At 42.1% G+C, this 521,897-nt stretch overlaps 7 protein-coding genes across 15 annotated transcripts; 5 read left to right on the top strand and 2 right to left on the bottom strand.

Annotated features, from left to right (window-relative positions):
- The first annotated feature begins 27,479 nt into the window (after positions 1 to 27,479).
- Positions 27,480 to 100,149, top strand: FAM117B (family with sequence similarity 117 member B). Its single transcript, XM_050969619.1, has 10 exons — positions 27,480 to 27,559; positions 36,399 to 36,552; positions 40,637 to 40,722; positions 58,078 to 58,229; positions 66,225 to 66,317; positions 70,201 to 70,314; positions 83,452 to 83,595; positions 84,400 to 84,625; positions 88,474 to 88,594; positions 97,135 to 100,149. Exons 4-10 carry the CDS (start codon positions 58,209 to 58,211, stop codon positions 97,448 to 97,450), a joined length of 1,035 nt encoding a protein of 344 aa, XP_050825576.1. The 5' UTR covers positions 27,480 to 27,559; positions 36,399 to 36,552; positions 40,637 to 40,722; positions 58,078 to 58,208; the 3' UTR covers positions 97,451 to 100,149.
- Positions 100,150 to 115,272: 15,123 nt separating this feature from the next.
- On the bottom strand, positions 115,273 to 208,259 carry ICA1L (islet cell autoantigen 1 like). Its single transcript, XM_050916057.1, has 12 exons — positions 207,970 to 208,259; positions 181,535 to 181,700; positions 150,995 to 151,067; positions 149,899 to 150,022; positions 138,969 to 139,167; positions 137,530 to 137,655; positions 135,782 to 135,880; positions 134,976 to 135,061; positions 133,961 to 134,010; positions 119,772 to 120,023; positions 118,502 to 118,585; positions 115,273 to 116,508 (listed from the first exon to the last, which is right to left on the bottom strand). Exons 1-12 carry the CDS (start codon positions 208,257 to 208,259, stop codon positions 116,393 to 116,395), a joined length of 1,665 nt encoding a protein of 554 aa, XP_050772014.1. The 3' UTR covers positions 115,273 to 116,392.
- Positions 208,260 to 211,536: 3,277 nt separating this feature from the next.
- On the bottom strand, positions 211,537 to 227,732 carry WDR12 (WD repeat domain 12). 2 transcript variants are annotated; one of them, XM_050969611.1, is made up of 13 exons: positions 227,530 to 227,726; positions 226,528 to 226,622; positions 225,006 to 225,100; positions 223,070 to 223,176; positions 221,682 to 221,797; positions 220,993 to 221,147; positions 220,561 to 220,606; positions 218,839 to 218,924; positions 218,492 to 218,632; positions 218,258 to 218,363; positions 216,544 to 216,676; positions 214,331 to 214,403; positions 211,537 to 213,362 (listed from the first exon to the last, which is right to left on the bottom strand). In XM_050969611.1, the coding sequence occupies exons 1-13, from the start codon at positions 227,568 to 227,570 to the stop codon at positions 213,285 to 213,287; spliced, it is 1,272 nt and encodes a 423-aa protein (XP_050825568.1). In that variant the 5' UTR covers positions 227,571 to 227,726; the 3' UTR covers positions 211,537 to 213,284. The 2 variants fall into 2 exon arrangements, with proteins under 2 accessions (XP_050825568.1, XP_050825570.1); XM_050969613.1 differs by lacking the exon at positions 216,544 to 216,676 and having other exon boundaries at positions 227,530 to 227,732.
- Positions 227,733 to 228,039: 307 nt separating this feature from the next.
- Positions 228,040 to 278,846, top strand: CARF (calcium responsive transcription factor). 4 transcript variants are annotated; one of them, XM_050969587.1, is made up of 15 exons: positions 228,041 to 228,246; positions 234,187 to 234,308; positions 236,030 to 236,254; positions 241,360 to 241,480; positions 244,931 to 245,060; positions 246,916 to 247,000; positions 253,468 to 253,657; positions 256,371 to 256,491; positions 257,090 to 257,233; positions 259,812 to 260,042; positions 260,556 to 260,718; positions 262,540 to 262,615; positions 270,476 to 270,606; positions 271,982 to 272,038; positions 275,192 to 278,846. In XM_050969587.1, exons 2-15 carry the CDS (start codon positions 234,198 to 234,200, stop codon positions 275,633 to 275,635), a joined length of 2,229 nt encoding a protein of 742 aa, XP_050825544.1. In that variant the 5' UTR covers positions 228,041 to 228,246; positions 234,187 to 234,197; the 3' UTR covers positions 275,636 to 278,846. The 4 variants fall into 4 exon arrangements, with proteins under 4 accessions (XP_050825547.1, XP_050825544.1, XP_050825546.1 ...); XM_050969589.1 differs by having other exon boundaries at positions 228,042 to 228,246; positions 271,982 to 272,348; positions 275,192 to 275,395; XM_050969588.1 differs by lacking the exon at positions 228,041 to 228,246 and adding an exon at positions 228,278 to 228,829.
- A 347-nt stretch (positions 278,847 to 279,193) lies between these two features.
- CNBD2 (cyclic nucleotide binding domain containing 2) lies at positions 279,194 to 299,849 on the top strand. Its single transcript, XM_050969605.1, has 13 exons — positions 279,194 to 280,055; positions 281,179 to 281,219; positions 283,719 to 283,856; positions 284,289 to 284,342; positions 284,941 to 285,104; positions 287,497 to 287,653; positions 288,011 to 288,162; positions 289,913 to 290,051; positions 293,935 to 294,049; positions 295,101 to 295,302; positions 297,352 to 297,514; positions 298,548 to 298,711; positions 298,919 to 299,849. The coding sequence occupies exons 1-13, from the start codon at positions 279,998 to 280,000 to the stop codon at positions 299,259 to 299,261; spliced, it is 1,890 nt and encodes a 629-aa protein (XP_050825562.1). The 5' UTR covers positions 279,194 to 279,997; the 3' UTR covers positions 299,262 to 299,849.
- A 6,973-nt stretch (positions 299,850 to 306,822) lies between these two features.
- Positions 306,823 to 452,428, top strand: NBEAL1 (neurobeachin like 1). Of its 2 annotated transcripts, XM_050969551.1 has the most exons (56): positions 306,823 to 306,918; positions 307,653 to 308,245; positions 328,111 to 328,202; positions 340,892 to 341,053; positions 342,902 to 342,983; positions 343,928 to 344,055; positions 350,269 to 350,351; positions 353,327 to 353,412; positions 355,464 to 355,770; positions 357,000 to 357,106; positions 363,488 to 363,574; positions 365,037 to 365,120; positions 366,588 to 366,686; positions 366,808 to 367,391; positions 380,477 to 380,609; positions 382,482 to 382,601; positions 384,009 to 384,312; positions 385,795 to 385,880; positions 389,698 to 389,787; positions 396,933 to 397,101; positions 398,175 to 398,308; positions 401,118 to 401,277; positions 401,375 to 401,477; positions 402,462 to 402,618; positions 404,029 to 404,187; positions 404,638 to 404,797; positions 405,171 to 405,259; positions 409,090 to 409,671; positions 410,214 to 410,389; positions 410,762 to 410,915; positions 414,572 to 414,700; positions 415,221 to 415,526; positions 415,634 to 415,783; positions 417,444 to 417,601; positions 418,340 to 418,464; positions 419,616 to 419,742; positions 421,534 to 421,682; positions 422,245 to 422,378; positions 423,247 to 423,348; positions 424,601 to 424,696; positions 424,788 to 424,912; positions 426,014 to 426,154; positions 426,259 to 426,389; positions 427,098 to 427,207; positions 432,538 to 432,655; positions 433,299 to 433,396; positions 434,840 to 434,956; positions 435,478 to 435,567; positions 437,180 to 437,289; positions 438,331 to 438,503; positions 439,058 to 439,152; positions 443,252 to 443,368; positions 444,657 to 444,818; positions 446,033 to 446,181; positions 448,323 to 448,458; positions 451,150 to 452,428. In XM_050969551.1, exons 2-56 carry the CDS (start codon positions 308,195 to 308,197, stop codon positions 451,249 to 451,251), a joined length of 8,178 nt encoding a protein of 2,725 aa, XP_050825508.1. In that variant the 5' UTR covers positions 306,823 to 306,918; positions 307,653 to 308,194; the 3' UTR covers positions 451,252 to 452,428. The 2 variants fall into 2 exon arrangements, with proteins under 2 accessions (XP_050825508.1, XP_050825509.1); XM_050969552.1 differs by lacking the exon at positions 363,488 to 363,574.
- A 23,891-nt stretch (positions 452,429 to 476,319) lies between these two features.
- LOC127059009 (cytochrome P450 20A1) lies at positions 476,320 to 499,736 on the top strand. Of its 4 annotated transcripts, none has more exons than XM_050969607.1 (13): positions 476,320 to 476,466; positions 480,220 to 480,269; positions 480,364 to 480,530; positions 483,127 to 483,272; positions 484,550 to 484,717; positions 487,197 to 487,275; positions 488,867 to 488,982; positions 489,948 to 490,002; positions 491,880 to 492,000; positions 493,286 to 493,397; positions 497,388 to 497,452; positions 499,158 to 499,247; positions 499,412 to 499,736. In XM_050969607.1, the coding sequence occupies exons 1-13, from the start codon at positions 476,422 to 476,424 to the stop codon at positions 499,560 to 499,562; spliced, it is 1,365 nt and encodes a 454-aa protein (XP_050825564.1). In that variant the 5' UTR covers positions 476,320 to 476,421; the 3' UTR covers positions 499,563 to 499,736. The 4 variants fall into 4 exon arrangements, with proteins under 4 accessions (XP_050825564.1, XP_050825563.1, XP_050825565.1 ...); XM_050969606.1 differs by having other exon boundaries at positions 476,320 to 476,493; XM_050969608.1 differs by lacking the exon at positions 476,320 to 476,466 and adding an exon at positions 476,513 to 476,534.
- The last annotated feature ends 22,161 nt before the right edge of the window (positions 499,737 to 521,897 follow it).

Here is a 521,897-nt window from a genome sequence, read left to right as displayed (position 1 = left end):
TGAACAAAGAGTGACCATAACTGAAGCCTTTGAAATGGTGGCTGAAAAACATTGAGGGGCATATGTGGAAGCCTTCATGTAAAAACTGAAGACTTGGAAACAGTAGCTTCAATGTTGGTAATATCAGCCCCTGAGTATGGAAGGGACAATATGACCAAGTGTGTCCAAATCCTGACCAGTGAGATCCACCACATCACTCTATCTTGGCCCCAATCAGAACCAGAGCCTTCTAGGTTCCTGAAATCTGTTTTTGACTCTTCTCTAGTAATAAGAGCATCTCCATGAGTATGATAATGGAATCAGCCACCTGAAGCTAGTTCACTCTGAGCCACACTGGGTGTTAGTTTCAATTTCTTTTTCCCCCTTAGAAGGAATAGCTTGTGCTCCTACACTTACTGTTCCAACCATAAACTGGTGGAGGATTATTCCAAGACCCCACCAGTCCACAGCCCTGGAATTTGGCTTCCTTCGGAGGACCTCTGGAGCAATGGTTCTGGGGTGCTACAGATGCTGTTTGTAGTGTCCTGAAACCAATGCCTGAAAGAATGAAAATTTCCATGAAACCAACCAATGCCCTTTAGCCCATCTCCCTCCACCCCAAGTGCATAATGTCTGGGCTTGGCTAAATATTACAGATCCTGCTACCAAATTTGAGGGTGTCAGAGTTACTGCCCCCTGGAGCAGAATAAGAGTCCTATGATCTGTGGCAAAGCAATATAAACATTCTTCCCCATTATAAAGGTAGGGCTGGTGAGGTGTAAGAAAAAGAGAGGCCTCTTCAGCGCCAATGCCCCATGGTGGGTAAATATCACACGGTATCTAACTCAGAGCAGGGCCAGCAAACCCTTTCACTGTATGAACGTCAGTATTATAGATCTGGCCACAGCAATATCTAATACAAAGCAGGAGTAAGTTTGAGATTAACTGAGAATATAACAAAACAGATTCTTAAGGGACTATAATTCATTGTATACAAACTACTGGGTGCTTTGCAGAATTAGAACAGCAGGAAAAATGGGAAAGGGTATTTCACTGACACTGGTGCATTTCAGCCACTTCTCTGATTTATTTCAGTCTCTTAAAGATCCTCCAAGAGAGCAATAATCATGCCTTTGGAATGCACCAAACAGTGAGTATTTTCAGCAATATTCCCTGGGGAGAGGCGGACACCTCCAGGAACCCCTAGATGGTGCTGCTTTCTAAGAGATCCCTGGTATTTATGCCCTACAGTGTGACTTTAAATGTCTTCTTTATCAATCAATTATTGTTGGTTTTGCATCTATTCTGGCTGAAAATCCAGTTGGAATATTTCAGATCTGTGACACTGATGGAACAATGGCTAGAAATATCACAGAGTAATGAAATTAAATTATATGGAAAATGCACCTGGCAAGTGTCCACATCCTGAGATGGCAGCAGAGCGACCCAAGTGAATAATCAGATACTTTCTTTGCAGAGGCCAAAATGGTCATCTTCACAAATCCAGCCCTGTCCAGCAGCAGCCTCCTAGGTAATTTGAGGGCCATGGATGAGCCAAGCCCCAGACTACAGAGATGCTGCTGAAACTCACAGGAGAACAACTCATGGTCCTACCCTCAGTCTGGATTTTCTCTTCAAACTTACATCCTGATTGTTCCCAATTCCTCCCTCTTCCCACCAAGATTCTCTATGGGCAGGACAGGCTTTTCCTGCTGTCACATCAAGAAAGGAATCTAATACTTCCAGGGTCCCTCCCCTGTCTCCACGGGGTCACTCTTCTGTGACAGTTGGGGAAGGATCTGTGGCAGGCAGGGAGGTGGCCTTGCTCAATGACATGGAAAAGGGAGTGGCTGGGTAGCAGCCACATTCTCTGCTATGCCCTCTCCAGATCCTCCCTCCTGTGTAGGACCTGCTGGAAAGAAACTTGGTTGTTGTTTTTTGGTGGGAGTGGGGAGACTTTGAAAATGTGTCTCTAGATGCTGTCCTGCTCCCAATGGTGTCAATGAGGGACTCGCCCTTGGCGGATTGTCTGGGGTTCCAATGGAAGCAGGATCAGACCCTAGATTTCATGCAGAGGGAAGTTTGTAGATCTGTCAAACTCCCAGACAAAGATTTAAGTCCAGAGAGGACTGCACCTGGCAGAAGGTAAAGAAATGCCCATGAGTGTACTCTAAGGCAAAGCACAGATGGCCTGTGGTCTGGAAGAACCTGAAAAGTTGGATCAAATATGGGTATCTTCTCCGGACTGACAGCCTACAGTACCCACTTCTGTGACATCAGGCTGCAAACACAAAACAAGATCAGAGCCAATGGTATAGGCAGGAGGTGGGTAAATTCCCTCCAGCATTTCTAAGGGCATCAAGAGCTACTTGAAGCTTCAGTTAGTCTTGTAACCACGCTGGGTCCTTCTGCTTCACTCATCCAACAGGACAATGTAGAACATGCATCCTCGTTCATTAGTCACTTTTGAGAAAGCTGGATGCTCCAGCCCATAATAAAGTCTATGCTGGGCCCCATCCAATGCTTCTGTGATGCTTAGAAATGGGATTTCCTTGTAGCTCCTTGTTTTTTTTTAAGGCAAATGGCTGTACTTTCACGCATCACAGCCACTAACTTGCTTCCCACTCACCTTTATGTGAGGTCCCCATCCCGTAGCTCTGACTTCTCCATGGTTTTCAGAGTCACCATTTTCCTCAGAGGCCTGTATTCCACCAGGAACACCTAAAAGAGGGGACGGGCAGGGGAATTAGTCCCACAGCTGAATGTCACTTTTTAAGGGCCTCTCAAGGTTTTTTTCCCCACTTTGAACTTTAGAGTACAAGAAGTGGGGACCTGCATGAACACTTCTAAGCTTAATTACTAGCTTAGGTCTGGTACGCTGCCTCCAGACAGAATTTAGTGTCGGGCACACTTTCTGTTCTCCCAAAACCTTCCCTGGGGAACCCAGATCCAAACCCCTGGGGTCTTAAAACAAGGAGAAATTAACCATCCCTCTCCTTTTCCCCCCAGACTTTCCCCTCCCTGGGTTGCCTTGAGAGGCTTCACACAGATCCAGACTCCTTGGATCTTAAAACAAAGGAAACAACAATCAAGTTCTTAAAAAGAAAGCTTTCAATTAAAGAAAGAAAAGGTAAAAATTATCTCTGTAAAATCAGGATGGAAAATGCTTTACAGGGTACTCAGATTCATATAGACTAGAGGGAACCTCCTCCCAGCCTTAGATTCAAAGTTACAGCAAACAGAGGTAAAAGTCCTTCCAGCAAAAGGAAACCTTTACAAGTTGAGAAAGCAAGCATAAGACTAATCCACCTTGCCTGGCTATTACTTACAATTTTGAACACGAAGGACTGATTCAGAAAGATTGGGAGAGCCTGGAATGATGTCCCGTCCCTTTCAGTCCCAAGAGCGAACAACGAACAAAACAAAAAGCACAAACAAAGACTTCCCTCCACCATGATTTGAAAGTATCTTGTCCCTCTATTGGTCCTCTGGTCACGTGTCAGCCAGGTTTACTGAGCTTCTTAACCCCTTATAGGTAAAAGAGACATTAACCCTTAACCATCTGTTTATGACACGGCCCCCAAATCTCAGGCAGTGTGGAACCACACTGGCCGTGATTTTTTCTAGAACTTCAGAATAAACAGATTAATAAAACACATGCACCTTTACATATACTACTAATTATGTAAACTACAAGACTTTTCACATTTCAAGGACAATTTTTAACCAGTTGATTCTGGGAAACTTTCACGGGAGACTGCATCAGCTACTTTGTTAGAAGCTCCTGATATGTGTTGAATTTTAAAATCAAAATCTTGGAGAGCTAAACTCCATCAAAGCAGTTTTTTGTTGTTTCCCTTGGCAGTATGAAGCCACTTTAGCGCAGCATGGTCGGTTTGTATCTGGAAACGCCATCCCCAAACATATGGGCGTAGCTTCTCCAGGGCATACGCAATGGTGTAGCATTCTTTTTCACTGATTGACCAGTGGCTTTCCCTCTCAAGACAGTTTCCTGCTGAGAAACACGACAGGATGGAAGTTTTGATCCGGTCCTTCCTGCATTAAAACTGCTCCTACACCATGCTCAGATGCATCTGTGGTTACTAGGAATGGTTTGTCAAAGTCCAGGACCCTTAGCACAGGGTCAGACATGAGTGTTGCCTTAAGTTGGGTAAATGCCTTCTGACACTCATCAGTCCACTTAACTGCATTTGGCTGGGTCTTTTTGGTCAGGTCTGTTAGTGGGGCAGCGATTTGGCTGTAGTGTGGTACAAATCGCCTGTAGTACCCGGCCAAGCCTAAGAAGGATTGGACCTGTTTCTTTGACTTTGGGACAGGCCATTTTTAGATAGCATCCACCATGGCCTGTTAGGGGGTTTATTGTTTCTTGCCCCACCTGGTGCCCCAGGTAAGTCACTCTGTTTTGGCCTATTTGACACTTTTTGGCCTTAACAGTTAGTCCGGCCTGCCTGATGTGCTCAAAGACTTTTTCCAGGTGTTCTGCCCAGGAATCAGAAAAAATGGCCACACCATTGAGGTAGGCAACTGCAGATTCTCCCAGTCCTGCTAGGAGACCATCCATCAGTCTTTGGAAGGTGGTGGGTGCATTCCGCAGCCTGAAAGAAAGCACATTAAATTCATACACCCCTGCATGGGTGATGAAGGCTGACCTTTCCTTGGCGGGTTCATCTAGCGGTACTTGCCAGTACCCCTTGGTTAAGTCTATTGTAGAGATGAACTGGGCACGTCCCAATTTCTCCAATAGCTCATTGGTGCGTGGCATTGGATAGTTGTCGGGACGAGTTACCGCATTTAGCTTACGGTAGTCCACGCAAAAGTGTATTTCCCCATCTGGTTTGGGAACTAGAACCACTGGAGATGCCCATGCACTGGTAGATGAGCGGATTATACCCATCTGTAGCATGTTTTGGATCTCCCGTTCTATAGCAGCTTGGGCATGAGGAGACACCCAGTAGAGTGGGGTTCTAATGGGGTGAGCATTACCTGTGTCAATGGAGTGGTATGCCCGTTCAGTCTGTCCTGGGGTGGCTGAGAACAATGGGGCAAAGCTAGTGCACAGCTTCTTGATCTGTTGCCGCTGCAGACATTCCAAGGTCATGGAGAGGCTCACCTCTTCCACGCCACCGTCACTTTTTCCTTCGTAGTAGACACCTTCAGGCCACTCAGCGTCATCTTCTCCCTGGGCTGTAAACTGACAAACCTTTAAGTCTCTGGAATAAAAGGGCTTGAGAGAATTAACATGGTACACTTTAGGCTTTAGGGTTCAGGTGGGAAATGCTATGAGATAGTTAACAGCTCCCAGGTGCTCTTGGACCGTGAATGGCCCTTCCCATGACGCTTCCATCTTATGGGCCTGTTTCACCTTCAAGACCATAACCTGGTCTCCTACTTTGAAGGAACGCTCTCTGGTATGTTTATCATACCAAGCCTTTTGCTCTTCCTGAGCATTCTTTAGGTTTTCTTTAGCAAGGGCTAAAGAATGTCAGAGGGTGCTTTGTAGGTTGCTTACACAGTCTAGAATGTTAGTTCCTGGAGAAGGCGTAAACCCCTCCCATTGCTGCTTCACCAGCTGTAATGGCCCCTTAACCTTCTGGCCATACACAAGTTCGAATGGTGAAAACCCTAAACTGGGATGTGGTACAGCCTTATAGGCAAAAAGCAACTGCTGCAACACTAGGTCCCAATCATTGGAGTGTTCATTTACGAATTTATGTATCATGGCCCCCAAAGTTCTATTAAACCTCTCCACCAGGCCATTGGTTTGATGGTGGTAAGGGGTGGCAACCAAGTGATTCACCCCATGAGCTTCCCACAGATTTTTCATTGTCCCTGCCAGGAAATTAGTTCCCGCATCTGTAAGGATGTCGGAGGGCCAACCTACCCTGGCAAAAATGTCAGTTAGTGCCTGGCACACAGTCTTAGCCCTGGTGTTGCTTAGAGCTACTGCTTCCAGCCATTGGGTAGCAAAGTCCACGAAAGTCAGTATGTACTGCTTTCCTCTGGGGATCTTTTTTGGGAAAGGACCCAGAATATCCACAGCTACTCGCTGAAATGGGACCTCAATTATGGGGAGTGGCTGGTGAGGGGCTTTGACCTGGTCTTGGAGCTTTCCCACTCTTTGGCACACCTCACAAGACCGGCCATAATTGGCAACGTCCTTGCCCATCCCCTCCCAGCGGAAGGACTTCCCCAACCTGTCTTTAGTTCTGTTCACCCCAGAATGGCCACTGGGATGATCATGGGCTAAGCTTAAGAGCTTTACCCGGTACTTAGCTGGAACTACCAACTGTCTTTGAGGACGCCAGTCTTCCTGGTGTCTACCAGAACGTGTCTCCTTGTATAAAAGTCCTTGTTCTACAACAAACCGGGATCGGTTAGAAGAACTGAGAGGCGGTGGGGTGCTCCGTGTCGCCGCCCAAGCTTTCTGAAGGCTGTCATCTGCTTCTTGCTCAGCCTGGAACTGTTCCCTTGAGGCTGGAGACACCAGTTCCTCCTTAGACTGTGGACTTGGGCTTGGTCCCTCTGGAAGCGATGTAGGTGATGGGGTTGTTTTCGTTGATTGTGAACTGCTTTCCGCTGGTGCACTATGCGATATTTCAGGCTCTGGCTGAGCCTCTTGGGTATGGTTGTGTGCTGCTTCTGCCAGTTCAGGCCCGCTGCTGCCCTCTGGCTTTGGGGTTGGAGATGGGTTTGCAAGCGCTGGCGTCAGTGCTGGCAACGGTTCTGGTGCTGGTTGCTTTTCCCGTTCTGCTTCTGGGACTGGATGCACTGTGGCTGTTGCAGTCATTGGCAGGGGATCCAGGTCCACCACCTCTGCCTGGGTCTCTGGTAACACAGACGGGGCCCTTGTGGACGGCTCAGGAACAGGGATGGGTCTGGAAGCTTGCCTGGCTTGGCTGCGTGTAGCCATCCCCACCCTCTTGACCTGCTTCACCTGGTTGGCCAAGTCTTCCCCCAGTAGCATGGGGATAGGATAATTGTCATAGACTGCAAAAGTCCACATTCCTGACCAGCCTTTGTACTGGACAGGCAGTTCAGCTGTAGGCAAGTCTACAGAGTTTGACATGAAGGGGTAAATTGTCACTTGGGCCTCTGGGTTGATGAATTTGGGGTCCACTAAGGATCGATGGATAGATGACACTTGTGCCCCCGTGTCCCTCCACGCAATAACCTTCTTTCCGCCCACTCTCAAGGTTTCCCTTCGCTCCGAGGGTATTTGAGAGGCATCTGGGCCTGGGGATCCTTGGTGTGATGGTGGTGTTATGAACTGTACTCAGTTGGGGTTCTTGGGGCAGTTGGCCTTTATATGTCCCTGTTCATTACATTTAAAACATCGCCTAGCTGACTGGTCACTGGGTCGAAGTGGGTTGCTGGAGACTGGTGAGGTGGGACAATAGGGTGTCTGGGGCTTTCCTTGGGTTGTAGGTGGGGTCTTGGGTTGCCCCCGGTGATAGGGTTTATTTTCACTTTGCCCTCTGTGATATTTGCTCCCCTTGCCAGTAGCTTTTTTCTTTTCTGCCACTTCCACCCATCTGGCTCCAATCTCCCCCGCCTCAGTTACAGTTTTGGGCTTCTCATCTAGGATGTACCTTTCTATTTCCTCAGGAACACCCTCTAAGAACTGTTCCATTTGCATTAGGTGGGACAGCTCTTCCAGAGAGTTAACACTTGCTCCTGATATCCAGGCATTCCAATTCTTTCCAATGTGGTAGGCATGTCGGGTGAATGACACATCTGGTTTCCACCTTAGGGCTCTGAACTGCCGACGGGCATGCTCAGGTGTTAGCCCCATTCTGATTCTGGCCTTGGTTTGAAAAAGTTCATAATCGTTCATGTGTTCCTTAGGCATTTCAGCCCCCACCTCTGCTAAGGGTCCACTGAGCTGTGGCCTCAGCTCTATCATGTACTGGTCTGTAGAGATGTTGTACCCATGGCAGTTGCTTTCAAAATTTTCTAAGAAGGCCTCAGTATCATCACCTGCCTTGTAGGTGGGGAATTTTCTGGGATGGGAAACAGTACCTGGAGAAGGATTGTTAGGGTTGGCTGGTACATCCGGCTTATCCTTTGCTAATTCCAGGGCCTGCTGGTGGGCCTCCCTCTGGAGCTCCAAAGCCCTCCGGTGGTCAGCCTTTTTGGCTTTCTCTTCTGCGTCCAGCCTAGCCATTTCCTGCTTAACTGCTTTCTTGGCACTCATTTTTCTGCTTTCTTGTGCTGGCCGCACCCTCCTGCAGCTTACTGACTGGGATGCTTCAGCTCGGGGCTGCTTGGTTAACAGAGATTTTCTAACTAGCTATACCCGAGAGGTAGAAAGAAAAAACAATTCAACTTGTAAATGCCTTTTGCTGGCTGTCTGCTGGCTCACAGCTTGAAGCCTCCTCTTAACAAAGACCCTTGTTAAAAACTTAACACTTCTGCCCTAAGGCTGCTGTCTGCTGGCTCACAGCTTGAAGCCTCCTCTTAACAAAGACCCTTGTTAAAAACTTAACACTTCTGCCCTCAGGCTGCTTTCCAAGCAGCTAGAAGGAGAGAAGAAAAAATCCTACTGGCTTTTGGTTCCTAAAAATCCCAAACCGCTGCTCACCATGTCAGGGTTTTTTCCCCATTTTGAACTTTAGAGTACAAGAAGTGGGGATCTGCATGAACACTTCTAAGCTTAATTACTAGCTAAGGTCTGGTACGCTGCCACCAGACAGAATTTAGTGTCTGGCACACTTTCTGTTCCCCCAAAACCTTCCCTGGGGAACCCAGATCCAAACCCTTTGGGTTTTAAAACAAGGAGAAATTAACCATCTTCCTCCTTTTCCCCCCAGACTTTCCCCTCCCTGGGCTGCCTTGAGAGGCTTCACACAGATCCAAACTCCTTGGATCTTAAAACAAAGGAAAAATCAATCAGGTTCTTAAAAAGAAAGCTTTTAATTAAAGAAAGAAAAGGTAAAAATTATCTCTGTAAAATCAGGATGGAAAATGCTTTACAGGGTACTCAGATTCATATAGACTAGAGGGACCCCCTCCCGCCCACCCTTATATTCAAAGTTACAGCAAACAGAGGTAAAAATCCTTCCAGCAAAAGAAACCTTTACAAGTTGAGAAAACAAACATAAGACTAATCCACCTTGCCTGGCTATTACTTACAATTTTGAACATGAAGGACTGATTCAGAAAGATTGGGAGAGCCTGGAATGATGTCCCGTCCCTTTCAGTCCCAAGAGCGAACAACAAACAAAACAAAAAGCACAAAGACAGACTTCCCTCCACCAAGATTTGAAAGTATCTTGTCCACCTATTGGTCCTCTGGTCAGGTGTCAGCCAGGCTTACTGAGCTTCTTAACCCTCTACAGGTAAAAGAGACATTAACCCTTAACCATCTGTTTATGACAGGGCCACTCTAGTAAGTCTTTAGGGAAATGTACCTTTCTAAACCAGCCCTTTCCCAGGACAGCAGATAAGCAGAAGTGCCACAGCCAGAGGGAGATCTATAAGACACAGAGTTAGCAATTAAGGGCTTAGAGCATTGAAACAAACTGTAAATTGTGGAGAGTGACCATGAAAATAGTCAGACAATCCTGGAGTTCTTGATACCTTCCCTGCAGCTCAAACTTCTAGCCACACTCTGGAGATGCTAGCTGCTCCAGTGCTGCAGAGCTGGGAGATATGCTGCAAGAGAGTGCAAGTCACTCTGGTTATTTACTGCCTAGTACTGTGTCTATTAATTGCGGCTGGTTTCAGAGATGCTGGAACAGGGGAGGCCAGAGGGCCATGGTTCTCCCATTTTTTACCAGTCATAAGGGCGAACGATGGGAGGAGGGGGCAGAGAGGAGCGAGCGAGGGGCAAGGTCTTGTGGGGTAAAGAGGCAATGCAGGAGCAGGACGTTGGGGGTATGAAGGTGGAGTCTTGAGGGAATGGGCAGCATGAGGGTAGGGGCTTGAGGAGAAGAAGGGGTGGGGCCTCAGGCAGCACAGGGGGTGGGGGCACAGTTTGGGCACCTGTGGCTCCCGCACTTCCACCACTCCTGGCTACTTTGGCTCATGTAGAAACATCTCCACTTTCTCCATGTACGAATTTGCCAGCCAGCCTTTCCTGCTCCTCGGCAACATGCTCTGTGACCCTCCCCATTAGATGGGTGGGGGAAAGACAATGGCAGCAGAGCTAAAAGCCAGCTGTACTGCTGCTGCTTGGAAGAGCCAAAGAACAGTATATGGCTCTAGTGCCTGTGCTCACCCTATTGCTCCCTGGAGGTCTGTGCAGTCTGATATCTCAACCTTCTGGGAGAGTAGGTGGCCATGTCCCCTGGCTAGTCTGTTCTGTTCCCAGCCCTGCCTCCAGAGAGGAGGATGCAGCGAAGGGGACAGAATCTGTAGATCTTTGATGTTAGGACCCCTGAGTTTACTTACTGTATCAGTGGAAGGAAGAATCTAGGCTCTTTTGTTCACATTAGCAGATCCATAGTGTAGTTCTAGTCCCTTCCCTGACAGGAAAACCCAGCACTTAGGGAGATGCTCCCCTTGCACCCCATTATTCCTAACTCTATCTCCTGGAACTACTCTTGGTGCTTACACCCTTCAGATGTTGGAAGTGTCGTGTTTTTGCTTAGCTACACTTATTTAGCTCTCTTCTCACTTGTCCATCTCTCTCTCTTCCTAACGTTTTTCATGGCTCTTCTCTGGACTCTGTCCACTTTGCCAATATCTCCCTCTTATTGAGATAGCCACAGCCAGGCACAAAGTTCTAGGTGTGATCACCACAGAGCCCTCTTTCAAGAGACTTTACCTCCTAGCAGTCCCAAACTGTTCCCAATCCATTGTCTTCTACCAGCTCCTGTAGAAGCTTCAGCTTATGGTGCTTCCTCGAAGTCTGGTCCCACACCGCAGGGAACAGAAATGATCTGAGTGAACATTGTGATACACACTTCACGAGAGCAAGGGGACCGTTGATGACATTAAAACATGGAAAAATCAGAATTGGTAAAAGAGTATACCTTTTCACACCGAGTATCATAGAGGCCAAGAACTTAGCATGATTCAAAAAGGGATTGGTCATTTATATGGATAATGAGACTATCCAGATTTAGCATAGTTAATTATAACAAACATTTTGGAAAAGCTATTAAACCTCATGCTTCACAATATAAGCCAATCTCTACCTATTAGAGAGCAGGATGAGACTTAATGAAAGTGAAATTGTTCTATCTGGCACTGTGGGGTTCTTACACCTTTCTCTGAAGCATTTGGCACTGGCCACTGCCAGGGACAGGAAACTGATCCTTAGGTCTTATCCAATATAGTCATTCCCATCTTCTTATGTTCTTGCAATACAGGATTTCAATACAAAATTCAACTATGCTGTTATCCACTTTTGTCCACTAGATGTCTCTGCTTCCATATTCCAAGTATAGAGTAGACCAGGGGTAGGCAATCTACGGCAGGCGAAGCTGGCACCTGATTTGATTTTCAGTGGCACTCATACTGCCTGGGTTCTGGCCACCAGTCCAGGGGGCTCTGCATTTTAATTTAATTTTAAATGAAGCTTCTTAAACATTTTAAAAACCTTATTTACTTTACATACAACAATAGTTTAGTTATACATTACAGACGTATAGAAAGAGACCTTCTAAAAACGTTAAAATGTATTACTGGCACACGAAACCTTAAATTGGAGTGAATAAATAAAGACTTGGCACATCACTTCTGAAAGGTTGCCGACCTCTGGTTTCTTCCCCCTTTACAACTGCTGTGAAATGCTACGATGCAGGTACTGAAAGAACAAGGAATACTTGTGGCACCTTGTTCTTTTTGCTGATACAGACTAACACGGCTACCACTCTGAGGTACTGAAAGGTATTTAGATCCTTAACTCTTATTGATTTAATGTAAGATAGATCCTCAAAGGTATTTAAGTACCTGGGCCTAAATGCCTGTCTCCTCTAGTTTTTTAGCTTCTAGCAACATGAACAAACTAACATGAATAACTTTCCAGCAGTAGAATTTTCTTTTCTGTCTATGAGAAGAGCCCTGTAGTGATCCATCTCTGCTGCAGCAGTGGCATAAGTCATGATAAAGGAGAATGACACAGCAGGAAAGAGCACACGAGATGCCACATCTGAACAGTGCGTGGTATAAATGCTGTTATCAGTAGTGGAAGAGAAGTTTCTAAATCCCCCTAGACTGTGTTGGAAACTCTCAAACGATCAAAATGTCACCCTCCAAGATGAATCTACAGGGAATTTCTGACAACAAATGTAGACAACATGCCAATGCAGTTCAAACTTAGTGGGCTTCTGCTCATCAGGATGGTGAAAAGGAAACTATACATATTGAGGTAATCCTTACGTCAGGTTGAGACGTTACCAAATTACATAAAGACACAACTATAACTTTGTGGTAGGAAATCTCCACCAGGTATTTCTAAGCAGATCTCTTCCCAGAGACAAGAACTCCACCCTCCTTCTGCTAGAGTCTACTCAAATAGAGCTAATTGGTTTGTCTAACTAGAGGATTAGTACATATACAACCAAAACTATTTCAAAATCTCTTCCTTTATAATGTGTAGAGACCATATTTATTTTTGTTTCATATTCCCTTTAACATTATATAGAAACAAACAAAACAAGACTGTGAACTCTTGAGGGCAAGGACCATATTTTCACGACATTCTCTAAAAGCACAAGTATATGTACAGCTTTCTATCAATCATTTATAGATCATGTATCACCACAGTATGGTAATTGTATAAATGAGATCTGAGCTGCCATGGTTATTTCCTATTCTAAATATACTCATGGTGTGGATAACTTTTAATAGCAGCCACTATTAGTGCCACTGATAAAAAGAGTTCTCTCTTCTTATTCAAATGGAGTTTTCTCTCTTGAAATTGGAACTAGAGCACCACACTTTACATCTCCATATAAATATGGGTCCCACCTCAGTCGTGCTGCTATAATAAGCTGTGTGTCTAGGCTTTAAAAATCTTAAATTTTCCCAAATACACTTAAGGAAAAATAATTTGCTTGCTCATGGCCACACTCCATGTTTAAAGTTGGAAGATGCACTTTTATCTCCAAATACAAATTAACATTCAGTACATTGTCTGCAACAGGTAAACATATATTTTATTTTCTTGTGCTTTGTTTAGTTAGATGGAAGAGGCTAGTGTCTGCCTCCAAAACCAAAAATCAGTATGCCTCAGAAATCCTGTGGGTAATATCTTTTTACTGCTGTTGAACCTTTCTCCATACAGAAGTCCATAACAGGTTTAATCACTTCATTCTAGTTAAGGGGAAAATGGACCACATTCCCCTTCAGATGCTGCTCCTTATCAGGCAGAGGGATGAGTTTTGAGTAACCCAAGTCTCTCATTCTCAATAGCTGAATCTTGCCCACAACGAGGTTGTTTTTAATGTTGTCTCTTAGATCAGATCAGGAACTCATTATGTATGCTATAATCATGTACATACATGTAGTGTGATGACTCTTAAAAGAAATTAGCTTGGTGCCTCTTCCTGAGTTATTACATTGTTATAAGGGGGGTGAAACTTTGTTATGGGTTGAATTAAAACCTCACTGAAATTGATAGGTATGAACTTACTCTTCAATTAACAAAACTGCAAGGTTAAGGCCCTCTGCAGACAAAAAAAACTGGGAGAGAGACATGCAGCTGGAAGGAGCAGCTTAAAGCACAGGGTCTGACCCATGAAGAAACCTGGGAAGAGGCTTTTGGAGTGTGGGTGCAGGCTGAAAAAAGCGTGCTTGGTACTGTGAGGAAAAAAGGCTGTTTCCTGCTATTTGATTCTCTTTGCATTTAGAGACACAGGATTTTCTGCATTCTTTGTAGATATGCAAAACTGCATCACAGAAATACACGAGTATCACCAATTTCTGCTCCCAACTAGAACAACCCCAGAGCTCCAAACTTTGACTACCTACTTGGGTAAAAGGGGGCAATAATATGTTGCACATGGTGGGCTTGCGGGTGGAAGTACTGTCTGCCTGTGTAACACAGTTACACTGGAGAACAGGGTTTGCCAGGCAAACATGCATTATCTAAATGGAGGTAAGTGGATCAAAGCCTTGGGATACTGTTTTATACTAAAACAGTTTTTAAAAGATATTAATAATGTAAATATGGTGGCGCTTCTTGTTCAAATTTTTAATAAGATTTTATTTATGGTATCTACTTTGATTTATATTCAAGCACACATCCATTGCTCAGGATGCTTTTACATAAGTTAAACCACGCAATATCAAAATATCTCACATCCTTCAGTCCACCTACCTCCCCAAATGCCAAGAAGAAATACGTTTTACAGCTCCTCTGGAAGGTTAACAAATTGAGGATCTTGCAGACGTAGGTGCAAGTTTCATAATCAAGGAAACCTCACAGTCCAAAGCTTTATTAGCACTCCTTCCTATTAAGAGACACCAACATGAAATCTAGCCAGCTAAAAAAATGCTAAATAATTGAATATTATGCCTGCTCCTGTGTCCCCCTAGGAAGGCTGACTATACAGGGGATTTATATGCAAAGTTCTGTCACATGGTTGTGAGGTGGATGTCATAAACAGATAGCTAAGGGTTAATGACTCTTTCACCTGAAGCACCTGACCAGAGGACCAATCAGAAAACCGGATTTTTTCAACTCTGGGTGGAGGGAAGTTTGTGTCTGAGTCTTTTGTCTGTCTGCCTGCTTTCTCTGAGCTTTGGAGAAGTAGTTTCTACTTTCTAGTCTTCTGTTTCTAAGTGTAAGGACACAGAGATCAGATAGTAAGTTATATGGTTTCTTTTCTTTGGTATTTGCATGAATATAAGTGCTGGAGTGCTTTGATTTGTATTCTTTTTGAATAAGGCTGTTTATTCAATATTCTTTTAAGCAATCGACCCTGTATTTTATCACCTTAACACAGAGAGACCATTTGTATGTATTTTTCCTTTCTTTTTTATATAAAGCTTTCTTTTAAGACCTGTTGAAGTTTTCTTTACTGGGAAATTTCAGGGAAATTGAGTCTGTACTCACCAGGGAATTGGTGGGAGGAAGAAATCGGGGAGATCTGTGTGTTGGATTTGCTAGCCTGATTTTGCATTCCCTCTGGGGGAATAGGAAAGTGCTTTTGGTTTCCAAGACTGGGAACGGAGAGGGGGAGTCACTCTGTTTGGATTCACAGAGCTTGTGTCTGTGTATCTCTCCAGGAGCACCTGGAGGGGGGAAGGGAAAAAGGATTATTTCCCTTGGTTGTGAGACTCAAGGGATTTGGGTCTTGGGGTCCCCAGGGAAGGTTTTTCAGGGGGACCAGAGTGCCCCAAAACACTCTAATTTTTTGGGTGGTGGCAGCAGGTACCAGGTCCAAGCTGGTAACTAAGCTTGGAGGTTTTCATGCTAACCCCCATATTTTGGACGCTAAGGTCCAAATCTGGGACTAAGGTTATGACACACCTACCTCCCCAAATGCCAAGAAGAAATACGTTTTACAGCTCCTCTGGAAGGTTAACAAATTGAGGATCTTGCAGACGTAGGTGCAAGTTTCATAATCAAGGAAACCTCACAGTCCAAAGCTTTATTAGCACTCCCTCCTATTAAGAGACACCAACATGAAATCTAGCCAGCTAAAAAAATGCTAAATAATTGAATATTATGCCTGCTCCTGTGTCCCCCTAGGAAGGCTGACTATACAGGGGATTTATATGCAAAGTTCTGTCACATGGTTGTGAGGTGGAGTCTAATTTTTTTATTACAATTAGAATTCTCTAATCTTTTAATTACAGCAATCATAGATGTTGTTTGTAATAATAGCAGGTTAAAAAGATTCAGACACAAATGTGACTTCTAAAGCATCCCTTTAAGCCTGGAAGAGCTTTAACTCTATTGCTTTCCATAACGGCTGTGCTGGTGCATGGGGAAAGAGGCAGAATCTCTGGTAGCCAGGTCCTTCTAACCCATTGATTTAGATTTGAGACAAAGTTGTAATGTGTTTTGAAATTACTTGTGAGTTTTGTCCATTTTAACAGGATTTTTCTTTTTAGCACGGTGCTATTTCTGTGTACATTAGATTGAGTAGTGGACAGTTCTACTCACAAACCCTTGGTTCTTAGTCTGAAAAAACTGCCTGTGATGACAATGGTTTTAACTGAGTCAGGACTGCAGGTTTGGCCATTTGTTTACTCAGATTTCTTTCTCTGATTTCTCGGCTTTCTGTCATGGTTACTGTTTTGCGCATCTCCCTACCTTGTTTACCTTCATGTTTTATGTACATTCCACTTGATTTGAAAACTCTTCTTGTACCTTTTACCTTTCTCTCTCTAGGGTGTCATAACCTAGTGTTTATGACATAGGGGCATTAAGAATTTACTACCTTGACATGCTTTTAAACAAACCTAACTAATGAACGAGTGTTGTGTATTTAGCTCTTCTTGGGCACTGTTTACAATACATGTATTTAACAGGATCCTTGTAATACTGATAGATCTAAAATTAAATCTACCAACAATGGCTTTGTTCCCAGGACGTGAATCAAATACCCAGATTCAAGAAACTAGAATTTTGGGGAAAGTTAGAATTTAGATCCAAACGTTGTGGCTTGGAACTTTATTTAATTTTTAAAAGCCTCTAAAAAAATCTTTCAACCTGCATATAATGTCTTCTCAAATGCTTGAGATCTCTGGCTTAGTTGTTTATATCACTTGCATGAGTTGTGTGAGTAAAATCTTGTTGAAACATATTCATTACAGCTAACACACATGAATATATGAAGTACCTGCTGTTTGATTAGGACTGCGTACGTGACTTTACATGCTGAACTTTGACTAGGCATAATGCACGTAAAGCCATCAAAACTGTTAATTAGTGAACAGTGTTTTTAAATGCTTGGCTTGTGTTTCTCATAGCAACCATATGGAACAGTGCCATTTTTTTCTTGGGGTGTGTCAATAATATGGGGAGTGCTATAGCCCTTACTGAAATTTCTATCCGTAAGTACAGTCAGAATTGTGGCTTTGTTCCTTGCCATATGCCCTAAAAACAAGCATTGATCAATGTGCCTTTTACCATTTGGTCTTTCAGGTGCAGTAAGAGCTCTCATGTGAAATTGTTATGAATGTTTTTATGCCTTTTCATACCTTCTCTGGTTCTTGTGGTGTGTTTGGTTTAAAAAAACAAGTTTTAGTAACTTTCTACCAAATGAAACAAATATTTCTGGAAGAAGTAAAACTCTCTCAAGAATAACACTGGCAATGACAAAGAATAAGTAGAATTTCCTAGGTGAAGACAAGAAGAATGATACAGAGGTGTGACAGATGTACTAGGCCCAAAGCCCCCCTACTGGAAGAACAGCCTCATAAGAACAGCCATAATCGGTCAGACCAAAGGTCCATCAAGTCCAGTATCCTGTCTTCCGACAGTGGCCAATGCCAGGTGCCTCAGCGGGAATGAACAGAACAGGTAATTATCAAGTGATCCATCCCCTGTCACTCATTCCCAGCTTCTCGCAAACAGAGGCTAGGGACACCATCCCTGCCCATCTTGGCAAACAGCCATCGATGGACCTATCCTCCATTGATTTATCTAGTTCTTTTTTGAACTCGGTTATAGTCCTGGCTTTCACAACATCCTCTGGCAAAGAGTTCCACAGGTTGACTGTGCACTGTGTGGAAAAAAATTTCCTTTTGTTAGTGTTAAACCTGCTGCCGATTCATTTCATTGGGTGACCCCTAGCTCTTCTGTTATGAGGAGTAAATAACACTTCCTTATTTACTTTCTCCACGCCAGTCATGATTTTATTGACCTCAATCACATCCCCCATTAGTGGTCTCTTTTCCAAGATGAAAAGTCCCAGTCTTTAATCTCTCCTCATATGGCAGCCGTTCCATACCCCTAATAATTTTTGTTTCCCTTTTCTGAACCTTTTCCATGTCCAATATCTTTTTTGAGATGGGATGACCACATCTGCACACAATATTCAAGATATGAGTGTACCATAGATTTATATAGAGACAATATATTTTCTGTCTTATCTATCCCTTTCTTAATGATTCCCAACATTCTATTTGCTTTTTTGACTGCTGCTGCACATTGAATGGATGTTTTCAGAGAACTATCCACAATGACTCCAAGATCCCTTTCTTGAGTGGTAACAGCTAATTTAGACCCCATCATTTTATATGTATAGTTGGGATTATGTTTTCCAATGTGCATTACTTTGCATTCATCAACATTGAATTTCATCTGCCATTTTGTTGCCCAGTCATCCAGTTTTGAGAGATCCTTTTGTAGCTCTTCACAGTCTGCCTGGGACTTACTTATCTTGAGTAGTTTTGTACCATTTGCAAATGTTGCCAACTCACTGTTTACCCTCATGGTCCTACCATACCCCACCCCAGGTGAGTCCTCCAAGGTGCTTAGAGAGGCTGAGTGTGAAGCAGCCAATCAGAGCCCAGCAGACTCATGTAGTAAGATGAGGCCCTGAAACATATACTCTTGTGTCAGAGGCCCAATCTGAGGCCTGAACCAAAGTACTTCCTGGCATTGCTAAGCAAAAGCTGGGCTGTGAGCCAGAGGCAGGCCTCACTAACAGAAGTTGGCGAGAAGAGGGTTGTTAGAAGCAGGTGCATTCACATATAAGTGCTAATAAGAGGAACTTGTGCCAAGATGGCACCTGGACAGCCCAATACAAGGACATTCCATAGACCTAACAAGGAACAGGCAGGTGCATCTTAAAGACAGGGTCAAAAGGACAGCATGATGGATAGATCCGTTTGTCTGAAACAACATGATCAAAGGGGGAGACAGCACCCTAATGAGCCAAGGAGATGTACCTCAATATGTCACTAGGGATGAGTAGAGTAATTTGTCCTGTAACTATATAAAAGTAGGTCCCGGCATGTGCATCTTTGTCCAGCCTAGGGGGCAGTGTAGTGTCCCGCCACTGACTGGGCTGTGTCCATTGCCAGGGGGCACATATTTGTAGTATGTCCTGTAGAGTCTATAGAAAACTATTACTGTGCTTCATTTGTCAATAAACCTGGCTCGGGTTCCTTTGTACCTTACTAGATCTGTGGTCTTTGGGGGTTCTCTCAGGGTTTGCTGAGTCAGCTATCTGCGCAGAGCTGGGGCAGCACACAGAGGGAACATGCACGCAGCCGACTGTTATCATTGAACAAGAGCAGAGCCCCACACTGGTAACTACTGATAACAACTCATATAAAAGGAGCTGCTGGAGCTGAGAAGTTCAGTTGCTGGCTGGAGCCAGAGGAGCAAGACTGGTGCTCTTGGTTTGGCTACTGGGACTCAAGCAAGACTTCATCCTGAGGTAAATGTAAAGCTGAACATGCTGGGGCTGTGGGGAAGTAGCCTAGGGAACAGTAGCAGCAACAAGTTAGTTAAGGGATGTAGCAGGTAGCTGCTGTTTGTAGGGTCCCTGGGTTGGGACCCAGTGTAGTGGTTGGGCCCAGGTCTCCATCTGCCCTTCCCTGCTCTATCAGCCTGCAGGTGAAGTGGTTGAGTGCCCTTAGAAGGGAGATTACATTGGTGCAGGGAAGAAGCTGAAGACCCAAAGGGGGCCATATGCATTGAACTTTAATACCCTGGAAGAGGGATGAACTGAACTGAAAGAGTGGGTCAGCTGTAGCTCACTACAGAGTGAAGAGTCTACAGGGAGGAACCCCTGGGGGCACTACTCCTTTTCAGAGCAGGGACTATTTGCGAATCAGCCCAGGGAGGGCTGCAGAAGATCAGCAAGGGTACTGTGATAGGCCCTGTTGGACTGTATATCCTAGTCTATTTTACTTCACAGATGGACTGTGTGAGACTCAGCTGGAGGGCTGAGTCACTGGAAAACCCATCTCAAAAAGAGAAACTGTTGATGCAGAGCACTGCAAAAGCAGAAAGAGAGAGCAGGCATGTGTACACCCACTAGGAGGCGCTCATGCAAAGTGAGAGGCTTTGCCCAATAGGGTTAACGTAACAATGCTTTTAGAAGTGAGAGAAACCTTGATGCATTGGCATCACCAGATACAAGCTTGAAGTAGGTTTAAATACTATGGGCCTGATCATCACCTCCTACAGAAAAATCCTCACTCTGAGGATAAGTTTGCTGGAAACTCCAATATTACCTTGATGGAATTTTCTTCCTATTCTTCTCTGGAAGCAAAAAAGTATCTTACCTTGCACTGGAGAAACAGGTGTACAAACTTCAATTGTACAATAGAAGGAAAACACAACATATCAGCAACACTAACACAAACTCATATAATTTCTGAGGTTTATCACATGTAGAATCTTTTATTCTTTTGATTTGTCACACTTAAATCTTGATTATTTCATTTAAGGCATTTTTTGTTGTAATTTTTAAACTATCTAGTTTCCATTGCAAATCTCTTGCAGTAGCAACACTGTAATAATCTCAGCTTGTCCCTGATTGGGGAGAATGATCAGTAGAGGTGTGTGTGTGCGTGCGTGCGTGCATACACAGCCACAGCCCAACTGTTTGGAGAAGCAGTGTGCTGAATAGGAGGGTTACTGACCAGCTTGTTTTTAAACTTAAAGGAGAAATTAGGATTTTTTCCTATAAACTAGAGTTGAGGAAGCTAGAAAACATACCTGTTAAGTAAATGATTGTGTATGCTTCCATGTCTGGACATGTATTTTTCAATATTATAATTGCACTCCATTGTGGCTGAACCAATAGCAAACTGCTCCAGAGATCTCTTCCTTTGTTCATTTAATCTCATCTTAGATTATGGGGTATGAGACTCAAGGCCACCTAGAGGCAATAAGAGTTTGTTTGTTTTTCACAGAATAGAGCTGTTCCACAAAGTCTCTCATTCTTTGGCTTCCATTTTACTGGTATAAGAAGTGCTATATTAGTCCAAATCCTATTTGTCATCTTCCCTGACCCAATGTAAAAACTGAGTACAGAATTTAGCCCAGTGGATGTGACCTAACTGTGTAAGGAAAACAAGAGTTGGCCTTTCATGTTAAGGCAATTAACACATTAAGTATCAGTACTGACCCCCAAGATCAAGTATATCATAAACCCACAAATTCAACTCTTGGAAAAAACGAAGAACTAATTTTACTCTGCACGTTCCTTGGCCATTCCATTCTTAAAAGAAATCCCCTCGAATCTAGGAGCTGAAAATTATGTAGCTGCCTCCTCTAACATTAGACCATGTATTCATGTACAACAAAAGGTCTTACTTGTCTGGGATAGAGGCCACTTTTTTTTTTTTGGAGGCATTGTAGGTCTTGAATGACCACTGTGCCTTAGCAACACACCAGCATAGTGACCTTTCTCCAATTATTTATTTGGTGGTTCTTTCTTCACCACACCAAACCTATGTAGATTTCACCATATATGTTTGTGGATTTTTTTCCCCCCTCAACTCTTCCTTGCAGTGAGCATATAAAGGTATTATCAAACAGGATCCTTTTTCACACTTGTCTATTTGCTCCTTGAGTGAGTGATGCTTTCCTGCTCCCTTATTCTGCTATGTGGTTATGGTGCATGATGCATGTAATTATGCCTTGACCTTATTAGGTATAATGCAAATTGTCCTTCTTTCTATTATATATGAAATCAGAGGTAAAATTCCCAGAGAACTGAAACATTCATGGACATCCTTAAAATTAAGAACCCTCAAGCATACAGTAGATAACTGGCATTTGGAACACTATGCAGAAGTGAGTCAAGCAGTATTAGCAACATTAAGGAAAAGATGGCTAGTCACATAAGAGACATTATTATTGGGGTATATTTGTTGAACATTGAGCAACAACTGCCAAGAAAAAGATGGACTAGACAGCTTTGTGAGTCTGTTTACACACACACACACACACACAAAGTGTATGCACTCAATATACATATAGTACTATATAGTCGAAAACAGGGCCTTTAATGTGTATAAAATTGTATCCAGTTGATACTTGATGAGATTGAGCTTGCAAAACATTTTTAAAAGCTCTTTGTAATATCAATGCATCCCTTATACAAGAAAGGTTAAATATTAACACTTCAAATGTCTTCTTATTTGTGAAGTACCTGAAGGTTGGTTTTTTTTCATTTTTGTGAATTAGGTGATCTTATCTCCATTTTACAGATTGAAAAATGGTTGGAGAAATTAAGACCAATTTTGTCAAATCTCAGGCACCTAATTCCAGTTTGGGTTACCTGAGTAAAAATAGCTTGACTTTTGAAGTGATAAACACTTACAATTCAATCAGTGGGTGCTGTGGGTGTTCAGAAAATCAGGCTACTTGTATTTAACTATCTCAATGTGGATTTAGGTACCCCTGGGTGACTCATGGGAGGGACACAAAGAGGGCATCAGCTAAAGGGGGGAGCAAGTGACCTCCCTATGTGACTCCTCCCATGGCCTCTCCCATGACGCTTACATCATATTGGCCTGGAGTGCTTTCAGGACCATGACTTGGTCACCTACTCCGAAGAAATGCTGTCTGGCATGTTTATCATATCAGGTCTTTTGCTCTTGTTGAGCATCCTGTAGGTCTTCTTGAGCAAGGGAGTTTGAGGGTGTTTGGCAGGTTTGTTACAAAGTCCAAAATGTTAGTTCCTGGAGAAGATGTAATCCCCTCCCATTGCTGCTTTACCAACTGTAATGGCCCCTTAACTTCATGGCCATAAACAAGTTTAAAAGGTGACGATCCCACACCGGGATGTGGTACAGCCCAGGAGGCAAAGTAACTGCTGCAACACTAGGTCCCAACCATTGGAGTGCTCATTCACGAATTTACGTATCATGGCCCCCCCAAAGTCCCATTGAACTTTTCCACTAGGCCATTTGTTTGGTGGTGGTAGGGGGTGGCAACCAAATGGTTTACCCCATGAGCTTCCCAAAGACGTTGCATGGTTCCTGCCAGGAAGTTAGTTCCCGAATCTGTAAGGATGTTGGAAGGCCAACCTACCCTGGCAAAAATGTCTGTCAATGCCTGTCTCATGCTTTTAGCCCTGGTGTTGCTTAGAGCTACTGCTTTCGGCCATCAGGTGGCAAAATCCATGAAAGTCATTATGTACAGCTTTCCTCTGGGTGGTTTCTTAGGGAAAGGACCCAGAATATCCACAGCTACACACATTGAAATGGAACCTTAATGATGGGGAGTGGCTAGAGAGGGGTTTTGACCTGGTCTTGGGGCTTTCTGACCCTCTGGCACACCTCACAAGAGGAGACATAGGTAGAAACATCCTTGCCCATCCCCTCCCACTGGAATGACTTCCCTAAATGGTCCATGGCCTTGTTCACCCCAGCATGGCCACTAGGGTGATCATGGGCTAAGCTCAAGAGCTTTTCCCTATGCTTAGTTGGAATTACCAACTGTCTCTGCGGATTCCAGTCCTCCTTAGGTCCACCAGAAAGGGTCTCCTTGTATAAGAGTCCTCCTTCCATAACAAACCTGGACCTGTTAGAAGAGCTAAGAAGCAGTGGATCGCTCCATGCCGAGTCTCTCATCCGCTTCCTGCTCTGCCTGGAACTGCTTCCTTGATGCTCGAGACATTAGTTCCTCGCTGGGTTGTGGGCTTGGGCTTGGTCCCACTGGAAGCAATGCAAGTGATGGGGTTATTTCCATTGACTGTGAACCACTCTCCGCTGGTGCACTAAGTGGTATTTCAGCCTCTGGTTCAGCCTCCTGCGTCAGTTTAGCTGCAGCTGCAAGTGCAGGCTCTGTGGCACCCTCTGGTGCTGGCTGCCCTGACTCTGGCGGGGTTGCAAACACGGGCTTCCAGGAACTGGATTTACAACTGCTGCCATAGACTCTGGTCTGGAGTCTAGTTCCACCACCTCTGGCTGGGTTCCTGGAGGAGGCTCAGGAATGGAGTTTGGTGTGGAGTCCTGTTTAGCCTGGCTGCAGGTGACCATCCCCACCCTTTTTGTTAGCCTCACATGGTTGGCTGTCTTCTCCCAGCAGCATGGGAATGGGATAATCGTCATAGACTGCAAAAGTCCACATTCCTGACCAGCCCTTGTACTGGACAGGCAACCTGGCTGTAGGCAAGTTAAAAGGGTTGGCCTTAAAGGGTTGCACTGTCACTTGGGCCTCTGGGTGGATGAATTTGGAATCTACCAGGGATTGGTGGATAGCTGACACCTGTGCTCCAGTGTCTCTCCATGCAGTAATCTTCCTCCCACCCACACTAAGTTTCCCTTTGCTCTGGGGGTATTTGCGAGACATCTGGGCCAGAAGGCTCTTGGTGGGACTCCGAGGTGATGAGTTGTAGTCAGCTGGTGCTCTTGGGGCAGTTGGCTTTCACATGCCCCAGCTCATTACATTTAAAGCATCGCCCAGCTGACTGTGGGCTGGAGCAAGGTGGGTGGTTGGAGAGTCGAGTGGTGGGATGAGAGGGCATCTGGGGTCTCCCTGGCTGTGTGGAGAACTCCTCCTTGCGAGATGGGGCTTTGCGCTGACCCTGATGGTGGGATGTTGTCTTGGGTTGCCTCTTCGGGCATCTGCTCCAACTGCTACTAGCTTTCCTTCTCCATCACCTCCACCCATTTGGTTCCGATCTCCCCTGCCTCGGTTACAGTTTTGGGCTTCCCATCTAGGATGTGCTTTTCTATTTCCTCAGGAACACCCTCTAAGAACTGCTCCATTTGCATTAGGAAAGACAGATCTTCCAGAGACTTAACACTTGCTCCTGATATCCAAGCATCCCCATTGTTTACAATGTGGTAGGTATGTCAGGAAAATGCCACATCTGGTTTCCATTTTACGGCTCTGAATTGCTGACGGGCATGCTTGAATGTTAGCCCCATTCTAATTCTGGCCTTTTGTTTTAAAAGGTTGTACTCGTTCATGTGTTCTTCAGGCATTTCAGCGGCCACCTCTGATAAGGGTCCACTGAGTTGCAGCCTCAGCTCCACCATATACTGTTCTTTAGGGGTGTTGTATCCAAGGCAGGCCCTTTCAAAATTTTTCTAAGAAAGCCTCTGTATTGTCACCTACCTTGTATGTGGGGAATTTCTTGGAATGGGAGCAGTACCTGGAGAAGCAGTGTTAGGGTTTCCTGGTTGATCCAGTTTAGCCTTTTCCAGCTCTAAGTGCTTCAGCTCTAATGCCGCCTCCAAGCACTTGGCCTGATTTCCACATCTAACTGCTTCGCCTCTTTCCGCTTCTGCTTCCAAGCGCTTTGCCTGTCTCCTCCTCCTCCTTCACTTCCAACTCCAAGTGCTTTGCCTCTCTTTTGTCCTCTGCTTCCAAACACATCATCTGTAGGAAGAAATCCCTGTCTTCCAAAGTCAGAACTTGGTCTAGGTTAAGGGCATCCTTCCAGCTTGGCACCTGGATCTTAGTCAGGGAGGAGGCTGACCCTTCCCTCCTGGGAAGTCCCGGTCCCCCATTCGCTCCCTTCATTTCTGTCATGGAGCTGGATGTCTGGGCTTGATCTGGGTCTGTCTTCTTCATGGTGTGCTGCTTTGGGAAGACTGTTTTTCAAAGGTTTTGGTGCCTGATTTCAACCTCCGACTACGCAGCCTGTGCATAACTATTTTGTTGCTATGAATCTAGAAAAGAAAAAAACAAATTGCTTGTTGGACTCCCTGGGTTCTATGGTGTGTCTGTTCCCCCTCCAGCAGCAAAGAAAAAAGAGAGGGGGAAAAAACCCTCCCTGGCTAAGATGTGAAAAAATTATCTAAGTTATTTTCAGTAACAAAGAAGGAAGGCTATTTTGCCAGTTGTGGTAGGTAGAGAGCTATGGTAAGAGAGGTTCATGTATCAATTCTATCATGGTTTGAAGTTGAAAAGCTTTTCTGTGTATTCCAAATAATCTGAACATATGAACTATAAGGTAGTTAAGTTATTTTTACAGGTTTCATTGCAAGGATATGAAATAGAAATCCATCAGATAGCTAATGCTGAAACAATTACAGCTCATACTTTTTGCTGTCTCCCAGATGGATGGTAGGATCAGTAAAGCCAATTAGCCAGAGTGATGTTCTAAATTTGGTGCTGTGTAACTGTGCTCTCATTAGTGGGTTACTGCATTTTGAACTAACAACAATGAATTGGGCAATCCAATTCCCTGTTCATCTTCTGCCTTCTTTTCTGAGTTTGGATACCTCCATTGGTCTCTTTGTCCCCTAATTTCCCATCTGCAGAAGAGGGATTATTGTAGTCCCAGGCATGTGGTGGGCAGGGTGGCTCCAAACAGCGATACATTAAAGAACCCTGAGTCGTGATGATGAGGGCCAGTTATGTACCTTAGCTTGAATTGTAGACAGATTTTGTTAGTTAGAATGAGCGCGTTGTGTAACTGATGCAAAACATTCCACGTGCCCATATGTGATCTAAATTAAAGATCCGTTCAGAGAGTGGTATGCTACAGCCCTGCTTGGATTTAAGTCCCTAACTCACTTCTACAAGCCGCTTCAGTACCTCATAGCTCTAAAACAGCTTGGTCTTGAACCGCCCCGCGTAGTTGTTGTGGTAGCTGAGACCTGCACTTGGTAAATGTGTGGAGCCCGTGCAGGGGCTGGGGGTGGGGTGTGAGCACTGGTTGTGGGTGCAGCCTGGAGATTTATAGCCATCACCTACTTGGCCACCTGTTGCTGCTGGCACCTGCTGGACTGCGGCCGAGGTGAGGGCCGTGTACGGAGGAGGGGAAGCGTGCGGCCCGCCGAGGGAGACAAGAGCCCAGGTAGGGTGGGCTACAGCCGGAGTCGTGTGCAAGGGCTTAGGGCACGCGCACATGCACACACCGCGGTGCCGCTTTAAGAACCCGCACCCGGCCACTCAGGAGCGCGCCCCGTAGCCAATCAGGACGCTGTAGCGGCGCGAGCGGGGCTGAGGCGTGTCCAATGGCAGGCGGCGGAGGGCGGTGCGGGCGTCCGGGGCACTATTGTTGATGAGGCACAGGGAGCAGGCGGCTGCGCGCGGGGAGCGGGGGTGCGAGGTGTTTACGCTCCTTTGAGGAGCCGCCCGCGGTCTCTCCCGGAGCTGGACACGCCATGTCCCACCAGCGCGTGAGGCGCAATGGCTCCCCCACCCCTGCTACCTCCTTGGGGGGAGGGGGGCCAACCGTGGCGGCAGGCGGGGGAGCGAGCAGCCGCTTGCAGCCCATGCGGGCCACGGTGCCCTTCCAGCTCAAGCAGCAGCAGCAGCAACATGGCAGCCCCACGAGGAGCGGCGGCGGCGCCGCGTGCGCCTCAGGCGGGGGTCTCTCACGCGCGGCGCCTGCCTCGCGCAGCACCAGCCCCACGCGCGCAGCGCCCCCGAACGGCGGCGGCAGCGCGCGCGCCAGCCCTGCGGTGGCCACGCAGACGCCCGGGGGAGGGGGCGGCAGCGGCCCCGCCGCCTCTATCTCCTCGCGCGGCAGCCCCACGCGCGCCGGCGGGGCGGGAGCTCGTGGGAGTCCCCCGCGCCCTCACCAACTGCCGCCCCCTCCTCCCCCGCCGCCCCCTCCGCTGCCAGGCTCTGTTCTCTCCCCCTGCGCCTCTCCCGTCCCGCCTTTGCCGGAGGGCAGTGCCACTGCCTCGGCGGGCAGGGTCCGGCATCGCCAGCGGCGGTCCCCGGAGCAGGGCAGGAGCTCCCCGGAGAGGAAGAGCCCCAGCTCCCCCGTCTGCAAAGGTGAGAGAGAGAGTGTGTGGGCAACGGAGAGCCTGGGGCGCAGCCTTTCCTCTGGGCAGCTTTGCTGGCCGCCTTCGGCTGCGGGATAATGGTGTGACGGGGGCGAGGCGCTGCATGACGGGGTGGCAGCAAGGCCCTGTGTCTGGGTGGGCACAGTGGTAGCAAGGGGGGGGTAGCTGGGGACCCGGTCAGGTGGAAAGGTGGTTGGCTTGGGCATTGGAAATGTGGGTCGTGATGGTGGCTGGGGCCTCAAAGTAGTAGGGAGAGGGCAGCAAGGGGCACTAGAAACGTGGGCTGTGGTGGCTCAAAGCCTGCGTGGTTAAGGTGGGTAGGAGATGTACTCATCTCCTGGGGGGGGGGTGGCAGTGCTCGGCCCAGTGTGGCTGCACTGAGTGCTGAAGTGCCACTGCATCCAAGGTAGTAGTGGAAACTTTTTCTGTCAGGGTATGTTTACGCTGCAATTAAAAATCTGCAGCTGGCCCATGTCAACTAATTTAGGCTTACAGGGCTTGAGCTAAGCCACAGATTTTTAATTGCCATGTAGATATATCCTTGCAGTAATGGATGTTCCAGCTCCTCAACATATCACTTGCTGTAGAGGAAAGTATTGTTTAGTATGGGCCTGAAAGTCAGGACATTTTGTGTTCTATGCCTGGTTCCTCCACTGACTTGCATGTCTTTGAGAAAGTCACTTGAGAATCAGACAAAGTGATGTCTGACTGTAACTCAGGAATAATGATTTTCGCTTTGGTGGCAGAGGGGGACATGGTAATTAACTTTTTGAACAGCAATTTACGTACATAAAGTTCTAAGTAAGAACAAGTATTTCTGGAGGGCAGAGGAGGTTTGGGAGGGTGAGGAAAAAGTGGGGATGTGCTCAGACTTGTCTGACTTTTTCTTCAGGACCAGTTTAACATCACTTTCTGGCTTGCTGCAATGTTTATGTAGTGAATGGCTGATGGCACTATTACTCTTTTCACTTGCTAGTTCTATCATCATTCAGTTACAGAATGGCAGTATTGCAGTATTTTTTATGCTGTTCTTAGTATTTACCAAAAGCAGAAAGCGTAGAGGGAGAAGAAAATGAGATAAAATACTAAGACCTTCTGTAGAGCACGATTCTCAAACAAAAAGAACAAGAGTACTTGTGGCACCTTAGAAACTAACAAATTTATTTCAGCATGAGCTTTTGTGAGCTACAGCTCACTTCTTCAGATGCACAGAATGGAACACACAGACAGGAGATATTTATACATACAGAGAACATGAAAAGGTGGAAGTATGCATACCAAGAGGAAGAGTCTAATCAATTGAGATGAGTTATCGTCAGCAGGGGAAAAAAAACTTTTGAAGTGATAATTAAGATGACCCATAGAAGGTGTGAGAAGAACTTAACATAGGGAAAAAGATTCTCAAACAGGGGTCCAGGGTCCCCTGGGGGTCCCTGAGCACATTTCAGGGAGTCCATCAAGGACCGAGCCTGAGCCCCACTACCTCCACCCTCTGACTCACGTCAGTGTGCCACCCAGCCTTTATGGGGTGGTGGGAGACGTAACCAAAAATTGGAGCATCACTACAGAGGAGAGATCTCCCCCTGCCATCAAAGGGGTTACCTCACAGACACTGACTCCATGAGCAGGCAGCAGCTAGCCCAGGAGACACACCACTGCTCTGCCATGCTACTACATCAGCATTTTAGGGAGCAGGGCCAAAAGGAAGGTAGAAATCGGGGCGGGGGGGGAGGAGGACACAACACATGACTTTGTGTGTCCCTATTGCCCCAGGTTTGTCTATTTAAGTTTAGGGGTCCTTGAGGAAAAAATAGGGTTTGAACCACTGCTGTGGACTGCTAGTCCCAATTCAGACCCATGAACTGTGTGATGTTGTCTAGATTGTAATATTGCTCTGGGACCATACAAAGGGAACAATGAGAACTCCTTGATTTCCATCATAGTGTTGCCTGTGGGTCTGTGATCAGGAGGTAACTGAAGTATTCATTTTAGGGTACTCACAATTTTTTAAAATGTATGTGCAGTGCCTCTCTCACTAACTGCCACCGGTGTCAGCCCTGCAGAATGATGTGTATGCAGGGGAGTGATGACAAACTTCCAATATAATGAAGCATTTTGGCTACTATTAGTAAATTGTGTAGATAATTAAAATACATTTCCTAGTAAACTAAAACTTAAGGGATATGTTGAAGCTGAAGATGGTACTAAATGCTTGCATATACAGTTTTGTTTTGCCTTAAATAGTGTGTGTGCAGGAGCACTCCTCATACTTCAGGGATCTCAAACTCAAATCACCATGAGAGCCACATGAGGACTAGTACATTGGCCCAAGGCCCGCATCACTGACACTTTTTCATACAAAGATACAAAAGCCGCCCCCCATGCCTCCGGCCCTGCCCCACTCCACCCCTTCCATGAGGCCCTCCCCCTGCCTATTCCAACAGCTTCCCCAAAGTCCCTGTTCCAACTCCACCCCTTCCCTGCCTCTATTCCAACCCCTTCCCCAAATCCCCAGCCTCTTCTCCTCCTCTTCCCCTGGGCGAGCTGCATCCCCGCTTCTCCCCCCTCCCTTCTGGAAAGTCCTAAATGCTGGGAGGTAGAGGAGCAGGGACGCGGCACGCTTGGGGGGATGGAGGCAGGGGGTGATGGGAGCTATGGTGGGCTGCAGGAAATAACTCCACAGGCCACGTGTTTGAGACCCCTGCTTTGGTTTGTGTAGGCTGAGCTCATTGTACATACCAGGGGCTCTTTGCATCCCTGCATTTCCCCCCACAAGCTCCTTTATGTCACCCTCCCATCTTCCCTCCCCCGCGCCCCTGACACCTTGCAACTTCCCGTCTCCTTGTTGAGGGGAGATGGAGGGACCTCAGAAGGAGGGACACAGAGCCCCTGTCATCAAGGGCGTGGCGGGGGAGTGGGATTGACAGTGTAAACAGAGGTTGTTATTGGGAGGAGAATGGGGGACCCTGGTATGGGAGTACAGGGAATGGAGGGACACACACAACTCTTGGCAGGGGGAGATTATAGGAGACATTAATGGGTGCCATGAACGCAGTTGTTTTGAATGATCTATAGACAATTGTATAGGTGCTTGAGGCTGTTGCTTTGCTAACAAGCCATCAGGGGCTTCATGTGTCCCTGTTTTTCCCTCTTTCCATTTTCTGACCACCACCACCCCTCTGCCCCAAATAAAATCAGTAGGGTTCTGGCCATTAATGCCTAGAACATTCTCTGGGATCTTGGAATTGATTGGATGTGGTGTTCAAAAGCTATCACGTTACAGATGCAGAGAAGTGTTACTGAGTTGAATGTAAGGCCTTTGCAATCTTGGTCAAAAAACTTAGCCTGAAATAATATGAGGGAGTATTTATAATTATTTTTCCCTACAAGACTGTGAAGCAAGTGACAAGTTATGGCTACTGAAGTTGTTACTGTCTCATGAAGTTGCGTGTGCTGATCCACACTGTAGAATTCATATCTCAGTAGTTGTAATTTTCAATTCTTTCACCTCCCCCAGACTGAAAGCCTCATTTTGATCAATGATTCTGTCTTATCTTGCCAGGGGAGATATACAAGATTGCTTCTGAACCTGTGTTTCAGGTGACAGTGTACAGTCCTTTATCAGATCATTAGATAGGAGCACAGTTCTGTCTGCACAGTCTTCAGTTCCCTAGTCTAGAAAACTGACAAACCTACCTTACTGTCTATCTGGCTAATTATTTTGTTTACATAAAAATCAAGGTCTGGCAACAAACCAATAACTTGGTCACTAATTGTACATATTTATGCAAACATATCTTAAGTATATAAAGGAACAACCTGTTCTCTATCAGGATGTGGAAACACTTTGTACCATAACATGCATTTACCCAGTAGCAAGTGTCTAAATATCTTTAACAGCAGCTTTTGTGTTGACCTGAATTATGAAACAAAGCAAGCTTGTTTTTCATTATGGTTGTTGCTATTTATACTGAGTGGTCTATTACTTTATATATTGTTGGTAGTTACAATGAGTTGACTAGACTTTTTTCCCCCTTGTGTAGGGGGAAAAATTGGAGTATTGTTAACTGGTTTTGCTAATAAAATTAAAGCTAAGGACCTGCAAACTACTTCATGGTGATGTTTAGATAATCTACTGCTCGATAGTAATTTCATCTTTCTGGCTTTTGGAACGGGTTAATGATGGCTTAAACTATTGCACCTATGTTTGTAACCACAAATTTTGGAGATTAAAACTTGCTTTGGGATTAGCCAAAGTATGTCTGCTTCTAAATGTAGATGCTGCTTCATAACCTTTGTTCAATTTTCTACTAAAAGGTGTGATCTTTCTGGCAAGCAGCTGAAGAGAAATTTTGAATGGATAAGTTTACTAAAACCTGCTTGACTCAGTGTTTGACTAGGGCTGATACTCAAAGCTTAGAAATATGACTAGCTGTCTTTTTGATTTTTAGTTTAGGGATTTTGAACTGAGTTGTGACTTAGATGAGGATTGACATTTAACTCGATGTGCTGTTTGATTTTTTTCCGTAGCTACTGCTGTCTCGTTCTTCCTGTGCATTTGACTTGTAAACTCAGAAGTTGAGGTTCATCAGCTTTTACTCTCTTCTTGCTATTAAGCCTTTTTCTGTGCTCCATTTTGACTGGAAGCTAAGTATTGGCATCACTCTTTGGAAAAAACCAGCCTTTGATTAAATGCTTCAGGGGTCAGAAATGTGTTAGGCACCAGAGGAAGATAAATTATTTTTCCTCCTTATGGGAATGGCCCTCTGTAATTATGTCCACTAATAGCCTAATTAGTAGCTATATAAAATATATAATATATTTTAGCCACGTGATTGGTTTCTTGATTCTCATGTTTAAGGTGAGATTTCAATAGATCTTGGCTCCAGAACTCTTGTTCTTAAATAGTAATGAACATAGTACCAATTCACCAATAAAGATTTTGTTGCCTTAATGGTGAATTAACTACAACAGGGTATACTTTTTCTGTATTTTTTCCCTGCTGCTTTCACTGAGGACAAGAAATGTCTTTCTCCAGCTCCCTCAGTCTAGATACTGATTAATTTGTTCACTTTATTCTCACTCTCTTGGCTCCTCCTCAGAGTGTCCTTTCTTGGATTTTTATGTTTGCCAGCTCTAGCTCCCTTTGGCCTGTCAGGAACCATGTATTATTATTCATAGTAACTTGTGTTATAGTGCGATCTAGGAACCCCCGCAAAGGAACACGTTTTTGTTGTGCTGGGCACTGTAAAAACAAGTAACAGGCAAGACTATCTCTGTTCCAGAAAGTGCATAAACAGTGGATGAAATAGAAAGAGAAGCCAATTGAAAGCTGGGCAAAAGTTTAACAAAGGATGGCCAAGTTCAGTAGAATAAGCAGGAGATGATTTTTCACTGTCCTAACCATTGACATAGGCTGCTTTTGGGAAGGCAGAGAGGTTTCTCTCAGAGCTCTTATTAGTGCCGTCTCTTCAGTTTTTTCCCCCCTCATTTTCTGTTCCACTATGCTTAGCAGCAGTCTGGTAGTGGGAGAGTTCTTTTCTGGAACAGCAGAGGAAGGCGCTGGATGTTGTTAATACAGGAGCTGTTTTCACAGCGCTTCTAAGCAATTGCAGTGGTGCAGCCAAACCCAGCAGTAAGATCAATGGGCTGCACTGTCAACAAACGACATTCTCATTTGGGGCCAAATTAATGATCTGGGAACAAGTTCTTGCTATTTAGTATTCTAGTAACTCATCTCTCCCTGTTGATACGGTGCCCCTCAAATTATATCTTCTTACTGATTTGGCTGTTAGTACTAGAAGCGGGGAGAAAATGTGTGCTGTTGGGGAACCTTGGCTTCCAAACTGTCACTATGAGATTAGAGTATTCTTTTGCCAAAAATGTCCCAGGCAGGGCCCAGTTCTGGGCATGTTACTTCTTTTTGCCTCCCATCCACATCTTTGGATTTCTCCAAACAGGGGCTCCTAGTTTAAAACTACCAAGTTTTTCAGAGTGTTCACTGATTGATCACCCCAGATTTAAATTATTTGAACAGCCTGTTTGACTCCAGGAAAGTCTCTCTCTATCATCCCCTTCTGGTCCCTTCCAGTCATGCGTTTTTAACACCTTTGTTTAGCTTTGCTCTTTCAAGCCCTGTTTGCAGGATACCTTGAGGATGTAGCTCATTAATCCTGGAAATAACTCTGCTTATTCAGGGATGTGCATGCATGTGCACTCTACCAACCTAAAAGAAGCTTACTGCATGTTCCAAGATGTTCACACCACTAATGCTTCCTGTGGTTCACAAGCCAAGAGACAAACTGCCAGTTGCAAGTAATGCTGTTTGGGCTGGTATTTGCTTCTTGGGTGTTGTGATGGGGAATTGTCTCCTTAGACCATGTTCTCTACTGTTCAGAACAGTGGTCAGCAATACCACCTAGTGGTTCAGATCCAGGGGGTTGGCAGTAGTACACAGTGTTTCAAGTCCAGGGAGTTGGTGGAATGGGAACCTGGGCCCTCCCACTCCTCTGGGTTCCATCCCAGGGCCCTGAGGCAAGCAATTGAGGTGTGTTGTCTGGGTATGGGTATCATCCAGCTTACTCCCTGGGATACTTCTACCATATCCTGGCCACTTCAGAGGCAAAGTGAAAGCTTGGCTTATGGTCTGCACAGTACCCTCTTAAAGAGATTGCCTTCCCCACTTAGGAGCAGCTACTCTGCTGTCTCTTCTGTGGTGGTTAGTAGTTCTGAGTTGAGATTGGCTCCATGGCAATGTGAAATTCCTGTTGGATGTCCGTAGAGCTGCCACTGCTGGTCTGCTCCATTGCACAAACTGCCATGATGGAGCTGTGCTGGGTCCTTTTAAGCTACACATCTGTTGAGAGCACACCCAGCATGTGTTTCTGGGTGGAGCCTCCTGTGACCAGAGCTGCCCTTTGTTCCCCAGTGTGGGATTTGTACACCCATCACAGGTGTTTATGAACCTAGAGGTTATTTCTGATAGCCAGCCGGAGAAAGGAAAGCATCCAGGTACACTACTATCTAGATGACCTTTTAATGAAGGCTTGCTTTTTACAAGGTTGTAGCTGTCCTTATGTGCAGTGCAATGCTGGTACTATATTTTCATGGTTTCATCGTGAATTGCCAGAAGAGTTCCCTGATTTCATGTCACAAATTTCTCTTTAGGAGAACTCTTGACCCAATCTCACTCTTGTTTCACTTCTTGAAGAAAAAGTTGTGGAAATAAGCTTCTTCAGACAGCTGAGAAGCCAGTTGTAAGTAAATAGGGATTATAGTAGCACAAGTAGACTTATGGTCTCTTTGCACCATACACCATCTTCACAACTTCATCCAATGGGAAGATTAAAAGTTGCTCCTGCAAGTGACACACCCAGGTTTGAGAGACCGATTTGGTCACTTTCCCTCTGCTTGCTCAGTAATATTCCTATAATTTAAATTATTACACTGCTTTTGAAGATTAATACATACACTTCTCTGGAAGTTGTTTTCTGCTACTTATCAGTAGTTAGATGGAGGGAGCAGTATGTACCCACTCAAAGGTATAAAATTACAAGTAAGGGAGCTTACTCTCCCTTGATTTTTTTGAGGCCTTATAACTTCCTTTTTTCTAGTTCTGTAAAAGCTTTGTTATCCAGCATGCTGTGGGAATGAGAGTGCTGGTTAATTAAAAATTCCAGTTAGCTGAGATATACTTACCAATGGATTGCCAATGTTCAAAGAATTAACATACAATAAAATGAATAAAGTATAAAATAGTATACAGGTACTCACCAATCCAGTAGTAATACTGCACTGAAGAGTGGTTGATTTCTTAAAGCACTTATGTGTATATGGGTAAAATTTTCTATACAGTAGATTCTTTTATGACACTACATATCACTGTGGACAGCGTATGGTGTACACCCAGATCACTAAAAAAAATTTAACGCTAAAACTATACTGATCATAATTTAATCTTTCTTTGATGATTCAGAAGGCACTTCAGGATCTTGCAGTGCCTCTGGTCGTCATTATCAACATCAATTATCACTGTAGATGTAGAAGGCGTAGGAGATTTGGCTGAATCTGTAATGACCCTATGACATACCCTGAAAGCTGCTTTTTTTTAAATAAATCCCTGATATCAGCTTTCTTGCTTGTCTTCTGCCTCTTTTGCATAGAAGTAGAGTGCAGAGTGTGCCGTTTCATAACCTCTTGGGCAGTATAGTAGTCCTGGTTACTAGATTGAAGATTTGTATTAGGAAACATCAGAAATACCAGTCAATTTCCAGTTGATTAAGTGCCAGATATCACACCTTTTACTATAGTTAAACTGTTTCAGTTACATTTGAGTAGAATGAAGAGGTTTATTGTGTCAGTTATAATTGATTGGGAACTTATGTCTTTTGTTCCATTATAATTTTTTTTATCTACTTGTACTGGCCATGTGGCTTAAATGTTGGCTTGCTAAACCTACTACTGAAGACTTGATGCCAGTGTGTACTTAGTCTCTTGTGTGTGTTGCACAAAATAAGTTTTTATTAAGCTGTAATGTCCTAAAACATGAAAATTTAAAAAAAAAAGTGTTTTTAATAAGGTTCAGGAAATAAGCACTTAATCTTAGCTTAAAAGTCTGAAACTAAAGTTTCAGTAGCACTTTTTGTTGTAACATGCAAGTATAGGGTGACCATATTTCCCTATGCTGAATGGTAAAATTAAATGAATTCAACAACAATCAATCAGAACTATGCAGTACAAACGTTCAAATTAACATCAAGTTGACTAAGACCCTGTTAAAAAGAGATACTAAGTAGTTGCATTATTTTAATTTACCTTCTTGTCTTTAGGGCTCACATGGAGAGAGGTGACACATAGACACTCCTGTACACCTCTCTCTCAAAAGAGGGGGATGACAGACCGACCCGACCCTCACTGACTGGCACTCTCTGCCGTCCATGCCTGACTGGGCCTCTAGGATGGACCTGCCTCTCCTGATACCTGGTACCTTGTGTTCCTGAGGCAACATATTGGTGTGGAGTGCCATGCAGGGTCACATGCCTCTCCTCCCCAGATTTCTGTCAGAGTTCACGCCAGAAAGTGTTCAGCAGCAGCCTTTTGGCACTGTGTGGGAGGGAAGGGACAGGAGCTGCTTCCAGTGGCAAGGGAGAGGGAAAGGAATGACCTGCCCAGTGTCTTTGCAGCACCACCCATCTGCCCCCTCCCCTCCCCTGTGGCTGGAAGCAGCTCGTCCCTTCCTGCCCGCACAGTGTTAAAAGGCAGCTAAGACCTCCAGTCTGCTGCTGGTCATCAGCATAACCCAGCTGCTGCCTGTCCCCTGGTTAAAGCGTGGGCAGCAAGGGGTTAAGCTGTAAGGATGTATTGTGCAACAGGGCCCAGGGAACCTGACTGTAGGGGCTTCAGTGAACCCAGACAGAGAAGTGGCTCAGCACAGAAGGGTGCCTAGAGGACAGGATGGAGCAGCCCCACACTTCCTGGGGCAGGACTCGGGGTTGGGGGGCAAAAGAGCTAAGCCCCTGCCTGGGGTGCTGCTGTTCAGCCTGCAGGGTTGGGGTGGAAACAGGCTGGAAATCGCTTCCCATCCCTTCCCCGCCACCCTAAAGCTTAGCTGAGGGGCAGAGAGGCTTCCCCAGTGCTGTGCGGGGCTTTGGCACATGCAGGGCTTGGCTCCTCCTAGCCAGTGCTCTGGGCTGGAGTGTCTTGGGCTTTCCCAGGGTGCCAGCCCAGCCAGAGATGGGGGGCAAAGGAAGGAGCCTGTTGGCCAGGCTGTTAGTGAACTGTGCGCTCTGACCAGGGTCTGGTTCTCTGCACAGCACTGGGAGCAGAATGCCCCCTGGTGAGGGTGGGGAATATGGAGGTGCAGTGGGGCTGGGTGGAGGAGGGGGAAAAGCATGGAGAGGACAGTGAGAGGGGGAGCTCGTGGGCAGCAGAGGTGACATTTAACCGGCTGCTGCCTGCCCGCAAACACCAGCCACTGCAGCTGACAGCGCGCAGCCAGTGCCATCCGGAAATGGGATGAGAGGTGGGGCCCGAGAGCTGATACGCAGCAAGGACTGTGCTGATGGACCAGCAGGGGGAGCGGCCGGCCCCTGGGTGCTGTGTCTTTGACCCCCCCAACCCAAGCCTTGCACACCCACCCCCATTTTCTGCCATTGGACCCCCCCCACACTCGCCACTGGTGGGCAGGCGTCTGGTAAGCAGGATCCGGCCAGCAGCAGGAACTCCCAATACTGATGGGTAGGAGACAGAAAATAGGAGACAATTTGCCCATTTTTAAGAAAAAGTCGGGACGCTTGTGTCATAAACAGATAGCTAAGGGTTAATGTCTCTTTCACCTGGAAAGAAGTAACCTGAAACACCTGACCAGAGGACCAATCAGGGAACAAGACTTTTTCAAATCTGGGTGGAGGGAAGTTTGTGTCTGAGTCCTTTGTCTTGTATCTGTCCCTCTCGGCTATGGGAAGGATTTTTCTATTTCCTGCTTTCTAATCTTCTGTTTCCCAGTTGTAAGTAGAAAAAGATAGGTTTGTTTTTTTTTGTAGTTACATGTGTGTAGTTGCTGGAGTGCTTTGAATTGTATTCTTTTTGAATAAGGCTGTTTATTCATATTTCTTTTAAGCAATTGACCCTGTATTTGTCACCTTAATACAGAGAGACCATTTTTATGTATTTTTTCTTTCTTTTTATATAAAGCTTTCTTTTTAATACCTGTTGGAGTTTTTCTTTAGTGGGGAACTCCAGGGAATTGAGTCTGTACTCACCAGGGAATTGGTGGGAGGAAGAAGTCAGGGGGAAATCTGTGTGTGTTAGATTTACTAGCCTGACTTTGCATACCCTCTGGGTGAAGAGGGAAGTACTTCTGTTTCCAGGACTGGAAATAGAGAGGGTGGAATCCCTCTGTTTAGATTCACGAAGCTTGCTTCTGTGTCTCTCTCCAGGAACACCTGGAGGGGGGAAGGGAAAAGGTTTATTTCCCTTTGTTGTGAGACTCAAGGGGTTTGGGTCTTGGGGTCCCCAGGGAAGGTTTTTGGGGGGACCAGAGTGCCCCAAAACACTCTAATTTTTTGGGTGGTGGCAGCTCGAAGCTGGTAACTAAGCTTGGAGGTTTTCGTGCTAACTCCCATATTTTGGACGCTAAGGTCCAAATCTGGGACTAGGTTATGACAGCTTGCAGGGCTTAAAAATGGGATGGCTGGTCATCCTATGCAAGTAACTTAGATTCCAAGAACGAATTAAGATATTTATAATGGAACATTAAGTTATGCCTGTTTAAAAAGTGAGTTTTCCAATTCTTGCAGTTGTGTCAGCAGCTAGAAACTGTGATACCTGTCTTTGTGATGCATTGGCTGGCAGATGTCCTAGTTTAGGGGACCCCATTATTGGGGGGGCTGGAGGGGAGGAAATGGAAGAAAATACTTCAGTGTAAAGTAAATGTACTGAGTTTCATTTTTATGAAAGACGAATGTTGCCCTTGTAAATTCTGACTGAATTGTATACACACATAATTTTCCAGTAGTCTTTATAATAAAAAATGACCAATTTAGAGTAGAAAGAGAAACTGAATGTGCTTGAAAAATATTAATGAGAATCACAAATTAGTACTTTCAAGATAAAAGTTGTCAGGATCCTAACTACAAGGCAATGTATTTCTGCTTAGAGAAGTTACATTCTTTAAAAAAAATCAGGATCTTTAAAATGTGTGGTCTGAATTTTCCTGACGCTTTTTGAAGGCAGAAGCAGTAACTTTTTTTGTGTCAAAATACAAGCATTTTATTACTAATTAATAATTCTCCCCTTCAAATACAGTAGAACCTCAGAGTTACGAGTACCTCAGGTATGGATATTGTTCGTAACTCTGAACAAAACATGATGGTTCTTTAAAAAATTTACTACTGAACGTTGACTTAATGCAGCTTTGAAACTTTACTATGCAGAAGAAAATGCTGCTTTAATCATCTTAATTTAAATGAAACAAGCATAGAAACAGTTTCCTGACATTAGCTTCCTTACCTTTTAAATTCCCCCCCCTTTTTTTTTAGTAGTTTAACAAGGTACTGTACTGTATTTGCTTCCCTTCCCCTCCCCCGACTGCCATCTGATTGCACACTTCCGCTTCAAACATGGTGTGTGAGGACTGGTCATTTTGTAACTTTGGTGTTTGTAACTCTGAGGTTCTACTGTAGTTAAACTATTGCATATTTCAATAGTTCCTCGGTGCTTTCTGCAAACTTGGTCCCATGTGTGAGTATGTTTGAGGCTCTGTACACAGTGGCGCTGTAGGACTGAATTCTGTGGCAGCAACCCCAGATTTCACAGCAGTGCTAATTTATTCTGTTGCCGTGAAATATCCTCATTCCCATCCCAGTTTTCCCACACAGATACCTACAGCTATGGTTTATGGTTGAAAATATGCATTGATAGATGTAAAACTTGTTTTCTACCGCCATTTATTTTTGTGGATTTTTAAGGCTGGAAGGGACCTTTGCGATCATCTGATCTGACTTCCTGTATAATGTAGACCATAGAATTTCCCCAAATTCCTATTTGAACTAGAGCATATATTTTTAGAAAAACATCTCATCTTGATTTAAAAGTTAACTAGTGATAGAGAATCTGATTCACTCTTTGGGAAGTATTTATTATGGTTAATTATTGTCACTATAAAAAAAATAGCACCATAGTTTGAATCTGAGTTTGTGTAGCTTCAACTTCCAGCCATTGGAATTTGTTATATCTTTGTCTTCTAGATTAAAGAGCCCTCTACTGTTTAACTTTTGTTCCATATAGGTGTTTATTGACTAAATTCACCACGTTATCTTCTCTTTGTTAAGCTAAATAGATTGAGGCCCATGGTAAGGCATGTTTTCCAATCCTTCTATCATTCTTGTGGCTCTTTTCTGAACCCTCTCCAATTTATCAACATCCTCCTTGAATTGTAGTCTTCAGATCTAGACACAGTAGTCCAGTAGACATTGCCGAATACAGAGGTAATATAATATATCTCTAGACTGACTCAATATTCCCATCTATATGTTTGGGAATCATGTTAGTTCTTTTTTTGCCACAGCATCGCACAGAGAGCTTGTGTTCAGCTGACTTTCTACGTAAGTCCTTTTCAGAGTAACTGCTGTTCAGGATAGAGTACCCCATCATGTAAGTAAGGCCTACATTCTTTGTTCTTAGATGTATAATTTTATGTATATTGTTTGCTTGTACCCAGCCTAGCAAGTGATCCAGATTGTTCTGTATCAGTAACCTGCCCTCTTTATTTACCATTCACCCAGTCTTGGTGTTATCTGCAAATTTTATCAGTAACGATTTTGTTTTCCTCCAGGTTATTGATGATGTTAAATAGCTTAGGGCCAAGAAACAGTCCTTGCAGGATGCCAATAGAAACACACCACCTCAGTGATTCTCTGTTTACAATTAAATTTTGAGACCGATCAGTTGTTAGCCAGTTTTTAATCCATTTAATGTGTGCCATGTTGATGTTTGTATCATTCTAGTTTTCTTGATCAAAATATCATGCAATATATAGTCAAATACATTACAAAAACTTGTATTACATCAATGCTATTATCTTTATAAACCAATCTTGTAATTGCATCAAAAAATCAAATGTGTTTGACAGGCTCTATTTTCAATAAAACCGCATTGTTTGGCATTCACTGTTCTTGTCCTCCTTTAATTCTTTGTTAATAAAGTCCCATATCAGTCATTCCATTTTTTTGCCTCTGGTCAATGTCAGGCTGACAGGCCTATAATTACTTGGGTCATCCTGTTTATTCCTTTAAATACTGGCACAACATTAACTTATTCTGGTCCTCTGGAACTTCCCCAGTGTTCCAAGACCTATTGAAAATCAGTAGTGATAGTAGTACAGATTGCTCCTCAGTCGGCTCTTTTAAAACTCTCAGATGCAAGTTATTGAGACCCACTGATTTATTTTTTTTAAAAGTCTAACTTTCATAGCTGCTCTTTTAACATCCTCCTGATTTATTACTGGGTGGAAAGTATTTCATTACGATAAGAATATATCTGGCATTTTCCCCAAATACAGAAGAGAAATATTTGTTAAGCACTTTTGCCTTTTCTGCATTGTTATTGGTCAATTTTTCAAGATGGAAATGGTAGATTTGTCAGTACCATTGTTAGGATTCCTTTTGTTCACTATATACTGAAAAACAAAAACTGTGTAGTGCCCTTAATACCATATAGTTTTCTTTGTGTCCTTTTGCTTCCCTTATTAATTTTCTACAATTCTTAGTTTCTAATTTATATTCACTACTATCAACTTCCCTGTTGTTCCATTTTTTTAGATAGCTGTTCCCACCTTCCCTCTAAGTTAGGTGGTTGTTTTAACAAATATTGTCTCTTAGGTGTGGGGTTGTGGACTTTTGGGCATCTAGTAAAACATTCTTAAACAATTCCCAGTTATTCGTGTTTTTCTGTTGGAATTATCTGTCCACTGATTTGGCTCAGAATCTTCACCTTTGTGAAATTCGTTCTTTCTAAAGCACCAGTCATGTTACTCATTTGGGCTTTATTTTGTTTGCACAAAAGAAATGTAAGCAAGTAAGGCAACACTAATTATTTAGCTTTGTGATTGGTTCCTCTTTATCTGCCAAGACAAGGTCTAGTATAGAATTCCCCTGTGTTGGATACAACACTCTTTGAGTTAAGAATCTGCCACCCATATAATTTTTAGAAAATTATAACACGAGGATGTTATGGTTCTGAGACCTCCAGCCTAAGTCACTCCACTGAAGTGCTCTGTGATAACACAGCTTTTTTTCCGTACACATTATAGATAAGTGCTTAAGGAGCTGTTCACTTTGTCTTCAAGGATGGGTGTTGTTTATGCTCTCTAGGCTACTGAGCTATGTCTAGAGGTATGTGTACACTGCAATAAAAGACCTGCAGCCCCAAGTCGCAGAGCCTAGGTCAGCTGACTTGGGCTGTGGGGCTAAAAATAGCAGTGTAGATGTTTTGGGCTCAGGCTAGAGCCTTGACTCTCAGACCCTGTGAGGGTAGGGGTGGGTCTCAAGAACCTGCATTCTAGCCTAAGCCCAAATGTCTACACTACAATTTTATAGCCCTGTGAGCCTGATTCAGCTGACCTGGGCCAGTATTGTCAGTGATGTGGGTCGTCTTTTTCAGTGTAAACATATCCTAAATTACTTAGCTTGGAACCACCTCCTGCCTGTGTACCCAGGGACCTTGGGAGCCTGTATCTGACTTCAGACGAGTCTCCCTGATCTCCATGCATTCTAGCTTGGTAATCTATATTTTTGTCTCCACTACTTTTTTGCTCTAAGCAGGATTCAATGTTTTGCTCTCCAAGTGCTGCTGCTTGGAATAGCTAGGATTTTTCATTGTAATTAAATTAACTTCCCTTTGTGGGGAAAGTTGCAGGACAAGAGGCAACTGGAAGCAAACCCAGCATGATAGAGACTGGAAAAAAAAGTTGAGAGTAGCTGGCTTCTGCGTAATACTGGATTCCTTGCCATCTTGAAAAATGCCAAATTATGTAGCCACAGAATTAGTCCTTAGCGCATTGACAGATTGAATAGGACAAGTAACACTGTGGGTATGCATGCACTATGTGCCCCTGGAGCCAGAGAGTTTTGAAAGCAGTGTCTGTTGGTCCGCATTTGCACACTAGCTCCCCTTGTATCTCCGACCAAGAAGATAAAAGGCAGGGCAGACTGACCACTTCTCCAGTTCCCTATCGCAGCCACACGGTTTGTGTTGGAACCTCCAGTGTCCAAAGCTTCCGCTTTATTCCTTTTTCTGTGAACATATATGTAGACATCTGTAAATAGCATTTAGAGTTTTATCAATAGTTTTTAGAGTTAGCTGTCCACACCTGACCCCATCCCCAAGCATCTGTTGGGGGTCGTGTACCACTTTTTTTTCAACAACTGAAGTGCAATAACAACGGACATATGGATATTGAACATCATCCATTCCGGCTATACAATAGCATACTTCCCTACACCCTTCAAAACTTCCTTTCTCAGCCCTTTCAGGCGCCACTCTCACAAGAAGATTCTCAAACGAGTAGTAGAGTCCCTCTTACAGTGGGGCCCAGTAGGGCGAGTTCCTCTTCAGTGGAAGGGGAGGGGTTTTTACTCAACTTAATTTCCAATACCAGAAAAAATGGCCAATTGGAGACCAATTTTTGGTTTTGCCATCTCAACTGTTTTGTTTACAAAGTCAAGTTTCACATGGTCACATTGACATCTGTAATCCATCCTAGAGAAAGACATGGTTTACAGCTCTTGACGTGAAGGATGCCTACTTTCACATGGATGTTCATCCCACTCACAGATTCTTTCTCAGATTCATGCTGGACTCTGATCCCTTTCAATACAAAGGGCTCCCTGTTGGCATTGCTACTGCCCGTAGGGTCTTTACCAAGGTGTTCTCTGTAGTAGCAGCCTATATCAGATGCTGTGGTTTCACGGTCTCCCCCTAACTTGATGATTGGCTCCTTGTTGCCAAGTCATACCAAGAAGTTTATGCATCAATTTTGAAAATGCTGCAACTTCTCTTTGGGGGTCAGCGTAAGCACCAAAAAGTTCATCCTCACTCCTATGCAGACTAGTTTAAATTCAGTCACAGAAAGGGCTTACCTGCAAAGGGAGAGGTTTCATACTATGAGTGATCTTATAGACCAGATCATAAGCAGTCCCTGAGTACCTGTCAAGAGTTCTCACTCTCCTAGGTCATATGGCTTCGTGCATTTATGTCACACAGTATGCCTGGCTCCATCTTCAGTGCTTACAAGTGTGGCTTCAAACTGTGTACTCACCAAACCAACAGTCCATGAACACCATAGTGACTGTTCCCGCCAAAGTGATGTGATATCCCTGCCGGGTATGTGTGAGCGTTCTCTTCTATGCCTCCTCACTGGACAGCATGGCCATTAGAGATGCTTCATGGCAAATCAGGGCAGAAAAGACCCAGGCCGTAGACATTTATCTTGGATGTTCTACCGTGCTGCCTCCCACAAGGGAATTCTCTCTCTTCAGGGAAGAAGCCCAGCACTCCAAATCAGACATAGATAGTTAAAATATATTGAGGGGGGGCAAAAGCAGAGGATAGGCTTTCAGTCAAGAGCATACTGAGTATTGTAAACTATTCTTATGACAACCACAGATGCCCAAGGCAACATATGACTATTTCTTTCCTCTGTGGGAAAGTGTAAAATGGGATAGGTTTTTCCTGGCACACCTAAGACTTCTAAAGAATTGGGTTGTAATTTCTTCTTGCTGCTGTGGGTCACCATGTCCTAATGTGCAGATTATTGTTCCCAGCTTCTTCTGCAGGTTGCCAGGCCCTCGCCACCCCTTCCACCTCTTTCCCCTTGCAGATTGCTATTGAATGAGGAGAGGGATAGCAGCCCAGATGTAGAAGAATAGGCAGGCTATTAGAGGCCTTTTGGTCCCCAATTTTTGTCATCCCTTCCTTCCCCAAGTCACTGTTTTGTAAGACTCAAAGGTTCCTCAGTGTACACCAGTCAAAATTTATTCTGGCATCACTAACAAAGATAAATATGCCTATTTCCTTGGTGGTCAGGGACTTGTCACTTCTAACTGGGAGGTTTTGTTGTGTTTTTTAAAACCTTAGAGAATGGCCCTTTCGCTATACAGGCTGTTCAAAGGTAGCGAAGCCTGGATAGGCATCATCTAAGTCCTCTCCTTCGGATGTGACCACTCTCAGAGCCAACAGAAAGAAACCAAAGTGAACTTGTCATCTGAATATAAGCGTTCCCTGCATGCTTTCACAAGCAATACTAATGTGGGTAGGGAGCATTGCAACGTATGGTTCCTCTCAGACTTAGACTTTTTTTAAAGTGCTCTTTTTTTGAGGAAGAGGGGGAGTCAAGGCATGCACACAGTCATCCTAGCTCTCCCATGATTGGGAGCAATGGAACTTATCCCGTTCTTACAGAGGAAACAAGGTATTTACTCTTTATTGTTTCTAGTCCAATTAAAGTTGGCTACAGAGCAGTTGTAGAACAGCTTGTATCTCAACAGATCTATGAAGGGAAAAAAAAACTCAAGACAGCTTTTCAAATGTATACTAGCTGCCATCAGCATACAGGGCTTCATGATACAGAAGTATATTTGAAAGATACTTATCTCCATCTCCCAATTGGACAGTTTCACAGATGGCTTCCTATACTTTGCTCTTAGAGCACAATTGTACCAGTACAGGTACTTGCCCTGAGGTTTAGCAACAGCACTGCAAGCATGTATGAAAGTGTTAATAGTAGCTCTAAGATAGAAGGGGGGGGGGCATGGCTATCCCATGTTGGGCAACCTCTTTAGCCAAGTCTTATACAGTGTCAGGGTCATAGATTGCACCTTTGAGTTAAGGAGCTGCAGAGCCACAGTTTTTTGTGAAAAATGGGCAATGTCAGTTAACACCATCTCAGTGGATTCCCCATCTTTGAGTGGAGGTGGATACCATCCTCCCCAATCCAGTATCTAATAGCAGGTACAATTACAGTGCTCAGCTCCTGTGAATCTTTCCAAGACATCTTGTGGAGTGGAGAACAGAGTCTCTTAATTTCAGGATATACATTGTCAAACTCCCAAGTTTTGAAGACCCCCCAGTGGTAAGTCATGATGACACAGTGGGGTCTCCTGTCATTGCCAGTTTTTTTAAAAAAAAAAATTGAGTTAGTGCCTTCAAGTTGTTACAACACAACTGGGTTTCACTGCCGCTCATCTAGTATCTTTAGTGTATTTTGGTGCTGTGCTAACACGTACCTTGTATAATCCACAAACCAATGATTTGTGTTGATATATCCAGTTAGGGATGATGTCAGATATTTCCTTAACTCTCCAACACAAATAGAGAAGCAGAGGTACTTAATATTGCCTATACACTGTTTAAATAAATCCTTTCCACAGACAGTTCACTCCCATGAGATCAATTTGGTCTCAGGAATTCCTTTCTCTCTCCTACTGGGGCACTTACATTCAGCCTTGTAATGACCACTGATACACATACACCGCTACCCCAATGTAACACTGTCCTCAAGAGCCAAAAAATCTTACTGTGTTATAGGTGAAACCGCGTTATAGCGAACTTGCTTTGATCAGCTGGAGGGTGCAGCCACCCCCCCCCCCCGAGCGCTGCTTTACCGTGTTATATCAGGTTGCGTTATATCGGGGTAGAGGTGTATTTAAAGTTTTTAAAGTGTAAGCTGAAGCAGAAAAGATAATCCAGGTAAGTAAGTTAGTCACAGTCACTGGGTAAGTTTTTATATGTTTAGATAGAACAGACATAACAATAGGGAAATCAGCTTGGTGTAAAACTGAACAGGTACTCAGTTCACTGCTACTTTCAGTGGTTTTTAGCTTTTGAAGTGGATGCAGTTCCTCTCAACAACCTTGAAATAGATCTGAGCTGGAATCTTGATAAAATGTTTGAGTCCTTGCTTAACAGGCTACGTAGCCTGAGCCAGAAACTCAACTGTACCCATCCCCTTCCCCCTCCCCCCCCCCCAAAAAAGTCAGAAAACTCAATGAAGCTAATTTAATTTTTGTCTATAACTTCATTATCAGGTTCCATGCCACAAAGAGTTCAGGGTAATGCATGTTTGTTTTTAAAAACTTCTTTAAAATTGTATTAAAACAAAATCTGGTTTCTTTGGGATTTGTAAAACTTGCATTTGTAAAGTGTACATTTTGGGCGTGCTCCTACCAGAGGACAGAATTTTGGACTATTAGAAACAAAAGAACCAAATGGTCCTCACCTAAATGTTTCTTCTACACTACACAATTGGTGAAAGATATTGACATCCAAAATAAAGGACCATATATGTATTTTTTTTCTCATGATGTCCATTACATTCAAAAGAACCAGAATCAAAGATTTTCCTTTTGTACCTTTATTTTTTTCATTGAAACAACTTTGGTTTGGCGTGTACTAAGATCATCAATCTTCAAACTGTTTTTTTATGTTTACAATAATAATTATATTTTTCTTTAAATGTTCCCTCTATTTCCCCATCCACTGTTGTGAATTTGAAGTTTCAGGTTTGCTTTAACTTCATTGTGTGATGTCCCTATAGGGAGGAAACCTTCTCTCTTGTGTTTTTTCTCCCCTCCTCTTTCCCCTTCCCCCCAGGAGATAGCTTGAATTAGACTCCCTATGGGAGTCATTGTTCATTCGTTATGAAAGAATTCATGAAATACCCATCATGTGCAGTGATGGGTCTAAATTCTAGAACTTTTAAAGTACTTTCACTTAAAAATGAGTTTAGGGATCTAAAGTTTGTTACTCTAGCTTTGTTCTGTTAAGTTACAGTTATGTTAGGCTCCTTGCCTACCTCAAAATATGTATGTACACGTAATGAAAGAGAGTACTTGCTTTTCCTATAGGCCTACACAACATCCTGTGTGCTCATATATATATATATATATATATATATATATTTTTTTTTTTTGCTTATCTTATTTGAAAGTTAGTTGCAGGAACACTTTGTTGGAAAATAGATTTAGTTGTGGGAGGTGGAAGGGTTGATAATTAGGAAATTAAAACAGATCTAATACTCTTCTGTTAGTTGGAACAGCTCTATTGTTTTTCATCAGCACAGCTGTTGTATTTGTTGTCTTGATGGAAGTGGATCTCTTGTTATGTAGGTCACATCAAGGGAAACTAGCAGATGAGCACTTGGTGCAAGTAATATAGCTTGAGAAACTGTAGAGGAAAATACTACAATGAGAACACCATGAATAGTTGACTGAAATGGAAATTTGCATTTTGAAACAAGCAGAGGGGTTAAATGGTAGACTTGCCTGATTGTAGTAAGGCAGGATTTAATAATTTGGTGAGTATCAGTCTATTCTTAAGAGTAGGTGTCTGAGTGATTATTAAAACTGTATTTCAATGTCAACTCCATTCCATCCCATCTAACTAACAATTGAATAAAATTCAACATTATGGTATATTTGGGGGCAATAGAAGTCTAGGGAAATATTCACACTAACTGTTTTTAGGATCTGATATGCATCTCTAATAAAATTTAGACAACTGCTTAGCTTGGATTTAAATAACTAACAAAATAATTCTTTCAATTATCATTTAGTGTATTATAGTGTTTGGAGGTGGGGTGGGTGTATCAGCGGTGGTTTCCAGTGCTTTCTTGTGAAGCAGTTAGTTATTTTGCTATTAAGTTAACTGACCAAACTTGGATTGCTGATTTTTAGCTCTCTTTGGCTTTCTCCTCTTATAGAGGACCTTACTGAAGAGGAAGAAAAGCTTTGAAAGATATTTTGATCTTTATTTAGATATGAATGTGAGAGCCATTTTTCTGATTAAAAATATGACATTTCTTATATCACTTCAGAGGCAAGTGTAACCTCTCTAATTGAGTTGTACATGAATATGTATTCTAGTCCACTGTTGACCAAAGATGATGCTTTTTTTACCTTGTGCTATAATAATGTTAAATGTAACTAGCCAGTTTGATAGTAGGGAGAGCCAGGTTGAATGAACAACTATTACATGTTTTCTTTGAGAATCCCTAATGCAGAGGTTCTGAACCAGGGGTCTGGGGCCCACTTGGGGCGCGGGGGAACAGATTTCAGGGGGTCCACCAAGCAGGGCCAGCAATAGACTTGCTGGGGTTCAGGGCAGAAAGCTGATGCCCTACTACATTGAGCTGAAGGCAGGGGCCCTGAGCCCTGCCACTTGGGGCTGAAGCCAAAGCCTGAGTAATGTAGCTTCTCTGTGGCATGGGGCCCCAGGCAATTTCCCTGCTTGCTATCTTGTAACACCACCCCTGGCTTTTATATGCAGAAAACCAGTTATTGGGACACAGGTGGGCCATGGAGTTTTTATAGTATGTTGGACGGGGGGAAGCGAGGAGGGGCTCAGAAAGAAAAAGTTTGAGAACCCCTGACTTAATGTAGGCTGGAATGCAGAAAGTGATTTAGATTGGCCCTCTCAGCAGTGATGATCCTGTGTGGGATGGTAATGTGAGGAGTGTTGGGGCCAGATATGCCAGCAATTTAATTTTGATTGTATTTTTTTGGTCCACCCTGGCCCTAACATGGAGCACAGTGACACCATGGAGACTTGTGCTGTTGGTTAAGCCTTGCTGGACACAAATCTTGTCTAAATGGTGGTTGGCATAAATGTATGCTGTTGGCAGCAATTTTGTGTGTGATCCTCAGGAGTCTGACAAGGCTGCTAGTCTGACCACGTGTTAACATGCCAATTCCCTGTAGTGTGTGATGTGGAAAGTACTGGAAAGAACCTTTTTGATGATTCAGCTTCTCTTCTACAGAATACAGAACCAGCAAAACGCTAGTGTGGTGCATAGTAATACTTAGTGAATTTGTTTGATACAGAAAAATCCTCTTTAAACCCTTACATCCATGGGTTTGTTTGTTTTTTTTAGTTTTAGTTTTTAGGGTTTTTTTTCAGTTTTTTATTTTAAGGCAATTTGTCTTTGGGACATATTCAGGACAGATCTTCTCTAGGTTTTATTGAATGTCATTAAGAATAAACCACTGATGGAGCTGGAGGTTCCTGAACTGATCTGTGCACCATAGTTAGAAGGCTAATCACATGAAGCTAGTTTTCATTTTCGGTTGCTAAATTATAGCATTTTTAGCTGGGTGGTTTTTTTATTTTTATTTTTATTTTTATTATTTTAGTGCACACACTCCTGATATTTTCCATGCAAGCAATTGTTGCTGTAGTAACAATGGAATGTTAGCTGATTGTCTCATGGACTGCCTCTCCTCCCAACTGTAATGTTCCTACTAAAATGCGGTCTATGCTACAGAAAACTTCGAGGACCCCCCAGCTGTCATAGCTGATAGGATATTTCTGATTTTAAACAATTGATCATACATTTTCTTGTTTACTCAACAAAATGAAGAGCTTCAGAATAGCATAGGATATATTTTGTAGCAATTTACTTAAGTCAACCTGACAGTAGTTTAGTTTTGGCACATGACTGCATGTTGCTGGAAGTTATATGGATTTTTTTTTTCAAGTATTGGAAGACTTTTTTTCAATAATCAGCTTGTAAACAATTCATAGTATATTTCTTCCCCATCAGTAAAAGTCTGCCATACCAATTTTCTAATTCTCATCATTTAAAAATATATATTTGACAAGTTTTAAAACTCTAAAATTCATAAGAATAAAAAGCAAAACTATTTTGTTATTCCAAAGATTCTTTTCTATTGCTGTTCTCAAATAAGGAGAGTGTTTACCTAACATGGCCAAGTTATCTGTAAAATTTCTGCGGTTTTTTGTTTTTGTTTTTTCCTTTCATTTATTAAATGTAACACTCTAACATGGTACACTTAATGTATTTTTGTTTGTGGCCAAGTTCAAGTTGCCACACTTAACAAAAGTTGTTGGAATTTCTTGAGAATTAAGTGCTTATTCTTGCAACATTAATTTTGCATTAACAAGTTTTTTTTGCATTTAATACTAAGTATTTAAGTATTTAATACTAAGTTGTGTATATGAAAGAACAGAACTTTATAAAAGTATAATTCTCTACTGAGTAAGAATTCATTTGAAAACATTACAGGTTACTGAGTGAGGTTGTGGAAGCCCTGACATTGGGGGTTTTTAAGAACAGGTTAGACAAAAATCTATCATGGATAGTCTAGGTACACTTAATCTTGCTTCAGCTTGGAGGGATGGGACTAGATGACCTCTTGAGGTCCCTTCCAGCCATAGATTTCTATGATTCTGTTGTTGTTTACTTAGGAAGTCTTATACAAAGACTGGAAAACTTGGTCCCTTGCACTAAAGAGATTATATTTTGAAAACTAGAGATCAGACAAGAACACATTGAGAGACCAGATGATAGTTCAGAGTTAACTTTTTATATAATTTTAAGTGGCGCTGGCCTGTTTTAAAAGGGATTAATGTTTGTAGGCTCCACAAGTGGATTTTGGAGAGGAATTTGAAGTAAGAGGATGTGTGCCTGTCACTGTAGGATGGGATGTTTTATTCTTGGTAGTACATAAAAGTACAGTGCACCAAGAAAAATCGTATTTGACTACATAGTTTTGTGAGAATTTTTAAATTGTAGTTGTGGAACTGAAACAGCCAGCTGTGAAATTCAGAAATGATGATGATCAGTTTTTCCCTGTAAGTGTTTTAAAAAAAAAAAATTGAGGTACTACTGTTATTAATACACACTTTTTCATCAGACCTCTTCCTAGAAATAGTTTTAGTATATAAAGTGTGTATTAATAACAAATGTAATGAAGCTAATGTTTATTTCAATGCTATATTTTAAGATAAATTTCAAAGTAGTCTTTTCAAAAGTCTTGCAAGTATAGCTGTGCTTGTAAGGCTTCTCTTGCCTTTCGCAGTTAGAAGAATTTCAGATTTAAATGTCGGTGTCCAAGTTTACACTGGTATTTGTTTGTACATTTGTTAGTGTTGACTTTAATTAGTCACTGTCCTGACTAAATGCCAAGTAACAATATATAAAGTTTTTAGAGACCCTGTCAGCTACAACACTGTTAGATGCTTGAAATTAAGTCTCTTTTCACTAATGTTCCTCCTCACTCATTCTTAACAAACTGACTTGCTACTATGTTGCCTTTAAGCGTATGTCTAAACAGCAGTTAGGAGGGGCAGTTGCAAGGTTTGTAGGCATATCTGAACTAGCTTTGATTTGATCTAGTTTGCTAGAAAAAGGAGTGTAGCCATGGCAGCACAAGTGGTAGTGTGGGTTAGCCATCCAAGAACAATCCTGCCTGTATGTATGTATGTATTTGGGTGGCTAGCATATACTACTGCCCAAGCTGTTGCAGCTATGCTGTTTAATTTTAGCAATGTAGCTCAATTAAAATTAGCTCAGGTAGGCCTACATGTGCTGTGTCAATTGCAATGAATACAACACCCTAAAAATGTAGATTTTAGGGTTGTCCTCTGCCTAGCAACTTAGGCCAATATTTGTCAATAGCTTTACAGTTGCACATAATATGGCTACCTTTTTCATATAATCGCTTCTATCTTGCTACTGGCAGGAGCAATATAGGCCTCTGCCTCCATCTTTTCTCTTCTCCTGTTGCTCCTCTTCTTGTCCTCTGTGTTCTAACCATTCACCTTGCCCCTTTGCATTCCCTTACAGATAGGCTTAATGTGGGAATTACTGAACAAAATTTTATAGCCTTTGTTACACAGTCAATTCAGTGATGTTGGTTGACCTTTCCACTTTAACCTTGTGTTTTCTTATATGCTGCAGCCTAACTTGGAGCAACCTCTTTCTTTGTGTCTTGCAGGCATCCTCACTTTCCTTCATATCCCTCCTCAAAATTCCCTATTTTTGCCTTGCTTTCTATCAACTTCAGTTCATGTGCTGCCTATTTTTTCATTTCCACAGTCACAAATTGCTACTTAAAAATACAGAATTTGTATGAATCACTCACTGTACAACTTGTTATTTTTGATTTAACCCATATTCCTCCTTTCCTGTGTTACTTTCATGTTCTACGTTAGTCTAATTTAAATCTTTTGGCTCTTTGGGGTTGGGATTGTCTTTTTTATTTTTGGGTCTCTAGAATGCTTTTGGAAGCTGTGTCTACACAAATATTTTACTTACAATTAGGACTGTCAAGAGATTTAACAAGTTAATTTCAATCACAATTAATCGCACTGGTCAACAATAATAGAACACCATTTATTTTAAATATTTTTGAATGTTTTCTACATTTTCAAATATATTAATTTCAATTGCAACATAGAATACAAAGTGTACAGTGCTCACTTCATTTTTATTACAAATATTTGCACTGTAAAAAAAAACAAGTTGTATTTTTCAGTTCCCCTCATACAAGTACTGTAATGCGATCTCTTTTTTCATTTACAAATGTAAAATTATGTACCAAAAAACCCCCTGCATTCAGAAATAAAACAATGTAAAACTTTAGACCTTACAAGTCCACTCAGTTCTATTTCTTGGTCAGCCAATCACTCAGACAAACAAGGTTGGCTACAATTTGCAGGAGATAATGCTGCCTGCTTCTTGTTTACAATGTTGCCTAAAAGTGAGAACTGGCATTTGAATGGTACTGTTGTAGCCGGCGTCAGAAGATTTTTACATGCCAGATGTGCTAAAGATTCATATGTCCTTTCATGCTTAAACCAGCATTCCATGCTGATGATGGGTTCTACTTGATAACAATCCAAAGCAGTGCAGACTGACGCATGTTCATTTTCATCCTCTGAGTCAGATGCCACCAGCAGAAGTTTGATTTTCTTTTTTGGTGTTTGGGTTCTCTAGTTTCCGCATTAGAGTATTACTCTTTTAAGACTTCTAAAAGCATGCTCCACACTTCGTCCCTCTCAGATTTTGGACAGCACTTCAGATTCTTAAACCTTGGTTCTAGTGCTGTAGCTATACTTGGAAATCTCACATCGGTACCTTCTTTGCATTTTGTCAAATTTGCTGTGAAAGTGTTCTTAAAATGAACATGTGCTGGGTCATCATCTAAGACTGCTATAACATGAAATATATGCAGAATGCAGGTAAAACAAAGCAGGAGACGTGCAATTCTCCCCCCAAGGAGTACAGTCAAAAATTTAATCAACACATTCTTTTAACGAGCATCATCAACATGGAAGCATGTCTTCTGTAATGATGGCTGAAGCATGAAGGGGCGTATGAATGTTTAGCATATCTGGCATGTAAATACCTTGCATGCACTACAAAAGTGCCATGCAAACGCCTGTTCTCACTTTCAGGTGACATTGTAAATAAGTAGGCAGAAGTATCTCCCCTCAATGTAAACAAACTTGTTTGTCTTAGCAATTAACTGAACAAGAAGTAGGACTTAGTGGAATTGTAGGCTCTGAAGTTTTACGTTGTTTTGTTTTTGAGTGAAGTTATGTAACCAAAAAAATCTGCATTTGTAAATTACACTTTCATGATAAAGAGATTGTGCTTCAGTACTTGCATGAGGTGAATTGAAAAATACTATTTCATTTATCATTTTTACACTGCATGTATTTGTAATAAAAAAATAAAATGAGCACTGTGCCCTTCGTATTCTGTGTTGTTATTGAAATCAATATTGATAATATAGAAAAACATCCAAAAATATTTAATAAATTTCAGTTGGTATTCTATTGTTGTTCTAAGTGCAATTAATCGCGATTAATATTTTTGAGTTAATTGCGTGAGTTAACTTCGATTTAATTGACAGCTCTACTTAAATATTAACCAGTTTGAAAATATCTTGGTAAATTTCACGCAAACTGTATATAATGACAGATCATTCTGAATGTAATATAGAAGGGGAAACGGTTGCTTTTCAAAAATTCTTTTAAAAATGTAATTCAACGCTTTGTTTCTCAAATTAGACTAGCAAAATTAATTATTATATACGTCCCTTTCGAGATTTCTCCTGTACCATACCTTGGAGTGATACCAAATTGGGGTAACTGATGAACCCTTTCAATTTATGTAATGTGTCCTTAAGAGAAAAGTAGGAGAGATAAATAAATTGTCATTGTCATCAGAATTCCTTCTTTTTGTTTATAATTTTTTTTTAAAAAAAGGGAATAAACCTTAAGGGGGGAGGGAATGCTTGTGCAAATACTTGAAATCTACTCTCAAATCTGTGCTGCTAAATTTTGGTTTTCTACTTCACTCACAGAATAAAGACACTAAATTAGCAATAAATTGTCCTGCACTCAGGTTATTTCTTTCAAGGTTTCCAACAAGCTTTTCTGATGTAAATCTCCCTGAGTAACTTCTACAGACTATTTGGTGCATTTTGAGCATACTTTTGAACTATAGCTCTTAATATGTATCAAGTCACAAATAAAGATGTTATGGCTAAAGCTACGTTTTAGTCACAGGTATTTTTTAGTAAAAGTCATGGACAGGTCATGGGCCATAAACAAAAATTCATGGGCCTGTGACTTGTCCATGACGTTTACTAAAAATACCTGCCATTACTAAAACTTGGAGGGTTGGGGAAGGGGGCGGTGTGTGGGCTCTGCAGGTGCTAGAGGGGAGCGGCGGGCTGCAACATGTGGCCTGGGAACTGCACTGGTACTGGGTGAGGGAGGTTGGCGGGGCTGGCAGGGGCTCCCCACCTGGCTCCACATCCCCGCAACTCCTAGGTGGTGGAGTGCGTGGGCTCCTCCACTGCTCCCACCTCAAGCGCTGGCTGCTGCAGCTCCCATCAGCTAGGAACTGCAGCCAGTGGGAGCTGTGGGGATGGGGCCTGCAGGCAGCACAGAGACCCCCTCCGCCACGTAGAAGCTGCAGGGCGGCCGTACACCCCCTGCACTCTCCAAATTCCTGCCCTTTACCCTGAGCCCCCTCCCACACACCCAGACTGCTGCTGATGGCCCAGGATCTGCTGCAGAGATCATGGAAAGTCACAGAATCTGTGACCTCCGTGACAGACTCATAGCCTTAGTTATGGCATTTTTTAGTTTTGAAGTGCTGTGTTTTTGAGATATAAAACATACATGTAGGCCACTTAAAGCTTTTAAAGATTATATGGTACTTCCCTCAAGAGTAATAAAACTTTACAGATGGGTAATGTGAGATTAAGTGATTTGGCAAGGCAACACAGCAGGTCCACGGCCAACTGGGATTAGAACCCAATCCTGTTCCCACTGAAATAAAAAAAAAGTTTTGTTATTGAGTTCAATGGGAACAGGCTTTGACATTTGGAGAGGAAAGAACAAAACCACTCAAGCAAGGGCCATGTTGCTTATACCACAGGTATCAAAGGCTGCTGACTCATGTGAGAAAGTCAGTAGACCTCTGATCTTTGTCCATTGCAAGGGAGAAATCAGCCATCAATGAGGCTAGAACAGTTTTTCTGTACCATATCCAACTCATAAGTCCATCTGTAAAGGATCAAGGAAATATGAAGGCTCCAGATTACCTTAAAATCCTCAGTCCTTCGGTTAGAACGCTCCCATCAGTATATGTTCATAGTCCAGAGGCTGGAGCAGGAATCAAAACCACTGTTTAAACACCTTCCATTGATTCCACCCCGTCCCCTCTGGAGGACCCTTGACCAATTTAACAGCAGAATACATATGCTAACAAACTTAAACAAAGCCTTTGTTTAAGTTTGTTAGCGTATGTATTGTGCTGTTAAACCCATATAAAGAATGAATGGCCTCCCTAGTCGCATTCTTCTCTTTTAAGGAGCAGAGTGCAGCTCCACCCTGCCTCCAGAGGTGGAGGAGAGGCTAGCCTCCTGAAGTTTTTCCGGTACCCTGTACCCACTAAAAATCTCTTGCCGGTACTGCTTATTGGAGCGTACCAGTCTACTTGCATTCCTGAGTATGCCTCTCCCACCATCCACCTGGTGGCTTGTTAATCTCCCACAAGCAGGAATGCACAGAGGCCATCCAAGAAGAAAATGGTTATTTATCAGTAACTACTGTTCTTTGGGAACTGCCTCTGTGTAGTCACACTATCCCCACACCTACCCCCTACTTAGGATTTCTGTGTAAAATCAGGTTTCTTTGGTTTCTTTCCTTAAAGAGAAGGAACTGAGGTGTTTGGGAGGGTACACCCCTTTGTATAGAGTAGGGTGAGGACTTCACTTATGCATCAGAATGCTCATGTACACACACATCCTTCCCTCCTGTACTGCTTTTCAGTGCTGTTTCACAACTTGACTCTGAATTCCAGAAGTCTGAATGCACAGTGGTGCCTCTCTAAGAACAAGCTATTGGTAACCTGTCTTTCTGAGATGACTCCATTTATTTTCAGTATGGAGGACATTTTAAAACCATATTCTAGGTAGATCCCATTTTGAGTCTAAATTACTTGTTCTTCCAATATTAGGAAAACAAATCTAAATATTTTGCGTACTGAAATGTCTAGTAGCTAAACTATTAACTCTTTATCTTTACGTCTATGAAGTGTCTCATTCTGAACTCTGATCATGTGCATTTCCTTTTCTTTTTTTTCTTGGGCTAGGTTACCGTATGCGTAGTCCAAAGTCATTAGCAGCCTTATGCATAACTGTCCATCAGGATGGCTGTTTTCTGCTTAGTAATATAAGCTCAGTTTTGTTGATCATTGTGGAAATAAACTATGCAGTAGTTGGCATATGGATCAACAGCCTGGGCTTTAAAAATAAATCCAATATTAACGTGGGCATAAATTTTGGTAGTACTTAAAAGTCACAGCAAAAAAACAACAAAAACCGCCCTAATAATATTGGTAATTACTTTGTTCTGTGCTTTTATAGGGAAACTCTGAAAACACATTTCATGAGAGCAATGTAATCATGGGGCAAAGTTTAAAAGAACAATAGCAACAAAAAGCAAATTCTGAGCTTAATTTCCAAGTGGTGTCTCATAGCTCCTATGGTATTACATTTTGTGTTTGTGCACTCTGTACTGAATACATAACAATTCTGTTTCCAGTATGGCTAATTGAAAATTTGCTTTATTGAATTTTACACCCACACTTTGCTTGTGAAATCTTATTATTGTTTTAATTTTTTCTAGTTGACAAATCACGACCACCTTCATCAAGCCCTTCCAGTATAATTCGCCGCACTTCCTCACTGGATACACTTGCTGCTCCTTACCTCGCTGGACAATGGCCTCGTGATAATCACGGACAGGCTGCTCCCTGTATGAGGGACAAAGCCACGCAGGTAAGACAGTTTTGTTAGGTGTGTATCTTTTTTTTTTTCTGTACACATTCACCTTCCAAGCTAATTTCTTTGGAATTTTCCTTCCCTTCCCAAATTCCTGGAAAGAGTTTGTTTTTCTATTTATTCCCAAATTCTTTGCACCCTTGCACGCTCCCCCTCCCAAAAAAGGGGGCGGTGCAGAAGAGACAAGATGTACCTCTGTTGTCACTCATTTAAAGTCAGAAAGGCACTAGTGCATCATGCATCTAAACTTGTTTTTTATTGCTTAAACTTCAAGTGCAGATTAGAGGACCACATTGGTGGTGGCAATACTTAAACTATTACATGGGTATTGCATGACATTTTATTTGTATAGCTCCTTAATTATAGAGGCAGCTGGTATAGTATAGAGGCACAACACTTTCCATTATCAGGCATTCTTATGACTTTTTACCTTTGAGAAGCATTAACTCCTTTATGGTTGGCAGCAGGCCTTTGATGTTCAGCAGAGAAGCCTCTTAGGTTATGGAAGTGCCTTTTCTTTTGTTCTGTGAAATTCTAAGGAGATTTAGCTGAATTGCAAAATATTTAAAATCACCATATTGGAACACTTGCTTGCTTGTGTTGGAGTAAGTGCCTGAGGAATCCTGTGAATCTGGGAATCTGTAGAGAGCATCAGAATCCTTCACTGCTCTGAAAATGATCACTGCTGCTTGTCTGTTAAGGAAGAAGGCAACCATTTTTTATAATGTTTAGAGTATGACATAGAATGAGAATTATTTTTTCTGGCTTTTCCTTCAGAATTTGTAGTGATTTGTACACCAAACCATTTTAAAAATATGTAACAAAATATAAAAGCGTGATCCAGTCTTTTGCTATTAACTTCACATTGTGATGAATTCAAACCAACCTGTAAAAGTTGACTGTCAGCTTCTGTACTGAACACAGCGTTCAGAAATACTTGCATTTAGACGTAGGGAGTTGCTTAATTTTGTAATTGTTAAATGTTTTGGCATATTTCTATGTTCTTTATAGCAAGAAATGGAAAGCAGCATCCTCTGATCAATTACACACACACACACACACACACACACACACACCTCTCTACCTTTAAAAACCTCCTACTCTCACCCAATCTTAGAAGAATATATAGAATTGTCATCCTTCCCTGCTTTCTTCCACCCCTTCTCCTAGCCAAATGATCAAGGCAGGAAAGTAATTTAGAACATTACTAAGTCTAAACATACTATTTTACCTTTTACAGTTTCCAAACTTAACATCCTCTTAAAATTTCTTTACATGTTAGCCCCCTTGAAAATACTACCGTGGAGTGCCAACACTCTCTTGTGGGATTCAGTGGTGGGCATATTCTCACAGCATAGCATATGCTGGGATATCATAATTGAGTAGGTACTGGTGTCTAGGTGTCAAAGTCTTGACAAAAGAGAAGTATGTTTTGGAAGGGAAAAAATTTGGTCGTTTGAGTGGTTTCAGCTTATTTATCCCTTGCAACAGAGATGTAGAGTTTTTCTTTTAATATAGAACATAAGAAACTATTCTCCAGTTGCTCACACATAAAGCAAATTTTTATTTCATCTAGCCAGTTATACTTGCTGTAAGCATGAGGCTATCTTGATTGTACTTTCCTTGAATGCTTTTCCCTTGAGTGCACTTGGTGCAATGAATCTTCAAAAGCATGCTGTGTAAAAGTGTTGGTTTGTCAAGACACAAAATAGATACATTCTGTTCTCTCTGTAATGCTTAATTATTAGTAAAAGCTGGAGACCTTATTGGCTAGTGCATTTAGCAGAACCATGTAAGCAATATCATCTGACTGTTGGTTTTGACGTCTAAGATCCTTTATAGTTTAGTATCTGGCTACTTGAAATTCTCTATCTGTCTGTGTCTGTCTCTGCAGAAATGCTACATCTGTAGTTAGCTGGATTTGGATCACCCTTGGTTCAAAAAAGAGGAAGGTGTTCTTCTTTGAGTGGCTCTGCTCCCTCCAATGGGTATTGCAAAGAAGCTTCTCAAAGCAATATTCATGAGACCACTCCCCCTCTTACCCTTTTCCTCAATGTCACCAAATTTTCTGAGGGCAAGGATGTATAAGAGTGCACAGTGTTCTCTATCATGTCAGCCACTGTGCTATATAAGAACGGCCATACTGGGTCAGACCAAAGGTCTGTCTAGCCCAGTGTCCTGGCTTCTGACAGTGGCCAATGCCAGGCGCCCCAGAGGAAATGAACAGAACATTCCCTGCCTCCCATTCCCAGCTTCTGGCAAACAGAGGTTAGGGACACCACCCCTGCACATCTGGCTAATAACCATTAATGGACCTATGCTCCATGAATTTATCTAGGTGTTTGGGTTTTTTTTAACCCTGTTATAGTCTATGCTAGACTGAAGTGGACCACTCTGTTCTGTTCTGATCCGAGGTTTTTCTCCATTCTTTGCTAATCATTAAGGATGGTTGTAGTTTAGTGCTGAGTATGGACAATTAACTTAAATTAGTAGTTCAGTTCCAGGTTATGATGGAACTGAAGAAAAAGAAGAAACCGGGGTTCAAGAGATGTGCCTCATGCCTACCTGTCTTCCCAGCATTGGATTACCATGTTAGGTGCCTGAAGTGCTCAGGGAGTACTGTTTTTCTTATGGGTGTTCTGTCAGCCGGATTTTCATACCCAGAGCTTGCAAGGAGAGGCAGAACAAGTTGCAAGTGCTTTTTCTTGAGTCTTGCATCCTCTGGATCCAGTGTCTAAGGGCTTGTCTTCACTACAGCTGCTGGTTGATATAAGCTACGCAATTTGAGTTATGTTGGTAGCGTAACTCAAGTCGCTGTAGCTTAGATCTACATACCACAGGGTCCACACTATGCTATGTCGACGGGAGAGGCTTTCCTGCCGACATTGCTTCCTCCTTTCATTGAGGTGGAGTACAGAAATCGATGGGAGAGCATTCTCCCATTGATTGAGCATGTCTTCACTAAATCGATACCATTGCATCGATTGCAGCAGTGCTGATTTAGCTGTGTAGTGAAGACAAGCCCTGAGAGGCCAGTTTTGGCTCCTGTAACTTCCTCCAGCAAGCCAAAGCACCTTAAAGCTTCTAGGAAATCAGAACGCTCATTGGGTAAAGCTCCTGATCCTGCTGCTCAAGCTGTCATGTTTTTAAAGGTACTGTTATTGATAGGGAAGGGCAGACTGCCTGTTACATAACTGAGAGCCATGTTATGGTCTCAAGCTGTGTTGTTTCCAAAGAGGAAGGCACAGAAAAACACAGCCACTGTTAGCAGTGCCAGATCCTGCATGTCTGATTTGTCAGATCATTCTGATTCCAATAGGGCCTCTACAGTTCCAGAACCAAGTCTGGTTCCATTTTCATCTTCGAGAACCAAAGGGGTGGATTTGAATATTTCACTTGACCCTGTGCCATCCAGGTCTTTGGTTCTGGCTTCAAACCCTGCTCTATTCCTGGGTTCCTCTTTGGATGCAAAGAGGACCTTTACTTTAGTGGCTGATGTATGCTGTTTTGCTTCTGAGTATTTCTCAGATCTGAGTGAGAAACAGAGGGTAGAATTACAAAGAAAACCTATTAAAACAATAAAAGCATCTATACCAGGGGTGGCCAATCTGAGCCTGAGAAGGAGCCAAAATTTACCAATGGACATTGCCAAAGAGTCACAGTAATGTGTAATGATTATATAAGTGTGTGTGTGTGTGTGTGTGTATATATGTATATGCGCACGCACATAATCATACAATTCGATAATGTATGTATATTATGCCTTTATAATGTATAGTTAATAATAACAACAACTTGTCTTAACCTTTTACTTAGTGGGACTTCTGGCATTCTTTGCTGTCAGTGAAACAAAGTTTGGTTTGTGTTCAGTTGTGCTCACATGCAGCAGTTCTCTTAGGTGGCTGTCTGTCAAAACGGATCAGTGCTTGGATTTCACATGTTGAGAAAACTGACTCACAGAGATAGATTGAGGCAAACATTGAGATTAATTTTAGGGCTGAACTTCTGATGTTGGGGTATTTATCCTTTGGTACAAATTTCCAGAAAGTAAAGGTCCCCTCTGTCTTCTGAACAGATTTCAATCTGTCAACTTCCAAAAGTTCTGTTATTTCCCTCTGGGATATTGCTTCATCAGTGACTAAACAGGGATTCAGACAATTGGCTTCAGCACCAAAAGGGTCAATCAGAAATCTGATTTGAGGTCTTTTCCACTGCAAACCTGGAATTTTTCCTCAAAACTGTCCGTAGGATCTTTAATCATGCTCACATATCTAGTTGTGCTCCATTTTAGAGATTCTGCTGCATCTTCTTTTGATCTGGCTTGAAGTTGTGACATTGAGGGAAAGTGTGTCAGCTCTCCCTCAAGCATTTGTCTGTGAAACAGCTGCAGTTTGTTCATGAACGTAAATACGCTTTGCACTAGATTAGACAGCAGCTGGAATTTTCTTTGTAAGTCCAGGTTTATCCAAATGCAGCAGCATGTCTACAAGAAATGCCAAAGCTAGAATCCACCCAGGATCTGTAAGCTCAGGGTGTATTCTGTGCTTTTTCTTCATAAACAATTTTACTGGTTCCAGGTGCTCCAAAAAACGGGAAATAACTTTACCTCTCGAGAGTCATCGAACGGCACAGTGAAATGGCAAATTGGCAGGGAAGTCGTCTTCATCCAGATCTTTGATTCAATTTTGAAATTGTCTGTGACTGAGTGCATTTGGGCAAATGAAATTCACAATGTGCAAGACAGGTTTCATGACGTGATCAAATTTGAGATTTTTAGATTCCAGTTGCTCCTGATAAATAATACAGTGAAATGTCCAAAATTCAGGAAAGCTCTTGTCAGACTTACAAAGCCCTACTAATCCATTCACAGATCCCCCCCATGGATGGAGCCCCATTTGTTGCAGTGACAATGAGCTTCTGTAAAAGGAAGTGGTGTTTCACAACTAACAACATCAATACCTCCTTTAGAGCTTATCCACAAGTTCTGTCCTTTTAGTGGCACGATATTGAGGAGTTCTTCCCCTTTACAACACAGTGGTCAGACACAGTCCGGAGAAATACCGATAATTGAGGTTTATTCTGTACATCGCACAACTCATCTAAAGCGATGCTCAAATACTCTCACTGTTGAAGTTGCAAGTACAGTTGTGATTCGATGTCACTGATAAGATCGGAGATTCTGCTTTCTATTGTGTGGTGTGAAAGCTACAGGCCAGAAATTTTCTTCTGTAGATTCTCGTTCTCTGGTGACAGGATTGACATCACATCAGTGAATCATGTTTTTATAAACTCACCTTCAGAGTAGGGCTTTTTTGCACGGACTGTATGCCAGACCACATAATAGGACACTGCAGACTGCAGCGTTAATCGGTTGGCAAATCTGGTGAAGACCTGGGCTTCTACATCTGTTTGTTTTTTCAAAATTTTCAGTTTTAAAGTGCGGTGTTCAGAACCTTCTAGGAATTCTTGATCCATATGTGCATGGGTCGAAGCAAAATGACGCTGCAAGTTTTGAAGATTTGAACTGAGATACACACGTCTGGCGAAGAAGACACATTGGCTTACCATTGAGTTCAACGAAAAAGTACTTATTCTCCCAATCCTGTTGGAAGCCTCGATTTTCATCTGTGTATTTTCTTTTCTGTTTGCACTTGCCTTCCATTGTTAGATGGTCTAAGAAAAATTTTGATTACAAATTTCCATACCAGCTAGTCGCTATGTGTTTTATTGAAGGAGACACAGGCGCTGGCCAGGGTTTGCTATAACCCTGGCTGTACCCTAGGCCCTGCCTCCAACTCCACGCCTTTTACCAGGTCCCCAACCGCACCCCACCTCTTTCTGCCCCATCCCGCACTATTTGGGGCCCTCTCCCCCGGTGAGCCATGTCCTCACTTCTCCCCCCCCAGAGCCTCCTCAATGCTGAGCACCCTCCATATTCCCCCCAGAGTTGGCTCCTGGCAGGAGCTTCATATTATCTTCTGAAGAGTTGCATGCGGCTCCAGAGCTGCTGGTTGGCCACCCCGATCTACACACATGCTGATAAGCTTACAAGAGATCACGCCCAATTCTAAGAAGGGCTGTGGCAGGTAGGTGCTCAGTCCTTCAAACTCCACAATGGGTAGTCACAAGTTCATACCAGATTTTGCTCAGAAAAAGAACACCCGTGAATCTGTGAATCACTCCTTTATGCTGTTTGGTTCTTTGATTTTGGACTTTGGGAACAGGTAATCACCAACAAAGGTTCCCTTCTCAGGGCAAAACTTCGAAAGGCTGAGTTCTTGCATACACAGAGGATGTATGTTTGCATATGCCTCCTCACAATAAATTTTCTAACTTTGTCCCATAAATTCATTCTTGTCTGGCACATAGTTTCATGTAGTCTTTTGAAGCTCATGACGCTTCCCAGGATTTATATTGGTCATGTCTCCCCCTGTAGAAATTACATATAATTCCACAATTCAAGAACTTTGCATCTTAATACAATGGACTCCAAACCTACTAAAACTTAAATCAGTAAGGTAAATGGCTGCATCTGTCACAATAGCATCTTTCTGTATTCAGGACAGGATTTGAATAGTATATAGTAAATAATGCCTAGGCCACATACTGAACAGTGAAGATAAAACAAGCTATTGAATAGTTGGTCATTCAGTAGCACCGTCCATTTTGTGCACTGAATGAGGCAGATGACCTGTGGGAAAAATATGTGATCATGTAATTAAAGACAGTATCATAATGCATATACACCAGGAGGTTAAATTAAAGTTGCCCAGGCAACTTAATTCTAGTATTTCCTAACTTTTGAGTGTTTAGCTGTAGTATAGTTGTTTGTGTCATATTGCAATAATTAATTGTGCAGTATTGCTTATGTACCAGAATGTTTGCTTGCTTGTGGCATGTCTACACTATAAACTTAAGTCGCTCTGATGTTAGGTCGACTTACAGCTGCCACAGTAATTACTACAGTGGTTCATGTCCACACTGGCCGCCTGCTGTTGATGGTGTGCATCCACTGATTTAAGAGGGGCAGTGTAGGGAGCTGAGAGAGCCTGGGCTCTCAGTTCTGTGTGCAGCTCCCTGATGGAAGCCTCCCTCTCCCCCTAGACTGCATGTTGGGAGCACGGCTTCCCCTGTGGCTTCTGTGGGGAGCTATTTGCCCAGAGCCCAGGCAGAAGCCCAGCTCAGGGCAAGGAGTCCAGAGCCTGGACAGGAGCCCAGCTTGGGGCAGGGAGCCCCCCACCCGCCACAGGCTGCCAGCCACTGCTGGGAGCCAGGCACTCTTGTCAATTTCCTGGCTCTAGCATGGAGCCATGAAATTGATAAGAATGAGGGGCAATAGTTGATATAAGTAACCTGCAGTGTCTATATGGACACTGCATTTCCCGAACTACGCTGACATAAGCCTCTCATGGAGGTAGAGTTATGTCACTGTAGTAGGGCAGTTATATCGGTGGAAGCAAGGCTGTAGTGTGGAAACTGACATAATTAGGTCGATATAAGCTGCTTTTCGTCAACCTAACTCAGTAGTATAGACCAGGCCTTTAGTCACGTACTCAAGCAGTACTAGAAATGTCTTTTAACACACAGGATCAAATTAATCCCTGGTCTGAGTGCTAAAGTGATTGGAACTTGTACCCACTTAAACCTAATGGGCCAAATTCTTTCTATGTTTTAAGTGAAATTAAATTAGAGTTAATACTTCTGTTATAGTTGGGGGTGATAAGTGTTCATATGAAATAAGGGAGAAATCTACTATGTAGATTATAGGAGTGGCTGAGGTGACATCTTCATACTAATTACTTATAGGAATATCAAAGTTGCCACAGAGGGCTTTCATTCGGTGACTTGTGCTTTCCAGCAGTGTCTGAATCCAGAAAATCATAATTACATGCCCTCTCTTAGCTTACTTGCTTCTAATTTCTCTTTTCTTTTGTTTTTTGGTGAGAATAAGCATACCCTTTTAAAATTAATCCTTTAATCTTCTTGTTACAGACAGAGAGTGCCTGGGCTGAAGAATATTTAGAAAAGAAGAAAGGATCTCACAAGCGGTCAGCATCCTGGGGCAGCACAGACCAACTCAAGGAGGTCAGGAAAGCTATTGTTTGAGATAAAGTTGGGTCAGGCTTGTTGTCTGCATATTTTATTACCATGAAGTTTGAAGAAAGTGCAAACGTTTGTGTTTAGTCTTGCCATATAAAGATTGGAGGTGGAGAAAATAGAAATACATGATGGCTCATCTGTCTTTTAACTGATAGGATCACCATGCAAGACACCAATATTTAATGAAGTGGGGTAGGGAAAGCAATGAGAAATCGAGGAAGTATCTGTTAGCTGAGAGAGGAATTCAAATGGTAGTATAATTCCCGTCAAACTGAATTCTTCTTTTTGTGATGATCCAATATTGTATTCCACTGAAGGTTATGCGCCCCGAGCCGGAGCTTTTGAAAGTAGTACTGTTCGGCGGTCCGCACGTGCACACTGTGCTGCATCATGGCCTTGCCTGAGGTGATAAAGGGCATGTGGGCTATCAGCATCTTCAGTTTTTTCTCACCACCTCATAGTCTGAGCCACAGCTTCTACTCTCCAGTCGTCCTTGTGACACACTTTCTAAAACTTTTCAAAACCTGTCCTTAGTACTGTTAGTAGCTTAGATTTCTTAGTTGGTCTGCATTTACTTTTTCTGTTTTCTGTTCAATTCTTGCTTTCATATCTGATTTAGGACTTGGGACACTGCTTCAGTGGTGTTTCCTGCCAAACGTTACTCCACTCCAGCACCCGGGCCTGGGTACTAGGTATGCTGAAGATGCCAGGGTTCAAAACCTGTGATTCTTGCCCCTACTCATTTTCCATCAACATGCACCAGCATGTACTGCTTGGGGGAAGCCCCACATTGCGTCCAGGTACAGTATCCGCCTCCCTTGCTCATGCTCAGGCAAACCAGATGCTCTGCCTCAGGAAACACCTTATGGAGGCTGCCATGGGATCAACATAGGATTCCGGCTGGGGAACACCCCCTTTACATTGGCCTGAACAGGCGAAGAATGCCTCCTCTACTGCGGAACCCTGCACTGGGGCCTAGTCATGAACCAAGGAAGCATGCGCATAAGCATGGCAGTAAGTCTTTCTCCAAATCTAATGAGGACTTGGCACCATTCACGGTTTCCGGCCACGAAGTATCCGTGTGTTGTAAGTCTCACAAGAATAAGAAATGGCAGCACTGATCACTAGATCCACTGGTATCAATCACAGACCCAGTGACTCCACTGGCATCCCACGAACCATTGGTCTCCAGATAGATGCAGTTCCTGATACCGACTCCTCCAGCGGAACAGATACCATTGACCCCTGGGAGAATTGGAGGTGCCCTGGATCCCCATGAGTTATTTGCACTCCACGACCACTGATCCCATCACCAAGTCAAAGGGACCCTTTGCCCGCTATGCTCCTGCCACCTCCCGTTCCAGGAGTCCTAATGGCACCGCCATTTGGTGAGGTTTGTGAATCCTCTGTTTTGGATTATATGGATCTCTGACACAGTCCACCACTCCTGTTCCGGAAGCGCGACTACTGGAAGATTCTGACAGCACTGGGGCACTTCCCCACCTTGCGTTGCCTCCAGAGCTTGAATCGGGCACTGTGGTCCCAAGCTACACAACAGCAGGGTCAACCGGGTTGGCCATACCAGAGATCATGGCCACAGTATTCACCCTCTGAACAGTCCCACTTGGTCTGGGAGGACTCCCCCACTTCATCACCACAACTCTTGTCAGACAAGCATTCCAACATAGCCCTGGATGCTGCACTGATTAGCCTGACTCCAACAGTACTGACAGATCCTGAGAGGCATCCCTCATCTTTCCAGGATGCAGCTGCCTCTTCAATCCCCTCCTTCCCCACTGATGACTGTCGCCAGTTCCAGGAATTGCTGTGGAGACTAGCTAATGCCCTACACATTACCATAGAGGAAGTACTAGATAGTCAGTTGTAAATTGATGGGTCCACCCTTAGAACCACTGACAACTTATTCCCTGCTCTATATGTCATACAACGGGCATTTCTGATAGCGATAACCTCAGCAAGGAGGGTGTCTGAGCTCAAGGCCCTAACATCAGAGCCCACTTACACCGTGTTCTATAAGGACAAGGTTCAGCTCAGGTCACATCCAGCTTTCCTCCCGAAGGTTGTCTCCCAATTTCATATGAACCAGGACATCTTTCTCCCAGTGTTCTATCCTAAGCCACACTCAAGCGGCAAGGAGCAGAGGCTTCACTTATTGGATGTCCGCAGAGCAGTAGCCATCTACTTTGAAAGAACAAAACCATTTATGAAGTCCATTCAACTGTTTGTGGCCATGACAGACAGGATGAAGGGTCTTCTAGTCTTTTCCCAACGAATTTCATTGTGGATCACGCCCTGCATCCCTGAATGCTGTACCTGGCAGAAATGCCTGCCCCTCCACTTACAGCATACTCTGCTAGGATTCCGGCTTCTTCAGCAGTGTTTCTGGTACAGGTTCCGACCCAGAAAATATGCAGAGCAGCCATGTGGTCCTCCATACATACATTCGCCTCACATTATACGATTACCAAGCAGGCCAGAGAGCATGCACCAGTCCGGGGGGGGGGGGGGGTGTAGATGAAGGTGGTTGGGGCTCAGCGGGTGAGTGGGGTCTGGGGTTTGGAATGGAGGTCTGGGTGTGAGGGACTCGGTGGGGGGGGGTCCAGGTGCCTGGGCAGTTAGGCTTGGTGGAATGGGGGGTCTGGGTTCAACTGGTTGGGGCTCAGTGGGGTGGGGGTCTGGGTGCAGGGGACTCATCTGGGAGGTCCATATGCAGATAGGGTGGGGGTTCTAGTGGGGGTGCTCAGCAGGGGTGTGTGGAGGGGGTGAGGCTCGGCGGGGGGAATCTAGGTATGGGGAGGTCCAGCTGCATGGGGATTGAGCAGATGAAGTAACCCCCCATACAGTAACCCCATCCCCCGTTGCTGAGGAGCAATGGGGGCAGGAAGCAGGAGAGAGGGGGTTGCAGAGCTTCCTGCAGCCAGGGGAGGTTTGTGAGGGTGGCTCAGCCCTGGTTCTTCCTCCTCCTTGCAGGTGAAGAGGAAGTCAGTCTTCCCCCATCCTCAGCCCAGGCTAGTAGCTGAGCCGAATGCAAGCTAGGTGCCACCAACTCAGGCATCCCCAGCCTCACCCCCACCATGCACCAGCACTGCCGGAGAGGAGCCTGTGACCGTTCTTGCAGCTTCCCTGTCAGAAGTCATTTTTCTGCAGGGAAGCAAAGAAATCTGTGGAGGACATGAATTCCGCATGGGCGCAGTGGTGCAGAATTCCCCCAGGAGTAACAAATGAAATGCGGCCATGTGGAGTTCAGTACACAACTTTTCCACACACTATACACTAGTGCATGATTCCACAATGGATGCTTCATTTGGAGCAGCAGTCCTCCATTCCACAGTGTCCTCACACCATTCTCCCATATAGGTACTGCTTGTTAATTGCCCTCAGTGGAATACAATAAGGGACCATCACTGGAAGAAGAAAACAAGGTTACTTACCTGTAACTGAAGGCAGTCTGCCATACCCCTTATTGCCTCGGGTGAGACTATAATGCAGCACTACTTTCAAAAGCTCCAGCTTTGGGCATATGGTGCATGCACGTAACGCTCACTGGAATACAGATAGGGGCTCCGCATCTGGAAGAATCTTCATTTACTGGTAAGTAACCTTGTTATCTTCAGGCACTGTCATACTGGTATGTGAGAACTGGGAATATGTGCAGGTCTTCATAGAAAAATAAAAGCTAATATTTTAGTATTGTGTTTTATCTGTAGAGTAGCTGACTCAACATTATATCAAGTAGATTCTCATAATTAGCAATGTTTCCACTTTTACTTTTTTGATAATAGTACATGTAGTAATTGAATTGAATATGCAAAGGGAAATCTGAGACTCTTGTTCTTTCCCCTGTCAGATTGCAAAATTGCGTCAGCAGTTGCAGAGAAGCAAACACAGCAGCAGGCATCATCGGGATAAAGAAAGACAGTCTCCATTCCATGGTAACCATGCAGCCATTAATCAGTGCCAGGTAAGGCTATGCCTCTTCTCAGGGCATTGTGGGAGTTAACATAATGTTAACTTCTGTGTGTTCCAAGTAGTGATTTTTAAAGAAAAAATACCACCATATGTTTTGAAATACTTGATTACTGCTGAATGATGTATATCTGTGAAATGTATAGAACCTTTTTGTCTTATGAGATGAAACTGATTTTTTGTAGCATGCTGAAGTGCGGTGTGTGTGGTGTGTGTTCTCTAAATTTTAAAAACTTTAAAGGGAGTTTGGTGAAGAATATACTAATTTACAACGTAATTTGTAAGGACTCTGAGGCAGAAGGATAATATAGTTCAGTTCACTGAATTAGAAGTCAATCAGCATAGATAAATTTAATCTAATTCTATGAAATAATCTGACAGGTAAAGTGATGTGTCTAGGGTTATGAATTTGCTTATAGAAAACTGCATAGAACCAGCCTGGTGGTATAAGTGGTAGCATCTTGAGAGTGAAATTTAGTTTCTTCTTGGCTCTTGGGTACTGGGCAGTCCTGGGCTGAGTGCTATGGAGGTATCCCAGTTGTCCATCAGGTAGACATGAAGGGATTAGGAGTTGACGCTGACTTCCTTTGAAAGGAGTCCCATTCAGTTGGAAAGATGGTAGCTTGTGAGTGACTCAAGGAAGAATAGTGAATCCCTAGTCACAAACTGCAGAGGAAGGATGATAAGAATATATTTAAAAAGCATTTAATATTTCCTCTAGAACTGTAGAGGGTATGAAAATATCCATTCAGAAGTTCTTTACTACTTCTGTGTCACTAAATTCATCCTTGTGTTTAGGATGAAAGGAGAAGCATAGATGTCTTCCCAATAGGTGCATGTTCTTGTCTCTTATCACACTCTGAATTCCTACCATGATTTCTCAAAAAAAACTTCTTTAAATTTTAGTATCAGACATGTACAACCAGTTGAAGAAATTGTTGGAGTTGCACATCATGGTCTCTGCACATCTTAGATTTTCAAATAGGTTCCGTTTTGTATCTAGCAATATGAATTTGAGAAAAAGTTCTCCTTCATGGTCATGTTAATTGTTCCTAATAGAGAGTTTCCTCTGACGGGTTTCCCCCAGGGTGCCATTTGGAACTGGGGTACCACCAAGCCCCCCTGACTCCCCAGCCAGGGCTTCCCCTCACACTGTGCTGCTATAAGTTTCCAAGCCCTCCAAGCTTGCTCTTTCACCAGCATACACACAGGTAGGGACACACTCAGCTACAGAATTTACAGGCTGCTGTGATCAGCTCTGCATGGGAAAGCTACAGCTAAGGAACTGCCACGCTGTTCAAGAGCATTCCCCCCTCTAGGGTGTGAACCCAAAATTACACCATCTTGTGCTGCACAGAGATCTGTACAGTGTAAGCTCATTAAATTTGCCCCTTCCCTCAATGTGGAGAGAGAATATTCAACAGCTTTTTGCCTCAAGGTACAAATTCCCCACACTGGTTTGTGATGAAGCAAAGGCAAATTTATTAAATACAAAAAAATAGATTTTAAGTGATTATAAGGTGTAGCAAACAGATGAAAGCAGGTTACCTAGGAAATAAACACAAATGCACTCTGAGCTTAATACACTAAAGAGATAGGATATAAGTAGCAAATTCTCACCCTAAATGATGATTTAAGACAGCTGCAGAGATTTTAAAGGGGCCAGCTGCCCTTGCTTGCAGCTTAAAAACTCCAGATGTTCCTTTCACAGGCTAGAAATCCCTCTAGCCTGGGTCCAGCAGTTCTACCCCCAGTTCAGTCTTTTTTCCTCAGGTGTTCCCAAGAGTCTCCTTTGGGACCAGAGTCAGTGAAGAACCACAGTGATGTCACTCCCCTCCCTTAAATAGCTTTTGATATGGTGGGAACCCTTCGTCTCCAAGTTTGGTTCCAACGCTCTTCAGTGGAAAAATACTGGTATTCCAAGATGAAGTCCAATACTAAGTGATATGGTCACGTGCCCTGATAGTGTCATAGCAGCCATGACTAGGAGGCTGTTTGTAGCATCCTCAGGAAGGCTCCCCAGTGGAAGATTAGCTTCTTCTAAGACCTGTTGTTCTCCCAAATGGGCCCTTCCCAGCCAGACACCTAGACTGACAATCTTTTGCCTAGTGGGCATACTCCAGGTGTAAACACGTTTCTAATAGATACATAGACAATATTCTTAACTTCAGATACCAAAATGATGCATGCATATAAGTAGGATAATCATATTCAGTAAATCATAACCTTTCAATGATATCTTACATGACCTGTCTTGCATAAAATGCATCATAAATATGACATACTCAATCATAATATTAGTATGGAGATTATGGGGTGTGGTTCACATTTCCTTTCTAATCTAACAAATTGCAAGCAGGACCATTCATGCCAAGCATTGCTCTCTGGCTCCTTCCCTTGCAGACTTTTGTTCTTGTTTCCCCTTGGGCAGGGAAAAAAAAGAGGTCATGTAAATCATCACTGATTGCCAAAATGGGCAGTAAGTCTAGTTTTAGGGGAAGAGCAAAATTTGGGATGTTTCTTCTTTTTGTTTAATGTGTCTTCCAAAGAAGAACAAGCACATCTCAGATCTTAATCAAGAATTTCTGGATTAAATCAAAAAGAACATTCTCACAGTTAATCCACAGACTAATAGAATGCATCTCTAATAGACCCTGTCACTATTGGTACTTGAAATTCTTCTCGGGAAACTGTGTTTCCAATTCTTTGCCCTGCCACTTGGGCTAGCACCTATCCTCTGAGTTCTCTCCAAAGTTGACAGTAGAATTGAATTTGAACCCTTTCAGGAATTGAAGGGTGAGCATTATCTAGATGACTGCTGATTTGTACCCTGTCTCTAAAACTGGTTGTCAAAATAGTTTCCCAATCTGACTGAACACTTCAGAGCTTTGGTGGCCTGATTAAACTAGGACAAAAGCTCTGTGCAATAATCACAATAAATAACCCATGTGAAAATGAGCTTTAACAGCTTCCACCACCCACTCCCCCAGAACTAATTTAACTAGTTTCATATCACTGCAAGATTCAAGAAGCCTTATAGCTACTAAGATTTATCTCTTGCAAAGAAATGTTCCCAGCAACTGGTGTCTGGAAGAGACCTCTCCAGCTTTGGTTATCCTAATGGAGCTGGTGTTCGAAGCAATCTCTTCCACATGCTTATTCTACTTTAACAGGTGAAAACATGTTGTTTATAGTCTGACAACCTGTTTTTTTTTTAAAAAAAGTGCCTGTTCAAAAATCTACTCCAGTAGTAGTAAATTAGTGTCCAAATATGTTAAGGTTTCTGAGCAGAGCACTATGTTTTTAGAGATTTTTAAAGAAATCAAGTGTCTTAATAGTTTCTCTAAACATTACATTATAAAGCTGTCTTTGTAGGAGAGTGTTAAAGATGACTATTAAATGCCCAAGAATTTTTCTGTAGTGGTTGGAGGATCCTATGCATTTGGGTTGTGTTAATGATTTGCATTTGCACAGAAAATAACAGTTCTTCTTTGAGTGCTTGTTCACATCAATTCCAGTCAGGTGTACGCATGCCATGTGCCTGATCGTTGGAAAGTTTTCCCTTAGCAGCTCCCATCAGGTCAGCTGTGGAGCCCCCTGGAGTGGCACCTTCATGGCGCTCAGTATATGACCTCGCGGACCCGACCCCCCGCTTCGATTCCTTCTTACTGTCTGTGATGACCATTGGAACAGTGCTCCATTGCTCAGCAAGTGCTCTCTTAGTGTTCTTCTGTTAAGTCATTTGAATTCATAGTTAGTTTAGTAAATAGATAGATAGGTTGGGAGCAGGGTCTCTCTCCAATCCCTAACCGCCCCTTGGCAATTTTATCACTCTTGGTGAGTGAGGCTGGTCCAAGAATCTGGTTATAGTAAGACTCTTCCTTCATCTACTCTGTGAACTCCTTAATAGCTTTGCAGCATACTGGGCAAAGTTACGGTCTTCAAGTAGCAGATTTCATTTCCTTACCAAGAAAAAGTTTGCTTTTGCTATCATTTTAGGAAATACAATGAGACTTGCATTTGAGAGCAGTGCTTTGTCTAAACATCCTTATTTTTGGAGTTTTTATAATTTAATATTTAGGTTATCATATGGGTTGTACTCCCTCAAGAGAACAGTAAGATCTTTAGGGACAAGGACTCCTTTTTGGTATATTCTAACCATTATAAAGTGCTGATACATCTATAGGATACTCAGCATTCCCAGACAAAAACAATATTAAGACAGAGGGAAGTTTGAGGAAACATAGTAATTCATTTAAGATAAAATGCATTATGGAGATGTAACAAAGCGGCCTTTGGCATAACACTACTGAGAGTATCAATTCAGGACAAATTGCTTAGAGCAAGGCAGTTACAGCCCAAGGCTGGGTCCTTTACCACTAAGGCACACCAAACCAGCCAAACAGAGAGGACTTTGGTTTTACCCCACTGGCTAACCAGAAGTCATACAAGCAATTCCCTTAGACACTCTATTTTCCCAGTATCGCCACCAGCACCGCTCCTTATGGGGATGAACGGTTATGAAAACCAATACCCCAGTAAAAGGAAAAGGTTCTCCCGATCCCAAAGGCCCAAGCCCCAGACCCAGGTCAATATACCAGTCAGATCTTACCCACAAATCATGCTGTTGCCAGTCCTTTAGAATCTAAAATCTAAAAGTTTATGCATGAAAAGAAAAAATATAGATGAGAGTTAAAATTGGTTAAATGGAATCAAATACATACAGCAATTGCAAAGTTCTTAGTTCAGGCTTGTTTCAGGCTTGATAAGATTACTGCTGATTTAAACCAATCAAGTCTCTGGAGTATAAACATCCCAGCTTTGATGGGTCGTTCAGAGCTTCAGTTTCAAGCACAGTTCCTCCAGAGGTCAGAAGCAGGATTGAAGACCAAATGGAGGGGTTTCCATGGCCTTTTATATCTTCTGCCACATGGAAGGAAACCCCTTTGTTCTTACTGTGGAAAATCACAGAAGCAAGATGGAGTTTGGAGTCACATGGGCAAGTCACATATCCATGCTTGACTCAGTTTGTAGGCAGCAGACATTGCTCACATGCTAGCTTGAACATTCGCAGATGTGGATTGGAGTCTCCCACAGTCTAGTGTTAGTTAAGTGTTTCTTGATAGTACTATTTTGAGTAAGAGCCCATTCTCAAGAAGCTGACCAAATGCTTCTACCAGGTAGATTTGTTTCTGGATTATTTAAAGACAACAGTTTCTCTAAAGCACGGTTATGCTTTAGTAATAGGAGTAATTAATAAGTAAAAGTAGCAAAAGTAATAGTGTAATTAATATATTAGGAAATGTTACCACATAAATATATGAGAGAGAGAACTCTGTGGCAATTTCTGCTCAGGAAATGCTTGTAACTCATTGTTCATGTAAACAACAAAAATTCAGCATTCCCAGAACCACCAAACTTGGAAAAGACTTTTAACAGTACTCAGGCTTCAGCAGAACATGGGAGAAGTGCATGTGTGGTGGTGGGAAAAGTATTGCAAGGAAAGTAAAGATAAGCCAGCAGAAAATGTGAAAAGTCATTGATGAAGCAGCCCTCCCAATTCTAACCAGGGAGAGAAGCAAGAGCGACAGAATTAGCAAGTTTGTTTATAATACATCTGCTCTGATAACAGCTTTTATTAGTGCTATATCTTTTTCACCATAATTTCAGTGCCCAAATACCCTGAGATTATCACCATTTACATTAACAAAGAGAGAGAGGACTACTAATGCCAGAAATACATTGTTTAAAAAAAAAAAAACAAAAACAAAAAGACCCCATGAGCATGCAGTAGTGTGGTCTCCTGAAGGCCATCACATTGCTGCAAGAGAAAACACAAAATATGTTGCTCATGTCATGTGTGTTAAGTTGCCTAAGCAAGTACTTCCGCCAAAGAAGCCTGTTCTTTCAATGTAGTTGGGGAATTCCTTTGGGTGGCAGTGTAGTTAGCACAGAGTTGTGCTGTCTCCAGTAGGTCTTTTGGGAACTTCCATTATAAGGTTGGATGGGAAGTAGGTGAGTAGTGAGGCAATTCTTACATTTATTTTAGTGACGCAAGAACAGAATGGGATTGGCTTTTTAGGTTCAATGTTGATTTGGGCCACTACTTCAGCAAACCTTTGAATTTCTAGCTATTTTTAAATTTATTTTTATGATGCAGTGAGTAGCACTGAGGTGCTTGATGATCCCTCTTCCATTATTGTTTGTTTTGTCCTTTGGTTCTGATGTTAATGTTGCAATGCATTTTCACTTTGGTAAGATTTACAGACCATTTCATGGTTTCTATTTCAAATGTCTTCCCTCCCCTGTATTTTGTTCCTAAGAACGCTGTTTTCTCTCCACAGTCCACTGCCCTACCTATCTATAAATCAAGCTAAGCTGATTTGACACCAGTTAAAGATCTGGCCCCCCATCTTTATCTTCCCCCAGCCTCGGACCTCACTACTTTATGTTCTCTTGCAGTCTCCCCACATTCATCCTTGGATATTTGATGATCCCACTGACTTGTCTGGCTCTTACTTACTGACCTGCTTTCTTGATTTTCTGCCTTGGATCAGTCTGTCCCATTCCACCCTCCCAATCACTTCCTTGACATTATCTTTGACCAGGAAAGAATATAAATGTAGAGAAGCATAATATACACTTTTTTGGAGGTATGGGATATTGGAGTCAAAGATTTTTGACACGTTTGGGAAAAATAGAAGTAATTCCCTATACTGGCTTTCAGTTGTTTTTCCTCTTATTGAAAAGTCTAATTTTTTTCAAACAAGAAGGGCAGGGGTGGAAGGTGAAGAAGCAAGAGTTGAAAAAGTAATGACAGCCTGAACTGTGGAGCAGCTAGTGCTTTGGTTTTAACACGGATGAAGATTTCCAAACTTGTGGTGTCTCCTGGTGTCTTTTTATGATGTGCAGTCCATTTAAACTTACCACACCCGCTGATGCAGAACAGGTGCTTCATTAAATAGATAACCTCTTTTCCAGGAGAAGTAAGGAAGATAGTACACAGTTCATGTTTCTCATTCCATAATAAAAGAACTTGAGCAGGTTAGGAAAAAAAAATTCAGTTTAAAATTGATCAAAATGGAGTTGTGGGGGTTGGGAATCATGAGTTATTCTTTTATTTTGATCAGCTGTAACTGGAACACTGGGCCTAGGCATTGTCCTTCAAGAGGTCAGCACACAGCTAATTATAGCTCTATGAAGAGACCGTTTTTTTTTTTTTCTTTAACAATTACCAATTTAAACCCCTTGAAATTGGAGGAAGATCTACTAGTTGCGTTGTAGAGAGACTTTTTTCCAACCCTGGAGAGTCAAATCTAATGTGCCTGAAGACTTGAAAGTGCCTCACACTTCCAATCACTGGCAAGAGCTCAGTGGAAGAGAGCACTCAGTTGCTAGGAAGAACATCAGGCAAATCCCAGAGCAGCACCATCAGTAAAAATTAGAATGAATACCAGGAGGGAGCAGGCTGATTGGTTGTATTTACCATTCTCTGTTTCAGATTAACAATTACAAACAGAGGAAACCTGAAAGTAATTGGAAAGTCTTAGAATAGAAATGGTGGAAAAAAACTTGAGCTTTTAAAAAAAAAGCCCAGAAAACAAATTATGTAAAACAAACCAAGTGAACATTTGTAATGTACTAAATCTTGAAATGCAAAAAGATGAGGAGATTGACAGTAATGAAATATTTCTCTCTCAGTTTAGGCCATTCTCTAATCAGCCTATGACCAAAGCTGCACTTGAGCAAAGGCTTCTGCAGAGCATTCCACTGATCTGTCTAGCTTATGGGGTACCAGTACCGAACCTCTTCTTGCTGTTAGAGAAGATACCACTCAGGACAGTCCCTAAAGTTTCTGCTGATGCAAGAAAAGGTCCTTCTTGAATGCTGTACCATGCCTCATCTGCAGTTACTTTAAAAACAGCAGTGTGGATGTTACAATGTTTCTAAGCCAGTATAGGAGAGCTGCAGAAACTTTTCGGAAAACTGCATGAATCTCCATTCTTCATGTGGAATCCCCTGTGGGCTGTTGGTTCCAGGAAAATGATCTAGATTAAGCTGCAAGAAAGCTCATGTAACTCCTGTGGAAAATTTCCAAAGCAACCAGTGACTCATTTATTTTTTCCCTACTGCCGACGGTGAGAGACCAAAACAAAAAGCATAAGCAAACATTTCCACAGAGGACACACGTCATGAACATACAGCTAAGGGTAGCATAAAATCTCTCCTTTACCTGTGAAGGGTTAAGAAGCTCAAATAACCTGGTTGGCACATGACCAAAAGGACCAATAAAGGAAGAAGATACTTTCAGATTTGTGGGGGAAGGTTTTTGTTTTGTCTCTTTATCATCTCCAGGACAGACAGGGACCAGGGTAGGAAAAATATATCTCCTAAAGCCATATGTGAACTAAGCATCTTAGATTACAAACTGTAAGTAATAGCAAGGAAATGTGTTAGGTTATCTTTTGTTTTAGCTTGTGAATTTTCCCTATGCTAAGAGTTAGATTTATTCCTGTTTTTTGTAACTTCAAAATTTTGCCTAGAGGGGAATCCTCTGTTTTAACTCTTACTACCCTGTAAAATTATTTTCCATCCTGATTTTACAGAGGTGCTGCTTTTACTCTTTTCTTTATAATAAAGTTTTGTTTTTAAGAACCTGATTGGTTTTTAGTGTCCTAAAAACCCAAGGTCTGGTCTGTGCTTACCTTGTTTACCTATTTGGGTGGTATATTATTCTCCAGCCTCCCCAGGAAAGGGATTGAACAGGCTTGGGGGGATATTTTCGAGAAACAGGAACTCCAAGTGGTCCTTTTCCTGAATCTTTGTCTAACTCACTTGGTGATGGCAGCATACTGTTCAAGGACAAGGAAGAATTTGTGCCTTGGGGGAAGTTTTTAACTAAGCTGGTAGAAATAAGCTTAGAGGTCTTTCATGTGGGTCCCCACATCTGTACCCTAGAGTTCAAAGTGGGGAGGGAACCTTGACAACATATACAGTGCACTCCTCTTAAATTGTTGGCCCTTCCTCCTCTGCCTCAGACTCGGAACAATTTCCTTAGAAGTTGAGCTGCAGTGCTTAAAACAACTGGGACGTTCATTCTACTTGGCTGTGAGCCAAACTTGAGTTCCTTATTGGAACAAATTCCTGTATATTAATAGTTTAGTGAGGGGAATAGTGATAGTTTTACTGAGGGGGGGGAATAGCATTTAAAGACTTAATAATATTGCCCTGTAAATGGAATTTCACTGTATCCAAGTTAGCTATGCGGTCAGTGGATTCCCTTGAACATCTCTATAGCTGCTTTGGATGCTTATAGTTCTTAACTGTTTCAAATACAATAATTTAGTTCCTTTTAAAGTAAGATAATTATGATCTCAGTGTAGAAAATGTTAGAAATTATGGTAATTTCATATTAATGAAACGATTCAATGCTTTTTCAGTTTTCTGTACAAAATCAGTATAGATAATGTGTATACCTGTGCAATCTAAGTAAGCATTTCCAACACCCTAAAGTGAACTAATAAAGTTTTGAAAACTAATAATTGTCTCAACCAAGCCATTTAGTACATTGAAAATTCAGAAGTGGGCTTCTGAGAGGATGTAGGTAAGAGTTCAAGGACATTGAAATAAAACAAAAATAACATTAGTATGATGAATGCTGATATACATAAATAAGGTGTCCTTAATACTTTAGATTGATTTTTTTATTTCAGTGGAATTAAATAAGCCAGTCTTTTGGTAAATACAAATGATTTAAAAATCACTCATTATCAGTGTGTTTGGGAAGTTGTTCCATTATCAGTGTGGTTTAACTTTTTTCCTTCCCTCCTTTGAGAAAAGTTGTTGCTCCCCTCTGCCACTTCACTGTTTTAAAAACCTTCAACAGGATTTAAAAACCAAGAGTTACAATGTACAGTAAGTAATGTATAGTTGCAGAAGAAAATGACATCCTAAATTTATAAAGTTGAACCCTGATTTGAGTTATATAAGGTACAACTCTAAGAATATATTACATTTCAGTACATATACCTTAGTGTGTCTATGCTGCACACCAGCCTTGGACTCTGACTCAGTTTTGAGCCCAAGCCATCCTTCTGTCCACACACAAATCAGTCTGACTCAAGTCAGCAAGCACTTAAGACTTGGGTCTTCGTCCTGCTGTGACTTGGGTCCAAGCCCTTTCATTTTGCACTGTGGATGCAGGTCAAGCTACATACCGGACTCGGAAAGTCAGGGTAGTGCAGTATGGTCACATTAGCATGACTGTGAGACCCGGGTCCAGTGTGAATGCTCAGGTGCAGGCTGGGAAACACCAAGTTGACAAGCCCAGGTCCCACAGACCTGGGCTTGGCATGCAATGTAGATATACCCTTTAAGGGCAGGTTTTGCTCTCTACTCACAATATTTCAAAGAACCATTATGCCGTGTTACAGGAAGATGGCTGCCTAGATTGGTTCTGCCTGTAGCAGGAAGGGGAGGGACTGGAAATCAGTCCTGGTGGCCAGTTTGGTCATAGTTTGTCCTTTTATTTCCACCAAGAGCGATATTGATAGCCCTCATCCTCAAAAAATATATCATGAGATGAAACTCCCTATCCCGACTTGGCTCTCTGGGAGCAGCTACAACCTTCCTTGTTAAGTATTATGTGAGGTTCTGGTCCCAGTGTTACCACTGCTGTTTAGGAGGTGGAGACATGTCTGTTTCTGAAACATGCAAATATTTGAAATCTTCAAGGCAACTACATGGAGCAATCCACTTGTGTTTGTCAAGCATGGATTGGATTTAGCTGCTAGATTGGATACCAAATTTGAGTGAGTAGTGCTCCAATCTCTGTTGAATTGATGTTACTTATTCCCACCCTCCTAAGAAATACTTATCAGCCACCTACAATGGGATCCATACTGACACTTGAAGAGAGAATGGTTAATTAGCCCTAGAGAAACTGCTTCTTTTAGAAGTTGTAGTCCATGTGGATCCTTGCCCTGCCCTCCATCCCCATTTTTTGGAGTGCACAGCAGACACAGGTTTCAAACTGCAACTGAGGGAGTGCTGAGGCTAGTCTTTCCTTTATGTTCCTCACATGGGAGCATGAGGAGGGTGAGGGTGCATGCTGTTGGATACTGCTACATAGAAAAGATTACAAGCTTGTGTGCATAGGGCTATATGCACCTACAATGTAATTCACACTCACTACAACTTCTCAAAGAGCTACAGTTACTGTGGAGTAAATAACCATTTGTTATTGGTGTTTCCTCTCTCCTCTGTTTCCTTCACCTGCTATTCAACTTTACCACTTAGTTCAAAAAACACTAATGCTTAAATCAACCTTCTATCTCTCATGTTAAGTCCGTTCCCTCTGCTCCAAATCCAGGGCTTCCCAGAGGATTCAGAGGGCCTGGGGCAAAGCGGGGGAGTTGCAGCACTTGTACTCAACTGGTGGCGGTCCGGGTCTTCAGCAGCATTTCAGCGGCAGGGGGGCCTTCAGTTGCTCCGCGTCTTTGGCAGCACTGAAGGGCCCCCCACCGCCGAAATGCTGCCGAAGACACAGACCACTGCCAGGCCAGGACTCACGGGACCCCTGCGGGGCCTGAGGCAAATTGCCTCACTTGCCCCTCACTCTGGGCGGCCTTGTCCCAATCTTCTTTCCCTTATCCCGTAGATAGGTGTCGGGTCACTGTGCAAGTATTTGCCATCTTCGTCTGTCTGAGGGGACACTGAGATTCACCTCCTTCCCATCTGCTTAGATGCAATCCGTCCATCGCTTCCTCAGCTTTCTTCAGGGTCTCATTCCTACTACCCTCTCCTTCCATGCTGTCTTTGCCAGGTCCCCTTCCTTCATTCTCTGTATGTATCTGAACCAGCAAAGTCATGGTTCCTGGATTTTATTCACCACATCATGAACTTTGACTTTCATCCTAATACTTTCATTTTGAAGTCTATTTGTGTAACTCCTCTTACGGGGCAGAGATGCCTCATCTCAGACATATGAAAGTGTTGAACTACCATCTCTGTATCACTAATGTTTCTGCACCCTATAGCATTGCATGCCATTGTTACATACAGTTGGGCTTTTAGTCTCACTTGTCCTACGCAACCCCTGAGATCGTATTTGATGCTTGTCTAGCACTCCCCAGTCTGCACTGTATCGCATGTTCAAACACATCATCTTCTGTAATCCAACCGCCAAGGTACTTGAACTGGTCAATCTGATTTAGTCTCATTCCATTAATCACTGTGTCTAGTTTCTTGTAACATCTCTTCGGACCTAAATGACCTCAGTTTTAGTCATGCTCATTTTCGTTCCACGCCTACTCAGCTGATCAGACTACTGGTTTAATATTTCCTCTAGGTCATATTTTGAGGATGGCATTTTTGCTATGTCATCTGCATATAGCAGCTTCTCACCATTTCCTACTAACATAGTTCATCAATATGATCAAGAGCAGCAGACTGAGAGCCAAACCCAGCGCAATCTGACTTTCAAAAGGGTGTGTCATTCCAAAACACGTTCAGATAATTGTTTTGGTGATCTATCTAAGGCATTCACCATAGTTATTAAGTCCTCAGACTCTCCATCTTTCCTCAGCGCTGGTCTGAGAATCCTTCTATGAGCCTTCTGGTATATCTTTCTAGGTCTATAAAAGCCCAGAAGCTATCCTCTTGGTCTCTTAGCCATTTCTCTATTCCTTCCTGGATTAAAAACATTGTGTCTCTGGTTCCTTGTCCTTTCCTAAAGCAGATCTGCTCTTGTTTGAGGTGGGGTTCCATTGTTCTCCTAATCCTAGAATCTAAGACAGGGGTCTCAAACTCAAATGACCACGAGGGCCACATGAGAGCTGCATTACTGACACCTCCCCCCTGCCATCTTGGCCCTGCCCCAACTCCACCCCTTACATGAGGCCCCGCATCTTCTCACCCCTTCCCTGCCCCCATTCCAAGCCCTTCCCCAAAATCATCTCAGAACATCTGTTTTCATCTAAAGGCATATCTTTCGTCTTAACACAACTAAGTTTGTGCTTTGTTTTGATAAAAATTCTTTTGGCGGAGAACAGTATTCTTCAAATTTTTTAGCTTTTTTTCTTAAGTGTAAATCTACAATATTTATTTACTCATCATTCCTTTGGTTTTCCAGGCTCCCATCCCAAAAAGTGTAATTGTTCCTGTTATACCCATAACCAAGTCGACAGGATCACGTTTCCGGAACAGCATAGAGGGGCTGAATCAGGAGATTGAGATAATAATTAAGGAGACAGGAAGCAAGGAAGAACAGCTGATTGTAAGTATCTACTGCCCCCAAAAAACTGTTTTCAAAATAAGCTTCCTTTTTTTAAGAGAATTTTTCTTTTCACATTGATGACTTACTGTACAAACTTGGTAATGTAAATTTGCACATGATTAACTTGTCTTCTACTACTGAAGCAGAATAAAAAATTTCCTAATGATTAACTGTCATCCACCAGATGAATAGAAAATAACTTCCTTTAAATCTTTTGCTGTTCTCTTCATGTTTACACTGATGCATTTATGCTATAAATAATCAACAGAAAAAAGAACAATTCTCTAAAATGTATTTTGGTGAGAATTGCTTTAGTCATTTTTATAGCATTTACTTTCTTCTTTCTCCCCTCCTCTCCTCCCCTCCCCCAAAAAATCAGGAAAATTCTTGCCTTTTTTGCATCAGAATTCATGGTTGTCCTTTTTTATAAGTGACTTTCAGAAGTAACTGTTTCACACACCCAACCCCAAAAAGGAACCACTGGTGTTCTGTATTAAATTGTTACTCTTCAGTGATTGCCTAGCTATGTTTTCATATGACTGTTGCCTTTTGGAAAACTGTCTTCATGGCTTTCTTTAAGTGTTTTGTTCTTCAAGAAATTTCCTACTCTCGTGAAGTCTGACCTATCATATCATCTGTTGGAGTCTGTGTAGTACAATAAATCATCTTCCTCAGAATAGGCTTCTGTTATGTAGTGGACCAGGTATAAGAAACTGCTTAAGCTGTAAAGTAATCCCTTTTCTGATGAGATGGGCAGCCTCACACATATGAAAAAGTATGATTTTTGTTTTTGTTTTGCAATAGCCACAAGATATTCCAGACGGGCACCGTGCTCCCCCTCCGCTGGCGCAGCGCAGTAGCAGTACTCGCAACATGGATACCCAAACACCTGGTGGAGCAGACAGAGGCAGTAACAACAGCAGCCGTTCCCAGTCTGTGTCCCCCACCTCATTTCTTACTATCTCAAATGAGGGCAGTGAGGAGAGCCCTTGCTCTGCTGATGACCTTCTTGCTGACTCCAAAGATAAAGGTACTACATAAATGAGCTGTACTGTTACACTGCTCTTACAATTTAAGAAAGAGTTGCACTATTCAGCATTTGATCTTATTAAAAAAAGAATGAAATAAATACTAACACGTAGCCACTCATATTCAAATGATGGATTTTCCTCATTCGCTGTTCTGCCCCAAGGTGTATACTAGGGGAAGGAGTTTTCACCTCCCTAGTACAGTGATGGAAAGTTAACTTTTCTTTTTCTTCTAGGCAACCATATTTTCCCAATTCCTCCATGTGTGAAGATATCGTGTGTGCATGTGCGTTCTTGTACACCTATCAGTGTTTGGTAATTGAGAGGGGGAAATTCTGATCAGAAACTACTGCTTTAGCTAGTTTTTAGAGAATGCAAGGACAATGCATACTATATTTCTCTTTTTTCTGTTTGAGACTGTGAGCTCCAACTCTGCAGACCATGAGGTACATGTTTCCATAGCTGCTATCAAACAAGCCATAAGGGTAACTTACTGAAGGCTTTTTGCGGGCTGTGGGTGCGTGCGTGCGCATGTTTTGTTTTTGTTGTTTCTTTTTTCTTTAATTAAAAAGAGAGAGAGAGAGAGAGACCTGTAAACTTCCTTACAGATATATTTTGGAGATATGTAAGCAATGCCTACATGCTATTTGGAGCATAAGGCTGATCGGACATACACTGACATCTATAAAGACTCCTGTTGACTTCACTGTACGTTGGATCAGACCCACTGTGTGGTTATTTAGTTATAGGTTCCTGTTATCAGAACCCAAAGCTATTGCACCTAATGCATAATTAACTTGGGGAACTCATTGTCATGGGATGTTATGATGACCAAAATATAACTGGGTTCAGAAAAGAAGTCGGTAAGTTTATGGAAGATAAATTCATCAATGGCTGTTAGTCAAAATGGTGAAGGATGTAATGCCATACTTGGCATAACCCTAAATTTCCAAAATTGCCCGTTATGTACACTATCCCTGAAGTTCTGGTACTGGCCATTGTCTGAGACAGGATACTGGGTTAGATGGACCATTGGTCTGACCCAGTACAGCCATTCTTTCGTACTACACACAAATTTCTAAAAAATTGTCAGAGCACTCGGATGATTTGTGATCATAAACAGTGAAGAAAAGACTGCCTGTGGACAACAGTGAAAAATACTACCCAAACTCCTCTAAAAGTTTAATAAACCAGTGACTGATAAACATCAAGATGGAAGTAGTATAAATGGAACTTGCCATGGCACCTGTCAGTTTACTGACTTTTTTAAATTAGCCCATTAAATAAGGTTACTTTTTGATGGCAACATCATGACAAATATTTTCATAAATTCTGTAGTAGGTTTAGCGACTTACATTTTGATATGTCATTATCTGAGACTGAAAATAATGCTTATAAAAACCTTACTTAAATTAACTCACTAACAGGGGTATCTGTAGCCCATTCCTTTTTTCTTGTGTTTTATAGACTGAGAATAAAAGCATAGGGTTCCTTTTTACTTATAAGGAAAATCCCATCTTAATATGGGAATTTGTCTCTGTTCTAGTTGTACCTTAAAATAAATTCCAAGAGAACATGCTATTAATAGCGATTTTATCCTATCCTATCATATAAAACATGACCTTTAATGGGAGAATTGTGCATTGTTGAATATTCTGTATGTTTAAACCTCCAATTAGAAAGTAGTGAATGGCTAATAGTAAAAAAACACACTTGCCTGTTACATGCACCCCCTAGCATTGCTATATTTAATTTCTCTTGGGTTACTAGGAACATTTAGGTGGTAACAGTGAAAGAATTTTTGTTTAATAAGAGTTCATCTCTTGCTGCTGCTTAGTCTTCACTCGAAGACTTGGTTTGTATCTCTAGGGTAACTAATTGTGATGGCCTAATCAGACAGACCTGCTATATCAGGCCAACATTTGCAATCTCCCATTGACTTTGCAAGATGAATAAAACAGCATACTTGAATTCTTAATAAGCAAAGGTCTCGTTTTTATATAGATATTACTAGTGATTAAAAATTATAAAGCTTACTATACCTCTACCTTAATATAACGCTGTCCTCGGGAGCCAAAAAATCTTACCATGTTATAGGTGAAACCGCGTTATATCAAACTTGCTTTGATCCACCGGAGTGCGCAGCTCCACCCCCCGGAGCACGGCTTTACCATGTTACATCCAAATTTATGTTATTGGGTCGCGTTATATTGGGTTAGAGGTGTATCTAGAATATTTTCATAATTTTTTTCCAAAGGTTACTGGATTTTTAATACTGTGCTTTTTAAAGAATCTTATCACTAGTTAAAGGTTTGCTATCATTGGACTTATGAATGGCAGATTTTATTTAGTAGAATTGAGTTCTGCTTATAATAAAATAAAAGATAAACCTTTTAAAAGAAGGAGAAATTACTCTTTTTCCTTCCCTTTTATTTGTAAACTACCTGGTAAGAGATTCTGGTAACTAGGTGCTATATAAACATTACACTAACTAAAACTGGATTTTGGGTAAGCCATCTTAACAGATATTATTAACCTAAACTTTCAAAAGTGACTAGTGATTTTTAGGGTACGTAAATTTTATGTTCCCCCAACTTAAAACACATATAAGGCATCTTGCCTCCTGCCCTCCCCCCTTTACAACGAAAGTGCTTAGCACTTTCTGAATATCAGACTCCTTTAAAGTGGTACATGTTGAGCAACCAAAAATTGAGGCACCCCAAATCAAGTCAGCTTTTAGAAAGTGTAGACTTGTTAAAATAGCCACTCTTCCAAAACTTGGCCAATTATACATTATCTTGCTTATTCAGCAGCAGGAAGTAGGAGACTTGTAGCTCTATGAATCCCAGAGCTCTATGAATCCTGGCCACGGCTGAGATTTAAAGGGCTCTGGGCTCCCCGCTGCTGCAGGCAGCCCAGAGCCCTTTGATTCCCCGCCGCGGGCTGCACAGTGAGCCTTGCGGCCCACGGGTCGCATGTTGTGCAGGCCTGACCTAAACTTTTTCCTAATCTGTAAAAATGGGGCTGCTAACAATTATCCAGCTTTAAAAAACATTTTGAGATCGGCAGATAAAAAATGTGATTAAAGACAGCACAGCCTTAAAATCTGAGTCTGTTGGGGACAATTTCCTAGAACTGCTTGACTAAAGGAGAACTGGATGAAAGGCATGAATCCACATGGTCCGTTTTCCCTCTTGCTTTTAATTTCATTAATCTTTTTTTCTTTAATTTGTTGTTTTTGATATGTGCCACAAAAATCTCTGTGTTGGGAATATTGCAGTTAACATATGACAATCCAAAAGTTGTGTAAATATTTTGGTTTTGTTTTGGATCTATAGTACTTATTCTGTATATTGACAATCTGGAATTTGTTTTGTTTGTTACAAGGAAAAAGATTGAAAAAATTGTATAAATAGTGTTAAAAAAGAAAAGTGTGATTTTAAAAGTTTTAACACAATTCAGCAGCAACCTGTCCTGATTTAAGGTGCATTGCTGATAGACCTCAAATGAGACCTGTCCGGTCATCTTGGCTGGATAGGTTGTGATTAAGATTCAGATGTGGGATTGTAAAATTGGAGTGCTGTGGAGCATATGCAGGGGTCTCAAAAGAATATAAAGGAGTTGTGGGACGGAGGAGGTTGAGAGTTGTGATATATGAAGGAGTCCATCTACAGTTGGAGGAGAAAAATGTTCCATAGAACATGGATAACGGGGAATGGGAAAACTCTTCATTTAACTTTGTAATATTGGTAACAAAGTCAATTTGGATTTGTTTGTCTTTCTTTTCAAATAAGTGGGTTCTTTTAAATATTTTGGTATATTTGAGTAATTTGATATTCTTTTCACACAGAGAATGGGAACAACTCTCCCTTGCCCAAATATGCTACCTCGCCAAAACCCAATAACAGCTACATGTTCAAGCGTGAACCTCCTGAGGGCTGCGAGAAGGTGAAAGTCTTTGAAGAAAGTTTGTAAGTAGTTCTTCAGTTCATAAGAAATATATAATTTATCATTCAGACAGATCTGACATCAGTTTATTCAGTTCAGTGTCTGGCACAGAAACTGCTCCTGAAACAGTCTCTTAACTATTAATACTACTACTACTGTTAACATTACTACTTGGACTACAAAGAGGCCTTTGTAGTCCCATGGTGCTCCTGGCATCGAGCTATGGAATTTGCTTGAAAAGCTGTGTATTTTGGGGTGGTGCATGAGAGATCATCCTGCCCCATCCACTTCACGTCCTTCGCTGTGAATGAAACTTGCCTTTGTGTCTGCGGGCTAGTTCTTCCCTTACTCTAGCTCCTTATTCTCTTGTATAGTAGGTTAGTATACAGTAGCAGGGAACAGTGCTGCATACATTGCCTGTCCTTACCAACGGCGTCTTTGGCTCTCATTGGGACCATGGGCGATCCTTAGCCCTCTAAGGGCTTCAAGAGTTGCCCCTTCTTGGCAGTCATTCATACCGGAGTCTGATCTCCATATTCAGTGCCTTTTGTGTCTGATGGAGACCCACTCAGTATTCTAGTGTGAGGTTTGCTGTGCTTTGCACCCCACACTAGTTTTGACAGAGTAGAAAAATTGCAATAGGTGCTTTGATGCCAATATTCAGTATCGTTCATAATGGCTTAAGACACACCTCTTCCAAACTGAAATTAGGTATATTGGGAAAGTGAGACTCATTTTTGTGATCTGGTCCAGTAGTACTGGAAGATCAACATTCCCTTGTACTTGGGTAAATAAAACAAGATGGTGCTGTGAAGGCTGTCTGCTCAGTCCCTGGGAGGAGGGAGAGTTCCTTGCGTCAACCAGAAAGGCTACCAAAAAACATCAAGGAACAGCACTGATGGGCTCTGAAGAGAGTCTCTCCAACCCTCATTTGGTAGAGAAAAGGTCACTGCAAAGTTGAGCCTTTGAGGGGAGGGGAAGTTAAAGGAAAAAATGAGCAGATGCTTGTGGTTCAGGGCTGAGGAGCTAATGTAGCCATTTGGCCGTAGGAGCCTGCATTTTCTAAAGCTTATTCTGCATTAGTGCCTAGAGTTTTGATGACTGGAGTCAGTAGAAAAATGCAGTAGTTAAACTGGAAGAAAACACTGAAAGGTGGTGAGGTCCATCTGCAATACACGGGGGAGGCAGAGAATACATACATATGAAGGAATCTACAGTTAGTTGTGGAAAACCTGTCTGTTGTGCATACAAATAGGGTAACTGCACTCTCATAATAAGTGCATGCACAAATACCCTGTTGATTTCTGTATACAACTAGGTACATACACAGTTTTTGCGTGTGGACCTCCACCTTGTTTTTTTGAAGTCTTGGCAACTTGTTTAACAAGCTGACCTTGGTCTGAGAGGGTGAATTCTCTCTCAATAATTACTATTTAGTATATTTACTACTGTTTAAAATAATTATGGAAATAATAAGTAAAACAGTTGGAAAAATCTAGAAAGATATTTTTTTTTAAAAAAAAAAAAAACCTTCATGTCAGCAATCGTTCTTCCCAGCAGAAAATGTTACGCCATAATAACGTATAAAAAACAACTTATAGCACTAGAGGGTTAGTAAAACTGGCTATATGTACTTTCTTATTTCTGATGGGAAAACAATGCAAATTTAGCATAGGATAATCTGTTGAGATACATTTACTCTTATGTAAATGTTCATACTTTATGCAAAAAAAAATACATCCTTGAGGCTTACAGGACTTTTATAACTGACGAAAGTGTACAGTAGCCGATAACAATGTATGTATAGAGTACAGCAGTATTCCCAAGCTAGTTACAGAATGGTGGGAATATTTTAAACAGGTGTAAGTCAGTGCCTAAATAGGGTGAGGGTGAATTGGTTTGATTTTATATATACCACCTTGGCTATTATCTTGTTAGATCTTATAAACTATGTATAATTAAATTCAGCACATGGAGTTTTTCTGTCCATGAAAAATGTGTGTTAGAGGAAAAGGAGCAAAAGCCTTATTCAGAGCCCAGTGAAGTCAATGAGTGTCTTTTTTTCCATTCACTTCAGTAGACTTTGGATTGGTCCCTTGGTGAGTCAGTGGGTGGCACTTTTTTCTCTTGAAGGACCACATTGTTCCTGCCAGGCACTAAGGAAAGTGGACAGACAATGTGGATATCCATTGCCCCAAGGGAGAGTCCTAAAGGAATTGTCTCGGGGAGACATGATCCCTCCCTGCGCTCACTAGTGCGTACACTGGGAGAAGGAGGGTGTTACAGGCAACACAGTCCACTAGGCAAGTGCTACTTGCTCTCCCTGAAGCGTCTGGTTTCTCTTCATGGGCCAGTGCAGAGCCAGTGGGGCAGTGACTGCTCCCCACCCCTGTGGGGGTGTCTTACCTCGCATGGAGGACACAGAGGGAGCAGTCGCTCTGCGCCTTTGAGCACAGAGAGTGGAATTGTGACTGGTCTTTACAGAAGATCTGCAGATGTGTGAGTGAGGCTCTCTGTGTCCTCTACAACCCTCAGTACCTACTAAGGGAGTCGGATTTTGGCTCTGAGTTGGCACAGAATTAGTGCATCTGTTTACTGCTAGGGGGACTTGGCTACTGGAGTTGCTGTCTTTTAGATGAAACAAAACCCTGACCACATGTAGTCATTAAAGGTCCTGAGGTACATTTTACAAACTGGTTTAGGTTCCGTAAAAATTCCAATTCATGTGACTTCCTGCCCCTCTCTTTTTGTATTTGTAATTTGGAGAATCAGTAAACATTTTCTGTTTCTCTGCAAAGAAAAGAATAATCTGTTAAGAAAAAATAATTGCTCTTATGACAGGCACCTATAGATGTAGTTTCCATATTACTCCTGGGGGACTTCTGTGCCAAAAATATAACATCTGCACATATTTAAAATTCTGCAAATTTTATTTGTCAAAATAACACTACATAATCATGCCAGTTTCAATTATTTTGGTAATTTATTTCAAAATACCTGTCAGCAAGTATGTCTGTAACAATGCAGAGACACACAAAATTTCCCCCCAGGAGTACAGAGTTAAAGAAACCCCTATGATAACCCAGTTCCTGTTTCTCTGTCTCCTCCCACCCCAGAGCCCAGCTGCGGGGGGGCTGCCCAGCCAATACACCTGAACCCCCTACCTCTCAGAGCCCAGTCACAGCCGACCCCCCAGCCCAGACACCCACCCTCTGAGAGCCCAGAGATCTGGAGTTTCCTGCTCACTGCCATCTCCTTCCCTCAGAGCGTGCTGGGAACTGCAGCTGCTGGGAATCCTCTAGCTCCATCTGCCCCAGCATTGTCTTCTAGGAGTGAGCTGGGCTCTGCTGGGCCCAGCGGCCCCTAGTGGTGGCTGGTAGCACTGCAGCCCATTTCTGTGGGGGAAAGGAAATTCTGCACGCACAACATTAATTTCTGCAGCAATTTGCATTGTGCAGTGGCACAGAATTCCCCCAGGAGTACCATATGGCGGCTTCTTTTAGGAAAGTTTGAAACCCCTAAAAATAAGGTTTAATTGAAAATGCTGGCATAAACTTGTAACTTTGCCATAAGGTCTGACTACTGGTTAAAACTATTTAAGATGTAGGAACACACATAATACATTGTAAGAGTAATACTGAAATAATGTTGCTTTTGATTTTCAACTTGAAAAGGAGGGAAGGTCTTTCGGGACTGAGCATATTATCTCCTCAGAACTCTAATCTCTGAGGATAATTCCGTTATCGGTTAGTTCAAAAACTATGTAGCTTTTCAAGGGGCTCCAACTCAAAAATAGATTAGATTTGGAGAATGAAAGACTACGGATTTCAAAGTACTGGACTGAGGATTACATTCAGGCTTTTTACTCTGTTACCAAGTGCAGGTCTAATAGGTGGATGACAGTTCCTAAAGACACATGCTTCAAATGTCTCAGATGAAAGCATTAATATAAATGTTTGACTTTCAGAGATACTGAACATCCATCATTTCCACTAAAGTCAATGGGAGCTGTGAATGCTCAGCATTCTGAAAATCAGGCCAAATAGTACATAACACCCATTTCAGAGAGTAGGACACAAAGTGATACTAATTGTAGAAAGTCTTTCTCCTTTGTCTTCTGTGATGCTGATACATTAGGCCAGCGTTTGTCAAAGAAAAAAATACAATGACAAGTTGTGGAAATCTTCCTAAAAGGGTCAAATTAATGCCTCAGTGCTGTGATATGCAGTGAATCACATCATTGCCAGGCTTAATTCCCAGGCTTTCTCAGCCAAGCAAGGTTATCTCCATTGATTGCCTATCACCTCATCCTTTACTTAAAATATAATCTGTTGGTTTTTTTTAAATGTCTGGCTTATAAATTGACTAATTGGCCATCTGCAAATTGCCAACCCAAAAGTACACATAGGCTTAATCTGTAATTATATGATTGGTCCTATTAAATTGAAGTTAAGATGGTATGTAAATCTTTACAGGGTTGGGTTCTTGGTTTGTGGTTTTGAGGAGCAAATGAGTGTATAATAATAGTTGAAGCAGTAACGTAAGGTGTCTAGTTACACAGCTAAGCCGCATGCCGCTGTTGTGCTACAGTATGAGGCACAATGTAAAAAATAGAGTGCCTGCAATCACTAGGCCAGGGGTTCTCAAACTGGGGGTCGTGACCCCTCAGGGGGTTGCGAGGTTATTACATGGGGCCTTGCGAGCTGTCGGCCTCCACCCCAAATCCCACTTCACCTCCAGCATTTATAACGATGTTAAATTAAAAACATTTTTTATATATATAAGGAGGGGTCGCACTCAGAGGCTTGCTGTGTGAAAGAGATCACCACTACAAAAGTTAGAGAACCATTGCACTAGACTGATTTTTTTTTTTTTCAGGGCAGTCTGTGTCATTGATGGACCCCAATATTTTAATCCAATTCTTGTAACCCCCTCCTGAAAGTTCACCTGAGGGAGCTGCTGGGCAGCTACGCCAGTGAATCTGACAGAAGGCTGACATGGACAGTGAGACAGTGGGAGGTTTCACTGTCAAGCGGACTCCACTTTATTACAATGTCCATTTTATAGAGAATAGTAGGGCAGAGAAAAGAGATCTCCAGAGAGAAAAACCACCATCCCTAGAGAGAGATGTATGATCTAGGGATGGTTAGTATAAATGAGTATCAGGCAGCATCATTGCCTTAAGAGGCAGGAAAGGGTAGCAGACAGTAAATAACTTGGTGATAAATTTGGTACGCTAATGTATTAATTCTGCTCTGAAAAATGACTTAGTACAAATAGCATCATTGAGACCATGTTTGTCAGTGATTTTCAGATTGTGTTTGATCATTTTACAGGTATAAAGATGTGTTTAATGGCCAGCCCTGCAAACTCAACGTGGGATATGAAAGTTAAGCTCTGTTTTTCTATGTTGTGCAGCATAACCACCAATGAAGGCCCAACAGACCTCCGCTCTGTAACCCCTCTCCACAAAGTGAAGGAGGGGATAGGGCTCAGGGACAGAAAGGAGGGAGCTCCTCCCCCCACCCCGCCACCTCCACTCTGTAAGGGCTCAGGGACAGAAAGGAGGGAGCTTGCTGGAAGCTGTTGCTTCCTGGCTGATCTGCTTAAAAGGGCAATGCACTTGAAGTGGGGTCAGCATACTTAAAGGGAAAATGCACATCTCTCTCACTCATGCACGCACCCCACAGCACTGTGGAAAGTCAGCACCTGTGCAGCCGTGCATGTGCTGTCAGGAGGAGGGAGGGGTGCGCTCCAGTTGGATAGTGTGGGCTCAGCATAGTGTTCAGTTTTTGCAAGGAAGTGTTTGCAGTGACTGCCCTGCATCTATTGTGTTTTCTCCCTCCTGCCTTAGTCCATGCTGCCTTGTAGAGTGTGAGGCTACATTAACAGCGTATTAACCTTTGAGGGCTCAGCCAAGTGCTAGTCCATCATTTAGCAGCAAGGCATTCCCTGGGAAATATTCCACCCTCTTACTCCAGCCAAGCTTCACAGTCATTCATTGCTGCATACAATTTTAAACTGTTTGTTTAAAATGGTTTAAAACTTATACTGTATATGTATATAAGGTCTTTTGTTTGGTGAAAGAAATTTTTCTGGGACTTAACCCCTCCAATTTACATTAATTCTTATGGGGAAATTGGATTCGCTTAACATTGTTTCACATAAAGTCGCATTTTTCAGTTGTCGTTACATTACGGGGGGAGGAGGGATAACTCAGTGGTTTGAGCATTGGCCTGCTAAACCCAGGGTTGTGAGTTCAGTCCTTGAGGGGGCCACTTAGGGATCTGGGGCAAAAATCAGTAGTTGGTCCTGCTACTGAAGGCAGGGGGCTGGACTCGGTGACCTTTCGGGGTCCCTTCCAGTTCTATGAGATATAGGCATATCTCCATATATCTATCTGTTAAGTGAGGAGTACCATATATTGAAAGCTGTTCAAGTTGCATTGGACAGACTTATTGTTTTTCCAGGATTCTGCTCCATGTAGGAGGACACTTAATATATACTGTAGTGCATGTAGTGCAGTGTAGGCTGCATATGGTCTCCAAATTATATAGAGTTATACAGAAAGGAGGATTTAAAGCTTTAAACACTCCTGATTCTGAAATTGTATGCTATTGAGGCGCCGACATGACACTACATGCAGAAATCAATCCAGAATCTACCTTTCAAATTATGACCTTTATCCTTTTTAAGATGACCTGCAAATAAATTTAGTTATATAATGAATATCTTGAATAGCAAGAGTAAGAGGTGTATTCTGCACATAATATAGGACCATATTGTACCCTCCTGCAGTCAAACTCATAGAAGGATGACTGGGGGTCCAGAAAACTTCAAAATTCACTCTAATTTCCTTCTGGCAGTACCCTCAGTTGCAGAAGGAGGAGAGTTTAGACGACGCAGAGGGTTTGAATTCCCAAACCCAGAGTCCAGGGGAATTCTGCTATCAGCTTTGCGCATCATGGAGCTCTGAGGAAGGCTGGCCCCCTGTGGTATTATCTTCCACCAACAACATTTGCACCCAACAGCATGGCTTCCTCAGAGACTGTACTCTCATTGGACATCTTCCTTTATGGCTGTGTACTAGCAGCCACGGAGAAGCTGTCCTATAAGAAAAATGTTCCATGATGTGTGTGTTTAATAATACCATGATTTTGTAAAATCTAAATTGGATTTAGTTTGCATCATATGCATAGGCACAACGTGACAGGGATAAAAGGGACATAGTTCCCCTCCACCTGCGCACACACATTTTCCTTCCTCTTAGTGCTTTTTTGCGCACATGCATACGTAGCGCTGCTAATGCATTGTAGGGGGAAACAATGCTATAGACTTCTCCCAGCTGCTGCTTTTCTCCTTTCACCACAACCATGACACACCCTTTGCCAGCCGAGTCCTGGTGAACACACGTGTTGACAAATGAGGCATCAGCTAAAACTGCAGTGTTTGGTCTTTTCTCCCTGCTGGTGATGCTGTTATGCAGGTACCACCTCCATCTCATCACTTCCCTTCCTCCTCACTGTATCCAGATTGGAATAAAGAAATAGTATTCTGGAAGGGAAGCCAGGATGAGAATTGGGGAAACATCAGGAAGGGTAGTAGTGGGAGTGGAAATGGATATGTTTATAGTAAAAGATGCTATTCCTCTGAATACTCTTCAACAAGCTCCCAAATGTTGTTTTTTTTTCGCAGTTATGCCTCTGCTTCCTTGTATCGGTTACAAACTTTGTTCCAAATGTGGTTTTGCTTTGGAAAGTCATCATGTAAAATGGGCACTTTCTTGCTGAATACCACTTCTCTGTGCATGTCAGAGTCCTGTCCGCTAACTTTAGTGTAAAAAATATATGCTTTGACTACTTCTTACTCCTACTTTACACCAACGCAGCCTAAGGAGGAGTAAATTGTGCTCTCTTTTGGTTCCTACATCAGCAAGAATTAACTAGTTTGGGGGCTGTAATTTACTTTCCATTACAAATGTGTAACATTTGCAGATGACCTGGGGCTCAGTTGGGTTGAATTGAGCTGCCTTTTGTTGGTAGAATCTATAGTAACAGTGATGCAAAAATCAGAACGCAGCTTGATTTTTCATTTCAGTACCTAGGAGCAGTTTGCAGGACTGGCAGTTAGAAAAAAAAATCTATCTCTAAAAAAGGCAGAGTTGATTCAGAGTCTGAGAAACAACACATGGACATTTCCACAATGTCTTCTGAACAGAATTACTTTTCAGAATAGAACCACACTTAAGCCTGATGTAGTCTAGAGCAGACTTCCATAGTTATACCATAGTACATCTTGGGAATCAGGAGACAGTAGGTCTGCAAGGTGGGACGTAAGCGTTTGATCTTTAGTTCTTCTCCAAGTCACAAATGCTGTCAGTTATGTGATGAATGCTGCTACTCTTGCTGTATGGTCATGCTGCAAATTATTCTAAATATGTTGATTTTTTTGTCACAGTATGCACAGGTCACCTTTTAAAGATAGTCTATGCTTTTCTGCCAGGGAGTGAATCTGATTTTTCTGTGTTGAATTTAAACCATTTTGTTTTGTGTTTTATTTGTAGGCCAAAGCCATTGCATGAAATTCCAGCCTTCTACTGTCCTGACAAGAACAAAGTGAATTTCATTCCTAAAAGTGGCTCTGCTTTCTGCCTGGTCAGTATTCTCAAGCCGCTTCTTCCCACACCAGATCTTACACTCAAAGGCACTACTCATAGCCTGACTGTCTCCTCTGGCATGACACCTAATTTGTTACAGCCCATTGCCCTGGCCTCCCTGTCTGCAAACACTGAGCAAGACCGGATCTCTCGTGGAACAAGTACAGTAATACCACAGACCTCTATACTCCAGCAATCAGGACATATCGAAGAAGCTGAGTGATGAGTCTCCATTGTGCAGGCATTCTTCTGGAGAGACTGCTAGGAAGACCTTGTTTAAACTAGTTGTGCAGTCACACCTGTTTGTTCATTTTAACAACTCATGACATTGTCATAGTCATATTCTCCTGATCTCCATGACTATAGTGGTAGCATTCTGAGAAATCTAGGAGGCGGCAGCAGATGAAGCAGTGCTGTACTCTGCATGTGAAGACTCACGTTCAGTTTCTCACCTGCATTTTTTTTTCCAAGCTCTGATAAGAGACTATTACTAATTCTTTGCCATTGGAAGGATCAGTTATTGTGATGGTTTGTGTCCTTTAGACTTTTTCAGCAACAACAAAAATTCTGAGAGACAGCTGATGCCAGCAACCACTGTAACTTGCAGAGGGAGGGGTAACCATATGGCACTGCAAGACCCATCTTTTGTATGAATATGAATATTTTATAACAAGTTTGCATTTTCTGATACAGAGCAGGATGTTCAAAAGACACTTCCATAGCCACTGTTTTCCCTTCTTTGGGTGGTACGTTTTTCTCAGCTGTTTTCCAGCTGCTGGGACCAAAGGATTGTTGAAATACTTTAGCAGTCTCCATCATGTGACCTTGTTCAACAGTCCCTACTCCCAACAAAAGCAAATCAATTAATGCATACAAAATGTAAAACAAAAGGAAAGAGAAAACAATATTAGTATGTTATGTGCATTTGTTTTTGATATCAGAGGTTTGTGCTTCGGTAAACCACATTGTTCTTGAGCTCCTACTCCCTAGATGGAATTCCTGTGTACATTTATTACATGGGCAGAAAATAGCATTTTAGAGCACTTGTCCCAGTAGTGTAATCACTTTTCCATAGAACTTTTGTTTGGGTTAAAAAATGTCTCTTCCCTGCCTCCACCCAAACAAACAAAAACAAAACCTGCCACTTGACTCTTGAGAGATCTCTTGGTTACTTGTGTAATTCAGTCTGAATCATGCATCAGTTTTTGACACAAAATTCACTCTGTTGTGGCTGATCACTGTACTATAGACCCTAGCCACATGATACTGAGATGGCTATGCATGATTCCTCGTCCTTGTCATAATGCTGTTTTGTGGGTGTGTTGAGGGTAGTAGTTTGTTAGGCATGGTATTTGTTACACAGCAGTCAACAGCAACAGATATGTTCTCCCTTTTTGACTAGCAACATTGTCGAGTGTGTCAGAGAGGAGATATGTTGATACCTGGTTCTGGTTTGGAGCTGTTACCAGTTTCCTGTATGCCTCTGTGGTTCTTTGACTGTTGAAATAAAAAATGAAAATAGGGAGGGATGTTCAAAAAGAGCTCGTTTAGGGACTGCAGTAAGGTTTCTCCCAGAGTACTGAAATGCACTTCTTGCCTTTAGATAAATATCACAGTCCAAACATCTGCAGCTGCTTTGATACCAAAGTATCTTCAGGTTACAAAAATCAGTTGACAGAATCCCTGTTTTGGGGTGGTGGCTTCACTCATTTCAAAGTAAATGTTTTAATGTATAGTCTCTGGGTCTGAATAGTCACCCACTGCATATGTGCAGCTTTCATTGACTTACATACAAACAGCTCCCATGGATCAGCTGCATAATCACATACCTGTTTGTACATTTTTTTAAGAACCATATCACAAATGTAATAGTTTTGTTCTTTGTGTAACACACTTGAGAATTTGGTTGCAGACACCTGAGCCAGGAAAAATACTTGTGTCTCTTAGCAGCTAATAGTTTCTACGTACTTATGATGCACATTGGGTAGTTCCTGTAAATCCCACATAATAACATATAGCAATAAAACTACTAAAAGAATAACTGTAAAATGCACCAGCCTACATAAGTGCTGCATTTATGGTATAATGAGCACCTTTTCTAAAGTTACCTAATAACCAAATTTCACCACTTAGTCCATTGTGGTTATTTATGGAGTTATTAGATCTGTTAAATTACTTAAATTGAGGACCAAATCCTGCTCACTTTACTCATTCCCATTGAAATCAGTGGGATTTCTCGTGTGAGTAAGAGGACTTGGTCACAAATGAAAATATTTGGTCCACACCAATAAAGTTGGAGGAGGGGAGAGTTTGATAAGATAGCGGTTAGTAGGTCAAAGCTACATTATAAAAGATTACCATTTTAGGAATAAATGGGACCTTACTGGTAAATTCTATGGACGCCTAAGAGAGGTCTCCTTTCTAAAAAATTTAAAAATCATGGTAGCTTGTTTAGGCAGCATTAGGGTTTGGACAAAATCTGATATTTTTGGCTTTGTGGAAGGTGGGAATACTTAGGCAAGAGGGCTTTTTGTATGGCATCCAAACTAATTTCTACTTCTTTCATAGTAACAGGTGTAAAGTGCTTCTGCCATTAATGCCAAACAGCATGGTGCTTATCAGGAGATCTTAACTGGATAGTTAAGTACCAAAGGGCTAAAGTCAGCATATAATAAAACTTTTAGTCTTGGGGTTAACTGTCGTCCGTCCAAATGCATTCTAATATCTTTGTTCAACATAGGGAATATTTTAAAATAGGAAATGGGGTCTCCTATCTTAGATTTTTCTGTAGTATCCATCATTGTAATAATTGAACATTACCCCCTCATTTAGTTAGTTCACATAGAAGTGCATTATGAGGCAATGCACTATATAAAATAGTGGGCTACTCCACTAGGAACCAAATGTAAATTCTAGGTTTTTTATAAAAGTTGAAAAATCCCAAAACTGAATTAGACATTTTTTAATGTTAATTTTTTTGAACATGCCACAGCAATGACTCATATTAAGGTGGTAAGATGCCTTCTATTTGAAGATCAACTTTTGCAAAAAAAAAATTCTTTAGCCTTAAATGTTTCATGTTCTTTCTTGTTCCAGAATAGAGGTATTTGGTAAAGTTTTATAGGTCTTTTTAAAGACATGGATCTTAGAATAGTGTATTGGTTTTTAACTTCTTGAAAACGGGGGGTGTTCCATACATATCTCAAATATGGTATGACATAAAGATGTCAAATTAGTTGTGACATAACTATCCCCAGTGAAAACTAGTGCAAAAGGCTCGCTACCTTTTTGAATTCTCTAATTCTTAATTATTTAGTCAAAAATTGTCCAGTGACCATTTACATGGGTTCACAACTTGATACACCTAAGACTTGTTTTTCTGAGGTGTTGAGTACTCCCACCTATAGTTCAAAGCAGTGGGTGGTTCAGTGCTTACCATCACTGAAAATCAGGCCTTAGTATCCTAAACTACATCCCAAACGTGAGGCATCCAAAGTTAGTGAACACTTGAAAATGTAGGCCTTATTTTCTACCAACATTAAAGACAGTCCAGTGTCTGTGGAGTTCATAAGCTCTGTAGGGTATAAAAGGCCTGTGCCATTGTAGTAGTAGTAATACAGCTCTAGGTTGGCAGTTGCAGCTATTAGAATATTTTTCTTCCTTCTTTACTCAAGACACAGGATAATAGGATCTTATTAAACTTTCATTTGCTTCTGCTGCTTATTCCTCACCTGATGCCGTAATCCCATGTGCGACATTACAGTTCAATGAGATGTCAGAGAAAAAAGAATGACATGCCAGGAGTAGTAAAAGCAGCAAAGAATCCTGTGGCAGCTTATAGACTAACAGACGTTTTGGAGCATGAGCTTTCGTGGGTGAATACCCACTTCGTCAGATGCATGTGCTGGAAATTTCCAGGGGCAGGTATATATATGCAAGCAAGCTAGAGATAACGAGGTCAGTTCAATCAGAGAGGATGAGGCCCTGTTCAAGCAGTTGAGGTGTGAAAACGAAGGGAGGAGAAACTGGTTCTGTAATTGGCAAGCCATTCACAGTCTTTGTTTAATCCTGAGCTGATGGTGTCAAATTTGCAGATGAACTGAAGCTCAGCAGTTTCTCTTTGAAGTCTGGTCCTGAAGTTTTTTTGCTGCAGGATGGCCACCTTAAGGTCTGCTATAGTGTGGCCAGGGAGGTTGAAGTGTTCTCCTACAGGTTTTTGTATATTGCCATTCCTAATATCTGATTTGTGTCCGTTTATCCTTTTCCGTAGCGACTGTCCAGTTTGGCTGATGTACATAGCAGAGGGGCATTGCTGGCATATGATGGCGTATATTACATTGGTGGCCGTGCAGGTGAATGAACCGGTGATGGTGTGGCTGATCTGGTTAGGTCCTGTGATGGTGTCGCTGGTGTAGATATGTGGGCAGAGTTGGCATCGAGGTTTGTTGGATGGATTGGTTCCTGAGCTAGAGTTACTATGGTGCCGTGTGCAGTTACTGGTGAGAATATGTTTCAGGTTGGCAGGTTGCCTGTGGGAGAGGACTGGCCTGCCACCCAAGGCCTGTGAAAGTGTGGGATCATTGTCCAGGATGGGTTGTAGATCCCTGATGATGCGTTGGAGAGGTTTTAGCTGGGACTGTATGTGATGGCCAGTGGAGTCCTATTGGTTTCTTTCTTGGGTTTGACAATGATCCCACACTTTCACAGGGCTTGGGTGGCAGGCCAGTTCTCGCCCACAGGCAACCTGCCAACCTGAAACATATTCTTACCAGTAACTGCACACCGCACCATAATAATTCTAGTTCGGGAACCAATCCATGCAACAAACCTCGATGCCAGCTCTGCCCACATATCTACACCAGCGACACCATCACAGGACCTAACCAGATCAGCCACACCATCACCGGTTCATTCACCTGCACGTCCACCAATGTAATATATGCCATCATATGCCAGCAATGCCCCTCTGCTATGTACATCGGCCAAACTGGACAGTCGCTACGGAAAAGGATAAACGGACACAAATCAGATATTAGGAATGGCAATATACAAAAACCTGTAGGAGAACACTTCAATCTCCCTGGCCACACTATAGCAGACCTTAAGGTGGCCATCCTGCAGCAAAAAAACTTCAGGACCAGACTTCAAAGAGAAACTGCTGAGCTTCAGTTCATCTGCAAATTTGACACCATCAGCTCAGGATTAAACAAAGACTGTGAATGGCTTGCCAATTACAGAACCAGTTTCTCCTCCCTTCATTTTCACACCTCAACTGCTTGAACAGGGCCTCATCCTCTCTGATTGAACTGACCTCGTTATCTCTAGCTTGCTTGCATATATATACCTGCCCCTGGAAATTTCCAGCACATGCATCTGACCAAGTGGGTATTCACCCACGAAAGCTCATGCTCCAAAACGTCTGTTAGTCTATAAGCTGCCACAGGATTCTTTGCTGCTTTTACAGATCCAGACTAACATGGCTACCCCTCTGATACTTGCCTCAGGAGTATTAACTTTTAAGAGAAATCCTGTTTTCATCCATGTGACCCCAGTAAAGAAGAGAGGATGGAAAATACAGAAAATACTATTTCCATAAAGCCAACAAGTTTCAAAGTGGCAGCCGTGTTAGTCTGTATCAGCAAAAATAACGAGGAGCACTTGTGGCACCTTAGAGACTAACAAATTTATTTGGGCATAAGCTTTTGTGGGCTAAAACCCACTTCATCAGCTGCATGGAGTGAAAAATACAATCGGAAGATATCTATAACAGTACATGGAAAAATGTACTTTTCATGTACTGTTATAGATATCTTCCGAGTGTGTTTTCCACTCCGTGCCTCTGATGAAGTGGGTATTAGCCCATGAAAGCATATGCCCAAATACATTTGTTAGTCTCCCAAGGTGCCACAAGTACTCCTTGGTGTTTTTGATAAAGCCAGCAGCAATTCTTCAAGGATATTTATTCTCATGGCTATTCTTTTAGTTTACTTTAAATTATGGTTTACCAATCTCAAAACATTGAAATTATTGGAGAGTACTGTAGAAGTTGATTCTATTGGGGAAAATAGGGGACCTGTATAGATAGGCACTTACATATCCCTCATCCTTGTAGTATCTGGGGAAGTTAAAATATTATTAACATTATACACCTGTTAGCAAACACATGAAAAAACGTAGTGCTGGTGAATTTTAGGCCTATGGCAAGGATAGCATTTCTCAGTGCTTATGTCTCAATTTACCACTTTTAATTCCTATTCCCAATGGGTTAAAGTTGCCAAGAAAGCTTTTCAAGCAAGGAGTTATGAGAAATTAAAAAATAAATTTTGGTAATGAGAAAAATTAACAACGAGGGACATCCATTAGCCTTTCCCCAATCTCAGGACTTACTTAGTTTTGCTATTGGTGTCATCGGTGGCAAATAAATGGTCATGCAAAAGTCCCTTACAAGTGTACCCTCCTTTTTTTTTTTTCTTCTCCTCCATCATCTCTGAAATAATGTGGTGTGATTTCCACACATCAGTTCACTGCCAGTGGTATCAAAAAAGTTTTACCTTTTCTGATGTATTTTCTCTCTTGCTGAAGACCAGTCATCTTTTCCAAAAACCTTTAGGGGGGAAAAAATCTGATCTGGTAAACTGCATGGATATAAAATGTGTAACGTGTGGTTACAAAGACCAATAATATTTGAGTACCCACAGGTATTTTGATCCACTTCTGTCTCTTAATGCACATATTAGTCTTGTTTGGGGCCTTTTTCCTCTATTTTTATAGATTGATGTGAGAATCATGTCTGCTAGAAATTTCTTCTTGAACAAACGTTCAGACTTGTCCTACCCACCCAGAGTTTATTCACACATTTTCAATAAATATCTCCAAAACAGGGCTTGTGTGTTGTTTTTCATTTATTCTTTGTTTTCATTTAATTATTGCCCTCACAATAAACAATCGGTGACCAAAAGTAAAGGGCCTGGCCATAAGCACCCAAAATGATTGTTACTAGAGGACCAGGCCCTCTTCATCCAGTCCTGAAGTCAAGGGGCACTTCCCACGTATTGTACTCAACAGGAGTTGAGAACTCTCAGGACCAAAGCTGTTTTTCTTTGAGAAAGCTCAAATTAGTAAAGGGATCATCCATCGTAATCAAAACGGATGAAAAAGCACAATGTAGGAGCTAAATGTCGTTACTGTTCAAGAGCTTTTATGAGATTATGGTCACAGTTTTCAAAACTGGGTACATAGGCACCTAAAATCAGGGCACTTAAAAAATGCAGGGTCCTGCAGTTCCCATTGATTTAGATGGGATGTGGGGGTGCTTAGCTCCTCAGAAAATCAAACTGCTGTTATATAGGTGCTAGTATATTTAGGTATTTAATTCAGAGACACTTTTTTGCAAATGTTGGGTTGTGTGTATAGTTACGGGGAAAGAATATTAACCATATTTCATCCAATGGTTCAAACAAATGAAACCCTGTTACTGCTTTCTTGGATTCATTTTGTCTTTTGTACATAGCTTTGTGAACTTCAGCTTTGCTAAAGGATTGATGTTTGGCAAAGCTGCAGCTCTTGTAGGGCTGAATTGCAGAAAGGTAATCAAAAATTGCAGTCAACATTTCAAATCAGATCTTCATAGGAAATGTATTCTGCAAGCATTCACAGCTTCAGAAATAACCTATTTAGTTACTTCTTCCAATCTGAATCCTCAGTATATTGATAATTAAGAATATAATTTTGATTTTATACTTTGTGAACTGCTTGCTTTTTATTAAATTGTGTAATTTGGGAGGATAGCGGTAAGAAGATACTGAATTCCCCCTTCAATTTTATTTTCTATGTTAACTGTCATTTCTTTCCTCTGTTACAGTGATAATTTGTGGAGATGCTCATATATGTTGTACTGATACAGTAGAACACCAGAGTTACGAACTAACCAGTTTACCACAGGCCTCATTTGGAACTAAGTATGCAGTCAGATAGTAGCAGAGACCAAAAGAGAAAAAGCGAATGCAGTACAGTACTGTGGTAAAAGTAAACCACTAAAAAAAATAAAGGGAGAGCAACATTTTTCTTCTGCATAGTAATATTTAAAAGCTGTGTTAAGTCAATGTTCAGTTCTAAACTTTTGAAAGAACAACCATGACATTTTGTTCAGTTACAAATATTTCAGAGTTACAAACAACCTTCATTCCTGAGGTGTTCCTAACTCTGAGGTTCTGCTGTAGATTGCTTTGTTACATGTAAGTTGAGTGAGTGAGGTGTCTTCCAGGAATACTGTGCCAAAAGGACCTATTTGAGTTTACGCTGTTGTAAATCTGGAGTAACTCAATTGAGTTAAATAGAGTTGCTCTGGATTTACACTGCTCTGTCTTTGATATGCTATTTGTGCCCATGCTACTTTTGCCTAACAGCATGAATCTGAGTTCTGATTTGTGAACTCTTTCCACTGAAAATATTCAAAATCTAGAATAGATGAGTTTGCCTACAATAAAATAGTAACATTTCCAGCTACTTTTTAATCTTTTTTTGTTGTTTTTGGCAGCTGAGGAGGTTTTATGTGCTGTGGTGGCCTGAACATTTGTTTCATTAATTATCCTGAGGGTGGTGGATGTTTTCGCTGCATCATACCTGAGCCATGTCCCTTTCAGAGGAAAAGTTAGAAAAGGAGGATATAGCGAAGATTAGGTTGGAAGACAATAGGCAGAGGTGAAAGTAAGCTGGTACAGGCCGGTATGGAGGACCAGTAAGAAAAGAAGACTGACTGACAGAGGGAGAGAGAAGCCTGCTCGCTGCATAAGAATAGTTTAAACTCAACTCTTCCCTGATGGTTCAGCCCCCCCGGGCTAGGTTTCTGGCATCCTTGTTAATTTCACTCACAGTAGCTGGGGGGAGGGGGTCAAAGGGAGGGTTGATGATGGCAGGGACTGTCCTTTTCTGCCCCCAGGATGAGGGGATCGCTCCAATACTAATATACACAACAAATACAAGCATTTGGCTGCACAGCTTAAATCCTGAACTAATAAAAGCAGGTGGAAGGGGAAAACCTCACTGTCACACTGGTTTCTCACCTCCTCCCTCCCCCTCCTGCAGCCAGGCTGCAGACAAAGCTCTGCAATGCTTCTAACCCCGCAGCAGGGTTTTTTCTCTAACCTCTATCTTGCAGTAGGGAGACTGGCTGAGATGCTTGCTGCTGCTGCCTACAAAAGAACAGTGTAAACTCAGCTGTTCCCTGTGCAGTTCAGTGCCCAGAGTTAGGAGCTGTTTCTGGCATCCTTGTTAATTTCACTCCCATTTGTTGGGTGTGTGTGACCATGGCAGGGGCAGTTCTCTTCTGCCCTGGGATGAGGGGATCCCCTAAACAAAATCTAAATCAGGAACCATTTCCAAGTTCAAATCTATCCCATTCCCTCCCTAGCAGAGCATCATGGTTGTAATGTCCAAACTGCTTGCAGATCCTCTTTGAAATGTTACTGTTTAAAAAAAACAGCACAAAAAGCATGGAGAACATGGTGGAAAGATGTGTCATGATGATTAGGGTTTATTTTGGGCAAAGCAATTTTGCTAAAGCAACTAAAGATTCACAGGGAAAGCAAATAGCCCCCATAGACAAAACCACAAAGGGATTGGAGGGGAAAACTGAATATTCAGGGAAATTATTGTGCTTTCTTTGAAAGAAATAGTAGTTTTCATTCCAATCCACCCTCTCTATATATTGATTTAAACACCTGAAATGTCCTTAGGACATCGGGTGCAATCTCAGATCTCTTTTTGTTCTGGCCTGCCTGCAGAGTGCAGAGGCTGAAATTGACAAAACTTTCTCTAAATATCTCTTGTATATTTCATGAAGGCTATTCCAGTTGTCCTTCATTCACCCTTGACTTCCCCTCTCTCCTCACCCCCAGCTCCCTCCCTGGCTGGCTGTGGTTTTTGCCTTGGTTACTTACTCCTTGGCAGACCCAACCCAGCAGCACCTGCTGGCTCTCTGCAGGCAGCAGCCCACAGGGGCCAGTTGCTGGGGTCGCTGCTGGTCAGTGGCAGGCTGCAGCTGCATTGTTTGTGACACATTCATACACATACATACAGTATGTATTACTATCCCACAGGGAGGGTGCCGGCGGTGCCCTTTTGAGGGGTGGGGGGACAGGGGAGACAGTATTTCTGCTGCTACAGAGGTGAAAGTGAGCCGGTCTGGTCTGGCCTTCTGGCAAGAGCCAGTACACCGTGCTGGACCACATCAACTTCTACGGCGGGGACTGAAAGGGCTCTGGGCTGCCCGCAGCTGCGGGCAGCCCAGAGCCCTTTCAATCTGAGCTGCCGCTCCAGTGGCCAGGCTGGGGCCAGGATTTAAAGGGCTCCAGGCTGCAGGCAGCCCGGAGCCCTTTGAAATCCCGTCTGCGGCTCTGGCAGCTGGGCTGGGGATTTAAAGGGCTCAGAGCTCCCCGCGGCTGCGGGCAGCCCAGGGCCCTTTAAATCCCGGCCATGGCTCTGGCGGCCGGGCTGGGGCCAGGATTTAAAGGGCTCCAGGCTTCCCTCAGCAGCAGGAGCTCTGGGCCCTTTAAATCCCTGCCCCAGCCCTGCAAAGCTCGGGGTTCCCCCTGGCGGCCGGAGCACCGGACCCTTTAATTTGCCCCTGAGTCCTGGGGCCTCCCAGCCACCTCTGCAGCTGGGAATCTCTGGTTGATTTAAAGGCTCTGGGTCTCCCAGCCACAGCTGGTTCCCCAGGGCCTTTAAATCTTGAGAGGCCATGCCTCTTCCGGATGAGGCCACACCCCCCTCAGGACTCCGGCAGTACCGGTAAGTCCTGTAAGTTACTTTTACCCCTGACAGTAGGTTAATCCTCACCCCTATTCCCCACTGCCTCAAAGAAACACATTGAGAGTGATTTTTCCCACCTATTTGGTAGGTTCTATAGACCCTTTGACACCCGTCATGCCTATGATCCACCCTGTTTAAGGAAAATAACAGCAATCTAGAGAATTGAAGAGGCGAGCTCCAGCAGATGGCTCCCTGAATGGGTGAGTGGAGAGAAGAGGACACCTGCATTCCTCTGGAATCTAATTCACTGAAGCCGTTGCACTTCATTACTAATTAAGTGGCCTATAGAGAGGGCAACCTTACAGAGGAAGCTGCTCAGACATTTCCTGCAAATCAAGCTCCATACTGTTCTGAGTTTTTTTTTCTTAATGTATTTTGGTTCAAGTAGCCTCCCCAAATACCCTTTCAGCCCCTGAGTCGTGAATTGGCTTATTTTGCTGATCTCCACACACACAAATCAGACCTACTGATGGAGGAGGCTTTTGCTGCAGAGCAGCAAGACTGGAACTATGCTCATCTTATGCCTGTGGGCAACAGTAGCTCACTTCCTTGAAGTCAGGTGAGAGTGCTGATTGTTGTCTGCTCTCGGTAGGTCCTTTCTGTTTAGAAGGCCAGAACATTTTCCTTTCTGACAAATCATCCTGAGCCATATATGAACTCAGGATGGAGGAGCGGGACTGATGCTTTCCTGGAAATGCCCACAAGGAGTAAAATCAAGGTGTGTTCAAGTGCATTAGATTTCTTTTAAAAAATAAAGTCAATAGATTGAACAGAAAAATAAATAGGCTGCTAATCAGAAATTCAGAATAACAGAACAAGTTGCTGACTTTTTTAATGCTCATCAGGGCTCCTGAGACAGGAGACCTATTAAGAAGTGATTTGTCCTCAGCCCACTTAGAGACTTCAGGAGACTCTCACCCCAGCCTGGCCTCTCTAATTCTCCACATGGGGTTCCTGGGAGAATCCTAGGAGCTTTTATCTCTTTTAGACAGCGATAAGGTGTCTGTCAGCTTGGTGTTACTGCTTCCCCAGAAATCCCTTTTTTAAAATGGAATTGTCTTTTTTTTTTCTTGTGTTGTCATAAAAAGAGGGGCTTTATGACAAAGTTCCAAAAGCCTTTCCTGCAATTTGCTGTTGAGGTGGGCCCAAGGATTCTGTGGGCCTAAGAAGGTATTGCCCTATAGAAATAGGCACAAGTGATGCATGAGTACCCCCTTGATGAATATGTGGCATGAACGAGAAAGAGTTTTGGATTCTGGGATATTTTATTAACCTTTGCTGCTATAGGGAGACAATGATACTATTAGTGTTTGGTCACTTGTTCTTTTCAATTTTTGCCTGCTAAGTAAAATCAGTTCAGATAAGCAGGATGATGGGACAGTAATCAGATTTTCCACTATTGCAGTGGAGTTCTTGTATGCAATTGCAGATACTGTGTGTAAGAAGTGGAGACGATTCTTAAGTTTCAATGCATTTTTTTAAATCCTGATCATATTTGTTGTTGTTTTTCTCTGGTGGTTGGTTGGTCAGTCTTTGGATACCCTTAGAAATAACCCTAGCCATTTTTTCCTAGTACAAAAGACACTGCATGCCTTGCAGCATGGTTAGAATTATAGGAGACATCAGACAAGAACAAAAACAACAACATAAGTGAGACCATGTTGCCGATTTGTTTACTGCCTTAATGTAAGAGATTTTCTGTAAAACTGCCATAGATTAAGACTAGCAACGTCTTAAACAACAACTAAGAGTACTTCAACAAACCAGTGCTGAAATTCCCCAATCTTCACTAATCTGTCTCCAGTCACTACAAGTTTAGAAGGAATCCAACAGACAAGAAAGATTTGCTATTCCCGTTTTATTTTTAACAGCTCCTCCTTTGCATTTCAAATGTCTGTCTGACATCCAGTTGATCCTGGAAATATTACAAAAGTGCAGAAACCACATAAATTATTTTCACTTATTCTTCTTATGGGTCAAAAGCGTAAGAACAAAGGCTATAAAAGCAAGTTGCTTAAGATAAATCGAATTCACTGAATGAAAAATGGATCTTTCCTCATAACTGTTAGGAAACTGTTGATGAGATTGGGTGTTACTAGACTGGTATGAGGTGTTTCCTGTTGAAGTACTGTAACTAAAAGACATTCAAGTTCAGAGTTGCTTTTAAAAGGCAGATTGTTACCTGTGACACTAATGATAAGTAGGTTACTAATACTGAAATCTTTTGGGGAATTTCTCAGGCCATGGGGAGTGCTTTCAAATTCGTACAGGTTTTTAGTAGAGCATGAAGAGGAAAGAAATGGAAAGACTGATCCTGTCTAGTCAGGTTGCAAAGAAGACAGTTCATGAATTCTTGAGATTGAGTGTTGTCCCAATATACTTACAATAGAGAAAGTATTCATTTCCTCCATTAAATAATCATAATTTATTTGTGAGATGGTGAAGATAAACCTGGGACAGGATGATGTCAGCTATGAGGAAATTTCTCAGGCCCGGCAGTTTCCCTTGTAGGATATAGTTACACAGCAAGTCATTATCAGGCTGTAAGTATAACTCAGGCTCCCAGGCCAACGCTGTACCATAAGCGCTTTCTCCTACCCCCATGCAGTTGCTCTACAACCTTCTGAAATGTGATTCATTAAATGCACAGGCATCCTACAGTGTGACAGGGATTGATCCTGGACTCACTTTGTTTCAGAAACTTATGGATTTTCTCTTACATGTTAGTTTCCATGGTTAAACTGTTGTGCAAATTTAACTTCTGTGTTACTGCAGTGCTTCTAACCTATAGCACCATAAGGCATCACCCACTTGATGCAACTGAATTGAGTATTTACATTCTGAGTTCACTTCAAAATATGGGACCACTCCACAAGTGCATGATAGATCAAGCGCTGGTCCCAAATCGGGTGCTCTGCTCCTTAAGATGGTGCACTGTCCTAGAGTATGTCCACAAGGACCTCCCTATAGACCTTCCAGACCCTCTGCTTCTCAAAACCAATGCCAGCCTGACAGGTTGGGGACCTGAAACAGCACAAGGGAATCCGATGCTGTGTTTCCTCTTCCCAAGGCTCCAATCTCCTGGCGCTGAGAGCTGTTAAACTGGCCTTATGGAGAGTCCAGAGCCACCTAGAGGGAAATCACATCTTAGTTCAGTCTGACAACATGACCAGCGTCACATACATAAGCAACCAAAGAGGGACAAGGAGCCCGATGCTACATGTAGAAGCAATGGACATAATCAGATGTGCAGAACAGTCTCTTTCTTCCTTAAGAGTACTTCGCGTAAAAGGAGAACTGAACCAGAAAGTGGATTGGCTGAGCAGATGCAAAATCAAAAACTTGGAATCATGTCTGAACCAAGAAGTTTTCAACCTGATCTCGCAGTGGTTCAGTCTGCTGTCAGCCAACCTGTTAGCAAATCGAAAGGAACGCAAAAAATCCAAAAAACTACATCAGGAAAACAGAGACCCTGTCACACAAATGGCCCAAGGCCTGCTGTGCACATACCTATCCTTCCCATTGCGAGGGAAAGTATCCAGACAAAGTGGGAATAAGCATTGATTATAGTGATAATCCCACACTGGTCAAGGGGACCCTGGTTTTCTGACCCAAGAGAGCTAAAAATGGAACCAACATTACAGCTACTAGTGAGACCAGGCATTCTTTTCCAGGGTCGTCCTCTTCTTCCAGACCAACAGCAACTATCAGCCTGGCTATTGAAAAATAAGTGTTAGCAACACTCTATCTCCATTCCAGTCATAAGACATTTTTCTCTCATCCAGGAGAGTCTCTGCACTAGAAGCCTACTCCTCCATCTGGGCCAAGGTCAGTGTCTGGTGCCAGGAGCACACTGCAGTAAGGTGCAGGGATCCCAGCTATTTCAGACTTCCACCAAGGAGGCGTGTACAAAGATCTTCAGCCAGGTATCAGCTGTTAGTAGTGTTCTAGTAGCAGGATCCTTGTGTTCCTTGGCAAAGAACCCCCAAGTATCCAGGTTCAAGAGTAGTGAAATTGGCCAAACTGGTGGTCAGGTCAGTCTTCCCAAAATGGGACGTACCACTGGTGTTGAAAGCCCTAATAGCTCACTGCTTCAACCCTCTGATTTCAGTATCAGCATTCCATCTTTCCATCAAAACCTGTTTATTGGTCATCATTAGGTCTGCTAGGTGAGTATACCAGGTGGCAGCCTTATCTATGCAGGAAACTTACTGCATGTTCCATGATAAGGTAGTGCTGGGAATGCCACAGACATTTCTCCCCAAAGTGAACTCCTCTTTCTTTGTCTCCCAGGACATTATCTTTCCCTCATTCTGCCCAAGGCTACTGCATCCAGCTGAGAAACTATGGCACAATTTTGAGGTCAGATGTAACAGAAATGTGGGAGATGCTGCTAGCGGAAAGGAAATTATTGGGTAAGAAAATGTACATTACTGTCTGTTCATCTTCTTTCCCCCACCCCCACCCCAAATTGTCCTCAGGACAACTGAGAGACTGACTTGACTTTCTGCTATTGCTTAATAGAGGAGTGGGAAAGGGCTTTCTTGCCATGTGACAAGAACAGTACCCCCCCACACACACCTCATTTTTGTATTTTAATTACGTTTTCCAAAATTTCAATTAGTTTTATATATTATCTGAAACCATCACTCCTGGAGACATTATAGGAGCTAGAGTGGCCTTTGGAGAGTCCATTGATTGCCCATTTCCCTCAACAGTTGAAAGAAATATTCAGGTGAATGCTGTATTGCCCAAGACTCCTGAGGAAATTTTATTCCATCTGTATATATCACCACTACACTTTTTTTCTCCAGTTCCCCACCCCTCTACCCGGGTAGAACTGCCACATACAAGTAAGCCTTATCACCTCCCAATTCATTAGCAGCAGCCAGGCCCTAGTTCCACAACCTTCTACTCCCAGCTATCAACCCTGGGCTCAGACTTCGCCCATTTCCCAGTATCGCCTTGCTCGTGTTCCCCAAGCAGCATAACAGCACTTCAAAGAGAGTTTACCACTGGGATGCTACTTGCCTTCCCTTCTCCTCTCTGTTGCCCCCAAATCCCTTGAAGATTTTTAATAGAAGAAAGGTAGTCACCAGATCTACCTTGATCATGTATAAACTGGCCATCAGGAAGTTTAGATTTGAAATTAGACAAAGGTTTCTAACCATCAGAGGAGTGAAGTTCTGGAATAGCCTTCCAAGGGGAGCAGTGGAGGCAAAACCATATCTGGCTTCAAGACTAAGCTGGATAAGTTTATGGAAGGGATGGTATGATGGGATAGCTTAATTTTGGCAATTAATTGATCTTTGACTATTAGCGGTAAATATGCCCAATGGCCTCTGATGAGATGTTAGATGGGGTGGGATCTGAATTACTACAAAGAATTCTTTCCTGACTGTCTGGCTGGCGAGTCTTGCCCACATGCTCAGGGTTTAGCTGACTGCCATATTTGGGGTCAGGAAGGAATTTTCCTCCGGGGCTGATTGGCAGAGCTCCTGGGGGGGCGGGTTTCGCCTTCCTCTGCAGCATGGGGCAGGGGTCACTTGCTGGAGGATTCTCTGCACATTGAGGTCTGTAAACCACAAGTTGAGGACTTCAATAGCTCAGACATAGGTCAGGGTTTGTTACAGGAGTGGGTGGGTGAGATTGTGGCCTGCGTTGTGCAGGAGGTCAGACTAGAAAATCATAATGGTCCCTTCTGACCTTTAAGTCTACGAGTCTATGTAGAACTTTTCTAGACCTTCCCCAATGCAATGTGTAGTAAGAACTAGGCAGGCCCCTAACAGTGTTAACACAAAACTCTTCTGAATACAGGGGTATGTAAATTCTTGTCTCTAAGCGCTTGTTCACACTTACTGGAGGATCAATGCTGCTGCGATCAATTCATCAGCAGTTGATTTAGCAGGTCTCATGAAGACCCGCTAAATCGACCGCCAATTGCTCTCCCATCAACTCCTCTAATCCACCTGATTGAGAAGAGTAAGGGGAGTCGATGGGAGACCATCTCCTGTCAATGCCTCTTAGTGTGGACCCTGCAATAAATAGATCTAAGCTATGCTGATTTGAGTTACGCTATTCATGTAACTCAAATTGTGTAGCTTAGAACAACTTTTCCCTTTAGTGTAGATAAGGTCTTGGTGTGCAGCAAAAGCACATGCATCAGAAAAGGTCCCCAGCCCTAACCCAGCACCTAGCCACAAATCAAAGACTCTTGGACTTGTTTTGATACAGAAGCATGTCTGTAATGAATAACACTTTTTGCATCCCTTTCGGTGTAGTTGCTTATATGAAGTATTTCAATATTAGCCTGAACACTAACTGCTGCAAGCAAAATGGTGCTCCAGTCTAAAGTTTCTGCTTATCCTGCCAAGCACTAACATGGAATCTCATTAATTCCTACATATCAGTGTTCATTTTCAAATAACATGTGACTAATTTTTGGTTTCACTTTTCTTCAAATTTTATGTCCGAATGACATTTCTGTTTAGCAGTACAGAGTAGATTTCCAGGCTGTAGCAGTGAGTGTCTAAATGGGCTTGTAGAGAGGTTTCTTCTATCCCCTGCAGCAACCTCATTGCTGTGTCTTTGTGATCCAGAGTTGAGAGTAGCATGATTTGCTAGAATTTGGTGGGTGTCAGTCACACAGGCACCAGGAATCCTTGCAGTGAGAAGAAAACTATGGCCTCCATTGTAGCTTGCAGAGAGTCTCGAGGGACTTGAGGGTTATGTCTTAATTATCCTCATCTGACTGGGGATAATCTGACCCCACACCACGTGCCTGGCTTTAGTTATAACCTACTACCGCCAAACTGGGATGGGGTAGGTACACTCATTAGCCTGAATCAGACATCATCCACTCACCTAATTACAACAAGATTTACATCATGCCATAATTCTGCCAATGCATTAACGTTCCTCTTTAAGAATCTTGTTGAATCACAGTAAACAGCTCCCAGCAACCTGAAGAGCATGCAAACAGCATGAAGGTAAAAAGATACAAACTTGCCCAACAAGATTTAACTTGTAATTCAAAATAAAAAAAATTATAAAAAGTTACCGCATACATGGGGGAGTGAGTTGTCCAACATGCTGCAGGTGATCATGTAATGAGGTATTAAATCTCTCCCACTCACCAAAGGATCAAAACGTACAGGTGAGCTCTACTTGTTCCCTTTTTAACAAAATACTTAATCTAAATAACAATACAATGAAAAGAAAAATTTTGTCTCTACGGAGGAGTAATCTGGGTAATTCTGCTACTGCTCTATCTGGTTTACAGTTTTACAGCTTCTGTAACTGATGAATAAGATGGCTCCTTGTTAGAATAACTGCTACTCTAATGGCATTTACTGTGAGCCAACTTCAGTCATGATTACTACCTCTGCAGCCCCTCTAAAGTACCTGCAGTTGCAAACAGAGGCAGAATTTGGCCTGTGCTTTCTTGTCTAAGGCTAATTGAATGAATAGGCTATGTCCTGCCTGTGATACAGGCCTTCCGTGCTGCTCTGTCACTGTAAAGTGTCTGTAAAGCCAGTTTAACCAGGTACCTAGGGATCCCCCCTTCAGCTGTCTCACAGGTAGTGTACTGGGTCTATGCCTTTCCTGGACTAGCAGAGAGGGAACAGCCTGTAAAAAAGTGGATGTGACTGGAGTGTACTCCTGTGCTCTGGCCTTTGGAACCACGGGCAGTTTAGTGCAATTTAGAATAGCCTTGAGGCTGTTCAAAGTTGTGCTGGGAGCCAAATATACCCATGCCTTCCCCCAGGATCAGGAAGTCACAAAGACAATGTAAAACCACCTCTGCTCCCTCCCCATTAGTCCTGCCTCATGCACAAATTGGCCAGATTAGAGGGTCTGGCCAAAGATGTGCAATTGTCCTGAAGGTTAATGAGGGTCCTCTAAAAGAGCCAAGGTACTATCTGTCCTGAAGTATTTTCTGGGAATTAACATCTTCACATTGACATAAGGTAACTCTTTTCTGGGGGGAAAGGGGCATGCAGGAAAGAAACTAGTTTGATATAGCTTTGCTTGTCTTGTAATTTTGTCTTGATGAAACTAAACCTTTTCAGTGTTGATCCTGAACAGCTTGCCATATTTTCATATAACACCTAAAATAGCCATAAAACCAAGGCATCAAAGATAAAGTGACTTTCCTCTATTGCTCTCAACAGCACCCTTAATGCTTTTTCTATAGTTTGGGACTTTACTGACTGACATTATGATTACAGTTTCGATGTTGTGTGTCTGGGCTAGAATCTGAAATCCTCTCTAGAAAAGCAAGAGGAAGTAAGGTTCTATATTTAAGGCCACTGTAGTGAGACATGATAAGACCTTGTCCATTGGGTAACTGTAGTCAAGCATTAAGGAGTTTATCGTCTGAGCGCCCAATGGCATCTGGATTTGAAAGAGGATCCAACTCTGCAAACAGACTGAACCAGGCTGACATATCTTGATTACTGCTCTCCAAAGCTAGAAAAAAAATCAAATAAAATTACATTCTTTGTTGAACTGCTCTTTGACTCAACCAGACCTTTTAAGTAATAAAATATTTAAGTTGGCCTTATCACATTTATTTAGTAAAAATGAATTGGATAATTGCTATATGTTCTCTTTAATCAAAGACCATAGATACTGGACTAAATTATTGACTCCATTAACACTTCAGAACAGTTTATTAAGATAATGAAGGTAAGTTATTAGCTTATCTACTATTCCACAGGGTGCATGCAAGATAATTTTAAATAAATGCACTGTAAAATGGTTTGAAGTGTTACTGAAACAGAAACCTCCATTAGTATCCCCCCCAAAAAAGTTCATAATTCAAAGATGAAAATTTAGACACAAAAACCACTCCAACCTTTTTTCTGCCCCTTAAGCATATGCAGTGCATTACTGGAATGTGTCATTGTGACAAATGTCAAATATTAGTTGTTTTTTGTGTGTTTATTTTTCCTCTTGAAATATAAAAAATATTATAGGTCCAGTTTTGTCCCCATGCCAAGTGCTTCTTAGTGCTCTGTCCTGCTGCCCATCACCATAGTATCTGATTAGCTCATTTGGATGTTGAGAGTACAGGAAAGAAAATAGATTTGTGCCATTTTTGGCATCTTCTGAGGGCACAAAGGTGGTCTGATTTTTTTTTTTCTAAAATAAGTTTTTGTATTTTTCCCCTGCTTACTTTTTCCATGAGCAATTCAGGTCGTTTCTGCTCTGTTTTTCTTGGAAGACATCATGGGCATTTGGAGAAGCAGTAGAATAATGACATCACCAAGACATTGAGAATGCATTCCCACTTTTCCCTCCAAGTGCCCAGAAGGACAGACAAGTTTTCCAACAATTCACTGGGAAAAAAATCTTAGAGGGGCTCAATTTACTGAAGCATAAAACCATGGGATATGCTTCCAGAAGTCCTAGCCCTTCATCTCAGTGATTACAGCACCAATGTGCACACAGTCAAGTGGACATAGTTGGGTAGGGCTTTGCAGTGTGGCCGCTCAGATCTGGGGTAGGCCAACCAGGGTGCTCACACTTGGCTGCCACCTGAGTTAACTCTGCAATGAAGACACCTTTAGTAAGCAGTCTTGCTGATGCACATTGAGGAGTAGAATCTAGTTCCCTCTCAAATTGTATTACAGTGAAAGGCAAACTTCATTTGCATATAAATGCAACCATGGAAGTGTGTTTTCGTTTTTTTTTATCAAAACCCTGTGGGTTTTATAAACCTAGTGAAACACTGAAACATCATTACACATAATCTATTTATAACTTCATTTTTAAAAGATAAATGCTGGTTATGTAAGCATTAATTTCAAATAAACAGTAGTAAAAATTATATCGTCCCTATTGAAGAAAGCTCCCTTCTTGCTCACTGGCTGGATTAAATCTTCACTGTCTACAGCATGTGAATTCTCTAGACCAAGCAAAACATGCAGACACATGAAATTGAGAAGTGTTTGTTATACACCAGCACATGCACTGCAGTTGTTGTAGAAACTCTGAGCTCTCCAAGTTACTTTGGAATTTATATCTGCTGACAGCAAGACACTGGTTCATGTATCCAGTAAACTACTGAAAACATGACCATAAGGGTACAGTATCTGTTTTACATGTCAGACCTCCAAATTCCAATCCCATTTTGTAAGTGTTTACAGTAGTTACTCGTGCTAATATATATGAGCTGGTATTGATATGATGCTACAGTCTTTGCTGGAAGATACTAGCATGCAACCCTGAAATAAAATACAGAAGGATAGTATTCACAGATCCATGTGCTAAAGTAATTTTCCTGTTTCTATTTTAACTGCTCAGTGCTAAGAGATGTGGACAAACATATCACTACTTTCAGAGTTATCTTGTCTCTCACCAGCAAAGTATTCTGTTTGAAATAATAAGCCAAAATGTTAGGTATGAAACACTGCTTATGAAGAAACCTTGCTGCTGCAAAGATATAGAAATAACTTACAGGGCGGTGGTGTCTTTGGAGTGCTGTGTGAAGGGAAGGGCTGGTGCGTAAGAGACCACACAGATTCTGACTGAGATGTCCAACCTTAGAGGAAACAGTAATGGATTACTAAGCAACAACCATATACCGAAGATATTGTAAAACATCATCTGAGTGCAACATATAGATCCCACGTAGAACACTGATTATTTTGTGGTAAATGTAATTAACTATGAACTTGCACTAATGCTGATAGGATTCGGACTTTTTGCTTTGGATAGCCTAAGGAAATATTAACACCTACAAAATGTTTAATGTATCAACAGTAATCCCCGCCCCACCCCCCGCCACACTCTTTAGGATAGTTCTGAATGTCCGACAGTTGCAAACATGCTACAGTGTGATACTTAATATTTACAAAGTATATAAAATCCTGCTATTTCTGTTCTTGGTTACACAAGTGTAAACTAAAATAAACTGAAGGTAATCTGGATTTAGGCTTGTGTAACTGGAAACAGAATTTGCCCTCAACACTTTCTTTGAATTTTCTTGAAGAAATTGGAAATTCTAGGGTAACGCAGACTCAGCAGTTCAGTTCAGTTCAAAGTCTGTATCTGACTTTTTTACTATATTATAAGGGGCTTAAAAATAAAAGCCAGAACATATAAATATTTAGAATGTCTAAACAGTGTGTATTTTATAGATACAATGTGTGGTCACCTCAAATAAGGACAGTGGAGATTTTCTCAACAAGTGCTATCAAGTTAGCAGATTTTGCTCGTATTTTGTGGATTCAAAAGCACTATTGTATACATGACAAATTCAGGACTTGTGCAAGTATTACCAACATAAATAATCCTTATTCATGCAAGTGGTCCCATTGACATCATGAGGGCTACTCACATAGGGTTGGAAGATCAAGACCTAATTTAATAAACTGCAGAGCTATGTGTTTCCAAATCTGAATCAATAGATTTTGGTTATGTCTATACAGTGCCAGAAGGTAAGCACGCTATTTTTGGAAAGAAGCAAAACTTTGTTATTGAAAAGGGTGATAACTGATAGATTTCCTGGCTGGATTAGTTAATATTCTGAGCTTCATCACAGCAGTACTTGCCCAACCTCTACTGCGATATCACTACTGCAAGACAGTTCTTTTTAGTCCCTAACACATTTGCACCCAATCCTTCTATGGAAGTTTTGCCATTATTGTCAAATGGAAGCAGCACCTGGCCTTTTGTACAAACATAAAAAAGACATCTATAGTTTGAGTAATTCAGATGCTTATTACTGAAGCTTCCAGCAGCATGAAGGCCAAGGTCAAGGAGTTGTGAAGGTAGGAATCCAGATGAACTAGGCAGAGGTTCTGACTCTGTAGCAGGATTCTGTGAAAGGAGACTGGTATGAGGACTCCGAAGCACATTTTGACATTCCTGGACGATCTCTCCAGCACTTGAACAGGGACTCAGTATGTTATCCAAGAATGACAGCTCTTTCTCACAATCTTCTCCTTCCAAATAATCTACCAGCAGATTGCTGGAAACTGAAGGAGGAAAGAAAATAAGTTGGAAGAGCATTTTTTGAGATAATAGCACAGACTGTGGTCCTTATGATTACTAAATTCCTGCTAACTTTTTAATATAAAATGAAGGGTCATATTTTGCTCTGTTACAAAGAAGTACCCATAAGTTCACTCTGACTTATACTTCTGTTATGGAAAGCAGGATTTGGCCGACAATATGAATTCATGTTGCATAGAAGACAAGATAACAAGACAGACCCTCACATCTGCATGTGGTTTTACTGAAGTCAGTGGGTCACAAGGGGTGGTAGCTATGTTGGTGGGACACACTCTCCTGCTGATATAGCACTGTGTACATGAGCGCATATGCCGCCAAAACTTATGGCACTTGGGGGCGGGTTTTTTCACACCCCTGAGCGACAACATAAGCGCTAGTGTATACATGGCCTACCTGTGGACACCTTAGTCTCCACGTGAGCAATGGCTGCTCCTGTGAGTCAAAGCCATGTAAGGGCATGTGACCCTGGACTCCATCTTGTGCCTGTGCTTTTCCACAAACTGTGCTGTGGGCTCTGTTTGGGACAGTAAAATTTCATCGACATGTGAAAGGGTATAAAGACCCTGGAAACATCTCCATTTTGTCTTCATTTCCTGCTTCACTTCTTTGGACAGGACTTCTAACAAGGCAGCTCTAAACAAGGACTGATGACCGCCAAGCTGTTTGGATAATTTCCAGAGAGACTTCTGCAAACTAGCAGTTTATTCCATCAAGCCTTCAAACCTGATATAAGAACTGTGCAATCACTTGCATGCATGTGATTTCCTTAACCATTGTCAATCTTTCTTTTCTCTTATAAATAAACCATTATATTTTAGTTACTAAAGGATAGACAGCAGCGTGATTATTGGATAAGGTCTGAGTTATATACTAACCTGATTTTGTGGCTGATTTCTTGGGATCAGAAGAACCTTTTGTTTGATTCAACTGGTTTTCAGTAACCACTCATAATTAAGTCTAGTGTCTGGGTGGTGAAATGCCTGACTTCTTGTTAAGCAGTGTGGTGAATCAGAAGTTTACTTTTGCTACTGGCATGGTATATCTTATGGTTGAATAACAACCACCAGTCTGGGGTAAGTCTATTTCTCAGCAGTTTGTCCTGAATCTGGCATCCTCAGCTGTGACCCACTGAGGCACGGTGACACCTTGTCTTTAAAATAACAGCACATTTATACCCAGAACTGAACAGGGTATTCAAGATGACAATGTGCTATTGACTTACTGAAAATAGTATACTGCTATTGTATGTATTTTCTCTCCTTTTTAATACATCCTAATAGCCTTCTGCATTTTTGACAACTGGTCAATGAGCTATTTTCATTTAGCAGTCCAAAGTGAGTACAGATCTCTTCCTGAACAACTACAATTAATTTATAACCCAGCAATGTGTGAGAGTAATACAAATGCTGTGAGGGTGTTATAGACTCTTCAGCACCCAAAAGGTGGGGCGGGGGGGAAGCTCTGTGGTCATGTTATACCACATCTCAGTTTCCCTAATGAAAGGAGGCAATACTTCTCTGGGAGGTAGAAATATAGGATCCAGAGGAAAGGGCAGTCAAGGAAAGGAGGCAAAACAACTATACCTAGTTCTCAAAAGCACATCAAAGGCAGGTAGTCTCCTAGGAAGTTCTGTTGCTGGTAGGAGACCAGTACTTTGGACTCCCCAAAGGATTGTTGCAGAACATGGGTGTTTATTTTGCATTATAAACCTTGTTTGAATAAGTAGCCTGAGGAATTGAGGGATTTTAGGAAAAGACTTAGTGAGCGTTGGCTTTAGAGTAAATATTCAAGCCCTCTTTTCCAAAATGAGAATTTTTTTTCCCTGTATCAAAAAGGGTCACTTGTGTGTGGAAGAACTTTGAAATTTGGCCTGGCCATTTTCCAGTGTGCACTCTCTTGCACTTATCTATGCTCAGTTTTTCTGCCACAGTGTTGCCCAGTTGACTGACTTTATTGGATCCCTCTAAAGTTCCTGAGTCCTTCCTTGTTTTGACTAACCTAAATAATTGTTATCTGAATTGTTGACCTTCACTGTCTCTTTTCCAGATTATAAATAAATATATTCAACACTATTCATCCCAGTATGGATCCTTGGAGTTATCCCACTATTGACCTATTTTCTTGTTGAGAATTTACCATTTCTTAGTTTCTAATCCATGACAGAACTTTACTTTTCTCCCTGTGACTACTTAGTTGCCTTAATTGTCTGTCTCTCTTGAGAAACTTTGAAGTGAACCAAGTAGGTCTTTATTTGGCTGAAAAAGCAGTAACTTATTAGATCTTTTTCTACACTCAGGAAGTGCCCTGATTCAACAAACTCTGTAGATACGGGGTGTTGACCCTTATGTGCATAGAAGGGTAAGCTCGAGTTTGTACCCGTTGTGCTAATTGGGGGCCATATAAACCATGATTAGCTCAATCCATCCTAAGGCTGGATTGCCCTTGCCCACACTTAGGAGTCAGCTCACTGGTGCAGCTACAGACACAGCTAAATTGGGGCTATTTCATGTGTAGACAATGCCTGAGAGACAGTAGGACTGGGCCTTGTAAAACAGCTTCATTAAGTGCAGAGTCTAGAGATTATCAGACTTGCCGCTACAGTAGAACCTCAGCGTTATGAGCACCTCGGGAATGGAGGTTGTTCGTAATTCTGAACAAAACATTATGGTTGGCTTTTCAAAAGTTTACAACTGAACATTGACTTAATATAACTTTGAAACTTTATTATATAGAAGAAAAATGCTGGTTTTAACCATCTCAATTTATATAAAATAAGCACAGAAAGTTTCCTTACCTTGTCAAATTTTTTTTAACTTTCCCTTTATTTTTTTAGTAGTTTACTTTTAACACAGTACTGCACTGTTTTATCTTTTGTTTTTTGGTCTCTGCTGCTGCCTCATTGCATACTTCTGGTTCCAAATGAAGTATGTGGTTGACTTGTCTATTTGTAACTCTTAGATTCTACTGTATATGTTCCTTTACTTGCTACTCTTGGGCTGATATACTGCTTGGCAAAAATCCTATCAATTCACATGTACATTCACATTTAATGTTTGTTTCAGTATAATATGGTTGTGTTTTTACTAAGCCATCTAGGGTACAGAGGTGAGATGTAAGCTTGTGTATGTGTTTCTAAGTGAGGACCTCCTGATGCTGCACTTCTAACTATTTTTTTAAATCTCTGACTTTTTTTTTTACTATGACTAATCCCACCAGGCCAGCACAAAGAGCTGATCATTCTGTAAAACGATCTTAAAAATAAGTGTTCTCAAAAATTACACATCCTAATATCAATTTTTTTAAAAAGTGTTTAATTTGATGTTAACTTTCTCCATATACTGAGATTTCTTAACTTTCTCATGGCTAAAAAGCTTAGATTCACAAAGCTCATTCATCTGAATTTTTTTTTCTTCTTCTGTCACAGGAATAAAACCAGCGGGGGGGAAGGCCTAAGTCAAGAGAACTATCCCAGAAAAGCTGCAAAGTAAAGGCACAGCACAGATGAAATTCCCAAAAGAATGGATCCAGATAATCACTGTTTATTTTTTTTAAAGTTCATATATAAAACGTAGACAGTGAATAGTCCACTGTAGAGAAGGATGTTGTTATCCTACCTAAAAAACTCCCAAACTTTACATCTTCATCGTGTTCCTTAAAAAGGATATTGATTAATTTGATTTTTAGTCTCCACTGTTTGCAATATCCTCTTAAATAATAAAAATATTTTCTGTACTCATCCATTTTTGTCTTGTTTTATATTAAGCAAATATAGATATTTTCCCTCTATTTTCACCCCCCACACACACACACACAGGTGGATTTCACCCTTTGGAATAAAGAGTGTGCCCCTCTTAAGAAACATCTACATTTATTTAAAAAAACAAACAAAAAAACAATTATAATGGTGGGTTAAGGTAGCTCAACACTTCCCATTGTAACACTGTTTTCAGTTGCTTATAACTTGGCCAAATTTTAACTGTTCAGCCTGAAATTTCCCAGGCTGCATGTCTGCCTCAGCATGAGCATTTTGGGAAAATTTCAGCAAAAATAGTTCAACCCCTTCCAAGAATGAGATTAGGGAAAAACACATTGTTTTGCCCATTTTTCCAAGGTCCTTACTATGTATCCTCTCCGTCCATGGCCTTCCCCAACAGCTCTACCCAGAGACCTACATAATACAAAGAGGCATGATATTGCTCCTCTGTTCTCCCCCTCAAGACGCGCACACACACACACCAGGCAGATTTCACACTTTGGAATGGTACTCCCCCTTTTAAGAAGCACCTTTATATTTACTTAAAAAACAAAACAAAAAAAACAGGAAATGTATGAGTGGAGTGAAAAACATTGTTTTTGTTGCTTGCAAAAGTAGTGGCTTCCCCTCCAGTAAGAGTGGGAGATTTATTTTTTAAGATGGAGTACCCATGTGTAATCTATGCAGCTATTTAATAGAAACAATTTAGATTGATCTGCAGAAGCCATCGCTTAGGGCCTTCTAATACAGTTTTAGAAAGAGCTCTATATAGAGATTTATACTGCATATGTGGTTTATAATAACCAAAGAATAAATTCCTTTGTATCTACAACCATAGTTTTTATTCCATAATTACACAGTTTATTCTATATGTTTAGCACTTCTGGCTTCCTCAATTTCCTTCTAATCCATCTCCAGTGGGACTACTGCGAACATTCCAATCATCTGAGCAGCTTTCTGTTAGCTACTGTTAAAAGTAAGAATAGAAACAAGTTTTTTCTCAGTTTTCTTCCCAAGTATGGATCAGGTAAACACTGAGAGCCAGATTCTTCTCTATACCAGTTCTACTCCACTGTATCTCCGCTAACTTAAATGGAGTTTCTCATCATTTACAGCAGTGTAAGAAGAGAATCAGACACAGGGACAGCAAATTACCTTGGTCCAAGACTGGAAATAGTCAGTCTTGGATGAGGAAGTTACTCACCTTATGCAGTAACGATGGTTCTTCGGGATGAGTGTCCTGATGGGTGCTCCACTGTAGAAGTATCTGCATCCCTGAGCTGCTGATCAGAGAACTTGGGTAGCAGTGTCCATTCAGCCCACACATGCGCCACCCCCTCATGCTCTGCCATGAGGCTAACCAGTGCTGCGCATGTGAACCCTCCTCAGTTCCTTTCCTACTGCAGAGTCATTGACAAGAACTCCAAAGCAGAGGAGAGGAGAGTGGGTTGTGGAGCACCCTTGGGGACACACATCTTGAAGAACCATTGTTACTGAACCAGGTGCGTAACTTCCTCTTCTTCTTTTAGTAGTGTCCCTATGGGTGCTCCACTATAGGTGACTCCCAAGCAGTACCTCTCACTGGAGGCTGGGGCTTCTGAGTTGAGTCTGTTACAGATAATAGCACTGTGGCACCAAATCTGGCATTGGCAGCAGAGTCCCCCAGGATGGCATAGTGCTCTGTAAAGGTATCTGCAGATGCTCAGGTAGCTGCTCTGCAGATTTCTGATATAGGGATACCTTTGGAGAAGGCAATGGATGAGGTGACCGATCTCGTAGAGTGTGAAAGTATTGAAGATGAGGTTGTTACACTGCAAATCTGGTAACAGAGGTTGATACCGTTCAAGACCCATTTGGAGAGTCCTTGAGCTGAAATCACTGTGCCTATCTGCAATGGAGAGGAAGACTCTCTGAGATTTTCTAAAAACTCTTGCCTTGTCCAAATAGAAGGCCAAGACTCTCCTCGTGTCAAGCATATGGAGGATAGTTTCCCTAGTATCCTGATGAGGTTTGGGGTGAATGAGTTGGTTCATGTGAAGTGCGGAAGTCACCCTGGGAGTGAACTTTGGATGCGGTCTAAGCATGAAGAACACTGTACAGGGGTGTACACCATCCGAGCCCCTATTTCCCTTATCCTTCTTGTCAAGGTGATGGTGATCAGGAACGCTGTCTTCATGGAGAGGTGAGTTAAAGGACAAATGACCATGGGTTCAAACTGCAGTCTGGTCAGTCCTTTTAGTACTAGGTTGAGATCCCATTATGGGGTAGGAAGTCTGGGTTGAGGAAAGAGATTCGCTATGTCTTTGAGAAACCTCTTAGTAGTTGTGTCGGAGAAAACTGAGTGCCTTACTACTTGTTAAGTAGAGTCATCGGTGGACATAGCACTAGTTGTGACAGGCAAGGATACCATGTCTGTCTGGGACAGCTAGGAGCGGTCAATATGATGTTTACTTTTTATTTTCAAGAGGACTTTCAGTAATAGAGGGAATGGGGGAAAGGTGTAAAGAAGGCCCTTGCCTCATAAGAGGAGGAGAGAGTCCCCCAGGGAGTTTTGTCCAATCCCCACTCTGAAGGAGTACTGTGGACATTTCTTGTTTTGGTAAGTGACAAAGAGGTCTATTGTTTGTCTCCCCCATTGTCCCCATTCATGGTCGTGTGGGAATTTGTGACTGAGACTGTCTGCTGTCATGTTGTGCACTCCCAGTATGTAGGCTGCTGATATTGTGGAAAATGCACCAGTTCCATAGCTTTTGTGCTTCCATGCACAGGGAGGGTCACCTACCCCCTCCTTGTTTCTTTATGTAATACATGCAGGCCGTGTGATCTGTCATGACTTTTGTGTGCATGCCTCTGATCAGCCAGATGAAGTGAGCACACATATTCCCTGACTACTCTGAGTTTGAGCAGGTTGATGTGAAGGCATGTCTCAGATGGAGACCATTTGCCCTGCACTGTGAGATTGTTGAGATGTAAGCCAAATCCTATGAAGGATGCATTAGCAGTCAGGGGCAGGCTGAACAAAGGGGATTCCTGTGCAGACATTTATTGGGTTTTTCCACCAATTCAAAGATTGTTTGATCTTGGTGGGCATTGATAGTAGCTTGTTTATGTTGTCTCTGTTCCATCTATAAACCGAACCATGCCTGGAGGCATGAGCTATAACCAATGTGTCCACGGTCAGATGCCCCAGAAGCTGGAGGCAGTGTCTGGCTGAAATTTGGGGGCTGGATTGCACTGTTTCTAAAAGCGTGGAGAGGCTGAGGAATCTGTGATGTGGGAGGAGTGCCCTTGCTCAGATGGAGTCAAGGTCTGTTCTTAAGAATTCTAACCTCTGTACTGGGATTAATGTTGAGTTTTTGTGCATTGATTTGTAGGCCCAGATTCTGGAGTAGATCCAGTGAGGTATGGATGATTGGTTGGGCTTTGACAAAGGAATGTGCCCTGAGGAGACAATTCTCCAGGTAAGGATAAATCATGATGCCCTTGGAGTGTAAATGGGCTGCCACTACCAAGAAGACCTTGGAGAATACTCTGTGGGCTGAAGACAGGCCAAAAAGGGAGTGCTCTGTACTGGTAGTGGTCTTGGCCTAGTGTAAATCATCTGTGACTTGGTATGATTGAAATGTAAAAAGACGCATCTTGAAGGTCGAGGGCCAAGAACCAGTCTCCTTTTTCTAAAGCTGGAATAATTGTTGCTAATGTGACCATCTTGAACTTCTGAGCCTTGACAAATTTGTTGAGCACGCTGAGGTCTAGTATGGGCCTCCAACCTCCCTTTTTCTTCAGTATCAGGAAGTAATGAAAGTAGAAGCCTTTTCCTCTTAGATGTGTGGACACTGGCTTTATGGCTCCTGTGCTAAGGAGATGGTTTCTCTCCTGTTGAAGCAGGCTCTTGTGAGAAGGGTCCCTGAAGAGGGATGGGGAAGGGTGTTGGGAGGGTGTGTGTGGGGGAGGTGTGAAATGGAGATTATTTGAGATAGTTACTTCATTCAACACCCATTGGTTGGAGGTTATCCATTCCCAGGTGCTGCAGAAAGGGGTGAGATGGCATCCAAAGGAATGGGTGAGGTTTTCCAGCATCAAGTGGTGTTGAGGAGAGTGTTCTGTGGGCACATCAGCCAACCCATCAAAACTGTTGCTTTGAGGTGGAAGGTTGAGAGGAAGTAGGTTGAGATCCTGATGGTTTCTGTCTGGGGAACCTAGACTTCTTCCTCTGAGCTTCATATGACCTTTGAGATGAATATTGCAATGAGCAGGGTTTCAATGATGGCTGAGGACTTTCTTTTCTACTCAAGTGTGTAGAACCCGAGGGATCGAAGAGTAGCCCTGAAGTCTTTTAAGATATAGAGGGAAGTGTTAGTCCTTTCTGGCAAGCAGTTTTGTCCCTTCAAAAGGAAGGTCCTCCTCAGTTGTTTGAACCTCTTTTGGGAAGTCAGATAGGTGCAACCAAGAGGGTCATCTCATCATGACAGCAATAAAGATGGAACATGCCACCATGTCAGCTGCATCCATGGGCAGCAGGTATCATAGATACAGGAAGGTGTTGCCTTCCCAAACAGTCTGACATACCCCGCCCATGCTCCACCTCCAGGCCCCAACCTGCCTGCTGTTCTCTGGAGCAGGCAGGCAGGGGGCCGTGCCGTGCCATGCCACCCATCCTCCTAGTGCTGGGGTCATGCCATCCACCCATCTCTGGGGCCAGGGGCACTCTGGCTGCACCATCCACCTGTTGCTGGGGCCGGGGTTGCTCCAGCCATGCCACCTGCCCAGGCTGGCAGCTCAGCCAGGGGGTGCCTTCAGGGGCAGGGGGGCTGGCCGGGGCTTGAGGCAGGCAGCACAGCCTGGGGAGGCTGGGGCCACACTGCCCAGCTCTCTGGGGCCGATGGGGCTGGGGCTGTGCTGCTTGGCTCACTGGCGCTCTGGGGCTGGAGGGTGCTGGGGGGCACTAGCCTGGGGCAAGGGCCTGCAACCACTGTGGGGGCTGGACTACAGTGGGTGCAGAAGGGACGGAGATTCAGGCAGAAGGGGTGGGGCTGAGGGGGTTATCCTCCCCAAGCCAGGGGTTCACCCACCGCCCATGGTTGCATTGACTGCAGAGTGGAGTGATGTCTTTGCCATCAGTTGGCCTTCATTGGTAATGGCCTTGAATTGTTCCTTGTATGAATCTGGGAGCTGCTCAGTAAAAGAATTGAGTTTGAATAGTTCTGATAATCATATTTCGCCATTAGGGCTTGATAGTTTGTAATGTGGAATTGAAGGGTGGCTGAGGAGTGTGTTTTCCTGCCAAAAAGATCAAGGCGCTTCCAATCCCAGTTGTAGGGGGTGGCCCTTTGAGTTAATCATGTCCACTATGATCGAATTGGGAGGTGTGAGAAGAGGAACTCACTATCTTTTGCCAGCACATAATATTTTTTGTTGGCCCACTTACATGTTGGAGGGACTGATGCAGGAGTCTGCCATGATTTTGGCAGAGTCCAAAAGAGCCTCATTAATAGGGAAAGCTATTCTGAACAAGGTAGAAGAATGTAAAATGTCCACTAGTTTGTGGTGCGACTTGGTCACCTTCAATAGTGAAAACTGTAGTGCCTCTGCCCCCTGCTATGCCAGTTTCTGAAATAGTTTAAAGTCATTTGCCATCAGTGGCGGAGGGGGCATCACCATCTCATCTGCTGATGACGATGAGAAATTAGCCTGAGGGGTAACTTCTTCCTCAACTTTAGTTTCTTGTTCCTCCCTCATGTTCAGATGCCCTCACAGCAGCAGCTGAAGGAGGATGTCGTCTTGGTTGCTGGTAGGCCACACTAGAGTTATGGAAGACATGTTGTTTTTGAGACCGCCAGGAATCCTAGTAGGGCCATTGTGAGGGTGGGAAGGGGACCGATGGTTGTTACCCTGGCTCCCCAAACCAGGGAGGCTGTGGATAAGGTTGATCAGGTGGTTGTGGTCCATAATGGAATTGGGCACCATATGGAGAGTGAGAAGAGAGTGGGAGACCACGTCCTCTTGCTCATTTTCTGACTCGGAGGATGAAAAGGGTGGTGCAGGACAAGAGATCACCAGCAAGTCAAGAGCTCTGGGTAAACTTAGTACTGTGGCCCCAGTTCTGAGCAGATGTGAATCCGGTGTGTCAGACACTGAAAAGTCCATCACATACCAGAAGTCTGGCGGCACCAAAGGTGTCTGTACCAGTGTTGTCAGTGCTGAGATGTTTATACCGAAGGCTTTGGTGATGTGGGCTTGGTAGTATGGTCTGTTGGTGCCCGGCGTGCCATAAGCAGTACTGATGTTAATGTCAGTATCGGCAGTGCCTTCCCTGAGGCAGATTTTCTGTTTCTCACACCCAGACGGTATCAGTGGTCCCTTGCCTGTGCCTATTGGTTCCTTCAGCAACCCCATATGGTCAATCGGGACAGTATTGTGAAAGCCCCGGGTACTGGATTTAGAAAGTTTCAGTGCCATCGGTACCTGTGATACTGATTGAGCCAGAGATTGTTTCTGGCTCAATCGAGGCTTACTATGGGCACTCACAGCCCATTTCCCAGAGGCCTTAAATGAGAGGCTCGTAGACATCATCTTGGGCTCACCTCTCTTAGATGTAGAGGGTTGCGGTAAGTTTTCCCACCATCCAGGGTCTTGGTGAAGCTCGGATGGTTAAAGAATTGCCTCCATGAGTTAGAGTTTGAGCCTCAGTTCTCTGTTCTTTCTGGATCTCAGCTTCAGTTGCTGGCATGAACCACACTTCTGTGGGATGTTTCTCTCCCAGGCTGCGGACGCATTGAGACCGTCCATCAATCACTGGGATAGATTCCTTGCAACACAGATGCTTCTTGAAGACTGGGGAGCCAGATTTACCCTGTCCCAGAGGGTCCCCAGACAGGGAGTTGAAGAAAGAACAAAGTCCTTTTTTTGTTTGTTTGTTTTTTAAAGCAATGGCCAAATAAAAGATAAATGAAGTAAGAAAGAAAAAGAAGCTTCAAAAAGTAGCTAAAGATTAATAATTCTAAAGAGGTTAATAATGCGCTAATGGACAGCTAAAGCTCCATCTCTAAGCAGGGGCAGTTGAGAAAGAATTGAGGAGGGTTCACCGGCAGAGTGCTTGTTAGCCTCATGGCAAAGCATGAGGGGCAGTGCATGCACAGGCTGAATGGACATTGCTCCCAAAGTTTTCCGATCAGCAGTGGTGGGACGCAGACACACCTACAGTGGAGCACCACAGAGACAGTACTCAAAGAAGAAACATGAAAGTTTTAAGGTCTGAAATTATGAGCTTCCATAGCTAGAACTACATGAGTTATACCACTGAGAAGATGACCAGTGATATACAACATTCATCCATAACCACAGCAAGACATGATACTGGACCTTAAATTCATAACATCCTGATTTAGCTAAAATAGCTTTTCTGCAACTTTCAAGAATTAAAAAATATAATAGTATTAACTCTTCTCCACCCTGGGATCTGTACATGATAATTAAGGCAACCAGGCAGAGTGATATGGAAGAGCATCAGTAAACATTTTAAAACTGCATGTTTTCTAAAAATATCTTTTAAAGGATGGTAAATATAATCACCATAATGCATAGTGGCATAAAGAATTTATTGGCAATAGGGGCCAATTCCTCCACAGATTCCTCAACAGGAATTTTTGGTCACTAGATCTGCCTTGTCACAGATACAGAAGTCCCTCCTCCAGCCCAACCACCACCACTTTTGCACAGGCCCACTTGGAGCCAGCACTGACCCTCCTCCAGAGGGTGCTGAGTCCTCCCTGTGTATCCTCTCTGTCCACTGCCTTCCCCAATAGATCTACTCAGAGACATATGTAATACAAAGGGCTTCAGATTGTTCCTTTATTTCAGTGATGGGCAAACTTTTTGGCCTGAGGACCATATCTGGGTATGGAAATTGTATGGTGGGCCATGAATGCTCATGAAATTGGGCGTTGTGGTGTGATAGGGGGTGAGGGCTCCGGTTGGGCATGCAGGCTCTGGGATGGGGCTAGAGATGAGGGGTTGGGGGTGCAGGAGGGGCTCCGGGTTGGGACTGAGGGGTTTGGAGGGGGTCAGGGCTGGGTCAGGAGGGCAGGCTCCAGGCAGCGTTTACCTCAAGCAGCTCCCAGAAGCAGTGGCATATCCCCCCTCCGGCTCCTAAGCAGAGACATGCCCAGGCAGCTCTGTGCGCTGCCCTGTCCGCAGGCGCCACCCTTGCAGCTCCCATTGGCTGCTGTTCCCAGCCAATGGGAGCTGCGGGGGTGGCGCTTGAGGCAGGAGCAGTGTGCAGAGCCCCCGGGCTGCCGCTACATGTAGGTGCCAAAGGGGGGATATGCCGCTGCTTCCAGGAGCTGTGCGGAGTAGGGCAGGCCCCCGACCCTGCTCCCCGGTTGGTGCTCCACAGCGCAGCAAGTCCCGGACCCCACTCCCCTGCGGGCCAGATTAAAACATCTGGAGGGCTCAATGCAGCCCCCGGACTGTAGTTTGCCCACCCCTGCTCAATTTTCTCCCCCCTCCACACAGATCAAGGTGGATTTCACCCTTTGGAATAGAGTGCCCATCCCTTTTTAAGAAGCACCTTACATTTATGTAAAAAACAAAAACAATTATGGGGGGTGCAAGTGCCTCAACACTTCCCATAAATTAACTGTTTTCAGTTGCTTATAACTTTGCCAAAGTTTGGCATGTTGGATGTCTGCCTCAGGCTGAGTGTTTGGGAAAGTTTCAGCAAAAATAGTTCAGCCTTTCCCAAGAATGATTAGGGAAAAATACTTTGTTTTGCCTATGTTGTTGTTTTTAAAAAAGTTTTTTTGTTCAGAAGCTGGAATGCCTACATGCTTTCAAATAAGGGCTTGAAAATGGGCTGGGGTCCCCCTGGGATCAAAGATCTGCATTTTGCTGTTTGTATGAAAAAAATACACAAATTTAGCCAAACTATGAGCCTTTGAAAAATTTGTTTGCATTTGCTCAATAGAAACTTGTTAGAATTTGGCAGCTAAATGCTCAGAAGATTCCATCTCCACTGAGCATTCTCTAGCCCAGCACTAAAAGGACTGAGCAGGACTTTCCCTGAAATTGCTGTTGTAGCATTGGGCACAGGAACTGAGAGCAGGATGATTGCTTTACCTGTGCTCTCAATCCTCACCAGACAATGCGGAGGAAGAAGCTGCTGAGTCGACTACAGAGGGGACAAGAGCTGGACTTAGAAACCTAAATGGGGAAACTGGAACAGGGAACTAATGGAGAAGCTAGGATTGAGTAGTTAAGGAGACTGGGAGCCAGTGTGGGTGGAGAGCAGAGAGAAACTAGAAAAGGTGGGCAAGGACACTGGGAGACATTGTGGGGAAGGAGGGTGGGGGGGACTTGGAGCCTAAGATTGAACAAGGAGTTGGGGAAGACTGGGACTGAGAGTCTGGGGAAGCCTGGGGTTGGCTGGCAGAGACTGGAACTGGAATGAGGAGCCAGGGAAGAGACAAGAGTGGGAAAAGCTCAGGCTGAAGGTGATGTGGCAGGAGTCAGGCATGGAATGAAATAGGCAGAAGGATCTGTGACCACTAGACATACTCCCCTTCAAACCCAGAAGGGTTGAGGAATAGAACCAAAGATTCCCAAATCTCAATATTCCTCTGCTGTTAGCAAATACCTGTGAACCGCCCTGTCAAAGTTTGTGTCTCATTCCCCCTCTAGTGACTGTCATCCTCTACGTGAACCAATCTACTACTGCTATTGGTTAGTTCAAGCAGCAGAGGTCTGTGCTGTGGATCAAAAGGTTCTAATCCTGCAGATGACCCCTCTGGATGTTGCTATGATTGCACTTCATATAATGGAATATCTGGTTTTTGCATTGCTTTTTTATAAACCTAGGAAACTCATCCCTAGAGCACAGTCCATCATATGTACCGAATGAGACTTCAGCCCTGTGGAAACAATAGTATCATAATGTATATACACAAGGACGCTGAATTAAGGTTGTACAGGCATATAGTTTGTGTGTTTGGGTTTAAAGATATAGCATGTAAGATCAGGACTATAAAATACACATTGGTGTGTGGCAAGCTAATGGTTTTATAGGCATGAATTTGGAGTGAGTTCATTACTTGTGTCACCCAATCAAATTACCTGAAATCCAAAATATATGTGTATTTAACATCTTACCTGCTTCACTTTCCAAATTGATAGAAGGTTCCTCATCCAACAAAATTAACCTGATTCAAAAACCAAAGAGAATTGGTCAGATTGAGCACTAAAATGCAAGATGTGTTGAAATGTTACTGGCTCAATGCTAAAGAAAGAATTAAGGCTTACTTTTCCTCTTGCTAATGTTGGTTTTACATTTAGGTAACTCTAAGAATTTCAATGAGGTTGTTCTGGCTTTACACTGGTATGAGAGAGAGAAAAATCTGGCCCCTTGTCTCAAAATTTACAGGGCTAAAGCCAGATTTTGAAAAGGCTGAACTCCCTTAATTCCCAATAAGTGATCAGCACTTCTATAAACTACATCATTTATTAAATGCCTAACTATTGATTTAGAAGTCTAACATTAGGCAGTCCTTTTCAGACCATCCTGGCCTGTGTTCATTTTGTATTTTTACATTTTAAATTAACGTCTCTGTGCTTGGTGAACTTAAGGTAATGGAAACTGATCAAGACAATGAAGTGAGAAAATGGTATTGACAGATATATAGAGAATAACTCATAAGCTAATATCTATTTACTATATTTGTTTTGTTTTTATTAAGATTGCAATAGGTTCTAAAACATGTTACAGATTGACATATTTCTTACAAACAATTGTGTAACTTTGCAAACTTTGGCAAAGTTGTATAACTTTTTTTGTTTAACATATAGAAATTAATAAACAAGTTATCATCAAAGAAGGTCTAATCTGGCTAAGAACACTGACTACAAACAATTATTTTAACCTAACAAGATGAGATGTTGTTTTCAGTGGTGGGGGCAAAAAAACAGAAATAAAAAAATCAAGAAAATGCCAAAGTGGAAAAAGAATGAAAAGGGTTTTAAAATGCATGTTGGAGAAGAAAGTAAGTTTATATATTATTATTTATGAATACTAGGAAGCAGAGACCCTCTTCCTAATACCCACATCAAACATGTTCAACGTGTTGCTTTTAATCCTCTACAATCTCACATCATTTTTCTTCCTGCTTACTTATCAAGGTTTGTACTGATGGTGTCTTTCTCTATCTTCTCTTTATGTTCTTCAGTGGGATTGTTTAGGGAAGGCTCCTGTGGTTGCTGAGAAGTGGAGAAAATATATTTTAAGAGAGGGAACTGATGATATCTACAATTAACATCTCCAGTCTAATGATTTGAACACGGTAATCTATATAGCAGTAACTTTTCTCTCAATTATCTGGTTGTAACAATCATTGTTTGTAATTAAGAAATTACACTTTTTGATACTGTGACTGTAGTTACACTGTAATATCACAGATGCACTAAAATTTTGGTCATACTTTACATAAAGATTCCATTTATAAATGATAAATGATTTATATAAAGATTAATAGATATTTTAGGTATGTTCCAGACATGAGTAGTATGTGTTATAGATGATTATGAGCACATCATTAGATGGAGTTGTAAGTCATGGATAGTAATAAGCGATCTGTTGGTCTCTATAATACTCTAACAATTAACCTATTTATTAAAATATCACTTATTTATTAGCCCCTTATATATTCTTTTTTTATAAATGGAACCTTAATATAAAGTGTGACCACAGGGTTTTTTGGTTTTGTTTTTTTTTAAATGAAAATCCGATAAATTAACAACTTATTTATCCACTTGCAAAATGAGAATGGGGAATGGACTTGTTTATGCCAGACTTGTCAGTAGTTTAATTCTAGACAAATAAATTACAATGGTTATTCAAATTTGAAATTTACTTCTCAAAAAAAAAAAGTTTTCATTTCAAGAACCTTGTATTTTACAGAAATAACATGAAAACTTCACCTCAAGTGAAACAGAGTGATATGGGTGGACACCTATGAACTCCTCATGGATTTTGGACATCAGTCCTGCTGTCTTCTTGCAGAAGTGCAAAAAGGTTATCTGAGAAGGACAAAGTCAAAGGAGATATTACACAGATTTACCTCTAACAGCTATTTATATCATTATTTCCCTGTCTCCTTTGACATAAGCAAATTCTAAACAAATTAGAAGTTCTTCCCAATCCTGAATCTCTCATTTCAGTAAGAAAGATATGTAAGGGACGTTTCAAGATGGAAACATGTAACTCTATCCTCCCAGCCATCTGTTCATAGGACTTTGTATGTTCCACAGAGGGAAGAATTGCTTCTGAAACTAGAGTCTTTTCTTCCAGATATTGCTGTGGAGAGGACAGGACAGAGAGAAAATAGAAAAGTTCACTAGTGTGAAGGAGCACAGGCTCTTCTGTTGAGAGAAAGATTGGAAAGGAGGATTTCTCTCTGTCCACAATATCTTTTGGAACAATTTTGTAAAACCCCTTCTGCCATTTTTTTATTTCAACAAGGATGAAAATATATATAAATATGGACACTCTCCTCTTAAAAAGAAGCCCAAAAATGTGCAAGTTTCTCCATTTTGAGGGTTCCTGCCAGAAGCATGCTTACTTGTGAAACATGGACAGGAGTGACTTGAGACTCGCTGATTTCTCAGCCTGCAGAGTTAGGGGGAGAGTAGCAGTGAAAAAGATTGATATTGGATGGGGGAAGATTTATCTAAACCAGGAAAAAATTGTTTGGGTTCAGTTTATTTCAGGGATCAGGTTCGTTCTCATAGCTGGGTTCTCTTGTCCAGGGGCCATTGTAATCCATCCAGAAGGCTTTAAGAGCTGCTCTCATGACGAAAGCCTTTTGGGTTCACTTCAGGCAGGAAAACAGGATGGAGAATTTGGCTTGGGAGTTCTGAGAATATCAGCAGCACTGCAGATGGCAGAAAATAAACACAGCTGAGCAACAGAATCCGGGCACGTACTTCTGCTCAGTTAGGCTTTGCATGGAAGCACAAGCTCTTTGGTTAGAGGCTCTGATTTGATAGCTGAATCTGTGAAGACTGTGTTACAGTAACTTTAGGGATAAAGTGAGAAAATGGCTATATAACATCAATGGCAACATTTGCCTTCAAAAGAAGTCCTGTTAATTACCTAAATACCTTTCTTCAATACATATTTCTAGTTTCCATTCCCTTCTCTCCTATTTTCAGCTCATTCTGGAGTTTTCTCCAGATATGCTAAAATTCAAAAAGCATTGAAATGAGGAAAATGGACACTCTTAAGTTGGATGGATCACAAACTTACTGAGCCTGATCCACCACAGCATTGCTTCAGCTTCATGGCAATTTAACTTCATGCATTGACTCTTTAAACCTGGGATACAACACAGCCTCTTATAAAATAGAAATTCTTCCAAGAAATCCCAAAGGAAGGTGCTAGAGCATTGTCTGTACAAGTTTGCTATGTATGTCAAAATGTCATTGCAATACTTATAAATTAATCAGTGTGTGTATTCAAATGCTTCCTTCACAATGGAGATATCGGCCATCAACTATGTCCTGTAAATATCAGAAGAGAGGATGCCATCACCAACGCATTGCTGCTTATAAGATCTTGTACACTTTTGTGCTCTGGTTTAACAACTTCATTCTCCCACATTATATTAAAAAGTTAGATTTCCTTCAAATATCCAGTACAAAGCATTCTGTGAAGTTAACATGGATACCTGATAGATAGCAAGGGAATGCGACAACATATTGCAGCGACTAGCTCCAAGTAGATCAACCTTCTGACAGACATCCATTTTCAACTTGTCAAACTGGGCTTTGGTGTTTTTCACTTGCATCTGCACCTAGAACCATGAAAGTTGAAATATATAACAGCAAAAAGAGATTGTAGATATGTGTGTGTTTGCAGAAGAGAACCCCTGAAAATGTTTCACAGTCCTAGTATGTATAGCAGTCTCATCCTGGAGAATCTATAAACTCAAGATTGCATGGCAATCTGTAGGAGTAATTTGTAGGCCCCATTGTTATAGGTATTGCACATGTACACATAATGTAGAGATTGTCCCTGCCCTAAAGAATTTATAATCAAATGTAAACAATTTTAGAAATTAGCTGCTAATTATGGTCTCTTCACTGCCAAAATGAAAAAATATCCTGTTTATATGCAAGTAAGCAATGTTAAAGTTGACATAACATTCAGATAAACACTCAGGAAATTCAGAAATCCACAGCACCTTTATTTGCCCACTTGCAGGCATACACTACAGTCTGGTCTTGTGACTGCATACAGGGGCACTATCTGTTAGTAAGTAAGTAGTCTGACTTCCCTTCATCCTTCTCTTTGATTAGGGAAAGTGCTAAAAGAATAGTTGCAGGGAGGCTAGAATGAGGAAGGCAAGGCGCTACACCTGAGTTGGGAAATCTTTATGATGTATATTTTTTGCTTATGGTAACATACTCTGATTTTTGCTGATAAGCATCTTCTTCTGCTTCAATAATCAATAATTTTTTTTCAGTTTTATTTTTTCTGACTTACCTCTGCAGCTTACATGTAGTGTCAGAGATTTTAAAGCAAGAGGGAGAATATGTGTACACTAACAACATGGAGCAGAAGAACCTGATGAAGTGGTAAAAGGAACAGCAACAGAAACAAGAGAAGCAACATTAGCTCCAGTAACTTATGCAGTGGCAGCACCACCACCAACAGGAATTGGGGGAGATGGTGAGGCAAGCTGCTTTGCTTGTCAAGAGAGGTGATCTGTCTTCTGTTACCCCTATGGGAGGAGGATTCTTAACCAAAATGGAACCTCTATATTATAATGAAGATCATACAGTATTCTGTTTTTCAATTATACTGTATTTTATAACTAGTAAGTCACATTGCCTTGTATTGTGTGACCACATGATTTACTGTAATCAAATACTAAGACATGTTTCTACTAAGAAAACTTAAAACATCCTACTAGTGCATCCTAGTATAAAAGATAAAGCTGTGGTGGCCAGACACACCCAGCTATGAGCTCTGTGCCTGGAGTCGGTGCAGCTGCTAGGTTCCCCACAGCTGAAATGGTACTGTACATGGTTTCTCCTTGTCGACACTTGCAACTAAACCACGTTCAATTGCACTCATTGCTAGCAACAAGAAGGAAATAAATACTTTTCTGAATTTCTCCATTTGCTTGCAGGTGTCAGGATCCAGTTCTTGGGACACATCCTTCATCCACAGCAAGGCCCCTCTGTATTCTATGCGGGCCTGCTCCATACGATCAATAGTTAACAAGGTATCAGACACAGCCTTGTGACTGAATGTTGCCAGTTCCTGCCCAAAGCGAGACAAGGTGGTACAAAGGGCTACCCTGGAGGTAAAAGAAAGGAACAAGTAGAATAGGTTATATGCCAAATGCAAATACATATTAGGTTGTGGGGGAGAGCTGGGAGGAAACAAACAGTAAATTCCAGTAGGAGACCAGCTACAATTTTTGTGTATGTGGACTATATGTTGTGGTGAACGCTTTCTTGCATGTAGAAAACACCTCAAAGGGCCTGACTCTGAAAGGTGCTGACCACCTCCTGCTATATGCCCTCTGAAGTGAATGGAGCTTGCCATTTTGCAGGATAAGACCTAGGGTACATAACTACACTACAGCCACAAGTGTTGTTTGCAGTTTATGTAGAGGTACGCATGCTAGCAATACTCTAGCTCAGGGGTAGTAACAGCTGGCCCATTGGCCAAATCTGATGTTTTTGAACAGACTACGAAATCATTTTATTTACTTATTATTATCATTGTTATTATCTTTGTATTATTCTCTCTAGCGTCTGGATCTTGACTATACCTTAACCAAGAAATTTGGACCTTGACAAAAAATAGATTACCCTTGCTCTAGCTATATATACCCGTCTGACCCTCCCGAATACATACCCACTTGTGCAGCCTGTGCTGAAGCCCACGCTGCTGCATCCTCAGTTCTATATTTAGTGAGCTAGATAGAAAAAGCTAGCAAGAGTACATCTACACAAGCTGCCATTCACATGTGTGGCTGCAGTGCACTCATACCCTAAAGTGGTCAAACGCTACAAATGCCAACGTTGGTAAAAGAGACTGGTCATTCATAACTTAAAAGAAATGTAGCAAGCCGCCAGGACCAGAAGGGATGCATTCATGTAGTATTCATTTGGAATTCCCAGGTTTCAGAACACAAATGGAATTAAAATATCATACAATAGTAATAAGTAATGTTGTGCTCTTGGCACCACATACTAGACAAGCAAGTGAAGGTTCTGGTCCTGATACCATGGGTATATGTTTCTGCACACTAGCAGCAATACTGTTAAAAATGTCTTCTACCTCTAGCTGGCTGAAAGTGGGCATTTATAACTTGACTGCATAATGGTTACAGTTTAACACTGCCTAAGCAACTCTGTTCTAAAGGCCCTTTTTCTGCTGTTTATAACTTGCCAAACTCTCAGCAGTTAGGCTGAAACTTGCTTGGTTTGATCTATGCTTGGGAGAACAAACCTTGAGAGAACAAAACAGTTGAACCATTTTTTTGAGAAAAGAGTATGGGGGAAAAAATACACCTTTGGCATAAAATATGTGTGACAAACCCACCTATTATCAAGGCTGCCCAATGCTTCCCATTATAAGACCACATTTTCAGTTGCATATACATTTGTAACACTGTAACCATTCAAATTTCCCATGCCAGGTCTATGCTTTAAGCTGAATTTTTTTGGAAAGTTTCAGCCAAAATGGTTCAACCATTTCTGAGTATGAAGCAAGGGAAAAATAAGTTGTTTTGCTCATATAATAAGAATTCTGGTAAGCATAAGAATGGCTATGCTGTCAGTCCAATGGTCCATCTTGTCCAGTATCTTGTCTTTTGACAATTGGCGGTGCCAGATGCTTCAGAAGGAATTAACAGAACAGGGCAATTTATCAAGTGATCCATCCCCCATCATCCAGTCCCACTTTCTAGCAATCAGAATTTTAGGGACACCCAGTGCATGGGGTTGTGTCCCTGACCATCTTGGCTAATAGCCATTGATGGATCTTCCTCCATGAACTTATCTAATTCTTTTTTGAACCCAGTTATACTTTTGGCCTTCACAACATCTCCTGGCAAGGAGTTCTATGGGTTGACTTTGTGCTGTGTGAAGAAGTACTGCCTTATGTTTCTTTTAAACTTCCCCCATCCCCCTCTAGTCCAGGTCCATATAGAGGATGACAACCTATTTTCACTATCAGTTACTCTGTTAGCTCAACTGGCAGAGGTCTGTGTGGTGAATTTAAATTTTTCAGCCCTGCAGAAGACCTGTGTGGATGCCAATATGATGCTATATGATGGAATTTCTATTTTTTCGGTTCACTTTTTTAAAAATTTAAGAAATTAAACAAAAACTACTTTGAGCCCCCTTGTGCATATGTATCATGATACAGTCTTTAATTACATAATCACATACTATTTTTTCCCACAGGAGTCCTGCTTGATTCACTGCATAGGGTGGACTTGCTCTGGGGATAAATCAGGGTTGTGTAGTGAAGAAAGCTGTTGTCTGTACAACCCTGCTTCATTTGCTCCAGGAGCTGGAAAATGTGTAGTGAATGAGGCAGGGGATTTCAGGAAGAAATGAATGGTTTCATGATTAGGGCAGTTGAATGCTGCCTGGCAGAACTGGATTCTATCTCTGCCTCCACCAGTGTGTGTATGTGATGTTAGGCAAGTAAGTTAAACTAGTTTTTTCATAGGTGGTCACCAATTGTGTGTTGCTGGGTATGAAATGCACAAGTGCTAAGCATCCACAGCTGCAACGAAGTCAATATCGAATGTGCTTTGATCATAGGAAGTGCTATATAATGCTATGTAAACTGAAAAATCAGGTCTCTGGTGTCACAAATCAGCCACCTAAAATTAGTGGATACTTTTGACCTTAATCTCTCTGTCCCTCAGTTCCTCATCTGTAAAATGAGTACAGTATCTATTCATCTCACAGGGATATTGTGAAAACAAATTGAAGCACTCAGATACTATAATAATGCATGCCAAAGAAAAGTCCATGAAGAAATTAATACTTCTGACTTCAGAGCAGGGTTTGAACAGCGTGGAGTGCGTAAGGCCTGGGGCCACACATTGAACAATGAGGATAAAACAAAATTTTGAATAGCTGCTCATTGAGTGAGCACCATTCATTCTCTGCACTGGATGAAGCAGGGCCCTGTGGAAAAAAAGAGATGTTATGTACTTAAAGACTGTATCATAATGCCTACATGCAAGGGGACCAAATTAAGGTTGTAAAGACAACCTTAATTCTGGCATTTCTTAACTTTTGAGTGGTTGATTTTGCAACCTTGATGATATTTCTTTATGTAGTTTTTTTGTGTTTAATGTATACAAACACACACATTACAGTTCTTACCTCAGCAGGAGGCAATAGAAACAACATTTGGTACAGCTGTAATACCTAATTGGACTTACTGATGCTTTTTGGTGGTCCAATACAAATATTTTGACAAGCTCTATGGTTTTAAAAATTTATCATGAAGGTACTGTAACTTTAAAAATTATAGTAGGAGATGTAAAAAGCAACAGAGTCCTGTGGCATCTTATAAACTCACAGATGTATTGGAGCATAAGCTTTCGTGGGTGAGCTTTCGTGGGTCTGACAAAGTGGGTATTCACCCACGAAAGCTTATGCTCCAATGCATCCATTAGTCTATAAGGTGCCACAGGACTCTTTGTTGCTTTTTAAAGATCCAGACTAATATGGCTACCCCTCTGATACTTGAGTATGAGATGGTTATCGTTAATATCCCAACATTCTATTACCACTGCACATGTATGCACAAAAGAACAGAGTGAAATTTTAGATCAACACATAAAAAATTTGTGGAAAAATTATCTCCTGCAATGCACAAGTGTGTTATCATTGAGGCAGGGTTAAGAAGGATCCTTGCCTTGTCCCATACAGTCTTTGAAGGGCTTCAGCCTTGCCTCATAGCACTGTCTGGCAAATAATTCTACATTTTGGAAATTAACTTTATCATTTAATTTTTTTAAAACCCTAGGAAACTCCAAGAAAAAAACTGCATTAAAAGAAATTGAAAACCATGATCCTGACTAATTTTCTGCATACAAAGTTAAATGTGAGTCTTCCTATGCATAAAGTTAAGCACCTGCACTAGTGTTCATGGTATCAGGACTTAATATGTAAGGTGAAGAACTCAAAATGTTAATTAACTTTGCCCCACATTCATATGACTTATGATAGTCTTACACAATCACATGCTATTATTTCTAAACCTGGTTGGAAATTTTCCAATAGAATATTTGTTTGTTGGAAAATGCCAATTTGTGAAAAGCAAAATGTTCTGCAGGTTTCAAAGGAAATTGCCCAGGGCTTTCCAGGCTCAACTAATCTTTCAAAGGAAATTAGCCAGAGCTTTCTGAGCTCCCGGCTCATCATCAGTCTGCCTAGTGTCTGCTCAGGCTCCAAGGGGTTCCAGGTGTCTGGCTCCTCAGCAGCCTGAAAACTTCAAGGCCAAGTTCCAAGGCTCCCAGATTCTAGACAGATTTCCTGGGATGGGGGCAGTCATGAAGCAGTGGAGGCCAGGGTTTTCAGGCTCCACACTCCTTTACAGCCCCAGAAGCATATTTCATTTCAGAAACAAAATATTCCAGAATTTGACTTCCACAAGAAATTGAGGTTTTGATTTGTCCCAATTTGAACTGAATTTTTTCCCCATGCCCCAAGTTGTTTTGTTTTTGAAGAGGTGAAATTCACTTTCTTGTTCAGTTATATTTATTTCTACAGGTCCCCTGCTGCATTTGATGTGTAAGGTGAATAGTGAATGAGGTAAGGTAAGACAGTCAATGAGAGGTGCTGAGAGCCAAATTGTTTGCAACTATCAGTCACTTTACACTTGTGTAATTGAGGCATTTTCTAGACTAGAACTGAAGGTGTGATGTTAGCCTGTGTTAGCATATATAACACACTTTGAAAGTCTGCTATAGATAAGGCACACTGCCTTTAACACATGCTAAACTAGTCAAGTTAAACCTGGGGGGAGCCCAGGCTTCAATTCGACCTGCTGAGCATGTGTTAAAGGCAGTTTGCCTTGTCTGCACTAGACTGATGTGTTAGCATATGTTAGCTAATATATGCTAATCTATTTTAATTCCTAATCTAGATAAAGCCTGAGAGCACATCTGGGACCTCCATGGACAGGGTAGACTTTATATAGTGAATGAAGCATGATTAAAAATACATAGTTAATCCACTGGCCTTCATCCAACCTGTGCTCTGAATTAGTCATATTTATAGTGGAAATAACAGTATGTGATCATTAACTAACAAAAGAATGTATTATGATGCAAAGACAAAAGTGGCATAATTAACGTTGTCTGGGTAACCTTAACTTGCTAAGTTTTGGTATGCTTTACTTTACAATTTTTTTCTTAAACATAAGTTAAAATTTAGAATTTACATATAACACTTCAATGCACTTTAGAGGAGGGTGTTATCTCCATTTTACACCTGGGGGAAACTGAGGCAAATATAGGAAGTAATTTGTCCATGATTACTCATCAGATCATTGACAGACCTTGGATTGAAATCCAGGTTTCCTGACCCCAAGTAACATGTCCCTATACCAATTCTGCAGAATCCTTTCAAATTGAAAATAGGTTTTGATATACCAGTGTGTCATGCTCAGTTTTCTATTTAAGATAAACTAACACACCCTATACTAATTAAAATGTTCTGTGACACTTCTATCTTTGTTTCAAACAGCAGTGAAACCCATTTTGAATGCCCTTATTAAAGAACGTCTTTTCAATAACCAAAGTACCCTTTTTGAGGCAGAGATAGCAAAGAAATCAGTTTTAAAGAGACATATTACTTCCTTCTATACATCAGATTGTTTTTCCTTTGTGAACTTGAAGATATTGGATAAAATGCAGCCACGGTGTAAATAAATGCAACACCCATATAAGTCTCTGGCTAATTTCTATGATGTATATTAATCAGAAAACTGGTGTAAATGATTTGGTAGTCTAATTTGCAAGAGAAGTAAGGCCTGATTCTGCCACCCTTAGAGTATGTCTACACTACGGGATTATTCCAATTTTACATAAACCGGCGGTGTGCATCCATGTACCGAGGCTAGCGTCGATTTCCGGAGCATTGCACTGTGGGTAGCTATCCCATAGCTATCCCATAGTTCCCACAGTCTCCCCCGCCCCTTGGAAATCTGGGTTGAGATCTCAGTGCCTGATGGGGCAAAAAACATTGTCGCAGGTGGTTCTGGGTACAGCCTCACCCCTCCCTCCGTGAAAGCAGCAGACAACCGTTTCGCGACTTTTTTCCTGGGTGAACTGTGCAAACGCCATAGCACAGCAAGCATGGACCCTGCTCAGATCAAGACCGCAATCGTGGACGTTGTAAACACCTCGCGCATTCTCATGCAGTCTATGCTGAACCAGGACCTGCAAAGCCAGGTTAGGAGGAGGCGGCTACGGCAGAGCGGCAACAAGAGTGATGAGGACATGGACACAGAATTCTCTCAAACAGCGGGCCCCTGCGCTTTAGAGATCCTGCTGGTAATGGGGCAGGTCCTAGTCATTGAACGCCGATTTTGGGCCCGGGAAATAAGCACAGACTGGTGGGACTGCATAGTTTTGCAGGTTTGGGACGATTCGCAGTGGCTGCGAAACTTTCGCATGCGTAAGGGCACTTTCATGGAACTTTGTGACTTGCTTTCCCCTGCCCTGAAACACCAGAATACCAAGATGAGAGCAGCCCTCACAGTTGAGAAGCGAGTGGCAATAGCCCTCTGGAAGCTTGCAACGCCAGACAGCTACTGGTCAGTCGGGAATCAATTTGGAGTGGGAAAATCTACTGTGGGGGCTGCTGTGATGCAAGTAACCAAAGCAATCATTAAGCTGCTGCTACGAAAGGTTGTGACTCTGGGAAACGTGGTCATAGTGGATGGCTTTGCTGCAATGGGATTCCCTAACTGTGGTGGGGGGATGATAGATGGAACCCATATCCCTATCTTGGCACCGGAGCACCAGGGCACTCAGTACGTAAACCGCAAGGCGTACTTTTCAATGGTGCTGCAAGCACTGGTGGATCACAAGGGACGTTTCACCAACATCCACATGGGCTGGCCGGGAAGGGTTCATGACGCTCGTGTCTTCAGGAACACTACTCTGTTTAAATGGCTGCAGCAAGGGAATTACTTCCCAGACCAGAAAATAACAGTTGGGGATGTTGAAATGCCTGAAGTTATCCTGGGGGACCCAGCCTACCCCTTGATGCCATGGCTCATGAAGCCATACACAGGCAGCCTCGACAGTAGTCAGGAGCTGTTCAACTACAGGCTGAGCAAGTGCAAAATGGTGGTAGAATGTGCATTTGGCTGTTTAAAGACGCGCTGGCGCACATTACTGACTCGTTCAGACCTCAGCCAAACCAATATCCTCACTGTTATTGCTGCTTGCTGTGTGCTCCACAATCTCTGTGAGAGTAAGGGGGAGACCTTTATGGCGGGGTGGGAGGCTGAGGCAAATCACCTGGCCGCTGATTACGTGCAGCCAGACGGCAGGGCGATTAGAAGAGCACACCAGGAAGCGGTGCACGTCAGAGAAGCTTTGAAAATGAGTTTCATCACGGGCCAGGATACAGTGTGACTGTTGTGTTTGTTTCCCCTTGATGAATCCCTCCCCTTGATTGACTCATTTCCTGTAAGCAACTCACCCTCTCCCTTCGATTACAGCTTGCTTAAGGAAATAAAGTCACTATAGTTTAAAAATCATGTATTCTTTATTAAAAAGTCATTATAAAAAGAGGGAGAGAACTGACAAGGTATCCCAGGTGTGGTTTGGGAGGAGCATAGGAGGGAAGGAAAAGGCCATTAAATACATTTCAATGTAATGACAGCCTTTTGGTTGGGCTGTCCACGGGGGTGGAGTGGGCGGGTGCACGAAGCCTTCCCCCACGCGTTCTTACACATCTGGGTGAGGAAGATATGGAACATGGTGAGTGGTGAGGGTGGTTACACAGGGGGAGCAGTGGCACTCTGTGACCCTGCCGCTGTTCCTGAAGCTCCACCAGACATCAGAGGATATCAGTTTGATCACGCAACAGCCCCAGCGTTGCATCCCGCCACCACTGATCTTCCTGCCTACACCTCTGATCTTCCTGTCGCCACCTCTCATCTCGAGCGTCCCTCCTCTCCTCACGTTCGTCCCTCCTATCCTTACGTTCGTCCCTCCTGTCCTCACGTTCACTGGCATCTTTCCTGTAATTTGATACCACGTTCTTCCATTCATTCAGATGAGCTCTTTCATTGCGGGTTACTTCCATGATTTTCGAGAACATTTCGTCTCGCGTCTTTTTTTTCCTCTGCCTTATCTGAGATAGCCTTCAAGATGGAGTAGGAAGGCTTGAAAAATTTGCAGCTGCATGAGGGAGGTAAAAAAGGGAGAGTAGTATTTAAAAAGATACATTTTACAGGACAATGGTTATACTCTTTCACAGTGAGCAACACTATTCACCTTACATAGCACATGTGATTTCACTACAAGGTCACATTTTGCATCTTAATATTGAGTGCCTGCGGCTCTGGTGTTAGAGATCTCACAGACACAGGTCCGGGCAGCAGAATTCAGCTTGCATGTGGCCATGGTAAGCCATTGTCTTTGGGCTTCTGCAGCCTTCATATACACAGTGCCCTCCTTTCCCAAATACCAAGCAAATCCCGTTCAGTGCTGCTTCTTTCCTGTTAACATGCAGCAGCAGAAACCACCCCCCATCCAATTCTCTGGGATGATAGCTTTACCCCTCCCCCCACTGCTGGCTAGTATCATGGAAGATCACTGCTAATCACCCCCCTTCCACTCCCCCCACCGCATGGCTGGTAGCAGGGAAGATCCCTGCTAGCCAAACGTGAAAAAGCTCAGTGCCGTTCCCGCCCTCCCCTCCTCCCCGCTTGGCTACCTGCAAGGAAGGATTTCTCTTAAGCAACAGGCAAACAGCCCAGTAGGAATGGCCATCTCTGTCCCCTTAATTAAATTCCTGAATTTCAACCAGGTTACCATGAACGATATCACTCTCCTGAGGATAACACAGCGAGATAAAGAACGGATGTTGCTTGAATGCCAGCAATCACCGGGACCATACGCAGCTAGGCTTTGTCATGCAATGATACCAGATTACTTGCTACATGCATGGCGTGGTCAAGTGTCCTTCCATGGTGGACGGAATAAGGCTGCCTTGCCTAGAAACCTTCTGCAAAGGCTTTTGGAGTACCTCCAGGAGAGCTTCACGGAGATGTCCCTGGAGGATTTCCGCTCCATCCCCAGACATGTTAACAGACTTTTCCAATAACTGTACTGGCCGCGAATGCATCCCAAGTCCTCAGGGCAAATTAATCATTAAAAAACGCTTGCTTTTAAACCATGTTTTATATTTACAAAGGTACACTCACCAGAGGTCCCTTCCATAGCTTCGTTGTGTGGGATAGTGGCTTGGGAAGGCTGGGAGGGTAATTCCGTCTGGGGAGGAAAAAGCTCCTGGCTGTTGGGGAGAACGGAGTGCTGTGTGCTCTCTGCAAGCTTGTCCTCCTCTTCCTCCTCCTCATCTTCCCCGTCCACAGAATCCTCAGCCATGGCTGAAATTACCACCCCCACCTCGGAATCCACAGACAGGGGTGGGTAGTGGTGGCAGACCCCTCTGGAATTGCATGCAGCTCAGCGTAGAAGTGGCATGTTTTCAGCCCTGCACCGGACCTTCTGTTTGCTTCTTTGGTTTTCTGGTAGGCTTGTCTGAGTTTCTTAACTTTCACTCTGCACAGCACTGAGTTGCTGGTGTGGCCTTTCTCCATCATAGCCTTGGAAATTTTTTCAAATATTTTTTCATTTCGGTATTTGGAACAGAGTTCTGTTAGCACAGAATCCTCTTCCCATATAGCAATCAGATCCAGTACCTCTCGTGCGGTCCATGCTGGAGCTCTTTTTCGATTCTCAGGAGACTGCATTGTTACCTGTGCTGATGAGCTCTGCGTGGTCACCTGTGCTGGTGAGCTCTCCACGCTGGCCAAACAGGAAATGAAATTCAAAAGTTCGCGGGGCTTTTCCTGTCTACCTGGCCAGTGCATCCGAGTTCAGACTGCTGTCCAGAGCGGTTACAGTGGTGCACTGTGGGATACCGCCCGGAGGCCAATACCGTCGATTTGCGGCCACACTAACCCTAATCCGATATGGTAATACCGATTTCAGCGCTATTCCTCTCGTCGGGGAGGAGTACAGAAACCGGTTTAAAGAGCCCTTTATATCGATATAAAGGGCCTCGTTGTGTGGACAGGTGTAGCATTAAATCGGTTTAACTCTGCTAAAATCAGTATAAACGCGTAGTGTAGACCAGGCCTTAGTCACAATAGGTAATAATTTATACTCATAGGCCCATTAATTGTAGTGGGACTGCTTAAATAGGAGGTACTACCTGACATGAATAAGGTTGGCAGAATACAGATCTCAGCAGAGAGTAAAATGAATAACTTACACACCAAAGGCACAAACAAGGGAATACAGCGGGAAAACCAGCTAACAGTATGGTGTAACAGCATAGAGGAGATGCTGATCTGTTCCCTGCTGCCCCTTCTCAGTGTTACATTTGTTTAGTATATTGGTGCAAGCTATACTACTTTATCACTTGCACCCACTTATGTTTTTTGATCAATTTACTCATGACATTTAATTTACCCCACAGTGTAGACTGCAGAATTTGGCCCAGCATTCTTTTTTTGCAGCAATATGCTTTTTCTTGTAAGTTCAGTTCAAGTTTATATTTATATTTGCAATTCAAATCAGACTGATCTTACTGTCTGTACTTCTTGATTATTTGTATTTTCTGTATATATTTCTTCTATTATAGTCTATTTGTTTTACATAAAATTGTATTTGCTTTCCATGGATCTAACCTCAGAATCTTAAAGCACCAAACAGGTGCATTATTTCATGTACATAACTTTATATTAATAGCACCAAATGTAACTTGAAGGAAGACTACATAAAATAATTGAAAACCTTTGTTGAGCAGAAGAACAGAGGATCTTTCCAGTGGCTTCCATCATTTTGCCAGCTTCAGTAGCATCTTGCACTCCTTGAACCTTTAAAAGGAGCCCTAGCTCATTTTCGTCCTCAGACATAACTATAAAAGGAAATAATTGCACAATATAAATAAACTAACACTTCCAATGTATTTAATCATATTAAGAATAGTCACCAGAGGGTGGGAAAACAAGCACATTATTGTTCAAATTGATAAGATGCATAAAAATATCTTTAGATTTTGACAGCATTTACAGTTGGATGTGGTATATATTGGTGGGAGAGGAGAGAAAGAAGGAATACGTTTGAAAGTAAAACATGCAAATGTCCAAATCAGACTTTTCAAGTACTTTTTTTCATGTTGGATAGTTGGCATCTGAGACTACCTTTGGTAGGAGACACAGATAAAGAATATAGAGGCATGCTACACAGAAGACTTTCATTATTAGAATCCTGTTGTTTATGGTAATTTATTACTACATTTAAAAATACTTCTAATTGAACTCTGATTCATAAAGGATATACTTTAAGAGGTTATCCTTGTCTGCTTACTTTTGTTATCCTTTGTTACTTATACTATCTGTAGAACTTTATAGAGATAATACTGTGCCATAATGTAAACTGGAAAAACTCCCAATTTTATTTAAAATCATTTATTTTCATAAACAGGGACGAGCTTTTCTGAAAAGTTAGGGAAACTAAAATTAAGTTTTATATAAACCACTGGTCATGTTTTCTAATAGTTGTAATGGCTTCCCTTAGTTCAATGATAAGGGATTAGGGCTACCAGAACAAGTTGAATTAGCCATATAACGGCATTCTTCATTTTCTGCCTTTAGTACAAATATAGGTAGCATTAATGTATTCTATCAAGAAATCCCAAATCTGGCGTTCAGGGTTTACACTAAAATACTGACATTCTCCAGAAATTAAAAACTGTTTCAAATATGCCAGAAGGTTGTTTTAGGTTAAACAGTTATCTGGTTTTAACAATGGATTTAAATTCAAAATATTAAAAAAAAAAGTAGTTATTGTTATTATACCAAATTAAAATACATATGTTATTGCATACCATTGAGTGTCTGCTGGTATTTCTCAATTGTCTTTAGAAGATCTATACAGCTTGTCTGAATGGAGTGAAAAACCTTGGAAAAGACAAGTTAGTACATTAGTCTATAGAAATAGTAATGTGAATATAAATAAGAAAATGTCTGCTTAGTATATAACGTTCTACGGCCTAGGATTGAGCAAGTTTACCAGTAAAAGAAATTTAAAGCTAGAGAGATTCTTTTAGAAATCACTTGTCCGTTTCAATTGAGATAATCATATATATGACTTTCATTGGCAAATATTCTTCTAGGCAGAATCTATCCAAAGCCTATGGCCCAAATTCATCTCTAGCATAAGCAAATGCAATGAAGTCAAAGGATCTTGCACCTCCTTACACCGGGGCTGAATTTGACCTGCAAACAAACTTACTCAATATAATCAGGATAGACACACACAAGAAATGAAAGTTACTTATACAGGGTATGTCTGCACTTCAAGCTGGAAATGGAATTTCCAGCTCAAGGAGATATATCTCCACTAGCTCTGCTGAAGCTACTATGTATACCATCTCAAACAGATAAGTACTTGGACAGCAAAATATAGATTCCATGGCTATTTCCATGCTGGGGACTATATGGGGCCCTCCTACTAGTTGAAAACCAAGATATTTACAACTAATACCATTACAGCATCATCTGTATTTTCTTTCCAGTCACCATCCATTCTCCAGGTGTTTATTAATTCTTTTGATGGTGGAAAAAATCAGTAGCAGGGACATCTGCAGGATGAATGCAAACATGAATGGATGTTTGTCAAATGCAAGTGCCACTGCTTGAAGTAGCAACTCAAATGCCATAACACAGTAAACAATTTTTGGTTATATGTGTGGGAATATAGGAATACTGAAGTGATAAGTTGTAACTGCTACCCATGATAGGTGGTGAGGGCTTAGAGGGGAAGCTTGAACTGATGGCCAGTCACCCATGAGATCTCAGGGAGACAGGTCAAGATTTGTTTCTTTTTAGACAGTTTAGATCTTTTCCTTGTGAGAAGAGAGGGTAGCAAATACTCAGAAAGCTAAATGTAAAGATGGTACTTGTCATAAACAGATGGTTAAGGGTTAATGTCTCCTTTACCTGTAAAGGGTTAAGAAGTTCAGTAAACCTGGCTGACACCTGACCAGAGGACCAGTAGGGGGACAAGATACTTTCAAATCTTGGTGGAGGGAAGTCTTTGTTTGTACTCTTTTTTTTTTTTGTTCGTTGTTCGCTCTTGGGACTAAGAGGGACCAGACGTACACCCAGGCTCTCCAAATCTTTCTAAATCAGTCTTTCATGTGTCAAAATTGTAAGTAATAGCCAGGCAAGGCGGATTAGTCTTATGTTTGTTTTCTCAACTTGTAAATGTTTCTTTTTGCTGGAAGGATTTTTATCTCTGTTTGCTGTAACTCTGAACCTGAGGCTAGAGGGGGTTTCCTCTGGGCTATATAAATCTAAGTACCCTGTAAAGCATTTTCCATCCTGATTTTACAGAGGTAATTTTTACCTTTTCTTTCTTTAATTAAAAGCTTTCTTTTTAAGAACCTGATTGATTTTTCCTTGTTTTAAGATCGAAGGGATTGGGTCTGAACTCACCAGGGATTGGTGGGGGGAAAGGAGGGGAGACGGTTAATTCCTCCTTGTTTTAAGATCCAAAGAGTTTGGATCGGTGTGAAGCTTCTCAAGGCAACCCAGGGAGGGGAAAGTCTGGGGGGAAAGGAGGGGGGATGGTTTATTTCTCCTTGTTTTAAGATCCAAGGGGTTTGGATCTGTGTTCCCCAGGGAAGGTTTTGGGGGAACAGAAAGTGTGCCAGACACTAAATTCTGGCTGGTGGTAGTGTACCAGATCTAAGCTAGTAATTAAACTTAGAAGTGTTCATGCAGGTCCCCACTTTTGTACTCTAAAGTTCAAAGTGGGAAAAAAACCTTGGCATGGTGAGCAGCGGTTTGGGATTTTTTAGGAACCAAAAGCCAGTAGGATTTTTTTTCTCTCCTTTCTAGCTGCTTGGAAAGCAGCCTGAGGGCAGAGGTGTTAAGTTTTTTGACAAGGGTCTTTGTTAAGAGGAGGCTTCAAGCTGTGAGCAAGAAGACAGCAAAAGGGAATTTACAAGTTGAATTGTTTTCTTTCTTTCTACCTCTCGGGTATAGCTAGTTAGAAAATCTCTGTGAACCAAGCAGCCCTGAGCGGAGTACATCCCAGGTTTCAGTGAGCTGCAGAGGGGGGTGTGGCCAGCACAAGAAAGCAGAAAAATGAGTACTAGTGGAGCAACTAACAAACTAGAAATGGCTAGGCTGGACGCAGAAGAGAAAGCCAGAGAGGCTGACCACAGGAGCGAGAGAGAGAGAGAAAGAGAAGAAAAAGCCAAAGAGGCTGACCACTGGAGGGCTTTGGAGCTCCAGAGGGAGGCCCACCAGCAGGCCATGGATTTAGCAAAGGATAAGCCGGATGTACCAGCCAACCCTAACAACCCTTCTCCAGGTACTGTTTCCCATCCCAGAAAATTCCCCACCTACAAGGCAGGTGATGATACTGAGGCCTTCTTAGAAAATTTTGAAAGGACCTGCCATGGGTACAACATCCCTACAGACCAGTACATGATAGAGCTGAGGCCACAGCTCAGTGGACCCTTAGAAGAGGTGGCAGCTGAAATGCCTAAGGAACACATGAACAATTATAATCTTTTTCAAACCAAGGCCAGAATCAGAATGGGGCTAACACCTGAGCATGCCCGCTGGGGGTTCAGAGCCCTAAGGTGGAAACCAGATGTGTCATTTACCCGACACAACTACCACATTGGAAAGAATTGGGATGCCTGGATATCAGGAGCAAATGCTAAATCTCTGGAAGAGCTGTCCCTCCTAATGCAAATGGAACAGTTCTTAGAGGGTGTTCCTGAGGAAATAGAAAGGTACATCCTAAGTGGGAAGCCCAAAACTGTAACCGAGGCAGGGGAGATTGGAGCCAGATGGGTGGAAGTGGCAGAAAAGAAAAAAGCTACTAGCAAGGTGAGCGACTATCACAGGGGGCAAAGCGAAAATAAACCCTATCACCGGGGGCAACCCAAGACCCCACCTACAACCCAAGGAAAGCCCCAGACACCCTATTGTCCCACCTCACCAGTCTCCAGCAACCCACTTCGACACAGTGAACAGTCAACTGGGCAATGTTTTAAATGTAATGAACTGGGACATATAAAGGCCAACTGCCCAAGAACCCCAACCAAGTGCATTTCATTACACCACCATCACACCGAAGATCCCCAGGCCTGGATGCCACTCAAATACCCTCGGAGCGAAGGGAAACCTTGAGAGTGGGCGGAAAAAAGGCTATCGCGTGGAGAAACAAGGGGGCACAAGTGTCAGCTATCCACCAAACCTTAGTGGACCCCAAATTCATCAACCCAGAGGCCCAAGTGACAATTCACCCATTCTTGTCAAAATCTGTAAACTTGCCTACAGCTGAACTGCCTGTTCAGTACAAAGGCTGGTCAGGAATGTGGACTTTTGCAGTCTATGACAATTATCCCATCCCCATGCTACCGGGGGAAGACTTGGCCAACCAGGTGAAGCGGGCAAAGAGGGTGGGGATGGTTACACGCAGCCAAGCCAGGCAAGCTTCCAGACCCATCCCTGTTCCTGAGCCGTACACAAGGGCCCTGTTTGTGTTACCAGAGACACAGACAAAGGTGGTGGATCCGGATCCCCTGCCAAGGACTGCAACAGCCATAATGCACCCAGTCCCGGAACTGGAACTGGAAAAGCAACCAGCACCAGAACCGTTGCCAGCACTGACGCCAGCGCCTGCAAACCCATCTCCAACCCCAACGCCAGAGGGTACCAGCGAGCCTGAACTGGCAGAGGCAGCAGACAACCTTACCCAAGAGGCTCAACCCGAGCCTGAAATATCGCATAATGCACCAGCGGAAAGCGGTTCACCAGCAACAAAAACAACCTCATCGCCTACATTGCTTCCAGAGGGAACAAGCCCAAGTCCACAGTCTAAGGAGGAACTGGTGTCTCCAGCCTCAAGAGAACAGTTCCAGGCTGAGCAGGAAGCAGATGACAGCCTTCAGAAAGCTTGGGCGGCGGCACGGAGCACCCTACCGCCTCTCAGCTCTTCTAACCGATCCTGGTTTGTTGTAGAACAAGGACTTTTATACAAGGAGACTCTTTCTGGTGGACACCAGGAAGACTGGCATCCTCAAAAACAGTTGGTAGTTCCAACTAAGTACCGGGTAAAGCTCTTAAGCTTAGCCCATGATCATCCCAGTGGCCATTCTGGGGTGAACAGAACCAAAGACAGGTTGGGGAAGTCCTTCCACTGGGAGGGGATGGGCAAGGACATTGCTAATTATGTCCGGTCTTGTGAGGTGTGCCAAAGAGTGGGAAAGCCCCAAGACCAGGTCAAAGCCCCTCTCCAGCCACTCCCAATAATTGAGGTCCCATTTCAGCGAGTAGCTGTGGATATTCTGGGTCCTTTCCCAAAAAAGACGCCCAGAGGAAAGCAGTACATACTGACTTTCATGCATGTTGCTACCCGATGGCCAGAAGCAGTAGCTCTAAGCAACACCAGGGCTACGACTGTGTGCCAGGCTTTAGCAGATATTTGTGCCAGGATAGGTTGGCCCTCCGACATCCTTACAGATTCGGGAACTAATTTCCTGGCAGGGACCATGAAAAATCTGTGGGAAGCTCATGGGGTGAATCACTTGGTTGCCACCCCTTACCACCATCAAACCAATGGCCTGGTGGAGAGGGTTAATGGAACTTTGGGGGCCATGATATGTAAACTCGTAAATGAACACTCCAATGATTGGGACCTAGTGTTGCAGCAGTTGCTTTTTGCCTACAGGGCTGTACCACATCCCAGTTTAGGGTTTTCACCATTCGAACTTGTGTATGGCCACGAGGTTAAGGGGCCATTACAGTTGGTGAAGCAGCAATGGGAGGGGTTTACGCCTTCTCCAGGAACTAACATTCTAGACTTTGTAAGCAACCTACAAAGTACCCTCTGACACTCTTTAGCCCTTGCTAAAGAAAACCTAAAGGATGCTCAGGAAGAGCAAGAGGCCTGGTATAATAAACATACCAGAGAGCGTTCCTTCAAAGTAGGAGACCAGATTATGGTCTTCAAGGCGCAACAGGCCCATAAAATGGATGCATCATGGGAAGGGCCATTCACGGTCCAAGAGCACCTAGGAGCTGTTAACTATCTCATAGCATTCCCCAGCTCAACCCTAAAGCCTAAAGTGTACCATGTTAACTCTCCCAAGCCCTTTTATTCCAGAGAAGTAAAGGTTTGTCAGTTTACAGCCCAGTCCAAGGAGATGATGCTGAGTGGCCTGCAGGTGTCTACTATGAAGGGAAAAAGTGACGGTGGTGTGGAAGAGGTGAGCCTCTCCACAACCCTTGAACGTCTGCAGCGGCAACAGATCAAGGAACTGTGCACTAGCTTCACCCCACTGTTCTCAGCCACCCCAGGACGGACTGAATGGGCATACCACTCCATTGACACAGGTAATGCTCACCCAATTAGAACCCCACCTTACCAGGTGTCTCCTCATGCCCAAGCTGCTATAGAACGGGAGATCCAAAACATGCTACAGATGGGTATAATCCGCCCCCTAACAGTGCATGGGCATCTCCAGTGGTTCTAGTACCCAAACCAGATGGGGAAATACGCTTTTGCGTGGACTACTGTAAGCTAAATGCTGTAACTCGTCCCGACAACTATCCAATGCCACGCACTGATGAGCTATTGGAGAAGTTGGAACGTTGGGACGTGCCCGGTTCATCTCTACAATAGACTTAACCAAGGGGTACTGGCAAGTACCACTAGATGAACCCACCAAAGAAAGATCAGCTTTCATCACCCATGCAGGGGTGTATGAATTTAAAGTGCTTCCTTTCGGGCTGAGAAATGCACTCACCACCTTCCAAAGACTTGTCGATGGTCTCCAAGCAGGACTGGGAGAATATGCAGTTGCCTACCTCAATGATGTGGCCATTTTTTCTGATTCATGGGCAGAACACCTAGAACACCTGGAAAAAGTCTTTGAGCACATCAGGCAGGCAGGACTAACTGTTAAGGCTAAAAAGTGTCAAATAGGCCAAAACAGAGTGACTTACCTGGGACACCAGGTGGGTCAAGAAACAATACAGGCCATGGTGGATGCTATCCAAAAGTGGTCTGTCCCAAAGTCAAAGAAACAGGTCAAATTCTTCTTAGGCTTGGCCAGGTATTACAGGCAATTTGTACCTCACTACAGCCAAATCGCTGCCCCACTAACAGACCTGACCAAAAAGACCCAGCCTAATGCAGTTAAGTGGACTAATGAGTGTCAGAAGGCCTTTACCCAGTGTCATAACATTTTTCCCAGATCTGGACCTTAGCGTCCAAAATATGGGTGTTAGCATGAAAACCTCCAAGCTTAGTTACCAGCTTGGACCTGGTAAAGCTGCCACCAGCCAGGAATCTATACAGTGCCTGGCGCACTGTGGTCTCCCCAAAACCTTCCCTGGGGGACCCCCAGACTCAGATTCCTTGAGTCTCACAACAAAGGGGAATAAACCATTTCCCTTCCCCCCTCCGGGTGTTCCCTCCCTGGGTTCCTGGAGAGAGATACAGAAGCAAGCTCCGTGAATCTAAACAGAGGGACTCCACCCTCCCTGTTTCCAGTCCTGGAAACACAAGTACTTCACCCCTCACCCAGAGGATATGCAAAGTCAGGCTTAGTAAATCTAACACAAAGAGATTTTCCCCCTGTCTTCTTCCTCCCACCAATTCCCTGGTGAGCTGCAGACTCAATTCCCTGGAGTCCCCACTAAAGAAAAACTCCAACAGGTCTTAAAAAGAAAGCTTTATAAAAAGAAAGAAAAATACATAAACATGGTCTCTCTGTATTAAGGTGACAAATACAGGGTCATTTGCTTAAAAGAAAAAAATGAATAAACAGCCTTATCCAAAAAGAATACAATTTAACACATTCCAGCAACTACAGACATGTAAATACAAAAGAAAAACAATATAAACATATTGTCTAACTATCTTTGTACTTACAACTTGAAAACAGAGATTAGAAAGCCAGGAGACAGAAAGATCACTCTCAGAGCCGAGAGGGTCAGACACAAGACAAAGAACAAAGAACTCATACCCAAAACTTCCCTCCACCCAGATTTGAAAAAGTCTTGTTCCCTGATTGGTCGTCTGATCAGGTCTTTCAGGTTACTCCTTTCCAGGTGAAAGAGACATTAACCCTTAGCTATCTGTTTATGACACGCCCCCCAAATTGCAGACAGTGGGGAACCTCACTGGCAGCGATTTCCTCCTAGAACTTTAAAATAAACAGATTAATACAACACATGCACCTTTACATATACCACTAAGTATATAACTAACAGACTTTTACATTTTAAGAACACTTTTTAACTACTGGTTTCTGGGAAACTCTCACAGGAGAGTGCATCAGCTACTTTGTTAGAAGCTCCTGAGATGTGCTGAATTTCAAAATAAAAATCTTGGAGAGCTAAACTCCAACGAAGAAGTTTCTTGTTGTTCCCCTTGGCAGTATGAAGCCACTTCAGCGCAGCATGGTCAGTTTGTAGCTGGAACCGCCATCCCCAAACATATGGGCGTAGCTTTTCCAGGGCATACACAATGGCGTAACATTCCTTTTCACTGACTGACCAGTGACTTTTCCTCTCAGACAGTTTCTTGCTGAGAAACACGACAGGATGGAAGTTGTGATCCGTTGTTTACTGCATGAGAACTGCTCCTATACCACGCTCAGATGCATCCGTGGTTACTGGGTATGGCTTGTCAAAGTCCGGGGCCCTGAGCACAGGGTCAGACATGAGTGTTGCCTTAAGTTGGGTAAAGGCCTTTTGACACTCATTAGTCCACTTAACTGTAGTTGGCTGGGTCTTTTTGGTCAGGTCGGTCAGTGGGGCAGCAATTTGGCTGTAGTGTGGTACAAATCGCCTGTAGTACCCGGCCAAGCCTAAGAAGGATTGGACCTGTTTCTTTGACCTTGGGACAGGCCACTTTTGGACAGCATCCACCTTGGCCTGTAGGGGGGTTATGGTTCCTAGACTCACCTGGTGTCCCAGGTAAGATACTCTGTTTTGGCCTATTTGACACTTTTTGGCCTTAACAGTTAGTCCGGCCTGCCTGATGCGCTCAAAGACCTTTTCCAGGTTAGTAGGTGTTCGGGCCAGGAGTCTGAAAAAATGGCCACATCATCGAGGTAGGCAACTGCATATTCTCCCAGTCCTGCTAGTAGACCATCTACCAGCCTCTGGAAGGTGACGGGTGCATTTCGCAGCCCGAAAGGAAGGACATTGAATTCATACACCCCCGCATGGGTGACGAATGCTGACCTTTCCTTGGCAGGTTCATCTAGCAGTACTTGCCAGTATCCCTTGGTTAAGTCTATTGTAGAGATGAACCGGGCACGTCCCAACTTGTCCAATAGCTCATCGGTGCGTGGCATTGGATAATTGTCCAGACGAGTTACCGCATTTAGCTTACGGTAGTCCACGCAAAAGCGTATTTCCCCATCTGGTTTAGGTACCAGAACCACAGGAGATGCCCATGCACTGGTAGATGAGCGGATTATACCCATCTGTAGCATGTTCTGGATCTCCCGTTCTATAGCAGCTTGGGCATGAGGAGACACCCGGTAGGGTGGGGTTCTAATGGGGTGAGTATTACCTGTGTCAATGGAGTGGTATGCCCCTTCAGTCCGTCCTGGGGTGGCTGAGAACAATGAGGCGAAGCTAGTGCACAGCTCCTTGATTTGTCGCCGCTGCAGACGTTCCAGAGTGGTTGAGAGGTTCACCTCTTCTACGCCACCGTCTTTTTTCCCTTCGTAGTAGACACCTTCAGGCCACTCAGCATCATCTCCCTGGACTGTAAACTGACAAACCTGTAAGTCTCTGGAATAGAAAGGCTTGAGAGAATTAACATGGTACACTCTGGGCTTTAGTGAGGAATTGGGAAATGCTATGAGGTAGTTCACAGTTCCCAGGCGCTCTTGGACTGTGAACGGCCCTTCCCATGATGCTTCCATCTTATGGGCCTGTTGCGCCTTCAAGACCATAACCTGGTCTCCTACCTTGAAGGAACGCTCTCTGGTATGCTTGTCATACCAGGCCTTTTGCTCTTCCTGATCATCCTTTAGGTTTTCTTTAGCAAGGGCTAAAGAGTGTTGGGGGGTGTTTTGTAGGTTGCTTACAAAGTCCAGAATGTTAGTCCCTGAAGAAGGCGTAAACCCTTCCCATTGCTGCTTCACCAACTGTAATGGCCTCTTAACCTCATGACCATACACAAGTTCAAACGGTGAAAACCCTAAACTGGGATGTGGTACAGCCCTGTAGGCAAAAAGCAACTGCTGCAACACTAGGTCCCAATTATTGGAGTGTTCATGGACGAATTTACTTATCATGGCCCCCAAAGTTCCATTAGACCTTTCCACCAGGCCATTGGTTTGATGGTGGTAAGGGGTGGCAACCAAGTGGTTCATCCCATGAGTTTCCCACAGTTTTTGCATGGTCCCTGCCAGGAAATTAGATCCTGAATCTGTAAGGATGTCGGAGGGCCAACCTATCCTGGCAAAAATGTCTGTTAGGGCCAGGCACACAGTGTTAGCCCTGGTGTTGCCTAGAGCTACTGCTTCCGGCCATCGGGTAGCAAAGTCCATGAAAGTCAGTACGTACTGCTTTCCTCTGGGCATCTTTTTTGGGAAAGGACCCAGAATATCCACAGCTACTCGCTGAAATGGGACCTCAATTATTGGGAGTGGCTGGAGAGAGGCCTTGACCTGGTCTTGGGGCTTTCCCACTCTTTGGCATACCTCACAAGACCGGACATACTTGGCAACGTCCTTGCCCATCCCCTCCCCGTGGAAGGACTTCCCCAACCGGTCCTTGGTTCTGTTCACCCCAGCATGGCCACTGGGATGATCATGGGCTAAGCTTAAGAGCTTTACCCGGTACTTAGTTGGAACCACCAACTGTTTTTGCGGCTGCCATTCTTCCCGGTGTCCACCAGAAAGAATCTCCTTGTATAAAAGTCCTTGGTCTATAACAAACCGGGATCGATTAGAAGAGCTGAGAGGCGGTGGGGTGCTCCGTGCCGCCGCCCAAGCTTTCTGCAGGCTGTTATCTGCTTCCTGCTCAGTCTGGAACAGTTCCCTTGAGGCTGGGGTCACCAGTTCTTCCTCAGACTGTTGACTTGGGATTGGTCCCTCTGGAAGTGATTTAGGTGATGGGGTTGTTTCCGTTGCTGGTGAACCGCTCTCCGCTGGTGCACCTGAGGGTATTTCAGGCTCTGGCTGAGCCTTCTGAGTATGGCTGTCTGTTGCTTCTGCCAGTTCTGGCTCGCTGGCGCCCACTGGCTTTGAGTTTGAAGATGTGGTTGCAATTGCTGGTGCTGGTTGCTATTCCAGTTCCGGGCCTGGAACTGGAGGTGCTCTGGCTGTTTCAGTGGTTGGCATGGAATCCGGGTCCACTACCTCTGTCTGGGTCTCTGGTAACACAGACGGGGCATCTGTGGACAGCTCAGGAACAGGAATGGGTCTGGAAGCCTGCCTGGTTTGGCTACGTGTAACCATTCCTACTCTCTTGGCCCGCTTCACCTGGTTGGCCAAGTCTTCCCCCAATAGCATGGGGATGGAATAATTGTCATAGACTGCAAAAGTCCACATTCCTGACCAGCCTTTGTACTGGACAGGCAGTTCAGCTGTAGGCAAGTCTACAGCTTGAGACATGAAGGGGTAAATTGTCACTTGGGCCTTTGGGTTGATGAATTTGGGGTTTACGAAGGATTGGTGGATAGCTGACACTTGTGCCCCCGTGTCTCTCCACGCAGTAACCTTCTTTCCGCCCACTCTCAAATTTTCCCTTCGCTCCAAGGGTATTTGAGAGGCATCTGGGCCTGCGGATCTTTGGTGTGATGGTGGTGTAATGAACTGCACTCGGTTGGCATTCTTTGGGCAGTTGGTCTTTATATGTCCCAGTTCATTACACTTAAAGCATCTTCCAGCTGACTGGTCACTGGGTCGAGGTGGGTTACTGGAGACTGGTGAGGTGGAAGAATAGGGTGTCTGTGGCTTTCCTTGGGTTGTAGGTGGGGTCTTTGGTTGCCCTCGGTTGTAGGGTTTATTGCCGGTGTGCCCTCTGGGATATTCGCTCCCCTTGACAGTAGCTTTCTTGCTTTCTGCTACTTCCATCCATCTGTCTCCAATCTCCCCCGCCTCGGTGAGATTTTTGGGTTTTCCATCTTGTATGTACCGTGTTATGTCCTCAGGAACACCATCCAAGAACTGCTCCATTTGTATGAGGAGGTGCAGTTCTTCCAAGGATTTAACATTGTTTTCTGATATCCAGGCCTCATAATTTTTTCCAACGTAGTAGGCGTGTTTGGGAAATGACACATCTGGTTTCCACTTTTGGATTCTGAAACGCCGACGGGCATGATCCGGGGTTATCCCCATTCTGTATCTGGCCTTGGTTTGAAAAAGTTTATAGTCGTTCATTTTTTCCTTAGGCATTTTAGCCACCACCTCTGCTAAAGGTCCACTGAGCTGTGGCCTCAATTCTACCATGTACTGGTCTTCAGGGATGCTGTACCAAGACAGGCTCTTTCAAAATTTTCCAAGAAGGCCTCAGTGTCATCACCTGCCTTGTAGGTGGGATATTTCTTGGGATGTGGAACCATAATTGGTGAAGGGTTGTTAGGATTGGCTGGAGCCTGTTGCTTAGCCTTTTCTAATTCCATGGCCTGTCGGTGGGTCTCCCTCTGGAGTTCTATCTGTCTTCTGTAGGCTGCCTCTTCTTCTTGTTTCCTTCTGTGGGCCACCTCTTCTTCTTCTAGTTTCCTTTTGTGGGCTGCCTCTTTGGCTGCTTGTTCTCTTTTGTAGGCTGCCAGTTTGATGTTTTCTTCCTTTTCTTTCAGCTCCACCTCTTTTTGTCTTTTTTCCAGTTGTGGCCTGTGTTCAGCTTCTTTGATATGTTCTTGGGCCTCCATTTTTGTATTGGAAGGCATGGTTCCTGTTGTCTTGTGTTGGGGTGCCCTCCAGTGTTTATCTTCTGAACTGCAGATTCTCTGTTGCCTCCTGGGGTCTGCCTAGCAACAGTGCCTTTTTCCCTTTCTTCCTCTAGCTAATCTTTTAAATGTAAATTAAACCAGAAAAACCACTTTATTTGCATGTGTATTGTGCTGGTACTTGACTCTCAATGGGAGTGCTATTGTCTCACAAAAGACCCTTAATAGTTCCTTAATGGTTCCTTGCTTAATATGCAAGCCAAAAACTGCAAGAGAGAGCAGAAAAAAAAATTTCTCTCTGGTTCCTTTTAAAACCAAACCCTCTCTGCTTAAAAGCCCCTAGCAGAGAAAAGAAAAATATAATATTCCTACTGGCTTCTGGATTCTATCTATCCCACCACTGCACACCATGTCACAACATTTTTCCCAGATCTGGACCTTAGCGTCCAAAATATGGGTGTTAGCATGAAAACCTCCAAGCTTAGTTACCAGCTTGGACCTGGTAAAGCTGCCACCAGCCAGGAATCTATACAGTGCCTGGCGCACTGTGGTCTCCCCAAAACCTTCCCTGGGGGACCCCCAGACTCAGATTCCTTGAGTCTCACAACAAAGGGGAATAAACCATTTCCCTTCCCCCCTCCGGGTGTTCCCTCCCTGGGTTCCTGGAGAGAGATACAGAAGCAAGCTCCGTGAATCTAAACAGAGGGACTCCACCCTCCCTGTTTCCAGTCCTGGAAACACAAGTACTTCACCCCTCACCCAGAGGATATGCAAAGTCAGGCTTAGTAAATCTAACACAAAGAGATTTTCCCCCTGACTTCTTCCTCCCACCAATTCCCTGGTGAGCTGCAGACTCAATTCCCTGGAGTCTCCACTAAAGAAAAACTCCAACAGGTCTTAAAAAGAAAGCTTTATAAAAAGAAAGAAAAATACATAAAAATGGTCTCTCTGTATTAAGGTGACAAATACAGGGTCATTTGCTTAAAAGAAAAAAATGAATAAACAGCCTTATCCAAAAAGAATACAATTTAACACATTCCAGCAACTACAGACATGTAAATACAAAAGAAAAACAATATAAACATATTGTCTAACTATCTTTGTACTTACAACTTGAAAACAGAGATTAGAAAGCCAGGAGACAGAAAGATCACTCTCAGAGCCGAGAGGGTCAGACACAAGACAAAGAACAAAGAACTCATACCCAAAACTTCCCTCCACCCAGATTTGAAAAAGTCTTGTTTCCTGATTGATCCTCTGGTCAGGTGTTTCAGGTTGCTCATTTCCAGGTGAAAGAGACATTAACCCTTAGCTATCTGTTTATGACACCCAGCTTAAGGCAACACTCATGTCTGACCCTGTGCTAACAGCCCCAGACTTTGACAAACCATTCCTAGTAACCACAGATGCATCTGAGCATGGTGTAGGAGTAGTTTTAATGCAGGAAGGACCGGATCAATAATTTCATCCTGTCGTGTTTCTCAGCAGGAAACTGTCTGAGAGGGAAAGCCACTGGTCAATCAGTGAAAAAGAATGCTACGCCATTGTGTATGCCCTGGAGAAGCTACGCCCATACATTTGGGGATGGCGTTTCCAGCTACAAACCAACCATGCTGCGCTAAAGTGGCTTCATACTGCCAAGGGAAACAACAAAAAACTGCTTTGATGGAGTTTAGCTCTCCAAGATTTTGATTTTAAAATTCAACACATATCAAGAGCTTCTAACAAAGTAGCTGATGCAGTCTCCCGTGAAAGTTTCCCAGAATCAACTGGTTAAAAATTGTCCTTAAAATGTGAGAAGTTTTGTAGTTTTACATGATTAGTAATATATGTAAAGGTGCATGTGTTTTATTAATCTGTTTATTCTAAAGTTCTAGGAAGAAATCACTGCCAGTGTGGTTCCACACTGTCTGAGATTTGGGGGGCATGTCATAAACAGATGGTTAAGGGTTAATGTCTCTTTTACCTGTAAAGGGTTAAGAAGCTCAGTAAACCTGGCTGACACCTGACCAGAGGACCAGTAGGGGGACAAGATACTTTCAAATCTTAGTGGAGGGAAGTCTTTGTTTGTGGTTTTTTTTTTTTGTTCGTTGTTCGCTCTTGGGACTAAGAGGGACCAGACGTACACCCAGGCTCTCCAAATCTTTCTAAATCAGTCTTTCATGTTTCAAAATTGTAAGTAATAGCCAGGCAAGGCGGATTAGTCATATGTTTGTTTTCTCAACTTGTAAATGTTTCTTTTTGCTGGAAGGATTTTTACCTCTGTTTGCTGTAACTCTGAACCTGAGGCTAGAGGGGGTTTCTCTGGACTATATAAATCTAAGTACCCTGTAAAGCATTTTCCATCTTGATTTTACAGAGATAATTTTTACTTCTTTCTTTCTTTAATTAAAAGCTTTCTTTTTAAGAACCTGATTGATTTTTCCTTGTTTTAAGATCCAAGGGATTGGGTCTGAACTCACCAGGGATTGGTGGGAGGTAAGGAGGGGGGATGGTTAATTTCTCCTTGTTTTAAGATCCAAGGGGTTTGGATCTGTGTTCCCCAGGGAAGGTTGTGGGGGAACACAAAGTGCCAGACACTAAATTCTGGCTCGTGGCAGTGTACCAGATCTAAGCTAGTAATTAAGCTTAGAAGTGTTCATGGAGATCCCCACTTTTTGTACTCTAAAGTTCAAAGTTGGGAAAAAAACCTTGACAGTACTACTGAAGCAATGAGTAAAATGTTTCTGTAACAGGGTGGCATGCCCCTTTTAAGGGTAAAAGGCTTTGGGACAGTCAGCCTTGTTCTGTTAGCCCCACCCTGCTACATCTGTGTAGTGTTGGATTTAAGAGGAAGGAAGCCCAGCAGTGGGGAAAATTGAGGACACAGATTGTCCTATGGCCTAACTGAAGACAGGAGCCAGTCAGGAACTACAGCCTGCCTGAAAGCCTGGGTAAAGAGAGAGTATGCCAGCCTCTAGGCAGTGAGGTTGAATCCTAGGAACTGGGGTTTGGACAGTTTATTGCAGCTGGGGTTAGCCTGTAAAGGAGGAGGCTAATAGCCAAGCCTGCTTGGGCTGAAGATTTGGTTGTTTTGCTATATTCTGTAAACTTTAAGTGACAGACTCTGAGGCCCCAAAAAGATTGGACTCTGTTACAGGGCTTGGCCAGACAGCTAGAATGAGTCAGAGAAAATACTGGGTAAATTGAGGCAGGGCTGCTGCAATACCACTTCCAGCCATCGGTGATAGTTTCCATTTCCCTCCTAAAGCCTCTATAATAGACCTAAAAGAGCACTATCAGATGCTTGTATCAGGAGATCAGAGCATAAGGAAATGTGGAAGGTGACGGTTAAGGCTGCATGGCGGTCATGGATTCCGTGACTTTCTATGATCTCTATGACTTCTGCAGCAGCCAGTGCAGCTGGCTCCAGGGCTGCTCAAACAGATCAGGCATTCCCTGGAGCCAGCCACACCGGCCGCTGCTGGGGCACTTTGGGTGTAGGAGGGGGCTCAGGGTTGGGGTGCAGGGTGGCATTTACTTGGGGGGGCACGGTGGAAGTGGCCAGCATGACCCTGCAGCTCCTAGATGGAGGGGCCAGGGGACTCTGCAGCCGTGTGCTGCCTACACTCACAGGCACTGCCCTCGTAGCTCCCATTGGCTGCGGTTCCTGGCCAATGGGAGCTGCAGAGCCAGAGTGCGTGGCAGGGGAAGTACAGGGAGCCCCTTGGCCTTTCCTCCCCCTTGGAGCTGCAGGGATATGCTGTTGGAGCCAAGTAGGGAGCCTGCCAGCCCAGTCAACCCTCCCCCTTCCCAGCACCAGTAGCGGTCCTGAGCTGCATGCTGCCGCCTGCTCTCCCCCGGCCCCCAGCACCAGTGGGGATCCTAGGTTGTGTGCCACCTGCCCCCCGACAGCACCAGCACCACCCCTGGACTGCTCCCCTAGAAAACCCACAGACCCCGGCCCAAGTTTTAGTTAGGGGAATATAGTACAAATCCATGGAACGGTCATGGGCCATGAATTTTTGTTTACTGCCTGTGACCTGTCCATGACTTTTACTAAAAATACCTGGGACTAAAACATTGCCTTAGCAATGGTCAGACTAGCTAAAGAAATTGACTAGCTACAAGTGTGTGTCAAGATGTTTTAAATGCAGCTTCACAAATGTCTGAAAAATGGTGTTTTTTCCAGTTTGTTGCACTATTATGATGCATGCTTGAAAGAATAGACAGTGATAACCTAAGAAAAAATTCTTCTGTTTTTATGTATTAAGGAGATCTGTTTTAACCAAAGATTATCCTTCATGAGAGAACCTAGGTAGTAAAGGAAAGGCTACTGAAATGATGTGGATAAAAGTTAATGAATGTAATGGGAAACTCACTTATTTCAATAGTTCATATTGCAGTCAAATAGCTTTCATAGCACAAATGTTGTTGTTGTGTCTTACATGTAAGCAAAGGTCTGGAGATGCTCCAAAAATTCAGAAGAATGGATAGTAGAGAAATGTCTGGGTTGTAAGCGGCTTTCCTTGCAAAAATTAATGCCTCCATTTAGCATACAAAAAACAGGATTTGGACATTTAATTTGTAGCAGATTAGAGATTGCTTAAAATGGCTGGCATCTACATCTCAGACTATTTTTCTTAATAAGACATCTGTTGCTCTGATTCCCTTGCTTGGATAGACTGGATTAGAAGAGGAGAAATGACCATATTTTTTCTAAAAATTCAAGTTACTACAGAGAAATCATTTTGTAATTTCTTTCCTCCAAGAGAAGACTTTTTTAAAAACACATCATCTGATTTTTTCAAAGGGGTTCTAAGTCATCAATTTTAAACTAGATGATTTAGGCTGTAGGAGGTAAAATTAATTACCTCAAGTCAAACAATCAGTTAGTTAGATCTGGATTTCAATTACTGCCATGTAAATCTGGATTAACACCATTGATTTTGCTAGAGCTGACTGAATGGCACCATTGTTTTTGATTGAATTACTCCGGATTTACAACTGTCTAAATGAAGTCAGAATCTGGCTCAGTGGAGTTTAGATCTAGGATTCCTTCTGATTTTCTCATCCTCTTATTCTATTGTAACCTTGTTAAAAATAACAACTGTACACTGCTGGAGGCAGGTTAATAGTTTTACTTTGTGTTCCTATCAGCAAGAGGGCAATTATTTAATTTGCTTATAAATCTTGTAGCTACATCAAGAGGACCACTGTTGTCTTGATCTAAGAAACAGGGGAAATGTTTTGTGCAGTGCAAAGACAGAGACAGCACTCTGTTCAGTCCAGAGTATAAAAGTAGGCAGCCAGCAAATTCACAAATCACTAAACAGATTGGGCACTGATGATGTCTGTCCAAAAATAATGAAATAAGAACATGGTACCTGCTGAAATGTAAAAGTGCTAACGAAAATATTGTTATGCTGAAAGGTACTTGGGACTGACTGGATCACAAACCTCTTTGAGACTGGGTGTAAAGGCATCTTTCAGTTGACATAACTGTCAGGATAAGTTAATCAGAAGTCCCCCACCTAAGACAAAAGCATATTGTGAACCCACTCAGGAACTTTGGACTGAATGAGTGGAGGGATTTTGCTAAATGGAGGGGGTGGGAAGGAAAGCAGACCACATAGAAACTAAACAGACAAGAACAGAGGGAGGCAGAGACAAACAGAAAAAGGCCAAGCAGCAGCTGGTAAACACAGTATGACATGGAAAAAGCTAGAGAGAGAGAGCGCGCACTTTTGGGAATGTTGGCTAAAGAGGCTTGGAGTTGTAAGCTAAGAAACTGCTCCTTTTGTTCTTGGATCCTCTTGCGTTAGGAGAAGCAGAACTTTGTACATTCCTTGTGTCATAAACAGATAGCTAAGGGTTAATGTCTCTTTCACCTGAAGCACCTGACCAGAGGACCAATCAGAAAACTGGATTTTTTCAACTCTTTGTGGAGGGAAGTTTGTGTCTGAGTCTTTTGTCTGTCTGCCTGCTTTCTCTGAGCTTTGGAGAAGCAGTTTCTACTTTCTAGTCTTCTTTTGTGTGCTGCCTCTTGGGCTGCCTGTTCTCTTTGGAAGGCTGCCAGTTTGATGCTTTCTTCCTTTTCTTTCATCTCCATCTCTTTTTGTTTTATTTCCAGTTGTCGCCTGTGTTCAGCTTCTCTGAATTGCTCTTCGGCCTCAATTTTTGCCTTAGAAGTCATGATTCCTGTTTTCTTGTGTTGGGGTGCCCTCCGGTGTTTATCTTCTGAACTGCAGGTTCTCTGTTGCCTCCTGAAGTCTGCCTAGCAACAGTGCCTTTAGCTAATCTGCAATGTTAAGTAAACCTGAAAAACCACTTTATTTGCATTTATATAGTGCTGGTACTTGCCTCCTAATGGGAGGGCTATTGCATGACAAAAGACCCTTAACAGTCTGGTAATGGCTTCTTGCTTAACATGCAAGCCACAAACTGCCAGAGAGAGCAGAAAAAAAAATTCTCTCTAGTTCCCTTTTAAAACCAAACTGTTTCTCTCTGCTAAAAAGCCCTTAGCAGAGAAAAGAAAAATATAATATTCCTACTGGCTTCTGGATTCTGTCTAGATCCCACCCGCTGCTACACCATATCATAACCTTAGTCCCAGATTTGGACCTTAGCGTCCAAAATATGGGGGTTAGCATGAAAACCTCCAAGCTTAGTTACCAGCTTGGACCTGGTACCTGCTGCCACCACCCAAAAAATTAGAGTGTTTTGGGGCACTCTGGTCCCCCTGAAAAACCTTCCCTGGGGACCCCAAGACCCAAATCCCTTGAGTCTCACAACAAAGGGAGATAATCCTTTTTCCCTTCCTCCCTCTCTGTTCCCAGTCCTGGAAACAAAAAGTACTTTCCTATTCCCCCAGAGGGAATGCAAAATCAGGCTAGCAAATCCAACACACAGATCTCCCCTGATTTCTTCCTCCCACCAATTCCCTGGTGAGTACAGACTCAATTTCCCTGAAATTTCCCAGTAAAGAAAACTTCAACAGGTCTTAAAAGAAAGCTTTATATAAAAAAGAAAGAAAAATACATACAAATGGGCTCTCTGTATTAAGATGATACAATACAGGGTCAATTGCTTAAAAGAATATTGAATAAACAGCCTTATTCTAAAAGAATACAAATCAAAGCACTCCAGCACTTATATTCATGCAAATACCAAAGAAAAGAAACCATATAACTTACTATCTGATCTCTTTGTCCTTACACTTAGAAACAGAAGACTAGAAAGTAGAAACTGCTTCTCCAAAGCTCAGAGAAAGCAGGCAGACAGACAAAAGACTCAGACACAAACTTCCCTCCACCCAGAGTTGAAAAAATCCGGTTTTCTGATTGGTCCTCTGGTCAGGTGCTTCAGGTGAAAGAGACATTAACCCTTAGCTATCTGTTTATGACACCTTGTAAATAAACAAGATTTCATCAAATAAAATACCAGATTCCATCAATTTCTACTTCCAGTTAGAACATCCTCAGGGCCCCAAACTTTGACTCACCGCTCGGGTCAAACGGAGCAACAATGTGATATTTAAAGTAGTACAAAGAGTGGAAGAGCGAGAGTATGCAGTGTTATTGTAGCTGCATTGGTCCCAGGATATTAGAGAGACAAAGTGGGTGATACAATATCTTTTATTGGATCAACTTCTGTTGGTGAGACAGAAGCTTTCAGACAATTAGATTCCAGAGGGGAACTAGGTCCTGGGAGTGGGGCTAGTATAAAAACCTAGATAGTGGAGATTCAGATCTTAGTGCAAGACAAATACATTACACCACATTTAGGCTGCAGTAAAAGAGATCAGAATTGAGTCTAAAGTTTCCACTAACTGACCAAAGAAGATTCAGATTGAAGATTATGAACAACCCAGGAATAGCCAAGGGTGTGGGAATGAGTCAGAAAGTTGTGCCTTTTAAATTGGAGGCTAACCTACTGTATGTGTTATCAGGTGTTAAGAATGTGAAAGACAGTCTATTGTGAACCAAAACCATATCATATTACACATAAACCTGCATTACACCAGTGCACCCCTAATCCCAGCACCCCAAGCCCTAGACATTTGTTCAGAGCGCACACTGCCAGAAAATGACTTAAGGCATCCATATACCCTAGTTCATGGGCAGTGTGCCGTCAATTATCATATCAGACACATGGAGGAGTTATATAACCCGGTAGCCTTTAATGCTGCATCTGTTCAAAACTGAACAGAAAAGCATATTCCAAAATCCTTTCATAAATATATCTTTAGAGTCATCAATCTAGCTGGCAGAGCCTACATGCTACACTTAAGTTAATGCAGAAAACAGTAAACAGCTAAATCAGCCCACTATTGTTTGTTAAAAATATGCAGTGATTTATGTGTAGACATACTCATGCCAATACAGTTAACTATAAAATATTTTATTGTAATAACTCCTTTGGCTTCTGAAAAAAATTGGTAAGAAATTAATACCACTCTTACATTACAATCCACGTGAGCTTCAAGTACACAAGTTAGTGTGAATTGCCCACTCTACTGCAAGCAAATAGTATTTGTCAATATACCATTAAATCACCAGTAGTAAATGCTAAGAAAATTTAATGTATTCACTAGACTTCTGCAGTGTGCTATGGATACTTTTTCCACCGCTTTACCAGACACCAATTCTGTTGCTTCAATGTGCATAGGCCTAGTCTACACTAACGTTAAGTCAGTTTAAATTGCCAGCTGTTGACCTACTTGTGCTTAAATTTATCTCTGACTAAGTAAGTGCCCCATTACAGTGAGCCAGTAAAACCACCTCCACAAATGGCATGGAGCCATGGTTGACCTATCGAGGTCAATGCAGTGCAAGTGTAGACATGCATGTAGTGCATGACCTGTGTCAACCCTAACAGTCCTCCAGAAGCTGTCCCACAATGCCCCATTCCCTGCAACAATAACTGCTCTGGCCACAACTGCAAAATCCACCACCCAGGAGTCACAGAAACCAGAAGACAGCCCTACCTTTTAAAGTGCCTCGCATATTTTTTAAATAAAGTGACCAGAGGTCCCGATTTTGGGGTCTTTTTCTTATATAGGCTCCTATTACCCCCCTGATTTTTCACACTTGCTGTCTGGTCACCCTATTTTGAAATGCATTTTCTTGATTGCCTGCCTTGATGAGTACAGCTAGCAGCCCTACCTTGTTGTATGCATCTACCCAACCAACCATGCTGGCTTCATGGAGTAGACAGGAGATATTGGATCTCCTGGGCCTGTGGGGAGAAGAGGCTGTGCAAGCATAGCTATGGACCAGCTCTAGAAACATGGACATCTGCAAACAGAATGCATGGAGGATGCAGGCAGAGGGGAATAACAGGGATCAGTAGCAGTGCCATACGGAAACTAAGAAACTGCACCAGGTATACCAAAAGACCAGGGAGTGAAGCAATCAATCTGGTGGTGAGCCACAGATGTGCTACTTTTACTAAGGTCTGCATGCCATACTTGGTGGAGATCCTACCAGTACCCTTCAGGAAACCTTAGAGAAGCCTGAGACAGAAAGCCCTGCCATGAACAGTGATGAAGAGAAAGAGGAGGGGACAGTTGGGGGGCTTCACCTGTCCCATGAGCCAGAACCTATTCAAGACCCCACCACAGTCCTAGTAGCTGAGCATGGACAAGCCTAATGAAGGGGAAGGGACCTTGGGTAAGTGTGTGCATATTTTTTTCCTTACAGTGTTTAAATTTAAAGAGGTAGCAGTAGAACAAGCAGAGGTAGTGTTGGCATCTGCTTTTCATCCCCCTGTTGAGTTAAATGGTGAGGGGAAGACAGGGGAGGCCATGTGGAACAGTTTGTGTATATATATAGGAAGATGTCCCTTATATCCTCCAGCAAGATCTTTAGAAAACTTTAATGAAAATACTCTGCAATAATCTGCAAAGGTTGATAAGGCTGGCTGCATTATTTCATCCTTCTTGGTAGGACACTTTCCCACAGCACTCTGTGATGAGTTTGGTTGGCACCATTGCAGTAAACAGACTAGAGGCATATGGGCCCAGGTGGTTTCAGAACGCCAGTAGCAGCTGTGCTCTCTGTGCCTCTGTTGCCTTCAGGAATGAGATGTCATCTTAAAACCACCACTGCCGGTGGATAGAATCATAGAAACCAATTTTTTCAATCTTCCCTCATAGGTCATGTTTTCTAGACCTTTAATCATTTTTGTTGCTCTTCTCTGGACTTTATCCAATTTGTCCACATCCTTCCCAAAATGTGGTGCCCAGAACTGGACACAATACTCCAGCTGAGGCCTAACCAGCACAGAGTAGAGTGGAAGAATTGTGCCATTGCCTTATACTCATACCCATGGAATAAGAACTGAACATTTATTGTTTCATGCAACTGAAGTTCCCTCCCCTATACTCATCCCTAGTGGGCAATAGTTATTATGGCTGGGGTTGTGGAGCGGTGCTGTGCAGAGGCGCTCCACAGCCAAAGTGTCAATAAATGTGTCTAATTAAAAGTTTTTATGGGAATAAGGGAAGGGAGTTTTGAAAATTTTCTCTCTCTTTCTGTTATGACTGTAAATCCAATGATATATCTGTCTGTTTTTATCAGCAGCAGTTGCTGCCATTGCAGCTTTGAGGGATGCCCCCTCCATACCTGCAGTAGAGCTAACCCTGATGAGGAGCAGAAAAGAGGATGAGGGATAACATGTTCAGTGAGATTGTGCAAACCAATGCTGCATTGGACCACAAACACCAGTGATGGGTAAATCGATGAATTGAAGATTGGTAAATGGATGAATTGAAAATTTGTTGTATGCAATACTAGCCTATGACCTGCTGTCACAAGCACTGGTCGGTAAACACTGTTAGTACTATGGTCAAGGAAAGCAACGTGGAATGTAGACATCAGCAGGTAAATAAACCTATGTACTCACGACCCCTGACTCAGGATGACTCAGGAAAAACATGTTCCGACCAGTGTGGTCCGATATGACGTGTAAAATGCTATAAATATACAATGTAAAGCTTGTCTCGGTGTGCCCTTCCTCTGGTATTAGTCGAGGGGGACACCCGCTCAGCTGATCGTTCAATAAAACAGTAAAGCTCTCTGTGTCTCTCTTTGGAGTAATTGGGTAGCTCCGGGGAGAACGAGCCTAATTTGGCTAACAAATTGGTGACCGCGGCAGGACTCTTCCTGTAGAGGGCGCTGACGCTATTGGTGGCTAGTAGGTTGGTACCGAGAAAAGTGGCCACCCCGAGCTGATTGTGCAGCTCGTGTTCTCGGACCACCACGGCCAACCGGGGCAGCAGTGTCCTCTCTAGAGTAAGTCCCATAAGGACACAAGAGCACTGAGTTTTTGGTTCCTCAACATCCCCAAGCCGGACGCGGCCACTCCGGGTGGTAAGTGCGTTTCCCTCCAAAGGGTTGAGGATTAACGCCCCCGAAGTGTGGGTTGGACGACGGAAATTGCAACGAGAAGGTATACTACTAGTAGCATTGTTATATTTTGTGAATGATTTGTGTGGTATTAGTTTATGGGTTGTTTAACACAACTCTTAACTCTTTTGTGCCTGCTTGCGCTTTTCTTCCTTCTCCTTATTGTGTATTGGAAGTTCAACTCGTGTGTAAGCATTTGGTGTTTCTGTGTGGAAGGTGAGTGATTGCTACTAGTTACATCTGGGACTAAGCTGACTCCAGCCGCCCCAAGACTCCTGCAAGGGGAATCCCGATGACCAGGATATCTTGATTGCAAGGGGGGTCAGCCGAACCTCAGTGAATATCTGTTGTGAATCTGTATGTACATAGCATTTGAGTCTTAAATATAGGGTCTATGGGGTCCACTCAAAATTCTTATTCTGGAACACCCCTAGGATGCATGTTAGATAACTGGACAGCGTTTAGGCGCCAGGCAGATTATGGGACGATATTATGTAAAGCTGTATCTGATGAAATTTTGCACGGTAGAATGGCCGAAATGTAAGGTAGACTGGCCAGATGGTGGTACATTAAAATTAGCTTCATTGGTCAATCCTACGAAGATATTAGAAAGAAATTGCGAAAGTTAGAGGGAGCATGTGGAAAGAATATAGAAGAGCTGTTACAAATTGCTCTAAAGGTATATGATAGACGGGAAGATGAAGAACCTAAGAAGGGAGCTCGGACCCTAGCAATGGCTTTCAGAAAGGGAAACGAAGGCGTTGGGTATGTTGGGGAAAGAGGTAGGAAACGACTTCCCCGCTTAAGGCGCAATCAGTGCGCCATCTGTAGAGAGGAGGGACATTGGAAAAATGAATGTCCTAAAAGACGATTTATGGAAAAAGGACATAAAAATGAGGCTCCAGCACTCCCAATCTTCTATAATACAGCAGATTTAGACAGTGCTTCTCCCCAATAGGGGGACCGGGGGACCCAGCGGCCCCTCTTAGCAGCACAGGCTGCTGAGTTGGATTCCACGGTACAAATTAAGATAGGGGACCGCCAAATAGAGGCCCTAAATTGACACTGGTGCTGCCCTTAGTTTACTCCCTAGTACTGAGGCCCCCTCCCCCAAAGTAAGGCTGTAGGACATGAAATAGTACAGGGAATTGAAGGACAAAAGATGGCTTTAAAGAAAACATTTCCTCTTTTAGTTAAAATAGGAGACATCAGATCTCTCATCAGTTTGTCTGTAGCCCCTCATGCCCCATTGCCTTGCTAGGACGAGATATTCTCACTAAATTGCAGGCAGAAATCTCATTCAGCAATGGAACTATTGAGGTTAGGCTTCCGGAATGACAAACTTCAAATTATCAGATGGCCTTATTGTCTGCCAAAAATACGGAGTACCAGAGTACAGAAGGGGACATGATACCGGGGATTAATCCTGAGGTTTGGGCAAAGAAGGGAAGTGTCCCACGAGCTCGGAATGCCTCCCCAGTACGGATACATCTTAAGGAAGGGAGCAGTCCGATCCGTGTCCGACAATATCCTCTGAAGTTGGCTACACAAATTGGTCTAAAACCCCTAATTTTCAAATTTGTGCGATGTGGCTGGCTCAGGGAAGGCACGTCCCCATACAATACACCAATAATAGGGGTGCCCAAACCTAATGGACAATATCGATTGGTACAAGACCTAAGACAGGTGAACAAGCAAATAGAAGCCCCCTTTCCAGTAGTTTCAAATCCCCATACTATTCTTGGTCAGATTCCCAAGGCTCATAGCTGGTTCTCTGTAATAGATTTAAAAGATGCCTTTTTCTCTATTCCTCTACACCCTGACTCACAAAAGCTGTTTGCATTTGAATGGGAAGATCCAGACACCCATTACAAAGCTCAGTATCGTCCCACAAGGACTTACCTGTGCACCTGAGATTTTTGGCAGTCAGCTAAAAAAGGGACCTTGTCTCATTCTGTGCTGAACACTCCTCATGTAACATAGTTCAGTATTGTGATGACTGTAAAGTGCAAACAGTAAAACTCCTTAATTACCTCGGGTTGCAGGGATATAAAGTTTCAAAGGAAAAACCCAATTAGTGAAACAACAGGTCACTTTTCTTGGATATCCTCTTTCCCAAGGAAATCGCAGATTGGAAAAAGAAAAAATCCAGGCCATACTCGATTGTCCCCAACCACGAAATCCCCGGGAGTTAAGGGCTTTCTTAGGATTGACCGGATTTTGTAGACTCTGGATCCCTGACTATGGGGGAAAAGCCAAACCCCTATATGAATCCTTAACTAAAGAAGGATTGCTCTATTGGAAATGGACCAGGGAGACGAAGAAAGCATTTCGAGAGCTTAAAACAGCTTTAACCCAGCATCCTGCTTTGGCTCTTCCAGATCCTCGGAAGCCATTTACCCTGTATGTCCATGAAAGAAATGGAGTAGTAGCACTGTGTCAGCGTTCAGGACCAACCTGGCAGCCAATTGGTTATTATTCAAAAGTATTAGATCCTGTTGCCAGGGGATGGCCTGCCTGTTTACGAGCTGTTGCGGCAACTAGCCTCCTTGTTCAGGAAGCTGAAAAGTTAACCCTGGGTGGGGACACTGAAGTTGTGGTTCCCCATGGAGTGCCTCAAATATTAGGGACAGGAGCTGGAGAGAAACACTTAAATCCCAGTCGGCACTCACAATATGAGGTAGGGCTTTTATTAGCCCCAATCTAGCTTTTAGGGCTGTTAGCTCTCTTAACCCAGCAACCTTGTCCAATCCCACTCATGACTGTGTTAAAGTTTTGCAGCAAGAAACTAAACCCCGACCAGACCTCTCCGATGTGCCCTGGTCAAACCCTGATATCAAAGCGTATGTAGACGGGTCTAATTACATGTTAAATGGTGACTTCGTGTGGGTAAAGACATATAAGACTCCGCTTCAACCACAGTGGCTGGGACCTTTTGCGATCCTTCTGACAAGCCCTACTGCTGTCCGAGTAAAGGAGGTATCTACTTGGACCCATCACACCAGACTCAAGAGGAGCACCGCTCGGGAACCTGACCTGGTAAAGGGTTCCCCAGAAGCAGACGACGTCGGACTTCGGGGGAGCCGCGCACGGTCACCCCACCACGAACCGGGTGAACCAGAAGCAGACAACACCCGTGTCCCAGATAAATGGACTGTTACCCCTTTGGGCGACCCGAAGCCCCGACTTGCGAGGAAACTGTAACTTGGTTATGTCTCTTTTCAAAAGGATGGCCCAACTTGCTGGCATGGGTCTTTCTGTTTTTGTTCTGTTTATTATTTGTTATCCTCCTGCTTTGGGGTTTCGGCGAGTTAAGATAGGAAAATCTCGTAATTCAATGTTAGTATTAATGCAATGTATCTGGGGTTTCCTTTCTTCATTTCCAAAGCCAACACAAGGGTGGGAGGGTAACAGTTTCTTAAGTTTAACTCATACCATAATTCAGAGTGTAAACCAAACACAATGCTGGGTTTGCATTCATACCCCCACACACATAGGCCAGGGAATCCCATTAAAAGGAGTACCCATTCCCCTTAATCGAACCCTCCTGGCCAAGTTATGGGTAAATACTACATTTACCTGGAGTGTTACAATCCAAACATGGCCCATTGATATGGTAGCCCAAGGTAGCTATGCTTCGTGTGTGTCACGAAAAAAGACCATAGATAACACTGTTTTTGTGGGCAATTATACTCGGTGTGGTGACACCACTCGGATCAGTTCTAATGTGGCAAGTTTTTCCAATTTCTCTGGGGCTCCATGGCCGGTCCCTGAGGGATCTGGCTGGTATTGGCTATGCAATCACACGGCCTATAAAATCCTTCCAGCAAGTTGGTATGGCACGTGTACATTGGGGGCCATAGTACCAGCTGTTACGGTACATAAAACCTTGAGTCAAGGGGAGATTCGTAATTCTGTATGGCGGAACCGACGGAGTGTTCCTACAAATCCCCTGTCAGACAGACCCACAGGCTTTCATTCCTTTGTACGCTGGTTTCTACCTTGGGTAGGAGTTAGTGAGTTGGAAAAGGCTATAGTAAATATTTCTGCAGCACTGGAAGTTATGGCAAATGCTACTGCAGATGCCTTATCCGCTCTTCAAATTGAACTAACCCAATTGTCCCAAACAGATATACAAAATCGTTTGGCTCTGGATTATCTCCTCGCAAATCAGGGTGGGGTTTGTGCCCTGGTTAACTCTAGCTGTTGTGTGTTTGTAAATCAACACCAACGGGTGGAAACTGACATCCATGCTATTATGTAGCAAGCTGCCTCATTTCATCGCATCAGCCTTGACAATACCAGCACTGGATTCCAAGATGTTTGGAACTGGCTGACTTCATGGTTACCACAAATAGGGTGGCTCCGAAAGGGCTTCCTTATCGGTGCAGTCTTTATTATAGTCCTATTAACTCTAGCTTGCTTTGCTCCCTGTTTAATTGCAGTAGTCCGACGAATTGCTAATCAATTTGTCTATCAACGAATAATGGTGCTGTATCAGCCAATAAAACCTGAAGATTGGGGGGTTTAGCTCTCTCAATGCTTTATTCAAAGGGGGGATTGATGGGTAAATGGATGAATTGAAGATAGGTAAATGGATGAATTGAAAATTTGTTGTATGCAATACTAGCCTATGACCTGCTGTCACCATGACCTGCTGTCACAAGCACTGGTCGGTAAACACTGTTAGTACTATGGTCAAGGAAAGCAACGTGGAATGTAGACATCAGCAGGTAAATAAACCTATGTACTCACGACCCCTGACTCAGGATGACTCAGGAAAAACATGTTCCGACCAGTGTGGTCCGATATGACGTGTAAAATGCTATAAATATACAATGTAAAACTTGTCTCGGTGTGCCCTTCCTCTGGCATTAGTCGAGGGGGGCACCCGCTCAGCTGATCGTTCAATAAAACAGTAAAGCTCTCTGTGTCTCTCTTTGGAGTAATTGGGTAGCTCCGGGGAGAACGAGCCTAATTTGGCTAACACCAGGCATGTCAGACAGCATGGAGAAGGAAAGAGGGGACAGGCCCAGGAATCCCAGCAGGAAAAGGAGAGGAAGATGCATCAGGACATCACGGGTCTTTTCAGGCAGCATACCCAAATGATGCAGACCCTGATTGACCTACATGTCCAAAAATCTTAGCCTCCCCACTTTTTACTGTCCTTGAAGAACTCCACAGTAGCAACTTCCTACGCTCCCCCACCCACATTCCATGTGGCATCATAGGCCACCTCCTTACCCCCACCATTCCATATGGCGGGACAGCAAGGAAAACCACAGCTTCACAATTATGTGAGAGCCACAGCTAGTGTATGCATCACCACAGTGGACTACATTTGTGCAATGAAATGCAAAGAAATTATTGCTGCCTTTCCAATTTCAAAGTCCCATTTCCAGGCCCAAAGAACAGTCTATCACAGAACACTACTATGACTGACTGTTAAAGTGTAGTTTCAGAGCCTCCTTCAGCTGCATAGCTGTACATTGGGCTCCTGTAATAGCCTGTGTCTGGCTGTTCAAAGTCAGCAGACAGCTTTTCCACCTCTTCCTAGTCAGCAGCTTTTCCACCTTTGCCTGACAGATGTTATGCAGGACACATCAGGCAGTTACAAGCATTGGGATATTTTTCTCATTGAGATCCAATCTAGTGAGTAAGCCCTGCCAGCATCCCTTCAATCTACCAAAAGCGCATTCAACAGTCATTCTACACCTGATGAGTCAGTTGCTGAATCTTTCCTTGATGCTATTGAGGCTTGAGGCTCATGTATAGCTTCATCAACAAGGGGTAAGCTGAGTCCTTCAGAATCACTATTGGCATTTCAATATCCCCAAAGGTAATCTGCTGGTCAGGAAACAACGTGCCTGTTTGCAGCTTTCTCAACAGTCCTGTGTTCTTGAAGATATGAGCATCATTCACCTTCCTTGACCAGCCCACATCAATATCAGTGAAGCGTCCCCAGTGATCCACCAATGCTTGGATAAGTATAGAAAAGTAGCCCTTTCTGTTAAAGAAAGGAAAGGTGGGCTGGTGCCAAAAAAGCAATGCGCATGCCATCTATTGCCCTCAGTCCAATTCAGGAACTTCACTACTATAAATCCATCCACTATGTCCTGAATATTGCAAATAATCACAGTCCTGCATACCAGGAGACAAATAATGGCCCTACACACTTGCATGACGACAGCCTCCACTGTGGATTTTCCAACTCTAAAATGATTTCCCACTGACTGGTAGCAATCCAGTGTTGCAGGCTCCCAGAGTGTGATCACAATTCACTTCTCCGCTGTCAGTGCAACTCTCATTCTGGTGACCCTGCGCTAGAGGGTTGAGGTGAGCTCAGAACACAGATCCAGGAATGTGGCCTTTCACATCAGAAAATGCTGCAGTCATTGCTCATTGTCTTGTGCCTGCATTATATGATATGATCCCACCAGTCAGTGCTCAGTTCATGGATCCAAAAGCAGTATTCCACTGCCTGCAGCTGCTCCATGAACACCATCAACAACCTTGAATTATTTTCTGAGATGTTCCTCTGCAAAATGTCCAAGAAGAAACTGTCATGTCCCCTGTGTTCTTGTGGTACTTCCTGAGTGTCTGAAAATACAGGAGAATCATGTGTCCTGTATTTGCAACATTCATGAGAATAGTGCAAAGCACTGTGGGATCCATGCTTCTGTTTGAGATGGTGGACAGCAAAATGTGCTGCACAGGTTTGTAGGATTTAAAAGAAAGGCACAAAAATTATGGGATGGAGTAAGTTGCACTCTGGGGACCTGACCCCTAGCTCCCAGAGATTCCTTGGCAAGTCATTTCTATCCCACAACACATTGTGAAAAGTTCCCAAAAGATATTGTTGAACAGCAGCATGAGGCACACTGAGATATCTACCCATGGTGCACAGTACTTTACATCAACACAATTACACCTAGAGAATATGCGCAGTGCTGACGCAAGCAGCCAAGTATGCATGCACATGAGCAATGCACACGAGCAATGCACAAACTTTGGTGGCTATACAGCAATGTAACTTGCATCAACCAAAGTTTGTAGTATAGACATAGTCACATAATCCTTACATTTACCTCTAGTTTGGCATCCAGCTCTGCATCAGATGCAACCACATGCTCGTCTTCTTTCTTTCCTGTAACTTTGATTAGGACTTGCTTTGTTTTCCAGTATTTCTTCTGCATTCTGCTGACTACAGATTGGTCTTCTGACCTATATTTTCCATGGGTATCCTTGGAGTGACTATGAGAAAGAGATAAGTAAACAGATCAAAGAATTGTTTCAACAATTTACTATGTATGCAACAAAACAAGAAATTAATAATATATTACCAATGCAAAACAATTTAGCCAATCAGTGCTGACATAGTACTTTCTGAATGCTCTTTGAAATCTATTTGCACGTTATGTCTAGTTGGTATGAAAGCCCCATAGTCCATCATAATGATGTCTGAATTGGTACTTACATATTTTTAATCATTAGGACTATTTACTGCAACGTAGCTTGAAAGTGATTAGTACAATTAGAGCTATATGGAAAAAGGAATTTCGATATTTTAATATTTGTTTTCATCCCAAACTGGGATGGGAACTCAAATTTTCACAAAACAAAAAGGTCTAAAAAAATTAACATCTTGATAATGTTGTTATGCAAAAATTATTTTAAGAATTTTATTTTATTTTTAAGAAATAATTATTTTTAAAATATTGTCAAAATATCAATTTGAAATAGTACTCTTTACTTTTAAATAGACAGTTTAAAAATATTTTTTTTTTTGGAGCTGACATTTCACTTTTCTCAAAAGAAAATATTGTGATTTCTGAAAGAAAGGAAAAAAATTGCAGAAATCAGCTTTCCCACAGGAAAGTTCTATTTTGACAAACCCATATTTTCCAATGGGAGAAATAGGTTCATTTTAAAAAAAATGCAACCAGCTGTACATACAATGTTGCAGGTATCTGTAACTTCCAATTTTCTACCCCAAACATAGCTACTTCAGTGGACATGGTGCTTCTGCTTATGGTCACTGACTTAACAAAGATCAGAATTCCTAGCTTTAAAATATGTAGAATATAGGCACTGGAAACACTAAATGGGGGAACTTTTTGGCTCAAAAGCTCAGATAACTGATTTTCATTCAATAGAAATTATATCAGCGTTTTGTCTATATAGCTATTAGATATATTGAATGTTAGCATGCTTTCAAAGGTTTAAAGGTAATTTCCAACTGACTCAACAAAAAACACATCTGTTCATGAAATATATACTGAATGCCAGAGGCGCCAACTTTGTGATTTCCTGAGGGATGCTGGACCCCTGCTCTGACCCAGGCCCCACCCCCACTCCACCCCTTCGCACAAGCCCCCGTTCCTGACCCATTATGCCCCTTTCTCCTACTTTTTTCTGTCCCTACTTCCCCCTCCTCCCCAAAGCCTCTTGAACACCACTGAACAGCTGATCGCAGTGGATGGGAGGCATTGATAGGGAGGGAGATGAGCTGATTCGCGGGGCTGCCAGTTCCGTGGGTGCTCCAGTCCCAGAGCATCCACAGAGTCAGCACCTATCATGACTGCCCCAAAAACAAAGTCAAAGGGACATAACTTGCCTCAAAATTTTTATCTTTCAGGTTCTCCAAAGTCACACCAGTTCAGATCTCATGTGAAGACCTGACAAGTATTGGTTGACTTTCATTAAAGAGTCCATTGGAAGACATTTCACAGGTTTGCAACGTTCAGAGCTGGCGCTTCCATTTAGGCGACCTAGGCGGTCACCTAGGGCTCCAGGATTTGGGAGAGTGGCATTTTGCGGCCCTCGGTGGCAATTTGGCGGCAGGGGGTCCTTCTGCACTCCATGTCTTTGGCGGCAATTCAGCAGCGGGGGGGTCCTTCCGTGCTCCAGGTCTTCAGCGGCAATTCTGCGGTGGGTCCTTCACTCGCTCCGGGACCTGCTGCTGAAGTGCCCTGAAGACTGGGAGCGCAGAAGGACCCCTCCGTTGCCGAATTGCCGCCAACCGGGAGTGCGGAAGGACCCCCGCCTAGGGCGCCAAAAACCCTGGCACCGCTCCTAGCAACGTTGACATGTTTTAATTTTGTATAAAAATAATCTAATTGCCAAACTGACAATACACACAAAAAGAACAAAGCTAAATAAAATTTGTCATAGTTTATGATTTCTTCAGCATTTTTTAGTATGTCACTTAATTGGGACAATCTGGTAGATTCCAATTCATTCTGATTAACATCTGTCTCATTTAAACAAAGGTCATCTAACTTTACAATGTTGTAACTGTATACGGCTGCACCTCTCTTTATAATTTACAGGACAATTAACGCTTGTCTTCACTGCTGAGTTAGAGAAGTTAGAATTATACCTCAATTGGTGCCCCAATTCAAGTCCCATCCACCCACAAAAAACCCTTGAGTGTGGGGGTGCTTGTAACTGGAGTTTCCTGGCCTGTCGGGGTACAGGCTACAGCTGCAGTTAGTACAACTTGTCAGCTACTAACATGACCACTCTACAGCTCAAATGTTATTTCAGAGTGCGGCCACACTCACTCCATGTAGGCTAATTTAAGAAAAGTTAACTTGAGGCTAAATAACCTGATTAACTCTACAGTGAAGACATATCCTTAGACCAAAATAATCCCAGCTTGGCAACTGGAGCAATTTTGATCATCCTTTTAAAACAACATAACACTCATTCTGTTTTATCAAGGATAGAGGAAAGAAATCTGACTGGTTAATTTCTGTTTTCAAAAGGGGGTGTGCATCACATAGGCACTGACTCTGTGGGTGCTCTGGGGCTGGAGCACCCAGAGGGGAAAAAATGAGCACCCACCAGCAGCACCCAATCAGTACTCACCTGCAGGCGGCCCCGCCACTCAGTGCCTTCCCTTCCCTTCCACCGTGATCAGTTGTTCTGCAGTGTTCATGAGATGGTGAGGGGTAATGGTGGGGCATGCTCCGGGGAGGGGGCAGAGCAGGGGTCAGGAAGAGGTAGGGTGGGGACAGGAAGAGCCCGGGCTGGGAAGGGACTTTGGGGAAGGGGTGGAGTGGGGGCAGAGCCTGGGGCAGAGCAGAGATCGAACTCCCCTGGCACATTAGAAAGTTGGCGCCTCTGGTCCATCATGAATGTCCATTCTCCACAGCAATACAGAAGTAGTTGTACAGAGGTGCAATGGGGATAGTGTAACGGAACGGTCACCCCTTCTAGAGGTCATCACAATTATGTATTCCAAGGCTGTAATAACTAACTACATATTTTATATAAATTCTAGACAGTATATTTTTTGTCAAGGTTTAAATGAAATGGCATAGTAAATCATGAAAAAATATATACTATAGATCCCTCAGCTCCTGTATTGTGAAAAAAACTATCAGATTTGCAGGCATGTCCTTTCAAAGAACAGAAATGAAATAGTGAGCATCAATTTTTTTCTCTTTGTCAAACATTTCCACCTCTTGACTTGTTTAAATATTTATGTGACATAGCCCCTATTATCTTAAACCACATCTAGAACATGCCAGGATAGATAGGGAACACTAGCAAGAGTGGGACTAAAAAAAAAAGGCTATAATAGGATTATTAAACTTGCATAGAATAGTCCCAGATATTTTACAACTATTTAGATATGTGGACAGTTCATTGTACTGTTTGGAACTGGTAATAACAACAAATGTTAAACATGTCTATACAATAAAGAAGATACTGTAATTTTTAATGAAGAAATTAAAGCCTGTGGACATGAACATACGTTAGGTGGCTCTAGAGGATCAGGGCTAACCATCTGTCATTGCTATATCATTTTTCAGTATATTTATCTTAAATAAAGAAGAGAAAGTTTAAACAGCTTCACAACTTTAAGATCCTGTCAGATAGTGTATTAGAAGAAACAGTTATTTGAAACCTCGCAATTCTAGAAGCCTTGTAAAATGATGCCAGACACAACATCTCCATGTGATATATGCAAGCTTGATTTAGAAACTGGATCAGATGCGCATTGCATTGCAGATTAGCACTACTGGATACTATTGCTCTTGAGGCCTGATCCTGCAGGTTATTAGGTGTGACTGATCTGGAACTGCTCTGTAATTTATGAATACTGCATGTTGACCTGGTCATTGGCATGTTTAAAGTATAAGTATATTGATTTAGTTTTAATAGGATGAGAAAAACAAGCAGGATAGGAAAGAATGGCTCAGAATAAGTAACTTCTCAGCAAACATTCGAGAGTTAATTAACAATGCCCAGAAAGGAAAATCCTGAGAACACAGGAGATCAAAAGAGATGTGCCAAGTTTAACTAGGACTACTCTTTCAAAAGAAGGGAGAGAGAGTTGTTTGGGGGAATCACACTGAGACACAGGGACCTACTGAGAGTGTTGGAAGAAGTTAGGTCTGCCTAGTTTACAACCAGGTGACGATAAGACTTTAGGTAAGAGAGAAACGTGTAGACTGTTTTAAATTTCTTTTTCTCTAAATGCATTGTTCTTACTGTTAAAATAAACAATACTTATGTTTTAAGATGACAGGTTTATCACAGCATGCCATTGGTCAGAGACTCCCAGAGAAGAACTGCAGGTGTTTGAACTCAGTTGGTCCTACAGAGTAAGAGCAGTTGATACACAGGGTATTGTAGCTAATAACTTGGTCTATTTATGAGAGATTTCCATCCCAGGGTTGACCAGATACTTGAGGGCATGCACTTAGAGAGACCAGAAAGGGGACAGAGGTGCCCAGTAATCAGGATACTGAGCATCTCTTTGTTTCTCAAATGAAGTTCATGAAGACCTAACTGGGGCTATTTCTACCAAAAAGTAACGGTCACTTTTATTAAAGACCCTATCCTGCAAACTACTCTGTGCAGTTTTCTATCAGCTTCAGCAAGACTCCACATGGGCATAGGGGTTGATCTGCACAGATCAGCTTGCAGGATTAGAGCTTGAAGCCCCAATCCTTCAAACTGTTATGTATATGCTTAATATTGCATAACTTTCAATGGGATCATTCATGCGTTTGTATGTTTGCAGGACTGGAATCTAACTACGTAAACAGTGTATGCAGCAATATAGAATAGATGAATTCCTAGGAGGCAAACATGGGAGGGGGGAGAAATCTCCTTCAAGAACATAAATGCAGAATATTAAAATAAACATTTAGGTTGACAAAACTAAATAAAAAGGGAATATCAAAGCTAAGGCTGACACACTAGAACAGACTTGTGCGTGTGGAACCCAGGCTGCAAGTACTGCTGGTGTAAGTCTACCTGGAGTGTTGCTTCCTGCCACATCAGCAAGGCAAATTACTTCAATACCAGTTGAGAGGGGATCCAGAGGATTAGTTCTTTTATACAGTGTGGACTAAACCTCGGAGAACTTTCATATGGAAGACTGTTTAAACAAGAGAAAGGTGGCTGGGTACTGAAGGAGAGGAACATCAGATAAGATGGGAAAGAGAGGGTATTTGTGCCCTAGTCAAAACTGGCTTTTACATTTTTTTCAAAAAGCAATCTTGAAAACCATTACAGGAAATAATTTTGTAGCCTGTCTTAATCTAAGGTGACCTTTTAAAAATTTATATAATTTTCAAGCCTGTGTTACTCCTCTGGCTCAAAAACAGTGTGAAGCTTTCCTCTTTTCCACATGGCTGTGCTACCTGAAACACTTTTCAGGTCACTTCTTGTAAACCACTTCAGGGTCAGGGAACACTCATGTTGTGGAGGAGTCATGAAGAAAACTTAATGCATAAGATAGGAGATAGAGGGATAGTAGGAAAAGAAATCAGTCAAATGAAACATTTTTTAAAAGATTATTTTGTTTCCTTTAGCATTATAAACCATGTGCAGTCTTTTCACAGCCTTTTTTCCCCAGGAAGGATAATGCTAAATTTTTTCAATAGGCTCTCTTTTTTCAGCAATATTTTTCTTCTGGGTATTATATGTTGCTATAAAGTGACTCACTCCTGACTCACCTAGGATGGTTATCCATTCTGCTGTGGCTCTTGTTACACCTATGGAAATAGACCAAAACATTTTTTTCTCCTCTTTCCACTTCCACCACATCATTCCAGAAAAAGCACACTTAGTACAGAGAAGGAACAGCAACTGAAAGCTGAATCATAAAAGAGCAATAAAAAGAAATTTATTATATGTTGGGCAGGGGCATGGTTACAGGAGGGAAGAAGAGGGCTTGATCTAAAACAATATTTCAAAAGAGAGAAAGAAAAAACCTCACACTTATCTAAAGTTGCTGAGAACTTGGAGAAATCAAGCTTCAGGGTTGTGGGAGTAAGAAATTAAAACTAGAATTGGTTGAGAATTTTTCTATTAATTGTTTTTTGTTGGAAAAATGACAATTCATCAAAACCAAAACTGTTCACAGGAAAAGGTCAGTTTCAGTGAATTTCCCAGGTTGAAATAAATTTCAAATTGTTGAAATGGGATGTTTCAATATTTTCTAAACCAAAAAGTTCTTTTTTTTTTAAACTACTTTCTGTTTCAAAATGTAAGTTAATTTATAGTGGGGGGGGGGGGGGGCGGAAGGTGGAATAAAAGGTCAGAATGAAACATTTAAATTGATCCAATCTGGATTAATGGTTCACAATTATTTGAGATTTTGACTTTGTCCCAATTTGGGACGGGAAAATTTCTGAAATCTCATATTCTTTTGGGTTGGGAAACTAGTTTCCTACCTAGTTGTAATGAAAACAAAACCTACTTTTTCAATCCCCAGAATAGCACTGAGCATTAATAGGGTGACCATGTGTCCGGTTTTTGACCGTAACACCTGGTCAAAAAGGGATCCTGGCAGCTCCAGTCACCACTGCTGACCGGGCCATTGACTGTCCGGTTGGTGGGGCTGGCAGGCTCCCTGGTAGCCTCTGCGCCACGCGGCTCCCGAGAAGCAGCCGGCATTCCCCCCTCCAGCTCCTACATGCAGGGGCACCCAGGGGGTGCTGCATGCTGCCCCCACCCCAAGCACACCCCTGTGCAACTCCCATTGGCTGGGAACTGCGGCCAGTGGGAGATGTGGGGGCAGCACCTGCGGACAGGGAAGAGCACAGCAGCCTGCTTGTCCCTACACACAGGAGCCGGAGGGGGGACATGCTGGCTGCTTCAGGTAAGCGCCACCTGGAGCCTGCACCTCTGGCCCCATCCCACACCTCAATCCCCTGCCCCAGCCCTGATCTTCCTCCCACCCTCCAAACCCCTCAGTCCCAGCCTGGAACACCCTCCTGTGCCCAAGCCCCTCATCCCACACCCCCAGCCAGAGCCCTCACCCCTTCCTGCACCCCAGCCCCCTGAGCCAGCCCAGTTAAAATGAGCAAGTAAGTGAGGGTGGGGAGATGGAGTGAGTGGGGGCAGGGCCTTGGAAAAGGGGCAGGGGGCAGGGCAAGGGTGTTTGGTTTTGTGCGAGTAGGAAGTTGGCAACCCTATATTAGTGTCCATTTCCCACTCCTCTTATTTCCTACTAAGATGTTGCTCTGACCAAACATCATCTGCTCCTGTTTTTTCATTTGTTGTCTCCTGTAGTCAGCTGATGCTTAGGTCAAGTTGTTCCTCCTTCTCAATAGAGGGGGAGGTACTTTAGTTTTGGGTGGGTATAGGCTTCAAATAGCACAAATCAGTCTGGGTTCTAGGACACTAGGGGTGTGAGTTAGAGCCCAAGTCCCACTGTGACTCGGGTCCAAGCCCTGCCCTTTTGCAGAGTGAATGCAGATCAAGCCGCAGACCTGAGCCAGAAGGTCTAAGTAGTCCAGTACGGACATGTTAACATGGCTGTGAGACCTGGGTCCAATAATTGTAAACCCAGGCTTACAGTGCAGTGTGGATGCTCAAGCTGGCTAGGAAACATCAAGTCCACAAGCCTGTATCTCGCAGACCTGGGCTTTAACGTGCACTATAGGCATATTCAAGGAGACTCTGTAGGGTAAAGAACCCACTTGCACTGATCCAACTGCAAGATAAGGGACCACGGTGGGACCCCCTGAAAGTATTTAGCACCTAAGTCCTGTTTTTAAGTGCCACTGCTATCCACAAAACTCCTGTTCAGCTGCTGCCTAACCCTGTAGGCACTTAAACACATACTGTACCTAAGTTTTTATGCTGGGCATGTGCACTGCAGCCTGACTTTAGGTACCCGGATGCGTATCTCCTGCCTGAGCATGCACACTACTGTCTGATGATAGGAAACCAGAACCTGTCTCCCATCAAAGCCCCAGAGCAATTCACAAACTAGCAAAGATAGGCTGCCCAAGTAATGTGCAGGGACCTGATCTGGGATGCAGACCCTCAGGCAAGTTCACACAGAACAGCTGGGGGAGAGGAGGACCTAACCACTAGGCTATATGGATATTCTAACTCTTTCTCTTGCACAAGTAATATTTAAATATTCCAATATTTAATTAAAGTTGAACAACTTTCATAGGAGAAATTGAGGGAGACCCACTTAATAATATTCCACTGCCTAGTGGTTAGGGCACTAACCTGAGAGGTGGCAGATCCCTGTTTAAATCCCTTCTTTCCCTGAGAAAGAGGGAGACTTGGCTGGTGGTCTCCCAAATCCTGGGTGACTACCCTAAGCCACTAGGCTAAAGATTATAACATGGGTCCTCCTTCCTGTTGTGTATTTGGTTGTCATGGTTTTTGTTCCTACGGCAACTGAGTTAGATTATTAGGGGATAGCCCAGCCAGCTTCGGCCAGTTAGGTGAGCTCTGTGTCTGTAAATAAATGGTAGTTTTGTTAGCTGTCTGCTGTCTGGCCTCAAGTGATTTCTTCCTAAATCGGCTGCCCCCAAGGATATAACAAGTGGCGACGAGGATGGGATTCCGGTGCTGCTCCAGTAACAGAAGGAAGTAGAAGTCAAGGTAAAGGACAAACAAACAAAAAAACTGCTTGTTTGCACTGACTGTGAAAGTGAAACTAAAAATCATGGCTACTCTGACCGGGCCACTGGAACCTTTTGATGAGAATATAGTGCAGTGGCATGTGTATACTGAGCGTTTTGAGCTTTTTGTTATTGCAAATGACATTACAGAAGCAAAGAAGGTGCCAATATTCTTAAGTGTTGTAGGGGCTAAAACCTACTCCCTGTTACACAGCTTACTACACCCTGTTAAGCCTGAGACTAAATCTTACAGTGACATCGTGGAAATCCGGGGGTCCCACTTTTCCCCAAAACCACTGGTAATTGCTGAAAGATATCGGTTCCACAAAAGAGACCAAAAAGAAGATGAAACAGTTGTACAATTTGTAGCAATTTTTAAAAAGCTAGCAGAATACTGTGAATTTAAAGAGATGTTAAATGATGCCTTGCATGACGGGTTAGTGTGTGGCCTCTACAGTGAAGCGATACGGAAGCGCCTACTGACAGAGGCTCAGCTTACATTACAGAAGGCTGTTGATATTGCTGTCTCCATGGAACTGGCTACAAGGGAGGCGCAATACATCTGTGCATCCCCTAGGGTGCAAAAAGTGTCACAAGAACCTACCCACAAAACTGTGCAGAGTCAAGAATGTTACTGCTGTGGTAAGCCGGGTCACCAGGCATCAGAATGCTGGTGTAAGGACCTGTTGTGTCGACACTGTGGCAAAAAGGGACACATTGAGTGTGCCTGTAAACAAAAGAAAAAGAGGCCTGTGGTCTGGCCGACAAAAAGAGGAACCCTGCATACCCTAGAACAGACCCAGGATGATCAAGGTGACACCTCATCACAAGAGGAAGTGCCACTGCATGTTTTGTCTTTGGCGGTGGGCTCACATGAATACTGGGTAACCCCATTGTTGGATGGCAAATCTATACGCATGGAACTGGACACCGGTGCAGCCGTCTCGCTGGTCTCCGAGACTGCGTATAAAGAAAAGCTATAGCATCTTCCGCTTAAGGCAACAAAAACTGTTCTGAAGACGTATACGGGAGAAGCTGTGCCCATGTTGGGCACTATTGATGTTAAGATGTAGCTCAATGGACAGGCTACTAAATTGCCACTGTTTGTGGTGAGAGGTAACTACCCAGCCTTAATGGGTAGGTCTTGGCTTGGGAAGATTCAGCTGAACTGGGCAGAAGTGCACCGGATGACTAAAAAAGAAACCAGTCTAACCCCTATACTAAGGAAACATGCTGCTGTTTTTGGGGATGATTTGGGAAGTATGAAGGGAATCACTGTGACATTGAACATTAAACCTGACAGTCTACCAAAATATCTGAAAGCCCGAACTGTGCCATATGCCATCAGGCCAAAAGTTGAAGCAGACCTGGAGCGCCTGGTCACCAATGGAGTCCTAATACCAGTTACTCATAGCTCATGGGCCACTCCTATCATTCCAATAGTGAAGAAAGATGGCTCTCTCCGGATTTGCGGTGATTTTAAAGTCACTGTCAACCCAGTGTTGTGTGCAGAGCAATACCCGCTTCCCTGCATCGATGACCTCTTTGCAGGCCTGGCTGGGGGACAAAAGTTCAGTAAGATTGATCTGAGTCAAGCATATTTACAAATGCACATCGATGAAAAGTCCCAAGAGCTGTTGACTATTGTGACTCATAAAGGGCTTTATCGATACTGTCGCCTACCCTTTGGAATAACGTTTGCTCCCGCCCTGTTCCAGAGGGCTATGGACCAGATCTTGTGTGGCTTGTCAGGAGTTCAGTGCTATCTGGATGATATCCTGGTCACTGGAAGGAATGAAGAGGATCACTTAAAGAATTTAGAGGCTACCCTACAAAGACTGGAAGAGTATGGCCTATGAGTTTGCAAAGACAAGTGTGAATTCTTCAAGCCCTCTGTTGAATATTTGGGACACATCATTGATTCAGCAGGTCTTCATAAGGCCCCTGCAAAAGTTAAAGCTATTGTGGAGGTGTCATAACAGATGAGGCTGAGTGGCCTGACGGTGTCTACTACGACGGGAAAAAAGACGGTGGCGTGGAAGAGGTGAACCTCTCAACCACCCTGGAACGTCTGCAGCGGCGACAAATCAAGGAGCTGTGCACTAGCTTCGCCCCATTGTTCTCAGCCACCCCAGGACGGACTGAACGGGCATACCACTCCATTGATACAGGTAATGCTCACCCAATCAGAACCCCACCCTACCGGGTGTCTCCTCATGCCCAAGCTGCTATAGAACGGGAGATCCAGAACATGCTACAGATGGGTATAATCCGCTCATCTACCAGTGCATGGGCATCTCCAGTGGTTCTGGTACCCAAACCAGATGGGGAAATACGCTTTTGCGTGGACTACCGTAAGCTAAATGCTGTAACTCGTCCGGACAACTATCCAATGCCACGCACCGATGAGCTATTGGAGAAGTTGGGACGTGCCCAGTTCATCTCTACAATAGACTTAACCAAGGGGTACTGGCAAGTACCGCTAGATGAACCTGCCAAGGAGAGGTCAGCATTCGTCACCCATGCGGGGGTGTATGAATTCAATGTCCTTCCTTTCGGCCTTCGAAATGCACCCGCCACCTTCCAGAGGCTGGTAGATGGTCTACTAGCTGGACTGGGAGAATTTGCAGTTGCCTACCTCGATGATGTGGCCATTTTTTCAGACTCCTGGCCCGAACACCTACTACACCTGGAAAAGGTCTTTGAGCGCATCAGGCAGGCCGGACTAACTGTTAAGGCCAAAAAGTGTCAAATAGGCCAAAACAGAGTGACTTACCTGGGGCAGCAGGTGGGTCGAGGAACCATAAACCCCCTACAGGCCAAGGTGGATGCTATCCAAAAGTGGCCTGTCCCACGGTCCAAGAAGCAGGTCCAATCCTTCTTAGGCTTGGCCGGATACTACAGGCGATTTGTACCACACTACAGCCAAATCGCTGCCCCATTGACCGACCTGACCAAAAAGACCCAGCCAAATGCCATTAAGTGGACTGATGAGTGTCAAAAGGCCTTTACCCACCTTAAGGCGATGCTCATGTCTGACCCTGTGCTCAGGGCCCCGGACTTTGACAAGCCATTCCTAGTAACCACAGATGCATCTGAGCATGGTATAGGAGCAGTGCTCATGCAGGAAGCAACAGATCACAACTTCCATCCTGTCGTGTTTCTCAGCAAGAAACTGTCTGAGAGGGAAAGTCACTGGTCAGTCAGTGAAAAGGAATGCTATGCCATTGTGTACGCCCTGGAAAAGCTACGCCCATATGTTTGGGGACGGCGGTTCCAACTACAAACTGACCATGCTGCACTAAAGTGGCTTCATACTGCCAAGGGGAACAACAAGAAACTTCTTCGTTGGAGTTTAGCTCTCCAAGATTTTGATTTTGAAATTCAACACATCACAGGAGCTTCTAACAAAGTTGCTGATGCACTCTCCCGTGAGAGTTTCCCAGAATTCAGTAGTTAAAAAGTGTTCTTAAAATGCAGATGTCTGTTAGTTATATATTTAGTAGTATATGTAAAGGTGCATGTGTTGTAGTAATCTGTTTATTTTAAAGTTCTAGAAGGAAATCGCCGCCAGTGAGCTTCCCCACTGTCTGCAATTTGGGGGGCGTGTCATAAACAGATAGCTAAGGGTTAATGTCTCTTTCACCTGAAGCACCTGACCAGAGGACCAATCAGGAAACCGGATTTTTTCAACTTTGGGTGGAGGGAATTTTGTGTCTAAGGTCTTTGTTGTCTGTCTGCCTGCTTTCTCTGAGCTTTGGAGAAGTAGTTCTGCTTTCTAATCTTCTGTTTCTAAGTGTAAGGACAAAGAGATCAGATAGTAAGTTATATGGTTTCTTTTCTTTGGTATTTGCATGAATATAAGTGCTGGAGTGCTTTGATTTGTATTCTTTTTGAATAAGGCTGTTTATTCAATATTCTTTTAAGCAATTGACCCTGTATTTCGTCACCTTAATACAGAGAGACCATTTGTATGTATTTTTCTTTCTTTTTATATAAAGCTTTCTTTTAAGACCTGTTGGAGTTTTCTTTACTGGGAAATTTCAGGGAAATTGAGTCTGTACTCACCAGGGAATTGGTGGGAGGAAGAAATCAGGGGGGAGATCTGTGTGTGTTGGATTTACTAGCCTGATTTTGCATTCCCTCTGGGTGAAGAGGAAAGTACTTTTTGTTTCCAGGGCTGGGAACGGAGAGGGGGAGTCACTCTGTTTGGATTCACAGAGCTTGTGTCTGTGTATCTCTCCAGGAGCACCTGGAGGGGGGGAAGGGAAAAAGGATTATTTCCCTTTGTTGTGAGACTCAAGGGATTTGGGTCTTGGGGTCCCCAGGGAAGGTTTTTCAGGGGGACCAGAGTGCCCCAAAACACTCTAATTTTTTGGGTGGTGGCAGCAAGTACCAGGTCCAAGCTGGTAACTAAGCTTGGAGGTTTTCATGCTAACCCCCATATTTTGGACGCTAAGGTCCAAATCTGGGACTAAGGTTATGATAGGAGGCTCCCCCACCTTGAAATGTAAGTCAGCTGCGCTCGTTTCTAGGACTACTGAACTATTATGGAAAGTTCATCTCACAGTTAGCCACACTGCTAAAACCACTTCATGAGCTCTTGGGGCAGAACAAGGCCTGGAAGTGGACTGAAGCCTGTGATGTTGCATTGAACAAAGCTAAGGATGCATTGCTAAATTCTGAAGTTCTTACGCACTTTGATCCATCCTTACCCCTACAATTGGCCTGCGATGCCTCCCCTTATGGAGTGGGAGCAGTCGTGTCACACATTATGCCTTCGGGAGAAGAGAGACCTATTGCTTTTGCTTCACGCACTCTAAGCAAAGCAGAAACTAACTACATCCAAATCGAACGTGAGGCATTAGGAATTGTTTTTGGAATTCGGAAGTTTCATCAGTACCTGTTTGGGCGAAAGTTTACTCTTCTCACAGACCATCGACCTCTGACGTCAGTTTTTGGACCCTACACAGGCATTTCTCCATTAGCTGCTAGTCGTATGCAACGTTGGGCATTGTTACTTTCAGCACACACATATGAAATCAAATATCGGAAATCCACTCTGCACGACAATGCAGATTGCCTCTCAAGGTTGCCTTTGCCAGTCAAACATCAAGATAGTGCCCAAAAGGAAATCTTCTACTTTGAACAGGTAGAGAATACACCCATCACTGCTACTCAGATAAAGGCAACTTGCATTGACCCAGTATTGTCCCAACTTATGGACCTGGTGATGCATGGAAAATCTCGACAAACCTCTCCGGTCTCACCCGACCTTGTTACCTACATGTCCAGGAGGATGGAGTTATCAGTCCAACGTGGTTGTTTGTTGTGGGGGAGACGTGTCATTATTCCACCACCACTGAGATCACAGATATTAGAACAGCTACATTCCAGTCACTGTGGAATAGTGCGCATGAAGGAAATTGCACGAAGCTATTTTTGGTGGCCTGGATTGGACAGTGCTATTGAAGAGAAGGCAAAAGCTTGTCTGTCATGTCAGGGTGTGAGGAATGCACCCCAGTGGGCACCCATACACCTATGGGACTGGCCTGAAAAACCGTGGCAACGTATTCACATTGGCTTCGCTGGCCCCCTTGAAGGAAGCATGTTCTTGGTGGCAGCAGATGCCCATTCTAAATGGCCAGAAGTCTCTATAATGCAGTCCACTACTGCAGAGAGTACTATCCAAAAACTGCGGGGACTCTTTAGTCGTTTTGGTCTGCCAGAACAACTTGTGAGCGACAACGGACTGCAGTTTGTCTCTCAGGAGTTTCAAAATTTTATGAAGGCAAATGGGATACACCATATCACGTCAGCACCATATCATCCATCCACCAACGGATTAGCTGAAAGATTTGTGCAGACAATGCAACACGCTTTGAAATCAGCAAGGGGACAACACTCCATTCAAAAGTGTCTGGATACCTTCTTACTTTCCTACAGAAACACACCTCATGCTATGACCCAGGCATTCCCGGCCTTTCTAATGATGGGACAACAGCTGCGCACTTGCTTTGATCTGCTGAAACCTTCTGAACCCCGACAAATTGTGCAACATCAGCAGCAATATCGAGTCATCAGACGGGCACCCAGAGCAAAAGACCGAACCTTTAGCACGGGACAGCCAGTTTTGGCTCGGAATTATACTTCCAGAGCTAAATGGGTCCCTGCTACGATCATCACTCAAACAGGACCTGTTTCCTACACAGTCCAGACTGCAGAGAATCTTACCTGGCGGCAACATGTAGATCAGCTGTTTCCAGGTCATGCCAGTCCTCAGGACACATCTGCAGTTGAGTGGTCTGACTTCACCTCTTCTGGTGAGTCACTGAATCATGAATCACCTGTTCCTGACTGTTCTCCTCCATTACTGCCGGCGGCTGAGATACCCCTTTGCCCAGTACGAGCTGATACCACCTCCTCACCTGTTCGTGCTGCGGACCCTGAGCCCATGGTACTTTCGGGTGCAACAACACCAGAAGTTCACCGTAATCCACCTAGAGACAGAAGGCCTCCTCATCGGCTGGATCTTTAGCTAGGGCGAACCCACGGTTATCGGGCAAAATAATCCCCAGGGTTTAGCTGGGAATGGAGGCAGTCTACCCTCTTTCTCTAGTCTAGTGTGTGTTTTATTTAGGGGATGTTCTTATTGGGGGGGAGGAATATGTTGTGTATTTGGTTGTCATGGTTTTTGTTCCTATGGCAACTGAGTTAGATTATTAGGGGATAGCCCAGCCAGCTTCGGCCGGTTAGGCGAGCTCTGTGTCTGTAAATAAATGGTAGTTTTGTTAGCTGTCTGCTGTCTGGCCTCAAGTGATTTCTTCCTAAACCGGCTGCCCCCAAGGATATAACACTTCCCTCTCTTACCAGGCTGTTTTGTTTCAAGTCCCACACACAATTTAGGCAATCATGCACCTTTCTTCAGTCAGTGCATGGATCACTACTATAGCTAGGTTCCTCCCTGCAGCCCACACGTAAGTGCATATCACTGAGAGAGAAGCAGGGCTTAACACACACCCCTCTGGTCAGCATCTCTTACTGGTTAGCTTAGGCAGCTCCCTGCCTGGTTTTGTGAATTGTATTCTAAGGCACCTTTCTCTCCTCATTCATTGTATAGGGAGCCTAGGTACCTAACTCAACTTTTTGGGTTGCAATGTTGTTCCTGTGATTTTCTAGGAGTCTAAAAGTAAAGCATCATGATGCTCAGCACTGCTATGCCTAGTCCCTTTGTAGATCCCACTCTAGATGACTAATGTGCGGAGGCAAGGCCTAGGGAAAACGGATAGGGCCCAATGGAAATAAGGCTCTGGAGGTATGTCAAAAAGTGCATTTTCAAAGCAGCTCAAAGGTTTTAGATGCCTTTCCCATACAAATTAATGGAAGATGCGTGTCTAAAAACTCCTATGCTACTTTGAAAATATCTCAACTCTGAGGTTTTAAATGGGAAGAATGTATGTTGATAGTGACTGGTCTTTTAAATAAAAGTGTACAGTTGATGCACTTTTTGACATACCTTTTCTACATATGTAGTATTTTATGGCATAAGAGACTCCACAGAGGCTTTAGCAATGAACAGCAAAACAGCCTGTGTACACTGCGAATAGGTGGATTAGTAGGTGCTTGATAGATGAATGATGATGATTCTGAGGCAGTTGATTTATGGGCAGGCAATATAAGATAGCAGGGAACTTGTTCCAAGAGAATTAAGAAAACAAAAGGAGAATTAGAGGGAAAGTGTGTTGTTGTTTTCTACTTCATGATTGCTAAAAAAGATATATATTTTATACTATATACCTGGCAGAAGAAAACATATCCTTACTTTTTTATTTGAGCTCTGGCTGCGTGAAATCTCATCTTTTTATCTAGGTTGAGATTTTCAAAGCAGCTCAAAGGTTTTAGATGCCTTTCCCATACAAATTAATGGAAAATGTGTGTCTAAAAACTCCTGTGCTACTTTGAAAATATCTCAACTCTGAGGTTTTAACTGGGAAGAATGTATGTTGATAGTGACTGGTCTTTTAAATAAATAGTACCTCAGAGGTGCTCAAACTCTAAGATATTTATGCACAGTTTCTTGGACAATCTACCACTATTCTGACCAGCCTGTCATAATTCTTGACTTCTGTAGATATTAACTATAATGTATGCCATGTGGCTGAATTATAAGTGACAGGACAATCTGACTGACTATGCTCTTCTGGTGATTAAAGTCCACATAATGTTACATTAAGTCTTCTGCCTTTAAATATAATTCCCCTCCCCCCCTTCTTCCCCTCAGGGGAAGAAAACTGTATTCTTCCTAACCATTTATTTAAGTGTCTTGCTTGTTTCTAATCTGTATTAATCATATATTAGCTTTCTGTTATTTGGTTTGGATTGAAAACTTACTGAAGCATCTCTGGAATTCCAGATGCACTGAACCCTTTTTGTGTATTTCCGTATCTCCTCTTATTTTGATAAATTCTAAGAGAAACTAATAGAATTAATATAGCTAGTCCATGTTCAATAAAAGAGCTGGTCAAACAGCATGGGAAAAATATTCAAATGTATTTGTATTTCACAGATAGATATTTAATATTTGCCAAATATTCAGACAGCTATCGAACGGGTTGAATACTGAAAAGTATATCCAGTAAATAAATAATTTAATGAAAAACAGTGAAAATGGTTTGATATCATTGTCTGTCAGATGCCAAATTATATTCAACCTGCTCTGTTTAATAGGATAAAGGGTACCTATCCCACTATTTCGCAGTATAATCCTGTGCAGTGATAATCCTTACTAGATTATCCTGGAGTCCTCCTCACTTGTATCTAGTTGGGAGGTAGAATCCTTATCTTAGAAAATGTTTTCCCTTGAGGTATTGCTTCCTTGGTTACATTATTAATGTCACCATTTCTCTTTCTCAAATTCTTGATAATGCAATTTGTTTTGGATACAGTATTAGCATTAAATCAGAGGGAATATTCATGATGCATAACTCCAGTTTTCATTTCTCACACCATCCACTCTTTCTCAAGGATCAAAATATGCTACCAACATGACACTGCTTATGCAGTTAGCTCTGACTCTCCTTAAGAGTAGCCAGAAACATCATCCAAGCCAACAGATTTTCTGGTAAATTTTTAAAAAAAGGTGAATTATCTGTCTGGTTTATTGATTATCATTCCTAATGTTCCTACATCTAGTTTTCTAGGGCTTTGACTTTTTTTAAAGAAAGAACACTATGAGGGAAGTGGTTGATTTAAAAGCTTTACATCCAGCATTGTGACACCTCAGGCTTCATAATTTGCCACTTGTAACCTATCTTCATTTTTTCTTACCTTTTCTTTCAAGTTGTTTACTTGCCAATGTCATCAATCTTCCCTACAATCTTTTTTGATCAGCTGTGTCAAGTTTCTTGCCACACAAGAGTAAGTTTCTTATTCTTCATGCTACAGAGTTAGTACCAGAGAGGAGGAAGCTTGTGTGACTGAGCAAGTGGTGCTTGCTGATTCATGAAACTTAGAACAGCATGAGAGGTTTAAAATAAGTGTTTGTTCTTTACCTTTTGGAAAACTTTTTTCTCATCCTTGATTCCTTTCTACAATAAAATTCTCCACAGAAAAATCATGTAGAAAAAAACTCTAGCCCTTAGGAGCGTTCATTAAATGTCTCACCTGTTCTGTAGATAGAATACATACATACATCTTCTCTGGGACTTTTTTTATTTTTAAAAGAGAAAACAGATTGCATGCTGAAATGAAGCAAATCTAATGAATGGAGTCAGTGTGGTATTATACAAATACATATTGACATTTACCCAATATGCATCTATTTTCTCAATATTTAGGACTTCTCTATATTAAAAGAGTTGTACAGTTTTAACTAAATTAATTTGAAATCTGTATAGTTAAACAAATGACGTTCCCTAATGCAGATGCACTTAAACTCATTTAATCCTTTTTTAGTATGTACTAGTAAATTACTAAATTAAACTAAACTTCCCAAAGATGTGATAGCAGAGCGCTGTAATAGGGTCTTCAGTTATTAAGAATAATATGCAGGGATATTACCAGTACATTATACAGTACTAATTAAACTACAACTGTCAAAAACAGATGATGCATCATGAATGTTTTTATTTTTGTTCACTTGATAGTTAGCAAAATTCAGTAACTTGCAATAGGTTTCTTTGTCATTGGTACAATTTAACAAGGTTCATTTAGCTGGCAAGGAAATGTGCAATAAAGCTACAATCAAATTTTTAAAACCCAGTTGTCAGATTTCAGTGTCATAGCTTGAAAAAGTTAATTACAACTGATGAGCTTTAAAGTAACTTTGCTCTGTAAAAAGATAGATTTTAGAAGATAAATTGTCTGAGCAATAGCCTTGTTCCAAAATAGGACTGGTGTCATAATTGCCTTGAATACATTTATAGAATCATAGAATAGAATATCAGGGTTAGAAGGGACCTCAGGAGGTCATCTAGTCCAACCCCCTGCTCAAAGCAAGACCAATTCCCAACTAAATCATCCCAGCCAGGGCTTTGTCAAGCCTGACCTTAAAAACCTCAAAGAAGGCGATTCCACCACCTCCCTAGGTAACCCATTCCAGTGCTTCACCACCCTCCTAGTGAAAAAGTGTTTCCTAATATCCAACCTAAACCTCCCCCACTGCAACTTGAGACCATTACTCCTTGTTCTGTCATCTGGTACCACCGAGAACAGTCTAGATCCATCCTCTTTGGAACACCCTTTCAGGTAGTTGAAAGCAGCTATCAAATTCCCCCTCGTTCTTCTCTTCTGCAAACTAAACAATCCCAGTTCCTTCAGCCTCTCCTCATAAGTCATGTGCTCCAGCCTCCTTATTATTTTTGTTGCCCTCCGCTGGACTCTTGCCAATTTTTCCACATCCTTCTTGTAGTGTGGGGCCCAAAACTGGACATAGTACTCCAGATGAGGCCTCACCAATGTCGAATAGAGGGGAATGATCACGTCCTTCGATCTGCTGGCAATGCCTCTACTTATACAGCCCAAAATACTGTTAGCCTTCTTGGCAACAACGGCACACTGTCGACTCATATCCAGCTTCTCATCCACTATAACTCCTAGGTCCTTTTCTGCAGCACTGCTGCCTAGTCATTCAGTCTCTATTCTGTAGCAGTGCATGGGATTCTTCCATCCAAATGCAGGACTCTGCACTTGTCCTTGTTGAACCTCATCAGGTTTCTTTTGGCCCAATCCTCTAATTTGTCGAAGTCCCTCTGTATCCAACTCTACCCTCCAGCATATCTACCACTCCTCCCAGTTTAGTGTCATCGGCAAACTTGCTGAGAGTGCAGTCCATGCCATCCTCCGGATCATTAATGAAGATATTGAACAAAACTGGCCCCAGGACCGACTGTTGGGGCACTCCGCTTGATTCCGGCTGCCAACTAGACATGGAGCCATTGATCACTACCTGTTGAGCCCAATGATCCAGCCAGCTCTCTATCCACCTTATAGTCCATTCATCCAGCCCATACTTCTTTAACTTGCCGGCAAGAATACTGTGGGAGATCATATCAAAAGCTTTGCTGAAGTCAAGGAATAACACATCCACTGCTTTCCCCTCATCCACAGACCCAGTTATCTCCCCATAGAAAGCAATTAGGTTAGTCAGGCATGACTTGCCCTTAGTGAATTCATGCTGACTGTTTCTGATCACTTTCCTCTCCTCTAAGGGCTTCAGAATTGATTCTTTGAGGACCAGCTCCATGATTTTTCCAGGGACTGAGGTGAGGTTGACTGGCCTGTAGTTCCCTGGATCCTCCACCTTCCCTGTTTTAAAGATGGGCACTACATTATAGCCTTTTTCCAGTCATCCGGGACCTCCCCCGATCACTATGAGTTTTCAAAGATAATGGCCAATGGCTCTGCAATCACATCCACCAACTCCTTTAGCACCCTCGGATGCAGTGCATCCAGCCCCATGGATTTGTGCTCTTCCAGCTTTTCTAAACAGTCCCAAACCACTTCTTTCTCCACAGAGGGCTGGTCATCTTCTCCCCATTCTGTGCTGCCCAGTGCAGCAGTCTGGGAGCTGACCTTGTTCGTGAAGACAGAGGCAAAAAAAGCGTTGAGTACATTAATTTTTTCCACATCCTCTGTCACTAGGATGCCTCCCTCATTCAGTAAGGGGCCCACACTTTCCTTGACTTTCTTCTTGTTGCTAACATACCTGAAGAAACCCTTCTTGTTACTCTTAACATCTCTTGCTAGCTGCAACTCCAAGTGTGATTTGGCCTTCCTGATTTCACTCCTGAATACCTGAGCAATATTTTCATACTCTTCCCTGGTCATTTGTCCAATCTTCCACTTCTTGTAAGCTTCTTTTTTGTGTTTAAGATCAGCAAGGATTTCACTGTTAAGCCAAGCTGGTCGTCTGCTTTTTCTATTTTTACTACACATAGGGATGGTTTGTTCATGCAACCTCAGTAAGGATTCTTTAAAATACAGCCAGTTCTCCTGGACTCCTTTCCCCTTCATGTTATTCTCCCAGGGCATCCTGCCCATCAGTTCCCTCAGGGAGTCAAAGTCTGCTTTTCTGAAGTCCGGGGTCCATATTCTGCTGCTCTCCTTTCTTCCTTGTGTCAGGATCCTGAACTCGACTATCTCATGGTCACTGCCTCACAGGTTCCCATCCACTTTTGCTTCCCCTATTAATTCTTTCTGGTTTGTGCGCAGCAGGTCAAGAAGAGCTCTGCCCCTAGTTGGTTCCTCCAACACTTGCACCAGGAAATTGTCCCCTACACTTTCCAAAAACTTCCTGGATTGTCTGTGCACCACTGTATTGCTCCCCCAGCAGGTATCAGGGTGATTAAAGTCTCCCAAGAGAATCAGGGCCTGCGATCTAGTAACTTCTGTTAGTTGCCGGAATAAAGCCTCGTCCACCTCATCCACCTAGTCTGGTAGTCTATAGCAGACTCCCACCACGACATCACCCTTGTTGCTCACGCTTCTAAACTTAATCCAGAAAGTCTCAGGTTTTTCTGCAGCTTCATGCCAGAGCTCTGAGCAGTCATACTGCTCTCTTACATACAATGCAACTCCCCTAGCTCTTCTGCCCTGCCTCTCTTTCCTGAACAGTTTATATACATCTAGGGTTTTTGCTACCCCAATCAGCGGGGAAGGGAAAAAAAAAGTTGTGATCGGTGGCACTTCCACCGTGCTGCTTTCTTCTTCGGCGGCAATTCTGCAGCAGGTTCTTCCCTCCGAGAGGGACCGGGAGACTTGCCGCCGAAGAGCCCAATGTGCCGCCCCTTCCCCTTGACCGCCCCAAGCACCTGCTTGCTCAGCTGGTGCCTGGAGCCAGCCCTGTATCCATCCATGACAATACTCCAGTCATGTCAGTTATCCCACCAAGTCTTTGTTACTCCAATCACATCATAGTTCCTTGACGGTGCCAGGACTTCCAGTTCTCCATGCTTGTTTCCCATACTTCTTGCATTTGTGTATAGGCACTTAAGATAACTCACTGATCGTCCTGCTTTCTCAGAATGAGACAGGAGTCTTCCCCTCTTGCGCTCTCCTGCTCGTGCTTCCTCCCAGTATCCCATTTCCTCACTTACCTCAGGGCTTTGGTCTCCTTCCCCCAGCTAACCTAGTTTAAAGCCCTCCTCACTAGGATTATCAGTCTGGATTATTTTTCATTTGGTGATGGATGAATAAATGTTTGAGGAACTGGCTTTGTTGTGTTAAGGGTTTTCTCATTAGTTATTTTTATAGGAGTTTTATATTGAATTTTCTGATAACTGGTGACTTTTTAAGACAGTGGACTCAGATAAGACCATGCTAGCTTCCTCAAAAGTGGATTTTATGTGTCATAATTTTTCATATTTTGGGGGAACTACAGACCAGTAGTTACTGTGATATTGAAAATACCAAATATTTTTAAAACTGCTGGCTTAAAAAGGCCTTTTCCAAGTTGACATTTGCTAATAATGGCTTAATTCAAACTTAATTAGATTGAGTTGTATGGCTTCATAATAAGCCTTGCATCTGATCTGTCCAAAGACCTTGGAGGAAGGAGATGCAAGGTGGAGCAAGGGAAACTCGTAAATCATAAGAATCAGAGAAAGGCTGAGAGACCTCACCTTTCAGGTCAACAAGCTCTTTGATGGAAGACTGATGTTCCAGAATCATCAAGACTGATCACCGTAGAGAGAGGAAGTAACATCAATTAACAGTCTATGCCAATATTTGACCAGTCTTTCCATGCCCCTAAATAAGGCCTGCTAATTAGAAGCACTGTGCCAGCAGAACATCACAGTCTAGCTCCCTGACTGCAGTTCCAGACCTACTCCATGAGTCCAGAAAACTGTGAGAACTGAAGAATTTGTGAATGCCTACAAATGTTAAGTATCTTATTTTTCTATTTTCTATTTTTCATTATCTGTGAGATGTAACAGCCTTCTTACTTTAGTTTTAGGATGTGAAAGCAATTGTGTGCATCCATGTGTGTGAAAACATCCAAAAGCTCACATAGAGAATGCACCAGAAAGAAAATTTCCCTGGGTTTTAATAGCCCCAAACATTGTATCAAAAGACAATCAAAAGTGCTTAAAAGTCCTGAGAAACTTGAGATTGTCATCTATAACTTTTGGCAAACTTCTGTTTTAAGAGTGTTCTGTTAGACTTTAAATTATATCTCTGGTGGGGTGGGAGGAGAGTGAGCTACCACATAAGAATTGAAGTTTGAAAAGGAAGCTTTATTATCGCATTTAGACATTAAATAAAGTGGTTTTGCTTAAGTAATTTAATACTAAATTCACATAATGGATTTGATTGATTTGGGTGAAACTCTTTAGTTGGGACTCTTAATCAAATGGGCAGTCACCTTTTTAGAATTTATGAGCATTGATTATAATTGTATTAATTTGAGGATTTAACTCCAGTACACTATTGAGACTAACTTGACATTTTATTTGTTGCTTTTGATGCAATGTTTTGGTTTTAGTCTAGTATTATTAATAGCTTAGCTTTAGTGATAAGTTTTCTTGATTTTATTTCAGTTTGTTTAAGAAGCAAACAGAAACTAAAACTGAGTCTCATTTCTTTCAATAAGGACCTGGGGTGGACATCAGCTGATTAAACTAAAAGCTTGACCAGCTCTCTCTAATAACAAGACTATGGTTCTCACAAAACCACTTTTGACATCTATATATTTTAACAAGTCTTAGAATTTCAAAGAAAATACTCTCTATAAAAAATGGCTTTTTATATGGTGAAATTTGTGAATATCTGCATTAGTGCTGTTGTGTGTAACTTGGTGTCCTTTTCAACCTTCTGATTAAAGGTAACTTTTATTTTCTGCATTACACAGCCTACTCCTATTCTACTAAAACTACACAGCCACATAGAAACCTTGTTTCTTCTCCCACACCCAAAAATCAGGTTCATAGGGCCTAGAGATAGTGTACTAACATTCCTACTTGCTGCCTTTTTAAATGCGACTAACCACCACAGGTGGTTGTATAAATGAGAGAATTCAATGCTTCTGAGCTGCCGTTAACATCACTGCCCCTATGGGATTTAATGAAACAAAAAAACCTGCCCCAGCATCTTTTCCACAACAGATGCTATTCCTCTTCTAATCCCAAAATCCTCATGTGGGACAAAGATAGAAATGGATTCAGAACACAGGAGTCGGAGACACTTTGCTTCTGATGTTGGCTTGAACAGACTTCCTCTGTGGCCATGAGCAAGTCACTGAACCCCTGTGCTTCAGTTTCCTTACCTATGAAATGGGGATAATGCTGCAGGAGCTAACTTGTCTACATGGAGGAAACTGAAAAGCCTGAGCTTGTCTTCTCTTTTAATCTCACCTGCTTCCCTTCTGCCCCAAACCTTGGGTTTCTCTTTGCCATTTAAAAAATGATCGACACCAAACTTAACTTTAAAAGTGAAGCTGGACATTAGCAGGAAGGAAGAACTGTCTTGCCAAAGCACTTTCACTAATTGTGAGATTTTGGAAGTAGGCTTTAGAAATCCAAATCTGAGACTAGTCTAAAAGCCTATTTGGGCATGTATGCCTCTGAGCTGGGCTAATTAGGTTGTAAAGTCTGGAGTAGAGGGATAGGGTATGTCTACACTGAATGTAAGCCAAGGGTTGTTAGAACTTGAGTTAGCAGTCCTGGGCGTGTTAACCTAGGGCTTGACCGGTGACAGTCATTTGTAGCTCCACCTTAGGAATTGTTGAATGCTATGTCTCAACGGGAGGTTCCAGTGTCTACATGGTATTAAGCAAGCCTGAGTCCAGCCACCCATACCCCAGATTTCTTAGTGTAATCCAAAATGTTGCTGCTGAGCCTTGGATTAGCATGATTTGTGTGTAGATGCATGGTGCGGGGGGAAAGGCTAGGCTTAAGTCTGAGTCCAAACCTGGGGTTTATACTGCAGTGTAGACATACCCATAATGTCTTCATACCTGTTAGTATAGACCCCAGCACACTAGGTCTCCAGTCTGATTGGGATCTGTAGATGCTGTAGAAATGTTAGTAGCAGTAGTTGATATCTGATCAGTAGTCTGAAGACATGTTAAATGTTGTTCAAATGAGAGGGATGCCAAGCAGCATCCCCAGGAGCCAATAGAAATGAAATCCCATTTTAAGCCCTGCAATAAGGGCCTCCATGGAAATTTGGGGTGGAAAGGCCCTGGTAGCCAGGAGAAGAAAAAGTTGCTGAGACCAGTAAGAGGCATGCCTGGTAGTAACTGACAGTGATGTGGTGCTATGTGTTGGGGGAGCAGTAACTGGTAGTAATGAGGTGCCAGGATGCCAGAGGCATGAACTGGCATTGAGGGGGAATGCTGTGGGGCTGCTAAGTTTTTGGGGGATGCAGTAAGTGTCAGTGAGGGAGATGGGGGAGCAGTAACTGGCATTTATGGGGCAGGCAGTGGGTGGGGGAGGTGGTAATGGGTGGGGAGCGAGTGCTCTGTGTGTGGAGGATAACGGGGGGTGTGTGCTCTGTGTGTGTGGAGGATAACGGGCGGCGCGGCTCTGTGTGTGTGGAGGATAACGCAGGCTGTGTGTGCTCTGAGTGTGTGGAGGATAACGGGCGGCGCGGCTCTGTCTGTGTGGAGGATAATGGGCAGCGGGGGCGGGGCGCGGCTCTGAGTGTGTGGAGGATAACGGGCGGCGCGGCTCTGTGTGTGTGGAGGATAACGCAGGCTGTGTGTGCTCTGAGTGTGTGGAAGATAACGGGCAGCGCGGCTCTGTGTGTGTGGAGGATAACGGGCGGCGCGGCTCTGTCTGTGTGGAGGATAATGGGCAGCGGGGGCGGGGCGCGGCTCTGAGTGTGTGGAGGATAACGGGCAGCGTGGGCGGCGCGGCTCTGTGTGTGTGGAGGATAACGGGCGGCGTGGGGGGCGCGGCTCTGAGCGTGTGGAGGATAACGGGCGGCGCGGCTCTGTGTGTGTGGAGGATAACGGGCAGCGTGGGGGGTGTGCTCTGTGTGTGTGGAGGATAACGGGCAGCAAGGGGGGAGCCGCTGGGATGCGGGAGCCCTGTGGAGGGGCAGTAGGTTTACGGTCAGGTGACGTTAGGGATAGGGAGCCGTCTCCACCTGCCCAACCCGGCGTACGGCCACGGCCAGTCACTCACCGCCATGCAGCCTGCGGGGGCCAGTGCCAGGAGTCCCCAAAGCAGCCGGGGCCGCTGACGGTTCCGGCCCGTTGGCCCCCACCCAGCGTTGTAGGGGGAGCCGCGGGCCGCCCTGGACCGGGTGCCGGCTGTGGAGCGTCCCTGGGACCAGGCGAGCAGCCCCGCCTCCGAGCACTCGAGACCGGTAGAGACTGTCTGTCAGGGCGGGGCGGTTCAGGTGGCGGCTGGGGGCTGTCCTGCCCCGCCCCGCCCCGCCGGACTGACACCGGCTGGTAGGGAACGGGGGGCATCCGTGACCCCAACCTGCAGAGCACCTGGCTCTGCCCGGGGCCAGCGGGCCCTACATCCCATTCCTTAGGCACCCCCTCCGCACCCCACTTTGTGCTGTCTGGTTGCTGCCCTGACACCCAGAGGTGGCTGCATTTCAGTGGTACCTTTATGAATAATGGGTGTGTGACCTACTGTGGGGTGAAAGGGTGCATGTGCCCTCAAATATTTAATCCATCCTTAGCTGGGGTTGTCATGTTCTCTTCTGGTGGTGGTTGTTTGCCCAAAGGTACAGGGGGCTTTACAGGCAAGTAAGAAGACATGAGCTCTGCCCTTTTTAAACTTCCACTCTAAACTAGACATGGCATTGCCTAACAGTGTCAACCAGCCAAGGCTGGGGATGGGGATGGGTATGATTCAGGTTTTTCTCCTTGTCTCCTATAGAGGCATAAAAGTGAGAGCTAATAGCACAGGCCAGAGCAGCGATGTCTGATGGAAAGCTAACCTGGAAGTAATTTTGTTCTGAGAAAGTCATCTCCACTGTCATTCCAAATCCTATGGACTACTTATGGCCCTGTTTAATTCTCAAGATGGTGACCAGCTCCAAAGGTAATAGATGTAGTCAGATTTTACTGTGTATTCCAGTGACATTTAAAATTTCACATTTTTTCCCATATATTTAATTGTGTTCCAGTTGAGGGAGCTCTGAAAACAAGACATTTAAAAAGGGGTGGGGAGAGGGAGGAAATCCTGCTGAGACTACTGTTCTCCCTGCATTCAACAAAAATCATCCAGAGTGAAAGATGTACCTCTGAGGTAAAAAGAGAAACAAGGAAAGTCAAGTGGGAAAAGAAAATGAACACAAAACTTAAGTATTGCTCTGTGCCAAAAACTAAGTAGGCACCTCTTGTCTTAAATAACTGCTTTAAAATATTGCTCTATACTGTCCAGTACAGTATTATTTGATGTATACTAAGACACAGCTTCTGCTAGCAAACCTTTGCTAATTGCTTAAAGTTTTCAATGTAAATAAAATGTATAAGAAAAATGAAAAACAATTATAAAGACTTTTCAGTTAATTAAGAGATTGACCAAAATTGTGATTCTCAGAGCACAAGACTGGTGAAAGAATAGTTAGCTATACAATTCTGTCCTCACAGCAGTGAAACATAGTTGAATATCTTTGTGGAATTGTCATAAATCCAGTCCAGTATTCTCAAACTATTGATTTATTCCACACTACAGCCCCAATCCTGCAAGTTTCCATGGCCAGACCCTGTGCTTATGTACAATAATGTGCAGGATCAGGGCTTAAAAGGAAATCAGCACTAGAATTTTTTTTTTTAATGCCAACTTCAAAAAAGAAACTCACAAGCAGGCTATTGATTAGACAAGGTGTAGAAAAAAGGAAATTATTTTTAATTTAAACAGGAACAAAGTAAAAATCTGACATGGCACGTCTTTCCTATCCAAAAGTTAAAAGGCACTTTTAATTGCAAATCCTACAGTCCTCACTCAGGCAAAAATGAGTAAATGCTGCAATATGATCACTTGTCATTCACCTTATTGTTAAAGAAACGCACTATTTCCCAGTCTATTTATATAGTTCTTTGGTCTGCCTGTATAGTTAGGACACATAAAACTGTACAAGAAAAATATGCAAAAATATATTGGTAAGAAGTAGAATCATCTTCAGATGGGATACCCAAGCATCCTTGATTCTAGAGAATTTTCATTGTGTTCCAAGAATTCATTCACTATTTGTCCCCTATTTTAAAATCAGCTCATACTGACCATTCAAATTGGTATGATGAAAGAGGTAAACACACATACTCTTGGAAAAACTGCTTCATTAAGACCTTTGTAAATTAGAGCATAGGATCTGAACAGAATCTATAAAACATTTTCAAGGCCAGTTAAACAATTTTATTTAATCTCTAGATAGACTCTGAATGTAAACTGAGTAGAGAGCAGGGGAGATACTGATGTAATCTTGTATTGTGTAACATCTGGTATCATTTTATAACGTTGGGCAAGTTATAGTGCTTCTCTAAATTAAAAAAAAAAAAAGTGAACCTTTTGAACTACAACCAGTGCGTGATCCAAAAGTGACCACTTACACAATGGATCATAATACTGTCATTTCAAGTGGGCTTTTTTTGATTGATACAATATTTGATAATTACTTAAAACTTCAGCTGGTCATTCCACTGATGCAACTGCAGCAGACACAAAATTTTGACTCGTCTGAAACATGTCACAATTCTCTTATGCTGGAAGAATGCAGAGCTTGCAATCATGGATATGGTTCTACCAGTACTGGCTGTTGGATTTCTTTTAGTTTGTTTCTTTAAACATCAGCCTTGATACCTGCTCCCAGGGAAAATTTGTAGGAAGAGCAGAATTCTGAAGATGCATTTACAGTAGCCTCATACTGTTCTGAACAGAGGACAAGTTTGACAACAGGGATAACTAGAAAGAAATACAAAAGTGGTGTATCAGCAGCTCACTCTGAGTTCTAGTATTAAAGGGGAAGTCCAACAGCAGAAACAATTAGAAAGGTGCCCAAGCCTATGAGACTGAGTGTTAAAACATGAGTTCTCCTGGGGAATGTGGGGGGGAGGAAGGCAAGATTATGTATTTATTGATGGGCATTCATTAATCTTAAAAGAACAACTCGTGTGTATAACCTGTACTACTTATTTTGTCTGTCAAAGCTACAAAAATAAGTGGAAACTAGAACTATAGGTCATTCACACACTGGTAATTCAGAGAAATAATACTCACTGACTGATGTATCCATTTTTTTAAACTGGCTGCTGGTGGAGAACACAGCTAAGCAGCATCTTTGATTAAAACACAGTAACAATGGTTGTGTGAATGAGATTTTTTTTTCTTTACAATTAAAATGTATATTTTAACCTTTGGAACATTATTTAATCATTCATATCAGAATGAAAGTTTAGATGTCCTTGTCACTATACATTCAAACCACGGACCTTTTTTTTTCTTCCAAGTTAAAAATAAATAAATCAGAAAATAGAATTTTTCCCTGTTACTTTTATAAAGACTAGGCAAGAATGTAAATTACAAACCTCGAAATGGCCTTTGGAATACTCTAACAGGATAAGGAGAGCAAACTGATCTCTGAACCCCCTCCATCAACTAAAAGGCCACTCCATCAGTCTTTATTCAGTCAAGACCCCCCTCTACAAGTCAGTTTTGCCTAAGGATTACATGTCTAGGCACAAAAATGCCACATTTTTTACATTCTTTTAAAAAAAATTAAACCAACAAAACTAAATTCTAGGCCCTTTTAATAATTCATAAATGGTTTTTGCTTCATTATTTTAGTATCTTTTATTGCTGTCAGAGACTCTTGGAACAAATCTGAAGTCTTTACATGGGTATCTCCTGAAGCACACGCAGTCAGATTTTTGCAGTCCTCAATGAAAGTTTGCCGTATTATTCTTATTCTTAGCCTGTGACTTAACTATGTTGTAAAAATATTAATCTTATTGAAAACCAAGACCTACTATATCATTATTTAAAAAAAATGCAAAAACACTCAGGCTTTAAATGTTTGGGGTTGGTTTATAACAAGAATGTGTAGTTTAGGAATGATTAGTTCCTTTGATACCCTGAACTATTTGTATACTATTTAATGGGGCAGAGCTCTTCCACTAGAGCTTGTAATGAAAACAGTACCACTGTGGGAGGAAGTGAGCCCTCATGGATGTCTAACTATTTTGATACCAGATTGAAGCCTTGTGAAATTTCTGTGTTTTCCTCCCCCCTAGAAAACAGGTGAATTGTTGATCTACATCCTCTAAAATAAAGCTGATTGATTGTGCATTAAATGCCACATCCTGAACCAAGCTAAATGCACAGATTGCTTCTACTAAATTGTAAAGAAAATTCTCCGCTGCAAGTTATTTGCTGATGTGAAAATATACTGAGAGAGATCTGAGCACTTAACTTGCTCTTTGTTAAAGAAGAATGTGTTCTAGTACTGAGATTCTCAGGTAATTGCCACACATGTTGAACCCTTATTATTTAATAGGAAATATTACTCAGAAGAGACCATATTAAGATGATTTACTAATTTCATGTGGGGGAGGGTAAGAGAAAAAAAATCATATATAGAACTCCTTGGGGTATCCAGCTCAGAACAGACAGTTACAATAAATGGATCTGATAAAACATTGCTTTGTCTACAGTCTTTTTGCCAATGGGTACTAAGAGCTTCAGTTTGGACGAGGCACCCTATACTGCACAATAAGGGTTTCCTTAGCAAGTAGATATTCCATTAATGCATTACCGTATAGCATTTTTTTTTCAATATCAGCCAATAATTTTTTTTACAGTGTACATTTACACCACTTTAACTTATGAATGACAGGAACCAAAATATTCCATTTGCCAATAAAATCAATAGAGCACACCTTGAAACTATAATGGTGACATAATTTGCATCACAACCCTATTAAGGACCTTATCCTAATTCCATTTATTTCAGTGGAAGCAGGATCAGACATTGTTCAGGGGTGAGGGGTGAATCTTGAGCTAATAAGCACTTCCAGCCCCCCCTGAAGCAACTGGAAATTCTGTAACTCAAGTACCTACTTGAGCTCAGACTGTAATATACTGAACTTTATAGATAAAAGCTTTATAAAAAAGAGAATGTGAATTAATACAAAATAATTTAGTCTAGTGAGTAATTTGTCTAGCAATCTCAGTAACACTTTATTAAAAGTAAACTCCAATGTTCTTTATATAGTCCTTATGAGAGAAAAGGGGTAAATGTTTGATTTCAATATCAGACCAGATAAGTGTGAGGCTGCTTGGTGGTTCTGTCTTTCTGTTATAAATACATATACATGTTGCTATAATACAAAAACCAGAAAGGGCTGCTTTCCAGTACAAAGTAGAAGCAGACAGTTTTTCTAGGAGGCTGTTTTCTTCAGATGCTGAACTGTATGTTATCTAAAATCTTCCAGCAGGTTAGGGCTACTGGAAAGTAACCTCTAAAATCTTGCCATTCATTTTCATGCTCCAACATCAGAGGTTGTTGCTGAATATCTATAGGAATATAGCTTGTTGTCTGCCCCTCCACTCAACAGCAACTGTAATGGGGAAAAACAAGTTATGCTCACTGTCAAACCAAGTAAATATCCACACAATTTTTGTCCCTGGGCAACACATATGAGCCGAATAAATATTTAAAATTATTCCTCAGCAGTCTGATTCCGTTCTTCCTCTGAAGAGCTAAATGTCAGGAATAACAAACAATGGTGATGTGAACCCCATAGTCCATTTTAATTGGTTCACATTCAGAAATACAGCCCTATATCTTACCCTCCTACAAAAAAAAATTAGGGGAAGGTAAAGCTTTCACTGGTCTAACAGGTAGGGCCCCTAGGACTGTAGAGTTGGGATCTCCAAAACCTATGATGTGCTTAGATACATGCAGCTGGGCCCCAAAGTAAACATGCTCCTGCCCACACCATAAAGAAGTGGCAGCATACCTTTGCTAGGTCCAGCTGCCTGTGCATGCTACCTCCATAGTCTAATGCCACAGAGAAGAAAATGCTGCTTAGAGGAGCACAGGAGTAATTTTCATCATAAGTTCCCATGTCCAGAGAAAGAAATATGCCACCTTGAGTGGCTGTTCTGACGTCCACTCTTCCTTGATTGTGTCCCCCATATGCTATGGTGCAGAGCTTTCATATAATCCCCATGGATGGCGGGGTGGGGTTGGCCATCTGGTAAGGATGCCTAATAACCACTTTTCCCCTATGGAGAGTCCACCCTAACCCATCACGTTATGATTAAGGCCTTCTGGTCTCCTCCATTTTCCCGTATGGAGAGTCCACCCTAACCCATCACGTTATGATTAAGGCCTTCTGGTCTCCTCTATGCCATACAAGCAAAAGGGAGAATATGATCCACACACACCAACAGGAGATATCTAATAGTAAAAAGTTCACTGATGTTTAATTCTAAACTAGAGAACATCAATACCATCATCAGTCCCCTTCCCATCCAAAACACACACATTAAAGGAATAGAATTCTGTTCCTCAAGTTCTTACCCCTGCTTCTGTCCATTCCACACACAAAACCTTGTCTTCATGCGCAGCCAAATCATAAAGAGGAGCCTTGCAACTGATAAGATAGACATTTAGAGTTATAAATCATAAATTAAGTAAAATTATATACAAAGTTTTCACTCCTAGAAAATTCTGGGTTTGATCATACTATAATCTTGTAACATTCAAAAACCATACAATTCTTGAGGAAGAACAGAATTAAGCCATACGCTGGTCTTCCCAATCACTGAATTCAGACAACAGTTGTTCCTGATTCTATCATGTATTTCTGTACGATTGTGTCTATACTAGGTAAGTGGATCATTGGTCAGATAGCATCAGTGGTGCAGGATGTCTACACAAGACATGCTCTTTTAGCCCACATGCACACTTGTACTATATTACACCATAAGAAAGTTGCACTGTCTTTTGGGTACGCTCTGGAGCAGTGCCTTGTTGGAAATTTTGAAGGGCCTTCTGGGAGCCCAGAGGAATTATGGAATAAGAGGTCAAGCTCCCATAAGGCTTTGGGTAGCAGTGCCGTTTCCTACTCCTTTTCACAAAATGGAAACCAGGGGTGAACACTTAGCTCTCGTTTCTTTCTCAATAAGAAAGGATTCTGATGAGGCTAATGAAGAGCAGTTGCAAAGCATCTGAGGCAAGGCCATGGAGAATGTTCGGAGAGCACCTCCAGAGCAACAAAATCAGAGCCCAGTAGCTACTGACAAAATCTTTGGTGCCCCCACCCTGGAGTAGCTAGCTTTTATGCAGTATCTGAGGATTATATTCACACGGGGAATGCAATTTTTGGATCCTGACCAGGGCCATGGACTGATGAGAGAAAGTTGTTCAAGGTGTGGCATCAGAAGCAGTAGGTGCATAACTCAGAATAGAGGAAACAATTCAGTGTACTTCTGTAGTGAGCTAGGCTTAACACTGCAGCACCAAACCAACAGGATGAAAGCTCTATTCAGTGTGGGGAAAAAAGAGTGGTGACTCCTCTGTGGCAGCTGACTACTCCAGATGGCTACTGGTGAGTAGGGCACCATTTTTGTGTTTGGGAAGTCTTGTGGGACCTATTGTTGTGAAGGTGTGCAGATATCCACAAGTCTATGAAGTCCAAACACTTCCCCCAGAAGCTCACATGAGTTTTGAGCTCTACTCCTGCCATGTTCAGCATAGGAAAAAATCAAAAATACTAATCTCATTGAACAAGTTGCAGGCAGGTAAAAACTAGGTACACAGTTTATTATAAAAGCCTTGATTATGCAATTGAACCCTAGACCAATTGTTCTTCTGTACCATTACCCCTTTCAAGTCAGATGTTGTTTGACTTAGACTAGTGGTTCTCAACCTTTCCAGACTAATGTAACCCTCTCAGGAGTCTGATTTGTCTTGAGTACGCCCAAGTTTCACCTACCTTAAACTACTTGCTTACAAAATCAGACATAAAAATACAAATCATAGCACACTATTACTGAAAAACTTCTTACTTTCTCATTTTTATCATAACTGTAAAATAAATTGATTGAAATACAAATATTATACTTACATTTCAATGTATAGTATATAGAGCAGTATAAACAAGTCATTGTCTGTATGAAATTTTAGTTTGTTCTGATTTTGCTAGTGCTTTTTATGTAGCCTGTTGTAAAACTAGGCAAATATCTAGATGAGTTGATGTACCTCCTGGAAGACCTCACATATCCCCAGGGGTACATGGACCCCTGCTTGAGAACCACTGACCTAGACCTCTTGCTTTTGCAAGTATCTGTTTCAGACACAAACTACTCCTTTCCTTGCAGTTACGTGTTATGAAATGTCCACAATGGCAAGCAAATCAAACTACACACATTAGGCTCCTTCCGGAAGACAGATACTCCTAAAAATCTTGCTAGCATAACTAAGATTTAAAAAAAAAAAAAAAAATTAAACCCACTAGCAAGATTACTAATGAAACCTCTTTCCACGTCATCAATGCAGAATTGCCACAGAAATCCGGGTTGGGAAGGTCAATGCAGTTGATTTCAACGTCCAGCCACAGAGCTGCTGGCAGAAGACGAGTGCATTTCTCGCTCATCTATTAGGTGTATCTAATCTCCATTCCAGAAATGTAGTTGGAGTCTCCATTTAAACTTCCCCATATACTTTTGTTGTATCACTAGGTTACATGAAACTCTAAGTGCTACCTGTGAATATTAAAGAATGGCATTTACCTCCTTGTGTCCCAAATCTTGACAACGTTGTCTAGAGAACCTGAGATTAGCTGTTGCTCATGTGTGGGAGACCACTTTACAGATGTCACCCAGCCAGTGTGAGAGGTCAAAGAGAGGAGTACCAAGGAACCATCTGGGACAGAAAAAATGAAAACCCACCACCCCAATTTACAGAAATGTATACAGGTCAGTTTAAGATAATTATAAAATCCACCAGTATATGAGAAGCAGTCAAGATTAACACAGGTGGGGGCTGGATAGTTCTTCCTGCTCATCATTGTTTCAGACAGCATGAGAGGTTAAAATGCACACACGCATGCACACAAGCTCCTGTACAAAAAGACAAAAATCTAGCCACCTTATTGTTACCAAAGAGGTACATTTTCCACTGTTGAAAGAATTTCTTTGATGAAGGTGACTGAATTGGCTCTAGGGATTATTAATGGGATATGAAGCCTTTTATCTCTAAATTATTGGTTCAAATCTGGCCTGGTTTGTAGTGGCTAAAAAGATATTCCTCTCTGGTTTATGATGTGTGATAGTCTCAGTGAATATCATGAACTGCAATGATTGGCAGCCATTTCAGACTTGTCTGATCAATCTTTGGACTCCTTACATGTAATCAGCTACTTTTCCACTTCTACAGATGGTCTCCCATATTCAGGGTTTAGGCACCTGACAAAACAGTGGCATTTAACCCACTGATAAAAGTGACTTTAGATTTCAAGGCTGTTAGCAGGGCAGCTTTCAAAATTCAATAAAAAAGAAACGTCTTTAAAAGAGAAGAATTGGATTTGTTTTCCAAGTTACTGTCTAAGGCAGGGGTAGGCAACCTATGGTACGCGTGCCGAAGGTGGCACGTGAGCTGATTTTCAGTGGCACTCACACTGCCCGGGTCCTGACCAGCGGTCTGGCGGGGGGGGGCTCCGCATTTTAATTTAATTTTAAATGAAGTTTCTTAAAAATTTTAAAAACCTTATTTACTTTACATACAATAGTTTAGTTATATATTATAGACTTATAGAGAGAGATCTTCTAAAAAGGTTAAAATGTATTACCGGCACGCGAAACCTTAAATTAGAGCGAATAAATGAAGACTTGGCACACCACTTCTGAAAGGTTGCCGACCCCTGATCTAAGGCAAGGGGTGGCAAGCTCTGGTACGCGGCTCGCCAGGGTAAGCATCCTGGCAGGCTGGACCAGTTTCTTTACCTGCCACCTCCACAGGTTCAGCCGATTGTGGCTACCACTGGCCATGGTTCTCCACTCCGGGCCAATGGGGTGGCGGGAAGCAGCGTGGGCCGAGGGATGTGAAAGTTATTAAGAATGAAAAAGTCAGGCCTCAAAAGGCAAAAAGCAATAGTACTTAGCAGTAGCTCATTTAATTGGCTATTCTGTGGTCAGCTGAAACAAGGCTCACTCAGAGAGCAGGGAGGGAATGAGGATAGCTTCTCATCACTTTACACAGTCATGGGAGCATTTTTGCAATGGAATGTGGAAAGGATCCAGGTTCATACAGCTTTCCCTGTCCGCACCGCTTCTGTTAATTTTTAGCTAAAATGGTCTAGCTCCCCCAGTTAGGAAACAGTTACACACACAAACTTTGGTATTTGTCTGTATCTCATGAAATGTGTTAAAATGTACCCCCTTCTCTCAACACACATTATGAATTTGAGAAGTCATTTGTGTTACCCACACGTTCACTTTTGCTCACCTTTAGTGCGGGGATCCCATAATCTAATGTGTCTGTCAGTACTCCCAGATGCTAGACGCCGACACAGTGGTGAGTAGGAGATAGAATTAAACACTTTGTTTCCAGTCTGCATAAGAAAAGAAGTCATAAGTTAGCAGCTACTCTTGTACAAATTCTAAATTCAAACTGAACTGGAGTTACACCAGTAGGAATTTGGTGAAAAGTTTTAATGTACAACATGTAAAGAAATCTCACCAAAGTTGATTTGAGACCTCCTGTCTCCACATCCCATATTTTAACTGTATGATCCCATGATGCACTACAAATTTCTTCAGCATCTGGCCACAGCACAGAGGAGATGGCTTCAGTATGGCCAGAAAGAGTTGCAATGGGAGTCTAGAAATTAAAATATTAAGATCAGAAAAATAGTGGCTTAGTTATTGTAGAAAAACAACATTATTCTACCAAATAAATGTATGTAGATTAATTTTCAGATATTTCATCAGAAATTTCCCCCTACACATATTTATCAAAAAGGGAAAATATTTTCCATTTCCATGCTTTTCAGCTGAGGTTCTACATAAATCCTGACCACTTCTTACCCTGGTTAGTCCAAGCTGTTCAATTTTCTGCTTCTTCCTTGGTCTGTTTGCTGCTTCCTCTATTTCATCCTCTTCATCTGTAGGCACTATGATGGAAAGAAAGTCCATCTTGGTTTAGAAGGGTCTGGGATGCATTCCCAGCTAAGTACTTACATGCCCCCCCGCCCCATCACCATAGTATCCAATTGCCTGACAAACATAAATTTAATCCTCAACACTCCTGTCAATTAGATCAGTATTATTATTTCCATTTTACAACTGAGGAATTTAGGCACAAAGAAATTAACTCAGATCTTCCACGTCCTAGAGGAATTTCTCTACAAGACTCTCCTTCATGGAAAAAAACTCAATAAATCCATCACTCTATATTTTAATTTACACATTATATATAAACAAACTTCAATGGGCATTTTGAAAGGAGGCATCCAACTGGCTAGCAAAGGACTGTATGGTTATTTTATATCACCAGGTCAGGATCAGTTTAGTCAATTTATTGTCCCTTAAGTCACGATGCCTATGAAAGAAGATTAGGAAAAGAGTCCACAACTTCTTAAAGTGTCTATATTAAAAACTACAAACTGTACGAGCCTACTGAATGCTAAAATCTGTAGATAGTATTTGGAAAAAAGACATCCTGTTGGCAGCTATACATGAAATCTAAGTGTTTAAGTTTAGGCCATGATCCTGTAATTAAAATCTGTGCAGAGGTCTGCTGCATTATGTCAATGCAGACTGGGGGCTTTAATCTGTTTTAAGTAATAGTGTCCATTACCGCAGAAAAATCAGAAGTTAAATTGTTAAAACTTAACTCTCTAACACAATCTTGGCACAGTTATTGTTGCACCATAATAAACAACTATAGGAGGAGACGTGGCCTCCCTCAGAGACTATGGGGGAGGGACCACTCCCCATCCCCTGGTGGGTGGATCCAGGCAAGCCGTGCGCGCCCTCCCCACCCCCAAGCAGAAGGGTGGGACAGGAACTTTAAACGGCAGGCTCTGCAGCTCAGTTGGTGAGAGCCAGAGAAAGGAGCAGATATCCCTCATCTGCTGCTGAGCCCTGTGCCCGAGACGGAGCTCTACAGTGCCGAGGCCTCTGAAGGGGTGCTGGGACTGCGGCTGGCCATGTACCCTGAGGAGAAGGAGGAACCCCAGGAGATCGAGGTACAGTAGGAAGTAGCCCTGGGGCACTAGACGTTAGTCCGGTTTGGTTGCCAGAGTCTAGGTCAGTGTGTTTCAGTGGGCTCCCTGCTCACGCAGCGGTGGAAGGTTCTGCCATAGTCAGGGCCCATGGTTAGGATCCGGTGGAGTAGGATGGGCCTGGACCTCCCCACCCCCTGCTACTAGCCCCATCCCTGGAGTTGGCAGCCTCCCCAGCTTAGGCTGGATGGCCTGAGACAGCTTGTTGCTCTGCCCCACTATAGGCAACTATATTTAAGGGGGGGAAAAACCCACAAGAACATGCATTTTATTCTCAAATGGAAAATGTATAAAAGCGGTAACATGTCAAAATAAGAGTTTCTGGTGTAACTGAGTAACTATAATATATATATATATATAAAAAATAAAAACTTCAAAAGTGAAAATTAAGACATAATACCCATTTTAAATGGTTGAAATAAAATCTATTCAGAAGTTTCAGTCATTCCAGATAATTAAATTTTAAAACTCTAAGTTACAGCCAAAAATCTCAGGCAAAGTATTCATAAAATATTCATCTTACCTGCAGACCAGATCTTTAACATCTTATCCCAAGATCCACTGCAGAACTAGATAAACAGAAACTTTTTATTAAAAAGATTACATAAAATCCAACTAGTTCACATAAGCCACAGAAAGTCATCTTTTTGCTCAAAATGTTGCCTATGCTACTAAAATGATCTTCAGCTTTTTGTGCAATATTAAGGGTTTTATGTATCTTTTCTTTTCAATACAGCACATTACTTCCATTATATCAAATGCAAGGCTATCACCAATTTACAAGTGCTTTGGTATCCACAATTAGTACACAGGTTTATACAAATTGTATGCACTTGACAACGTATGACCAATTCACATGCAGAGGACAAAAAAATGTGATTTTTACATATAAACAAGCAACACAGAATCCACAACTCACTAGCTCAACATAGACCTCTTTCTGCAAGTAACTCACTTTAGTTCTTGTGCAGTCAACTGCTATAGAGTCTACACTTCCAGCATGTCCTCTACAGCAGTGAAGGGCTTTCACTTTGTTCCTCTCTATATTCCACTCCCACAGCAGGATAGTCTGATCCAGAGAGGCACTGAGTAGCAGGCATGACAAACTATCTAAGGAAGGAAGAAAGTGCCAACATACAAATCCAATTAAGGAAGTCCTTCTAAAAATCCTTTTAGAGGAAGCAAGATTAAGATTTTAAAATTTTACATAGTGACTCAATACAAATTAAGAGATTCGTGTAAATACACTGGACCCTCACTAGAACGTGAAATTTGGGATCCATTCGCAGTACTGCATTACAATGAATTGCAATTAAAGTAATTAAATTTGGGATCCATGGCTGCAACTGCGTTACACGTGAATTCACGCTATACAGACACGTGTTCTAGCGAGAGTCTGGTGTATCACAGATTTAAATGCACAAATACTAATGAAGATTAACTTAGAATATTTAAATAGTTATTAGAAAATACTGGAGTTTGTTTAAAATATTTTATCATGAGGGATTTTACTCAATTATTTCATTTCTAATATCTTACAAGCAGTGCTTACAATAGCTGTAACTTTTAGGTTGGCAACTGAACCTGTATGTTTTCCAGTAAATTGCTCTAGCCCCACTCCCAACCAGTATAAGGTGTACTGACCTTTTTTCACCCATGCCACATCTTTCACCACCTCTGTGTGCCCAGCAATTGTCATGATGGATTTTCCTTCTAAAGACCAGATTCGAGAGGTCTGATCATAAGAGCCAGTCAAGATCCTAGGGGATACAGATATTGAAACATTCTTTAAAGCCAATGGCGCATCATGGGAGATCTTTTCAATGAGGAACTTGGAGACTATTAGAAGAAGGATAACCAGTTGAGAGACATGAATAAAGAAAACATCTCCTTTATGTAAATCTTAGTCCTCTTTGAAATAAAAAAATTAACATTAAAATTTAAATTGTTTGCAAAAACTGGATAAAATTTAGATTTTAATAGGTTCAAAGCAAACTTTCTTAAGGAATGAATTAGCTATGGATTTCTAGACAAGGTATACAGGAGAGAGAAGTGAGAATATTGAGCATTCTGGTAAATTAAATGCTGAAGTCTCATATCGAATTTAAGACCAACCAAAGAAAAATAATTATAATAAATTATTTACACTGATTAGCAAAGCATTTTCAATCCATTAATAAATTGGGGAGTCTCAGTATAATCAATAGTGAACAACAGCTCTGGAAATATCTATAGCAGAACCTCAGAGTTATGAACACCAGAGTTACAAACTGATCGGTCAACCACAACGCTGATTTGGAACCAGAAGTACACAAATCGGGCACCAGCAGAGATGGAAAAAGAAATAGCAAATACAGTACAGTACTATTAAACGTAAATTACTAAAAAAAAAAGTGAAGCAGCATTTTTCCTCTTCCTAGTAAAGTTTCAAAGTTGTATGAAGTCAATGTTACCTTGTAACCTTTTGAAAGAACAACCATAATGTTTTGTTCAGAGTTACAAACAACCTCCATTCCTGAGGTGTTCGTAACTTTAAGGTTCTACTGTAGTAGAAAAAGACAAGTAGGGTGGTAAACATTTCTTTAAAGCACTCCAGATAAGGGTTTTGAAACTACAGTAAACTTAAAATTAATATTTGAAGTACAAAATATTGAAATATTAGAAATAACTGTAAAAAGACAGCAAGATGTTACTGTTTTATTAAAGGAGATGATATCATCAGTGCTACTCATCAGTTCTAACTCATACTAGGAGCAAATCTTATCCTCTTATGCATGGTACCTTCCTACTTGGATTAAAGTTACTGTCAAGGTAGCATGGAGGAGCTCAAACTTCAGCTAATTTCTCAGGTATATGGCCTGCATATAAACAATTGATTTAAAAGGTAGAAAAATAATTTAAAAGAAAAGAGAAATACGGAATGGGAAGAAAACTGTTAAAGAGAAGTACCAATAAATAACTATGGAATCAGCTACAGACAGTGGGAGAAACCAAGATGGAAACTTATGACTGGCTTAATGGGTCTGCGATACCATTCTTCCGTAGCTTCAATAGAACTGATCCAGTCGTCATGGAACATGCATTCCTCGGGTTGAGGTGCTGTGTACTTCTCCACATATTCTATTTCCACCACTTCCTCCTAAACTCTCAGAAGACAAGAAGCCCATCAGTGTGTTTTTTCTTTTTAAATAAACAACCATAATGATCTAGTACAGTAGTTCCCAACCACTCTGAGCAGTGGTATCAATTGGCAAGACAAAGATATCAACTATACAAGCCAGAGTCCCCTACCTTCCATGTGACTGTGTGAGCTCTACTCTGCCTTAGAAATTGAGCTGCTACTGCAAATGGGTATTCAGGTAGCCCTAACTCCTTGACAGGCAAGCATATGCATAACTGAACAGAAGGCCGATGGTAGCAATGCATCAGGACCTAGCACAAAGATTCGTAATTAAGGGCCAAATGCTGCAAACACTTAAGAATGTGTAAAAGCAGCAAAGAATCCTGTGGCACCTTATAGACTAACAGACGTTTTGGAGCATGAGCTTTCGTGGGTGAATCTGGCTCTGTTGATCTGTTTCCTTATTTCCTCGTGCGGGTACTGTAGTTTTGAGAATGCTTGGTGGAGATTTTGTAGGTGTTGGTCTCCGTCTGAGGGGTTAGAGCAGATGCGGTTGCTTGGTCTCCACCAAGCATTCTCAAAACTACAATACCCGCACGAGGAAATAAGGAAACAGATCAACAGAGCCAGACGTGTACCCAGAAGCCTCCTACTGCAAGACAAACCCAAGAAAGAAACCAAAAGGACTCCACTGGCCATCACATACAGCCCCCAGCTAAAACCCCACCAACGCATCATCAAGGATCTACAACCCATCCTGGACAATGATCCCACACTTTCACAGGCCTTGGGTGGCAGGCCAGTCCTTGCCCACAGACAACCTGCCAACCTGAAACATATTCTCACCAGTAACTGCACACCACACCATAATAACTCTAGCTCAGGAACCAATCCATGCAACAAACCTCGATGCCAACTCTGCCCACATATCTACACCAGCGACACCATCACAGGACCTAACCAGATCAGCCACACCATCACTGGTTCATTCACCTGCACATCCACCAATGTAATATACGCCATCATATGCCAGCAATGCCCCTCTGCTATGTACATTGGCCAAACTGGACAGTCTCTAGGGAAAAGGATAAATGGACACAAATCAGACATTAGGAATGGCAATATACAAAAACCTGTAGGAGAGCACTTCAACCTCCCTGGCCACACTATAGCAGACCTTAAGGTGGCCATCCTGCAGCAAAAAAACTTCAGGACCAGACTTCAAAGAGAAACTGCTGAGCTTCAGTTCATCTGCAAATTTGACACCATCAGCTCAGGATTGAACAAAGACTGTGAATGGCTTGCCAATTACAGAACCAGTTTCTCCTCTCTTGGTTTTCACACCCCAACTGCTAGAAGAGGGCCTCATCCTCCCTGATTGAACTGACCTCGTTATCTCTAGCTTGCTTGCTAGCATATATATACCTGCCCCTGGAAATTTCCATTACATGCATCTGAGGAAGTGGGTATTCACCCACGAAAGCTCATGCTCCAAAACGTCTGTTAGTCTATAAGGTGCCACAGGATTCTTTGCTGCTTTTACAGATCCAGACTAACATGGCTACCCCTCTGATTCTAGTCATTAGGAGCACTTTCAGGCTCCAAACCAAGTCTTGGTGAATCCTCCATGGGCAAAAGAATAATGCAGGGTCTTCAGAGGAAAATAAGGGAAATTATTTGGGCTTCATCAGAAAGGCAAAGGAATACTAAGAGAGAAAAATGCATGGAATATGGAGAACTGTAAACCAGATCAAATTTAAAATCTGTATCTAATTAAATGGTCTAGGTCGGGCTCTTTAAATCCCATCATCCTACAATGTGGTCCACAGAAAGTGCATATGACTTACAGTTGAGATGTTTTCCGCTTCCATGTGTTTGACCAGTGACATACGCAAGAACTGGCCCTTGACAAGGAAATCAAACTCCACATATTTGTGGTTCTCTAAGACAAACAAGAAACAAATGTTGAAATTTCAAGTCTTAACTTATACAATCCAGAAAAAAAGAGCAAATTTTACAAACTGAAACTAAATTTAGTTAAAATAAATTCAAGGGCCACCTTCTTCTCCCAGTTACAACTGTGCAACCCCCTTATCTAAAAGGGATTACACAGATTTAACTGAGGGCAGATCTTGACCCAAAGGATGCCTTGGGGAAAACAGCACCTAAGTTTCTATGAACAGTGTCAGGACTCCAGGCTGTAGTCAGGACTCTAGGCTTCTAAGGTGTTACCTCTTCAATTTTAGTTGCAATTTGAGAAGTTAAGAACAACTTTTATAGTTTTACATGGGCTGAGACCCAGTTATACCTCCATTTCTGTCTGCTGGAGCATCTCTGTTGTACAGTCCAGGTACCAACCTCTGGAACTTGCCTCCCAACTACTACCAGGGAAAGAGTCAGGTGAGTTTCAAATAACACTGCAAAGTTTTAGTCAGTCAACTGGATTAAAATTTTGTTTTTATTTCTTTTTTTCCCCCAATGTGATAAGTACTGTATAAATAGAAAGGAGGGCTGGGAACAGTCCCTTCCCCAAAAAGCTTACAATCTATGTAGCCAGACAAAAGGTACATAAGAGACAAAGTGAGAACAAAGTAACGGTGAGATTGACACAACAAGTATCTCTCTTTTTTATTTTTAAAAACTATCAAGGGCAGGACTGCTTATGGGTTTTACTCTTGATTTCCCCCAATCATTCATGTGATCAGTCCTGTGCAAGCAGACCTGTACTTGTGTATGGTTCCACTGACTTCAACCAAACTCTGGCTTGGTCTACACTTAAAAGTTATATTGCCATAGCTATGTCAATCAGCACTGTGAAAAAACCCATACCTGGAAGAGTGCTTCTGCCAATGCAGCTAAAGTTTGGGGAGAGGATGTTCCTACACTGAGATAAAAACTCTTGGTGTAAACTATTTCTACGCTAGGGGTCTATGCCAGCTTAGCTTTGCCAACATAGGCACCATACTGCATACATGTACCGTACATCTTTGTGGGTATAAGGTCCATCTCCATGGATCTGAGTGCAGAATCAAGGGCTATATTTTTAATGATCATGTACGATGCCCAGAAATTGTTATAGATACTATAAGACAAGAAAGAACAATAAGGGAGGTAAGATCCTCTGTGAAAATTTGAAAGGAGGATTTTGCCCAACTGTGAAAACAATTGTTTTTCTAACCAAGGAATCTTGATGAGTCTTATATGCTTTGCTGTACCCACGTTCATAAGTCTTTGCAGGAGTGGAACCTTTGTATGTTAAGCCCCTATAGTTTACACACTTATGAAGAGATTCTAAATACTTTAGGAAGTTTCCATTTTTTTTAAGTATTCCTTTTTCTAAAAGAGGTAAATCACCTTCCAAATACATACCATGTTTAGCTTGCAGCAATTTATTGATGATATTACTGAGATCAGCAATTTCAGAGGCTGCTGGGATAGAGAATGGAACATCATCTACTACATACCTAGAGGGAAGAAAATAGGAATTGACTTATTGAGCTGTGAGTTTCAGCACTTCTCAATTGGTACAAAATAAGCACATTATCTAAAAGTCTGTGATACAGCTCTTTTTGCAAGTGAAGGTTTTAATCACTTTGCAGTTTGAATGGACACATACTTTATTTGCACTTGTTTCAAGAACCCTGCCCATCCTAATCTCATTATACTGTATAGTTTAGGCTCACTTTGCTAAGATTTTCTGAAGTTCAACTCATGTGTAGCCAAACAAAAACTATGAACTTCTTTTTTCTTCACCTTTTTTGAAACCTACTCTCTAACATTCACAAATACAATAGCTCATAATATACACTATACTGTGTCCAAATTAATCTCTAAGATCCAAGCGAAATCTACCTGGTAGAGAAGCCAGTGGCACTGGGAAAGTACAGAAAATGAGTGAATATTAAAAGAGCTGCTAAAGCCCCACCCTTTACAACATTTGCCAACACTTAGATTATGGCCTTGATTCTATTCCCCCCTAAAATCAGAGAAGATGCCTCTGACTTCAGTGGAAGCAAAATAAGCGCCACTGTGTAAATCTTGATCACAGATCTTTTCAATTAACTTGTAGAAGTTTACAGAGTTTTGTTGGGAAATGCTGTTTGCCAGGAAAGATGAAGTAAATCTATCTTCCTCAACCAACCAACACCCACCCATCCCAGTAAGATTTGACCCTGTAGCAGTATCCTCAACTTCCCTTCTCCTAGTTGCTCTCCTTCCGTCCTACCCTGCCGCGGTGATGGCCTGCACATGGTGTGTGACCGCTCAGAACTATATCAATGCCAGGCATCGCTCATCAGTATCGTTCGTTGTCCGCGCTTCCCTTGCTTTCCCGCCCCCCCCCCCCGGGCAGTTAGGCCACCCCAGACTCACATGTGGTTCTCGGTGAAGAACCGAGCCTGGAGCTGGGCCATTGGGTCGGAGAGGGCGAGGCTGGGCCGGGGCTGTGTGTGCGTCTGTGCCCAGCTGAGGACTGACACGGAGTGCAAGACAGAAGGCAGGACCCGGCCCTGAGCTCTCTCTCCCCAGCCAGCGAAGCAGAGAGAGCACGTGTCTCAGAGCCGCAGTCAATCAGTCCAGAGCAGCAGCACAGATCGAGCATTCCGCCAGCGATTAGTGGGGGCTGCTCTTAAGGGCCCGGAGCCGCTGCCCCGGTCAAGCCACTCTGGGCGCCTCGCCCACCAGTTCCTGGCTGGGTGAGAATGAGAGCTACTCGCGCATGCAGCTATGCTGCAGCCTGTGAGGCAAATGCAGAGACGCCAACCTTCATTACGGCAGGCTCCATGGAAACTACCAGTCCCAGCATGCAGCGCGGCCCACGGGATGGAAGTCAACGAGGTGTCTCTGGACTACAAATCCCAGCATGCATAGCGCGAGAGGCCACAACTCCCAATGTGCCATGCGCCGCCTCACAGCAGGGTAGCGATTTCTTCCCCGTGCAACCTGTAAGCTTCAGTAAGGGCATTTGGGGGCCACTATTTCCGGGTTGTACGGTGGTCTGTGGGGACCAGATCACACTGCAGGGAGTGCGTTGCTGCGCCTGCGCTGTACGGCTGTCTCCATGGTGGTGCCTGCGAGAGCCAAGACGAGGTTGAGTAGACTCGTTCTGAATTTTCTCTCCGCTTCCCTGACTCCCCTGTAGGGTTCGCGGCAGCCGAGGCGGGAGGAGCCGCGCCCAGTCTGCCCTCCCCACCCCCACCGCGCGCGGAGCGTTCTGGCTCCCAGACCTGCCGGGGGCTGTGGGGCGGCGCCGCCGCGGAGGAGGGGGGCGGCCCCCCAGGGCTATTGTTCTGCGGGGCCAACATGGCGGGCGCCTGCTTCTCCCGCCGGGAGGTCCTGGCCGGGCGGCCGCCGGCGCTGCTCGCCGCGCGGCGTGAGGAGAGGTAGAGCCGCTGCCATGCCTCGCCCCCGCCTGGTGGGGGATGGACCCGGCCCGCAGCCCCTCAGTGTGGGGACGGACAGGGGAGGGCAGAGGGGACTGCTGCCCCCCCAGTGTGGGGAGCGGGGGTCAGGGCAGGACCCGCTGCCCCCCCAGTGTGGGGAGCGGGGGTCAGGGCAGGACCCGCTGCCCCCCCCCCAGTGAGGGGACTGGAGAGGGGTAGTTAGGACAGGACCCGCTGCCTGTCGGGGACGGGGCGCTCTGGACAGGACCTGCTTTGCCTCCTGGAGTCAGGTCGTGACCTACTGTACCTCTGGGGTGGGGGTGGGGAGAGAGATTAAAGGTTCAGGTTAAGGCCCATGGGGAGATGGAAGATTGGGTATCAAGCCTAGATCCCACTGTCTTCTTCCTTTTGAAGCAGAAGGCTTGCAGTATATGTCAATGAGACATTTACAGGTTCATTCATCATTGTTTAACATTTCCCTCTACAAATTATGCTGGTAGAATTGGGGAGACAGCCTCTTGGATGTATGCATATAAAATGTATGCACACATCCTGTACAGTTCTCTATGAGATACTGAGTTACCAGTGTATAAGAATGTATGCACACATCCTGTACAGTTCTCGATAAGATACTGAGTTACCAGTGTATAAGATTTGGGTATGTTTCATGTACTTGTTCACTGTTGATGATTTACTGATGTGTTTTGGTGAACCTTAATGTTCATGTAACATAACATCTAAAAATAAAGTTTTATTAAAATCAAATTTGGTGGATTTTAAAAAAGTACTGTACTTATAAGTGAATTCAGTATTTTGGAAAAAGATGTTTACCTTGCAACTGTTTGATTCCTTAGTTATGGCCTCGCTATAAGTGAGTAGCTGTATCTGTTTATAATGTGTGGTGGTTCTATGGGTAACCTGATAGAGAAGGAAGGGTTGTCTTGATGTTTTAAATTAGTAAGATTTATATGCTTTCTTCAGAAACACCTTTTTAAAAAATCGATATCTTACAAGTGTAATTGATGTAAATGCTTTTTTGTTGGTTTTTATATAATAATATGTAATATGTACACCTAATTAATAATTGCAGAAAGACACTAAGCAATAGCTTTTCCACAATTTTTTAAGAAGCCTACTAAATAATTTCTATAGTTTATAGAAATAAAATGAAAGGCACTATGTAAGTGGGTCAGCAGTTTCTCTGAGTCTTTCTTAGCTCCCCTCACAACAAAGATTAAGAAAATTTTAGGTCATATGTTACAAATATGTGTGTGGCCAGTGTAACTCATTTTCATACAAGAAGCCATGACTATTGAATATGCTCAATTACTTTATTCTCACCGGTACCATTATTAATGATTTAGTTGATGTAGAAATGTCTCATAAAACACGCTTCTTTTGAAGGGGCATTTAACTGCATCGAGGCTGTGTGACTGTTTCAAACTGTTTCTCCTAACTCAGCACTATTTTTATGGAAAATTGGGGACAATATTGCTATTGATTCCTTGAGTATGACATAACTAGGGCCCTACCAAATTCATCGTCCATTTTGGTCAATTTCACAGTTATGTGATTCTAAAAATCATAAATTTCATGATTTCAGTTATTTAAATCTGAAATTTCACAGTGTTGTAATTGTAGGGGGTCCTGATCCAAAAAGGTTTTTTTGGTGGGGGTGTTGCAGTACTACTACGCTTGCTTCTGCACTGCTCCTCGTGGAGGCACTGCTTTCAGAGCTGAGCAGATGGAGAGCAGCGGCTGCTGGCCAGGAACCCAGCTCTGAAGGCAGAGCTGCCACCAGCAGCAGCGCAGAAGTAAGGATGGCATGGTATGGTATTTGCCACCCTTACGTCTATGCTGCTGCCTGCAGAGCTGGGCCCTCAGTCAGTAGCTGCCACTGTCTGGTCGCCCAGCTCTGAAGGCAGCAGCAAGGGTGGCAGGGTATGGTATTGCCACTCATACTTCTGCACTGCTGCTGGTGGGGCGCTGCCTTCAGAGCTGTGTGCCTGGCCAGCAGCCAGTGCTCTCTGGCTGTTCAGCTCTGAAGTCAGCGCAGAAGTAAGGGTGGCAATACCATTACCTCCCTAAAATAACCTAGTGACCCCCCCTGCAACTCCCTTTTGGGTCTAGACCCCAAATTTGCAAAACACTGGTCTCCCCTGTGAAATCTGTATAGTATAGGGTAAAAAACCACAAAGGACCAGTTTTTCGTGGCCGTGATTTTGGTAGGTCCCTAGACATAACTAACTTCTTTAAACTCTTTTTTTTTTTCTATCGTAAGATGGAAATAAGATCAACAGTAAGGTATTTACTCATCATAACTTCTCTTACTGGTACCAGAAAATATGAAATGGCACATATCAAATTTGATTGTACCTTTGTATTACTCCAGGTACAGATTTCAAGAAGTGTCTTTGTATTTTTCGAAATCCCCTTCTGTTTTTTCAGTGTATGCTTCTTAGGCAAAGCATGCTTATCTGCCAGAGCAGTGGAATAACCTGTCCCTTTTGCGACTTAGTTTTCTTCTATAACTAAAATACTGTAGTCATGAGAATAATTAGAAGTTCAGTTCTAAATCTTAGTGCTTTCATCTGTATTTAGGGACCACTCTTTCACTGCCTTCAGTAGCAGGCCTCACAATAATAGATCTATGGAAAACAGGAGCAAGACTTGGTAAGAGAATTTAAAGTCACTTCAGTCTGGAACTGCCACTCATTGGGAACCACTGCTTACTTTGCCCAGGTTACTGTTTCTATTGATACCTAAAAATGTCATATATATTTCTAAAGTGTTGGAAAAAAGAAAATACACAAAATACATTTTAAAATATTCTGGTTGAAAAAAATTAATAAACCTATCATAAAATATTTAAAAGTAGTGTTCTGACTACAGTAAGAGCTTCTTATAAAAATATTGGATAGTGTGTCACAATACTGGGTTAACTGGGCTGTAAAGAGGAAAAAATTCATCTCCATCTTGCTGGTTCCCAGTCCCTCTCTAGAGTTTGGTGTCCTACGCAATATAAGTTTACTGATCTCAAAGTAGTTGGCAAGAACATACAGCACATTACTAAAAGAACCACTGCTATTGGTGACCATAGTCTCATCAGAATAATAAAGGACTGAACGGGCATTGTCTCTGTGTATCCTAGGCTTTTTTTCCCCTTCACTAAAAAGTGTCATCAAAGCTACAGTGGTTCAGCTTCACTGCCAACTGGGAGAACTAGCGTACAACTGGATTCTAGGTGGTTAGCTATTATTTTAAGTCTCATGTTGTGTAACCCTTCTCAGAACAGATATATATTTCTCAGTGTTTAAAACGCTGATGCCAGTCAACACCTTGCCTATGCTCACGCTTCCACTTGCCAGTATTTGTATCTAAAGAACTGAACCAGTGATAGCAACAGTGGTACATCTTAAATTTCATACTGTAGACATAGCTGTTGGCTATAAACTTTTACCCCTACAAGTTGGAGCTGAGGCCTATTGGCAGGGTACAGCAAACGTTTGTGCAGTACCTATCTGACACACCTGCAGAGAGCTCTGCTTTCAGTCTAGCACTACAGAAACATTAAATTCATTCATACTCACACAGAAAGGCCGATAGAGGAACCAATATGAAAATAGAACCTCATTCTCAACATTCTGTAAAATTTATAATAAAAAATAAATATGTATTAAATAATCCAGATATATTTTAAAGAATCCAGATATTTGAAAGCTTTATTCCAGATTTGTAAATGCTGCGTCAAAGGGAGAGGGAGTTATTTGGGTATACTAGTTGACCCAGACAAAATCTTCATCATGTGTATAACTGAACTGTCTGATTTGAAGAACATAATAGCAACTATTATTTTGTAATCTATTATTAAATATTTATTTACTCCTAAATGAGATTAACATTACATCTGTAGAAAGCCATTTTGCAGTCAGTGCACTTAATTGTTCTCAAAAGGCTAAATTCTATTGCTTAGACTAAAATACCCTATTTTACTATTTTTATTAGAGAGATTAATAATACATTTACTAATAAAATTCAATTTTACATTCAATGTTTTCTGTTGCTCTTGACATCCTTAGTATCTGTGGCTGAAACTTTCCATATTTGGTCTCAGCCCCATAAGTGAAATTATTTTGAAAGTTTAAGCTAACTGATTTCAAATATTTTGGAGGTATGGGAGTGTTGAGGGGGAAAAATGCTTTCCCTCTGTGACCTGGTTTAAACATGGCAGATACTAGAAATTAGGAACCTGTCATTTTGTATAGTAATTGAGAATTTAAAAAAAATCCAAGTTTGATGAAGCTAGGTTAAATAAATTTAGAGAGATGTTTGAAGTTAGAATGTTGTTCAAATGCATTGGAAGAATTTATCTCTGAAAGATGATTCACTTAGCTCCAAAAGCCAAATAAGTCAGGCTTTCCTTTTCCATCCGTCTTGTGTGGCTTAGCCAAACGAACTTGTGTGCTCCACAGGCTGAATGTTTCTGTAAAAAATTTACCAGCTAACCCGATGGAACTTGGAAGCTCTGCTGATGAAGGAAATAGAGGCTGAAAGGCAAAGCCAAATAGGTCCAGTTACAGCAATTTATCAGCCGCGCTGGTGAAACTGATCGAATGTGTAAAGTTTGTACAATATGCAAGCTAAAGAACCGTGGAATACTTTTTCTTATTAAAAGAAAATTATTTGAGGAAAAAACTCTGGGAAAAATCAGGATACCAAAATTAAAATGTCTTCTATAAAGATGGCCTTGTTTTATGCCATGTATATTTCATGGTGTGTGGTACACTTTAACATATGTAATGAATTAACTCACTGGGTGTTCTATCGATCATTGCATAAGATAAAAAATGCTCAATCCAGGCAAAACGTAGGTCCTGCAGAAAGTGGTAGGTATCACTTCTCTTTGTGTGCTTGAATGTTGTGTTCTGGGGAAACTGGTGCTGGGGGTGCCTTCTGTGGAATTAGAGGTACAAATGGAGTTCTAAAAGCCTCTGGCACTTTTTCTGTACATCCCATGGTCCTGGCCAAATTCCAGTTTGGGTAACTGCACTCTTCCTGCCTAAAAATGCCCCTGGTAAATTAACAGAATAGATGTTTGCCTTCATTCTGACACTGTTGTTAAGTATTACTCTAAAATAGTTGTTTCACTTCAGAGTTGGCTGCATGTCAGAGATGGGTGAAGCAATTCTTGTGTGTTCATTGTAAAAAATCCATTAGTGAAATTTTTATAGAGTGCTTTCATGATCCCTCTGGATGAAAGGCATTAATTATATAAATGTATATTGTCACTTTTTGTATAAAACGACATATGTGCACAAACAATGGATCAAAATCTGTCAGTCTTACTTAAGCAAAACTTTTTGAGGAAAGAGCCTATCCATGATCCTCTAGAAATCAATTGAAATTTTTCTTGGGTGAGAACTGAATAAAGATATGTCAGGTTTTGCCACCTTATGAAGCAGGGCTATATCACAGTCTCATGGAAGTCGATGGGAGGTTTGCCATTGATTTAAAATGCGATGAGGCTTTGCCGAAGTTCATAAGTTCTACATTTTAAAATAATAAAAAATAAATGTGGTGACCTATAGGATGAGGTAAAAGTACATCCTGGATGGGAGGCTGAATTAAAGTACTGTGACTTTTCCAGGCCGCCCTGTAATGGAAGAAAATGGAGTTGACCATGACGTCAGCATGGAAACATCTAAAGACTTACTGGTAGTCAACTGTAATAGTACAGGAGAGTCAGAAACAGATGACCAAGTGTTTCAGGTGAGAGATTAGTTGGGACATGACTGTGTTTGAAGCTGGTTTCTTTCTATCCTCTGTGAAAAGTCTACAACATAATAATCTGTTTACCGTGCACATCAATAAGCAATCTGTTTTTCTCTCATTATTTCACAATGGCTTTACACAACATATGCTACTGTCTTTACATTGATTTCTAATACAGATTAATTTGGAATGAGTGAATATCTGACGTGATTCTCATCAGTTTGCATTCTGATAGCAAAGCTAGAAAATCATTTAAAAACACTTAGTTTCTTTCAATGGGTGTATTTGTATGAACTTTTTTAATTTTAAAAATTATTGAAAAATTTTCTTTCACTGAAAGAAATACTCATTGAAATGAGTGAGAGCTTCAGGTATTCAGCACTTATGAACATCAGGCTGCATATATTTGTGCACATTTTGATGTAGGAGTCTAACTTTAGGTACTGAGGTATGAGAATTTTGGCTGTAGTTATCTATTTCTAATCAAAATGTCTTTAATCCAGACAACATACATATGTGTTTCTTAGTTAATTTTACAATTTAAAATAATTCTTTTGGCAATGTGATCTTGTACCCTGTACCATACGATGTATCTTAAAACAAATAGTTCCATGAATTCATTACTGTTACTCTAATTTATTTATAGGCCCCAAGCCACAAATCTTTTGTCTACTGAAAGTACAACAATGGGTACTAGATTTTTCATGCTATGTGGCCAGTTTCTGACCTGCATATAGAACTTAGAAACATTTTTCCAGTTATTAGAATTCAACATTAACAAACTTTCTGTTGTACTAGTGATTAGGTCATAAAGGTTCAGAAAATAATGAATGTGTGATTTCTGGAAGAAGTTAAGCAAATTCCACTCTTCTTTTTAGGTTGTTCAGATGACATTAAAACACCTTATCATATGGGTGCTTCTTACAAGAAAACTGTCTACTTTGGAGTTCTTATACATATTTTTCCTTCAGTCTAGTATTGTTTCTGAGTGTACCCAGATTGCTAATAGTGCAGAAGCTTCCTAGCTTCAGCTGGTAGCTGCCAAACGAAAATGGAATGCGCTATAATCCTAGACCAAGTTTGACAGGTTTGGTGAGATGTTTACATAGCCCATTGATTCTCAGTCTTGCCATATGGAGCTTATGCATTGTATTATCTTTTTGTACTACCGCCATGCTTCATATTTGTATAAAAAATTTGACAAAGATACTGTGTCAATTTCTATGTTGTGGTTCTGTTGACAAACAAAAATGAAAAAGTATTGATTTGAGACTCAAGTAGCATATTTACAGATTTTTAAGCAATTTGAATTAAAAAATTTATAGAGATTTAAAAAAATATATTAGCTCATTTTCCCCTCCCCCCTTCCTTTTAAACCTTAGCCCTCCTACTTGGTTTTAAGTCTTGTTGGTGGATCCAAGCATGTTATTTTGAAATGTAACTATTTTTGGAAGCAAGTCTTGGGTACAAGTGGTTTTGCTTCATCGTAGCAGAGGTTGATTATTTTAGGAGGCAGAAAATAATATTTTCATCATGGAAGGAGGAACAGAAAATAAAATCACTAGCCAATAGATACTTGAACACTTGAGGGGGAAAGTTCCCTATGAGAATGAAACGTGGCAAGTAATGTATAAAATATATTTAAATTATTATTTAAAATAGAAATAACAAGTCGATACTAAGATTAAAGTATATTTCACTGTTTTTCCCTGTAAAAGCATCTAACCTGCATGGATTCCAGGGATCCATCATTTGAACAGAATGACTCTTCAGCAGTCTTGCCCATCGCAGTGCATGTTTCAGACAATTCGTCTGTGTCATCGAATACACCAGTGCAGCTATCCCAGGCTCAGCCTCTTTCCACAGAAGAGTTCCATCTGGTAGACCAGAATGGCCAGCCTCTCTATGAACTACAGTCACTGGGGGATTCCAGTACACAGATGGTAAGTACATATAAAACCACACACCTGCTGAGCTCACAAAAGGGGAACAGTGTTAAGGACAATGTCTTGAAGTGGTTTAGCGTTTCTATATAAAAATGTTTCAGACTCTGAGAACAAGCTGATTCTTCTCAGAGTGGTTTATTCTCAGTTTATTCTCTTAGTTCTCAGTTGCCGCTGCTCAGGTCTCCAGATCCTGAGTTAAGCCATTACTGACTTTAATTCATAAAAATCTAATGTGTTTCCATCATATTCTCAAACTGTATAGACCATCTCACAGGGTATGTCTGCTCTACGGGATTATTCCGCTTTTACACAAACTGGTTTTGTAAAACAGATTGTATAAAGTTGAATGCACGCAGCCACACTAAGCACGTTAATTCGGCGGTGTGCGTCCATGTACCAAGGCTAGCATCGATTTCCGGAGCGTTGCACTGTGGGTAGCTATCCCATAGTTCCCACAGTCTCCCCTGACCATTGGAATTCTGGGTTGAGATCCCAATACATGATGGTGCAAAAACAGTGTCGCGGGTGATTCTGGGTAAATGTCGTCACTCATTCCTTCCTCCGTGAAAGCAACGGCAGATAATCATTTCGCGCCCTTTTTCCCTGGATTGCTCTGGCAGACACCATAGCATGGCATAGTCCTCATGGAGCCCGTTTTGCATTTTGTCACTGTCACCGTATGTGTACTGGATGCCGCTGACAGAGGCGGTACTGCAGTGCTACACAGCAGCATTCATTTGCCATTGTAAGGTAGCAGAGATGGTTACCAGCCCTATTGCACCGTCTGCCATTGTAAATTGGCGATGACTGATAACCGTCCTCTCATTCTGTACCGTCTGCTAATGTCATGGGTGCTCCTGGCTGGCCTTAGCTGAGGTCAGCCGGGGGCGCAAAGACAAAAATGGGAATCACTCCCTGAGTCAATCCCCCCTTTATGATTTATCTGAAAATAGTCAGTCCTGCCTAGAATATGGGGCAAGTGTACTAGAGAACCAGAGAGCACAGCCGTTCCGTGTCAGATCCCGCAGAAATGATGAGCTGTGTGCCATTCATGGGGGGTGCCCCTGCAACAACCCCTCCCGTTGATTCCTTTCTCCCCCAATCTTTCTGGGCTACTGTGGCAGTATCTCCCATTTGTGTGATGAAGTAATAAAGAATGCAGGAATAAGAAATACTGACTTTTTAGGAGATAAAATGATGGGGAGGCAGCCTCCAGCTGCTATGATAGTCCAGGCAGGACATTAAATGGTGGGGGAGAGAGGAGCCCAGCATCCCGCTGCTATGATAGTCCAGGCAGTACAGAATCTTTTCTTTAGACATGAAAGGGGAGGGGGGGGCTGATGGAACTCAGCCCCCAGTTGCTATGATGAGGACGATTACCAGCCGTTCTGTACCATCTACTGGGAATGACCAGGAATCATTCCTATTTTTACCCAGGCGCCCCCGGCCGACCTCACCTGAGGCCAGCCAGGAACACTCACGGGCTGATGATGACGATGGATAGCAGTCATATTGTACTGTCTGCCGGGGAGGGGAGGAGAGGAGAGAGGATGCTGTTATTCATTGCCACAGCACCGCGTCTACCAGCATCATGCAGTAGACATAGGGTGACATATAAAAAAAGTCAAGAAACGATTTTTTTCCCTTTTGTTTCATGGGGGGTGGGGGGTAAATTGATGACATATACCCTGAAACACCCCGAACAATGTGTTTGACCCTACAGGCATTGGGAGCTCAGCCAAGAATGCAAATGCTTTTCGGGGACTGGAATAGCTGGAGTCCTCAGTACCCCCTCCATCCTTCCATGAGCGTCCATTTGATTCTTTGGCTTTCCATTATGCTTGTCACACAGCACTGTGCTGTGGCCTCTGTCTATCATAGCCTGGAGATTTTTTCAAATGCTTTCTCATTTCATCTTCTGTAACGGAGCTGTGATAGAACAGATTTGTCTCCCCATACAGCGATCAGATCCAGTATCTCCCGTACGGCCCATGCTGGAGCTCTTTTTGGATTTGGGACTGCATCGCCACCCATGCTGATCAGCGCTCCATGCTGGGCAAACAGGAAACGAAATTCAAAAGTTCACGGGGCTTTTCCTGTTTACCTGGCCAGTGCATCCGAGTTCGGATTGCTGTCCAGAGCAGTCACAATGGTGCACTGTGGGATACCGCCCGGAGACCAATACCATCGATTTGCGGCCACACTAACCCTAATCCGATATGGTAATACCGATTTCAGCGCTACTCCTCTCGTTGGGGAGGAGTACAGAAACCGGTTTAAAGAGCCCTTTATATCGATATAAAGGGCCTCGTAGTGTGGACGGGTGCAGCGTTAAATAGGTTTAACGCTGCTAAAATCGGTTTAAACGTGTAGTGTAGACCAGGCCACAGTGGGAACAGTCCTCAATGCTCCCATTCTTTCTCCCCTTTACTGCTTACTCTTTCTTCCTTGTCTCTCTATTGCTACCCTCTGAGCCACTTTTGCTGAATGTTGGGAATTGTGAACACACTCAGTAGATTTGTACGGTATCATTACAAAGTTTATAGAGACCTTTTGCATGAAGCATATTCCAGTTACATTATATTCACATTCCAAGCCTATTTTCAGAAAGCGTATGGAGTGCAATGTCACACCTTCCTCCTGAACTTACTGCCAGCGACATTGTCCATGGCGGAGGTAGTACATCTAAAATTCCTTTTTTTTGGACAGGGCATTTGCTACCCAGTTCTCTTTTCTTCTCCTTCTGAGCATCTTTCTGTGCTTCAATCTTTTTGTGCTTTTAAGTCCAGTGCTTGCTGGTGTGCAGCCCTTTGTTTGGCTGCTTCTGCCTTCATGGCAGCCTTTTCCTGGGCAAATTGCACATCAATTTCCATTTGCTCTATGAGCTGGGATACCACAGAGAACAACCCTCCTGCCAGAACAGGCATCCCTCCACTCCTGTCTTGCTGAATTAGACAGTCCAGTCAGCTTCAGCACAGACCCAGAGGTTGGGCCACACCTCACTGCAGTTCACTGAAACTGAAATCCACTCAGCTCAGGGGCTTCTTAGTTAACAGGGACTTTCCCAGCGCCCAGTGTTCAGCCTTCGTGGGCAATTTGCAGCCTGTGTAGTTCTAGCTGCTTCTCATCTTTGCTCTTACTTATTTGCTTACTTTTCTGTCCCTATTTCTCTTACCCGAAATAAGAAAACAGAAAATAACAAACCAGTAATCACTTTGTCTGTTCTCCAGCCAGCACAATTAAGATTCACTTAAAATCACTACCAGTGTCTCAAAGCAATCAACTGTGCACAGATCCTGGTTGACTACGCCACCGTGACAGCCCTTGGGACTGTTACCTGATGTGCTGAAACTACCATTGAGCCTGTTTTTCATTGCCAGCTTGGGGCTTAGAACCTGCCTTGTTGAGCCAGACACGCTAGTCTGCTGCAACACAGACCCTGGTCTGGTCCACGCCCCCAAAGCTGAAGACTTTAACCAAAAACTACTTAGCTATATAAAGCTTATACATGGTAAACTCATAAATTATCTGCCCTCTATAACACTGATAGAGAGAGATGCACAGCTGTTTGCTCACCCAAGTATTAATCTCTTACTCTGGGCTAATTAATAAACAAAAGTGATTTTATTAAGTATAAAAAGTAGGATTTAAGCGGTTTCAAGTAATAACAGACAGAACAAAGTAAGTTACCAATCAAAATAAAACAAAACACGCATGTCTAAGCCTAATACATTTAAGAAACTAAATACAGGGTAAATCTCACATGCAGAGATGTTCCAATAAGCTTCTTTCACAGACTAGATTTCTCCTTAGTCTGGGCCCAATCATTTCCCCTGGTACAGTTCTTGTTAATTCCAGCTCAGGTGGTAACTAGGAGTTTTCTCATGACTTCAGCCCCCTTTGTTCTGTTCCACTCCCTTTTATATTTTTGGCACAAAGCGAGAATCTTTTGTCTCTTTGGATTCCCAACCTTCCTTCTAAATGGAAAAGCACCAGTTTTAAGATGGATTCTAGTACCAGGTGACATGGTCACATGTCCTGTGAGACCCCTCAAGCCTCCATTCTTTCCGGCCTGACTCACAGGAACACAAGGCTTACAAGTAAACAGACCCATTTACAACCAATTGTCCTGGTCAATGGAAGCCATCCAGATTCTAAACCACCATTAATGGCCCACACTCTGCATAATTACAATAGAACTTCAGAGTAATACTTCATATTTCTAGCTTCAGATTCAAGAATGATACATTCACACAAATAGGATGAACACACTCAGTAGATTATAAGCTTTGTATTGATACCTTACAAGAAAACTTTTGCATGAAGTATATTCCAGTTACATTATATTCACATTCCAAGCATATTTTCAGAAAGCATATGGAGTGCAATGTCACGTACGGCATCAGCGGTAAGTCAGCCAATAATATACCCCTTCTACCATTCTCCCCTGATTAATTTGCATATAACAATGCCTCACAAGTGACTCTAATTTTAATTTAGGGAAACAGTAATGATTTTCTGTTTCAGATAGTGAATACACTTTTTAAAAAACCTTTTCAATAGAGCTGGTTGCAGTGTTCAGAGTTTCAAACAAGCCTGTTTGGATGTCAGAACACAATCACAATTGCTTCTCTCTATTTTTGGCTTAATAAATGTTAAGTTTTTAAAAGGGTTTGAGCAGTTAGAAATCAATGACAAATACTGTATTTTAGAGTGCTAAAGTAGACTCTTCCATGATAAATCCTCAAATTTCTCATGCTGCAAAATCAAATTACTCTGCAAATGTAAAACAATTTGAAAGTACACCTCTATGTCAATATAACGCTGTCCTTGGGAGCCAAAAAATCTTACCACGTTATAGGTGAAACTGTGCTATATTGAACTTGCTTTGATCCACCGGAGTGCACAGTTCCGCTCCCCCAGAGCACTGCTTTACCACGTTATATCCAAATTCGTGTTATATCGGATGGCATTATATCGAGGTAGCGGTGTAGTTATTATTCTAATAGTAACCAAAACATGCTAATGCCACTGAAAACTGGTTAACCACATCATGCTATATAGTTAGTATTACAAAGTATTTTTTATTCTTATTTTAATAGATGATTGTTGCCAGCCAGTCAGAACATGGACAGGTGCTACATGTAATTCCTTCGACTCAGCCAGGAATGGCACAAGTGATTATTCCTCAAGGGCAACTTTTGGATGTCACCAGCATGCAGGGTGAGTTTTACCTATAGGACTTGAGGGTTGTCTGTTCTTGTGGCCAAACACAAATCAAATGATCCATCTTTATGAATTCTTTATTTCCCCTTTTCTTCAATTAATATTGTAGATATAATACTAAATACCGTATATACTTGATCATAGATTGGTTCATTTATAAGCCGACCCCCCCAAAGATGGATAAGTAAAAATGAAAAAATTTTATAATCCATTCATTAGATGACCCTGTAATTCAGGGGTCAGCAAACTTTAGCTCTTGGGCTGTCAGGATAAGCTTCTGGTGGGCCGAGATGGTTTGTTTATGTTGAGCGTCCTCAGGCACGGAGGTAAACCTAAGTAAACAAAGTGTCCCAGCACACCAGCTGCTTACCTTGATGGGCCAGGACAACAACTGGTGAGGAAATTTTTTGGGGGGAGAAGCTGGGGGTCAGGGGAGTAACCCCTGTGACCACCCCCCACATGACCCCACCCCTAGCCCGGAACCCCCACCTCATCTCTTCCCACCTTATCTGGATGTCGCTCACCTGGCTGGAGCTGCTCCGGCAGGCTGGGCAGCGTGGCCGCAGCCTGCTCTGGCGGGCTGGGCTGAGCAGCATTGCCACAGAGTGCTCCGGCGGGCCGAGCGGTGCAGCCACAGCCTGCTTGTGGGGGCGGGACCGAGCAGCATGGCTGCAGCCTGCCAGCCCTGGAGCTGTAGCTGCAGCTGCTTGGAGGCTGTGGGGAGAGCAGCGTGGCCAGAAGCGGAGACACTCTGGCCCTGCCTCTTCCCTTCTGGCTCTGCTGGCTGTGCTGCCTCTCCTTGCTCCCTCTGTTGGGGGAAGGGGCTGTGTCCCACCTCTCCCTCTCTATACTTGTCCATAAGTCGATCCCCTTCTCTGGTGCTTCCCTTTTTTTGCTAAAAAATGTGGCTTATGAACGAGTGTATACGGTATTTGCATTTACAGCACTGTTCATCTGAAGATCACCATGCACTTTACAAACATTATTTAAGTTGGGACAAGATCCTTGTGAAATAAGTATTACATATTATGCCCATTTGAGATGTAGTATGGGTAAGTGGAGGTATTGAGGGTGAAATTCTGCCCTGGTTTACATCCCTTGCCATCCCATAAACTTCAGTGGGGATTCACAGAGCTAGGGTGACCAGATGGCCCAATAAAATTGGGACTCTCCTGATATTTAGTTATTTGTCCTGCATCCCGACCGAGGTTGTGTTGGGTTTTTTTTTTTTGTTTGTTTTTTTTGCTCTGCCGGTGGCACTCAATTTTTTTCCTCCACCAGCACCGCGAACGCCCCCACCCCCCATGTGTTTCGATATTTTGTTCCTCTCATCTGGTCACCCTAGGTAGAGCCAAAGTAGATTCCATGTCTATCTTTCACTTTCCTCAGGTACATTGTATGTCACCAAATTTGAGTATTCCTGGCTATCTATGCAGTTAGGGACTTCTCCTCCTTCTCTGAAGGAACAAATATCTGTGGTCCACATATAAGGCCTGCTTCAAGGCCCACTTTAGTAAATGGAAAGTCTCCTTTAACTTCAGAGGGCTTTGGCTCAGTCCCATAATTCTAAAAAATCAGTGAAAAATCAGTGAGGAACCCCAGACCCGGTAGCAATAAAATCTATGGACGCACTCTCAGCATCATTCCCACAGGAATAAGCAGATGAAGTTGCCAGTAATGAATAAATAGCTTTGGGGCATAATGACTTCTTTTAGTCAAGATTTTGGAATGTTATTTCCTGTGCGTTCTGTTCTCTTGACTGTACCATTTGGAGCAGATGTCCGCAGCCAATGAGTCTGTCTCGATAGCTCTGTGTATGAAATTATCTTCATTTTACTAGTTTTATTTAAGCTTATAATTAATAATATGGGGCTTTTCATCAGTTGATCTCAAAGCATTTCACAGAAACCCAGGGAGGGAAGGAGGGAGGTCAGTGCTGTTATCCCCATTTTGCAGAGGAGTAATGCAGAGCACTGAGAGGACAAATGACCTGCCCAGTGTCTCGCAGAAAATCTGCGGTGGAGCAGGAAATTGAATGCACATCTCCAAGTCCCACGCTGATGCGTGAACCCGCTAGCCCAGCCTTCCTCTGTGCAAGCAAATACTCAGAGAGCCTCCCCTCCTAACTTTAGCACTGTACATCTCCAAATGTATCTTAATTTTATGTTAAGTAGATAGCAGTCTATACTCTTTAGCTAGGCTATGAGAACAGTACATTTAAATTACAGTACATAGTATTGATTTTGACTTTTTAAAAAATAATCCTCCATATGAAAAGTGACTTTCATTGGAGTCTCAACTTTCAAGAAACTTTCCTATGGCAGACCTTTTTGTAAAAAAAGTGTCACCAGCCTACCCCTCAAGCATTATTTGAAAAACAAAGAAACCTTCAGAAGCTGGATCCTTGGGGCTTGGTGTTGTGCTCTTTATTTTGTTTGTCTTTTGCAATGTAGTCTGCTAGAACAGAGAAAAACAGCACATAATTACATGTTTGGGGTTTTCAAAAATGCAGTATTTTCTTTTAATTTTAAAAGGATTTTATTATGTTTCCAAATTGAGACTTTTGGGATGTTACACTTAAAAATGTATAACATCTACTTTAATACTTTCTACTGGGAAAAAAGTATTAATGTTTGTACTGAGTCAGACAAATTTGACTGTTTCATTGGTTAGCAGGTACTGCCAGTTTGAAATTATTGTTATATTGTTTAAATTTATAAAAGTGAGGCAACTCATGTCAAAACAGTAAATGATGCCAAAAGTGTGCTTTTACATTATGGGTCTGATCCAAAGAACAGTGAAGACAATGGAAATTTAAAAAAAAATCTACTCTGAAGCCACATACACTGAGTACTTAGGGTATTCATTGAAGAAAAATTAGTATTTTACCATTGATTTCTTGGGGCCAGGAGGATTTCACCCTTGATATATCAAGAATACATTTTAAGCACACAGTAAGGTGCAATGAAACACACCATTGCTTGTGCAGATAAGCTTGCTGTTTTCTTAAGAACAATTTAGGCAACCTAGTGGAATTTCAAAAATTTGATTGTTCGCTTGTAAGTTTAGCTGAACACGAGGCTTTATCTGTTTACCCCAAATTTCAGAGACAAGTTCTGCTGCTCAGAATTTCCTAAAGAGATACTTATTTACAAACATCCTCAGGCCTTTCTATGTGAATGATTTCTATATAGTAGTAGAGTTACAAAGATGAAACAGTGTAACATCAATGATGTATTTGCATGCATATTCCTGCATTTTATAAATGATCATTATTCATTCATAATTATTTAATTTCTCTGTAATCTGCCATCCACTCTATTCCTTTATTGCATGTGCAAAAGTGCTTGCTTTTCCAACAGATCACAATAAATCATAACTTGTCATTTCCCCGTTCTTTGTGCAGTTATTAAACAGGAGGGTGGTGTGGTTTTTTTCCCCCCAAAGATGTTTCAAAAGAGAAACGCAGTGACGGGAACTTGCAGACAGTAGCAGTGGCTGCTATCGCAGACAGTGCAAGCAGTTACATACTTCATCCCCAATCATCTCTCACCATGTCCAAAAAGACAACAACCAGGTAGGTGAAAAGGTAAAGAGCAAATCAAATATCACTTTGCACTACAGACACATACAATTAGTCATATCATCAATTTCAGTTCATTTTTGTAATTGTTATTACAAAATTTTTATAGAACTCTCCACAAGTGATTGTAGTCTGTAAATACTATTGAATGACATACTGTAGGCTGCAATATATCATGCAGGGAACAGCTATAGATGTGCCACAGCCCTGAAAAGAGGGGTAAAATATCTAAATTCCAGAGACAGTGGGATGTATTCTGATTTCCTATTGGAGTACATTTAGAATAATTCCATTTAAATAGTGAAATTACTCTAGATTAATACTGGTGTAAATGAGGTCTGAAAGTGACTTAGTGACTGAGCATAGGGAAATTGTGAAGCTGAGTAAAGTTTTTTGTATTTTCATTGTGGGAGGGAGGCTGTTTATTAGGAATTATAGGCCAAAGAGAAGAGCTGAATCTTAAAATGGAATTTGAAAGAACTCAGTCAATTAGGCACGGAGAGGCTGTTGGTGTCAGTGGGAAAACCCTATTTCAGCTGATGTTCAGGGGGAAACTCGTTGGGTTTCTTCTGAGAACTCTGTGTAGAAATCTTTACTAACAGAGTTTTCCTATAGTTGACCTTTGAAAAATATATTAATGCAGCACAATTTCTTAAAATTAGAAATAAGCTATGTTCTCACTTTTTTTCTTATATCCTTTTGGTTTCAATACGGCAATACTATGTTTCTTGTGCTTTTAGTTGAGAATAAATTAGGATTCCTTTTCATATAATTAATTTTGATTTTAAAAAGAGAAAATCTCTACAAATTTTAATTTTGACCTTTTCTTTTGTGTGTGCCCTCTTTGGTGAGCCTCCCTTCTGACATTAGGATTTGGTGGGAAAGAAAACATGTTAGGTAATTATCACTGCAGCATAATGTTGTTTTGCAAACTGACTATATTGAAGATGTCTCTAAAACGTAGTAAAAATGTTTTGTGAATAGACGTTTGAATGTTAGTTTTTGGAGATGTTATGCAGGAAAATAAATGTCCTGAAAGCCAAATAGATCTGTAGCTGGATTTTAGGGCTCTTTGAGTTGGCAGTAGGTGATTTACATGAGTGTTGAAATGGTAGATAGATCCTGATGGATTTAGGGAGTTAGAAACAAAATGTGACCCTTTGTGTAGGGACTCCATTATGCTCACTTGAAGCACTTTTTGGTAGCTGTTTTCAATAATTTAAGAATTGCTGTATTTGAAAACAAGTAACATTTAACATGTATTTGATGTCAGTGTAGGCTCCAGAATTCTACCATGGACTTCTTTGTATACTGGAATCTTTAACAAACTCCACCAGTCTGTTTTAACAGTGTTCTAGCCGTGATTTTTGTCAGGAAGCTATATGGCTTGTATTTTAAGTATGTGCTTAAGAACTTTGTGGTAGGACAATGTGGATAGGTAAATCTTTTATTGAACCAGCTTCTGTTGCTGAGAGAGACAAACCTTGGAGCTATACAGAGCTCTTCCTCAGGTCTGTTCTTAAGTGCTCAGGTCTCTTCTTTAAGTGCTTTGCTGAATTAGGTAACCCAACTAAATAGGAGAATACAGAAGCCAGAGAATGGCGTTTTAAAACATGGCATTGTGTGAAGTTTTACAGTCATTGTGAGTCATGTTGAGAATAGAAACTTATGAAAAAATTCAAAGATGATTGTCAGTTACAGGTGTTGTTACGTATCTACAGTTTGACACTAACAGTTATCTGCAGTCATAATACAAGGATATTGACAAAGGGAATCAAATATTGGCTTTTCTTTGGATTTGATGTCCCTCTTGATTATCTGTCTATATGTTTGTTGCATTATTTTTCAGGGTAGTGGAAGACCTTTTTCCAGTCCCTCTCCAGCCGCTGCCCCCAAACACTCCTACATGGGCCCGTCGTCTCAGGAACTGCGAGGTGGGCTGCAAACAATTGTAATTATACTCCGTTCATCTAGATTAAGAAACTCACAGGATAAAAATTTTAGTTATGTAGATTATTTGCGTTTTAAATTTCACAGTGCTATTAAAAAAAAAAAGTCTACCACTTTTAAAAAGTGGAAGTGCTTTATAGCCATTCTTGGGTGTTGTGCAAACCTCAGTGGTTTGTACTAAGACACTGCTTCATTTGATTGCATTTAACAATCCATTAATTGGATAATTTCTTTCTTGGGGCCCAAGCCTTCAACTGTGCCTGTAACTTTACTTTCATGAGTAGTCTTACAGGAATTGAATTCAATGGGATTGCTATTGAGAGTAAGGGTCCATGCCTGGCTGCAGGATCAGACCCTTAGTCTATGAGAGTAAAGGTATCATAATATCAATATTTCAGAAGGGTATTTATATTTTAATAAAATCACACAACTTTACTTATAGTCTTCTATCCCAGATACCACAATATGTACTTGTTTCTCTCATTCATCAAAGGACTTTTCTCATATTATCAATTATTTTTCTTCCTTGAAGTGAATATTTTTTCCTTTAGCTTTCCCATATGCAGCTAATTTTGTTATAGGAAATTCTTTAGATTTATAAACCAGACTGGTCCCCTTCCTACCCTTAGTTATTTAAAAAAAAAATCCATAAAATGATTTTATTTCCATTGATATAGTGCAAGCATTGCACCATGATAAATGCCACAGAATTTACATAGTCAGTTTAAATTAAACTTTCCACCTAGCATGCCATTTTAACCAGGAATCAGCAGCTTTTAAATCTGAGAATTACATATTCTTAAGCTGTCAAATGTCTGATTGCAGAAATGTCACCTTGTGGCTAAATGTGATGCTGCTGACACGTGTAGACATCAATTGATTTTAAATTTCTGAGCAATTTAAAATTCCTCTCTGTGCACACCTTCAAATAATCTGTAAACTAATTAAAAAACACAGATAAGACCTTATTTATCACATGCAAGTGTTAATATAGTATTAAGTATATTGATATACACACCCAAAAGCCAGGAAATTGGTAACATTAACTTTATCATATTGAACATTAATTTTGATTACTAATTTGACTGTTAAAAATATATGCAGTATGTACAACATGGGTGAGTTAATCTTGTTAGGATATTGCAAAGTTAAAGCTCTCATATCATTTGGGGATAGAATTTTTGGTCATACTTCATATTAAGGTTCCATGTATACATCGCTTATAACAGGTTAATAAATGATTAATCAACTGTTAGAGTCCAACAGGTCAATTTGTTGCAGATAATCATCTCTAATCCCTTCTATTGTGCCTATAGCCATCTATATCACACATGCTGCTCATAACTGTAATATTTGCATAACATCTGTTAATCATTTATTAAGGTATTTTATTTTATATAAAACTTTATTTGAAGTTCAGTGGGGGTTAGGTCCCCGAGTCCCTTAGTCCCCTTTAACATTTCCACCGACTGTGTTTAAATTCATAACCGTAAGATCTGCATCCATATAGTATTTAATGTTCTCGTATTGTAAGAAAAAAATAATACTGCTTCTGTTTAAAGTGGCAGTTCTACTCTGAATAGTGAGAATGTAAGATCTGCACTCTGCTGCTCCACAGAACTATTCAGAGACATTTTGTTCCCTTTAGTAACAAAAATAAGTTTTATTGTTTTACTGCTTTTTATTCCTGTTAGCACTGCAGAGCAGGAATGAGCTGAATTCCATTCCTTCTTGTGTATCATCAGTAGAATTGTTTTACTAAGTTCCAGTCGGTTATACTGTGCAAGCCCATTGAAGGCAAATGGGTTGCACAGGTGTCATTGAGGGCATAATTTGGAGCCAGTGGGGTTTTCAGATGTAACTTAGCCGAGCTTGTCCTGTGGAACCTTTTATTGCTGACTATATGTTAGAAGGAAAGAACCCAAACTAAGTTTGCCGGGCTGGCAGGTAGAGAAAAACCTTCTTTACTTCTCAGCTGAGCTGAGCACGCTTGAGACAATAAAAATGGTACCCCAGAATTCCACTTTTTCAGTCACTTGTCAGGACAAACTGAATGTTAACAATGTTAGCGCCCTTATGGGTGCCCTGGGAGAAAAGAGCACATGGGGGCTTTACCTATTGTGCTTGTGCAGGAGCTGGCTGCAGTACAAAATTGTTGTTCCCTTGAGCACTAGGCTTAGGACCCAATAGCATTCCGCAGCTCAAGAAGGTGAGGCAGTCAGCTTCTGTGTATGACTGTAGGACTGATGTCTGTCTGGCAATAAGGACAGGGCAGCAAAAGCTGCACCTTTCCAAAGTCAGCATTAAGGGCTGTTGCTGACCATGCTCCTCCTGTGCCAGCTGAGCCATTCTCCCTACTTCTGTTATTTTCAGGCAACTTATCACACATCACTTATACAAAACTACAAGCTTTGTCTATGCATTTAAATGGCCCAGGTAAGCTATGGAGTTTACTTCACTGAGGTGAATCGGAGCAGACATTTTGATGTAACTTATTTTTTAAGTGAAGGATTATAATTTACAGTAAAGGATTTTTGATGGGCTGAATTAACGAAGTGCTTTTTAAGCTGTATGGCAGGATGTTGAACACTTCACAGCATTCCTAGAAGCCAGATTCGTTGGACAGTTGTGCAAACTTTTGTTGGCTCACTTGTGGACCATGACTGGAGCAGATAGGTTCACGCTTTCTGTGGTTCCATTATTTCCTCTCAGAAAGATCCCAGGGGTTGATATAAAACAACTGATCACCCATCTGAAGGCCCCTTTTTGAGGAAAATACTTTGTTCTGCATGTAAGTAAAGCGGCGGTGAGAGACTGACTTTATTTGGGCTACAGGGCCATCAACTTACAACATACAACTGTAGGCCTGTCTTACCTCACTAGGATGGCTTGTCCATTGTGCTTGTACCTGGCAGACGTAGGGGCTCGAATGAAAATAAGATGGGATGCTGGTTATGGAAGCCTCTGGAAAGTGTGATTATGATGTATTTGCTCCCATTATTGAAAACATGTTCCTGCCTTTTGCAAAGGAGGTGTGTAATCTGATGCTCATTTGGATAACCTCACTGCACCTGGCTTCCCAGGTAGCATAATTGGCCCAAAAGACCAATTATTTATCTTCAGTGTTTGGCTAGGCAATTGCAAACTTTTACTGTAAAGTTACTGTATTTCTCACTAGACATCCTTCTAGTAACTAGCCTCATAGCTTTTTGACCCTCAGATTGGATTGCTGCCATGTGCTGTAGGTGGGGCTATTCTTGAAGGTGTAGAAGCTTCAGCTGTTGCAGAATACAGCTATTCACTTACATAGCAGACCTGGCTGCAGGGAGTACGTTGCATCAATTCTCTGCCGTAATGATGGATTTCCAGTTCAGTTCTACATGCAGTTCAAGATGTTTACTATGGTCAGCAGAACCTTATGTGGTCTGGGTCCAGGCTACCTGAGAATTCCTCTTTCTGTGTGTAACGTTGTGATAGTTTGAGCTCAACCTTGGGTGTCTGAGCTAAGAAATCCCTAAGATTTGAATGTAGAGGAAGACTGGAGGCAAAGAATCTCAGTGGAAGTCCCTTTTCTCTAGAAGTTGTTTCCCTCATTGGTCTCACAGAGCCCAAATCTGTTGACCACCATGTTGCAGGGGGTTGGGTTGTTTGTCTTTTTTTGTTTGTTTGTTTTTTTCAGGCATTTGCCTGATGATAGTGGTCATTGTGGGGCATATGTTTAATTGTATCAGCTTGCTCTGTATTTTATATTTTAGTGTAGACTAGAATGTTGACTGAGTGAAACATACATGGTAATATTATCAGTTTCAGAGCTAAGCAAAATAAACATACAAATGGAGGGGATTCCTTGCCACCCTCAGGCAAACCAGCTCAAAGCAGGTTTTCATGACCTTCTGGTAAGAATGCATGAGCACCTTTACTTTTGTGATGAACGTATACCATTGTGGGAACATGAGTAGAAAATTATCTTGTGTTGGTATGCCTAATCTGCATTATAAGATTAAGAATAAATATAAGAAGGGGTGTATAGCAGATATCAGCCTTCTTTTTAATATTTAAATTCTGTGTGAAACTTTTTCTTAACTTAGCCCAATCAAATAATAAAGTCTGAAGAAACACTTTAAAAAAAGAGAGCTGCCCCCCACAATAAATAAAACAATTAAATAAAGTAATGTGGGGGGGATTACAGCAAGTACAAGGCTGCCACTTGTTAAATGATGATGATCTCAAAATCACAATCCATTGTGTAATTCTTCATCATTTTTTCCTGATCAGGTGTTTAGGGGAAGAAAGAATCCAAATAAATGTGTTTTTATTATATGTAACCATTGTTTTTATTGCAGAGAATAGAGTGAATGTATCTTCTCTGATGTATTCTATTCAAGAATGTTTTCTCCAAAGAACACTAAATGTTCTCTCTTTGGTTTAATGTTCTCAAACCTGTGCTCTGAGTTAACAACTGGCACAGAGCAGATTTTTTTAATTTCTGGCGGATGCCAAAATCCCTTCTGTCCTTGCAGCTAGAAATAGCAACAAGCATTTTGCCTCCCCATTCTCTAAGTTGTGCCTGGAGCTCTTCCAATAGCTAAAGACCCAGTACATTTTCTGTACACACCAGCATAGAGTAACTCCCTTAAAGTTAACGTTAGTGTTGCAGAGAGAGAATTTTACCTAGTGTTTCTGTCTGGGTCTTCAACCCCCTCAAGAACTCTCAGAACATGTATTTTTAAAAACCTGACTTTCCAAGGCTTTTGCTTTTATGCTCTTGAGAGTCAATCATTTGTCTATCTTCAGATCCAATTCAGTTGCTTTACTTTCCTACTTCTCTGCTGTCGTGGTTGTTTCAGTCCATCCTATTCTTCATTCTATCAAGTCTGCATTTTTTTTTAATTTTGTGTTTTTAATTCTAAAGATAATCAAAATTTGTAATAAAGACTATTATTCTCACTCTGCAAGCATGTGCACTCACAGCGAATCTTAGTGATATATCAGTTGGGCCAAATTCTGTTATATTGTAGGTGTGCACAACTGCATTGTCGTCAGTGGAGTTGCATCTGCTGTTGCTGGGGTTGAATTTGGCTCAAAACATGGAACCATTGACTTGCAAAGGAGCCAAGTTATTATTGTTTGCAAGGCAGGAAAAATGTCAAGGGAATGAAGACGTCACGTGAAACACTACTGTGTTTTGGTTTTTCTTAAAGTCCAGTAGCGCTCTTGCTGCTGCTTTTTATTCTGTCTGTCTCCCTTCTCAGTCACAAAATGTACTTCCATCAGTGGGTTTGCTGTGTACATTAGGCCCTTTTCAGCTTTCATCTTAAAAATCTATGTATCATCTACTTTTCTAAAAGTCTGCTTACATCTTTCCACTCTGAATCATTTCTTTTATAAGAGTTTTAATATGCCCACTTTCTGTGTCTGGCATCTAGCAAAGTATCTGCTACTGTCGTTTTTCTAGCACATACATTTTCCAGCTCTGCAGCCCAAAGAGGCTGTATTTATTTTCAAGTTGCTCCCGAATGGTTTGCAGAGAACCTGTAGCATCTTGGAGGGAGGGATGGGGCGGGTGCCGGCTATGTATTGTATAGCATTTGTTTTTCGTTCTGTGGTTTTCTCATCTGTTTCCTGGTTGGTGGATGGGGTATAGATGAAGCCCATTGATGACTGCATGCGGAGTCTGGATGCTGCGTGAAGTGCTTAGGTGTGAATTCACTTGTTTTAAGTTAATACATTTAGCAGATAGCCAACAACAAAAGTCAAGTGGAGTCAGTGTGAAGAACTTTTAGCACTGAGCCCACAGAGTTCCATTGTAGTCAGCTGGAGATGTGATGCAAGGTGCCATACAAGTGACTGACTGTGACTGGCGTGTGTGGAAGAAACTCTGCTTGAATTATTTGTTCCTCCTCTTCGATGTGACCAGCAGGTTACCAAAAATATTTTCTAAAATGCACATTTAATAAGTATTTATTTTAATAGAAAAGTCTGAAATGAAGGGAATGGTCCAGAATAAAGGAACTCATTTGGTTCTGTCTTTTGGTAATAGAGAATAACCCCATTTACCTGAGCATCAGTTACAACTCCTGATTGCATGCCTTGCTCTCTCACCTACCCAAAATGTATTTGTGTTGGAAGGTTTTGGATATCTCCAAAACCTTTAGAAATTGGGTTATGCTGTAGATAACTGTGTTATAATAATGGACCAATGCTCAGACATTGAGTATTTTACTTATGATCTCAGATTGCTGACAAACACCTGTGGTATGAACTCACTGAAGGCTGGTCTTGTGTTAGACCCTATGGTAAATCTGGTTGTGATGCAACCAGTGCACAAAGCATTTCAGACAGTCTCCTCGCCTGCCACCATGCCAGAGTCCCTGACTGCATTCATTTTCTTGGGTACCAACAGCAGTCAGATTGGTGAATAATCCTATTATTTCACCTCCTTTCCATGCAGAAAATTGGGGACTCGTACCGCGGCTATTGTGTGAGCGAGACAGAATTAGAGAGTGTTCTAACGCTACACAAGCAGCAAACACAAAGTGTGTGGGGGACACGCCAGTCTCCAAGCCCAGCCAAACCCGCCACACGGTTGATGTGGAAATCTCAGTATGTCCCATATGATGGGATCCCTTTTATCAATGCAGGTAATTAACTTTTTTTTTTTTAATAATTATTTTCAAAGTTTCAAAATCACTAGTCAGTTGGCCAAAGGAAGGACCCTCATGAAGCTATACCTTAGTATTCTGGCAGAATGTTACTAGATACTGGTAAAATCGAGGCACAAACGTGGGAAAGGATGGCTTAGTGATCTGTACCCAAGTTTGAAACATTTAGATTCCCTGGAACACAGGTTCATGTTCCAATGTGAGTGATTCAAGCCCTTCATCCTTTAGAGTTAGGTTAATTACCGTAAGCATCTTTTGAATGAGGCCTTAAAGATGAGGGTCCTGGCTGCTCTGTATGGACATTGAAGTTTTCATAAGGGTGGTAAGGGATTAATCCATCAACATTACTAAGGTTTCTGGGGATCCTGCTGAAAACTTTGGGCAGTAAGAACCTATAAGGTATTTAAAATCACTCTAAACAATTTTTTCAGAAAACTTAACCAGAGAGTTGAATCTTCTAAATAAATATGTAGACTTTACCAGTTTGTGATTTCATATTTCTTGAGTCATAGAGTGAGTATTGTATGAGCGTGTGTGTGAATTTTAGTTGTGAAACTGGTCAACTCTCTTCTTGATTAAATGGAATCTATGGGATGCGATACATGGTTGACTGCAGGATGCATTTGTTTGAGCTGAAAGTAACTGAAAAAGTGAAATGTCGTCACCCATTTTAAAGCTAAGGCCATTCCGCTATGAAGAGGAGCAAGAATATATTTAAGGACAAATCCAGAAAAACAAGGGGTTTTTTTTTTCCCCACCCCAAGAGAAACTAGATCTTTTTAGCAACTTGTGAGGTTAGCTTAACAAATGATTCTCCGAGAGAGAGTGAGAGTAAAAACGTGCTCAGTTAATATTTTGTTTTAAAAAATATTGTGGATTAATTTACCCTGGTTTAATATTGCCTGCTTTGGCCAGACAGAGAGGTAAGGAAGCACTGTATGTACTTTGTACACACTATTCTACTCATGAATTTTACTTCTAGTTTGAACACCCCTGTTGTTAAAATCCTAGACTTCTTTTGAACAGAGGCTACGGGTTAAAATGGAACCCTGATTCACCAAACTCAGTTAACTTGACTTCTTAGTTAATTGAACATCAGTTATGTTGCTCTGGTGTCACACTTACTGAGGCTCTATAGAAGTAGAGTTTCAGGCCTGTAGAGGTCCTGAGCTGTGCAGGTCTGAAGTGCTGTTCTTGTGGAGTTTCTAATCTCTGCATAAGTGGAGTTGTTCTTCAGTCCCTACTTCTGCTGAACCAGTTAGCTTTGAAGAAGCTGGCCAACATTCTGTATTGTTAAACAGAAAGTTTGAATTATCCAAACCCTGATTTTAGTAAGATTTTGGACACTTGAGACCTTGGTCAAATCAGGGTCCTGTCAAATTATTTTTGTCATGCATGCAGGCAAGGACAAGGTTGAAACTACCAAATTCTTTTTCGTTAGTGACCTAAGCCAATGTCTGTTCCCAGATTTTCCATAAGAAAAGTCAATGCACTAGTCCACTATATCATCTAGTTCCTTTTTTGAATAGCATCTCTAATTGCGTTGATATTTTAATGTCACATGCCCATGCAAAATGGTATTGATCATCATTTAGAATCAGCTTGTATCTCAGCAGTGTGACACAATAAATGCATCTGTTATTCAAAGCTAGGAAATGATATTTAAAAATCAGGATGCTAAAGTATTTGGATTATGAACGGTAGGTGCTGGGGAACAAAGTTAAATGTTCTTCGGAACAAATAATGGTTCCTTTCCCAGCTCTGTCAGGCTACCTCTGTTACTTCACTCTTCTTTGCCATATGTCTGAATAAAAAAAACCAATTACTCTAATGAAGTTTTCACAAATGTTGTGGAAATCTATCTTTCTTGCACAGTAATATTTATATTGGGTACCATGTTGATTTAATATAATGGTTAATAGAAGAAACTGGAATCAAATTCACAAACCTTAATAACCTGTAAGATATCAGGTGACAGCAAGGCTAAAGAACTGAACATGGCACAAGAAGTAAAGAACTCCCAAGCTTAGCTGTGCCTTTGATTTGCTGTATAATTTAGAACCAGATTCTGTCCCCTCTACTTGCATTTAGTACGAGCAACTTACTCAATAAAGAGGCCATTAGACTACTAATTATGTAAAGTGCTGGTGCTAAATATGAATAAAGATGGCAGAATCTGGCTTCAAAACTTTGTGTTTCAATTTTTACCCCTGTAAAATGGCTATGATAATATTTAATTACTTACCTCACAGTATCTCTACCCCGATATAACACGACCCAATATAACATGAATTTGGATATAACATGGTAAAGCAGCGTTCCGGGGGGAGGGGGAGGCAGGGCAGCACACTCTCACGAGTCAAAGCAAGTTCAATGTAACTCAGTTTCACCTATAATGCGGTAAGATTTTTTTGGCTCCCAAGGACAGCGTTATATCAAGGTAGAGGTGTAGTTTGGAAAGTTCTTTGAAACTGTGATGTGTTCCATAACTGCTAAGTAATATTATGGGAAAAGCAGCCACTCTGTAACCCAGGCACCCACAACCCTGAACATGTGTTCTTCCAAGAAGAGAATGAAAATAAGTGCTTCAAATCACTCTTTTCTCCTCAGAAATCTTTTGTTGTTGTTGTCTGTTGGCTGGAACAGTTGGATGTTTGAATTAATAATAGAGCCAGTTGCTTTCTGTCCACAGGAAGCAGAGCCATTGTGATGGAGTGCCAGTATGGGCCTAGGAGGAAAGGTTTCCAGCCCAAAAAAACTGGCGAGCCAGAAAATGCCTCCTGCCAGCTGTACAAAGCCACTTGTCCAGCACGGTAAGCGTTAGCTACAAAGCTGAAATGGCAAGTCTTTGGTTTGGAGAAGCTGGTAACTGATATAAAAGAGCTTGCATCTCTAGAAACCTAACTGGTAACTGTGTTGTGACATAGATTTATAAATATATTTTGCTTTGTCTCCTATACAAGTAGGAGCTAATGCTCATTTAGAGAGAAGAAGGATTAGTTCCTGTGAAAGTGGATGTGGGTAGAATCTGAGAGGTCTCCTAAATCTGTTATTTTGGAGTTCTATTTATCAGGGATTGTATAGCTTTTGCCATTCACCAAAGACCTCTTCCTATCCAACTCCAGTGGCATCTTCTCTATTGTCATCCCCCCTTGAGCTTTCTGCTGTCAACTTCCTGGGTTTCAGGAATGTCTCTGCACTCTTCTAGTTCACTTCTTACCTTACTGACCAATCCTTTAGAGTACTTCTGGGGCTTCTCCACCTTTTGAACCTCTTTCTTGAGTTTCCTGCAGTTTCTTTACAATAAAAATAATCTGAAATAAAATAGTCGATGTTTCTGCCTTCCCCTGAGGGAGAAGTATAATGAAGCTGGAGTTTTCTGTTTTGTTTTGTTTTGTTTTTTCTTGGAAGGATCTATATTAAAAAGGTTCAAAAGTTTCCTGAGTATAGAGTTCCCACTGACCCCAAAATTGACAAGAAAATCATAAGAATGGAGCAAGAGAAAGCTTTCAACATGCTGAAGAAGAACTTGATAGATGCTGGAGGGGTCCTCAGGTGAAATTTCTACTAGTTTCTTATCTGGACAAATTGTGGGGCAGGAGGGTGGAGGAAAATCAGTTGTTTGGCTATTTTTCAAAGGGGCTTCATTGAAATCTCTTGTAAAAGGTAGAAAACCATTCACAAGGGAACTCCTAAGTGTTTTGTAAATGTGTAACATACTGTACTGTGGGAGTTATGTAAAATATGCTTCAGAATACAGACAGAAGCCGTTATAGGATTGTGGGGATTACCAACAATGAGCCAGACCTCTCCCAGCCTGGATGGCTTTGTTTCCCAAAGGCAGCTGACAATTGGAGGATCACTCCCAGTATGGGAGGATCTTTAGATGCTGTACATTGGTGTAATGGCTTCTCTTTCACAACCTGCCTTCCTGTGGCTGTCAGAGAGCATGACTGGGAGAGGAGGAAGGTGTGTTCAGAGCAGTCCTTTATCCTTGGGGCTGTTGGCAGCCAGCATGAGGTAGCAAAGCCTCAAATCAGTTGCTGTTCCTTATGCCAGGGGACCAGAGTAGCCCCAAGATCAAAGGAGCACACGGGTGACTTAAAACCATCTTTGTGCACACATACACACACTCCCTCCCCACTACCCACCCCCAAGCTGAATTGTGCTGAACATTGCTGATTCACAGCTAGGGATCTGGGCTAGAATTTTTAAAATGTGAATAGACAAATCCTAGGAGTGGCTTCTGTGAACAGCCTGACGGAGAGACCAAAAGAAGGGTTTCCCCCCTGCAAATCCTTATTAATGTGGTAGAACGTATTTATATAGACCTATTGACATCAGTGAGATTATACATGAGTAAAGGGTTGCAGTACTGGACCCATTTACTGTATTTGCATATGACCATAGTGGGGGAGGGGGAAGGGAACATTAATAATTTTTAATGAAGATAATGTCAGTTTCAAGAACCATATTAAAATCTATATACTGTAAACATAGAAGGCTCATTAATGGGTAAGTGTAGCTGGGATCTACCTGAAGGGTTTGATCTTCTGCATTTGATTTTGCCAGCAAAATCCAGGCTGCAGTCATGCAATGGCAGAATGTCTGCCTAGGAAGGGTCATAGGGTGAGGATGTTTTATTAAGTTACTCCATTAGGGGACATGGAACAGACTGGTATTTTCCAGGGAGAAAGCAAGAACAGAGAACCCTAGAGATGTGCTGAATCGGCACATGTCCTTGGCAGATTCTGTCTGTATAGTCCTGTTGAAGCCCTAACTGCAAATGAAAGTAATTCCCTTCGGCGAAGGGCAGCAGCCGTACCGCTGTCTACCCTTTCAAAGAGATGAATTCGCTCTTAAGTGCAGCTCTTTCCATGGGCTGAAGGGAGTGCTTAATCCTCTGTCTGCTCGCAGAGATGAATTAAGCCCCATATTTGCTTGTAATGTTTAGGCAAAACTGAGTGAGCCAAGGGTAGTGAGTCTGAATATTTGTCAATATAAATTAGTATTATCTGAACATTATTTTTTGTTTACATGCAGTACCTAAAAGTATTAAATAGAAAAATAAAAAGTGGAATAACAGTGTTCTGTGCAATGTCTTTCATCTGTGGATCTGAAAGCACGTCACAATTAAGCCTCATGCATCCTCGCAAAGTAACTAACTATTGTTATTAATCTCAATTTTCAGACTGGGAAACTGAAGCATAGTGAGGTTCAATTATTTGCTCAAAGCTGCAAAGCAGATCAGTTGCATAATCCTCACAGTGTGCTGCTGTTCAGTCTTTCTCTAATGATTATACCACACTCGTAATCTGTCCCACAGTATTTCAAAAAGAAAGGCATAGACGGACCCTCCATGTTTGGGATATACTGTCCATCAGAGCAACTGTATTTATGTATTTCATCTACATATTGGCCAGAAAGCATGTGGTGTCAAAGCATTGATTAAGATGCCTCCCATATGGATTGATTCAGCACCCTCTGCATGTCTACATTGCCATTTGGGAGAGCTGTGTTTGATTCCTTGTTGATTCTCTCCGTCACTGGGCCATCAGGATTGGGGAGTGCTACAGAGCAGTATGTGGAGTTGTGGGAGTGGGAGAGGACGAGTACCTTATCTAGTTAAATAGCCACCTTTCTTGTCAATTAAGAGGATCGTTGATATGAAAGGCGTCCTATCTAGTGCTTAGCTGTAAGGATGGTACGGTTTAGAGAGTCAGTGAGAGGGGTGGCTCAATGAATATTCCCTTCAGTTCTCAAGCCAAAAATCCTGTACTGCAGTATTATACTCTTTTATGGAAGCTTTGGGGCACAGATTTAAAGCTTCTTGAAAGAAAAGAGTAATCTCTGGGAGTGTTTTGTTTTAGGTTTGTACTCAAAATTATGTAAAAGCTGGTTGTTACTTTAACTATGTGTTTGCAGTACAAGGCAGACATAGTCACTGTTCTATGTGGGGGTGTGCTAGTAATGAATGCTGTTAGTTGTGTATATATACAAGTGTTGTTGATGATCTGATTAGAGGGTCTTTATTCAATAGCATTGTTCCCTTCCTGGGTAAAGATTTAAATACATGATTTTGTTTTACTGTCTTTGCTTTGGAATTGTACCTGGAAACGCTCCTTCTCGTCAGATGGTATGTGCAATTACCCACCCAGCAGGCCCACCAGTATCACGAAATGGAGACCTGCCTCCCTCCTTCACCGTCCGCTTTCCCCACATTGTCTCCTGAGGAAGAGGAAGATGCAGTGAGAGATGAGAACTGTACTTTGCCCTCCCGACTTCACCCACAGGTAGCAGATAAAATCCGAGAACTGGTGTCTCAGGGAATAGAACAAGTCTATGCAGTGAGGAAACAACTAAGGTATAGCATAATCTACTCTAACTATACTGCCTTCTTTCCATAGCACTTTATCAGCTATAGCTTCAAGTCAGATTAACTGAATGTATGTGGCAATGCTGATGCTTTCACGAATCTGTCCCCATATATAGCATTAGCTGAATTTATCCCCACATATGGCATTAGCACCTCAGTTTTTTTTATTGGACTTGACCTTAGATGTAACTACCTAGCATTTCAGCTCCTCGCACTGCCTCATACCAGATAACCATCTAGGGCTCCTTTTCTTCTTAGTGTTGGAAATGTACATTTTATTGAGTTAGCTCTGTAAAATTTCCAGGATACCTGAGGAGAAGAGCCAGGTCGTGGGATCTACTAACTTGTTCTTGTCTTGTAATTTTTAACATGTTTGGAACATATTTGAGGGCAGAGACAAAGGTGGCTGCAGAAGAAGGAGAAACATCTCCTAATATTGTAAGTGTGCTTTAACTTTTGACAACACCCTTTTCCCCCCCTCCCCTTTCCACTACTTGACAGAAAGTTTGTGGAGCGAGAATTATTCAAGCCTGAGGAAGTACCAGAGAGGCATAACTTGTCCTTCTTCCCAACTGTGAATGACATCAAGAACCACATCCATGAGGTGCAGAAGTCCCTGGGAAACGGGGAGATGGTGTATAACTCAGAAAGCATCCCAGCAACGGTATTATTGGAGCTTCATGCTTTCTTCTCCTTCTTTCTTTCTGAATCTCTGAGATGAATCCTGCAGATTTTACGTAAATTTTACTACTTGGCCCTTATTCAGCCAAAGCTCCCACTGACTTTTTATTCCCACTAGTTAAATTTTCAAAGAAAGTTTTGACTGAGTAAGTATAGATTAAATGTAGGCCTTTTTAAGCATATATGATCAATGAAATGTTGCTAACAGTTGATACTTTATGCAGTACTGAGGTATATAATGAGAACAGGAATTTAAGACAGTGTGGTTGAAGAAATGAGCACAGTGTTCAAAGGTCCTGAGTTTCAATCCTGGTTCTACCACTGTGTTGCCTTGGGGAAGTCATTTCACAAGTCTCTCTCGCTTTCCCTATCTGTAAAATTGGGATGAAACTTACAGTCTACCTCAAGTGGTCTAGTTAATGTCTGTACAATGTTTTGAATGTGTATAATGCTATATTAATGCTAAATATTATTACTCTACTATGTAGTAAATGTGTCTGACAGTAAATACAAAATATAAATCTTTATAAGTGCGCAGTACCCCAGTGTATGTTGCCCCTTAATTTTCTTCTCATACGGAGTAATTTTGGGCAGGCATTGACAAGGATTTCTCCAATTGTAAGACAGGATTTTTTATTAGCTATGAAGGAATTGCCAAGGAACTGGCAAACTCATCTCTGCCAGAGTGTTAAGTGGACAAGATTTTATGCTGCTTGATATAGGCTGCTGCGATAAACAGGCCCTCCTCCACCACCTCCAAGTGCATTTGGTCCATAAATTGGATGCATGTTTAGTATTTAGCCTAAAGGTTAACATTAAAGAACCAAAGATCAGACAAAAACACTTTGAGAGACATAGAAAAGTAACATGGACTGGAAGACCTGGGTTGGTGAAGATATTATATTGACACTGGTTAGCATTTGGAATGGACTAAATGGGAGCGAGATGGGGAGACGAGAGGATGAGATTGCAGCAGTCCAGGTGAGAGAGAACTATCGATGATGAGGAATGGATGGATGGGTTATTTATTTATTTATTTATTTATTTTGGAATGTTATAGAAAAAGTGATATCAAGATTTGGTGACTCCCACTGGGTCTTTGGCTGACTGAGGCCCAGACAGCCACCGGGTGATGCCTCACTCCAAGCCAACGCATGGAGGGCTAAGTGAGGTTTCAAGAGCCTCAGATTGTGTATCGCTGATCTGGTGGCACTTTAATTTCATAGCATTTCAAAGTGAATTGAAATGTTTAGTTTAAAAAAATAGGTAAAAACATACTGTATTTAAGAGCTTAATTCATAAATGTACTTTACACAAAAGCTGAAAAGTTTGTTTGGTTTTTTAATATCTGCCAAGACTGGTTCTCCTGTGATAGCTGGTGATCCCACCTGAGGCAGGGCAGGGCACAGAATTCCTCTACCCTTCTTAGAGTTTCTGATGTTGTCTGCTTTTTGCAGGATACATGCAGAACCTTGAGTTCACGTTCCAGCCTGTAAATGATAGAGAAAATTATTTTCAAATAGTTTGTGTTTAAAATATATCTATTTTCAATTTTAAAGTCTACTCCCATTCTGAGCAGGATTTAGCATACCAGACAGAAAGTGGTTTAGAATCCTTTTAAAAGCGCAGTCCTTCACCTTTAAGAGTTTTAAGAAATAACCCAAAAATTCAGAAAGCACTCACTATACAGAAATAAGAAGTTTTGACACTGATTTTCACTGTAGTTTGAGTCTGTACCAGTATTGTAGGGAATCCTGCTCAGCACCTGTCCCATTTCTGAGAACTGAGGTCTTTTTCCTTTCAGCTCCAGTGGACCACAGACGGTGGGAATGTTCTCACAGAAACAGTGACTGTTACATTTGCCTCACCACCTACAGAGGGTAGGAGCCTATTGATATCTTACTTGTGTTCAATTTTTGTTTTTGTTACATGCATTATGAAAGTACAGATATCTTCCCTGATTTTTAGAGATCTTGCCATTATCTTCCCTTATTTGAACACACCAAGAAGTGACCATTCTCATTTTCCCCCCACACACACCCTTTACCACGTGTCTGTGGAACTTGTTACAATTCCTGATATGGCAGATAGCAGTGATTGAAAACTGTTGACTTTGTCTTTTACAACATCCTTTAACGAGTACTGAAGAGCAGAACAATTAGGGTTGGGAGGAAATGCTCAGACCCTTAGAACATCTGTATAGAGAATCTTCTAGTGCTTGCTCAGTGGAATGTTGCAGAAGGAGATGATATTCATTTTAACTTTTTTATTGTAAAAATACAGGTTTTATCTGACAACCAGGCAGTGAGACACATTTCTTACACTCGTTCTTCAATGATATTCTTGTGAAGTATCATTTTTCTTGATGAATGCATAAAGTGAGGGCAGTATCTCTTCACAGCAATTACTATACCACTTAACAAGGAAGCGAAGAAAAGCCAGAATATGGATTTCTGAAGGAAGTTGCCTTGTCAAAATAGATTCTGCTCCAAAATCTGTTGTTGGGAGAGGTTCATTGGACTATCGTGTCTTTGCCATAGATGGGATTCTACTATTATTATTTCAGATTAAAACATATATAGTAAAACAAAATTCTAAAGCTTGTGATTTAGACCTGCTAACTACTCACATGCCTTAAGCTATGCACTGGCTTAAGTGCTTTTGCTGGATCAGGGTCCTCATTAGGTAGGAAATCTTAAACCAATTATTTACACACACACACACACACACTTTTAATGCAGCAAATAATAATCTCTGTTTCAGGAATACTTGATCTAGACAGTTCCTCCCATTGGGTAAACATGTGACACAGAAAAAATCCTTCCCTGCTCTCTTTCTCCTGTTTTTGTTTAACATAGAATCATAGAACTGAGAGGTCATCTAGTCCAGTCCCTGCACTTAAGGCAGGACTAAGTATTATCTAGACCATTCCTGACAGGTGTTTGTCCAGCCTGCTCTTAAAAGTCCCCAATGATGGAGATTCCACAACCTCCCTAGGCAATTTCTTACAGTGCTTAACCACTCTGACAGTTTGGAAGTTTTTCCTAATTTCCAGCCTAAACCACCCTTGCTGCAATTTAAGCCCATTGCTTCTTGTCCTATCCTCAGAGGTTAAAAAGAACAATTCCCCCCCCCCCCCTTGTAACAACCTTTTATGTACTTGAAAACTGTTATCATGTCCCCTCTGTCTTCTCTTCTCCAGACTAAACACACCCAATTTTTTCAATTTTCCCTCATAGGTCATGTTTTCTAGACCTTTACTCATTTTTGTTGCTTGTCTCTGGACTTTCTCCAATTTGTCCACATTTTTCTTGAAATGTGCCCAGAATTGGACACAATCCTCCAGTTGAGACCTAATCAGCGCAGAGTAGAGTGGAAGAATTACTTCTCGTGTCTTGCTTACAATACTTCTGCTAATATATCCCAGAATTATGTTTGCTGGGTTTTTTTGCAACCGCATTACACTGTTGACTCACATTTAGCTTGTGATCAACTATGGCCCCCAGATCTCTTTCCACAGTACTCCTACCTAGGCAGTCCATTTACCATTTTGTATGTGTGCAACTGATTGTTCCTTCCTAAGTGGAGTACTTTGTATTTGTCCTGATTGAATTTCATCCTATTTACTTCAGACCATTTCTCCAGTTTGTCCAGATCATTTTGAATTTTAATTGGATTTATCCTCCAAAGCACTTGCAACCCCTTCCAGCTTGGTATCATCCACAGACTTTAAAAGTGTAATCTCTATGCCGTTATCTAAATCATTAATGAAGATATTGAATGGAACCGGACCCAGAACTGATTCCTGCGGGACCCCACTCGTTATGCCCTTCCAGCATGATTAAGATGAACTTCTTGAAAAAACCTGGCAGTTTTAGAAAGGGAGCAATAGCAGCCATGTTAAAGATTGTCTTCTTGCAAGATGTTTAAATAACACAATAGAGATCTGTGGTTTAGTTAACTTCAGTAGTGCTAATCAAGTTGGCTATCTTGTATCTTTATCTCCTCAGGACAAGGCATCATAGACTGGTTAGGAATATTGTATAGAGGACTCTATTGTAGCATATTAAAGGGGCACTATTAATGTTATACTTAAAGATTTACCCACACAAACAGTTCTCCTATGTTGCAGTTCTTGCCTGAAGGATTCCTGGCATGTAGCTCTTGCCCCACACTACACAAACACACACACAAAACTGATTCTTACCCTTGTTGTAGCAGGAAAAATACAAAAACAAATGTTTGGCTTGATGTGTGAATCTTCATAAATAACCTGGTGCACCTGATTCATGATGCAAAGCTCTGTGCACACCAGTGTATTTACAGTGAGTTGCACACTAAGCTGGGCCTTTGTTTTTAACTTCTATTTTAGCTGCTGCTGCAATGGATCTCTTTGAACTGAAAAACACCCCTTATGCTTGGAACTCTTAAGGTAAGAATTTCAGTATGGGCAACTGTCAGAATACAGGAGGTCAATTTTTAAGGCTTCATAATTTGAACAGTGTCCCTTGTTTGAGGAAGGCTCACGTGTTACAGAAAGGGAGATCTTACAGAGCCACCTGATTCATAGCATTCACCTTTATCCTCAAAACAAGTAGCGGCTGGAGGTATTTGTGTATTGTATGTGGACACACCAGATATTTGTGCCTCCAGAAGCCATTTAGAAGCAAGAATGTGAGAATGGGTGGGCTTATAGTATTTGGTTCCTGGATGCTGGCAGTAATGAAGGAAAATCAAATCTTGTTTTATTTTGGCTCCACAGATGACTCCCCAAGACAAATGAGCCCATTAAATATATAAGCATCCAGTGAGATACCGTATTCTACCTGAATTCAGAGAGACTTCTGCAGAAACTGAATGCATGGCTCCATTGGGTATAGTTAGATGGTCTTTTCCAGCCTGATTTGTCTTCTATTTGATCCTGTAAGGATGTGTTAATCATAGAAATGTTTGGCTGGAAGGGACCTTGATAAATAATCAAGTCCAGTCCCTTGTGCTGTGGCAGGACTAAGTAAACTTAGATCATCCCTGACAGGTGTTTGTCCAGCTTATTTTTAAAAACTTCCAGTGATGGCGACCACGACCTCCCGTGGAAGCCTATTCCAGAGCTTACCTATCCTTATAATTAGAAAGATTTTGCGTATGTCTAACCTTAAGCTCATCACTTCTTGTCCTACCTTCAGTGGACATGGAGAACACCATCCTCTCTATAACAACCCTTAGCATATTTGAAAACTGTTATCAGGTTCCCTCTCAGTCTTCTTTTCTCAAGACTAAACATGCCCCATTTTGTTAACCTTTCCTCATAGATCAGGTTTTCTAAACCTTTTATCATTTTTGTTGCTCTCCCCTGGACTCTTTCCAACTTGTCCACATTTGTTCTAAATTCTAATGCCCAGAATTGGATACAGTACTCCAGCTGGGGCCTCACTAGTGCCAAGTAAAGTGAGACAATTACCTCCAGTATCATACATACAACACTCATGTTATTACACCCCAGAATCATAGTCGCCTTTTTTGCAGCTGCAGCACATTGATGACTCATACAGTTTGTGATCCACTATAATCCCCAGTTCCTTTATTATTATTATTATTCTGCATTGTGCATTTGATTTTTCCATCCTAAGTGAAGTACTTTGCACTTGTCTTTATCAAATTTTATTTTCTTGAATTCAGACCAATTCTCTTAATTCGTCAAGGTCATTTTGAATTTTAAACCTGTTCTCCAAAGTGCTTGCAACCCCTCCCAGCCTGGAGTCATCTGCAGATTTTTATCGGCATATTCTCTACTCTATTATCTAAGTCATTAATGAAAATATTGAATAGTACTGGTACCAGGACTGATCTCTTGCAGGACCCCACTAGATATGCCCTCCTAATTTGACACCATAACGGCTCTTTGAGTAGGTTCTTTACCCATTTGTGCATCTACTTTATAGTAATTTCATCTAGACCACATTTCCCTAGTTTGTGTATGAGAATGTCATGCAGAACTGTGTCAAAATTAAGGTATATCACGTTTACTGCTTCCCCTGCATCCACTAAGTAAGTAATCCTATCAAAGAAGGAAATTAAATTAGTTAGCCTGATTTGTTTTTGACAGATCTATGCTGACTATTCCTTATAACACTATTATCCTCCAAGTGCTTACAAATTGATTGATTGTTTAATAATTTGCTCCAGTATCTTTACAGATATTGAAGTTAGGCTGACTGGTCTATAATTCTCAATGTCCTCCTTGTTCCCCTTTTCAAAAATAGGTACTATGTTTGCCCTTCAGTCTTCTGGGACCTCTCCTGTCCTCCAGAAGTTCTCCAGGATAATTGCTAATGGCTCCAAGAATGCTTCAGCTAGTTCCTTAAGAACTCAAGGATGAATTTCATCAGGCCCGGATGACTTGAATACATATAATTTATCTAAATAGTCTTTAACCTGTACTTTTCCTATTTTGGCTTGCATTCCTTCCCCCTGCTTGCTAATATTAATTGTGTAAAGTATCTGGTAGTCACCTTTTTAGTGAAGACTGAAGCAAAATAGGCATTAAGCATCTCAGCTTTCTGATGTCAGCAGTTTTTAGTAAGGCTATGATTATGTCACGGAAGTCACGGAATCCGTGACTTCAGTTGACCTCCGTGACATTTTCTGCCCTGGGGCTGGAGCTCCCAGCTAGCTCCATCCTCTCAGCTCCTAGCCCCAAGCCTGGATGGACCCTGAAGCTGCCTTAAATGACAGTCTAAAATGGCTGTCCTCCAATTTCTTCTTCCACTTTCTTGAACAAAAAATAGTCCCTGATACATTCCAGGAATTCATTGGAAATTTTGTGTTTTGCTGTATTACTTTCCCATTAATAGACTAGTTAGTCTGCCATTACTACCTGGTCCTGTGTTTTGGCTATTTCTGTTATTTGTCTTAGAAATGCCTCATCCACCTCCTCTTCCTGATTTAGTAGTATATAGTAGACCCCCACCATGACATAATTCCTATTTTTTTTTTAACCCTTTTATTTTTGCCCAAAGACTCTCAACTGGTCTGTCTTGCACCTCCTTCTGGACCTTAGCACAAGTGTATGTATCCTTTATGTACGGTGCAACCCCTCCTCCCTTTTCCCTCCTAGCTGTCCTTTCTGAACAAGCTACGCCCTTCTATACCAATATTCCAGTCATTATCCCACCAAGTCTCTGTGATGCCAATTGACTAATAATTTAGCTTATGTACTAATACTTCCAGCTCTTCCTGTTTATTCCCCATACTCCTTTTGTTTGTGTGCAGACATCTAAAATGTTGATCAGATTCCCCCCTGATTTCCTTCTTGTTACTCCTTTGACCCTTTTGTAATTTTCCACGTCCTCCCCTCAACACCTAACCAGCTGTTAAGGTCACTTTTTTTAATACTTACCTGAGCTTTTGTCACCTGCTGTCATTAAACCTAGTTTAAAGCTCTCCTCACTAGGTTGTGAAGTCAGTGCACGAAAATGCTCTTACCCTTTTTGGTCAGGTAGACCCCATCTCTTCCCAGGAGACCTTTCTGGAATAGCATCACATGGTCAAAAAAGCCGAAGCCCTCTCATCGACACCATCTGTGCAGCCATGTATTCATCTATAGGATGCAGGTGTCCCTTCCTGGGCACTAACCCTCATCTGGAAGGCTAGATGAGAACACAACCTGTGCCTCTGACTCCATCACCCGGGCTCCCAGAGCCCTGTAGTCACACAGTTGATCTGCTCAGGGTCAGACCTGGCAGTATCATTAGTGGCCACATGGATGACCATCAAAGGATAGTGATCAGAGGGTCGGATGAGCATTGTCGTCTTTTCCATAATGGCTCAGGTGCAGGCTCCAGGCGGGCAGCGCAACCATCAGGACATAATGTCAGGTTGGCAAATGGATGTTTCTGTTTCCCTCAGCAGGGAGTCCCTGACTACCAGCACCCTATGTCGTTTCCTCGTAGGTGCATTGGCAGTGCACCTCCCAGCCTAGGGGGAGTGAATGGCTGCTCCTACTCAGCCATGGGGATCTGCTTGTCACCTGCCGTTGCCAGTACAGCATACCAGTTCTTGGTCTTGATGGATAGCAGCCAATCTCCTCCTTTGCAGAGCAGCCAGTTCTCCCATCTCCTCTTGTGGTGCTGTAGTTATCTGTAGTTAGCTGGCATCCTCCTTCCCAGATATATCCATTTGCGTTATGACATCACATTCATGTCTGCCGAAACTGAATATGATGTCACAAACAGGATGACTTCATTGCAAGACTGTGTAAAAAGAAAAGCTGGACTTTGAGGATACCAGCTTCTATTCAAGCACAAGTAGCAAGGGTAAAAGACATTGACTGTCCAAGCAGTCTCCTTTGTGTATAAGTTTGTTTTTTTTTATTGCAATTTGTGCCAATATAGAATTGTTCCTTCAAATGATCAAGCAACAACCTGGGGAAAACTGGGTTGCTTGCTTACTGTGGAGAAATCCATTTCTTTCAATGTATGTCTCCTTCAGCCTTTCTCCTATCCTCTCATAAGCATGGAATCTCTGTAATTATCTAGCTTTATAGGTCTGTATCAGTTCCCTTAGTTTTCTTTCATATCTGTTGTGATATATGTTCCATATACATATGGAATTAATGAACATCTACAGAACAGATCCATGTGATGTATTTAATACACTGACTAGGAAGCTGGAACATTCTTACATGTGCTGCAATAGTATCGTATAGGACATCAGGCAATAGCCCTTCTCTCTTGTGCACAAGGATTAATTATATAATATTAACAAGAACCACAGTATTACTGTACCAACTGCACTATATTAAGATAATTGTATTCAAAGAGAATCAGTGATTATTTCATAAGCAGCTAGAGTTTGGGACTCAGTGTATGTTGAAGGACTTCTCATGTTGCTGGAAATATGTGATTTCTTGCTGAAAAAAAATCATCTGCTAATTTCAAAGGTAAAATTGCAAGATATCAGGAGGACACTGGGTTAGCACAACTGATTATCTGTCTGAGACTTGAATCATTAATTGCAAATATTTTGGGTCTCACCGGGACTGAATATATGATGAGCCAATGGAGGTTTTTTTTGGGAAACCATTTAGGCAAATCTTGATTTTATAAAGTTTCAGGAGTAACTGAAACTTCCATAAAATAGTGGTTTGCATGGGACAATACAATAGTCTGGAAATCAGAAGGGCTTCTATATAAAAGGGCTTTGAAAAACAGTTACCTATATTGAAGTTACCCCACTGCCATGAACAGTGGAAAGAAACCTAAAGGATTTCTAGCATAAGGCTTTATTGAAGAACCATGTCATTCATAGTTAATTTTGTCTTTCTTCCTATTCCCTATGCTTTATCTAGGATGTATGTGTGTTCAAACAATTTGCTTGCTGCTTCGATGGAAATTCTTTCGCTTATAGATTCCCATGAATTTGTAACAGGAATGATAGGGAGCAATTGCTTTATTTCCCTTAATAATTTCCCTGTCTTTTTAAAATGTAAACTCTCTAACTTTATACACCCCTGTATTTACTTTTTCTCACGTCTAACCTATTCCCCTTCCTTTGGCATCTAAGTTTTTCTACACAAAATACAGACTATTTATTATGCAAAAGTAAATGTTTTATATGTTTCAATGTTGTGATATAATGTATTTGAGCTTTTGTTCATGAGGTTCAGGTAGGTATTAAGAGCTCTATAAACTAACAAAATCTTTGTCATAATCTCTGTTCATTTGGTCTCTGTGGTGCTGCAGGGAGTTCACCAGGAGAATCAATCATCACCAAAGTGGAATCCAGTCAGACTGGGGAGAAGTTGCCTCCAGAGACAGCTCAGCTGTTGTCCTCGCTCTCGTCACTCCAGCCCAAGATATTTGCACAGCTTCAGGTAGTCAAGTTCTTTAACACCTTCACCAAGATGGCCAGAATTTCAACCCATGCTGTTCTGGGAATCCTGATGGAGAGGTTGAGGACTGTAAGCTTCCTCTCCGCTAACTATCCCATACGCTTGCTACATTAACTTTTTCTCTTAGCATATACGAGGCATGCCTCAGGTGGCATGTGACCAAGATTCATCACCAAATGTGATCCACTAGTTGGATCGTTAGCTTCCCCGGCCTCGGTACTGACAGGGATTGCAGCGTGAACATTGATCCATGCCCCCCAAATTTTTGCTAAGGGAAGCCAGAACTGAAGTAGCTGTCAGCCCCCTCCGCAGCAACTTTCATGTATTTTTACATATTTTGGCTTTTACTTGGCGTCTAAGTGATCCTACTGCTATCCTGTGAGCACTGTTAAATCCAGAGATTGTCATATAGACGAGTTAGGATAGATGCAGTCAGTGAGCCAACCCCACAGCCACTCCTCTTACACTAGTGGTGTCCAGCCGTTTTCATGAAGGCCAAAAATGTTATTTTATAATGGGGAGAGGCCACCATTGTGAGGGAATGGCAGTGTAAGGCTTCCATTTATTTCCCTTCTCTCTCACTTGTAAAATTGTATTGGTAACCAAAAAGCAGCTCCCAACTCAGACCCAGAAACCGTAGGTTTCCTTCTCTAAGAACCTCAGTCTTGTCCTACTCCAACCAGCCCCCAGGAACTCAAATCATTGTTTTCCCCACAAAAACTTGGAACTGCAGATCTTTCCCTCCTTCCCCAAACCATGTTCCTCAGTCACATCCTCCCCACCCACACCTCAATAATTCCTCTTTTCTGGTTTATTTCCTCTTATCTGACCAGAACCAATTCTCTCCTCCCCCAAAATCAATTGAAGTCAGTTACTGAGGGCCCATGATGCTCCTACATGGAATTACCGTAGGAGCATGACACCCTTAAAATCAACTGCTCTTGACCCCCATCTGTATTTGTGGGTCCCTTGCTATCACTGCCCATCTTCCCTCTGCTCTCTGTCCTGGATACCCCACCTTCTCCTGCAGTAGCTGCTGTTTTGCTTGCTTTCCCCCCATCCTCCTCCTTTGAAGACCACATGGCACCAGTCCTCTGCTCTTTCACTGCCTGCTCTCTCCTCTTAAAGGAGCAGCTACTCAGAGACAGACTCCTTTGCTGTTCACACCCACTCTCCTCCTGGGAAAAAGCACTATTGGGGAACCCAGCCTTCATTCATAATCAAATGCAAATTTCTGTTTGTCACGTCGCCCCAGGGGCCCCAATTCAGAGCCCTGAGGGTCACAAACTCTTCATACTATGGTATTGATTGATGTAGAAACACTGTAATATTGACTTTACTGTCTTCTGTTTCACAGGGATTACAGCTGCAGCCAACATTCACCTCCGTGGATGGAGCAACAGCCCTGATAGCAGTAAATAACCATTCTTCTCCCAAACCTGCAAGTCTTCTGGATTCCATAGGGAGTGTGATAACCAACCACTCTCTAGTACTCAGTCAGGGACACAACCTTCACACAGGTGCCAGTCTAACCCAGAGCAACAATGCTGCCTCCGCTATTGGAAATCTGCCTATATCAGATCAAAATCTGGTCACTATGGGCCAACTGGTAACTGTTGGAGGTGTAGAGGATACAGGAAGCCTGGAGGGAGGGATCCATCAGTTTCTTTTGGGAGATGTCCAGACCATTCCAATACGGATTGTAGACAACCATCCAGCTCTTAGTAAGTTTAAATCTGCCTACGTATTTAAATGCACAAATTGAGAATTAATTTTCTTAGTCATTTGCGTTCTGGGGTGCCGTGGGGAATCTGTCATCACCAGGATACTCTTTTGAATAACTGAATGAACAGATCCCACTTAGTTTCTAAAACAGCTAATGGAAATTTTTGAAAGTTTTTTTTTTTTTTTTTTTTTGCTGAAAATGGCCTTTTTAAAAAAACTTGTTTGTGTCAAAAACTGTTGAACTTCTAAAAACTTCAGTTTGTGGAATTTTTCATGACTTTTTACTCAAACTTCATCTTTTTTTTTTCATTTACTGAAAACTGCTTTTTACTAAATTAAAAATGTTAGTTTACTAAAAACAGGTTTTTGTGGTAAATAAAATATTTTTGTTTAACAATAGCCCTATATGTTTTGGTAGACTAACAGTTTCAACAAGAACATTTTGTTAGGAGAGCTGGTTTGTTTGTTTGTTTGTTTGTTTGAAATGCATTTAAACTCTGCAAAACATAAGCAACTTGAAAATGTTGTGTGACTCTTCTTCCTCCTTCCCCCCCCCCCCCCCCCCGCTAGTTTCTAAGTCTGACTCAAACTGTCTTCTGGGAGGTCTCATTTTTCTTCTGGTTTCTCCTAATGGAGTGCAGGGGTGATCAGTTGCAACTTTTTAAATTATGTAATTTCTTGGAGTTTTAAACATTTATCAGAAAAATGTATTAAGAAAATCATAGTAAAGCCAAACAAAAATGTTCTCCTTTCATAGAATAGAGAGCCCCTGAAAGCCATTACCATCATGACCTTATATTCTGTGAATCTGTGCCATAGAATTTGGTACAGAATACATCATCTGCTAATAAATTGTGCTCCAAAATCTAAGCTTTCATTTAAACAACCCTAAATTTTTGAGCCCTAATGGTTGTGAAATAAACCCTCCAAATGTGGACCACATGTAGACTGAAGCAATCTTGTCTTCCTGACTCTACAGACAGCCAGAAATAACTGCGAATAGGCCCATTTTTCTCAGTCTCTGCGAATTATGAAATGTGACTTCTGAGCAGTTTAGCAGAAATATCCAACTAATAATGTGCTTATCCTACAATCCCAAATTGCTTCCCATATCTTTGCAAGTGCCCAAAGCCACAACTCTCTCCTAACCATCTGCCAAGCTCCATCCAGCTTCCTCACTGACAACTTTTTAAGTGCACTTATGTTTTTTCAGTACTAAATCCTGCAATACTTTGAAAATTCAAAATGTAGGAAAAGCATTGAATATACTGAAATTAACATCAAAATTATGCAAGGGAGCATTTACTAATTGTATCATCTGTTTCTAATTTAAGTCAACCAAAATGTCAATGTTTAAATGTATCTAAAATTGCCCTGGACTTTCAGTCTGTTGCACTGGAATGTTGTTTTTGAAGCTATTCCAAATTCTTATAATTGACCTTGACTGTTGTCCTCAAAAAATTCTGTTTTTATTGTTGGTATAAGATTCCAGAGAGGTCATCAAAAATATCTCTTCAGTCATTCTGTGTGGCCTTTCAAAGTAGATGGTGCTGTCTCTCTAAAATACATAAAAGCAAAGTATTGGTGCAAAGTTATGTACATTTTTAAATAAATATTTTATACAAAACAGAAAAAGAACAAAAGGGAGTAAAATTATAGAAATGAGACAATTTAACAACAAAATGTAGCTCTTTTATATCTTCCTGGAGGCCTCTCCACATCCCTTGAGGGTATCTCCATTTTATTTGTGCTGTACACCCCAATCACTTCATAGTCACCATCCTTCTTGGCCTGGAAAGTGTGTGGGACTCCCTTCAGCACAGAACGGTGCCACTCATTAATTGTCGGGAGGAGATGTTTCTAAACAACACCAGATACTTCACCTTCTTAAGGGGCCAAATAATCCTGTTGGAGAATCCTGGAGAGTGAGAAGCTAGGAGACAATCTAGAGAGAGATCCAGAATTTTCTCCAATTAGTCCAGTGCTATTGGGCAGGCCCAAATTGAGATCATTTACAGGAACAAATCAACTTTTTTGTGCTGGACTTTGTGGATTCTGAGATACTAGTCCCAGATACACATTCAGGATGAGTCAGTTAAAATCAATCCTTACAATCCAGCTTCTGTCTCTTATCTGACTGGTAGTTAAATACTAGAGTAGCTTTGCTGATGAAAATATGTAACCTGTCCAGCATGGTCATTTCTGTCCAGTGTAGTCATTTCTATGTACTGGGGATGAAGTTCTAAGCTATTATTTAAAACAACCTTTCTATTGTAATCTTTCTCTTTCGTACCCACAATTGTTCAATGACACCTTCTTCCCCAAAAGTACTTGTTTAAGATGACAAGTTTGTGTATTTAAGTGGACGGACCAAATTCAGTCTTGGTGTACTTGCATACAGCTCCTACATCTTCAGTAGGATAGTACTTACTTACATGGCGGCTGAATTTGGCTCAGTATATTTATAAGAGACACCTAAGATTCATTCCTGAAGAATGGATTCCTCATATTGTTAAAAAAAAGAACTCCTTAGAGAAAGTAACTTTATAGATTCTAGTCCATTTGTTCTTTTTGTACCTAAAAATATTTCAGATTTTTGTTCAGAAGTTTATTATTTCAGCAAATTCAATTCTGCTTGCTTCATCTTTTAACACAGCAAGTGTATGACTTTGTTAAACTACTGAAATGCTGATCTCTCCAATGCCTCATGTGCTAGCCTAAATCATCATGTTTTCTGAAGCTACAGTCATTTTTTGCTTCTAATTGTATACAGTTCTTAAGAGCTAAGTGTTATTGATGGAGTTTTGACCTTAATGTTTTGTTTTGTGTTTTGCTTTTAAAGTTGAAGAAAATCCAGAGGGTACCATTTGTGTGGGCCAAGTTAAACAAGAACCCAGAGAACAAGCATTGTCTGTGGAGGCAGATAGAATCAGAGACTGCCAGAACTCTGCCACTATTTAAATCCATGAAGGCATTAAGGATTTGCAACTCAGAGGACTCTAAAATGTCTTGGAAAAGAAGGCGGATATTCTCCAAACAATGCCATTCTTCAAAATGGCATTGTGACAGTCAGTATAGGCACCATACACTAGTTCTGACAGACAGCTGCTTTGATTTACAGCTGATACGGTTCACTGCCAATTCCAGGTCATTCAGTTCCCATGTGGAACACCTCCTCCTTCTTCCCTTCCAAGTTTTGAGTAATTCAGATACTATCCAGATGGTCTATTTTGCACAGTATTTCAATAGGTCTTCCAAAATTAAATCCCTAGGTTTTGTAATATGAATCAGAATGCTACTCTCACTAATCTCTTTGAAACCCTCACCTATTCTGCTACTCCGAAGACAACGGAATCTGCCCTTAAATGCATCAACAATGGCAGTCATTTTGAGAGAAAAATAAAGTCTTTGGAAATCAAGATGCAGAACTTTAAAAGTGCCAAGGGCAATGGATGCACGAAAAATGTGGACTGCATCTGATAGGAATGTTAGTGATGGAAAGGTAAAATTGCCAGGTGAAAATAAAACTGAGTGATGAACAGGAGTAGATGGATTGCAGAGTAGAAGAGGATTATGTTTTGATGCATTTAACATTCTGGCTTTATCATGGGGTTTACTTTCTCAGCCTGCAGCCTTTATTCTGAAAGGGCAGTAGCCAGCTGGTCATAATGAGTAAATGAAGTAGTTGCATCTCCTGTGGAAAGATTGGTAGTAGTATTTTAGCTTACTTATCGTTTACATTCAGATAGGCCTATGATTTAATATGCTGATGGTCATGGCGTCGGTATTAGTGATACCATGATTAAAAGCAATATTCCAAATCTGTAAGCCATCTGCTGTGCTGAGATAAGCAGTAGAAAAACAAACAATATACAGAAGAGCTGTCTTTGTGGTGGTCAGAAAATCAATGGGTCTCAAGTTTTGCCTAAGACAGCTGTTAGGACTGAACAAGGGTCTGTGTTGTTTCTTGTCAGTTGTGTTTCAGGAGCTAATTGAATTAATACTAGAGGAATATTTTTTTCCTGCATCGTCAAAGTCAAGTCTGTAACAAGCAGCAAGAACTGAGTTATATTTTATGTGCCAGGCAGAATTCGTAGTGAATGACTCATACTTACAAATATTTTTCAATCAGTTTTAAGCAATAAAGGAAATAAAACTGATGCAACATAACTACCAAATTAAATAACAGTTGGTTTGCTTCAGATGTTGTTTATAGCAACATTCAGAACCATTATAGGTTCAGCTCTACAAGCATATCCATTATTAACCACTATTTCTAGGGATTGATAACTCAGCCATAACAATTCGCTCGTTTATATAACTTGCAAGATCAGTTTGGCTATGGTTTTACTTATAGATTTGCAAAGGAAAAAGGATTACAAATATTAGTTGTGCATATAAAGGATAAAAACGGTTCAGATTGATATTAATGTGCGTTCAAAGTATGCACAAACGTCTTTAAATATTCGAAATCTGAAATAATCTTGAATTCCTTACTTTTGTGCATTTAAAGCTAAAGATCCTTGAAATCTCCTATTGTGCTTAGGATCTCCAAATATCTTTACATGCTGCATCAGTTAAGGTTTTACCTCTAAAAATCTTTTTACTCCAGAGAGTATTGCTAATACTGTTAACATTGTTAAAATCTAATTTTTGTGGTTTAAATGGAACGTTCCAACAGGGACCGCTCTTTTTAAGTAAGAGCCAACATTACTTCATGTGTGCAGTTATAGAATCTCCATTTGTGTGGAGTCTCATAGATTGCATTTAAACTAATTTCTTTTGTGATCTGGCTTATACATTTCTGTGTAGGTAAATTCAGTGATATTTTGCTGTGCATTTTGTATTTCCGTTAAAATTGTGGCATCTCATCTAGAATGGATGTTTTGTCCTGCTTCATTTATAGCTCTGGAGTGCATAGCATACAGATTATCTTTTTCTTTAAAATTCGGTCAACAGTATGTTAGAAGTTGATTCTTCCTCCCACTCAGCTACTGTTGAATATCATTTACCTTTTCCTGCTACTCTTACAATTTTAGTTGGTACATTCCAGGATAAATTATCCTCCTCTGTATTCTGTGATAGTGACATCGAAATCTTGATTCAGAACAGCAAATTACTATTAAAAAATTACCAGTGACAGGTTTAAAAGAATTCTAGATTCCTGATTAACGTAAAAATCTAAGGCAAAAATTTTGCATTGATTAAATACCCATCAATTGTTGCTTATTTCCCCAGTGACAATGCTGAGGAATGACTATTCTTTTGCCAGTTACTATTCCTCCTAATATAACACATGATCTGATTCTACACTAAACAGGAGAAAATTCAAAGGATATAGACTTTACTCTTGGTGAATACAGGCTGTTAAAGGAAATGGTCCTTTAGGCCATTTTGAATAGCAGAGAAAAGGAGTGACTTTTCTCAATCTACCTTGAATTGCACAGTGCCCTGAAAAGAATCAAACCAGAAGAAGTTTTTTGTCAAGAGAGTGCAGATAGAGATAAATTTAAAGGGGTCCGTTATGAAGTGAAAGAAATTACATATAAATGTAAAAATTTTAATCTCTGGGTTTTGCCATCCCATATCTCCTGTTTTTTATTTATAGAACATTGTAAAATAACTGTATTTAAAATATTTCTGTGGATGATACTCAAATTGTAGTTTCAAAATTAACTTCAAATTCTTTAAATTCTAATTCTTTTCCCTCTAAATGTATACTCTGGTTATGTCACTGTTGTCTTTGCAGAGCGCATAGTCTTTCCTTTTACAAAGTTATGTTTATGTTACTTGTGTTATGTTTCGCACAGGCTGAAGTGATCTGGCCACATAGGCCCACTTGTACTCAAATTGGTATTTTGGTTCGCTAGGTTCCAATTGAAGGTTACAGATAAAAGGCCCGATTCTCCTCTCATGCACATGTATAAACTACATGGATTTCATTGTAGTTACATCAGTGTTAAACTAGTGTGAATGAAAGATTAATCGAGCCAGGTGCTGTTCTGAGTATGTTGCATAGTCATTTAATTTGAGTTTACATGTAAAACAGTTAGATATGAGCTCACAATAGGCATTAGAAACATTTCTAAAGTTAACTCAGGTGTGCTCAAAACACTTGTTTTGCAAGCCTCCTAATTCTGAGCTTCCACAGGGTTTTAAATGAACTATTTCTTCACCAATCTTTTCTTCTTATGTCAGTTGCTCACGAGGAGTGATTGGTCCGCTTCATAAGAAGGGCTGTGTGCATGCAAAAATTCTTGGTTAAAATGCAGAAAAATCACCTAAAAGACATGGGTCCATGGTTCTTATTCAAGGCTGGAAACCAGCAAGGTTGAAATGTCGTCTTTTCCTTTTTGTGCTGTCAAGACACAAGCTTGATCGCGTGGTCTGAAGAATCTTTCAGTTTGTAAAAAGTTTAAAGAGAGACAAATCTATATATATTGTAACTTAATGTATAGTGTTCTTTGTTGAAATGTAAACTTTTTTTTTTAAAGAAACAGCCTGTATTGTGTGATGATTGTCTTGGCTGTATTTTTTCCTACAGGTTGAGGTGCTGTTTGTGTTAATGCTGCTTATTTAAAATAATTGCTTTTGATACAGATATATTAATATTGACTCAAGAAACTGTCCATAAATACTGAAACTTTGAAAATGCTAAGCCTTATATTAAAAAAAGCAAACAAAAAAACCCCTAGAGTTAACTGGCCATTCTCAACATGACAAAAGTTTTGCTAGTTTAAAACAAAAATTTCCATGGACACTTTTTCCCAAACAAAAAATCTATAGAATTGTGTGTTTCCTAGCCAGAAACCCACACATCCTTTACTGTATGTTTCCTAACTGCAATATGCAAAGGTTGAAAATGCCTAAATCCAAGTAAGTATCCATATATTACTTTACAGCAACACAGGTGTACATATTGATATGTGCAGATGAAGTTCCTGCCCCATTGGGCTTGAAGTCTCAAGTTAGCTTTAAGACATACTAGCATAGTTTGCTACCGCCTCTGGAAAAAAACATAGGTGGGACAGACCTTTGCCTCTTCAGTCTGCTCCTGGTGGTTCCCCTTGTTCCTGGCAGTGTGGCTTCATTGGAGCTGTGCTTTCCAAGCTGACTTTCGGGGTAGGTTTGAGAGGGCTCAGCAGGGAAAACTGTACAGCCTCCTACTGTATTTTCCTGGATTGAGGTGAGAGGAGGGTTTTGGTGGGGGAGGGGCGGCAGCAAAGCCAATTCCCAAAGGAAGGAATGTTTGGGCTGCTTTTGGAGGGGTCAGGAAAGTGTAACCTGTGGGAAATGGTAGGAGACACAACAGTGAAGAGCATGAAAGCTACTCTGGGAAGGTGGGTTTCCCAGCAGCGGGGTATACGTGTAGGGCAGTGTTCATGAGGAGAAAGGTGTTTGAGGGCTGGGGTCCCTGCAGAGGAACGAGCTGGGCTTAGGGTGTTCTATCTGTTGGTGGAGGATCCTCCATAGGGAGGAAGGTGCTGGGGCTGAGTGTCCCTCAGTAGGGTATTGATGTGGGCTGCAATGGGTTATTTCCAAGGGGTTCTCTGTTCTGTAGCTGGATTCTGAACCTGTCACAAAGGCCTGACGTGGCTGCGGAATCTGTGGCTGAAGCAGGTAAAGGCTGCTCTGGGAAGCCACAACCATGTACAAGATAAGACACTCTTCACTTCCCACAGACCAGCAGCTCTATTCCTGGTTCGGTCAGTACCAGGGATAAGTAAACTCCTGTCCATAGGCTGATAGGCACTGCCATCCTGTAGTAGGGGAGAGAAAATCCCTTCTCCAAGCCTCTGACCCAGAAGAGAGGCTTCTCCCCTCAGCTTTACCAGGAAGCCACCCCTTGTTTCCTAGGCCTAATATCTCCTACTAGCCTATATCTCCCTTTAAAAGCTCCCCACTCCTACAGCCTCAGCTCTCCCTATCCCAAATGCACACAATCTCCACCCAAGTCCTGCAGGTCTCTGTTCCTTCAGCCTGTCCCCTTACCAGTGCCAAGCCCACCAATCACAGGCCCATCTACCCCAGTTCCCAGTCCGCTGCTGTTGGACTCTCCTGTCCACTGGGAGGGGCTGGTGGGTGCCCCTCTTGCCAGATCCTGGTAGTGTTGCCTCTGTATGTGTCAATTTTTCTGTTCATTTTCTTTCTGGTGTTTTCTCTCTCTCGTTTTTTCCTCCTTCCTTTATGTCTCAAGGATTCCCACTCCCCAACAAGGAATGGCAGGCAGCTAATTTGCATGGAGCTACTTGGTTTTACTCACAGCAACAAAACATCTTTTGTAGTTGGGGGGAAGGTAGGGGGGAAGCAGTGTGGGTCTGTGTCCGATTCGGGCAGCTCTCTTCATCGTCTCTGCTACTGCTTCCACCCCATGCTGAGAATAGATTAAACTGATGTTCCTCCCAGTGGTCTGGATTGAGAAACTACCCCATCCCCTTATCTTTCATACCCTGCCAGCTCTTCACTACACTTTGGGTGATAGCTGCCTGCCTACTTCCCCATCTACTGATAAACTCTGGCGCACTCCTCCCCCTACACCCATCCAACAAGCAATCTGTTCAGGAGACCAGGCAGTCTGTCCTTTTCTCTATCACGTAGTGATGGAACCTGGCTGTAACGGGGTGCTGCAGCAACTGCACTGCCCTTTATAGGCTCTTTGCTAAAGAAACTTCATTTGCCTGGTCTAGACAAAGCTTTCTGAGCCCAGAATAAATTGCAACAAATAGCCCATCAGAAATAATTATCTTCTTACAGCAGCACATGTTGAGATCTGATTAGTGAGCGTTAAAGGCACTGTTTAAAACAAGCTGCTTTATTGTTTAATTGTAGGTAATGAGCTGGATACGACTAACCAGCAAAGAAGAATGAAGGTATGATCTTTTCCCCTGCACAAACCTCAATGTTTGTCGGCTTTTTTTCTGGCAGTATGAACTGTTACTTCTGCTACTTTGAGTAAAATAGCTGACAGCCTCCAGCACCTTTCTCAGGCAGTATATTCACTTTAAATAAATCAGTGGAGATGCGTGTTCCATGGGCCCCTGACAGGGATGAACACAAACAGTAATGCTAACTATCCAGAAAGATTAGCAGACATTTAACATTTAGGGTTACATCCTCATCTGCAGCAATGCAAAGGGGACTGAAAGCTGCCTTAAGGCAACAGCTGAGGGGTTCCCCCTGTGGTGGGAACTCTCAGCAAGCATAGGAGTTCGCAGAGTTAGGAATACACTGGATCAGATCAATGGTCCAGCTAATTTGGCATACTCCCACCAACAGTGGTCTGTATCAGATGCTTCAGAGAAAAGTGCAAGAATCCTTGAATAGGCAGTTATGGGATAACCTGCCTCCAGGGAAGGTTGCTTCCTAACTTCCAATAGCAAAAAGAAAGTTTAAGCCCTGAAGCAAGGGAGATGATATCCCTCCCAAGCTGAGAGTTTTGGTTTTATTTAAAGAGAAGCCGCTGATCCAATACCTCCCCCATCCCAAGCCCTCACTATCTTTGCATTTAGGAACCATTGCTGCTTCTAGTTAGTTTTTAATATAGCAGTTTAAACTAAATGTTTGGGTTTATGGTAGAGGTTGCCTAGTTTTCCAATCCAATTACATTTAGTGCAGTGAAGAGACACAGATTTATTTGTTGTGAAGGCCAAGACTATAATTGGGTTAAAAAAAGAACTAGATACGTTCATGGAAGATAGGTCCATTGATGTCTATTAGCCAGGATGGACAGGGATGGTGTCCCTAGCCTCTGTTTGCCAAAAGCTGGGAATGGGCGACAGGATGAATCACTTGATGATTACCTGTTCTGGGCATTCCCTCTGAAGCACATGCCATCGGCCACTGTCAAAAGAAAGGATACTGGGCTGGATGGACCTTTGGTCTGAGCCAGTATGGTGGTTCTAATGTTCTTATTTGTGTTTTGGGAAGCTGGTAGTCAAGGTCTATTTTTTTTAATGGGTTGGCATTCATGAAACTGTTTACAATTCAGATTACTTAGCCATATTTGTCATATTTCAAATGTGTCTTCCATACAGTGTCTTCAGTGTTCTGCTTACAAGGTGATTGTGAACCATTCAGCACGTGTTAGGCTAATGAGGTTTCTCTAGTTTTTCCGAATGACTCTTTTGTTACCATTAAGGAGGCATTTTGTTCCCAGTGAGGTGAGGTGATTGGCTGCTGGTCTAAAAGGCAGAACATTCTGCATCACCATCCAAATAGCTGCTTATTTTCCCCCTTCCATTTGGTATAATAGTGGTAATGTTAATAGAATGCACTTTTGATCTCTCCAAAAGACTGTAACCACCTCAAAAATCAATGTTTGCTTTTCCTTGGCATCCATTTTCCAGCCCTATTGACAGCTAACAGAGCACAAACTTCCATTCTGTAATTGTTAAACAGGACATTAGTCTAAGCTAATTAAATGTCTCCCTTTCCCCAAGCCCTTTTCTAATGAAGAAAGACAAGGCTTGCAGGAGGAAGAAATTCGTAGTTGTATTGTGATCACTTCACTTTGAGGTACCAGATATGAAGGCAATGGAGAATAAAAACATACACGTAATGGATCTTCAGATCCAATCTTTAGTCATTTTTCCAAAGGTACCTATGCGGTCTATGTCTTCTACACTGTGGCAGCGGTTGTACAGCTTTTGATGCCAATAAAGTATAATTGAACTGGATTTGTAGCTCTGCTCTTTAGGCTGTGTACACGTAGGGCAGCGTATAGAGTACTTACACTGCATGTCCCCCAGCACGGGTATGAATATCAATGTAAGATGAGGCACCGCTTAGCCAATTAGGATAGCAACAAACCTGGACCTTAGGGTATATAACCTACATGGCGCTCTACCTGCTCAAGCTCTGCCTCCCCTATTTTGCTACTATTTTTAGCAGTGTAGAGTCCCGCTGCCTCCCTGCTGCTGGAGCCTTTCCCTGCCACCAGGAAAGGCTCTGGCAGGGAGGAGGCAGCGGTGAAAGGCTGTATCCTGCTGTGCGTTGCTATATGTACCATACACGCCACCAGCAGTGCAGACAAGGCCTTAGTTAAATGGTAATGGTTATTATTTGTTTTTCAGTAGCTCTGGGGGCTCTAACTGAGATCAGAGCCGCATGAGACTAGGTGCTGGGGGGGACACATCATGAGAGACCAAAAAGTTTACAATCTAAATGAGTAAGACAGACAAAGAGTGGGGAGGGGAAACAGAGCCACGGAAAAGTGGAGTGACTTGCCTAAGGTTACAAAATGGAGCAGTGACAGAGCCCAGGTCTACTAGTGCCCAGTCTATCACCTAGACCATGGTGCCTCCCATTATAAATACAAATGCTTATACTTTAGTTTGGACTTAATGATTTCCTGTGCTTGTTCTTTTAAGACTTTCTACAGGCTTGCTTTGGATATCGTGGTCATGAACAGGGTGTGCAAGATATTCCGGAAGGGACTGATGGGGTTCAGGGGATTTCAGTTCATTGATATGACTGCCCAGGAATCCCTTATCTTTGGTATGGAAGAAGTAAGGGATTTTACAACATAGAATAAAATCATCCTCTTCCTTTTTTTATAATGATTTCTCTCTGTGTTCTGTTCAAATGTGGCAGTTATCCAGGCTGCTGTGAGCATTTACATCAAAGTCTGACCAATTGCCAGCACAGAAAAGGCTCAGTTCTAGGAACCAGTGGCATCCTCCTGATTCTGCATTGCCCACTATGTATATTTTAATTTAAATATATTGTTTTTCTCAGTAAATCTGATGGGCTTTTATTTTAAATCCTTTCCAGTGTGTGTGTGTTTTTTATCAAAGAGGTGAACTAAAGTTAAAATATGTTTGTACAATAGTTTTTCAGAAACTTGCCCTGTCACTGAAATGTTTGTGTATTTCACTAGCTCTGTGATATTTCTAATGTAATCAATGCCTCTCCCTTTTCATTACCCCTCTTTTATTCAGGACAAGAAATATACCAAACTGTCCTTCGACCACAATGAATTCAAGATCAGAAAGGTCTGAATGCACTTTCTCTTGTTTTTTACAGCCAGGTTTCCTTTCATCTACAGTGCAAGACACTGAAATATGTTAAGGGTCCCCATGCGAGAGGAGCAGGAATTTGTGAGTTCCAGCAAACACAATGGGGAACTCACTCCTGTCGTGCAAGGACACGTCAATTGTCCATCTATTGAACCCTGTTTGTTATTTGACATGTCCTTCTGAATACTTCCAAGGGAACCATTTCACAACATTTACAGATATATAGAATTTAACAGTGTGACATAAAAACAAGCAATTTAATCAAAACAATTATTCAGAAAATATTGTGCCTGCACAGACTTTGTTTAGTTATGGGCAGGGATATCTCAACCACTGTAAGTTGTTTTCCTTGTCTGTGCTTGGGCTTTGCATTGGACCACATAAATTGGTTTCTGGACACTGATGGCTGAGTTTCAAGTGAAATGGAAAACAGACAATTTGGTATTAGTTCTATTATGTCTCTGGAAGATGACACTGTTCAGGCTTCTGGAGTGCAGGTTCTTTTTTTTTTTTTTTTTTTTTTTTTTTCCCATTTGAGACTCCTTAATCTAATGAGTGTGTGATGTTTTGCCAGGATCACTTTCCTCTCAGGGCAATCCAGATAACCAAGAAGAAACCAGAATGGAGAACTGAGAAGGAAATAAAGCTGTTACGAAGCTGGTTGCAGTTTGTGGAAAGCTACCAAAAATATAGCCTGAATCTGCAGCTGCTTCTGGCTAAAGTGATTCGCTTTGAACGGTAAAGGTCCTTCTGGGGAGGTGTAATATTTCTTTAAAGCTGTTTTTAGAATTGTACATATTTCAAGCTTCCAAATGATACCTTTTTAGCCAAAAATTAGAACAATTACATGGATAACTCTCCATTTATCTTCAGTCTATGGTGTGTCTATTGAATGTACATTAGCCTGAATGATGACTTTGTGTTTTTGCTGTCTTTATCTAATTTACTCTGTGTAGTCGGTGACATACTGATCTGTCTCTCTCACTCTAGAGTGATATTTTTCAACGCTGATCAAAGAATTTGGACATTCAATTCTCATAAATATTAGTAGGAATTGGACATCCAAATCCCCTAGGGAACTTTGAGATTTCAACCAAAAATGTCACAGGAGAAACTTTTCAGGTTTAAATTTTATGTGTCTCCCACTTCTTGCTCTTTGGTCCTTCTTGCCTTTCTCTTAGAGGGTTGCATTCAGACTCTGGTCATGTATATGGTATTAAAGGAGGTACATTAATGCTGCAAAAACAAAAGCAGCATTAATGGTGTTCCTACGTAGAATGCCCTCTCCTGCCTGAATTTATTCCTGCCAGGAGTAGAAGACTGTGTTCTCCACAAAGCACGGGATGTCACGGTCAGGGAGTGCACACTAAAATGTGTTAACTATGTCCCATGACCTTCATGTTGGAAATCATTCCCCATGGCTCTGGAGCCAAATGTGAACTCCACATGGGATGCTACCTTCGAGTGGGTTTGAGCCCGGCTGTGCACGCCTTCCTCTGAATATGGCCATTGGTGTGTATTGTGGTGGAGGCTCCCCTCTCTGCTAGGTTTTTCCAGGCTTTGAGGAGGCATGAATTCACCGAGAAATCATTCCAACGTACAGATCTATCCCAGCATCTTCAGTAGCATGTAGAAAGCCCCACTGTTGTTGCAAAAAGCTGAGAGTCCATGGGAATATGTCATAGGTCCAAGAGGCATAAAAGGAGCTTCTGTCTCAGTTACAAAGATTCTCAATGACCCCTTCATCCTCAGCCCGTTAGTCCTAGATTAAGGGATCCTCTTCCCATTGAGCAGGGGCTGATTCTTATGTGTGGCGCAGGCTCATAGGGATCATGCACTCAGGCTGCTGCTTGGGCCTAATCCTGAGCTTCAGCTCCCTTTGGGCTTCCTGGATTCCTGCAGCGCAGCATGTGCCCTCTCCTGCAGCTCACGCAGTCCCTTCTTGGGTGGCATCCTTCCACTCATCCCGTTGGAGAAGAGTTGATAGCAGGAATTAGGGGCCAGTTCTTGGGCCAGTCAGGGCTCTATGGGGGTAGAGAAAGCCATCATCTTCTTCCTGACCATCCTCCTAGCTAGATAGGGCTTTGGAGCCAGGGCCTGCTTTCACCGCACAAGTGCTGATCTGTGAAGTGGGGCTCCACGTTTTATTCCTGGATGATGATGATGAGTGTTTTGATATCCTTACAGATTTCATGGAATTTAAGGCCAGCAGGGACCATTATGATCATCTACTCTGTCCTCCAACATAACACGGACCATCAAATTTGCCCCAGTGACTCCTGCATCTCACTGCAGTGCCTTTAGAAAATATCAGTCTAATGTTTTTCATCTCTAGTTTCATTTGCTATTTCTCCCTCTTTTGGCCAGCACTCTTTTCTCCTATCTGGAAGAACAGAGAAGTTTCCTCTATATAGTGAATTCTTCCATAGAGTAATCAGGGTTTCATTGTTAAGTGATGAGTTGCCTCACAGTGTGCCCCATAGTTACATATATTATGGTGGTTTTATTTCATTGCTTGATTGCATTATACAAATTTTAATTATATATGTTTCCATGAGGGCAGTGGCTCCTCTTCTCTCATAATTCTAGAAATCCCTTCACTTTTCCCACTTCAATATCAGCTCCTCTACAGACCTTGACATCTCAGCCACCAGCCTTCTCACCAACGGAGGTCTGGATTGGACTATTTTTGCAGCTCCTTCATTGATGGTGATTACTGTAGAGTAAGCTGAGGCACTCCTTCCTAGAAGATGGGCACAACTCTTTGGCAAGGCTGGCCCTGAGAAGTGATTGACAGGGAACAGGAACTGAACTCAGGTTGCAGAGGCAAATACCAAGAACATTCTTTGATCAGTTCAAGCACATATGTTCCTGATTTCTTATATCTCTTATATAAATAAAACAGATGTCAGCAGATATCTGCCAGATAAAGTCACTCTGAGTTAGAAAATAGAACCTCCAACAGTTCTGGAGGTTCCAGTTCATTACAGAGCGAGACCCTAGCTGCCAAGTGGCTCCAAACTCCCTAAAAGATTAGTGATGGTAGGGAGGGAGTTTGACCAGGAGAAGTCCCAGTGCAGGCCTGTTTTTTCTGCTGGATAGGAATAGAATTGGTATTCCTGTGTTCTAGGTTTGGACGCAGGAGAGTCATCATAAAGAAGGGGCACTGGGGCAACAGTTTCTACTTCATCTACTTTGGTACTGTTGCCATTACTGAAGATGAGGATGGAAGCAGTGCCTTTACAGACCCAGATCCAACTTTGCTTCGGAAAGGTGCTGGATTTGGAGTGAGTGGTGTTTATAGTAAAACTCCTGTTCGTCTTAGCGTGGGAGGGGAGCTGTATGCTTACTAAAAAGTAAAATAAATAAGCAAGAGTTTTGGAAGGCAGATAAACCCTCATGCTTCAGCACTTATGCTAAGCTAACTACTGGGTGTTAGGAGGAATCTTTCCCTGGGAGCAGGTTATCCCATAACCACCTTCTACAGGGTTTCCTCTGAAGGATCTGGTATTGGTCACTGTTGGTGACAGGGTGCTAGGTTAGATGACTATATAATGTCTCCCAACAAAGTCAATATTTGGTGTATGAAGTTGGAGAATGAACTCCCAGCTGTATCTCAGTTTTTCCTTTTTCTTTGTATATAGGAAGTTGCTCTTTTAAAGGACAGGCGGAGAATTGCTACAGTTGTCTGTATGGAGGAAACAGAACTATTGGTAGTGGATAAAGAGGACTTTTTTGCTAATAAATTAGATGAGGAGCTTCAGAAAGAATTTCAGTATCGTTTCAGCTTCTTCAAGTAATTTCTTCCACTAAGATCACTCACTCCTGCCTCTGCCACTTCATTTTTACTTGCTGAATTGTTTGGCTAGTCAAGTACAGTATGAGCAATTCTAATACCAACAAGTGCCCAGACAGTGTAGTAACCTCTGCTGTATGCATGATTTTCCTGCCTTCCTGAAGATGTTACTGGAAATGAAGTAGCAGTCGTTCTAGAGCAGAGGTGGGCAAACTACAGCCCGCGGGACTCTCCTGCCTGGCTCCTGAGCTCCTGGCCCAGGAGGCTAGCCCTTGGCCCCGCCCCTGCTGTTCCCCCTCCCCTGCAGCCTCAGCTCACTGTGCCGCCAGCCCAATGCTCTGGGCGGTGGGGCTGTGAGCTCTTGCTGGGCAGCGCAGTTGCAGAGACGCGGCCTGACCCGGTGCTCTGTACTGCGTGGTGTGTGGCTGGCTCCAGCCAGGCGGTGCGGCTGCCTGTCCTGGAGCTCTGGGCGGCGCAGCTGTAGCGCTGCCAGCCACCGGTGCTCCAGGCAGTGCAGTAAGGGGGCAGGGAGCAGCGGGGGTTGGATAGAGGGCAGGGGAGTTCGAGGTGATGGTTGGGGGCGGGGGTGTGGATAGGGGTCGGGGCAGTCAGAGTGTGGGGAATGGGGGTTGAATGGGGTCAGGGATTCCAGGGGGGCAGTCAGGAAGGAGAGGGAGGGTTGGATTGGTTGGCGGGGGGCAGTCTGGGGTGTCCAGCGGCGGTCAGGAAGAAGGGGTGGTTGGATGGGGCAGTCAGGAATGAGAGGAGGGGTTGGATGGGGCATGAGGGGAAGTCAGGGGAGGGGGGTCCGGCAGTGGTCAGGGGACAGGAAGCAGGGGGGGTGGATGGGACAGGGGTCCCGGGGCAGGTGTCATGGAACAGGGAACGGGGGCGGGGAGCTGGATAGGGCAGGAGTTCCAGGAGGCCATCAGGGGGCAAGAAGCAGGGGGGATCAGATAAAGGGTGGGGGCTGAGCCATGCCTGGCTGTTTGGGCAGGCACAGCCTTCCCTAACCAGCCCTCCATACAATTTCGGAAACCCGATGTGGCCCTCAGGCAAAAAACTTTGCCTGCCCCGTTCTAGAGGGATGTGGGTTAATGGATGCTTTTTCTTCATGACTGTTACAGTTCTACAGCTTGATCTCATGTAGTACAGAGTCTTAGGGTATGTCTACACTACGGGATTATTCTGATTTTACAGAAACCGGTTTAAAGAGCCCTTTATATCGATATACAGGGCCTCATTGTGTGGACGGGTGCAGGGTTATATCGGTTTAACACTGCTAAATTCGGTTTAAACATGCAGTGTAGACCAGGCCTTATGTACAGTTGTACTGAAGGAATATTGTGATGTGTACAGTTTTCATTATACCTTGAAAGAAATGGGAGGGAGAAAACCATTTTTGCATTGTAATGAATGCATAGAGCACAAAAGTCTGCTGAAGTTCATGAACATAAGGATGTTTGTGCTTTTATTCCATTAAAAAAACATAATTCTGCTTTTTATATCCACTCTATAAACAATCTTAGAATAATCTAAGGCAAGTTACTGGGGCTCCCTGGATGCGCAGGGGTCTGCCTGCATGGTGTAACTTGCAGAATCAGGACCTAAGCCAGAAAAAGCACCTTTCTTCTATTAGTTGGAACACTAAAAAGATCACATTTTCCTCAGTGACATAAGTTTTTCCTTGAGTCTTTTAGCTGGAATTCAGTGGTCATATGAAAAGATATCTGTATTATTGCCTTTTCAGAGGTCTGGATCTCTTTGCAACATGGCCTGATTACTCAGTAGGGAAAATTGCTAATTACTGCAAAGCAGAGAAATTTCACTATGGACAAGTGGTAGTCCGGGACATCACGGAGTCAGCCAGCATAATATTCATTACGCAGGTATGATCCATCCATCCCAATACTGTTCATCTTGGGCCAGCAGACTAAAACAGTGACCAGCAGCCATTACAGGTGAAAGTGGGGAATGAAGCACTTGCCCAGATACATTGCCTTGGTGATTTTTTTTCTGCTAATGATGTCATGTCTTTATGTAGGGCCAGATTCTGACATCTTTGCTCACACTGTGTGGTACCTTACTCCACCAGAAATCCCACTGATTTTGTGCAGAGTACGTTAATACCAGGGCCAGCTCCAGGCACCAGCTTAGCAAGCAGGTGCTTAGGGCGGCCACTCCGGAGAGGGGCGTCAGGTCCAGCTATTTGGCGGAAATTTGGCGGAGGGTCCCTCACTCCCAGTTGGGGCGAAGGACCTGCCGCTGAATTGCCACAGATGGCGATCGCGGCTTTTTTGGGGGGGGGGGGGGGGGGGCTGATTGGGGCAGCAAAACCCCTGGAGCCGGCCCTGGTTACTATTCAACGTGAATGAGGCTCTCAGAATCTGACCAGTCAACCACGAACTCTTCACAGAAGTAGGGTATATCTACACTGCAATTAAAATCCCACCGCTGGCCCGTGCCAGCTGAGTTGGCTTCACAGGGCTTGGGCTAAGGATCTGTTTAACTGCGGTGCAGATGTTTGGGCTCAGGGTAGATGCCCAGGCTCTAAGACCCTGCAAGGTGTGAGGGTCCTTGAGCTCAGGCTGCAGCCCAGACATCTACACTGAAATTAAACAGCCCTTTAGCTCATGCCCATGTCAGCTGGCATGGGCCAGCTGCGGGTGTCTAATTGCAGTATAAATATACCCTAAGACTCTTCTAAGTTTTGTAAAGCACCTAGTTCATTTTCAGTGCTTAAGAAATATTTATTAATGGTAGTTATCAAAACATGCTGGGGCGGGGGGAAGAAAACTCTTTTGCTATGAATGCCTTACCTGTCCCTGTTCTTGTTCCTTCACTTTGGAACGGATTAATTTCTGTTGCCTCGATGGGAGCACTTGTTTGCACTAGTATATACTCCTGAGGCAGTTGTGCACCGAAAATTAAAAAATCTGCCTCAGACAATTAAAAATTCTGTTCACAAAGTTTTAAAATTCTGCATATTTTATTTGTCAAAATAACACAATATAATCACGCCAGTTTCAATTATTTTGGTAATTTACTTCAAAATATGTGTCAGCAAGTATGTCTGTAATGATACAGACAACAACAAAAAATTCAGGAAACGTTTTTTGAAAAATAGATTCCTTACTAGGCATATTAATACAGAATTTTGAGTAATAACTCATTTAAACTACAACGCAGAACCGTATTTCCTGCACCTCTCAGAAGCAGTGCAAAGGCTTTGGGGAGTCAGAGTAATGGAGGAGCTGAAGGAGAGGGAATTAGTTGCTGGGAAGGAGCCTGGGAGTGAATCTGGAGGGTTGTTGGGTGTGTGGGGGAGAAGTATGGATCAGAGTTTGTTTGTTTTGGGGGGGAGGGCAGTGGGAGGGGATTGTTAGAAAGTTGTGGCGTTTCCCCCATGCAGTCCCTGGCTGACCCCTAGCCTCTCCCATTCAGTCAGGCACAACTGTTCATGTCCCCATTTGCCCATGCATCCTCCCTCCCCCCATCCCCATGTGTCCCTGCACCTTCACTCAGTCACCTTCCGTCCTCATGTGGCCCTGCACTCCCACTCAACCCACCCCTCCCCCGTCCCCATATCCCTGCACCCCCACTCAGCCATCCCCAATCAGCCCAGCAACCCCACTCCCATTCAGCCCCCACTCCAGTCCATCCTCCCCACTAGCCCTTATGAACCCTACTCTATGTGACCCACCAGTCCCATGTGCCTGTCTCTATCTGTCCCTCCCCCATATACCAGTGACTAGCTGAGATGTTTGCCTTCTCTTCTTGTGCCACAGCAGCCCCTGGTGCGCAAAAGGTGTAATTGCAACACCTCTCCCGCAGAATGTATTCTTTGGACAGAAGAAAAATCTGCAGGGGATGTGAATTCTGCACATGCACAGTGGTGCAGAATTCCCCCAGGAGTAAATATAGATGTCATTACCTTGCTAACAGAAAACTGGCTGCAATAGAAATGCCTGAGATAGGCAGGCAGACAGAAGCAAATTTAATGTAAAGGGATCGCACCATAGTTTCTTAAGGGAACAGGTACTAAAATTACTTACAGACATGCAAAAAGTACCCTGCAAATTTTCAGGTGTAATACTGCAATGATCATCCATATTTCCTGATGAGTTACACTGGCTTTGTACACAGAGAGTACTACATATGAAACTATATATATAAATAACAGGTTTATGGAATTTTAATGAAATTCAAATAATTTCTGCCAAGTTGCCTATGGAAAGTGAGTTTAAAATCCACAGAGATACTGAGTTGCAATGTCATCCATTTATTATAACTCTTATTTTTTCCTATTTACCTCTTCTTCCTTTTTGTCACTTTTTGATCCTCATTTATTGAGTCATGTCTGAATATACATTGTAAGATTGTTGGGGCAGGAATTGTTTTTTTACCTGTTCCTGAGTGGTATCTAGCATACTTTTGGACTCTCCGAAATATTTAATAACAATGGCACACTAGCTTGATAACACCAACTTAATGATGCCAATATACAGAACAAAATGATGCAGCGGTAGATGTTTTGTTCAGTCACTGTGCTCAAATCCAGAATAAAAGACAATAATTGGTGTATTTTTAGCATTTATGTGCGCTAAACATTTTGAGATGATGTGGTTTGAATGATTGTTTTATTTTCAGTGTAATATATTGTCACTTGGCAACAAAAAATTATACAAAAATAATTTGGAAGGACATTCCAGGTCCCAAAGGCCTGATTGCCCTAATTCAATGAATTGCTGCTGAACATCTGTATTATAAAGGTCTTATTTAAAGCCCATTGAAGTAGATGGAAAGATTCCCAATTATAAGAATCTTCTGACAGCAAGTGTTCTCTGCTTACACAAGTAGTCCTGCTGTCCTCAGTGTAACTGCTTGTTTGATTTAGGGGTTGTAGGATTGGTTCCTAATGTGCTTAGAGCAGATTTGTTTGCTATATCAGAGATAATTTACAGTATGGACAGTACAATAATCTTTGTAGGAAAAAGACACCTCTCCAGAGATGGGATTATTGAATAATTCTGAAAGGCATTGTCCTCTGATGGAATGAAGCGTTGTCTACACTTACTGGGGGTTTGACATAAGGCAATTGATGCATCGGTGGTCGATTTAGTGGGTCTAGTGAAAACCCGCTAAATCGACCACAGATCACTCTCATGTCGATTCCTGTACTCCACCTGAATGAGAAGTGCAAGGGGAGTTGACGGGAGAACGTCTCCAGTCAACATCGCGTAGTGTGGACCCCACGGTAAGTAGATCTAAGTATGCGGACTTCAGCTACGTGAATAATGTACATGAAGTGGCATAACATAGATCGATCTCCCCCTGTAGTGTAGACAAGGCCTCAGTGTGGGCTGGAAACTAAGTTCTTATCCTGTCAGTGAATTAATAGGTAACTTTTCCAAGATCTCAAAGCTTTTCTGTGTCTGTTTCTCCACTTGTAAAATGAAAATAATGCTTACTTCTCTATCTACCTTGGGGTATTGCAAGGATTATATAATCAATGCTTGCACAGCACTTTGAAGACCTAAAGTTCCACAAGTGTTAAATATTATTAATGAATGGTAGTCCACTGGTAATATAATAATACCTAACTCTTAGTACTGTTCGCCCATAGATCTACAAGTGCTTTAGAAGGTAGATATCATCTGCATTTTACAAGTGGGGAAATCAAGGCACTAGGAAATGGCTTGCCCAAAGCCACATGGCAAGTCAGAGGCAGTGCTGCAGTATTAACTTTATTCTCCTCATCTGTTTTATTAGGGAAAATGTGAAATTTTACGTCTGGTTGATCTCACCACTTGCTCATCCTATCACAAGTGGATCAGTCAGCAAATGGATTTTCCCAAACCCAGTCCTTATTACTCTATGGAGACAGGTATGTTACAGTGATTTCCAGACGTATATAGTTTGGAAAACTTCAGCATTACCAGCCTATAGCTTAGTAGTGAGTGACTCTTAACTTTGTGTTATTCTTATCTGTATTTTTTGTTATAACTTCATGGATTTTAAAGACAGAAGGGACCATCATTCTAGTCTGACTTCCTGTATAACACAGGCCAAGTCAGAACTCAGCAGTGGGAGATAGAGACGGGGGAGTCGCAGATGCTCACAAAACAGAACCTAGCCCTAATCCTATGCTTTTCAGGGTTACAGACATAGGCGCTGGAAGACCCATGGAAAAAAATAGTGGGTGCTCAGCACCCACCAGCAGCCCTGCAGATCAGTTTCTCGCCCTCCCTCTCAGCTCTCCCGCCTGCTTGTGGCCCCACCCATCAGGTCCTCCCACTCCCTTCCAGCACCTCCCGCCCACTGCAAACAGCTGCTCAGCAGTGTGCAAGAGACACTGGGGGGGAGGGGAAAGCAAGGGTGGGGTGTGCTTTGGAGAGTGGGCAGAACGGGGAGTGAAGAGGCAGAGTGGGGGTGGAGCGGGGGTGGGAAGAGGTGGGATGGGGATGGAGTAGGGGTGGTAAGGGGTGGGGATGGGGCATTGGTGGAAGTGGAGTGAGGGCGGGGCCTAGGGCAGGGTGGGGGTTGAGCACCCCTGGGGAAATGAGGAAGCCAGCTCCTGTGGTTACACATACCTCCAAGGCACACAATACAATTGGTCAAAGCCTTGTTTTCTCACTCCCATTCTTGAAAAGCTTATTTCTAGTAGGAAAGAGAATGGGAAGTTGACAATTCACCCTGGTTTCGTTGGCCTCTAGTCCTGGAGCTCCATTGGTGAGCAGGATCTTATTACCATTTCATATTTAAATAGCATGCAAGGTCTCAATCCTGCAAAGGGAGCTGTTCATGCATACTGTTGTGCCCACATCATGTCCTATTAAGTCCATGCAGGAATAAAGACCCATGCTGATGGAGCTCACAGAATTAAATAATTTAGCTTTGACTAGTTATAAAGGAGTTTTCATTTCCTTTCTTTGCAGGCATCACAGGCAGAAAAAGATTCAATAATTTTATGTGGAAGTCCTTTCCTGTGCAGGATCTGAGTAATCTGAAATCACTGTATGTCCCACCTGTTAATCATCAGAAGGATGAAATTTTTGAAAGGCAATACCTGGTTTTAAATAGGAAATATAAAAATACACACACAAAGCTGGAGAAACGGGAGAGAGGTGACAGTAGAAGGTAGGATGAGTTATGGGTCCCTCCATAGATTACTGATCTGGAGCAATAACAGTAGAACCTCCAGGCTTGCTTTCTATACCTGGACTTTAAATAAATAAAGGAAGTTATACCTCCCAAAGTATTTCTGAGACTCACTTCTCATCTCACTAATGGTTAATGCTGGCCAAAGTTTCTTGAATTAAAAGGGTTTTTTTGGCGGGGAACACCTTTTTCAAAAACGATTTTTTGCGTGTGTGAAAAATTTGTCAGTTTTTTTTCTTGTTTTTTGCATTTTTTGTACTTTTTAAACTTTGGAAATGTTAATCTAAAACATTATAAAAAAAGATTGCAATTTTTTATTTCCCAGAACAAAAATATCAATGTTTATGAGAAAAATATTGTGGAGAATGAGAAATTAAAATAAGAAAGATGGTTCAATTCTGAGCGCTTCAAAATGAGAACTTCAAAATTTATCACAAACATATATTTTAATTTTTCGATAAGTTCTGCTTATGGTGGTGAAGCGAATGAAATTACTTTGATGTAAAATGAGATGAAAGTCAGACCCAATGTTGCAAGCACAGAACAGCTTTTACGAAGAAAAAAAGTCACCTCCTTATTATATGATGACTACAGTTTGAGTTTGAGACATATATAAAATAAATGAACTGGCTATACAGAGCAAAGGGAAACAGGATTAGTAGTTGTGATGGTAATGACAGAAAAAGGGGAATGGGTTTCAGATAACATGTTGAATGTGATGGTGAGGCATCCAGGACACCCTAACCCTGATAAGTTTATGGAGGGGATGGTATGATGGGATAGCCTAATTTTGGCAATTAATTGATCTTTGACTATTAGCAGTAAATATGCCCAGTGGGATGTTAGATGGGATGGGATCTGAGTTACTATAGAAAATTCTTTCCTAGGTGTCTGGCTGGTGAGTCTTGCCTATATGCTCAGGGTTTAGCTGATCACCATATTTGGAGTCGGGAAGGAATTTTCCACCAGGGCAGATTGGCAGAGGCCCTGGGGTTTTTCGTCTTCCTCTGCAGCATGGGGCATGGGTCACTTGCTGAAGAATTCTCTGCACCTTGAAGTCTTTAAACCATGATTTGAGGACTTGAGTAGCTCAGATATAGATCAGGGCTTTGTTGCAGGAGTGGGTAGGTGAGATTCTGCAGCCTGCATTGTGCAGGAGGTCAGACTAGACGATCATATTTGTTCCTTCTGACCTTAAAGTCTGTGAGTCTATAGATAGGTGGAGATCACTGACGGTGCTGAAGGGAGAAAGCTGGGGATAGAGAGAGAGACTAGAGTGTCGTCAGCATAGAGGTAGCAGTTAAAGCTATGTGAATGAATAAGGTCACCCATGGAGAGAGTCTAGAACAGTGCTGGGCAACCTGCGGCCCGTCAGGGTAATCTGCTGGCAGGCTGCCAGACAGTTTGTTTACCTTTGCATGGCCGCCCACAGCTCCCAGTGGCCACAGTTTGCTGTTCCTGGCCAATGGGAGCTGTGGGAAGTGGTGGCAAGCATGCACCTGTGGCCCATGCCACTTCCCGCAGCTCCCACTGGCCGGGAATGGTGAGCTGCGGGAGGTCGGGCAAATGTAAACAAACAGTCTGGAGGCCCACCACTGGATTATCCTGATGGGCTGCGTGTGGCCCGCGGGCCGCAGGTTGCCCACCACTGGTCTACAATGAGAATAGGGAGTGCAGGGCACTCGGGGACTTAAACAGGGAAAGGGAGGAAGGAGGTGTGGCATCCAAAAAGTTGCTCCAGAAACAGTTATAAGGATAAGAAGAAAAGCAAGAATGTACCAAGCTAGAGACACCTTGGAAGAAAAGGTTATGAAGGAGGCGGGAACTCATCTGTGTCAAAGGTAGCAGAGAAATCTAAGAGAATAAGGACAGAGGAGAGGCTAATGCATTTGACTGTATTAAATGACAAAGTTGTTTAAATTCTATTCCTGTTGGTTTGTTAGATGTGAAAAACAATTACCTTGGTTGAGGTGGTGTCACAATAAATACCTGTAAAAGATGGTTCAAAATAAGTTAACATTTTTGTAGATATGATGACTTCAGTGATGATGAGAAAGAAGTCATTCAGAAAGAAATATCAGGGTTGTTCCGGAAGAAGCTAACTGTTCTCACACCACATGGAGAAATACCCACTGCTTTTGCCACAGCAATTTACACTAGGGTCAATGAAGTGCATAAAGGGGAACTCCTGGTGAGTACATCCAGAAGGGAAAGTTGCTGTTATAAGTTTGTGTCTTATCTAGCAGCAAAAATTCTTCCAACCTCACAGTCACGCAAACCCTGAAAGGCTACACATTCCTGTTCCTCCAAATAATTATGAAGTAGAGAACTTGTGCAAATCAGCTCTTCATGTCTCATGGTCCATATATTTAGTAAACAGTCCTGCAGTAGAAGACTTCTTTGTGGAAGAGATGGCATGGAATGCTTTGAGAAATTCTATCCCTGCTGAAGGGAACAGATTGCCCCAAAGAATCATATATACTTTCCAAGTCTGTGGATCACAGAAAACCCTCAACATTTCCAAGGCTGGCTGTCTTAGAAGCTGTTTCCTGTTATCTTAAGGCCATGGGGTTATTACCTTACATAAGAGATGACATATGATCAGTGTTGTGATATTACTTCATACTTCTAGTGCAGAGTGAGAGATGATGCCATTTGACCTAATGGAGGACAGTTTCTGCATAACCACAAACTCTGGGCTGTTGTGTTCCACTTATTAAGATAGCCAGGGAGGAGCATACCTGGACTCCATGATCTTTGCTTGCCTTGGTTATCCCCTAAGAATTCTCTGCTGATGGAGATCCTATGGAGTCCAGGCAGAAACTTACATCTGCTTCCCCTCTGACAAAAACCATGAGGGAGAGCAGCCAGTGATAACGCCAGTTGCTCTTCCTCAAGATGAATTTCCTCTGGTGTCCAGGTTGGTGCAGGGATGTGGTAATTGAGACCTTCCCGGCCTTGCTTGGGTGACTCTTCTAAACAATGTTTATAAGTAGTAAAATCTCCGTCAAAATCTAGAAAAAAATCACTAATTAACCATAAACAATTTCCAAAATGACAAATTCTTAAACTACCTCCTAAATGATATATATATTTAAAATTTTACTGTCAGATTCTGCATGACTCAACATGAACAACATATTCAGATGTGTATGTACCGGTACACCAATCCAGAGTACACGGTGATGTGCAGATAGCTCTTTATTGTTTTGTTTACCCGGCAGGGGATAAGCCAGCATCTTCTACCTGAAGATAAGCAAGATGATCGGAGCATGGTTTTGGTCAGTCAGGGAGCTGAGATCATTCGGTTGAAAAAGGAGAAATTTGAGGAATTAGCAGATCATACAACAATAATGAAATTACACAAATTACAGCCCAAGTATCCCAGGTAAGTGAAATTAACATGTCTGAGCAGAGACATGTACTCATGAACTACGGCTCAACAAAACAAAAAAGCTTGTTGGCTATCATTTACCCAAACTCATTCTCACTTAGAATTCAAGGGTGAAATTCTGGCTCTGATTAAATCAATGGGAGTTTTACCATTGACTGAAATGAAGATAGGCTTTCACCAAGTGTCTTTGATCCTTTTCAGTGACAATGAGCTGTGTCAAAGCTTTCTGGAACAGAACCACTGGAAAATATTCAAGAAAGATCTGATAAATCTTTTCCTGGAGAGAAAACTCACAATGATGGCAAGTTCTCAGCATGTGAAGGCCAAGAAAGATATTTATAGTTCCTGGAGCGTGAATAAAGCAGGTATTCTAGACCTGACCACTACCCATCATCATCTTCCAACAGGCACTCAAGGACTACAGCACGGATACGTCCCTGTCCACATAGGACAGGGAAAGGATTCTGAGGGCCTGCCAAATATTGAGCTAAGGTTGATTCATGGTATTGCTGTACCACGGCCTAGTTTGAAAGGATTGTTCTAGTGAGTTTGAGGAAATCAGGCCGGTGGGTTCAATAGCATAGATGCAGCTTGAGAAGTCCAAAAATGAAACCGCAATTTTTTTATTTGAATGTTACAAAAATACTTGAATTTTAAATAAAAGTAGTTTTCACCCAATTTCTATGCAACAAGTAAATGTTCCTGCCTGGATTTCTGCTGTGAACTCTGAAGTAAACTTATTTTTCACTGTGGTAATCTAATTTCTATTAGCTTTGAGAAGGAAACCTGTTTTCACCATTTTGTTGTTCTCCGCAAGATGGATATTTTTATATAAGGTTAAGATCTTCTGTTATTTATATTTGATCCTAAGATACCTTCACATTCTAAAAAATATATTTAATACAAATAGAAATTGAACAAAGATTTTAACATGTCTCTGAGTTCAGTTGATTAGGAAGCCATGTAAAGTTTAAAGTGTTCATTGACTACTGCTGTAGTTTTTGTTGTGCTTCAGTATGTTTGAGATGCTGATAATATGGCTTAAAGTTTAGACTGTTAAAATGTGCTTCACACAGTCTTACGTGTTTGAGTTTTCAACACTGCCGATGAAATTTTAAATTAAAGTTTTCAATTAAATACAAAATAATAAAAAAATTTCATTCATATTTTTAAATATCATAATGTGTGATCATTATTATGAAGAGTGAGATTTTAGAAATACAACAGCAGACTGAAAAGATGTGCTCTTTCCCCATGTCTTCCCTCTCAAAAGCAGTTTTGTGAACTATTCGCCATTTATGTCAGGCTTGCACCAGCAAAATATATTTCTGGTACCTTAGTCAACATAAAACAGATTGAGGCCCTGATCCTGCAAAGATTTATACGTGCTTAACTTTACGCAATGTGAATAATCCTAATTAGGTCAACATGACGTCTCACAATGCAAAAGGTTAAGCATGTGAATAAGTCTATGCAGGATTGAGGCCTAAGCTGTATCAGTATTTTTCTCTGTGCTAGCTATACAATGTAGTGTATGAAAACACATGTATGCTAAGGCTGAAAATGATCAAATAGTATTTTTATCTCAAAGGATGTGAATAAGTTAGTAAGACAAGATATGGTTTTAAAGAAAGAATATCCTCTTAAAATGTATTTGCACAAATGTTAGTTTCCAAGAGAATTAGTCGAAAATGAGGAAACCTTTTCTTTTGTCATAAACGATTAAAAGCATGAAAAAGGAAAAATGTGAGGTGAAGGTGCATGCTGATCTCTCAAAAGGAAAACAGTTTGAAGAGCTGATGATTCAATGAGTCTGATCTTGTAATTTATGTGTATCTGTTACTTCTGTGGAAATTGCATGCCTGAGGACTTTAGAATTGTACCTTTGGTTAGGCCACCTATAGGAATACATATCCTAAGTGGCTATAATAACAAACCATACTGAAAATGGGGGTGGGGAAGCCTGGAAGGTGGATGGAAAATGTAGCTTGTCTGTTCCAACAGGTTCTATGGTTCATGGGCTGAGATGAAGGACATTAATCATGATGAATGCAGTATGGTGTAAATTTTTGATGTAGGCTTTAGAGTTCTCCACATGTTAGCTGACCCAGTTTTGTGCATGGGCAATTAATATATTTCTGACATTCTGTTGTCCGAGGAAAACTAATCTTGAGAGATATCACTTAAAAACATCCAGTAGAGCACTGAAGTCTCTTGTACCTTGAATCATCATAACAAAGAAAATTAAAATGAGGCAACAGAGAATTTACTGACAGGAGCATATGAACAGAGGTGAGATACTGGAAGAAATTGTGGGTCTGATTTCCCCAATGCTGGGCAGTTGTAATAGATTTTTTTTTTAAACCACACCAAACTTGTCTAACTTGTTCATAGTATGAATCCAGGTGATTCTTTGATAAATAACTATTGGATCATTTTCATTCTAAATTACATATGTATTTTCATACACAGTCTTCTACTGTTAATTCATAAATATTCCATCCGCTCAATTCCCAATAGTTCAGTTCTTTAGTGCAGTTACAGGCAGGGCCGACGCTTCCATTTAAGTGACCTAGGCGGTCGCCTAGGGCACTAGGATTTGGAGGGGGGGCGACATTTTGCCATCCTCGGCGGCAATTCGGCAGCGGGAGGTCCTTCCGCGCTCCGGGTCTTTGGCGGCAATTTGGCGGCAGGTCCTTCACTCGCTCTGGGACCTGCCGCCAAAGTGCCCTGAAGACTGGGAGCCGCGGAAGGACCCCCCCACCGCAGAATTGCCGCCAACGACCGGGAGCGTGGAAGGACCCCCGCCTAGGGCGCCAAAAACCTTGGCGCCGCTCCTGGTTAAAGGCCAGGCTACTGGTTCAAATCCAGTTGGTAGTAAACCTTAAGTATTTAAAATATGATGATTTGTTTGCTCATGCAATGAAGTGTTGTTTTCAGTTTAGTTGGTAAATAGTGCACAGCTCCAAACTGTCACGAATTGATATCTTTGTTGGCAGTTTCATCAGGTAAGACACAAACTGAACAGACCTGAATATGTAAATACGTTCTCACTACTGTAGGAAGTCGGCAGAACAAGGTTGTCACACTGATAGGAAATGTGGGAATGTATATGCTCATTTTTTCTTGCTGTATTTATTCTGTGGATCAATACCATATTTTGTACTGGATAACTCAGCTGAAAACCTAGTACAAACCTATACAAAGGTATAAAAAACAATGATTAGTATAGACAAGGTAAATTGAGCAATCCTGTGTGCCCTTGTTGATGGCAACAATTTTAAAACTGTAAAAAGGAAATACTTTGACACAGAGCATAATTAATCTGAGAAACTCATGGCCCCAAGGTGATACTGAAGCCAAGAATTGAATAGGATTCAAAATAAAATTAGTCATATTATCTTTTTTATATACAAGGGATATAAACCCTCATGCTTCAGGGTATAAGCCATCCACTAACTGATGGAGGTTAGGAAAAAACTTTGTTTACAGGCAAGTTATTCCATACATTTTCCTTCAGGGGAGGGAGTTGGAGGGGGAGGATTGGCAGTTTAATTCAGAGTGTCTGGTACTGGCAACTATCAAAGACAGCTTGCTGTTAGATGGACCACTTTTCTGATCTGAGCTGGTATAGTCATTCTTTTGTATGTTCAAGTGATGCCAATATGAACACTAATGTTTACTAAAGACTGGAGCAACCCATTTAATGCAAAAAACAAGCAAACCAAAAAAACCACCCAACAGTTCTTGAAAAGCTGCTGCAAAAGTCTCTTTGCAAATATTTTAAAACATTTCTTTCCTTGTTGTTATGAAGCTGTCAGTAGGAAAACACCAGATTTGTTTCTTTTGGATTTATTTGTTCTTGCTGATTATTCACAGCTTGAAAGCCTACTCCTTTGTTTGTAACATCATAATCATTTACACAGCAACCAATCATGTAAAAATGGATTATGAGTCCAGGATGGGAATTAGTACAGTTAATAAGGCATCAAAACCCTTAAAAGTTGACTCCAACAACTTATACCGCTTTTGTTTGAGTGGCAAATTAAATGAATAACCAGTTTTTAAACAAAGGTGTGTGTATATATTAGTGGGTCTTTGGCCCCTATTTTTCCCCCCTTCCCCCATGCTCTATACCCTGCTGAGAGCTTATTGTTATATCATCATCAGGAATCAAACAGCAGACACTGCCGGAGGGTGCAGCTGTCTGGCAAACAACAGCTATGTAAACAATACAGTGTTGGTGCGGGAAGGAGTCCCCACCCCCACATCCAGCAGCTGCAAGAGAACAAGTCCTGAGGGGAGGAGGTGGAAGACAGTTATACAGGCCCTACCTTTTTTCCTCTCCCTCACCATAGTGGATGGAAGGGCTAATGGGTGCTCTATAAGTAGCAGCAGGAGGACGTGGGAGCTCAGCACTAACAGCTGATTGAACTTCCCAGCATTGCCCAGCTGTCCTTGTATTTGATTTGGAGTAGAGAAGTTCTTTCCCAGCCCCTTCCTCAGACTGCTTGGATGGGATATGTCTTCATTCATCCTCTTCTCTCTCCTGCTCAGCCAGCTGCCTCTATTTGCTGGGGCTGCTGCTTAGTTCCTAGGCTACCAGATTTTTAAAGGATGTGTGTGAGGTTGAGCAGGTAACCCCTTTTTCGCTGATATTAATAGCAGTTCTTTCCAAACTGTTTGTGCAAGCCTCAGGCAGCTTCTGCTGCCCTCTGCAGATAAGAGAAATAGCAAATATTAGCAGAGGGCAGAGCCTATGGGGACTTCAAAAATCCTAAATTATATTTTCTTTAAAAGATCAAAATTAGTCATTTCTCTGTAACACTAATTTTAAACAAGCTTGCACAAAACCATTCCATCCATTCTGTGAGAAGCAAAGATCTTGTTTCTATGTGAATGTTCTCAAAATAAAGGAAAAGGAAAAAGAAACTTGGATATGTTAAAGAAATAGACTTTCTTAGAATTATATATTCTATGAAGCACCACCAACTCAATAAACTGTGTGATTAAAGACTTTGTAACATTCAGTTTAGCTACTGACTCTATCTTATCTTGCTTGTATTATGTTAAACAGTTAACCATTGAGATCTGCAGTGTGAATGAGTCATAAACTCGGTAATATTATAAACTTGTTTCCTTTACTTTTGACTACAGCAGGGGTAGGCAACCTATGGCATGGGTGCCGAAGGCGGCACGTGAGCTGATTTTCAGTGGCACTCACACTGCCCAGGTCCTGGCCACTGGTCCGGGGGCTTTGCATTTTAATTTAGCTTTAAATGAAGCTTCTTAAATGTTTTTAAAACCTTGTTTACTTTACATACAACAATAGTTTAATTATATCTTATAGACTTATAAAAAGAGACCTTCTAAAAATGTTAAAATGTATTACCGGCATGCAAAACTGTTAGAGTGAATCAATGAAGACTTGACACACCACTTCTGAAAGGTTGCCGACCCCTGGACTAGAGAATACTAATTCTCGAATTTGGTAGCAGAAACTGCAGACAATCTGATATATACATTTGTCCATAGTTTTTTTTCTGATTAAATGTTTTTATTGGATTTTGAATAAATATACAATCCATAGGTAACAGCAGTATACTCTCTAAAGTCCTGACCCTCTTTTAATAAATTCAGAGAGTTTTGCCATAGACTTCAATTAGTGCAAGATGAGGCCCTAACAGAGGTTCATGAACAGCATCTGCATGTGTTGGTTCCTACTTATTTCTGTTGCTAAACTACAATAAAGACAGCTTAAAATAAATTAAAATATCCCCCCAATATTAACTTTCTATGTAAGCAATTGCTTTAGTTGCCACAGAGGTGTTTTGATCATAAATTGGAAGGAAGGTGTTCTACAGAGTCAGAGATGAGAGGAGAGGTGGTTACATAAGATGTCTGTATTAAAATGTGTGCCATATTATTAAAAAGTTTTTGAAAAACCGTGCATCATGTAGTAACAGAAATGATGTATATATGTGAAAGAACGGAAGTAAACATAGTAAACGTGGAAACATAATGGAAGAAAATAAAGCAACATGGCATGTACTCCAGAACAAAAAATCCAAACACAAAAATAGTCTAACTTGTCCCAGTGAACTGAAATAAATTATTTCTAAGGAATGCCTTAAGTATCAGTGTTTTTATGTGGATAATTAATTTAATTTTTTTTCTGGGTGAACTCTGCAATCTTTTGACTATGCTGTCCTCAAGCTTTGTGGGGGGAGAGTAGTCAGTGCAAACAAATTGGAAGAAAAAATTAGATGTGCACTGGTAGATATTAAAAATAAGCTGTCCGGTTTCTTATGACAGACATAAAATAAGTCTTCCCATTCATTCTGAAATGAGTGATTTGATCCCACAATGCTGTTGAATGTGGTAAGCAATCTAGCCCTTGTAATATTTGCAAATCAGTCAAGTTACTTTATAAAACATATATAAAATATATTCTTTACATTAAACAATTCTAAAAATGGTTTTACTTTTATTACTTCTGCCAATAAAAATTAAAATGTGAAAAATTAATTAAATGATAAATCTGTAATAATGAAATAAAATCACAAAATGTAAACAACGGAAAAGAAATACAAAAGTAAGGTAGCCTGTGGAGTCTTGCTATAATATAATCTTTATTTGGCAAAGTTTTATTTTGAAGTGCATATATTTGATACAAATAGCCTTTACTTAAGCAGTAAAGCTCCTATTCTGCAAACATTTATGCATCTGCTTAACTTTATGCACCTGAGCAGATCCATTGTTTACTGGATTGGGATCTGACTGTTAATCAGTTAGGGAAATACCATGTAGTGACAGGATAATTAAACAAATTACTATGTACTAAAATAACAACTTGGTTATTTCTGTGTTTTGAAGGAGAGCATGACTTTTGCAGTAATGTATAACAATGTAAACAGTGGCACTATCAACTAAACTCTCTAAACAATAGTTGGATAAGAGTAAAGACTGTTAAGAAAAGTCTTATTTCTTTTCTGAAACTTGTGGTAGCTTTGCTTTAACATGGTAGACACTACAAGACCGCTATTTTGAGAATAGGCATAAGAAATAGCAAAAGGAAGTAAGTGAAAGTCCTCTGGGCTAAAAAAGAACTATTGGAAGAACCAAAACCCATTCTAAATGGGGACTAAACTACTTTCAAATGGCAACAGATTATATGACCTGCAGATGACGGGAGATTACTGGTGTTTCGTACATAAAGGATATTTTTCAAATAAGACTAAAAGTAGAAAAGGGGTAAGAATATTTAATTGATAATGGCCAATATGCCCCAAACCAATCCTCGGCGAGCCTGCTTAAGATATGGGAACTTGTGTTTTTTATTACTGTTGTAGTCCATAAACTGGAATCCTGGACCTGTATGCAGTGTGAGAGCAGGATTTTTCTGGTATTGATGTATGTGACTAAATTATTTGGCTTCTCTGCATCTCCAATATTTTGTTCCCATTCATGGAGAGCTCAAGATCCTGAATACTTGTTTTATGTCATAATTAAATACTTTTATTTCAAATGATGTATAAAACCCTTGGTACCATTGGTATCTTTTCCTCCATCTAGCTAAGCATTGTACAGTAAAAGCTGTGTTAGCAGCAATGCCGGGTTTTAGTGCTTTCTGGATATATCCCACTACAAAGCTTTATAGGGGTGCCAGGTGTCTGGTTTTCAACAGGAAGGCCTGCTCCAAAAGAGACCCCGATGCTTCCAGTCTGCCCCCCTCAGTCCCTCTCCCACACCCCACGCCTGCTGCGGGTTTGTTGTGTGCTGGCTGGGGACGGTCCTTAACATTGATGTTGCCTTGTCCCTCCAGGAAGTCAGCTGAGGAGGCAGGTCCCCTTGAGGGGCCAGAGACACCCATGCTACCGGCCAGCTTGCTGGTTGCCTGGATGGACGGTTCCCTGGGACAGGCCCTTCCCTCCTGTCGACTGGCCTGACCCCTCCCCGGGGCCTGGCTCCCGCACAGCCAAGGGAGCATAGTCCTGCCAGCAGTCAAGATGGCGGCGTCTCCTCCCGCTCCCCCCGGCTCGGCGGGGCGGGGCCGGAGCCGGCTGCGCTGGAATGTGGGCGGGACGGTGCGGCTGGGCCCGGCCTCCTCCCTGCGCCGCGCCGAGCTGTGTCCGGCAGCTGTATTCGGGGCTGCGCGCTGAGAAGAGCCGCTCCCAGGCCGGCCGCCCCCTGCGCCCGGGGTAAGCTACCGGGCTGGGGAGGAGCAGGGCCCGGCGCAGCCTGGACCTGAGAACCGGGGGCGGCTGACAAGGCAAAGGGCGGCGGGACCGCTGGAAAGAGGAGGCGAGTGTCAGAGGGAGGAACGAGGGAGTCGGCCCCTCGCCCCAGAGATCACTGCCCCGGGGGCGGGGAGTGGGGCGAGAGGCAGTCAGCAGCGGCGCGGAGCAGGGGCTCACCAGCCATGGGGCGGGAGGGCTCTGAGGGCGCGGGTGGGCATTGCAGCCATCGCTGTTTGTGGCAAGGTCTCTGCCCGCTTGCCCTGTATCGGCTCTTATCAGCTTGTAACCCTCCGAGGTTTGTTGTTACCTTTGCAGCTGGGGTTTGAGGGGGAAACTCTTGGGCTGTGTCTACACTAGGAAGCGGCGCTATGTTTTGGCCCTTAGACCTGGGAGCTGCAGGTTTCTTAATTTGCGTCTTTCTCTCAGGAGAGAGCCTGGCTTTGGGCATAGGGTGGGAGGGTTTTAACTTTCTGCATTCTGCTTGCCTGTGTAGTCTCAGGGAATAGAGAAAAGAAAAAAAACAGAAACAAAGCAGGCAACAAACCTTAGTTAATTTTGTAAACTTAATACAGAGATTTAATTTAACTTTTAAAATGATGGGAGGGTTATGGGAGTCTAGAAATAAGATGCACAGCATATAGGATTTGTGTTTCTGTGTTTGTGGTTCATAATTTATTTCTTTTTTTTCCCTACAGGTCAATTATCCACATTAATATTGTTTGGCTCTTTTTTCCCCGTACACCTCCAAGACTATTGTATTTTCTGCCTTGTAGCTTTATCCTTTTTTTTTTTTCCTGTTTAACTCAGCTGCAAAACACAAGATCATGAAGGTTGTAAACCAATTGGTTCCTTGTTAGAGAGAGTGTCACTGATAAGAGAAATAGAGATTGTCTCTACCTAGTTCCTGAGGTCTCCAGTGTTTAAATATGGATTTCTCTCCCACAACATAAGCCTGAAAAGTTTATTTTTGCTCTCCGAGGTTAATACTGAAGTGCCATTGATGAAGAGGAGCTACTTGACAGTTGCCTTTGACTGATTGAATTGTGCAGCATTGTTTACCCAGGAGGCACACTGAGATCCATTTGTTTTCATCCTTGACATTGTTTCCACCTGGGGTATGACAGAATTCTGATACAAAAGCAAAAACATAGGGAGGGGAACAATTCGGAATATAAACTAAGCATGGTAGGATCTTGAACACAAATTGTTGTAAAAGAAGAGAAGAGGAGGTGAAGGAATGGCATCCAGAGAGAGGCTGTATGAACTTTGGATGCTTTATTGTAATAAGGTAACTATTTTCTTATTTTTCTTTTTTTTTTTTTTTTTTAGACACTTTCTTTGCACACCTTAATAACAGGAGGTATTAGTTTGTTTTGTTGTCCCCTGGATGGTTATTTAATAGCTCTGTGTGGATTCCAGCTCACCAAAAATTAAGATAACATTATTTACAACTTTACATTTTCTTTTCTTTTTCTGTTTAATATATACTACACAAAATCTAACCCAAACAAACCTTACATTAAAAGAACATTGTTAAGGTTCTCAAGTATCAGAGGGGTAGCCCTGTTAATCTGGATCTGTAAAAGCAGCAAAGAATCCTGTGGCACCTTATAGACTAACAGATATTTTGGAGCATGAGCTTTCGCGGGTGAATACCCACATGCATCCGACGAAGTGGGTATTCACCCATGAAAGCTCATGCTCCAAAACGTCTGTTAGTCTATAAGGTGCCACAGGATTCTTTGCTATTGTGCTTCTTTGCAAAGTCTAGCACTCAAAAGTTGAGGAATGCCAGAACTCAAGTTACCTGTGCAACCTTAATTTGGCACAATGTTGTATATTTAATATGATTAGTGTCTATCCTATGATCACATAGTATTTCTTCCACACGACCCGTTTCATTCTGTGCACAGGATGGATGGTTCCTACTTAATTAGCAGCTATGCAATATTTTGTTTTCTTCTCATTGTTCAACATGTGGACCCAGGCCTCATTTGCTTCATACTATTAAAACCTTGATCTGAAGATAAAAAAGCCAGTGGTGCTCATCACTACAGTATCTAAGTGCTTCACAAACATTAATGAATTTATTTTCAAAGCATCCTTATGAAGTGAAGGGATAGTAACATTATCCCCATTGTACTTAACATTATGTAATGCTTCATATGTTCAAAGCACAGTTCCTGTTGACTTCAGTGGCAGCTGGGAGTGCACAGCATTTCTGCAAATCAGAAGTTTCCACACAGGCACGTAGAGTAATTTTAAATGGAAAGCATCTGAAAACATTAACCGTTTTAGAGACCTTGTCTATGAAGCGGGGAGGAATGGAGAGGGTGCACATGGCTGCACCACAGCCAACAGGATTGGTAGGTAATCAAGCTAAATTTCAGTGGCGAAGCTCCTACAAAGTTGGTCGTGCCAGAGCACAGGACAAGGCTCATGGAAAAGATTTTAATGGGATGTGACCTTACATTTAAGGGCTTTAAAAACTGAGAGGGTCACCTTAAAAATCCATTTGCCATGTTATAGACAACTAGGATAAAGAATGTAGTGTGGCAAAATATAGTCACAGCCATGCAGCCCAGTGCTCCAGCATTTTGTAATCAGTAAAGAGGCCTTTCCCCGCTTATTTAAGTAATATAGTTCTGCCCAAGGAGGTTTCACAGTGTTTGTTCTTCACATTTTCCCTTAATCTTTGGCCGGGTAGGTCAGTCACTGACTTGAAGGCAACATTGTTGTCTGTCAGCCAGCTTTAGGGGTATGTCTACACCACGATCTTGAGGTGTGACTTTAGCTTGGGTAGATATACCTGCACTAGCACGGGTGAAAACAGCAGTGTAAATGGCTACAGGCATCACAGGCTTCAATATGGACAATACAAGCATGAAGGACAGATATTGGGTACATACTTTTCCAAGAGACTGAGTGCTACCTTTGTGTTGTTTCAACCTATAAGGATACTGCATATTGAGAGTCTTAAGGCCATCCTAAAATTCTGATCTGCAGGTAGCAGTGACAGGTGAGACAATCAGACTGCCAGCCTCTTGGGGTTTTCCTTAAACAAACAAACAAAAAGTTGTGGATAACCAGTCATTTAGAAAACTCCATGCTTGTGAGCACTGGATTTCTGCTTTATTTTCAGAGAGTCTATCTGCATTACAATAACAGTGTTGGTATACAGTGTTCTCTCTGTCTTGGTTAGCGAAGTCTGTGCTGTAACATGTTTTTTCTATTATTGTTATAGTGTGTGTAGAAGGGAATTGTAGATCTAAAATTTTATTGGTGTTTAAGCCTTGGGCCTGGACAGAAAGGTGTGGACTGATGACTCTTTTAATAAATGGTGAGTTAGTCTAAAAAAAAAAAAAAAAAGCCAAAACACCATTATTTAAAACAGTTATTTTTCTCTATATTGGAGGAATCCCCAGCAAGGGAGACCTGGCAAATTTCTGGCCTTTTTGCACAGTCTGCATGGAAAAAGAAGTGGATTTCTATAAGAAAAATAAGTGCCCGTAGGGGCACCAGTACAACAGTTCTCTGCATAATCTAGTTATCACACCTCTGCTCAGGTATAGACACTCAAATGCTGCATGCTGAGGTTCATGTGCAAACTTTTATATGCTGTACTTGCTTCTTTCATATGGGGTTGTCTTCATTAAATGCTTTTCAGACCTCAGAGTAATCTCTGTGATAGCCAAATTAATTGAATTTATTTTATCTGCTTATGGAAAAATAGAGAACTTGAGTATTCAGATCTGTCAATCTGGCAGTTTTCACAGGGACTAAATAATTCATTTTAACAACCTTCTGTGCCGAGTGCTATACCTAAATCTTTGTAGAGTGAGTCCAGGTTAGATGCTGCGTTTGTAAACAAGCAGTCTTCATCCACTGGCATTGTTCTTGACTCTTATCCATACTATTCTGGGAAATTAAAATGAACTTGACCTTGAGCTGAGGAAGTAACCCAACATGCTTTGTGCTTCTTTCATGGATATTTTCAGTGAAGGTTCCTTAGGGAAGATAATGTAGTTGTTGCCTACCTTATTTGGGGGCAAATATAATATGACTTCTGCCTGTTTCTGTAAATTGATTCAGAGGAAAACTTTTCATGCCACTTACGTGCTCACTTTCAGAAGTCACCATCTGCCACTGGACATTTTAAAACAATCTGCTGTCTCCGCAATCTGTACCAAAAGACAGTGAAATGTACTGTAACTGACCTCCATATGAAATGTCCCAGTGCAGAGGTGAGAGTTAGTGTACCTAACTCTCAGATAATTAACTCTGACTGTTAAACTTCTAAACCTTCTCCATACAAAATGATAATTTTTTGTGTAAAGTCTTATACATATGTCTGTATAAAATATAGTGTGTTTATAAACAGAATAAATGGGTTTGTGATCAGACCAGCCTTTTGCATTGTAAGACCAGGTTGAACCACCATAATTGAAACTGATTTATCCAGACAAATGATGTTATAGTTCCATTTCTAAAACAAACTTGGCTCTTGCAAAATTATATTGTTTAGTTGTGGTGACAGGTATGCAATTTAACCAGACTATAACCTTTTTTGGCATTCAACTTTAAACCTTGTGAAACACACTCCCTCCCACTTCTTCCCGCCCCCCCGCTATGTCATCCTCACTTAAATTTGCACAGGTCGTCCTTGTTGTATAATTGCTGATTTGACAACGTGATTTATGTCACAAAATACTACATAAGGGCAATAATTCTATGTCAAATAAACAAGCATTCTATATACAGTCTGTGTATAAAATGACAAAAAGAAAATATTGTATATAAGACTAGACTTTCTTGCCTCTACCTGTATTCTTGGAGGATTTTGATTTATTTAAAGCAACAGAAGTATAAATGAACTATTTAAAAAAAATCAGCTTTCTCACAATTAATTTAATTAGAGGCAATATATCGAAGACTTTAAGTCCAGAAGGGACCATCATGATTATCTAGTTTGACCTCCTGTACATCGCAGGCCACAGAACCTCACCCACTCCTCTAATATGCCTATAACCTCTGGCTGAATTACTGAAGTCATTAAATCTTCATTTAAAGACTTCAAGCCACAGAGAATCCACCACTTGCTGTTTGAACTAGAGTACGTGATCTGTGACCTGTGCTGCAGAGAGAGAAAAGCCACCAAGGTCTCTGCCAATCTTACCTGGGGAAACTTCCTTCCCAACCTCAAATATGGTGATGAGATAACCCTGAGTGTGCGGCCAAGACCCACCAGCTGGACACATGGGAAAGAATTCTCTCTGGTAATTGAGTCCTCCCCAACTAGTGTTCATCTCCAACGGTTGGAGATATTTGCTAATAATAGTCACAGATGGGCCATATGCCATTGTAAGCAATCTCATCATAATATCCTTTCCATAAACTTAACAAGCTCAGTCTTAACCTGTTAGATTTTTTGCCCTCACTCTCCTTTTGGGAGGCTGTTCCAGAAGTTCACTTCGTTGATAATTAGACACCTTCATGTAATTTCAAGCCTAAAGTTGTTTGGCCAGTTGATATCTGGTTATTCTTGTGCCAATAGTGGCCCTTAAACACCAGGAAGGAGAGGAATTGTTTAAGTTAACCCTCTCATATATTTATAGACAAAAATCATATCTCCCCAAAGCCTTCATTTGATTGAGACTGAAGAAGCTTGACTTCTCTTGTAAGGTAGGTTCTCTGTTCCTCTGATCATGCTAGTAGTCTTTCTTTGCACTTGTTCCAATTTGAATGTATCTTTCTTAAACATCAGTGACCAGAATTGCACACAGTATTCCAGATGAGGTCTCAACAGTGCCTGGTACAAGGATAACCTTTTTCTATCTTTACTGGCTAGGCTCTCTGTCAGCCAGAGAGACAGACTTGGGAACACTCTTTCTTTTACAGTTATCTGTGTCCATGAGTGGGCGAAATGTGCATTGTTCTTCTACTAGCTACAGTATTACTAATGAAACATTAAAACAAAAATTAGTATTCCACAGACATTTAGAGAAGCTAGAAACATATGACAAAGTGTCACTGTTCACTTCTAAAGAGATTTGTTTCTAATCATTCATGTAGTGTTGTTTGAATAAATATAAAATGATTGTATTGTAATGAGCAGGCTAATATGTATTTTGTGCCCTGCCCTCTACTGTATAGAATCTGAACCATTTAATTATGTCATAGTAGTCCTAATATTAGAACTAAGTTAATGGGAATTTTTTTTGGTTACGTGACAAGGGCCTTTGCTTTTGAAAAGAAGGATCTGAAGTCTGTCCCCATTGTTCGTATCAAATTCCAAGTGTCCTTACTGTGCAGTATAATGACAACACTGTGAAGTTCCTAAATGGCCACAGATTTGGTTTGGCCTTATTGATAAATTGTGTTCTTTACAAGTTAATAAGGAACATCTAACTCAAAGTACAAAAAAGTTAAACCATTCAAAATTATTTAGAATCAGATATTGAAGAAACTAAAAGAATAATCATTGAATCTTAAAAGGCATCACATACCATGAAACCTTGGTGAAATGTGCAAAAGCTCAAGAATATCAGAGCAAACAAACACCTACTAATGACAAAGATGAAAAGCTTCCTAAAAGATCCAACCAATAAAACTTTTTAGGCAACCTTAAAAAAAAACACCACCACCAAAACAAACAGTAACAAACATCCAAAAGTGTAGGGAAGGAAATCTAAACCTGATTTCCATCCTTGTACAAACAATATTCAATTTTAGCTTCTCAGTATGGGTTGAGACCTCACATTGCAGTAGAACTAAGAACATATAATAATGTGTTATTCCCACCCTCTGTCTAAAAGAGCGATTTTTCGAAAACTCCTATGTGATTTATGAGCCTAAATCCTATTGATCTTACGCACTTTTGAAAACTTTACGCAAAGAACAATTGAAGAGAGATGAACAAAGTCACTGCAGTGTAGACTCCTGACAAATAAGTATGAGCAGGAGTTAGCTCATTTAATAGTTAGCACTATTCTTCTTGTACAGCAGTAAGAGCTAATAAAATGAAGGCAGGTAATAAGCCATTAATTGGCTACAAAAGGTAAATAATGTAATTTCATGTAGCTCACCACCCTTAAAGCCATACTATTCAGGATTTAAATTATAAGGTTGAAAAAAAAACCCAAAATGTTTTTGAGGACATGTTAAAGTTTGGACAGAAACAAACAATGGATTAGGTTGATTTCATTATCAATGCAATGACTCTCCAATGGAGTTTTATTTTAATGTTCACAAGAAAATGCTTAAGAGCATATGGAAGTATCCCATAAAACAATTTAAAACTCGCAGTGGGATGTGAAAGGCAGAAGTTACTGGGGAAAAAAATTGAAAAGGAGGTGGGCAGATAGATACACACCTTGGCCATAAGGTCAGAAATATCGATAGAATCCAAAGAGAAGATTAAGGATTCATAGTTTGAGTCTTCTTTAGAATTATCACAAGATAGGACACATATTTATCATCCCCATGGAAGAAAGCTATACATTTGAGTGAAAGTTGGTGGGAAGAATATAGGATGACACTAGCAATAAAAAGAAAGAATAAATTATTTTGTCCAGAAGCATCAATCAAAGATTAAAGAGAGATCCTGGCTGCTGTGAAAGAGTAACTAAAAGTTTATGTGGACAAGAATACAAGCCTAGCCTAAGCTTTTTCCAGTGACCACAACTCCACAAAAGTTATTTTATAGTACAGCTCTTAACACATCTGGTTACTGTAGGTGGAGACTCATAGGCGGTGTTGGTAGCAACACCTATAGTTAAGCTTTCCTCGTGCTTTCAATTACAGCTCTACCCTGATATAAAGTGACCTGATATAACATGAATTTGGATATAATGCAGTAAAGCAGCACTCCGGGGGGTGGGGCTGCGACCTCCAGCAAATCAAAGCGAGTTCGATATAACGCGGTTTCACCTATAATGTGGTAAGATTTTTTGGCTCCTGAGGACGACTTTATATCGGGGTAAAGGTGTATAAGTCCCAGCTTTCAGTTGATTATACGTTTGCCAAACTTTAACTGTTTGGGCTGAAACTTTCCAGTTAGGTGCCTGCCTCAGGCTGAACTTTGTTGGAAATTTTCAGCTAAAATGATTCAGTAACTTTGAAGAACAAAGTTGGGAAAAAGTGTATTTTTGCCCATGTTAAAAATTCTTACAGCCTTTTTCACTGAGAAGTTCTAGGTCCTCAGGAAGAAGGGCTTGAAATTTGACAGGAGGCTCAACCTAGCATCAGAGCTATGCCTCTGGCGGTCACTGTGGAATTTCACCCAAATGCAGCCAAGTTACAGGTCTCTGAAGAATTGCCGATCACTTAATAGCACATACGCAATTGATTGCATACTATTTTTGTCCCACAGGACCCCTGCTTCCATCAATGTACAGGATGGACAGTGCTCCGGGAGTGAATGGGGTTGTGTAATGATTGGAGCCAGTGTCTGTAGGACTTCTGCCTCATTTGTTACATGTGATCATGTAGTTGGAGACTATCATAAGTCACAGAAGAGGGCCAAATTCTGGCATTTCCTAACTTTTGAATCTTAGTCTTTGCAGCCTTAATGTAAATTAGTATAATATATATGAAATAATTTGCAATATAACATAAGCCAAGAACTGGTGTTATCAAGCAGTGAGGAAAAAAAAAACAATTAAATCCATGTTTATACAAATAATAATCAACACTCAGTAAAATCTGAAGCTGATAGGTAGTAAAGTAGGTGTCACTTTGAAATAAAATATAATAAAAGAAATAATGTTCCATTATATAATGCTTTTTATCAGAGGCATTCAAATTTCTCCTCAAGCATTCGTGAATGTAGTCTCCACACCCTTGTAGGATAAATGTTTTCTTCATTTTGCAATTGTGGAAGCTGAGGCACAGAAAGGTTGAGTGATGGGATCCCACAGGAAGCCTGTGGTAAAACAGAAATTAGAACTGAGGTCTTCTGATTCTAATTGCTTCAGCATCCTTTCTTCCAAATAAGCTCACGGGGTGACCAGGGAAATTTGAGAAGTTGCCTTAAAAACAAGAAGAAAAGACCTTTTAGTAATAAGGTGCAGATGGTTGCCAGATAAGTGTGTTCTTTAATGACTTCTTGCCTCAAAATAAGACCCACTGTTAGTTTTAAAATAGATAGGACTCTAATGAACAGTCCAGGTGGTAGTAGCAGATATATCCCTACAACACTCCTCAAATTCTAACAGAAACTATTGCAGTGTGTGGTAAACTGCTATCCTTATGGAAAGAGATGAGATGTGTTGTTTAAGCAAAGTTAGAGCTGGAGAAAATATGAGGTTCTAAGGTTCAAAATTCAAGCCCAGCACCAATTGTAGACCTCACTTTACCTCTACCAGCAATTAGAGAGAATGAGGAAAAATAATACATTAGTATTAGTATCACAGAAAGGAAAGTCTTCAGGTAACAAGTCTCAGGCAATACAAACAGAGTGATATTCCTATAAATTACGCTTTTGTGTCCATTGTAATGATAGCCGTGTTGGCCTCTAGATATTAGGATGCTCGAAAGCTTGTCTCTTTTGGCAACAGAAGTTAGCCCAATAAAAGATATTACCTCACCTACCTTGTCTCTCTAATATTGTGGACAATTGGATGAAATTTCTAGTGTTTTTGAATCTCCTGGGAGTATATCTGAGGCCTTGTTAGCTGATAGTAGACATGCAGAAAGTAACTTTTTAAAGCAAGTTACTCAGGTAGATATAGCTGCTTCTCTGTAGAGACTGATTAGTTTAACATACAGTGGCATTATCAGGCACATTGTTCTGACATGCGGACGTTTTTAACTGAGGGAAAATTTCCAGAAGTGCTTTAGTCTGGTTTCATTGAAACCACTGAAAATTTTACTTTCTATTTGAAATGTGTAAAACTATTGGTATATTATAATTGTCTTTTTATCATCAATTACTTAAGCCATTATCTAGAAATTAATTTACAAAATCAGCTCGCTCCTGTCATATGGCTCACAGGTACACATTTTTCTGCTGATGGGAAGAACACTGGGAATGTCAGGTAAGGCGTGACAATTGCCAGTCTTCTACGGAAATATAGTGAGGGTATGTTTGTGATTAATCAGGCCATGAAGTAAACTCTCAAAATAAAAATAAGAAGTTTATCGCTTGGCTATAAAAATATACTTCAGGATGAAACTTGGCTCGTATTTATTTATTATGTTTGCGCAAAACTAAGTGGCTACTTTAAAAAAATAAAATCTAAAGGCACTTAGGGCTGAGTCCTGCTCCCATTTAAACCAGTGCCAAAACTCCCATTGATTTCAGTGGGAACAGGGTTTTTACCATACACCTTATTTTGAGCTAGTGATCGGAATTTCTGTTAACCCAAAGTCATTGCTTTGTGACTTTGGATTGCCACTCAAGAAATATTTTTTCTAGATCTCTTGGAAATTGCTTGGGATGCTCCCTGTTCCCTAGTTGTTACATGGGTCTTTCGTCTTTTACTAGTTGTGCTCTGTTGGGTCAGCTCTATTGACAGCAAAGTGAAAATTATTAGAATCAGTATATCACAGGATTGTAAATCCTGTGTTTATTGCCCCTTTCTGTTTAATAATTTATTGAGCAGTTGACTGGCTAAGCAGAATGCTATATCTCAGCTGTACAGAGCACTTCTGTGGTAGTGCGGGCTGGAACAGAGAGTTGAGGTGGGTCATTGGTATTTTACAAGAATAATACCACCAAGCTCTTATATAGTGCTTTTTATCAGTGGATCTCAAAGTGCTTTACAAAGGAGGCAAGCATCATTATCCCTATTTTACAGGTGGGGAACCCAAAGTACAGGGAGGTGAAATTACTTGTCCAATGTCATCCAGCAGGCAAGTGGCTGAGCTGAAAATAGAACCTAGGTCATCGGGATCCCAGTCCATTGTTCTTTCCACTAGGCCACCATAATGTGACTGTGGTGGCATTATTCAGATCTGTGTTTTTTATTATCTGGTTTGGGTCTCTTAGGTGATTTCACAGCCATGCACCAGCTCCAGAGGTGCACAGTTGGGTTCTCATCACCAATAAATGAATAGATTTTAAAAAGAGGAGAATTCTTTTTTTTACTCGAACAAGATTCTGATTGGTTTTTAAACTGGTCTTCGAGTAAGGATTGGCTTGATAACGAAGATAGTGAGTGTTTTGGTACTGCTGCACTTCTGCCTGTTATTTTCTCCAGACTTCTCCATTAAACACTGATGCCTTTGGAACCTCAGAAATCGTAAAGTAATTGAGTGTGAGTGTCGACTCTTTAGTGATTATCCAGTTGCCTGTCAAAGTTGATACTGAAAGATCATTTTTCCTGATTAGCATGTGGAGAAGAGAAGAAATAATACTGAATTCATTTCTAATATTTTAAGTGGTACTCTTTGTAGTGGTATTTCTTTTTACTTGCTTTATCAAGACTATAAGTTGTCTTATGGTTTGTTGCAATTCCATGTTAATAAAAATATTAATTCTAAAAGTTGACCAAAATGCTTGTATGAGTTTTAAAAACCCAAGTCAATAAATATTAAACCATGTAAGTCAAAACAGGACTAGTTCAAGATCTGAGCTTAGACTGTCAGCTGATATTAGTGGTCATTTTTAGCTGCTGTTCATTTCAAACTTGGACAGATATTACTTGGAATACTGTAGCATGTGGGAGCCATAGTCCTATTGTATACTTCAGCTAAGATGAAGAATGGAAAGTTTTGAAAAAGTTTTAAAATAAGTTTGTGCCCTCTAACACGTCAAAATGAAGGCCACAGAAGGGTCTTAAAGAGACAGTTCTTTTGTCTTTATAAAAAAATTTCCTAACCTCCCTCCCCACACACACAAAACAGACCCCATGATGAAAGAAAATACCCAAAACTGCGTTAAAGACTATCATAAAATTCTGCTTTAAATAGACAAGTTCAATTAGAATGAAAGCTGTTAGTCTTAGGAGGAGAATTAAAGGCAGATTTTCATATTTAATGCTCCATTTCTATTAATTTTTGTAAGTGTAGTTCAACTTAGTATTGTCTGAATTGTTTTAATAATATTCAGGAAAAAATAGTTGCTGCTCTACTTTTGTTGAAAGGGCATCAATAATGAGATACAGGAAGAGCTTGTTGGGTTAGTAAGGCGAAGTCGACTTTGGAAGATTGAATGCCTGAAAAAAAGATGCACATACTATTTAACTTCACCCAGGCTCAATGTTTTGTGACAGCAAGCTAAATTTAATGACTTCAAACAACTGTCTTGTCAAACAAGTCTGACATGTATTCTGAACTGCCATGCTGGGGATTTTTGCCTTTTGAGCATGGAATGTCAACACTGAAAATAGCCGCAGGCAGATCCAACTTTTGTTTATAGCACTCAGTACTGGTACTTCCTGTACATAACTACAAAAATTGTACTGAACTTTGCTCTTCTAATTCCATCTTGAAGTTTGATTGAAGCACAGTGAAACCACCTCTTTGCTTTTCTTGCAAGTTTCATGAGGTGATCACTGAAATCTAAGTATAGGTAAGCCTAAAAGCAATTGATTTATGAAGAAATAAAAAACTGGAAGAGTATGCAAGGGACATTGTCAATTTGAAACCAGGGTAAATTTTTCAAAGGTGACTTGGTGGCTTGAGCCTAAGTCCCTCAAGCCCCACTGACGTTCAGTGAGATTTATGAGCCTTGAAAATGACACCTAGGGTTCTGTGTCACTTAGGTACTTTAAAAATTTTTACACTAGTCAATAAAAAAAAAATCAAAAGTAACTGGATGCTACTTTTCTCACCATTTAGAAAAAATGCCTATTCCTAATGTAAAATTTTCATTTTCCTGTTGGTCTTCAACTGAGTTCAAAGCTTAACACTAGATTGCGGTTGGTTTTTCATATCGTTGCTTCTGAAAGTTGCCATGTTCTTCAAGAGAGCCTAATCTGATAATTCTAGGTACTTTGTGCTTTGTTTGGATATGTTTATAAGATTTCATCGTTGAAAGCTTACTTTTCCATTGCATTACTTACCGAGTTTAAAGACTGCCTTGCTAGACCTAGAATTCCCTGTAAATTTAATATAATAGTCGGAATGTATTTACTGTTTTGTACAGAAGTATTTGCTCACAAAGTGTAACTTTCTATAAAGCAGTCTAACACGCTGGCTAACCTGCTTTATTTTGAAGCTATTTTCTGAAGGAATGGAATGATTGCTGTGGTAAAATATACAATTGACTTCTAAAGCGACTTGTAAGAATCACTATACTGTATGATCTGGCAACATTTCTTTTTAAACTATAACTAGCTGTGAATATTATTACTCACTTAGGAGACTGTTATAAAATGAAGGCTTAATGTATGCTATTTTGATTGAGGTGGGGAGGAGGTAAAATATTTGAAAGGAAAGAACAGGAAAACATTTTCATTTCCAGATGATCTGAGCTATCTTTTGCTTTAGCTAACTTGCATTTTTTTCAAGATGATTGAATAATGTTGCCATAGTAGCTGTAAAGGTTAATCGCCAAATTCTAATCCTCTTTATCCCTGTGCAAACCTATTGAGCTCAAAAGCCTAGAATTAGACCCTAAGTATTTGCGGTTCGCTTCTTGATCATTATGTAAAGAGCTTAGCACATTTTTGAACCCGCTTTTGCTTCCGCAACAAGTGAAATGTATTTTATAATTGTCTTGCTAAAAACATAGATAAATGGATAGCTATTTAATTTCCACTTTCTAATTTAACCTCTTGGAATTCTGAGCCTAAAATTATTCTGTAGATGTCTTGAAGCTCCTAACAGATATGGAGATATACATTAAATGACTGTAGGTGGAATTTTTGAAACATATCCTGCAAACTATTTGAGGTAGTTTTCTTGGTGGCAAATCAGTTATTTTAGGCCATGGACTTGTGGATTTGAATCCCAAAGATACAAAGAGCTGTGCGACTATTTTCTTATAAAAATAAATAAAACATTAATCACAGAAAACTTGGCGAACTCTCTTATTTTTGCAGAAGGTGGTTCACCTAATTTGTGTTCTCATCAATTGAACAGTAGTAAGAATAGTAGTAAAAAATAAGATAATGAAGTCTGACCAAGTTACAGCTTTTCCTTTTCCCCCTCCACAGTGCAAATCAAATTCCCTTCTTCCTATTTCGTTTAAGTTAGTGTCCCTACATTTGGTGAGAAAACTAGTACAAAGATGTTGGTTTATACACAGTGGTTTGTATTGTTTCTCCTTATGATGCTATAGTATACTACCATATAGTTTTTGTCAGGAGAGTGTGGTGCATCTCCCCATAGCAGCATTAAATGAATTTATAATGGTTGCCTGAATTACAGATCTAGGCCAGCTCCAGATTTCTGCTTGCAAGATGTCAGCAAAATTTAATTATGGAATGAAAGATAAGTCTTATTCCATGGCTTCTACCACTGTTACTGTTAGCAGGGCCTTAGAGTAACTTTCAGATATGAGACACTATATTGTGGGAGGACTGAACCAGTGCAGTGTAATACTTGTTTTCTTGTCTGTAGCGGAAGGGGGATCCATATGACTGTATTGAATTAATTGGACTTGAGCCAAAGATCTTATCCCAAGTGGCTCAAGCATTTGATACAGTCAACCCTAATAAAATCCCCAGGATGCAAGCCATTGCCCATTTCATACTGAACCTGAGGTATTCCAAGCCTCAGCTCCCCACAGTCTTTACCACGACCTGGTAACATGTGAAAACTACAAACTGCCCTGTCTTCACTAGGATTTTACCTCGTGTTGGTTACCATGTGTTAGTTAACACAAGATAAAACATTCCTTTTTTTCCAAGTGAAGACACATCCTAAGGAACCTTGCCTCAAATCCTTTGTAGAGGTGGGACAGAGTAGTAAGGAGTGTCAGCACAGGGGGACCCTCTCATGTCAATTTCTTAGTGCTGGGAAGGAACACATTTTCTTGTTTTCTGTTGTTCCTCAGAACTTACAACTGCTTCTCTATTCTCACGCTAGATGAATGCTGTTACCTGTATGCCAGTATGTAACAGTGCTTAGTACTCAAATGCACTTGCCAAGATTCTGGCACATGAACTCCTGCCCACTGTTGTGCTGCTGTTTGGGTTACAGATTACATCATGGAAAGAGAGTAAGTGGTGGAAAAATAAAATTACTCCCCTTTTCCCCCTCAAAACCCAAAACCCTTGTGAGGAGGAGAGGAGAAGGAAATGAATGAAGGAGGAATCAGACAGGAAAATATTCTAAAACCAATTTTATTAAATTTTAAATTGGGGATCAAAATTTACCGTAAAATGTCTTTCTGTGCAAGAAAAAACTACTGATATGCAGTGGATGTACACAAAAAGCACAGAAAGGCTTTGCTATCCATTAATAAAATATCAGTTTATATTATGGAAATATAATATCAAAGGAAAATGAAGACACCGGTATTTTAAAAAAACCAAACTCCAACTTTGCAAACCAAGGGATGTCTTCTAAACAAATTGGGATGGCCCTCAAGAATCCTAGAATTATGGAAATATAGATTTGGAAAGGACTTCAAGAGATCATCTAGTCCATCTCCCCCTAAGTAGAGGTAGGGCCAAGTATACCTATGATGGTGAGTATTCAGCCCCATCTCCAGGAGCTCGTAGGTTTTGTGACTGCTTGACCACTATCAGCACTCTCCAGTGTGAGTTCAATCTCTTAGAACTGCTCATAATTAAAATTTATATGACTGGTTGCTCACAACGAGTGCCCGCGATGGATATTGCTGAAGCTGGGCTGATCATGGTTTAGCTGCAAGTGTGAAAAAGGAAGAAGCGTGAGTAGATTCAAAATTTAAAATCTGGCTTTAACTTCTGTTTCTATTATGGAAGATAATTTTTGCCTACACTTTATCCTTCCTTCTTGCCTTGATTTAAGTTGCTTTGTGCTGTCACTTGAATGAAGACCTAGTTTTCTTGTCTCAATGAATGTATCAACACGTATGTACCAAGGAAGATTTCTTTACACCAGTGTTGTGACATACAAACTCATAATTCTAATGACTGAGAATAATAATTTGGCTTGGATGGTGAGGAGAAAGAGGGTTGAATTAAAAAAAGTAAGCTACATGTAGTAGCCAGATAATAATATTATATTTTTGGTAAAACCAAGAGCTACATTAGATATATAATATGTATGTTTAGGAAATAAGTGCCCACTGTTGTGTTAACTGTACCCGCATTACAGGCATTTCACTCACAAAGATGAATTTAATTCTGTGCATTACAAGTATTAGAATATTTAAATCTGTGGCCCTGTGTAACATCTTTAGCTTTTTGTCTTTTGTGGCGTACATAATCATTTATTTCTTACATACCGGTATTGCATGTCTGGTAATGTTCTCTTTTACTGCTTGTCTGCACTGTTAGTCTTATAAAGGCACTACAAGTTAAGGATAAGGAGCTTTACTTGAATTTTAAGATTGAAGTGGATTGAGAATAAAACAATATGCATTTAAAAAGGAGCAAAACAGGCATTTAACCAAATTTTTTTCTGACTTCCTTCCCTCACTATCTATAAACCAAATATGGAGTCTGATATTGGAGTTGGTTGCATTACTTGCCAGCACTGTCACAGAAGTGTACTGTGAACTAAAGATGAAGCTCAGCGGTGTCAACAAATAAATTTATTTGCGAATATCACCACTTGGTAATCTGACTTTACATTTCAAAAAGAGCTTATTCGTTCCAAGGAAAACATCAGTTCCATCAGTAGGAAAGTAAACAGATCAAGTTTCTGTGCTAGCAGTAAGCGTTATTGTAGTTGTAAGCTAAGCAAATTAAAGAACTCATTCATATCTATAAACATATGGATTTCCATTTGTAAGTATCACTGTGTCTCTCCTAACCAAGAAGATACTCTATTAATTACTGAAATAATGGCTCCCTTTCTCCCTCTTTTCTGTTTAAGTGTTTACATGCCTGTGACTGTCAATCCATATGCTTGCTGAAAATAATTTGCTGTAGGGTTATTAGAAAATAAATGACTACAGCTTCTACGTTTTGAAAATTTAGAAACCATATCAAGAAAAGTAAATCTGATATTTCAATAATAGTTTAATCTGAAGCCAGCAACATTTTAAAAACATTTTATGCTATTTTTAGACAATTCTTTTTTGGATGTTGGTATGTCTGAATTCCTGTCCATCATTTACTTTTGGTTGTCTGTATATTCAACTTCTCAAATCTACAGTTGGCTGCCCTGGCCCCATCTAGGAGAGGTGGATACCATGGTAGATTGATTTAAATCATCAATCTTAATCATAATTTTAATCAGAAAGCAGGATTGAAAACTTGATTTTAAATAATTGATTTTAATTTTGTTTTGCATTTGTACTTTTTAGTTATTTTTCTAAAGAGATGTTCATTCTCATTGGTTGGTATATCCATTTAAAACATGTAGATTTGCAAAGAAATATGGATTTACACTGTTTGTTGGTAGGTTTTGCTAATCAGGAAGATACACTACAGTATTTATATACATGTATCCAAGCAATTATATAGCTTAATTTACATTTATTCAGAGTCTTAATTTTTACTCTCATGTTAGAAAATGGTCAGAGGCATTTCTTATTTAATAGATTAATTTTTTTTACTGATTTGTGTCAAGCTGCCTTTAGATGGAAAACAGAATTCAATTAAAAATACATCATAACAGCACTTAAATGTTTTTTATTAGACAAATGAGACTACCTTAAATGTGATGGATACATAAGGGGAAATGTTTATCAAAACATGCTTTGCATTTAAAACTAACTTACTTATTAAATGAAGGAATTACTGACACTGGTAAATTGAGCTAATTATGTGTCTGGTTTCCACATCCTTCAAGTTTTTAGAACCAGTAGATCTCATTCTTTTCCACTCATATATTGGAAACAGAAAGTAAGCTTTTTTTTTTTTTTTTTTAAACTCTGAGTAAGTTTCTCAACTTCGAATGAACTAGTTCAAACAAAAGAAAAATTCTTTGTGTATCTGCAGAAAAGGCTACTGCTGTCAAAAACTACTTTATCACTTCAGCAAGGTTCAGGTGCTTAGCCAATAACTTCCAACATTTCAGTGGTATGACTTTCTTTAAAACATTGGCAGCAAATGTATATTAATTGAATGGTTCATCTCCAGCCCTAACTTATTGTGGCTGACACGAATGATTGTCAGATGCCCATGTCATAGCAGCATCTACCAAAGTACTTTGTATTGAGAATATTGTCAAGAAAATGAGGTGGAATGAGTGAATCTACTTCTCCATTGCCTGCAATTTAACTTTATTGTTGGGTATTTCATTCTACTGTTTCTTGAATTTTTTTTTCCAAATTTCAATAGCATTGTAATAGAGCAGCTGTCTTTTTGTAATTTGTCTATAGTGATGGAAATAGATTTCAGTATATCACGATAGCTTGACCAGCTTAGAACATAATAAAATATACATAGCTTTGTCTACACTAGGCTATTAGAACATAATGAATACTTCTAAAACACCTCTAAATTGTACTTTAGAGAGAGGCGGAGGAGGAGCATTGGAAAGGGAAAAGTGAGTATTTTTCAGATGAGAGTAGGAGTGGGGAGATAGTGGAAAGGAACCAAGAGGGTTGAGTGAAAAAGGGAGAGCCTGAGAGTGATGAGCTAAAAAAGAGAGTGAGATTGGGAGGAAGGGAGGGAGAAGGGGATGGGAAGGAATAACAAAATGTAATGCAAAGAGAAAGCAGGAGGGAAGGAAAGAATGAAGAACAGACATTGGAGGTTGAGGAGGGCGGCGGGAAGGGAGGAAAAGGCCTGTCTATATATCACAGAACTGCACTTTAAATCATATTATGGCATCATATTGATTAATAGCTTATGTGCCTGCCTGTTTTAGGAGGTGTCTCCCATCTCTTAGGGATTTTGGATTAGAAAGAGATGTCCATACCGCAAGTGTTACTTATGGAGAAAGCCCTTCTCAGTGAGGAAGGCTTTGCAGCATTTCCTACAGATGGTCAGACTGGATTTGCCTGATCGCCTCTGGAAGATTATTCCATAGCTGTATCCCGTTGACTAAGAATGTTTTGTCTCCCACTCTACACACTTTGCCCTGAGCTTTTTGATCTGTGTTGTCAGAGAAGTGCAGCTGTCGCAAAAATGGAAGAGAGTATGGGAAAAGCGAAAAATAAGTTGAATGCCAAAATTTTATGATAAATAATATGTGAATATTTGAATTTACACTTTGTGTATGTCTAGATATTGCCAAAGCATCTCTGCCAGGGAAGGGAAGGCTTATCTCTGGTTCATCAGTTTACTTCTGAAAAATCAGATTTTTTGCCTTTTGAAATGAGTGTACACCAAATGACAGATATTCTGACAAGCTTTCCCAGGGGACACTACTTCCAACATTTCTGCCAAGGTTACCTCCCTCTTTCCCTCTGCTACTCATTTTGAACCCTGCAGTGTAAGGGAGGAATGTAGAGGAAGATGGGAATGTATGAGAGGGGAGAGCTTTAGTGACATCGCCCACTGAAATGCCAGCAACCGTTAATACAGCCTTAGTGGTGCCCTGAGAATGGAATTTGGCCTCTGGTCAATAGATAGTGAATGTCACTACTATGCTCTAACGAGATAAACAAGTTTTTGTTTCTCTGCTAGTCCCAGGTCTACTTCTTTCCATGCTGTTGTGCAGGTAGTGACTAATTTTGTAAATTGTATGTGAATGAATCTTTTAAAACGAGAAGCAAACAGGCCAAAGGCTCCTGTTTTTCTGGAAGTGAGTCACCATCTAGTATTAGGGGGTAGCCGTGTTAATCTGTATCCACAAAAACAACAAGGAGTCCGGTGGCACCTTAAAACTAACAGATTTATTTGGGCATAAGCTTTCATGGGTAAAAGAATTGAGGTTTTTTACTCACGAAAACTTATGCCCAGATAAATTTGTTAGTCTTTAAGGTGCCACTGGACTCCTTTACCATCCAATATTCCTATATAGTGTGAGATAGATATAGATATTTGCTTTAGAATAGGCTATCAATGAGTCTTGAATGCCTTTACACAAAAAACTTTGTCCATAAGACACTGAAACAAGGATGCCTTTCCAAGCCCACACCGGGCTCCTAGTGGGCATATCCTTAAACCACATGGGATGGGCGAGAAATAGCAGCCTCCTTGGAGGCCAGTCCTTACCCAGTGCACAAAGACTCTTTCTGCGGTGGTAACTAGGGGAGCAGTGTCAGCTGGAGCTGGGCTTGAGGAGAGGTATCTTCAGAACCGTGGACATCTATGTGTGATACAGGCGATGGTTGGCTGATGTCGTGTTAGTTCTAATTTACTAAAATAATGTCAACCAGTCGTTCCTGTGATCACTTGGTCTTTCCACTCACCCTTTGTCTCGACTATTTAGATTTATAAGGTCTTTGCAGCAGGGACCGTTTTAGTATTTGTATAGCACCCAGCACAATCCTGACAGTAGTCTTTTGGGTGCTATCATAAAGAACAAAAAATAATTCATGTTCAGGTTGCCCCCCTTATTACCAGGAGATGAAGTCCAGCTATGAAAAATATGGAAAAGTATATTTTTAATAGAGATCACTCCCCGGTGTGGTGTTCATGGTATGAAGTTATATACAGTGCACGTTATACATTTTTTATTCCATATATGATCCTTTGCATGGTTATTGCTGGAATATAGGACAAATTGAGTCCTATATTGAGTTGATACAGAGAGTGAGATATGGGGCAAAAAAAAAAGTTACATTCCGTAAAACAAGAGTCTAGTGTCATCCTAATTAGCTTTAGTGCAAAATACAGAGCATTTTATTTAAATCTCTTTACTAAGGATAGGTTGATTTAAAAAAAAATTATCATCTTTTAGGAAGCTGACAACCACTGGAGAGTATTTGAGGCTTGTTATAGACTGTCTAAAATATTTTGTTTGAAATTGATATCAGGAAGCAGAGAAGTACTAAAATGGATGTGTAACCAGTTGGAAAGAGCTCAACTTAGCTGAGAATTTCTGATGAAAATCTTTTGGGTTGGGACTAAAATTTAATTTTCCCTATCAAAGCTTTTTTTAAATAATATTTTTAAATGTTTTCTCTCTTGTAGACAATACCATTTCTCATACAATTTTGTAGATCATCAGTAAACATAACAATTTTTTCTTTGTGTTCTTTTCACTTTACAGAAAGACCCAGATTATTTGCAGCTTTGGCTGGACAGTTTTGTTTCTAGCTATGAACAATTTCTGGATGTGGACTTCGAGAAACTTCCCACGAGGTATGTAGAAATTCAGATCTGCTCATCTTGTGTTTGATATCTGGAGAGAACCTGGCTGTGTTCTGGGCTCCAAATCCTGTTTAAAATATATGTTATATAATGGTTTGTTCCATGCCAGTATTTCTTGACTGGCACTCCCAGTCCCATTCTTTAAAGGTCAAATTTGGGTTGCTAATGATGAAACTAAGTAAACAGTGGTATTTGCATCAAACCAGGAAATGGCATCAACATAAATTTTGTTTTTGTTAGCAGAAATTTACTTATTACAGCTCTTTGTACATTGCTGAAATAAGTATTCTGCAGTAAGCCTGGTGCGTGAAGTAATATTTTGGTGGTTTAAAAGAATATACAAGGGAAAGATCTGGATTGTAGATATAGTTTTGCGATTTAATCTCTGGGATTATTTTAATATTAAGGATGAGATAAAATTCTAAATTTGACTAATATAGTTGAAAAAATGTGAAAATAAGATGCTTCTTTACTTGTCTGCTTAGACCTTAGTTCAGGCTTTTGTATATTGTCCTGCAACAGCAGTGTTACCACCCCTAAACATTGAAAAATCATGAGATTGATTTGAAGCATGAAATTTTAAAATATAATAAATGTTTGGTTCTTTTATGCCTTCTGGTTTTTGAACCTTCAGGGTTCATGTTCTCAAGCTTTTCTTCACAGCCATGAGGGCTAGAATTTTTTTTTTTTTTAACGAAAGCCTGGCTTTAGGAACTAGGGCATTTAAGAAAAACCAAATACTGTGAGAGGAAAAAAAATCATGAGAGTTGACCATAGTACTATAGCCAGTATTACACTGTCTTAGGAGATAGTGATGAATGCAGAGAATGAGGCTCCCTGTACTGTGGTTCTGGTCCTAAATCCATTACAATCAATGTTGGATCAGGTTTTATTTAAGTATTAGCAGTGTCCACAATTGTTGCAAGGAAACACTGAACCCTGAAATTGGGTCCTAGCAACTTAAAAGTGTACTTTTTCTTAGCTATGTGTAATAATACTTTTCATATAGAATTGATTATATCCAATTTATAACAAAAACTAAAAATGTTCTGTTTTGTATTGCATAGTCTGTCAGTTTTGCTTTGGTGAGGCAAAAATGTGTCCTCATAGGGTTGTGTATTTTTGCCTAGAAAGTGCATAACTTCTAAATTGTCATTCTATAACATATAGTTTAGTATGAGAAATGTTAACAGTGGAATAACTGGACTAAATTAGAAGTGTTTGGAAGTGTTTATCAACTACAGAATTGTTTTCATTTTTTCAGTAGCAACATGGCAGAAGATTAAAAGGAAAAAAACAAACATAAAGATAAACTGTGCAAAAGCAGTGACAGTGCCTTCATTGTGTGCGGAGTGATAGTTTCAAGAGCTCAATATAAAATCTAGTATTTTGCTGAGATTAATGACAGGATTAGTGCTGTGACCTAAAAGAATAAGACTGTATAGGATTGGACTCATTCTCTAACAGATATAGAGAGAAAATGTCTAGGCAAAATAAGGGAGAGGGCAGGTGACTATGGTGTTTTGATAGCCAGAAATAAATATCCTACTATGAGACAGTTTATGTTCATTTTAACAATAAATCGGTTTCTGTCCCTGATTGAACTTCGATATAATCACACTTGGTGACATCCTTCTGGATTTATTTTGTCATACATTATAAAATGTTGTAACTTTGATAGTGCAGTATTTCAAAGAGAAGAAATACAAAAGAATCAGAAATAATTCAAAATAAATATGGAGAGATCACTTTATAATCAGCACATTACACCATGACATTCACTTATACCAAAGCTAATCTCTAATTTGTGTCCCGGAGTTGCTTCCCCTTTATACATTTTAATCAAAAGCTAATTCTCCCTTCGATTCTGAAAGTGGTTGTGTTCTGCAAGCTGAAATGAGGAATTGTTGATGGAGAGAAAGCTGCTATGTGTACTTTCATCTGATAGGATCTCAAAATGTTTTACATGCATGCAGCACTTGATAGATGTTTCTGGGTGAAAGGCAGCTGAGAATGAGCCCACGTCCAGACTAACCCGCGGCATCGGCGGGTTAAAATCGATTGCTCGGGGATCGATATATCGCGTCTAGTCTGGACGCGATGTATCGATCCCCGAGCGCGCTTACATCGATTCCGGAACTCCATCAACCCGAACGGAGTTCCGGAATCGACACGGAGAGCCGCGGACATCGATGCCGCGCCGTCTGGACGGGTGAGTACCTCGATTTTAGAAATTCGACTTCAGCTACGTTATTCACGTAGCTGAAGTTGCGTATCTAAAATCGATTTTAATACCCTAGTCTGGACGTGGCCTGAGTGTTGTAAAACAGGGCAAGGAGAGGAAACTTTGAACAAACTAAGGCACTCTACTTTAATGAAAAATACCATGGGATTTATGTCCATGAAGAGAATATGGGACTTCAATTTTATCAGCCAAAAGACCAAAACACAGCTGACTTCATGGAACTCTAATTTGCTCTTGTCTGAGACATGAAGGAGTGAGTCAGTACTACTGAGATTTGAATCTAAATGGGTAATACCACAAGTGGGTCTGATTATAAGAACATCTTTTTCTGCACATAAAAATGTATTTCCTTTTAAATCTTGTATGCCAAGTTTGGGAACCTGAAAAATCACATTTTGTGTAATACATATCTCAAAAAACTCTGAATTAGTTTGTTCTCGAAGTGTGGATAAAACATATATGGTAAGGTATTATAGGCCAGAGAAAGAACCATTGGTTGTAGGGTGGATCTTCTTTTGCAACCCTATGCCTCAGTATGATTGCTACTTATAATTTTTTGTAGTGTTTTATCTAGATTAGATTTAAGTGTTTCAAGCAGTGGGGTTTATACCACTTCCATTGTGAAGGTGAGTACTCAGCAGTGTAATAGATCTGTTGACATCTGTGTATATTGAACATGAGATATTGTCGGTCCACTATTTTGCATTTTTCAAAGCATCTATTGCATCTTACTATATTTACAAATGAAAGGGTAATGTCTTACCAGTTGTTTAGAGGTTATTTTCCCTGCTGAGTGGGGAAGAAATTTTTCACTCTGGTTAATAACTGAAATAACTGCAAAAGCAGTATGAGTATGTTATCAGTTTACGACAAAGAAGCTTAAAGGAAGTTGTTGAAGAACAAATCAAACATTTTTACATACTTTATGGTGTTAGTTCAAACCCACATAAAAATGACTTTAGACACATGAAAGTCACATAAATAGCACATTTGTCAGGAGTTTATGGCTAAAAAGTGAAGTGTGATTTTTCTGCAGTTCTTATATTTTTAAGTCTGTGCTTCCTTTTGTAAAAATGCTAATCTGTAGTTAAACTGCAGCAGGATGAATAACAGTTGGAGACCAGTTTGACTCCATTCACACAATTAGTGTGGTGGATTAACATGTTCACCCATGTTAATGCAAAGATTGAGAAAATAATTAATGAGAGAACTATATTAGTTCCACAGATGCATCAGATTTCTTTCACTTCCAGGTTTTGATGATTTGCTGATAGTCTGACTTTAAAGACAGTGGTTCACAGTTACCAATGAATTGCACCTCTGACTCTTCCTAATCTCTTCCAGTGTAACCCCCTTCATGTCTCTGCTATCACATGTCTCCAGGTGATTCTCCTATTGTAGATCTGCACTTCATTGTAAACCCATGTCTGGGATCCAGGCTTCTGGACTCAGTGTTTCCAAGCCAGCACTTGAGTGTCCACATAGCATTGTAACCTGGGTTTACAGTTGCTGGACCCAAGTCTCACAGCCATGCTCACTCATTATACTGTGCTGTGCAGATCTTCTGATTCAGATCTGTGGTTTCAGCTGTGTCCATATTGCAAAATGACAGGGCTTGGACCTGAGTTACAAGGGAAAATCAGCTTCTGACCACACTCCTAGCAGGGTCCTAGAACTGGGTCCCGAGTGCCCATTGACCTGAGTCAGAGATACTGTATTTATGTGTAGACAGAAGGAGTGCTTGGGCTCAAACCTGAGTCAGAGCCCAGGCTTAGTCTAAAGTGTAGAGCATACTCCTACTCTCAGGCCTGGCACTGTATTGCAGTCCCTTGGTGTTAACTATGATTTCCTCAACAAGTGTGTCTTAGGCCTTGTCTACACTACACGTTTAAACCGATTTTAGCAGCATTAAACCGATTTAACGCTGTACCCGTCCACACTACGTGGCCCTTTATTTCGATATAAAGGGCTCTTTAAATCGGTTTCTGTACTTCTCCCCGACGAGAGGAGTAGCGCTAAAATCGGTATTACCATATCGGATTAGGTTTAGTGTGGCCGCAAATCGACGGTATTGGCCTCCGGGCGGTATCCCACAGTGCACCACTGTGACTGCTCTGGACAGCATTCTGAACTCGGATGCACTGGCCAGGTAGACGGGAAAAGCCCTGTGAACTTTTGAATTTCATTTCCTGTTTGGCCAGCGTGGAGCTCTGATCAGCACAGGTGACCATGCAGAGCTCATCAATTCAGGTAGCAATGCAGTTTCCTGAGAATAGAAAAAGAGCTCCAGCATGGACCGCACGGGAGGTGCTGGATCTGATCGCTGTATGGGGAGAGGATTCAGTGCTAACAGAACTCCGTTCCAAAAGACGAAATGAAAAAATATTTGAAAAAATTTCCAAGGCTATGATGGAGAAAGGCCACACCAGGGAGTCAGTGCAGTGCAGAGTGAAAGTTAAGGAGCTCAGACAAGCCTACCAAAAAACCAAAGCAGCAAATGGAAAGTCTGGGTCAGGTCCAAAAACATGTCACTTCTACGCTGAGCTGCATGCAATTTTAGGGGGCTGCGCCACCACTACCTCACCCCTGTCTGTGGATTCCGAGGTGGGGGTTGTAATCTCAACCATGGCTGAGAATTCTGTGGAGGGGGAAGATGAAGAGGAGGAGGAAGAGGAGGATGACCTTGCAGTGAGCACACAGCACTCGGTTAGCCCCAACTGCCAGAAGCTTTTTGTGACCCAGACAGAATTACCCTCCCAAGCCACTAGCCCAGACAGTGAAGCCATGGAAGCGACTTCTGGTGAGTGTACCTTTGTAAATATAAAACATGGTTTAAAAGCAAGTGTTTTTTAATGATTGATTTGCCATGAGGGCTTGGGATGCATTCGCGGCCAGTAAAGTTACTGGAAAAGTTTGATAACATGAAGACCAAGGACAGGGTAGGCCCACTGCTCAGTGAGGAGGTGGAAACAGTAACGGGAGACTTGGAAATGGCAGAGATGCTTAATGACTTCTTTGTTTCGGTCTTCACTGAGAAGTCTGAAGGAATGTCTAGTATAGTGAATGCTTATGGGAAGAGGGTAGGATTAGAAGATAAAATAAAAAAAGAGCAAGTAAAAAATCACTTAGAAAAGTTAGATGCCTGCAAGTCACCAGGGCCTGATGAAATGCATCCTAGAATACTCAAGGAGTTAATAGAGGAGGTAACTGAACCTCTAGCTATTATCTTTGGGAAATCATGGGAGACGGGGGAGATTCCAGAAGACTGGAAGGGGGCAAATATAGTGCCCATCTATAAAAAGGGAAATAAAAACAACCCAGGAAACTACAGACCAGTTAGTTTAACTTCTGTGCCAGGGAAGATAATGGAGCAAGTAATTAAAGAAATCATCTGCGAACACTTGGAAGGTGGTAAGGTGATAGGGAATAGCCAGCATGGATTTGTAAAGAACAAATCGTGTCAAACTAATCTGATAACATTCTTTGATAGGATAACGAGCCTTGTGGATAAGGGAGAAGCGGTGAATGTGATAAACCTAGACTTTAGTAAGGCATTTGATACGGTCTCGCATGATATTCTTATAGATAAACTAGGAAAGTACCATTTAGATGGGGCTACTATAAGGTGGGTGCATAACTGGCTGGATAACCGTACTCAGAGAGTAGTTATTAATGGCTCCCAATCCTGCTGGAAAGGTATAACAAGTGCGGTTCCGCAGGGGTCTGTTTTGGGACCGGCTCTGTTCAATATCTTCATCAACGATTTAGATGTTGGCATAGAAAGTACGCTTATTAAGTTTGCGGACGATACCAAACTGGGAGGGATTGCAACTGCTTTGGAGGACAGGGTCAAAATTCAAAATGATCTGGACAAATTGGAGAAATGGTCTGAGGTAAGGTAAGGATGAAGTTCAATAAAGATAAATGCAAAGTGCTCCACTTAGGAAGGAACAATCAGTTTCACACATACAGAATGGGAAGAGACTGTCTAGGAAGGAGTATGGCAGAAAGAGATCTAGGGGTCATAGTGGACCACAAGCTTAATATGAGTCAACAGTGTGATACTGTTGCAAAAAAAGCAAACGTGATTCTGGGATGCATTAACAGGTGTGTTGTAAACAAGACATGAGAAGTCATTCTTCCGCTTTACTCTGCACTGGTTAGGCCTCAACTGGAGTATTGTGTCCAGTTCTGGGCACCGCATTTCAAGAAAGATGTGGAGAAATTGGAGAGGGTCCAGAGAAGAGCAACAAGAATGATTAAAGGTCTTGAGAACATGACCTATGAAGGAAGGCTGAAGGAATTGGGTTTGTTTAGTTTGGAAAAGAGAAGACTGAGAGGGGACATGATAGCAGTTTTCAGGTATCTAAAAGGGTGTCATCAGGAAGAAGGAGAAAACTTGTTCACCTTAGCCTCCAGTGATAGAACAAGAAGCAATGGACTTAAACTGCAGCAAGGGAGATTCAGGTTGGACATTAGGAAAAAGTTCCTAACTGTCAGGGTAGTTAAACACTGGAATAGATTGCCTAGGGAAGTTGTGGAATCTCCATCTCTGGAGATATTTAAGAGTAGGTTAGATAAATATCTATTAGGGATGGTCTAGACAGTATTTGGTCCTGCCATGAGGGCAGGGGACTGGACTCGATGACCTTTCGAGGTCCCTTCCAGTCCTAGAGTCTGAGTCTGTCTGGGGATGGAGCGGAAATCCTCCAGGGACGTCTCCATGAAGCGCTCCTGAAGGTACTCCAAAAGCATTTGCAGAAGGTTTCTGGGCAAGGCAGTCTTGTTCCGTCCACCATGGTAGGACACTTGACCACGCCATGCATGTAGCAAGTAATCTGGTATCATTGCATGACAAAGCCTAGCTGCGTATGGTCCCGGTGATTGCTGGCATTCAAGAAACATCCGTTCTTTATCTCGCTGTGTTATCCTCAGGAGAGTGATATCGTTCATGGTAACCTAGTTGAAATTCAGGAATTTAATTAAGGGGACAGAGCTGGCCATTTTCCTCCTGGGCTGTTGCTTAAAAGAAATCTTTCCTTGCACGTAGCCAAGCGGGGGGAGGGGAAGAAGGATAGCACTGAGCTTTTTTGCTTTTGGCTAGCAGGAATCTTCCCAGCTACCAGCCACGCGGTGGGGGGGAAAAAGGGGGTGATTAGCAGTGATCTTCCATGATACCAGCCATGCGGTGGGGGGAGGGCTAAAGCAATCATCCTAGAGAATTGGATGGGGGGGGTTGGCTTCTGCTGCTGCATGTTAACAGGAAAGAAGCATCAGAGGGCACTGTGTATCTGAAGGCTGGAGAAGCCAAAAGACAATGTTACCATGGCCGCATGCAAGCTGAATTCTGATGCCCGGACCTGCGTCTGTGAGACCTGTAACACCAGAGCCGCAGGCACTCAATATTAAGATGCAAAATACGACCTTGTAGTGAAATCACATGTGCTATGTAAGGTGAATAGTGTTGTTCACTGTGAAAGAGTATAACCATTGTTCTGCAAAATGTATCTTTTTAAATAATTCTCTCCCTTTTTTCCCCTCCCTCATGCAGCTGCACATTTTCAAGCCTCCCTACTCCATCCCGAAGGCTATCTCAGATAAGGCGGAGGAAAAAAAAGACGTGAGACGAAATGTTCTCGAAAATCATGGAAGTAACCCGCAATGAAAGAGCTCATCTGAAGGAGTGGAAGGATGTAGTATCAAATTACAGGAAAGATGCCAGTGAACGTGAGGACAGGAGGGACACTTGAGATGAGAGGTGGTGGCAGGAAGATCTGAGGTGTAGGCAGGAAGATCAGCGGTGGCGGGATGCAACACTGGTGCTGCTGCGTGATCAAACTGATATCCTCCGACGTCTGGTGGATCTTCAGGAAGAGCAGCGGGGTCACAGAGTGCCTCTGCAGCCCCTGTGTAACCACCCTCACCGCTCACCATGTTCCACATCTTCCTCACCCAGACATGTAAGAACGCATGGGGGAAGGCTTCGTGCACCCACCCACTCCACCCCCGTGGACAGTCCAACCAAAAGGCTGTCATTACATTGAAATGTGTTTAATGGCCTTTTCCTTCCCTCCTATTCTCCTCCCAAACCACACCCGGGATACCTTGTCAGTTCTCTGCCTCTTTTTATAATTACTTTTTAATAATAAATACATGATTTTAAACGATAGTGACTGTATTTCCTTAAGCAAGCTGTAATCGTATGGGGAGAGTGGGTTGCTTACAGGGAAGGAGTCAATAAAGAGGGGGGTTCATGGAGGGGAAACAAACAAAGCAGTCACACCGTACCCTGGCCCGTGATGAAACTTGTTTTCAAAGCTTCTCTGATGCGCACCGCTTTGTGGTGTGCTCTTCTAATCGCCCTAGTGTCTGGCTGCGCGTAATCAGCGGCCAGGTGATTTGCCTCAGCCTCCCACCCTGCCATAAAGGTCTCCCCCTTACTCTCACAGAGATTGTGGAGCACACAGCAAGCAGCAATAACAAAAGGGACATTGGTTTGGCTGACGTCTGAGCAAGTCAGTAATGTGCGCCAGCGCGCCTTTAAACGGCCAAATGCGCATTCTACCACCATCCTGCACTTGCTCAGCCTGTAGTTGAACAGCTCCTGACCACTGTCCAGGCTGCCTGTGTATGGCTTCATGAGCCATGGCATTAAGGGGTAGGCTGGGTCCCCCAGGATAACTATAGGCATTTCAACATCCCCAACTGTTATTGTCTGGTCTGGGAAGTAATTCCCTTGCTGCAGCAGTTTAAACAGAGCAGTGCTTCTGAAGACGCGAGCGTCATGAACCCTTCCTGGCCATCCCACGTGGATGCTGGTGAAACGTCCCTTGTGATCCACCAGTGCTTGCAGCACCATTGAAAAGTACCCCTTGCGGTTTATGTACTGGGTGCCCTGGTGCTCCGGTGCCAAGATAGGGATATGGGTTCCATCTATAGCCTCCCCACAGATAGGGAATCCCATTGCAGCAAAGCCATCCACTATGACCTGCACGTTTCCCAGAGTCACAACCTTTCGTAGCAGCAGCTTAATGATTGCTTTGGCTACTTGCATCACAGCAACCCCCACAGTAGATTTTCCCACTCCAAATTGATTCCCGACTGACAGGTAGCTGTCTGGCATTGCAAGCTTCCAGAGGGCTATTGCCACTCGCTTCTCCACTGTTGAGGGCTGCTCTTATCTTGGTGTTCTGGCGTTTCAGGGCAGGGGAAAGCAAGTCACAAAGTTCCATGAAAGTGCCCTTATGCATGCGAAAGTTTCGCAGCCACTGCGAATTGTCCCACACCCGCAAAACTATGCGGTCCCACCAGTCTGTGCTTGTTTCCCGGGCCCAAAATCGGCGTTCAGTGGCTAGAACCTGCCCCATTACCAGCAGGATCTCCAAAGTGCAGGGACTCGCAGTTTGAGATAATTCTGTGTCCATGTCCTTATCACTCTCGTTGCCGCGCTGCCATAGCCGCCGCCGCCTCCTCCTTGCCTGGCTTTGCAGGTCCCGGTTCAGCATAGACTGCACGAGAATGCGCGAGGTGTTTACAACGTCCAAGATTGCGGTATTGATCTGAGCAGGGTCCATGCTTGCTGTGCTATGGCGTTTGCACAGTTCACCTAGGAAAAAAGGCGCGAAATGGTTGTCTGCTGCTTTCGGGGGAGGGGGGGGTGTGAGGCTGTACCCAGAACCACCCGTGACACTGTTTTTGCCCCATCAGGCACTGGGCTGTCAACCCAGAATTCCAAGGGATAGGGGAGACTGTGGGAACTATGGGATAGCTATGCGATAGCTACCCATAGTGCAACGCTCCAGAAATCGACGCTAGCCTCGGACCGTGGACGCACACCATCGAATTAATGTGCTTAGTGTGGTCTTGTGCACTCGACTTTATACAATCTGTTTTACAAAACTGGTTTATGTAAAATCGGAATAATCCCGTAATGTAGACGTACCCTGAGGCTCAGATCTTCGTTTCTGGAGAAGAAAGTGAGATGGCTAGTGAATCAGTACACAAGTTAGAATTTTATTTTGGCTTGTGGATGAACTTCTGACCCATGTCTTTTAAAAGAAAAATACATACTAAAAACAAACATCGGTTAATACCAGATTTTCCAATTCCCCTTTGAAATAGTCTTGTTTACACAGCTAGCTATACTAGGAAAAGCTGATACTGTGCTTTATGTACACAGCAAATCAGTCAGATTGTCTCCACAAATCTGACTGATTTGCTGTGGTGATATGCTAAAATCCTGCTCCATGAGGGATAAGAAATCTTGCTTGTTTCAAATAAACTTGTATTATATTTTCAGTCAGAGCAGCTCTACAAAAACGGACTTTTTTTTTTTTTTGCTCTGCACACAATCTCTTGTTATAATTTTTTTTGCAGTGGCTTATGCAGTAGCACAGAAAATGTGGAATTGGTAATAACTTCCAGTCTTGCTCCCTGAGGCTTTTTTTCCCTCTGTCTCATCAGTCAGCCTGTCTTTGGGTAGGGTGACCAGATGTCATGATTTTATAGGAACAGTCCCAATATTTGGGGCTTTTTTTTTTTCTTTTGGATGGGCTTCTATTACCACCCGCCTCGTCCCAATTTTTCACTCTTGCTATCTGGTCACTCTATCTTCGGGGGAGGGGGTGGTGGTGTGTGGCATGAGAGAGTTGCTGCTTACTTTACTGTGCAGCATGTAAACCTCTTGCTGAGAAACTACAGTTGGCCTTTTTGGAAAGCTACCTGTCTAGCTTAATTGAAATTATCAATAGAGAAATTTGTGGCCTGTGAAGGATTCTGTGTACATTGACTTATGCAAAATGTGGGCATATACCCTGGTATCTAGAAAGAGGAGGCTGCCTTCACAGAAAGATGCATTTCTTTTTTGGAGGTTGTGTGAACTTCAGACAGCATTTGTATAGCGTTCCAAAGGATCAGAAGAGTGTGCACAGCTGTGCTGTATATGAGTACTTTGAGTTCAGCTAGATGGCACTAATATTCTGGAAATACACATTTACATATATATCAGTGGGTTCTACTTAGGGGAGAGAGTCTCTCTGGTTGGTTTAGCAAACTATATCAATTTCTCCTCTTTTCCTCTGCAGAGATTTCTTCTCCAGTGCTAACAGATACAAATTATTTTGGCCCCAAATAGTACTGTATTTTCCTTTTAAATATTGGTAGGTATCATCTGAATAGTTGTTCCCCCCGTCCATAAAGTTCCACTTTTGGAGTTGGATCTGATTTTGGAGGTTGATTTTTCTCGCTTACCATATCTGGTTCTAACTACAGGCTGTTGCAGGCTGGGTCCTCCAGTTGTTGCCAGCTCTTCATTTTCCCAAAACTATTTCCCATATGTTTCCCTGAAGTATCCTCCCTAGGTCAGACAGCTGACACAACAGAGCATCTCTTCATCAGGTGAAAGAATGAATGAACAACTCTTGGACTGAAAACTGCACTCCCTGCAAGTGAGATAATGACAGAAGGAGTCTATAGTAAACATTGCTGCTCCAACCCATCTGAGCATTTCCAGGATGTTATTGAACCAGAATAATCTATGTAGCAGTATTGTGTATTCTGGCCTTGCTGCTGTTTTTGTCTGTAATTTTCTTCTCCTGAGTCTCTCTGATATTTTACACAAATCTTTTGAACATAGGAAGATCGACTGGTGAGAATGCATGATGGTTCCCTAGAGTAAAGTCTGGGCATGGCAGGACTCTGATACATTGATTGTGCCAACATAATAGTATTGTGCTTTCTGTTTCTTTGCTTTTTAAAAATAAGGAGAGGAACAAATCTATTTCCTGGTTTGATCTCCAGAAACAAGTAATGATGGGGCATTAATTATTAATGCACCAGCCAAGTGCCAGGAGTCAGATGGATTGCTGGGGATTTCTGTCTGCCAGACCCCTTATTTTCCAGTTTTCTCACATGTAATAGTCCCATTAAATTTCTTATTTGTGTGTCTTGTATACTTAAGACACTGAAAAATTTCACTGTGGATATTTGGTAATTGGGCTTCAGTGGCTACTTTGTAGTTAATATTGTATTTATTTAGTTACTTTTGATCAGTACCAGTGATTGTAAAAATTTTTAATAGGGTGGCCATACCTTAATATATTTTGTATCACCTTCTCCTTGATTTGGGATTGCACGGACCAGTTCCCCTAGTTTTTCCTGTGGTGACTACAGCAGTTACTTACACGGACAAGTAATGTTAAGAAAACTATTCAATGTATTTTTAGCTGCCTTTCAATACAATGTAGCAGCTGAGAACAAGGAGGAAGAGCCGGCACAGTGTGACCGGGCAGTTTTTTGTGAACCAGCAAATATTTGTGAACCACCAATAGCCCCAGTTTAGGAACATGTGTATTACAACAGTGCACACAAATACACAAAATGTATAAATAAAAAAAATCATTTACATACATTAATTATTTTGTGTATTTTTTTAAAGGGTGGATGATGTGCCTCCTGGAATATCACTACTTCCTGATAATATTCTGCAGGTCCTGAGGCTTCAGCTGCTACAATGTGTCCAAAAAATGTCAGATGGACTAGAGGAGGAACAACAAGCCCTATCACTTTTACTTGTCAAATTCTTTATTATCCTTTGCAGGTATTTATTTGGTCTGGCTGCTTCTTTCACCAGTGTATTGTTTTGTCTGGGAAATCTTGATTTACTTAAAACGATATAGATAGAGATTCTTCATACACATGCAGTGTGACAAACATTGCCCAGTAGAGACAGAGAGACTCCATATTGCAGTCAAAACACACGGTATAATGAAAGGAAAAAAATAATAATATGGATAAAGAAGGCCATGATGAGAAAGGGACTGAGTGGAGAAAATGACAGCATATTATTTGTATTGAAAGTTCAAATGTATGTTAAATAACAGAAACAAGATTTAAAAAAAAAAAAAGATTGCTAATATGTTTTTGGCCATGAAATAACTTCCAAGGGAACTGTCCAGGGAAAAGTGATTCACATTCTTAACATATTTACATGTCCCTTAGTTTAGGAAAATATTTTATTTTATATTACTGGCATCTTCTGAAACTTTTATCTTCTTTTTTGTGCTATTGCTTAACCATATATCAAACAACCATATAAGTAGAGGTCTAAAATGTCCATTCCTCCAAAATTTTAAATTGTTCATTAACACAATTTAGAATACAACAGTTTTATCTCTAACAATGTCTATTGAGACAGAGCTGCTCTAAATTACACTCTGCAACTGTCCCCTGAGGAATATCTACAAAATGAGCATAGCTCTGTCACTGGCCATGTACACTCCTCATCTCCAATATGTCCCCATGATGTTGTCTAGAAAGGACCCAGCTCTACTCTGGCCAGAGAAATCTCCTTTTGCTAGGGATATTCCTCAGGAACCCTTTTCAACCTTGTGGTCCTTTCACCCTGCCAGAAAAATGAAAAGGCAGTGTATGGCAAGAGACAGTTGTGCCCAAATTGCGTTAAAATTCTAAGGGTATGTCCAGACTACCTGCCGGATCGGTGGGTAGCGATCGATTTATCAGGAATCGATATATTGCGTCTCATCTAGACGCGATATATCGATCCCCGAATGCGCTCCCGTCGACTCTGGAACTCCACTAGAGCGAGCCGTGGTAGTGGAGTCGACAGGGGAGACGCGGCCGTCGATCCTGTGCCGTGAGGGCAAGAGGTAAGTCGAAATAAGATACGTCGACTTCAGCTATGCTGTTCCCATATCTGAAGTTGCGTATCTTACATTGACCCCCCCCACTCCCAGTGTAGACCAGGCCTAAGGATAAGTTAAGGAAAGAGTAGTAGCTGTAGCTTTAGATTTCTGTTCTTTGTCAATTTTAGTTAGTCATTGAAAAAATATATTCTTTTTTGTCACTGAACTCCTTATTTTAGTTCACATGCCTCAAGGGTTGAGAAGTGTGTTTGTAAGACCTACAATATGCAAGCAGGGTTGGCTTTCTTTTGCCTTTTATGTTTTGTGTAGTGTTCTAAAAATATACACTCAGATGCCTGTCCTTTTAATTAAAAGAAAAAAAACCAAAACTGATAATAGGTCTGTGGAAAACTCACTCGGAGTTTTAGAAACCATTTGTGGCTAAGCCACCAGTTTTCTTAGTGATGTAAGAGGAATAATTGTTGTCTTTGGTACCAGATTCCATTTCTGAGTTTTGTTTATTTAGAATGCTCTGTGAATCAATTTAACTTCTGAAATCTGAGATTCCAGATAAAACAGATGTGACTGGAGCTCTGACTGTACTCTGATTTTCTTTTAGCTGGAAGACACACATGTATAGTATCTTAATGTGAGAGGAATAAACATTACAGTATATTAGTTTTGTGGGTATTTTTAAAGTATTGACGTGTACTATTTTATATTGAATGCTAATAAAAGCTTCAGGGGCCTGTTCAAATAATATTACAGTATACAAACAACTGTGGCTCATGTTGCTCCTACAGAAATCTGGCTAATGTGGAAGAAATTGGGACTTGCTCCTACATTAACCATATCATCACCATGACTACACTCTACATTCAGCAGGTACGTGGAGTTACAACTCTCGTATATGTTGCTGCTAGAAATATAGAAGGAGGATTGAGGGCTCAAGGTTGGGAACTAGGGGGTCTACATTTTCTTCCTAACTCTGCCACAAACTTCTTGTATGTCTTTAGGCAGGTCACACATTCTTTCTGTACCTCAGTTTTCTATCTTTAAAATCAAAACAACAATACCTACCCACGTTACTGCAATGATTTAAGGCTTCTTTTATTTATATATACAAAAGGGCTTTACAATCCTTAGTTGAGAGTACTCTAGAACAGCCAAGTATTCGGAATTTATACTAAGTTGGATGAGTGTAGAATTTAATGAAAGGCTGAAGAGAAGGCTTAATCATTGCCTGCTTATATGTAGCTATTCCTGTACTGGATCAGTAATGCATTTTTTTCACTGCTTATTTACAAACATCTGAAAAGTCTTAATGGAACAGTTTTAAAATGTGTTCTAAGCAATTGAAGTTAAAAGAATTATTTCAGAAGAATTGGTTTCTGTAGTTAGTAGGTGATTTCAGTACTTCAGTTTATGGTGCGTGTTGAAATGTCTGCAATACATAGGAAGTATTTGGGTAGGGAATATTTAAAATTGTGGAGGTCTGTTCCCCACAGTGTACATGTGAAATTGCCATTAGTGTCAGTGAGTGTTATGCATGTATATCATGAAGATAGTAGAACCTTTGAGTTGATGATTATTGTTAGTACATTGTATATTGCATATCTCAGTAAAGCAGAAGGAATTTCTGCTGGGATTTTCAAAGGAGCCTAAGTGTGGCAGGTTCAGATATGCCATTAAAAGTCAGTGAGAATCAGATGCCCAACACCCTAAAGGTCTCTGGAGAATCCCAGCCTTAACTCTGTTGGTGGACTTCTTCCTTCACAAAATTTATGTTCCTAGAAGGATTCTGATCATAATTGTTTCTTTTCTCTCAGTTAAAAAGCAAAACTAAAGAGAAAGAAGTGGCAGATCAGTCACCTATAGAAGAGTTTGTAAGACACGCATTGGCTTTTTGTGAAAGTCTCTATGATCCGTATCGAAACTGGAGGCAGCAAATTGCAGGGTATGTGTTTACCTAATATGGTAAATTCTAATACTGTGATAATTTCTTTAAAATGTTACTATAATATCTTATGGTTTCAACGCAACCATGGTCACTGCACACCAAGCTGAAATGAGACATAATTATACTGACACATTTGTACCCTTGCATTTTAGTAGCTACTAGCATTGGTAGCACTGAGGACTAGATTTGATACCAATAAGCTTTCCCAAAGATATGTTCTGTATTGAAAACATAAATGAAGGAATCAAGAAAGTATCTCTTTGCACCAATCAATACTATGAAGCAGACATACTGATAATTTTTAGGGTACTGTAGTACATTGCCACTAAGAGTATTGGAGTACTAATCCATCCCAATTCCATCAAATAAAAACCCAGGTTTTTTTATTTGTAAGTTCTGGAGAGAATAGGTAGCCAGGGTCCCAGCTGAGGACTTCCTGAGGTACATGTTGAGAAGCATATTAGTGATATATGCTATATGCTGGGTTCTCATCACCTGAAATCGTGTATGATTTTTTGCTAGAGATGCTACCTGTTCCCCTTTTTTAGTACTAAAAATAGAGATTGAGAGGAAATAATTAATCTATTGCAAATCCCTACATACTCCTGCTTACTTTTAAAACATTTATTAAACTTTTCAAGTATACAAATTATTATTTACAAAACAGATGTTGTTTTGTTAGCATTATTGTGGTATTCGTTACCACAGTATCAAAACAGAATTTTAAAAGGCTCTGCATTTAGTTGGAAGCTGTTGCACTATGACCTACATAGCTGAATCAAATATGAGCCCAATCTTCATCTGAAAATTTTACTAGCAATAATTTCTTATAGTAGCTTTCCCATTTTCCCGGAAAATAGTGTCTTATGAATCCATCAGTTTTTCCAAGGGATAACAACATTTCCCTACTACAGCTGCCCAAAATATGGGGAAAGGAAGGAGATAAGAGGAGGAAAACAATACAGAGCTCCTTATCAAGTAAGATCCAGTCCCAGGAGACCTCAGGCCCTGAGAGGAGTGCTGGTGAGGCTCTGAGTACTTCCGGACCATGAAGCGTGTTTAGATTCCAACTAAGTCCCATATATCAGCGTAAAAGGGCTTAGTACCAAAGAATGCTACTACTAAGAGACTGGCTTCACTGGAATCAATCAACTGTGGAAGATTTACCTTTCAGTGGCCAGAAGCTTTTTGCAGATTCCATGGATGACTCATTCATAACCTACTCTAGGGCAACACTTAAGTCTTTAGGAATATACATGCCTGCAAATAAAAGGAAGTTTAGCAGGTCTCAATCAGCACAAAGATCCCGCCCTGCTCTATTTTCCACCTTCCCTAGGTTATTGGAACCACTGGCTAAGTATCATAGAATCTTAGAATCAAAGACTATCAGGGTTGGAAGGGACCTTAGGAGGTCATGTAGTCCAATCCCTTGCTCAAAGCAGGACCAATCCCCCACGAAATCAACCCAGCCAGGGATTTGTCAAGCCTGACCTTAAACATCTAAGGAAGGAGATTCCACCACCTCCCTAGATAACCCATTCCAGTGCTTCACCACCCTCCTAGTGAAAATGTTTTTCCTAATATCCAACCTAAACCTCCCTCACTGCAACTTGAGACCATTACTCCTTGTTCAGTCATTGGCTACCACTGAGAACAGTCTAGATCCATCCTCTTTGGAACCCCCTTTCAGGTAGTTGAAAGCAGATATCAAATCCGCCCTCATTCTTCTCTTCTGCAGACTAAATAATCCCAGTTCCCTCAGCCTCTCCTCATAAATCGTGTGCTTCAGCCCCCTAATCATTTTTGTTGCCCTCTTCTGGACTCTTTCCAGTTTTTCCACATCCTTCTTGTAGTGTGGGGCCCAAAACTGGACACACTAGTCCAGATGAGGCCTCACCAGTGCCGAATAGAGGGGAATGATCACCTCCCTCGATCTGCTGGCAATGCTTCTACTTATACAGCCCAAAATGCCATTAGCCTTCTTGGCAACAAGGGGACCCTGTTGACTTATATCCAGGTTCTCGTCCAGTGTAAACCGTAGGTCCTTTTCTGCAGAACTACTGCCTGGCCACTCGATCCCTGGTCTGTAGCAGTGCATGGGACTCTTCCGTCCTAAGTGCAGGACTCTGCACTTGTCCTTGTTGAACCTATTCAGATTTCTTTTGGCCCAATCCTCTAATTTGTCTAGATCCCTCTGCATCCTATCCCTACACTCCAGCATATCTACCACTCCTCCCAGTTTAGTGTCATCTGCAAACTTGCTGAGAGTGCAGTCCACGCCATCCTCCAGGTCATTAATGAGGATATTTAACAAAACCAGCCCCAGGACCGACCCTTGGGGCACTCCGCTTGATACCAGCTGCCGATTAGACATGGAGCCATTGATCACTCCCCGTTGAGCCCCATGATCTAGCCAGCTTTCTGTCCACCTTATAGTCCATTCATCCAGCCCATACTTCTTTAACTTGCCTGCAAAAATACTGTGGGAGATTGTATCAGAAGCTTTGCTAAAGTCAAGGAATAACACGTCCACTGCTTTCCCCTCATCCACAGATCCAGTTATCTCCTCATAGAAGGCAATTAGGTTAGTCAGGCATGACTTGCCCTTGGTGAATCCATGCTGACTGTTCCTGATCACTTTCCTCTCCTCCAAGTGATTCAGAATTGATTACTTGAAGACCTGCTCCATGATTTTTCCAGAGACTGAGGTGAGGCTGACTGGCCTGTAGTTCTCCGGATCCTCCTCCTTCCCTTTTTTAAAGATGGGCACTACATTAGCCTTTTTCCAGTCATGCGTGACCTCCCCCGATCGCCATGAGTTTTCAAAGCTAGTGGTCAATGGCTCTACAATCACATCCACCAACTCCTTTAGCGCCCTCGGATGCAGTGCATCTGGCCCCATGGACTTGTGCTCGTCCAACTTTTCTAAATAGTCCCAAACCACTTCTTTCTCCACAGAGGGCTGGTCATCTCCTCCCCATTCTGTGCTGCCCAGTGCAGCAGTCTGGGAACTGACCTTGTTCGGGAAAGACAGAGGCAAAAAAAGCATTGGAGTAGCTGGAGTCTCAAGAACACTGCTGAAGTGGAGTGACTAACTCCAGCCCTGTTGGTAATTTTAGAACAGGGAATGAGTTTAAGTGGTTGAGGTTTTCAAAGAAAAAGCCTGCAACTACCTTGACTGCTTTATCCCAGCCTTCACCATCATGCAAATGCCAGTTTTGCTGGTTTGGTCATGAGACCTGACCACCAAATGACTAGATTTCCTCAGCTGCATGATACAACCCTGCTTCCTCAATTTGGTCACTGCCTCTCTATTTTATCAAAGATGGGAGGCTATAGCATTGGACAAATGGGTATTGGAGGCCATTACTTCAGATTATACTATCCAATTTACCTCCACCCTGCCCTTTCAACCCCTTTCCCCATTCCTTTTCAGGGACCCCCTCTCAGAGCAGTTGCTGACACAGGAGACCTCATCACTCCAGAGTCTAGGAGCCATAGAGCCAGTCCCACTTCAACACATAGGAAAAAGGTTCTATTCAAGATATTTTCTGAAACCTAAGAAAAATTAGGGTTGGAGGCCAATAGTAGGTCTCAGGCAATTGAATAAGCATGTCCAACATTTGAAATTCAGAATGGTGTCCCTAGCAGTTAATCCCTCCCTGCAATTTGGCAATGACTTTGTGACCCTCAACCTCAAAGATGTCTATTTCCACATGGTGCTTTGTCCTTCTCACAAAAGATTTCTTTATTTCACTTTCAATTGCAATCATTACCCGTACTGTATACTACGCTGTACCCCCATGGTATTCTCAAAAATCATTGCAGTAATAGCTACATACCTCTGTCATCTAGGAATAACTGTCTTCCCTACCTCAATGACTGGCTTCTCCAGAGTCGGTCATATCAGGAGGTATGGTCAAGCAGTTCAAACAAGTTTAGGAAGGAAGGAAGATAAATCTCGAGAAATCGATCTTGACTCCCTACCCAACAAAATGTCTTTATAGAAGCGCTTCTGGATTTGATAATGGGCAAAGCTCATCTCCCACTTGACAGGTTCCGTACTTTAAAAAACATTATACAAAGTGTGTATGTAGCAGAGCCCTCAAGTTCCAGCAAGGACATGTCTGCAACTGTGGGACACATGGCAGCTTGTGTTTTTATGACACAAAATACCAGGCTGCATCTTTGACATCTCCAGGAGTGGCTCAGTACTGTTTTATACCCAACAAGCACACACATCTGTATCCAGTCAGGTCCTAAAGTCACTCATCTAGTGGATGAATCCATCCAAAATTTATGCAGGAATCCTGTTCAGCTGGAATCCCTCTACATTCTTCCTAACACTGGATGCTTACCTTTTGGGGCTGGGGATCCCATTTGGGCCCATGTACAGTCCAAGGCAAATGGCCACAACAGGAACAGCTCTTTCACATCAACCTGTTGGAATTAAGGGTGGTCAGAAATGCTTGCCACCACTTTCTTCTCTTACTCAAAATCAAGTCCATTAAGATCATCACAACATAGCATGTGTGTAGTATATCAATCAGCAGGGCAGAACACATTTCCCCTCACTCTGCACCAAAGCAATAAAGTTTTGGAAGTGGTGCATAGCCAAGCGAATAATCATCTTGGCTTCTTACCTCCCATGGATACAAACAGCATGGCGGATAACCTGAGTAGACATTTATCTCTTGTATCCTCAACAAAATATTCCTAGCTTGTGGATTTCCAGAGGTCAACCTTTTTGCCATAGCAGCAAACACAAAGTATAGGAAATTCTGTTCTAGATGGAGATTCAATCCCCAATCTCTAGGAGACGCTTTCCTCATTACATGGTGAGATGGGGTCTGCTCCCTACACTGGCCCTGCAAGAGCGGAGTTAGGCCACGTGGGGCAAATCAGCTAATTGGTTTGCAAACAGGGGAGCTTTAGGCTGGAGGTAGCTAATTAATGAGAACATCATGTGTGAGGGACAGGTGGGGCTTCTACAATAGACAGGAAATTGGGAGCAGAGGAGGGGGAAGGGAGAAATCTGCAGTCACTCCCTGGGAGAAGGAAGGAATATTGGAGGGCTGCAGAGACAAAGTTGCCTAAAGTTACTCCCTGGGAGAAGGGAGTGAAAAGATTGGCAAACCTGGGGGAGTGGCAAAGGCAAGGATTTATGGAAGCGGCTCAGGGAAAGACAGCAAGGTGCAGGAAACAGATCGTGGCTGCTGTGTAGAGGGTTCCTGAACTGGAACCTGGAGTAGAAGCTGGGCTCCGGGCTCCCCTGCCAGCCACTGTGGGAGTGGATATCTAAAATAGTGAATGCCAGTGAAAATGAGGTAAGATCAGAGTCTAAAATAGGGAAAGAACAAGTCAAAAATTACTTAGACAAGTTAGATGTTTTCAGATCACCAGGGCTTGATTAAATGCGTCCTAGAATACTCAAGGAGCTGACTGAGGAGATATCTGAGCCAACAAAAATCTTAATCCCCCCCCCCCCCCACACACCAAACCCTGCTATTGCAACTTTAAGGTTACAGACTTAAACAGAAAAAAGTCAAGATATGCAAAAACTGAGGTTTAGAGATTGCATACATTTATCACCTACCCATGTATTATAAAGAAAAAGGCTGAACATTTATCTAGACGGAACTTGATTGCAACTGATCCACTTCAAGCTCTCAATTTCTTTCTCTATTCTAAAAACTAAGCTATTTTTTCTGAATTGGTAGAGGATGGAAGCCAGAATGAACAGAGAGAGAGAAATATGACAGAATCATTTTGGTTTTATGAGATTAAAATGCTAATATAATCACTGTTGAAATAAAGATTTAAGAGCAGTATCAGTGAGTAATTTTCCTTAAAATTAATCTTTTTCCATAATAAACCCCTAATACAGTTTCTTGCCCATTTTCAAATTGCATGGTGTAGAAATTTGGCAGTAAAGTTGGTGGCTTGGTTACTGTTATTACGATCAAATAACAGATTCCTCTTTTTAAAAAACCAAAACCATATTGTAAATGTCAAACCATTTTAAGTATGGAGCAGCGAACACATGACTATTTGTGACTCAGTTTTCAGGATGAAAACACTTATTCTTTCTTTTTTATCTTGTAGGATAAAGATACTGTAGTTTGTTTCTGCAGTGTATTTGTGACGTATTCACAAATAAACGTTGGTACCATCTCTGACTTCTCTCATGTATCATTTTTTTGATTATAGGCGAATCCTGAGTAGTGTTGAAAAGAGCAGACAGAAGTATAAACCTGCTTCCCTCACAGTGGAATTCATCCCTTTCTTTTACCGTAAGTACTATTGCCAGTGTGTGTGTTTGTTACTGATCACCTTTCAAGGAACAAACTTCTTGGTGCTATAGTTTCAAGCTTCCTTTCCAAGGAGAGGGCTTATTGAAGTTTGCTCTACCTCTTTTTGTACCTAAGAATTTGGCTTTGTTTGGCGTGCCATCATCATGCCATCCTCATCTGTGGTATTGTGGACTTCCTCAGTCTGGATCTTTCAAGCATTTTCATGGTGCAGCATACCATACTTGAACGAAAAGATGGTCTTATGGCTCACCTGCTGTCTCCTATGCTGTTGCACATGCAACCTGCCTTTCCATGTATGTTAATATAACATCGCTGTGGCAACAGCAGAAGTTATGGCATGGAAAAGTAATATTAGGAGAGTATTTATGTATTTTCAGTTGCCTACTATGTGTTTTTAGCCACTGGAAACAAGAAAAGCCGAAACCACATAACCAGCAAATGCTCCTTGGACCATTGTTTGGCAACATCTGTGCTAAGCTATGTTTCTTCTGGTCAAATCATTAAATGTAGCTGTGACAACTGTGTATTTTTAGATTTCAAACGTTCTTAGCATTAGAAATGGCTTCAGGAGAAATCAAAAGGGGAGGGCCTCGAGGCATGTACTGTATTTTGGTACACCATTACATAGACTGCTGTGTCTAGGACATACAGTAATTGTAGGACACTCTACACAGTTTTGTCCTGTTCTCTAACGGTAGGAAGAACTATGCAAAGGAGCATTGTGGATGAATTATAGAATATCAGGGTTGGAAGGGACCTCAGGAGGTTATCTAGTCCAATCCCCTGCTCAAAGCAGGACCAATCCCCAGATTTTTACCCCAGTTCCCCAAAGGGCCCCCTCAAGGATTGAGCTCACAACCCTGGGTTTAGCAGGCCAATGCTCAAACCACTGAGCTATCCCTCCCCGGCATAGCTATGCTAACAAAACTTTAAAGTGTAGACCAACTGACTTCTGCCTTCTAAAACAGTTTTTCTCAGATTTTGTTCAGATAGTTCTTCGTATTAATAATTTACAGCAATAAGGTTTTTCTTTTTATGCATAAACAAGAAAATGATACAGTAACTCCTTACATAACGTTGTAGTTATGTTCCTGAAAAATGCGATTTTAAGTGAAACAATGTTAAGCGAATCCAATTTCCCCATAAGAACTAATGTAAATCGGGGGGTTAGGTTCCAGGGCAGCTTCCCCTACTCTGCAAATGCTAGAGGTAGGGGGCTCAACCCTCATCCCGCCCACTCCACCCCTTCCCCCACCCTTGACCTGCTTCTTCTCTCCCCCCACCTCCTCCTCCTTTACTTCGCACGCTGTGTCCTGGCTCCTCCCTCCTCTCCCTTCTAAACACCCCAAGCCAGCTGATTTCCCTGTTCAGGAGGCAGAGGGGGAGGTGTGCTGAGTCCTCGCTCCTCCCTCCTACCCGGGACAATTAGCTGGCTTGTCGCATTCAGGAGACAGGGGAGGGAGGGGGAGCCTGCGCTGTGGGCAGGAGGCAGGGGAGGAGGGGGAAGGCGCTGCTCCACAGTCTGCTAGCGGGCGGGCGGGAGGTGCGGGGTGGGTGGGGTGTAGGGAGGCTGCCAGCTGTAGAGAAAGCAGGCAGCCAGACAACATAAGAGTGGAGCATTGCACAACTTTAAATGAGTATGTTCCCTAATTGATCAGCAGTGTAACAATGAAACAACATTAAGCGGGACGACTTTCTAAGTGAGGAGTTACTGTATGTTGTATGTGAAAGTTTAAAAAAAGAAAAAAAAAAAGCTGCATATGCAATGGATGTAATCACCCTGTTTTAGGCCCAGATTCAGGAAAGCCTTTTTATTCAGGACAGTGGAGATTGGATTGAATCCAGTGGAGCTTAAGTGCATACCTAAGTGCTGTCCTGATTTGGTGCCTTAATGAGTGGACCCTTACATTTCTTTCTGATAATAAAATCAATAAGTCTTTGTGAACAAATCTCTACTGTTGTCCAGTTCATTTATCCACCCATCAAACTTCCTTGAATAGTTGAAGATGAGTTTTGTATTTCCTCATTTCTCATAAGAAGGAATTGATGGTAGAGGCAGTTACTGCCCATTATGCCTCCCCAGCGGGCAAGAGGAACAACTCACATATGAGTCATATTCTAAGGTTGAGGTGTTTCAGTCTAATCATGGGCACAAACCATGTATTGAAGAGTGTGCATCTGGTATAAATGCTACCTTCTGTAAACAATGATTTCAGATATTTCTTTTTTTTTCTTCTTTGTATGTATGGCAAAATGCACTAGTATGTAAGAGCAAAAGAGAGTGCTTAGAATGAACTGGGAGAAGTAAAAATAGCTACCAAACAGTTCATCAGGTTGGAGTACTTCCCCATACACTGTTAAAGTGGGCTGATGGTTTTAGTATATGCTAGGCACTAGTGTTAAGCTAGTTCCTCTTACATATACATCTTTTTTTGTTTTTAGCTGCATTGAATTATTCTAATATATTTAATTTGTTTTTTGTTAGACTATTCAGGCATTTTAAAAGTGACATTTTTACTGCTGGCTTGTGACATTATTGGAAGTTTCTTACAGGGCCAAATTGCAAACAAAATAATCCTTTGTGGTTTTGGTTGTAGCTACTCTGTGTGTCTAAGGTTATTGCTATAGCAACAACTTCCAGGTTAACATTTACTGCTCAGAAAAATTCCTAAGGCTATTTGTAAGTGGTTTATGTCAAGTTATGGTATGGACAAAGATGCAAGACAATGGCTTTGTGCATACCGCTGTTGCAATCAGTAGTTTTCCCAGTGACTTTTTAACCGGAGCAAGATCAGGCAGTTCGGCACTGATCCAGCTGCACTGAGCCATTCCATATTGGATTTTTTTTAAGCTTGTTTATATGTGGTACTTCACTTTCTTTTGTGGAGAGAGATTAACAGATATGAGCCTCCTTATTTTGGGATACAAAACGACTTTTTCTCTTATTTCAATAGAATGCTTTCAAGAAAGTGAACATCTCAAGGAAAGCCTGAAGTGTTGTCTGCTACATCTCTTTGGAGCCATTGTAGCTGGTGGACAGGTGAGGAGAATATTGAAAAATATTATAAAGTAATCTCAGCTATTACAATGTGTAGGGTTCATCTTCTGTTCCTCATGTAAACTTTATGGTTTATGGAATATAGGGTATCTATCGAAAGACAAGTGTGTATTGCAGAACGGACTGTATCAACAATTGACTGGATTAGTTGGTTGTGTGTGTTACCGGGATTGGGACTCCATTGTGCTTAGTGCTATATAAGACTAGTAAGAGACAGTTCCTGCCCCAAAGAGTAGTCAAGAATTGTAATAACTGTGTATGCACGTGTGTATGTGTGTTCTCCTCCCATCAACATAGCTATCGCGGAGGTGAATTAACTACACCAGTAGGAGAAACTTTCCTGTCGGCGTGGTAGCATCTTCACTGAAGCGCTTCAACTACACTGGTGCAGTGGTGCTGACGCAGCATTTTATGTGAAGACCTGCCCTAAAACTGAATATGTTCTTCTTTGCTGGCACAATGAGCATAGTGTACTAAATTAAAGGAGTGTTTGTGTCTGCTAGGTGCCAAGAAACTTAGAAAGGAGTACAGGAATAGACTGGAATTGCAGTGTATTTACACTAAATCATTTGGTCTGGCGTTGCTGAGGAAGGAATTTGAAGTATATCTGTGCCACATAAGTGGCACAGAATATATGGGTGGGGAAGGGAAAGGGAAATGAGATCAGATGAAGAGTGGGATTAATCACTGGTTTGAATTTAATTTGAACATCAGTCTCCTGTTCAGAATTTCTCAGATGTAGCTTAGAAAAAATGTTGCTGTCTCAGCAAGTGATGCTATAATGTATCATGCCTGTTCTGTCAAACCATGTGATACGTCCGTGTTCAAAAGCAGCCTGTTAGCCAGGACTTGGTATGAGTGAGGATCTTTTTAATTTTTTTTTAATAACTGATAGGAGGGAAGTATGGGAATTTCTTTTTTTCTGTGCAAGTCTAGTCCAGTACAGTCTGAATGCAAATTGTAAGAAGAGACATATCGAGACAGAATAAGGCACTTTGGTGCTTACCCAGTTTATCTTGTAAAAGGTTAACAGAGAGCACTGTGTCTTTAGAATAGTAATCCAACCTCAAAAAAAGAAAATCAATTCTCCATGAGCAAAGAGAATTTACATGGCCCTCGGTGACCACTGTAATATAGTCTGTACTCCAATTGTAGATAAAGATTGCTCTGGGTAATACAGGAAGGCTAGTGTTCTTAAAATGTTTATCATTAGTTAATTCTATTTTAGGTTGAAATTCTGAACTAATTGAGAAATTTGGGGATATGTGAAAACAGGGGTCTGTATGAAAGTCTGAACTTAAACTGTACTCTAAATTCTGCTAAGGCAAAAGATGTATTACACAATAGAATATGTATATTATCAGTATCACTTTAAATAATTCAAATGCACACTAAAATTAAAAGCCTACAACCAAAATAAGTATCCCTTTCACATTGAAATAAATGTATATTAGACGTATAGCTAAAGAATATTAATTTAAAAACAACAATTAATAAAAAAAAACCAAAAATCTTATTCCCCCCCCCCCACCAAACCCTGCTGTTGCAACTTTAAGATTACAGACTTAAACAGAAAAAAAGTTAAGATATGCAAAAACTGAGGTTTAGAGATTGTGTATATTTATGTATAAAATAGTGGGTTAATATTACTAGAAAAATATTTTTTTCATTTTTCAGAATATTTTTATAAAACTATGTAACCATACCATGTCATTAACAGGCTTTTTTTTGTCTTTACATACATTATGTATTCATGATATATAGTGCCAAATTCTGCTTTTCCCCTGTAAACATACCCTTTGAAGCCATTTGGTCTAATTGGGTAGAATGACCAGGATTTGGCCCAAAATCTATATTGATCAACACAATCATAGTTGACTGAGAAGATAAATTAACAATGCTCTTATTAATACTATATTTATTAGAGTTCATATAACTTGCATGATTCAAATTGAAACTTGTTGATTTTAAGTATTTGGAAGAGGCTCAATACCCTCAGATTAAAGTACAGTTGTTTTTATTGTGGATTTCAGAGAAATGCTCTTCAAGCCATATCTCCTGCCACCATGGAAGTCTTGATGCGTGTTTTGGCAGACTGTGACACCTGGGATGATACGGATCCTGAGGAAGTGAGCAGGAAGGCAGAGCTGACTCTTAAGTGCCTGACAGAAGTAGTGCATATCCTTCTCACCAGTAGTTCAGACCAGCGGCAAGTGGAGACCAGTACCATACTGGAGAACTACTTCAAATTGCTTAATTCAGACCATTCAGCGTTGCCTAACTCCAGGAGATCTAGGCAGTGGGAGAATAGGTTCATTGCACTACAGATCCAAATGCTGAGTGAGTGATACATCCAGACAATTCCTCTAAATCTGTTTTGTTAAAATTTTCATAATTTTTTTAATGAAGTGTTTTAAGCAAGTATAAGTATAATTTATTCAAGTGTGTTTTCACTGTTATTTAGGTAAGAAATTGAATATTTTCTTCTTGTTAGAATTGATTCAAATATGTGCCAATTTTCTTTTTATTCAAAAAATATTAATCAGAATGTGCTGGTTACTTTTTGGTTTTAAGGATGTCAGCCTGCAAACAAAAGTTTAGGGGCAGTGAAAAAAGCTTAGAAGATCCAGTACCTGTTATGGACTTACATTTAAAAGTTATCATTTGGCAACATCTTCCACACAACAGTATCTGAGAGATCGCAGTTAACCCCTATACGATAAAAAGGGAATACCTGGAATATTTAAGCTAGTCCAATGTGGCAGATATTTGCAGTTGTGTAATGGGAATTATTGCATAGAACCATAGAAACGTAGGACTGGAAGGGACCTTGGTAGGTCATCTAGTGCAGTCCCTTGCACTGAGGCAGGACTAAGTTTTGACCATCCCTGACAAGTCCTTGCCTGTCTTGTTTTTAAAAACCTCCAGTGATGGAGATACCACTACCTCCCTAGGTTGCATACTTTAGATGAGACAATAACCTTAAACCATAGGATATAATTCATTGGTTAGCATTCATTTATGGTTTGTATTTTTTAAAGTTGATGTAGAGAATGGGAAGATGTAAAAAAGGGCATTTCTTGCCCACCAATACTTTCATTTTCTCAACATTTTGATATCAGTGTGAGATGATACTGACTGTTGGCAAACAAAATAAGACTGCTTCAGAATGTTGAGGAATAACTGGTTGATGAGGAAGCAAATATTTATACTTTTTTAAATAAGAAGGTATGCTTCTTATATATGTGAAAATGACAGTGATTTTAAACAGCCTCAGAACAATTGAATATATTCTGTAGCTGAAGTTTCCTCCAGATAAGTAGATTACATGTTGGTTTCTGCTGCTTCAGAATGTTTTGCTCAAGGCCTGGTATTTTATGCTGGAATTCACTTCAGTGTTTATCAAAGCATTCATAATTTTTTAACTATGGTTCTCAGTGCATAAAATTTTTCCATGGAGCCTTCTATGTAGTGTTTCTAAATTTGTCAGCAGTATAATGTTAAAAAAAAAATGCTTAAGGCTTAGTGTAACTATTTAGTTTTGTGATGTTTTATTTTTATTTTGATAGACACCATCACAGCCATGTTAGACTGCACTGATAGGCCTGTTCTGCAGGCCATTTTCCTTAATAGTAACTGCTTTGAGCATCTCATCCGACTGCTGCAGAACTGCAAGGTATATTCCATTTATTAATAACTTATTATTTCTGATCTCAACAAAATGTTGGGCTTCTTGTAAGAGTTCATTTGTGTAAATCATCTTTGTGTCTTGGCTCTAAATTAAATATAATCCTTATGAGTATCAGGTATTGGACTTGTACCACTGACCTGGTGAATGTTTCAGACTATAAATGTGTAATTTATGAAGTAGAAGTACATCTTGTCTTCCAAATATATTAACCATGCTTGTATTGATAAGACACTGAGTAGTGAAAGCTCACAAATTCTCTTTGAGAAATACTTGTATATACTGTAATCTGTGTCTCAGTTTTGTTTAACTTGGTGTCAGAATCAATCTTTCCTACCATGAGAAGTCACTTATAACTGTTAGCAGATGGTGGATTGATTTCTAATTTGAGGGATGCATTTCTCCATTTCATAGAATCATAGAAGATTAGGGTTGGAAGAGATCTCAGGAGGTCATCTAGTCCAACCCCTTGCTCAAAGCAAGACCAACTCCAACTAAATCATCCTAGCCAGGGCTTAGTCAAGCAGGGCCGTAAAAACCTCCAAGGACGGAGATTTCACCTCCTCCCTAGATAACCCATTCCAGTGCTTTACCTTCCTCCTAGTGAGATAGTGTTTCCTAATATCCAACCTTCACCTCTCCCACTGCAACTTGAGACCATTGCTCCTTGTTTTATCATCAGCCGCCTCTGAGAAAAGCCGAGCTCCATCCTCTCTGGAACCCCCCTGCAGGTAGTTGAAGGCTGCTATCAAATCACCCCTCACTCTTCTCTTCTGCAGACTAAATAATCCCAGTTCCCTCAGCCTCTCCTCATAACTCATGTGCCCCAGCCCCCTAATCATTTTCATTGCCCTCCGCTGGAGACTTTCCAATTTGTCCACATTCTTTCTGTAGTGGAGAGCCCAAAACTGGACTCAATACTCCAGGTGTGACCTCGTCAGTGCCGAATAGAGGGGAATAATCGCTTCCCTTGATCTGCTGGCAGTGCTCCTACTAATGCAACCCAATATCCTTTTAGCCTTCTTGGCAACAGGGGCACACTGTTGGCTCATATGCAGCTTCATGTCCACTGTAATCCCCAGGTCCTTTTCTGCAGAACTGCTGCTTAGCCAGTTGGTCCCCAGCCTATAGCAGTGCATGAGATTCTTCCATCTTATGTGCAGGACTCTGCACTTGTCCTTGTTGGATGTCATCAGATTTCTTTTGCCTAATCCTCCAATTTATCTAGGTCACTCTGGACCCTATCCCTGCCCTCCAGCACATCTACCTCTCCCCCCCAGCTTAGTGTCACCCGCGAACATGCTGAGGGTGCAATCCATCCCATCATCAAGATAATTAATGAAGCTGTTGAACAAAACCATCCCCAGGACCGACCCCGGGGGCACTCCGCTTGATACCGGCTGCCAATTAGATATCGAGCCATTGATGACTAACCGTTGGGCCTGACGATCTAGCCAATTTTCTTAAAAATAATAATAATAATCACTGGTGTTCAGTTGCAAGGGTTTCAGAATACTTGGTCTGAATTCCTGCATAGCTGAGATTAGGAATGAATTTAATTTGTTACAAAATGCCCTTCTTGGATGCCTTTTCTTTTTAGAAAGGACATAGTATTCATATTTCCTACTTTCTCTGATTCCATATTAATCCCAGATGACCATTGATTGTAAGCCAGCGCCTTTCACTGAAGTTATGCTTTTATAAGATACATTTTTCCCAAATAAAAAACTACATAAATATGAATACTGCCTAACTTCCTGGAGTTTCATATTTCATTTCTGTTTTGTCTTCACAATGCAAGTTGTTGACGTGGCTGTATTGAACACTTCTAGATAATTTAATGCTAGCTACAATGTGTGAATTATTGTACATTATTCCATTTAGTTTAAGAATATTTGAATGCAACAGTCCTTTAAAATGCCCACATGCAAATTTTGAGCTAGTCTTTCTTACATTGATTTAAATCAGGGACAAAATTCTGATTGACTTCAGCGGGAACCATATTGAGTGTGTTGTATCGTGTTTGTGTTTTTAACTTATTTTAAAAGTACATTATTTGGCCTTACCAAGGTGTTTTTTGCACTTCCTTTTAGGAATCTGTACCTGTTACTGTACTGATCTTGTATCAGAGGGTAGCCGTGTTAGTCTGGATCTGTAAAAGCAGCAAAGAATCCTGTGGCACCTTATAGACTAACAGACGTTTTGGAGCATGAGCTTTCGTGGGTGAATACCCACTTCCTCAGATGCATGTAATGGAAATATCCAGGGGCAGGTATATATATGTGTGCTAGCAAGCAAGCTAGAGATAACGAGGTCAGTTCAATCAGGGAGGATGAGGCCCTGTTCTAGCAGTTGAGGTGTGAAAACCAAGAGAGGAGAAACTGGTTCTGTAATTGGCAAGCCATTCACAGTCTTTGTTCAATCCTGAGCTGATGGTGTCAAATTTGCAGATGAACTGAAGCTCAGCAGTTTCTCTTTGAAGTCTGGTCCTGAAGTTTTTTTGCTGCAGGATGGCCACCTTAAGGTCTGCTATAGTGTGGCCAGGGAGGTTGAAGTGCTCTCCTACAGGTTTTTGTATATTGCCATTCCTAATGTCTGATTTGTGTCCATTTATCCTTTTCCGTAGAGACTGTCCAGTTTGGCCGATGTACATAGCAGAGGGGCATTGCTGGCATATGATGGCGTATATTACATTGGTGGATGTGCAGGTGAATGAACCAGTGATGGTGTGGCTGATCTGGTTTGGTCCTGTGATGGTGTCGCTGGTGTAGATATGTGGGCAGAGTTGGCATCGAGGTTTGTTGCATGGATTGGTTCCTGAGCTAGAGTTATTATGGTGTGGTGTGCAGTCACTGGTGAGAATATGTTTCAGGTTGGCAGGTTGTCTGTGGGCAAGGATTGGCCTGCCACCCAAGGCCTGTGAAAGTGTGGGATCATTGTCCAGGATGGGTTGTAGATCCTTGATGATGCGTTGGAGGGGTTTTAGCTGGGGGCTGTATGTGATGGCCAGTGGAGTCCTGTTGGTTTCTCTCTTGGGTTTGTCTTGCAGTAGGAGGCTTCTGGGTACACGTCTGGCTCTGTTGATCTGTTTCCTTATTTCCTCTTGCGGGTATTGTAGTTTAGAGAATGCTTGGTGGAGATTTTGTAGGTGTTGGTCTCTGTCTGAGGGGTCAGAGCAGATGCGGTTGTACCTCAGTGCTTGGCTGTAGACAATGGATCGTGTGATGTGCCCGGGATGGAAGCTGGAGGCATGAAGGTAGGCATAGCGGTCGGTGGGTTTTCGATATAGGGTGGTGTTAATGTGACCATCACTTATGTGCACCGTGGTGTCAAGAAAGTGGACCTCCCGTGTAGATTGGTCCAGGCTGAGGTTGATGGTGGGGTGGAAGCTGTTGAAATCATGGTGGAATTTTTCCAGAGTCTCCTTCCCATGGGTCCAGATGATGAAGATGTCATCAATGTAGCGTAGATAGAGAAGGGGTGTGAGTGGACGAGAGCTGAGGAAGCGTTGTTCCAGGTCGGCCATGAAGATATTGGCATATTGTGGGGCCATGCGGGTGCCCATAGCAGTGCCACTGATCTGGAGATATATATTGTCATCAAATTTGAAATAGTTGTGTGTAAGTATAAAGGCACAGAGTTCAGCAGCCAGTTGTGCTGTGGCATCATCAGGGATAGTGTTCCTGACAGCTTGTATTCCATCTGTGTGTGGGATGTTTGTGTAGAGAGCCTCTACATCCATGGTGGCTAGGATGGTGTTTTCTGGGAGGTCACCAATGCATTGTAGTTTCCTCAGGAAATCAGTGGTGTCGCGGAGATAGCTGGGAGTGCTGGTGGCATAGGGTCTGAGTAGAGAGTCCATATATCCAGACAGTCCTTCGGTGAGAGTGCCAATGCCCGAGATGATGGGGCGTCCAGGATTTCCGGGTTTGTGGATCTTGGGTAGTAAATAGAATAACCCTGGTCGGGGCTCTAGGGGTATGTTGATTTGAAGTATGTTGTACTGATCTTACATTCTTTGCAATGCTGCTATAAAAGAGAGATTTATGTTTTTCTAGCCTGATTCTTACATTATCATATGATGGTATTATTTAGCTGGTTCATGGGCACTCTAGGCCTGCTCCATTGACTTCAAGGCCAGCAGTGTTATGCCTGTGTTCTAATCATTCTTCTCTCCTTGAATTTCACTCTACCCTTTTGTCATCAAAACTCTTCACTGAGTCAGACCTCTGTATTGTATATTGGCTTGTATATTATTACTACTATTATTACACAGAGGGGTTCTTCGGTGTTGTCAAATTTGTGCAAGTGTTTTGTTTTTTTACACTCTAAATGACCCCAAGGACAAGGTCATGTGTTTTCCACATATAGTACAATGCTCTTCAGAGGCTGACTACAAAGATGAAGTCAGTTGTAAGGTTAGTACGCTTCTTTTGTCAAATGCCTCCACTAACCAGGTAGAATCTTGCTAAAAATATTTTTTCCTCCTTCTTGAAAATCTGCCACACTTCTGGGTTTGCTGGTGACCCCCCCCCCCCAACATATAACACCACAGATAATAGAAGAGTCATCGGTTATTCTTAACACAATAGAATGTATTGCGTGTTTATGAACCTGGAGACTAGGAGATTTGCAGTGAGGGAAGGGAGTTAAAAAAGAAATCAAAACTGATTTCTATTGTGAATACTCCCAGGAGCCACATAGTAGAAGCATATTTCTGATCTTACCTCAAAATTGTCTTCAGCTTTGCAGATTGTCTTCAGAGAAGGTAGATGAACTTCAGCTAAAGAATTCAAAGCTTATGGAAGAGAGATGTCTTCTCTTTACTCTTCTTTGGGGTTGGGGACCTAAAACATGAGGTTTTTTTTTGAAAGCTGTTCAGCCAGTTCAGATGTTGATCTGAAATCCAGTTTATTCAGGGCTGTCCCCTGGAATGTTGAGGTAACTGAGGTTTCACTTTATAGCTGTTGAAAGGGGGTTTATTGGTACACTAAGAACATCTGAGATTGCTTCTTCATGTATCTTGAACATTTTGTATTGATGGGAAACTTTCCTTAAATATAGATCAAATTTGAAGAATAGCAGTGGTTACTATGCCCAGCCTTATGTGGAGTGAAGAAAACATCATTCTTCTTTGAATAGTCTTCTGGATACAAGAATTCAAAACCAGAGATAGACATCTACTTGGGCATTTTAATAAATACATGATTTAAAAATCTCTAGTTGCTTATTTTTCTCTTCTATTTTTCTCCTCTATATATCTGTTATGGGTAATGAGTTAGAATGCGTTTGTTTTTTCTATGTCTGTTCTTCCTCCTGTTCATAATTTTATCTTCAGTTGTTAATACTGTAATTCTCTCCCCATATTATAGCTATTTTGCAGTGTTAACAAAAGTATAACAGCTTTGGTCATGACAGATGCCTTTCAAACTAAGCAATGTTTCTAACTTTATGGGGTTTTTAATACTTTTTTAATGCAGGGTAGTATCTTTGATTGATTGTTGTCCTGTGTTTGCCTTTGATTACCGAGTGAGGTTCCATATAGTGAACACACAATCTTCAGTGAGTACAAAAGTGGTTTTAAAAAATAGTTTTTTGCATACCATTTCATTTTTCTGTTGGATATTTTCTCTGAAATGTGACAAGCTGTCATTCTCCTCTGTTTTCTAGAGTCTTTTTTTAATTCCTTGGTCTGGAAAACTATGTATTTCTAAGAGCCTCTTGACTCGCAATCTAAAAGCAGAAGAGGGCAAAGCTTCAGAATAGATCCATCTTTGGGTGACTGAGTTAAAGTTCTTGCCAAGCTGCCAACTCATCAGGATGACTGAAAATTTCCCCCAGTCCTTCCAGTCTTGAAGATTGTGTCCCTCACAAAGCCATTGCTATTTCTGGATTCTGAAGTGTTGTATAGCAGACTTCTCTAGATTGTTAGTGTCACTGCAGCCCTCCTACAAGATGAAACATAAGTAGAGAAACTAGGAGGCTGTCCTTCCCTCTTCCCTTCACATTTCTAATGTCTTACAGTTGTCCTCCCTCCTTTTTTAATGTGAATATTGGTCGTCATGCATCTAAGAACCCTAAGCCAGTAACAAAAATAACTTGTAATTAGTACCGTTTCCATGTCTCAGCAATTACATCTTTTGGTTTATTTCTGGAAAACAGAATAAGCTAATGAATGTTTAACAATAGTTTGATGTAATATTGGAAGAATTAACAAAAGACTGATATTTGTTAAGAATTGTGTAACTCACCAGTGTGAGATCATGTATGCTGTATGTGAAACATAAATTAATCCCTGGCTTCATGATATTAGCTGCAGGTAATGTTTAATGCACCTCTTTCCATTATTCTTGTCTCTGTTTCTAACAGCTGTTTTTAAATGCTAACAATAAGGTGGCAGACAAGAGTGAAAAAGACCTTGCCAACAAATTACTGACAGAAATGAATGAGGACCAGGTACCTACACAATTTTGCTTCACTTGAAGCCAAGACAGAGTAGAAGTCAGTGGGAAAAATGATTCCTGTACTTTACCTTATCCATCCTCCTGAAACTGCTGCAGCTGGATGAATTCAGACTGCTGTGGAGACCTATGCATGTTGTCTTTGGAAAGTAATCTTTTATGATAAGCAAATCACACCCATGACTTCACATGTATGGAGATGCTTCAAGTAGTAGATATTTTAAAAATATCAAGTACAAATTTTGCTCTTTTAATCTGAGGAGGGTGAAGTACAGGAATAGAATCCCAGTATCAATGCTATCAACCTGGTGGTGATTTCGTTTTTTCTTTTTTGCTTCTGTCTTGGCACGGTGGTCTATTGGGTTCTGGGGCTTTGTTTGTGAATCTGTATGGTTGTAGTTGATGTCCTGATTCTTTGCTTGTCATCAAGAACAGATGATCACAATACAATGGACAGGCTGAATGTGGGAGGTGAGAAGAGTCTGTTGTCTTAAATTTCCATTAGCATAATGGAAAACATCAAATGCAAATTCTTATTGTATCACTCCTTATAGGAGTATAGAGATTGTTACTGATTTGTTCTCATTTAAATAGATAATGCAGTGGTGAGCACATGAAAGTATGTAGTCTAGAAATGTTGATTCTGTTTAAAATAGCCAATCCTGTTGGTAACTCAGTGTGAGGATCTGCATGTAAACATTTATTCACTAACTTCTCATTGTCTAATATGCAATATATTATTTCAGAAACTGTCACATGGTGTCTGTTCATTTGCATAGTTTCACTGGTCAAGTTTACAGAGGGACCTGCTGATATATGGCACATAATTTTTTGTTCATAAATTATCATGAAAAATATCAGTATTCAGAGGAATTAACTAATAGAAAACATAAAAGGAAAAGAATTATTTGAGACTCATTTGGTTTGAAAGTAGAGTGTCATCCTCTAGGATGGATGTAAGAGGCGATGAAGTTATTGGACTGTGCTGGTATAACTAATCACTTCTAATGTGTGTGTGTGTTGCTTTGGTGTGTGCAGGAACCTGCACTGAGATTAAAATGATGTTCTTCTCTTTTTGCTAAAGAACTGATTGTCAGAAAGCTATATACTCTGCAGTGCACACATACAGTACAAGGGGTTCGTTACTTTTTTTTCCTCCCTCCCTCTTGAGATTGTCCATTAACAGCATGAGGAAAGTTTGTACATTTGTCCATCAGAACCTTTTACTGTAATGTGTGTGAACGCTTGTTTCCTCTTCTTGAACTACATGCCTAGTTTTCTGTCATTGTTCCTTTCTTGTAGGTTGTGGTGTCATGAAATCCATGTTGGTGGGGAGATGATTGTAAAGCATGTTAATTAACTTTGGTTTTCATCCTGGCAGAAGTGCAAAGGGTACCCTTCAGAGCAGAATTCTGTTTAATATGTTTGTAAGTAACACCTGCCTCTGCTGCTTTCAGGTATTTCAGGGACAACTAGACTACTTGGCAGTATCCACCATTCAAGCCCTTACAGCAGTGTTGCACAAATCTCCAGCTGCTAAGGTAAGCATATACATGCATAGATCTGTTTATGACAGCCATCTTTCTGATTTCATGTTCAACATTTTAATGTAAAACCTAGAAGAATTGTTTATTATTATTATTTTTATTAGACAGCAGGCCCCAGCCAGATCAAGAAACCCTTTGTGCTTTTCTTCCTCATGCTCCTCTTATGGACTACATCATCATTTGGGCTGGACATTAATTTAATTTTATGTGAAGTTGGAACATGATTTATGGGATTAGAGCTAATTTGATTGGTTAATAAAAAACAGAAACTTTAAAAAGCGAGTGTAAAGTAATATTCTCTGACAACTTACCCTGCAGTGAAAATTGCGCTAAGTTCCATGAGTGTTTGAAGGGATACCTCCATACTCCACATTTTATATAAATTTTTCAACAGTGACTTTTTTGCCTCTCGCTACTTTATTCCAGAAGCACTTCACATAAAATCTTGTTTCTTCCAACAAATTCACTCATATTTAAAAATGTGTTTTCCACATCGTGCAGATAATGATTGAAAATGCCCATGCAAAGAGAAGGGAATTCACTTAATAGGATGTAACTGCTCTTGATTAACTAATAATTGATGGATATAACTATGTAGATTTTACCGCTTGAGAGTTGTTTTCTATAAATTCAGTGCAAGGTAACCAGTTTTCAGAATACTTTCCCATATTTAATAAAGATTCTATCTCAAATATTTTTCAAATATTATTAAATCAAGACATTTTTCTAGGAGAATATTTTACTCAAAAATGATTATATACTACTTCAGCTTCTGCACCTACTTGTGTTTGCTTTCATCTTATTCTATAGGTTCAACTAAATAATAAAACAAATGGTGTTTTGTAATAAACTAAAAAGACTAGCATTTTGAAATATATTAAAATAACCATACTGGAGATTTTGTTTTTGGTTTATAACAAGTAAAATAAAGCTTTTCTCTGTGCCTGTGCACTTCTGTTGTAATTCACCAGCTAGAATTCAAACATTTATTAAGCTACAGAATATATTTTTGCATGACATAATATTATATGCAGTAGTGTCATGAATCTATAACTATAGGGCCTAATCCAAAACTCGTTGAAGTCAATCAAAAGACTATCCTTAACTTCTTTAACCTTTAGATGAGGTTTGTAGTATGTTCTCCTAAAGGGTAACATAACAATAAAGGTTTCAGAGTAGCAGCCGTGTTAGTCTGTATCCGTAAAAAGAACAGGAGTACTAGTGCCACAAGTACTCCTGTTCTTATAACAATAAAGCTAGTTTTGTGTTAGATGAGACCCTATTAATGCAGGTAAGTAATTAGCGACTAGAGTTAGTTGTGTCTGTCTCTTTTATTATCCTGAACAGAAGTTGGTCCAATAATTACCTCCCCAACCCTGTCTCTCTAAAATGCTGAACTGACACAGCTACAACTGCCCTCCATACTTTTATTAATGTTACTATTTTTTTTTAACTCTTCAGGAGGTCTTTAAAGAGCGGATTGGTTATGCACATATCTATGAAGTACTAAAATCTCTGGGTCAGCCCTCGCGAGAGTTGCTTGAAGAACTTATGAATATGGTGAGATGTGCTTGCCTTGAACGTTATCTAAAATGGCTGAACTTCTGGACAGCTTTTCTGTCCTTTTTTTGTTGTAGTAGGCCAGTAGTTCATCACTGTGTTCTATGCTTTTTTTTTCCAGGCTGCTGAAGGTGATCACATGTCTGTCGGAATTTTGGGCATTAGCAATGTCCAGCCCTTATTGCTGCTTATCCAGTGGCTTCCAGAGCTAGAGTCACATGACCTGCAGATCTTCATCTCAAATTGGTTGAAGCGAATCTGCTGTATTAACAGGCAGAGTCGTGCCACGTGTGTCAATGCAAACATGGGCATCCGCATCATTGAGACGTTAAACTTCCACTCTTCACTCCATCGCACTTGTGCTGAGAACCTGATTGCCCTCCAGGGTTCTTTGGGAAGTCAATCAATGAGCTCTGAGGAACTGCACCGACTAATACGACTCTTGAGGACTAATGAACCAAAGCAGTCTCACCCTTACGTCATCCCTGTGATGCGTGCAATTCTGGCAATGGCTCGGAAGCAAGGCCTGGACAGTGCGATGCAATATTTCAATTTGTCCCCCAGCATGGCAGGAATTGCTGTGCCACCTATTCACAAATGGCCAGGCTCTGCATTTTCCTTCAATGCTTGGCTATGCCTAGACCAGGACCAAGTTACACCTGACATCACCAGCAAAGGAGGAGGCAAGCGGAAGCAACTATACAGGTATGCTTACTGTGATTACTTTGTGTGGAGGAACATCTCTTGGTAATCTGCATCCCATGGCATACGTGGTAGCAATGCTTATATTTATATAGGGCATTTCATGCCAAAATACTTGATACATTGAATATCGGTTGAGTTTGTAAACAGGAATGGCTTCATCCACCACTGAAGACATGACTATACTACAGGAATAGTCATGCAAATGCATGGTGAAGGGTTTCTGTATTGGAACAATTATACTGCTAGTGTGTACAGGAAGGTGCAATTCTATAACTATATTAAGAGTAAATTATTTGGGTAATGCATATTAACGTGTTTTCTCATCCATGATGGCATTAAAGAAAGAAAAAAGGACCCCCTAATTGAAACAGGTAACCATGCATTAGTATAGTTCTTGTCATGTATAGGGGCCATAAAATGTAACTGCCTCTAGTTTTAGCACAGGTGTTCAATAGCAAACAAGTGCAAACTTTCAGGATAATACCTGAAAAATATCCTTTTCTAACTGGAACTGCACGTGGAAATTTCTGAGTTTGGAATTTGGCCAAGACATCACTTTAACCCCTTTTCTCATATAACCAATGCCATAGATTGACTCTTTTTAAGATATAAACAACCATTTCTGATTATTATCTGAACTACAGGCCCTCCAGCAGCACAACACTCCAGATGGTTAAAAGTGCCATCTGCTTAATTCCCCACACCATTTCTTTTATTTTTTAAAAAGGTCTCCCATTCAATCCTGACCTGAACCCGCATAGTTTCTGAAACCTAATGGTATTATAGCATAAGGAGAAACGTCTGCAACTGCATTTGGACTTGATGGTTCTAGAATAGTAGTTTGCATGTTTAGTCATTAAATTGAATTTAGAAAATGATGTATTCTAGTGTGCGATGGAGAGGGGGTATCCTATGTTACTCTGCATGTGCTGCTCGCCAGATAGGGATTGATGTTGGCTATTCAGATTAAGTTCTAAAATGCTTGACTGAAGGGAATATAATAGCAAATAGGAAATAGATAACAAGAATAAATAAATGATTAAAAACACACTTTGTTTCAGTGGAAAATGCTTTTTTAAATATACAACAGAAAAGACTGAGCTAGCTGCTATCTCCATGCTTTGTGGTCTCTAGGTGCATTGTTAGGTGAAGGGCAGACACCACTGATTTGGTCAACTTAATGTACCCACTCTACACACATACACTGCATTCATCATTTGAAAATGTATTATGTCTACTTTAAGATGAGGTATGATGTGGAGCTGTCAAGTAGTGCCATTACCTTAGAAGTGGGGGCTGAACAATTATACCATCAACACATTAAAATAACCACTTTGAAATATTCGCATTTTTTTGTGAGTTTAATGATTCTACATATTATTTCAAGATGTAAAATTGGATTTCTTTTTTATTTTAATGTATCACAACAACAATTGTAGAACTGTGGGACTGGGAGGGACCTCGGTAGGTCATCTAGTCCAGTCCCCTGCAATCAAGACAGGACTAAGTGATAACTAGACCATTCCTGACAGGTGTTTGTTTAACCTTTCTTAAAAACCTCCAATGACAGTGATTCTGCAACCTCCCTAGACAATTTGTTCCAGTGATTAGCTGCCCTGACAGTTAAGAAGTTTTTCCTAATGTCCAGTATAAACCTCCCTTGCTGCAATTTAAGCTCATTGCGTCTTGTCTATTTTAAGGAGAACAATCTTTCATCCTCCTCCTTGTAACAGTCTTTTACATACTTGAAAACTGTTACTATGTCCCCTCTGTCTTTTCTTCTCCAGACTAAGCAAACCCAATTTTTACAATCTTTCCTCGTAGGTCACATTTTCTTTAACCATTTTTCTTGCCCTCTTCTGAACTTTCTCCAGTTTGTGCACATTTTTCTGCAGTGTGGTGCCCAGAATTAGATGCAGTTCTCCAATTGAGGCCTTGTCAGTGTGGCATAGAGTGGAAGAATTACTTTTCCTGTCTTGCTTACAGCCCTTCTGCTGATACATGCCAGAATGATGTTTGCTCTTTTTTCTGCAACAGTGTTACGCTGTTGACTCATATTTAGCTTGTGAGCCACTCTACACCCCATATCTCTTTCCGCAGTACTCCTTCTTGGGCAGTCATTTCCCATTTTGTATATGTGCAGTTGATTGATCCTTCCTAAGTAAAGCACTTTGCATTTAAGAATCCTGTGGCACCTTATAGACTAACAGACGTTTTGGAGCATGAGCTTTCGTGGGTGAATACCCACTTCCTCAGAAAGCTCATGCTTCAAAACGTCTGTTAGTCTATAAGGTGCCACAGGATTCTTTGCTGCTTTTACAGATCCAGACTAACACGGCTACCCCTCTGATACTTGACACTTTGCATTTGTTCTTCATGAATTTCATCCTGTTTTCTTCAGATCATTTCTTTAGTTTGTCTGGATCATTTTGATTTTTAATCCTACCCTTCAAAGTACTTGCAACCCCTCTTGATATTGTCAGACATTGAGTATATGTCAGACATTGAGTATATGCTCTATGCCATAATAATTTATGAAGAAATTGAACGTAACCAGACCCAGGACCAATCCCTGCAATACCTATACTCCTGAAGGAATTGTGTGCCAAAAAATTAAAAATTACTTGCACCAGTATTTTAAAATTCTGCAAATTTTATTTGTCAATAAATGAATGTGGCTTCAGCATCTCAGTGAGGAGCACAGGCCACTGGATGCATTGAGGTGGAAGATCACCCTGAAGCCCCCACTTCCCCCAATATAGGGACTCAGCAGTGAGGATGCACCTGACCCTGACACAGTGCAAGGGCTAGGTCTGTTCCAGAAACACCCTGGGGCCCTGACCCTCTGCGCCAGGTGCATCAGATGTGGGTCAGCAGGCTGAGCCCAGCAGGATCCAAATGTGGAGGGATCCTGTGTGGGGTGAGAGGTTTCTGTGTGGGGCAGTATGAGTGTGGACAGCTCAATGGGAGAGCTGGATGCAAAGGGGCTCGGAGGGTTCTGGGTGCAGGGGCAATGGGACTCTACAGGGGATCCAGGTGATGGTGGTTGGGCTCAGCGGTGGGCTCTGGGTGTGTGGGAGATGGGATTTGGCAGTGGAGTCTGAGTGTGGGAATTCAGTGGGGGGTCCAGGTGCCGGGGGAGTGGGGCTTGATGGAGTAGGGGTCCAGGTGTAGCTGGTTCAGCTCAGTGGAGTGGGGATCTGGGTCTAGGGGGGTCTGTCAGAGGGGTTCAGATATAGGGGGCAGGGCTTATCAGGGTGAGGGTTTGATGGGCCTGCTTAATAGGGGAGCCGGAGCTGCTGCCGAGGGGATGCCGCATGCCAGGATCCCACTTTCCCCATAATTCCCCTATCTCCTTTTCTTCTCCATCTCCCTCTCCTCGTACCTACATACCCCTCCCCTTGCCCTATTCCACTGCCCTTCCTTCCCCACCCCCTCAGCCGCCTTCCCTCATTTTCCCCCATCCCTGCTTGCCCAGCCCCATTGCGGGAACTCGCTTCCTTAGAAAATAAGAAGGCTCCCAGAACACAGAAAGGGAGCACAACTGGCACTGGGACCCAGGAGGCTGCGTTCAGCTGTGGAGTCAGCAGAACCTGACAAGCCTCTGAGCTGGGCAGCTCTGCGTTTGCAGAAATGAGGAGGGACAGGGGGCATTGGCATGTAACCCTGTGCGCCCCCCCCCATGCTTCACCTCTGTTCCCCCACAAAACTGCACACATGGTTGCATCTCCCTGCCCCCGCAAGGCTTCGCTGCTATTTTCTGCAGGGAAAAGCAGGAAATGTGTGTGTCTGGGGGAATGTATGTTTTTTATGCTGCGGGCGCGCAATCCTGCAGAATCCCCCCAGGAGTACAGTCACTGACACGCATGTGTACTTAGCCCTGCTTCCCCACAACGGTGATCACACAGGCATCTTCTGAGGCTACTCCAGGTACACTGGAACAGACGCACTGCATGGGCTGTCAGGGAAGAAGTGCGTGTCCCCTGGAAGATTTTTTTTCATTTTTGCAAGGGGCACAGAAGAATGTGGGCTATATGAATTCTGGGCCCCTGCATTGGCGCAGAATCCCCCCAGGAGTAATACCACACTGGATATGTCCTTCGAGCTTGACGTGAACCACTGATAACTACTCTCTGGGAATGGTTTTCCAATCAGTTATGCACCCACCTTATAGTAGGTCCATCTACTTTGTTACCCTGTCAAAGAAAGCTATTAGGTTAGTTTGATGTGATTTGTTCTTGACATATCCATGTTGACTGTTATCCCCTTATTATCTTCTAGGTGTTTACAGATTGCTTGCTTGCTTATTTGCTCGATTATCTTTCTGGGTACTGAAGTTAAGCTGACTGGTCTGTAACGCTACAGGTTATCCTTATTCCCCTTTATATAGATTGGCACTGTATTTGCTCTCCACCCAGTCCTCTGGAATCTCTCCCATCTTCCATGAGTTTTTGAAGATAATCACTAATGGCTCAGATACCTCCTCCGTCAGCTCCTTGAGTATTCTAGGATACATTTCATCAGACCCTGGTGACTTGAAGACATTTAACTTGTCTACAAAATTTTTAACTTGTTCTTTCCCTATTTTAGCCTCAAGTTCTACCTCATTTTCACTGGCATTCACTATGGTAGACCATTGATCACTACTAACCTTTTTGGTGAAAACAGAAAGAAAAAAGGCATTTAGCACTTACGTGACTTCCACATTTTTTATTATTGTCTTTCCCCTCTCATTGAATAATGGGCAAACCTAGTCTTTGGTTTTCCTCTTGCTTCTAATGTATTTGTAGAATGTTTTCTTGTTACTCTTTATGTCTCTAGCTAGTTTAATCTCATTTTGTGGCTTGGCCTTTCTAATTTTGTCCCTATAGTTTTGAGTTGTTTTTTTTTTTTTGTATTAATCCTTCATAATTTGACCTAGTTTCCACTTTTTATAGGGTTCTTTTTTGAGTTTCACATCACTGAAGATCTCCTGGTTAAGCCAGGGTGGTCTCTGGCCATACTTCCTGTCTTTCCTACACAGTGGAATAATTTGTTCCTGTGCCCTTAATAATGTCTCTTTGGAAAAACTACCAGTTCTTTTGAGCTGTTTTTCCCTTCGACTTGCTTTCCCTGGGACCTTACCTACCAACTCACTGAGTTTGCTAAAGTCTACCTTCTTGAAATCCATGGTCTTTTTATTCTGCTGTTTTCCCTCCTACCATTCCATAGAATCATTTATCATTTCATGATCACTTTCACCCAGTCTGCCTTCCAAATTCTCAATCAGTTCCTCCCTATTTGTCAAAATCAAATCTAGAACAGCCTCTCTTCTAGCTGCTTTCTCCACCTTCTGAAACAAAAAAGTTGTCTCCAGTGCATTCCAAGAACTTGTTGGCTAATCTGTGCCCTACTGTATTAGTTTCCCAATAGATGTCTGGGTAGTTGAAATCCTCTACTACCACCAAGTCCTGTGCTTTGGATGATTTTGGCTAGGCCTACACTAGGGGAGGGGGTCAACCTAAGATATGCAAGTTCAGCTACGTGAATAGCGTAGCTAAAGTCGTCGTGTCTTAGGTCAATTTACCTGGCCATAAGGACGGTGGCGAGTCGACCACTGCTGCTCCCCCATCAACTCCATATCCGCCTCTCACCGCGGTGGAGTTCCGGAGTCGTCAACAGAGCAGTCGAGGATCGATAGTGTAGAAGTGATAAAAGACATGATAAATCGATCCCTGGTAGATCGATCACTACCTGCCGGTCCAGTGGGTAGTGTAGATGTACCCTTTGTTAGTTGTTTAAGAAAAACCCTATTCACCTCTTCTTCCTGGTTAGGTGGTCTATAGCATACCTCTACCACGACATCACCCTTATTCTTTTACCCCTTTTATCCTTACCTTGAGACTTTCAACAATTCCATCTCAACCTCAGTGCAAATAGTTACATCTTTGACATACGAGGCAACACCTCCTCCCTTTTTTCCCTGCTGATCCATCCTGAGCAAGCTGTACCCTTCTATACCAATATTCCAGTCATGTGTGTTCTCACCAAGCCTCTGTGATGCCCACTTTGTCATAGTTGTGATTATTCACTGTATTTCTAGTTCTTCCTGTTTATTCCCCATATTTCTTGCATTAGTATACAGACATCTAAGATACTGATTTGATTTCCCCTTCATGTTTCCTCTTATCTTTCCCTCGTCCTAGCTGTAATTGCCCGTGCTCCCCCCCACCCCCCAGATTCTGACCCTTCACCCAGGTCTTCATGTTTTTGACTTACCTGTGGGCTTTTGTCTCTTGCTCCTTTCAAACCTAGTTTAAAGCTCACTTCACTAGGTTAGCCAGTCTGTATCCAAAGAGATTTTTCCCCCTTCCTCATTAGACCCCATCTCTGCTCAGTAGTCCTTCTTCCAGGAACAGGATCCCATGGTCAAGGAAGCTGAAGCTCTCCTGGTGACACCAGGGATTCACCTTGAGGATGCCTTGGTCTCTGTTTGAACCCCTACCCTTGACCAGAAGGATTGAAGAGAATGCCACCTGTGCCCCCAACTCCTTCACCCTTACTCCCAGAGCCCAGCAGTCGCGTCTGATCTGTTCAGGGTCTTGCCTCATATGTATATGAGTGCCCACATGAATGATTAGCATGGGTTAGCAGTCAGAGGGCCGGATGGTCCTCGGCAATCCCTCTGGAACAAGGATTGCAAGAGGATAAAGCAAAATCTAATAATAAATTTGTATAGGTATCATTGAAATGTAATAGCACTGGTGGAATTTCTGGTCAACATCATTATTGCCATCTTTTTCATTGTGATATTTGTCAAGAGTGCATGCGTTACCAGTTTTCATTGTCTTGGTGTATACGAAGTTCTGTGCAGGGAGTTTTGCTCTGACTGAAGAGACAGTTGATTGTGCAGCAACACCTACTGGTACAGGCACAAATAAGGTCTTACAGAAACTCAGATGCCATTGTGCCCTTGAAGAATACAGGAAGTAGTTCAGCATATACTTTTTTCCATCCATGTTGTGATGGTGAACCAATATACGGCTCACCAGTGTGCGAAGACACCCACATTTTTGTTTGTCAAGATTTTTTTTTGAAATGCTCTTCAAAACTGTCCTCACATGATGGGAATTTGGCCAGTGACTTTTCTTTTTTTGATGGCTAGATTTAGGCACAAGCAATTCAGGTCTCTGTGGGTCTCCTTTTCTTTCTCGCTTGGGTCATACAGCACTACTGTCAACTTCCTTGCTGCAGAAATTCTGACTTGTCCATTATTTTCTCCCAGTTTGGCAAGATCTCTGAAGCAGTAAGCTCCCTTTGTTTTCACAACTTTAAACACAATTTTTTCCCAGTATCAAATAGGGATGGTACAGAATTACATCCCATTAATGCATGTGCAGCAGGAAGTATGTTACGGAAGTCAGGAGTGAGTGCATCACAAATTGCATGCACTGATATGAAGCGACACTTGCCAGTTGTGCTAGAAATGGTGACTATATTTCAATCCACGTGTTATCTGTGTGTGCATTTTTGGAAAGCAGTGAACATCAAGGATGAAAACATCTGTATCAGGTGACATCCTTACTATGGTTCTTTTGATGCCAAGAAACCCAAAAGCCATATTGGCACATACAGCATGCAGAAGCATACTTGTGTCTGCTTCCTCTTGAGTACTATACAAGTCTTGGGCTTCTTCACTGCCTCTACTAGTGATGGACTTCGCTACTTCACCATTCAAACAGCCTCCAGCAAGAAGGAGTGTTTGTGTTGAATGTGCTCCTATGCTCTCAGGTGCTTTTTGAACCCTAGATTCACAGAGGAATTTTACAAGTGACTGCTTGTTAGATGCCATGTTTAGAAACTTTTCCATGGTGGCACAGAGGGCATCCACCAATCACCTGGTATTTCTTGCATCCAACTTTAGATCATGTTCAGCAGTCTTCCTTCAGTTTTCGCAGAGTTACTCTTGTCATATCTGTCATACTTTGATTACAGAATTAGCGTTGTCAACTGCTTTTAGGACCTTCCTTCAGTACTCAGCAGCCAGTTCACTGAATGTGGGAAATTTGTCTCCAGCTATCATTTGTATGACAGCCTTGGCATCTCTGATTTATGCTGTCCTGGCATCTCCATTTCTTTGTTCTGTGCTCTTAGCTCATGGATTCTTTCTGCTTAGCGCTTCCAGCTGATGTCCTAATTGAACTTGGTTTTTATTGCTCCATCAGCATGGAAGAGGAACATAGGCACAGACCCTATTGGGTGACTAAGAACAGTTCCCCTTGAAAATCACCGCTACATCTTGCTAAGGACAAGGCTCTGCAGGAAAAAAACTTCTCAACTGACAGCTGCTGTGATTTCTCTTCCCTTGCCTCTTATATTTGGTCATCTTGGCCATATCAGTAAATGTTTTGATGTCAGATTTCTTGACTGGGCTATATGTCCCATCAGAATCCATGTACACCTCTCTCAAATCTCTTCTTCATCAACATCTTCTGTTTTCAGTAGAGACTTGTGTACATCCTATGTTACATGCAGTCAAGTAGATATGTTGATAAGTGCCACAGGATATGATACATTGTCATATAATAAGATCTGTAATATGGTCTTTTTCCCTCTTAAGTGAGAAGGCAAGACTAGTTTGGACTTTTTCTTCACTATTTCTTGTTAGGCCACTTCTTTCTCATAGACTCTAGGACTGAAAGGGACCTCGAGAGGTCATCGAGTCCAGTCCCCTGCCCTCATGGCAGGACCAAATACTATCTAGACCATCCCTAATAGACATTTATCTAACCTACTCTTAAATATCTCCAGAGATGAAGATTTCACAACCTCCCTAGGCAATTTATTCCAGTGTTTAACTACCCTGACAGTTAGGAACTTTTTCCTAATGTCCAACCTAAATCTCTCTTGCTGCAGTTTAAGCCCATTGCTTCTTGTTCTATCATTAGAGGCTAAGGTGAACAAGTTTTCTTCCTCCTCCTGATGACACCCTTTTAAATACCTGAAAACTGCTATCATGTCCCCTCTCAGTCTTCTCTTTTCCAAACTAAAAAAACCCAATTCTTTCAGCCTTCCTTCATAGGTCATGTTCTCCAGACCTTTAAATCATTCTTGTTGCTCTTCTCTGGACCCTCTCCAGTTTCTCTACATCTTTCTTGAAATGTGGTGCCCAGAACTGGACACAATACTCCAGTTGAGGCCTAACCAGCGCAGAGTAGAGCGGAAGAATGACTTCTCATGTCTTGTTTACAACACACTTGTTAATGCATCCCAGAATCACATTTGCTTTTTTTGCAACAGTATCACACTGTTGACTCATATTTAGCTTGTGGTCCACTATGACCCCTAGATCTTTCTGCCATACTCCTTCCTAGACCGCCTCTTCCCATTCTGTATGTGTGAAATTGATTGTTCCTTCCTAAGTGGAGCACTTTGCATTTGTCTTTATTGAACTTCATCCAGTTTACCTCAGACCATTTCTACAATTTGTCCAGATCATTTTGAATTTTGACCCTGTCCTCCAAAGCAGTTGCAATCCCTCCCAGTTTAGTATCGTCTGCAAACTTAATAAGCGTACTTTCTATGCCAACATCTAAGTCGTTGATGAAGATATTGAACAGAGCTGGTCCCGAAACAGACCCCTGCGGAACCCCACTTGTTATACCTTTCCAGCAGGATTGGGAGCCATTAATAACTACTCTCTGAGTACGGTTATCCAGCCAGTTATGCACCCACCTTATAGTAGCCCCATCTAAATTATATTTGCCTAGTTTATCAATAAGGATATCATGTGAGACCGTACCAAATGCCTTACTAAGGTATACCACATCTACCGCTTCTCCCTTATCCACAAGACTCGTTATCCTATCAAAGAAAGCTATCAGATTGGTTTGACATGATTTGTTCTTTACAAATCCATGCTGGCTATTCCCTATCACCTTACCACCTTCCAAGTGTTTGCAGATGATTTCTTTAATTACTTGCTCCATTATCTTCCCTGGCACAGAAGTTAAACTAACTGGTCTGTAGTTTCCTGGGTTGTTTTTATTTCCCTTTTTATAGATGGGCACTATATTTGCCCTTTTCCAGTCTTCTAGAATCTCTCCTGTCTCCCGTGACTTTCCAAAGATAATAGCTAGAGGCTCAGATACCTCCTCTATTAACTCCTTGAGTATTCTAGGATGCATAGCATCAGGCCCTGGTGACTTGCAGGCATCTAACTTTTCTAAGTGATTTTTAACTTGCTTTTTTTTATTTTATCTTCTAAACCTACCCCCTTCCCATAAGCATTCACTATGTTAGACATTCCTTCAGACTTCTCAGTGAAGACTGAAACAAAGAAGTCATTGAGCAGCTCTGCCATTTCCAAGTTTCCTGTTACTGTTTCTCCTTCCTCACTTCTCTCATAGCCTTTGCATATTCGTAATATGAAGCTGTGTATTCCCATCTTTAGCACTAATACTGACTGACCTATGCATAAGTGTCACTGAATTAAAAAGCTAGTTCCTAGAATATTTCAAAGACTAGCACTGCATACCTAGGCAATTACAAATAAAAACATTCTAGCAGGCAAACTAGATGTTACATTGTATCTGCAATAGCTTGCAAATGAAGAAGCATTATATTAAGAATTCATGTCCATTTATATCTACCCACTATGCTATACAAACTGAGCATGCATTGTACTGCTACTGGTACACAATCTTCAGTGTGGGACTGATGTAGTCAGCAAATTTCAACTGAAAACTATAGATAACTGTTATCACTTCTGAGATACTTTGACAATTAAGAATATGTGATGTCAAAACATTTCATGGTAGTATATTAAGGACAAACCCAAAAAGTACTCCACTTAGGAAGAAACAATCAGTTGCACACATACAAAATGGGAAATGACTGCCTAGGAAGGAGGACTGCAGAAAGGGATCTGGGGGCCATAGTGGATCGCAAGCTAAATATGAGTCAACAGTGTATTGCTGTTGCAAAAAAAAAAGCAAACATCATTCTGGGGTGTATTAGCAGGAGTAATGTAAGCAAGACATGAGAAGTAATCTTCTGCTCTACTCCGCACTGATTAGGCCTCAAATGGAGTACTGTGTCCAGTTCTGGGTGCCACATTTCAGGAAAGATGTGGAAAAATTGGAGAAAGTCCAGCGAAGAGCAACAAAAATGATTAAAGGTCTAGAAAACAGGAGGGAAGATTGAAATAATTGGCTTTGTTTTGTCCGGAGAAGAGAAGACTAAGAGGGGACAGGATAATAGTTTTCAAATATATAAAAGGTTGTTTACAAGGAGGAGGGAGAAAAATTGTTCTTCTTAACCTCCTGAGGATTGGACAAGAAGCAATGGGCTTAAATTGCAGCAAGGGCGGTTTAGGCTGGACTTTAGGAAAAACTTCCTAACTGTCAGAGTGGTTAAGCACTGTAAGAAATTGCCTAGGGAGGTTGTGGAATCTCCGTCATAGGGGACTTCTAAGAGCAGGTTGGACAAACACCTGTCAAGGATGGTCTGGATAATACTTTGTCCTGTTCTGAGTGCAGGGGACTGGACTAGATGACCTCTCGAGGTCCCTTCCAGTCCTGTGATTCCAAAATGTTGATATTTGCTATATTTATCATGTTAAACAGCTTCACCGTCTCTGGGGAGGGACTTGCCCATACAAAACCAATACAAGTCTTTTAATGCATTGTTGTTCAGTAGCTTTGACCAAGAAGCACCATATTAAGGTGTTGAAATTAATTTAAGCAGTAAAAATTGTAAGTATAGTCATTTCAGTGTTTCTGGAATTGTGCAAAAAAAATACTTTTTCATTTACCTCACCTACAGGCTTACAGCACCACTTGAGAGCTCCTCATTATACCTCATGTAAACATACATAAAATAAGCTTTCAAATTATGTGTAGTGTGCATGTGTGTAGGGTGAATACATTAAACTCCCGAATTATGGACCTTTTTGGAGAATTGCTGCACATTTATATAGCTTTCACGTAATATAGATGCACCATCTGCTTATTCTGGAAGTGCCATGATTAATAACAATTGTAGTGAAAATGCTTTTCATAATAACCACATTTGAGGGAATGTAACAGGCTTTGACAATAATTTTTTCACATATTTTTCATAATGAAGTGTTCAAGGTATGAAAAGAGCCTAAAGCCAGGTCTGTACTAGAAAACCTGGCAAGCCTTCCTATTGCAGCTTCTACTGGCAAAGAAGTGATTTTGTCAATATATCTTATACCAGTTGGGTGAGCAAAATAACCTATACCAGCAAAAGCACTTTGATGCCCGTATAACCGCATCTACATTTGGGCTTCTGCCAGTATAGAAATATTGCAAAAGATTACCCCACTCCCACTCCCATGACATTACTTTACCAGGAAAAATTTCAAGTGTAGACCTGACCAAAAAATTCCCTATAACAATTTCAAATTTCATGCAATTTCTGTCGAAATGGTTTCTCAAAAAGTGTTAGAAGTAAAAGCACCAATATAACAGGATAGTTACTTTTGTGTATAATGTAAATTTAGGAAAATACTTGATTGCAGAAAAATACTTCCTAATTCCTGTAACAGGAACCTCCAAAATGTCCCACATAAACATCGTATTGGCAAATTACCACAAGCCTAACGGCAGCCTTTTACTTCACCCCTGCTGACAAAATGGCACAGATTGAAGCCTAGATTCACATTTATGATAGAGGTGTTGCTTGCAGAGACTGCAGTACCCCACATGCAGTGCTTTATACTGAAACCAGCATAAACTCTGTGGGTTTAAACTGAAATGTTACATGCTGGAACCAAAGTTTGCGTCTCCATGTAAAAGGTGAGGATGGCTACAAACTTCTTTGAGAACACTGGACTACTTTTGTCCTGCGCACCATGTTTTAGGCTTCCTTGTGCCTATGGTTTACTTGTAGTTGTTTGTTTTTATTAAGTGAACCAGAATGTCACTTTGAGGATCCTTTTACTCATTAGATATGACTAATGATGATGGAATGTTTTCAGCCATGCTGAACAATTTAAACAGGTTTTGTACTGATTTCACATACTGCTAGTTACATTTCAACAGTTCTGATAAACTATCTCATGGATTTTTCATTTGTAGCTTTTTTACAGGAAGTGGGACGGGTTTCGAGGCCTTCATTACCTACTCTGGAACGCTGGTGGTTGCAGTTTGCACAAAGAGAGAATATGCAACAGTGATGCTGCCAGAGCATTGTTTTTGTGATTCCCTCTGGGTAAGATCTGCTACTTGCTACTTAAATGTACTTTGTTTAGGACAGAATAGCCTTAGCTAAAGAGAAGCAACTGATAATCTTAACAAGTGATTTAGTTTTTTTCTCTTGAATAAAGACATGTTCCACTTCTAAAGATAAGGCCTAATCCTTAAACATGTGAGTAGATCTTATTGTGGACTTATTTGTTTGATAGGATTTTGAGGGCAGGATGAGGGTATGTTCCTGAGTGTGATTTAACAGTGAGAGGCTTTTAGGAGTTTCTGTTTTTATTTATCAGATGGCTGAGGTAAATTGTTGTCTCCATTTAATAATGCTGCTGGCTTGTGAAGTTAATTTGTTCCTTAATATTTATGCTATTGGATGGTTATTGTAAGTCTAATTATTGTCAGAGGGCTTAGAAGTTGTGTATATGTTTTTTAATGGTAAATCTAAATAAATGTCAATGTGGCTACTTAGGCAAGTAATGATTACAGGATAGGATCTGTAGTCACAGAATCATAGAAATGTAAGGCTTGAAGGAACCTTGAGAAGTCAATTCCAGGCCCTTGCATCGAGACAGGACCAAGTAAACCTAGATCACCCCTGCCAGGTGTTAGTCCAACCAGTTTTTAAAAACCTCTTATGATGGAGATTCCACAACCTCCCTTGGAAGCTATTTGATAACTATAAGAAATCCTTATAGTTAGAAAAAAATGGCTATTTTTAAAATCCAATTTAAATCTCTCTTGCTGCAAATTAAGCCCATTGTTTCTTGTCCTTCCTTCAGTGAACCTGGATAACAATTGATTGCTGTCCTCTTTAATAGCCCTTTACATATTTTAAGACTGTTAAGAGATTTGCCCCCCCCCCCCCCCATCTTCATTTCATCAGACTAAACATGCCAAGTTTCTTTAACCTTTCCTTATTGGTCAGGTTTCCTAAACCTTTTATCACTTTTGTTGCTCTTCTCTGGACTCTAATTTCTTCATATCTTTCCTAAACTGCCCAGAATTGGACACAGTATTCCAGCTGCGGCCTCACCAATGCTGGGTAGAGCAGGATAATTGCTTCCCTTGTCTTAAATATAATAGTTCAGTTAATTTTGCAACTGCATCACATTTTTGACTCACATTCAATTTGTGATCCACTATAACCCCCCCAGATCCTTTTCAGCAGTACTACCATCTAGCCAGTTATTCCCATTTTGTAGTTGTGCATTTGATCTTTCCTTCTTAAGTGTAATACTTAGCTCTTGTTTTTATTGAATTTCATCATGTTGAATTCAGACTGATTCTCCAGTTTGTCAAGGTCTTTTAGAATTCTAATTATGTCCTCCAAAGTGCTTGCAATCCCTCCCATATTGGTGTCATCCACAAATTTTATAAGCATACTAATGGTTACTGTCTCTGCAATCTCTCTGTAAAGGGGCTGTGTCAGTGTTATGGTAATTCTCTATTCCTTTGATGTTTTTTAAGGAGAAGAAACATAAATGCAGCTGGATCAGTTAGATGGCTCCTGAGTGGTGGGATGTGTTACAGGAACTTCTAAAGTTTTATAAATTATAATTTAGTTCAAAGTCTACGGCTTAGAAAATGTGAATAAGTTACTCTGTTGCCCCATCCCATTCCTAAGGCTATATTTAGGGACTGCATTGCATTATTATGAAGGGCGTCACGTATATCTTTTTTTCCCCAAAAACCTTTTTGTAATAAACACTTTTTTTAAAAAAGGAAGGCATTGGTTGATCTAATCTTCCAGTGATGCTATAAAAGTTTGTTGTCTGCTATAATGTCTTCACCAATTTAATGGTCGCAATGTTGAGCAGACATGCAGAATTGTTTTGTTGCATTTTAATAAGAACCTAATCAAATTGTACTGTTATTGCCTGTCCAGCACAACATAACTATTGTTCATATGCCTGGAAAGAGGCCCTTTGGTCAAAGCTTTGTCTACATCTACGTCAATGGACAACAGAAGATCTCTGCCCCACTTAGATTTCCTGCCATGAATGAAGTAAGTCTGTTCTTCCCATCAGACCACTATCCTAGGGATTTCTTACAGAACAAAGGTTTGTTAAATAAACAGTCAGATAAAACTAAGAAATAAAAAGGGAAAATGGGTCATCCGTGATTAAAAACATGACAAACTGATTAGCAGTTTTTATTTTTCAATGTTGAGGATAGTTAAGCTCAACCCAACATGTCTCTTTGGTCCATCTCAAATACAGCAGAATAGAAGAGGACAAGATGTTAACCAAGAATTATCTTTTGATGGTGGTTCAGTGGCCTGTGTAACCTTGTGTTAGCTCCTTTTATGTGAGGTGTTTCTTTTTTTTAAAACTACTGTCACAATTAGCACTAACCGCTTCCCTTGTGTGCAGTCTTTCCAGAGAAGATGGTAGGTTAACTCACAGCGGAGAATGACCGTGTCTCACTAAGAGGTGATTCTCAGTACATTTGAGAGCACACAGGAAGTTTGAGTGGTCTTGCATGTGACCTATCTGTCCTGTATTTGGTTAGGGGATACATTAATAGAGACATTTCTTTTTAGTGCTAACAGCTGATCATTTCTACATGCTAAATACTAAATTAACCTTAATAAGCACAAGCCAGTAGAATGCCAAAATGATTATATGTAATATGTGGATGCTGTTATAAACGGTTGCTCCTTTTTTTGGAGCAAGTCAGTTTTAAACCTGGGCTTAATGTTATGATACTGAGCCATTATTTTTATTTTTATAGGCCCCAGTTCTTCAGTCCTCCTTGGTTTGGGGCATACATTCATATGAGTAGTTCCATTGACTTCATTATGACTATTTGCATGACTTACATGCTTCCTGTAAAGGTTGAAGAATCAAGTACTTAGTTATTAAAAGCAAACAACTGCTGATTGTAAGACAAAACTGTTGATTTTTTTTGATGCATCTGTGACGGTTTAGAAACTTTAAAACATTCATTCAGCTTCTTTTATAAAGTTTGAGGTGGGGGACACCTCTTGCTGCACAATATGGCATGGGAAGATGGCATTGAAGCTTTTTATTAGTGCAAGCAATCAAGCAGAACACTTCATGTGACAAGATTATTGTAGGAGATACATCTTGCTAAAATATGATCCAAGGGGAATGGTCTGCTGGGACAGAAGCCTTGATGCTCCCTGCAGAGGCCAGGGGAACAAATTACTCCTGCTTGGAGAAGGATTAATATGCACTTTCTAGTGCTTTTTGTGCATAATGTACACCAACAATGTATTGCTGTCTTTCTTCACCTGTTTCCTCAGTCAAGGTGGATTTGCTCTGAAAGGTCATTAGATTTAGTTCAACTCACTTATTTTTTATGTTTAATTTTGTGAAAGCCTCAAGGATGTTTGACATTTGGCTATAACATTATTTTATTTTTATTTTTCCTACACTGGCATCTCCAGTCTTTTACTTCTTGCTGCATTGGTTCAGCTGGTCAGAGGACAACCACTCCTCCTCCATCTCAGATACCGGACCCACCCTTCTCCTCCCCTATTACGCCTCATCGAACATCTCTAGGTGGGATTCTCTCTCCAGCTAGTTGGGGCGGACTGCTTGGGAAATCAGAGTTGATCACCAAGCTGATCTCTGCGGGTACCCAGGACAGTGAATGGGGATGTCCAACATCACTGGAGGGCCAGCTTGGGTCAGTTATCATCTTCCATGAAGCACTGCAGCCCTCTCAGGTGAAAGCTTTATATTTGGCAGGTAAGTGGTTGTTGGTGGTGGTTGTATAGTGGGAACATCTACAATCCCAGCTATGGACCAGGATCCCATTGTGCTACATCTGTACAAACACCACAGCAAAAAGATGATCCCTGCCCCCAAAGAATTTACAATCTAAGTACACAGCTTGCACTGTGCCAAACTGATAGATATGTCCTTAAAAATAAACTGTCAGTTTTTTGAGCTGATTCATATCTTTTTATAGTAACACATTTGTTATAATATATTTGCTATATTTACACAGATTCTCCTATTCCCCTATTATGTATCAAATTTATAGACATGCAGAGAAATCCACAGAAATTTATATCCACCAATCCTGAAGAGGTTTTAAAAAAAACTTAGATATCGACCAATTTGGGCTCTCATTTACATGAGTGAAATCTGAAGTATCTCCATTAACTTCGGTTGAGCTACTCTGGGTTTAAGCAAATTAAACTGAAAGCAGAATTTGGCCCATTAGCTGAAAAAGTTGAATGAAAATCTTTAGTTGGGTATTAAAAATTAGGCAATTAAATTATTCAGTTAAAGGCCACAGCTTTATCCATCTCAATTTTCATTTTACTTTTGCATGTGTGTTAAAGATATTTTCAGTGTCCTGTATCTGTTTTATTATTGGTCCATATCCAGTTTCAAAAACCTCATGCAAGAGTCCATGTATTATTTAACAATTAATAAAGCTTAAAAATAAGTCATACTTCTGTGTGATCTTGAAAAGAAAACTAAACTTGTTTGAAGCGTTTGAAAGGCTGAGCTTCTTGAAGTGTGAACCACTTGTATAAACTCTGCAATGTTGAGTGTCTTTTCACATGATTTGTCAACATATGGGCATGTAAGTGAGAGTATTCAAGTGTAGTGCTGTGGTTGATAAGCCACTTAAGTCATTATTCAGCCTTGGGAGCTCATCCTTTAGGATTTACATTAGCAATTGAGAGATGATCTTTTTCAGAACATTTTGATGATGTATATAAAACTATCTTTAAAAAGATTAGGTATATGAGTTACATGATGTCTTATTACTACCAAAAATTGTAAAAAGAATGCACTTTGATAAGTGAATAATCACAGCATTTTAAAATAAATGTAATCTCATTTTGTTACTATATAAAGCTATCTTCAGGATCTGATCTTCCTAACTGCTGGTGATCTTTAGGGAGAGATGATACTCAAGTGTGAAATGGAATATTTGTAAAGACAAAAATTCTGACAATTTTTGAACATACAAATCTCATTTCATATAACTTAATTTGTTTTTTAGCCAGAGGGTTATTTGTAAAGAGTAAAATCTCATGGAATCACAGCGTTATTTTTTAAAATAATCTTTTGGTTAAGGAGGTATGTCAAATATTTGGTCAGGATATGTGTAGTTCAAGGTGTCCTATTTGTATCTCTAGCAGAGTGTAGCGTAGTAAAATTTATTAACACAAACTTTAAATCTAGCATGTACTTAAAAATATTTTACAGGCCCAAACTGTTTAACTCCATGGAAATCCCAAGAGTCTGAAGTGGCAGATCTGCCCAGTAAAGTGCTTCTTCACTATACACCCAAGGTAGTAATCAGCATGTTTTCCATTTGCTTACATACTTTACAGTAGTTTGTTTTTTCCGAAAGGTTAAAACGTTCTGAACAGTAGCTTTAAATGTCTACAGATTAACTTTGATTAACTTTTAGAATGCAACAGGTTTGCTTTTATGGACAATGTTTTCTTTATTCCTTAAAGTGTTGTTGTCCGGCTATGCGGGAAGAAGGACAGGAAACACTGGCTGTGGTTTAATTAGGCCACAACTTTATTCCTAAATGTCTGTGAGTACCCAGCAGATAGAAGTGTACAGTGCAAGTAATTTCATAACAATTTACATAGACACAGGGGGAGTGAGTGCTGTCAGCTCCACCCATCAAGTGAGGTTCGGGGGTGAGGGTTATAAAGGAGAGAGAGTTGGCTCGCTGTCATACCAGTCATAGCCCCAAAACTCCTATTTCTGCTCCTTTAAAGAATACCTCTTTTAAATCCTTTACCAATCCATTGTATCTGATAGCCATATCCTTTCTCCATGGAGAACCTGCACTGGATATCTTCCACATGGAGGCTCCAGCAATTAGCTTGTCTGCTTCCCCCCGCATACCTAGCCAGGCTCCCAGACATCTACTAATATCCTCTTTAATATTGGCTAAAAACTTGTCAGCTCCCAAGTCTGATAGGGTAGACCTTATCCTCCCTGAATCATTCTGATGCCTCCTTTGCTAAGTCTGGATGAGAAATTACCAACCTCCCAGTGCCATCTATGGATTTGGCCACCTCCCTATTCACATAGTCCTGGACTTGCCAACCTGAGGCAGATCTGCCAGGCTTCACAGCTCCCCGCCACACCCTGCGTTGCAATGTGTCAGACCAGATAACTTTTCCCTGGAGTAAAAATTCTAGCATCTGCCCTAAGTCCCATTTAGCTCTGATCAATAAGTCCACCCTTTTACACATTCCCTAATAATTTTCCCTGAGGTGAACCACAATCATATCTGTTTGCCAGAAACTGGGAATGGACGACAGAGGAGTGAGCACTTGATGATTTCCTGTTCTGTTCATTCCCTCTGGGGCACCTTTATTTGGCCACTGTTGGAAGACCGGATACTGGGCTAGATGGACCTTTGGTCTGACCCAGAATGTTTGTTGCCTGCTCAGAGGCCATCAGAGGCAGATGGGCCATCAGCTGTTCCCATAACATGCCCCCGCTCTCCTGGCAGGTCAGGATTGCCTCACCACTAATGTCCAACTGCAATCCTCCAGACAACCTGGAAGCCTGCATGTGTGCCCAGTAAACAATACTGTGACCACAGATCTATATGGCTGTCTGCCTGGCCTGCCAGCATCTGGAATACAGACATAAGGGAAAATTAACACCAATTCCCCACCTGGGGGGTCTCATATGTTCTTTTTGCTTCAGAATGCCTACACCCAATGCCTGAATTACACTAGCCCCCACTACTGAATGATCTTGAGTGAGTGGGAACCAATTCATGTGCTAAAGCCCCAACCCTGTCAGACCCCATCTTAAAACTGTAACAAACTAGTATGTTGTGAGGGGATTCCCATCGTCATGAATCAAAGAGGGACCCATTTTTTCCTGGCCTTATTGCCGTGTATGCCCTCACAGCCTCCACTCTGCAGATCCCAGGCTCATCGCCCTGTTGTAGAATAATGAATTCACCCTTTCCTCCTTGATCTGCTTTTGACATCTTCAAAGTTAATATCACCGATTGCCCCCCTCAATATATATCCCTCAATTCTAAAGCCCTTCCAGAAGAATCCCTACAGGACTCAGGTACTAGTTTGCTGATCTTAAAGCTCCAAAAAGTGCTACTGGAAATGCCTCCCTGACTGTGCAACGTACAAATGTAGATTTGTTCTTGTTACATAAACTGCACCCAGAGATAAAACAATGTAAAACTTTAGAGCCTACAAGTCCACTCAGTCCTATTTCTTGTTCAGCCGATTGCTAAGACAAACAAGTTTGTTTACATTTATGGGATCCTACCTGTAATTCCTCATCCAGCAGTGCACTTTCACAATAAACAGATTGCACTACAGTGCTTACATGAGGTAAATTGAAAAATACTATTTCTTTAATTTAACTTTTTTACAATGCAAAATTTGTAATTAAAAAATAGTGAGCACTGTACACTTTGTATTCTGGGGAATAATTCAGATCAAAATATTTGAAAATGTAGAAAACATCCAAATTATTTAAATAAATGTTATTCTGTTATTGTTTAACAGTGTGATTAAAACTGTGATTAATCGTGATTATTTTTTTAATCTGATTAATTGCAATTAATATTTTTCATTGTTTGACAGCCTTAATGGATGCCTATTGCAGTATTGGACAGAAAGGACTCCCTTTCATGCCCTGCCTCTGCAACCTCCATCTGGTGCTGGTCACACTCTGGTGCTACCAGCCTGGTCATTCTCCTGTCCTGCAATCTGTTTGTTCAAATGTCCTGGCTGTGGGTGACCCACTGCACCTTGTAAGCCTTGTAGTGCTATGGAAACAATTTTGGAAGCAACTACCCAGATGGCTTGAATCAATTCTCTGTTGCCTATCCCACCCCCAAATGCAGCTAGTTCACCATGGGGAGTGTTTGCTTCCCCAGGATTCATGTTACTTCCCAGCAGAGGTAAATCCATTTGGTAGACAGACCATGCTGGGAACTACCTACCCCAGTCCTTGCCCATGCAGTGAAGATCCCACATCCCCAGTCTTCCATGGTCTCTCAAGCCCTGCTCTGTGCACCCTGAACTGGGTTTGGAACTTCCATCCCTCGCTGGAAGGGGGACACCTTCCCTCCTCCTGTTCGCACAAATCTGCTAGAGCCCTGCTCTAATGAGTTTACAACTTTTTCCCCTTTTGCTACAAAACTCTTGCTTCTCCTGCTGCAGGTTGGAGGGAGGACTCCTCTGCCCTCCACCTCCCTGTTCTCATCAATCTGCTACCATGTGGAGCCACCAGAGAGTGAAGTATATGCAGCTGTTCCTGCTGCACAGCTGGTTCAGTTAAGAGGGCTTTTCCTGCACTGGAGTGGACCTGAATAGTCCCCCCTTTCTTCCAGTCACCTAGGGTGGGGGATAGGTCACCGTCCCCACACTAACTTGGTCTGAAGCTGCAGCACTCTGGCTGTCTGTCCTTTAAAGGGGTCATACACCTTTTCCTACAAGCCAGACAATGGCCCCCGCTGCTTAATGTAGGGTGAGGTTATTTTACATGATATTGTGGAATAAAACTTAAAAGAACCACAGCTGGATGGCATTTTGGGTGGTATCACAGTGTGAGTGTTGTGAGCCTGTCATTCTTGCCCTCCTGCTTTTACTGAAATATGGTGTGTTTTGTTTCCCGCCCTTTTAGGGTTGGTAGCTTTTTCTGTGCATTTACTTTTTGGTTAGAATGATTGAATAAACTATCTTCTGGCACCGGTATTAATGCCTCACTTGGTATAAAGGGTATGAGTCAGCACTCTTTCCTGAAGGACAAGTTGATAATCTAACTAATTTCCACTGACATGAGTAGTGTGGGTTCCTGTTTTAGTCCTTGCACTGTCCATAACTAAACTATAGATTGGTGTATTTTATTTCTCATTCTACCAAAAGGCCAAGAATGCTGTAAGTGGTGAAATTGTGAATAGTGAATCCAAGATACTAGGAAATGTATTCTGGGTATCCCACATTGTTCAGATCTTGCCGTTAGTATTGCCACAGTGCTGTTTCCTGCCTTACCTCAGTATGCTATGCAGTCTTTTATGTAAATTTATAGGTAATTCAGTGACCCTGAACTTGTTTCAGAAGTAATGCTGAAGCTCATGTTTTCTTCCTTTTTTAGGCCTGCAGAAACCCAATCTGCCTTGACCTGTCCACAAATCTTTTACATGGAAGACTAACTGGAAACAAAGTAGTGAACTGGGACGTCAAGGTAAATTAATATTAAATCATCACAATCTGATGTAAATACAAAGTAGTTATCATATACTGGATGCTTAAGGAGTGCTAGAAGTTCCCATTGTGCAGGAGCAACACCATGCATAGCAGTGTTTTCAAGGTGAATTAAGCGAATTTTAGGGTTGTGGTGGTGTCAAAGTAAATTTTGGGAAAGCGCAGTCATGCTAACAGTCATAGATGTATGAAAACAAACTTAAAATTAGAATATTAAAAAGTTTTGTGGTACCGCAAGTAATATGTTTTATATTTTGAAAGCATTTTATAATCTCTACCTTTTTCTCCCTAATAATACTTAGTACTAGCGATTTAAATCTTCAGAGTGTTGAACAAACGTCAGTTAATTAATTTACCTTGTCCTCCATATAGGCCAGTGTTTCTCCCATGTCCCCGAAAATATTCTAATGATTTAGTTCTTGCAGATTCGTGGAGAGAGGAAGAGATTCACTGAGTGTGCACCAGCTTAGTCTATTATGTCACTGTTTACCTGTTTATTCACTAACTCACCCATCTGCCAACTCATTAGCGCACACTAATCTCAAAGATCAGAATCAGACCTGCTGTATATAGGAGCAACATTGATTTCCAGGTCTGATTTTGACCCAAAAGTATCATCTAGGCTAGGGCTCACTTACTTGGTGTACAAATCGAAATGAACTACCAAGCTGGAATCCTCAGGTACAAAATATTTTTTTCTTCTTCGAGTGTTTGCTCATGTCCATTCCATTGTCAGTGCGTGTGCTCACCACATGAAGGCGTGCCAGAAATTTTTCCCTCAGTAGTATCCATAGGGGATCGGCTCTGGCACCCTCTGAAGTGGTGCGCATATGCGCTGGTATAAAGGGCATCATCGGCTCACCGCTCCCTCAGTTTCTTCTTACTGCCAGTGATGGTGCTAGAACATCTCCTTGCTTCAGCAAGCTTTTCTGTCTCTACTGTTTGTTTTATAAAGTAGTTTAGTTAATAGTTCCCTTAGTGTAAAGTTAGAAATAGTTAGTCAGTCCTGTATGGGACTCGGCCTAGGTACAGGGAATGCCTCTGTCCCCGGGCTTCAAACCTTGTGACTGTTGGAAAAACATCGCCGTGGAAGCTGCCTAAAGTGTTTAGGGGAAACAAGTGTCACATTTGCAAGAGCTTCAGGCCTTGGACTAAAAAGAAGCGGGACATTCATCTCCGAGTGCTCCTTATGGAGTTGGCTCTTGCACCGGCCTCGGAACCAACGAGATTGCATTCTGCTCCAAGCACTGCGACTTGGTCCAGAGCACGCTGCCGGCACCAACCTGCAATCAGCGCCAATCCGGTACTGGCTTGTGGGAAGGTGCTGATTGAGAAGCCCTTAGTCAGCTCCTGCCACTCCAGCCACGATCAAGGGGAATAGATTGGGGCTGGGTGAATAGCCTGGTGCCTGCCTGGTAACTGGCCACACCTCCCAGTCTTATTAGCCCAGGGCTATTAAGGCTGGGAGGAAGCCAGAGAATGGAGGGGAAGGGAAAGAGAAAAGTTAAGCACAGAAGGAGGTGGGAATCTCCTAGTCTGTTGCGGGCTAGGCCTGTTGTAGGCAAAGTAGCTGTGAAGCCTGTATACAGTTGGGAACTGGTGGTGGGAAACCTACTGAGAATAAAGAGCATGGATGTTGCACCAGATTGAAGTGTCCCTGACTCGTTGAAGAGGGAGGCCAAGGGGCCAAATACCCAGGGGCTCACCGTGGACCCCGTTACACATGGGGGCTTGTCCAGAACTACAAGCCATCACCAGGGTGTTGCAACCCGAAGGTGGAGGGAACCTTGCAGTGGCTAGCCAAGCAGCAGGAGGAGATGCAGAAAGCACTGCAGGCCTTCCAGCAATCCCACCAGGTGGAGAGGCTGGCCTTACTCACCTAACAGGCTGGACAGCCAAAGACTCTCCAGGACTTTATCAGAGAGCAGGCCAATGTGCAGCAGCAGCTCCTGCAAAAGCTGGTGAGGCCCCCAGGAGGAGATGGCACCCAAACACCAGGACTAGGCCTATGTAAGATGGGCCCCGCCGATGACCCCAATGCCTTCCCTTATATGTTTGAGTGGGTGGCCATAGGCACTGGATTGGATAGGGCAACCTGAGCCCTATGACTGGTCCCCTATCTAGCTGGCAAGGCGCAGGCTGCGTATATGTTGCTAAACAATGAACAGGCCAAGGATTATGACATGGTGAAGGCGGCTGTCCTAGACCGGGTGGGACACTGGGCGGAGAAGTACTGACCAAAATTTTGGTCGGCCCGGTGAATGAGGGGTTTGAGGTCCCAAGCCTTTGCCTGAAAGCTGACGGACTGGGCCACATATTGGCTGGACACCCAAATGGTGGGGGAAATCACGGAAAGGGTGTTCCTTACGCAGTTCTACAGGGCCTCTAAGAGGCTATGTAAGTCTGGGAGTGACACCAGCCGAATACGGTAGAGGCTGCTGTTAAATTGATGGAGTACACGGAGGTGAATTTTCCTTGAAAGAAGGGTAGGACATGCTGAGATCTCGAGTGGGGGAGGAAACCCTGAGAGCCCCCCTCCCCTGGGAGAAGCCCTGAGAAGAAGATGGAGGAGGAGACCAAGGGAGTCCCTAGTCTTCCGGAGCAGCTTGTGTACTGGCGATGTGGACAGCCAGGACATAAATGTAGGGACTGCCAGAGATGGAATGTGGCCTAGCCAAGTTTTGCAGCTGGACTGAGGTGGGGGGGGGGGGCAGAAAAAGGAGTGAGGGCTGCCCACCATCCCTGTGTGAGTGAGGAGGAAGCCCCAGAGGGGCTCGGGGGACACGGCCTTGGCCCTCTCACTCATTCAGAGGGGGCTGGTGAAGCCACATTGGTTTATCCCGGGGGCAAGGATGAAGCTGGAATGCATTCAAGGGGATTGGAAGCCCAGGCCCAGAGCAATTTTACCTGGTAATGGATTGGGGTAGTAGAGGAGTTACCATACCCCATGGTACTGGGGACAGACTGGGATCCCTGCCCAAAAGGGTCTGACCTGATTCTGGTGTTGGAAGGTGTGGTGTTTGTGAGCCCACAACCACTGTCTCCCTGTTTTTGGATACGTCTGACCTCGGTTGCGGAGTATGTCTTGATACACTGCAGACTCAAGGGTTATGGTCTTGAAAGGAGCTTGCATTGCATATAAATGTCAGGTAACTCAGCGCCATCTGCCTGGCTTGTAATATCTTCCTTCGCCAACTGTCTGGCCAGATGGTGCAGATGTCGACGGACAGTATGGCCTCCATGTTCTATGTCAACAGGCAGGAGGGAGCTCGGTCATTGGCTCTGTGCCAGGAGGCCTTCCGTCTGTGGGACTTCTGCATCCAGCATGCAATCCACATGGAAGCATCTTGCCTCCCCAGTGTCCAGAACACACTGGCTGATCTCCTCAGCAGGTCCATCTTTTCTCACCATGAGTGGTCCCTTCACTCAGAGGTCATCAGAGTGCTCTTCCAGAAGTGGGGAGTTCCCCGAGTGGACCTGTTAGCCACCAGACAGAACAGAAAGTGTCATCGGATTTGTTCTCTCCACGGCCTCGGCAGAGGCTCACTATCTGATGCTTTTCTCCTCTCTTGGTCAGGAGACCTGATGTACGCCTTTCCGTCAATTCCACTCATCAACAAAGTCCTCTCAAAAATAAAGAGGGACAAGGCACGGGTCATTATGATTTGCTCCAGCATGGTCTCACCAGCATTGGTTTGGCATACTCATGGACCAAACCGATGGCCACTTCCTAGCTGCCCGGACCTACTCTTGCAGGAACACAGTCGACTCCTGCACTCGAACCTCACCTCTTTCCATCTCACAGCTTGGATGCTGCGTGGCTGAATCCAGAGGAACAAGCCTTCTCTAGTCAGGTACAGCAGGTTCTCTTGGAGAGCAGAAAGCCTTCCACCAGAACAACTTACCTGGCAAGATGGAACTGTTTCTCCTGCTGGGCATCAAAGCAGATTATCTCCCCGACTCAGGTGTCTCTGCAGTTCATCATGGATTACCTGCTTCACTAAAAGCACCAAGGTCTCGCATTCTCTTTGATCAAGGTTCACCTGGCAGCCATATCTGCTTTCCATTCTTGCATCCAGGGTAGATCTATGTTCTCACATAAGGTGTCGTCAGGTTCCTGAAAGGCCTTGGAAGACTCTTTCCACCGATCCGGGACCCAGTTCCCCAATGGGACCTCAACCTGGTCCTCTCCAGACTCATGGGTCCACCCTTTGAGCCTATGGCTTCTTGTTCCCTTTCCTACTTGTCATGGAAGGTTACATTCCTTGTAGCTATTACCTGAGCAAGACATGTCTCTAAGATTAAAGCTCTCACTTTGGAGCCCCCATACAGGGTATTCTACAAGGACAAGGGCCAGTTGTGGTCCCATCTGGCCTTCCTGCGAAAGGTGGTGTCACATTTCCATGTCAACCAGGATATCTTTCTCCCAATGTTCTGTCCAAAGCCTCACACAACCAATAAGGAGAGGCAGCTGCACAATGTAGATGTCAGGTGCACCCTGCCTTTCTACCTGGAGTACACAAAGCCCTTCCATAGATCAACCCAGCTCTTTATCGCGATCACTGACAGGATGAAGGGCCTGCCGGTGTCCTCTCAGAGGATTTTGAATTGGATCACCACCTGCATCACACTTGTTACAAGTTGGCACAGGCTGTGCCTCCACCAACAGTGAAGGCTCACTCAACTAGAGTGCAGGTGTCTTCAGCTGCCTTCCTGGTGCATGTCCCTATCCAGGGCATCCGCAGGGCCACAACGTGGTCTTCAGTTCATACATTCATAATGCTTACGCCATCACCCAGCAAGCCAGAGATGACGCTGCTTTTCGCAGAGCTGTGTTGCAGTCGGCACTCCTACCTGCCTCCATGAACTCCTGCCTGCCTCCAGTAGTACTGCTTGGGAGTCACTTACAATGGAATGCACATGAGCAAGCACTCTAAGAAGAAAAGATGGTTAACTTTTGTAACTTTTCTTCGAGAAATGTTGCTCATGTCCATTCCATGACCCACCCTCCTTCCCCTCTGTCGGAGTTCTGTCAAGAAGGAACTGAGGGAGGGGGGGGGCAGTGGCCCCCCCCTTATACTAGTGCATACACGCACCACTCCAGAGGGTACCAGAGCCGGTCCTCTATGGATACCACTGAGGGAAAAACTTCTGGCATCAGTGCATGTGGCGAGCACACACACCTACAATGGAATGGATGTAAGCAACACACCTCGAAGAACAACAGTTACAAAAGGGGTTGACCTGAGTTGTGAGTGTAGGGAATTTGTAGTAGAAGACTATAGTTGAGGACTAATATATGCATAAATAAATGGTAGCTGTCTGCAGTGAACGTGAAGTTCAGACTCTTCTGAAAGACTCCCTGTGCCAGTAATAGTGTACATTTAATGGCAGCTATTCTGTACTGATACTCACACTGTGTCTCTCAAAGTGAATGTTGTAGGAGAATAGGCTTTGTGTTGATTGATACACTTCCAGAAAGTGTGGGAACATTTACTAGTTAATTTTGGGTGGTCCAATTTATATGAACAGTTTGAAAATGCCATGATTTTGGTATCCTTGCCCAGAGGTGTAAGAACGCTGCTTGTACACCACTGGTTCCCTGTGGAGCTATGTTGAGCATAGTTCTGCTCAGCAGAAAGTGTGAAGAGCTCATTATGGGAGTGTCAGGAGCCAGCAGGCCCCCACCCCCAATCGTGGTCTTTAGAAGCCCCATAATGAAGACACTGCATAGATGCTGGTGGGACACTGTCTAGGAATTCTTCAGGGTTAAAGAGAAATGAGATAGTGGTCTCAGACTTCAGACAAATGTTCTGCATGTTAACTAGCTGGCTTGTGCTTGTCCCTATGTAGCATATCTCTGCACTGCCTCTGAGAGGTGCTTCCTGTTTTGTTCTCACAGAAACAGCAAGGGCCTATTGGAGAGATACATTAGGTGTGAAAAAACTTGACACGGGCCTGCAGGGGAGGGATTCTGCAGGCTGAAGAGAGAGGTGTTGTGAAGAGGTATGGGGTGGAGCGAAGCAGTGGAAGGAGATAGTAATGAGAGAGATGGGGAGGTAAACATTGGAGAGGGAGTGCGGTGTCTCCTTCCCAGTACCCAAAAGGAAGAAGTGGGGAAGTACCCACATAGTTTTTGGTGGTTTTTGTTTTATTGTTTATTCACCTGAGATTTCTGCATGTAAGAGAATGAGAGAAAAATCATTCTTTTTAGTCTGTAGATATGGTATGTGTTGTGAAATCTCTTCAAAATCAGTCTTTTAAACTGTGACCATTAATAAATCACACGAAAGAACTCATGCATCCTACGAAGTGGGTATTCAGCCACGAAAGCTCATGCTCCAAAACGTCTGTTAGTCTATAAGGTACCACAGGACTCTTTGCTGCTCTTAAAGAACTCTGATACACTTCAGTTTTCAGTGCACTGAGAGCGTAACAGGTATCCCTGGCTAGCTTGCTAACCACTTATTGAATTTGTCAAATTCCATGCTATCCCTATTAGTGTACAAATGATGATGAATTTTAGGAGATAGTAAAGGAGTAGTAAAGGAATATATGTTTCATTAACATTACTCAGCAAATGAAATAATTTGCTTTATCATTTTATTTGTATTTAAACTTTCTGAAGCAGAGACTTTTCATAGAGACACTATTAAACTAAAATTCGTATGTATCTAAACTTTTTAGTATACTTTTTAGTGTTAATTCAAAGAGATCAGAAGAGAGTACATTTCTTTCTGGTTCTCCAGTATATGTATTAGATAGTATTTTCTGTCACGTAGTCTGTTACACTTAGAGCAAGTTTCCCATGTTATTTGTGCAGGTGTTTCATGCAGCAACAGAAAAAACAAATTGTTGTAAAACCGCAAAAGTTAGCTGAAAGACTTGCAAAAAATTGTTGTCCGAAACACCTTTAAACCTACTTTTAAAACTGTTGTGAAGTTGTTACTGTTCTTTTTTAACTAGTTTCCAAGTGACAGGGAATTCTGATTAACTCATAAGCACATAAGTGCCCTTCTTATTTCTTTTACATTAAATATTGTATAGATATTTCTTTTACATTAAAAAAACAACAACAAAAACCCTACAAATTTGTGCATGCTTTCTCTCTCCCCCTCCCCATAGGATATGATAAATTGTATTGGTGGATTGAATGTGCTGTTTCCATTACTGGAGCAGATCAGTTTTCTAAGTGGACAGGTGCCTGAGAGGTCTGAAGGGGAAACTATACCTCAGGAACTGATGACTCCAGTAGAGGGAGACTGGATAGTGTTATCATCTACAAAGGCTTCAGGTAGGAAAATACTATAGATTTGCGACCATATTAAAGTTAAAGGTTTAATAAATACAAAGGACTACAACAGAGGAAAAAATTGGTTTATATGATTACGTATTAACTCTATTATAGTAGCCATGTAATTTTAATAAACTATTTTTATTCTGAGTTGGACATGTAATAAGATAGGATTTCAGCACTATTTAAAATTAACTTCAAGAACACACAGGACACATTCGTAGAATGAATTTAATAGTATTTTGCTGTATTAACTTTATGTACTGAGTCAAAATGTGCACATTTATTTCTAAATAAAGTGGTTCTTTTGAGTATCTAGAAAAATAAAAAAGGGCCTTTTCCAAAGCCCACTGAAGTCAATGGCACATTTTCCCATTGTTCAGTGGGCCCTGAACCGGGGAGGTAATGTCATATTTCATGTTACAATCCAGTAGCCTGCAGAATTTTAGTTAAACTATTGAAGTTCTTAGTAATTTTATGAACATGCTTTAAAAAACCCATCTGAAACCACAGATTTCCCTCTTTAAATTTTAAGAAGAAAACTATTTTTAAATAGCTCTTCAGCTGTACTGAATTAACAGCTTGAAAAGAATTCTTGTAATCTTAACAGAAGCCTCTTAGAAATTACTACTTGTGAAGCAATATGATACAACTTTTGATTTTGCTTCATTATTTCTCTCTCCTAATTTAAAACAGTTCTAGATATATTAGGCATATCGAGATATGGGGAAAGAGGAAGAAATATGTGTGTGTAGAGCAAGTGCAGAACATGCAAAAGACGATCCAGGTTGTGGCTTAGAGAAGAGTACCTTGTCCAATGCCACAGGTGAATGGACAAAGCAGCTGAAGTCACGACTGGCATTTGCTTTGTTGTGGGGAAGAATATAATGACTTTGCCTCAGCATCACAGGCTCTAAACACCGTCTACAGCAAGGTAGCAAATATCAGTGGAGAGAGGAAGCTCAGGAAAATAGTGGAGAATAAAAACATTTGCTTTCACTTCTTATTCCTCCTAATATGACACGATAATGAAATGATAAAAAAGGGTTTTAACTGAACGATCTGTTTTGCAGAGGCTCGTCTAGAGAAGAATATTGTTGCAACTTTCATCTTGATGATAAAGCACTTTATTCAAAGACACCCTATTAACCAAGATAATCTCATTCACTCCCATGGAGTTGCTACCCTAGGAGCCTTGTTACAGAAGGTGAAAAGTTATTTCTCATGTAATCAATGTTATGGGTGAAATCCTGATTCTACTGAAATCCATTAGGCCATGGTTTCATTCTAAATGTCAAAGGTTTTCTGAGGTTCAGACTATTGTCAAGCGAGTATCTGTGCTTGCTGGTGCATAGGAACATAGAGTTAGCATAACTAACTTTGTACTTCCCTTCTGTCTTGCATATGTACAGATACAATACATAGACTAGTACAGGGGTAGGCAACCTTTCCTAAGTGCTGTGCCAAGTCTTCATTTATTCACTCTGATTTAAGGTTTTGCGTGCTACTAATTCATTTTAATGTTTTTAGAAGATGTCTTTCTATAAGTCTATAATAACTAACTAAACTATTGTTGCATGTAAACTAAATAAGGTTTTTAAAATGTTTAAGAAGCTTCATTTAAAATTAAATTAAAATGCAAAGCCCCCTGGACTGGTGGCCAGGACCCAGGCAGTGTGAGTGCCAGTGAAAATTAGCTCGTGTGCTACCTTCGGCACCCGTGCCATAGGTTGCCTACTCCTGGACTAGTATAATATTTTTACATTCTTGTAGATTTCTGAAAACAAGATGTTATGATACTTGTGCAACTTTGTCTACTTATGTTTTAAGGATATGTACTGGGACCAATGCTGTTCAACATATTCATACATAATTTAGAAAAAGTGGTAAAGATTGAGGTGGCAAAGTTTGCAGACAATACTAAATTACTCAAGATAGTTCAGTCCAAAACCAACTGTGAAGAGATACAAAGAGATCTCATAAAACTGGGTGACTGAGTAACAAAATGGAAGATGAAATTCCATGTTGATAAATGCAAAGTAGTGCACATTGGAAAACATAATCCCAACTATACACACAAAATTATGGGATTTAAATTAGCTGTTACCACTCAAGAAAAATATCATGGAGTCATTGTGGATAATTCTCTGAAAACATCCACTCAATGTGCAGCAGCAGTCAAAAAAGCTAATAGAATGTTAGGAACCATTAGGAAAGGGATAGGAAATAAGACCTCTGAGGAGAGATTAAGATGACTGGGACTGTGCATCTTAGAAAAGAGATGACTGAAGGGTGGGATATGATAGAGGACTATAAAATCATGAATGGTGTGGAGAAAATGAATAAGGAAGTTTTATTTACATCTTAATGTAACACAAGAACCAGGGGTCACCCAATTAAAAAATAGGCGGCAGGTTTAAAACAAACATAAGAAAGTACTTCTTTACACAACACATAGTCAACCTGTAGAACTCATTGTCAAGGGATATTGTGAAGGCCAAAAGTATAACTTGGTTAAAAAAGGAATTAGATAAGTTCATGGAGGATAGGTGTGTCAATGGCTTTGATCCAAGATGGTCAGGGATGTACCCCATGCTCCTGGTGTCCATAAGCCTCTGAGTGACAGAAGGTGGGACTGGACAATATGGATCACTTGATAATTTATAGACTTTAAGGCGAGAAGAGACCATCTTGATCATCTAGTCTGACCTGTACATTGCAGGCCACAGAACCTCACCCACCCACTCCTGTAATAGACCCATAACCTCTGTCTGAGTTAGTGAAGTTTTTAAATCATGATTTAAAGACTTCAAGTTACAGGGAATCCACCATTTACTCCAGTTGAAACCAGCAAGTGACCTGTGCCCCATGCTGCAGAGGAAGGTGAAAACTGCCCAGGGTCTCTGCGAGTCTGATTTGGGGGGAAATTATTTCCTGACCCCAAATATGGCAATCAGTTAGATTCACCAGCCAGACATTACAGTGAGTGTTTTCCCGCGGTTCCCAAAGCCTTCCCCATCTAGTGTCCCATCTCCACCCATTGGAGATATTTGCTACTAGCAGTCACAAATGGGCCCCGTGCCCTTGTAGGCAATCTCATCATACCATCATTTCCATAAACTTATCAAGTTCAGTCTTAAAACCAGTTAGGATTTTTGCCCTGGGGAGTCTGATCCAGAACTTCACTCTTCTAATGATTAGAAATCTTCATCTAATTTCAAGCCTAAACTTGTTGTTGGCCAGTTTTATATGCATTTGTTCTTGGGCCAACTTTAGCCCTTAACTGAAATAACTCTACTCGCTCCCTACCTGATGTTTATCCCTCTGATGCATTCATATAGAGCAATCATATCTCCACTCAGCCTTCACTTGGCTAGGCTAAACAAGCCCAACCTCCTTTTGTAAGGTAGGTTCTCTATTCGTCTGATCATCCTTGTAGCCCTTCTGTACACCTGTTCCAGTTTGCATTCATCTTAAACATGGGAGACTAGAACTTCACACAGTATTCCAGATGAGATCTCACCAATGCCTTGGATAATGATGATAGCACTTCCCTATCTCTCCCGATGTATCCTGGGATTGCAGTAGCAATTTTTCATGGCTCATTCACATTGATGACTCATAGTGTTCTGATCACTCCCTCTGAATCAGCTGGCACTGGACACTGTTGGAAGATAGGATGTTAGGCCAGATGGACAATTAGTCTGACGCAGTATGGCCATTCTTATGTTTTGCTGTGTTTGTTATAGATTTCACAGTTCAACTATTTAAACTAGAACAAAAATCAGATACAAATTTCAGTCAAAAACCTTTAATTCAGATGACAAAGGAATTATTGAATTATTTCAAACAGCTGTTTGGTTTAACAGAGTTGTTGTAAGGTAAGGAAATATTGTATGTTGTGCAAGACTAGGGAGTTGATCTGATTTTTAAATATCAGTTTAATAGAAAATGCATATGCTGCTCATTAAATAACTTACTATTATATACCCTGTACCCATCTGTTTGAATTTTAGGTACCAGGCAGCTTGATGGATGTGAATGTACTGATGGCTCTGCAGTTATTGATAGAACAGGTCTCTGTGGAAAAAAATGTGCAACTTTTGCAACAGATGTATCAACATTTACTTTTTGACTTTAGTATCTGGAACCGTGGAGACTTCCCTTTCCGGATTGGTGAGATTATACAACTTGAGATAGTTATGTTAAAACAGAGTACCTTTGCTCTTCATAAATCCCTGTCTAGGTTCTAATGGAAAGCTTTGTATTTTAGGACATATACAGTACCTTTCCACAATCATCAAAGACAGCAGGAGGCTCTTCAGAAAGAAGTATGGAGTGCAGTTTCTACTAGACACACTCAGGATTTATTATGGGTATGAGGTTTATGCTCCTTAATTTGTTGTATGCTATTGTTACCTTTTTCACAAAAGGCCAGGCAGAAAACATGAATTAAAAGTGAGAGCTGATCAAGTTTTTGAGTTTAATTCTCCTTTACCAAAATTACTACTTTCCCTTGACCCCTGTGTTAGAACTAGACTGTAGCAAGCTCCAGGGCTGTTTCTAGGCACCACCAAACCAAGCATATGCTTGCGGGAGCAGCACAATTTCAGGGGCAGCATTCCGGACACCTTTTTTGCTCTCCCAGCTCTGGCAAGCTCATTCCAAAAGTACTAGAAATGTGTAGAAAACTTGCTTGCAGTTTAAAGGTTGAAAAAGTCTTTTTTTTATTATTTTTTGTTAATTAAATCACCCAGCATCCCAATTATCAAGAAAATATAGCCTGACTACAAGCTTTATGTCCGGGATTTAAAGTGGGAGGAAAGTTTGTCCCAAAAGAGTTTGAGTAACATCATCTTTGGGATCTTCAGGACAAGCTTTCACCCTTAATGTGATAGGCTTACATCAATTTATATCTACTTATAATTTTCAATGATGTCTTCAAGGAAAGTGGGTAGAGATTTATTTATAAAAATGAAAACTGAAATGCTTTTACATTTCTGTTTAGATGGTAAGCTCTTTGAGACAAGAACCATCTGCTGTTAGGACAGTACCTAGCATAACGGGGCCCTGTTCTTGGTTGCCCATTAGGCACTACCTTAATAAAAATGCTTAATAATAATAGTAAGTCCCCAGATCAGGTTTAGGTCTGCATCTGGGGGTTTATCAGGCTCCAAAACCCCAGTTCTGCTTTTGGTTACTCCCACTTTGTCATCTTGAATATCACTCCAAGGATAGGGTAGCAGGATTACTAAAACAAGTAGTGGAAGTATTAGCAGAGTGATATTTATAAATCACAAATTGTGTAATGCAAGAAATGTGTTGTTTTTTAACTGTCCTTTTTTCCTTGTCTGTGTTAGTAGTGGCTATAAAGACAGTGACTTAGCTCCAGATGACCTCAGAACAATACAAACATTCCTATATGGACTGATCAAATATTTCCTAAGCAAAGGTGGGACACATGAAGAAATACAGAGCATCATGGGATATATAGCTGCGATCAGTGAAGAGGAACAGGTATCATCTGCAGTTGCTTCCCACCTTTTAGTGTTTAGGAGTTTTGACCGTAGCTTTGTTGAAAGAAAGAGACAAAAAAAGATGCAGGCAAAATCTAATGCAGCATATACGTTACTACTTTGTAGTTGTGGCAGGCTATAGAATTAAGCCCATTGTGGAACTGCACAGGGAACTGTGCAATGGGTAATACTTTAACTGATGATCCTATTCCTTTTTCTCTGGTAAGCATGCGAGTTGGTTAAAATGCAGCGTGATTGGGTATCAGTATTTTTCTAAGCCTGCATAAAATGGAGATAATTGGACTTCATTGCTCTAAAGTTGTAATGATTTGTTTTTTCTGTTTATATTCCATTGATATGGTGATTGGTTCTCTCCATTCTCCCTCTCCTCTGTCCTTGACTCTCTTTTTCCCTCACCTATCACAAGCTCTACCCTGGCTCATTCCCAGTATCTACTTCCTACGTTCCTGCTCTTGTGCTGTGTAGCATTGCTGGCAAAAGTCCTGTGACCAGGCTGACTTCCTCCATTACAAATCTGTTTTCTTTTCTTCCAGTTCTGCCATCTTCCTAGCTTAAGTCTTCTTCACCAACTTAATTGAATCTCATACCCACAGTCCCAACTGACTTTTTAGCTACCTTTTGACTCACTCCTCAAACCCTCCTTTCCCCTCTTCCTGCCACCATTTCTCTTTCTGCACAGGATTCTTTCAAGAGAAAGTTGACAAGATGATGTGACCTTCACCCTCTCCTTGACTGATCACTGATGCAGAAGTTTCTCATTTGCTCTCCTTCTCTAATGCCTCCACTTGTCCCAGTGATCTGTCCCATCTCCTGATCTCCCTTCTGCCCACTCTCATTCCCTATTTTACTCTTCTTCTTAACCTCTCACTCTTCTTTGGCTCTTTCATCTCACAATACAAACAATGCTTTAGTCTTTCCCATTGTAAAAATACCTACCCTTCACCTTCACTTGCCTCTTCAAAGCCCCTTCTCGCTTTCATCTCGAAGCTCATTGAGCACATTGTTCATAATGTGTATAATCGCTGTCTGGAGTTCCTCTCTTCTGTGTTTGTTTGTACAGCACCTAGTACAATTGGGTCCTCGGGCCACTAGGCTCTCCGGTAATACAAGTAATGACAAATCCCTTTGCTCAGCTTAAACCTCTTTTGTTTACAGTTTTATGCAAGTGCCCTCTGTGCGTGTGTGTATATATATTTAGGAACAGCTTTAGAGCCACTAAAGCTGATTGTAAATATAATATGGTTGAAAGGGGCATTGAGGCTGTTCTGAAAATGCAATGTAAGATGCTGTTTTTGGAGGGAAGATAGGATGTTTTCCCCTTGAGTTGGGCATTATAATCAAGGTTGCATGGATTATGGGGTTTATTTAGGTGTGTGTTTTTATTTTGTAGCTCTGTGGGATTCTTGATGTACTCTTCAGCCTACTTCATACAAGCCCAACCCGGGACCAGCTTTTCTTGTTACTTTTTGAACCAGGAAATGCTGATATTCTCTATGCTCTGTTACTGAATCAGAGATATTCTGACAGGCTAAGGGAACTTGTATTCAAGGTAATACATTTAGTATAAGTTCTTTAATGGTAACTTTTGCAAATGTATGCACTCTTTCATCTGAAATATCTTTGGCAGTTAAACCCTGTTTTAAAATGGATACAAATTTATGTAGAATATATTAATTTAGTGAACCTGCTTATAGTTCTTTAGTAGTAATAGTACGCTGACTAGAAATTATCAGTTCCTCACAGTTGCTACTTACTGTACTTTTCATAATGTTGTCTTCCAGTGAAGCAGAATATTTGAAGATTTGCTATCTTTAAAGATCAGAGAGTACCTGCATTTATTTTTGTATTAGTATTTATGTTTTGGGGGCATATTTCTTTAAAAAATTATGCACAGACAAATTATAATTCAGACTCTATTAATAAGATTGCTTGGTATTTGTATATAGAAGGCATGTGTAATTTTCTGTGTGTATGTGATTTCTGTGATCTTTCTTCACAGATTGTAGAGCAGATGCTGAAATGTACTAAAGTCTATGAACGGAGTAAACAACGTATGAGACTCAGAGACGTGGGATACTCTGGGCTAGGGCTCCTTCTGAATGAATCCCCAGTTACCATTTCTCTTATTAAAAATCTTCTTAACCAAATTCTGTATGCAGGTAATCCAAGACACGTTGACAGATTGCCTACTAGTATTAAATCCCTGCTGGATTTTTTTTTAAGACAAACATGTGATTATGAATTATTCCCTTATTTATTTTAAGTCTCCACCCCCTAATCTGTATAGTGATGGTGAAAACCAAGCTACTTAGTAAAGTTATTCTATTCTAAATGTGCTCCAGGTTAACATATTTATGCTGATGGTTTCAATTTACTTAGTGTTTAAACATAATTTCTTAAAAGTAAGCGGCAAAACAAACTTAAATTTGTCCCATTTACTAATCCTTGATGTATAAAAATGGCCTCAAAGGTTTTTGTTCATTTTTTTTCCTGCTTTCACGATGCCTGTTTGTTTGTATTCCTACCCTGCAGATCCTGTTGTGAATTACAGAGACCTCGTGGCTGTGGTGCACCTGTCTCATAGAGCAGATATAAATGTTAGAGTGGCCATCTGCAAAAAGGTTAGTACTCTTAAAAACAGGAGGCCATTTTACCTATTGGTAATGACGTGGGGAGCTGCAGTGCATATATTAGAGGTATATGACATTATGTAATTTTAAATTATGACTCATTCTAATAATGTGAATCTCTGATGAACCTGACCTGCTATTTGTACTCCACGTTTCTGTATTATCAGTAATTTTTAAACTGTTCTACGTTCTATGATTGTCAAATGTTGTGTATTTTCTACAGAAAGGAAACACGCAACTGTTTTAGTGACCGATTTCTCTCAAAGGATGTTCAAAAGGTCATGAACAGAGGTTACTTTCAGAATTTACTCAGTTATTGTAAGAGAACATTTTCTGTGGTTTTTTAGGTTTATTTTAATTCATTTCTAAAAAGGTAGGTTGTGAGCAGAGGAAAGGTGCAAGGCAGAAACCGAGTGTAGTGTGATCCTAAGCTGGTGGTGGTGGTGCAAATTGTTGAAATATTTTACCATGTAGGGAAAGGCTGAGCAATAATATATTGTTTGACATAAGTTGCATCACAGTTTCTCAAGTGAGCTGGAGATTCTGATTGTAGTGTTGGTGCATGAATGCTCAACTGTGTGTGTGTGTGTGTGTGTACACGTACAGTGGATTCGCGTTTTATGCGAGGGTTAGGTTCTAAAGTCAGCGCATAAGGTGAAAATCGCATATAGTCAAAATTACCCTTGAAAATCCCGTAAATCATCCATAAAGTACAGTATACATGGTTTAGTGTACCGTATACAACCTTGTACAATATGTATAATGTATACAGTAATATACAGTATATAATAGAGTACATATGCAAAATATAATTTTACAGTACTGTATTTTTAATTACATAAAAGAGAGAGTGAGACGGAAGAATGAAAGAATAAAAAGGGAAAACAGTAAACCTAAACACTCACCACTCATCCTGGATATTCTTGCTAGTCTGTGACGATGATGACACTATTGGGCGGTCGTCAGGGCTTGATGTCAATCCAGGAGACGATGGGCCAGGCTTATCTGCTGCTGGTTGTGTTTTCTTGAAAAACGTGGTGATCAGCAACTGTTGCTGTTGTCTCTTGAGCTGCTCAGATATTTCTTGATACTGTCTCAAATTTGTCCTTAATACTACATGTGATTTTGAGGGTTTGTTCCATAGAGGGTTCGTATTCAGAAATTAAATCATTCAAGTGTTTGCTTCTTGGAACACTTCAGCAAATTTTGAAGGTTCCAACTTGCTGGCTCTTCCTGTTCATCGTCATCATCTTCATCTTCTGTAGAAGATTTTATCAGTTCCTGTAATTCTTCATTAGTCAATGTTTCTCTGTGGCTCTCAATTAATTCTTCAGTTTCTTCCTCAAGGATATCAATGAAGCCGTCACCACCCACTTGCCTAGCTACCTGAACAATGTGTTTCACTTCTTTGTCAGTGGTCAGGAAACCCTTAAAATCATTCACACTTTTTTTTTCTCATAGGTTTCGCCAACATGCATTGACTGTTTCAGGCTTGATTGCATCCATTGCCTGTTTAATATAAGTGTTGCAATTGGCAATGTTGAAGGACTTCCAGCACTCCATCACATCAAGATTGGGATCAGCATCCATAGCACTACGTATCCATGAGAACGTAAGCCTCGTGTACATGACCTTGAAACAACGAATCACGCCTTCGTCGAGAGGTTGGAGGGTGGTGATGGTATTGAGGGGGGAGAAAAACGACTTCAACGTCGTTATGCAGAAACGGAAGTGCCTTAGGGTGGCCAGGAACATTGTCTACAATCAGCAACACTTTAAAGTCAACTCCTTTCTCTTCGAGGTACCACTTAACCTCCGGAATGAAATGCTTGTGGAACCAGTCCCGAAATAATACTGCCATCACCCAAGCCTTTTTATTTGATTGCCATAACACAGGCAGGACATTTTTGTTCTTGCCTTTTAGGGCACGGGAATTTGCAGCCCTGTAGCGCAAGCCCGGCTTTATTAAATGGCCAGCGGCATTGCCACAAAACAACACAGTCACGTAGTCTTTAGCTGCTGTGAAGTCAGGGACTTGTCTTTCTGATTTTGAAATGTAAGTGCGGTTGGGTATTTTTTTCAAGAAAAGCCCAGTCTCATCAGCATTAAAAACTTGTTCTAGAAAATAGCCCTTTTCTTCTATAAAAGGTGACAAAGAGTCTTGTGGCACCTTATAGACCAACAGAAGTATTGGAGCATAAGCTTTCGTGGGTGAATACCCACTTCATAATAGTTGTGCCATGCATCTGACAAAGTGAGTATTCACCCATGAAAGCTTATGCGCCAATACTTCTGTTAGTCTATAAGATGCCACAGGACTCTGTCGCTTTTTACAGATCCAGACTAACATGGCTACCCCTCTGATACTTTTCTTCTATGATTTTCTTAATGTTCGGGGTAGGCTTTTGCTGCCTCATCATCGGCAGATGCAGCTTCACCAGTAGTCTACACGTTTTCGAGGTTGAAGCTCTTCCTAAAATTGTTAAGCCAATTCCTTCTCATCAGAAGGCGGTTCCTCTTCGGCGAGAGGTTCGAACAGCACGTAGAGGCTAAGAGCCTTTTCTCGTAACGTGTTGCCATCAATAGGCACACGTTTACGGTTCATGTCTTCCAGCCATAAATTTAATGTCTTTTCAGTCTTCACTAAAGTCTTATCATGGACCTAGCTTGTCACCTTAGCAGTTATTGGAGCACTTGATGCCACGGCTTGATGAATTTCTCTCTCTCTCGAATCTTGATGGCACGAATGCTAGATTCATTGTGGCCATATTTACATGCCACGTTAGAGACCGACGTACCATCTCTCAATAAGTCCAACACAGCCAGTTTTTCCTCCAGTGTTGGAACAGATTGCTGTTTCTTCCGTTGAGCACCAGATGAAGTAGTCAGCTTGCGTTTAGGGGCCATGTTGTACGAAAAATACGTATCTTTAAACACTAGAATAACACTTAGCGTGGTGTGATGCTCACACTGTGAGAGGCACGCAGGAACTGAGACCAACTGAGGGAACAGCAGATTCACGTCTCCCATCTCATGCTCACTCTGGGGCATACGCTCATTGTGTGCGTATAGTTGAATTTGCGTAAGTTAAATGCGTGTATGGTGCGACTTCACTCTGTGTGTGTGTGTATGTAGAGAGAGAGTGCACCATTATTTGTCCTTTTTATTCTAGCTTAGCTGTGTCTAATCTGATATATTTTGTAATTTGTTGTATTGATTTTGTAAACCAATGTTCTGAATATGGATATGTGTTGTGGTGTATATGACTGCTTTTTGTGGAAATAGTTGCCTAAGAGATGGAAACATTACCAATGTGCTATAGTTAGCTTTGTACTTTATACAGTAATAAATTAATAGTAATAAATTTTTTTAATCATACATTGTTAGCTTTTAACAAGCTACATTCTATTTCTCACCACACCAATCATCATTTTCTTCATTAAAATAAGATGTATGTTTAGTAGAATAAAATAAATAAGTGCACTTTTCAAAATGATTGTATGGCTGTCTGATGTCTAACTTTGTTTTCTATTGTAAATGATTACTATGTGATTATCTTAATTCATGCAAAATACTGAGGATCCATACAAACATGAGAAAGTTAACTATGTATTTCACTTTCTCCTGTGAAGAATTATCTATCGCTCATATGTGCTGTATTCCTGTTGACTAATTTATATTACAAGAATTTTTTCACAGAAGGCATAAAATATAATGGAGTACAAAATGTGTGATTAAAGGCTGGAATGACTGCAGTTATGTAGCAAAGATTAACGTGTACGTGCTTGGATTTTTAGCCTGACCTCTTGTGCTCACTACAGGTTTTACAGCTTTTACATTCCCAGCCGGATGCAGCACAGCAGATTTCTCAACAGCTAGCCTGGCAGGAGACATTGGTTAGACTATTCCTAAAAGAAAACTCCGACATCAGGAATGGACTTAAAGAGAGCAGGACTGACTCTACAAAGGAAAATGAAAAACAAGTTCCTCCTGAAGAGCTTCGGAAATGCTATCCTGATCCGGCAGAGCGGGGGAAAGCTGGTAGCTTTGCTTCAGTTAATGGTTCATATGATCAGTGGAGCGTGGAAGACAGCAAATCTTTAGCTGTCACCAGCTGTTTTTCTGGTACATTGCTGGAAGGTACTTCTGTGGAAGAGATGACTTTCAGGTCAGAGGATCAAGAAGAGTTATGGCACAGTAATCCTTCACATTTGCGTTTAGATCTGTCTAGCATGGACTCTTATGAGCTGGCTGATAGTGGGAATCAAATGACAGAGAGCCTACCCAGCACACCATCACCCATTGAAAATTCAAAGCCATTCTCTGATCAGCCTGACAAAGAATCAGGCATCATCAATGATATGGGATTCAGCGTTGATCTTTCGTTATTTGAAAACCAAGTAGTAAGTAATCCTCCCCATCCTGTCTAAATATGTAATTCACAGTACTTTTAATTCTTTTAAAATACCCTCCCCCATTAGATAGTTATGCTGTTCTCCCTCTAACAGAAGAGCAGATAAATCAGCTGATTTGCAGGGATATCAGTTCTGTTTGTTACAGAATAAACATCCAGCTTTCAAGGTTGTTGTTTTTTTAAGTTTGCTGGCTGAAATTGTAGCATTATTCTTTAAATCAAAGCTATATTGGAATGACCCGTATCATCCTCATCAAGGAAAAAGTTGTGTTGTGACCAAATCAGTGGTACTAAGACTCACATCTAAATTCTTGCATAGAAAATAAAGCAACTATTATTTTAATAATCTGGACTAAACATCATTGCAGCATAATTTTAGGTTAATGTTTTCATTTAGTTACTGGGAAGACTCTTTAGGCTACAATGTTGAAGATGATGAAACTTTCCAAGCATTGTGCACTGTAACAAATAACAAGCCTCTTTGAGGCATTCTGAACTATAAAGAGTGTGAATTCCTTGATTGTTTCATAGGGATCTGAAGAGGAGCTCATACAGTTGCTCACAGATGTCCTGCTCTGTGTGATGTGGAAAGGTTTAGAAAGGTTTGATGATGCTGTCTGGATTGAGAGGGGACAGGTGTTTTCTGCACTTACCAAACTGGGGATATCTAATGAGTTACTGCAACCTTCTGATGAAATAAAACTCAAGTGAGTATAGATTTCTTCTTTTCTTTTGGAGAGGAAGGGAAAAAAAAGATGGAATCAGAGTTACATTAAATCCTGGTGAAAGACATTGAATTGATTTACTTTGATCCCCTTCATTCTGATGCAGGAATGATCAGACGTATGTCTACACATCTGTACTATTTATAAATTGAATTTATTTGACAGAACTTAAAATTGTATGCCCCTGATTTTTATGAAGATCACAATCTCCTTAATCTCACTGGTTTACAGAGTAGAGGATTATAATATCACTACATATACTTAGGCTCAGTTAAATACTTTATGGGATTTTTTTAAAAGCCACTTACTCTTAGAACATGTGATAATTACTTTGGGATTTTGTTTTCCATTCAGCTTGCTAGAGAAGATGTTGGAATGGACAGTCACTGATAACAGAGACACGAAAGCTCTTCCGACACATGCTGAAAATGCCTTCCGGCTCCTGCTCATTGTACAGGACTTTTTACAGGCAGAAGGGCTAGTTAATTCAAACTTATGGACAGAAAAGGTATAGTAGCTGCCTAATGGAAACTCTTGTAAATGATGTAGGGCTAAAACATTTATGAAAGAGTTGTCAGTTTGAGTAATGTCACCCTTTTCTTCAATCATATGTTAGATCCTACCAAATTCACAGTCCATTTTAGTAAATTTCACAATCATAGGATTTTAAAAATCATAAATTTCATGATTTCATATATTTAAATCTGAAGTTTCGCAGTGTTATAATAATAATGGTGCTGACCCAAAAAGGAGTTTGGGTGGTGGGGTCGCAAGGGTATTGTAGGGGGCTTACAGGGTGTACTGCTACCCTTATTTATGCGCTGTTGCTGGCAGCAATGCTGTCTTCAGAGCTGTGCAGCCAGTGAGTGGTGGCTGCTGGCCAGGAGTCCAGCAGAAGTTAAGCATGGCATAGTATGGTATTGCCACCCTTACTTCTGCACTGCTGCCTTCAGAGCTGAGCCCTCAGTCAGCAGCCGCTACTTTCTGGCTGCCTGTCTCTGAAAGAAGCAACACAGAAGTAAGGGTGGCGTGATATGGTATTGCTACCCTTGCTTTTCTGCTGCTGCAGGCGGGGTGCTGCTTTTAGAGCTGGGCACCTGGCCAACAGCCTCTGCTCTCCGGCCACCCAGCTCTGAAGCAATGCAAAAGTAAGGGTCGCAATACTGTGACCCCCCCTCCAATAATCTTGTGATCCCCTGCAAACCCCTTCTGGGTCAGGACCCCCAATTTTAGAAACACTGGTCTCCCCCATGAAATCTGTATAGTATATAGTAAAAGCACATGAAAGACTAGATTTCACAGCAGGAGACGAGATTTCATGGTCCGTGACATGTTTTTCGTGGCTGTGAATTTCGTAGGGCCTTAATCATGAGACATTTGTTTTAACTAGAGACTAAGCAGAGTGTGGAGCAGATTTGACTGCCCCTTTAAGTACTGGAATTTTATAAGCACATGCCATAGGGAATACAGTTAATATTGCAAGACCATGAGTCCTTAATGGCACCCCTGATTAAAGAGCCTTATCTTTAGAGACTACAGAAAAGCTGCATGAATGCTAGAACAAATGAAACAGTGCTAACCATTTTCTAAGTAGGTGTTGGTCCAGTGGTCAAATGGTATGCTTCATATTGTATGTGTTATTTAAAGTGGCAGCCAAAATCATTGCATTCATTCATTCTCTGCTCTTTGTCACAAACTGAGGAAGGGCACTTTGGATTTTTAACCCTGATTTTACTTCCAGCATGTCTGTGAGCAGATTTTGGGTCAGATGCAAAAGTGACTTAAATGGGTGGTGGAAGTGTGTGGGCGGGTGTGAAAGTTCCACATTCAGATGGCTGTGTAAGGTCAAGCTAGGGTGACCAGATGAGACGGGGAAAATATCGAGACACATGCCGGGGGGGCGGGAGGCACCAGCGGATTAAAAAAAAAAAGGCGAGTGCTGCTGGCGCAGTGAAATATTGGGACAAATTGCTCCCCAACCAAAGATTGCAGGACAAACACCTAAATATCAGGACAATCCTGATTTTATTGGGTCATCTGGTCACCCTAGGTCAAGCTGGTGTAATTTACATGCCATGGGGGACAGAACTGTGAGGTAGTAGTGGAAAAGCAACCAACAGGAAAGCATAAGGAGGTATAAAATAAAGAAGGCTCCCATCCTCTTGTTGGTTGTGTTTCCTGCTACAGAGATGCTTTCCTGTCTGCTCCATGTGCAAGTTACACAGACTTACAATTTACCCTAACATTTGTATAATCTATGAATAATGATTAAGGCTGCGAGTCTGTCGTGAAAGTATCAGATTCCGTGACTTCTTCAGGGCCCAGTGTGGCTGACCCCAGCGCTGCCCAAGCAGTTGGCTCCAGGACTAGCTGGTCAGGTGGCCCCAAGGACAGCCATCCCAGCCACTACTGGAGCGACTCTGCAGCCAGCCGCTCTGGTGGACCCGCAGCCAGTTACACTGGCCACTGCGGCTTTGGCTATTGCTCTGGCAGCCCTGGGCAGCTAGCCCCGGCCAGTGTGGCCAATCCTAGGGACCACCTGAGCAGTTGTCCCTGGGTGGCTGATGCGGCTGCTGCCAGACATGGTCCCCGGTGGCTGGAGTGGCCAGAGTAGCTACTTCCCCGGACAGCCTGTGATAGTTGTGCCCGGGTGGCCAGTGCAGTCGCTGCTGGTGGCCCCCAGCAGCTGGTGCCATAGCTGGTCCTGCCCCCCCGGAGCAACGGCCCCCCAGCAGCGCAACCCCCAGTATAACCTCCCCCCAGCTTCTCCCCTAGCAGTGGCCCCTCCAGACACCCCTCCCCCAGTAGCAGTCCCAGTGCCTCCAGCAGTGACCCCCTTAAAATTTAGTCACAGATATTTTTAGTAAAAGTCACAGACCTTTACTAAAAATACCCGTGACTAAATCATAGCCTTATTCATAGTGCATGACCCTTGGCACCAGCAACCATGGTAAAGACATTGGTACTGCTGACAACGCCCTCCTCGGTACCGATGCTCTCAGTACCACAGCAATTTTTCCTCCCCAAAGATCTTCTGGTATTCTTAGGATTATAATCTCCACTTGTTGGTACCGACCTTGCTCTAGTTTGCTAGGTACTGTGCCAATTTACTCCACCATCCATATCAGCTCGTCCTTTATCCAGTGACCAGGATGATGATGCTGATGGAGGAGAAATGCACTATGTTTCTTAAATTATAAAAAGATTAATTTTACTCTTAGTATATCATTTAATGACATCAACATAAGCTTGGGAATAAAAAGAAAAAGAATGGAAGTGGCCCAAGGTTCTAAGCACCTCACAGGATCAAACTTGAAGGTTACAAACAGGGCAGGGATCCTGTTTGCTTAATTCCCTCAAAAGCATCATGTACACCACTGGGGATAATGAAACAATAAATTAATTTTTCATTTAAATGGAAAGAAATGTAACTTAAATGCACACTGAGTTAAAATGTATTACTTTTTATGGTGTGTATGCTCTAAAGAGTAGAGCCTTTTTTAATCAAAACAATCATATTCTCATCCACTGTATTTGTAGAATTGACACTTACCGGAAATGACTTAGAGAAATAGAGTATTCATTTTATTTTTATATACACACATAACTATTTTTGTTCAGAGGATAGATATTTTATCAAACTGCACCCGTAGCTTTTGCATTCCTGAATTCTATCACAATTAGTTGTTGAACCTCTGTCCCAGAGTATATTTAATTAATTACTTTTGATTAAATTGAAGTATGGGGGACAGCTTGCTTTGTTTGTTGTGGTAGGATATGTCTAGACAGCCTGTGGCAGTGAGCCTCCCTGCTAGGGTTGACAGACTTGGGCTTGCATTACTGCACTAAAAATAATTGTATAGACATTGTAGCTTGGGCTGGAGCTTGGACTCTGAAGCGCACCCTCTTCTCTAGGCTTCTAAGTCTGAGTTCTAGCCTGAGCCACATCCTCAATACAGCTATTTTTAGCAAGGCAGCACAAGCCCAAGTCTGTTGCCCGGGGCTGGGGGGCTTGCTGCCATGGGCTATGTAAACATACCCTTATAGCTCTCATCAGACCTTCAAAAGGATTATTTGGTGACTTTACTTATAGTTATACTAGTGTCTCAGCATTTCATATTTTGTTTCTTTTTCCTTCACACAAATCTTTCACTTTTACAACAGCTTTTAGAAGAGCTGGTGACACTCATTGACAGCCTGTCACTCTGGTACTCTGCTGGCCCAGAATGGATCAAGCTCTCTCAAGTGCAGGTCCAGTTGCTCCTTGGATTCATTGGACAAGATAACTTACAGGTTTGTTATATATTAATGTTTCTAATACTGTATGTAACATTTGTGCTGATTATGTAACACTAGAACTTTTCAGTGACTGTAGGGATGCAGTTTGCTTCAGTAAGTTTGCTGATGTCGTCATAACAATCCTCAAACTTGTTATAAATGAGAGGTTTCAGCTGCTGCCACCACATGCAGGCTTGTTACACATTCCTCTCCATCCTCGGTTCCTGAAAGCTGTTGCATTTCTAACACATTAAATTAGATTGTAAGCTCTTTGAAGCCAGATCCATCTCTACTGGGTGTCTCTTTGTATACAGTACTTATCACAATGGGACTCTGATCCAGCCAGAGGCATTTGGGCAGTACCATAATGCAAATAAATTAATAGTGGCTAAGTGTATTGAAATCCTATACTTCTCTAACTTACTGGAAGTTTCACACTACCTAACAAACAGCGGTAGGAGTCACACAAAACCCTGTGGTGAAATGTAGCATGCACTAGCCTCACAGGGGTTTGGTTTGGTTTTTCTCTGTCCAGGTTTGTGCTATGGCAGCAGCCAAGCTAAACACCCTTCTTCAGACCAAAGTAATTGAAAGCCAAGCTGAGGCATGCTATCTCTTGGGGAAGTTGGAAGGCATCCTGAGTAGATCAATCAAAGAGAAGACAGAAACATACACATTCTTGATTCCCCTTGTTCGAACGCTGGTATCCAAAGTTTACCAACTTCTCTTCATGAACCTGCACCTACCCTCGTTGCCGCTCACCAATGGCAGCCCCTCTTTCTTTGAGGACTTCCGGGAGTATTGCAGCTCTGATGAATGGCAAGTTTATATTGATAAATATGTAAGTAATGGCTGCTTCTTGGCTTTCTCTCTATTTTCTTCCATTAGGGAGGAGAGAATCTGTTCAGCAATCATCTTGATTTTTTTTAAATATTTCTTGTGCATCAGATTATTCCATATATGAAACAGTATGAAGTCAATACATTCAGTGATGGTCATGAGCATATGGCGCTTTATTGGAAAGACTGTTATGAAGCATTAATGGTGAATATGCATAAGCGAGACCGAGAACGAGGAGAAAGCAAGCTCAAATTTCAGGTAAAGTCTTTAGCTTTTCTAAAAACAGTTTGTACTTTTTCAGGAGCAAGGGTAGGAAATTAGTTTGAAACTGATCTGACCTCAGTGATTGTTGGGGGGAAAAGCACCCCCAGTCTGCCAGTGATCATGTGTATTGAGAGATTCTAACATTCATCATCATCATACCTCCATTTTGCATACGGATTGTGGAAAATTATTTTATTGATCCAGTATTAATAACCACTTTTCCATTAATATAAATCAATGTTGTTTGTCTGTTCTCCAGTACTAAACCTTTTGATATTTCAAACTTATTTTAAATGGTGATTTTTACAAATTTGTTTGACACTGTGTCATTTGAAATGATTTCCAGCCCCAATTAAACTCTGTGAATATCATCTTAATGGTTCACTAGCAAAGAACAGTCAAATACAGCTACCCTGATTTTGTCTGGTGGATCTTTTTTCATTCAGAAATATGGTAGTAGTGTCTCCTTGTTTGTTGTTTTGGATCTGGTCCTTCTTTGATTCTCTCAAGGCTAGTTCTGTGCTCTTATGGATTTCCATGGTAATTACAATGTAGCATAAGTAAACACTCACTGGTGTTAGCTCTTTGGTTCCCCAGAGTTGCAGATCACACTGGCTGATGCTTGCGGGTGACATACAGCACGTACCATGCTCCACCTTGACAGCTTCTGTAGAAATTTCACTGTAGAATGAAGCTTACCTGTTGCGGTATCGAGTAAATAATGAAAGAGTGATTGGGAGTGGACCCGTGGTCTCCTACCTCCCAGATAGATGCCTGAACCATTGGATTATAGAGTCATTCTCATTCTCTCTCTCTCTCTCTCTCTCTCTCTTTGGCCCAATGACTGTTCCACTGTGAATTAATACTTAAATACTCACTGTTTCATTATTTATCCAAAGTGGAACAGCTTCAACAGGAGAGATTGTGGGAGTCCCACATCAGAATATCTCATAGTTCAACCTGCTCCTGAGACTTGGGAGACCCCTGTTCAAATATTTTTCTCCTATTCTGCCTGAACGGGGAATTGAATCTGGATCTCCCAGTCCCAAGTGAGTGCTCTCACCTGTGGACTAAAAGTTAGATGATGGGCACCACCACAGTCTCCTCCAACTCTGACCATTTTGTGTGGAGCAAGGCGGGCGTTCTCACAAAAAATGCCTTGTGACTCCATACGGCTGGTTCCTGTTCGTGGATCACTAAGCAGAGCTGGTCTCCCTGCAGGCTGGGCGTAGGTGCCTATCTCCGAGAGAGGATCAGCATACATCCCTCTAATCAGCATCTCCCAATGGGTAGCGTAGGGGCACATTGTAAGGCGCCTGTCTCTCCCCATTCAAGCACAGGTTTGTACAGTGCAGTGTTGTTCCTGTGATTTTTATGGGCACTTAAAAGTTGGGCACTGTGACACTCAGCATTGTAACGCCTAAATTCCTTTTGTGGATCCTGGCCTAGATGCTTGTGTTTCCTGCCCTCATTTAACGTGCATGTGAAGCTATTCAGCACATACTGCTGAAGTAAGCAGAATTTTTGCAGTTACCTTTAATATTTCCTACTTACTGGTGAAGGTTTTATCCTTTGCATGAGGCAAAATGGTTTTTACAGAAGACAAGGTTCTTACAGGACACTGCATCAGATTTACTTACAATGTTGCTTTCAGGAGTGTTTTGTGGAGCCATTTAACCGAAAGGCACGTCAGGAGAACCTGCGTTATAACAGCATGCTAAAACAGCTTAATAGTCAACACACCGCTACTCTGAGGCAGTGGAGAGCAGCCCAGCTTTACCTGACTTGCGAACAGGGCCCCTGGGCTGAAAGGTAAGAGTGAAATACTTTATTCTCACATCATCTTACGTCTAATAGAAAGTTGTCCAGTCAATTTGCTTTCTGTTTCATATAGTTGTAATTGTAGAAGGTTGTTAAAGTATTTCTGGTAACCATCCTTTATATATAAGATTACTATTGAATGTTCTCTTTTTAATGTTTGTCTGCATTTAACGAGCAAAATGCCAGTGCTAAAGTTTAATATGTAGCTCAGCTAGATTTTACTGAGAAGTAACATGTAAAAAGTAGCTATGCATGAAGGAAATTTACAATTTACTTAATGTACTAAAGACCAGAGGTTGTGTAATATGTTTCAGAAGGGTGAGATATAATGGATATTTAACACAGTGCTAGTATTCTGTAATAAACACAAAGGCTACAACCTGGGTTAAGACAAATTTGAATGTGATTATTGTGTTGTGCCTACCTGAATTTCCCCATCAATTTCATTTGGATAAGATATTCTTTAGTGCCTGTCCAGAACTGTCAAATACTCTTGCTGCGAGCTGTTAAACAGCTGTTGTATTTCAATGGAGGATGTGCATAGTATGTTAGGTGCTGAAATGTTAGATATTGTACAACGTATCGTACATTTGTTACCTATTACTCTTAAAGGTGTATGATTTTTTTTTTTACTTTTATGATTTTAAATACAGACTCTGATAGAATCAACTCATTCCCTCTAAGTGTTTGTTTTTTGTATCTTAGTACAAATATTTTTGCTATTTCTAGGAAACAGAATCCCATTCACTGGAAACTTTCAAATGTGGAAAACTACTCGCGTATGAGGTTAAAACTAGTGCAAAATTACAATTTCAACTCCCATCAGGAGGCCAGTGACCTGAGAGACAATTTAGGTAAGATCCAAATTCATTGTTGCATTTCCTCACTTATAATTTAGATCATGGACTATTGATATTCCTGATTCCTTAGCAACCTTTTGCAAATTTTAAACAGGGTTTTGTAGTTACTTTAAAATGCTTTTTTAAATTTTCTCCTCTAAACAATCCCACATTTCCTTATAATGGAAACATATGTTGTAAGAGTTTAAAAAAAAAAAAAAAAAAAAAAAAAAAAAAGGAGATATGGTTGATTCGAATAAAGTTTTCTTGAAAAATCTGTTTTAATGGGATACTGTCAACTTGCTTAGATCCAAAGCGGAATCTTCCTTCAAAATAAATCGTATTCAGCATCCCTAGAGAATGCTTTATGTCTGCATGTTCATGTTTCCAGAAATGATGTGTGTTTTTAAAAAGAACAAAACAAAAGAACCCTTCCCAACTCTATTTTTCATATGAGCAAACAAATAGTTTTTCAGGGACCTTTACAATATTTATATTTCTTTAAGCAAGGTAAATGTTGAGACTAAAATACGTTGAAATTATTGCCTTAAACTTGAATCAAGCCTATATGGTATCATGAAGAATTATCGATGTGAACAACTATTTGGCCACAGTTATAACTGTGAGTTATAAACTAAGAGGTTAAGTGTTGCATTTTTCACAGTTATGGGTATTTTAAATTATTCTATGTTCCTCAGAACTGTATTTTGTAAGATTGCAAACCATCCCTTCCCCAGTGCTTGTCTACATGGGGACATGCAGGAAAATTAATCCAAAATTAACTAATTAATCCAGATTAACTAAATAGATTATTTAAACCACATTAAACTGTTGTGTGTACACCTTCATTCAGAATTAAAGTGGCCTTAATTTGGTTTAGTTTCACTCACTTCCAAAGTAAATTAAACTAAACTGAATTAAGTCCATTTGAATTCTGAAAAACAACATCCATACGGGGATTTAATGTGGTTTAAGCAATCCACTTCAAATCTGCACCTTTAGTTAATTTGGATTAATTTTCCTGCATGTCCCTGTGTAGACATGCCCATGGATACTGTTCAACTCCAGTAATTGTAGTCAGCTGCCACAGTTTAGCTATTTAATAGTACTGTGGTGAAATACAAATCTATATTTTGTTTGAGCTGAAAATATCTTTATTCCAAAAGGGATGCAGCAGACACAGCCATCCAGTGAGTCACTGCTCCTGGAGGTGGTGAAGCAGGTGAAAGTTAGTGACATGGAGGATGATATACTTGAACTGCCAGAAGAGGACGCAACTGCTGGTGCAAGCATGTATGTATGTACAGCACTTTGGGGAACCCTGAAATTCATCTTTCCACTAGGGATAAGGAGTGAGAAATATCTCCTGGACTGGAGCAGATGGTGCACAAAACTGCTCTGTTTATTTCCTGTTATGATTAATGGCTTGTCTACATGGGGACACTCAAAAAAGTTACACCATATTAACTAAAGATGTGGATTTTAGTTGGACTTGTTAAAATGTGTGGAGACCCTCATTCAGAATTAAAGGGCCTGTGGTTTAACTAATCCACATTAAATTCACGCACTTAGCTAATTTGGATTAATTTTCCTGAGTGTTCTCATGTAGACAAGCCCTGAGCCATTCAATCCAGCATTTATAGTGTTGCTAGTGGAAAAATTGCCATTGAGTTTACAATAATATAATCTCAGTTTAGAGAGGGGCAGCCCTTCCCGGCCAGCTCAGATTGCAGGACAGGGACAAGAAGGAGGGCTACTACACTCCCAGGTGGTAGTATGGCACCTCCTTGAGCAGTGGTAGCTCTTCCTCACTAAGCCCTGGTTTACACTGGGGAGGGGGATTGATCTAAGTTATGCAACTTCAGCTACATGAATAACATAGCTGAAGTCGACGTATTTAGATCAACTTCCCGAGGTGTCTTCACCATGGTGAGTAGACAGCTGCCGCTCCCCCATTGGATCTGCCTGAGCCTCTTGCGGCGCTGGAGCACAGAAGTCGACAGGAGAATGCTTGGGGGTTGATATATTGTGTCTAGACTAGACCCAATAAATTGATCCCCGCTGGATCTATCACTGCCCGCCGATCTGGTAGGTGTAGCGTAGACATACCCTAAGGGAGCTACTATTGGATAAACGCAGATTGTTTAACAAGCATGGGGATTGGATAGTGATACGCCACTCATAAAAAAACATAGCTGAAGCATAGCAGACTTCAGTCCTGCCCCTTCCTCTGCTCCCTCCCCACCTGCCTCTGACATGTCTGCTACACCAAAAGAGGCAGGAAAAGAGCCATGTAGGTGCCAGCTATGCTTTGCTGTGTGCCTACTGGAGACATCCCCTAAAACTGGGGAAATGTGTTCTTTATGCCATCTGAGTGGCTCAAAGGAAGTGAAATGGAGATGATAATATGCCCCAGTAACTGCAGATGCAAAATTGCACGAACAATTCTTTGTAGCATAAAATTGTAGGTGCAAAGAAGAAGCCTTGTTAAAGAGAGGCCTGTAAAAGTGATCAGAATATTTTTATTTACATGAATAATTATATACTGCCTTACATTATACCTTTTAAAGTTAAAAAGTTCACGTATTTATTTAAAAACTAAACAACCTTGTATTATGAACTTTTCAGTAACTACTATTTAAAATATTGCCACAGCTCGTCGTCTCTTGGAACTAGGGGGGCAAGGAGACGTACCCAGATTCAACTCTTTTATAGTTGGAGCTTGTGTGTTGGCTTATTTTTAAGTTTTTGCCTTTTTTTTAATCCAGAGATATGAAAGTTGACATTATACCTTATACTGTAACGATAGCAGATCCTCCTGTAAGATCTTATTATTCAACAGAAGTGACTGGAATAGAAAGATTAAAAAGCTCTGCTATGAAATGAACAGATTGAGGTATAAACGTTGAATCAGAGAACTCATGAGCCTACTAATTAAAGTGAAATAGTGGAATGTTTTGTGTGACATGCTCATAAGACAATTCAGATTTGATTCTTTTCTAAATTGTGCTTTTAGTTTGTGCCTGGTCGAACACAGCAGTCTAGAAAAACACATGACATGGGATGGTGATGTTGTTGTTGTAGGGATGAAAAGGAGGAGCAGGGTCAGAAAGAAAAATTGGTACTATCTGAAGAATGTGAACTCATTACACTAATTGATGTAATACCTGGCAGACTGGAGGTCACTACGCAGCACATCTGCTTCTATGATGGCAGCATTGAAAAAGAGGAAGGTGAGCATCAGAATAGCTCTACTTCCTTGTAGTTCAGCAACATGTTCTTTCCAGCTAAACTTAATTCTTTTAGAACAAATGCCAGTGTTGTTGACCTCTAGAAACCTCTCTCTTAGCTCATTAACAGAGTTGCATATAATGTTCATTAGGCTAATAACTTCATATTGTTCCTTTCAAGCAAGATGTCTGTAAATGTAGTCTATCCACTGAGCCATTTTACTAGTGCAGTCTTAAATTTTTTCCCCCTCTCCTGGGGTAGCATTAAGGCTGTTAATCATATTCTAAGGAACAAAATTTCTTTGTATAATTTTTATGAGTAATTGACAGTTCTCTATGATTTCTGCCATGTGTTCACCAGTTATGCTAACCACATGAGCTTTGTCACCTGTATGAATTGATAAGAAAAGTAGTTTGTAAGCATTAATCAGTGATATCTATTTGGTGAGCTTTTATAAAAAGGTGTATAGTTTAACTCTGATACGTGAAACTGATCTTCAGAAAATTAACTGCACTGTTTCACCAAAAGAAACTGGATCAATAACTGAAGTTGTTCTGTTCACAGGAGTAGGTTTTGATTTCAAATGGTCCCTTTCTCAAATTCGAGAGATACACTTGCGCCGATACAACTTGAGGCGGTCAGCCTTGGAGATCTTCCTCACTGATCAGACCAACTACTTCCTTAACTTCAGTAAGGAGGTATGGAATTATCAAAGCTGCCCTGGTGGACTCTCAGCCTAAGTGACAAATTCTAGTTTACTGGCCATCGCTAATGTGATTTTTGGCAGCTTCTGCAGCAATATATTAGGTCAAAGTACTTGCTAGATTGAGCTGCTCTGAGAAATTTAGAATATGGATCTTTTTATGTTGTGGAAAACCCCAGTCTGGTTTCCGGTAAAATTGAATAGTCAAAAGAAGAACAAAACTCTTATTTTTTCATGTGCAATTACTATTTATTTTCTGCCTCATGAGAAATTATACCAGAGGTAATTTCAACTTCTTTGTACTAAACAAATCATAAAAACTTTGTGCAAATGAATTACAAAGCAATGGAGAATTACTATCCTACTATCATGCAGAGGGAGAAATTATTTATATCTTGCCCTTCTGATGGTTTGCAAATGCTGTGCTAATGTTTTCTTGGATAATTTAAATAGGATGAGGCTAAAATGAATAACTGAACAGGGATGGGTTAGATACTGATGAATTGGTAAATGTTATGAATAGCTGTTACATAGTGAATATTTAAAGTGAATAATTCATCAGAGTACCTTGTGTAGAAAAAAACTGATATAATATTAAACATGAAAAATGGCACTGTTTTCTATTATGTTTGTGTGGGGATAATGTGTAATTTTGCTGGGTTATGATTTTGCAAAAGTATTTCAATTAATCACAAATAATACCCATTTTTAACTCCTGCAGCTGAATAAATATCTTTTTGGCAGCAAGAGGGCAGCACAGTTGAAAAATGTAGTAATTTTTTGCTTCATTACAAATTTAATCCGTAGAGCAGTTGCTTTTGGTTTTATTAGCTGAATTTTCCAGTGTAAATGTTTTCTTACAGGTGAGAAACAAAGTGTACAGTCAAATCTTGTCACTCCGTTCTCCAAATATTTATGGGACCAGGTCTCCACAGGAACTGTTTAAAGCTTCAGGCTTGATGCAGGTAAGATGAATTCAGCTGAAATGATTTAGGCTGTTTCAGTGCTTCTCAAAGAACTGCTTAATAATAAAGTAGTTAAACTAGGATATTTCATCTGACCTCTAAACTTGTGCAGTTATGTGCGCGCCCAATTATTGCAGTTATACCACTTTGCAGACCTATTTGTGTCTGCAGATGTTAGATGTACGACAAAAATTAGAGGACAGTTTTGTAAATTTGTCTTCTGGTGTCAGCACATGGGGCTTAGGTGAAAATTTCTTTTGCTCTGTGTACAAATTATTTGCTTTGTTATCTTATTATGGGTGCTTTCAACAAAACCCACTTAAAGATGTAGAGGTGTGGCCATGGTTCCTTGCTTCAGGTGCAGTATTATTGGCTTGTAAGCAAAGTGTCAATTTTCAGAAACATCATGAAATTTTGGCAATTTATCTAACTTTACAGGGCAGTCTTATTTTTCTGGGGTGTTTTTTTGTTTTGTTGTTTTTTGGGCATCAACAGATGCTTTAGTTTTCTGTGAGAAGTAGAGAAATGTATGATCTTATTAACATGAAGAATTCTCCAGTTTCCTCTTTTGTACCTTGGCCTTCCTAGCTGTGCACCTCAGCCGCTTTCCTAGACAAAGAGGAATGGGAAAGAAGTTATCGCCTCCAATCCTTAGTTAGAAGGAAGGTTCAGAGTTACATAAGTCACTCCTTCCTCCTCAGGATATGAAATACTTAGTCTGCAGCACTTTCACAAGGATACTGGAATAGTTCACTGGTGCATATACAGTTAACTGAGGAAGATCAAAAGACATTTTTTTGGTTATTGGAGTTCTTTATCAAATGCTCCCTTTTCCCAATATTTATTTACCTCTCTCCTTTACCTCTTTTTTTCTGTTTTGCTTTTTCTCCACTAATGCTCTTTCCCCCTTTCTTCTGTCCTTTTTGTTTGTTTAGTTTCATTTAGTTTAAAAAAAAAAAACATATTGCCAGCCTACGGCTGTTAGCTGTCCCCTGCATTTAACCTGAATTTGATAACCCCTTGCCTCTGCCAGGTGTCAGCTAATCTCATCAAGAGACAGAGCACAGCCACAGATGCAGGAAGAATTTTCAACTAAGCTATGAAAATTGAAATTTGCAAATTCTTATGTATTTAGTGCCCCTCACTATGAGAAATATTTCCTGGCAGCTAAGCATTGACAAGACACACTCTACAATGACAACAGTTTCTTCAGTTTAATGATTTTAGTGTTGCCTTTTCTTGTCTCCTTCAGAAATGGGTGAACAGAGAAATATCAAACTTTGACTATCTCATTCAATTGAACACCATGGCGGGACGAACTTACAATGACCTTGCCCAATATCCTGTGGTAATTTTTTTTGTTAATTGTCACTGGATAAATGTGATTATTTTGTGGAAAGATGGATTTTATATCTGAATTTTGAACTGTGGCTTTCTAGTTTCCTTGGGTCTTGCGAGATTACACATCAGAAGAGTTGGACTTGAATAATCCTGCTGTCTTTAGGGATCTATCCAAACCCATTGGGGTGGTGAATGAAAAGAATGCCAAGGCTGTGCAAGAAAAGTAAGTATTAAAATTCCCAGTTATGTTTCTCTCTCCATTTATTTTAGCTTTCTGATGGGACGTTTTAAGACTAATAATAATTCATTCTGAGAATTCCATAACTATTTGTAACTGTGACATTAATTGTTATAAAATTAGCCTGTTTGATGGCAAAGGCATACATTAGCCATATAGCTTGGAACTGTTAGGCAGCGATGCTGTTACATTAACAGCAGCATACGCAACATTAAAGAGGCAAGTATTATTGCCTCTAGCACTAGGAGGTAAGAAATCTTTTTTTAGGTTGATTTGTTTCTCAGGGTTCAAGAGAGGAAACACAGGGTTTCAGGGGAACTATGGGGCACCTGTCTGAAGTTGACTGGATCCAGATGATTGAAAAGTTATCTTGTCCCCTATACATGTTTCTGGATATTGGCATCCCAGATGCAGTCATACTGGTGGATTTGAGTAGAAGGAGGGATTATCCTATTTGGATCTGGGCTTCCTCCTGGTGTTCTGAGTCCAAATTTTATCCTTGAAATAAGTTGAATCTCTTCTCTGATAACTTTGTTGTAGATAGGAATGACCGCTACTTCCACTCACATGTGAGCGTAGTCATCCTTAAGTTTTGCTGGAGTCAGGAACGAACACTTTGGCTTGTCGTGGTTGTCAGGCAGCACTTGTCAAGTTTCTTCCCAAACAGGATTTCTCCTTGGAATGGAGGATTTACTGTGAATAATTACCTGATATCCATGGTTGGAGTCAGTGCTGGTTCCTGGACACTGAGTTTGTTTCTATGGCTTTTCCTGCCAGTCTCATGGCATTCAGCGATACATCTGCTATCTGGTGCATCAACTGGGTGGGAACTTGCTGGCTGTGTCTTTTAGGACCTGAAATGGGGAAATAATTATTTAAGTCCTAAATGCATCTCTTCTTCCTGCAATCAGAGGCACTCAGTATATGTTGATGTAATTTTTAACAAAACTGTCATAGGCCACTTAGCTAGGGAAAAACAGTGATTCATCTGTTGTATATTCTCTGTATACTGTAAATATAATCTGTGTGTATCAGATGTAGAGTGCTGTAGTTATGATTTTAAAGATCTTGAGCTCTGTCTTTTAGATATGAGAATTTTGAGGATCCTCTTGGGACGATTGACAAGTTTCACTATGGTACTCACTACTCAAATGCTGCTGGTGTCATGCATTATCTCATTCGAGTAGAGCCTTTCACCACACTGCATATCCAGCTTCAGAGTGGCAGGTAAATTGTGAATGAACAGTAATATCTGTCTCTTCTACCTCAACTTCAGTGATGACTTTTTAATGGGAGCTGTCAAAATGTAACTTGAGCTTTCCAACCTACAGGTTTGACTGTGCAGATCGGCAGTTCCATTCCATTCCTGCAGCCTGGCAAGCCCTTATGGATAACCCAAATGATGTGAAGGAGCTTATCCCAGAGTTCTTCTACTTCCCAGAGTTCTTGGAGAATCAAAATAGTAAACAGACTTTTCAGAATTTATTGAATAGAACATGCATCCCGCACACTACTAGAGAGCATTGTCAGAATCTGTTTAAGAATATTGAGGAAAACTGTTCTTGATTAGATTGAACATGTGAAAATTACTTTACGGTCATACTACCTTTTAGCCATTTAGTGAGATGCCAGTTATGCTAAGCCACTATTTAACTTCGTAATTTAAAATTCTTCCCCAGAGTTCTTGGATGGCTAAGAGTTTTGATGTTTGGTTTAATCTAAAAGAGGAAAAAGGTATTTTTTTAAAAAATTAAACATTCTAAATTGCACTCATTACAGTTAACTTGCTTTAACTGTTCTGGATCCTAAACCCACCTCTTCTGGAAGAGATATGCTAACCTGGAACATGAGATCTTTTTTTTAATTAGACAGGCCTGCAGAATCTAGACTCATAACTGGTATTTTCAAATGTGGTCTTGTATAACTTGAATTTACAGCAGTCTAAGATCCAGGATTCTTCAGAAGTAAGAAAGCTCTTGTTAAACATAATCTATGTTGTTAAAGATAACTTTCCCTGCATGTTGACATGAGACATTACACTTTTTGGCTTCTTGCATTTCACTTAATAGATTTACTTATTCAGCTTCATAATCTCTGATCTAGTGATCAAGATACTTGAAACATATTGTAACAACTTTTGAAACCAAATTGTCTTGATTATATTCCACAGAGTTTAACTTGGGTCGGCTACAAATCTCCAAAGAGGTAGTGAATGATGTTGTTCTCCCAAAATGGGCCAAGTCACCTGAAGACTTCATTTGTAAACACAGGAAAGCATTGGTAAGACAATGACCACCTTAATCTTTGGATGAAGTAATGAAACAGCAATACAGTACATGCTTTTATTTTTATTTTATACACACACACACACACACACATGGAAGAAATGGGAAGTTGATAGTAATTAATATAAATCAGAAGCTAGGAACTATATGATTGATAAGAGAAGCAAAAGGACACAAGGAGAAATCTGTGGCCAGCAGAGTTAAGCACAATAATAAGGAATGTCTTTAAATATGTTAAGAAAAAAAATTCCTACCAATAGTACTAGTCTATAGGAGGATGGAAATGATATAATTATAAATAATGATGCACAAATAGACAGACATGTTCAATAAATATTTCTGTTCTGTACTTGGGAAAAAGCCAGATGATGTCTTCGTATCATGAAATGGAAAGTATATTCTGATTATAACAGTGGTTGTCTACTTCATATGGCTGATGTAGATGTAGAGCAACAACTATAATTTCACATTTAGGTGACTGGGGCAGAAAATTGCGTCAGGAGTAAGAGTGTATCACTGTGATGATTCCTTCGTATTTGTGAATCGGGCATTGAGTTGTTATATATTCCATGGTTTGTTCTGGGTGACCACAGTTGCACACTGGAGAGTTTTTAATTTTCCATTTGTGCATCAAGTATCTGCATCTGTCATGATTTGAATGGATGAGGTTTAGGGTTGCATTGGGTCTTTCACAAGAGGTTTGTTTGTGACTTCTTGTGAACTCCATTCAGCTTTCCAAGCTTCATCAGTGTTGAAGCTGCATTTTGAAGGTTAAGCGCATAGGTCGAAAAGGGCTTGCATGACTTCAACCAGCGGTGAAGGATACCATTGAGGTCCTGGTGGAAGACATGTTCATTTTCTTTGATTCGCTGGACTTTTCAAAGGGTTGCAGCATCACGGAGAATGGATGGGGGGAGTGATATGTGACAGCACGGGCAGCCAGGGTGTTGGGGTTGACCTGAGGGTTCCACCAATGCACCATATTGTAGTGTTCAGTTGGACATCAAAAAGTCGAGTGTGGCTGTTTTTCTGGACAAGGTTGACACTTGTCTTCATATCGGTGGCTACTTTCTTCAGATGGTCATGGAAGGTTAGCATGTGGCTCAGCTTCACTCCAAGATAAGTTAAAGTGTGGTTATGTTGCACAGTGTTGCAGCAGCAGGTCACTTTCAGGGTTTCTTAGTGGAATGCGTTGACTGTTGTGTTGTGGGGGTTTGGTTTGAGCCTGTATTTCTGGAAATATTCCTCTCTGATGTTTAGATCCCCATTCAAGGTGGACTCAGTGTCATTGAAGGTGGCTGCTTGCGTTACCAGGGCAACGTCATCCGCATATGCAAATCCGCATCATTGGCAACTTGTCACTTGTGTAGACATTTGAAGAGTGTTGAGGCGAGTGCTGAGCCTTGTGGCAGTCCATTGTGGAGGAACCGGGGCAAACTGACTTTGTCGCTCAAATGGACACACAGCCACCTATTGTTCAGCATTGTCCATAGCAGGCATAGTGTTTTGAGGCAGGGGATGATCCTTGCAAGCTTTCAGAATCAGGGCTTTAATCCAGACCATATCATAGGTCAATGACAGGTCTACAAAGGCTATGCAGGTCTTGGATTTCAGCAATAACTCAGGAGAATGTTTAACAGCAGCTACTAAAGTCAGACATTCTTAAATCAGCAGGTCTGATTCAAGAGTTTTTTAAAAGAGCTGGCCAAGGAGTTCTCTGGCCCATTAGTGTGTGATTTTCATTAAGTCTTCGAACACTGAGGAAGAAAGCTATGTTGTACCAATATTTCAATGAGTTTACTCAAATAACTGTAGGCCTGTCAGATTGACATCAATCCCAGGCAAAATAACAGAATGGCTGATCTAGGATTCAATAAAGAATTAAAGGTGGACAGTATAGTTAATGCCATTTAACATGGGTTTATGAAAAGGAGAATCTGTCAGACTAACTTTGTCTTTTTTGATGAGATTACAAGTTTGGTTTGTAGGTAATAGCACTGGTGTAATAGACTTCTGTAAGGCATTTGACTTGGTACTACGTGACATTAAGAAACTAGAAGGATACAGAATCAACACGATGCACTTGAAGTGTATTTTAAACTGGCTAACTGATAGGTCTCAGTATGTAAATAGGGCAACATTATCAAGACGGTGAGTTTCTAGTGGGGTTCCATGGATGTTAGTTTTTTGCCCTATGCTATTTAACATTTTTATTAATGATCTAGAAGAAAACTAAATCATTACAGATAAAGTTTTCAGATGACGCAAAGATTGGGGGAGTGGTAAATAATTTACAGGACAGGTCATGGATACAGATTGATTTATATTGCTTGATAAGCTGGGAGCAAGCATACTGCTAATTTTAATATGGCCAAGTGTCAGATCATACATCTAGGAACAAAAAACACATGCCATAATGCTAACAGGATGGGGAACTCTATCCTGGGAAGTGGTGACTCTGAAAAGGACTTGGGAGTCATGGTGGCTAATCAGTTGAACATGAGCTGTAGTGCGACGCTGTGGCCAAAAGGCAATCCTTAAATATATAGACAAAGGAGTATTGAGTAGGTGTAGGGAGATTATATTACCTCTGTGTGTGGTACTGGTATGGCTGCTGCTGGACTACTGGGTCGAGTTTGGTGCCCACAATACAAAAAAAATATTGATAAACTGGAGAAGGTTAAGAGATGAGCCACAAGAGTGATTATTGGTCTGGAAAACCACCAGAACAGCCGCTCCCCGCAGCTCCCAAGGGCCAAGAATGGGGAACCGTGGCCAATGGGAGCTTCAGGGGAGGTACCCGTAGGTGAAGGCAGCGCGTGGAGCCCTCTCCCCACCCCCCCACCCCTGGGACTGCAGGGACATGGTGCCGGCTGTTTCCAGAAGTGGTGCGGGACCAGGGCAGGCCCCGCTGCATGCCTCTGCCACCCTGGAACCACTCCAGGTTAGAGGTGCCGAGCTAGAGCCCGCACCCTGAACCCCTCCTGCACCCCGCGACCTGACGAGCCCCTGCCTGCACCCCTGCCCTGAGACCCCCTGCTGCACCCCAACCCTCTGCCCTGAGACCCCTGGCGCACCCCTCCTGCACCCCAGTCCTCTGCTCTGAGCCCCCTCCCACTCTCTGCACCCCTCCCTGCGCCCTAGTCCTCTGCCCTGAGCCCTCTCCTGCACGCTGTACCCCAACTCCCTGCCCTAAGACCCCTCGTACACCCGCATTGCTCCGCCCCAACCCGTTGCCTGGAGCCCCTTCCTGCACAGTGCACCCCGTCCCGCACCCCCTCCCACACCCCAAGCCCTTCCCCAGCCCTACCTTCATGGCCCTGCATGCAATTTCCCCACCCAGATGTGGCCCTCAGGCCAAAAGATTTGCTCACCCCTGGACTAGATGATCACAATTTGTCCCTTCTGGCTTTCTAATCGATGACTAGCATCAGGAAGTTTACTGTTGATCTTTTACATTTTCCTTTTTAAAATTTCATTCCTTTACTTGTAGCTGTAATCTTTTATTGCAATTATTAAATAATAGGATGTAAAGTGATTAAAAAAATTAATCGCGATTAATCACGCTCTTAAACAATAAGAGAATACCATTTATTTAAATAGTTGTGGATGTTTTCTACATTTTCAGATACATTTATTTCCATTACAACACAAAGTATACAGTGCTCACTTTATATGTATTTTTTATTACAAATATTTGCACTGTAAAAAACAAAAGAAACAGTATTTTTCAGTTCACCTCCTACAAGTACTGTAGTGCAATCTCTTTATCATGAAAGTTGAACTTACAAATGTAGAGTGATGTACCAAATAAACTGCTTTCAAAAATAAAACAATGTAAAACTTTAGAGCCTACAAGTCCACTCAGTCCTACGTCTTGTTCAGTCAACTGCTCAGACGAACAAGTTTGGTTACAATCTGCAGGAGATAATGCTGCCCATTTCTTGTTTACAATATCACCTGAAAGTGAGAACAGACTTTCACATGGTACTGTTTTAGCCAACGTTGCAAGATACTTATGTGCCAGATGCTCATATGTCCTTTCATGCTTCAGCCGCCGTTCCAGCATCCATGCGTCCATGCTGATGGCGGGTTCTGCTCGATAACGGTCCAAAGCAGAGCGGACTGATGCATGTTCATTTTCATCATCTGAGTTAGATGCCACCAGCAGAAGGTTGATTTTCTTTTTTGGTGGTTCAGATGCTGTAGTTTCCACATTGGAGTGTTGCTCTGTTAAGACTTCTGAAAGCATGCTCCACACCTTGTCCCTCTCAGATTTTGGATGACACTTCAGCTTCTTAAACTTTGGGTCGAGTGCTGTAGCTATTTTTAGAAATCTCACATTGATACCTTCTTTGCGTTTTGTCAAATCTGCTGTGAAAGTGTTCTTAAAACAAATGTGCTGGGTCATCATCCGAGACTGCTATAACATGAAATATATGGCAGAATGCGAGTAAAACAGAGTAGGAGACATACAATTCTCCCCTAGTGAGTTCAGTCACAAATTTAATCAACACATTATATTTGTAACGAGCATCATCAGGGTGGAAGCATGTCCTCTGGAATGGTGGCCGAAGCATGAAGGGGGATAAGAATGTTTAGCATATCTGGCACATAAATACCTTGCAACGCTGGCTCCAAAAGTGCCATGCGAAAGCCTGTTCTCATTTTCAGGTGACATTGTAAATAAGAAGCAGGCAGCAGCATCTCCCATAAATATAAACAAGTGTTTGTCTTAGCGGTTGGATGAACAAGAAGTAGGACTGAGTGGACTTGTAGGCTCTAACGTTTTACATTGTTTTGTTTTAGGGTGCAGTTACATAATTAAAAAATCTACATTTGTAATTTCAACTTTCATGATAAAGAGATTGCACTACAGTACTTGTTGGAGATGAATTGAAAAACTTTCTATCATTTTTACAGTGCAAATATTTGTAATAAAAAATAAAGTGAGCACTGTACACTTTCTATTCTATGTTGTAATGGAAATCAATATATTTGAATGTGTAGAAGAACATGCAAAAATATTTAATAAATTTCAGTTGGTAGTCTATTGTTTAACAGGGCTATTAATCGATTCATTTTTTGAGTTAATCACATGAATTAACTGCTGTTAATCGACAGCCCTATTAAATAATGCCTCTCCTATCTTCACGTTAATGTCCTTAGCACATATGCATATTCTTACACATCTGTTGAACTGCTGATGTGCATGCATCTTAGGCAGTTTGTGGGCACTGTAATTCTTTTATGTTTAACCCCATCAGTGTATCTGGGAGAGAGAGTTAGTACTTCAATTGCTGATATTAATTCTTTCTGTCTTAGGAGTCTGAGTGTGTCTCTGCTCATCTCCATGAATGGATAGATCTGATTTTTGGCTACAAACAGAGGGGACCAGCTGCAGTGGAGGCGCTCAATGTGTTCTATTACTGTACTTACGAAGGTACAAAACCATGCTCTCTTCTTGTCATTGCAATCATATTTGTGGGGTTTGAGAAATATCTGGAAACAGATTCCTCATCAAGAATGCAGTATAGTGCCATATGGTAAAAGAACAGAATATTTGATGTTCGGATAAGGAAATGTGAATTTTTAATTAAATACCCTCTTTAGCCCTTCTGTAGGAACTTTATAATTGCTTCTGTTCAATTAACAAACAGTTCTGTAAGATTCCATTGGAAACATAATGGAAAACACATTGGAACTTATTTTCTAGAGTCTAGTCATAGTAATTTACTATAGAACATATTTTAGAAGGTAAACTTTAGAAAGTCTTTAATCAAGAAAGTATATTCTGGGTTACTTTTTGCGCACATTAAATTAAGAAGATTTATCTTCCCAAAAGCCAGATGCTGCAACCAAAACACTTACTCCCTTCTGTAGGAGAAAGTTTGCAGAATGGAACTTTTAGAAGACTACGAAAATAAACTGATGGTGGTTGATAATTTTATAGAGAGAAGGGGTAATGGTTTTGCAGTTAGTGTATATTTTCCTACATGTGTTTCATAACTTTTTCTTCAGTGAATTATGGGTAGACAATGCTGCTTATTGTTTACTGCCCTCTACTACTCTGGTTATGATTCCAGGAGCTGTGGATTTAGATGCCTTAACAGATGAGAAGGAAAGAAAAGCTTTAGAAGGGATGATTAATAATTTTGGACAAACACCCTGTCAGCTGCTGAAGGTAAATCTCTTTTTGTAGCAATAAACACACAAGTTCCATATCAGTCAGTTTTGGGAAGATATACACTTGAATGGCAGGGGCTTGTAGAAGGATTACGCAACCATTGTGATGGCCATTGTTCCTTTAAGAGTCTATTCCAGGTCTTATAACCTGTAAATTGTAGGAAACATGTAACTTTTAGGAAAGTTAATCTTCTACAGTGTTATCATTAATAAAGGAGACCTGGTACAAAATTTTCAAAAAAGCCTATTTCCTATTTTCAAAGGTGACTAGACACTTAGGAGCCTAAGTCCCATTGACTTTCAATTAAATTTAAGCACCTAAGTATCTAAGGGTATGTCTTCCCTACGGGCTGGATTGAGGGGCAGCGATCGATCCCCGAGCACTCTCCCATCAACTCCTGTACTCCAGCTCAGTGAGAGGCACTTGCAGAGTCGACGGGGGAACGGTAGCAGTCGACTCACCGTGGTGTCCACTGCGGCAAGTCGATCTAAGTACGTCAACTTCAGCTACATTATTCACGTAGCTGAAGATGCATAACTTAGATCGATTTCCCCCCCGCCTCCTCCCAGTATAGACCAGGCCCAAGTCACTTTTGAAAATGGGAATTAGACTCCAAAGTCACTTAGGAGCCTTTGAAAATTTTATCTCTGGTATTTCATCTTCTGATGTAATTTAAATAGATGTGGAAACAACTTTCTTCATAATTTTGCCATTTAATATTTTTGAGCGCGAACTATAGCTCCGAGAAAAGCCCTTTCAGATAGACTTGCCATCTAGTCAATTTTTTAAATTGGATTATTCATACGAGTTGTTTGCCGTCTGCATGCCTTTGATAATTATTGTATAGTACTAGGTATTTTGTTAAATATGCTCCTGTAAGACAGGAAGTACATTTTTGTTGGTGTTAGTCCAATTCTCCACTTTCATTCCTTTCTGTCCAGGTTTCCACTCCAGTTTCCCTAGTGTCTAGTCCTAAGGTTGTCTAAATTCTAGAACAGATGTGACGTTCTCCAGGTGTTATGTATAGTAACCCTTTCATGCCAGCTATCAGTGAGAGGAAAGATTAGCAACATGGCTTGTAATAAAATCTAAATGTTCCTTTTTTTGGTATGAATGGTAAATATTTTTCTCAAATAATAAAACCAGCTTTAAGAAAAAGCCACCAAATGAATTTAACAAAATCTTTCCCTCTCCCTATCCCCTGTGGAGTAAATCTCCCAAGTAAATCAGCCAAGGTTTTCTTTGTATAGAAAAATGGTCTAGAAACAATAACTCCAGAGGAATCCCTTCATCTGAATTTAATACATTGAGTTAGAATTTACGTTCTCTTGACTCTGAATACCATACATGACTTGAACAGTTCAATAAAAGATTATTTCCCACTATGCTGAGATTGTGTATAAATTTGATTTTTTTTCAAAAATCGATATTGTCTCCTAGGAGCCTCATCCTGCGAGATTATCTGCAGAGGAGGTACTACAGAGACAGACCAAAAGTGACAGCTCAACCCTGAATCTGTTCCAGCATCTCCCTGAACTTAAGTCATTCTTTGTAGAGGTAGCAGCTGACACATATTACATTGCATGTGTTTTAAGACTAGTCTGTAACCTCTAATACATTGAAATAAAAGGTGGTCTGCAGACTAAAAATAAACTTGCTTATAATGTAAAGAATATTTTGTACAAAACATCTAATAAACCATTTGTATAGAAGGAGATGTTTCTTTGCAGTGAACTTATACAGGTTGAGTAGGTTTACTTACCCTCATCCTGCAGTGATTCTGTAACATTTATTTTAACTATCTAAATGGTACATTTTATCCTTTTTGCTTCCTTCCCTTCCTACTTTCCAAGTGCCTACATGCAGTCTGGAGAGAGAGATCCTGGCCCCACTGTAGTCAATGGCAAAATTCCCATTGACTTCAAAGTGGTCAAGATTTCTCCCCTACTGTTAGTGGCCGAACTTAGCTATTTAAGATGTGTGTACCTCTACCTGGTAGTGCAACTTTGTCTCCCAGGTAACTAAAGTATTTGTCCCACCTATGGATGTTTGTCAACTGAATATGTCATTTCTCATAGGGTATCAGTGATGGTGTTCCCATTGTCAAGGCTGTTGTTCCCAGGAACCAGTCACGTTCCTTTATGTCTCAGGGGAGCCCAGAGATCCTGGTGAGTTGGATGTGTTAGTACAGCTGTTTGAAACTCTGTGTTACATATGACTGCACTGTTCCTAAAATTAACCTTTATATTGACAAAATGTGGGTGCTAGTAATGTTCTAGATGTCATAATGAGATAACGTGTTACTATCAATCTGAATCTAGGTTCTTATAACAGTCTCCATCTTAATAATCTCTTTGGAAGTGCTCATATATTGTTTAATTTCCTCCACTCACATTTGTATAGGCCAAATTAGGCATAAATAAACCTGTGGCTAGTCAGTTTTTGTACACCTGTGTCTGAAGATTTGATTCTATTCCTTTCAAGTCACTGACAAAAATAGTACACTACATTAAAACTAGTTGGAATTACTTTCACACTGACTCAGGCCTTGGTTACACTGGCGCTTTACAGCGCTGCAACTTCCTCACTCAAGGGTGTGAAAAAACGCCCCCCTGAGCGCAGCAAGTTACAGCGCTGTAAAGCACCAGTGTAAACAGTGTCCCAGCGCTGGGAGCGCGACTCGCAGCACTGTAAGCTAATCCCCACGGGGAGGTGGAGTACCTGCAGCACTGGGAGAGCTCTCTCCCAGCGCTGGTGCGGCGACCACACTCGCACTTCAAAGCGCTGCCGCAGGAGCGCTTTGAAGTTGCAAGTGTAGCCATACCCTCAGTAACAAAACGACTCTGGGAATGTCTTTTAATTTGTCGTAATTTTAAATGCTAGTTACTGCCACTGAGTATTTTAAAGAAAATAAAATTCAGGAATTAAATAATTATGATGAAATGCATGTGCAAAGCATAGGCCTTCTTACCAGCCTGCATCTCAAGTACCAATCACTGTTCTATCTAGCCAATATATATCACACATAAGCATCATTCACTTTTCTATCTAGGCAGTATGTACCATACATTAGAATCATAACTAAGGCTAAGATTTTGTCAGAGTTATTTTTAGTAAAAGTCACAGACAGGTCACGGGCAATAAACAAAAATTCATGGAAGCCGTTACCTGTCTGTGACTTTTGTTGCTGCAGCTCCGTGGTTTCCCTTGCCACCGTGGTGGCTGGAAGCTGCAGGGGGGCCACCCTCCACCCACTCTGGCTGGGAGTTGCATGGTGACCATATTTCCCAAAGAGAAAATGGTACACCCCCAGCCACTAGCCCGAGGTGTGTCCTCCCTACCTGAGTCTGCTGCCTCTTGCTGGAACCCTGAGGAGGGCCCACTCAGGAGTCTGTCACCTGTCGCTGGAACCTTGCAGGGGGCCCCCTGTTGCTGGGACCCTGCCAGGGCCCTACTGGATGCCAGCTCCAGAGTCTGAAGCAGAAAATGTCATAAAGGTCTCTGGAAGTCATGGATTCCTTGACTTCCATGGCGTCCATGACATATACATAGCCTTAGTCATAACTCATTATTTAAAAAATAAAAATAAAAAAAAAAACCTCACAGACTCTCCATCCTGTCCTCATGATAGTGCTAGCCTCAGCTGGATCAGTTTGGTGGTAAACTTTCAAGAAACCTATGTTGGCTCAGATGCAAGCTCTGTTATTGAGAAAGACATGCAAAGAAGAGGGCTTTGCAACATTACAGTTTCATTGATTTTTATCAAACTTACTTTTTCAGGTGATAGCAAGTCTGAACTGCATTATTGGAACCCACGGGTGGCTACCATATGATAGAAATATCTCCAACTATTTTACGTTCATCAGAGATCCAACTGTGACAAATCCCAAGTAAGTAAAGAAGATGAAAGGTGCAGTAGTGACCTCTGTTATAAAAACAGTATGAGTCAAAGTACCATAGGTACACAGTCATCTTCTATAGTGATTTGATAGCATTGCTTTAATTATCTGTGATTTTTAATTAAAACCTAAGATCTGTATAGTGTGCTTTACATTTTTCAAAGCTTTGACATCCCCTAATATTAATTAAACTACAGTTTTTTTTCTGAGAAGTGACTAAAACAGTGCTATTGTAAGGTTCTGTCTTCATTGTCTATTACTGACTTTCAGACCAATTTACTAAAATGTTTTTCTAACTGCCAGCCTTGCAAACTCATTCTGACATCTGAGAGTCAAGCTTGCTTCATTATTCTCATGCATCATCGTTCATAATAAATGTTCTGCAGATGTGGCCTTGTTTATATCTATGCAATTCTTATCTTCCAGCTCTGTTTTCAGTGACATCTCTGCAACTCCCATTGCATTCACTGGGTTTGCACAAGGTTAACTGATTGGAATTTTTAATAAACCCTTCTGTTGGTGATGGACTAAGAGGAATAGAGCTCACTCTTCCTTACATATATTAGCTCGACAGTATTAACAGGAGTTGAGTAGTTAAAACACTTGTCATCAAAGTGAAGAGATATGAGACTGAATACATGAGAGGAGTAGATTTCATGAGTAAAAACTACCATTTAGTTTGTAAAAACATGAGTTAAAAACAACCTTTTCACAGCAGAACCACACTTCAGATTACAAACTGTATCTCACTTTTTGATTGTTTACAAGAGGTTTGTCTTTTTACAGAATTTTGAAAAAAAAAATTCTATAAATACTATTTAATGTGGATTAAAGTTATCCACAGTGTCTCAAACCAGGTAGAGTATTATATAAAGAACTAGTATGGAATCCTGACCTGCCCTGAAGACAAAGGGAGTTTTTTAATTGTTATCAGCGGGGCCAGGATTTCAACCCTAGTGTTCCTAGGTACATATTCTTTATAGATCATAATATTAACACAGGGCAAATCTTAACTGTAAAATTTGTTTGCAGAACCCAACGTAGCATAAGTGGTCCTTTCACTCCAGGGCTAGAGATCACCTCTAAACTGTTTGTAGTGTCCCATGATGCAAAGCTGCTGTTCAGTGGAGGGCACTGGGACAATAGCATTAGAGTGACATCGCTCACAAAGGGCAAATTAATTGGACAGCATGTCAGACACATGGGTAAGTAAACTATTTTTGTTTTGAATTATGAAATTACATATTTTATACATGGTTTTTGCAACACAAAAATATGACACTTTGACTATTGCAAGGCTCAGTCTTTTATAAAGAATAATAGAATAGTGTATTTGGGTCACATTGTAATGAGAGAATACCCTAGTTTCTCCCATTCTTGCCATCACGCTCTGTGGTTCAAGTAGGACTAATGAAAACCTATACGCTCGTGTATTTGTATAGTCATTCCAATAGTAGTCCCAGTGTGTTTTAAAAACAATCCTTTATTTTTTTAAGATAAGATCATAATGATTACTTTTAATGTTTGTCCTGCTCCTGGCTAGGGCTTTATTACTGCAACTAGGACCTTAGACTTTGAGTCTTGAAAATGTATACCACATTCCTGGTGTAGGGTTTGAGTTTGTTTGCAAAGGTAACTACATTGCTGGAATGCTGCTGCACAGCATCCCATTGCCACCAAATGTCTATCCGTTTTAAAGCTGGATAAAATGTTTAGATAAGATGCAAAGTTAAGGTAATTTGTTTTCTTTCCTTTATAGATATCGTGACCTGTTTGGCTATAGATTTCTGTGGAATCCATTTAATTTCAGGTTCCAGAGACACAACGTGTATGATATGGCAAATAGTTCAGCAAGTAAGTCTTCCTGCAGAGCTTCAGAAGCAGCCTTCTGAAGGGTTTTGCTTTAGTGCTTTGTTCACCAATCTACCAGTCCAGTATGTTTAGACTCATTAGTGTTTCATTAGAGTTGTTTGTTTGTTTGCTCTGTCTGTCATGTTTGCAGGGTAAAACAGACTTGTAAAAATGATGATGAGTTCTGTATCTCTCTTAGACTGTTCCATGGTTTTCAAGTACACGTATTAGTGTCTCTGCTCCATTTATTAGAGTGACATTAATAATGTTACCTAGAGTACTTTTATTTGGTTAAGGTGCTTTGCAGACAATATAAAACAACCCTTTGAGGTAGATAAGTAAATATTATTCCTATTTTACTGATGGAGAAACTGAAGCTAGAAACTAGAGAATGTGACCTGTCCAGCATCTCAGGAGTTTGTGTCAGAGTCAGGATTAGAACTCGGGTGCTCCTGATTTCTAATCTTGTGCTCAAAGTACTAGACTATGTTGCCTCTCTTCTGGTGTTCTGTTTCCTTAGTGTGAAATACTGATGTGTAACTGTCACTGGGTGGCTGGCTCTTTAAAGAGAAGTGGGTCTCAGCCAACTCTCTTCCCCAGATGGGGACAGTGAAGGTCATTTGACCTCTGGGTCATATGACTCAATTGGTCCTCTGTGATAGATAAGGGAGAGGTCTGGTAAGGAGAGACCAGGGGGAGATAAAGTATGTCTATGCTGTGATTTAACGCCCATGGCTGGCCTGTGTCGGTTGACTCGGACTTAGGCTGCAGGGCTGTTTAATTGCGGTGTAGGTGTTCTGGCTTAGGCTGGAGCCTGGGCTCTTTGACCCTCCCCCCTCGGGGGGTTCCAGAGCCTGGGCTCCAGCCCAAGCCTGAACATCTACACCAGGGATTGGCAACCTTTGGCACATGGCTCACCAGGGTAAGTACCCTGGCGGGCAGGGCCGGTTTGTTTACCTGCCACATCCACAGGTTCAGCCGATCTTGGCTCCACTGGCCATGGTTTGCCGTTCCAGGCCAAAGGGGGCTGTGGGAAGTGGTAGCCAGCACATCCCTCAGCCCACGCCACTTCCTGCAGCCCCCATTGGCCTGGAGTGGCAAACCGTGGCCAGTGGGAGCCGCGATCGGCCGAACCTGCAGACGTGGCAGGTAAACAAACCAGCCTGGCCCGCCAGGGTGGTTTAATATCTAACTTGTGATTTCACAAATGGAAAGTACATATAATTTTTAGTGTGCTAATGTAAGCCCCTAAAATGTGAGGTTGCCTTTACCAGTGTTAAACATAGCACAAAATGGCAGGGTCTAAATAAAAGTAGACCCCAATGTGATGATAGTGGAAAGATCATTTTAGCATCAGTTTTCATTCTTCTTTATAAAAGGCAACTTTTCAACTAGGAAAATATCCTGGTTTACACTTTTGAAAGCCTGGTAATTCCTGTACATGAAAGCAAGAGCGAGAAGAAGGAAAGTGGACTGCATGCACAAACAAATTAACTTGGTAGTAGTGGTTTTTGGCAGCAATGTCTTTATGCTGATGTACCAGCAGGCTACCAGTTTTCTGAGTTAATAAAACTTAGCCCAGCCCTAGGATACCCCTAGATTATCTTGGTTTACCAGATGTTCTTTGCAGATCTCTGCCCCTCAACATGCAACTGGGGAAATGGAAGTGTTACAAGCTACAGCTCCTGCTGTGTCATGTGGCCAATATGCTTGATTTTATCTTCTTGTGTCTTGTTTAAGAGTCATTTAGGGCTAAATCCAGCTAGCACGCTGTAATGTCAGCGCATTGGCACGTAAACAGATACTCTGACAGATGTATGCAGTGAACAAGAAATCGTGCTGTCACTTAGCAGGATACCACATGTTTGACATGTTATACACTGAGAACATTTTACAGCTGCTTTCAGAAAGACAGTAGTTTGCGCAAATGGAGACAACGTCAGAAAGTTGAAGGTAGAACTCTCTCTTGTTGAAGCCATATGCCTAGAGCTTACTGAAATTTGGAATTTCCATCTCACAAGAAATTCTGACATTATGGCATTTGTTTGCGCCAAATTGGGACTAAAAGCTTAAATTTTAAAATTTTTGTCAGTACAGAAATCATGAAAATTTTTGATTTAAGACATGTCAAGATTTTGACATTATTGATTGAAATGAATTCCCATAGTGATGCACTACCTAATGGGAGACAGATGCACACATTCTTCCATACAGGTCACGATCCTAGGGTGGATTACATCTCCCGTAATGCATGTAATCATGTAACTCCCATGATTCACCATGCAGCTCAGGCAGAGAAATCTGCATTTCATTGTGGGAGATGTTGTCCTCCAGGGAGCCCAGCCGTAGGAGAGAATCAGGGGCCTGAACTACAACTCCCATTAGACAATGTGCTGATAGGGAAATGCAGTTCAAGGTTTTGTTGAACTGACTCAAAGCTAGAGAGAGTCCTTTGGCACCTGATAGACTAACAGATGTATTGGAGCATAAGCTTTCGTGGGTGAATACTCACTTCGTCAGACGCATGGCTCAAAGCTTGTTGTTTCTGGTCAATTAAGAAAACTAGAATATTCCAATCTAGGTTGAACTGACCTGAAATGAAATATTTAATTTAGGTTTTCCTTATGGAAAATTGAAATTTTGGGCAAAATCAAAATTTTCTTGTGGAAAACTTTGGTTTTGCAGAAACTGCGTTTTCCTTTGGAAAATCATTCCAACGGGAAAGTCCCTACGAGCTCTACTTATTTATTTTACTTGGTCAGACTAAGGTCCCTGCTAAGACTGCTTCTTTTGCCCTCCCCCAACAGTGCAAAGCAGCATTCAAAGGAATCCCCAGAAACCAGTTAAGCCACTTTTTGTCGGGGGGAATATTTGAGTGGTTTAAGGCCCATGTAATTGATTTCCTCCCTTGTAGTGTCCAGTGTAGGGAGCATGTAGGGGTCATTGTCAGGAAAATAAGGTGTGGCCAAGAAACTGCAATCTCCACCAGATCCCTGGCGCCATGAGGGCCATAGACATTTAATTGGGAACTGGAGACTGAACCAATGCCTAATGGCCCCATGACTAGGGCTATGCAAAGGTGGCTTACAACCATAAGCTGACACTCACTTTCTCAGTTGCTGTACTGGTACAATATGACCCGTTCTCAGGGTGTGTTCAGTGCCTAGATATTATGGGGACTGGTGCTCTATAAATACCCATGGCAGACAGATCAGTAATTCTTGCACTTGCTGTGTTTTTCAGCATTTACACTTGCTGGGTTCTGAACCAATCATGCTACTTTTCCTTGAACTTATGTCCCTGTTGCCATGGTGTGTCCCATTGCGTGCATCTGCTAGCACCCCCTACGCTGCCAAGAGTTTTTATCCCCACCAATATGAAAGCAGTGGGACAAATGTCCTGCCTATTGCCACTTGTTCACTCCGTTGCTCTGCATTGTCAAATTCTTTTCTGGATCCTCATCCAGTTGTCTGTTCTGATATATCTTCTTGCTTCTTAGCACTGTCATGTGTGCCTCATATTTTCAAAGTTTTGGTTGGCGTTCATCTCTCCATACTGTAAAGCAGAAGAGAAATTGTTTTCATACCCATCTCTTTAGACAGCATGCATGCCAACAACAGACCCCATTTAAAGTGATTTTGAATATAGTTACATTATGTTAAAAGTGAAATGGAAGTACCAAATTGTTTTGGAGTATTGGAATGCCCTTATTGAAAGCTGTACCCTTACTGGAAGTTGTTTTGTGAAAAATATTGTAAGAGATCCATTATCTCTCTCACAAAGCAGAATCAGATTGGCTGTTTCTCTGTTTTGCCTTGGGATATGAGACAAAATTGATATAGTTTTTATGCAAAATAGTCTTCACTCTCTTTAATTACATTCTGAAGAAGACAGTGAACACAAAGATCAAGGATGAATTAATTTCCTTTGTGATTTAATAAACTGAGGCACAAAAAGGGAAGCTGACTTAGGTGGCTCTAAATGTGAGCAACAATAGAAGTAAAGTGTGGTGTCTGGCACCCAGTGCATCTGATGTTAAAGATATCCTGTATGTGTTCTTCAACTGAGAATCTATGAATATATCATTTTATGTTGATATCAGGGAGGCGTTCCTGTAGGCCTGGCACCTAAACCCTTGCAGATTCTGTATGGACATACTGATGAGGTATCCAGTGTTAGCATCAGCACTGAACTGGACATGGTGGTATCTGGAGCCAGGGTAAGCATCTTCGTGATTTTCCTTCAAAGGAGTGATATTTACTACTAGGATTAGTGTAACTGGAAAAAACAATACTGTTTCCTCTTTTCCCTTTTGGGTAAGGAGCAAGTCTTGTGCCATGTCACCACACACACTGCATAATTCACTTACTCTCATACTGCTCTCACAGAGTAGGCCACAGCTCTTTTGCACAGGTGAATGTCTGAAGTGTGTATAACCATCTGAAGAAATCCAATTTCCTGTAGGAATACTTATGCTACAGAACTCCTTTTCTGCCTCAGCAAACACAAACTACTTGTCTTTACCTCTGAGGCTCTCCACAGCTTAACCACACCCTACCTACAAACTCTATCAAGCTGTTGACCTCTGTTTCCATTCTGATGATGGCCCACTTTCATCACTAAATAGCCCAATTCTACCTCAAGCACCTTCACATTTTGTCCCATTCTACCTCTCAGACATGGGAGGAGGCTCCACATAAAAGATCTGCAAAGCCACTCTTTTGTCTTCCTTCAAATCCGCTGTTCTGCCATGATGCCTCCAAGATACTTGATAACAGCTGCACAGGGGTGTTCTGTGACTGCTACTTTCTGTGTGAAATATGATTTGTTTCACTGCTACCTTTTCCTCCTCCCCCACCCGCATTTGTTTGTTTTTTTTCTCCACCTGTTGTCTCCTCAGATGCTGAGATTGGAACTCTTAAAGGGAAGGACTCTGTTCTTTTCACTGTCTGAGTACAGTGCCTAGCACAGTGGGTCCCTGATTCCTGTCTGGTACCTGTAGCAGTAGCGTAGCTAGGGGGTGCACAGGGGAGCAGGCGCTCCCCCACCAAGCCACAAGTGGCACCTTTTTAATTTTACTCACCTGGGAGCAAAAAAAGAAAAAAGGCACCACCCGCTGTGGCGCTTTTACTGATGGGGCGGCGCGCCGGGTCTTCCGCGGCATATCGGCGGTGGGACCTTCACTTGCTTTGAGAGTCTTCGGCGGCACTGAAGCTTCATCACCAAAATGCCGCCGAACACCTGCACAGCAAGTGAAGGTCCCGCCGCCGAAGTGCCACCAAAGATCTGGAGCACTGCCCCGTCAGTAAAAGCGCCACAGTGGGTGGTGCCTTTTTTTTTCTGTTCCCGCTCTTCCCTCCACCTGACTACGCCACTGAGTAGTTCCTTCTTCAAGAACTACCGCTGCACCTTAAGATCTTTTATAATGTTCTTTTCCCTTGCTCCAAATAATTACCTTATGTGAATATTACCGTAAAGAAATAGCATTGAGTATTTTGTCTTAACAGGATAGCACTGTGATTATCCATACTATTCGGAAAGGTCAGTACATGAGGACTTTGCGACCACCTTGTGAAAGTTCCCTTCTGCTGACTGTTCCCAACCTTGCTGTATCCTGGGAAGGACACATAGTTGTCCACACCAGTATAGAAGGAAAGACTACTCTGAAGGTACTTCACAAGTTTCAACCCAAAGTCATAGAATACTGGTGTGTGTTTTGCTGTAAACACTAACCATAAATGTACCTGGGTTTTTTTGCAATAGAGCTAGTTTCTTAGGAAATTCTATGTGCAAGCTGCCCCACAGATGCACCAGTGTTTCTCAGACATTGAGAGGGACAGCCTGACCTAGAGGGACTACCTTTAGGGTTCATGGTGTAATTCATTCTCGCTGCCTATTCAGTGTAGGGATGCCTCTTTTGATGAAGGCTTGTGTAATTGTGCCAAGAATTGGAAAGAGGCTTGTACCTAATGTTAACAGTCTGTGTTTGTTAACTTTCAGGACATGCTGCAAGCCCCAGCTTTTCTCCTTGCCCTGTAGGATTTGGGAGGGTGGGTGAGCCTGGGAACGGGGGACTCTGGTTTCTTTGGTGGAGCTTATTAATTGTTTGTTGTATTCGTGTTGCTGCTGGGGTAGTGCTATCTGTGGGTGAGTGCCAGAGGCTGTTTTAAGGATGAATGTATTTTTAAGTTTGTCAAGCATGCCCATAGATCAGATTGTAGTGTGGTAAAAATTATAAATAAATACAAGTTGAACTTCTCTAGTCCAGCACCCTCGGGACCTAACCGGTGCCAAACCAGAGAATTTGCCAAACCACGGGAGGTCAATGAAGAGTGCTAGTGGGTCTCCTTAGGTGTGGGAAGTAGGGGTGCGGAGGGTGCTGCAATGCACCCAGTGCGGGCCCCACTGCCATCTGTGGTTCCGGCCACCAGCCTCCTGCCTGGGGGCTCCAATGCTGGCCCGAGCTGCCAGCCCCTCGCCCGGGGTTCCAGCCACCGGCCCCAGGTCCTCCTTCTCCCTCCTGGAGGTTGAACACTGCTAAATCAGCCATGCACGGTGCACTGGAAATACTGGGAGGGAGCGGGAGGAGTTGGTAAGCGCGAGGCCTGCGCACAAGAGGTGCAGGAGGAGGGAGGAGCTTGGTGCCAGTGGATGCTCCGCACTCCAGCCCCGGAGCACCCACGGAGTCAGCGCCTATGCTGGACCAGGGAGTGCCAAATTAGAGAGGTTCAACCTGTATTTAATTCTACATACTGCTATCGGATACCAACAGCTTTGGTTACTACCAACCTTGGCTAAATTCCTATTAACAAGCTGAATGTATAAGTAATAAATCCTTAATCCGTTCAATCCTCCATGAGTAATTTCGTTTTAATCTCTTCAGGATAAGAATGCATTACATCTCTATTCTGTGAATGGGAAGTATTTGGGCTCTGAGAATCTAAAGGAGGAAGTGTCAGACATGTGTGTGACTGGCGAATATATCGTGATGGGGAGCCTACAAGGATTCCTTTCCATTCGAGATCTCTATAGGTAACATACCAGCATCAGTAGATTATCACTGCAGATAAAATGTACTGCACCAGCATAGTGGTTTATTTACATATAGGAATTGGTGTATGATGTGGAGATCTTGAAGGATGTGACTTGTCATTCTTTTTCAAAAGAGGTCATAGATGGCTATTCTCTCATTGCCCCATCACCTGATACTGGAAAATCAATTTGCAAAGGAAATCCAAAATTACAACCGGGTCCCTTATGCTCCTATTTGGATTTTCTGGACACTGAAGGGCAGGAAAGACCTATTTGTCAGCTGGGAATGCCACTTCTGTGCATGACTGCACTGACAGCCCTTATCCCAATACTGGGAATGTCCTCTTCAATATCTGGGAAGGGACAGACTTGGATGCAGACTTCGGGCTTGATCCAGCAAGATACTGAGTATCCGTGACCCATCAAAATCAGTGGGAGCTGTGGGCTCAGCTCCTGGCAGAATCAAGCCCATGGTGTGCAGCTGTAACTTCAGTTTAAAATCCCCTCTTCTTTCCGCTGTGCAGATTCATTGGCCTTTGCCCCCAGGAGGAGGAAACATACTTGCTCCAGGGGTAACTGCAGCACTAAGTCTGCTCTCCTGTCACTCTGCAGAGAGGATTTCTTTCTTTACTGATTGTGTCCCCAGTGCACAAGCCTGTTAATAAGGCTATAGCCTGGGGATGAGATTTGACCCTCTATGTCAGGGGTGGGCAAACTACGGACCACGGGCCAGCTCCGGCCCACCAGCCGTTTTAATCCAGCCCTCAAGCTCCTGCTGGGGAGCAGGGTCTGAGGCCTGCCCTGCTCCGGGGCTCCAGCTGTGGAGCAGGGTCGAGGGGCCACTCCGCATGGCTCCTGGAAGCAGAGGCAAGTCTCTCCTACAGCTCCTATGTTTAGGGGCAGCATGCTTCCCCTGCCTCAAGCGCTTCCCCCACACCTCCCATTGGCCAGGAACCATGGCCAGTGGGAGTTGCAGGCATGGCGCCTGCAGATGGGACAGCACACAGCAGAGCTGCCTGGCCACACCTCTGCATAGGAACCGGAGTGGGGGACATGCCGCTGCTTCCGGGAACCACTTCAGGTAAGCGCCACACAGAGCCTATATCCCTGAGCCACCCTAGCCCCCTGCCCTAGCCCTGATCCCCCCGCCCAGATCACCCTCCTGTACCCCAAACCACTCATCCCCAGGCCCATCCCAGAACCTGCACTCCCAGCTGGAGCCCTCACTCTCTGTGCCTACCCCCTGCCCCAGCCCTCTGAATCCCTCAGTCCCAGCCCGGAGCACCCTCCTGCACCCTAAACCGCTCATCCCCAGGCCCACCCCAGAGCCTGCACTCCCAGCTGGAGCCCTCACCCCCTGTGCCCTCCCCCTGCCCCAGCCCTCTGAATCCCTCCGTCCCAGCCCGGAGCACCCTCCTGCACCCTAAACCGCTCATCCCCAGGCCCACCCCAGAGCCTGCACTCCCAGCTGGAGCCCTCACCCCCTGTGCCCTCCCCCTGCCCTAGCCCTCTGAATCCCTCGGTCCCAGCCCGGAGCACCCTCCTGCACCCTAAACCGCTCATCCCCAGGCCCACCTCAAAGCCTGCCTCCCCAGCCGGAGCCCGTGCCCAACTCCCTGCCCCAGCCCTGATCTCCCTCCTGCCCTCTGAATCCCTTGGTCCCAGCCTGGAGCATCCACCTACACCTCAAACCCCTCATCCCCAGCCCCACCCCAGAGCCCGCGTCCCCAGCTGGAGCCCTCACCGACACCCCCCCCCCCCGCACCTCACTTCCCTAGCCCAGAGCCCCCTCCTGCACCTTGAACTCCTAATTTCTGGCCTGACCCCGGACCCCACACCCCCAACCTCCTCCTGCATCGCAACCCCAATTTTGTGAGCATTCATGGCCCACCATACAGTTTCTATACCCAGATGTGGCCCTTGGGCCAAAAAGTTCACCCACCCCTGCTTAATGTAGAAGTTCACTATAACTTGAATTATAGTGTATTGAAACACACTGGGACTTAACAGTGAAACCCTATTTGATAATGCATCTGAGTTCACGCTCAGTGAGTTCAGCTGTAGTATGGCTCTATCCATTATGTATAATGTATAGCAGTTAAATATTTAAGGTATTTTTTGTGTGGTTTTGCTTATTTCAGCCTGCATCTCAGCATCTCCCCTTTAGCCATGCGACTGCCGATTCGCTGCATTTCTGTTACCAAAGAATACAGCCACATCCTTGTAGGCTTGGAGGATGGCAAGTTGATTGTCGTTGGTGTTGGCAAGCCAGCTGAGGTAAAACCCACCATCAAGAACTTTGTCTACCGAACAGTGGGAAATTCACTTATTTCTGCTTTCCAGTTGAGCAGGAGGTCTCCTCTATGGCAGGGCAAACTTAAGGGCAAGTTTGAGTTTTCAGTGGGAAAGAAATAATTTTTGAGACGGCTCTATGCATAGAGATTTCTCTATAAGAAACGAGCATATAGGGAATGCAGATGGGAAAAAGCAGACTCAGTTGGACTAACCTGCAGACTTTGTCATAGTTGAATAAGCAAAAGGTCAGAGTAACTAACATTTTCTGAATATGCTAGTGTTGTCTGTCACTTCTCAGAAACAAGTTCTGAATAGTATGTGATACCTTCGTTATAAATGATGACGTAACTTCCCGGAAGAAAATTGGAAACAAAAAAGAATGAGCTACTTTCTTTTAAGTTTTGGCTTTTGTCAGATACCCTTTACTATGTGTTGCCTCCCTTTTTGGAAAAATCCGTATTTCTCACCATTCAGAATCTCTCATTGTAACTGCACAAAGATATCCTGAGTAGCCTCCTTTGTGCTCCTTACGGTGGATGTAAATATGTAGGTACTGCATATGCACTATCAATTACAGAGCATCCCTGTGTAAAATAGCAATACTCACTTTGTCATGTTCAAAACAGGGGTTTCACAGTAACTGCTTGTAACACCTCTGTCAAAGTATTTCACCAATATTATGAAGAGAGGCAGGGTTAGGCTTTCTGAATCTCTGGAGTGCTACAGTATATTTTAAGTTGAAAGCTCCTACTATTAACTATTACAGCCAGAAGGGTGACTTTAAACTGAGGTCTGCTTGACCTTCAGTATTTGCTAGAAAAGTATGTATTAAAGTAATGTGTATATTATTAATTTTGAAAACATACTGGCATCTTAGTTCTAAGTGTCTGAAATGTTTCTAGTTAAGGAAACATAGTTTACTGAAATATATCCTGCTTAGGATCTTCACAGAATGAGAGCCTGATCCTGCTTCTGTTGAAATCAGTGGCAAAACTTCCATCCATTTCAAATTAAATAACTTTTTCTATTATAGATTTAATGGATAGCTTCTTGTTAGATTTTTAAAAATCACCAGTCTTTTATAAAGATTTTCCAGTCTTAGAAAAACTCTGCTAGGCTGGAATTTGTCATTCATTATCTGAGACTTAAAGTAAATGTAATTAAGAACAAAGAAATCTGAGTTCCCCACTATGCTACATTCCTAGGGTTGGATTCCTCCTAAGGATATGCAGGTTTTTCCACAAGTTTTATCAGTGTGTTCAGTTTATAATTCAGAGCATTTGGAGGATTAATATCTGTTTAAACAGATTAAAAAACAATAATGGTAGGGACAATATTTATCCCATATTTTCCTGTTTCCTCTGATTTGTAAAAATAATTTTATTGTGTTTAAAAGGTATTAACTTTTTTGTTTGACAAGTAAAATATGGAGATAAGAAATTGAAGACTTTCAAATTCCTCCTACTGAAGGTACTCTCTGTTAGGAGTTGGGCTTCAGTGGTGATCCTATATTTAGCCTTAGAACAAAAGGAGGTTCTTTCTAGATATTTTATTAAACATAATTGTAAAGTGCTGTTGAGACTAAGGTTGACCTTTTGCCTTTATGCTTGACAATATAATCAGAGGTGGAGTATAATGAATTTGTATTCTGGTTTAGAAAACCATATAGTTGCGTAGAACACTGCAGAAGTCTGCAGGATCATTCCCTGTTTGAGCTGACACCACTGATGACTTGTTGGATTCTGTTTAGCTGCTCAATATGTAGTTACAAAGTGCCAGACTTATGATAAATTTTTTCTGAACTTTGTGCCATTAAAGGATGATTTTCTTTAACCATAAGGAATTTCATATTCTGGTCTATTGCCAGAATAGGATCACCACTGGTCAATCCCAGGTCTGGTAGTTATGAAGTTAATTAAAACAATTTCTGACAGAATAGTGTCACATATTCAAATATGATACAAATTCACTAAATCCATGATTTAACATTGCCTTTGCTTACTTGTCACTGTGAACTGCTTATTACATGTCTTTACTTATGGAATATTCATTGTAGATTACATTTGTTTAATAATTCTTGCACTGAACACTTCACCCAGGATCAGTGGAAGTCTAGAAATTTGGCATCATGAGAACTCCTCTCTCTCTCTTTCTCCCATTTTGCCATCGCTGCCCTGCAGTAGTCCATCACTTACAGGACATTGTCAAGTACTCTTTTTAATTATCTTTTACTCTTCATTTCTAGTAATTCCCTCTTAAAATAAAATGTTATTCCTACTAACTTTGTTCATTTCCACTTGGCAATCATTTTTTCTTTTTAACAAAATAGCAATTTAGAATCCAGAACCCACTCCCCACAAAATAAGAACAATTTTCAAGTAGGTAAAATATTAGACCTATCTTGCCTGACAGTGTCCCTTTAACTGTTCACAAGTGGAAAAGATAATGATCAATGTTTGTCTTTTTGTTCTTTCGTGCCAATCGAAGAATCATCCCAAAATGTTACCTTTTTTTGTTTGTTTGTCTGAAATAATTTCTGTTGGTATAATTTTGTGTTTGTGCAGTACCTTGTATTGTCTGCACTGCTCCAGAATCAGTGTCTGAAGTTCCTTTTTTAATTTATCCACCTTATCCCTTCCCCCTCCTTTTGTTTCTCTGGATTACTTTAAACAGATGCGCTCAGGTCAGCTTTCCCGAAAGCTGTGGGGATCAAGCAAACGGCTCAGCCAGATTTCATCGGGAGAGACTGAATATAACACTCAAGATTCCAAGTGATTGCTGCTCCTGAATTCTCTCATGGATTCCAGAAATTTGTTTAGTCTTTTGGTCACTCTAAACATATCTCTCAACTTTCTGATGAGTGTTTCAGGGATTTATCCTTGACAGTCAGTTGAAGACCAACATATGGTAGAGGTACAGTAATTTACATATGCACACATGCAAATTAGCCCACAATTGCTTTTATTACTTTTTTTTCTAATCACATTGATTTGGTAGCAGTAGAACTCTTTCTAGATTGTGTGCTGGAACTGAGTTTCAGAAGAAGACCTCTAAGTGCATTAAAACACAAATGATATCATATACAGGTGAATAATGCTAGACGTTCCTCTCTTGCTTGGAAGATATTAACTCAAATTCAAGGAAAACATCCCATTCTCATCTTACATCTTTGTAATTCCAGGATCATAAACTTAAAATTCCTTCAATTGCAGATATACCGATAAAATTGGGATAGTTGAGAGTTATGACTTCAAATACATACTTCAGACCAATCAGCTTGCCGTGTACTACTGTAAATGAATATTAATAATCCTCTATTGCATGACTCCTGAGAGAATCCCTTTGAGAATGTTCTGCAGGGAGCACCTCAATGGCACTACTTGATTGTCAGAAATTGTTTAACTGACGTACAAAAATGAATTATAACCTTGTAGGAATTGGGGTAGCGTGAATATTTGCTGCAGAACATTCTTTGTTGTTTGGCAAAGCAACACACACATTTAGAAAATCCCTTGCATGTTCTAAGGCCTCATATTAATACAGAGGGAATGAGAATCACATTTCCATGTCTGTCAAGATTGAGTTGTTTTTCATTAATAGCATAATTACTTCAAACCGAAATGTCTAATGTCCACATTAAGATCACCTGAAAAACTTTGCATCATAATTTACATTTTCCATACCTTGTTTCTTGGCTGTGTATTTGTCAGACTAGTAACCTGGTTTAGCCATATTCATGTTGCTGGAAAAGTTAGTAGAAAAATCCAGGTACTATATGCATATGAGGGAGAGGAAGACATCACAGCCCTGCATATACTGTAAACAGGAGCGGTGCGGGGGTTTTTGGCGCCTTAGGGGCAGGGCCGGCTCGCTGATCCCGCGCCTCTGATGGACCTCCCGCAGGCGTTCCTGCGGATGGTCCGCTGGTTCTGCGGCTCCGATGGACCTGCCACAGGCGTCCCTGCGGACGGTCCACTGGTCCCGCGCCTCCGGTGGACCTGCTGCAGGCGTTCCTGTGGATGATCCACTGGTTCTGCGGCTCCGGTGGACGTGCCGCAGGCGTCCCTGCAGACGGTCCGCTGGTCCCACGGCTCCGGTGGACCTGCTGCAGGCCTGCCTGCGGATGCTCCACCGGAGCCGCGGGACCAGCGGACCGTCCGCAGACATGCCTGCAGGAGGTCCACCGGAGCAGTCTGCCGCCCTCCCAAATCCTGGCGCCCTAGGCAACCGCCTAGGTCGCCTAAATGGAAGCGCCAGCCCTGACTGTAAACAACAAAAATAGTACTCAAGAGCTCAAGTACTCTTGGGAAAACCTTACCTTCAGGGCAAAGGGTAAAAATTTTTAGGTGGGAATATGACTATGTAAATAGAGGAAAATATTGTTCCCTTACATCTTTTATGGAAGTGGTAATGATTGAAAACAAGATGTCTCTGTAGCCAATGCAGATACAGAATTGATTTAGTTAATATTTCTCAGACACCTCTCCCCTCCTTATTTTATTACGTATGGAAGTGAGTATGTGTTGTATCTTTTCTAAATATTGCCTGATTTCCCCTAGCACTGGGGAGGAGTTGAACTACCGAGGCACCCCATACAGTATAATCTAATTTCATTCACTTTAGTGCAATATTTCTTGATAGTCTAAAGAAGTAGTAATCACTTTTTCCAAGACACATTTTTTCTTAAACCAACATCCCATTCTTAATTTCATAAAGAAAATAATGATCCTATATCATGCTTTTATACACTGAATATTTTTAATGACCTTATTACTAACTAATCTAAAAAGAATTGTGTTGCTTGTTTTACCGTTACTTTCAAATTATATCAATTATTACATCGTTATATCTGATCAGTGAACAAATTAGACGAGATTATGTATAACTATAACATTAATCACTGTGACAGATCAAATCATCTGGAAATTATGTGGAAATGGAAACATTTCTCTGTGGCACTTGTCAGTATGTTATTTAACCCCCCATTTCTCTCTGTCACTCACTCCCTCTCCCCCTTGCCTCCCCACTTCGCAATGAGTTATGGACGTGGGAAGAAAGTCTACATGGAAAAAAAAATATTAACTAGTTACTGATACAATAACAATACCAAGGATACTCTGGAAGTATTAAGTGTATGTGAATGTGAAGTAGGTTTGTCTATTGTAATTTCAAAAGTAAGAGATTTTGAAGAGTTATTGAGACAGAAGTTTAGAAGAATCACAGTTTTGAATGTGTGATTTTATTATAATTAAGTGGGATTATGTTGAATTTTCAAACAATTTGCTTGAGGGTACTGTGGTGATGGTTTTATAACTGTACATTTAAGATCTTAAATGTGTATATTTGGAATTTTTTAAAACTACAAGACTGTTTGACTAGCAGAATCAAAGTGGAGAAATTTAGAAAGTTATGTTCTGGCCAAGCATTACACAGAACACTAAGTCTTTCTATTGTTATTTGTGCAGAGAGGTTCACATGTGAGTTTTTGAAAGCATCTTTATTTGTATTAGGTATTTTATGCAAAAGTTTTAATTTTTGAACTGGTGAACATTTTAGCATTTGTATCCATGTAAGAAATTCAGGGAAACTGGTCAACCTCCACAAAATGTAGGTTCAGAAATTGGAGAGATGCGGGCATTTATATTATAATAATGATAATCTGAATATATAACACTTTAATCCAAGGATTTCGGTGTTTTACAAGCATTAGTTAAGCCTCACGAATGTTAGCTACTGGTATAAATTAGAGCTGCCTTCATAATGCTCTGTCTTGGTGCTAAGGGACCAACCCTGCACAAAGCAGCAGCAAGATCATGGCAGTACAAAGGTGAGTGCTAAATCACATTTACACACTACTTGCATTTTGTGCAGATTGGCCATAGCTGAGCATCTGGTCCCTTCAGAATGAAAGGTGCTACTTAAATTCCAATTTCTCGTCTTTTCATGCACCAGCAGCAGTCAGTTTTCTCAGCTACTCAGCAGTGTCTGTCTGCAAGCAGCACTATACTTTGCTTAATCTGTAAAAGGAAGCTGTAAATAAAAGATGTGGTTTGTATGTGAGAGCTATAAGTAAGGAAGAATTTACCTGGTGTTCCACTTGTTTTTGTTTAACTTATTTTCTTTCAATTTTTCTTGAATTAATTATACATTTTTTTTGTGGTTGTATGAATTGTGGCTGGTTTGCTGTCCACATTGAACAGTGGGCACTAAATTAGTGCACTGCACTTCTTCTAAGATTACATTTGTACTTTTGATGACTCTTCAAGCTAATCGTGCTCTTGGATACCATCCCCTCTGCTCTTCTTGTAGAGGGAAAATGGTTATCAAAATACAAGTTCTCTTTAGTCTTCTTACACTACCATTTATTTATTGAACTTTGTTTTAGAAAGTAAAGCTGTGATATGATGCAGTTCTATGAATTCAGATCAGGCTAGTCTGAATACACAGTTACTTTATAACACTAAGAATTTTTTAAGTCCCTTTTGTAGGTGTTCTTGTCTTTTGTTTAACCATTGGAGGCCACAGTGATATCTATGGAAACTAAAAAATATTGCTTACCTGTGAGGTGGACTTAAAAGAAAAGCTAAATCAGCACTGTAAACGTGGGGTTTTTTTTCCAAAAGCTGAATATTGACTCATCTCCGTCTAGTAATTAATAAACTGGATTCACCAGTTAGCAGTATTCAGTAACTTCCACTTACAGTTTGGGGAAGTGCTTAGAATAATTTTGTTTCCAATAAAATTTGTGTTAGATTATCAATGTTATCCATTTATGTTGCAAGCCTCAGTGGTGGTAATTCTTTTTGGTTGTCTTATTTTTATGTACTGTGGAGAATGTTATCTAATATCATACTAAGTGTTCACTTGGGAAATGCCAGCATTCAAAGAGTTATATGCTCATTGTCCAAGTTAAGGTAAAAAAAAACAAAAAAAACAAAACATGTGGGTAATATTGCATCAGCGTATTCTTTATTTTCTGTGTATCATACTCACCTTATGCAATCTTTGAAACTTTCTTTTCCATCATCCACCTATCTTCCCACCACGAGCACACACACAAAACAACCCTGTTTAAACAATCTTTTTCCTCTTATTTAAAATATTTGTGGAAGAGGGGGGTCTTAATTCAGAAAGCACCAGTAAGATCTTTGATTAATCTAGATATTCATCTAAGCAAAGCTTTTCTTCAATACCTGCTTTGACTACAAATATTATTATAATTTTTTAAATGTAAATGGCATATGGGCTTTTAAGTAGCCTACTGAATTGACTGTTTTGATAAGGAGCCTCTTTAATGTCTTAAAAACAGAGTTCTCTTGCAATGCAAAGGATTAAAACAATAGTATTCTGCCCCATTTTAAAAAAAAATCCCACAATCTAGGAAGGGATAGCCAGTGAGTGATCTCCCATTACTCTGGGTTAAGATGGTTGTCTTAATGGAATTCAGTGGGTGTTTGCCATCTAACTCCCTCAGGCTCTTATGAAAATCCTACCCATTATCTTTAAATGTTCTTACTTCAGATTCCATATATAGCTATCATCCACTAGAAAAAGATTTCATCTTGTAGTTTACTTTTGAAGAAGTATGTTTGTGTATGGACTGCAGTACTGTAGAGTTTGAGACTAGGTTACATTTTTTTTCTTTTCAAGGGCTGTATTAAAAATCTGATCTTTTATTTGGAGGAAATGCTAAGACTTTATTAAATATACTATTAGGCCTAATCCTGTGATCCAGCTGAAGGCCCTAATTCTGGAAAGCACTCAAGTGTTGTCCTGAAAGGGAAGGCTTTCTTGAACCAGCTCATTGAGCTTACTACTGTGACAGCAACGGAGTGACTTGCAGTTGTGAGCACTACATTTGTTAATGTTCAGAGGAGTGGGCATATAGATTCTGTAAACATCAGATTAAATTTTACAAATCAGGAATCTTGAACAAATCTTCAATCTCAGATTTGATTAACAGAATGAACTAACTATGTGCTGAAATGTTAATAGTTCTACACAAGGTAAGTATTAAGAGGGTTAAGAAGTTTTTAAAAGAGGTTGTTCTTAGATCATTTACACTTCACGATATTGCTATGCAGTAATGGTGCAAACTGGGCTATTTTTAATCCATTTCATTGAGTTTGTCATTCTTTGTAGAAGTGCAGTCATGCGTCGCTATGTAACAAATAATTAAGATCCACAAGTCTGAGATGTAAGCACAAGGAAGGTACTTAATCAAGTGCTCCCATGACAGATTGTAATGATTTATAGATGTAGTTTTAAAATCATTTCTTCTGCTGAATCTCAACTGTTGCATTCAGTATTAAAGTGAACTTCCTCCCTTGTTTTGGTGGTAGAGTTTTCTAATAGCCGTCTGTACGTAGCCTCTCTGGACAGCCACATCTGAGGCAATATAGGCAGGGAGTTCAGTGGGTGAGTCCATGCATTCTGAGGAACCCAGTTTCACTCTATATTCCTCACCTCTTCTAATACCCCTTGTTATTCCACTCTTCCAAAGGTCTGCAGTCCCCTGCCAGGCTACTGCAATTCAAACTAGGTAGCAGGAGCTGTACAGATAGTAGTACAATAGGGGTGACCCCTTCTGTTGGAGCCTAAGCACCTTCGCATCACTGACCTCGGGACTGAGTACAAGAAAGCAAGATAACCTAAAAGATCTATTTTGTCTATCCCAAGGTGACAGTCCAGAATTGTTCCTTACACTAAATGTAGAGTGCTTGGTGTAGCTTAAATGTGTCAGGTACTAGAGTTTCCATTTGTACTCTTGGAAAATAGTTCTACAGTCTAATAAACCTGATGCTTGAGGAATTATTGCTGATATTTAATCTAGGCTTTCCTTTGTTCAATTTCATCTCCCACACTGAGCTGTATCCCCTTGGAACACTGGGGATGTTTTCTTTCTGTTTGATACCTAAGTCTTTCACATACTATATTTAATTGCCAAACTGTGCATATATAGTTATTTCAGTCTATCCTCAGAACCCAGTTCCTCTAGCTCTATTCATGTGTTGCTCCCATCTGGATTCTTACACATTTCTGGTGCTGAGATCTGAACGCTCTATAGGGTCTTGCTACTAGTGTATAGAAATTCTACTGGCTCTTTCTGACACTGCAAACTGTCCGCTATTTCTAGCCATCCTTCCAAAATGCTGGGCAGGGAGGTTCTCCTGTTCCAATCATAGTTCCAAACCATGGGGCGAAGATAGATACAGGCTTTCCAGTTTTAAACTATGACCTCACCCAAGCAAGAGAGTGAGATTAAATATCCAATAAAATTTGCCAGTGGGGAGGGAGTGGCAGAGGCCAATTTTTTAATATAACAAAGACAATTTTCAAATACCAATAATGAATTTTTATTCCTAAACTGAAACCATAATTTGCCTAGAAACAAACCCTTAAAACCAGAAATCCCATGTGCATCTAACTAGGAGTATTTTCTTTAGTTATTAACAAAAGCTGTGTTGAGTGGTACCCTAACTTAAAGAAAGTAATTGCAAGGACTCAAGCAGTGAAAGTTTGCTTTGTGTTCTGCTCCTGTAATAAGCTTTGCAGGAGCAGTCCAGGCATTGCTCAGTGAAGGGTTAGGGCCATGCTGTCTGTAAAGAGCCACCCTCTCTGATCAATTTCTTGGAGATGGTGCTGCTACTTAAAACAAAGTTTTCTTAAGGAGTTTAAAGAGTGGAAAATGAAACTCACTAAGATGTGCCTCAGCATTTGCTTAAATTGCTATAACTTTTGGTGGAAAGAGAACATTAAGCCTTATTTATAGTGTGACAATTAACCATCTCTTAATTCTAGTAATTATGATTGTGCAATTATATGATTACAAATTGATTTAATGCCAAAAATGCCTTTAAATAAAGTCAAATTTTAGTTAGTTGAAACTAGATATATTCAACACTAATAGCCTTCTAGCAGTGTAATGAATTTGCTGTTAGTTTTCTGTGCAATACCTTCATCCCTTCTGGGTGCTTTTAAGGTTTCGTACATACTGTTTGTCTTATTTTAATATGTATTATGTTCCAATGGCTACGTTTTAATAATTTTAAGTGTGTATATTGGCTAATGTTGGATTTGTTTCTGTACAGCATGATGGAAGATGTTTTAAAATTTTGCACTTTCTCTAGTATTTGGAAATTTGTAATCTAAATTTTTAAATGCACACTTATTTTGTACATAATTATTAAATTAGCTTTGTATATAACAGCTGGGGCTGGAAAAAATAAATAATAATCAAATGTATGATTTCTCTGTGCTTTTTTTCATGCTGTGGTCCAGGTATTTATAACTATACCAAGAGGGTTGATGTATTTAAGACAGGAACTATTACTAATCTGTTGCACTTTTTATTAAAACAGGTAATAAATAATAGGCTCTGGAGGGGGAAATAACAAGTGGGGGGGGGAACCTAAGCTAGACAGCATGAACTGATGTGACCTGGCCTTTGGTGGAGAAGGAGCAGATCTCCCTTCAGCAAGCAAGTGAATAGGGGAGTCTTTGTGCTTCCAGGTAAGGTGCTGTCAGGAAAGGCTGGAGAACCATAAAATCTTCAGATGGATATAGGTTTCTGGTTCTCCTATTTCAGACTCCCTTGCATGGCAAATCCTTATTTCAGCAGCTAAGGGGAGAAGAGGGAGCTGCTTTCTCTCATGCCCCCCCAGTTCACTACACAAACTATTAAATCCATACTACAGGTTGAACCGCTCTAGTCTGGCACTCCCTGGTCTGCCAACATCCGTGGTCCAGCATAGGCGCTGACTCCGTGGGTCCTCCAGGGCTGGAGCACCCACAGGGAAAAATTAGTAGGTGCAGAGCATCCACTGGTGCCAAGCTCCCCCCTCTGCCTCTTCCTCTTGCACGCCAACAGCCCCACACTTACCAACTTCTCCTCCCCCCTCTCAGTGCTTGTAAAGCACTGTGAACAGCTGATTCGTGGCATTCAAGCTCTGGGAGAGAGGGGGAGGACCTGGGGCCAACAGCTGGGACCTGAGGTGGGCATTGGAGCAGCTGGCTCAGCGCAAAGCCTTGGGGGGCTGCAGCACCCCCCGCACCTCTACTTCCCATGCCTATGGAGACCTGCTGGCAATCTGCATTGACCTCCTGTGGCTCGGCAAATTCTCTGGTTCGGCACCGGTCAGGTCCCGAGGGTGCCGGACTACAGAGGTTCAACCTGTATAAACTAGCCTCAGGAGGGTATCCTCCCCTAGTGCTGCAAGGAAATGTTTGAGATTAGTCAGTTCCTACAGAAATAAAAATGGTGAGTAATGGGTTCTTTAAATCCTGCTTTATTTACAAAATTTACTGTTTCCAGACCTGGGATCTCCTCTGTTCACTATCCTCCTTTAGCATCTGGCGTTTCACTGCAGGAAAGGTCAGGGCTTCTGGGAGTTACTATCGGTCAGGAGGAAACGGAAATCTGTTCCAGGCTCATGTTCAGCTGGTTTCTCACCTCTGGACCAAAGACAAGAACCATGCTGTAAATTTGGCAGTCGAAGTACAAAGGTGAACAGTCTGTTTTCTTCCTTTTACTATCAGATCTGGGTCCTGGAAGCTATGTGGAACTCTTGGACTACCTGCTATTAGGTATTGAACCTTATGGCCTAGTCCTTCACCATTACTCCAGTCCATAGTTTTTCCTTATGTGACTAAGAACTACAGGTTTAGGCTTTTAGGACTCAGTCTGGCACCCATTACCATCCAATAAATGAGGATTGCTATGTCTACAGTGTAGCTGGGAGTGAGTCTCCCAGCCTGAGGAAGGTCACCTCAAGCTAGCATGCTAAAAGTAGCAATGTGAACTTTACAGCTTGTACTCTCAAGCCTGCCCAAGCTGGAACGGGTACACTGCTATTTTTAGCACGCCAGCTTGAGATATAGCTGTATTTACTGGAAATACACCCTATGGGATCAGGCCCTGAACTAGTAAGGCTCATATACCAGTACACACAGGTGCAACTCACTTTTGAAAGGGCACGCTGTAGCCCAGTAAGTGTGAATGGGTTTAACACCCCACAAGGGTGCAGTATAAAGGACAAATGCAACCAAAATTTTAGCTTTATCTGTAGTTCTCCTTTATTACAGGATCATCCCACCTCAAACTATCCCCACAAAGCAGGGAAGAATTCCCTGTTTACCGGTGGGAAATGGAGGCAAGAAATTAACTGACTCCCCTACTGTAGGTTGACACAGAAAGGGCCAACAGAGTTAGCAACTGAACTGAGATCTCAGAGTCCCTGTCCAGTGTCTTAACCTCACAATCATCATCCTTTCTGCTGTTGAAGAAAAACACAAACTGATTAAAAGCTGCACAGAATTGAATGCAAACTGAGTACCTCAAAAACAACCTTGCTTCAGTTACTCCTTGCAGGGTGGCTTTGTCTCCTTCCACTAGTAACGTTGCTTCTTTGCGCAAACCCTGAATTTGACAAGAAATAAAACCCCAAGCTGCCATTTGCGTTCCAAAATGAGAGATCCGAGTTAACTAGGAATTCTTAATTTAACTGGGAATTTATCACTTTGAGGATTGACAGGTTCTTTTCCCAAGATCAGACCTAGTTTTATTCAAATTATTATATAGTTGGAACTCTCGATGTGCACAGTTGCAACACTCACACTATAGGAACTCTTCTGTATTTACAAGTATTATTAATACATTAAGCACAGTCACAAACGCTAACTCAGTAAGGTAGATAGCGATAATATAAAATATCTCTGATTGAGCACCTAACCACAAGTTACCTTAAGGGTTATTTATTTTATTTCAGCTCGCTTAAAGCATTTGACTCATCTCTGGCAACCTGGTGTTAACTTTAACTAGTAGTTCTCACAGTGAAGAGTATAGTCTCAGATGGGCAATTCCCACGATACATTGTTTGGGCACAGACAGCACTTACTGCCTATATGCTGACTCCATCCCCTGTGCCTAATAAGGATGGCACTTCTTCAGAGATGGAGGCACTAGGACAAAGTAGGTAAATCATAGCTAGTGTTACGAGGATGATTTCACTTTCTACAATCAGTTCACTGTGTCTTAAAATACGTGAAGGAGAAATAAAATGGTTCCTTGGGATCCTTCATTAGCTTTAACTACCATAATTCTCAAAGTCTAGTTTGTCACGATTGCCATACAGCAACCAGTGGAGTTTGTTAGAAACCATAACTAGTATTTCTCAGACAGCAGGGATTCAGTATGCCGGCTAGGATGGAAAACCTCTGAATGCTGACCTCCTACACAGCAGTGTGTTGTCATGACAAGTGTTTAGTGATAAGGATGCTTTGCCCCCAGCTCCAGCCCCAGGTCCACTCCGTCCCCTACTCTGCCTCTAGCCCCAGTTCTGCCTTCAGCCTAAGCTCCTCTGCTGAGCCAACTGTGCTGTAATGGAAGGGGTCATGGACAGATTCCATTACTGGTAAGGGGAGTGTAACAGGAAGAGTTTGGGCACCACTACTCTACTCTCTGCAGCTAATGGCAGACAGAGGCAGTGCTGCATACAAGGTCTTTCTTGCATAGAACGAGAAGCCTTGAATATACAGGATGCAAATTAGAGCAACGTGAACAAGGTTGAAGCTAGCAGTGAAAAGTCTCCATGGTAGAAGATGGATAGAAAAGCCTTACAGCACTATGGGAAAGATTAAGACATCTAAAATTCAATACCTGATTGGAGAGGGTACATTCATATGACTGAGTTCTGGAGATGAGAGTTTAATTGGGATGTATTACTCACCAGTACTGGAGGGGCGTTTGGTTCTTCATGATCTAAATTTGGAAACCCAGAAAGGTTCCACTTCAATTTATTTTAAGGTTAAGGAACTATTTGATTAAATGCTGCTCTGTCCCTCATACTGCTGGAGGTAGTTCTGTAAGTTATTTCTGAATGAAGGAGATAGGAGAATCCAGAGAAAGGGGACAAGGTTTCCACCATTGAACTAGCTACATATTTCTCCTTAATAGAAATGACATTTAAAGCCCTAATCAGGTTTCCTTGGTGGAGAATTCCGCCATGTAACCACGTTCCCTTGGAGGTGTTGGTGAGCTGAGGGACAGAAATAAGCAAGCGCAAAGAAGGGATAGAAGGATACAAAGGAAAAGAAGAAAGCCAGAAGGATTTATGAAAAGGTCAGAGGAACACAAAGGGCAGAGACAAGCATTTTATATCCCACAGAGCTTTTCCTCCTAGAAGTTCTGCAGAAAATTGAGTAAGAAATACTGTTAGCTTGCCTCTAGAGCAGCAGCCAGTTTTTCCTCCCTGCAAAACTGATTTAAGTGTACCTGTATATCCACATCTTAAAACAGACCTACATTTAAGAAGTTTGGGTCCGGGTCCTCCATTTCTCCATGGTTCTGAGCTGGAGAGTATCTTTAATTGTCTCCAAGAAACTGCCTGTGCGCGGACGGATACCATCCTTGTAAATAAAAGGCTGAAGTACTTTGTATCATAGGAGCAAAATTCCCAGGAATTGTGCTCTTAGGAGCTAACTACACTTCTGCTTCGACATAACGCGACCCAATATAACACGAATTCGGATATAATGCGGTAAAGCAGCGCACTCCAGTGGATCAAAGCAAGTTTGATATAATGCGGTTTCACCTATAACGTGGTAAGATTTTTTGGCTCCCGAGGACAGCGTTATATCGAGGTAGAGGTGTGGTTGCAAATTATAGGTGGTTTGTTCAGCTATTACACTTTAAATTATCCTAGCTTCTTACTGAGTAGACCTAAATTCACAGCTCTGCACCTTAGTCTATGTATATGGACTCTACATGTGATGTTATATTTTCCCCTCTGAATTCCATTTACAATCTGTGCTCACTTTATTTGAGAACTTGAGGTTTATTGCTGAAGTGCTTTGGGGTGAGTGTAGTAATTTCCATATCCCTTACATGTTCCATAAACCAGGGGTTCTTAGATGGCCTTCACTCTACCCTGACCTGAAAGTCTCAAAAGCAAACTCCTGTAGATGTGTATAAAGCCTCAAGACATTTCAAGATGGAATGTCACAGTGGACCAGCAAGTTAGACAATCTATGTTGAAAGTTTTCCAGATATGTTGCATTTTACCCAATGCTGCAGGTATCGTTATTCAAGTTTTTTTTAAGTTTGCCCTTTAGTATTCTCCCTTGCCCACCTAAGCAGTACATGTCTCAGTAATATTAACAGTATTAGTCATCAGAAGGCCTGAGTTAGCCATCACAACTTGTTTCACCTTAGTAATACTGTTGCCAAGTAACCTTCCCATTCCCAAGGAAAACCTTCCACGAGGAGGCTAGCAGTAACAAAGGTTCCCTTGCTTCATTTACATTTCAGACAACTCCAGCAGGCAGCTGCTAGACAGCAGCAAGCTTTACAAGTCACAGCATACGCACATTGTACTCATACTTTAGTGTACAAGCTCTGCAGCTGGCGGAGAGGTACTTTACTTACACCCGTGTGAGTGCTGTTAACATCTGGATCCAAGTAGTGGGGGTTGATGGTAAAAGGAACCAATCCAAGGACCTGCAGAGAAGGTGGGTACACGATTGGCATGTCATTGGTTGTGTTGATGCTGATAGTAGCTACGTTAGTTCCTGCCCTGGACCCCATGTATGGAATTCCATCTGGCAAGATAAAGCAGCACTGTAATAGGAAACTCAGTTCTTGATGCCAGCGATGAGACTGATACCTTTTGAAACTGTCAGAGAGAAGGGATGTAAAAAGTAAGGTAAAAAAATTGGTGAAATCAAACTCCCCAACTATAATATCTTTAATGCTAGACGGGGGAAGTTGAGGTGAAGTAACTGCCTCAAAATTACATACTCTGAGGCAGAGCTGAAACTGAATCCAAATAAACTCAATCCTGTGCCTTAACATGTCAAACTCTGTAGGAAATGATAGTGCATCTGTTCTGACAATACTCACTGGTGAGAAAACATGCACATTCTTAGACAACGTTATACTTACGTTGTTTCAGGGTTATTTACCAAGCATGTCCCGGGGATGTTTCTGTTGGCAGCACAGCAAGTGTGTCTATTATATTTTTATGAATTCATTTTCATCTTGTTCAAAATAGCCTAAACTTTTGATGCCGCTGCGGCTTTTGGAGGCGAAGAACATTTTGCCCCAAGACTTCTAACCCTAAACATGGGTAAGGGCCAGATCCTCTGGTGGTGTAAATCTGCATAGTTCCAGTGAAGTCTGTGGAGATACATCAATCTAAACAACCTGTGAGCTGAGTGCTGCAATCCTAACCATACCATCTGAAGTTCTGAAAAGCTAATATTGTTATAATGCAAGTACAGAATTTGAGATACGTTCACTATTTACGGTCCCTGCTGGAAAAATGTTTCATTCTGGTTTGAATGGAGAGGCAAGTGGTTACTGTGTATTGGTTTTTAAATCACTACTTTACTTAGGACCATATCTTTGAAAGTATATAAGCTTCCAGTCAGACTGATTTCAAATGGGAGTTAGGCACCTAAATACCTTTACAAATCTGGCCTTTGATTCACAGAGATAAGTGTACAAAATTGCTTAGAACGTCAAGGTTTTCACAACTAAAGCCTAGTTCTCTTTTTGATAGTCAGACTGCTGAGTTCCTGCCTAGAGTATCAGGAAAAAGCTCTTTTCAAAAGGCCACATCTTTCAGTTTCTTAAAGTTCCAGTCAGCTTTGTCACAGCAACAGCATCTAGTTCGAGGTGTTGATTCATCCCTTCCCTTTGAAAGTGTCATCAAGAAGACAGGCCAGCAGCTGGGTCTCACATTCCCCTGAATGCCAATTTTGAGTTTGTGCTGGCTCCCAACTGGCTACTTGGATCCTCCAAGACAAGGGGGAACAATGCCACCCTCCTCTTCACATTTGGGAAGAGCAATGTCCAATTTTCTTATCAATACTACTGCTCTGCATGGACAGAATATTTGTGTTCCACCCAGGAAGGAAAGAACTGAGTTCATTTGTGCCCAGAGATGTTAGCTAATGTAGGCTGTGTGTGCCACCCAAGATGGGTTACCAAAAGTACCAGCAAGGGGAGGGTGCCAATAATTCAGGGAAGAGTCAAGCTACCAACTTCACGCTGAAGTGAAGTAGCTCTGAAGGTAAAAAGGAATAGTTCAAGGGAGCTTATGCCACCAGACCAATGCAAGGCACGGAGAACATTAGACCTTTTAAAACAGCTCCTTGTTCTAACAAGGATCTGGTGTGAGGTGTCACGAATTTTCTTAAGAGCAAGAGCTTGGTGTAGGAAGCATTCCTATGAGGCTATTTGGATCAACATAATACCATAGCTCATATCTGCAATCACCCAGGTTCCAGCTGAGTGGACTGCAGTAAACCACCCCAAATAGTGTGGAAATCTGTAGCTTCTTCCTGCATGTCTTCAGTACAGATGTTAAGTGTACCTCAAATGACCTAGAAGCTGTGCAGCATCAGAGATCAAATGACTGATCCAAGTGATTTGCTAGGTAGCTGTTTTTGCTGGGTTGAAAGCAGTTGCTCAATTACTCTCAGCCACATCATTAATATGGCCCAAGTCAGCGGTATTTGATGAGAGCTCTGTTGATAAAAACCCTCTTTTCAATTTGGTAGCTCCTTTAGGCCTTACCTTTTGTACCATTTATTACACATAAGGATAAAATCTTCTGCAATGGTATGTGCCATACACAGTTGTGCAATTTGCAAAGCCAGCTGAAGGGGTTAGTGTTGACACTGCCAAGCTAACTCATCATCATCTACCATATGCATAACAACACCAAGATTGGCTGAACATCAAGGGTGGCAAGGTGTTGCAGTCCACATTCCAATTTCTAACCATGCCTTGCCACCACCATGTCTGACCGTCTGCATTGCTGTCCCCCCGTCATACTGTGAAGACTGGGTTTAGCTAAACTTAGGGTACGTCTACACTACGGGATTATTCCGAATTTACATAAACCGGTTTTGTAAAACAGATTGTATAAAGTTGAATGCACGCGGCCACACTTAGCACATTAATTCGGTGGTGTGTGTCCATGGTCCGAGGCTAGCGTCAATTTCTGGAGCGTTGCACTGTGGGTAGCTATTCCGTAGCTATCCCATAGTTCCCGCAGTCTCCCCCGCCCCTTGGAATTCTGGGTTGAGATCCCAGTGCCTGATAGGGCAAAAATCATTGTTGCGGGTGGTACTGGGTAAATGTCATCACTCATTCCTTCCTCCAGAAAAGCAACGGCAGACAATCATTTCGTGCCCTTTTTCCCTGGATTGCCCTGGCAGACGCCATAGCACAGCAACCATGGAGCCCGTTCAGCTTTTTTTTACTGTCACCGTATGTGTACTGGATGCCGCTGACAAAGGCGATACTGCAGCGTTACACAGCAGCATTCATTTGCTTTTGCATGATAGCAGAGATGGTTATCAGTTGTTCTGTACCGTCTGCTGCTATTGTAAATTGGCAATGAGATGACGGTTATCTGTCGTTCTGTACTGTCTGCTGCTATCATGGGTGCCCCTGGCTGAGGTCAGCCGGGGGCGCAAAGGCAAAAATGGGAATGACTCCCTGAGTCAATCCCTCCTTTATGGTATCTAAAAATAGAGTCAGTCCTGCCTAGAATATGGGGCAAGTGTACTAGAGAACCAGTGTATCAGAGAACCAGAGAGCACAGCTGCTCCGTGTCAGATCCCGCAGAAATGATGAGCTGCATGCCATTCACGGGGGTTGCCCCTGCAACAACCCCACCCGTTGCTTCCCTTCTCCCCAACCTTCCTGGGCTACCGTGGCAGTGTCCCCCCCATTTGTGTCATGAAGTTATAATGAATGCAGGAATAAGAAACAGTGACTTGTTAGTGAGATAAAATGAAGCAGAGGCAGTCTCCAGCTGCTATGATAGTCCAGGCAGGACATTAAGCAGTGTGGGGGAGAGGAGCCCAGCATCCCGCTGCTATGATAGTCCAGGCAGTACAGAATCTTTTCTTTACACATGAAAGGGAGGGGGCTGCTTGAAGCTCAGCCCCCAGTTGCTATGATGAAGACGGTTACCAGCCATACTGTACTATCTACTGGGAATGACCAGGAATCATTCCTAATTTTATCAGGCACCCCCCCCCCCCGGACGGCCTCACCTGAGGCCAGCCAAGGGTATTCAGCAGTTATCAAGCATATTGTACCGTCTGACACTGGGGAGGGAAGAGGAGCAGATACTGCTCTTTACTGCCGCAGCATCGCGTCTACCAGCAGCATTCAGTACACATAGGGTGACATTAAAAAAAAAGTCAAGGAACGATTTTTTTCCCTTTTCTTTCATGTGGGGGGGAGGGGGTACATTGACGAGCTATACCCTGAACCACGCCGGACAATGTGTTTGAACCTACAGGCATTGGGAGCTCAGCCAAGAATGCAAATACTTTTCGGAGACTGCTGGGGAATGTGGGATAGCTGGAGTCCTCAGTCCCCCCTCCCTCCCTCCATGACCGTCCATTTGATTCTTTGGCTCTCTGTTACGCTTGTCACGCAGCTCTGTGTAGCCTGGAGATCTTTTCAAACGCTTTGGCATTTCGTCTTCTGTAACGGAGCTCTGATAGAACAGATTTGTCTCCCCATACAGCGATCAGATCCAGTATCTCCCGTATGGTCCATGCTGGAGCTCTTTTTAGATTTGGGACTGCATCGCCACCGTGCTGATCAGAGCTCCACGCTGGGCAAACAGGAAATGAAATTCAAAAGTTCATGGGGCTTTTCCTGTTTACCTGGCCACTGCATCCGAGTTCAGATTACTGTCCAGAGCGGTCACAGTGGTGCACTGTGGGATACTGCCCGGAGGCCAATACCGTCGATTTGCAGCCACACTAACCCTAATCTGATATGGTAATACCGATTTTAGTGCTACTCCTCTCATTGGGGAGGAATATAGAAACCGATTTAAAGAGCCCTTTATATCGATATAAAGAGCCTCGTAGTGTGGACGGGTACAGCGTTAAATCGGTTTAACGCTGCTAAAATCGGTTTAAATGCGTAGTGTAGACCAGGCCTTATGCAGTGTGGCAGCCACTCCGGCCATTCCAATCAGCAGGCGCTTAAACTTAATCCAAGATTAGCATCCCAGGTTGCAAACAAGTGGATGTAGGGGAGACGTTTCTACTGCCTTCTTGTGGCATCCCCCATGAGTAGCATAAAGCAAAATGAAAGTAGACAAAATGCGGACCACAGACACGTTGCCAACTGTCCTTTTCAACCCATGATTCATCTTTCTGAGTTGTCCTTCTGACTCTCAAAGCCAGAATGGAGCACCATCAAAGACATACGCACCAGCCCCATGAGGCTCAGCAATACTCTTGCCAATTATGGCAAACGCTCATGATATTCCAGTTTAGTGACATCTCAGCATGGGCTATGTACATGGGTAGAATCTTAGGACTGGAAGGGACCTCAAGAGGTCTTCTAGTCCAGTCCCCTGCACTCAACGCAGGACTAAGTATTATCTAAACCAGGTGTGGCCAAACTATGGTTCATGAACTGTGTGCAGCTCATGGAGCCCCCCCCCACACACACCCATTCTCCGCCTGCCAGACTTCGCAGGGTTGGGGGTAGGGAGAGCTTGGGGCTTCTGCCCTGCAGCAGGATGGTGGGACTAGGTACCTCTGCCCTGCAAAGAGGGGGGGTGTCTAAGTGCTTTAGCTCCGCAGGAGCATGTCAGAGCAGAGACCACACAGCCCGGCAGGTGCTGGCCCGTGGGGGAGATTGTGTGTGTCTGCTCTCAAATGTCTGAAGATTGTATGTGTCTCGGATGGTCAGTAAGTTTGGATGCTCCTGATCTAAACCATCCCTGGCAGGTGTTTGTCTAACTTGCTCTTAAAAAATTTCCAATGATGGAGATTCCACAACCTCCCAAAACAATTTTTTCCAGTGCTTAACCACCCTGACGGGAAGTCTTTCCTAATGTCCGAGCCTTGCTGCAAGTTAAGCTTGCTGCTTCTTTTCCTATCCTCGGAGGTTAAAGAGAACAATTTTTCACCTATCTCCTTGTAACAGCCTTTTATGTACTTGAAAACTTATGTCCCCCCTCAGTCTTGTCTTCTCCAGACTAAACCAATTTTTTCAATCTTCCCTCATAGGTTCTGGCAACTTGCTGCATACTCACATCCTGCATCAGTCTAATATGAGTAACTAGTTGGGTACAACAGGGCCTGCCTCAGTGGTATCGCCTTGTGGCCCAAAGAGGCACTACTCACCCTGTCGCAGGGTCTCTGACAGCTGGCTGCTGCCTTTCACAGGGGCTAGGGCCATGTCGCTTGGCCCTCCGACTAAAGCAAACTTGAGTCCTGTCTCTTATGAGGTATTAAAATCCAAAAATAAAGGAATACCATAAACTCAAAACCATGGTTGTTTGAGGAGACTTCAGCCAGATCCAGCCCTTCTACTCAGGGCTTGTCTTCAGGCAGCCAGTCCTTTTCGTCAGTTGGTCTTCCTGGGCCTGGTCAACCCATCCAGGCAGTGTTTGAGAAATCTTGCATTACAAAGACTAGTCTGAAGTCAGAGATGAAACAGTTATGTTACTTCATGGGAGAGGAGTTCCCTGATGTTCTTCTGCTGCTGAGAAGCCTGAGTCCATGCACCCAAGCCTAGCTAAGGGAGCTGGAGGACTTGGGGGATTGGTACTAAGATACAGAGTCTCAATTCTTGGGGACTGGCTTGAATCTGAAATACATGCATCTGGCATCTACTCTACACTATATGTGGGCTTGGCAGAAGTCAATTTTTATTTTTAATCATTTCTATGGATATCTATTTTAAGCATTTTCAATTTAAATTTTCAGTTGCACAAAATTAAGGGTTTTGAGTATTTTTCAATTTTTATCTATTTACATTTTCACAGTTGCGGGACATTAGAGGGGTCAGAAAATAAATGACAGACGTTGCAATTCAAAAAGTTAAAGCTTTATAACCGTTAAACACGTAGTATCATCATGTCAAAAATATACAAAATAAACAACCTTAAATCACATAAACAAGTTCTCAAGCATTTCTTACTTTGCATCTCTGTACATTTTGATGATTAATTTTTTGTTTGGTTTATGTGTGTATGGTGAAATGGATGTTTATTGATAAAGCTAATCCTTCCAAGTCGAATTACATGTGAAAGGAGTGGTTGTTTCAATCGTGTTTATAGTGGACAAGATGGATACTTGAGCTTTAAGTGTCTTTCTCCTGTTATCTGTATCCTGAGCCAGTCCATCTCTTCTTTCTACCCACATGAGTTTCTTAAAGGAGAGAGAATGGTTGATTTAACTCAAGTATGGGGATGGTGGTTTACCCTTGGGAGAAACATATGGCAGCTATTACTAGATTACAGCATGAGTTACTAAATTTTGTTGAGGTTGCCATGAGTCTGCAGTTGAAGATATGGACATCAATAAAATGTTAAGGCCACAAGGGATCATTATGATCATTAGTCTGATTGCATGTATAACATAGGACATAGCATTTCACCCAGTAATTCCTGCATAAAGCCTCCAGGCATGAACCATAGTATTCTAAAGTGTAGCAATCATGTATAAGCAATTTAAAAAACTTCTCCAAACACTAAGGAATACAAGCCGAACAATATCCATCCATGCCCTTTGTAATTTAGTTTGTGAATCATTTAGGTTACCTCAAGAACTCTCTTCCTGATCTCCTGGACGGACTGTTGTCATAAAGAGCTTTCAAGAGCCGAAATGTGTTTCCACCACCTTCAGAAAAACAGTGTAGCTTTGCCTTATTTGAGACTGTAAGAACTGCCAGACTGGAAGACCTCAATGGGCCATCTAGTTGGTATCCTGCCTGCAGCAGTAGGTAGAGCCAGCTGCTTCAAAGGAATACTGACCTCAGCTGGGGATCAGTTTATGCCCTAGAGAATCTCTGTCACATTTACCCTAGCTAATGTAATTGAAGAGACCAGTCTAATATGTACATGAGTAAAGTTTTTTAATTATTAGCCTCAACACAATCCTATACTATAGCGATGTGATCTCATTTCAGTTTTTAGGAAGATTTCATGTCTGAGAAAGAATGGATGAATCCAAAACTCAATCTTCTGTTTATTCAAACTACAGAAGATAATTCCTTCCTATGCTGACACAGAATTTAGAGAAGGCGGCAAGAATCAGATCTAACTGGTAGGAACTTGACACTCTGAGAAGTGTCTTTCTTAAAGCTTGGTGAATTTAGCAGGCACAGTGCTGTGACTACAACTAGATTCCCTACTGGCAAATTGATTCCAATGCAGCAACTGCACATATTACTCTGGACAGTCATCATTAGAAGAAGTTTATTAATGTCTGTACAAGAAGCAGACTAGACCCTCTTGGTCAAGGTTCATGCTTTGACCAGACCTTGTGCACTTATGGAGAACAAGAACATTTTCTGAAGCATTTACAAATAAATTGAAAACTAGGTCTTGTAGCCTGAGCCATAGATTATGTATTAATTATATTGATTACTTAAGAATCCTCAGTTATCACTTTGAGGATAGACAGGTTCTTGTCCCAAGCTCAGCCCCAGTATTATTCAGATTATTATATAGTTGGGAACTCTTCTATATTTACAAATAGTTTATTAATACATTTAGCACAGTCAATCCCTCCAACTCAGTAAGGTAGATAGAAATAATACAGAAAGTACATCTGAGTATCCATGCTCGCTACATCTCTTGCAGAAGCACCTAAAATGTTAGCCATTATCTTCCTCATCATTGTTACCTTCCTCCTCATCACCAGTGGCCATCATTCTGGCATATCCCCAGGGCAGTGGGTGAGAGATGCAGGGCTGATGGGGGTGGGGAAGCCAGTACAAATTACCGGGGCCCGGTGGTCCGGAAGGGGGTCCAGGGCCCAGCTTCCCCAGCATCATCGGCCCTGTTTAGCCAGTCCACCCTTGCTGGGGGGCCTGAAAAAATTTTTTCACTGGGCCCCAAACCCGCTCTCGGTGGCCCTGGAGAGATGTAGCCCACAAGCTGGAGGTAACTTTTACAATAGGGTACGCTGACACCATTGTGTCTAATGCATATTCAGGAGTTTCTCCACTCTTCCTTATTTGTATTTCCTCATCCTACTAATGTTGAGGTGTCCTCCTTATATAGGTTAGTATATTAATCATTTTAATTTATTATCATATAACATATATGTCAATTCGTTGCCATGGCACTCTTGTGGTTGGATGTTCTTTCCAGAACTTTCCAAAAGCTGGTGTTTAGCTCATGTTTCTGTGGGTGGCTGATGTCAATATTGACAAAATTCCCCTTACACTCTTTTTCCAGTTCCCCAAAATTTAGGAGTTACTCTTGGGCCATTTATCTGTGCCAAAATTCATAGGCCTCAAGCCTCATGCTAACTGCTAAAGCCAACGTCTTAAAGGATACAAGCCTGTCAGTTCCCTGCCTTAGTGCTGAATATAATGAAGGCAAGGCAGAGAATGTAAAAAAGGCAAGCTAGCCTTATGGGCTATAGTCTAAAGTTATGCTCAGCAAGGGTTGGTGTAGAAAATGCATTCAGTCACAGTACCTGAACTCTAGAAGAATTCAAGTCACATTATTATTTCTGCTTCCATCAAATGGGAAACAGCCTGGATTCTCTTGGTTTTTTAAAGCAATATTCTTTTACTAACCTTTTTTGTTCTGCCTTTGCCTCAAGTGTATTTTTAGTTTAGATGTCCAACCCAAGCCATGACAGTGTTGTATGTTGTTAGGAGGGCCAATCAGAGTTTAGACCTAAATTACAGGGGTTTCCAAATATAATTGATTCTCTTTAAATTGAGAGCTCAAGACAGACATCAAACCCTTATAGAATTTTTGTATTCTCAACATTTCAGCATTCCACTAGAGCATGAGACCCTGAAACAGATGTGTCAGTTTTCACTGTTCAGATGCAATATGACATGCAACAATATAAACAGTGAAATGTCTAAGTATCTGCAAGATCAGGTCTTAACATGTAGCCTCCACTCCAATATACACTCCTAATTTTAATTAAAAAGGGAAATCTTAATTGCCACTGGAAACTAGAAATGTTTTCTTATCTGAGTTGTTTTTAATAACTAGCCCTCTTGGACAGAAACAGGTCCTTCAGTCCCATTTCTCCTATATAAGTGTTGGGTGAGACTGCACTAATTTTTCCATGTTATTCTTAAGGGGAAAAAAGGTCCAAAACTAACACTTACCAATAAATATTGCTTCAGATTTCCTTACAGCTTCTTCAGGATCTGAAGATTCATGAATACTGTCTAACCCATATCCTACAAGAAAATATGTGTTTATCTACCTTTGCCATTTCTATTTAAATAAAGATAAGACTCATCTATTTTCCCAAACCTCTTACAAGAAGCTACTAAGGAAACATAGCAGCCAGGGGTGGAGATGCAAAGTACTGTCATACAATACAAGCTGGCTAGGAGACAGAAGATAGGAGGAGAAGGTCAGTTTCAGCCTGGCAAAAGGTTAAGAGGTATGCGCACCACAGAATTATTATAGCAATGGTGGTGTTAAATAGATTTATGGATGTTCTGGAAAAGGAGATTAAGAGGAAGATGGCAAAGTTTAAAGATAAGTAGGCAAAACTATTCATGCTAAGCATGATGAGAAAGAGTGTGGAAATTACCAGATCACCTAACAGAAATACAGGATTGGGCAATACAGTGCAAAATGCAAGGCAAGGAATAATTTGCACTATTCAGACAAAGACACACTGGAATGAATAAATGAACTATTCATATTACATTGTTGAGGTTTCAGTTACCTGGAGACACACAGGAAAGTGGTCTGTTAGGTGTCATTGTGGACAGTTCAAAGATAACATCTGCTGTTATCTGTTGAGGGGGGATTGTGTTTTATTTCTGAGGGCCAGAACTGTTTAACTAGATCTTGTACACCAGTTAGACAGATATAGAAGTCATGCAACAGCCTCTGTTCCTGGATACTGGCCCCGTGAAAAAGCTAACACCAGAAAAAAACCACAGAACTAAAGTTCATGCAAAATATTTTTATCAGTCACCATGTTGATTTCCCCCTCCCTCCCTTACAGAAACTCCAGGTCCATAAGCAGGATCCTGTCTTATCTAAACTTTCAAACTTCTCTCTTGTGGTCTTGGCATAGGCATCTCGATCATGAAGAGCGTAGGGAATAAACAAAACTCTGTTCATCTTCCTAGGAAAGACAGATAACATGATCACAACTTGGGCAAACAGTTTGGGCTTCATCAGCTTTGTTATATGGGCTTAACTAGTTGTAACAGGAGACCCAAAGTTTAACCTACTTGGTTTCTCTCTGTCTCCTACCCTCATTTAAACTTTCCTTGTGACCTAACAAGTTGGAGTTAAATGCAGAGATCATCACAAGTGGTGATGAAAGCTTTGTATTGCTGAGTGGACATAAAGTTACACGCTAACGGGGTGAAAGGGAAGGGCTGCTTTTCCTGATACAACGAAGAAGAGGTTTTAAGAAGGCCTAAGATAAAGTAGCCCTCCTCTTCCTTCCTTTTATTTAAAAAAAAACACCTGTTTGTTTTTCCTACTTCCCCCCACACACAACATCTGATTTCCAAAGACCTGAACATCACCAAATCATCTTCAGTGACAATGCTGATAATGGGTACTAACGATCTTTTAAAAATGAATAACATTCAGGCTGTGACTAACTTATGCCTGCTGTGTGACACATGATTTACACTCCCATTTCTATCAGCCTGTGTTCAGCCCTATGAATTTCTCTGAAAACTAAACACTGCAGCATTATTTCTCAGTATACCAGTCTCTTGTCCCATTCTACATATGACCCTATAAGGGCCCCAGTCCCAATGCAACACTGTCTATACCAGAAATCCAGCTGTGCCTCATGGTCCAGGCAGCCCTTCCACCTAGTGCACTAGTCTCCCCGCCCCGTACACACACACACACTCTACAGCACATTGTTTGATACATCTGCTTAAAATGTAACCACTATGTTCTCTTCGCTAGAGCATCCAAGACTGATCTATACCATTAGGAAGTGCACTGGGCAACACACCCTGTCTGTGCTCAGTAGAGAGAGAGGCGGCTACTATGAGTTTACACCCTAGTTCAGACACAGGCATTTAAGCTGGGATTTTTCAAAACTGCCCAAGGGATCTGGGCAACCCCATTCCTTTTTAAATGATCAGGAATTGGGCACCCAAACACGGCAGCAGCTTTGAAAAGCACCAGCGTTGGTGTGCAACGGGAAGGTGCTGTTGGTTGTCTGGGCACAGCGCTAAAGAACAGGCAGCACTGGAAGCCCTCCCGGGGGGTCTCGCGAGAGGGAGGCACTGCAGAGCAGGCACAGACTCTCTGCTCGGGCCACTGGCCCAGGCCAGCACACGCGCCTCCCGCCAGCTCTGGGCAGGCGTCAGCAGGCACCACGCCCAGAGACGAGGACAGCGCTGCCCCCTGGCTCTGCACACGCCGCGGCGCTAGCCGGCTGGGGCAGCGCAGTCTGGCTGATGGCTTGTCCGGGCAGTACCCCGGCACAGAGCAGCACCGCCTCCTAGGGGTGACCAGATGTCCTGATTTTACAGGGACAATCCCGATTTTTCACACTTGCTGTCTGGTCACCCTACTCTCCAGGCGCAGAAGCTCCTGACTTGCTGCTGGCAGTGGCCCAGGTACCCGCCGCGCAGGCTGGAGTTAGACACCAGCAGCAGCCGCCGGGCGGCGGGAGGGGGCCATCAGCGCAGGCGGCTGTAAAGCGCCGCTGAGCAGGGGCGGAAGGCACCGAGCGGCCCTGCCCCTGACCTCGGCCCCGGTGGAGGGCGGGGCTACGGCCCCTCCCCTCGGGCTCTGCGGCTCTCAGCGCGCGCCGAGTCCGGCCCGTGCTGTTGGGGGAGGAGCCTCGAGGGGGGGGGCCACCACGCCGGACTCGATTGCTCTGGTCTGTTCGGCCAGGCCGCCTAGCTGCCAATCGACCTGTGCGGGGACGTGGAGAGCCCCTGGAGCGGCGCGCGCGGCCTGGGCCATGCTGGACTTCGCGATCTTCGCCGTCACCTTCCTGCTCATCCTGGTGGGGGCCGTGCTCTACCTGTACCCGGTAACTGCCATGGGGGCGGGGCCGTGCTCTACCTGTACCCGGTAACTGCCACGGGAGGGCGGGGCGGGGCCGTGTTCTACCCGTACCCGGTAACTGCCACGGGGGGGCGGGGCCGTGCTCTACCCGTACCCGGTAACTGCCACGGGGGGGCGGGGCCGTGTTCTACCCGTACCCGGTAACTGCCACGGGGGGGCGGGGCCGTGTTCTACCCGTACCCGGTAACTGCCACGGGGGGCGGGGCCGTGCTCTACCCGTACCCGGTAACTGCCACGGGGGGGCGGGGCCGTGCTCTACCCGTACCCGGTAACTGCCACGGGGGGGCGGGGCCGGGGCCGTGCTCTACCCGTACCCGGTAACTGCCATGGAGGCGGGGCCGTGCTCTACCCGTACCCGGTAACTGCCACGGGGGGGCGGGGCCGTGCTCTACCCGTACCCGGTAACTGCCATGGAGGCGGGGCCGTGCTCTACCCGTACCCGGTAACTGCCACGGGGGGGGCGGGGCCGTGCTCTACCCGTACCCGGTAACTGCCACGGGGGGGCGGGGCCGTGCTCTACCCGTACCCGGTAACTGCCACGGGGGGGGCGGGGCCGTGCTCTACCCGTACCCGGTAACTGCCACGGGGGGGGGCGGGGCCGTGCTCTACCCGTACCCGGTAACTGCCACGGGGGGGCGGGGCCGTGCTCTACCCGTACCCGGTAACTGCCACGGGGGGGCGGGGGCCGTGCTCTACCCGTACCCGGTAACTGCCACGGGGGGGGGGCGGGGCCGTGCTCTACCCGTACCCGGTAACTGCCACGGGGGGGGGCGGGGCCGTGCTCTACCCGTACCCGGTAACTGCCACGGGGGGGGGGCGGGGCCGTGCTCTACCCGTACCCGGTAACTGCCACGGGGGGGGGCGGGGCCGTGCTCTACCCGTACCCGGTAACTGCCACGGGGGGGGGCGGGGCCGTGCTCTACCCGTACCCGGTAACTGCCACGGGGGGGGGGCGGGGCCGTGCTCTACCCGTACCCGGTAACTGCCACGGGGGGGGGCGGGGCCGTGCTCTACCCGTACCCGGTAACTGCCACGGGGGGGGCGGGGCCGTGCTCTACCCGTACCCGGTAACTGCCACGGGGGGGGCGGGGCCGTGCTCTACCCGTACCCGGTAACTGCCACGGGGGGGGGCGGGGCCGTGCTCTACCCGTACCCGGTAACTGCCACGGGGGGGGCGGGGCCGTGCTCTACCCGTACCCGGTAACTGCCACGGGGGGGGGGGCGGGGCCGTGCTCTACCCGTACCCGGTAACTGCCACGGGGGGGGGGCGGGGCCGTGCTCTACCCGTACCCGGTAACTGCCACGGGGGGGGCGGGGCCGTGCTCTACCCGTACCCGGTAACTGCCACGGGGGGGGCGGGGCCGTGCTCTACCCGTACTCGGTAACTGCCACGGGGGGCGGGGCCGTGCTCTACCCGTACCCGGTAACTGCCATGGGGGCGGGGCCGTGCTCTACCCCAACCTGGGAACTGCCACAGGAATAGGGGTGGGGTGGGCTCTACCCTTTACCCAGTAACCCGTGGGGTAGGGGAGGAAGAGGGACAATGCTCTGTCTGTGCCCGGTAACTGCGTGGGGTTGAGGGGCCATGTCCTACCTGTGCCTGGTGACTGCCGTGGGACAGGGCAACTGGCCGAATCCCCTCCCTCCCGATAAGGTGCACCACCTCCATCCTTCCTGAACTGCCCTTCACTGGCCTGCCCCCAATATCTTGTCTGGGTGTGGGGGCAGCTGCACCATGTCCAGGGCTCTCCCAGGCTCAGCCCTTCCTGCCCGTTGTTAGTAGCTAGCTTCATGCCATGCGAGGCAGAGGCAGAGTCTGTCATATGCTGGCACAGCAGCTGGGGTGAGGTGGTGCTGAACCTGTATCCCTGGCCACCTGGTTGCACCTTTAATCCATTCAATGAGTTATTGTTGCTGGGTCTGTGTCCATCACCCCTTGGTGCTCACTTCAGGTGCTGCAGTAAGGAGAAAGTTGCTGGAGCAAACCGTACAGAGTCAGGGAGGTGAGACAGGCAGGGGCATATGCTGATCACAGACAGCTTGCTGCTGCACGGAAATGTGCCCTGTCCAGAGCTGTGTCCATCTGCCTGTTTCCCCAGCACGATAGTATCTGAATGCAATGAAGTCATCTGTGTCAGGAGATCTGGTTATGGTATGGAAGTTCCCAATGGTATTAAAACAGGACTGAATCCTGTCCCCAAATCATGAACTTTGAGGGACTTAAAGCTCCAATCCTGAAAACACTTACTCACATGTGTGAGTAAAGTTTTATACATGCTTAAGTATTTACAAGCTCAGGGGCTGTACAGTGCCTTGGGGACATGATGAAAACAAGATCTGCTCTTGGCTTGCAAGACTGAACCATGTTTAGCCCCCCCTCCCTTTTTTTTTTTTTACTATAACTAAGTCCCTCAATGCAGTGGTTTCTACCGTGCTGATGGGATTGAGGATGGTAGTGCTGTGACTAGCATGACTTTAATCCTGACATAGGCAATACCTTTGTGTCCACTGCAATAGATCTTAAAACCTACAGTCTATGGAAGTTTGGAAAATTAGTATAATTTAGATCTTATAAAATATTTCTGCAGAGCACTCTTCTGGATAGTGATTCCCTTCTCCCAGTAAGTGCTTTAGCACCTTGCAATGAAGTCTTCATGGGCAGACCCTCATGCAGGTCTCCACTGCAGGATCCAAGGCCCTGTGGGTAAAACGTCAGTGGTAGGCCTTGATCCTGCAGGTGCTTTTCTTTGAGTAGATAAATGATCCTATTTAAATCAGTGGGACTACACACATGCTGGTTAAGCACCTGTGTAAATGTTTGCAGGATTGGAGCCAAGGGATGTATCTTGCCCAGTTTTGGAATTTATTTTTCTTTCAAATGATGCACTGACACATTTTAATAGCTTTTTTTTTTTTTTACCTCTCCCTTGTTGATAGCTAAACAAAATAGGGTTTTTCACTGCAAATGTGGTATCACTTCTTTGACAAGCGCTGATCTTTTTTTCTCAGTTTATTAATGAGATGCTTAAGCAAACTGCTGGTTTTTCTTAGTGCCAGTGTTTTGAGTTTATAACGGAACTGTATGGGGGAGGGGTTCTTGATAATGTTGAGATTGCACTAGGAATGGTGTTAAAAGCGGCTGCAGAGAGCACTACAGTGTTTCTGCAGGTTGCCTGATAATAGTGGCTATTATAGACAAAAAGATTTGGTGATGGAAGGTATTCTCAAAAAACATTTTTCTGATTTAAAAAAAAAGGATTCTCTCTCACTGTTTTTAACAATCGTAAAATTGATAAAACTATGATCCTAAAAACCTACCATCACTTTGGAGGGGCAAGCGACAAGCTGTTGAGTCAACACTCTGGTGTCCATGTTCAAAAAATGCTATTGGCATTGAGTTAAATATGATTTTCGATTAGCTCACCTTAATACACAGGGAGAGCGCAAATCTCTGAAGATCCACTAATTTTTGTGTGTATGGGACTATTGGAGTGAGAGACGTGTGTGTGTGGGGGGGGTGTTGAACAATTTTGTCCTGTTACAAAATTATTAATTTGATGAAAGGTTATAAGCCTGCAAACTGCTCTTTTAAACTGTTATGAAAAGCTTGAAGCAACAAGCCAATAGATGCTAAAATGTGAATCTTCTGAGGCTGATGCAGAACTTTGAGCATCATTTTCTTTCCTCTTAGGCTTCTAGACAAGCTTCAGGTATTCCAGGGATGACTCCAACAGATGAAAAGTAAGTGGCTTCCTCCTTCCCATTCATTTTATTTGACCTTTGTTGCTGACACTGTTCATATAACTGTTTTTTATTCCTGTTACTCTTCCCTCAGAGATGGGAACTTGCCAGACATCGTAAACAGTGGCAGCCTGCATGAGTTTCTGGTGAATCTGCATGAGAAGTACGGCCCTGTTGTCTCTTTCTGGTTTGGAAGACGCCTTGTGGTCAGCGTGGGGTCCATTGATCTCCTGAAACAACACATTAACCCCAACAGGACATGTAAGTTTAATTTGCTTTCTCTCAGATTCGTTTCTCTGTTCACTTTTACCCAGGGTTAAATCCTAGCTCCGCTGAAGTAAATGAGGATTTTGCCATCGACTTTGAGGGAGGTAGCATTTCATTCACGGTATTTAAAGGAATGAGATTCAGCTTTAAACTGAATGAGTGGTGTGAGTTTGAGTCCCTACTGCTTATAGAGATTGCATTTAAATGACAAAATATTGTAACCATCCAGTGGTCTTTATAAAATGAGTTTGGTGATCTGTGTCCACTTCCCAGAGTGCAAGTATCCACATCACAAACCAGCCCTCATTAAACAGAAAGCCCAAAGCCAGAATGGTAATGGTGAATAATCTACCCCACCTTTCACCTCGATAGGGAGTCCTGCCAGGGAAAATGTAGGAAAACTTCAACTGTGAGCTCTGTTACACTGTCTCCCCAGTGAAAATGGAAGCTCCTTCACTTTGGGTCACTTAAAAATAGATTGGACAAAGTAGTGTGGGTTGTACTGTAGGGAAGAGAAGAACACAGCACGGGGCTCGATGATCTTACAAGTCTCCTGACTGAATTCTATTTCTTTGTGAAAATAGAATTCTTCTAAGCACTAGACTTTGGTGACATGAATGAATTAAAAAGGCAAATATAGCCAAGTGCCCATGTACTCATTGGGAAGCTTGGTTTATATTCTGCATCAAGGCCTCTGAAGTTTCTTGCACTCTAAGGCAGCAGAACAGATTCTGTGGTAGTTTCAAATGAATTTTAAAAGGGATGATTTTTAAACATAAGAACAGCCATACTGGGTCAGATCAAAGGTCCATCAAGCCCAGTATCCTGTCCCCTGACGGTGGCCAGTGGCAGGTGCCCCAAAGGGAATGAACAGACAGATTATCATCAAATGATCCATGCCCTGTTACCCAATCCCAGCTTCTGGCAAACAGAGGCTAGCAACACCATTCCAGCCCATCCTGGCTAATAGCCATTGATGGACCTACCTTCCATGCATCTTTCTAGCTCCCTTTTGAACCCCGTGATGGTATTGGCCTTCGCAACACCCTCTGGCCAGGAGTTCCAGAGGTTGACAGTGCATTGCATACATTTTTTTTATTAATTTATATTTGAAAATTGATAATACAATTAGTGCAGATATTAAATTTAGCTTATTTTAAGAAGTGCTATATATTTTATTTTTCTTTGTGTATCAAAATTCTGTATTGAAAAAACATTGGATTCATAAAAATTGTCAAGAGGGAAATATCCTACTGGGTTTTTTGGCAGCAGGGTAGGAGGGAAGTGGGGCTTTTGGCACTGAGGTAGGTGTGGCAGGTGTTTTGAGTCAGTAGAAATAAGCACATTGGTTGGATCAGCAGCTGGCTAGCTACTCATGGTCATGTTTAAGTTGTCATCATTGGGTTTCAAAGTTACCAACTTACTGAGATGAATGGATGCAGTTCACACACTGAGCTAAATTTTCAGGCTCTCTGAAGACTCAGCCAGACATCACTGTCTCAGTTTGCATTCTGTTCACAATTGAAATGTTTCCTTTACTATCATAAGGGTCAGGACCTTTGTTTCCCTTTAAAATGAAAGCTTGGATTCCAGATCATGATTCCATGGTAAATTCCACTGCTGCAGAAGGTGAAAGGGGGTCTGTATAATTTAACATGACAATGTTTTCCATAAGAGACCTGGCACTCCTCTGCAGATGGGCAAGAGCAGTAGGTGTTAGTAACAGTAGTGCAATAAGAGTTCATTGATGTGGCACTTTAGGGATTGTATGAGAAGCAATGTTATAGCCAAAAGTAAAAGATTCTGGAATTAGATCTCCCCGTATTATATCCTGACACGATTGTTGAAGGTAGTGCACATCCCCCAGCTCCTTCATGTTGACTGAAATATTGTGTGCATGTCTGCAATGCTAGTGGGTAAAGTGAGGCCACAGAGCAGTAGAAGAAAGGGGACGAGCAGCACTGTATCCATGCCTCTCTCTGGGCCTCCATCCCATGAAATAATTGATTCTAAGATGAGCTTGTGGAGCAGTAGAACAGCAATGTTGTATCCATGAGGTAAGATGTAAACAGATTGTAAGTGAGCCAGGCTGCTAACTAATTGCATTGAAGTCGGGTTGTAGTGTCATCTGATGCTGTACCAAGTTGATGACATTATCAGCCAGGGACCTTTAATGAGTTATAACTTATTGCTGCAGTTCTCATAAAAATGGCGAGAAGAGCCAGTTGACTGTTTATGTAGCATGGCGGCACTGCACTCCAAGGAGACACTCCTAGGTATGCGAGTTCTAGGTCCCAGATTTCATGGAACAAGAGAGGTTTTGAGCTCTGTGGAGACCATTCCTGGAAGGAGGAAATCCCTTGTATTGCTATCAACTTAGGAGCAGCACTGACTGAGTTCAAAGGCAACTGTGTTCATTGTCCTTATTCAGAAGGATAGGTTGCCCTACTTTTGGAGGCCTTTGAGCAGGGAGGACATCAAGAGCAAAATGAGGAAATCCTAGAAGATTCTCTAAATTTCCCATTTCTTCCCCCCACAAATCTGTTTTGACTGATGATATTTCAGACTTTTTGTTGTTGGTTTGTTTCAGCGGATCCCTTTGAAATGATGCTGAAGTCCCTGTTGAGGTACCAGTCTGGACTCAGTGGGGATGCGGGGGAGAGTCACCTGAGGAAAAAGCTGTATGAAAACGGTGTGACCAAGTCCCTGCAGAGTAATTTTGCTGTCATCCAGAAGGTGAATTCCTTGATTTGAACGCTTGCAGTTTGCAGGCCAGCTTGTAACATTTTCCCGGAGAGAACAGCAATTTGTGGCCTTTTAGTGGAGAGGTTAATGGGGATAGAGGTTGGGGTAAAGGAGCAGAGGGAAGGCTGATTCTGGAACCAGAACCATGTGCTAATTTTGAGAATGTTTTAAAATCTCAATATTCTAACTTCTGAACTTTTATTTCTTCTATTATTATTATGGAGAGGTGGTAGCTTTCCATTATAAGTCTGATTTTTATTTATTTATTTTTGCTGTCTCCCTCAAAGTCCTCAAAAATATAATTTCCACTTTGCATTTTACATATTCCTCGTCTGAGATTTGGTAAATTTGAGATTATTGCACAAAATTTTGCCAGAAGCTGGGAATGGGCGACAGGGGATAAATCACTTGATTGGCACACACTCTTGAGCAGGTCTGGCATCCCCACCAGAACAGATCACTGGCACTCATTCACACTGTGAATGGACAGACATATGGATGAAGCACATTATTTTCTATATTAAGACAGAGGAGTCAATGGAACTGATGTTGTATAAATTGATGTCAGATGCACAAAGTAAACAAAGTGAAAGAAATGCTTTTCCCCTCCATATTCCAGGTGTGGTTGTCTATTACTTGCAGCAATATTGGATAGCATGTTTCACAAAGAAATGTAATGGTGGTGGTAGTATCCATCTGACTGTATAAATACAGAATGAATATGCTTTTGTTTGCATTAGCTCAATACACTTAGAAGGAAGGACAGGGTTTGGTTACGTTTATTTCAAGACATTAGATACAACTAAAAATGCTGTAGTGTCTGAGTTCTAGGTATATCTCCAGAGGGTGGGAGCAGGGCAGGATTCCAGATGTTGGGATTGTACTTGGATGCAGAGCTCTTCTGATGACACACCCTGGCAGCCAAATATAGTGAGTCCTGTTAGCTCCAACCCATGAGTACTAAACGGTTTAAGCATTCCTTTGTGGTAGAGGGAGCAGGCTCTCAGGGATCCTATGGGGAAAAACGGTAGGAACAGCCAACCTTAGCAGGAACCTAAGGCTGAGGTTTATTGTTCTTTAAGTTAATAATAATAATAATAATTAAAAAAAACCCTGCAAGAAGGGGTTATGTATGAGCCATATCCAGTGTCTGGACTGTTAAGAGCTGGGTGAGAATACTTTCTCTTTAAGGTGTGTTTCTAGAGAACAATGGGGTGAAGTGGTAGGTCAAGGAGATTGTTGTAGCTTTCTGATTTCCTTTCTTTTAGCTGTCTGAAGAGTTGCTAGCAAAATGGCTGTCCTTTCCTGAGTCTCAACATGTGCCCCTTTGCCAACACATGCTAGGCTTTGCCATGAAGTCTGTCACACAGACAGCAATGGGCAGTAGCTTTGAAGATGACCGAGAAGTAATTCGATTTCGCAGGAACCATGATGCGGTAAGTCTCGGAAAGAGCCAGGAATGTTCTCCTAGATCCTGTCAGTTTTCCAGGTTTGATGGCATTAGCCTCAATCACTGCATAGTTTAGCAAGAGGTACAAAACGCTGGAGCAAGGGGTACAAAACCTTGGATATTCAGGTTGGTAGGGTCTCCAAGCAGGTGATTTCTCCACTATTTTGTCCCAATTATCTTTAGTCAGCATAAAGAAATAGCTAATAAGTATATGCAAAAACAATGAGGAGTCCGGTGGCACCTTTAAAGGCTAACAGATTTATTTGGCCATAAGCTTATAAGTATATGGTAATTTTTGTAAGGCTGGAGTTTTCTAAAGCACCTACAGGAACTGGGTGTGTGCAAATGTCTTTGAAATCTAATGGCATTTGAGTGCTTAACTCAAACTCTTACGAAAATCCCATCCCAAATCTTTGATTTCTGGTCCCTTCTTAAACCCTCAGTGTTGTGAATAAAGAGAACATCTGAGGTGACCACAGTTAGTCCAAGCAGAGGCTGCCATCCGCACTTACAGAACCATCACGCTACCTGCAAGGGTAATTATGCAAGATTGGTACTTTGTGATCAAGAGGCCCAATACTGAGCTTAAATTGCGAATGAATGGCAATCCCTTTGTAAAGGTTTAAATGGAGTAAACGCTATTTAGTTTCTATATGTAAATGGACCACAGTTACTTTGAATCTTGAATGTTGTGCCTTCTCCCTTTGACCAGCATATCATGGATCCTTTGTGGACCTTTCTAAAATCAAGAGTAAAAATATGATGTGACCTATGGTAGGATGCTACTCTAACATGCAGAATAAGTAGATTGAATTTGTGGCCCTGGTGTCTTTGTGCCTTGGGACACCATGGCTTGGAAGTCTTTGCTAATAGAAGTAGGTTCAGCCTCCAGGAAGTGGACATATGGGAACTAATTTTCAGAGGTGCTGAGTACCACTCTAGCTGAAGTCAGTGGGAGCTGTGGGTGCTTGGCAATTCTGTAAATTGAGGCCATAGTTTCACGCTTTTCTCTCAGAAGCAATCTCTGAGACCCATCATGTGAGTTCCAGCCTTCAGTCAGAATGCTGATGGCTCCGAAGATGAGGATTCAAGGGTGGAACGGAAAAAAGCAGGAACCCAGTGGTTCTGCAAGATAAGATAAAGGCCTCTTAAAGATTATCTGCAAAGGCTTTTTTTATAAATTTGGTTTGTAACCTTTTTTGATTACTTGTGGATAAATGAGGCATACAGAGGATTTTTTATACTCTTTATAAATATTAGGAATGTTAAGTCTCGTCGTCCCGGTTTTGCTAGAGCAGTGGTTCTCAATTTTTTTCACAGATCACTTGAAAATTGCTGAGGGTCTCGGTGGACCACTTAATGATCTTTCCAAATGTTGTTTGTTCCATTGGCTAACTATTGTAAAGCACTTTGGATAAAAGCGCTATATAAAATAAACCTTTATAATAATTAAGGTTTTTTTGTTCTACAAATAAAAGCACACAACTCATATTTTAATATCAGTAGTCTTACCTTTCTAATGCGATGGATGTCCCGTCTCTCCCCTGCCGCAGCAACACCTGCGATGGGGCTGGGAAGGAGGGGAGGTCTCTGCCCCGCCGTGGCAGCCCCTGAGCTGAGGCTGGGATGGAGGCCCATCTCTCACCGCAGTCCTGGAGTTGGGGGAAGTCGCCTCTTTCTCTGGCCACGGCAGCCTTGCTAGTCCCAGATTCCCAACCCCCTCTTCTCACCCCACTGTCCCCTCCCACCTACCCCCTATTGTGAGGTGGCACAAGTAATGTGCCACCTCACATTACTTGTGTCTTCTCCAGGGTCCACTAATTAAGTGAGTGGCCCTTCATTCTCTTGTGTGCGGCTGCCCAGGCACACACCTTAGAGGGAGCTATCCGCAGACCACCTGAATGGAGCTCATGGACCACTGGTGGTCCGCAGACCACAGTTTGAGAGCGTCTCTGCTAGAGGAATCCCTGAGGTGTCTCTGGAATGTACATTGTGAGCTTTTGCACCTCACCTAGAATGACAGGGGTGTTGAATCTTTAACAAAGATATCCTTTCTCCGAGATGTTCAATAGTCACTGGAATTAAATGCTTGTTTACAGAACCAAAAGCTCTTCCTCTTAACTCCAGTCACTTAGACTTGGGCTACCCAACTGAGCCTTACAGATCCCAATCAGTGACGTAAAAGTAAAGGGCCTTCCTTCTCCCACTCAGGATATATATCATTTTTTCAGTTGTAATTAATCCCCAGGACTGTGTCAGCTCAGTTCCAGCAGCATTTTGCAAACAGCCTCACAAACACAGCAGCACATGTGATTGTGCCCACACTTAAAACAAGACCAATTTCCTGTTCCTATAGGGAAGGGGAAGTCTTGATTTTTTTTGTGCATGTGTCAGGATAAAGTTAGGCAGAGCTGCCAGCAACCTGTGACTCGGAGGGTAATGGAATTCATCTGTATCTCTTTCAGATCTGGGCAGAAATTGGAAAGGGTTTCTTGGATGGGTCACTTGACAAAAGTATGACCAGGAAAAAGCTATATGAAGATGGTAAGTTGTTTTTCCACCACCCCCCAAATCCCCCTATCAGCTCATTCACACACCTGTGGTTACTGTGTTTGAGGTAACTACCATATGAAGGTGTTTGATTTGCCCATATTTATTTATGTATTGGCTTTTCTGTGGAATGTATCACCATAGTATCTGATTACCTTGCATACATTATCGATTTTCCTGTGCAGTGAATTTTTGTCATCTCTATTTTACAGACAAGGCCCAGAGAGGTTAAGTGACTTGCCCAAGGTCATACAGGAAGCTTGTGGCAGAGCCGGAAACTGAACTCAGATTTCCTGAGTCCCTGTTTAGTGACTTAACTACAAGACCATTCTTCCTTAGTTAGCCATGAAGCAGAATGTAGCAGTTCTGAATTGTGGCTTTAACCAATGCCTTCCGTGCTGTACATTGGTATTCCCAGTACAGCTTACTATTTTCAGTTATGCATTTGGTTCTCTCATGGCAACTTCATATGCTGCCATATCAGATTATTTTATTTTTGTGCTGTTTTGTCTCTCTTTATTATTAAAATATTAAAGTAATATTAAGGACTTCATTTAAACCCACAAAAACAGAGTGTTCCCATTCTTGCACTTGTGCTTTGTGTTTAAGAACATTAGGCCAAATTCTGCTCTGTTAAATTGATGTATATCCAGAATTGCCTTCATTAGTATTACACCAGTTTTATAGCAGTATGACACAAGAGCAAACTCATCTCCTTTATTTTGTGCACAAGTCCTGCTGGGGTCCCCAGACAGCATGTGAGAGGAAAGAGGTCTTGTCCTGAAGGCACTGGTCTGGGACTTGAAAAATCTAGATTCCATTCCTAGGTCTGCCACAGACTTCTTGGGTGACCTTGGGCAAGTTATTTAATCTCTCTGTGTCTTAGTTCCCCATCTATAAAATGGTGATAATAAATACTTCCCTTTCCCCACCATTTGTCTTTTCTATCTGGACAATTTCTTCAGGAGGGGGACTGTCTCTTACTATATGTTTGTACAATCCCTCACACAATAGGGCCCTTATGTTTATCAAGGTGCTACAACAATGTGAATGTTTAGCAGCAATAACTCTATAGACTACATAGGCTGTGAGATCTGAGTGAAGTATAAGAATGTTTTGTGGAGTGGTTTGTTAAACCCTGAATGTTATTTGAACCTGCTCTCGTGATCTGAGCTGTACCATTTATGTGTCTTGGCTTATTTTGTGAGATCTCTCTGTTTGACTCACACATTTTTAGGTTAAATAACAGTAAACTTCTTGCAAATTGACACTAAGTAACATGCTCCATACCAAGGCTGCCCGGGGGGGAGGCAATTTGCCCCAGGCCCCACAGGGGCCCCCCCAAGAATATAGTATTCTATAGTATTGCAACTTTTTTTATGGAAGGGGCCCCCAAAATTGGTTTCCCCCAGGCCCCCTGAATCCTCTGGGCGTTCCTGCTCCATACAGAGTCGTCTTCTGTCAATGGACACAGGATGGACAGTTTGCCTAAAAGGCTATTTGGGAAGATGGATTCTAAAAGAGTCCTCTGCTGCTTTTGGCGGTGACCAGCTTTTAAAATAATGATTTGTTTGTGTGCCTGAAGCTCTGATGGAGATGGAATCCGTCTTAAAGAAAGTCACAAAGGAGCGGCGGGGCAGGAGCTTCAACCGACACGTCTTCATAGACTCTTTACTGCAAGGTAGCCTGAGTGACAAGCAGGTATGTACAGCTATGGTGGACGTACCATTACATGCTAATGGAGTTTCACTAGATCAATTGTTAATTACATCTTAGCATTTGATTGTCTGTTTTTCATCTCATTCAGTCCAGATTCCTCACTAGAGTATAATGTGCATTTATTTTCATCTTCCAATCTTTAAATGTTATATTTTTGGTTACTTTCTGTTTTGCTGCTTTATTATTCTGTGAACTGGATGGGTATTTAATATTAAGAATCTTTCTTTGCTTAAGTACCTGTTTTAAGCCTTGCATTAACTATGAAAAAAACAGAAGTAAGGAAACAGAGGTTAACAGTGGACGAAGCATGAATTCACAAGTGGCTTTGTAACTAATATGTAGCTATTAGATTAAGAAATAGTAAGAAGAAGAGTAATGTGTGATAAGCTTGCAGTTGCAGCTTTGCTTACTAGCACACTTTATAGCGCATGAACAAGTTATAATCTATACAAGGATTGATTTGCAAAATTAGTAAACCACTCATAAAAGCATTGCATATAGAATGCAGAATATAATGCATGTGTTGGACTCTTTTAGAGTATGTATATAATTAATTGTGTGTGTTGGAGTTGTGGTGCACCCTAACCAACCCCTACAGCTGAGCCTGATCACCTCAGTTATAGCTTTATGAAATTCCAATAAAGAAACCTCAGGGACAAGTCCAGATTTGCACTGAGTTTTTTGAATTCCAGAGGACTGGATAAAGTGTTCTCCCAAAACTGGACAAGACGTTCTGGATAAGCCAAGTGGAAAAGGTCTTGGAGGGAATCCCAATACCCTTTCAGGGGAAGCACTATAGAGAGAGTTCAGTCCTATCCTTTCATGCTAGATTTCTTGCTATCTTGAGTTAAGTGATTTAGTGTGGTGGAATGGACGATGTGATTTGTCATTAAATTCTTTAATGTTTTTTCTGACTCCATACCCCTGAACCAGATTTTGTTTCATAGATCCTGGAAGACACAATGATATTCTCTCTGGCGGGGTGTGTAATCACGGCTAACCGTAAGTAGAGAACACAGGCAGCTTTCAACTCTGTAACAGAGATAAGGGGACTAATCTATGTTTTGTTTTTTTTAAAAAGCATGGCAAGATGAAATTTATTTTCATGTAAAGCAAAAACAAAATTTCCCTTTCCTTTTCTCTTATACTAGAAATTTATTCAGGCAGGTATTTTTCCAGCTTTGTCCAGGTGCCCTGTTGGTGCACCTTTCTAGTTAGTGGGTTCTAGTGGATTGAAGCCAAGCTGTTAGACAGTCCTCCATGTCATGCAGTGAGTCTTAGAATTTCCTGCTGCTGTTCTTCACTTGGACTCTAAGCCCATCCAGTGATGTTAAATTAGATGAAATTGTATCAAAGGGAAGCAGCCCAAAATGATCATCCCTTGAAATAAACTGTGTTGCTCTTGGAAGATTTAGAGCAATCTGATGTTTGACTGGCTGTTTCATGTTTCCCTACAGCATGTATGCTATTGACTTTTTTTTTTTTTTTTTTTTTGAAGTTTCTTGCTTTCATATAAGGATTATGAGAAAAGGAAACAGAAGTAAGAACCAGATGGAAACCTTTTAGCTGCACAAATTGTTACTATGTTGGGGAACTTTTCTAAACTAAATCTGCAGGATTAACAGGCTCAAAGTCATCCACTTATCTGGAATCCCGAAGACAACCGTCCAAATGTAGCACTTAACCAAGATGTTGAAGGGTAGTGAAAGTCAAGTAGCAAAGCTCACATAAAGAGAATGTCAGTGATACAGGGAACTCTCTCTACCAGTGTTTTGTCTGTTTAATTTTGTGATGGGACCCCCCGTACAACCCCAAGAGTTGAAAATGGCAAAATGCCTGCTCACTCTTGCTTCTTGCAGCTTGGAAACACTACCTGACATGGGCTTATTTCATATTAGAGCTGTCTATCTTTCTGATAATTTTATTGGATGAGTCTGCCTAGATAGTGTATCATAAAAGTCTATTGCTAGATACACAAAAGACCAGATCCAGCCCCATGGTACAGGGAGTTGTTATACAGCCCTTGTGCCACCTGAATCCCTCTTGTGCGCAGAGAGAAAAGGGGGCAAGTGACAATATTGCTGCCACCTTCCCGTCAAAGCTCCACCAGGGGCTGTAAGAGCTCCATTGATGGAAAGTGCTAAATCAGTGAATCCCCAACTGCTCAGTAACATCCATTTCCTGGCCAGCACTGTCAACTCTCCTGTTACCCCCCTGCGGGAGGGGAGGTTTTGGCTGTGTTCTTCACGTGTGTTGGAGCCTCGCTTTTTGGTAGACTTACTACTCAGGACCTTTTAGTTAAATCTAGCCTGATGGTCTAAATTCTCCGATTACCCTGAGTGCTGGCCTGTGTGCAGGGAGTATGACTGTTGTAGGAGCTATGCTCTGGGGATTGTGGGAGGAGCAGCAGTATGGAGTGGTTGACCCTTCTTAGGACTGTCTGTTCTCTTCTGTGCTGATCGTGGAGCTCTGAGGCTGCAGCACCCCAAGCCTATTAAATGACCATTTCCTTCTTAATCCACTTGGTTTGATCATTTTCCAGCATTTCCCAAGTTTCCTGTCACCAGGACAGGAAAAGGGATTCCAGATTGTAGTATCCCTGGATAGCATCATTCAGACTCTGTCCTGTTATTCAGTATAGAATCAATATGGTCTACAGGGTAAATTCTATACAGCTACATTTTATAGTTCATACAGATGCTATCCTTTCACATTTGCATCTCGTGTGTCTCCCTAATGCTTCTTAGTCACTTCTTCTAATCACTGCATTAGAAGAGTAACATTGCAGAGACAGAGAGCAGGAAGACAGGAGTTGATTTGTCCCCCTTAAATGAGGAAATGGATTTGCTGAGCCAGCACTCTCCTTGCTCCTTTCTTAGTGTGTACCTGGGCAGTCTATTTCCTGACAACATCAGAAGAAGTCCAGCAGAACCTCTACAAGGAGGTGGACCGAGTTCTCGGAAAGGGCCCACTTACGCATGAGAAAATTGAGCAGCTCAGGTGGGTCCACATTAAGAGTGGGAGAAGCCCTTGAGCTAAATAAGATGTCATTGTGATCCTGTGTGCTAAAGGCTGACTCCTCTCCATGCTGGTGAAAGGAGGGAGAGCAGCAACACTGACCAGTGTGTCCAGTGATTCAGGTAGCATGCCCATCAGAAGCCCAGGTAGAGTTTGCTTGGAGTCCAATGGGAGCATTTCCCTTGACTTCATTTGGAGCTGGATTGGGCCCCATGACAAGATGCCTTGTGGTGGGCTCGGAAGCTATGCTCTGAACCATGTCTTGCCACTCCTTTGAACAGGAACAAAGGGGGTTTCCTTGACTGGTGACTGTTGTTGATGGCTATGTACTCCTTTGGAAAAGTCCAAGAGGAGAGAATAGGAGAGAGACCTTTTCTGTAGGTGTTAGAACCGCCCTATAGAAAGCAACAGAGAATTATATCCCTGGTGTAGGATTCTACCAGATAGTTCAAAAAAACCATGTTAGATTCTATTCAATTGTGTAGGTTTTTAGATAATTTCACAAGTACCATGTTAAATTTCTGTAGAACCTCTTAGTTTCAGCTTTACTAATAATAGTAATGTAGGTGGTGTTTGTGTTGCAGTAGTGCCTAATCAGGAGTGGGCCCTCTTACGTGAGGTGCAGTACAACACAGTCCTCACCCTTATTCAGCACTTAAGTGCTTTACTGAGTTGGGACCAAGGTGCAGAGGATTAATAGTTTTAAGGCCCTCCAAAGTAGGTGTGATTGGGAGCAGTGGGGACATGACCTGAGGTGGTGGTTGGGGACTGGGCACAGTGCGCTGCACCTTCAGCAAGGAGTGTTGCCAGTGTCCCTAAAGCATGTCCCTCAGCGCTTGGATGCCACAGTGCTAGATGCCTTAAACAAACCTCAGAGAGTCTCTCTCTCCAGCCACTGATGCAGCATACCTCTGCAGTCCCCTGCTATAGCTTTTGTAGGGCCTTATGGAGCAGTGGAACGCTGGAGAGAGAGCTTCCTAGTCTCTCCTTGATGACATTTGTTGTCTAGCTGCTATCAGCTGGCCACTGAACAGATATATTATTTTTATAACCGCCCATAAAAACCCTCTTGCTTCATCTGCAAATGTTTCAAGACTCCGCACTGAGTGTGTCCTGGAAGCAGCTCTGTGAGAGGAGCTGTGATCCCAAATGCAGAGGGTCAGCAAGTCTAGGGCAGCCTCACGCAGAACAGCCATTCCTGATACCACAGAAACATACACTTGCTTGTCTCAGAAAAAGTTTTATTGGCACAGACTTCTGATTGCAGGTATTGCCGGCAGGTCCTGTGTGAGACAGTGCGGACAGCAAAGCTTACGCCAATTGCTGCACGGCTGCAGGAGCTGGAGGGAAGAATTGACCAGCATATTATCCCCAAAGAGGTAGGACAGAGCTAGGAGCTCAAACTTGCCCTCTCCTCTTAGTTGACTTTGTTCTTTGTGATTCTGAAGTTCCCATTATGGTGGAGAAGGGGAGCACTGCGCCCAATTACTGTCAAAGCCCGATTATTTCTCTAGCACAGCTTACACCAAAAGGACAGTCTGTCTTTGATATTTGTGCAGTTTATCTTGGAGCCTAAAAGGTGCTCTGCCCCTTTCCTCTGTGAAGAGGCTATTCTAGAACCCTGAGTGGTTTATTATAATGCCCTTCCATGGACTCCTTCTGCTGAGGTGTCTGTTTCTGGGCTAAGTTGTGCACAGAAGATCCTAATTTAAGAACATAAGAATGCCCATATTGAGTCAGACCAATAGTCCATCCAGTCCACTGTCCTGTCTGACAGTGTCCAGATGCTTAAAAGGAAATGAACAAAACATGGCAGTCATCAAGTGGATCCATCCTCTGTCATCCAGTCCCAGATCTGGCAGTCAGAGGTTTATGGACACCCAGAGCAAGGGGTTGCATCTGTGACTATCTTGGTTAATAGCCATTAGTGGACCTATCCTCCATAATCTTATCTAGTTTTGTTTTTTTTTAACCCAGTTACACTTTTGATCTTCACAACATCCCCGGCAATGATTTCCACAAGTTGACTGTGAATTGTGTGAAGTAGTACTACTTTTTGTTTTTTACCTACTGTGTATTAATTTCATTGGGTGACCCTTGATTCTTGTTATGTGAAGGAATAAATAGCACTTCCTTATTCACTTTCACCACACTATTCACGATTTTATAAACCTCTATCATGCCCCCCTCTTAGTTGGCTCTTTTCTAAATTGAATAGTTTCAGTCATTTTAATCTCTGCTCGTATGGAAGCTATTCCATACCCTTAACCATTTTTTATGCCCTTCTTGGTACCTTTTCCAGTTCTAATATATCTCTTTTGAGATTGGGTGACCAGAACTGCATGCAGTATTCAAGGCATGCGCATACCGTAGATTTATGTAGTGGCATTATGATTTTTTCTCTCTTATCTCTTCCTTTCCTAATGGTTCCTAATATTCTGTTAGATCTTTGACTGCCAATGCACATTGAGCAGATATTTTCAGAGAACTATCCACAGTGACTCCAAGATCTTTCTTGAGTTGTTATAGCTAATTTAGAGACCATAATTTTGTATGTGTACTTGGGATTATTTTCCAGTGTGCATTACTTTGCATTTATCAACATTGAAATTCATCTGCCATTTTGTTGCCCAGTCACCTTGCTTTCCAAGAACCTTTTGTAACTCTTCAGTCTGTTTTGGACTTACAGAATTACTCAAGATAGTTACCAGTATTGTCTGCAAACCATGCACCTCATTGTTTACACTTTTTTCCAGACCATTTATGAATATGATGAAAAGCACTGATCCCAGTAGAAAGCCCTGGGGGACACCACTATTTACGTCTCTCCATTTTGAAAAGTGACCATTTATTCCTAGCCTTTGTTTCCTATCTTTTAACCAGGTACTGATCCATGTGAGAATCTTCCCTCTGTTCCCATGACTGCTTACTTTGCTTAAGAGCTTTGAGAGACCTTGCCAAAGGCTTTCTGCAGGTCCAAGTACACTATCCTACTGGATCACCCATGTCTGCGTGTTTGTTGACCCCCTCAAAGAATTCTAATGGATTGCTGAAGCATGATTTCTCTTTCCAAAAGCCTTGTTGAGTCTTACACAACAAATTGTAGAGGAGTACTTGTGGCACCTTAGAGACTAACAAATTTATTTGAGCATAAGCTTTCGTGGGCTGCAGACCCACTTCATCAGATGCATGTAGTGGAAAATACAGTAGGAAGATAGATATAGATATAGATATATACACGCACACACACAGAGAAAATGAAACAATGGGTGTTACCATACATGCTATAAGGAGAGTGATCAGTTAAGGTGAGCTATTATCAGCAGGAGAGAAAAAGAGGCCGCCTTTTTGACTTAAACCACTTCTTTTATTCTGTTTAGTCTGGTGGCATTATTTTGGTAGTCTTACTATTCGTATTAATGTGGGATATACATTTAGTTTGAGCCTTTATTATGGTGTTTTTAAAAAGTTTCCTTGCAGGCATTTCACTCTTGTGACTGTTCCTTTTAATGTCCATTTAACTAGCTTCCTCATTTTTGTGTAGTTCCTCTTTCTAAAGTTAAATACTACTGTGGTGGACTTCTTTGGTATTCTCCCCCACGCTCATGTACATTATGGTTGCTATTGCCAAACGATTTAGCTATATTCATCTCTTGGACCACATCCTGTGTTCCACTTAGGACTAAATCAAGAATTGTCTCTCCCCTTTTGGGTTCCAGGACTAGTTGCTCCAAAAAGCAGTCATTAATGGTATCTAGAAACTTTATTTCTGCATCCTGTCCTGAGGTGGCATGTACTCAGTCAGTATGGGGATAACTGAAATCCTCAATTATTATTGAGTTTCAGTTTTGATAGTCTCTCTAATCTCCCTGAGCATTTCACAATCACCATCACCATCCTGATCAGGTGGCTGGTATATATTTCTACAGCTATCCTCTTATTATTCAAGCATAATTTCTATCCATAGAGATTCTATACTGTTTGATTCATTTAAGATGTTTATTATATTTGACTCTGCTTTCTTTCTCATATGGCACCATGCCCCCACAAGCATGTCCTATATATTAGGTCTCCTGGTATTGGTGTCCCATTGATTGTCATCACTCCACCAAGTTTCTGTCATCATTCCACCAAGTAGGGTCTGATACTGTCACCTTTACAGATACAGAGAAAGACTTTACTCTGCACGCCGTCCACTGATTCCAGTGGGACTTACTTGCAAAGTAAGGGACTGATGCAAAGCCCATAGAAGCTAGTGGGAGAAGGACAGTGGATCAGGCCCTAAGGTACTACTAACTATGGGCAAGGGTGGCAGAACTGGGCCCTTAAATTATAAAATCCTAATTTATTGGCAGATGCTGCTTGCCTTACTCACTGACCAGAACAAAATCTATTGCAGTTCCATTTATTTCAGTTGAGTCGCATCAGCTTGCATCAGGTGTGATTTGGTCCAGTGGGACTGACTCACATAAACAGAGCAGAACTTGGCCTGTAGATTGTGACATACCTGTTCTGAAGAGTTTACAACAGAGGCGCTGGAAAAAAATAAAAAACTAAAGGGCCCTGGGATTGTGATTAAGGACATTTGGAAGCCATATAAGGTTGACATTTACAAGGCAGTGCTGCTTTTTGAGTGTCTGGGTCTCATTTTTCTCTCTCTCTCTCTGTACTTGGTTGGATTGAGCAGAGCTGACAACGATGGTGCAGGCTTCCCTTTGCTTACATTAAACTGCTCCCTGACACACATGCTCTGTTTTAATTTCAATATGGTTTTGAGTAGGTTCCTTGCACAAATGAAAGTGATGGCTTGAATTTATGCTAGTGATGGGCTCAGTCCTAATCTTTAACATACTTTGTATCATTTGTGCCTGACTAGTTGTGGGAGGAATGAGGAGATCATGTGTGAAACAGGTTTTGTCTTTGTGTACTAGAGATGGGATTTAACCAGATCCCTGGCCAACATCCCCAGAATTTTAGTGAAGTTTGAATCTGTATCTGAACTTGTGACTGGCTTCTATCTCAATATGGGCTAAATTTGAACTCTGGATATGAACACCCTGGAAGTTTGGATCTGGATATGAACTTAGTGGCTTGATTTCCCACACTTTATAGAGACCAACAGGGTCCAATTAAAGTTGCTCTAAAGACCTATAGCAATTGAATAGAAAATGATAGCTTAAAAATTAAAGGTATTAGAGATAGGATATGCTATTAAATGTGATGTGATGGTCCCAAAACCCCCAATTGAATGGTGTGTCCTTTTCCGTTATGTTCTATATAGAACTCTTCCATAAGGGCTGTCTAGTGGTAACTTTATCCCTGTTGTGTATTCTACACTGACTAAGATGTGTTTTTTCTTTTCATTTCAGACTCTTGTGCTTTACGCTCTTGGTGTGGTGCTTCAGGACAGTTCAGCTTGGGCCTCACCCTATAAGTATGGGATACCAAAAACTTTATTACAGTTTGTTCATTTTTTCTTTTGGATTTTGCCTCTATGTCCCTATGGGTAGGCTGTCAAACCTTCCTTAAGTAGCCTGTCGAGGAGAGAGGTGGAAGGAACTCCCTGCTAAGATTTGTCATGGTCTCTTGATTGTCTCCAAGGACAGGGTTTTGGGTAACTCCAAATATGATCTTGCAGGTTACATATTTGTTGTGTATTAAGGAGTACAACAACAGATTTTCTGGTTATTCACAGCCCTCCCTTGGCAAATGCTGTGGGACTATTTTTCAGGTTTGCTACAAGGGGAAGACAGTGATTAAAATGGATTTGAAATCACTGTTCATTACTATAAAACAATGGCTCACGGGAGGAAATGTCAGTCAAAGATTTTTGTTTTTTAAGGGGAAGGAAACTCTACCTCATTATTTCCACCCATGAAAACAAAAAGGATCCTGAAAATTAGAACTCTAGAGGGCAAAAGGAAATGCTGTAGCTTGCTTTGGCCTCCAGGTGGCAATTTTTAACACTGGTTTGACATAGCTTAGGCAGGAAGGAATGAGGGTCAGTGATTCTAGTCTGAGAAAACAGACAGTGGAGCTTGTGGGAGAAAAAATTGCTCAAAGGGCTCCATTCTTTCTCTTACAACCATAACCTTTGCTTCAGGGGAAGAAGGAGGGTGGAGACGCCTTCTGCCCTATCAGCATCATGCTAGCTGATGCCTCCAGGAGCACTAGGGGATCATACATCAGAATGATAGCTGCACTGTCCTTAGTTCGGCAAGGGAGCACTGGCTGGAGAGGAAGCTGGAGAACAGGGCCATGGCCCACAGTCAGCACAACACACACCCAGTCACCGCCTGCCAGTAGATCAAGGGCTGAGATTGTGGCTGACTTGGGGGAGGAGGGTTTCTTGTGTGCCCTCCTTTTGCCCACCTGAGCAGGTTTAGCCACAGTCCAGTCCTAATATAGTGTGGGTTAACGTCTGCTTTCAACAGTTTTTTTTTTTAAATGAGCGTGTTTCCCTTCTTGTTATACCATCTGTAATTTGCCAGTTTTAATTAGGGTGCGAATGTGGAGCCCATTCCTGCTGCCACTGAAGGTCAATGGGAAAGCTCCTTTTGACTTTAATCAGAGTAGGATCAGAGCTGTAGTTCATAGGCACAGGCAGGGAGCCAAAGGTTTGAAGTGTAATGGAAAGGATCTAATACACGGTGAGAGAGAATTGCCTTAAAGTCATCTAATTGCATATTTTCTATAATATCATAGCTCGTGTTTTAAGCTGCCTGGCATTTTATTAGTCTCCTGTTGGTTACTTGATTATGGGAATTTCATTTTAATTAAACCAGTAGTTCCCTTAAAGCTTTCATCAACCCAATGCTTAAACAAGTTCTTCTTGTTCTAATGAATCATCAGCTTCCCCCACACACATGCCAGCTGCTTGAAGTGGAGGGTGAGGGGCAAGAAGAATTGGAAATCTTCATGTAAGCAGTGGGGAAGGAAAGGAGAGAGAAATTAGATTGCATGTGCTCTTCGCAACCTGCATGATGTAGGAGGGAGAAGGCATTCGATTGATGCTGATAGCAAAGTAGTGGGTTCCTGAGTTTTAGGATTTCATTAGTCTCTGCCCCTTATGTGTACAGATGTGCGCACACACATGCATGCATAGCCAGGAAGGAATCAGTCCCTGTTTTGTCTTACAGATTTGATCCAGACAGATTCAATGATGAATCCGCTATGAAAAACTTTTCCCTGCTGGGCTTTTCGGGAAGTCAGGAGTGCCCGGAGTTGAGGTGAGATAAAGAAACAGTTATGTGTATATGTGGATGCAGGGATAGGAAGGAACAGCTTGTTCCTCTTAAATTTGTCAACTATTGAACACCAACCTTGGCAGACTGTATCAAACGTGACTGCAGAATTCATCTCATTGACTTCTTTTATAATTCTTCCCCCCTAGGTTTGCCTATATGGTGGCTACAGTGCTGCTGAGTATGTTGGTAAGGAAATTATATCTGCATCCCGTGAAAGGGCAGGTCATGGAGACCAAATATGAGCTGGTAACCTCGCCAAAGGAAGAAGCATGGATAACTGTATCCAAGAGAAGCTGAGTGAACAAAGCCAGGAGTGAGTGAGTGAAAGCCTCAGAAAGGAACCCTCCTGCATCATGCTGAATGGTCAAGGGTTTAACATCACCGTTTCATTACTTGCCATGTTCTTAACCCAGCAGCCCCTTGATATTTTTTGTAACTCAAAATAATTGTATTAAAGTAGATTTAATCCTTGTGCCTTTTGGATGCATTATTTTGACCTCTAACCATTTTGTGTTCAAGGAAGCAACATAATCTAACAGTTTACTCATAAGAACTGCAGTATTGGAATAAGCCAGTACTCCAGCTAGCCCATTATTTGTATGACAGTAGCTGAAGTTGGATGCCTCAGAGGAAATCATAAAGCCCTCTAATGCAGGGCAAACTTTTTGGCCTGAGGGCCACATCTGGGTGTGAAAATTGTATGGTGGGCCATGAATGCTCACAAATTTGGGGGCTGGGGTGCAGGAGGGCATGAGGGCTCCGGCGGGGGTGTGTGGGCTCTGAGGTGGGGCTAAGAATGAGGAATTCGGGGTGCAGGAGGGTGCTTCGGGCTGGGACCCAGGGGTTCGGAGAGCGGGAGGGGGATCAGGGTTGGAGCACGGAAGGGGGTTGGAGGGCACTTACCTCAAGCAGCTCCAGAAACAGCAGCATGTCCCTACTCCGGCTCCTATGCGGAAGCACTGCCGGGTGGATCTGCATGCTCACCTGTGCGGAGGCACCCCACTGCTTGGGATGGGGGCAGCATGCGGAGCCCCCGGCTGCCCCGTTGTGTAGGAGCCAGAGGTGGGATGTGCTGTTGCTTCTGGGAGCCGTGTGGAGTGGGCCAAGACCCCGACCACGCTCTCTGGCTGGAGTGGGGCAAGCCCCAGATCCCACTTCCCGGTGGGAGCTCGAGGGCTGGATTAAAATATCTGGAGAGCCAGATGTGGCCCAAGACCATAGTTTGCCCATCTCTGCTCTAATGCAGGGCTGTACTAGGTGGAAATTTTTTCCTGACCCCAGCTACTGATAAGGCTCAGGAGGTATGAAGATTGAGAACCCTGTATATTTTCGTTCTAACTAGTGTGTACCTTCCCTGTTAGCTCTAGCTGTATCTGTATCACTGCAATCTTGATAAGATGGGGAGTGGAGGTGCTAGAAAATGAGATGGGAATTACATCTACTGGATCCCTAGCTGTGTACGCCTGCTGGCATGGAGAGATGTTTAATAGAACTGACTGTTGTTAATCATGTTTATCGGAATAGCGCTTAAGGACCAGCCAAGAATGGGGCCCCATTGTGCTAGGCACTGTATAAACACAGTCTTTGCTGGTCCCTGCCCCATAGAGCTTACAAGATGCCCATAGGTGGGGGAAGGGGTAGAACACCCCAGCAGAGTGTGATGGCAGCAAATAGCATGTTAGTTTCGTAATGCACTTTTTTAGAGGCTTTTAGTTAGGATAAACTACATGGAAAGAAAAGGGAGGGGTGAGGAGATGCTGGAGAAAAGAGGGGTGTGGGGGCAGGGGAGAAAAGGGAAAGGGGCAGGTGTGAAGTGAAGCAATTAGGGAGAATAGGGAGAGGAAGAGTTGGAGCAAATAGCCAATCAGCGCAGGGCAGAGACTGTCCAGTCAAAACTGTAGGAAGTTCTCTGACTGGCCCAGGCCCCTGCTTGGATGCTTTAGCCCAGCAGCTCCAGCTGGCTGGGGTCTCTGCTTGGTTCCTCTCCAGTTTCTCCTCGAGGCCATAGGGTGAGGTGGGGGGGAAGCCAGGAGGCAACACCTGAGTCCTAGTTTCCCTGATTGTGGGGGGATCCACTGCACTGTGCTGGTGGGGAAGGGTGGCGTTGGCTGGTCATGTAGGGCTAGGGAGGGAAATGGTTGTCCAATTCCTGCTAAAACAGTAGTGGCAGTTTTAAAAAGAACCAGGCCAGGATTCTCCAGACAGCAGATTTTGAGGCCAGAATCTGATTTAATCAGCGTCAGGAATGATTGCTGAACCTCATTCATCGCACAGCATCAGATCACTGCAAGGCTGGCAGAGCAAATGTGGGAAGTGGAGAGGGCTGATTTTATAGGCCTTTGGGGTTACCATTCTGATTTACAAGTAAAAAGCCCTTTACAGAGTCCTCTTCCCAACCATGGTTAGCCAAATTAGCACCAAGTACAGCCTGTTTGTGCACTCTCCCTCCCATTGCCCTAATACAGTGGTTCCCAACCTCGCTTTTTTTTAGCGTGTTCATAGATTCTAGAACTGGAAGGGACCTCGAGAGGTCATCGAGTCCAGTCCCCTGCCCTCATGTTGGGATGGGATAGACAGGCTGGTGCCCTCATGTCCCCCTTGCCCTAAATCGTGACACACGTGCTGTCCTCTCTCCTTTATTCTGTCCATTTTCTCACACTTCCTTGTTCCTTTTTCCTTTTCTACGTGCTTTCCTCACCCCCTTCCCACTTCTCTCCCGCCCCCTAAACCTGCTTCTGATGACGGATCCCCATTCCCTCTCTCAACACAATGCTGGCTGAGCTTATCTGGGGATGGAGTAGAGAAGCTTGGGCTGGAAGGCTGCTACTTCAGCCTGCAGCCACCAACATATGAGCTGCTCTTGCAACCAGTCATTTTAACAGCCACAGGAGGAGAGAAGCTTCCAAGCTACCTTATCTGCAGAAGGGTCAGCATGTTTCAGGTGGAGAAGATAGAGCTGGGCAACTGCAGCTTTCTTCACCTACACTGTGATTCTTTTCTCTGGCACCTCCAGGTTGGGAAACACTGCTCTTCTAAAAGTGTCTTTGTTTCTTTATTGTTGCTCACTGCCGGCCTAAACAGTGTCCTAGTAGCTCTGATTGGATTAACATCTGATGCCACCTTCAGTTGAAATCTAAACAGAAAATCCTGCCTTTGGGTTCAGAACTCTGCTTTTGTGGAGCTGATGAGATTCAAAACTCCAGAATGGTCCCTGATCCCACTGATACACAGTGGTGGGTGGGAGGAAAAGAGATATTTTACTATCTTTGTTTTCTGGGTAGAAAAAGAACTATCACTGTGTGATTCAGCCCCTCGCACCTCTGACGTTTAATCTCGCCTCCATGTAACTGAAGGTTGGTCCTGTCCCAGATAGCAATGCACCCTAAGCCTTGCTTCACTGCTTATGTAAAACTCGATTTTCCCAAAGGTTGCAGATATTTCCAAAACTCTTTGGAAAAATAAGTATACACAAATTTATTTTAAAATATCCCTGGTGTGTAGGGGAGCCAAAATGGAGGATAATTTATTCTTGGAGTGGCAGAATAACACTGTAGCTGTTAAGAACCTGTCTGAGAATAGCTGACTTTGTAGTATACTTAAGGCCATAATTCACTTTCTGACTGTCACACAGTGGGAATGATGATTCAGACACTAGGAAACTTTTTCAAAAATAATTGTCCAAAAGTATCAACCTTCTGTTTAGTTCTGCTTGGAGTTCCCTGAATTGGGATAAGATGTATTCTTGTGATGTCCATTAAAGTGTCAGATACACACAATGCTTATTCACCTCTTATATTGGTGTAAATTGAGAATAACTCCATAGCAGTCTATATCTGCACTGTGCGTGGTTAAGGTTCATGGAATGCAAACAATACCCTTGTGTAAAAATCAGTAAGGGGGAGAAGAATCTGGCGCAGTCTGGTGGAGGAGGCTAACATCTGAGGAATAGCTTGTATTAGCTCTAGTGGGCAGTGCCAGTGTAGAATAATTCACTGCCCGTATCAGCTAGGAACTGTGCCAAGTGCTGATAGAAATGGGAGGAAGTAAAGTGATAAATGCCCAGAATACAAGTTTCTAGCACGAGTACATTAATATTATTACACTTCTTTGAGTGACATTAAGGGTGTGACTGAATTATTTACTTAACACTGTAAGCAACCATTCTTCATTGCTTAATATCTGTCATTTCAAATTGGATGAGTCTTAAAGATTCAGTTCATGAGTCATCAGCCCAGCTGCAATTTTTCTTTCTTAACAAAATGCCTTATTTTACAGGCGGCAGTTCAAGGGTCCTTGCTATCTGCTCCCTTACCAATGCATAGTACGTTTTTCATATTAAAAGCTCAAAAATACATTTTTTGGTCATTTCCAGTAGGCAGCTGTTTTTTCTCCAATGTGTGTGGGGTTGGTTGACTGAGGTATATTTAAGTGAATGTTTAGGTTTGCCATTTTAGCACCTTTGTCAAAGCATTCAGACAGAAAGCCCCTTTAGTCAAGAAAAGGGTCAACATATGCAGCAGCAGTACAGCCCTTGTGGAAAAGTCCTATAGAAACAAAACCAACAGGGTGGTAGAGAAATTGCCTCTATAGGCTTTTTTTAAAACTGTCCTATAGACTTCTACAGTAGAACCTCAGAGTTACGAACACCTCGGGAATGAAGGTTGTTCATAACGCTGAAATGTTCATAACTCTAAACAAAACATGGTTGGTCTTTCAAATGTTTATAATTGAACATTGACTTAATTCAGCTTTGAAACTTTATTATGCAGAAGAAAATGGTGCTTTCCCTTTATTTTTCTAGTAGTTTACATTTAACACTGTACTGTAGTATATTTGGGTTTGGTTTGTTTGGTTTATTTTAGCTCTGCTGCTGCCTTATTGCAGACTTCTAAATGAGATGTGTGTGCCTGGTCAGTTTGTAACTGAGGTTCTACTGTATTCTGTAGCAAAACTATAATTCTCTTAAATCCTATAGGATGGTTAAAATAACCTTTCTGTATAAGGTTTTTGCTGTTACCCATGGTATTTTATCACAGAAGACAGACACGTGTAGGGGCGAGCAGTAAATCTGTCTCCATGCCTATCTAGGTTCCTGCAATGAGACCCAAGCAAGTTCTGAAGGCACTGAGTGGGCGCAGAGGGTTGCCCTTTTATTCATATTGCAGCATCATGGCCATTGGCTTTAGCAGAGACTACAAAGCGGGATAAGAAGTGCTATTATGGTGGTAGTTTTGTGATACAGGCACTCGTGAACTAGGACAACCATCTTATTTCAGCCAGGCCTCCAAATAGCCATTAAATGGCATTAGCTCATAGTCTATTCCCCAGCATATAAACCAGTTGCCTTGGAATAGTGATATGCATAGCCTAGCGCCTGACGTGAGAAATGGCTGACAGTATTTGTGGCATCCATCTCTGGGCTGAGTGCAGTATATTTCATTTTGCATTCAGGGCCAGCTGACTCTTGCTCTCTGAAAAGTCTTTGTTTGGCCACTCTAGGACTCCACTGTTAAAACACCTTGACAAGCTTAGACTCCCCATTTACGCTGTGTTGAATACATTGAACCCCAGTGGTTGTCCAGGCAAACTGGAAAATCACCTGGATAATACCTTCATGGGCACTTCAGAACTGCCCATTTAAAGGTCAACTATCACTACACTGAAATGTCTGAGATAAATGTGCTCTGCCGTTAGGCAGTAATTAGAATTTCACCTTTGACTGTAACCCTACGTGGCTCTTTTCAAGGCTTTTATCACTACTGCAGAAAGAACTACCTGGAATTAGATGCTGGTGTATAGATACCAGCATCTGATTAGTGCACTAGAAGTACACTGGATATTTAGATCCGTTCTGTATCCAGCTCTATTGATGGAGCTGGTGCAAAGGAAGCCAACTAGGATCACATCTGTGAAAGCAGTTTAGGGAGCAGGGATCTACCCCTTTCTCCCTCCTGGATGGGGTGGTCTGGTCTGAAACTTAAAGCAGCAACTTTTAATGCTTGAGTTAAAGGCAAATCTCTATTGTTAGTGGTTAAGCCTTCAGCCACCAGAAGGCGATACTACTGCAACTATACTAGGAGGTCAGCAAGAACTGCATTTGGCCTGAGTAAGGGCTATTAAATGGGATGCAAGGTGTTTCCCTGGGGCTCAAAGGTGAGCACCACTTGGCAGCTGTCTCTTTTAGGGTTCTTAGTGATCACTTTTCAGTTAGGCAGATGCCACATGACATGTCTTGTGCTGAAGTGCCAGGATTTTGGGAATGGGGGAAGGGTAAAAGGAACCACCAGGAAAAGACACATAAAATGTTCCATATATGAACAGGGAAGGTGAGAAGATAAGAGTTGTCATGGCAATGTTGCCTCAAGATATATATTTTTAAATCTCTGTGAATTCTGGCATTCAAAGCACATTTGCATCTCCCTGAAAGGTTTTGGGATTTTTTAAAAAAAGCATTTTTCCTACTTTTCAGGGCATTTTTTTTCCTGGAGAGTCCCCTCCCCGCTCCCCCCAAGATAACATCAGGCTGATAGCACATTATTTAACACTGTCAAAGAAAAATTGTGTTTCCTGCAGGACAGAAGTATCCATCGTTGTCCTATTCCCTTGGCCAGATGCCTGACAAAAGCATGTGATCATCTCCCTGGCGGAGGAGGTTGTTTAGCAAGGGCCAGTGCTTGCCATTAAACAGCCACATGGATATATTTTGCTGTATTCCAACCAAATGTTTTTTTTGCTGATACAGACTAACATGGCTACCACTGAAACCTGAATTCTGATTATAGTCAGTGCTTAGATACCAAGTGATATAGCACCTCCACTAATGTAACTGAAAATAGAAGTTGGCCAAGAGAAACTAGGGCTTAAGATTCAAAAAAGCAAAGAACGACGAGACAGACAAAATGTTGGCCCTAGTCAGAATCCTGAGTGTGGGTTACAGCATCATGATCCAATGGCTGGAAGTTGTGGCTAGACAAATTCAGACTGAAATAAGATGTACATTTTTTACAGTGAGGGTAATTAGCCATTGGAACAAATTACCAAGGTTAAGTCTCCATCACTGACAATTTTTAAATCACAGTTGCCTGTTTTGCTAAAAGATATGCTTGAGGAATTAGTTTGGGGAAGTTCAGTGGCCTATAGCTGATCATACTGATCTTGTCTGGTATTGGAATCTATAAGCTAGGGTTGCCACCTTTCTCATGGCACAAAACCGAACACCCCTGCCCTGCCCCTTCCCCAGGGACCCACCCCCATTTGCTCCATCCCCCCCTTCCTCCATCACTCGCTCTTCCCCACCCCCACTCACTTTTACCAGGCTGGGGCAGGAGGTTTGAGAGCAGGAGGGAGGTGAGGGCTCCAGTTGGGGAAGCAGGCTCCGGGGTGACGCCAGGGATGAGGGGTTTGGGTTGCATGAGGGGGCTACGGCAGGGGATAATGGGCTCTGGGTGCAGATGGGGCCAGAAATTAGGGTTTCAGGTTTGGACCAAGGGGTTCAGAGTGCAGGAGGGGGTGCAGGCTCTGGAGTGGGGCCAAGGGTGAGGGGTTTGGGGTGAAGGAGGAGGTTCAAAGCTGGGGGTGGGTTGTTGGAGGGTGCAGGCTCAGGGAGGGAGTTTGGGTGCAGGAGGGGACTCTGGGCTGAGGCAGGAGGTTGGGATGGGGTTCGAAGTGCAAGGTCCCAGCAGCACTTACTGCAGCTTCCAGGAAGTGGACACCAAGTCCCTGCAGCCCCTAGGCTCATGGGTGGCCAGGGAGGCTCCACATGCTGCCCTGATGCCTGCAGGCACTGCTCCCATTGGTCGCAGTTCCCGGCCAATGGGTGCCGCAGAGCCAGCACTGTGGGCAGGGACAGCACAAAGAGCCTCCTTGCCCCCCTCCCCCGTGCGCCTAGGGTCTGCAGGGACCCAACAGCTGCTTCCGGGAGCCACATGGAGCTAGGGCAGGCAGGGAGCCTACCTTAGCCCTGGATCTCCACTGCAGCACCAATCAGACTTTTAACGGCCCTCTCGGCACTGCAAACTGGAGTAGCCAGGCAGGGCCGTCCCTAGCTATTTTGGTGCCCTAAGCAGCCTCCCCCCCCCATGGGGGGGGCTCTCCCCAGGCCTCTGAGGGGGGTTGGGGCTGGCCACTTCCTGCAGGAGGTGGAGTGACATGGCCTCAGCCTGCTCTGCTCCCCAGGCTTGGGGGGAGGGGAGAACCACCCCCCAGCACTCGCCAGTGGTGCAACTGGGAGCCAGGGGAGTGGAGCAGGCTGGGGCTGGGTCGCTCTACTTACCCATGAGTGCAGGCTTGGCCCTGCAGCAGAGCTCAGGGAGTGGGGCTGGACAGGGGTGGGGAGGGGCCAGGGGGAAGAGGCGGAGTGTAGAACTGATGAATGAAATTGTTTTTAATTAATTGTGCACTTTATTAATGTAACTTCATAAGTAAAGTTTTATGAATGAACCAATGTTCATTCACAAAACCGGTTACCCCAATAACCGGCTGATTGACAATGAAGATGCTTGTTAAGAGCCATAGCTGTTCAGTCAGCTGCCTTTGTAAGTTTCACTATCAGTCTAATTCCTGCTTCAATCACTGGGACTTGCATGGTTTCAGTATTGTAACTTCTGTTCACCATTTATTACACTTGCCTACATTGTAACTTCTGTTTACTATTTGCCATCCACTACACTTGTCTATATTGTAGCTTCTGTTTGCCATATTGTAATTCAAACCTCATTTTAAAACACTCACTCCATTTTGTAAAAGCTTCCTCCAACCTTCATTTTTGCAAATCCTGCTGTACTCTGATTAGTTTAGTTTAGATGTGTGACTAGCCTGTCTGGATGAAATAGAGTTCAAACCCCACTGGCTGAAGATGCAGACAAGAGCCCTAACAAAGTAAGAAGAGTCCACCCTAAAAATAAAAGGTACAATAGAAGGAAAATCAAAGCCAAGTCCGAGGCTTAAAGTCAGGCCTGCAATTGACGGGTGATCAATCACCAAACCCAGAGACAGAATGACACAGCAAGACGTATATACTCTGGATTCAAACTAAAGCCTACAAAAAGGATGGGTGAGATGGAAGATTTTGGAGGATAACATTCTGCTGCCAACATGGAAGGGTATCGGTGCATGCCCAACAGAGACCCAGCCCTTCCTTGTGCTCGGCTTTCCTGGCCAGTAAGCCGCCACAAGCTACAAACCCAAAATCAAGCCACGAACTCAAGCTATTTCAGGACTGGAACTATGCAGCAGCTGCAGAACATCTGATGGATGTGTGTGTGTGTGTGTGTGTGTGTGTGTGTGTGTGTGTGTGTGTATAGGTATTAAGTATAATGTGTGTGTATAATGATTAAAATATTAGTTATTGGTCATAAATCAAATTATTATCATAATAAATGTGGCATCTTTGTTTTGCCCCCTGTAAAGATCTTGTGTAGTTTTGTCTGTATAACAGGAGCAGGAGCTGAAGCAGCATTTGGTGCCCCAAATTTCCTGGTGCACCAAATTTCCTGATGCCCTATGCAGCTGCATACTTTGCATATGGGTAAGGACAGCCCTGCTGCCAGGGTCCTTTTTGACCAGACGTTCCAGTTGAAAACCAGTTGGCTGGTAACCCTGCCATAAGCACCTCCTGTGAAATCCTGCTGCAGTCAATGCAAAGGCTCCTCTGGTGACAGCAGCATTAATGGCACCATATCCCCTCTTGGCTGTAGGGTATCAGTCAAGCCTTAGCAGAGATCAATTTCTTAATAGCCCTACACAACTGGCATTCTCTGCTCTATCCCCCCGTTGAATCCAAGCAGGTCACTATGAGAAGCCCAGAGATGAGAGATCTGGCTCCTCTCCTGCCAAATTTCTAGTCTGACTAAAAAAAAGGTATTTTTAACTGACACTTCCAAGTCAATAATGACTTAGTCACTGCAGCAAGGGGACTATTGAGCATCATACTTAAAAAGCCAGGACTCCTTGGAAACACAGGACCACATGCTGGTAAGGCACCCTTCATCCTGCCAACATAAATACATTGTAGATCTTTTAGACAAGATCTCTGCAACCATGGTCCTCTCTGCTCCGTGAGTAGGTAACAGGGCACCTCTTCAGCTCCCCAGTGAGCAGTGGTGACTTGCCTGTTTTTGCCATCTTTCTACCTCAAATATCCAGGCTTTCACCCCGTGTACATTTACTCTTCAGTTCCCAGGCAAAACCGAACATGATCCAGGAAGAGCCTTCCTCAGCTCACCCTCTGTGCTCTCCTACTTCCTATGCCTCCCAACCAAATATATAACCTCCCAGTTACTGAGCCCAGTAACTACCACCCAGGTTTCAATAATCCTCCCCACCCTCCCAACAGAAACTGAACCCTGCAGCCTTCTCTATGCTGCTGCGACTTCGCTGACCAGTTTAGCCCTCTGTCAAAGCATCCAAAAATCCCGGACACGTTTTTTTGTGTGGTAAGTGCCAGAGCTGGTCTTAGTGTCAGTGGCCAGAATGTCCACTCCCATATCACTGTGCAGAGGCTGTGTGCCAGCTGCCTGGGCAGCAGCATTTCACTGATGGCTGAGGCCATTTCAGTATATATATGGTGTGTAAAGGCCTATGGGATGAAAAAGCACTATATAAATGCCAGATATTATCCTCTTGCTGAGACAAATAGCAGGATTGTAGCTGGGACCCAAATTATCACAGGTATTATACCAGGGAGGGAACTAAATATACCAGAACAGAGGAAAAACAGTAAGTAGCCCTTGGACATTTTGGTCAGAGGGTTCTTAAAAACAGAGCTGTAGTTTCAGCTAGTGGAAATCAGCACCGAAGCCAATGGAGCAACACCAATGTAACACTAGCTGAGGCTCTGGCCCAGGAAGAGTCAAGGTTCACCTCTAATTGACAACATTTTATTCCCTCTTCATGGGGATTTTCTTACATCTTTTTAAAACCAGGTTGGACAAACACCTGTCATGGTCTAGGTTTACTAGGCAGCTGGCCTAGATGCCCTCTCGAGGGCCTTTCAGCCCCACATGCCTATTATCGTATCTTCACTGGTGACAAAGGCAACAGTCGTGGCGCATAGTGGCAAAATACTACTTGATGCAGCGCTAGGACATAGTTTCTTGTCATCGTGATTCTCTTTGTTGTTGCCTGCTCAAGTCAGACTCTGATACTTTTTTTTAAACTGATCCAGAGGGTACAGTGGTGGCCAGGGCCGGCTCCAGGGTTTTGCTGCCCCAAACAGCCAAAAAAAGAGCCATGATCACAATCTGCGGCAATTCAGCGGGAGGTCCTTCCCTCCGAGTGGGCGTGAGGGACCCTCTGCCGAATTGCGGCCGAATACGTGAAAGTGCCGCCCCCTCACCAGAGTGGCTGCCTCAAGCAACTGCTTGCTAAGCTGGTGCCTGGAGCCGGCCCTGATGGTGGCCTCATGCCACACCACTAAAAGCACGACACATGCTGGATTTGTAGTTCCTGGAATGGCACATTAAATAATTGGCGCGTGCAGTTTATTCAGATGTAAGTGACTGATTACATATAGCTTTGTTAGTCCATCTAATCCTTGAAGACAATTTAGGCCTTTCAGCTTTCATGCTGCACAGTGACTCTCCAGCTCTGAAATCTGTATTTTGATGGGACACTTGCAAAGCCAGCAATTCTAGACTAACAAAGGAACAGCAAAGCGGCAACATCACTTCCTGCTCAGTAGGTTTCAGAACCCAGTGTTGTCAAAGGCTGATTGATAGAGATCAATCAATCCTTGTGTTGCTAGTGATGGAACCCCGTGTACTATAGTTTCAAAACAGTACGTGCATCAGACAGTGGTAATTCGATTACCTCTGCACAACCATGTGAGAAGCTGCTGTCTTGTTGCAGCATTTATTAGCATTCTTATGTAGTTCTAAGCTTTCCGCAAATAAGATTTCTGTTCCAGCAAAGCAACCTTCTGGCAGATTTCCTACTGCTTAACACCTTCTTGCATGCAAAGGAGGGCGATTACACACAGTGTTGCAAAACTGCTTGCAAATTTGTCTTTTCTTCCATGCTTTGCAGGATTGTTGTCCTGTTTTCACCCATCACATCTAAAAACCTTTTCACAGATGAAAAGGCATCTTGGGAGCAATAGGACTGAGTTAGTTCATTGAGGATGATAGTGATGACTGCACAAATAGACCATGGTGTGCCCTGGAAAGTCAACTAGCACTAGTGGTGAGAATGCAGGTGTCCCGCATTCAACAGTGAGCAAAGCATTTTTTTAGAAGGAGGATGTTTGAATCACTTAATCCTTCAGTCAGCCAGTGGAACAGTTTCACATTACATTTGCAAGAGATTATGCCTTGATATGAAGTGACTATACTTGTGAAAAAGAAGCAAATTCGTCGCTTGCTAATTCACCATTCCAATTTACCTCTAGAGTGGGCCTAGGCTTGCAAGCTTTTATTCACGTGTATTGTTATTTATTGTATGTAGTTTCAATTAATTCAATACAACTATTTGCATAGCCTAGCACAATGGGACTTTAAACTCTGTTGGGACTTCTAGGCATTGTGGACTAGATTTTTAAGGGTATTTAAAAGGTGTCAAAATATTCAGATAGATGCCTAATGGGATTTAGGTGTTGCTGAAAATCCCACTAGATGCCTACATAGCTTTTAAAAATCTGCACCCACCTTCATAAAAATAATTAGTAATAATAAAAATAAAGGGTTGCTAGATCAGATCTCAGGTTTTTATTGTAGCACAGCGAAGTGGTTAGTGACCAATTCTATTTATACTGAAGTTGATGGCAAAACTCTCTCTGACAATAACGGGCTGGAGCAGGCCCTTGACAGTGAATTTTTCATATTAGGAGGTAAAAATACTGCAATACTACACCCTGCATTAGCCTTTATGCCTTTTACAGCTGCAGTACTCAAATGCAGTAAACCAAACCCAACAATCTAATTTTCTAAATCCCCTTTGTGTTGAAAATTCCGCTTGCCTTTACATTTCTTTTCCCCCCCATTGCACAGATATTGAAATTATTGTCTCAGCTATAATCTTCATTCTGTGATAAGATAGGGCTTTTCACAGCGTGGTCTCCTCATAAAACTCTACCAAGTCTTTCGCTTATGTGACTCATTCTATTACGCATGTGGGCAGGCTTTAGCTAATAAAGGTAGTTAGCAGTGAGAAATACTGCTGATTCTTGAGGAGGTGGAATTCTACTGCTGGTGTTTTATCATAAGTGCTGCTAAATTCACTGTGCTTCCAGCCATTTTAGAAGCTAAAAATTTCTCTTTTCTGCTATTTTTTAAAGAGCTACTTACAAAAATCAGGTTGGCAGTTAAGGAAGAAAACCAAATGCAAGTTTGCTGCTGTCAAGGTTCCTCCCCTATTCTGAACTTTAGGGTACAGATGTGGGGACCTGCATGGACACTTCTAAGCTTAATTACTAGCTTAGATCTGGTAACACTGCCACCATCCAGAAATTTCAGTGTCTGGAACACTTTCTGTCCCCCCAAAGCCTTCCCCTCCCAGGTTCAAACTCCTTGATGTGACAACGTGACTCTGAGTGGAGTGAATCCAAGGGCAGAATTTGTCCCGTAACACACATGCTCATCTTTTCAAACCTTTTTAGTTCTGCCATTTTTGTGGGCAGCCTTGAGAGGCTTTTTCACCAAGTTCCTGGTGAACACCGATCTAACCCCTTGGATCTTAACACAAGGAGAATTTAACCACCACCCCCTCCTTTCCCCCACCAATTCCTGATGAGTCCAGATCCAATCCCCTTGGATCTTAAAACAAGGAAAAATCAATCAGGTTCTTAAAAAGAAAGCTTTTAATTAAAGAAAGAAGGTAAAAATCATCTCTGTAAAATCAGGATGGAAAATACTTTACAGGGTAATCAGATTCATATAGCCCAGAGGAACCCACTCTAGCCTTAGGTTCAAAGTTACAGCAAACAGAGGTAAAATCCTCTCCGCAAAAAGGAACATTTACAAGTTGAGAAAACAAAAATAAGACTAACACGCCTTGCCTGGCTGTTACTTACATGTTTGAAACATGAGAGACTGATTCAGAAAGATTTGGAGAGCCTGGATTGATGTCTGGTCCCTCTTAGTACCAAGAGCGAACAACCCTCAAAACAAAGAGCACAAACAAAGACTTTCCGCCACCAAGATTTGAAAGTATCTTGTCCCCCCATTGGTCCTCTGGTCAAGTGTCAGCCAGGTTCACTGAGCTTCTTAACCCTTTACAGGTAAGAGAGACATTAATCCTTAACTATCTGTTTATGACAGCTGCTATCCTCTCCTAAGTGATACTTCTCAAATTCTGGCACTTTAATGACTGTAACCAGCCCATGCCTAAAACAATATCCTTTATCCTAGTTGAGCATTTGCTTAAATGATGGTTGATACACAAATGGATGCTGTTCTCCTGATTCAAGAAGTGCAGCTAGTAGCTGTGCCTAAGTGAATTGTTTTGTTTGAAAAAGCTATATGTACTGACAAAAACCAGACTATTATACAAATAAATGATAGGCCTTGGAGATTACGCCTACTACAGGTCAGCAAATATAATTGGCTTGCGAATTCCAAGGGAACTTTTTATTTAATGAACATTGGGGGAAAAATGCACATCTCAAACTCTGTGCAAGGGGAATTGTTAACTGGTAGTAAATACAGCTTTGATGTGGAAGTCTGCTGATGTATTGAAATTGTATGCATATGATGGCTTCGAAGGGATGCAAACAGAACCAAAAACAGAATTAGTTAAAGCAGACAAATTTGTTTAGTACTGAGTTATAGGCCTCTGCACATTAGCGAAAATTATTAACTGCTTGGTTGCTGTAGTCCTATTGGGGCAACATACTTTTCTGAGGCTGTCAGATGTGGCTGCTCTATAGAAAACAGCTGCTGCAGCATACACACATTCCAGGAAATCACCATATTTTTACTTTACACACAGGTTGTGGTGTGATGTGAGATCAGTGATTTATTTGCAAAATGAAATTCCTAGAGCAGGGAAGCCATGCACAGGTCTTGAAGCTGTGAACCAAGGTAAAGAGTGTGTCAAATTATATATAGCAAATTCACGCTACAGAAGAATATATAGCAAGAAGGAAAATGCATTCCTTGGCTGAGCGTGTGTTGAACATTGAGAGCCAGGGAACAGAAACTTATTATTTATTTATTCCAATAGCGCCAGAGGCCCCACCCAGGAGCAGGGCCCCATTGTGCTAGGTGGTGTACAAACACCCAGCAAGAGGCAGTCTCAAAGAGCTTTCCCCCTTAGGCTGGGGTTTTCAAAGGAACCTATGAGAATTAATTACCCAATGCCCACTGAAATTCAGGGATTTAGATGCCTAACTCCTGTAGGCTCCTTTGAACATACCAACCTAAACAGACAAGATAGATCAGGGATCAGCAACCTTTGGCATGTGTCTCACCAGATTAAGCACCCTTGCGGGCCGGGTCAGTTTGTTTACCTGCTGCGTCTGTAGGTTCGGCTGATTGCGGCTCCCACTGTCTGTGGTTCGCTGCTCCAAGCCAATGGGGGCGGCAGGAAGCGGTGGCCAGCACATCCCTCGGCCCGTGCCACTTTCCGCAGCCCCCATTGACCTGGAGCGGTGAACTGCGGCCAGTGGGAGCCATGATCAGCCGAACCTGAAGACACGGCAGGTAAACAAACTGGCCTGGCCTGCGGGAAGGAACCAGACACAGACAGCTTGTTTGCTCAAGAAGGCGCCCCGTTAGCCGGCGTGGCAGCCCTTTTATTCTTTCTGGTTACATTGTCAGCATAATTTACAGCCTTGTTGACTTGTTTTTTACTGGCGGAGGATCTCTCTTATCTCCCTGCGTATGGCGGAGGATCTTTCCTATCTCCCTGCTTTTCACCCGCTGCTTGCAAGCGTGACGTGCTATGTTTTTCATTCTACACAGGCATGTAGTGCTGTACTTGCCTGGTCTTATGATCAGGGGGGGTAACGGGGGGTTGCAGGGATTAATTATCTGGTGGTTTGCCAGCCAGGATCAATCCCTACACTGGCCCGCCAGGGTACTTACCCTGGCGAGCCTCATGCCAAGGTTGCCAATCCCTGAGACAGAAAAAGTGGGCGGGGGGAATATTATCCCCATTTTACAGATGGAGAAATGAGGCACAGAGAGATCAGTGTTTTAGCTGAGGTCACACAGGAAGTCTGGGTCAGACCTAGGAATTGATCCTAAATCTCTTGAGTACAAGACTCAGGGCCAGCGCTTCCATTTAGGTGACCTACGAGGTGGCCCAGGGTGCCAGGATTTGAGGGGGGCGGAATTTTGCTGGGAGGGTGGCAGGCTGCTCCGGTGGACCTCCTGTAGGCATGTCTGCGGAGGGTCCGTTGGTCCCACGGCTCCGGTGGAGCAGCTGCAGGCACGCCTGCGGCAGGTCCACCGGAGCCGCGAGACCGGCGAGCGGCAGAGCGCCCCCCGCGGCATGCCGCCGTGCTTGGGGTGGCGAAATGGCTAGAGCCGGCCCTGCGCCTAGGGCGCCAAAAACCCTGACTAATGCTTTAACCATTCAGTCAGCCTTCTGGCCAGAACGTCTGCTGGGTCTGAAGTGGTTTGCAATGCAGACAAAGGCTGCTCTGGTCTGGCACAGTAATCACTGTGAGAAGAAGGAATGACATTTTCCTGGGTGGCTAAACACACTGGTTTTACTGGCTGACCAGGTACCTTTCAGTAAATCTCTAGGCCAACACAGACAGATGTAAAATTAAACTGTCATCAAAAGTGTCAGATCTGAGCTTTTGTAGCCAAAGGATGAGAGCAAGGCTTTTGTTCCTGATGACTCAAGTGTTTTCGTGCTTTCACAGCCAGAGCAGGATGACACTGACGGGGGATGCAAGCTGTCACTGTGCCTTCTTGTGTGCATGAAAAGGAAGATGATCTGCAGGTGTTGCCAGGCTAGTGCGGGGGAATTTGAGCAGGAAATGTTTGGTTAATGTACTGTGTCTAGAGGACTGATCAGCGTCATTCTGATTAAGGACATTTTATACAACATTCCTGAACATATTGCAACAAAAGTGATCGCTTCTGAAACTCAGTATTTAAAGGGGCCATAAAAGACTGAGGATCCGTCTAGACTGCAAAAAACAACAACAATCCCTCACGACACTGAGTCTCAGTCAACTGACTCGGGCTTGTGCTACGGGGATAATAGCAGTGTAGACATTTGGGGTCTGAGCCCTACCCCGCCTCACTGAGTTTCAGAGCCTGGGCTCCAGCCTAAGCCCAAACAACCCCAGTGCTATTTTTAGCCTCAGAGCGCAAAGCCCTGCGAATCCCCCTTCACTCGAGACTTGCTTCTGCAGGGCTTTTTCTGTTTGCAGTGTAGACATATCATAACAGTCCTATGGGGCCAGCGTTAAGGTTGTTTGGGGTGGTGGTGGTCAGCGAGAGCTTGGATAGTGGTGTGTTTCATTTGTGTGTTAAGGCTGGCATCAGAATAATTTATGTAACCTCATATGACTGCCCTAGAAGTCTTTGATGGTTTAGTGATGTATGTATTGGTTTGGCTTGTTCTAAATTGCCCTTAGCACCCTTAACAAAATGTTACTGCTTGTTTTTTTGTGGTAGCATGTGCACCTAGAGCTCACTAGGTTGTGTGTCTTGCACACCCAGAACACGCATGGTGAAATCTCGCCCCCTTTGAAGTGAGTGGCAAAACTCCCACTGCCTTGAGTGGGACCAGAATTTCACCCCGTTGTCTTCAATCCTTTTGCACCCAAAATCTCCCATTGCAGAATTGAGTCATGGGGACACATTCATCCACTGACTTCATTCAAGTTACAGAAAGGATGACTTCCATCCCCCCACTTCCTTGTTTTTAAAATTACTCAAATATGAACCATTGTCTGCAATGCATCCTTTCAGTCTCCTATGGGAATGTGTCTATGTGTACTTGAAATTCCAATTAGAAGAGACAAAATGTAGGTTACGTTTAAAAAAAAAAAGTACAAAACCTAATATTAAGAGAAATGGATTTTTATTTGTTTGTTCTGAATGAAAGCAGATTGCATTCTAATCTGATTTATTGATAAATATATACAGTATTCATCAATGGGTATTAGATCGCAGAACCAAAATGCAGATATTAGGCCAAATTCTGCTCTCAGTTTCACTCTGTAACTATGGAGCAATTTCATTTAGGCTAATGGAGTTACTCTGGATTTACATTGGTGTAACACAACCAAACCCTGTTCAATTACTTATAAATGTAGCATAGCACATTCAACAGGACAGCTCTGTGTTCGCATCCTGAGCCAGATTATTTCTCTAAGATTCCCTCAAATGATTTTCCAAGTGTATTGTGACTCTGTTTACCACCTCATCTGCTGCAAACCATCAAAACCTTTGTTGTACACAGTCGTCTGGAAATATTACTTAAAACATTCATGCTGATCCACATATCTATCAAAAGTACCTCAGGACTGAAGCCACTGGACCTGAATCTGATCTCATTTAGAGTGGTGTAAATACAGAGTAACTCCTTGAAAGCTAGCAGGCTACAGGGCTGTAAAAGTGATGTGATATCAGAATCAACTGCACTGCAACCTAATTCAAAGCCGCATCAAGTCACTGGGAGACTTTCCATGGACTCCAGTGGGACTGAGGTCAGACGCTATGTATGTATGTTTATGTGATTCAGACGAAAAGGAGTCTTTCAATAATAATAATAATAATCCTGGTCCCTTCTCTAGCCTTGTCCACCCTAGAATCTTAATATGCTTAAACAAAGCGACCAAGCATTATTATTATTCTCGTTTTGCCGAGAAAGAAAACTGCAGCGCAGAGGTTATGATTTGTCCAGTAAACTAGTGGGGAAATTGATACCTGGAGTCCAGGCTATAACTCTGACCCCCACTCTGAGTTCCCACAATTCAAAGAAATCTCTGCCTTTGTAACAAATGGTTCCTTTATACTCCCTCTCAGGGGAGACAATGTGAGAAGGATTGTCTGAATTCACCACGTAAATATTAGGTCAAGTCAGTGCTTCACGCTGAGCTGGGTGAAGCTGCAGTTTCTGTTAACTCCATGTTCCGGGGAATCATCAATCTCCATCTCCAATAATTTAACAGTGGATCCATGAAACTCATACTTTACCACCACCATAAAACTATTTGATTCTGATGGAAAGTATTGATGTACTCCTATTAGCCATGTTGGAGAAGAAGGTGGATAGGTGGGAACAAGGCCAGGATGCTAAGCAGAAGCCACAGGGTCATGGAGGGCTGGCTTTCATGGACTAGCAAAAATGGGTTTTCAACCACATGTGTGACAGAAGCAGGAAAGATTGCTTCACACACACAATTTACCACAATTTTCAGACAAAGAAAGTGTGTATGCCTTCTATGGTTATGAGTTATTCAGGAGCGGCACATATGTTTGGTAGCATTGTAAAATAGCCAATGGAGCATAAATCTTGACAAGTTTTGAGACATGTTTCTGTGTCCACTTATTTCTCTTGGTTCAAGTACAGTTCCACGCGAGACTGGATTAAGGCATAGGCACTATAGGCCCAGGGGTCCCAGCTCCTGGAATCATGTGATTACACCAGACTTTCAGCTTTCATGTAAAAAAATCAGTTATCTCTTATAGTTGAGAAGAAAAGCTTGAAAATGTGAACCATGTGTAACCAGTCCAGTATCAACTTCCTGAGGCTGCAGAGAGCCTGAAACAATAGTTGTAAGAGAGGTGAATTTCTCTAGGCATCTCAATGTGGTGTTAGCTCGAAGACCCACTCCTTTGAGGGCCCCATCAACACTACCCTTGGTGGGGACTCTATGTGTGGCAGGAGAAAGGTGCAGCAGGCCTGAGGTGCAGCAAGGGGAGGGGGCCAAGAGGCCCAGGCTGCCCGCCCTTGACCAGTTCTGAGCTTGCAGAGACCCAGGAGCCCCTGCATCTCACATGACCATGCCTAAGATAGCAGCAGGGTGGCACCATGGCCCAGGACTTGCGGCCCACACAGGAGGTAATGGGCTGGGGCATGCACATCCCCACCCAGTGGGAGAGCCCCTGCCCAAGTCCTGACATTGTGGTCTGGGAGGGTCCCCAGCTCTTCCCCAAGCCACCTGACCCAAGTGGGGAAACAACTGGAGGGGGTCTGCAGCCTGGATGCTGGGGCTTTCCATGGGAAGCGTGAGTGCTGGGGGTCCACAAGACTGCACAAAACCTCCCTCTGCACTCTCTGGGCAGTGCCCTACATTGTATATGTATTTGTATAGTTGATTAGAGGGTAACTGTTGCTGTAACATGTGGGCTTTCCATATTTAAATTAAAAACAAAAAATATGGGTCATTCACATGGGGGCTCCATAAAATTGTGTACCATTCTGCCTTGCTGTGATGGTGATAATGATGGGTGATCACTTGTTACTGAGTATGATCATCTTCCATGGGAGCTATGGGTCCTAAGGTGGCTAATACAGCCAATTCTTGAACCACAAGTTCTATTACAATGAAGGCAGATGTTTTCAGGCTCAGCAGGAGGCTGTTGACCATGACTAGAAGCTAGTCTCTCCTTCCTTCTGCATCTCTTGTCCTCTTCAGCTTGCCAGCATGCAAGTTCAAAATGCAGGGGACCATCACGTAGGACTTCACTCCATTAAGCGATCCTGGGAAAGTGTCTCCCAAGTGTCAATGTCAATATGACACTTTTTTAGTAAGTCCTTATAACGCTTCTGTTGTCCACCCAAATTACGGTACCCTTCTTTCAGCTGAGAGAACAGGATCTGTTTTGGGAGGCGATGGTCTGGCATCCAGACAACGTGACCAGTTCAGTGGAATTGCTGACAGATGATCATTGCCTCAATATTGTGGTCTTTGCCTCTTCCAGGACGCTAATATTGGTGCGCCTGTCTTCCCATTTGATCTTCAGAATCTTACGAAGGCAGCGCTGATGGTGCCTCTCAAGGACTTTCAAGTGGAGTCTAGACGTTGTCCAAGTTTCGGACCCATACAACAGTGTTGGGAGAATAACGGCTTGATAAACAAGAACCTTGATGTCTGTTCGAATATTGTGATCTTCAAAAACCCTGTGCCAACATGAGAAAAAGTTACACTACCACAGTTCAGGTGTTGTTGAATTTCTGCATCAATATCTGCCTTGGATGAAAGATAACTTCCAAGGTAGAGGAAATGATCGACATTCTCCAGTGCCACTCTATTGATTTTGATAGATGAGGCATGTAATACCTCATTTGGAGAGGGCTGATAGAGCACTTTAGTCTTCTTAATATTAAGAGTGAGATCAAGACATGCGTAAGCATCAGCAAACACATTCAAGATAGTTTGAAGATCTTTCTCAGAGTGGGCAAAGATTATGTTGTCATCAACATACTGAAGTTCCACAATAGATGTTGTGGAGATCTTACTCTTGGCTTTCAGCCTGCTAAGCCTGAAAAGCTTTCCGTCCATTCTGTAAATGATTTCAACGCCAGTTGTAAACTTCCCAGCAACTAGGTAAAGAATGATGGTGATAAAAACCACAAACATGGTTAGAGCGATGATACAGCCCTGTTTGACTCCTGTTTGTACTTTGAAAGGTTCAGTCTGGGAGTCAGAGCTGCTCAGAACAGTTGCTTTCATGTTATTATGAAGCAATTTTAGGACATTGATGTATTTATCAGGACATCCAATCTTAGAGAGTACAGTCCAGAGGGCAAGGCGATTCACTGAATCAAAGGCTTTAGTGAGAGCAGTAAAAGCCATGTGCAGTGGTCGGTTTTGCTCTCGACACTTTTCTTGCAGCTGCTGTGCTGTGAAGATCATATCTGCAGTTCCACGACATGGTCGGAAACCACTCTGTGACTCTGGTAAAATTTCTTCTGATGGAGCAGAAGGCAAGTTGCAAGGATCTGTGCCAGAACTTTGCCTGCAATGGCTAGGACGGAGATACCAGATACTTTCCACAATCTGCTTTCTTGAAGAGGGTAACAATTAGGGCATCCCTCATTTCACTGAGTATCTCCTCCTTTATCCAGATTTTAAGGATAAGCAGGTAAAGCTGCCGAATTAGCTCTGGTCCACCGTCTTTAAAGATTTCAGTGGCGATCCCAGCTAGACCTGCTGCTTTGTTGTTCTTCATCTGCTTAGTGGCATTGTGTATCTCATACAAATTAGGAGGGTCTTCAAGCTCATTCTTAAATGGTCATTGAGGGATTTGCTCAAGGTCTTCATCTGCAACCATAGAATTATGGCTAAGAAGAGCTTCCAAATGTTCTTTCCAGTGAGAATTGATGGCTTTGTTGTCCTTCAGAAGTGTGGTTCCATCCTTAACAGCGGCGGCTCCAGGCACCTGCGCGCCAAGCGCATGCCTGGGGCGGCAAGCCTCGGGGAGCGCCCTGCCGGTCCCTGCAAGGGTGGCAGTCAGGCAGCCTTCTGCGGCTTGCCTGCGGGAGGTCCGCCGGTCCCACGGATTCAGTGGTAATTTGGCGACGGGTACTCTGAAGCTGTGGGACTGGGGACCTCCCACAGGCAAGCCGCTGAAGGCTGCCTGACTGTCATGCTTGGGGCAGCAAAAAGTTAGAGCCGCCCCTGATTCTGCGAGTGAAGAGGATTCATACCATGGAAAATTGGCCCATAAACAGCCTTAGTGGCCCCAAAGAAACCACATGTATTGTGGATGTCCACGAGTTGTT

Source organism: Gopherus flavomarginatus, chromosome 10 (assembly GCF_025201925.1).
Source record: "Gopherus flavomarginatus isolate rGopFla2 chromosome 10, rGopFla2.mat.asm, whole genome shotgun sequence".
Taxonomy (NCBI): domain Eukaryota; kingdom Metazoa; phylum Chordata; order Testudines; family Testudinidae; genus Gopherus; species Gopherus flavomarginatus.
This window is presented reverse-complemented; position numbering and strand designations above follow the sequence as displayed.

What these genes read in the sequence shown, in the direction of transcription:
- CARF (XM_050969587.1), top strand. Translation starts at nt 234,198, where the DNA reads ATGGAAGAAAATGGAGTTGACCATGACGTCAGCATGGAAACATCTAAA. An exon ending in TGCCTCACCACCTACAGAGG is followed by an intron (nt 262,616 to 270,475) that starts GTAGGAGCCTAT and finishes GTGGTGCTGCAG; the next exon opens with GGAGTTCACCAGGAGAATCA. An exon ending in AGATATTTGCACAGCTTCAG is followed by an intron (nt 270,607 to 271,981) that starts GTAGTCAAGTTC and finishes TCTGTTTCACAG; the next exon opens with GGATTACAGCTGCAGCCAAC.
- CNBD2 (XM_050969605.1), top strand. Translation starts at nt 279,998, where the DNA reads ATGTACAAGATAAGACACTCTTCACTTCCCACAGACCAGCAGCTCTAT. An exon ending in ATGAATTCAAGATCAGAAAG is followed by an intron (nt 284,343 to 284,940) that starts GTCTGAATGCAC and finishes ATGTTTTGCCAG; the next exon opens with GATCACTTTCCTCTCAGGGC. An exon ending in GAGAGAGGTGACAGTAGAAG is followed by an intron (nt 295,303 to 297,351) that starts GTAGGATGAGTT and finishes ACATTTTTGTAG; the next exon opens with ATATGATGACTTCAGTGATG.
- LOC127059009 (XM_050969606.1), top strand. Translation starts at nt 476,422, where the DNA reads ATGCTGGACTTCGCGATCTTCGCCGTCACCTTCCTGCTCATCCTGGTG. An exon ending in CCGTGCTCTACCTGTACCCG is followed by an intron (nt 476,494 to 480,219) that starts GTAACTGCCATG and finishes CTTTCCTCTTAG; the next exon opens with GCTTCTAGACAAGCTTCAGG. An exon ending in GAGAAAATTGAGCAGCTCAG is followed by an intron (nt 492,001 to 493,285) that starts GTGGGTCCACAT and finishes TTCTGATTGCAG; the next exon opens with GTATTGCCGGCAGGTCCTGT.
- NBEAL1 (XM_050969551.1), top strand. Translation starts at nt 308,195, where the DNA reads ATGGCATCCAGAGAGAGGCTGTATGAACTTTGGATGCTTTATTGTAAT. An exon ending in TTGAAGAACTTATGAATATG is followed by an intron (nt 366,687 to 366,807) that starts GTGAGATGTGCT and finishes TTTTTTTTCCAG; the next exon opens with GCTGCTGAAGGTGATCACAT. An exon ending in ACAGCATGTCAGACACATGG is followed by an intron (nt 438,504 to 439,057) that starts GTAAGTAAACTA and finishes TTTCCTTTATAG; the next exon opens with ATATCGTGACCTGTTTGGCT.
- FAM117B (XM_050969619.1), top strand. Translation starts at nt 58,209, where the DNA reads ATGAGGGACAAAGCCACGCAG. An exon ending in GCACAGACCAACTCAAGGAG is followed by an intron (nt 66,318 to 70,200) that starts GTCAGGAAAGCT and finishes TTCCCCTGTCAG; the next exon opens with ATTGCAAAATTGCGTCAGCA. An exon ending in TGCTGACTCCAAAGATAAAG is followed by an intron (nt 84,626 to 88,473) that starts GTACTACATAAA and finishes CTTTTCACACAG; the next exon opens with AGAATGGGAACAACTCTCCC.
- WDR12 (XM_050969611.1), bottom strand. Translation starts at nt 227,570, where the DNA reads ATGGCCCAGCTCCAGGCTCGGTTCTTCACCGAGAACCACAT. An exon ending in TTCTTCACCGAGAACCACAT is followed by an intron (nt 226,623 to 227,529) that starts GTGAGTCTGGGG and finishes TCTTCCCTCTAG; the next exon opens with GTATGTAGTAGATGATGTTC. An exon ending in AAGCGGAAAACATCTCAACT is followed by an intron (nt 223,177 to 225,005) that starts GTAAGTCATATG and finishes CTGAGAGTTTAG; the next exon opens with GAGGAAGTGGTGGAAATAGA.
- ICA1L (XM_050916057.1), bottom strand. Translation starts at nt 208,259, where the DNA reads ATGCCCCCCGTTCCCTACCAGCCGGTGTCAGTCCGGCGGGGCGGGGCG. An exon ending in CCCCCGCAGGCTGCATGGCG is followed by an intron (nt 181,701 to 207,969) that starts GTGAGTGACTGG and finishes TCTTTCTCATAG; the next exon opens with TCACTCCAAGGATACCCATG. An exon ending in TCATGCTGCTGGAAGCTTCA is followed by an intron (nt 118,586 to 119,771) that starts GTAATAAGCATC and finishes GTTTCCTCTAAG; the next exon opens with GTTGGACATCTCAGTCAGAA.